Raw genomic sequence first — 531,612 nt, 5'->3', positions numbered from 1 at the left:
GAGATGATATTGGGATGAATCTACTTGCTAGTGTGGCTACTGGTGAAATATCTAAACCTGAATTGATTTCACCATCTGGTTCACCCAGAGCTTCACCCGCAGTGAAAGACGATTGTGTTGGTGACAGTGAGGGTAAGTCAAAAATGTCATGTGAGGATGGTTTAACTCACAGTCATGCCCCATCTGATGAAAATGCAGATGCCAACTTTGAGAAGCATGACAGGAATGATGAATATGTGTCTATTAGAGATGAGGGACAAAAGACAAGCACCAATACTTCATATGAAGACAAAATTGACTTGTGTTTGCAGGACAACAGATTAGCTCAGAGTACTGAACAGCCTCCTCTTTCTAGTTCAGGTGCTCCTAGAAAAACTGATTCCTGTATGAGGTTGGCGGGCAATCTTGAAGAACATGCCAATGGATGTTCGCTCTTTTCTGGTCCGGGTGACATGGAGTGTGAGATTCATCACCAGGAAGTAGTGAATCCATCTGCCAATGAAGATAAGTGCACATATGGTTTTCATGAGAAAAATGGAGAAGGCAGTTTGGCCACTTCTAATGTTGTTTGCAACTCCTTGGTTGATGTACCTCATAATGCTGCTTCTAGTAAAATCCAGAAGGTGATGGTTGAGGAATCTTTATCTTATCCTGCTGACAAAGAAGTCCAGAGTGCTACTACCATGAAAGATCAGCAGCAGCATCATGTGGGATCTGATCATGCAGAGGCTGTTGATAGATGTGTTGATAATCCTGTTGCATCACCCAGCACTGATAAAACTTGGAGTCCTGAATCTCCTGATAATGCACTGGAGTCCAAGTTGAAAAAGTCTGAAAACTTGGGATTAAACAAACTAGAGTCAAATGCTAATGAAGGGAAGGAGCAGGCTGGCCCTTCACCATCAATCATTGTGGAACGAGTTGGATCAGCTGTAGTTTCACGTGGTGTTGTTGATAGGGCTGATGAAAGCGTAGCGACAAAGGATTGCTCCACTGAATCAGCAAATTGTGAACCAACACAAGATATTCTGGTTGAGGAGAGTGATCAGTCTGGGAAGCCTACTTGTTTTAAGTTATCTGGTGACACTGCAATTGGAAGGGAGGGACTTGCAGCATCAGCTGGAATGTCTCCGGTGATTGTTAAATCTGAGATAGATGGTGCAACTAAGCTTGATTTTGATCTAAACGAAGGCATTCCTGGTGATGATGTGCACCAATCTGAGCCAGTTGCCGCAGCTTTAGTAGCATGTTCATCTGCGATTCATTTGTCCAGTATGTCTCCCTTTGTGTCTCCTTTGTCAACTGGCATGGCTGCTCCAATCACAGTAGCTGCTCCAGCAAAAGGACCCTTCGTTCCACCTGAAAAATTATTGAAGAGCAAGGGTGAACTTGGATGGAAAGGTTCTGCTGCCACCAGTGCATTTCGTCCTGCAGAGCCACGGAAGGTCCTGGAGATGCCGCTCGGTACATCTGATGTCTCAGCATGTGATGCTGCCAGGAAGCAGGGCCGTCTGCCACTGGATATCGATCTGAATGTAGCTGATGAAAGAGTTCTTGAAGACATGACCTTTCATATCTCTGCTCAGACAACTGACTCTGACTTGGGGAATATTAGAAACAGGGATGCTCCTGTAACTACTGGTGGACTTGATCTTGACTTAAATAAAGTTGATGAAGAAACAGAAAGTGGGCAATCGTTGGCTCGTAGACTGGAAATGCCGTTGTTGCCGGTAAGACCACCATCTGGAGGATTTCCTAATGCTGAGGCCAACAGTTTAAGAAATTTTGATCTAAATAATGGACCAGGTCTTGATGAAGTTTGTGCAGAACCTGCACCAAGGAGCCAAGTTGTGAAGAGCACCAGTGGTGTTCCTTTCTTTCCTCCAGTTGCAGGCCTCAGAATGACCAATGCTGAAATAGCAAACATGTCATCATGGTTCCCTCCAAGCAACTCTTATCAAGCTGTTGCCATACCATCATTTTTGCCTGATAGAGGTGAGCAGCCTTACCCGATTGTTGCTGCTCCTGGGGGTCAGAGGTTTATGGGGTCAGTAACTGGTGGTGGCTCATTTGGAAGCGATTACTATAGGGGCCCAGTTCTTTCGTCATCTCCAGCCATGGCCTTCTCCCCCGCTGCGGCATTTCCATATGCTGGCTTCCCTTTTGGTTCCAGTTTTCCACTTGCCTCTACATCTTTCTCAGGAGGATCAACAACCTATGTCAGTTCATCTGCAGGGGCTTCAGGCTTCTCTGCCAATCCTTCTCAGCTTGTTGGGCCAGCAAGTGCAGTATCATCTCATTATCCAAGGCCGTATGTAATAAGCCTTCCGGAAGGTAGTAGTAGCGGTGGATCTGAAACTAGTCGGAAGTGGGCAAGACAAGGTCTTGATCTCAATGCAGGTCCTGGAAGCGGTGATATAGATGGAAAGGATGAAAGATTACCTCCGACATCAAGACAAGTTTTAGTTGCTACCTCTCAGGCATTTGTTGAGGAACAGGCAAGGCTGTACCAACTGCCAGGTGCAGGAATGAAGAGAAAGGAACCTGAAGGGGGTTGGGACGCAGAAAGATACAAGCAGCTGTCTTGGCAGTAAGAAGACTTGGTGGAATTTGATCGGCCCCTTCAGGGTATGGCCAAGCTCCTGTTAAGATGTTGGGTATCTAGTTTCTCTAATTTTGGTACATATGGATAAGTCATACGTTAATTTGCAGGGCACAAAAATATGTGGAATCTTTCTGGCCCTGCATTCTCACCAAGCCCAACACACACAAACCTGCATGCTTCCTAGTGTTGTCGTTGGGAATGATTCATACAGAGAACACCAAACTTTCTGTATTTGATGTAAATGTTGAGATATCATGCTCTGTTTGAAACAATTTTTCAATGACTTCAGCAGTTATTCGGCTAGCACTTCCGAGATGTCAAGCATGTTTGCTGGTTTACTCAAGGAGGGTCTTGCCTTGGAGGGATGGATGGATGGTAATAGACCTTTTCTTTTCTTTTCTTCCAATCATCTCCTATATTGAAGCCACTGTAATTAGATTACTTGGTTTGTCAAAGTCCTTATATTTTTCCTTTGCTGGGTGGTTCCTGCAGCTTGACATGCATCGGCCAGGCTGCTTCAGAATTGATTAAATTTTCTTGCTTTGTCAAAGTCTTTTGTTTGCATAACTTTTCTCCTGCCGGGTGGTTCCGGCAGCTTAACATACGTCTGTCTGCCTTGCTGCTTCACAATTGATATCACGGAGTGCTATATCAGTTGGATGCTTGAATATTGCTATATGTGCACCTCCAATGGCACAGAGCTCTCTTTTCTTAAATACTCCTCCTATACAGAACATATCCCCCTTGTATCTTTACGTCAAAGCGGTCGTAAAAATAGTGTCTCAAAAGCTCTGCTTACTAAAATGCTGTCATGGGTCGGATTTCAAGTTATAAATATATTTCCAGTCTTTGTTGTCTGACTCAATGATCTGCAAATAGATACCAAACTGTTTCAGCCATGACATTCAAGTAATCTGATCCGATCGAGTCTTTTCTTGATTGAAAGTTCTCCAGTGTCTGTACATCTCTCACTATGATGCTTCCAAAACATGAGTCTGGTTTTGATTTCTCTGCTGCATTTTTTTTTTCAAAATCTTTTTTGTTCTTAAGAAAATTCAAATGATGAATCATGCGACCCTCTTACTCTGGTGATTGGCGTTTGATTTTTTTTCTCTCTAGCAAAGACAAACGGTACTCTATACATAGAAGGCTAAATAAGCTTCTCTGTGTGTGTGTGTGTCTGTGTGTGTGAAGAAAAAAAGAAGTCATCCTTACGCTGTTGCTATTTATCCATGAGAGATGTGAAAGAAAGAAAGAAACAAAGTCATCCATTAGAGGTTCAGAAGGAGACGAGACCACCACCTTTTACCACTAAACGACGTACTACCTGTCCATGTTTCGGAAAACTAAAACAATAAAAATGGAGAGGAATAAAGTAACGAGGAGGAGATCAGAGAAGCACGTGAAGGGGTTCGGAAGTGAGAAGAAACGATAAAATGGGTGGAAAGCGAGAGCCACACGGACAACTTCTGACTTGACTTAGGGAGCAGTGCCCTTTTCTGTCACGCAAAGTGTTCGTAACTGGTCCATAAAAGGGATAGCATTTCTATTACAAATATTAAATACAAAGAACGTGGGGGGGAGGTCCCGTGAATCATTTTTGTCTCCCCTCCTCACTTTCCCAATCACTTCCAACAGGAAGTAAATCAAAAGGCAGCCAAAAGCAGAGAACATTAGAAGAAGAAAATAAAAATTGAAGTCCCCATCAACATCATGGAGTCTACGGTGATTAGTGCGCTTGGGTCTCTCTCCCTCTCTCTTTATTGAAAAAGGACAAAGAAGAGACTTGTGGGTTTTTGTTTGCTTGATGATGGTTAGAGATTGGTGGTGGTGGGCCACAATGAAATCTAATTCGTAACCTCATTAAAGAGAGAAGATGTGGGTTTGGCGATGGTGAGCTGGAGGCCGAACAAACTAAAACAACCCACATCCACTTTTCTGTCTGCCACTGAGATTCGGATCTAGCGTGGGGAGTTTGGGATTTGGGATTAAAAAAAAGTTGGATTTGATTGCCTTTGCAGTAAGTGAAGTTACATGAAGTAACTTCCTAGGATCCCCTCCACACTCCTCTGACCATGATATGATTATGCTCTTCTGCTTGCAGGTAGTATAATTAAATGGATAAAGGATGCATGATTGAGATGCACATGGTGTTTTCTAAAAGCAACAAGCATGCACGAGCATGATGCATGTGGATGATGCTTCCAAAGCTTTGGAGACAAGCTTCATTCGCATGAGCACCTACATGGCATGTGACCTTACTTGGAAGTCTTAATATGTTTACAGGGGCTATATTTTTAGCTGCTACTTTGTGGGTCATTTTTAATCTCCTTGTCTTAGACCGTTAGATTGATGAAATCTGTAGACTAACTCAAGACGCTTCGTTTTTGAAATCCGTCTGAGCCCATTCTTCCCTTCGTTTCTTTGTCGCGCCTTCAGACCTAAACACTTTGTTTTCAATATAGTGTTATCTATTATAAGCTAAGTGCGAGGCTTATTTTAAAGAGTTGTTGTTGTATCCCTTCATTTTTCTATCTATTAGGTTACTAATGAATTGCTCGGCATATTTTCTCTTAATTTTTTTTAAAACAAAAACAATGGAGTTAGATGGAATTATCTTAGTCTGTTCTTTTTATGCAACGAATTTTATGAGCAAATTTGAAAGCAAAAAAGAAATTCTACAGTGCAACTATGAGGGTATGAGTTGCTTGAGGAGTTAATGGGCTAACATTAGATATGGGCTAAAACTATGGTGCTTTATTCATTTAAGCCCTCAATAGTTGTTAAAATGGGATAAGCCCGTAGAAGCTTACAAATACCTTTATTTTGGGCTCAGCATTGCAATTGGGCCACTAACCATTTTGGTGGAGTTTTTCTTATATAATATGTTTATTGCGGTTTAGGCCCTGAATTTTCGCTATTTTATATTTTTGACCTTTGTTTGATTCAGTAAATAATATTAAAAAAAGTAGGAGTGATTCACGGTGTTTTCCTTTGGTTAAATTTCAAATCGGCCCCTGTGGGTATACCTAATATTTTATTATATGTGAACTTTTATTTATATCGTTTTGCTCACTATGATTTAGATAAATATAAAATTATTAACTTTTCTATCCAAACTTAACGTCATAAATTACTAATATAAATCTTTTACCCATAATTTCAAGATAATTGAAATTTTTTAAAAATTGAAGAATAGAATGTGATGAATAAATTTAATAAAAATAGAAGGACATTTTTAATATTAATTGTACTAGGAAAATCTCCTCGGATTATTTTTTCTATTAAGTTTAGATTTTAAAAATAATAATAGTTTATAATTTTTTGTAAAATATTTATGACAGGAGTGGAAAATAGTGCAAATAGGGAGTAAATAGTAAAATGTAGATAATGTAGGGTACAGAATGAAAAAATCTCTTTAAAAATAAACAAAAGAAGATAAATAAGAGTTTTTGACTAAACTAGTCTCTTCCAATTTTTATTTAATCAAATTAAATTACAAAAAATATATATAATAATCTTTGATTAAAGTTTAATTAGATCTATGAGCATCATAATTTATGCTCAGTGAAATAAAATACTCAATTTAATATTAAGTTTAAAATAGGATCTATTTTGATAAATAAAATTGGCATAATTAATACTCTGACACATACGAGAGGGCTGTGTTGAGATCCAACAGCGTGTCAGGATTCGGTGGAGACTGGATCCCATCCAGAGGTAGATGCATTGAAAATTATTAGTTATCACGAATAACCACAGGAACTAATTAATTACCATGATTAAGGAGGGACCATCATCATGCATACATGTTATCATATCATATTAATAATGTTTGGATTGGTGGGCCTCTCCGTACAGTCGTATTAGTTCACAACTAGATAGAACAAAAATTACTTCAGAGAAAATGGCTTACAATTGTATAGTATTTTTCATGTAACGTTAACAAAAAATATATATAAATTACTATAATAAATCTATGATATTACTAATCTAATTATGATAGTTAGATAATAATTAAGATTTTGAGACATGTAGTTTTAGATAGGAGGTGAAGGTTTATTTAAAATATGAGTAGGAGATTTATAAGTGTATTATAAAAAAATTAACCAAAATGATATGGATAAAAATTCTAACGGCAGTTTAATTTTAGACATAACCAACCTTCAGTGGGCAATTTAAAATTTACCCTCTTTTTTATGAGAAGAAAAATGTGAGATGGAAATTTTAAGTTTTAACCCAATCCATCTCTTGCAATACTCTCCTTCTCTCTCTCTCTCTCTCTCTCTCTCTCTCTCTCTCTCTCTCTCTCTCCATGGCTTCCAGCCATCACCACCACCAGCACCACCCACTGACCCACCATCTCCTCCCCAGAAAGCTCGTAACTTGGATCCTCTACGCCCTCATCCCCTTAGCCCTCCTCCACTACTACCTCTTCCTCCTCCCCACCAACCAAACCCCCTCTCCCGATCACCTCCGCCAAACCCCCACCTCCTCCAACTCTTCTTCTTCTTCTTCTTCTTCCTTCCTCCTCCTCCTCTTCCCCCCAAAACCACCGAAACCCCCATCCAACAACGCGGCGGCGGTGCGACTACTCAGACGGGCGGTGGCTCCGCGACGACAGAGCTCCGCTGTACACCGGCATGAGCTGCGCCACCATCAAGAGCAACCAGAACTGCATGGCCAACGGCCGCCCCGACTCCGGGTACCTCCACTGGCGGTGGCAACCCAGCCAATGCGATCTCCCGCGATTCGACCCTTCGTCCTTCCTCTCCCAGATCCGAAACAAACACCTCGCCTTCGTCGGCGACTCCATGGCGCGCAACCAGCTCGAGTCCCTCCTCTGCCTCCTCGCCACCGCCTCCTCGCCCGCGCTCGTCTACCGCGACGGCGAGGACAACAAGTTCCGGCGGTGGTCGTTCCAATCCCACAACGCGACCGTCTCCGTCTTCTGGTCGCCGTTCCTCGTGAAGGCGATCGAGAAGTCGGAGGAATTAGGGGTCAAACACAACCGCGTGTACTTAGACTCATTCGACGAGCGTTGGACATCGGAGCTGGATCACATCGACATCGTAATCTTCTCCTTCGGGCATTGGTTCCTCAACCCGGGCATCTACCACGAAAACAACCTAACCCTCGGCTGCCATTACTGCCCTGAATTCAACTACACCGAGATCGGATTCTTCGGCGTCTTCCGCAAGGCGCTCAAGAACGTCCTCAACGAAGTCAGGCGCCAATCCGGGCCGAGATCGGAGAAGCTGGTCGCGGTGACGACGTTCTCGCCGGCGCATTTCGATGGGGAGTGGGACAAGTTAGGGGCTTGTCCGAATAAAGAGCCGTATAAGGAAGGGGATAAGGAGGTGGAGTACATGGATAAGGAGATGAGGAGAATAGCAGTGGAAGAGGTGGCCATAGCGGCAAACGAGGTTGGTCGGAACGGCGTGAGATTTGAAGCTGTGGATGTGACGAAATTGGCGACGATGAGGGCTGATGGGCATCCAGGGCCATACATGTACAAGGATCCCTTCGCTGCTGGGGTGAAGGACAGGGTTCAGAACGACTGCGTTCATTGGTGCCTGCCAGGTCCCATCGATACTTTTAATCAGATTTTGCTCCATCTGATCAAGAGATAGAATAGATTATTAAATTTTCTATTCTTCTTCTTCTTCTTCTTTATTTATTTATCATTGATAGTGTTGGATAATGCATTAGCTTCGTGGCTTTGCCTGGGCCCAGATTATTTACGACCATTAGCACTCTAATCTTCTACACGATCTATTTGTTTTCAAATGTGTTAAAGATTTCCATGGAGTGATATGGGGTTTATTTTGTTTTTTTAATCATTGCAATGTGACAATGGTAGAGTTGGTGGTTGGGAAAGAGACTAAAATTTGTAGCTTTGGACCACAGGATATAATTTTATAATTTGGTCCAGCACTGAGATTTAGCTGTCCTTCCACTGGAATGAACAATGAACGAGGGTGGAATTAGGTGGGGAGACACCGAAGCCTAGTCTCATTTCAAGTCATCTGCGGTACCTTTGGAGCGGGACTTTTTAACTGCCACAATTTTTTTTAATTATTTATGAGCCCGAAAGCTAGATATGAATTAGACAAACAGTCAATTCTTCCGAGATACAAAGACATTTTATGCCTCATCGAGTTTTTAGCTGTCTAGTCTAAGCTTCAAGCCATATATGTCGCTAAACAATTGCTTCGAACCAAACGTCGTCGAGACCTGTTTCAAGCCGTTGCGTTGCCAAACTGTTTTTCCAAACTAACTGCACTGCCAGGCCATCAATCGAATCAAGCTAAGCTAGCAAACCACCAATCACCAAATAATTTCTCCATAATATTAGTTGGAGTTAGAGTTGAACTCATGACCTTGTCGGACATGAGCAAGGTACCTATCAACTCTACTAGAGTTGGTTGGTTAACTACTTTGATTCATTCAACGAAAATTTTAAGGGTGTAAAACGTAAATTTTAGAAGGTAAATGTAGGGCCTAAATTATAATTTTAGCCTAGAAAAGTTATCAAATTATTGGATTGATTAAAATAAAAAATTTACCTTGTAATTCTTTTTACGTGATTAAATCACTCAAAAAAAAAATTTTGAATTTAAATTTGGTTTTCCTACTCTTTGTTTCTATACGTCAGAATAGAAAAGGTTTGGTGCGAAATAAGACGCATCTTTCATGGCAAGAAGAATTAATCCACACATTTTAATAAATTCCCCCACGCTATCTTAGTTTTTGTTAGGTGCATACGGTTGAATTTAAAAAATAAAATAAAAGATACTTGACGTCTTTTCTTAATATTAATTCGATGTTTTCCATGGAGGTTGATCTAAATGAGGCTGATATTTCTTGACGTAATGCCTAAGTTTCAATTTTATGTAACGTTTTGTTATTTGTTCTGTTGTGATGTTAATATAAAAGACTAAGAAGACATATGAAACCCAAATATATTAGATTCTAGAAGAAAGCAAATCTCATACGAGAAAAAGGAGACTACGTTTATATTTCTCGCTCTTTTTTATTTTTATTTTTTTTATTTCTAAAGGAGGAGAGAAATTTATTAGAAATATTGTCAATTTTATTTTTGCTGGCTCGGAAAGTCTGAGTCGACTTTGAAAGGAGTCTAGCTGCAACCCTTAACAAACTCTATTTATAGATAAACCGGCCTGAAAGAGCAAGTTGTTGCCTGGTCGAGAGGAGGGGCAATCGCTCGCATATATTATCATTCTCACCCAATGAATTAGATATTTATCATTTAATTCTTGTATTTTATTTTTAGTGACTTAAAATTAAATATCATGTCATTAGTTTTCTTACCAAATAATTACTAAGTTACACTATATATGTGAAATGATCGTAATACCATTGTAACGTATAAATTTTTCCAGGATGAAAGTAAAAAATAAAAGAGAACAAAATTTTAAAGTCAAATAAGACTTATTTTGGGTATTTTAAATTTTTGTTTATGTTAAAAAAAAAACTAAATTATCCTCTATTTCCTTGGTTGCTATTATGGTAAAATAATAAAGTGTTTTCCAGGTATCAAAATAAATGTAGAGCATCGAATCATAAATATCAGTATAGTAAGATATATATGATAATAAAAGTGAAATGTATGATATTTTCGGTAAGTTCTCTTAAAAAATTTAGTAAAAGGAAGCATAAAGAATTAAGGGTTGTGATCAACATCAAATGTGGAAGATCAAATCCCACTATTTGGAAGAATTTTGCAGGTCAAATGATCAGATTCGAACTTCAGAGATTGAAAGCACTCAATTGGGTCACCTGTAGTTGCTGTGGTTCAACAAGGAAAAATATGGCAAATGGCCTAAGTATGAAAGATTGGTCTAAAGTTGTAGGCCAACCTACCTCAACTATTAACAGATACAGGTTAGAAATGCAAACTTGGACTAAAACTTAAACCAATAATTAATTGAGAAGACTTTGTACCATTTTGTTGCATACAATCTTGTCTGATAATATACACTTTCTAGCTCAAAGTCATGTTAGGTAAACTGCTACTTGGGTGCTTCAACTACTTGTGTAGTTATCTGAACCTCCATTGTTCTCAAATTGAATGTTCCTACTCCCATCTTTCATGAGCACTACTGTCTCCAAGAACATGGTGACCTCTCCCTCTCCCTCTCTCTCTTCACCAAGATTGCAGTGCACTATGGAGTGGAATGTGATCCAGAATAAGATAAAATCCTCCTTGTTATTGCTGCTTCTCATCTCAGCAATCTTCCTTCTATCCATCTTGTATTCTTCCAATAGTTTCACTACTACAACCAAAGAATCCCACAGCCAAGGCCCTCTGTTGACAGACCTTGACATCAGTTTAATGCCAACAACACAAAGCCCATCTCAGAATTCAACTCCTGCTAGTAAGTGCATGCATGGATTCTGACTTAGTTAAGCATTTAACGTTGATGTTATAGTAGTAATGAGATGTTTGGATTTAGATGATGCAGTAGAGGAGCAATGTGATATTTCCATAGGAAAGTGGGTGAAGGAACCGAGAGGGCCGATTTACACCAACATGACATGCTCCACACTCCCAGATTTTAAGAACTGCCAAAAGTATGGGAAGGAACAGAGCTATCTGTATTGGAGATGGAAGCCAGATGGGTGTGATTTGCCGAGGTTCGATCCCGAGAGGTTTCTCGGGGTCGTTCGGGGGAAGAAACTGGCGTTTATCGGCGACTCACTTGCTCGGAATCAGATGGAGTCGTTGCTATGTCTTCTATCTCAGGTGATGCTCCTATAGTAAACTGAAAAGGATCATTAATGCTAGTCATGCATATTAATAGATCATTTCAAACATGGGCATACTGATTAAATAGTTATACTCGTTTACTGATGTAGCAGATAAAAATGTCATTGTCTTCTTATTTCAATGTTATACTCTTTGTTCATATTTATGGAGAGGCAAAGAGAGTGTTGTACCATTTGGATCAATTTTTTTGTCTTCTTATTTGTAACACACACTTAGATTACAACAGTACTATTATTAGTTTATGTTCATTATTCTGACATTTATGATTCAGCATCCTAACTATAGACTACTGAAACTGGATACAGGCAGAGACTCCAATAGACATATACAAGGATTCTGCTGATAGATACAGGACATGGTATTTTCCATCCCATAATTTCACTCTCATGGTCATGTGGACAGAATTCTATGTACAAGGAGTACAAAGGATCATAAACGGAACAGCTTCAGCCTCATTTGACATACACTTGGACAAGATCAACAATAACTGGGCCTCACAACTTCCTAGCATAAACTATGCAATCATATCAGGGGGCAATTGGTTCTTCAGAACAAATTACCTGTATGAAGGTGGAGAAATCATAGGCTGTGTGAATTGCAGAGAAGAAAACTTGACAGACTTTGGCATCCCCTACGCCGTCAAAAGAGTCGTTAATAAAGCTCTCGAGAGCATAAATGAATGTAAAGAGTGCGACGGGCTAGTGACATTCTTGAGGACTTATACGCCGTCGCATTTCGAGAATGGTTCATGGTTCAATGGAGGATATTGCAATAAGACACAACCTCTGGATGAGAATGAACTGAATTTGTATAGTATTGATTGGGAGCTGAGGAAAATTCAGCTAGAAGAGATAAAGAGTGTTAAAGAAGAGAATGGCAGCAAGAAGTTTGAGCTGTTGGATGTCACCAAGGCTATGATGCTAAGAGCTGATGGGCATCCAGGTGCAAATTATGACAAGAGATGGGTGAGGAATGCTAATGACTGCCTGCATTGGTGCTTGCCTGGACCTGTTGATATGTGGAATGATCTACTACTGCAACTTCTTACAAGGAATCAACCATCCCAGTGATCTACTTCAGATTTTTTTTTTTTCCTCTCTTTCTTGTGAGACATCACATGTGTAAGGTTCTTAAAGAACACCATAAATGCAGTTGTGTTTGTTATCATTCACAAAATAATTCCAACAGTATGCTCAAAATTTACTCTCTACTTTTACCAAATCACACAATATAACTATATAAGAATAAGAGGTAAATTTTATCTACTATATCAGCAGCATTACTATGCACAGAAAACATTGTATACCTCCTTAAAAAGATGGCCCAGGACATAAACAATAACACTAGATCGGCCAACATAATAATAAAGGATGGAGGTTGCAGTAGCTAGAAGTTGATGAGTCTTTAATGAGAGCAGCAGGATATTGGAGCCCACACTAAGAAAAATCACTACATATACAATGCTCACTTTGGTTAAGTTCCTATACTATCAGCTCCTAGCTCCTCTATTCTTATCACTTGTTAGTTTCCTTGACATATAGATGGCCTCTAAGATTGAAGTGGAAGTGGAGGTGAAGTCATCTGCAGACAAGTTCTGGGGAGCCATAAGTGACTCCAAAGATCTCTTCCCCAAGATCTTCCCCGAGCAATACAAGAGCATTGAGATCATCGAGGGCGACGGCAAGAGCCCCGGTTCGATAAGGCTCATCAAGTATGCCGAGGGTAAGAAACTCTATAATTCCTGATCAAACAATAGTTATCAGGATTTTCTTATCCAGACTTCAAAGATGGGCCTAAGAGATTAATCACATCCTTCAGTTTTATGTAGCATCGAAAACATCTTGAAATTTTTGCAGGTGCTCCAATTGTCACATTCTCAAAGGAGAAGCTCGAAGCAGCCGACGAAGAGAACAAGCTTGTAGTATATAGTGTGATAGATGGGGAGCTTGCAAACTTCTACAAGACCTTCAAAGCCACATTGCAGGTGGTATCTAACGGTGAAGGTTGCACTGTAAAGTGGTCACTGGAATTTGAGAAGGCAAGTGACGAAGTTCCTGAGCCAGACATCATCAAGGAGACTGCAGTCAAGACCTTCACTGATCTAGATGTCTACCTGCTCAAGAACTAGAGTTTGAGATGAAGTGGATCAGTTGAAATAAAAGTATTCTCTTTTATGAGAACAGCTGGATCCTGTTGCCTCTGTTTTGCTGTCTAAGAATAATAAGTAAGTCACTTGCATCTTTGTGATTTAGATATATAAACACAAAGATTGGACTCCACAACAATGGAACTAGCATCATACGGAACAAAAATAATAAGAACAAGATCTGATAAATAAGACCCAGATAAAAGAGATCAGAGTCTCTCTCTCTCTCTCTCTCTCTCTCTCTTTTTCTCAACCATAAAAAGGAAGAAGAAAAACGAAAAGAAAGCATTTAATATGGGAGTCATATGACAGCATAAAAAGGAAAAGACTAAACAAGATTCTGCAGGTAGTGTATATTAGAGGAAATTTTAGCCTCTTGAGCGTATGATTCAGTTGAAGGCTTGAAGTACATATATCAAAACAGAGTTCCTATGATACTGATATTCTCAACTACCAAACTTTTGTGATAAGTATGTCTGAACTATTTAAGACAATCTGACAATCGTTTCCTATAACCAAATTGAATGTCTTCTAGATGAGCAACTGAATTTAATGCTACTTAACTGTCTCCTAAGAATAATGACCACTCAGCAAACTCTTTGACATGCACATATTTTCGATCTATACTCAGCAAAACTACAAGAAAGCAAAAATATTATATACACCTAAAGAGGTAAGGCCATAGGAAAATTTATTGGTTAAAATGGAGAACCATTTATGTTAGAAAATAACTGATGAGGGTTATTATACTCCTTTCACTATTAGATGCATCATTTGGAATCCAGCTCATAGACTTGTAGATGTTACTAAAAGAAAAAGGATGAATCAGCAGTTCTCTCTACATGCAAGATTATAATTCCTGTAAGTAATTTCAAAATTTGTATGAAGAATAAATAATGAAAAAGAAAAATGGAAAGAAAAATAAACATTCAATTTCTATAGGCAAAAAATAGATGATCTCATCCAAGCAAAATGAAGAACATAACAACAGTAAGGAATGTTTCGCGTCAGATAATGAAGCAGATAAGGCTTCGCTGCAGTTTGATCTATACATTTCAGATGCAACATGTTCATTAATTATCAAAGACAGATCATTTCATTGCCTCTGCTAAGAATCCTAGAGTAAACACAAAATATTAGTTGGGGCAGCGTGACTAACGGGAAATACCCACATTCAAGAACATCATATGTAGTTCTTTCAATACGAGTAACCTGATCTATCTACTCCTGGATGCAGCAGTTGCAAATTTACATATCCCAGGACCATCTGCACCACTTGCTTGAGCCTGATGCATTCTCGGGCAACACGTCAGGACATCAAATTGTGTTAGGCATCACTAAGAGATCCTTGGGGTGCTTCATTTAAAGCATACAAATTTCCTTCCGCAAAGGATATTCCTGCAGTTACAATATAAAATGGTTATAATCACAACTTTAGGAAAAACAATGCTGGACAATTCATACTGCAGTTGTTGAGTAATGTCTTATCAACCTTTAGACAAAAGTTTGATTTGCCATTTGTGTACTTTGTAAAAGCAACACATTTTAGAGAAAATAACTGTGGTTGCAACCACAACAATTTTTAGTACAATAGAGAATAAAAAATAACAACAAATGAAAAACCGGAAAAAAACAGGCTGGCATAGTAGTAGATAGAATCATGAAGAGAATTGATTTGAATGAGAGAAGTGTTAAAACAAAAACTTTCAATAAGCAAGATAGTACTGAAAATTTCAGATCTCCTACAAACTAGATGACAAATAAACCTAGTAATCGAATTTGTGATTAATATCAATAGTATCATTCAGCAGTGTATTTTCTCGTAACAGCTGTGTTACTTTAGCTTTTGATGTGGCAGTTGTGGACATTGTGCACTGTTGTGCTGTTTTTCTTTGTAGTTGTTGCATGGGATTGCTGTAGGGGTTGTTATATTGTTGGGTTGCAATTCTATCAGTTGATAGGGCTGGGAGTATTTCTTATTTTATTTCGTAATGAAACTGAGCTCATAGGCTTTTGCTCCAAAAAAAAAAAATAAAAAAAAATCATACAGCAGTGTAAAAATGTAATATAACAGTTAAATGCAACAATCACTTGCTAAAAGAGAATGTAGCTTAAGCTCATGGTTTAGATGATTTTCATGAGGAAGGAGCATATTTACTCACAAAAGTGAACATCCACGACGTGACTTCTTTTTCTTCTTTTCCTTCTGCTTTTGTGGAGGTTGGATAACTACCTTAATAGCAGCATCAAATACAGCTTTGACGTTCTGCAGATTTATAACACATTTGTAAGTCGTAGTATGGACATGCAGCTGAGTGCAAACTTGAGCTTTGAACATCAGAAATTTAAGATTGAAAAATAGTACGGAACATTTTAGAACATTAGGTATGTTTCGGACTGCACAATTTATCTTTGTACTTATATCAATACTTAAAAAAATAAAAAATGATGATCACCATTATTTGAGAAAAAAATTACCTGCTGAGTTTTTGAGCTGCACTCTATGTAATATGCAGCACCAATATGCTTGCGTAATTCCTCTCCCTGAGGAAAAGAAGTAAAGAAAAATTATGGAACAACGAAACATCGATGCGCTTCTGAAGAATCGCATATTTAAGAAAAAGACTAGGTTCTCCAGCATGATGTGGTACCTGTGCAGTAGTAACAGATACCATTCCAGGATGATCCAATAAATAGTGCTTATCTTCGCGAAGATCTGGCACACCATTAGGCGCACGTTTATTTGACAATTAATGACAAGAGATGTGTGTAACTCTATATAATATATACATATATATGTACTGTAGAACAAAATGTTACACTATTTTTCCTGTATTAATTTGGGGTCTGTAGTCACTTCTCAAGCCAGTATTTGTTTCTAAAAGTGCCAATTTCTTAGTTCATATCTAAAGCAACATTATGCAAATCATTTCCATAACATGGGCAAAGGATAACTCATCTCTCTCTATGTTTTATGTTATTTAAACATTACGGTGTAAGAGTAAAACCCTTTGACTTACAGAAGATCTCTTGGCAGTGTTCGACCATACCTTCTATTTCTCTATCTCTCTAATCATTAATATATCTCACGCTGCTTTGGTTGAAAAGAATAGTATAAATGCATATACATGTAATATTCAATAAAAGTTCATATTCCTAATGTAGATATCTATGTATCATGATTGACTACTATTCCATAGCATTTATTTATTTATTTATTAAGAAGCATCTATTAGTAAGCCAGGAAAGAAGTGAAAGAATATCTGACAAAAGGTGCCTAAGAAGTAGTTAGAAAGTGAGACAACAAATTGAATTGGCTCAAATGAACAATTGTCATTGAAGGATCATCAATCCAGAAAAAGGAAAACCACAAGAACTGCAACATTAATAAAAGCATGAGACAAGTGATGCAAACTAGTATGACATTCTAAGCTTATATCTGAAGCAATCAACAGGATTATATGGTCCCGGTCAAATAAAATTGTCTAACAGAATCAGCACTGAAAGTAAAACTGCATTATTTGGTCTTGCCAGCAGCAGATTGAATTACCATTCATACTGCCACAGAGGCATAACATCTTCCCCATTTCTCAATAAAGAAAAACAGAAACATGATCTCCAATCAACACATATAGGGATATTCCTTGGACTAGGAGACAACATGGGTAGCACTTAAATAATGAGGTTTTGTGTGGATTGTCCCAATCAATCAGTACAGTAGATTGCAAGCGACACAGCTGTAAGACAACCAGCTAGCATAACAGAATTTAAACCCACAAACTACCGAGAGAAGAAGGACATCATATATATTCAGTAGAGTTAAAAAATTCTTCTCACTTACCCAATTTAGTGCCTACCAACACTATGGGGACTCCGGGGGCATAGTGCTGCAGCTCAGGTATCCACTGACAAGAGAAGATCAAAAACACAGAAAAGATGAAGTACATCAATTTAAGAAATAAGCACAAAGATATAAAATCAAAATCCATGATCATACATGTACCTTTTTCAGAATATTTTCATAACTTGCGCGACTCACAAGCGAGAAAGCCAGCACAAAAACATCTGCCCCTCGATAGCTCAATGGCCTCAATCTATTATAATCCTCCTGCCCTGTTTAAAAGTAAAACCTCATTAAAAGAAAAGACCAAAAGTACAGTGCGGGATCACAAACTGCCCATTTTGCACTTTGTCTACATAACCACCAATTAACTGAAACATAAATTCAAACATCTTACCGGCGGTATCCCAGAGGCCCAAATTGACCGTGGTTCCATCCACAACCACATTTGCGCTAAAGTTATCAAACACAGTTGGTATATAGTCCTATAGAAGATTAAAGACAACAATACCAAAAGCCAAGAAGCCAAATCAATAACGAAAAAACAACTAAAATCCACGAAAAAACTAGGAGGAAAAACAAAGATCAGATTTTTTCCAAGAAAAGGAAGGTGTTTTACAGTTGGGAATTTGTTGCTGGTGTAGCAGATAAGCATGCAAGTCTTCCCAACAGCGCCATCTCCCACAGTCACGCATTTGATGAACCTTGAAGCGCTTGATGCCATTTTTTCTTACAGCCCAAGAAAGAGAGCGAGGAAAGAAGAGGAAAGAGAAAGGAGGAGAGGACACAGAGAAAGGAGCAACTGTTTGCCTGTGTTTCTTTGCTTTTCTAAAAGGTATGGAGAGCTATATCACATGATTCTCACTACCAGTAGCTTTACTCGACCCTCCCTTTAACTAAACCAGTACAAGGAGAAAGGAGAGATCTTTCTCCGTATTCACTGCTGCTTGCTTGCATTTGGCATCACAGGAAAAGAGTAAAAAAAAAACCAAAAAAACTTTAAAAATAAAGAGTTGTTTGGTACCAAGTTTTGGATAGGAATGGATATTTGTGTCGAGTTGTAAGAAGTCTTTGAGTGTGAAAGATATAAATGCAAGTGGTGGGTAATTAAATAACATGAAGATGGCTTCTACTGTAAGCATATCTTGGAGACCAAATAGCTGTCCTTCCTTGACATCTAGTTATTGGTGGAGGTGAGTGAGAAGTAGGTGGAGGTTGGAGTGGAGGTGGTGGTTTAATACACCCTTGAGAATATAATAGCCATCATAAGATATTTCCAACAAAATTAATGCATGAAGTGGATTACCTATTATTTTCATATAAATATTTTAGAGGTAGGGAGATCAGTGTATCATATAATCGGGTCCTATTAGCTCATGATGATATTTTGCCATTTAATCATTGCTTGTCTTGTTCGTAAAGGCTTCCTTTTTGCCATTCATGAAAGGTGATAGTTTTTACTTATTTATCTTGCAATTGAGGGGGAAAAAGAATAACTTCAAAATTTTGGACATTTCTATAAAGTGCACTGGAACTATCCAACAAAACTCAACCACCAGGGATGAATCCAAGTCTCCATGGATGCATTACCTGTTACTGTTGATAGCTCTAGTATAGTAGTACTGGAGCTTTAGTCTCCACCACCTCCTTGGCCTCTTATGGGCTGCATTGCCTCTGTGAGTTGGGATACCCTGCAGTACAAAACTTTACAGTCTCACCACCTCTATGTAATTGATGGGCTTCAATTCTTTGTGTGTTGGGAGACCCCCCCCCCCACCTCTCCCCCTAGTACAGCACCACCATCTAGTCTTCACCTCTTAGGCCATTTACTAGTGTGGGCCTTATAGCATACACTTGCAAATATTGCAAAACAATTCATACAATTTCATCTTCTATGAGCTGTTTCCTTCCTTTTTTTGGGTAAGTATAGATAATAAAATAGTGGATGTATCTCCCAGAAAAATCCAAAAGAAACTAAGGACAGAGCCTGCGATACCCTTTGCTTGTTTTGTGATCAGATGTGTATGGCCCAAAGAAAACTATGGGTGACTTCCCTAATGAAGTTACATTATGATGCCTTTACTTAGCCCAATGTGAGAGCTCTCCTTTTAATTAATTAGCAATAAACTGGTTGGCCGTACTAAAGGAATTATTTATAAATCCATTTAGGCTCATTAATGCAGGTCTTTTTCCTTGTTATGTATAAATGTTTTGGTTTATTGTATGTTTTCGTAAAACAAAAGCTATGCTCACTAATGACCATAGGGGAGAGAGTAGGAAAAAAGAGTATGATGACTCATATGCTGATGCTTACATAGCAAGTATCATTTGGAAAAGAAAGTATACCATCTCTCTAGCACTTGTAGGTTTTCTATCTCTCTCTCTCTCTCTCTCTCTCTCTCTCCTGGAAAAATTATGAGATCCCAGAACTTCACTAAGAGTCCCAAGGAAACATCACAGATCACATCATGTTTAACAGTACAAAAGTTGATCATTAAAAAGTGTTTTGTTACTTTCTGAAACTGTCAAGATCAGTGGGGAAGTGATGTTAACATAGCATGATTTTGTGTACAAGGGAATCTTATCCCTCGCAAAGAGATGCTGGAAGGCAGTTGAGAAGAGTAAAGGGATGCTACAATTTATTATCTAAATCTTAAACAAACACACACACACACACACACACACACACACACACACACACACACACACACACACACACACACACACACACACACACACACAAGCATGAACCCTCTCATGTTGACAATATACTGGTACTTTTTTTTAGGATGGCTCCTAAGTTCCATAAGATGTTGAAACAATAAATATTTTAGATGTTGAAGACGATACACAACATTACAAGATGGAAAGCAAAAGGAAACATAAAGTTCACATGTGACGACGATATAAAAATGAGATAATTATCAGTAAATCTTGATCTCAGAAAAGGTTTGGTAAAGTAATGGACATCATTAAATAATGACAAAACTAAGTGAAATATGATATATGATGCTTTCAGCTTTTCAATAGCTATCACATATTTCTTTTGGAATGCAATGCGAACGTGTGTAACAAGCCAACTCCTTCAAGTTGGAACTAAAAAGCCAACAGAGAAAAGGCTGCTAGAAAGATTGCTAGCAACTTTCGTTCTGTTTAGAGAGCTTGCTAATTTTCACAAACATTGTCAAAATCAAACATACAAAGCAACATTACTTAGCACAATAGTCAAATGAGTGGGGGAAAAAGGAATTGGACAAATCACTGTCGCTCTTCACAATGCAGAGAGCTAAAAAAGAAACAGAACAATGCACTCCAGAAAATCAACGGGAAAACAACACAAAGAGTTGTATTGGTTAAAAAGGTGACGAGGACCCAAAGTTATCTTTGTCATCAGTAAGACTTGGTAAATAATAACATTGTTTATGCAACTCTCTGTATCCTCACTGCTGAGAAGATAGATCAGTTCTAAAAAATTTCTCAGATAGTGTATAATAACTGAAGTGCCTCAAGATGACATTACAAAACCTGCTAGAGCACATAACTTCAACCCGTAAGTATAGTGAGCTTATAGGTAGCCGGCGTTCTCTCATCTCTAAGTAATAAGAAGCACTTGAACTCGGCACCTTACAGACAGACATGTTGCTCAACATACTTGAGAGTAATTGATGATTCATGCTTGATGTTGCTTTCCCTCATGTCTTTAGATCATCAGACATTGCTGAAGGTATGCAGTGTGTAGTCAAAATATCCTCTGTAGCAGCTTTTGCAGTTTTTGCCTCGAGGACTACAATCTGTCGTCAGAGAAGGATAACGCATTAGTTTCCCCAAGCACAATAGGAGGGAGATTAGTGAGGATATCCAGTGTAGCTTGGAGCATGTTAAATCACAACACCAGGAAAAATTTAAAATAAAACTTACGTAATTTTATAATAATGACAATAACAAAAAGTAATAGGTAAGGCCCATTGGAAGAGAGAGAACCTGCTGGTACTCCAGATCAAACTGTAAGAACTCCTCATTGCAATTCTCCACCATGGTTGCCAAGCTTTTCAGATTTTTGACGGGTTTACCATTGAAAGCAATAACCTGTAGATAAAGGTACAAATAAAGACTAAAAATTCAGTGCCTTTTCAGCGGCCAAAAATGAAAATTCATGTACTCCAAACAAATTGCCCTGGACATGCACCCTAGTTAATGTGGACTACACTGTCCATCAGATAAAGTTAGAAATGGGGGACCCATATTTCCATTTGTAATTCAGGCAATTTATTTGTTAACAGATCCCTTTATCAAAATATTAACTGTAATTTGATCAATGATGAAGAGAGATACAAAGCAGATGTATAAGAAGGTTGAAAAATTACAATTTCCTCCAAAACAAGAACTTGAAAGTAGCAGCACAATGAAACTTAATGATAAAAGTAGCTGGCGGCTGAGAAGTGAGAACCATTTCTTACCTGAGTGTTGACAATATCTTCATAACCAATATTAATATCTGCTACAAGCACCTGAAACGTAATAAGAAAAACAAACTCATTAATTCCTTGAAAAGACATTCAAGATGTAGTTACCAGTAATTGGCACAAAGAAAGGCCAAATTGTAGGAAAATTGACAGAGAAGCAAGTTAAACTTTTCACTTAGTCAAAATGTCACATAAAGAACTAGAAACCTGGGAAACCACCACGAGCTGTTCATCTGGCGATTGTGCCATTGCATGTAGGTGCTTGTCCAACAATTTGACAGGTGCATCATACTCATAATCTTTCCCATACTGATATATAAAATTCAGAAAAGGTTGAGTTAGTGCCAGAAAATAAAAAAAGAAAAAAACTTGATTTTTCTTATTTCAACAAAAATAGCTGTATAGATCAAAGTGATCTTACAACACTAACTAGCTGTCAAACAGTATTCTGAACAAATCTTCTAGCAAATAAAACCTGACTCAAAAGTCAAAGGTGTTGCTGAGACTAGAAAATAACCTGAGAAGTAAAGTACAAAAAAATTCGGCCAAAAATATGCCTTTCAAGAGTCAAATAGATGAACACCACATTTTCATCACAAACAATTCCACAAAATTATTAAAGATATTATAGTTGATGAAGTGCAGGCAACTAAGTCAATAACTATCTACATCAAATGACACATGAACCATTCTTTTTGACAAATTTGTAAACTAATACCAATGATGTTGTCACCATTATGTTGGCCAATCATCACTTTTCCCTGATGAACATACTCCAGGAGCACAGCAGTAATAGCTGATAAAAGGATGATAATAAAATCCATTGTTAAGTGTGAAAGCTAGCATGTATTTTCATGGTTTGTGAAAAGTGCTTTCTTAACAAACCCTACCCTCTTTCATCTCTTTTCTTTCCCTTACAGTCAATATCCTTAAGGAAAAAATATATGAAAATTTTTATTAGCATATATTGCAAAAACACATAATATATCAACATAACATAAGCAAGGACCATATCATTCTTGAGTCCTTGACAGGAAATGACTATGGTAAATTTATGACTGCAAAAGTCAACTGTTAAAAGGAGTAAAAGCACATAAGCAATCACTGCATCGAAGATAACACACCTCGGAACGAAGATATGGAACAGAAACAGTTGTAAAGACGAAGCCAGCAATTATGTAATATGATGGAGGTTTCCCCTTAATATGAGCTGCAATGAGTCTTTTGTGAGTGGCAAGTTTTATGTTGAATTGACGAACTTTTGAATTTCGTAGAACTTTAACCACAGCGTTCTCGCCAGTGTACTTCTGAGAAACAAGATAACTGAATCCAATGCGCTCGCCATGCCTGAAAGGAACTAAAGACAAAAAGAGAAGCAAGTAAATAAACATGTAAATTCATTGTTAACAAGTCTAGAAGTCTATACATGTAAATTCTTCGTTTACAAGTCCAGAAGTCTGAATATATAAAGCAAGTAAATCATCTGCTTGATGGTCAGCAATTAAGATACATAATGTGGCAATTAATCTCAATCATCTACTCAACACAACTTCATTCATGACAACCACCTGACAAAGGCAATCATCACCTGTGTAACCCCAAAAATATAAACCTCGAAGATTGACGACAAAGATCCATCAAATTAACCAATCATTATACTGGACTATTGCTATAATACAAGATTAGATTGCACAAGGTGCACATGTAAATTAGTGCTTCATTGTCATGGTATGAAGTAACTTGGCAAACTGAAACCACAAGTATAGATCCCAAAATAAAAGCACAAACAAACTCAGTCGCAAATGCCCAAAATTAAAAATAAAGAATGAACAAGTCACCAATAATAAGTTCTAGGACATATCTTAGTGAACTATACCCTATTGTTCAAAATAACAAGACAGAGAGAAATATGGCTGTAAATAGTACTAAATCCAGTGTTGTAATTTGACATCAAAATCTCATCCATATTTATTTCAACTCCAAGATTCAATTTCCCAGCCAAATATATAACATCTCAGGTCAAGTCAATCACTTTATGCTGTTTTCCTCATCTGGTTTGGACACTCGGTCAAAGTTCATGACCATTATGGTGCCACAGCAAAATGAAGAGTTGAAGATCCAATGGTGAGTGACAATCAGCTATCATGGAATGTAAGACAAGATAAATTTGACTCATAGATGCATTAACCTGACCAGCACAATTACCATTGAACCTCATAAAATGAGATGATCAAATAGATAAGAGCATGACATCAAACATCATGTGTATGCAACAGAAGATATACTTCAATCATGACACTATTCTGACCAACCTGTCCCATCATTAGCAATATCAACACCATCAAAGCCAAGAATGATATCAGATGGCTGCAGAAACTCGGATTCTGGTGCGGTAGGCTCTATCCTCCTCACACGCACACCCTTCTGATCCGATTTCATTCCCATTGCCTTGCGCAAATCAGGATTTTCCATTTTCTGCCACTCAATCCCAAGTATAGGGAATCCTAAAAGGATTTGAAACAAAAAATTATTACAGTTAAAAATCTCAAAATAAACATAAAATTTCAACTCTGAGAAACAGAGAAAGGATGTAATACTCTTATCATCTTATGGTTTACAGTCGGCAACAATGGGTACTCGACATAAAGATGGAGGAATTTACTGACAAAATTGAGAAACAGAAATTTGTACTGAAAATTCCCAGCCCCTACAGGAACACTTGCAGTTTACCTGTATATTCTCCGGATTTTTCGTAGTCATTTATGAAGTGCATAATAACAGGAGTGGGTATGACATATCCTATATTCTCCACATCTTCATGTTTAAGAGACTGAAATGCTATACCAACACATTTGCCCTTGTCATTGAATGCAGGACCACCAGAATTTCCAGAGTTAATAGCTGCATCTATCTGTCCACAACAAACTCAGAGTTATACAACTAAACAAATAACTTCAAGAGGAAAAAAAAATCCTCTCTTTGTTGAACAAAAAATTGCATATGGTGGCACAAGGAGATGGCTAACTAATAGAGATATAAAAGAGCTGGAAGCATAAGAATGCCAACCTGCAAGCCTAGAAGTTCTGTGGAGCCATGGACATAAGATAGTATCTCTATTCTTGAGACAACGCCACTTGTCACAGAGATTGTATCTCCTCCAATAGGGTAACCAACAACAGTAACAGCATCCTGAAGTGCAGGCAATGACCCAAACTCCACTGGAGAAACGCCTTCCCAGAATTCATCATCACTGACGGTCAACATGGCTGAAACAAAGCAATTTGTCAGTATGCTAAAAGCATTACATTCTCAGAAATGGATATAGACCAGCAGATACAGATATTACAGTCGTATGGATATATAATTTTATGAAACAGGGGTGTCATATGGTCATCTATTAACATCATTTATCTAGCAACTTTCATTTTCCACTGATAAATGCATCCAACACTAATTTGAGATAAAGTAGCAAATAACATAAAGGACATGTTAAAGCATTGCATTCCTGTTTACCTTTCTGACAAAAATATTGGCTGTATTCTAGAGGTAATTACAGTATCTAAATTTGAGGGTGAATGATGAAAAATTGAAAACTAAGCATCTGAGCGCTCAAGTCTGAAATTTTTTGTTGCTACTTAACCAGTTTATGAGATAATGTACAACATCTTCGTTTATCATGCCAATAATTGGTAAATGAATACATTTTCCCATGTACAAAATTAAGCATCAATGGAGGTCTTGCGTAATTGTTTATTATCACCAAACTGATTTCAGAGGCTTTTGCTCTGTTTGGTATAAAATGATTAAAGCACACTTTGATTTCAGCTGTGAAAATTCATTTAAGGATGGTATGTATCAATAAGCTCGTATATGCAAAAGCACATTCCGAGGATAAATCCCTATGTGGCATCTAGTGCGAAATCACACAGAGAGAGGCAAATGGATTTGAAGATGCCTCCAAAGTATGTAGATATATGTCATCATTTCCTTGCTTGATGTTTTACTGGATATCAAAGCTAGCCCACATCTGTTTTTATGTTGTTCTTCTAGAAACTCCGTGATCCCGACAAGAACCTCCATCAACTCTACCCATACTACATATGCTCTTTCTGATACAAATTAGCTGAATTACTGTCCAACATGCCAATTCCATGCGCTCCATCCATTCTCACAGGAATTTAATTTAAATATACTTCTATGTAATAATTTATGGATATCAGAAATAGAAAATAAGAACTTATGTGATATAAATGCAACAAAAGAAGAAGAAGAAAAAAAAACGTCATTTCTGACCAATATCGCACTCCGTCCCAATGGCCAACACAGTCGCAACATACTTCGTATCCGATCCGCGTTTCTTCAGCTTAACCTGGGTGTAGTGTTCAACGGAATGCGCATTCGTCAGCACCCGTCTGCCCCCAATAATAAAACCACTGCTACTCGAGCTGTACTGCCGCTTCCGCTGCCATGGCAACGAGAAATTGGGTTCCGTGTGAACACAAAACACCTTAACGACCGCATCCATCGATGGCATCGCCTTCGCCACCTGGTCCCACTTCGGCGCCGGCGGCTCCGCCGCCACCAACGGCCCGTTGTGCCTCAGGAGGTCCCCAACCTCGCCCTTCCCGGAGACCACGGGCGAGGCCCGGCGAAGAGGGGAAGAGGAGCTGGTGTCGGGCGCGTCGGAGGGGAGTTCCCGCCGCCGGGACTTCGGCGGCCGGCCTCGACGGCGGGGGGCGGCGAGCTCAGGGTCGTCAGGGGAGGAGGGGGAGGGGGCGATGCCGGAGTTAGGCATCTGGAGGTCCATAGTCTCAGCGACGGGCTTCTTAGCCTTGCGGCCCCGCTTCCTCTTTGATTTGTCCATCGCGGTTAGGGTTAGGGTTTTCGCGGCCCTCGAGGATGAGGGTAAAGAGGAGGACGAGGAGGAGGAGGAGGAGGAGGAGGTGAAAGGGATTCAAGGGAAGGCGCGGCGTAAGAATAATAGATTCTTGAGGGATCAAAAAGAGAAATGGTGGTCGACAGGTGACGCCTTCCGGGAATTAGCACGCCCGCAGTTGTGATCATGCCATTCTTGGCTCGGTGAAATTTCGGAACTGTCCTCTTTTAACACCCTATATTTTGACTTTATTATAAATAACAGCCCCCACAACGCAACAAACACAATTTCCATATTTACAAATAAAACTCTCTCTTCTTCTTATTTACAAATAAGTACTCCCCTTTGTTAAACTAAAGTCGTGGCTTTGTAAATAACGAAAAAGAGGGGCTTTATTTGTCGTATTGACAAACTACCGGCTACAGGGTGTTATTTATAATTTTATATTTTAGAGTATGGTTGCTTTATTTATTTATTTTGTTACTTTTGTACGTTACCGCCACTATTTTTCATTTTACTCTACATAAATATATCAGGAATTGATGTCGATAAGGCGGGCTTTCATGGACTCGGACTAAAAATTAAAGGCCTAAAATTTGGACCTCCAGTTTCGCTGTCGATCAACTCTTCGATCAGATGAAGCCCATCAAGACCCCTCTCGTTTCAATCGTTAAAATATCCCTATTCATCGTTCTTTCCCCCCTTCCAAGATCGCTGAACTCCTCTTTGCTCTCGGAGACCTTTTAATTGATGCTTAATGGTGTTGGCCTCTTGGTTCTCGGAGCGACTTCTTGCTTACGAATAGGCGATTTCGACTTAAAGGCTCAGTTATTGTGTTGTTCTTGGAGCAGTTGAAGTGGTTTTGTTGCTAATGGCGCGGGAAAGGCTCAGTAAGATTTGCTCTTTGTCTATACATTGATGCGAGTAATTCTTCTCCTATCCGTTACATAAGCTGTGTCGGGTAATCCACTTTTAAATGTGAATCGTCTTACCGTTCTGATAAATTTGTCTATATATTGTATTTTTTGGATTCATTCAGCTGTGTTGCGATCTCGTGGCGTTCAGTTTTCTTAAATCATTTCTTAACTTATATTCTTCATTTGGATCGGAGTAAATGAGGATAGGACAAATGTGAATATGTTTATGCTGTTAAGAGCACCGTCTTTTCTTTAATTTAACATCTTCATGGAAGACTGTTTACCACACGATTCAATCTGACAATTAATATATCATGAGGATGGTTGACATAGTTTAAGATGAGCAGGCCTCTAGATGATTAGCTGATCGTGCATAACTGCATGCTTAGGTACCATGACTTGCGAAGATTTAGGAGTATTGGATTTGACTTCATATATATTGATACAAAGCCTAATATGGCAAATTCAGAAAGAGAAATCCATTTCCCGCAATTAGATATTTCCTAATATCTTATGGTAACCTCATTAGTCCATCATTAAAAGATATTAAAAGATATTTCCTAATATCTTTTAATATGGCAATTAGAGAAAATCAGGAAAAAGAACTTGATTTCTTATGGGAACCTCAGTAGTGATGTAGTAGCTCACTGAGCTAACTGTCTTGAGCAATTCGATATTTCTGGCTTCATTTCTGAAATTAACATACTTTGGAAATGGCGGTAGCTCTACAATATAGTTACTGCCAGCTATATAAACATTACACTTTATCATACTTACACTAGCAACTAGTAATGATTTTAGCAGCCTAATTTGGTGAAATGCGGATGACTAGGACTTCTCTGTATATTTTCAAGTTTCAACCATGCAGCAATTTTATCTGCAATAAACTGGTTAGAAATATGACATGAAGTCTCATTATTTGTCTTCATTTATCTGCATTCAAATCTAATGCTTCAGCTTCTCAGATGCACTTAACACTACCAATATGCTCATGCAGGTCCAATTCGCTTCATGCAGGGATATTTGCTGCTGGGTCAGAACCTGATGAGGGCTCATGTTGTGGTTCAGGGTGCATGGTGCAAGAGTTGCTATGACGGTAGTCAGCACTTACTGTTGTGGTGAACAATTGGGGGTTCTAAGAAATAATCAGTCTAAAACTGGTATCTGGTCATGCTTTTAGTTTTTTGCGCTTATCCGTACTAGAATTTTTCTTGGCAATTAATGTGTCAATTTTATTGCTCTTATAGTCATTCTTTTTATGCAATATAATGAGACAGTTGGCCTAAATTAATGGCAAAAGGTTGTGTATTTTTAGTACTGCGTGTTAGAGTTTGGGCCATTTTTTCAAACGGATTAAACTTTGGTCTGTATCTAGGTTACCTTCAATGAAGGAAGTGGTGGAGGTGAGATTCACTTGGAAGGGAGAGGTGGGGCAACGTTAACAAGTGCATTATCCATAACATTGGGCTGAAGTTAAGTTAAAAAAATATTGCCAGGCACAACAAGAATCTCTTCAATCAAATGTTGACAAAGTTTCAGTGGAAATCATAAACTTAGATACTATATGACTAATGATGTATACTATTAAAAACTTCTGAAGTCTTGGTTTTGTTAGAATTTTCTTTCTTTCCCATGGTCTGTCAAACAAAAATAGCAGAACTTGCAAGAGACTTGCATCAACTTCTTAACTCAATTCGAGCTTATTCAGGATGCCAATATGTCAATAGTATGAGAGTTGAATTGAAGACTAAACCTAGAGTCCAGCGGTTGGAAACTGGTATAACCGTATCTCACCTCCCCGTATAATTTGTTAGCTGTTCTTTTTTCTTGGAAGAGATTACAATTGCTGGATCATAAGCAATTATCAATTATAAGAAAAAAAAAAGGTTCCATTTCTTTTCTTATGGAACATACATATCAGTGGCCAATGTTCCATTTTCCTCTGTACTTCTTCCCACGCTCCAACTCTGCAGCTACTTCCTGTTCTTTTCACCTCCACATGCTTCTCTTCTTCTTCTGTTTTTTTCTTATCAGTGTGCCTACTAGTGCATGGTCTATTCTTGCCCACCTGTTTGTTCTTGCAGTACATTCTTGGATTCATGAAAGACTGCAAGTTTTATTCTGTAACAACTCATATAAGATAAACATAAAGAACAGGCCTAACTTGAAATCTATGGGTTCGGTAAATGCTATTACTTAGGAGAAAAGCTATGGCTAACTTCTAAAGCATATGAAGGGACAAATTAATGTGTTCTAATCTCTTGCTGGACTTATTTTTAGCAAGAGTGCCCTTCCATGGCTACTGCCTTCCATGATGTCGCTTCAAAAAGAACATTGTCATGACCAAATACCTACCAAATTGGTAGGTGTGAATTTGAGCATAGGACAATTGCTACATAATAGATGTGAGTCAACATTCTTCTTGGATGACTTCCATGTGTTTGCAGGAAGGAGAACTGCATTCCCCTGTCCTGATTGAAGATAGTCTTCTTCTAGTTTAGAACTAAGCCATTCCTTTCTTAGGTTCTTATCTTAGTTTTGAAAAACACATAGTAATTGCTCTACATCTATTGTATATGTTTGTCGACATGCTCAACTATGTATTCAGCATTTTTTCACATGAATAAATTGGATCGAGTGGCATTTCAATTTTTCTTTTGACAAAAGAGTGGCATTTCTATTATGTAACTGATCTTTGCAATGGAGATCAATAATCCTATATATTGTGCATTCCTACCTGGAAACTCTTGGTGTATATGAATAATTATCTGTCTAATTGGGAATCTCAAGAGTTTCCGCTGCATGATATTACTTTTTATGCATTAGCCTATAAAGTAATTCTCACAATACTTTATATTAAACTGGCAGAATTCTGAAATAAAACTACTGCTCTACTGTTTGCCTTGCTTTGTGGTAAATGCTTCTATTGTTGATGAACAGTTTACAAGGAAGATCACGTAGTTTAAGGTGCCTCACATAAAATAAATACATGGATATTGGACTTCGGGACCTTGTTTGTTCACACCAAAAGGTGTAGTGCTGTCAATGTGCCTTTGTAGTTAATCGTGGTAATAGTGTAGATTTACTATTGAGGATTACAATAGCTTTCAGACAAGCAGAAAAGCTTAACTCTTCTCTATCAATTTAACAGTAAATTTCTATCAATCCTGCTGTCCGTAGATCAGCCGTCAATTCTCTTTGGGTCCACCTGACAAGATTTTAGAGTTGTTTAGTTTGTTCAATAATTGCAAACCATTATGCAGTGTAGGCTTTCTTATTTTTATACATCTCCCTGACAACCTGCTGGAGATAATTCATCATTGACATTTGCTGATGTGATTCCCTCCTTAACTTTCTTTTTGGGATTTGATCTCGCTCTTTCCTGCTAGCAAACAATGTACTGATGCAGGCTCTTTGTTGTTTGGTGAGGCATCCATCAATCAAGGAACCAAGAATGAAAGAAAGCCACAGAATGTTATCATCGACGCCATAATAATCTCCTCTTCCATGTGTCATCCCTTCTGTAAAGAGGTGAGAAAGTTAAACGATGCATAGAGCACGAGTTGACTTTTGTGCTTCAAGTATTACGGGAGAGAAGAAAATATGCAAGGAGGGTCAGTAGATGGATAATGTCCATAGCAATTGCAGGGTCATGGTAATAGTTGGTTAAGGCACCATATCATGGTTCACACCCTTTGATTGATTTGATGGTCCTCCTATTATATTGGTGGATGACACCATCCATTCGTGCCCTTTGGTATAAGGTAGCTCAAACTCAGATTTCTTTCGATCTTAGTTCAAAAATCTTCTACCAACTGTTCAACCATGTATCGTGTTTAACAAGTGGGATTATTTTTTGAATGTTTAATCAACTTTGGCAGTCGAAATTTTTTCTTTCCCAGTTGTATTTCAGTATCTTGTGTTATAAGGTTCAAGTCTTTCTGATCATAATATTGCCATTCAACTGTTTGTCCAGTACTACAATCATACACAATAGAGATCCATCTGTCAATCCCCTAAAACAGAATCAATTTCATGTGCATTTCCCTACCTAGATCCTTACAAGGTACAACTCCACCTCTGTAAACAAAGTAACATAAATGCGTCGTTCTTCATTAACTAGAAGTTTTTAACACAGGTGAATTAGAGCAGTTGACTCCAGATAAAAACTGTGGTCCTAAGTTGGTGCAACATTATGCGACTGTTCTTGTGTTTAATCTTTGTTGTACTTGTAGTCTTCTGTAGCTGCATTCTGTCAAACAGTGTTGGAATCTTGCTGCGAGACTGCAAGTTCATCACCAATATTGGGTTCCTGTCAGTAGGATGGTGTTTTCTACTATCATCTCCTCGACTTTATAATGAACTATTTAAAAGTTCATCTTTCTTGGTCCTGATATATATATAGTATGTTCCTCATTTTTTATGTATACCCTTCTAAATCTGATATTTTAAAAAAATGATTATTTTCTCCTTCACAGATTAAATGGTTCAGATGTTAACTGTCGTGTCACACAAAAAATAAGTTTTTGAGAGATAAACACACGAACACCAAATTTAAAGAGTATTACCTAAAAAAAGAATAGGATTTTAAGGGGAGACTCAAAGAGAAAGACTAGGAATAGTTACAGTGATGATGCTCACATGTTCTACAGCAAAGCTGAGATACCTATTCCATCCTTCCATTGATGCAGGTCTCTTTCAATGCCAGGGAAAAGAAGGGTCATGACAAGAAAATGATTATCTTTTCTTCCTCATTCAATGATGCTAGCCATCCAGAACCTTAGTGATTGACTCTCTAAACTTGTTCTTAGTCCCATCAACATTCCAGGCTGATCAGAAGCATGGAGTTAATTAGGCAAAGTAACAACATTCCAGGCTGATCAGAAGCATGGAGTTAATTAGGCAAAGTAAGTTTTTAAGTAAAAGTACCACTTTGTTTGATTGGTTTTATGCCTCTGTTTCCAACATGCAAGACTAGATCAGGACCTGCACAAAGTGGTTGGAATTGTAGCCATCAGTTAGGGATCCAATATATGTGACAGTCCTTAGTTCTGGTCCAGAGCTCAGTCAATCTTTTCCAAGAAGGCTGATTCATTTTTTAAAGCACCCAGCATTTATTTGGATTTTCCTCCTTTCTTTCCTATGGCATTTATTGGATGATAAGAAGGCTACAAGCGAGTCCACATCAAGTTCCAGAAGGGCAAGATAGTGGGCAATTAAATGCCAAAGGAGAAGCTGTCTCCAGATACTGTTAACTTAGCAAATCATTAGTACTGGCAATCCTCTTAGAATCCAGATCTGCCTTATGGTCCATCAACAGGAGCCTACTATCTTGTGCTACCTATGCCTACATTATGGTCTGCTCCCTATTTATTAGTCATCTACAGGGAATTAGTCTTTTCTATGAAAAATTAACAGTGCATTGCTCTTTATATATGAAGTTTGGAGCTTACCTACTTATTTTAATACAGCAAAAGTTATGTGCTACCTATGCCTACGTTATGGTCTGCTCCCTATTTATTGGTCATCTACAGGGAATTAGTCTTTTCTATGGAAAATTAACAGTGCATTGCTCTTTATATTTTATATATGAAGTTTGGAGCTTACCTACTATTTTAAACATACAGCAAAAGTTATATGCTTAGCTTGTCTTCTATTACTCTTCTTTCTTCTTCTAACATAAGTTAATGGCAGTGCTGCAAATCGAATAAGCATACCACTTCTCAGAATGAGTTTGTGTAAAGATTTAGTTTGAGCTTTATATTTTGTGTTGCCATCATAATACTATTACGCATCATAATGCTTGCATTATTGTTTTCTTTTCTCCTTGTCTCCACTACACAAGATCACATAAGCTAAAGTAGCATAGGTCAGACCAAACTTCCTAGGCAAACTACTCTTGTCCTCCCATTCTGTTTCCACTAGTTGAACCTAGCAGGCTTTTCAGTACTGCTGGATTCCTAATTCTGATAGTACTATTGTACCATTTTGAAGTTTGTAACGAGTTTTTGACCAAATAGACTTGTTCTTAGTTTTTTTTTCCTTTCTTTTTATCCAAATAGCTTACACGGCAAACTTATTATAACAATAGATCAATTCCATCGTAGTCCTAAATAAAATATGTAACTTCTAAATATTTTATTCGGTCAAAAGTAAAAATATTCATCATTTCAATAATATACTATATAAAAATAATACACATAAAATGCTAATTATTAAGGCTTTTATTATTAAAAACACTACCTAAGATCTATAGGTAAAAATATAAAAAAAATGTTTATAACATCATAATTTTATGCTCGGTTATTTATTTTAATCAGAAAGTATGTAATTGAGAAGATATGGAAGAGTTCTATAAATTAAAATAGTGTAGTTATTTTTGAAACTAACTACACGTAAGTCATGAAAAGAAAGATTGTAGCTCATTCATATTTTACTTTTAAATTTTTTTAAATTTTTTTAGACAAAACGCTCAACTATTTAATATTTTTAAACATAAAATGATGAACAGTTAAGTGTTTTATAAATGAACTTTTTTGGCATTGTTATTCAAAGATAAAATACTAAACTTATCAGCATTTTATATATAGCTATAGTATTTTTTACTCATTTTAATATTAAGTTTGAGAGGTGAAATTTATTTCCATAAATAAAATGTAAAAAAAAAAGAGGCTAGTTTGGTATAAAAAATAGTCTTTGTAACACAACACCCAAATTCATTTATAGGAAGACAAATATCAAAATGCAAGTATAGCAATTGCTTTCTCATGAGATTACAACGATGTGATAAAGCGAATCATTAGGTTAGCTTTTTGTACTCTCATTTGGTAAAAATGTTGCCAAGTAATCATGTATTACTGCTCTACCTAGTCAAAGTGGGCAAAAGAAAGGGAGAGAGAGTGTGGTAAAAGTTTGGCAGGAGGGAAGCCATGAAGGTCCTATGTAGAACCCTATTTTCCTGCATAAATGCTGGGAAAAGGTGCACCATCTTTTCAATTAGATGCCAAGATGTGACTAGCAAAAGGCATCACGTGATCAGCTTGGAATTTTCCTCCGTAGAGAAGTTGGAATTGGCAGCAATGGCTTGAGGCAGCAATGACCAAACCAGCTCCTTTCTTATCTTTTCCTGAAGAGTATATATTCTCATTTTAAATTTTTAACCCACCTTATTCTGCATTTTATAATCCAATTCCATGTTTTTCTTTCATTTTCATTCAGCTCATGCAGATTTATTCACTTTGAGCATGTGGGTATAATTGATAGTAGAGTTAAATGATGCCAATCCTTATGCACTATTTTATTTCTCTATAGATCAACAATTAGCAAGTTGGTGGCTCATGTTGTGCAGTTTCACATGGAGGAAAGAAAGAAATAAATATCCGATCTTTCTCCAGAAAAATGCTGTATAATTCCTTATCCACATGATTTCTAGTAATTTTTATTTAGTCTTGTTATTGCACCATTGTCAACATGCCCAGATGGCCAAATTGGTATATATTATTGCAAACTTTTACCTTGCATTAAATCGTAGTATATACTCTCTTTTTTATGAGGCATTCTATGCAATCCTGCAGGCAATGAGAGGAAGAGGAAGAGGAAGAGGAAGAGGAAGAAACATTCAATCCATATTGGGAAATGCAGAACTCTGCTATAATTATGCAATAAAACCAAGGCAGGAGCAAACAGAGCCTGATGTGATATATTATAAAAACCAACAGAGACACGTATCAACACAGATGGCACTGAAATTAAGGCCTTGACATGAGTCAAAACAAAAAAAATTACCATCTTTAGAGCAAGACCTTCTACCTGAGCAAATGTCTTCTTGGCCAGCATCTTACAAACAAATGTACAGGTATGGTTTTTTCCTGTGGCAAAATTGAGCATATTGTAAGAAGGTGTGTTGCCTGCTTTAAGGGTGTAAATAGCTCATTGATCTGCCCCCTTGTCTGGAAGTTTGCTCACAGTTTTCTCATACGAAGCCCTCAAATGATCTTTTAAAATTTATATCTCTTGTTGCATATGGGGCTTGGAGTGGAACGGGATGATATTAAATAATTAGGACAGGAGTCCACTTGTTATCTTCACCAGACTCCTCTGCCATGCCGTCCATTTCATCCATACCCGGCTCCCCATTTCATGAGGTCGCTAGTAATCCACAATCATACAAAAGAAAAGATCGAATGTGGATAATAATAAGCAAAAACAAATCCATGTGATCCTATTCTTGCAATCAAAATGGAATCCAACATCAACTACAAATATGGCTTCTCTTGCTTATGTCACTCTTAGTCTCAGGCCATGCAGATATGTGATGGGTATATGGACATCTAAACTTTTCATACTTGGATTTGGATCCTCTCCATCTTCGTACATATATATATTTTTTTTTCCACGCACTCACAAATAGGACAAAGGGTAAATTATTAAGATGGGCATCTCTGTGAGTACTATTAATGAAGAAAGCTGGCTTGCTTTTTGGGTCATGAAAGGTTACTTTGGTTGAAGGACACTCACTCGCTCAGCTATTTGGTACTGTACCATTGGCTCTTTATTAGGTTCCGATGAAGGGTCAAGACATGGAATGATGTGGATTAGACTCGGGGATTATTTGTGATGATGGTGTGGGTCAAAGTGGACAAGTCCTGTTTGGTTCTTTCTTGCTTTCCCTGTCAGGGGGAAAAGAGATGTGAAAACTGGGGTTTGATATCTCTAAAATCACTTTTGGTCATCATACAATCTCAAAGGACAGAGTACTCTGAATCCATTTCCAGTAGCTCAACATCATATATCTTTCTATCACGCTTCTTTCCTCTAATTGTTGAGATAAAAGTGCATGTATAGGGATTAGGCTTTGATCATAACCACTAGATTCACATGCCATTGTTCCATGGTGTGCATCTAAGTAAGCTATAAGATGTGCACCTTTTTCTCACATATACTTGATGCTTCGCCTTTCTTTGAATGATTACAATGCACATAAGACAGTTAAAATGCATGCTAGGTAATGTAGGTGTTTCTTAGAGAAACTTAAATAATTGTGAAAAGCAAAACGTAGGAATATTGGCAAATGTTTATGCATGGGATGTAGGTACTATTAGACAAAAAAATTAGACATCTTCAAATTGAGTCCACGTGGAGAATCATCACAGAGATTGGTACAGATAAGGTATTTGCTTCCTATCCTTTCAATATAATTCTCATGTTCACATGCATCTGCTATTCATTTTCTACGGAGCTATTATGTTTTGTTAGACATAGTTTTTGACTATTTTGGTTGATGGTATTGAACTGCATGAAATGACATGAGATTGATTTAGAATTAGACGATTTATTTATATTCCATCAGATGCAGTCTGATATCAATAATTAAATAGTCAAATTACTAATATCAGCTAGATTTTCCGAGTTTATAACTTTGTCCCCACACGACCTCTAGAATGAAATGAGTGCAAATTATTAGGTGGCAGATGTAGATGAGAGAGGGAGATAGTGGGGGCCTCATATGACAAAACGAAGCCCCACAGTTTGAGGTCTAGAACTATAATTAGATTGGTCTTTGTTCAGATTGAGTGATCTAAGATGAGGGCAGAGGGAAACGGAAATGTAATGATGAAACAAAGATGAGTAGGAGGGATCTTGGAAACCGAGAATAATTAAAAGTGGGGCTCTCCTGAGATCACATTCGGTAAAATTTGGGGCAATGCATCTCATGATTAAATACTGTACCTATACTCCCACAATAGAGAGAGAGAGAGAGAGGGGAGGGGGGCGGGTGGGGGGGGGGGCGAGGGTTATATAATTGGTCTAAGTATAGTTCTTTTGGTGGCCTTACAAATAAGAGCGTAGAGAGAGAGAGAGAGAGGTGTTATGAAGATACCCATCTGAGAGTTTAAAGGATTTTGCAATGGAGGAACAAATCAATCCATTAGCGCTTACCCATCTTCTGCAACACACACTGAGAAGCTTGTGCATCCATGAGAATTCCCAGTGGGTGTATGCTGTGTTTTGGAGGATCTTGCCTAGAAACTACCCACCACCAAAGTGAGTTTGGAAAAAGAGAGAGGAAAAAAAGAGAGCCTAGAAGTGCAATTCGTGGATTTTTTTAAACCATCTGGATCTCATTGTTCTTACTCTATCTTATTTGGCAGATGGGATCTCCAAGCTGGGGTTTATGATAGAACTAGAGGAAACAGGAGGAATTGGTACGAGTTTTTGCTTCATATTCCCCTCTCTTTTACTCTCTCTTTCTCTCTCTAAAACGTTTGTATACATGTACCATAGGATTCTAGTATGGGAAGATGGATTTTGCAACTTTGCTGCTTCCACCTATGAACAGCAAGCCATGGCAGGTTACACAGACTGTAAAGCACAACAGACGAAAGGCCTTCAACCCGAGCTCTTCTTCAAGATGTCACATGAGATCTATAACTATGGGGAAGGGTGGGTTTAGCACAGAGATAATCAATTTTGTATCATGCACATACTGAACTTTCTTGACATGTAATTTTTCCTCTTCTTTTCCTCTTATCCTTTGGTAGCTTGATTGGGAAAGTAGCAGCAGATCACAGCCACAAATGGGTGTTCAAGGAGCCCCAAGATCATGAGGTCAATTTCCTCTCCACTTGGAACAATCCTGCAGATTATGTATGTTCATCAATTTAGTTTGATTCTCGTTTTGGGTCTCAAAGAAAACAAAATGTTGTCAATATTTATATCTTTTTATAACCCATTTCTTTCAGCATCCAAGGACATGGGAGGCTCAGTTCCAGTCTGGTATTAAGGTCCACAAACTACAATATTGCATACTATCTGTTACCTTTACCCCTTGCATTATAGCTATTAAACTAATTTGTTAATATCCTCATCATGCAGACCATAGCTCTAATAGCAGTCAGAGAAGGCGTAGTACAATTGGGAGCTATGAGCAAGGTCTTCTTCTATACTCTACTCTTGTCTATCCACTCATGCATGCATACGTGCATGGTTGATGACCAATTACTTGATAACCCATGACAAGCTAATGATTGCATCTAATCTCTCTATCTCAATCATGCCAATGAAGGTGGCGGAGGACCTCAGCTACGTGGTTATGCTTCGCAAGAAGTTTAGCTATCTTGAGAGCATCCCCGGCGTCCTGTTACCGCATCCCTCGTCGTCGGCATTCCCGAGTGCGCCGGAGAATCTGCAAGTCCACTCCCCGGGGCTTGCACCGCCACCGATGGAGTTCTACGATCAGTTTAGCCAGCAGATTGGAGTCATGCCATCAATGAGCAGCCTTGAAGCCCTTCTCTCGAAGCTCCCCTCGGTTAGCCCGGCTCCGTCGACGGGGCCCTCTTCGCCGGCGTACTATGAGATCCCTGTGGCCATGGCAACTCAAAGGTCTTCAGTTGGGCTCATGGGGATGGAGAGAGTGGCCAAGGAGGAGATAGAGGAGTATAGGCATGGCATGGGTGTGGAGTTTGGTGGTGAGAGTAGTAGCTCAATGTCCTATTTTATCAATGTGGCTAAACCAAGTGAGGGGTTTTAATAGTGAGTAATAACCCAATGCAAATAGAGAGATGACCCACTTTCCTACTTGGAAAGGACTCGTGTCCTGGTATTGAGAGCTTCCTTCTTTCCTATATGACTCAAATTATAGCTACTTTGTAACCTTATTGGTACTTGCTAGGTCAAACCATTATAATAAAATGGTTCAATTTTAATCTAGTAACATATTTGAGCACCTGAGGAAGGACACACAGCATGTCTCATTCTTATCAGTTATGGGCCCTTATGCTGTTCTATCTATAATTCAAAGGTATCCAAGGTGGGAAATGACAGTAAACAGTGTGAAGCTTCAGCAGATAAAAGAAGATGAAGATGCTGAACGGTCCCCTGAAAACTGTGAAAAATATTCAGTAAGATGAATGAAATGTTTTTCTGTTTCTTCTGAGGTTGCATCAAAATAGGTGACCAATGATCTGTTTGATTAAACTAGTGTCAAGTTTCAGAGTTTGATGAGCATGAAAGCCAATCAGATGAGTGGTGACCCAATTGGACTCAAGCTAATCTATTAAAAATCTTCACATCATAATAGTTTAGCTTCAGATTGCACAACATAAAAGAACTTAAAATACCCATAGCCTGCCATAATAGTTATTGATGGTAAATATGAAGTTGACCCCTTATGACACAAAAGTGTAACCTGCATCACATATAGTTCATCTCCCCTTGAGGAAGTATTGGTTACTTTCAGTGGTCCTCCATATCCTGACAGATGATAAGATATTCAGATATTGATTGCAATATATCAGGGTAGATTGCACAAAATGTTAAACCTTTTAGATACTGTAATCTAGTAAAATATATTCCCAGTTATATAGTGAGTCCACTTAGTATTTGGAATGTGATGTAGATGCATCAAGAAGACTCCTTTGTCATTTCTTTTTCTTGTTTCCAATATGTAGATAGATGACAACATTTCTTTAGTCTAAATTCCAGTTTGGCCTGGGTAAAAAAGAATACAAAATACTACTTGCCTTGCAAGTGATTCAAAGTTTCTATAGAACATTAGATAATTCTTAGGAAGTTTCTTCAAGTTCCACCCAACTTCAACTGAAGACATCTACTCCAATAGAGTGATCTTGCTTTGAAGGATTCTTGGAAGGATTTATTATAAGTGCATCCTCATCTGAAACATTCTGAACTTTTCAAAGAAACCCCAAGTTATGTTTGAAGATTCAAACACCCACCTTCCAAGAAACTGCCATATAGATGATGATACTATGAAGCCATACTAACAGCAGAAATTTTACAGGTCAAAGTTCTGCCATTATTTAAGTTGAGATTTGTGACTACTTTTACCAAGGAATAAAAGGCATCATAATCACATTAGCCAGGAAGAATAAAAGGACAAGATCCCTCGTGAACTAGTAAGTAGATTTTATTTAATTATTTGGATATATAATATCTCACACGCAATCTAGACGAGAGATATTATTAATGACTCAAGGTAAAAAAATAATAATTTGGGAGTAAGTAAACAAAGTCTGCAAGCAATACCTACCCAAAGCTAAAGATGGTTTAAAACACGTGTATGATTTAATCAAACGAGCATGTGAAAAAAGAAGAAGAAGCGATCTTTGGAGTCCCAAGGTTCAGAATGTGGATTGAATAATTACTAATAATGCAGGGTGTTATGTGGAAACTTTACCCAATATTTTACACCCAAGATACGGAGTTGGATGGCATAATTTCGTAGCAGTGCGGAAGCGACACGTGTGCTTCCGGTGAGTGGTGGATTTAAATAACGTTATTTAGTTGTCGAAGGATTCCAAGCCAGTTTAATGATTGGCGAAGCACGATTGGACGGCTGTGAGTTTCTAGAGATTGGTGATCGCGATTTTGGCCGTTGATTATCGGCTGGATTCGAGATAGATCAGATCGAGCGGCTATAAAAGGCGGGAACGCGAGATTGGAGTACACGTAAAATTTTAGATCTATCGTCTCTCTCTTCTCCTCAATTCTTTGATTTGTTATTCTAATCGGCGAAATTGGGGGAAGGGAGGAAGTCTCCGATCACCGTCCGGTTGAGAAGGGGGAGGGCTGTTGGGATGAGAGCCATTCGATCGGGGCCGGATTGGGCTTGAATTCGAGGGAGCAGGCAAGAGATTGGGCCTTCTGTTAGGAATTAATGGAGGATTTTTGGAAGAATTAGGGTTCTTTCTTTCTATTTGTGAATTCCGCGAATTCTTTTTTCTTTGTTAAAGAGCAGGGCAAGGATTTACCTTTGGCCAGGAAATGGGGGGGTATTTATTTAGTAAAAAATAGGGATTCTTTTTGCTGATTACTCTTGACTTATTTGTGATTTCAGATTTCTTGTTTCGTTCAGAAAAATTATTGTTTAAAAAGGAGGGATCTTGCGTATTAATTTTAGAAATTAAAAAAAAAAAAACGGGTGTTTGATTCATGAGAAGTTTCTCTTTGATTGTTTTTAATTTATTTTTCGCAGATTTAAAAACAAATTTTTTGTTTCTTCCTGAGGAAGAATGGTTATTCCTTTTACTCGACTCTCTTATTGGATTTGGGGGCGGAAAGATCCCAAGACCCCCAATTCATCTCTGAGCTCTTCTCCGGATCTCCCATCCGTGTTAAGGGAAATGGATTCCGTGAAGTTTCCACCAGTCAATGGGCCAAACATGCCTTCCTCGTTGAGGAAGAAGACCGAGACGAGGAAGCGGCGGAGAAAAGAGGAAAGGAGAATCGACAAGGAGTATGACATCGTTTTAGTGCCCTCGGATGGAGGAGGATGGACGTCGGGTACGGATACGGATTCGGATGATTCCGACTGGTCGATCGGGTGGTTGGAACCGCACGCCCCTGGCTTCCACGGCGAGACTGAAACCGAGGACAGCTTCGCCGTCCTCGTGCCTTGTTATGGCCGCGGTCGCTGTGAGCACGGCGAGAGTTCCAACACTCAGGTGCTGGGTCTTAACATTCTCAGGGATGATAGACTTCCTGGTGAGTGAAACTTATCCTTTTATTCGGCACTTCACTAATTCTTAGTTAATTGCTCAGTTTATTACAGCAATGTGTTAGTTTATATGAGGTTAAAGTACTGAATCAACTGCCAAAGTATTGCTTTTAGCTATGTAGGACATAATCGCTGTTTTGAGGTATCTTGTAGTGATAAGTATGGCCATACTTATCCATTTCTGGACTCAATAAGCTGATTAAGCTCTATGAGACAAATAGTCAGTATCAATTCAGGACTGCTGAAGGTGATGAGACGAGTTAGAGGATGCATAGCTGCAAGATTTCTTTGCCCTTGAGTTTGTAGTGTTAAATTCTGTCTCAGAATCAGCTGGATCAAGATAAATTATGGACATCTTCCTATGTCTTGCCTTTGGCTCACCAACAAAATATTTTTTATGATGTTTTATGTAAATCATTCATAAGCATATATCCAACATCAGTATTACCCTGATGGCTGAAAAATAGCCCCTTTCTGCTACCCCATGAATCTGTGAAATTGTGGTCAGTGTTATTTTCATGGACATGCATTCCCCTTTCTGAAGGTCTGTGAATTTGCATTTTGTGTTGTTCTACTTGGTGCTTATTTCTGATTCTGCACTAGCAACATGTATCTTCTTTCAGGAGAAGATTCTTTTTCTTGTTTGTCTGCTTCTGGATTTTTGAGTCCTGTCAGAAGCAACTGTATGCCGTGTATATAATGAAGATGCAGTAAACCAATTCAATGCTAATATTGTTATTGGCGGAATTATCTGGCATCATTGCAAGTAAATGCACCTCAAGGATTTCTTCTTATTTCTCTGTAATTACTCCTTTTGTTCCTCCAATATGTTTCCAAGTCTAGATTGCCCAATTATAGTCGCCTTGTAAATTTCCAGTTGTTCATGGTTCCTTACAACCAGCTAAAACTTTTGTACCTGCGCCATTGAGCTTACTTACCATCACTTTGCTTTTCCTAGTTGCCTACCGATCATTGTACTGTTTAGTTTTTGGCATCTGATATTCAATTCCTCCTCGGAGATTTCACTTCAGCGAAAGAGAGAGTTTGCATCTCATCTCTTCGCTAATATTCATTAAATTATTGCGTTGAATTCTTCTGTTTTTGTTTGTATGATTTGTCAAGACACGTATTTCATTATATTTTTTCTGATTTCGATCTGGTTTGGTAACTATAGTGATATTATAATTCCATATTGTAACTTATATTTGATAGATGTAGTCTTAATGGTACTTTTGGTTTCTGTTGTGCAGAAGGCAGGAAAATTATAGACGAATGGCTTTCTTCTCTTCAAAGCTGATGAACCACCTCCAACCTGGCCTTATAATACTGCATTCTTTTCCTTGTGGATGATTCTTAGTATATCATATACAAAAAAGGGAAAAGAATAAAGAGTAGGAGGAAACATTAAAACGAAGGGAGGGGCTAGGCGTTTGAGAAACTCTTTATTGCATCCAGAAGTTATGAGGATTTACTTGAGGAACTTTTGTTGCTTATAATCTTTATGCCTGGGTTCCAACCACGGCAATGTACATATGCATCTAGACGCAATTCTTCTGTTTATATCACTGTAAATTTGAGTTCAACTTTTCTTTTAGGTAGGCTTCTTTGGTATTTGCCAGTGTATATATAATCTATGTACTGTTGCCAAGCTAGTTTTATTTAAATAAATATCAGCTTATTTTCATATGGAATATGATTGGGTTCAAATTATCTTGTTAAAATTATGGTGTTGATCAAGAATTCTTTTTTTTTTCCCTTTCACTGTAACACCTCATGTAGATCTCAACCCTACAAAAAATCAATTAACAGTAGGGTTTTTTTTCTTTTCTTTTTGAGAGAGAGAATAAAAATCTTCTTCGTTAGAATAGAAAAGGACGTAATACCGCTCTACCAGGCCTTAAAAAAAAGGGGAAAAAAGAAAAGAAGATTGTCTGGAGCCTCTACCGCGCAAATTTCCTACAGTCTCTATACGCGGCAGTCCCCGAAAGGCCCAAATCCTCTCTAGTTTGAATGTGACGGACTGTAGAAAGTTCCTGCACGCCTGCATGCAGGCGATCTGTTGGTCTTTCCCTATAGGGTCTGATGTATGTAATTGCTGCAGGTGCAGGGGGCGGGGGGCAAAGGGTAAAGCTTAGCAGCAGAGCCAGATTAGTTTACCCCCTGTTCCACCGAGCTTAAGGAGAACCTCCCACCCTCCTTTAAACGGTGGATTTCCAAAGCCAGAGGTAGGAAAAATCTTCCAAAATATTCGTTTTCCTTTCCATCTTTTCCTTTGCTATCAACCAAGAGAGGAGGAGGAGGAGAAACGATGGTAGGAGGAAAAAGAAAAAGGAAAACTTGGTTCCTTTCCTAAATCACTAGATTCTTTAGAGGTACGCATGGTGTGATATTGGATCTAACCTCCGTAAAACTTGAACGTTTCGACCTTTATCTCGTGATTTTGGCATGTTCTCACTTGTTTGATTTGGTTTTTTTAACTAAAAGCTAGGAAAAAATTGTTTTTTAGTGCACAGAGCTTTTCTCTCTTCCCCCCCTTATATGATCCGGATTTGATCTATAGAGAATATCATCTTTTTGGCTCATTTAGGTGGATTTCTACTGGTGGGAAGAAAAAAGTTTGAATTTTTAGCAATCCTATTTCATTAAATGACTTGGGTCATGGTCCAAGACCAAGGAAGGAGATGGTTGTTATAGGTTGCCTATTTATCTCTAGAATCAAGAGGAGAGGTGGGGTTTTACCTCACTCAACTCATCAATCTTCACCTCTTCCTCCCTTCCCATCTTATCATCTTAATAGCTTTCAGAGAGACTCACTGCCGTATGCATCAAGCCAAGCCCCACCCACACCATCATCCCCTAGTAGTAGGATAAGTCCAGCAGTCCTCTTCATCATAGTAATTCTAGCAGTCATATTCTTCATCTCCGGTCTCCTGCATCTATTGGTAAGGTTCCTAGTCAAGAAGCAAGCCCCCTCCTCATCCAACTACAGTAGGAACCAAGCTACAGAGATCTCAAGTACCGAGGCACTTCAGCGGCAGCTCCAGCAGCTCTTCCACCTCCACGACTCTGGCCTCGATCAGGCCGTCATCGATGCACTCCCTGTCTTCCTTTACAGGGAGCTTTTAGGCCCCAAGGATCCATTTGATTGTGCCGTGTGCCTCTGTGAGTTTGCCCAAGAGGATAAGCTCCGGCTCCTCCCGGTTTGTGGTCATGCCTTCCACATCAACTGCATCGATACATGGCTGCTGTCCAACTCCACATGTCCTCTATGCAGGGGAGTGCTCTTTGTCCCGGGTCTCACAATCGAGAATCCAATGTTTGATTTTGGGGAAATAAGGGAGGAGGAGGGCATCTCCGGGGATCAGGAAGATGGGTTTTCCTTGCCAGCTCAAAAATCGATAGGGAAGGACGAGACAATAGCTGAGAAGAGAGTATTCCCTGTGAGGCTTGGTAAATTCAGGAATCTGAACAAAAGAGACGGTGTTGAGGATGTCAATGTCAATGCTACTGGTATAGTGACAAGGGAGGAAGGAGAGACTAGCAGCAGTAATTTGGATGCAAGAAGATGCTACTCCATGGGCTCTTATCAGTATGTTCTTGGTGATGTCAAACTCAAAGTTGCTGTGTGCAGTGGTCCTAATAGAAATGGAGATGGTAGGGGTGTAAGGGGGAGGGGAGTCAGTGGAAATTCCACTAATAATGAGGTCTTGGAAGGGAGGAGGATATGTGCTAGAAGCAAAGGTGAGAGCTTTTCTGTGTCAAAGATCTGGCAATGGCCTAATAAGAAGGGCAAGCTTCCAATAATCTCTTCAGATTCTCCTGCTGTGGATGGGAGCTTGCCTTGGATAGGGAGAAGTGTCGGGGGGGTGCATCAAAACATGCCTGTACCATGATAAATGCTGTCTTCTCTCTGGTGGCTATTCAATTCTTAAACTACATCCTTATTTTTTCCCCCCCTTTATTTAGCATTCATCAGTTTCAATTGCATTTCTTGTCTTCTTATTTAAGCATAATTATGTTAGTCTTTTGACTTTACTTAGTCTAGACTGCTCACATATATGCAAGAATGTCCTTGCAGGCATTTTTTTTCGACTGAATCCATCATCATGTTTTTGGAAGTTTCATAGAAGTAGCTTGCCGAGATTCTCAGTTTGAGTAACCTTTTTCGTACACTCAGTTCAGATTATAAGTTGTTTCAATTGATTATTCTATGGAGAAGATGATAGATACTGGAAAAGTGAAGACAGTGGATTGTTGTAATGGTAGTCCATTTCCAGGAAAAAGAAGGTAATTGAAGCACTATTCCTGCCTGACACTGGAGATCTTGCCTTCCACTAATGACTGCCAACACTGAAACATTCTGTTGGTTAATCATCAATGGCCCCATGGAAGCACCAACTCTTTCTTCTATTTCCTTACACTGGAAACTACTTCCAGCTGCTTGACTATTGCCTACTGTTCTTTCTTGGATTCCTAGCTGTTACAACAAATCAAATCTCAAATCTTATGATCCTCTAGTGGCAGTGTCCTTTGTGCTTGCCTTTGGGACATCTTATAACTAAGCTTCTTTGTCCAAAAGGAGTAAATCCTTGGCTTGTTTTGGTGTTGCAATCCTGTATATGTAGGTACAGACTACAGAACATACATTTATATGGATAGAAGCTTACTAGTTTATTTTGGATGTATAGTTAAGTAATTCTAGACTTTGTGGCTCGACTTATCAGAATTCTTTTGTTTTTTGGTTGAGAAATAGTGAAAACCTAGGGCTAGAACTTTTATAGTTGCTGGACCATTTGATCCTTCTGCTCAGCTGACCAAATAAAGGCGATACAAACTCAACCTTTTGCTACTTGAATTCAAAATTGTGCATCTCTTTTTCTTCTTACTCCTTTAATCATCTGCTCTTTTCTTAAAGTCTCTTTTGCCATCCCCTTTTCTTGATACAAAACTATCCATGGCTCCTTTCATCTATCAATTCCTTCTTATAGAAGGCACATTAAGCATCAATTATCACAGTCGATTGAGTTTTAATCTTAATAAAGTAGCATTTCAGCTACCTAAATCCTTGATTGGATATATAAAATATGAAGAAAAAATAAAGTATGATGAGAATGTGATGTAGAGGTAGACTATCTCTATGATTTGGGAAATTCAAAGTAAAATTCTGGCACTCTTATACTCCTCATGCTACATCACATGATTGCGCATGGATCCAAGATCTGCCATGGGCTAGTACAAGGCAATAAAGACTTTGAGGACCGAGTCTTTCATGATTAAAAAAGAAAAGAGAGTAATTTAATGAAACTGGCAGTTAAATTAATCACCTCTAGTTTTGTTTATTTGTAAATCTATGAACTGAGTGCCAGGTTTTTGTAATCTTTCCCATATGAAACAAAAGAAAAGGCTGGAGTATATGTTGGAGGTCATAATTTTTCCCTCTTCTATCAAGAAGAGAATAAAGTAATTCTCTCGCAGATTCCATGGAGATCCAAACATTTGAGTTTGGATAACTTTTGTTTATTAAGTCATAAGTTTAGTTGCAGCAAGATATAACATCTTGTCTTGATGGGCCCTCTCTCTTTCTTGATGGGTTTTCTCAATTGGGATTTTTGGAGGTATACTGGGCTTTATATATACTGAGAAGGTTTTCTGAAGCCCAGTAGCTGGAACTAATGCATGCATTGGTTTAAGTTAATGAAGCCAACAACAGATACAATCTGAAGTTAAGAGTACAACTAATTCCTTATCTCATTATCCAAGACAAACGATAATTGTCACAATCAAAAGAAAAGCTCCAGATAATTCAAACAAAGAATTAAAAAAAAATAAAACAATATATATATAATGATCACACTGTGTCTAGTACAATTCATTTAGATTTAACACAACAAAATGAATAAATTGGATTAAAACAGTATTATATAATATATATTTTTTTGCTTTTTATACCGGTGGATTTTTCTATCATTGCCGACGAAGCCAACGCTGATGAGAACGACGGTTTTTTTTGACCAAGGGGAAGGGGATGGAATCCAAACAAACGTAGCGTATGCAATTTGACCTCTCCCACCTCGTAGCTCCCTCCGGCGCACGATAGCACCACCAAACCCTCAGCGCACGGCGGCGCTGCTGCCGGCTGTTGTGAAGAGCGGCGGAGCGTCGCGGCCGCCGAGGTCCATCGACGACTTTGCCGACGCCGGCGGCGCCACGAATCGCGTGGAGAAGTCTCGGTATCCGGTGTAGTCCCCCTCGGGGCTCGCCCCGTGGCCCTCGTCGAAGTTTAGAGCGTAGCTTAGCGGATCGTACTGGAACCTCGTGGATCCGAACCTCCCGCCTCCACCTCCGCCTCCGCCTCCTCCGCCCCCGTAGTTCCTAGGGTTCCGGTTGAATCGCCTGATGAAGGTCTTCCACTTCGGCCCGGCGACGAGCTCCGACCATTCCCTTACCTTCATCAGAGCTTTGATCCCCCTCCTCCACCACACATCCTTCGCCGCATGCGGCGGGGATAACCGCTCCTCTGCGGATCTCTCACCGCCCTGGATCCGCTCCCACCTCTCGCCGCCGGACCAAGGGATCCAGAAGCAGCAGCACCCCCGGCGGGCGAAGGCGGCCTCCGCCGCCGAGCTATCCTCGAGGGGACCCGACTGGCTCTCCGCCTCCATGGCTCCGGCCGAGAATACCGGAACCTTAATCCTAACGTCGGGGTAGGTTCTCCTCCGTTTAAATCTCTCCGCCTCTCCTTCTCTTGGGAGCGGTGAGGAGGAGGCAATTAATAGGATTAAATCGCGTCAACGGTAGGACGGGTGACGTGGCGGTTCTCCAACGGGATTGGGCGTGGTTCCGGGCCCCACTTCTCGCCCCCCAATGATTTCGGGCCTCGACAGTGTGTAGCCAGGAGAGTTGCCCTCCTGGCCTCCGAAGGAAATAAGATGTCGATGAGTTGGCACGAAGGGCCACGTGGCACATCAACTCAGCAAAAGGTCGAAATAATTAGCAATAATACGCGTTACGACTTACGAGAACGTAACAAAGTTAATAATAATTCTTTTAGTGGCGGCGTCCCAGGACCAAGAGAGCTCTAGTTAAGCGTTACAAGTAACTCATAAATTATCACTATTACTAGATGACTACCTTACTCTTCTTCCACAAGAAGAGGAGTTGTCTTTGGTTCCTTCCAAGTAAACTATGAAAACAACTGTGGTAGCTTGGAAGATAGTTGTTTCTTGCTTCCTAGAATCACACAAGAAGCTTCTAACTCTCTTCTTTGTGCTGCAGTTGATTGCTAGGAATATATAGACGTTTGTTTGTTTGTTTGTTTCCTTGTCGTCAGAGGTTTTTGAGCTAATCCAAGACTCTACCACTTGTCTCCATCCCAAGTTATGCTATTAGTTAATAGTTAATTCTCTTAGGCCGATCCAATTAAAATTTAGTAAAGCCCGATATTAATTATTGGGGCCCAATACGTTTCCGGGCCGGGCTTTTCACGTGTATTTCACGTGATGAACAGTTATAAACCCCGCGAGGAGCTTCCAAACCACCGCCCACCGTCCACGCTATATCCCATTCCAATCGGCTCTTTCTCGAACGATGTCGGCGGCGACGGCTGCGAATCCGATGGCCGCCGCTGTACTCCTGCGGCCCCTCTCTTCATCCTCCTCCTGCCTCCGTTTCCGCGCCATCTCCCCTGTCTCCGCCTTCGTGCCGCACCGCGGCGCCACGATATCCGTGCGGGCTGCCGCAGCCGCCGATCCCCCCTTGGAAGTATGCGTCAAGGCCTCCCTCACTGTCCCCGGGCGCCTCGGCGACTGTGAGTGCTCTCTTTTCAATTAAGTGCGGTGATTGTTCCGATGCGTTAGATTCTGTGGAAATTGTTCACTATGTCGTTTGGAACACTAAATTATCGGAGTAGCATAGGAGAAAGAAGTCGATGATGTTTAGAAGTAAGAAGGTTGGTAATCAAATGAAGTTCTACCTTTGTGTGGTCGACCCAAGTAAAATGTGGGAAAGCAAAATCGCAGAAAAGAGTTAAAAATTGTTCTGATTTTGTTTTTCTGCAGTTTGGAATTAAGGAAGCATGTAGAGATTAGTGCAAAAGGCAATTTCCTATCACCTATAAAGGATTTGATTATGGAACTAAACACGCACTAAGTGATAATTAGACAGAAAGGCATAGTTGCTATTAGTTGCATTTTACCTCTCGTGCGAAAATTGATATCAGTCCATGTTTACTGACTGCACTATTGGTTGTCGTGCGTTATGTTCACAGGTCCCTTTTCACAAAGGGTTCTTTTGACACTCGAGGAAAAACATCTGCCTTATGACATGAAGTTGGTAGATCTTGGCAGCAAGCCAGAATGGTAAAAGCTTTTTAATTGTTGGTTGAGAAGAAAAATATTAAGTTGATAATGTTTCAAAAATTTTACTTTGTCTGATTTTTTGAGTGGCAACTTTTCTGTTGACTTGTTACACCAGGTTTTTAAAAATCAGTCCAGAAGGTAAAGTCCCAGTTCTCAAATTTGAGGAGAAGTGGATTGCTGACTCAGATGTAATTACTCTATCATTAGAAGAAAAATACCCTGAACCACCTTTGACAACTCCACCAGACAAGGCTTCAATGTATGTTCTGTTTCTATATGGTTATTTCTAAGTAGATGAAGTTAGCCCTTAGCAGTACTGTTGAATGACGACTTCTTCACATCTTTGTCTGCTTGAGCTTTGATTTGACTTCTTTGGTTTAGTTTTTGAAGTAGCATAGATAATACAACATGCAGTTTCTTTCTATGGTAAAGGACAAAGATCAAGTTATTTCCTATTGAGGTTTTTGCTAGATCCTATGGTGTTGTCTGGCTGATTTGTCCGTGTCATTATGTATGATATCCTAGAAAAACTCTCCTTGCAGTGGCAGTCTGCTTTATGTTTTTGCTTTTAACTGCGATATATTATATTATATAATTACTTCCACCAAGAGTATAATTGACTTTTCTTCTGCAGTGGTTCAAAAAATTTTCCACCTTCATTGGGTTTCTTAAAAGCAAAGACCCCAATGATGGAACAGAGCAGGCGTTAGTCAGTGAGCTGGCAACTCTTAATGATTATTTAAAGGACAATGTGAGTGAACTAATCAGCTAATGTCATATCTAGTCGCCGTCTTCTTCTTCTTCTTCTTCTTCTTCTTCTTCTTCTTCTTCTTTGAGATTCACTTATCAATATGATACTTGCCTGATGCATATGTGAGTCTCATCTTGAGTTTGTTTTTAATTGTTAGAATCTTCATTTCATTTATTGTACATCAAAACCTTCTTGATGGTTTAGAATTTATATATTGAATCACCAAACAATGTGTAATTCAGAGTACAAGTTAAATTGACTGTTAGGATCTTCATTTCATTTTCTGAGGTTCACTGCTTGAACCATTTTTTAAAACTTTATATTGCAGTTTCCTTATCTAGATTCTGGAACTTGCTAGAATCTATTGACTCCATTTTTTATTAGATCTCTCTTTGATGGTATTACTATACATACCATTGCCTTCTTGCACACAACCATATGAGTAACATCTGACTAAAAGCAGTTCTCTTCCTGTTATGGAGGCTGTATGTGTCCTAAAGATGGCAGCTTTAACATAACCTGACATGGAGATATATAGTTTCCAAAGTGGATAATTTAGCATTTTTGGCCTCTCTACAATGATGAAGATAAAGTTAGTGCAGTAGATAAGTAGCAGTTATTAATTTTCTTATTCACTAGCTTTTAGCTTCTTAAATTTGGTAACCTTTATCTAAGTTCTTGTTATTACTCGTGGTTGGAATAACACCTTGGTGATCCCTTCTCATGGTTGAGAAGACTACATACGTGGACTGAGCAGAGTTAAGCTGTACTGCATGCAGAATCCAGTTATTTGGTTAGTTTACATATGATATGCACATAGATGAACATTGACAACTGGACACTGTGCAATACTTTCAATTGTGAAATATCAGAAAGTTTGGATCTGAAAAAAGTGTTGTCTTTTCTTACTATATGACCTAGCTATTCATCAATATCATCAATTATTGCAGCGTTAGTGATAGAAAACAACTATTACCTCCGCTCAAGAAGTGGATGGATCTGTATGAGTTCTCAGCCAAACAAGCCACTGAGGTTGATCAGAAATTGAACCTGATAGACTTTAGAGATTGATCTTATCAGTCATTGCTCGTGGCCATTCAAGCAACAACAAGCTTAACACTTTTAAGTGTAAAAATTAGTGGAATATTGAATTAAGAACTGTATGATCAGTTCTCAGCTTTATTTAGAATTTGCTTGCACTGGGAACTAGTTGGTTGTAGAGAGTTCAAGCTTATGAGTTATTATATGCTCACTCAGTCACGCCACTAGGAGCAAATTGCCATCTGTCGTTGTTCTCGTAAGACTTCAATAAGTCTCTTTGACAAATGTCATCTAGAATTTTTTGATATGACATTTGATCCCACTTACATTGATGCCAATGGCATTCAGGTGGAACACTTGCTCAAAAAATTTTTAGCATATTTGACAAGAATTACTATCTCCTTTTTTTCGTGGATTCGTGTCAAAAGTAGTAGTAATATGTAGTGTACAGTTTAGCTAAATAGAGCCATGATATTTAAGTCTCTGAAATCTGAAATCAATTTCATGCCAAATTGTAAGTCCTTGAAGGGCAAGCCGCTGTTGAATTTATTTTTTGATGACGCAATCAATTTTCTCTATCTCCAGAGACAATATGAAACATTCCAGGATATAGAAGTCTAAGATTTCATTGTGCCTAGTTGATGGACAGAAGCTCAAATAGAGCAAATTTGCCCGCTTGTTGTGGAACCTGTCACTTTTCTTGATCCCACAAAGGCACCTCTTCTTGATATTTCTGTGCATAATGAACAAATTAGATTGAACCATGTAACAGAAGGTATATGTTATTAAATAATATCTCTGATTATGTGAATAATCTTTATATTTTGTTGCAAAGTTTTTTTTATTCCATTTTCGTAGGAAAAGGAACAGATGGAGTAGAATGCATATCTAAGAGATGAAATTAAATTTTAAGTGATGTTTCTTGGTTAGGGTCCATTTATCAATGGTGACAAGATTTCTGCTGCTGATCTGTCTCTTGGACCTAAGCTTTACCATATGGAGATTGCTCTAGGTCATTATAAGAAGTGGTCTGTTCCAGAGTCGCTTTCATATGTAAAAACCTATATGAAGGTATGTTTAATCATTTGAGGTTTGTGAATTCTCACTATTCATGAAAATTGCATTTTGTATGCTAAGTCATTTTACTATGTTTCATCTGAGAACTTATGACTGACTGGTTGTATCTTCTGCAAAACAGTGTACTTCCTTCCATAAAAACAGTTAACTTTCTATTTTGTATCACAATGGTTGTTGACTTTGCAAATTGGATGCTGCAGTCAATTTTCTCAAGGGATTCATTCAATAAGACTCGAGCTCTGCCAGATGATGTCATTGCTGGATGGCGTCCAAAAGTCATGGCATAAGTAACTTGGCTAAAGTTGTAAAGTACGTGTTTTGGAGATGCTACCAACTTATTGTGTTTCCTGTAAAAGCATTCACCCTGTAACTTGTCATTATAGAGTTAAATGTTGTCTCGTCCTTTAGAATGATCAACTTTGATTATAAATCTATAACTTCTTTACTCTTTGTTCAGTTTTGCCTTCCTAATTGGGTTTGGCACGGAACACTTATATACGAAGATTTTCTAGAAAAGTATCAACTATATTTGATATTAGCATGGAACTCTTTTTTCCTCGTGAAAATTATTGGATTCTAAAGTGTTATTGCTTGCCATCTTTTTCTTGGGAATCCATAATTAATGCAACCAACAGAAACAATCATGAAAGCCACCATTTGTTGATTTTTCAAATCTTCTTCACTTCACACTTTCTCAGAGAGGCTTTGCATGAGTATAACTTAATTTGGAGAAAGTGAACTCCTGAAATGTTTTTTTTTTACAGTTTTACTTTCCCTTAATCAGAGGTTCTTATAGAGTAAATCAGCGTTGAGACTCAAGCCACCATATGTTCTACATGAACATATGTATAATTTAGCAATGTGCCATACAGAGCAAGAGATGCATCACTTTGTTCAGAAATCAACGAGTAATTATGTGAAAAAGTGAAGGTAAGTGAAAAAGGTGAAGTATCTCTGTTTTGAGCAATCTGGTGGTTATCCTACTTCTCAAGGGCCATTTGGCTTTTATTTGAAGGATTTGTATCAGGACAGAGAGCTCCTTCATTGGATCAGACAAATAGGGTATACATATGATGAGGTTGGGTTTAGGCTTCATTGGAGGAGTGATTAACTAGCATGGCTATGTGGTATCTCATTTCTGCATCATTCCAAAATTGAGCTTGTGGTGCTGCTTTGCCTTTCAGCTAAGGTCAAAATTCAAATGACTGGGAAGGAACCAAATTCAAAAATGGTTGATAGTGGTGTGACATTTTCCTAAACCAGCTTGCTACTTGTCTGCTGTATGACTTACTGGGGAACACAACACTCTGTACCTAAGATGATAATGAATGTCTTTAAGTACTATGGATTGTAGACTCCACAATGATTTCTAGTGAGACTTCTGCTGACCTGCAATTTCTCAATTTAGGGATCACCTTGTCATGTGATGTTATCTTTCTGCCACATTAGGTATGAGCTATCAAAAGATTCTAGGATGTATACATTCTATGAACCCCCACCCCCCCTCCTCTGCTCATGATTAAAGTGGGAAAGGTTACACTTGGAGGTGAGGTGGGCCATTGGTTGTAGCATTTTTATGAATCATTTGTGCTTAATATCTTGTATTCAGAGCACTTGGCTCCTTTTCCTTTTTTCCATCTAGAATCTGGTCCTGAGATTTGTGCTGCTTGTCTTGGATATTATTCTAATAGTGTTTTAAGATTGGAACATACTATTCTAACATCTTTGGTGGTTATGAATAATGCAGGGAGATTTTTGTTCGCTATCTCTTGGACTCAGTTGCCTCTGGTTGGTGGGGTGTCTTTTCCACATAACATTTCATGGTAAGCTGATAAACTTCGCTATCCACATCAAAGATCGTGCTGATCTAATCTCACTTTATTACGCAGTTCACAGATCGCATTGACCCAACCTAGAGCTTTGTTGCCTCGTCTTTAAGCAGTTGTCCATAGCTTTTCAACTTCCACTTGATGGCCATGGCGACCAAGAGAACCTTGTGATCTAGCACCAACCAGATATATACCAAGCAGAGGATGCTCTTTGGAATATCGTTTTCTACAGTAGAGATATAGATCGGATGATAATTCTTTCTTTCTTTCTTTCTTTTTCTCTAAATTTCCTTTCAGGTGTGTAATTTATTTGAACTTTGACTGGTTTTCTCAGTGGTAAAAGACACCCGGTTTTTGTCTAGAGTTGAGAGTTTGACTCCCTTTCATAGCGTGTTTGAGTGTTTGGTTATAGAAAGTGGAGTGGAGGAGGTGATAGATAATATTAGCAGGTGAAAATAGCCATGAATGATTACTACTTTGCAAAAAAAAATTGAAGTGTTTGGTGGGAATGATAATAAATATATCTATATATATATATATACCTCTTTCAAAGAGAAACTGGAAGGGGACACTTCACACTTTTGTTTGGTTACTTTTTATCAACTCACTTCACTTCCTATCAATTAACACAGCATGTTTGCCGTATTTACAGAGAACCACCGAAATCTATAATAAAGTGCTAGATCATACCATTATTCTTATAGTGGTTAAAAATATAAAAGTTGATTCACATTTAGATCCTCCAAAATTACCACTATTTTATACTTTTTTCATATAATATATGTAGACTTTTTAAACTATTAAAAAAATCTCAAATATTCATCAGTAACTACGAAATATTTATTCTTATATTTTAAAAGAAAGAAGAGAAAATTTTTTGGTCTTTTTAACTTCTTAATTTTTTTTAAAAAAGTTTAAGGGGTTTATGTGTAAAAAAAAATCAAAAGTTATGTGAAAAATGGTGACAAAGCATGATGTCTAAGTGTAGTTATTTATGGGAGTAAAATTCTTTTAAACCCCTGGATTAATTGAATTGAGGGATTTATTAATTAATTTTGAGAGCAACAACAGTCCATGGCCGCATGGGAGGTGGTGGGTCACCACCTCACGGGCCACCAACAAATCTCCCCCACGTGGGCGTGCCAAAGACGCCCATCCGACCGCCTCTCTCTCTCTCTCTCTCTCTCTCTCTCTCTCTCTCTCTAATATTTGTTATCTTTTCATGTATTATACTCTTCTTCCACGCTACTACGAGAGACACGTAGAACAACCAGTTGGAATATATAAAAAGATATATTAAAAAAAAAGGGTGGATCAGGAAAACGGCATCCACTAAGCTAGTGGGAGAAAAAGAGGCCCGAAGAGAGAGAGAGAAGAGAAAGCCAGCCATGTTTGCCACCCACGCGTGTCTGGTCGGCCGTGGGCCGGACAAAACAAGCCCACCTTATCTCGGACCCCACCTCCCCCCCATTGGGCCCTCCCAACTCCTTCGTCACTTTCTCTCTGCCTCCTTCCTCCCCTCTCTCTCTCTCTCTCTCTCTTCCACTATGCTCCAAAACCTAGACTAGTGCTATGCATGGGGCATGGCCCATGGATGGATGGATGATGGAGTCGTGGCGGGATGGCATTGGCATGGGATCGATGGGGGTGAGGGGGAGGGGAAGCAAACATCGCCCACCTTGACCTGACCCTTTTCCTTCATACCAAAAGATGCCTGTGGATATGTGCATGTGTACTCACTCCATCGTTTAATTCTATATGGAAGATACCACCACTTTCTTCTTGTTTACATGCATATGCTAGCCGCATGTGTCATGCCAGGTCGACTTGTCCCATCCCACCCCATCCCATCCCATCCCATCCCATCCCATGCCCTCCTCCCCCTTTGTTTGCTCTCATACGCTCATATCTGGGATGGACGGAGATGCATGTCTCTAGCTACCTTAGCTTTTCTCTCTTTCTCTTTTCTCTTCATTTTTTTCCCATATCCTCCATCGAATTATTGGTGTCGATGGATAGAAGATTCACTTGGATATCCGGTTATTCGTGATCTTATCCGTGGGATAGAAATATAGGATATTCTCCCTTCTCTTTCTAAATTAAGAAGAAAATATCTAGAGTTTCGATCCAAAATCAAATTTTTTATAAAAAAAATAAAAGAAAATTCTTGACTACTTTGTAAATGTAAATTAGTACGATCAACCGTTGATTGAGGGAATAGTCTAGCTAGCTATATATATATATATATATATATATATATATATATATATATATATATGTAGTTACAAATCCTCAAAAACATTTCCCTATGTCACAACAAGCTAATGAGACATCCAATGTCCATACTCTTCAAATACATAGTGATATAGATAGGGAAAGATCTTGGCCATTTCCCATGGAATCTCGGATAACTATTCAGCTATATATATGTATCCGAGGATATTTATTCTAGTTGTGGTTGTTGATATCTTATCGGTTGATGCTAATTAAAAGGATACTTATCAAGGCGTTTTGTGGCCATAAGTATGTTAAGGGGGGAGTGGGAAAAATATGTAGACCACGCGTGCTTCTTTGCGGATTAATTAACGACAACGACAAAGATAAGTACGTGGGATTCTTGGAAGCATTAGCTCTTGGAAAATAAAAACTCTTATTCATGCAATTGTACGTGCACTCGATCCAAGTGCACGCTTGGCGCCACATCTACATGCAAACGGGAAAAGATACTATACGTAACCAAGCAACTCTAGTAGTAAATTACTATCGAGAAGCTCATACTGTTATTTTAACCCCAAGTAATTATTATATATTTGATGGTCTAATAGCTTAACTTAAAGATCAAATGCAGTGATTAGAAGAAGTATAATTTTTAGTTCGAACCAATTGCTCGGCAATACACATGTTAAAAAGCTAGACTAAAGTGAGTTAGATTTTTGTCCAGTTGTATCTAACTGCATGTAGTGTTAATTGTAAGATTGGGCATCTAATTTAAGGTCCTTTCATTTTAGTAATAGAGTAGTACGAAAGAATTACAGTGTGTAATATATTTTCACAATTTAGTGCTGCTGTTGAAATGGCTCTATTTAGAATTTTTTCCTAAAATCCCGATAAATATTGAGTAGTAACTATTCTTATATGAACTAATACAATTAAAATTAAATTAAACTTTGGTTTCATAAGTTTGTATTAAGTACCCTTTGTTGTTTTCCTGAATGCATGGCTATGTAATCGAAATATAGATATATCTAACATAGTTTAGCATACGAGAGTGATAATTATCAATATGGGAGATCTTATCCAGAAGGTGTACAGGGATATAGGATTTCTTTTATCGCGAAAATGAATAATTTTTTTTCTTCTTTCCATATCTACTCAAGTAATAGCTCCAATTAGTAGCAACAAAATAGAAAAGATAGCTCAATGCAAGATGGGATAGTCTCAACTATACAATTCTCATTTGCTAGTTGAGTCACTGTTGCTTGACACTGACCTGTAAACAGTGGTGATTTTTATTTAAAATCGAGCTAAAAGTGATACAGAGTCGTAGTTCAGAAAGACGAAGATATTTTTATAAGAAAAAAAGGCTTTCGAGGATTAGTAATTCTATATATCAACATCTAAAATATGACAATTTTGCTCCTGTTCCTTTGGAATGGATTACTATCCTGATTAGACCCAACCAATCTTCTTGTGTTCAGCCCTCGGAATCCACCACCACAAAATGCCCAAGCCTATCAAAAACCCTAGAGCTGAATTAGACCTAAGTTGGCCAGCTTGATATGTCACGTAACTTAAGAATGCAACCAAAAACAAAACACAAACAGTACAAGTTGTAACATCTCAACTCACCCACAGTAGTACTTATTTTGCTAATTATCTCATTGGAAGTTTATCTACACAAATGCATGGTTACACAAAGAGAGGGCTAAGAAAAGAGACTTGCACGTTTTGTTCTAGTGTTAATGCCTTTCACTTTCCAGTTGTATCTCCACTCTCTGTGATGGATGGAGCTCCATTGTGATTTCTTTCCCTCTCTCTCTCTCTCTGTCTCTGTAGCTAGGGGTCCATCCTTTTCATTCATGTCATTCTCCTAACATCTGAGGTTTGCTTTTAGAGAATTTTTTTCTTCTTTTTTTCCTTTTCTTCTTCTTGATTATTAGGAGGAGCCCAGCTGTAATGATCTTGACTCAAAAATCTCTCATGAATCTTACCATTTCCTTTCCTTCTTCTCTTTCTAATTTAGGTTCGCTGATAAGAGAAAATTATTGGTGAATTAAGCAGAGAGCTTTGCAAGCTTGACAAAGTCCACTTCACCCAAGTTCCTTTAACCCTAGGATAATAGATATCAGTTTAATAACCTGGGATTTAAATTGATTAAGCACCAGAAAAGAAGGGCAGCAAAGAGCCAAATGGGTCATTAAATGCATCTGGGACCCGAAATGGGGGTGAGGTTTGTCTGTGAATATGCTCTCCCAGTCCACATCAAATCCAACATGAAGGTGTAATTGAGGGGACCAAAGTGACCCAAACCCTCCCCCCTTAACCACCCACCTACACATTCCACCCCCTACTTTTAATTTCCTACTCCCAAACTACCTTTAGCTTTACACCACTAAACCGACATATCTAATCAAAAGAACACCACCTTCATCTTCATGGATTAGATTGAAATCCTCTTTTCGATCCTTAATTTCCCTTTATCTAATACCCAATCCAATCATCACTGCCAGATAATCTTTTGTAAAAAAATTTAATAGCGTACCAATTAAATCGACGCCGACGAGAAAAAAAGAGATACAGGAGAAGAGCACTTAGATTGAACAAACACTTCATTTTACAACACCAGCAAGTGCAGACCGGGTTCGAATCGGATCCGGATTCAACAAATTACAAGAAGTTGCTACCCTTCACTCTCTTTTTTGTTAAAAAAAAATAATAATTCTCCTTCTTAACCTTTAAATAAGTCTAATCTCTCTCCTCTCTTTCCTGCAATGCGTTGAGGGTTGTCTTTTCTTGGGCTTCTTATACAAATCACAGGCCGAGTAAGATGTAGTAAACCAAGGTGATGGGCAAGGCAATCAGCATCCCGAATATGACCCTGGAGAAAAGGAGGCATGGAATCCATAAAAAGGTTGTAGAACTTTATGAAAAGTTGCGTATGTTTTTATATATATATATATATATACTCACGCAGTACTTAGTATGTCAGGATGCACGTTGTACTCCTTTGCGAACACGAAAGGAACAATGCCTTGAGGTAGAGCAGCCTGTAACAAGAGATTTTGTACAACAGACCAAAAGTTAAAGTTAGTAATTTCTTTTTCTTTTTTTTCTATATTCTTTTTATTCTTGGATTCTGTGTGTCAGAGAGAGAGAGAGAGAGAGAGAGGGGGGGGAGAGTGATGGGGATGGACTGACCTGGACAATCGCCACGTGGAGGAGGGTGCCACGTAGGCCAATGGCGAAGGAGGCGGCGGCCATGAAAGCTGGGCCTGCGAGGAACCGTACGCCCATCGCAAACGATGCGACGTTATTCCCGCACGCTATGATTCGAGGCTGCAATGCCATGAACAATCCTGCGTCCAAAGAAATTTTTATTTTTTTTTAAAAAAGAAAATTTAATTTAGAGTTGTGGACAATGGATGGAAGAGGAGAGAAGAAGGGCTGCTGCACATGGAAGTACTGACCGAGGCTGAACATGGCCATTCCAAGGCCAGCATCCGACAATATGGAGATGGAGCGGGAGATAATGGCAGGCATCTCGACATGCCATCTGCAGTTCCAACAACGAGAAGAAGTCAACAACCCACCAAATTAACCAACAGTAGAGCAACCCATTTCACATGAAAGAATTAAATTTTTAAAACTGCTTACTAGTAGTAGTTGGTATGGCTAATTATGGTGGTAAGTAGTAATGGATGATGAATGGTATCTCACCGGAAAGAGACGAGTGCCCAAGTGATCCCAATTAGGCTCGAGTAGGTGTTGGGGTTCCGGATGAGCTTCCGCCACACCATTATCAGGATCAGCCTCGTCATCACGCTCGTCGGCGGCATCGCCGTCCCCCTCGCTCCTCCTCCACCTCCCCCTCCCGATACTTTTCCGCCTTCTTGCATCTTCTCGTCTCCGCCGTCGTGGCCGCCGCCGTCTCTGTTCCCGAAGCTAAACTCGTCTCTCTCCAAGTACTCATCGCGTTCCTTCCTCCCGTCCACTGCGCGTGATTGGATGACGACAATAATAATTTCCGTTAATCAAACGTGAATTGACGATTGCGAAATAGTAATACGAGTACGGAAAAAGAAGAAGAAGAAGAAGAAGAAGTAGTAGTAGTACTTTTGCCGGGAGAGACGGACATTCTGACTTCTTTGACGGCGGAAGGATCGTTTCCGTAGTCGTGGTTGTTTCCGAACACGTCGGAGACCGGGGAAGCGCTCGAGCTCCAGACGAACATATGGAGATCTTTGGTGCCCCCGTCCTCCGTTTTCAGCAGATGGGTCTGCCCATTCACCTTCTTTGGGGCCGCCCGCGGCGGTGCCACCGCCGGATTAGGGGCCGGGTAATGGAGTCGCGGCTTGGCAGGTGGGGCGGCGTTGTGGTCCTCCTCGTAATTCGACGGCCTCGGAGTCGTCGCTCCGAAGTTGGAGCTCCGCCCGACCATGGAGTAGAAGTCGGTGTGGTTGAAGCTCGAGCCTCTCGGGGTTGGATTCCGCGAGGATTGCAGCGAGTAGATCTCGGCGTTGGTGAGGTTGGACGGGCGCGGCGTCGTGCTGGAGAACCCCATGGAGCGGCGGGAGTAGATGTCGGAGCGGGAGGCGTTGGACCGGCGGACGGTGACGTGGATCCTGCCGTCCTCCTTCACCTCCGCCTCCGTCTCGATGGCGTCGCGGCGGCCGTCGAGCGAGACGACGTCGGAGTCGACGACGATGGAGGCGATGGAGGCGGCGGTGTCGGGGAACTGCTCGGTGATGAGCAGCTTGGCGCCGCGGTACTCGAACATAAAGAGCATGAGAGTGTACCAGATGATGCATTGGAGCACAACAATTTGAACCATGAGACTCCCCGAGAACTCCCCGTACATCCCCTTGAGCAGCGGAATCCCCATGACGAGCGTGTTGGGGAGCGTGGAAAGCGAGAAGAGGGTGATGGTCCACTCGAGGTTCCCCCGCCGGCTGAGTTGGCTCCACGCCGTCAGCATCGCCAGCACCATCAGCTTCTGCAGCGTGTCGGCGGCGATGAATTTGATGTTCATCGTGTACGGATTGTTCGTCGAGATAAAATGGAACGACAGCAGCGGCACCGCGAACAGCGCCACGAAGCGGTTGATGCCGGAGCACTGGTCGGGGGAGAAGATCTTCCACCACTTCACCGACCCGTACGCCAGAATCATCGCCACGTACAACGGCACCACCGCCGTCATCACGTGGTAGAAATCCAACACCGTAATCATCTTCTTTCTCCTTCTCCTACTATTCTTGCTAAGACTTGGCTTACCACTAAGAACGCATGTACTGTTGTTTCGGATCCCCTCCACTCCTTTCCTTTTTCCCTTTTCTTTTCTTAGATTTGGAATGAAATTACTCTCTCTCTCTCTCTCTCTCTCTCTTCTCGCCCAAACCCCCCTTTTATTACCACTTGGAGGTGGTTGGGGGGATGGGGGGCCATTGAGATTTTGAATCACTTGGAACTGATAGGATCTGTGAGTATAGAGTAGAGTAGAGTAGAGTAGTGTAGTAGAGCAGAGGAGAGAGAAAGTGACAGGATCTAAGGAATTCCTTTGGTTTTATTTAGAAATGAATTCCGTTGTTTAGAAATCATATTCACCTAACTTCGTTGCAAATAAATTCCATCCAAATCTGACCTCAGACCAGAGGATTTCATTACATAAGAGTTAAAATCCATGAAGTCATTTAAAATTTCATTCTTTAATAATCCCAAAAAATTAGATTTTGTGAAATTAGAGTTAATATTTGCCGATTTTTTTATATATTTTTAATCGAAGCTATATATGCATTAAAAACAGGGGAATGGGGATAGGATGGGGGTGGATAGTGAATATATTATCCAGGAATAAGGGAATCGCTATTCCCCTCGCGTGCAGCTCGCCATCATCAATTGCAGAAATCTCGTACACCGCAAAGCCCTCCCAAACACGTATTAAAAAACAAAACCGACCCACATGGACGGATCAAAGGTTCAGGCATCCATCCATCCATCTAACATCCCCCTTAGCTGGAAAAATAAAAGAAAGGGGAAAAAAGAGAGAAAATTTTAATGGAGGAGGGGCCACAAAAGGAATTGGATAAAGGTGAGGGGGGAGAAAGCAAAAGGGGGTCCGCGGGGGGGGGGGGGGGGGGGGGCCCGAAAGAGAAAGGCTGCTGCTGGTTGAGGGCTTTTGAGATGAATAAATACTTATTAGATTCTAAATGTTCTTAGTTAGCTTTATAAGGAAAGATATCTTTTGATATGTTATATGCTTTTCCGTAAACTGACCGATTAAAATATAGTAATTTAAAAAGCCTTTGTCCATAAAACGAGGGAGAAAAAAAATCTTATTCTCCGGGATAAGCTCCTAAGAATAAGATGAGCTCGGACCCATGGCCACGGCCACGGCCATTAATTGTACCATATTATTCTTCTTAATTGGGCTTTCAGATGCAGCCCAACTGTTACAGTTGAAAGGCCCGTTTTGAGACAGAATTATTGGGTTTGATGCGACGAAGCTATCAGGCAGGCACCGCGAACTCGGGCTTGTGTCGATAGGATGTCTCATTCCTACCCGAGTAGAGTGGACCTTTCGGTGGTTGGGGATTGGGTTCTCCTTCCCTTGGAAGTCTGTGAGCTCATCTCTTTTATTTCTGGGCCCAGTAATGACCGGAATGTTTTATTATTTTATAAGAACAGTTTGATTGGGTTGGACTTGGACCCCCAAATTAATAATAATAAACAAGAAAACGTAAATTTGAATAAATTCATGATCGAGATAGATGACTCGTTTGATCTGGTCATGGACATGGACCGAGATTCATTCGGACAATTAGGCCCAAAAATTTAGTCCGGCCGAGTTGATCCTGGGAGGGTGGTGTGACGTGGAGAAAAGCGAATCAAACATCCCTCGCAGAGATCAGAGATGGGATTGATTCCGGATCTCAAGCAATAGTTCAAGCGGTTTAACTTTTCTCGGCTGCCCAGCCGGGCGTCGTAATGTTTTCGCCAGTAGAATAGAAGATTGAAACACGGCTTGATGTTTACGTCTTTCATAGCAGAGTTCAGCTTCGTGAAGATTTGTTGACTGCCGTGTTGGAAAACGCAACTCCTGTTTGTTGGCTTTTAGGCGAATAAGATCTTCTCAATCTCTCCCCCTAGATTTGCGGCTCTCCTGCGCTCCTAAACAGGTCTTTCCTCTCTCTCTCTCTCTCTCTCTCTCTCTCTCTCTCTCTCTCTCTCTCAATCTATTATTATTATTTTGTTCTTGTTTGAAGTAGTTCGCGATTCCAATTAGAAGAAGATTGAGGAAAGAAGAAACTTTGTAGCAATTACGAGTTTTTCATTTAAGGTCTTTCCTTGCTTTCGGACTTTGTGGGATTAATTTTTTCCTCCTTTGCAACTCTCTTTTCCTTCGGAAAAGCAAAGGTGTTGTGAAGTTTTTGATCTATTCCACCGAATCTAATTTAAGGTTTCCTTTACGTGGGTAGTGCTTACTTTGTATTCTAATAAATTGGGATCTAGATGCTAAAAAGCTCAAACTTTCTGTGTCAATACATCGCAATTTGTTCCTCTGCATGCAAGTTATTGTGCAGTGCTAAATTAGATAGACGCTATCCTCAAGTAGATGTTAGATTATATGGTTACTTGAATATGCTTAAGAGTTCTTGTCCAATATCTTGATATTTTGAACAATAGAAGATGCATTCACCTTCTTGATGCTTATTGATATCAACCTAATAAGAATAGATAGATGATCTTATTGATATTTCAATTTATCCTATAGCAGCTGTAGAGGGTGTGCGCCTCTCACCGATAAGCTGTTGTTCGTATTCAAATTGAATATCTATGGGTTTCAAGGATATACCAAATACTTCTACGGTCCTACATGGGCTTCATGGCGTGCATCTTGTGGGCAAATCATCGTGTCGAAATGAAGAAACATTTCACGACCATTCTGCTCTATCATCTTGTCAAGGATCAGAATTTAGCAGAACAAGCCAAGGATTGCTAATCCAGTGAGTTGCTTTTATTTATCAAACGTGCCGTTCCAGTTTATCTGATTATTTAGATACAAACCTTATACCTACATGAGCTGACTAATTTGTACGACAGACGATTGTGGCATCAAAGGCCGTATTGTTTGAGGCCTATTCACTGTAGTCTTCAAGGTATGTCGAAATGAGACTGTTCTTGATGCTAGTGGAGTAGCAAATCTCTTGTATCCAATATATCTGATTTTGAATATTTCCTCAATTAGGCGACCGCCATATTGGAGAAACTGTTGTGAATGTTCTAACCTCGCTGCCATTCGTTGTGCTTGGACTTCAGACTCCACGGCAAGTTCCCTTCTGAAATAGATCAAAACAGCATATCCTTCGGTTGTAATTCTCTTCTTTATTTCATCTATCAACTGATAAATTGTTTATCAGTGCTGCAGCAAGAACTTTAACACATCACTTTATGCTAATTCATTAATTGGGGTGGGGATTGCCTCAAGCTTATATCATTCTTCAAGAGGAGAGGCCAGGAAATTTCTGAGATGGGCAGATTACACAATGATTGCTGCAACAACACTTGTGAGTAGGAGGTCCTTCAATTTTACCTGACATAGAAAGTGCCAATCAAGTTGCATTCTACTTTCTCTTGTAGTGGTTTGTAATATGAGACATTTGATTTTTTTTTTCCCCTACATACAGTCTCTGTCAAGAGCACTTCGAGATGAGAACCCGAAACTACTGATGGTAGCATCAACCTTGCTTTTGCCATTTCAGCCTTTGATGGTTTCAGCTGTCCACACTGGAATGATGGAGGCAAGTCATTCAAAAGATTGCTAAAATGTTCTTCTTTTTCGATTTAATATTAATCTTAATATTATTTGAGTTAGAATTATAAATCTTATCTTTATTACATGGTCCTTGATTTGTGTCAGTAGATGAAAAACTTATTCTTTTAGATTTTTGTTCTTCCAAATGTTTGGTATGATGATTGAAAAACTCTTCCTTCATCATGTTCTGTTTCTGTCCTCTTCAACACCTATTTTCCTGCCAAAATTTACTTGTTGGAAGTACAAAATCTGTATATATCTTTAGGTTTTCTTCTACTTATTTATTTCTCTAGGTCGAGTGTTAATTGACCAGCTTGCTTTTTCAGGTAGCCTTTGCAAAAAAAGCATTGACCAATCCAGAGCTCAGGATGTCATACAATTTGCATACAATGTCTTCCCTGATGGGAACTGCACTATTTATCGCAGACGAATGCCTTCCCCAAACTCCATATATTCATGCTGCCTGGCACCTTGCTGCAGCAGTTGGTGTTGGGACGTGTAATAAACTTCTTGAATGATATCACTAGCAACATCGTCTCAGCTATTCTTTATCAACTATATAGAAGAAAAAAAGTCGAAGGAAGTTGTTCCAGATTTTTCAGTTTGCTGTATCACAATTGATACCATTCCTTCCACACATCCAGTTTCTTACATTTAATTCTTATACTAGGGACTCATCTGGTGGATTTGTACACAAATTCTAGAAATGCAGTATACTGAGCTAACGAACTGCTTACTGATGTCTATATGGCTCTTGACTCCATCTTTCTGTTACATCAAGTATTATGACATGAGAACAGCAGTCTTGCAATATCACCTTATAAGATTAGCCTCAGTTCGAGCATCAGTTTGGATTTTTATGGATCATGTGGCTTTTTATATACTAGTTAGCTTCCTGTGCATCAATTGATCTTTTGCTGCATCATTTATAGTAACATGATCATGTCAGCCATAGCACTCATAATAGTTGAAAGAGAGAATAAAAATCTACCTACAGCCAGAGAATAAGTATTTCCGAATCAATGATACTCTTATTTGGGGAAGAAAGATTCCTTTGCTGTGTTATCAGCTTAAAATTTAAGGTTCTTAAGCTGAAAACTGCTTGTAAATAAATGCCAATTTAACATCTGGCACCGCAAAACCTGAGTCACATTTTATGTACAAGCACGGTTGCGCAGATACAGATGAATGGATGAGCCTAAAGTACAATCCTCATTACTAGCCTAAGCAACTATATTAACCAATGCATCTAAGACTGCTTGTCGAGTTGGTAACGCAGGTATAGCTCCTCTCTCGGTCACGGTCAGAGCTCCACATGCATTTGCAAATCTAAGAGCTTCTCTCAATCGTTCTTCATCCTGTGAAAGGTTCAAAAATAGAACTTGCCAATAAGACACAACATAATCAAAATTCTTTAAACCTAATGTTGAAAAGATAAGCATGATAGCGGGAATAGAAGAAAGTATGAACCAAATTAATCTTATAATATAATACTCTTTGTAGAATTCATCTTAAATGTTTGAATGAATAGCCTCATACATAGAAAGCATCATCTTTTCCTCTAAATTTACTGGTTAGACCTATTTCTGATCTCTTCCTCTTAAAAAATAATACCTTTGTACACCGCAGCAATCTAATGACATAAATTCATAAGTTCACCTGTTCAGGTGTAGGATGAGGAGGTGATACCTGGAGCAAAGAAGAATCTGTAGCTAATTGAGATAATACTCCAGCAACAAAAGCATCTCCAGCACCAGTAGTGTCAACAGCAGTCACCTTTAGTCCACTAACTCTCCCACTAAATTCCTATATTAGAAGGCATGCTAACATAAGGAATAAGGTGAGTTAAAAACAACAAAACTAGGATATGTTGCATTGCAGGAAGCCATACCTTCGAGTAATATCTACAACCATCTGGGCCCTCAGTTACAAGTAGCAACTTATGATTGGGATGGAAAAGTTTACGTACAACAGCATCATCATATGGATCTTCTCCTTCCGTCAAAAATGAAATCTCCTCTTCACTTATCTGATTCGGTAAATTAATTATAATCAGAATGAAAACTTCACCAAGAGACTTAGAAAGATCACTACCTTGATAATATCAGCAATGTCCCACATGCTGAATATTCCATCTCTAGCACTCTTTGCTGATGGCCATAGTGGAAGTCTCAGATTTGGGTCATAGGACAGAAGTATTCCAGAATCTTTAGCAGCTTTAGCTGCTGCAACATGTGCCGATTTACATGGTTCGGTTATAAGACTTATAGAACCATAGTGGAAGATCTTTGCCTAACATAGATAGTAAATCAGATTTTAAATAATGATTATAATAGTTCATAGAGAAAGTGAGTTTCAAGAGAAGTGTAAAATCCTAAATAAGTCGTACAGCAGGAGCGCTTTATGATCACATTCATTTATTGTGTACCTTCCTTATAAGATCAAGGTCAAGCTCCTTTTCTTCAAGCAGCATATCAGCACTAGGATTACGATAAAACATGAATTCACGTTCACCATCACTTTTTAATGTTACAAAAGCCAAAGCTGTTCGAGCACCAGGATCAAATCGTAGTCCCTGACTGTTCACATTATTCTCTTTTAAAATGTCAGCTAGCATATATCCAAACTCGTCTTCACCAACCTGTGTATCATAATTCGAGCAGGAAAATGCCGGAGAATGAGATGATGATGAGCTAGTTCACAAAACTTAAGACCATTGTTCTAAGTTGCATCACACCTAGGAGGTGTCCATCCAAAATGGAGCACTATGTGCAAGTTCTAAACACTTCCTAAATATCTAGCATTATATGATGTAATCAAATACGACCTTCCCGATGAAAGCTGATGAACCACCAAGACGAGCTATGCCAACAGCGACATTTGCAGGTGCTCCCCCAGGAGCCTTCTTGAAAGCTGGAGCTTCTGCCAAGGATAATCCACTAACGGTTGGTACAAAATCGATCAGCAGTTCTCCAAGACATACAACAAGCGACGATCCACTCGCCTCAGGGACACTGTTGGTATTGCCTGAAACGGCTTTTATGCAACCTAAGATGGTACTCAAAATTCAGAATAAAGGAACAAGGATGTCGCCAAGAATAATGGAATTAAAACACATGCATCTTAGTAACAGTAAGTAAGCCAACACAAGAATTGGATATCCATCTAATCTAAAATTTGCTTGGTCTCGTCTTTTTGCCTCTTTTTTCCTTTCTGCAAGAAGATATCTTTATGGAAAATATCAGGATTACAACCACATGCCTATGCAACAATTTACCAAAAAGCTTCCTTCTTTTGTCGAAGATGAAAAAGATTTGTGAGAAGGAATAGTTACAGAAAGGAAGCACAAAGCAATCACCAACTCCTCCAATGTTTATCGCGCAAAGAACAAAAAAGAAGCAAATTTGAAGATCTACCGACTATTCGATAGTATAATTTGGCGTCAAAATGCATTCTTGGTATTATTACTAGTACAAAGCTGTACAAATTGGCTGAAGCACAACTCCTAAAACATGACAGCAATCCTTCAATCTCACTGCTATTGCAAGAACCAAACCTGGGAATCTACGGCAGGTGGAAGCAGAGGTAGTTGGAGCAGATGGAAAGGACGCAGCTCGCGCGAATTTCGCCTTCTTGGTTCGTACTCGGGAGTTAACGGCGAAGCCGGCGATGGAGAGAAAAGCGGCGTGGAGAGCCATCGTTGACTTGAGAAGGGAGAGAAAGAGAGAGAGGGAGAGGTGGATGATGGATTGAGGCGGCTAAATGTTCGCGGATTCGACGCAGTCGAGAGAGAGAGAGAGAGAGAGAGAGAGAGAGAGAGAGAGAGAGAAGAGGAGGAAGCCAGCGAAGAGACGGAGGAATCGATGCGAATATTTTGTTACCCGCGGTTTTTTTTTTTGTCTTTTTTACTTGAGCTCGCGGACATCAACAACAACATAAGTTGGGCCAAAATGCAAATAAAAACATTGGATATTCTCTAACAAGTAAAAGCATTACCAGGGTGTAGCGTGGGCCTTGGGCCGAGGCACTAGCCCAGATCCTTTTCTCATATTCTTTCACTAATCAGGGTGTTATCTGAAAATTTAATATGTTAAAATTACAGGACGTAAATTGTAATAGAGATATAGAAGGAAAAAAAAAAGAAGGTGCTACTTATGGTGCCCGCACTGGCCCGCGGCTTCTCTCCCAGTCGCCCGCCCCCTCCCCCCATCACCTACGACCTACCTGACCCCCAAGAAAAGAGGGAATTAAACTATTAAACAAACAACTCTCGCCCCCACCAAATTCGTCAACCCACAAACCCACACACGCACGCGCCGAAACCAATACTTGCTGCGATGTTCGATCCACTGACCGCGCCATTCCTCTGCCCCCATGGATTCCTCTTCTTGATCTCCTGGACGATCCGGCCATGAAGAACCTCCTCAAGAAGCTCCACATCGTCCCGAGCCAGCAAGACGACGCCGATGATCCCCAGCCCTCCTCGCCTTCCAAGAAGACCCTCGGCTCGATCCAAGACCAGAAGCCCCTGTCGACCCTGTCGAATTGGTTGAATTCCATTGGCAGCAAGCACGGTTCGTCTTCTCCTCCTCCTACGGAAGGGACGGAGATGAGGGAGGATTCGCCGGTGGAGGCGGCGGACTCGGCGGCGAGGAGGAGGAGGATGAGGGAAGTGGAGGAGGAGGAGTACCAGATACAACTGGCCCTGGAGATGAGCGCGAGGGAGGATCCCGAGGCGGCGCAGATCGAGGTGGCGAAGCAGATCAGTCTCGGTTCTTGCCCTCCTGATAGCACCGGGGCAGAAGTCGTCGCGTATAGATACTGGGTTAGGCATCTTCCTGCATTCTTCCGGGTTTGATTACTTGAGCTTTTCTTTAGATGAGATCATCGAGCTTCTTGGTAATCAGATTGTTTAGATGCATTCTTTAAGCAACTATCAAAATAAGGAATTCGAAATAGGAGGATAAACGACCCACCTTTTTCTGTTGGAATGCTACTATTATGATGTCATTGCAATTTATTGTGATAAGTTTGAGGTCAAATAGAACGGGTGAATTTAATTCGATACCTGAGTGACCTTTTCACATATTTTGAGTTGCTATAAATGATGCTCGTGTCCGCATTGCTATATTGCCAGTTTGGTTCACATCAACATTGGGCAACACTAACCCACTCCTTTTGTTTAAATTCCTATGCTACTCTTCGTAAAAGGTATTCTTTGTTTGACGGAAAATCTTTATGTGCATGATATTCCATTTAAAATAGCTCGTCTCCTGATATGAAATATTGTGCACTCTTGTAGCATCCTGTGGATGTTGTAATCTAGTTTTAGTCAATCTTTTTGTCTAAGATAAGTTACATATATCTATGCTTTTAAGCTGTCAATGTGATGTGGTGTCTCCTTTCTAGTTACAGTAATGATTACTAATCATTTACAGTCTGCCAAGTTAAAATATGAATTTGTCACTATATCCATTGCTGACTTGTCTTATATCGTAGATTTCTTCGTTCTTCACAGAATTATAATGCCCTCGGCTATGATGACAAGATTGTGGATGGTTTCTATGACATCTATGGCATTTGGGATGAGCCTACATCAGTGAAGATGCCTTCCCTCATTGATTTACAAGGAAAACCTCTTTCAGACAATGTGAGTTGGGAAGCTGTATTAGTTAATAGAACAGATGACTCTGACATCTTAAAACTTGAGCAGAAGGCCTCAATCATGGCTCTTGCATCTCGATCAGAATCTTCGGATTTAGTTGCAGGTGTTTTGGTACAGAGACTTGCCTTTTTGGTTGCCAACTACATGGGTGGAGAAGTTTGTGATCCTGAAAGCATGTTGTTATCATATCAAAATCTGAGTAGCTACCTAAGAGTAAGTACTGGGAACATGGTCTTGCCTCTTGGCCGTCTAACAATTGGTTTGGCTCGTCATCGTGCATTACTATTTAAGGTCAGTAACTCATTGTCATTTGAAACGAAACCTGCTAGGATGTCCAACTAGTTCTCTTAATGTATATGGTGCTATCATCATCCTTATTCTCATCCAAGCTCCTATTTGACATGTATTTTTGTTTTTGTAGGTTTTGGCTGATAGTGTGAGTATTCCTTGCCGATTACTGAAAGGAAAGCAATATACTGGATCAGATGATGGAGCTTTGAGCATAGTTAAACTTACCGATGGAAGGTAGCATCTCTGTGTATTTCTTCACAATGACATTTTAGCTACTTCATGATGACAATCTATACATTACAGTGGCCATGCAACACTGAAGTACTTTGTGCTGTCTCTTATTTGTTTGAACTTTGAACTGCACATATGGTTGAGGATCAAACAAGGCTGAGAGCTTTGATATTACCAACACAATATTACTTGTCTATTTGGAGAGCTCTGCTTTTTATATCATGCTCTTTTATATGTTCATCTTATTGTTCTTCTTTCACTTGTCCATCTTCATTCTTAAATAACTGTCAATAGTAGATAATGTTGCACACATATAATACAATTTTAACATCTATTGATCTTTTTACTGAGAGATGACAAGTTAACTTTCATATGGTAGGGAATACATTGTTGACCTAATGGCAGATCCTGGTACTCTTATCCCATCAGAAGGTGCAGGTCTTCTTAGGGAATATGAAGAGAACTTTTATCTAGTTAATCAGTTGAGCAAAGATGTTGAGAGCCTTCATATGGGATCTTCTATAAGTGGGGTCTCAAGTTCTGGTTGTTGCTCTTTTGAGAGTGAACCCATTTATAGCAATCCTGTAACTACTGATGCTGGCGTATATACAATGAGCAGCTCAAGCTATCAAGAAAACCCAAGATTGACTTCTTTATCTCAGAAAACTTCAACTGACATGTATATAAATAGCAATCCAACTTCCATAGATGAATCAAGAAAGGTAGACATTAATGTGACTTCAAAGAGTCAAGAAAAATCTCTTCCAGTAAATCGCCCTTTTATTGCAAGATCTCCTTCTTGGACTGAGGGGATCAACTCACGAGCTGTCCGTAGGATGAAGGTTAAGGATGTTTCACAGTACATGATTAATGCTGCTAAAGAAAACCCCCAGTTAGCCCAGAAACTTCATGATGTATTGCTGGAAAGTGGAGTTGTGGCACCCCCTGACTTGTTTTCTGAAATGTGCGAAGAAGAGTCGAAAGATGAGATTGTCGTGGTCACAACTTCATATGGAGATAAAGATGAAATGGGGAGGAAGAATGATTTAGCACCTAAAAACCTTGTCGGTAAGGCTCATGAACCATTCTTTCCTGATCAGATTGGCCATAGTGCCCAACAAAAGTTTGTTTCTTCGAGGCTGCAGCTAGACCCGCTGAAGCCAGTTGAGGGTTTGGGGTTTTATCATCCTGTTAATTTCCAAGAAGCAACTGGTAATACTCAATCTGAAGCTTCTGCTGCACAGGTAAAGGAGGCTTCCATGCAGATTATAAAACATGGTCCTGTCACTGCTGCTGCTGCTGTTGCGACAGCTGCTATAGTTGCATCTTCAATGGTTGTTGCTGCGGCTAAAGCTAATACAGACATAAATTTTGAAGTTCCTATTGCTGCAGCAGTTGCAGCCACAACTGCTGCTGTTAGCAAGCAATATGAACAATTGGAATCTTACGGTCCTTTACCAGTTGTATCTGGCTGTCTTGAAGGAGTAGATTCAAGTCATTCAACCAACAAAATTTTAGAGGATCTTTCAGTTACACAGAAGCGAGAAAGTGATCATGGATATGATGGTGGTCTTGAGCAGGAGAAGGATGTGTCTGAATCTCCCCAAGAAGTGGAAAGAAATTCAGACAAATCAACTGGGACAGAGAGTGCAAAATCTGATATTGCTCTAGATGATGTTGCAGAATTTGAGATACCATGGGAAGACATTGTTTTGGGTGAACGGATAGGGCTCGGTATATAGTTCTTGTGCATTTTTAACAACTACTAGCCTTTAGTATATGGACTTATTCAACAATATCATGTCCATGGGAACTGATCCACAATGTTTTCTTCACTCCAAATAGCACATTTTCTTAGTTCTTAGTTTCTTACTGACCTTTCTTTTTTCTTCTTAGGGTCCTTTGGAGAGGTGTATAAGGGAGATTGGCATGGAACAGTGAGTCCTTTTTATTCAAGCAAGTCATTGTTTACGTTTGCTGACTGTAGCACCTTAAAGTATTCATAAGTTATCAATGTGAAGCTAGAAGTTAATGAATTTGATGATTTATTATTGGAAACATCTGAATATTGCAAGAGATTACATTGGATCTGATGACTTGTACTAGATAGGATTAAGATATTTCAAATGTTTCAGTATTTCTTCATAATTATTATTTTTCTTTGTTGCTTCTACTTTTGGGTTACAGACCATACAGCTAGCAGCTTTTGTTTTATTGATTGACCAATTTCTTCCTACTATAACTTGTGTTGATGGTGATGGTGTTACAATCTTTCTCGAGGAAGATGATTGCGATTCGAGTTGTAGCTCTAGACAGAATTGGACACAAAATTTTGAAGACAATAAGGATCAATCTAACCATTGAAATGACCCATGATTCTAATATGTTGTTTATCTAGAAGTTAAAAATCTAATGCAACTAGAATCTCGTTGATTGGATGTGGAAAAATATGGTGGAAATATCGACCAAAGGTTAAGGTTGGCAGGATGGACGCGAATGATGGAAATTGGTGATATGGTTAGGGTTCGGGTTATGAAAGTAGAAAATGACTGTGGTGGATGAGATAGTATCTTGAGCAAGTCAAGGAGGGAGAAGGGAGCTTCAGGTGGAATTGGCCAATATAGTGAGAAAGGAGAAGCAACGGAGTTATAACCTCTACCTTGGGTTGAATCTTGTAGTGAATACGAGTGGAAGAGAGGAAGAGAAAGAATGCCATCTCAAGCCTAGGTGTAAAATAAAGCCTAAATGTTCAGTAATACTAAAGTGGCCGTCATTCCACATATTTAGATGCTATCCATACGTTCAAAAAATAATAAATTAATTTTAATATGAAATAACCTAGCGTTGGGCGTTCGAACGACCTCATAGAGCCATTCAAACGGCTAAAATAGTGTCTCTGTAGTGAATGCTATGCAGGTGACGTTCGAACACTCTAGCCAGAAATTCTTGTTTTTCAAAAATAAATTGATCCAGTTCGAGACAGATTGGTCAAGTTTAATCCGTATCATAATCACAAACTGTAACAACCCACCATGCTTCTCTCACCTTGCCCTTAAGGTATAAAGTGGGAAAAATGATCTATCAAGTCATCCTCTATCTCTCACATTGTCTTGTCGGTGGACCGTCCGAAGTACTCCACTAGAACCTCCATCTTTATTTGCTTGTCGTGTTGACGCTGTCGTTTGGCTAGGACTTGCACTGGCTTTTTCACCTCATGATCTTCAACAGGCTTTGGCAAGTCAGTCCCTATGGTGAGCTTTGGTTTGATCCTGGCTTCAGAATTGAGACATAGAAAACTAAATTTACCTGTGTCCCTTCAGGTAACTCCAAGCGATATGCTACAGGTCTAAATACACTCCAACACCTTGTATGGATCACAGAACCGATAGAATAAATTTTGGTTTTGTACGGGCCACAAAGTCACGGTCATAAGGTCACCTGACAATATGGCTGCGCCTGCACAAAGACCAAATCAGCAACTGTAAACTCGTGCTCGCGATGTCCTCGATCATAGACCTATTTCACTCAGCTTTGAGCTACATCGATATGCTCATAAAGTCGTCTCAATGTCTCATCCTAATCTATCAGCTCCAAGTCTGCTTCCGACCTCTCTGCGGGTGCCAACTGATCATATGTTTATAGCACTGGGGCCGTCCGTCCATATATTGCCTAAATGGAGTTATTTGAATGTTGTGATGGTTGGCGGTATTATAGAACCACTCCACCCAGGCAAATACTGCAACCATTCCCTCAGTCGATCTGCTACGAAGCATCTCAAATACTGCTCAATGCATCGATTGACTACCTCGGTTTGACCGTCTGTTTGCGAGTGGTAGACCAAACTGAGTGTTAATTGTGTCCCCTATAATTTGAAGATCTCCACCCAAAAGTCACTGATGAAAAATGTGGTCTCTATAGGAGGCGATCGTCCTTGGCATCCTATGGAGTTTTGCGACATCTCTCACAAAAATTTCAGTAACTATATTTGTTGAAAATGGATGCGCTAGAGCCAAAAGGTGAGCATATTCTGCTCCAAATTAGCAATGGGTGGAGTGGTCCAGTTGGCTTGAGAGACTTCGTCTTTGCTTGTTGGCAGATTTGGCACTCCTTAATATAGCGAAGTATCACCAACATCTCCCGCTCATAGGTGAACAATTGTCTCGATCTCTCAGACAAGGCTTTGCTAGAAAATGTCACTGGTCTTCCTTTCTTGCATTAGCACCGCTCTTATACTAGCCTCTGCCGCATCACACTCAATGACGAATTGTTTGGAGAAGTCCTGTAAAGCAAGAACAGGGGTTGTGGTCATGGCTGATCTGAGCTCCTCAAAGGCCGTTGTGACTTTTTCTCCTTATAAGAAACCATCCTTCCTTAGTAGAGCGGTCAGTGGAGTGGCTATTTTTTCATATCCAGCAATAAAGCGACGGTAGTACCCCGTCAAACTGAGAAAACCTCAAAATTACGAGTGTTCTTTGGTGTCTGCCGCTCCACCATGCAATGTATCTTCTCGAGATCAGTGGCCATACTATTTGCTAAAATCACATGTTCCGAATACTCCACTTGCTGCTCTCCCTATAAACATTTTGATTTCTTGACCTTGAGCTCATGTATCTTTAGTAAATTCAACATCTTTCTTAAGTGCTGCAAGTTATCGTCTTAAGATTTGCTATAGATAAGAATATTATCGAAAAACACCAGCACATACCAACAAAGCAAGGTATGAAAAACTTGTCAAGCCTTGGAACATCGTCGATACACTTGGATCTGGTGGTATGCGGCCCTAAAATCAAGTTTGTTGAAGAAGGATGCGCCCGCCAACTCGTCCAACAACTCTTCAATGATCAAAATAGGGTCGGTCCTTGGTAGTGATGTAGTTCAACACTCGATAGTCCACAAAGAATCGCCAACTTCGGTCCTTCTTTCCTACCAGCAACACGGGTGACGAATATGCGTTTCAACTAGGCTGTATGATCCCTTGGTCCAGCATCTCCGTCCCCAGTCTAGAGATCTCATTCTAAACGTGAGGGTAGCGGTAAGACCTCACGTTCACTGGTCTAGTGCCCGATATAATCTCTATGTGGTGGCCCACCTCACGCATTGTTGGTAACTCCTTTGGCTCCTCAAAGAGGTCTGAAAACTCCTGTAAAATATGAGCTAAATCATCAGTTATACTTGACTCATGTGTCTCCTCAGGCTCAGTGGGAATTAGCTGCATCAAGAAAGCTAGGTCCACCATGCTCGGCAAGCCAAGTATCGGCTGTAAGGCAGCTCTCTAGTGCGGTCGAATGCCATCTAGTTGCACCCTCCTATCATTGTGCCTTAAGGTGAGGCACATCTCTCCAAAATTGAATGTGATTGGACCTAAGCTTAGCAACTATTGTGTCATTAAGATGATATCCACTCCTTGGAGTGTAACCGAATACAAGTCCATGGCAAATGTGTCTCTAGACTCATACCGAAATAGCACTACAAATACTGTCAGCCTGGAGCATCGTCCTATTACTAATGGTGACATCAAAATCTTTCGGAAGCTGCTCATCTAGAAAATTATGCGTACTTTTTGTGTCAATGAGGATATGCACGGTATGCTTTCTAATGAAGCCGTCCACCTGTAAAGTTTTTGGTTGTGTAGCGGCTCCGGAGTAGGCACGCAATGAGATGCCCACTCGTATCTCCCCAGAATCAATCTCAGCCACTAGCTGGTACTCATCCTCATGCTCATCACCAACAGTGACCTCATCCTCACGTACATCCTCTTCAGTCTCACCATCGATAAGCATCACCGAACTGATTTGCCATGTGCAATGGTGCTCTAGGGTGAACTAGTTGTCACACATGAAGCACATCCTTTTGGTTATTCGATCCTCCACTTGGGCAGGTGTTGGAGTACACATAGGAGGCCTAAGGGCTATCTTCATATCAGTGGAAGTGCGAAATGGTGGTCGTTGTCCCATTGCACCCGCAGTAGCCCATAATAAGTAAATCGAGCCGCCAGGTGTATGCATTGGCTTCGAGTGTGGTTTGTTATGCCATGGTTGCCTCAAATGCCCTCTAAATGTTGTGTCTATTCTCCATGAGTAGAGCATCCTCTATGGTTTGCCCTAGGTCCGTAAGCCGTAGTGCTTGAATGTCCTCCTGCAAGCTAGCGATAAACATCGATTTGAGCTGCAGGTTCGACAACGAAGGAGTACATAGGCTGGGCACTCGTTTTAATTCTTCTTGATAAGTACTCACTGTCGTCTTTTGGATCCTCTTTGTCAAAATGGTATGGAAGTGTTTGTAACTCGACGATTCATACCGTTTGTAGACCAAACGGTAAAACTCCCCCCCATGTTTCGATCGACCTATAAGTAATGGACGATTGAAATCACCGTAACACTGCATCCTCGAGGTGGAAGGATATGGGGAGAACTATTTGGTCCTCATCCGTGCCTTAAAAACAAAAAATTGTTTAGCACGGTAGAGCCAATCAATCAGATCTTCACCTCAAAATTTGGGAAACTCTAACCAAACGATGCGCCCGCAGATGCTGGTATCGTGGTTGGAATTGAATCTTGCTCCCTCCCTAGTTGGAGGTGGGCGCTTCTTTGGCCATACATGATGCCTCCAACGTCCTCTATCAGCTCCACAATCTTCCTTATCATCTCTCCCAATTCAGGGGTCATCATCATCATTGTCTTCAAACTGTGCTTGGTGGCGAGGCCCACCTAGTCTCAGCTTGGGCGTGGTCTCTCTCTTTTATCCTTAGTTGACTAGTGGGACCATCATTGGGGTTCAAGCATGGAAGATCAAGGTACCTCTTGTCCTCGAATTGGCTCTTCTCGGGCGCCCACAACAAACATGTATTTTGTTGCGCGATTGTTTGACTCAAGGTTTTCGATGGTTTAGGCGAAAATGTTGGAGAAAGTCTGTTCTAAAGCATCAATAGATCTTGATAGCATCTCCATGTTTGGATCCGTGATAGAGAGTGGATGAGGCAGTATTGTATGTGCACAGCACTCTTGCCCTTGGGTGCCCATTAGTGGAGGTGTAGAGTTACTCTCTCTCGCGCACGTGGATGTCTCCCTTTTTTCTTCTCTCATTGTTGCCATGGATCTAGTAGCTGGTGTCATCACAGAGGCGTGTCAGGAAGGTTGGCTTTGATACTAACTTGTAATTGTCTTGGAGGAAGATGATTGCGATTTGATGCAACTCTAGGTAAAATTAAACACGAAATTTTTGAAGGCAATAAGAATCGATCTAACTATTGAAATGAATGATGAAAATTTAGATATGTTGTTCCTTTGTAAGTCAAGAATCCAACGCAATCAAAATCTCATTGATCGAATGTGTAGATGAAAAGATATGGTGGAAATACCGGCCAAAGGTCAAGGTTGGTAGGATGGACACGAATGATGGAAATTTGTCAATGGTCAGGGTTTGGGTTATGAAAAATGAAAAAAGACTATGGTGGATGAGATAGTACCTTGAGCAAGTCGAGGGGAAAGAAAAGGGCTTCTAGGTGAAATGGTCATCGAAGTGAGGAGGGAGAAACAACGAAGTTGTAATCTCGACCGTGAGTTGAATTTCAGAGTGGATACCAAGAGGAAGAGAGAGGGAGAAGAGAAGATTGGCTCAAGCATAGGTGCATTAATGTTCAATAATACTAAAGTAACTGTTATTTCACATATTTAGGGGCTAGTCATACGTTCAAAACTAATAAATAAACTTTAATACGAAATAACTTAGTGTTGAGTGTTCGAATGACCTCATGAACTCATTTGAACGCCCAAAACGGTGCCTCTGTATATACAAGCGCTATGTAGGCATTTGAATGCCGCGTTCAAACGGCCATTCTTGGCAATCGATGGATGTGGATACATTTCGAGGCGGGTTGGTCAGGTTCAATCCATATCATAATTACGAACCGCAATCAATGGATGTGGATACACCATACAACCATTTGGTGGGTGCTAATCTGATTTAGTTTTTTGACCATTGGATTATAATGGAAACGAAAAGCACTACCTGATTATAACATGTTGATCTGATGATCGGATCCATCATATTGTCAGTTTAGTTCAGATGTTAGTACGATGATAAACATGCTTGCCGAACTTCTTTGACAATCTATGAATTATCAGAGAGAGTTTTGTCATTGCATATAATCTATGCAAAACTTCATCAAAGAATGGAGCTTCTTGCTATCAATCATCTTCTTTTACGTGTGAAAGCAAAAACCCTATGGTCTATTGACTTGGCACAAAGAAAATGTGCTAAAATGTTAACCTCCTTTGCTTGCTCAGAGGGCTATTACAAGATGACCTTGATGAGTAGACAAACTGATATGCATTTTATATTTTTAGAATTAAATGGAAAAGAAAGGATTTAGAATTAAATGGAAAAGAAATGAATTAGAATTGAATTATCGGAGATACAGTTTTCATCGTCATAAGCACTCTTCCATGACAGCTTTTGCAACCTAACCACAAGTAAGAACCTGGTTGGTTTTACCTTCTATAAATCAGAGCTACAACTCACACTTATTGTTTGATCCAAAAGTTTCTTGGGGATAAACTTCAATGAATAGATGAATGCCAATAATGTTCCTTTACAACTTGGTTAGCACTAGGTAATTCTTTCCACTAGCTGATAATTTAGTTCTTCCTAGTGATGAAACTGGCTCATTAACTAATATTGGTAAGCGTAGCTCCCATTGTTACTCAGATTACTGTTGTAGAAGATTCTTCTTCTCTCTCCAATTACATATTGATTTAATGAATTGACCACTGATGAAAATTTCTGGAATATGATATTCATGCCAATATTCTTCATACTTGTCTTGGATCCTCTGGCATTAACATTTGACAATTAAATTTTATGCCTGTTGTTTTATTTACTTGTTGCTTATCACAAGCTATTCAATTTTAGGAAGTTGCAGTGAAGAAGTTCTTGCACCAAGATATTTCAAGTGATGCCCTGGAAGAGTTCAGAAGCGAGGTACATATCAATTGTTGCAATCGAACTAGCTCAAAATTCTTTCATGTTGTAAGGTTACCAAAGGCAGTGATTTAAGCCCTGATACATCTTGAAGTGAGGAGAGGATTTATGGTGCTGTATTTAGTTTGCCTTATTTTTTATTATTATTGAAAGGTGATAGTAGTCTGTTAGTTTCTCTTTTTTTTTTTGTGTGTATGCTGAATCTTTTTCCTTTTTTTCACTTTTGGTCTCTGTGAGCTGATGCATGTTGACTAATACTTTGAGTGTCTTTGGTTGATGGGAAATAGGAAAGGAAAGTGACAACTTTTTGATAGTCCCGTACATTATAATGTTTGAATAGAGAAAGTGAACTTGGAAGTGAGTTTTTTCACTTACTCAAAATTGCCAACTCTTCCAATTTTGGTTCATTCCACTTAGGGAGAGTGAGAATTCTTAGTTTTTCTATATATTGCATACCACTAATTATCATAATTACTCAGTTCCGCTAAACACTTCCAATTGTTACCTAACGCTAAAAGGTCAAGACTATTTTTAGAACTGATTTTCATTAGAAACTTTCAATTCCTAAAACCGCTTTCCTCCCTCCACTTCTTAGTGGTTCAAGGTTCCTTGCAATTGAAGGATTCAAAAAGATTATCCATACTGAATTTATTTTCTTATGTTTGAAATGGGAATCTGACTACTGATTGGTTTTTCTTCTTCCCAAGGTGCGGATAATGAGAAGATTAAGACATCCTAATGTTGTTCTCTTCATGGGTGCGGTAACGCGTGTGCCACATCTTTCCATTGTGACAGAGTTTCTTCCCAGGTATCTTCTTTTTTTAATCGATATATGCATATTTGTACTATTTGCAGGTAAATTTTTACAAATAACTCATTTTAGTGTGATCTAAGTAGGTAATTAAGCATTCTTCTTACTTTTAATGACATATATTAAAGGATTTGATAGAAAAAGTTACCATGGTGCATATTTATTGAAGTAACTTTTCCTTGTACATTTGGTCCAGCTGGTTTAGCAGTTTTCTGAATCACTGTGAATGGGACTTCTCTTAGTTTTTTCACTTTATGAGTTTTTTCAATTTATGATTTTTAGTCAACAATTGGGAAACCAATGATGTATCGTAAGTTTGATATGTTTTTTATTTTTTCTTTTAAACAATATGACAGTTTCTTTTTTCTTTAAGCCAGCTTCCAACTCACAAATTTCTAGAATTCTTAAGCTTTTAATGGGAATTGCAGAGGTAGTTTGTTTCGGTTGATTCACCGGCCAAATAATCAATTAGATGAAAGGAGGCGTCTAAGGATGGCACTTGATGTTGTACGATCCAGTAAACTCGCAATGGTTCTTTTGTTTACATCAGTCATTGTTTGATATGGGAGGTAACCCTGAACAGATTTCACTTGTACTATCCTATATTCTTTGTTCCCAGGCTCGTGGAATGAATTACTTGCACAATTGTACGCCTGTCATAGTCCATCGTGATCTGAAATCTCCAAACCTTCTTGTTGACAAGAATTGGGTTGTCAAGGTAATAAATATGTTTCAGTAATCATCTCATCCATTTTAGATGTAGTCTCTTTTGCAATTCTAGTCTTTCTTATGGCATACTTGTTGCAAATTGTGGCAACAATTTAGGTTTGTGATTTTGGTTTATCGCGTATCAAGCATAATACGTTCCTCTCATCGAGGTCAACAGCTGGAACGGTGAGCATTTATTTATATGTAGCATTTAGTTTAAGTTATATGCTTATCCTTATTTGCTTAAGAATTTTATTCCACCGTCACAAGAAATTTGCTCAATCTGATTCTGAAGTTTCCCTTGTATTTCCAGTTTGAACTTGTTTTTTTCACTCTCAAATGATTAGATATTTAAGGAGCTAGAATAAGTAGAAATATAACGGGCCAACATTTCTGGCAAAGATGATCAAATTTCCTCTATTTGGCATAACTTGGCATGATGGCAATGCTTGCTTCTTCCATCCATATTATCAAATAATTGCTGACAACAATTGCCTTCTGTAGGCTGAGTGGATGGCACCAGAAGTCCTTCGAAATGAGCCTTCAGATGAGAAGTAAGTTTTTCTCCATGAGTAGCAGATGTTGTTAGGTTTCCCGCTTGTTTCAGTATAGGCTAACTATCTACCACTACCACCTATGTACAAGATGTGATGTTTACAGCTATGGTATCATACTATGGGAGCTTTCTACCTTACAACAGCCATGGGATGGTATGAACCCGATGCAAGTAGTTGGAGCTGTTGGCTTTCAACATCGACGCCTTGATATTCCAGATGACATGAATTCCGTCATAGCAGACATAATAAAGGCGTGTTGGCAAACGTTAGTATACTTTCACTCATCGTCTCTAAATTCTTTACAAAAATAGATCGACAAAATTAGAAGTGGAAATAAGGTCAAATTTGCAAATTGTTGAGAGCTGTACTCCTTATCCATTAAAATCATGACCATAAATGGAAGTTGAGAGATACTTCTACTGGTTCTAGGTTTAGGCAGCGATTAACTATTCACTTATTAGATACAAAACAAGGTCTTTAAAGCTGAGTAGATGTGAGTTACAACTTGGAAAGATCAAGCCACAAATACACAATAGGATGCATGCTAGTGGCACTATTCAATTGTGATTTTACGATAGTAGTGATCGGGGTACTACAAGATTTTGGTATTGAATTTCTTGTTTTAGGACTGCATAAGTTATGTAGGCTTTTCACTTTGAATAATTGAGTGAAGTGAGCGATTTTGCATTATTCTGAAAGAAAGAAAATTATTTAGGTTCATATGCCATGCATCATTAATGATCATCATGCCTTCCCTTCCTATCATGGTTGGGCAGCAAACTGCTGAACTTTAGCAAAACTGTAGTCTCAAATGCACTTATTAGCAAGTCAGTCCACTATATACTTTCTTATGTACGCTAAGAAAGTGAAGTTATAATTTCTCCACAGAAACAAATAGATATTCCCCTCAATTTCAATTTTCATATGTCATTTTCTCTTTGGTTTCCCTCTCGAAGTGCTTGGCTCTTTTCGTTGTGTGTAGAGACCCAAAGATGCGGCCATCATTTTCGGAGATCATGGCAGCCCTAAAACTGTTGCTGAAAACTATGGGCAACAACCAAGTGCAGAGACAGAATGTGGCACCACCAGGCAACCTCAGAAAATGCGATTCATAGAAAAGTACAGGAAGATTCAAATGTTGAAATTGCTGATGAAACCATTAACGCTGGATGCTCCTTGGTCCATATGTTAAATTATCAGTGAGCTTCTGTATCTATTCCGTAGAACATGTACAGTATCATTGATCATGTCTTTTTGATGAACTTGCCCCTGTTTGTTTCCGTCCCAGTTGGGGTTGTAGATGTAGTGGATATGTCTGGACAAGAACCAATAAGGGATAATTTGCTTGACAAAACAAGTCAAAGTTGAAGATAAAATGAATATACGGGGGGCTTAGTGATGCAGAACATTTACACAGCAGACGGCAGGAGGCGTAAAGTCTTTGAGTTTGAAGTTGCTTGCTGCTACTCGAACTGTCCTAGTAGGTATACTTTATTTTAAAGCATAAGAGTTCTATTGATTAATAACGATGGTTACAATAAGCTTCGCCTAACGTTGGAAGCTAAAATTTCTACGAGCGCGTCCTTTCCACGTACAATTAAAACTTATAGTACGAGCTGAGTTTGTGACCCTCGACCTCGAGGAAGGAAGAAAATTAAGTGACAGCAAAATAGTAAAAATAGTTCTTTATATGAAGTATATATATTTTATTAGAAGAAAATATATAAAAATTAAATATATTTAATTTTAAATCGAATTTTGCATTATTCTAGAATAAGGTTTTTTATTCTGATATAATAACTAAATAATGTATCACTTTATTAATTCATTGTCCTTTCTTATCTTTATCCTATACAATTTTTAAAATTATATTATTTACTACTACTACTACTATATATACTCATGAGTATTTTTTTCATTCGGTTCAAAATATTATAAATTTTTAATATAATTTTATTATTTTTTTAATGTTTTAATATTTATTTTATATCGTATCAAATATAATCATTACTTTCAGTATTGAATTAAATGTTAGAATAGTGTATATTAGTATTAGCTTTTTTTTTTATATGTATGTACGATACGTATAATTCAAGATTGAATCATGCTTTAGACAACTCCAGCTTATCGATAGTTTGAGATGGAAGCTTTTTCTTCCTAGACTGATGAGAATACAATTCATTATCATTATTTGTAAATGCCAAGGATACTTGAGAATTTCTTTAAATAATCTGCTGATGTGTAGGATTATTTATGTTATATCATCAGCGAATATAATATAATCCATCAGACAATTTTTAATTTTTAAAAAGGAAGTATTTTATATAAAAATAAAACATAGTTATGGTATTCGTGTGGATAAGAGAACTCTTTTATATCTAGAAGATAAGGTTGCCGTTATACAAATCAAAAGAGATTTGCCGCGCTGAGATGGAAGAATAACTTCCACTATCCAAATCCCTTCCCTCTTCCTCCCAATGTCTCTCCTCCTCCCTCCTTCCCCTTCCCCCACCGCCATCTCCGCCTACCTCCTCCTCCTACCGCCGCGCCGCCCTCCTCCGCCACCTCGACTCCATCTCCTCCCTGTCGGAGGTCCGGCAGTACCACTCCCTCCTCATCCGCCTCGACCTCTCCGCCGACAACCACGCCGCCGCTCGGCTCGTACAGTTCCTCGCCCTATCCCCCTCCGGATCCCTCCCCTACGCCCTCCGCCTCTTCCACAGCCTCCCCTCCCCCGACCCTTTCCTCTTCAATACCCTCTTCCGCTCCCCGCTCTTCCCACCTCTCTCCTCCTTCCTCCTCTTCTCTCGGATGCTATCAGACTCCCTCCTCCCCAACCGCTTCACCTTCCCCTCTCTCCTCCGCTGCGTCTCTGCCGACCCCATCCTCCTCCTCCCCTTCGGCCTCCAGCTCCACGCTCTCCTCTTCAAGCTCGGCTTCGCCTCCGACCCCTTCTCCCGCAATAGCCTACTCCTCATGTACCTCTCCTGTTCGCTCCCCGACGCCGCCCGCCGGGTGTTTGACACGTCGGCTCACGTTGACGTCGTGTCCTGGACCACGATGATCACAGGGTTATCCAAGTTGGGACTAGTCGATGCCGCACGCGAGCTGTTCGACGGAATGCCTGAGAGGAATTCGGTTTCTTGGAATGCTATGATCGCGGGGTACGTGCAGGGCGGGCGGTTCGCCGACGCGTTCGAGTTGTTCGATCGGATGAGGGAGGAGGGAGTAGGGATCGACAAGTTTGTGGCCGCCAGTATGCTGGCGGCTTGCACCGGGGTCGGCGCGTTGGAGCGGGGGAGGTGGATTCATGAGCACATTGAAACGAACGGGATCGAGTTAGACGGGAAGTTGGCCACGACGGCCATCGACATGTACTGCAAGTGCGGTTGCTTGGAAAAGGCGTACGAGGTATTTGTAAAATTGCCTCAAAAAGGGCTTTCGTCCTGGAATTGTATGATCGGTGGGTTTGCGGTGCACGGCAGAGGAGAAGTAGCCATTGAGCTATTTCATCAAATGGAACAGGAGGGTGTGATGCCGGATGATATTACACTCTTGAACGTCCTCAGTGCATGCGCGCACTCTGGGTTGGTCGCCGAGGGGCGGCGTTACTTTAAGCATATTGTTAAGACGTACAGCATTGAGCCCAAGATGGAGCATTTTGGGTGCATGGTTGATCTCCTTGGAAGAGCAGGGCTGCTAGAGGAAGCTAAGAAGGTCATAGATGAGATGCCAATGGAGGCTGACGCCGGTGTATTAGGTGCACTCCTTGGAGCATGCAAGATTCATGGGAATTTAGACATGGGAGAGAAGATTGGCAGAAGGGTCATAGAGCTAGATTCTCGCAACAGCGGGCGATATGTGTTAATGGCTAACATGTTTGCGAGCGCCGGCAGATGGGAAGATGTCGCAGACATGCGGCGATTGATGAATGACAGAGGGGTGAACAAGGAGGCGGGGCGATCAGCCATCGAAATGAATGGTTTGGTCCACGAGTTCATCTGTGGAGGCATGTCTCATCCTGAAGCCAGAGAGATCTATGCGAAGGTTGATGAGATGTTGAAGAGGATAAGATTAGAGGGGTATGTACCGGATACTGGTGGCGTGTTGCATGACATTGATGAGGAAGAGAAGGAGAATCCTTTATACTATCACAGCGAGAAGCTTGCCATAGCCTTTGGATTGCTGCATGTCAAGCCAGGCGAGACGATACGTATAACGAAGAACCTGAGGGTGTGCAGAGATTGCCATGAGGCTAGTAAGCTCATATCAGGAGTCTTTGATCGTGAGATCATTGTGAGGGATAGGAATCGATTCCACCATTTCAAGGGGGGCGAGTGCTCCTGTAAAGATTATTGGTGAACGCTGGCAGGTGTTCGGAGCTTGGTAACACAGTCAGTAAGCTGGAGGTACTAAACAAAATTTGTATAATCTCAAAGGATGCAGAGTTTGGCCTTAGAATAAATTTGCAGGAGAATCCGTCATATACCCTAATTATCATTGTAGAAGGTGTCTAAGGAAATACATACCAAGAAGAAATTCCTCATCTCAACTGGCTAGCCATTACTTCGACTCACCGACCAATTAAACAATATATAATCCAAACAAGAACGCCTAAGAAGATAACATTCCAGAGCTTCCCGTACCATTACATTCGATAAATAAGTTCAGTTGATCCAACAAAACTTGATTTTTTTTTTAAAAAAAAACTCTAAAACCACCACTCCAAAAGTCTCTGGAAAGAACTGAGGTCACATCTTAGCAGAGGTCTGATCGATCACTGTTCTACAAGCCACTAGTGCGTAAATATGCATTTCAGAACTTCCCTTGTATGCTAAAAGAAAATATCATTGAGTTGATCTCAAGCTATTTTTGCCCTTGAAAAATCCATTTCTGGATGCTGCAATAAGAGAAAATGACGCATTAGAAGGTGATGAAATTAAATGGAACTCCTCATTGGGTACTAGGGAGACTAGTAGTGATACTCGCCTCAGCCATGAACTTCTTGAGAATTTCTTGTTTCTGCATCTCATCACTTGTAGGAAGACCCATTGACTTCTGGCGCTGGTCAAACTGGACGATTTATTGCAACAAAGTGGAATTGAGAAAATCAGATTACATTTTTGCAAACTAGAAAAAGAATGATGTTTTGCCTCATACCACAAAAACATCCTACAAGAAATGATGACAGGTGCGAAACACAAAAGTATCATTCAAGAGACCAAGGATAAATCCTCACCATCATTTTTTCTACGGTTTGCCTAGTCTCTGGGTCCAGATCAGATAGTTTGCTATTCTCTGGTTCTACTTTCTGGGTATCAATTTCAGGGTCCCCTTTCACTAAGCATTTCCACCATTCCATTTGGTTATGCTTTGTCAGTAAGACGGAGATGAACTTTCCATCCTCTGAAAGTACAAAAATAAGTATATCATATAATAAATTCATGAATAAGATACAATAATAGCATAAGCAGTTAATATTGTAGCTAAAATATACTGCTATAGATCCATACCTATGCTCCAAAAACAATCATCTGCTCTCACTGACTGATACAGGTCCCCCTGGGGAAACAAAGTTCAGGGTTAAGCAACCAAATATGATAGAAAGCCACTTCCAGCTGATGGCTCTAAGATAAACATTGAGGTACAGAAGCAAAGATTTCATACGAGCCAAGAAAAAGATGAAAGAAGCATTCTGCTACTTACGTCAATGATGGGGGGTTGTCCCTTCAGCCCAACCTTCAAATGATTCTTCTTTATTTCACAGGTGACACACCTTGATTTGGTTCCTTGAGGAACTGGAATGCTAACATTAACCTCTTGTAATGACTGGGTCCAAGAATAGTTCTCCAAATCAAGACCATTTCCAGAGTTCGGCTCTATATAACAAGAGGAGAAAAAAATTAAGTGAAAGGATGTTTAGTATTTGCCTCATTGGAGTTATACAGTAATCAATAGAATCCCTCCCACAATGTAAAAGAATTTCATACGGTTGAGAAAACCAATAATGAAGCCCTCCCAACAGTGTTTACATGAGGCCTCTTGCCTTTAACTGGAACATTACCCCGCTGCCCCTCCAGGGGAGTTTGCTTACATAAGAAAAGGAAGCTCTTCCATGGCAGGAAGGTCCTCTTTGACAATAACCTTTTCCATATTATGATCGTGGAAATAGTTGTCTTGTCTCTCTTGTATTTACTGAAGCAAGGCATTACTAATTTACGTCATTCTCCAGAAGGTTTTGGGCAGCAAACATGTACCAGATTTGTCCCCCTATTAAGGAACAAGCCTTGAGAGCTTTTGAAGGAAGAGCTCTGAGATCCCTAAACAAGTGACATTCTTGGTCACATGAGGAGATTAAAAAGGCTGTTGACAAGGTCACAGTTAGAGGGCTAGCCTCATGCTGGCTTGGCTCATGAGATGTTGTCTAGTTTCTCAAGTAGATTGTGGCATAACTACACTACGATGCTCTCTAGACAGTGATGTTGGCTACAAACTTGGGACGTAGTTTGGACCCGTTTATCAAATTAATAAAAAATAGCTAAAAAATTGGGCCTCTGGGAAAAGAAAATTGAAGATCCAAGGAGGGAGGAGGGAGATCTCCCCTTCCCGACCCTCTTATCTAACTTATCTAAAGATTTATAATAGAAAGCTACTTATGAATTCAGAATCTACTTGACACAAATGTAATACAGATATAGCATGTTTAAATTGGGGTGAACAAAGATCTAGCCCTCAAGAACCAGCAGTAATGTTCAGAATTTTCAGAACATGATCATCCAAAAGGTTAATTGCTTTTTTTTTCTCCCACCCTTATGTCAAAAAATTTTGGTTCAACTCCTCTCCTTGGGATGTCCATTTGACCCCATTCAATTATTGTCCTCATTTGACTCTAAGACTCCAAAACATAGAAAGAAAAATCAATCTAATTAGAGCCTTAATGAACAGGAACAAAGACTGACTTGCTAAACTTGTTACAAATTACCGGTAAAAAACTTTACTATATTTTTCTCCTTGATTGACTCTTAGATCTTGGTTATATTTTTTTTTGAATAGTATATTGAAATGCAGCTATAGATGGCATTCGATCCATCGCATAATGCCAAGGTAGAAGGCAGGCTCCAAGATGGATGCCAAAATGATCTATCATTTTTAATATATATATATAATAAAAAATAATTATAATTTATACTGATATAGTATGTATAAATTTTTAATAATAATTTACTTTCATAAGAACAAAAAATCATATATATAGAGAGAGAGAGAAAGAAAGAGCAGGACAGCTCAGTGACATGACATGAACACAAAGAGAGGAAACAAAGGAGAAAAGAAGAGAAGTAGAAGCAGAATAGGAGGAGCACGTCATATCTCTCTCTCTTCCCCCCCTCCCTGCAAAAACACCTTTCTAGACCGGCACACAAACCTCAGTGACAATCCATGCCTCCTTTAACAACATGGTTTTCTCGATAATCATTAGTAATGTTTCTCCATGGATTCAAGTGTCAACCAACCTCGATCCATATCGCTGAAACGGATCAGCAGATATAGCTGATTTAGTCGATTCCTGCTCTAAATTTGTCCAAAACGGAAGGCCATTACAATAGATATCGCCAATATGTATTATTTTTTCGAGCACCTAATCTCAATTCTGAAATAATTAATACTTAGAACCTTGGTTGTCTCAATTGCTTCATCTACACATCTAGGGAATTTTCATTTCATCATCTTCATTCTTTTACATGGAAATATTAACCTATTTATTTCCTAGAGTTAAATAAAAAATATTCCATCTAAGACCGCATCAAAAGTTCAATTAATCAGCTATTCATCTCTATACCAACCTAGCATTTATCTACACTTGCATGATCGAGATTCCACTAATCCTCAATCTTATGATCTTAAAGCACTTAGATTGACAAAGAAAAAGTAAAGCAAAAGGAGTAAATACAAGCATATATATAAATTTACAAAGGGAAACAGAGCAGTAAGAACTAAAGCTAAGGCATAAAGAGAAAAGAGGAGCAGCAAACTCACTCATCCCATTCTTTCCATCGTCCTCCTCCGCTGCTTCTTCATCCTTCTTCTTAGACGTCTCTGCCTCCTTCTTCTCCGCTACCTTCTTCTTCTCAGCCTCTGCCTCTTTACTCTTCTCGGCCTTGCGCGCTTCGTCCTTCTTCCGCTTCTCCTCGGCGGCGTCGGCGTCCGCCTTGGCCTTGGATGCGGAGACCAGAGAAGTGATCCTGCTCACCGCCGAGGGATCCTTGAAGAGATCGGACTTCCTCCGGACGAGATCGATCGCCGTCTCGAGGAAGGGCAAGGGCCCCTTCTTCGACAGGATCGCGGAGAGCGCCTCGTCGTCGCCATTAGAGGAGCCGATGGAAGAGGTCGAGGCGTGAGAAGGTGTTTCCTTCTCCTCTTCTTGGAGCTCGGAGATGACGGCCATAGCGGAGTCGAACGATCAATGAAGTCGAGGAAGAAGTTTCGCTTTGGTAAACGGGAAGCGGTCACGAAGGGTTTTGGTCTTTTGGACTTTGGAGTTCTCTAGGTTTTGAGAAGATCCGGGAATAATCTAGGTACTTCTCCTCTTCTCCACACCGCCCGATGCAGATCCTACGGCTGATATTAACGATTTCCATAGCGTAGACAAAAATAAGCATGACCTGGACTATGCCAATTTCCTTTTTCGTGTTCAAATTTAATAGGCGTAGACTTAAAAGAGCAGTTCGATTGTCGTTCAATGATGTGTAAATTTAGAAGAGCAGTTTAGCAACGCAACATACTTAGCGACAGTCCATCTCAAAGCAATTAGTTCACTAATATAACGATTTGAAACCTTAGACGAGATACTTAAGAAAGGTTGGCTCTTTATATAACAAACACATGCCTAGCCTTTGGCCTTTTTAATGATTAAAATAGAAGACACTAGAATTTAGACATCTAGCAATAATGGATTACCTAGCCAAAACATGGTTTCCTATCAATTAAATTGTTTTCTTTTTCCATCTTTACCCTCACAAGAAACCCCCCAGAAAAATCTCAGGTCTTATTGAGAGTGTCAATGTATTCATTATCATATCTTAGTAGCCCAAATAACAAACATAAAGTAGCAATTACAATTACACCCAAACATAGTTCAAGTAAAGATCTCAAAAAGGAACAGTGAAGTCAAGAGGTAACACTCAGATTTAGGAGAAACAAAAGACTGCCCCCCCTTTGATCAGCAACACTCCTTTTGCTTTTGCTTTTCTGAGACAAGACTCCAGAATTTAAGATCGCAAAATAGATGATCAATTTTTCCTCCCCTCGCACAGGATGAAATGGTAGCCGTGCCTGCATGAGTTCCAAAATGCCGAGGATTAATTTTAGCAAGAAATTATGCCTCAAACTGGAAGAATGGACTTCGGTTTTGAATAAACTTTCGATAAGCAGTATACATGAAATGACGGCATGCCAAAGTCCCGAACTGCAAACTCAATGAGAAGATTCTTGCAGAAATTGATGCTTAGCATGGCTGTAATATTTGTGGCATGGAAGGTAATAGAAAACTTACGTTGACTTGAATGGTGCACTAGTAGCTCCAATAGGGGTGCTAAACGCGACATCCTGAAAAGGACCAGCCATTTTGCCCCTAGGAAACCATCCAAGATCTCCACCTTTCTTTCCTGATGGGCATTCAGAGTATTCTGCTGCGATCTGAATGAAACAAACAGAGCAAAAGAATTTTTAGCAACATTATGAACACAAAACTAGTACCTTGATGAGTAGATCTCTCCTGTGAATATCTGATGCTTTTCCAGATGGAAGCATACTCAGATAAGAAACAAACAAAAGCACTCTATCTTATGCAGTTAAAAGTTAAAACATGGTATTTTAAGTGTCTTCCTAAGTACAGGAAATGTGAAGAGCCATGAGCCCTCCTGAAATCCATAGAAAGTACAAGCATCGGACATCTGACCTTATATAAGGCTACATTCTCTTCTGTAGCGAGTAATGCTTATCTAAGACTCCAAATCAGGTTGTTCTTAATATTGAGATTGCTGTTTGCAACTTTCATAACAAGATAAGTGCAAAAAGAGAAGCAGCCTCTCAGAAACTCAATCATACAAGAAAACCGCAAAGAGTTTTGTCAATTTTAACTATCTAAATGCTAAAGCACTTGGAGGGCTAGGACACAGGTTAAGAAGCATATTTTTATTGGTTAACAAAAATTATGACTACTATCCTATGATTTAACAATTCAACCCAAGTCCATCGGATATTCGGATGCCATAAAGATTACCTTTGCAAATTCAGCAGGAGGGACTTTGTCTCCATTGTCTAGCCAACCATCTTGGAGTTTCTTATATGCTTCATTAATCTTCCCTTGTTTTTCACACAAGACATGCCTTGCTGGGAAAGAGAAGAAAGCAAGAAAAAGGTGAGAAAAACAGTCTCTTACTGAGTAAGTAGATGCCAGATATAAACAAGTAACACTGCAAAACTTCTGGTCCAAGCATAGGCAGCAAAGAAATAGGCTAGAATTTACCTAAATCTTAAACAAAAATTCCCACAATGCTCCACTGATGACTAACATGGCATAACCAACCTGGACTCAAGCTCAATCTTTCCACAGAGCCTTGTCTTTGAAAGAGATTTATGACAAACCTACATATATTAAGTAATTAACCGGCCTCTAGTTTGTATTCCAGATATACGCTTTTATTGAGAAAAGCCTCATCATGGCTCTTCCACTGTTTTCTCTAAACCAAATCCAGCTCATGCTGAGTCTGTTGATAAATAATTGGTGTGTATATTGAGGTGGCTAAGATCCATACTATATCCACTACCATAACTAAGGATCTAATTTCTAAATGATTGTTATATTTTTGCCATCCTTCATGGTAGTTGTAAAATATGACATGAAGCTGTGATGTTAGTATGTTCAGTACCCATATTTGAAAATCCTTATGCATACACAGTATTGGCATGTTCAGTTGTGGATCACAATAAGCTACAAAGATCATCTCAATAAAGTCAACTGACTCAGTCCATTATTAATAACAAACATTGACATAGTTCAGAACATGCTGCACAATAAGCATATAGACAAGTTAACCTGCAAAATTATGGATTAATTCAAATGATTTCCACTTTGGCATCCCTATCCCTCAACGTCTTAGAAGTTCTTAAGCTCTTTGATTGTGTACACAAAATCTAAAACTAAAGATCATAAGTGGAAAAAGAAGAAGAAAAAGTATCACCTTTAACATAGGTACAGGTACCAAGGCCATCGGCTGACTTCCCAGCCTTCCCTTTACCCTTGGATGCGCTCTCATCGCCACCAGTGGCAGCCTGCTTTCCCTTTCCTTTGCTTGGTGCCTCCTTTGGCTTCGAGCCTTTTCCCATTACCACCTAGTCTCTAAATACCCAAACATCACATAGTTACAACGCAAAACAAAATAGGGTTATACGAATTAGATGAAAAAAATCGGTTAATACCAACACAGATGCAATGAATCAAGGAAAAGACTCAGTAAATTCATCAAGAATACACAAAGATTTGCAGGAGAGTTTACCCAAGACTTCAACTGCAACAAAGTCCAAAGATAATGAGGTTTCGAGAGGAGAAAGGAGTCGACTTTGTATCTCAATTCTTGGGTACAATAAACGACATAGTCATGATACTAATTTACAGATATTGGCTCTCCAACAATACCTATGGCCCATCACAGGCCATCTTCTATTCTATATAAGCCCATTAAACTTGGCTATCTTGCAAGGCCTACATGGTGGGCCTTCCACATGGAAGCCAGCCTTATAAGCCCATTTCAATTCAGATAAGGATGGCATCATGTTTTTTTTGTCTTTGGGAAAAAAATGTTATAAATCATTAGGTCTCAAAGAGATTGGTCACAATTTGATACCAAGAAAAAGGTAAAGATTCAAGAATAAGCCCACACCAAGTTGAGAAAAACAATAGAAATATATATCAAGTACATACTTGAATAAGCATTCATTCTAAAAAGAGTGGGGGAGAATCGGCGAGAACGATGGAAATAAATTGCATAGAAAATTTTACACCACAACTTTTCAACAAGCATAAACAAACAATACTATAAATAAAATAAAATAAACGACAAGAAATAATCTTTGACAACAAAGAATAACTCAACATATCAGAATTTTATCTAAACCTAAAATAGCAACACAAAACACTATAGTAGCTAAATCCATTCAACAGTGATAAGAAGCATAGAAATGGAGATGGGCGGATGGCATATGCATCGAGATGCAAATGACAGAGGACAGAGTCTAAAGGGGTGGCTGATAAAAGTTCAGGCCAAAGGCCAATTTGCAACACTAGAAAAAGGCTTCGACGATCAAGATCAATCTAACTCAAACTGTAAGGCAGTAGAGTCGAGGCTTCATCTCCGATGTCATTACCTTACAGATTCAACCACAACTAATGTGAAATGATAAAGAAAGAAAAAGAACACCCAAAAAAAAGAGGGAAAAAGTTAGGATTATCAAACTCATGGAGCACCTATCGTTTGCCCAAACTCCAGGATCGTAAGCCCACTTGCTTAAGCTCGACTCTATAAATCTGAAAATTATATATACAATATTATCTCTGAATTATTTGTGACCATTAGATCAATATCTAATGGCTTAAATTCATCTCCACTTTGATCCAACCATAGCTTTATTTAATTTAAGATTGAAAGCTCGATCCGACTAGCTTAAATAAGACTTATATTAGGTTTGAATTGGGATAAAAGATCTAGTATTATTCTAATGTATGACCACCAAGAATAAATGAGTTAATTTTTCTTTTTGAGTTAACCAAAGAGTGAGATAATCCGTTTATTTATCGCGGAAAAGCTTTCATATATGCTTTATTATTCCATTATTTTTGAGAAAAATCTATCCTCGTCTCCCACCCAGAAAAGGACACCAGCAAGGGCAAGTGTCCACATTATGATCACATCCGTAAAGAAATATCTCATGCCAATAATAAAATCCATCGTCGTCTCAAACTTGAATCCAAAAACACACCAATCTCACGCAGTTACTCTTCTTACAGTTCCTGGAATTATTCGTAGAACAAGAAGATCCGGATAAGGACCCGATAGGGAAGACTACCGAATCCTTCCAAAAAGGATCAAATCACCCCTCGCGTATATCTCGGCTCTTCTACTCTGCCTACTCTCTCTTGTCTCGATTGCTTGATTTTTGTCGGCATGGCGGCGGAGAGGAGTCGGATTGTGCTGGTGAACGCCGTGACCCAGGCGATCGTGGTGGTGGAGGAAGGCGGCGACGCGGAGGTGCTGGCTGCGATTGTCGCAGCGGAGAGAAGCGGCGCCGGCGGGATCGGGATCCCACCGGCAGGGAGGGCGGCGATCGAGGCGATGAGGACGGTGGAGGTGGGGGAAGAGGAGGTTGGGGAGGAGTGCGCGGTTTGCTTGGACGGGTTTGGGGAGAGGAAGGAGGAGGAGAAGGAAGTAGTGGTGAAGGAGATGCCTTGCAAGCATAGGTTTCATGCGGGGTGCATCGGGAGGTGGTTGGGACTGCACGGGTCTTGTCCGGTTTGCCGGTTTCACATGCCGGCGGAGGAGGAGGAGGAGGGGAAGAAGGACGGTGGAAGAAGGGAGGAGGCGGAGGAGAGGTCAGGGAGAAGGAGGAGGGATATGTGGGTTGCGATTGCTATTGGTAGGAGAAGAGGCGAGGAGGGAGGAGGAGACGATGGCCGCGATGGTGGTGACCGGTGATCAATTCTTTTTCTTCGTCTTTTTTTTTTTTCCTTTCGTATATTAAGCAGATAATTTTGTTCGTAGAGGAGGCGGTGACGAGGTTTTTCCAAATTTTTACTACCCGAGCGAGCAATAATTTTCTTGAGAATTTTGTAATTTACTCCCGACAGTTTACTTTTATTATTAGTAGCACCCTGTTTTATTTGACTTCGTACAACAAGCTATCTTTATAGCTGATTGATTACGTCTTATTCGGTATATGACAAAGATTATCAATCCGATTCCATGAGAGAGTTAATGTTTGATGAAGGTTTTATCGAGTTCTTTGTTGTCTATATTTTTAAGGAATTAGTTTAGTTATCTATTTTATATATTCGATGGAAGAGTTAGCTTATTTATGTAGCTTATAATTAACTTATAAATACTTACTAACTTGACTTATAAATTTTTTTAGAAAGAACAAATATTTTATATTTGAAGTGCTGTTTAGATAATAAAAATAAATACAAGAGTTAAATAAGAATCCCAATAATGAATAAGAGTATAAACTTGTGTCTCTCTTTTATCTCTCTTACTGCATAGGCAACATAATGATACATAATATAATGTAAGAAAATCGAAATAGAAGGGGAAAGAAATTTCTAAACTTTCGTTTGTCATTTCCTGCAATGCAACATCATAATGTGTGTATAATATCATATCATATCATATATATACCCCTTAAATTTGATGCCAGAAGCCATATACACACATTAAACGACAAGAAGGAAACAAGTGAGAGAATATTAAAATTTCTATTCCTCAAAATGAGATCTCACTCTAGCCTGCAAGATCGAATGAACTCTTTCTTCTCCACATGCTTGACTACTTGTTCAGATCAATCTCTTCTGACCCCTCAAAACTGCCTTGTCTCTTCATAACAATCCTCTTCCCACTTGTACTCTGCTCCAAAATGGCATTCCTCTTCAACCCGATTCCTCTCCTTCTATTAGGATCACTCTCATCAGACTCTTCACTGCCATTGTATGAAGAAGAGCTGCTCTCTAGCTTATGTTGTATTCCACTCTTCCTCTCAGGCTTCTCTGATGAAGTCAAGCAACTGTCTGTGGAGCAATCAGCATACTGTGATCTGTGAGGAATGAAGCAGTGATGAGAAGGAGAGCTCAGGCACTCGGTCTCGACGGCGGAGACTAGCTCAGAGAGCTCGGCTTTCGCGGCTTCCATGCTCATCGAATTCGAAGAGTATCCTGCAAGCGTTTCCTGGGCTTTCCTCAGCACGGATTGCAAGTACTTCCCTTGTGCTTCTATCCTTAGCTGCAGGTGTCTCTGAACCTAATTGAGGCCATTAATATTCTCAGTTTGGAAAGTTTCAACCTTGTAACTGGTTGTTGTTAAATGTTTGCGTAAAATTTACCTCGATTTGTTCCTTTAACTTTCTCTGCACCTCCATCTGCATCTGTAACATATCCCTGAAACAAAAGAAATCTTCTTTATAACCAGACTACGATACTGAACTAGTATGCAGCAAAAAAGTTTATATGTATCTAGTCTTACTCATCTAGCTTAGGATGTGCTTTGCTCTCTTCATTTTGAGTAGCTCTTTGCTCTGAGGATCCACTGCTTGCTGCCTCGCAATCTGCTTCAGAATAACATTGGATTCCGTGCTAGAAATTTGTCGAAAGTAAATGCTCTAAAAGCATGCATGCATCTCACCTTCTCCATCATCATGAACAATGATTTCTTTGCGGTGCTTCGCGAGCCTGTACTTCTGCAGTAAGAATCAATACAGCATCAATGGTTGCAAGTAATTATCCTTCTGATATGAGATGAATTGGGTCGTCGATAAGAATGGATAATATACCTGCAGATGACTCTTTAGATGGTATAGAGTAAGCCCTGGAATCCTCATTACTCGCATAACTGATTTAGGCGTCGCTTCTAAGATCGAAAAAGAGACCTTTTAAATTTCAAAGAATAAAAAATCAATCATTCAAATCATGATCAAACTTGACAAAATTCGCGACTTACTATCGACGCCACCGAGCTGCAAGACTGCATCGACGAATTGCTCGTGAAGCTCTCGAGTCCATTTAAGCCGCGGCTTTGCATCTACTGATAGAACCAGCCCTTGGTTGCTGCTTTGGTTGGCCATTTCCTGTGATTGCCTAATTGAACCAAGACACATGAAGAGTGTAATGTTTCTCGGGTTAGCCTCAAGATATAAAAAAAAACCTTAGGATGTGCTCCTATTTCTATTGCTGTCCTTAGACTTCACTCAATCTGAAAACATAAGTGGGTCTGGTGGAAGAATATATGCGTGAGCTGTGGTTTCATCTTCTTTAATATTTGCTCCAACTTTTCTTTTCTTTTCTTTTCTTTTCTTCTTTTCACTTCTTTGACCTCAAAGAGAAGGGAATCTTTGAAGCAGTAATCAGAGAAAAGCAAAACTGTGCAAAAATATGGGTCTCAAAAGGATAGAAAAAGGAAGAATTCATGGATTGTTTTCTTGCTGTTTCCCCCCCTCTACATCTCTCTCCCCTTCTCTGTTGGATTCTCTTCTTCATTTGAGAGAGCCCCACCACATTGAATAATGAGTGTGCTACATAACCGACTACAACTCTTATCACAAGTATTCTTCTAAGAAATATTAGGAGGAAAAGAAAAGTTGCAAATGTCCAAAGAATTATTTGACACAACCAGAAGGTATCAATGTTTTCTTTGATAGAGCTGGACAATCATCTTTGGCTTTTGTGGTGATGGGGCAATCGAGGAATCTAATCCAGATCACCGAATAGAAGAACTTTTCAAACCCACTCCTCATTACTCCATGGATGAGAACAAAGCTCACAAGAGACAGACCAGTCCAAAGGGCATAAATAATGATGGCTAAGTAACAAAAGAAGCAAGATCATATCTTTATTCAAATGTGTCTTTCCAAGCAGTTCAATTGGAGCCCATACACTGTTTTTTTCTTTCCTCTCTTTCCTTTTTTTTTTTTTTTTTTAAAAAAAAATTGATGACTTCATAGGATCTAACCATTGAATGCAATTAGATTTACAACTAGAGAATGGTAAAAGCTGGGTACGTTTTACCTCTTAATAGTTTCAAATACTTGATCGAAACTTACGTTTGATTGCGAAATCTAGTATTATTTAGTTGTTGGCGAGAAGTGACAAATCTACAAAAGTAGGATACTTAATCATATTCTTTGGATGTGGTGTGCTAGCTGGAATAAGTATTTGATGATTGGTCTTCAAAGTGGTGCCATATGCATCATTACCAATGACAATTTATTTGGAATAAGTTCCAAAAGACTTCAGTAAATAATATCAGGACCTCCTGCTCTTATATATCGAGAATCATTGAATTAATAAAAGAGGATTTGTGGTATATACTATATGCCACTGATGCCCTTTTAATTTGTAGTTTTTAGTGTCATTGAAGCTTACACCCAACAAAAAGGAAAAGCTTCCATCCAACAACACATCCCTATGCGTGATTCAGAGAATAGCAGCAATGGAAGCAATCAGAGTGGCTTTTTCTTTATAACCAGCTGATGTACTTGCAAATGCTTTCTCCCTTTAATATATTCCAAAACAAGTAAAGCAGATTCTGGGATGATGCTGAGAGACCCCAGAGAGGGGGAGGGGTGGTGGTCAGTAGAGAGTGGGTGAGTCGGTCACAAGTCATTTGGAGAAGGTGGTCTTCAATAATTCCTAAAGAGATCATCAAGAACTCAAAAGCATACAAAGGAGGCCAAGGATATGGCCCAGGGAATCAGATAAAGAAGTGGCTAGATACCCCACTTGCTAAATTTTTATCTTTAGGTGTCACTGGGAATGGATATGGCCAAGATAAATTGTCATTGTATGCAAAAGCATCATGATCTGAATTTTATGCCAATTTAGACCCAAGAATATTGTGCTCAAAACAATAATAATAATAATGGCAAATAGCTCATGATCTGAAATTATCATTTGGGCCGAGGTTTCGTCGGCCGGCCTACCGGACTCTGTCGACATGCTCGACGGGCCTAAAATTTAGCCTAATTTTTAGGCCGGGCTGGGCCAATGAGGAATCCTATCATTTCTCGCAAAATATGTAACTTAATTGCCAAAACAACAAAAATACACTTTTTCAAAAAGTTAAAAAAAAAAAGGTAGCATTCCACTAAATTGTCTGAGAGATTTCAATGGTGCACAGTCTATAATATGCAGCTGATACCTTTGCCACATCCCACACTCTCTATCTTGTAAGTTGTTAGATTGTAGTCTAAGTGTAATAGATGAAAATACTTCAAATCATTTTGATCAATTTCTGTGTCAAATCTTTCCTGGTGGCTTTGGAGTGTGCCTATTATTAGCACCAGATCCTGGGTAGTCATTCATCTGCAAGTCCAACCTTCCTCTGATGCCATCCTCTAGTGTAGCTTCCTCCATGCTTACCTATATTGTTCATCAATTTAGAACTTGTCAATGGCTGTCATGCTTGATTAATTATGTCTTTTAGGATATCTACATGTATAATAAAATATGAAAAAGGATGAGCTCAGAGTGGAATGAAAAGTTGAAGGTACCTTTGGAAGACCCTCAAGAGTTGGAGTTCCTCCAGTTACTTGCAGAAGCCTTTGCGTTCCTGTAGCAAAGAAATCAGTATCAGTATCAGCTTTACTTGGAAGAAAAAAGGAAAAGGATTTGTACTGCAAGAGTTTAAGGCTAATCAGATGATTGATTTACTTGTGGAAGGAATAGCATTGGAGGAGATTAGTAGAGCAAAGAAAACCAATAGGATCATAGATAGATGGATGGATATCTTCTCCATATCTCCTATCTCTGAGTAGATATTGATGTCATAAGCCCTACTTGCCCTCCTTTTATGCTAACCATAAGATCATGGGTATGCATCACCCTGAAAGTCAAAAGGGTTGGGAAACACCCTGTACTGAGTTGCAAATGGGCATCTACCTAACTCTCACTCTCCCTACTTTTTTAATTAAATGTCAATAATGTTGCTAAGAAAACTATCATTTGATCCCATTTCTCCACATATATTATAACTAGATGACAACAAACAAATGCTAATTGCAGTGGCAGTGATGAAGTCAATGTGCATAGAGGAAAGTAGTTACACAATGTAAGGTTAAGTGGGGTGTGAAATGTGATAGATGATGATGTCCAAATTCCCTGAGAGCCTCAAGAGTCAAAACACTCGAATCCTCCTACCAATGAAGTTCAAGTCAAAAGATAATGGTGGGTTGTTGGAAAAGGATTCGTCATAGTTACCAACCTAGAAAGTAGGTGTAACTTTCAACTATTTGTACCCTCCACTGCATTACTAAATCTCCCAACCTCTACAGCATTGATTCGGTGTGGATTTGATCTGTGCTGATAGATATAAATACAAGGGATTGTCAAAATTTTAAACTAAGTGTAATCGAAATTAGTAGAATATGCTTCTCAAGTGGCTTGAAATAGGCTTGTTCTATTAGGTTAGAATTGACTCCAACTGATTTGAGCTTGACATTTTAGCTTGGGCTCAAAATTAATATTCAATTCAAGATTGAACAAAGATATGATCAAGCTTGGCTCGATAACGCTCCTACTAATATGAAACAATTAGAGTGAATTACTCATCCAATACCTAGAAAAACACATAACTTTTGTCTAGCCCAATCTATGCAAGCCGGTCTAGGAGGTCATCAGATGTGCGAGAACATATTTAACCGTGCGCATCTAACAAACTTCAACTATTCCCAAATACGAATGCAAAAGGGGGTCAGATGTAAGTGAACACGATTAATATACAATTAATATGATAGCGCTTATCTAAGCCGAACCGACTCACATGAGATTGGCAAGAACTGAATTCGAAACCATACCTAAAAGGGTTATCTTAATATAAACAAGGGATTGAGAGCCAATCCTGGTTGGATTGTGTATGACCTACTTTTATACTCACTGTGGGCTGGGGGCCCATTAGGCCCAAAATTAGGGTTCAATCATATTGGAGGAATACTTAAATTCTTTTGACCAATTGGGAGTAACATATCTCAAAGGCCTACAAAGGCTATAACAAATGCATACTTTGCATCATTGCTATAGAAAAGAAGCCAAAGAAATTGCTCAAAGATCTGGTGAGTTAGGTGAAGGATCTTTTAAGCTAAGCTAGATTTTTCCCCCCCAACAAATTGTATGATAATTTATTTCACTTATCTAGGAATAAAATAGAAACAAGACTCACTATTCCTATTCCTATCCTATGAAAGAAATAATTTTATTCCATCTCATTTAGGCCACTGTGTATTTGTTCCACCTACCAACTACCAAGTTGCAATATATTTGTGTTACTAGATTAGCACCCTTTAACTTACTATTGCTATTTTAATCTCAACCACTATAAAGAAAGAATATATATATATATATATATATATATTGAGGACTTTTCTAATGACATTATGCTAGTCCTTTTCACGTTGCAATTTTATTTTATTTTTTTCATTTAGAAATTTATATTTATAGATCAATAATTACTATTAACAACACAATCATAAGTAAAACATTTATTATATCCATATTCTATCTCGTTGGACTTCTCCACCCTATTAAATCATACGAGAATATTTATTTTACTCTACAAGTATTAATTTTTTTTATAAAAAATTTCTCTTTTTTTCTTTTTCTTTTTCTTTCTGGACCCAAACTATGTTTAAGCTTAGAGATAAAGACAACATAAAGCTCAAGGTGGCCGCCAATGTCACATGTCCAAGTTGAGTCCAAGTACTATTTGATGGTAAATAACCCTGTTGGAAACTAGTACGACGCCATGCCAATTTATTGCATTATCTACTCTCTTTTTTCTTCGAAATTAAATTTGTTATAAGTCACGCCTACGATTTATCTATTTTGTGATTCATATTTCGTCTTTTAAAATTTTTATAACTTAAACGGTACCGGCAAAAGAATATTCCTCTGCCTTCTTCAAAGGAGGGGCAAAGAAGAGAAAACATAATGGTGAGAGCATTTTAGTAGTTTAGTCAATATCAATTAGTTAAAATAATATTAAAATATTAAAGAAAAATTATAGAGAAAAAAGAGAGACCGGGTTATAAAATCAGACTGTAATTTGTAAAATACCTTAAACTTTATCTCATTTTATTTATATAAACTAGTCAACTTATATGTAAGCTCATATTTTGGAAGGAAAAATAAAATAAATGGGAGGATAAAAAATAATTTTCTGCTCGACCTAATGGCTGCTGACGTAGGAGACACTTAGGTATCCCAGTTAAAAATTATTTTAAAAAATTAAATTAAAATGATGGCACTACTAAGAAGAAAATATTGTGGGAATTGGTAGCAAAAAAAAATATAATGAAAAGAATAGAAATATTATTTAAAAAAAAAGGCAAAAAGAACCCGGAAAAAGGAATAAAAAAGTAAAGAGAGCATTTAAAAACAAAAGGGAGACCCGTTGGATGGATGCAAAAAGCAAGCAAAAGGAGGCCAAGTAGGCAAATTAAGCATCTTTATCCCCTAAAGAAATAAATATTATAAACCTCAAATGGAGATTATTGGAAAGGTGGAGGAGAAGGGAACTGCCAAAGGGGAATGGCGGGGCCCAAATGCAAATTGGATGCTGACTGGGACTTGAAAAGTCCCCTTCTTTCTCACCACCCCTCCCATTTCCTCCCCTGTTGCTTTCTCTCCTTTTTAATTCTTCTTTCTTTTTCTACCCGGAGGAAGAATCAAATTACGCATTTCTAAGGCCACACACCCAAACTTGTGGCTGGGAATGGCCACAGCTGCTGCTCACGTGGCATCCCCACCCTTAGGTTTTTATTCTTCTAATTGCACCACTAAGGGGGGTAAAATAGAAGAGAAGAGAGACCAGAGCAGAGGAGAGGAGAAGAGAGGCCAGAGCAGGTACCCAAGTTTTTTTAAGGGGTAAATTAGAAAGTTTTGAGAAGAGAAAGAGAGAGAGAGAGAGAGAAGAGATGGGGGAGAGCAGAGACCCGGCGATTAAGCTGTTTGGGAGGACGATTCCACTTCCGGCGAGCGAGGAGGTTGGTGAATTGATTTGTTCTTTTATGGGTGTTTTTCTGTTTTGTTTTGGATTTGAAGAAGTTGGGCCTTTTTTGTTTGATGCCAAAGTTGTTTCCTTTTTGAGGTATTTATGGGGTTCTCTGTTTTGGAATTGGATGGTGGGAGGGGTTTTGAAGAGGAAAGATTTGATCTTTGGTTGTTTCGAGGCATGGGTTTTGTTTTCCCCCATGTTTTCTTGTTGATTTTAGGTTGTTTTGTGGATAACTTGATGTTACTTTCCATATAGTTATTATTTCTCTGTTATGATGAAATAGACGAAAATTTTCTCATACATGAAACTGTAGAATTAGATGCTATTTGACCTTTGTTCTGGTATAATCCTGGAACTTATCAAGTATAACAAGCTTACAAATTATTGTTGTCTATTCTTTTCTTGTATTCACCATAAAATTAGGTAATACAATCCTATTTGCTTGAAATAGAATAGAAATTGGTATGGAACTTGTAGAACTCCTTGTTTACTTCAGTCTTGATGCTAGGTTTCTTTGGTGTTAAGCTTTTATTTGAAGATTCCAATAAAAATGATCTAATAGTAACTCTCCTAAAATCTTCAGACTATTCTAGTGGAAGAATCTTCTCCAGAATCCAAGATCAAAGATGACTCCAAAGATAACTCAGATGACCAAATTGTGGCACCCATTACAACCTCTTCTATGAACCAGGCTCAACAATCTCCTCCTACTGATCATCAAGAGCCTCCATCCCTTACCACATCCACCGGATCCGAAGCCGAGAAGAAGCTTTCTTCGGATGAACAAGAGACACCACCTTCGAACGGGATGAAGCCCGAAGAGCAACAGAATGAATCAAGCAATTCCACAGAGAGAGCTCTTAAGAAGCCTGACAAGATACTTCCTTGTCCAAGATGCAGCAGCCTGGACACCAAGTTTTGTTATTTCAACAACTACAATGTAAACCAGCCACGCCATTTCTGCAAGAATTGCCAGAGATACTGGACTGCAGGGGGATCCATGAGGAATGTGCCCGTAGGAGCTGGTCGTCGCAAGAGCAAATCATCATCGGTGTACAGACACTTAACTGTCTCGGATGCCGCCATCCATGGAGCACATTCTGAGATTCTTGAGGGTAGTCAGAATTCTCCAGTGACACCCAATGGAACAGTTCTTAGTTTTGGTTCTGACGCACCTCTGTGTGAGTCCATGGCTTCTGTACTCAACCTTGCAGAGAAGACGGTGAAGAATTGCAAAAGAAACGGATTCCACCAAACAGAGAATTGTGACGAGAACTCTTGTGCCACTTCGGTGACGGCTTCAAATACTACAAGCGACAATGGAAATGCAGCTACTAGACAAGAGTCGGTCATTCCAAATTGTCAAGGATTCACACCTCAATTCCCCTATGCCAATGGATCTCCTTGGCCTTATCCTTGGAATACTCCAGTTCCTACTGCTTTTAGCCCCTCTGGCTTTCCATTTCCAATCTACCCTGCAATTGGCTATTGGGGCTGCACTATACCTGGCAATTGGAATATGCCATGGTTGTCACCAATTGTTTCTGCAAACAATGGATTCTCAGGGCCTGGACCAAGTTCTCCAACACTAGGAAAGCATTCCAGGGAAGGTGATGCCATTGAAGGCGAGGGTGCAAAGCAAAGCAGTCATGAGAGGTGCCTCTGGATTCCTAAAACTTTGAGGATCGATGACCCAGAAGAAGCTGCAAAGAGCTCGATATGGGCGACGATGGGCTTCAAGAATGACATGTCTGATGCTTTTACTGGAAATGGGCTGTTCAAGCCCTTTGGGACGAAGGCCGACATCAAGAACAGCAATCTAGAAGCTTCCCAAAGAATGCATGTCAATCCTGCAGCTCTGTCTAGATCCCTCAACTTTCAAGAAAGCTCATAGAGAAGTGCAAGGACTATTGAGGGATCTGTTGTACATAAGCTGAGCTATTTTAGTTTATTAGGCTAAGTTTGACACTATTGATTAAGCTAAGTTTTCCTCTCTAAGTCAGGAGCAATATTGAGAGTAGCTCAAGTGACAGGCCTCCTATGTAACAGTGTAGTGTGAGTTTATCTACTGTGCATATTGAAGTAATTAGGTGAGGAATAAGTGTAAGAGAGAGAGAGAGAGAGAGAGAGAGAGAGAGAGAGAGAGAGTTACAAAAGACTTACATATTCTGACATGTACTAAAATAATCTGCAAGTTTGGAATGGTGTTTTTATTCCCATTGATAGCTGAACATATCATTGTCTTCTTGGCTTTGGCAAGAAGAATTGCCCAGATTAGGAGGTACTTGAAAAAAAATGAAATCTTCCTTTCTACAAGTTCTTGACTTGTAAGCTGGAAATAGTTGAGACACAGGAGCACATTCTCAAGAAAGCAGAAGTAAAGGCCTTGCTCTTCCTTTTTTTGCAGATAAGTATAAAATACTTACCATGAACACTAGTGCATCTCTCTTTTCCAAAGGGTCTAAAAGAGAAAGATGCAAGGGGGTTTTTGGAAGGCAAAAGGAGGAGGCCACCACTTCTCTCTCTTTCTATTGACCTGACTAAGGAGAGCACCATTTTTTTTTTTTATTGAGAGATTACTTTCTACTGCAGAAAAGGAATGTGGAATTCATAGCATAATGGATATACATTGAGCTCATAATTTCCACAAAAATATGGGACTAGTACAGGATTAAGCTTTAAGTTTGTGATGCGAGAAGTGAAAGTTTTACAATGAAAACAGTTGATTAATCATCAAAACTTCCAGTAAGTTTACTATGAATAACCACCCTACTAATTAATGTGTATCAGATTCAGCATTACATGATACAAAATGATTGTAGCCATGGCATCAAATGGACCAAATAGCAACCTGATTAGTCCCAATATAGCTTCTCACTAAGACATCTTTCAGCTGCGCTGTTTTTCATGATTGATCTGCTGACTTGCAGTTCACTGGTGCTCAATCTATTTGACTTAGATAAAAGGAAGTCTTTTTGACTTTTAGAAGGTTGCAACTCTTAAGGTCGGCTCCATTTGCACTCCACTCATATATAAAATGTTTGAATAGAGTTCCATGGTGGCCAATCATGTCATGACCAAAACCAAATATCTACAGGTATGACCACTTTCTCTGGCGCACACAGGAAAAAATAGAATTTAGTATTTTGAAGCATAAAGCAACTGCGAAATTCATGGCATTTGGTAAGTAAGTGAGAAAATTAACCTTTCTTCTCCCACCCTAGCTTGGGATTCGGGCTTAGCTTAGGTTAAGTCGAGCAGAACTCAAGTCAAGTCTATTTTCAAACCGAAGCCTAAAATTAGGTTATTTTTAAGTCAGGTGAACCAAACCTATTATTTATGCCGGGCCGGACCAAACCTAAAATACCGAGCCTTAAAATAAGCTAAGAACTAATTAATATATATATAATATTAATAAATATTATGTTTAAGTCGACTCTGCTCAAGTTCAATTCGAAATTCAAATCGACCACAAAAACAACTTGGCTCAGCTCAAACCGCTCAATTATTTTGCCACCCCTATTGATGATACAATATGGGGCATCTGATTGAATGGAAATTTGCAGGTTTTGTCGTTCAAATATCTACATTAGTTTATGTCTAAGTAGGTTGAATTTATTTTTTCACAGTCTTGAGTCGAAATTATTTTCAAAGTTTGGGTTTTATCTTTAACTCTAATTGTTAGCATGTTAAAGAGAGTCTACAAATATTGATTAGAGCCTTGTACCAAGAAATATATTACATGCCATGATTAATTATAATAATTACTCACCAAATATTACGAGTGCTTAGGTTACTGGGCCCTTAGCAGCCCAAGTTTTAATTTTTGGGCCATAGAGGACTCCAGAAGAGGCCCAAGATGATCACTATCGCCTAGTGGGCTCACAGAGGGGTCGAATTACAAATAGCTTAAGAAGATTAGGTACTTTCTTTTACTAAATTATTAAACGCTAGATGCGAAATTACTAAAGTACCCTTGAAGCACTTGAGGAAATTAAAGTACTCTTTCCTAATACAATTGTATGAAAGATTAGTTAGTTTAAGTTAATTGAAGATCCCATATAAAAAGCATTGTACAAAAGTCTTAAGTGCGGTTGTTAATCACAAAACAATTAAAATATAGGGGGTCAGATGGAAATTGTATTTAATGCTTTTCCAATTGTATATGCTGTGCACGACGCGTGCCGTCTAGTTGCGTGCACCAATAATTGTGCAAAAATTAATTAAATTCTGGTTCATTAAAATAATCGCACCCAAAGTTGACTATGAAATAGATTAATCTATCGACTTGGATTTCGGTACGATCGAATCCCAGTTTATGATTCTTGGAGCAAATGTGTTTGATGTATTTGTGGGAAATTAGTTAGATTTGGTGAATGATACTCCACCTTCTCTTTATTTTTTTTTTATTTTTTTTATATTATTCATGAGCTCGAAGATTAGATTTGGATTGAAAAAATTGTCAACCTTCCCTAGATGAGACCTACTCTAAGCCCTCTCCTTAGATGAGATTTACTCTAAACTATTGTTAAGTTAACTACACTGCCGAGCCATCAATGATCTCCTTGGTTATGGGTAAAGTACATACTAATTCTACTAGAATTGATTTTTTTTTTCTCTTGCCACCCTTTTAATAGAATAGAATAAGAAATTTATAAATTAAAATCTAATGAGTTTTCTCATAAATTCGACGATTATATATATATATATAGATTGAGAAGAAAGATTGTGCGAACGAGGTTTTATTCACATTAAGAAAATACATTGTATCAAACTCAAATCGACACATAAAAGTAAAGCCAAAAAATTGTTCCGATTGTTGCATAGGCACAAAAGATTTGGCTTCCAATGATTCCATCATGGCCACTATGAATCTAGCTAACCAAAAGATACACCTACACAAAACACTTAATAGAAAAAAAAATTGTAAATCTTACTATTCATAGTGCTTCGTGGCGAAGGAGGAGAGGGTGTAGCAATGACAAAAAGGAGGTGGCAATGACTTCCATGACATGGAGCAAAGAAATCGAGAACAATAAAACAGAGGTGGATGAAGGACCCTACACTCGCACCTTCCCCTTCGTTAGCAAACCCAACTCCAACTTCATCACCACCAGCTTTGCAGGAGTGACGATGAGGAGAAAAGGATCAACAACGAGACTAACCAAATAGTGTACCATCCAACATTAGTCCAACTAGTAGGGCGAGCAAGACAAGTCCAAGCCTACAAATGAAGCATGGTAGGGTGGTGCAGAGTGGCGGCAAGCTTGGAGAGGGTGAAAATGGTGGCATCATTGAAGTCGTTGAGAATAGGAAATGGACAGAGGCAACCTCAGTGGAGGGTCTAACGAAGTTAAAAGGGATGGAGGTAGCCAGAGTAGGGCTATCAAAAAAGCCTGTGCACTCGCAAGCTTGCAAGCTCGGCTTGAGCTCTAAATGAGCTAAGCCGAGCTTATATATCAAGCTTGAAAAAACTATCGAGCCGAGACAAGCGAGCACTGGCTCGCTCAAGCTTGACTCGATTAGGCTTGTATAATATATATATATATATATATATATATATATATATATATATATATATATATATATATATATATATATATATAACCAACGGATCTACTTGTATGATACTATGATTTTAAAAGAAACCCTAGCCTCCAACACTTCATCTCCTAAAACCCTTCATGGAAATCTTCCCCAACCTCTCTCACCATCTCCTCCCTTGGCCGTATTTGTCCTTCTCGTCCACCTCCACGACCCTACCCTATTGATGATGATGGGGGTAGCGACGACAGTTGATCCAATTGTGAAGAGAAAGATGCGGGGCAAAAAGAATTTGATGACAAAGAGGAAGATGAGGGCAAAGAGGATCCAACGAAGAAGATTAAGACGCGAGAAAAGAGGATCCAACAACGGATACAACGGGGATGCCCCACCATCTTCTTTTACAGTGCGTCCCGGGACAATGTTCGGTGATTTGTCCAGGAATATAGTGATGTCAAGGAGTGAAGTGTTGACGAGATGCTAACGTGGTGACATCTCACTCTCTCTCTCTCTCTCTCTCTCTCTCTCTCTCTCTCTCTCTCTCTCTCTCTCTCTCTCTCTCTCGTCGGGGTTTTTTTTTTTTTGAATAGTGAGTGGTGGACGTCCATTGCCGTCCTCACCTTTGACAATTGCTTCATTGACGAGACCACGAGATCTCCCCTTCATTGTCGAGCCGAGCTCGAGCCGAAGATGAGCCGAACTAGGCCCAGCTAGCTCAAGCTCAACTTGTTTACACCCCCAAGCCAAAGTAGAGAGAGATGAGAAAAGCCATGACCATGACCGAAAGCTAGAACCTCTTCTACTTAAGGGGAGATCCTAAAACCTCTCAGAATTATTGGACGAGCGCAGATTCCAATAGATCAACCTGCTTCATTATTTGAGTTCCCTAATCCGACTCCTCTAAAGAAAAAAAGAAAAAAAAAAACTGTTGACTATTATAATATCACAAAACTTAAAACTAAAACCATTTGCAAACCACATGGGACTAATTCTAGACATTGCAATCCGTTAAACTAGAAATAAACAAATAGCGGTGACTCGACTCCGAATCATTGAAGTAGGCGGACGACTCGGTACAGGGCAAGCAGTGGCGGCTTCGATGCCTCCAAATGCCGCATTTAAAGCCGATCACAGGCGGTTTCCGGATCCAGAGGACTCCCCAGTCCCCAGTCCCCACCACCCACCACCATAGGGAGAGGAGCGGCGACCGGATCCCACAGCCCAACTCCATAGAGCATTCATAGAAGAAGAGCAGCAACTCAACTACTTCTCCATTGTGATTCTAGAGAAAGGACCCAAATTTACAAAACACCATTAGAAATCATGGGCAAGCCTTGTTTTCTCTCAATTCTTGTTCTTATCTCAGCCATCTCTCCATTTCCATCTCTCATGGTGCTTACTCTACTTTGTTTACATTAGATTAGTGCTATTCTTCTTTTGCTCATGTTGGGTTTTGCAGGATTTGGGAGAAGGATTCAGGTTATGAAACACTATGGGAGGTGGTATGCCTCTGAGGCATTGCATGAGGTGTGTTTCTTGTTCTTTTTTTAAAAAAAAATTTCCCTTCTTGTCGAGATTTGGATGATTTATTTAGCCTAATAACTGTTCTTTTGTGGGTCTGTAATTTTTTTTAAGGATAATTTCGAGGTGAGAAGGGAGATGGTGGAAATGGTGATGGACTACCAGGACCCAAGAGCAAACACAAACCCAAGAAGTGGGGTGTTTAATTCTCCAGCCCCAGCCACTCCTCCAGTTCACTAGTAGAATTAGGAGAACGGATAAAGTAAGAATAATGGACTTCCATCTCAAATTCTAGAAGTTAAAATTCCTTTTGCTTCATGGAATCCTTGAATCTGAATACAAATTTGTTTATATATGATGGTGGCAGACAATGCTTGATTGCTAATATAGATGATTACTATCACAAGGATATCATGGTGCTGCAGTTCTTAGGCATTAGACCATATTCTACATTTACACTATCTGAAGCATTCAGGAATGGATTTTGATGTTCAGCTATTGCACAGGAGCGTTGAGACATCCACTGCTCACTTGTTTCAAGACATAGAAACATGTTAGGAGTTTTTCACCAGTCAGCTATTCATGTCCTGAAACTTATTAAGGCCCTACTATAATTTTCAAACTTTTTACTAAATTACTATAATTTTTAGATAAAAGTAGTCATATATATTTCACTAAAGTAAATTACTTTAAAAAAAGTTGCGGCGACTCTATTCTAAAATATATTACTACATGGCTTGCTATCTTAGCCTGCAGTAGTTTGATAAACCATTGAGAAATATAACAAAATGATGAGCTTTTCTGCCAAGGGCATCAGATTGGTCAAGAACTCTCACACAGTCATTTCTATTACTTCAGGACAATTCTTGTACTCTTCTAAGATATATTACTGCAAGAATCACACAATAAGTTACTTCTCTGACGTAGTTTGGTAAATAGTTTGCAAACTATGGTGGAATAAATTTTTTTTTTTTTAAATGGGAATAGTAGATTGTCAAAACCTCGAACTTTTTGCCTATATTCTTTTGAACCCAAATATGCTGTTGATACCAATATCCTAAGTTTAGTAATGAAGCAGGAATTTAGACCTTAATGACTGTAAAGGGTGGACCTTACTCTGTTTAAACACAACCAGCCTATAGTATAATCCAACAAAAACGAAAGGAAAATAATGAAAAAGGCCAGGTATTTTATCAATTGCAAGAGATATATCATGTGAAATTTGTGAGGATTTCTTGTAGAGAATTCTGTCCATTTTATCCTCACCTTGCTGCAAGGGTAGTCCTCTTCAGTGAAAACTGTGAGGAAAGGCCAACGTGAAAGGGTAACTAGTAGTCCCCACACTATTCTTCTTCCCTGTTTAATAGTTCCAGAGATGCAACACAACAAGATCCTCATGTTCATCTGCAGGGCCACCTTTCTTGCTTCTATGTGGCTCCTACTCCCAGGAAATCTATGAAGGTTGGAGAGATGGAAACTTCAAAGTGGACACCATTCTCTTCAAATGTTGATGACTCTGATGCTCCTGAGTTTGTGGTCTCTAACAAATGAGATGTGTGGCTTGGAAATTGCATTTCTAGCATAAATTGTGGGTGATGGTGGAAACCCATAAACTCATCTCTTGGCTGCTCCCATTGGCTTCTACTGGAGGAAATGATGGCCTTCTCATGTTTATTGGCACCTGCTAGTATTGCAAAAGAGAAAGAAAGTTTAAAAAGATAGTTTTTATTAGCTTGCATTGCATGATTATGAATATACAGAGATGATTCTTATATCTGTTTCCCTTCATTCTCACTTTTTTAGATTATATGTGGGTTGCTATTAATAGAAGAGAGGTGTTCTGAACTTGGTCAAGTATAGCCTGCTGCTGAGTCTATCAAACTGTCCGGCCTGGTTCCCTGGCAGGACATAGCTTTGATTTCCTCCTCCCATTTCCAGCAAACTTTAATTGGAGGTTGCTCATGGAGAGGCAAATATGTACTGGCCTCATGTTCAGGTCATTAATAGGTGCCAATTAGGGAAGAGAGCAAAATGAAAAAGATAAGGAAAAGGCCCTTCAGGTACACTGCAGGGGGACAAGTTTAATGACATCAGTCTAGTGACCATGGTGCAAAGACCTTTACCAGGGAAAAGATACCAAATAAGTAGAAGCTTCTCTACAGTTTGTAGTTGATTGTGCTCGTAAGCCTAGCAGTAGAGTAGTTGGTATAGTAACTTATGCTGTAAAACAGCAAAAGATAGAGGTGGATTTTCTTTTTCTTTTTTTCTTTCTTTCTTTCTTTTTTTTTTGATTTTATTTTTAAAAGATAAGAGATAGATAGGAATGGGAAGTGAATACCAGGAAGGAAATCAAAGTGTCCACAGTTATAAGCTGAGACTAGGGAGTCCCCTGTACTGTTTGCCATGTAGTACGAGCCAAAGGAGCCATCCATTGGAGCAGGAGAAGGGGAGAGGTGAGATGAGTTCCAGGTAGATGGATATGATGCAGCTTTCTCCACTCTCATCAGGACTGCTCGGTTCAGCTTCCTCCTCCTATAAGCATTGGACTGCTCTCTATACTTCCTAGCCATGATCACATGCCAGTGGTTCTTCACAGAGTTGTCAGTTCTACCAGGAAAAAGCCTGGCAATCATAGCCCATTTGTTCCCATACAATCTATGAGCAGCCATTAGCTTCTCCTCTTCCTCCTCACTAAAAGTACTTTTGTTGATCCTGGGATCTAGCTGGTTGAACCATCTCAGCCTGCAGCTCTTCCCTTCACACCCACCACACCAAATGATATATGAAACAAGATAGATGCTGATAAAAGATTTGAAAAGGAACCATCAACAGCGCAAATATGTCAGTATTTTTACCTGATCTTCCTTTAAGTTTCTCAGCAATAAGGTTCCAGCTCTGGGGGCCATAAAGAGCCACCATTTCCTTGAGCTTTGAGTCTTCTGCAGGAGTCCAATGACCCCTGGTGGTGAAACAGTCAGCAGTAGTCTCTTTCCCTGCAGCCATGACTCCCTCATTGGTGCTTGGTTTCAAAGAGGCCATTTGGCAGCTCTTGATGCGCTGGTACCTCACAGTTGAGAGAGAGCTCATTTCAGCAACCACCTCCTTGGAAGAGGAGGAAGAAGAAGAGTAGCTCCTTGAAGCATGGGAGTCACACTATCAGAAAGCCATCATGGAGGAGAGGAAGAAGTTAAATAGAGAGCAGTAAGAAAGCCAGAGAGGAAACATAACTAGAAAGGGCAAAGTGTTTCTCCAAGCTTTAACAGAAATCCACACGGCTACTCTTGTCCTCTAGGCAGCAGTCAAGTCTGCAATACGGCTGCATGAATCCACAACATCCATGACGCTTGGCAGCTTATAATTGACTCCCATTGGCTGCCAAATACACGGCTGCAGAAAATTCCTGCAGGCTGAACTCAATTTCTTTTTTTTCACCACCTTGATTGGCCCAGCAACCATTTCACCACCGCGACAAACATCCGAACTATCACCCACACGTGTATCGATGTATGTCTCGAGTCTCTCTCTCTCTCTCTCTCTCTCTCTCTCTCTCTCTCTCTCTCTGTGAGAGATGTTAACTCGAGAAGAGAGTTATGTATAAATATTATATATATATGTAGTCACTGTTGAGTAGAATAAAAGCAACCAGCATAAAAGTGAGCTCAAAACAGGAATGGCATGAAATTGTTGTGAACTTCTGGAACAATCCCAAAATGATATGAATGGGTTCTACGCCAAACTATTGCCCCTTCAACTCTCCCAGCAGTGCTTCTGTTCAATCACAAGCGACAAAATCCCTTCCCCTTGGAAGCTACAACTCTCTAGACAGTCCTCCCAGAAATCAACATTGCACCAAATAGACTTACAAGTCTGGATCGACTAATGAAATAAATTCCCTTCATCTACTTGATCATAAGAGCTTGTACACTAATGCCCAGCACTTTCCTTGTACCACCTAAGAAATCATAACCAAGCATAAGTTCCAAATCCTATAATAGTTCTGCATAGGTACTGCTGGGTAGAAGCTTTTATATACAGTATTTCTACTTTTCCAACTTTTTAGCTCTCAGGTTTGATTCTTAAGTTGAAAACCAAAGCACCAGAGTGGACTTCCTAACTGTTCCTGATGTTAACATTTCACAAAAAAACTTTACTGAATCAGACTCTCTCACCACTGAAACTCAAGCTCCAGAAATGGCCAAGAAGTGTACAGACAAAAAAGAAATAACCCACTATATATATACCACCAGTGGAATGCGTTGCCAAAGCATTCCCATATTGAAAGGATCAAGGAGTTTTCTAGATGTGCCTCAACCAACGTCACTGTTCACACCGTGGCAAATTGCAGAATCCAGTGACAGACTTCTCATAGAGTGAGGTGTCCACAGTGCACCAAAAATGTACTCTCTCCTCTCTTGGGCAGGAGAGCTGAAGGTACTAAAGCTCTGCAGCTCAAAAGAAAAGGGTAGAAACAGAAACTTTAAAGAAAAGTAAGTATCAGGATAAATGAGCAGAGAGAAAAAGAATGAAGGAACCCTGAGAAGACTTTGGTGGGGGCTATTACTTTGCTTAACATTGTAATGCCAGTTGAGAGATGCACTCAGAAAAGAAACTAATACAAGCACATATGTGAAAATACACTCTGCAAATTACCATGGGCATATTAGCTGTAAATCTAATAAGGAACACAACATGATCTTTTTCCAGATTATAAGAGATAATTGATAGTCCAATCAGAAGACAGTAACTTCAGGTAAAAGGCGTCATTGAGAGAAAAATTCACTGAGGATATTTCAAACATACAGAGCAGATAGGAGGAAGAAATTTCAAACATAATTTTGAATCACTTGCTAAAAGAATCCATAGCATTTCGCTTACTGTTGAGCCATCTGTGTACGATGCTTCACTCAAACCCCTCTCTTTGATAATAATCTTATCGCATTTATGCACACAAAACCAGAAATGAACAGTTTGTCACTGAACTTTATCTTATCCTAGAACAATCTTTCCTTGTCAATCCAGTGAATTTGTATTGGCAGCATTCTTCAGGAGCTACACATTCATGATCAAGTTCACAGAACAACTAAATCTTTTCTTGGATGGCCCAAAGAAATTTGAGGCCACTCATGTTTTAAATAATTTGTCCCTTTCGGATACAAAAGGAATAGAGTTAATAGCTCAATTAATATTTAATAAAGCTTAATACAGCTCACCATGTGTGCTATCAGCAATCTTACAAAGTTTATGTTGAAACAGTACCTGAAAGTTGGCATCCAGTAAATAATAGTCTAAGAAGTATGTCCTAAAGTAGCAAATCTGTCATATATTGCTTCACTTACCCCATTAATTTGGTTGGACTTGCACAGTCGTCCATCTAATTAAGGAGAAAACAAGGTAAGAAAATCTTCAGAAAAGAAATCTTCATAACAAGAGTATCCAAGTCTCCAACAAATATATCTTGAAGACAAATCAAATCAGTTGAGGTGGTTAGGACAAGCCATGCAAAGTATACATTTCTACTCCACTTTGACCAGAAGACAACTTCACAATCGGAGCAAACTCCCAAATTCCAGAGTTCTCATGGGAAGAGAAAAGAAATATACTAATATAGAAGCATAAATACTAGTTCTGTGTATTTTAAATGGTCATTGCCAGCATAAAAGACAGCTTTTGTGATCTCAAGTTAATCAAAAGACATGTTCTTACCTCCCTTTGAATATTCTACTAACCAAGAGAAAAGGTTATTGAAAATCGATATCAGTAGTGCAAAAGTTGGTATGCAGATGAACAACAAAATATGCAGAATGCCATAGGGAAAGAAAAGGCATCATCCAAATCCCTGCCCTCACAAAGGAAAGGGAACTGTAGTGATGGTACCTATGGTCTCTCAGACAATTATAACAAACTATAACTCAAAAGAGCTGCTAATATATGCTCCTTTTTATCAAAAAGAGCAGCTAAATGTATGCGCCTAAAAGAGCAATGCTATAAATTGCCCCTTCCTTTTTGGATTTGTCTGTTTTCACTGGAAGTTTGATACCAAATCTTTCCCGTATCCACAGACAGAAAGATGCCTCATCTTTTTACAATCAAAGTGCTGGCAGAAGCCTCTGCTTCGTGAATGCCATCTATGCTAGCACGTACCAACTTCTCTGTCGAGGAGGCAAAGTTTTATAAAATACTGAACTTCCTGTTCAATAAGTAAGAGTTACAAAATATGGATGCAATGAACATTGTCATAACTCATAAGATCACTGTGATAGTTCAGTGGTTGAATCTATCAACTCATGACAGAGATTATAAGTTTAATTTTTCCTCATAGAAGTTAGAGTTGCAATTTAGTGGATTTTTCAATGAGCATGGTTATAGCTTATTTCTTAAGAGAGTTGGTCCAGTTGTTCGATCTAAAATTATTAGTCTATGGCTCATGATCTATTCAAAAAAGAAGAAAAAAGACAAACATTGTGGTATGCAGTACAGCAGTACATGAAGGATATGTGGCTGTTGGTTGAGAATTATTGTACAAGATCCTCAGCAGAAGCATATTTACATCCAACTTGTAGCAAACACAGTTGATCTGTCCTTCAAACGTAACAAGTTACAAACTTAGATGGTGTGATCACCCTAAGCTAATTTGCTATTATGATTGACTTACATCCAACCTCTCTACATTAATACTGAAATACTGATAGAGATGAGTCACTACTAAGAGAAAACTATCTTATGAAAACGTGAAGGTCAAACCTCAATAAAAAATTGTCCTGATGTATTAATAGAAGGATTGGATTCAGTACATATGTTCAAAACCATTTCCTCTTATACAGTAATACTCATTAGAAGACAACCAATTTCCTCCTTAGTAAACAGTTAGATGGCCAACACACGATCAATTCTCATAAAATAGAAAGAATCCTTTCGAGCCCAGCAGATTAGATAAGGTGAAAGCAAACTAGGAGAGAGAACTGACAAAATCTTAAACGTCACATACAGCCCACTCTGCCCAAAGAAAATAGGTGCCAATGCTCAAATAACAAAACTATGTCTCGAAGCTGGGACAGCCCATGAGAGCGGTCTCTACACTAGAGGAAACTGTCAAAAATAGGAGGGTCATCAACAGAGTAGAAGCATTTTCTTGCAATGGGAAATTAATTACTCAATCAAAAGTGATATCATAATGCAATGTAGAAGTTCTGAAGGGACAATGTGTCAATTAGTACCTAGTTTATACTTTGCTTCTAGTTTTCAATTTCTTGAAGATGTGTGGACTAGAAAATGTCATGACAAGGTAAGTGTCAATCACAATTGATAGTAAGTAAATTTCTTCGCCTCAAACAAATAGCAAATATTTGTATATTGCCCAAAGGAAAAGCTAGTGGCTCCTGTTAAGGTATTGTCAGCAACTTTAACACACTCGAATGAGAAATATCTCGATGCTATTAAGAGTGTTAGCTAGCTCTTAATAGAACACTTAGTGTCCATAATCAAGCCTGTTTAAAGGAAAGACATACAGAAACCTGGGTTGCACATCAAGCAGGGTAAGGAAAAGGGAAGATCATACTAAGACCAAGCAGGACTCAACTCATCAATAGACACTTATCAATCCTGATCCTTCTTTAAACTTTGAATTACCGAGACACTACCTCAAGCATCAAAGCAACAGGCTATTTCATGCTTTAGCAAGTTGTTCTTCCAGTCTAGAAACTTACAAGTACTGATTACGAGAAAAAGATGGCAATAGATTCTTTTCTTTTCTTTTTTTTCAAAGTTGAACAATTGGAAGTCCATTAGAAAGGCTCAGTTCCTTCTCTAAAGTCATTTGCTAACCCCAATTATACAATGTTAAAATTATGCATATATTGATCGCTGAAGAAGATAGTCTTGAAGGACATCAATCAAAAACCAGCAGGTGAAACATTCAAGCACATAGGTAATTTGTTATTTTGTTTCAACCATACAAACCAAGTTGAGTGAGTCTAGTAATACAATGAATTTTGCAAAAGTTGCCTGTTAAGTTAAACACATTTCTAGGTGTGTTCAACCTTCCCTTCATCTTCAATTTGAACCACAGTGCATGAACTAACACAACTTTAACAGTAGCATTGCATGTAAACTGCAAGAATTTTTATACTGCAAGGGTATATATGCAACCTTCCTTATACAATAAGTGCAAAAACAAAAGGAATATACTCACAAAAGAAAAAATATTAATGAAGCACACTACAACTTCCTGTCGAGCACTGCAAGCCGCATCTCCATCAACCGATCCCGGAACTCGCCGTCGCTAATCCTCAGCATCTTCGCCAGCGACATTTCACAGCCGCTCTCTTTCAACATCCTGTGCCGCGGCTTGATCCTCCCCTCTAAGCTAAACGAAAAGTACTGTGGGAACTCCTTCAATTCCGCCACCTCCCTCCCCATCTCCCCCACCAAAAATTCAACTTTCGGGCGGAAATTCTTCTCAATGCTAAAAGTGAGGAGCCCCGGGGATCTCAGCACCATGCTCCGCGTCTCCCGGGAAGAAAAGCCGAGACCTTGGAGGAATTCGAGCTTGGGGATGAGGGTTCTCTCGACGCTGGAGACGAGAAGGAGGGAGGTGTTGGCGGTGATGCGGTGGCGGCCGACGAAGCCGAGGCGGCGGAGGAAGTAGAGAGCGGGGAGGAGCTGGGACTCGACGGGGGAGACGAGAAGGCGGGGACAGCGGACGACGGCGAGGCGGAGGTCGGGGAAGGGGATGTCGGCGGGGCCGAGGAGGAAATGGAAGACGGGGGATGGGTCGGAGGTGAGGAGGTGGGGGTAGAAGGAGAAGACGCGGGTGGCGTCGGAGGGGAGGAGGCCAAAGGAGAGGAGGAGGGAGAAGGATGAGAGGAGGGAGGAGAGAGGGGCGGAGCGGAGGGAGGGGTTGAGGGAGAGGGCGCGAGAAGTGTCGAGGTTGAGGTCGTTGGAGAGGAAGAGGAGCTTCTCGCGGAAGAGAAGGCCAGCGTCGGTGGAGGAGGATGAGGAGGAGGATGAGGGGATGGGAGAGGAGAGAACGGGGAGGGAGATGGAGGTACGGTTAGGTTTAGGGTTTTGGGAGGGTTTGCGAGGAGGAGGAGGGAGAGGAGGGAGAGGAGGGGAGAGGTGGAGACGAAGGAGCATCGCGGCAAGATAGAATTATTATTTTTATTTCTAAGAACGAGATATATATTTCTTCTTCCTTTTTCTTGCTGAGGACTTAAGAAGCCCACGGGCTTCTATGGGCTGCCTCGGAAAATGTGATAAAGCCCACAATAAGGCCTCTTTAAGCCGGCCCAAGGAGACAAATTAGTGCTGTCTCCGAACACCCAACAGCCTCTTCCCCTAATCTCATCGAACACGAGGAAGCGCCGTCAACCTACCAATAATGTTTTAAGGCCAAGCCCGGCCCAAACTCATCACAATTGGTTATTAAAAAGGCTTATTTACGCTTTATTTATATATATATACTTTGACTCAGTATCACTTTACTCATTTTTATTTTATTTTTATTATCTTTCGCACCCACTGTATAGATAAACTTTAAGGATAATTTTAGTTAGCCCCCTAAATATCACCCATTTTTATATACACTCTATAAATTTTCTTTTGGGTATATATATAGACCCTCTAAACTATTAAAATGTCTTACCCTATAGTGCCGTTACCGGAGAAGATGAAAAGACATAAAAAAAAAACCTTCTAAATATAGGGTATAAACGGTAAATTAATATTTTCTTTATTTCTTCCCTCTAAAACTAAATATATATAAAGGTCACAAATCTATTCACATAATAAAAAATATAACGAAAAATTAATATAAAAAAAGATTTGAGAGTTTTTCAATAATTTAGAAGGCATATATGTATATGATAAAATCAAAAGGGTGATAGTAACATGAAACTATCTCTTATTTTTCAACCTCTTTATTTTACATTTAATATATTTCCTACTATTAGATTTCTTAATGAACTTAATACCTCTAAATAAATTTTTAATATCAAAGTAAAAGTTTTTTTTAAAAAAGAAACTAATCTTTAAAGTTCTAACTTTTTCAATTTTTAGAAGTACTAACATATTCTATATTTTTGTTACCTACTGGTTTTGAGACATTAAAAATAAAATAAAAAACCAAATGATAAATATCTATATTTTAGAATATAAATGAGAATAAAAATAAGATACAAGGTGTTTTTCTCAAATTTCTCCTAAGCTACTATTATTCCTTGTTAAGTTTGTACATGCAATGCTGTGCACCTCACAGTAGCACAAAAAAGTCATGGATTTGTGTCATATGTGTGTGTCTCTGCTCCATCTGTCCTCAAGGTGCTAAAACCCAAAAACTTACACTTAATAAATGCATAATTATTCAGAAGATCTTCCTCCCTTCACCTGCATGCTCTGCCCTACATCTCTGTTTCAGATCTCTTGCAAGGAAATCATGCTACCAAACAGAAGCTGCTCAGATATTTCATCCCCAAAGGTACAAAGTTTACAAAGAAAACACCAACAAGGAGCCCCATTTCCATCCAATCAAATGCCACTGATGAAGTACAAAGTGCAGTCTAAATTATTTGAGATCTTGAATTGCCATTCAGAATTAGCACCACCTCAGTCTAAGCAAGAATTCTAACTGGGACCCTGTGGGCATTACTATTAAGTTGTTCAACACTTGCATTCAATAATGGCAGTGGGGGTTTCCAAGGTGTCATTAAAACCAACTACTATTACTGCCACTACCACAAGGTTGTTGAGACAGTTTTAACTACCTGCTGTGCTCAATAAAGGAAGGGAGGGAGTTGTTCTTGCTCATTGAAGTCTTCTAACTGCCAAAGGAAAATTAACAATTAATCCACTTCTTCTAGGCATGGAATGCATGGCATTTTTATGAGTTTGGTCTTGGTGTTTGCCACTAGAAAGACCATAACCTTATTATCTTTTTGTTTTTTCCTTGGTTATGATTAAAATGCATTAAAATAGAGATTGGGGTAGTGGGACTCATAAACTTGTTAACCAAGATAGGAAAAGTTATATCAATTTTCTATTACTTTTCTGTTATCACTGGTGAGTGTACTCCAGAGCTTCACCAGAATCCAAGTAGAATATTATTAGCTGTTAAAGTTTTTCTCCTAGTCTAGTCAAACTACCATTCAAATGAGCCAGATCTAGAAAATCACACTGTTCAAAGATTCCTGACACTTACCAGTCCTTGCATTTGAAAACCCTAGCAGTTTCCTAAATAACCCCATAAATTATGTATAAAATGCTGAAACTAAGCAAGATAATATAAAAGAGTCACACAAGTAGACAGGCAGAGAGACTTCAGACTTGAAGATTTTTACTAATGCCATCATATAGATATGGCCAAGTACATTAGAGAGATACTGAGTACAAACAACTCTTGATAACTTTTTTTTTCCCAAAAGCAAAGTGATACAGATTCAGAAGATAAAAAGCAAAAGCTTTGCTTTCCGTCATGCAGATTGGAGGGCGATTTCAAAGTCTCCACCTCTTCCAATTTCCTGCATGTGAAGAGCAACAGGGCATGGCAATCTAAAGGCCCTCAAAAAAGGCCTCTCACAATATAAGCCTAATAAAATCTATCTAACAACATAGATAAGAGAGCCATTTTAAAATTGGCTCTTCTCATGTTGGACATGTCCTAGTAGTAGTAGTAGTAGTAGTAGTTAAAAGGGGAGTTTCAAATGAATTGGGCTCCACTGAAGGTTTGGCCAAAGGACCAACCAGAGGGAGCCACATTGTAGGAGACCACAGTGTGGCCATCACTGGTGGTGACCTTGAAGGAGAGGGCTTGGCCATCAAGGAAGGTGTTGCTCTGCCAGTTTTGGCCCCAGTTCCTGGACATGGGCTGCCACCCAGTTCTTGAGCCCTTGATGGACACTGCATGCACATCTCCAGCTCCTCCAACATTGGTGATGAGCACCAGGTTGAAGTAGGAGTGGCCATTAATGGTGAACCTTATGCCCCCTTTCTTCTTGCATGGCACCCTACAAAAGAGTTCAAAAAGTGTTCATTTGACAAGATCTCAGTGAGAAGACCCTTGCCATCTTAAGGGGATTTGCAAAAACTTACCTTTTGAAAGCTACTGGAACAATCCCAGCCCTGTACTGCGCAATGTGCTCAAAGACTGGCTGGGAGAGATCAAAGTGCTGCAATGGAGGGTTGCACCACCCACCTGCATCATTTGGGAGCGCATTGTTGGGCGGGCAAAAGTTGGTGGCGGTGACCAAGATGGAGCCTGGAAGGCACCATTTGGGATCACCTGCGCATTTGATCTCATAGCAAGCCCCACAGCTTAGCCCATTATTGAACAGAGCAGTGCTAAGTGCAGCAGTGTTAGTCCCGTAACCCTGGCTGTAAAGATTCCCATAGCCACAAGCACCACCTATGTATGGAGTAGTAAAATCACAACAAGATTATTTTTGAGCAAAACTGAGAGAAATATTTCCAACTAAACCCCATAGGGAGTGGAAAAAAAATTGCATACCCATCGTGCCAGAGGCATCACCCCCTCCATAGAAGGTGGCATGGGCTGTGGACCAACCACCTCCCACTCCATGGCCATGTCCATGTCCATGTCCATGGGCTTCGGAGAGGAGCGGGAAGAGACCAACCAAAAGGAGCTCAAGAAATGCCATCTCCCTGCACATAACAGAGGGGGAAGAAGAAGAAGAAGAAGAAGAAACCTTGGTGCAAAGAGGAGGAGTAGGCATGGGAGAAATAAATAGACTTTGAAGACCCAAGTCTCAAACCATTGGGAACTGGGAAGATCATATCAAGACCCAAACGCAGGAAATTTCCTACATCCGCGCTGCAAATTTAACCGGGCTGTCAGCCAATCACAGGGCGCCAAGTATGTGTAAGAACTTCTTGACCGAGAGGTAGGAGTGTAAAAAAAGGGAAGGGTAGATAACGGTGGTGATGAGCTCTTGCGGACGGACTAGAATGCGCCACGCAGTGGTCCCACCGTTGTTTGTTATTAGTTGGTTTTAATTAGTTAGCTACGTCACGTGGACTCCTAATTTACAAGATTGAGTCCACCTAACGATTTAAAAGTATTTTGGTCCTATTAACGTGGGGGTCCACACTAATTTACGTCTATATCCTTAAAAAACTATCTAATTTACTTGCATGAACCATTGAACCTCCAAAGTTAGATATCAACATATATAACTTTATAATTATACTCATAATATAATTTACTAGAAAAACTTAGGTTTTAGTTACGAAGGTATACGATAACGTTAAATAGGAAATTTTAAAAGGAAATACATGCAGAAAAAACCCTTATTATTTTGGAAATGCTTGGTTACATTCCACCCCTCTAGATTGTAGACTATATTATATATATATATATTATGATACATATGCAGTGTAGCAGACCTAGCTATAGCTTGGTGGAGTAACGAAGCACTCCTTAGTAGCCTTCAATTAGAGAAACAAAAAGGCCCAGCTCATTAATGTCTTTACAGTTTGGTGGATCCGAAGGTGGTGTAGAAGACTTACAACTGGAAGATAGGATGCATGTGGAAATAAATTAAAAGCAAAGCTCATTAATATTTACTCCAACTGCTGCAGCTCAGTTGTTCTTTCTTCATTTATTAGATCCTTATCATTAAATTTGGTGGCGGGAATACATATAAAAATAGTTCAAACTTTTGCAGGAGCTGTATATTAATATGTATATATAAAACTCCATTTAAGACTGGACTAGTTAGACAATATAATCTTAGATAGATCATTGCTATGTAATAAAGAGATTGTCTGTCAATATTTGAGTATGCTTGCAAATCTGGAGCTCTATTTTGACATAAAAGAAGAGGTTAGACTCCATTGTCACTGCATGCCTTCCATTCCTGACATACCGACAGACTCTCGGGTAAAAAAAGTTGGGTCGGTAGGTTGTCATGGTGGATTCTACTGCGCCGTAGAGGATACAACAGTTCACAGACATGAAAGCATGCATGGCCTTAATTGGTCTACCCACTCAAAAGGGATGGATAAGACCTTTTTTTTTTATTTAAAAAAAAAATCTGAAAGCAATTCGTTATGAAAGTCAGTATTTTGTTTATAGTTTTTTTTAACCTATCCTACTAAATCTACCCTTTGTATTAATCGGTTTCGTCGGGTTTGATTAGATTTAAAACTACATGTAGACGCACATAATAACAACAACATCTGGTGCCATTTAGTCAAGTCTAAACCCTGAAAACAGAGGGTTTTGGGGATGCGTGCATGGAAAAAGCAGGGGAATGACAAGACCCATGATTGCAACGAGTCAGCTGCAAGGGCTAGTACGTGTACGTATCTGGTTGAAGAGGACCAACATGGCACATCACATGTAATGTAAGAGGATCCTGTACGTGTCGCATGTGAGAATCCAATAACGTGCATTTGCTCAGCGTCTGATTCAGCAGCAACACATGGCTAGACGAAGTAGAGGATGGTCCACCACCCACCCATCACCACCTTTCTCTTGCTTTGAAAAGATGAAAAAGGAATTATATGATTCATTGAGTTCATACCAAACGGAATAATTCAGCTAATGCAAATGCAACAGGAAATAGGAAGAATTTTCAGTGACATACTATCAAAATTCAAGGCGAAAAGAGAGCATAACAAATCGGAAACTCTAGTTAAACAAACATTTACAGGTTGCTAACATATCCCCCTCTCCGTCAAAGGAGAAATAACTCGATGCACTAATTGGTTGTAAAAGATGCGGAGTGCTTCCTGAGATTTGAGATGGTGCAGAAGCTCACGAGTAGTATGGACGGGGACCAGCTGATGCGGCAGGAGATTGTGCATTGGGGGGGAAGGCGTATTGCGGCATCGGCTGCGAAGCTTGAAACGACTGAGCTGGAGGAGCACCAGAATTTGGAGCAGTTGGGGGATACTGTGGAACGGATGATGGTATGAATGTCTGGCTAGCATATGTGTTTGTTGAAGAGGCAAAAGGCCCCCCATGCATACTAGGATCCCAAGTTGGCATTTGACCGTTACCGATTGCTGCTGAAGAACCAGCAGCAAACTCAGCACCACCACCGTAGCCTGGTGCAGCCTGAGGATTACTTTGCCAACCAGCAGTGCCAATTGGCATACCAGGAGGAGCTTGTGGCACTGCTAGTATGCCCGCGTCTGCAACTGTGTAGTCTCTGCTTTTATCAGTATTTGCCTGATGCAAAATGTATGCATAATAATAGTTAAACAAAGAGCAAAGTAGATTCTATTTGCAAAACATACATTGGCAGACAGTCAACAAATGAACACGAAAAGAATAAGCATTTTCCTTTTCTGATTGATAAAAGAGACTATTTCTTCTGGAACCACATTATGTGTTGTTTTTCACTGTTTTGCTACTTTATATGACCTAAAAGATTCTATTAATACCTTTACATTGAGATCAGTATGACGAGAGTATGACAGATGAAGCTTACAGTAACCACCATCATAGATGCAATGTCCCTCCAATGCTTCTTTAGCAACTGCTGCTATTGTCACATCTGCAAGGCATCTGTCATCAGATCAATATAAACACCAAATGCACTTGCAAAATGAGCTTCGCAAAATTTTTTATCACAAACGGGGAAAATTGGAGATAAGACTTTCTGAGAGTGCAATAAAACTTAAATCAGTTAAATGCCTGATAGCTGGTGCATAGTGCAAAAATGGGAAAGATGATAAACTAACAAATAGGAATAGGAGATGACACAGAAGAGGAGATCCCGTGAGACTGTAGGAACTCCTTATGATTAAAGTAGAATCAGAAACTCAGCAAAGAACAGAGAGAGAGAGAGAGAGAGAGAGAGAGAGAGAGAGAAGAAAGCAACTTGTAGGGAAGAAAAGCTGCTCTTGATCTTATTTGAAGGGCCATTCTAACTGGTTAATAGTCTCAGCTGTCCAGTTGTCCATTGATGGCTATTTCACAATGCTGGTTGCATCAGCATTCAAGATCTTATGGGTAGAGGATCAAATGGAGAATAAAGAAACCAGCATTACTGAAATAAGATAAAAATCTATAAAGGAGACTCAGACAAATTACCAGCGTGACAGAAATATGCTTTAAATCTTGAAAGAAGGCTTCAGATCAATTACCAACTCTATCTGTTATAGATATGGTAGAAATATGATGAAATTTTCTACTAGGACTTATACATTCATATCAATCTCAAATCAAAGTAACAAAAAGCTTTACAGCAGAATAAGTACTGAATATCACTTATTAAATTGGACCTGAAAATCTAAGAAACAACAGCTTTCAGCTCTGACACACTTAATGCAACAATGAAATAGAGCTTCTGCATAATAAAAAATATAGAAAAATTATTGAACTAAGATATACTTGTTCCAGCTGCATACCAGGATACTGAATGAAAGCCTGTATTCCACCATTTTTCTCAAAAATTGCAATTTTTTGGACAGTACCAAATGCAGAAAACACCTGAAAATTACGACTCAAAATTTAGTACAAGATAACTGAACTGAATATAAAGAGGGAAAGAAAGACATGGAAATAGAATCTTACAGTATGAAGAACATCAACTGTCACAGCATATTGCATATTCTCAATAGAAGCTAACAGCACGTTGCTCTCAGGCTCTTTCTTCTTCCCATCTGGACCTAATGTAGGCTGAGATTTGCTTTCTTATAAGTACAATAGCTCGGCAAAGGCAAGATAATAAATGGACTCTACTTAAAACCTACCTGTACAGTGCCCTCGATTGCTGAAGCATTGACAGGAAGGTATGGGTTTGTATAATCCCTATGTCATTCACCAAGAAGCTTAGAATAGTTATGACAGTTCACACTTAGAGAATGTATATACCTATTATTCATGCAGAAAAGGGAATATTTGAAAAAAGTGAAAGCATAATGAAGGGAATAACATATGTTGAAAGACCATAAAATCAATTAAGTATCTATCCAACAAGATCAGAACATGAAATCAAAAAGAGAAATTAGATCTGGTTTTGCCTAATTGAAATATTTGCCATAATGTGGGGATGTCAACATCAACAGTTGTTTAGGTTAGATAGGTGATAATATGAGTTAAAGCTTTAGATGAGGGGATTGTCCACATTCGCCAGCTTGACTGAATTGGATAAACAATAAGATGTTCTAATCCATCATATTAACAAACCAATTAGAATCTCATTAGATTCCAAATTCAACCCTCTATACTTCAAATCCCTAAAGCACTCCAATCTGATTCAAGTGAAATCCTCTCCACTTCCAAATTCAACCCTCCCTAACATTTTACATCTCAATTTGCAACTATAATTTAACAAATCTGCCACAAAAGGGACACCTCCTTGATGGCAATTAGCAGCATAGTTTTCGAGTCGGATCAAGTTAAAATACACCTAAAGAAACAGTTATTAGAAAGTACCAATTTGGACAGATGTAGTATGAGCACCTCAAATTCACTTGCTTGATTAAAGTATAACCAAAGTAAGATCCAGAGTGGAAACCCTAAAGGCCAGAAGATGTGATCAAATAAAAGAAGCAATCAGAAATTCAGCAGCAGTTATTTAAGAACCTTACAAACTAGAAACATGATTCAGTTGTTCCACTATCAAACAATATAAAGTACAAGAAATGAGATCCATTTTATGTCTTTAGACAGTATTTTGGGATTTCTAACAGAGACAAAGAATCTAATTTCCATTAGGGTAAGATATAGAAGAATGTTCCACCAGATTTATTTGCAGTTATAGCTCATGGCCATGACAGTGATAGGCTACAAAGTCTTAAAAGTATCTAATCCAAATGGTTTTCTTACCAATATAAAATTTGAAAAGAAATAAAGACAAATAAAAAGGCATGTGTATAAAATTTAACAACCAACTGGACAAGCGTGTACCTGCTGCGATGTGATTGGAACTTTATGTTCAAATCTCTATGCGCAGAAAATGTGATGCGCAAGTGGCAAGATGCAACATGCTCCGGAAGTAAGTACCTGAAACCATGAGTCCAATCAGCAAATATTTAGAAGGAAACAAGCTGCCAATCCCAGACAAGTACTACTTTGGGATGCTTCTTCCATCCAATGCATTTCTTGCATTTGAAGCAGTCTCCGCATCAGTATATTGGATGAGTGCCTGCCGATCATTCAAATAGCAAGGGTCAATAAGTAGGCTAATGTTTACATGAAATAGAAATAATGAATACTCAAAATTACCAAACAAATTACCTGGAAACCAGCAGCTTTTTCGAAGGTAGCAATTTTGTGCACAAACCCAAAGGCTGAGAATACCTGAGTTAAATTGGGAAATGAATTATCACCTATAGAGTTCTAACAAAAGCAATAACGAATACAAAATACAAAGTAGAGTACATTGTACAATGAAAAGTCAAGAACTTATATAACATATTAGAAGTTCTGAAAGTACTATCAAAGAATAGATGCATACATCACATCTGCCTTATAGAAATGAAATTATTACAATCCATTTACTCAAAACTGGGTCCAAAGGAACTATTTGGAATTGCCCAACAAACAAATACCAGAACCGCATTAGGCAGACATTAAAATATCTCCCAATTACATGGACCTGTTGATCCATGCAACTATACTAAATGCCAAAAAAAAAAAGGAAACAGCTTGACATTGCAGAAATATAATCGCCAGAAATTTGATCATCCTAAACTTTGTGATACAAATCTAACAGAACTGAGACATGAGTAAATTATTTATGTCGAAATGGTAATGCTAAAACTACAGGATCCCGCAAGTCAGGAACTAGGACTCACCAAGTGAATGACATCTATGCTAACATCCCCAGCCTCGACACCCTCAATTGTGACAAGTAGGACATTGCTAGAAACGTCTCCAGAGCTCTTATTATTTGTAATTTCTTGCCTGTTGGAATATTGAATATAGACAGTTTTGCCACGAACTTGAGCAGGTTCAGATGAAGAAGCATAATATGATACCATTGATATCGCTTGGTTAAGGTCTGCCTGCAAGCCTCGTGAAAGACACAAAGATCATAAAATTTAATCATAGGAAGATAATGGAATGTGTCCAGAAATAGCAGGAAATAAAACTTGCATCTAGCAACCTCAAAAGATTCACTCCTAAGCATGCTGCATGCCTGTAAAAGTGGGTCATATAATAAATGCAAAGTAGTCCTTCATCAGAACAGGCAATGAGAGGTACTTTGGCTGCCAGCCATTGCCAGATAGATCATTGCTGTGAGGCAATAAGCGTTATGACATTGCAATAAATTTAGCTGCATAATTCGGTTCCTATATTTTCCATTTTACTCTCAACATACTTAAATTATTGTACACAAGCCTTCGTAACACCTATTTTCTTCCACTTAAACTTGCGTCTTCTGATGCCCCATGACAAAAATTATCCTCCATTATTTTCCAATCTCTGTTTTGCTTCAGCACATTCTTTCAAATACTATTTATAGAGTTGATCACGTTTCCAGGCTAAATGCACGTGTAAAACCAAACACTGATGCTATATAGGAAAAACTCAACGCCACCAAATCTGATGAAATGACTTAAAAGTCACAATCCTGTCATGATACGAAAAATTCCCTCTTTGGAGGATATTTTTATATGTCGGCAGAGATTGATGCAATCAAAGTACAGAAAAAACAAAATATACTACTCGAACAAGATTCCACTAAGCCTATGAAGTTAAAAAGCGAAATGAAGGGCAGACGACATAGGGAACTCACGAATTCGACGAACGCTTGGTTACGGTTGGCGCCGACGTTGGACTTGGTGTTAACAATCTTCCCAAACGGCTTGCAGAGCTCGACGAGCTCCTCCTCCGCACACTCCCACGGCAGGTTCCGGAGGTGGAGCACCTTCGACGGCGTCTGCGTGTACCTAAACTGCGTCTGCGTCGAAGACATCGCCTTCCGAGACGAAATAGTCCACGGCTAGATTTTGGAACGAGCTCCCGAACCCTAATCTCTCGGATCAAGAAGAGATCGAAGCAGTGATCGATATCTAGGGTTAGCTTTCCAGAAAGAGAGGATTTTATTTTTCTCGATAAAAGAACAAAAAAAAATTGGTTGTTATCCGGCTTGTCGAAGTAGCGGCTCCCGTTGTTTCTAGAAATCCGACACTGTGCGAGTCTTATTCTCATCTACTCAACTTTTGTATAAAAGTAATAATTACCTATAAATTGTATATAACTAATAAAAAATTAGGTTAAATTTGGCAAATTAATTTTGCTAGTATTGAAGGATTATATATATATATAAAAAAAATAGTTTACCTATGAATCCAATTAATTTCTTCTCCTTTTTGCAATTGCATTCAATATTTATATAAGATGTAGAAGAGTTGAATTGACTTCATATAAGTTGGGGGAAAGAAATTATACTCCATTTCCTTAATTAATTGATTAGTTGCTTAATTAGTTAAGTTAACTCAAAATTTTCAGATGGTTTAACCCTTTCTTATACATTAAAAAAGAGAGGAGTAAATATAAGCATAGAGAATTTGGCATGTTAACACATCCCAGGAGCTTGCTTTGCTTTCCCTTACTTTACAAATTACAGCCATATAATTATCAACAAGAAATTTAGTTTTGAAACATTGTTTTCACCAACACTGCTAGATTTGGAGGAAAAGGTTGATCCAATCTCTTCTTCTTTCACTTTACAAGCTCCTCCTCCTTGCTAGCTTCTTCCAGTTCTCTCAAACCTCCTACTTTTTGCTCAATTTCTTCAATCAACTCCTCTCTCAGCAACTGTGCCCTTGCAGATTCTTCAATATCTTCTTGCTATAGTTTACCAAAAAAGAGAAACAATATTAGTAAGATTGCTAAGCATTGTTCTACCTTTTGCTGGGAAGAAGAAGAAGATTAAAATGTATATGTACCTTCTCATAGAGCCAGTGCACTGTTCCATCTCCTCCATCTTTCCTGTAATCCTCTCCATCATAGAATGGATCCTATTCCATTTACTATATCGTGAACAAAGGCAGAGAAGATTGAATCTGATAAGCTGAGTGAGTTGTTCATTAGTACTTACTTTTGTGGATCCAAAGAAGCAGCAACCCCAGCATGTGAACATAATGTACAAGGTGTCTGCAAAGGCCATTAGCAACAGCTTTAAGAACAAAAGTACAGAAGTTGGACTTCTCCATGGCTGGAATTTTGAAAGAAAATGCTATGATTTCACTCACAAACATTCTTCATGGCTTCATCACTGAGATGCCACACCGATTTGTGTACCACGTAGTCCCGTTGTCCTGCGACGTGCTCAACCATTACTGCCATGAGAGGCCAATCAGGGAAAGCGTTCAACTTCCATGAAGAACTCCTCCTCACTCTTGTCCCTTTACTCTACAATCCACAATGGACCAAGAATTGATCTTAAATAAACCAGTGAATTGATCCTGAGATAAAAGAAGTAATATTCATACCTCAGACCAGGTAGTCTTTGATCGATAATCCTGAAAATTTTGAAGCTGCAAACGAAAGAGAGAGAAGATAAATCCATTCTGATAAGTAGGACTACAAGAAAAATTTCAGATGCTGATTTGTAGAAGATGTAGTTAGAAGTTTATGTACAGCTCTAGGGAGTGAATAAAGATCCATTTTTGTTGATTGGAGAACAGGGAAGTGAGTGTGTGGCTTGAGTACTGGCAAAGCCATGGCTGCCTTCTCTTCTTTGAGCCTTTGAGAGTAAAGAGAATTATGATGCAGTTGAGCTTCATTTTGCCTCAGGTTATGTTCAGTGTGGTGCAAGGAGTGGATAAGGAAACCTTTGGTGTCCAAGCTTTTTCACAGAGTGTTTGTCTTGTTTTGTAGAATGTTCCCAAAGGCATGAGTCAATAGCAGTAAGTGGCTGGACTAAGCCACAAAATTCTGGACCCAAAAACAAACTTGCGATTCGAGTCGCGACTCGACCCATTTGCGGTGCAGCCAATTGCCCAAAATAACATCTTTTACTTCATCTTCTAAAGAAGTTAGAGAGATTGTCATGATCAAAATAGGATGACAGAAGGGAAGAAGTTGAAACAGATGAATACCAGTCTTTCTTTATTCTTGTGAGCTCTGACTTTGACCTTGTGGTTAGATAATTTGAGGTAGTGCCTCTTATCTTTCTTTATCTCGAGCCAGATAAATCTTGCATACCTGCCCCTTGCTCTAATTATCAACCTTCCCTATTTCTTGCTTGTATATAATTTGAGTGGCAATCTATTAATTGTGGCCTATTTCAGCCTCCCATATCCATCATTTAGACAGACAAAGGAGCAGGTATGCAAGATATAAAATCACACAGTTTTAGTTGGTAGAAACAAATATCAAACGAATCTTCATTAATGGAGGAAAACTAAGCAACACTTTGCCAACTACTTGCCTGGAGGTGTTAGGAGGAGGTTAGATACACACAAAGTCATGTTAATATAGATAAAATATCTTCGAAAGTTCAAATTGGCCTATTAGCTCAGTTGGTTAGAGCGTCGTGCTAATAACGCGAAGGTCGCAGGTTCGAGACCTGCATAGGCCAAAAATACTTATGATTTTCACTCTTCTAATATCATTTTGTAAAATAAAAAAATATTCAGCATATTACTACAAAAGTACCTAATATAAATATTATCAGATATTAACATCTTGTCAGGGTAACCTTACATTCGATTCTCTCTAAGGAATAGATTAGAATATACAATTAAGTCCTTTATTTGTTATCTGCATCAACTTGAGTACAACCAGCCACCTTTCTCACTCCTCTTTCATCCATCAACTTCCTGACCTTCTCCACCCCAATCCACTCACCATTCGAAGCGTATATATTAGACATCAACACATAGTCTCCACTGGCATCTCCTCTCATCTTCCTAATCTTCTCTCTCGCAAGCTCTCCTAACTCAATGTCTCCATGGATCCTGCAAGCTCCAAGCAATGTCCTCCATATGATTGCACTTGGTTTAATCCTCATACTATTGACTACTTCAAATGCTTCTTTGAGCAAACCTGCACGTCCAAGCATGTCTACTAAGCATCCATAGTGCTTCACAGTAGGTTTGATGTTGTACTCCTCTTTCATGAGAGAGAAGTACCTGCGGCCGTCGTCGAGCATTCCGCCATGGCTGCATGCACCCAATACACAGAGAAAAGAGACCTCGTTTGGTGTTACTCCCTCTGTTAGCATTTCATCAAACAGTTGCACAGAGTCTTTCGCTTGCCCATGGAGAGCTAATGCTCCAAAGATGGAGTTCCAAGTCCAGACATCTCTCTCCTTCATCTCTCGGAACACCACCATCGCGTTTTCCAGGCTTCCGCACTTTGCGTACATGTTTATAAGTGCATTGCCAATGAGGGTAATTCTTCGCGACTGCCGTGTTTCCGAAAGCCAAGAATGTATCCTCTGCCCAATTTCCAGAGACCCCGAGTTTGCACAGCTCGAAAGCAAGCTTACGACAGTCGCCTCGTCGGGCTTCTCGTCTGTCTTTAGCATTTGCTCAAACATCTCCAGTGCTTGTTTCTCTGATCCCTTCAGCGCATACCCTGCGATCATGGTGTTCCACGACACGACATCCCTATGCGGTGCTCGATCAAATAACTCCCTAGCCTTCTCCATCTCTCCCTGCTTCGCATATCCGCCCATCATTATATTCCAACAGACCAAATCTTTATAAAGCAATTCATCGAACAGCCGACGAGCAATACCCAACGCGCCTCTTGCTAAGTATCCTGCTATCAAAGCTGAACTCGTGACCACATCAGGTTCATCGGCATCGCCACAAAGCAAGCTAGCTATTGCCAAGTCCCCACAATTTGCGTGCATGCTAATAAGAGCATTTCTCACAAAGGCATCCGATAAAAATCCTAGCTTTGTGATCATTCCATGAAATTGGGATCCCATACAGGGTGATGAGAGCTTGGTGCATGCCTTGAGGAGGTAAGAAAAGGTGAAGCAATTGGGGCTTAGACCTCTTCCCTTCATGCGGCGATAAATGGAGATAGCATCCATCGAATTTGAGCTATGGGCATAGCCTCTGATCATTGAGTTCCAGATGAAGAGATCTGGTAGAGGAATTCCTTCGAACAGTTTGCGGGCATAGTCCATATTGCCATGGAAAGATATAATGTACGAGAGCAAGAGCTTCCTTAGGGATTGGAGATCCGAAGTGATTCCTTTGACAACTAAGACGCCATGGACTTGCTTCAAAGCTATCAAATCTAAACGCATAGACCTCTTCCGGATCATCATGCGAGGGCAACAGGCAAGTCCCACGGCAGTCGCCCAATCATAAAAGAGAATTTTGCAAATACCACCCTACAATTTAGTAAAAATTTACCATTAACATCCACTCTCCTGTTAATTTAATTTTATTTTAGAAATTTCCATCAGTAATTCTTTACTTATTGAGATCTGCGGTAATATTGGACGGCCACGATTGAACCCTAACTACAAGCTTTACACAATAAGACAGAGTATCAAGTATGATCACTCTGTGCATCATAAGAAACAGAGAAGATAGGTTGACGATCTCTGTATTTATAGAGACAGAGTATCAAGTATGATCACTCTGTGCATCATAAGAAACAGAGAAGATAGATTGACGAAACAGAGAGCCTCTGTATCTAGCAACAATGGCAACACGACGGATAAACATAATAATAAAGAACCCAGGTTAACAAGTGGTCAGAGTTCAGTGACTTCTTCCAGACCACTTAAAGATCTGAAACAATCTATGCATCAGATCGAAAGAAAAGAAAAGGAACAACAAAGTATGTATTATTACATTCACAATATCCATGTTGAAGGGAGCTAAGGAAGGAAGCAGCAGGGGTGCCCTTGCAAAAGTACATAGCTCATGGCACCCTTCTTATCTCCAACGTAAAATAACTTAAGACGTGGATAACTTTATTCTTACTTTTATCCTATCAAACAATGCTCTATGTTAATCATCATCTTGCCGTGAGGATCTGAACTACACTCTAAAGTCTAAACGATAAGATTACAGATGGTTGAAAATAAATAAACTAGGAGGAATAAAGAGCACTATCAATTAATACTAATCACGGAGTATTAGCAACTAATACTCGATTGGGAGAGAGTTCCCCATACTTAATCCAAGAGAATAACTAATACATATTGACAATAATAAAGTTTCAAAGACAAGAGGTCGACTAATGTTTTGCTAGAAAAGAGACAAGATTTAAAGTTGATTTAATTAGTAATATGTTAGGATGGAACAAGCAACTAAGAATTATGCTCAATGAGAAGCATCTGAATGTCAACTTATCTATTGCACGTATTAAACATTTATAATTTATTTTGTTGTGCTCTCTTTTTTTCTATTTTGTGTTGGATACACGTAATTAATGTATTGAGATATCTCCTATATTCTCTCTAAAAATATGAAAAATATGGGATAATTTCGTTATCTCTCACAAATATGAAAAATCTAAGACAACTTATACATAGCAAATTGACTTCTTATATAATAATTGGGCTTAGTACCTGCTAAGGTTTCTTAAAGGAATAAAACTCTTCTTAGATTTGGATTTGGACATACAATAAGCCAAATGCCACACGCCACTCTGTTATTGGAGAACAATAAGAAGGGAAAAAAAAGGAACAAAAAGAGTTGAATAAAATCTAATGCACTCTGTTTTTTGGGTTTAAATTTTCAAATAAGAATTGAGACAGTGACTTAGATCTTTTGTACCGTGAGATTTAGTAGCTCACGTTATTGAAAGTTTGGTCCTTGGAGTACCTGATTCCGTTTTCATGACCTTCTTTGATCTCAAATCAAAGTTTATTTTTCTATCGTGGAAGAGAAGTTAACAGTCTATATCTTAAAAATTCTAATCAATTTGAAAAAGTATTGCTTTACTCTCTTAAATCTTTTTCTTTTTTTCTATCACTAAGTCACTGAAAGTTTAAGTCATTTAATTCTACTTATAATTACATCGTCCCATATGAAATGCTAATAATAAGAATTATTTACAGGTAGATCATGCACTTTTAATTCCCACACGTCAAAACCAAGACTCTGTTCATGTGTTTATATTCTATCTGATTAATTGGGTTAATTAATTTGAATTAATGCTTGATTAATCCAGTCCACGTAGTGGTTGTGGTAGGTGATTGATTTGGATAATTGGTCTAAAAGTAAACGTGATGAGGTTTTATATATATATATATAAATATAGGGATGCTCATCTCCAATTCCTTTCATTTCTTTTTCTTAACGAGAATTGATCCAATTAATCTAGCAAAGGTTAGCGGTTCCGACATAGAAAACTTTTGTCAACCAAGTTGGTAAAAGTTGAATCTTTTTACTCTTTTTCTCTAGCCATGGAGTTGCCGCCGGGCTTCCGGTTCCATCCGACCGACGAAGAACTCATCACCCATTACCTCACCAAGAAGGTCATGGATGAGACCTTCTTCACAAGAGTCATGGGAGTAGTCGATTTGAACAAGTGTGAGCCATGGGATTTACCAAGTAAATTTCTTCTTCTTCTTCTTCTTCTTCTTCTTCAACTTTTGTTAAATATGTAAGCTAGACTTAGCCACTGGGGGTTGCAGGAAGAGATCAAATGGGAGAGAAGGAGTCGTACTTCTTCTGCATGAAGGATAGGAAGTACCCAACTGGGATGAGAGCAAACAGAGCAACTGGAGCTGGGTATTGGAAAGCAACAGGGAAAGATAGGGAGATTTACAGAGGGAAAAATCTAGTTGGCATGAAGAAAACTCTCGTCTTCTACACAGGAAGAGCTCCAAAAGGAGAGAAGACCAATTGGGTCATGCATGAGTACAGATTGGAAGGCAACTACTCCTTCTACAAGCCATCAAAGGTACCATATATATATATATGTTTTTTTTAATCTCTCCTTCCTCCAAATTATGCATATTTCTGATACTCTTTTTTTTTTTTTTGGTTTAATACGTGGGTAGGGTGAGTGGGTGTTATGTAGGGTGTACAAGAAGAGGTCAGGAGGTGAGAAAGACTCCTCCTTTGGAGCTGAATTAGGTTCCAGTTCCAAAGAGTACAAGAACAAGTCCTTGGCCTACGTGACCTGCTTCTCCACTGCAATGGAGGAGGGCCAGAGAGGCCATGAAGAGCTCTGTGATGAGTCCATCTTCAGCTCATCCTTCTTCTCTCCTGCTTCACTTGATGGCAGCCATGGTGGTGGATACTCAAAGGAGGGATTCTTAGAGACGGAGATGCTTAGTGCTTCCCTGGAGACAGGGCTCACCTGTGACATGAACACAGAGATCTCCTCAAAGAATTGGATTGCAAGGCAAGTTGATGTCCATGAGCTACCAGTCCACCTCATCTGGGACTATGCAACTTGACGGCTCTATCTGGAAATTTCTTTTCTTTTTCTTTACTAGATAGTTAGAAATTAGTGTTTCATATGAATAATTACTGAGGATCTTTCTTTATCCATCAATCATGTCACCCACTGGACCCAAGATATGAAAGTTTGTCTCTGTTATAAGGATTGTGGGGGACTTAAAAAGGACATGAAACTGAAATCAGATGATGTGTATGTTGCTTTTTGACAATCAAATGTCAAATGTTAGAAGTAATGCCCAACTTATGAGCTCTAATGTGTGGCTTCAGAGTGAGTTGGATGACCTACTTTAAAATAATTAGATCCTCCTTACAAGACCAAATCATCCAATGCCAAGTCCAACCTTCTAGATTTTGTGACCTAACGGTTTCAACATACCTCCTGTGCTTCAAATCTAAGTATATTTCTTTGGGGGTAATTACGTCTTTTCACATTCTTGTTAGCGGAGGACAAATTAATATCGAGCATAAACTATAATTTACCTTTTCCTTTTATTATTATTTTTTTCTATCTCAATTCAAGTCTTTCTTAAATCCAGGGTGATGATTAGCAAATCGGCCGCATGTTTACTAGGGGTAGTTAAGTCTTTTCCATCAGGCCGAGACCTCATGAGAATAAATTGTAATTTAACTCTTCCTTTTGATTAGTTTTGCTATCTTAATTGATATCTTTCCCTTCAATCTAGATTGGTGATTAGGTAATAGTAGAGAATCTAATCGCCTTGGAACCTATATGCAAGTAGATTAGTTAGGTAATTATTTAATTAAAGACTTGGTAATCAAGTGATTACTTAGTCCCTAGCCTTTTGTTTCCTGGGATGAGGCTAAAAACTAACTTTGTAGAAAATTAAGAAATACTATTAAGCGTCACGGGAAAGGATTTGCATCTCTTTCACTGGAGATATTACTCACAAAATATATGATGTGAAGAACAAATTAATTAACCATTGCTATCATCCTAAATCCATCTCAAATCCTCATGGGCAAATGGGCAAGGTGAAGGCAAATAATTTTGATAAATTTAACATAAAAGAATAAGAAAGGATTCTGTCACTCGTGCCGACCGTGCCGAAAGAGCACATCTTGGTTGCCTTAATGACAAATAATTATGATGTTAATATGTGATTGCTTTAATTGTGAACATATAATAAGTATTTTTTTCTAATGATTAGTGAGAAAAACAATGAACTGCAGGCATCATTATCAATTTAACAGTTTTTTGACTTCATTAATACATGATAAGGATCTTTCAGAAAAGACAATATGCCAACTAAATTCTATTGGCAAAATTTTCTTGCTGTAGGAGATAATAAAAGTGTAAGTTTAGATAAAGTTGGATAATGAAACAAGGGATTAATACAAAAGTTATATAGCTACTGTAAATTGATACTTCTGCCAATATAATGCAAACATAATACACAAGAACAAATACAAATCTCATTTCAGGTATCTATTTAATCGGTCTTCGCATAAATCCATGATGAATACTCAGTAAATTCCATTACAAGCTAGCTTACACTAGCCAAAGAAATGATAGATAATACAAGAGTGATACGATTAATATTGCTATTTTCCTTGCTCCTTGATCTATGATTTCTTGCGTGGTCTTTGTTCTTCGCATATTTAGTGATCCATCAGGAGATAATTCTTTCATCTTATAAACTGATCAATGCTTCTCCCCTTTCCTTGAGCTGTAAACTTTCCCTTTATTATCCATTTAATATCATATCGCCTATTATTATAAAGGTAAGAACATAGCAGTGAATGTTCTTGTACGTAGACTCCATCTCCATCATCTTATTTTCCTCCAGGGAAAGTGCCAACATAACCAAATCCCATGATGATGAAAGAAAGAGCAAGTGGGTAGATGTATATGAAATAGCGTTCAGTTCGGTACATGTAGTCAAAGGTTGCACACACCAAGAGAAAAACTCCTATCATAACCTCTGAGAAATGGAACCTAATAAAGAAAAAGTGGAGTCAGTATTCTGAGTTATTTAATCATTCTTAGACACAGAAAATTACTTGTCGAACTTTTACGGGAAATCCTCTCAGTCAATCCTTGAGTGAAATAGATGTTCATGTGTAGATGAAAAGAAGATAAAAACCTCAGGCTGCTTTTAATTTACAAAGCATACAGAATTTTACCTTTGCCAGCATCTGGTTGTAAGTTTCTTTGCAACATTAACTACTGGCTTTGTCATCATATTGCCAAATTTCTCGGTCACAACCCATTCATTCACCCTGTCAGATTCAGACAGTCCAATAAAAACAGCTTTGCAGCGGTGCCAAGACATGACATTCTCAAACAGGATCCAAAATGCAGTCAGATGAATGGAGCTGCAAAGGAGAATGAGAAGTGATAAGAATAAGCGAAGCGATTTAGGTAAGTGATATACGAATCCAGAATTGTACAAGAGTCTAAGTTGTTTCAAACCTTATAGTTCCAACTGAATTGAGAAGAGTAATTGCTGTCGGAATGTAAACCACCCCCCATGTTGGAATTTGGATTTCAGGGAAGAAGACAGAAAGTGGTATCACCACACAGTAGAAGAAAAAGGTGACATTATGGGATATGATTCTCCGAGCAAAGAAAAAGTTGTAGAGCAAAAAGAATTTCTTCTGAAGAGATACTTTCTGCAATATAATTAAGACCAGGTATACTTGTTTAGCAATACTTGCATTAAAAACTATGGAAATAGAAAGTAAAACTTTGGATACAAGAACTTGTAAAGTACATTCAAGGTTTCATAGGCTCCATCTGGGTGTTTTGGTATCATCTATTCAAGCTATAGTTATATGCATGATGAATTTAATCTTCTCAGTTAATAAGCATGTGCTCTAACAAGGATGGTAAATATTATCTAATATAAAGGTATAACTCATTATATATGCTATATAACAAGCATGCATGAAGCGCTTTGTTCTAATTCTAAGAATTACAGAGGAAGGCCGCTGACCTTAGCCCATATGATCTCGATCGCCATCTTTTTAAACAAATTCGCTGGTCCACAAGACCAACGATGTTGCTGAAATCGATAAGCCTTGAAAGTGCTCGGAAGTTCACTTTGAACCTATTAAACAAGTAGCAAGGGATAGAAGAAAGAAATTAAACAAATACTAGACATGAGAAGAATTCATTCAAAACGAATGGCTTTCTTTCTACATACTGCGTTTCTTGCTCTTTTTTTTTCTTAACATACTAATAAGTTGTTTACCTTAACATTGCCGACATACAGAAACTTCCAACCAGCCAGAGTTGCTCTAACTGCTAAATCCATATCTTCCACCGTCGTCCGTTCTTTCCAACCTTCTACTTCAGTAATAGCTGATATTCTCCAAACCCCAGCTGTCCCTGTATATGAAGCAATACCAGAAAACTTTTCCTTTATTACAAGGTATCAGTGATCCATTTATCAGTAAAATTACTTCTGAAAACTACTATAGCTGCCGTCTCATCTCTTTTCTGAAGCTTAAGTTATTTAAAGACTAGTGAACATATAGATTTATCGTAGGATTGCTACTTTGACAAAGTAAACTAAACAATTTATACTTATATAGTCTGGTGTTTTAATCTGCAAGATCATATTCTGTAAGTAACAAGTGCTTGCTTCTAAGGAGACTTTTCTCATATATCTGACAGGCATAAGAAGCTTACCATTAAAACCAAAGAAAGCAAATGTTGATGAACCAGACTGTTGTTCAATTTTGAAATGGTAATTCAAAGACATCTCCTGTATCCTTGTCATTAAGCACTCATCGGCATTCACTGTTATCATCCAACAAGCAACAAATAAAGACCTAAACCCTTCAACAAGTATAAGTTGGCGCAAGAAATAGGCAAATTATCAAGTGTTGCACTAGCCTAAAATGTCATTTGACAATCTTACCAAACTTCCAACGAGCCTGAACAAGAGCAAGCTCAGGATTGTGGACCAAAAATGGGACAGTTCTTATCAGGAAATCAGAAGCTGGTTGGAAATCAGCATCAAATATTGCAACATAATCACAAAGCTGAACATAGTCACACTCCATAGCTTCTTTCATTGCACCAGCTTTGTACCCTTTCCTATTATCTCTTGATATGTACTTGATATTTATTCCCTTTATGAGCCATTTCTCACATTCCTTCTGTACCATATCCTGCAAGTTAGAAGCTTAAGCTAACTAGGATTTAAAAGGAATTGATTTCTAATATTTCAACCATTATTCCAAGTTATGAAACTAATTGCTAAAGAAACAAATCATACCCTAGTGTTTAAATCGGTTGAATCATCCAGCACTTGAACTATCAGCCGATCTGATGGCCAAACTAGATTGCATACTGCTCCAATAGACAACTTATAGACCTACACAATATACAAGAATAACAACAATCACTTACTAGAAAATAACCACAAGATCATACTAAAAAGGCAACAGATTAATAAGATGGAGATTATCTAACCCTCAAAAGACTAATGTAATATAACTTTAATTCCATGCATGTCTTATATATTCTAACTGCATTAATTTCATGCAGGCAGTTATCTACACACTTAACATTTGTGCATGTAGTTAAATACATACTTTCATAGTACTAACTTACCTCCCTCTCATTATACATTGGAATTTGAACAAGAACCATAGGATACACTAGAGTGCCTAATTCCTCATCCTCTTTGATGACCTCCCATTTGTACACCTTCTCCGGCTTCCGCCGGAAAATTTTCACGTAGAACGCGACCAGCCCCATCGAAATTTTTTCGATGAACAACATCACAGACATGAGCAAGCACAAGATGACCAATGCCTTCATTGTCGGTACGAGCACCGCGGATCTCACCTTCGTCCATATCAGCCTGATTTGCTCTGGCCTGAATCCGTCGACCGACGATAAGAGCAGCTCCGAGATCCGAGCTAAATTCCAATGAAAAAAAAGCATGTCAGACCATTAGGAGACACTAATTTAGCTCATGAGTGGACTAATGGTCTCTAAGATTAATTTGAGTTTGATGTACCTTGCATTGCCATGCTGCTGTCTGTGAGAATGTGCTTGCTTAGCTCTATAGATTGGTGAAGTTCTTATATATAAATCCATTACTAGCAAACTATGATGCTCTCTCAATCACTGATCTCTATCAATATAGCAAATGATTGCATGCCAGGCATGCCACTTCGATCAAACACAACATTGCCATTCACAATAAAAGCTGCAATTATGCTATGGATGTTTCCAATGATCTCATTTCCTCTCTTCGTTTCTGATCACCGACAAAATAATGCAACATCTATGCATGGAAGTATTTTTCAGCACATGAAGAAATAAGAACATTAGACTATAATTTTGGGCTAAAATATAATAAAGTTTTTTGCAGCTGATATGATTTTGACTGAGAGCATAAACAAAATCTTAACCCATTTCTTCAGATAATACAAAAGAAACTTTTGTCCTTTCTTTTTTTTTTTAAACGTGAAAAATCTATAAGCGAACACTCGCATTGGAAAGGGATGCAGATTAACATCAACATGTTCTTAATCACTTCAATTTAATTACGTCTTCAATCAATGGTAAAAGAAAGCTCTCTTACATGCCATTCTTGTCACTTATTCCTAGTTCTCATTGGATCTCAAGATAATTAATGTATAGAGGACAAGATGGGTTTGTTGGCTGTCATAAGAAGACAGTTTTCTTTTTCTCAATTATATTCACAATAAGACAGCACATAGTTATAGTTTTATGGCATATAATATAGATATATAATGTGTATAGCTATATCAAGGTCCAAGAATCAATTATTAATTTGAGTGTGATAGCTAAAGGATCTCTTAGAGCTCTATTACATACTGATATGCAATAGAGATTAATGACATACTAACAAGACCAACAGAAGCTTGTCTTCAAGTAGGAAGAAGATGAAGCGTATGATTAAAATTCTGTTCTTCAGGTAGGAATCATCAGTTAACATTTACTTCTAGTTACAGAGGTAATTAATTCCTTCAGATAGTTGACAACAAAATGGCAAGGCAACTGCTGTTTCTTCACCTCATCAATAATTGTAAAATGTGCAAAATAATGGCACCATATTGAGTGCAAATAATATCGTTTCTTGTTTCGATCACACTCACAACTACCTTCATGCTGTGAAAATTTATCACAAACACCTCAAGAGTACATTTGAAAGAGCTCAACTCCTGTGTTTCTGTATGAAATTCTCAGACTACAGAAAATAACAATTACAGTATCAAGTTTGTTCTGTGGCAGAAGATGTCACACGGGTGATAACATAAGGATTGATAATCCTAAAAATTATTTGTTCCATTAAAATCGAGTTTTCGGAGAATCTCAATTGCTATCAACTCATTGGCTCTGTCTGTTGGGTGATACTCATCCCAAAATATATACTGGCTCCTGTCTTCACACAGGGTTGATATGGGAGTGCATGTAAGAGTAGGTCGGATGCGTCCCAGGGAGCAACATGGGCCATGCGAATTGTTAAAACCTGAAACGATTCAAACAGAGAGCCAATTGCTAAAACAGCGACGAAAAAGGAACGAGGAATCAACTGAGCATGATCTTATCAGTATCAATTAACTTACCATACATGTTAGGCCTATTAATGAGATCCTGGAAGTAATCATAAGCATCCCCAAATCTGAAAGTTGCATTAGATAAGCTGCTCGACAAGTTGTCGAAGAGCTTCTTCGCTTCTGTGTTGAAGTCGCGCGCTAGTTTGTTTGTTGACGCCTGACAACCGCCCGACGAAGTCAGAATCCGCTGCAGGGGAATGCATCCCATCGGTCCTAGACCGAAGAATGTCAACTTCCGAGCTCCTAATGAATGCAGCAGCTACATATTTGTAGGCAAAGGAGTAGTACTATTTAGCTGATCGATACCGCAGACAGCAACACTTATGTATTTCATGATGTCAGTTAGTTTACCTTGATTTGTGCTTCCAATGTAGTGATGAGATAGTTGATGAAGGTCTCTCCGTTATAATTCCACGAGTCAGCGTAGACAGGGAGAAGGTAGTTGTTGATGAAGTCATTGCTTCCCATGGCAACAACATAAAACGCTTCACTGAAGAACTTGTCAGCTGCCTCAGTACCAATCTTCATCCTCATGAACTGTTGGATTCCTTGAAACAGTTCAATCTGTTTGTAGAGAGAGAACCTCTGAATCTGCATCACATATTCATATCACCTTGTGAATGTATTAGTTCCTTCAACTATACTTCAAGCAAATGAGTTGATTTGAACATACAAACAATGATGAGGTCTCATTTAGTATCCCACCGCCGCCCGACGCGAAACTGACGCCGTTTTGAAATATTACATTCTCATCTATTGATGGGTCTAGAAACGCAGGTGGCCTTGGGAGGCCCATCTTGTCGCCTGGCGAACTCATTAGTTCAAAGAGCTAGACATAGAAGAACCTTATGCAAGACTCAATCAAAGACAATGAACAAAGGATCATTAAACACAATCACCTACCTATTATGTCTGCAACGGTACGACCGTTGCTGAACCTCCCGTTAGGCATACCGTTGCTGAAGTCGATACCGTACCATGGCAGGGCTGCGCGAGCCAAGCTCTTGGTGAGGTAGTTGTTGTTTCCAACGTCTGACAAGGAATCTCCAAAGATGAACTGCACAACATCACAATAACACTGCCTGTTTGCAAGCCCAAACAACAGGATCAAAGCCAATGGAATTGCCAGCTTCCTACGTCCTTCCTCCATTACAAATTTGGTTGGCTTATGGAAGGATGAAGAAGGGCAGGCAGGCAGAGGCTGTCATAATTTTACCAGGGAATCCTCGTATTTAAGCAACTGTGGAAGAAGCAACAAGAACTAGTAGTTGTAATGGAAGTTGTGGCAGTTGAGACTCTGAAGGGAAAAAGTGGTAGGATTGTTTGACAAGTGATTACTACGACTTCCAACCACTGCAACTACTGCAACTTCCAACAGTAAGAGAAGTACAAAAGCTTGGTTCAGAGGCCAGTGAGGAGTTGGCCTAACTGGGTTGCTTTAGGTAAAGATATTATTTTAACCAAGTAAATTGCAAACGTGGGATTTGACAGTGTTTTCTTAGTTTAGTCCCTAAACTAAATAGATCTACTATACTAATTTCATCTAGAACAGTAAAGGGGGGAAACTAATTAAAAAAAAATCTCACAGATTGGAATTATGCTCGTCCTAAGGACACGTGTCATAGATTGTAACTTGCTGAGAAATTTAGGCCACAAAGAGTGAACTACGTGTCAGAATCTGATCCACTTCAAATGAACAAATCCCGAAGAAGAAAACAAAGGACTCTGATACCTCATCCACATCGCATCCGCACCGTTAAAATTTCAAATCCAACGTCTCAAAAGAGACGCAATCTTCTCCAATCCTATCCAAAACCGCGAGATTAAAACCCATACCGCGGATCCCATATCTAGTACATAACGCCGAGGGGCTGAAAAGATAATATAAGGGAAGAAAGAGGGGGGAAAGGTAAAAAAGAATGGCCTCACTCACATCTGCCGCCGCCGCGGCCACCCGTGCCGACCCCTCCCTCCATTCCTTCGTCGGCCTCCGCCGCGTCCAGCTCCAGAACCATCTCGTGACGCGAAACGAGCGAAATGCCCCCAAAACTCCAAGAAGCCTCCAGATTCGCGCCTCTAAGTCGAGCCCCCGCCTCTCCGGCCGCCCCCTCCGCGTCGCGGTCATCGGCGGCGGCCCGGCCGGGGGCGCCGCAGCCGAGACCCTAGCTAAGGGCGGCGTGGAGACTATCCTGATTGAGCGGAAGCTCGACAACAGCAAGCCGTGCGGGGGTGCGATCCCGCTCTGCATGGTCGACGAGTTCGCCCTCCCCCTCGACCTCATCGACCGACGCGTCAACAAGATGAAGATGATCTCCCCCTCCAACGTCGAGGTCGATATCGGCAAGACCCTCGCCCCCTCCGAGTTCATCGGCATGGTCCGCCGCGAGGTCCTCGACGCCTACCTCCGCTCCCGCGCCGCCGCCGCCGGCGCATCCGTCATCAACGGCCTCTTCCTCAAGCTTGAAACCCCGCAAGACTCCACCGGATCCTACAAGATCCACTTCACCCAGTTCGACGAGACCCTAACCCTTGGCGGGGAGAAGAAGACGATGGAGGTGGACGCCATCATCGGCGCCGACGGGGCGAACTCGAGGGTGGCGAAGGAAATGGGGGCCGGGGACTACGAGTACGCCATCGCGTTCCAGGAGAGGGTAAGGATATCGGATGCTAAGATGGAGTACTACAAGGAGAGGGCGGAGATGTACGTCGGAGATGACGTGTCGCCGGACTTCTACGGGTGGGTGTTCCCCAAGTGCGACCACGTGGCGGTGGGGACCGGCACGGTGACGCACAAGGCCGACATCAAGAAGTTCCAGGCGGCGACGAGGTTGAGGGCGAAGGATAAGATCGAAGGGGGGAAGATTATTCGGGTGGAGGCGCATCCTATCCCCGAGCACCCAAGACCGAAAAGGTACAAGGTTTATTACCCCTTTGCTAAAGTTATCCATTGTTCTTATGCTACACTTATCCTTCTTCTGTTTCTTTTTTCTTTAATCCCTGTCTCTGGCATTGGAAACAGAGATTTCTTGATCTTTTCCTATGCCATCCTTATGCTAATCTTCGAAATTCCTAAATTTTAGATTCCTGAAACTTTGCTGTAATAATTTTTTAATTGAGACATGCAGTAGAGAAGCTTATGATTTGTGAGACATGCAGTAGAGAAGCTTATGATTTGTGAGACATGCAGACTTGAATAACTCAAGCTGCAAACTACAAGATACTAATGGCAGTCATGCTGTCCGAGACTAGAAAGCTAATGATTTGTGAGAAGGGAAACTGATCTCTGTTGATGATATAAATCCAGGGTTTCAGGGCGAGTTGCGCTGGTTGGAGATGCCGCAGGATATGTAACCAAGTGCTCTGGAGAGGGGATCTACTTCGCTGCGAAGAGCGGGCGGATGTGCGCAGAGGCCATCGTAGAGGGCTCTGCAAACGGCACTCGGATGGTCGATGAGAGTGATTTCAGGAACTACCTCAGGAAATTCGACCAGCTGTACTGGCCGACGTACAAGGTTCTCGACGTGCTGCAGAAGGTGTTCTACCGCTCCAACGCCGCCCGAGAGGCCTTTGTGGAGATGTGTGCTGATGAGTATGTCCAGAAGATGACCTTCGACAGCTACTTGTACAAGAGGGTGGTGCCCGGCAACCCCCTCGAGGATCTCAAGCTCGCCGTGAACACGATCGGGAGCTTGGTCAGGGCAAGTGCACTGAGGAGGGAGATGAACAAGCTCACCTTGTAAGCTTGCATGATGGGCTACTGAAAAGATCTGCTAGCTTTGGCAAGCCAATAGCACCTACAGAGTTGCAGTTTCGGCAATTCAAGAGATTGGCGAAACACTGAGAGGAAGTAGATAGCCATTTGCTTCCAGAGATCTTTTCCAATTGTTGCAATTGTATTGAGAGATTTGAGACCATTTGTAAGTTTCACTCTAACTTTCTTGTATCATATTATTACTGAGAGTTGTGCAATCCATTATTTGGCATCAATCTTTTCTTAGAAATTAATGATCCTAGTTGAATTAAGTGATGGACATAGGCGGGAACAGTTACATATTCCTGTTTACATAGCCGTTACCCTTCAGATTTCAGTTCGAATTCTCTCTAACGAAACATTACCTCTATAAACACCACCCATCTCCCTCACCCTTGCTACCAATCTCCTTAAGATCTCATCGAGGGAAATGGATTATACCGACGACTTCCCCGTTAAATTTCATGGCAATTCCCCGCGAGACCGACCCGCCTCCTACCCCTGCTCGCCGCGATCATCTCCTCCGTCAGTCCACGGCCGGAAGCGCCGAGCCATGGCCAAGGGACTCCAAAACACTCTCTCCAAGACATCCATGCTCGTCAACTTCCTCCCCACCGGCACCCTCCTCACCTTCGAGATGCTCCTCCCCTCCGTCTCAGGCGACGGCACCTGCTCCGCCGTGAGCACCACCATGATCCACGTCCTCCTCTCCCTCTGCGCCTGCTCCTGCTTCTTCTTCCACTTCACCGACAGCTTCCGCTCCACCGACGGCAAGGTGTACTACGGGTTCGTCACGCCGAGGGGCCTGGCGCTGTTCAAGACCAGCCTGGGCGTCGAGGTCCCAAAGGACGATCGGTACCGGATGGGCTTCGTCGACTTGGTGCACGCGGTCATGTCAGTGATGGTGTTCGCGGCGATCGCCTTCTCAGATCTCAGAGTTACTAACTGTGTGTTCCCGGGGCATAGGAAGGAGATGGACGAGGTGATGGAGAGCTTCCCGTTGATGGTTGGAGTTGTGTGCAGTGGCTTGTTTCTCGTTTTCCCGAATACGCGCTACGGCATAGGTTGCATGGCCGCCTAACGGGAGAAAATAGGACGCTAATTTGAATATTAAGAAATAATTTGGATGTTTAATTTTATTTACCTTTTTATTTGTTGGATACTACTACTCTGTTTGATAATAGTTGCTACTATCGTGTGTTTATTTGTAAGATTTGATTATATGTGTCACAAAAATATCAAATATTAATTATGAAAATACACTAAGATCGATTCACCTAAATTAATTAAATAACTATTTTACCATCAATTGGTCTCCTTTTTTTTACTAAACTGAAGATAAAATTATTTCTAGAGGACTAAAAGTTAGTCATGTGATATTCACATATTACTTTTAACCAAAAAAAATTACTGGTTGATATGAGAAAAACTTTTAAAGTTACCCATAGTTAAAATTGATAAATACATTTTATCACAAACTAGTTTAAAATATTTTAAAATATATAAATCAAAAATAATTTTAAACATAAATACATGATAATAAAATATATTTAACTAGTTAAAAAAAGACAGAAAACAGTCTAAGTAAGCCAGGATTATCTTTTTTTTTAAAAGCAACGCAATGTAGAATTTTTCTGGGAAAGGATAAAAAAGAAATCATAAAATGACATAATGTAAATTGAAATTACACAAAACGTAGGGTAAAAAATGAAAAATAACTTCGTTTTTTTTCATTTTGAGCCCTGTATTCTCTCATTTTGTATTTATCATCCGATTATCTGATATAACAATAACACTGATCTCACGTGATAGCACGTGCAACACAGATCTAGTGGGGACCACTAGCTGCCCCTGCACGCGTCGTGGCCGTTCGATTCAAACGAGTTGGCCTTTCTCGTCCTTACCTTACGCCATCTGCGGCGTCCATTTGAAAGCTAAACCAACGGCCCAAAGCGACTCTACCAACTCGCGGGGCCCACGGGTAAAAAGGCCCAGTAGTTGAAAAGACCAAAACGCCCTTCTGAGATCCCCTGACACAATAAAAGGCAAACTGGCAACAGAGATGACCTCCGCTTATTCCTCTTCTCGTAGAAAGAGCAAAGAGAAAAGAAAGAAAAAAAAAGAAGCAGCTCGTTTCTTCTTCTAGGTAGTTTCCCTTTTCGCTCTCTAGCCCCTTTCCTCGTTCTCGTTGTAGTCCACTTTAGGGCTCCTTGATTACAGTTTCGAGATATTTGGTAGCTTTTGCATGGATCCTGCCGAATCCTTGGATGAAGTGGATCTCTACGATGTTGTTCTACAATTGATGGCTAGATGGATCGGAGTAGGGCGGTTTTTGTTTGATTCTGTTGCTCTTGATTAGATATCGATGCTCGTGGAGATGTAATGGACTGCTAAATGGTCGGATTTTGTTTGGTTTTTAGAGAGATGTCTTTGATTGTTCTCTTTCGAATGCCTATGATCTCTTACTTGATTACGAGTTTTGATTTATGGTTTTTTAGTAGGCATTTAGATCTTGATATGATTTTGGCCAGGTTTATTTGTGAAGCTACTTGTTTGGAGCCTTTTTTTTTGGTGTCTTCTTGAGCGAAATTGGTTTTTAATTGGGAACATGCTTAGCATGTTCGTATATTATTAATTTGTTAGATTAATGTTGGAAGAAATAGATAGTTGGAAATAATTACTTAATTAAAGGTCCCCTTGTTAACATGTTCATCTTTTATATCGATCAGGGTGCTTTTATATGTTCCTGGATTACCTTGTTGTGGCAGAAATATATAGCATCACTATTTCTTGGTGTTCATGTTATTAAGATGACGTTGTGTGTGTTTGTTGAGCGGTTGTAGCTTTGTGCTTTTCCTACTATCCAAGCATTTTGAGAGGCTAATTTGAAGGCATTGATTAATGTTAATGTTGATGCTGCTATGTGGAAAATGCAATAATGTTTGTTTACATGAACAATGATTATAGTTATTAGTTGATGATATCTGCATCATTGTTTAATTTATGATATTTTGTGATACTATGTGGTGGCAATGTTCTAGACATTCCATTCGAGTCAGCTCATGCGGAAGTGCACATAAGGAGGATTAAGATTACATCACCTTTTGTCATGATCTGCTTAGATTTTTCTATTTTCCTTTTCAGAAACTTTGTTGGTAGTTATTAAGTGGTGTGAAGGAATTGCTTTTTAGGTTATACTAGCTGACTTAATTGCAAAGTTAGGAAACAAGAGAAATCATGATTGATCTTTGAGAAGATCTAAACTTAGTTGTGTTCCATGTTCTATATATTTTGTCCTGTTTGTCACATTATAGCTCTTTGGGTTAATAAAGTTGTGACATCTGATAACAAATGTTGAAGGTCGACCATGTTACCTGGTCATGATGGTCAAATTTTGTTGTTCATATTGTTGAGAAATCTGATTTTATTCTGCCATTGAATAGATCAAGCTGAAGTTCAGGTGCATATAGTATGTTTCAGAGCACTTACATATTGCTACCAATCTGCTTATATCTACTAATTACTCAATTACTATAGCTATAAGCAACCATACTTGTAATTGTCCTGTCATTATTTGAACTTCTTGTTATCTCATGTAAATACCAGGTCTTATATTCTCTAGTATTTCAACCTACTCCTTACGATGGCATCAGCAGCAGTGACATATGTGTCCATCAGTTCCGTTGCTGCTCAAGCTGGACTTGTAACGAAGCTGAAGCCCTTTAGCTTAAGCTTTAGTAACCCAAAGTCCTTTAAAAGTTTCAGTGGTCTGAAGGCAGCACCATCAGATAACATTGAAATGGAGAAATCCTTTTTGGGCAAGGAAAGCTATACTGCTCTCCAAGCATCATTTGTGCCAAAGGTCAAACCAAACTTGAGCTTTAGAAATCAACTCCAGCCTCGGGCATCAAGTTTTAAGGTAGCAATCCTGGGCGCTGCTGGTGGGATTGGACAACCCCTGGCTCTGCTGATCAAGATGTCTCCATTGGTCTCCACATTGCATCTCTATGATATTGCAAATGTGAAAGGAGTTGCTGCTGATCTCAGCCATTGCAATACTCCCTCTGAGGTTATGCAATTCACTGGGCCATCAGAATTAGCCAATTGTCTGAAAGGTGTAGATGTGGTTGTCATCCCTGCAGGAGTACCTAGGAAGCCTGGAATGACTCGTGACGACCTCTTCAACATCAATGCTAATATTGTGAAGTCCCTGGTTGAAGCCGTTGCAGATAACTGCCCAGATGCTTTTATCCACATTATTAGCAACCCAGTGAATTCTACAGTGCCAATAGCTGCAGAAATTCTGAAACAAAAGGGTGTCTATGAACCTAAGAAGCTTTTTGGTGTCACAACTCTGGATGTTGTTAGAGCAAATACATTTGTTGCTCAGAAGATGGATCTCAAACTCATTGATGTGGATGTTCCAGTAATTGGTGGTCATGCTGGCATTACCATTTTACCTTTGTTGTCAAAGATACGTCCATCTGTGACCTTCACTGATGAAGAAGTCGAAGAGCTGACTGTAAGGATACAGAATGCTGGGACAGAGGTTGTGGAGGCGAAAGCTGGTGCCGGATCGGCTACCCTATCAATGGCCTATGCTGCTGCCAGATTTGTTGAGTCATCTCTTCGAGCACTGGATGGAGATGGGGATGTCTACGAATGCTCCTTTGTTCACTCTGACCTGTTTGGAGTACCGTTCTTTGCATCAAGAGTTAAGCTTGGGAAGAATGGCGTGGAAGCTGTGGTATCTGCTGATCTCCAGGGTTTGACGGAGTATGAGGCAAAAGCACTTGAAGCACTGAAGCCTGAGCTGAAGGCCAGCATTGAGAAGGGTATAGCCTTTGTGCAGGATAAGGCAACATCACCTCCATCTGTTTGAGACAGACTTCTCGTTTGCCGCATATGGATTTAATTTTGCAGCTTAGAAGGCTTTCTTGCTTGCCATATAATTCTTTTAGATTTCTTCCATATCTCTTGGGAAATATTTTGATGAATCATCAAAGGCGGATGGGTTGGAGCAAACGCTAGGTAAGAAGATAAAAGAAAGAGTGATAACCAAAGCATGCTTTCAGTGATTCATGTACTCTTAATGTTGTTCAACTTTTCAAGTTTTATCATTAGGAGAATATAATGAAAATTCAGGAAAAAAAGAAGGGAAGCATTGATGACAAATCCATTTTTGTTGATCCATATTCATGAGTACCAAGCTTAGAATTTCTGCGATTGTTGCAATGTAAAGAGACAAAGCCTTATGGTTGGATCTATCGTGCTGGTGATTGGTAGTTAAGAATCCGGGTGCTTCATCAGTGAAACATTTTACGTTGTCATCTCAACAGATTACTACTCAAGAATAAGTTTCTAGTTTAATCCTGTGAACACAAGATGTGGGTAGTAGTCGGGTTCAAGCTGGCTTCAATCCAAGTGATATTTGAAAGCACAGACGAAACAAAGACAAGTTAGTCCACATAAGTTTTTCCTTCCTTTTTTTCACTCAAAAGAAGTGATGATAAGATTAGCATTTAAAGCAAGGACACACGTCTACGTGTGTGATCAGCTCTATGTTCTATATGTTTACCTGATCAAGAGAAAAGGACATGCTCCAATTGTGTCTCTTACACTCCACATATATTTTAGCAGCAGTTTTCCACCACATTATACCCAGTTAATACCCGTGAATAATAACATTCTGGATCTTACGAGAAAGAAACTAAAGACAATGAAAGAAAGACGACGACGAAAACGTTAAGAACATCCTAGAAGCATCACATTTCTCTGCGAAGAATTTTCCATCTGACCAACTATATAAAGGACAAAACATAACTTCAGATGTTTCCACAATCTCCCCTGTAATAGATGGACAAGATCATACACTCTTCTGCACACAGATGCAATCAAAGGTGCGGATGAAAGGACTTCTTAACATATATGCATCCGAGAGTTAATTGACACATGGTTCGAGCTATTTAAACTGGCCTTATGCATTCCCTCCAAACCCATCAACTGTCGCAAACTAACAAGTCCCTGTAGGATCCGAACTAAGAATAGGCTCCAGTTCAAACAGAAATGTCATCTACTTTGTTTCTCACACCTTTCTGCAAAGCTCAGGATGTCTCCAAAGAGAACCACAACAAAGTCCCCCTTAGAGGAGAGATACCAATCAGCAGAACACTTTCAGAATTTAATCTCAACAGAAGGAAACTTCTACTAAGCTCTGCAGGTCAAGGCCTTGTTGGAGTAGGCTTCTCTGCAGCCTGGCTGGCGAGGGCTGAGCCAGCGAGCCCTGAAGATTTCACCTCTAGCAGGATGTCATACTCAAGATTCTTGGAGTACCTTAACGAAGGAGCAGTAAAGAAGGTAGATCTGTTTGAGAATGGCACTGTGGTGATTGCTGAGATCTCCAATCCAGCCTTGAAAAAAATCCAGAGAGTCAAAGTGCAGTTACCGGGCCTGCCACAAGAGTTGCTAAGGAAATTAAAAGAGAAGGATGTGGACTTTGCAGCGCATCCATTGGAACCAAATTTTGGAGTTGTGATCCTTGATTTACTAAGCAACTTCGCATTTCCATTGCTCTTGATTGGATCTCTGTTTCTGAGAACATCTTTTAGTTCTTCAGGAGGCCCCAACTTGCCATTTGGCCTGGGAAGGTACGTTCAAGTGTAACAACATGAAAATATGTTGTTTTGAAAAAGAAAAGAAATGAAAAGATAATGGTGGGAATCTATATAGTACTGCCTCATGTAAATTATACTGATAGTATCATGAACGCATCTATATAGTACTGCCTCATGTAAATTATACTGATAGTATTTTCTATTATCTCATGAACACATCTATATAGTACTGTCTCATGTAGATTATACTGATAGTAGTTTCTATTATATTCTGAACACACAGTTTACTTTATTATGAAGATTCCTTATTCTTGCTTGTCATTTAACTAGTCAGATGAATAATTGTAGAGCAGGTCCAAAGCTAAGTTTGAGATGGAACCCAACACAGGAATCACTTTTGATGATGTAGCTGGAGTTGATGAAGCAAAGCAAGATTTCAAAGAAATTGTGGAGTTCTTGAAATCCCCAGAAAAGTTTGCCACTGTTGGAGCAAAGATACCTAAGGGTGTGCTACTTGTTGGCCCACCAGGGACTGGCAAGACCTTGCTAGCTAAAGCCATAGCAGGGGAGGCAGGAGTTCCTTTCTTCTCCTCATCAGGCTCGGAGTTCATTGAGATGTTTGTGGGAGTGGGGGCTTCAAGAGTAAGAGATTTGTTCAACAAGGCAAAAACAAATTCTCCATGTCTGGTCTTCATTGACGAGATAGACGCAGTAGGGCGGCAGAGAGGAACAGGAATTGGAGGAGGGAATGATGAAAGAGAACAAACACTGAACCAGTTGCTAACTGAAATGGATGGTTTCAGTGGGGATAGTGGAGTAATTGTGATTGCTGCCACTAACAGACCAGAAATTCTAGATTCAGCTTTGCTGAGACCAGGAAGGTTTGATCGACAGGTAAAATAGCTCTGGCTCTTGATCTAGCAGGTTTTCCTAGAAAATGGAACTGAAAATGTGAAGCTAAATTTGTTTTCAGCACACTCTATAAACAGAGAGCATATCAGTAAAGAAAACAGCATAATTCAGAATATAAAAGACACTGTTCTTAGTGTTGTAACAATTAGAAAACATTAAAAAAAACATAAAGGCATTTCATAAAATATATGTATAATAAAGAATATCTTTGAGATTATCTGAAAATATTTCTTCATTCTACTTGGAACTTTTTTGATATGCTTTAAAGTACCTCTGATTCTTTGCCCTTTTGGCAGGTAACTGTTGGATTGCCTAATGTACGAGGGAGGGAAGAAATACTCAAGGTTCATAGCAATAAAAAGAAGCTTGATAAGGATGTTTCTCTCAGTGTAGTGGCCATGAGAACGCCAGGATTCAGTGGTGCCGACCTGGCGAACCTGATGAATGAAGCAGCTATACTAGCTGGAAGAAGGGGCAAAGACAAAATTTCAGTGAAAGAGATTGATGATTCAATTGACAAAATTGTGGCAGGCCTGGAAGGAACAAAAATGACAGATGGAAGGAACAAAATCCTGGTGGCTTATCATGAGATTGGTCATGCCATTTGTGCGTAAGTTTCCAATAACTCTCATGCTCCAATTTTGCTATGGTGTTTGCATGTCCAAAATGAGGAGTTCCTCCATGATCCTTGAAATTCATATACTAAAGTGTCATATGGTAGTTTGATCTAAACATTGTAGTTCAGTTTCATATTACTTAGGCTGAACACATTTGTTCAGGAAGATAATCGCTAATAGCCTAATACAACAGATGTTTGGAAATTATAATGGATCAATTGACGCAAAAATAGAAAAGGTCAGATGGTGACATTTTGTTGATAAAATACTTCATCTAGGAAATTACAGTACTTGTAAAAGATGATCTCCAGGTCTTGTGACCAGTAATGAGTAATTATTTGAGTATTCTCCTACTTTAGGAAACTCCATATCACAAAGTTAAACAGTGGACAGAAACGAAGGATAGCCATATTCATACTGGACAATGAATAGCATAGTTCTTCTCGTTATTCGAATATCACCTTTTACTATTTTAAATGGCAATACCTATTACAAAATTCAACATCAGATTCCATTATAAAGATGTAAATCAAGGTTAGATAATTATGCATATTTTGTATCAGCTATAGCACTATTAGTTATTATCAACTTTCAAACATTGATCTGCCTAACTAATTATTCATATTTGATGAAGCAGTTTATGTAATGTAAATGAGAAAAGAATATAAATTGAGAAAGATATAACCCTTTATTCTGACGTAAGCATAAAAAAACTAGTGGATATAGAATGCAGGCAAAGTATCTTGCTCAATGAACAACGATCATTTTTTTTATGTTAGATAGGATAAACAATGCAAGAACAGGAATTACAGTAGAATATAATCGAAGTATAAAATTAAGACAATTTGATGATCAAAAACCATTAAAAAACAATAAAAGCATATATCCACGAAGATAATATCCTATATTAAATGTTCAGAGAGAATTTCATGGGTTCCTAAATATTTACTCACATGCAGGACACTCACACCTGGGCATGATCCGGTGCAAAAGGTAACATTGATACCCCGAGGACAAGCACGTGGTCTTACGTGGTTCGTACCAGGTGACGATCCAACTCTCATTTCAAAGCAACAAATATTTGCAAGAATAGTTGGAGGACTAGGTGGCCGAGCCGCAGAGGAGGTAATATTCGGTGAATCAGAGGTCACTACTGGTGCAGCTGGAGACCTACAGCAGATAACACAAATAGCAAAACAGGTATCATCTTCTCATTGAAGCTGACTTAAACATCTTCCTTCGATGTCAGAAAAATTTGGAAGTTATCGTCCATGCGATTAATCAAAGGAAATATGACTTCTATACTACAGTTGATCAACTTTTCTCTCATACAGATGGTCACCACGTATGGAATGTCTGAAATTGGACCTTGGGCACTTATAGATTCAGCAGTACAAAGCAGCGATGTGGTATTGAGAATGCTAGCTAGGAATTCAATGTCAGAAAAACTTGCAGAAGATATCGATAAGTCAGTAAAAGCAATTATTGACGAAGCCTATGAAATTGCAAAGAATCACATAAGGAATAACCGAGCACTTATTGACCAGCTAGTTGAGGTGTTGCTAGACAAGGAAACTCTCACAGGAGATGAGTTTAGAGCAATTTTCTCTGAGTACACTGACACCATGCAAAATAAATGTAATACTAAAGCTGTACCAGAGCTGATTGCAGCTTGAGTGACCAATTATTACACATTATGTAAAAGTCCGAGATAGTGTAGATGAACATTTCTATTTAGGTTCATAAATTCAGAGTTTCTCACCACTGGCAGTACTTTAACCTAAGAGAATTACACATATATATATCTGAGGGGAAGAAGTATAGTGCATCCCAGGTCATTTGCATGTACATAACAGCTCGTGCAAAACAAATTGACTGAGGGGAGGTGTGGATTGGAGTTACAAATGCTACACATTGGTGGAATGGTGCATTTGATTAATTAGAGGGTGGTTTATTAACAGCTCCAATCTATCATCTTTCAAGTTGTTTCATTTAGATTTTCTAATCACAATCGAGCGCAAATGTTTTCTTACTTTTACCTTCTCAATTAACTTGAGAATCCAGAAATATAATAGAAATCCAAAAGGTTCTCATTTCTACCAATAACAATAAATTGAAATTTGTGGACTCTAGGACCATTACAAAAAAAAAGTAAGCTTGCAATGTGAAGTTAACTGTGGACACAGATGAAATAGGATGCTTTTTATCTTATTAGATATCCATGACTTGTGCATTATAAATGCCGGTGCATACAATACCATTAATAATTAAATACATATTAAATACATAATCATTAGTAAGAACAAGAAATGTACCGGAATAGTAGTGCAGTTCTGACCTGAATTGCTCAGTTCTGGACATACCATAGATTCATCACAGTGATTGATAAAATTCTGCTTGCATCAAGAACCACAAAAGAATTGTTTGCATCTGTACACTACATCTTAAGATTCACGTCTACCTGTTTGATTCTTTACATATAATTTGACAGCTTATTCAAGCTGTGAGTCTCTTATAAACCTGTTGCAAATTTCAATTATTGAATATATTTCATCAGAAAGGGGATGAGAGGTATCCCATGAAACAAAAGTATGGACACTGTTATGCGTCTCAATCCAGCTATACCCTGGGTGCTTAAAAACATTATTCATGTCCATCTTTTCCCTTATCTCCATAGCACTTTCCCACCTTCCCTCATCTACATGCAAGTTGTGCAACAATACATATGGAGCAGAACTCGCTGGTTCAATTTCCACCAACGCTTTAGCAGCCACTTGTGCCAATGGCACGTTGTTGTGAACCCTACAAGCTCCCAGAAATGCCCCCCATACTGCCTGATCTGGAGAGATCGTCATGCCATTGATCACCTTCATGGCATCCTCAAGCTGCCCATGTCGGCCAATGAGGTCAACAAGTGAAGCATAGTGCTCGACTTTAGCCACGAGTCCAAATTCATGAACCATGGAATCAAACAATCTCTTGCCTTCGGCCACTAACCCAGCATGGCAACAAGCATTCAGAAGAGAAATGAAAGTTATGTGGGTTGGCATCACTGTTGTCATTTTCATGTCCTCAAAGAGCTCTAGAGCTTCCCTGGCAAGCCCATGTTGTGCGAAACATCCGATCATTGCATTCCATGATACAACATCCCTATGCATTTCAATTCCATTAAAGATAGACTTAGCATCCATCAGAAGCCCACATCTCGAATACATCGTTATAAGTGAATTACTGATAGGAATATCTGGCACTAATGTCTTTGTAATGAGTTGGTGGATCTGGGTCCCTAGATGCTGCATTGCAAGCCCTGCACAAGCACTAAGTACCGAAGATAAAGTATGCCGATCTGGTTTGATACCAAGCACTTGCATCTTTGAGAAAAGCTTGATTGATCCATCATAGTCTCCATTCTGCTCGTACCCAGCTATCATTGTATTCCAAGAGACAAGGCTTTTGGCCGGCATCCTATCGAAAAATTCTTGTGCTCGCTCCATGTTTCCTTTCTGAGTAAAACCAACTATCATTGAGTTCCATGACACTGTATCCGGGTGTGGCAATTCCCTAAAAAGACGCTCAGCCTCCTCCATCTCTGATGCATGCACATGCCCCGAGATCATGGTGTTCCAAGAAACCAAGTCTCTCTCAGGCATATCATCAAAGAGCATCCTTGCAGAGCGAACATCTCCGGCCTTAACATAACACATTATCATAGAATTCCATGATATCACATTCCTCTCAAACCTCCCTACCTTATATTTCCCTTCTTGACATTGCTCCCTAGGAATCATGTCAAATAATCTCTTCGCTTCACTGACCCTTCCGCTCTGACCATAACCAGCAATCAATGTGTTATAAGCATCAACCTTCCCTTCGATACCATTCATCACATCACTCTGGATTAAGATCTTCTCTGCCAATCCTAACCTACCATTTTGAATAAGACCCGAGATGAGAGCACTTAACGAAGCCTTCTCTCTTATTGGCATTTTTGCAAACATCTCGACAGCCATTCTAACATTGCCAACACGAAAAAGCCAAGTGATCATAGTGTTCCATGACACCACATTCCTCTTCGGCATTTGATCAAAAAGCCGCATGGCCTCCTCCATCTTCCCATTCCTCGCGTATGCGTCAATCATCGTGTTCCACGACACAACGTCCCTCTCAGGCATTCTGTCGAACAGCTGGCGCGCTTCCTCCAGTTCTGCAGCATCCGAGGAGAGCGCGTAACCGTAGAGCATGGAGTTCCAGGAGACGACGTCCCTCTCGGGCATTTCGTCGAACAGCTTGCGTGCTTCTAGCACCTCTCGGCGGCGGACGTAGCCGCCGATCATGGAGTTCCATGTGACGACGTTGCGGTCGGGGAGGGAATCGAAGAGGAGACGCGCCTCACGGAGACGACCGCCGCGGATGAGAGCAGAGAGCTGGCAGTTGCGGCGGCGGATGAGGTCGGAGTCGGTGCGAGGGCGCGAGCGGATTATAGAGGTGGAAGTCGCATGACGCGCAGAGAAGTGAGCAAATCTTCGCATACTGTGTGTCACACAAGTATCGCGTCGAAGACCGAAAGCATTAAAAATGTGCCAAAATAGACTTACAGTTTAGTTTTCTTTTTAAATTTAAAAAGAAAAAGAGGGAATTTCGATCACAGTAACATTAATATTTTTATATTTTAAATAATATATGGGTCTTATAAGATTAAAACATAGGGTATCTGTTCTAATATTATGTTAACACACCGACTACTTAAAAACAGTAAGTTTTATATTTTATATTTTAATAATGGTTAATAAAATTTTGATAATGATTAGGATGTCATAAATGACAATAGCAAGAGTTGTTACTTATTAATAGCTAGGAATAATACTAGAATGTAACTATTTTAGTGTGTGAGTTTGTCCGAGTTTATCCACCTTATAATGTATTAATCGCATGCATCCAGTGATAAAAGTTTATGTGATACAAGGCCCCAATGTTATACGTTTTTGTGCATGAATCTATCCACATAGTCGTTCCTAAGTATAAATATATCATGTTTTTGTGAATTAAGTATTATCATCATTATAGATCTCCAGACAGTAAAAGTTATCAAAATTAAGAAAGACCCAAAACAAGTAAACCAAAGATTCACAACATGCCCTTCCTTAATATTCTTCAACTTAATTGATACATATAAATCCAAGCTTGTGCTCACAAGATCATACTCTCCATATTCCTTAGCTTACAATTTGGAAAGGAGTACTATTCAGAAAATTAATACACAGTCATGATGATCTTCTGTTTCCAATTCATAGGCTCTGAATAATCTGCTTCAGAGAAGAGCAGGTTCCTATGACTGCAACCATTAATCCAATCACAATTATCATTACACAGGTCATAAACTCAAAGCCCAACTGCTTAGAACCCTTGAAGATCTTCAGATAGCACACACATGGCAGTACTATTGCAGCTGTGCTGCTTAAGAATGAGCCAGTGAGTGCTACTATGTATCCAAAATATGGCACTACCAATGCCACCAATGTAGTGCTGATCACTAGCATAGTTCTGATGAGGATGCTGAAGGGCCTACACTTTGTGACCTGGAACCATTCCTCAAATGCATTCGCTATTGGTGTGATCATCAATGCATACTTTGTGAATGGATTGACTAGAGTTGTGTAGATTGCTATCTGTGAGCTTAGCTTTCTAGATGGAAGGTTTAGTGTCACCTGGGACTGCAAACTTTGGCCATACATCAAGTATCCAGTAACAGCCATTAGTCCATAATTAAGAGTGCAGAGAGTGAAAGAAAAGAACAATACCTGCATAGATATCAACAACAACTTAAAACTTTTATTAAGTTTCATATTCAAAGGACAAGAAAAAGTTTAAACTTATATTAACCTTTACTTACTTTTGAGAACATTGTTCTATTTCTCATGGACGTGTAAATGGTAGGGAAAACTGCATGGCCACTGAAGCAGAAGGCATACAAGCTCATAGCAGTGGGAATTCCACTCCAATTCACAATGACTCCTTTCTCATGAAACCCAACTCCATCAAGTGCTCCAGCCCACATCACTGAGCCCACAAGAACAAGAGAAGCCAAGACCCCACCAAGAGCGATATAAGCAAGCAAACTCAAGCTCCTAAGCCAAGTGGTTGGCAAAACTATCAAGCTAGCTATTATCACAAACCCTTGCTTCCCTCCAATCCTCAAACTTAAAAAATCAAACTTTGTGCTTGGGAATAACTTCTCCAAGTTATCTCCTTCAAGTATTAAGAAATCAATCGCAACGAGGTATAATTCGAGGTACATGAACATTGCAACTATGGCCCTCCCTTTCTGGCCAAAAGCTAGCTCTCCTATGTCAGGGTAGGTCTTAACCAGTGAGTTTGAGTCCATGCAACGTTGCAGGAGTATCCCTGTGTAACAACATATGACTGCTGTTATCAAAAGAAGTACCAAGCTTAGCCACCCTCCTTGAGACAATGCATAGGGAATTGATAGTATCCCAATTCCTGGAATAATGCGAAGAGAATTAATACATGATAGAGTTAGTGGAAACTTAGCGGTGTATTAAGATTACAACCTGAGAGGGCATTGACTCCATTGAAGCAAGTCCTGAAGAAGGATGTGCCTGCAGACTTTGAGGAGGTATGGGTCTCCATTGCAGTCTCCCAATGTCCTTGGACTAAGTTAATTACTTTTGGTAAGTTGGGACTTAAATAGAGAGGGAAAAGTAGAGGATTTAATGCAATTTGCCACTGCTTGCTTGCTTTTGGTTAGTGAGCATGAGTAGATAACCAATTGCCAAAATGATTCATTGCACGGACTTCTTATAGATGTCTGTCTGTCTAGCTATCGGGGTCTTTGGACTATTCAAATGTCTCACGTAAATGTTAATTATGAGCCCCCTTTGTTTATCTTTTTTTTTTTTTTTTTCCCAGTGCAGCTACACTTGCAACGCCTTCATTTAATGCATTAGAAAGTATAACACCAGTAAGATAGTGAAGAGGAGAAAGAGGAGGAACGCAATAAGAATTTTCTACATTAGATTCTCTTTTTCTCCACGAGATCTCCTCTCCAAAGTTTCAGTCTCTCTTGCTAAAGTGTTTTAGAAAATGCTGGAGAGGGACAGAATCCATTCTACCTTTAATTTTTATTTTTTCCTCATGCAATCTATCGACATCTACCTTTGAGATAAGGACAATATTGCAGTCTCGACCACCAAGTTGATACCATAGTGGCAATTCATTTTTAATCTATGTATGTACATATAACTGCTTATAGAGAGAAGCAAATACGCCAACTAAAGATGATTCCATCTTTTAATGTAACTTCTCTTTCAGATTTCCTTTCATGTAGTCAAAAGAATGTTTTCTTATACTTGTATCTCAGGTTATATTGGGATAACTCTCAAGTCTCAACGCCAAAGAGTTGGCAATGTTAGCTTTTAGTCACTGTCCTTCTTTTAGAAGCTCTCTTTTTTGGCCATCCTTGGACGTTCGTTTGCATGAGAAGACAATGCATGCACGTACGTGGAATAACTAAAGCAAGTATCTCTATCATTTTGGAATCAATCAGACAAACCCCTTATGGGCTTCATGTGACAAAATCATGCATAAAATAAGAGTTCATAAGGAAGTTCTTCGATATTTAAATTAGTTACTTATTTTCCTTTATAACCTATACAAATTATCTTTAATTAACTGAAAGTATGGTATACATTGAGAAAACATATCTAAAGGGTCCTTACTGACTTAATAAATTTTGAATTAATTATTTCCATTACATACATGGTGTAGTCTTGACTGGTAGAATGTATACATCAATGCATTTAACTAATAAGTTATAGTGCATTCTTCTATGATAATTATTAAACAAAAAATAATTAAGTAATGAGCATGTCCATCTTTATATCAATCCACTAGCTACTATATAGCACTTGGAAGTTGATGTTACTAACTTTAATTTAAAGGTTTCTTTTCTTTTTCTTTTTCTTGCTAGGGACCTTGATAGATAAATTCTTTTTAGTTTGAGGCCACAACTTGGTAGCTTCTTAGAATCTCTCCTCTTAGTCTAATGCATGGTAGCAAAGAAGAAAACGGCAAGGCCACAATGTGACAAAATTTGTACCTAAACTGAAGTTAGGTTGAACACCTCATGCAAATTAAGGGTAATTAAGCTCCTTGTCATCTGTGCTTATCATAATCAGTTTTACTTAACCAAGTGTATCCTCTTCAACCAGTATATTCTGGATGCATGGATGGATTCAAGCTCTCTAGCGATTCCCTCTCTGTGCTTGAATGTTAACGGTGGATTTCTTCTCCCTTTCGATTAGGGTTTGTTTTTCGAGCTTCGACAAATATAATGGATGGATTCACTAGTAGGATTTGACTGTAACAATAAAGTTGGTAGTCCATCCAAATTTCCATCTTCTATCTAAGCAGATCTATGAGCTCAGCAATGTGATGTAACAATCCATGATTAATTAATTTCGTTTCACTAGCAAAGTGGAGTCCATATACTAGTTATGCATTTGCCCACCCAATAGAAATGCACTAAGTATTTAGGATAAATTATATGATCAAAGCCCCCCTCTATACCATCTATTCACAAATAAAGTCTAAACTATGAGACTCGAGAGTTAATACGATCTAATCAAACAATACTACCGTATTATGAGGAGATTAAGCTTAGAAGTTATAAGCCCAAGGAATTATTGAGTAAATCGCAAGCATGGATGCATTTAAAACGTGGCGTTGAGATTTTAGGGGGGCGTATATGCTTATTTCCAGTATAAAAAATAGGAAAAATGTTTATTAAAAACATCATACAATTACTTTTTATTTTGGTTTTAGTCCTCAGCTAGTAGTAGCTAGGTTTGCAATTAAGAAATGTTTTATCTTTTGAGTCCCTTCTAAGTTATACCATGACTAGTTATTTTGCTTAACTTTTACAACTACTAACTATGAAATGTCCTTTTTTGAACAAAAAAAAACCCAATGGAATGTACTTTTTATTTGATATCTCTACTAACAAACAAAGACCTCGGAATCATACATTTTGGAAACCCCATGCAAGAAAAATTATAAAAAAAAATAATTAATACGTTTACGTGTCATTTTCTAAGAAACTCTTGGAAATGTGGATTTTATGAATCAGCCCATGCGAAGTTTAAATTATTTTATGGGGTTTTCTCATTCCACACCCTGCGTTTTGCTCTTATTGTGGTTTTACTCCCTGGCTTCTTTACTTGGGTTGGATTTTTGGGGGTTTTTTTTATTTGAATATATTTAATTCTTTTTTTTTTTTTTGAATCAATTAGATGTGGTTAAGTGACTATTTTTCTTTATCCTTTGGTCTTTTAAAGCTTAAAAAAATAGTGATTTGAGATTAGAGCAAGCTAATGATAAACTAATGCTTGGATTAGTCAAACTAAAGAAGGAATTAATACATTGGAAAGATGGGATCTTTGAAGAGGATTGGTGATTCACATACCAAGAGAGGAGATGCTTGGGCTTGAAGGGTTTTAGTTATTTTACATTGGAAACGTGTGATCTTTGGATGAGGACTATTAGGGTTTCCACAAACCAAGAGAGGAGAAGCTTAGCTTAGGTTTGAAGGGTTTGACCCATTTCTTCTTCTTCTTCTTCTTTCTTCTATTTTTTTTTTAACTCTCTATTTCCAACTCTGGGATGCAACCCTAGGTCAAGGAACAGACAAGAAGGGATCCAAACGAGGGCCACATTTGGGAATCCTCACTGGATTTGGGGTCCCCAAGCTTTGGATTAATTTTGACCCAAATCTATCCTTCCCTATTAATTAGAAGGTTCTTCTCTTGTTGGGTGTTTAGCAGACACAATTAGCAAAAGTTTGAACCATGGAGATAGAAAAGGTTAGTTTAGTGTGGATTTGGGACTTCTTTAGCTACTTCTCTTTCTTTTTAAAATATATATATATATATTTTTTTGTCTATAATTTTGATTTGAGGACACCACATTTATCTATGCTCTACTGTTACCAAATTACCCTTTAGGTTGGTTTCTACTCTATTATTCGATTCTGTATTTTATTTTTAATGTCTTAAAAATACTTTTAAGTTATACATGAAACTTTATAGTTGATTTTTTAAGACTACCTAATGTAACATATTTGATTGTTTAGGCCATTGAAATATAAAATCATGTTCTATAGACCAGAGTCAAGTGTGACAAACATATGAATACAAATCTTACAATTTTGAGAAAGGTGTTAGAAGATATGTTAGGTTGATGCTACTGGTGGTCACTATCTCTAAATTTTTATATGTCAATCCTGACAATAACTAGAAATCATAATCCAAAGATAATAGCAGAGACATCACATCCATTAGCTTCCAATAACACTAGACTTTCATCAGTCACCAAAAATTTTGGGCTAATTAGTCTTTTCATCTTTAATTCAAACTGTACTAGAGTGTTAAAAAAAAATTAAAAAAAAAAGGTGTCACCCTGAATGCCCACTAATTTTTGTTTTAGATCACAGTATAAACCATTCAATGGGACCCACAAGAGATTTGAGTTTTCTTGAAGAAGTTTGCCCATCCAATCTCTTTAGATCCCAAAATATACACTGACAAGAAGAGGGCATGTATTAGAAAGGGAATAAGGCTCAGAATGAGGAAAAAAGAATTTGATATGAATGTAACTTTTGGATCAGAAGAGACAAAGGAATAAATAGAAATCCATATAGAAAGGAAGATATCAGAAGAATTTGCAGAGGCTCTTGGGATTGAATATTCTATTTCATGCAGTCTCTATTGTGTTGGAAAGTGTTCACTTCTCATGCAACCATATATAATTCAAGAAAGAATACAAAAAAATAAACTTGCCTAGAAGCTAGTCTTCTTCTCTTGGTATATGATATGTGTGAACTCCATTAGATGAATATGTGAAAAGAAAAGGACTAACAATCCCCATATGCTGCAAGATTTGTACTCTTTGAGATCCTACCATCATACATTAAACAAAGCAAATAAGATCAAAGAGAGAGAGGAAGTGAAGGTCTTTTTTTATGCATAGGACTAAGCAGCTGGCTTTTCTTATAAGAGCACTGGTGAGCTTCTTTTACACCATTGCTGGGAGCCCTAAAAATATACACTTCATTCAGTAGGCCTTCTTAGAGAGTTTAAGCGACTTTTTTTTTTCTTCCTTTAGATCTGTTCAAGAGCCTAAGTTATTCCACACTTTGCTTCTTTTTGAGATAAATTTTTTTTTTTGGGGTCTTGTTTAGATTTGAACAAAGACCTTGAAAAGTTCTGGTAAAACGTCGATCAGAAGAGAGCTTCTGCTTAGTTTATGCATGTCCAGAGGTCTTGCTTTATATGTACCCTAGCTTTTCTGTCTGAAAGTACTATAATAGTCTACTTAGTTGACTGAATCTGTAAGTTTATACTAATAGTTTGCCTATTTACCTTAGTAGCTCCAACCATCAGCTTCCAGAAGTAGGTCTTACTTCATTTTAGAAGAGCTAGTGCATCTGTTGTGCTAACCCTCATCTCAAAGTTATTCTGGCGACGAACATTGCAGAAGAGTTCTACGAGTTATGGATGGGAGAAACGACATAGACAAGTCAGAGGAAGTGCTGTTGCCTGGTTTCAGGTTTCATCCTACAGATGAAGAGCTAGTTGGATTCTACTTGAAGAGAAAAATTCAGCAAAAACCTCTTTCTATTGAGCTTATCAGGCAACTGGACATCTACAAGTATGATCCATGGGACCTTCCAAGTAAGAGCCACTGTCTTCTTTCTTTTCTTTCATTACTACCTAGCTCATGTCTTCATGTCCCAGTCTACAACCGCAGTTTTAAACAAATAATTCCTTTGAGTGGTAAGAGAGATGCTCTAAACCTAGAGGAGTCTTTTCCTGTTATCCTTTTCTGTCTGTTTCTTAAGTTTAACTATTTTCACTTCTGTACAATATTTAGCTCCAAAATTAATCTTCTCACTCTAGGGTTGCTTTCATTCACTAAAATAAAGATGCTACTTTAGTAACTTATATTAAGGTTCCCCTAGAGATAACAGATTGATATTCTAGTATTGGGTTGCTTTCATTCACTAAAATAAAGATGCTACTTTAGTAACTTATATTAAGGTTCCCCTAGAGATAATAGATTGATATTCTAGTATTACTAGTTTTCGCAAACTTCCTCAGTTGGACTATAAACTTTCTCCTCTTTTCTTCCCTTTCCAGCTACCTAGAGTTTATGGCTTGATTAACTATTGTCTAAGAAGGAATGGTTTCATCAATACTACATGTATTCTGAAGCTTTAATGTTAATCTCTTTTATGTATTCACTTAGGTTGATATGCAATGCAGCATTCTTTTCTTCAATATCTGAAACCTGTGGTCATAAAATATACTGTAAAATAATGATTCTTCTACCCATTACTTACGACAAATTAATTATTTCATGTTCTTGCTACTGAGAAGAGCTTGCGACTACCGGCGAAAAGGAATGGTACTTCTATTGCCCGAGGGACCGGAAATATAGGAACAGCGCAAGGCCAAACAGAGTTACAGGTGCAGGATTCTGGAAAGCCACAGGAACAGATAGACCTATCTACTCTTCTGAGGGGACCAAATGCATAGGCCTAAAGAAGTCTCTTGTGTTCTACAAGGGCAGGGCTGCCAAAGGTATCAAGACGGATTGGATGATGCATGAGTTCAGGCTGCCTTCCCTTACTGATTCTTTTCTACCCAAAAGACCTCTGGACAAAAACATTCCAGCCAATGTAAGCACTTCACATGATATTTCTAGTCTTAAAATCGGTAACATAATCGATACTGTTTTCCAAAATATACTAACCATTCTTGTGTCATAAACAGGATTCATGGGCTATATGTAGGATCTTTAAGAAAACAAATTCAATGGCACAAAGAGCACTATCTCATTCATGGGTATCTCCCTTACCTGAGAGCAGTGAACAAGGCTTCTTCTCTGTCTCAGAGACTGCACCAAGAAGCCAGTTCAGCTCAGAGAATGTCTCATGCACAAGAGAAGCCAGGTCTGGTATGCAGTTCTACAGTAACAACAGCATACAGCATCAGCAGCAGCTCAGTAATATCACTCATCCTTCATTTGATGCGTCGTCCTACAAATCCATCAACCTGATTAATAGCAGGCCATCAATTCTTCCTACACCAAGTTTAGAAATACCTACCAGTTTGATGTTTGCGCCTTTTGAATTGCCGTCACAATCGAAGTGCATGATGGATGCCACTTCGATGCTTCTTAACATATCACCGGCCTTACTTGGCGATGTTGAGAAAGTCTCAGCGAGCATCGACTTCGGACAGCCCCATCAGTATAACAGTTTGGTAGTTGATTTACCAGTTCAAGCCAATGGAAACATGGGAAATGGAGAGGAAGAGATGTCCCTCAGGAAGCATGTAAGTTCTTTCAGTGTGAACAACAACCAGTGGGTTGGAACTGAGAGAACGGCCAGCTTGCCCTTCAATCTTCCAGCAAATATTTCTGATGAGTGGAAGTCCAACTTGACATGGGATTCAACCCCTTGTACCACAGAGATGTCGACCAGTTATTCTACGAACAAATGCCATACTTAAATCAGATGTAGTATACTGCAAAAGAAACGAAACCTCTTCTCTGTTCGCATTGCTGCTAGCATGGACAAAACCAGAGTTCATTAGAGTGATATGAGCATCTTAAAGACAGTTCTCGTTAACAGCAAAGCTTATCAGAATGAGAAGAAGGATACTTCAGCTAGATTGAAGTCCTTGAACAATTAGTGATAGCTTTTGTACTTTAAATACAGAACCAGTTCTAGGAGTAGATGATGCAGTTTGTACTTTCTAGTGTACACTATCTGATGATAGAGAAATTTATCAATAGGCTAACAAGCATCACATCAACCTCTTTGCTTTTGTCTACTCTTTGGTGATTCTCAATGTCTTTCACATGATGAGTTAGCACAAGAAGGAGCAGGAGAAGATTGCTAAAATCAATTAGTACTATCACTAAAGAGAAGATAGTGAACAGGCACATGGAACTTGTAAGTTTTAGTCAATGCTTCAAGGTTGTGAAAACAATATAATAGCTACTGAGGAAAGCCAGCTAAATCATTGCACATGATTAACCAAAGCCTCTTTCATGACAGGATTAAAAAATATAACCCAGTCTTCGCATTCGAGCAATATTTTTGTGGCGAGTATCATAGCAAAGACAAGCTCCTCCTAGTAACTTCAAGAACAACAATTTACAAAGTAAGAATATTGCCAACTGACATATCTGAGAGCCCCCCTTCCGTAGCATGAGGAAATTCACAAAATCTGTCTCTTTTTGCACAAAAAAAAAAAAAAAAAAAAAAGCGATAAAGACCATTCTATTGCAAACATAGACATCTAAAGAGGAACTCGTTCTTCAACACAAGAGACCAAACCTGCTGTTTATTGGATTCAAGGTTCTCTTAGCCAGAGAGCACACTACAGAAGCTTGAATCTTATCGTCTCAAACCCCAAGAAACGCGAAGTGCAGTTAGTGCTCAGTGAGCAATTGAAATGAGTGCTGTTACATTAGCGTGATACCATGAGGCTCCAACGTACTATCTGGATGGGGAATTTTGCCGAGCATATAGCGTGCATCCTGCAAAGCCCCACGTTGTAGTCGGCAAATTGGCATAGGAGTTCTCAGAGAAAATCTATGATATTTGTTTGATAATAACCTCTCATCTAAGATGACAACAGACAGGATTATGGTAAAAAGTTTATATTTAGTATCTTTTTTTTTTCAGGATAATAAATATGGATAATTATACTAAAACCCCCAAAATTATTATTTATTTTGTCACATGCATGCATCCCTCCTTATATATATATATATATATATACATCTGAAACTATATAAAAATTATAGCATAAAAACATCAAATAATAATTTTATGACTTAATATTTTCAATAACAAAATCTAACAGATAAGTAACGGGAGGGACATTTTGGAGATACTTTATGATTGAAAGAGGTCAATGTCAAAATAAATTAGAGGTCCATGTGTAATTATCACTAATAAATATGATAGCTAGATTATTCAAAACTGATGGACTAACTTATTTCACTAGATCCACATCTTATCTTGGAATACCTAACCCAACTTGGCATTTGCTGGGAAATTTCGTGCTTACTAATCTAATACCACAAAGGTACGAAATAGACTAACAAAAGGAAAACACCTCGTAAGTTCCTTGCTGCCCAAGTTTGTCTGGCTGCTACTTCTTCTCCAAGATTTGACTAAAGCCAATAAAAACAATTTTGACTAAAACCCTCAAAATTTGGGCTTCCGTTGACCTCTCCACTTGTTAATCTACACAAGAGTCTATATAAAGCTGGCGTCCTTAACTTGCAGTTCCAAAACAATGGAGGAGGTGAAGGAAGTGAAGCTATATGGAACATGGGCCAGCACTTACTGTGCGATGGTCGAAATTGCCCTTAAAATTAAGGGTGTCCCCTATGAGTATGTAGAAGAAGACCTCCAAAATAAGAGTGAGGTGCTGCTTAGCCTAAACCCAGTTCACAAGAAGGTGCCAGTTCTTGTGGTGGATGGCAAACCCATTGCTGAGTCACTTGTGATCTTGGAGTATATTGAAGAGAAATGGAAGAAGGGGCCTCCACTTTTCCCAGAGGATGATCCTTACAAGAGAGCTATGGTGAGGTTCTGGGCTGACTTCTTTTATCAAAAGGTACGTCGTCTTCAAAGCAATGGTGTATTATAAGTTTTTAGTATCATAATATATCTCAGCTCTTGACATGTTATTCCACGCAAATGTTGCAGATGGTACCTTGCAGCTATGCTATCATGCGAACAGCAGGAGAGGAGCAGGAGAAGGCAACCGAGGAGTTCATAGAACATTTGAACACAGTGGAGAATGGGATCAAAAAGGACTTCCCTAAGAGTGAAGGGCCATTCATCAATGGCGATAGCCCAGGTCTTCTTGATCTCATAATAGGCTCCTCTGCTTCAGGGTATAGGGTTCTCGCCGCAATCGCCGGAAAGGAGCTACTGGAGGAGGAGAGGATGCCAGTTCTGTATACTTGTGTATCCTCTTTCGCAAAACTTCCGGTGGCTGAGGACGTACTCCCACCCTACGAGAAGTTGCTACCTCGCGTCCTCGCCTGGAGGGAGAAGGCCTTGGCAGCTGCACAATCTTGAAGCTACCTTGTTATCTAGTTATTTCTCATTGCTGTGTTTGATGAAAGATGCTGGAGAAACTATTCTGCTGCTTAGCTTTCCAGAATAAAGATGTTTGTTAAGCAAAATGGAACTACTCGAATAATCTTATGAACACTCCTGTACAAGGAGACATGGTATAAAAGTAATATCCTCTGTAGAAATCTTGTAGCATCAACACAGGAGAAACAAGAGAGTAATCATTAAGCCTTGTAAGGCAGAAATTGGAACTCAATAGTATTACTAAGTAATGATTCAGAAAAAATAATAATAAACAGAACAAAGCATCAGAATAATCGGATGACCAAAAACTCTCCTAAGCAACGTACTGATGGATATGTCGATGATAATAGTAGAAGATCACTCGCAAAAATAGAAGAAAAAAGAAAATCTAGCTAATCAGTTTTCTTCCCCTCTCTTAGGGTTTTGAGGCTTGCTTCTCTTTGGCTTTCTGGATCTTCAAAACTTTCTTCACAATCTTCTGCTCTTCCACCAGAAATGCTCGGATGATCCTGTAAAACAGAACAGCTGGGATATCAGAAGACATTCAGAAAGAGCTCGAAAGTCTCACATAGAGCTCATGAAAAACTCTTATGACCTTTCTCTGATTGCACTTCCAGATAGAACTCCACCATAGGCACGGTTCACAGTCCTTCGGCTTCTCGACAATCTGGACCTTTTGTACTCAGCAGGCCGTAAGTGAGGAATCTGGAAGATACGAGACAGCAAAGAATTTGTAAGAACACTAATAAGATACTTTCAAACCCTACAGAATAAAGATCCTGCAACAAAATTCATTCAAGCTAATTCCGGCGGCAAAGCGAATTATGGTTATGTACTTGTAGCTGTTTGCCTTTGATAACAATTTCGAAGGAAACTATGGTAGTTCATAGTCATATATCAGTTCCTGAACTCCTCTAGATAAATAACGCATAGAATTCAACACAAACAGTACTTTCACACTTTGAAGCTCATTCCACTAATCAAACTTGCCCATGATCCTGTAAACAGTATCCTAGGAAATATGTTGACTAAGTTCACCTAAACGGCCATTCTATTGGAAAATAGCAGCATGAGTAAGTGTTGTATCATCAAAATGTTGCATATTACATTGATTTAGAAAAATTGATTGTGGGAAGTGGGAATAAACATACAACATGGAAGAATACATGACAATCAAAATCAAATGATACATCACTCAGAATTTAAGAATAATTGAACAGAGCCATATAACAACTCAACTTTCCTTCACTTATAACCAAACAAAGAAATGAAAGCATGTTCATCCTACCAAAGATTCAGTCAGTAAAGACATGTAAAACATTAGCCATAAGAATAATGACTTATATCTAATCTCCGGACGGTTCCTATGAAGGACTGATGGAAGATGAAAGCAGATGAGAGCCTAAGAACATTAATATCAATGCATAATTCCTCTTCTCCAAACAATCACTATCCAAGATAGCAACATTACTAGGTTGCACCTAGACAACAGAGATGCCTTTGTCCGCAATCCAATCCTCAAGAGTTCATGTTTGCATTAATTAACTCCAAAGATTATAAGCTACAAACGCATTATGCTTTCTGCCAATATAAAACCTCCTACAGACATCAAACTCTCAAAAGGGCAGTTTTGAGATCTCAAGATTCTGCCTTCCCAGAATATGGTTCAGATTAGCATCAAAAGTAACATCTATTATTACTAAAGATTAAGATCGCTTACTCCTTGAATTCTTTTCCCGGTCACTGGGCATTTGGGACCGCTCGCCCTCTTCTTGGTATACTGGTACACATGCTTCCCACCTGCAAGTCCAAATCCAAATAATATTTTTTTTTAAAAAAAAAAACACCAAATTCCTCTCTTTATTTAACAATAAAAAAATTCCACGATATTGACCAATTCCAAACCAAACATGACGAAACGAGACTCAATCGATTGAGCAGAGAAATCGGGAAAAGACCCGACAGATCCTAGAAGAAACGGAAGAGAAGGAGGAGAAGGTTGGATCCGCACCTGGGGTCTTGACAACCCTAGTTTGGTTCGACTTGGTGGCGTAGCTGTGGCGCTTCCGGTAAGTTAACCGCTGCACCATCTCTTCTCCGCCGCCTCTCTCTACCTCTCCGCAGAAGTCTACAGGAGCAAGAGGAAGCGGAAGCGGGAGCGAGACGAGGTATCAGAGATGCATGCAGATATACGAGACGGAGGTCCCCAAAAGGATAACCTAGATCCGACGGTAGGATGATAATATTTTAGCACAAAAACCCTACATTTCGTTTTTATTATCGTTCACACTCTATTACCATATAATCTTTATCATTTAATCCTATATTTTATTTTTAATGTCTAAAAAATACACGGAGTTAATTTGCCTAACAATAATTAATAAAATAGAAAATATTCTGTCACCTTTAAAATATATAAAAGAAGACTACAAAATATGGGGACAAAATCATTCAAAAACCTTGGTTTATAGATCCCTTAGCATTTTCTATTCTTTGATCCACAAAAGGATGTTTATCATTTCTCATGTTCACAAACACTTTCCTTTCCTGACTTAAAAGTTTTCAAACATGGAAAGTTAAGCAAGATAGTTAGTGCTAAGTACTTACATACATTACATGCTAAGTGTTCATTTCGCGCAATTATTAGTGCCCTAATCGGAAGCGGTAATCGATCGATGGATTATATCATTACTATGTCGTGTGGTATAATGCATGTATCAAGTGGAATCCTAAGAAGATCAAATTGCATCTACTACTTTTCAGTGGAGTTCTAATATCAACAGGAAAATGATTTGCTCTCATACTGTTTGATGTGTATCTCAATTATTCTAGCAGGAATAGTGTCTTGGCATAAGATTTTGACAACCTTCTCGAAGGTAAGATGATTGTTAAGAAGAATTTTTTAAGGAATCTCCTGAGACTGTAAGCCAAATTAAATTTCAAGTAATTCTTTTGTAGAGCAACTCCAACTACAACCGTAAACCTCTTCTTTCTAGTATACTGTCAGAATATTCTACAGTTTTGAAGCAAAAAAGCCCTTCAGAAAATATATTTATAATGTCAGAAAGTGGAGAAAGAGAATAGGTATTTTGATTGAATGAGGAGCCCATTTACGAATTTGGAAAGATGAGTGAGATTTAAAAAGCAATTAGTAGTTATATGAAAGAAAAAGAAAAAAAAATCTAAAAAAGATTTAAAGGAAAAAAAATAGGGGAAATTTGAAGGATGTCACCTTTTCTAACAACTGATACGAATATAAGAAACACATTAGATTCAATGTTCTAAAGATATTTTAGTAATGAGTAAAAAGTAAGTGATCATTAACCGAAAAAGATTCACATCTGTTATATTCAAAATGATTATGCAATGTCTCCCTTAGCAAAGTTCTCCTAGCTCGGTTGAAGCTTGAGCCCGACTCAGCTCGATCAGAGCTGAGCTAAGCCCAACCCGCTAAAACCGACTCGAAATTAATATCGAGCCGAGCTTGAGCTAAAGTCGGCTTGCTCAAGCTCGGTATAAAAGGGGTGAGATAAACTCCAATTCCCAAATCCCCACCTCCTCCCCTACTACGGTGTATCGTGCCGCCTCGTCCTCCTTTGCCAAGCCACTGTCGCTATGTCATCTCTTCCTCCTCTTTCGTCAAGTCGCCACAGTGCCCTACCTCCTCCTCCTTCTTCTTCTTTGGCTCAACTTGGGCTCAATTTGGCTTAGTCCGACTCAACTTGAATGAGGTTTGATGATATTTTTATTCAGGTTCAAGCTCGACTCGAGTTGAGTTGAGCCTGAACCCGATTCTAAAGCTTAAAATTAATTTCGAGTCAAAGCCAGCTCGCTCAGGCTCAACTGGTTTACACCCATACTTGTGGCCTCCTCTCTCTCCCCTTCGCTAGCCCTTCGACTAAGAGGAGGGTACGAGTTTTCCCTCTTTCTCCCTCCTTCGTTAGCCGATGCCACCAAAGTTGTTATCATCACAGCCTTAGTCACTCATGCCTTCTCCTCTCTTCCTCCGCACCTATCTTTGCAACACCACCGCTCTATCCATGCCGCCCTCATTGCTCCTACCTTGTTGCCATTCCTCACCACATCAACCTCCCTCTATGCCGACGATAAAACATCGAAAAGATGGTGGAGGTTAATGTCCGACAATTTTGGTTGTCTACTCTTTAAATTTTTTTTATGGAGCCAAATTATCCGCGATGAAGCTATACCATATTGGCTAGTTATTTTTGTGTAATTTGGGTGCTGCTTTATTTACATCTTGTACGCCCTCTATGTTCGTAAAATCTGATTAAAATGAATGAAATTACGTGACTAGGCGCTTTTCATAAAAATATTAAATAAAGAACTGTGAACTTCACTGTTCACACATATCCTTGCCTTAGATTTTTTTTTTTCCAATACTACGAACTTTTCTAACTTTGATCGCCAAAAATTAATTGCTTTGAGCGCTAAGTTTGACTTTTTCTTGTTAAATTCTCTGGAAAGATTTGATAATTTTTCCTCAAAATATTTAATATTAAAAAAGAATTCACTAAAAGTTAAAATTATACCTATCTTATGTTTGACTCACTAAAAATTAAGATAATGACCCGAAAGCGAAAAGATTTATTTTAAACGCTAATTTAATTAATACTAATTAGTGCTAGTTAGTTGAGCCGGTTTAGTGTCGCAAGAATTGTTCCATTCATTCGTAAGCATGATTTAGAGGAGGAATTAATGTGGAAGAACACGTGAGAGGGTCATTAGCCTTATATGGTTCGCTGTTAGACTTGTAATCCGAATTAGACAGTGATAGCCTAATTAATCTACAGCAGACAACGATCTAATAGCCGACGGACATTTATTAAGCACTGGGAGTCCGTGTGATGACCGCTTGCACCCGGGACACCTCACTAAGCAAATCATTAATTACTAGTAATAATGATAGTTTTGGATAATCTTAACCGGCTCTCCCCACCCCCCCCGGATTTTTAAACGTTTGTATTTGTTTTGTTTCTAAATGTTACATAACTATTAAAATGCTTTATATAAAAGTGGACTAATATTTTTATCTATATAAAATTTAAAATTGAGAGTATTCAGCCTGTCATTTAATTGTTGAAATTTTTTAGCGTGCTTCGTTAGTTTAGATAGAAAAATTAACGGTTTTACTTTAGTCGTAAGTATAGAGACTAGTTTGAGACTTTTTAATATATTTAACGTATTACACGGTATAGTTATTACAAATTTTATGAGTACATATAAATAATTGTAAATCAAAATTTTTATTTTATATAATATGGTGGTAAAAAAAAAAAAAAGGAAATAGTGTGAGTAGGTTAAGCGAATCGATCTGGGCTGCCTAGATGCAGTGCATTAGCCAGGATAATTAACAACAGTTCAAAGTCAATCGATTTGTACGATCGATATTCAAATGCTGATTTGACTGTGCATCTGAAATAACTCCACTAATTAGTCCACGCTGAATCTCAAATCCTTTCTCAGTTTCACTTTAGAGGCATCTTTGTCTATATAAATAAGGGTACCCCTCCTTTGAACCCTTATAACTCTTCCTATATATTCCTACGCCACAGGAGATTAAATATATATATATATATGTATATATATATTAAGAAGAGAGAGATTTGAAGAGAGACCAACATGGGAAGACCACCTTGCTGTGATAAAGTAGGTGTGAAGAGAGGACCTTGGACTCCAGATGAAGACCTCATTCTTGTCTCCTACCTGCAAGAACATGGGCCTGGAAATTGGAGGGCAGTTCCTACCAACACTGGTAATTAGTTTAGATGCATGTCCTTCTTTTGCAATGGAATTTTAATCCTAGATACTTAGGCAAAAGTTGATCCTTCTTCTGATCAGTAGTCACACCATTATTTTTTTTTTTTTTTTTCTCTTTTCTAGGGCTCATGAGATGCAGCAAGAGCTGTAGGCTAAGGTGGAATAATTACCTCAGGCCAGGGATCAAGCGTGGCAACTTCACAAGCCATGAGGAGAAGCTCATCATCCATCTCCAAGCTCTTCTAGGAAACAGGTAGTATATATAGATTATTAGATCCTATTACTATAACTCTACTAAGTTCATGCTAATTCTATATGTTTGTAGATGGGCTGCTATAGCTTCTTATCTCCCGGAGAGAACTGACAACGACATCAAGAATCACTGGAACACGCACATCAAGAAGAAGCTCCGGACCGGCGAAGACGACAGCGGCGGCGATTCGGCCACTGCCGGAAAAGCTTCTTCTACCTACAGGGCTAGACCTAAAGGCCAGTGGGAGAGCAAACTGCAAGCCGACATCCACCTGGCTAAGAAGGCTCTACGTGAGGCTTTGTCAGTCGGCGAGCCCACGCCGAGCCTAATGATCACTAACGACTCGAAACCAGGTGAAGGATCCAATCTGCCATTTACCCCCACGGGCTACGCTTGTAGCACGGAGAACATATCCAGGTTGCTAGAGGAGTGGAAGAGCAACGCCGTACCATTGAAGCAAGACTTGGGTCCGAGTACCTCCGGCATGTCGACGCAGATATCGATCGACAGCAGCTCGGCATCGCCGGAGAGGATCGAGTCGTTGTTCAGTTCAACGTCGACTTCGACGGGCGGCAAAGAAGAGAAGAAGCCGAGCTCGGGGGAGATAGCTCAAATGCCACAGATCTCATTGCTTGATGCTTGGTTCTTTGATGACATGCCATTGCATGATCCTGCTCAATTCTTCTGAGTTAATTCCCTGTCGCATTATATAGAGTAGTTTTGGGTGTAAAAATGTGCTTGATAATAGAGAACCACTCGGTACTCAGTACTCAGTACTATTGATTCTTCTTCACCTATCTCTTTTCTTGTCTATTGATGAAGCATTATGCCATCATCATTCATGAGCAGATAAAGAAATCAATTTATGGCCTGGTTCCAGCAATTATTCAGGTATCTATTCTCAATAAATTATTCAAGATTAATCAATGATTAAGAATAATAATAATAATAATAGAGGATGCCCAATCAACATTGATGCTATTGAAAGAGATGAATAAGATCACTGAACAGTCACAACTCCACTGCTATCATCTGGCATGTAGATGTCTACAATAAACACTAGTTCTGTTCATAAAAGGTTGTTTTCTTTCATTAAAAAAAGATGAAGAATCTCTTCCTTTTTTTTACTTCAATCAAAAGTTGATAAATCATGTGGAATATCTTTTGTTCAAAGCGAGCACTTTGATTGGTGTCACTGTTAAAAAAGGACAGAAGATTTGACAAGTACTTTTAGGTATGTAGATATTTCTACTGCCATCCATGGAGTAAAAAATACCCATCCATGCATGTCTCTTGTGATGGCATCCATGAGTAATTTAACTATACATGGGCTGTTAAAGATGCACAGGGTGGTGTCTGCAAGGTGAGTAATGGTGTGAAGTAGTACCATGCATGTCCTATTAATGTATTTTCTTTCCTTCCCTTTAGTAAATTATAGTTTACCTTATTCTAACCTGCGGTCGTTCAAAACGAGATGTAAAAAGACTTAATTACTCGTATAAAATATAGCCTGATTTAATAACTATACGAATAATTTGCTTATTCAGTATCTACACCGTTATCTTTTTCTCTCAAAAACTAAGATTTGCAACTTTTATAGTTCATAGAACAGTTTAAATGCTTAATTTGAAATAGTGGTAAGTTAAAATTGGATCAAACCACAATGCATTATGCAATGAACCATAATTTCTCCCTTTTTCTCAATGCATGCATGTCTTAAGGCTACAATGGTAGGGTTCTCTATACATGGTTGTCTTTTCTCAAGAATTTAAACTCATAGTAGTCAGATGCTTTCCATGGAAAGGATTCAACATGGGTATGTATACCTCGTCTTTAATGTGCTACACCTCCCTTACAGCTAAGGAGAGAGAGGGGGGGCTTTTAAGTTTGTAACCCTTGTGAGTCCACCCATATATATGGAGAAGGGAGCTTTCATTTAAGGAGCCTTTAAGCAATTATACACTCCTTTTGTAGGTTGTTTCTACTCCCTTTGTCTCTTTTTTTAGATGGCCCCATTGCATTGCATGCATGAGAGTCCTTTGTGCTTCTTGATGCCTTTTACAGCTTGATTGGTTGGCCAGGAGCTAAACAAATACTTCAACTTGTAAGAAATGGAGAAAAAGTAGAGGGAAGAACACTTCACATGAGATGCATTTAAGGCACTTGTCTATAAGTCCATGAGACCAAGTAAAGATATTTGTAAGGTGATACTTGGTTCTATCACAGGCCTTGTTCTTCAATATGAAAACTTCTTATTATAGACCAGCAGATTTGCCCAATTGATCGGCCCAAAGTTGGTTCCTTTTAAGGAATTTTTATGACTTCTTAAGCATTTTGTTTCTATATGAAACTTTGGGCCCATAAACTAATCACATATAAAAAGACAACAAGCTTTCCATTTATTGAACGAGTCAAACTTTCTAAACACGAATATAACAGGAGTATTAACCTGACCGACCCAATAACACAAATAAGATTTTCTAAATTATTATAAATTTTTTTAAATATAATTCTAATATGCTAATCAAATAAGTTTATTTGACAAAATTTTGCAATCATATTGATCAATAACTTACAACATTAATCACCATATTTTGTCGACTCTATCTGGCTTAGTTTACAAAAGATGTCATGCTCGCGATCCTAACCACCTTCTCGACGCTTCTTGAAGTGAAGAACCCCTTAATGAGCTGAGTGTGGATGATGATGTTTGGCCTTGCATTCCAAGGAGTGAAAGGTGGAGTTACCATGGTTGCAGGGCTTGTAGAAGCGGCTTGAAGTCAAAAGAATGGTGGAAGGACTGCTTCTCTGGCCAATAGTGAAACTCCACTTTATAGGATTTATATGTGAAGTCAAAACATCCATTTAGGTAGTGATGTAAATTAAAAGTGAACCAGTTCACCCAAAGTCTACCACTGTTCCATGAGTTTGGTGTATAGTGGCATGAATTTTCTCAAAGTGAGGAGTGACAATGACAAAGAAGAGGCTAATATCCCCCAAATCTAATCTTAAAGTCTCTTTAAACTCTTATCAGATCCAGTCTTTCTCCATTTAGTGCTTAATTATCCACTGGGAATAAAGAGGAAAGGGATAGAAATGCGGATGGCACTAGCACTTTCGGCATCCTCAGATTGATTAAGGGATAAGATCCTTTGTGGAGGAGGATATTGCTGCTATTATTGAATATGAACAGCTACCAATTTGTGGCTAGAGAGTAGAGATAACACTAATCTTGTGCGCCACTTGGGTGGAATAGGACTAATATTAGTGAAGCGTTTAGCCTTCTAAATGGCTAATTAGTTCCTAATTGTTTAGAAGGGAAAGTGTTAACCTATGAGAAAAATATAATTTACACCTCCATAGTCTGAGTAATATTCATCAGAGTGTTTCATTGAGCTCTTATTTGTCTCACTTTATCCCCTTTATAATTTTAATCTATATGCAACAACTTGGAATGTTACTTTTTAATATAAAGTAATTGAAATGCTCCTTTTGTTTTTGCATTAAGTAATTTATCCTATGCTTCTTTTATCTCAATCTTTCACACATTTATATTTTAAATATTATAAAAATTCTAATAAAATAAAATAAAAGATAAAATGGATAAAACGGTTAGGTTTATTTATACTTATGTAATTAACAAATTGTATCTCAAAATATAATTTATATATAATGTGTTTATATTTTATATATGAGCATATGCATAAAGTATGAGATATTTGATAGAAAATATTGAAGTAGAAGATTCATTTTGAAGTCAATTATTCAAAATGATTTTAGAGTCTTTAATGAATTGCTTAATAGTGTCGTAATGGTTGAAAAGTATGAAATTGCTTAATAGTGTCACAAAGCAAAATAACAGGCACTTTGCATTCAACTATTTAGTCTATTGTTTGAATAGAACATTCAAACACACTTTAGACCCATTCAAATGCACTCTGCAGTCATTCACACTATGTTTGCACATATAGAGAGCTTGTTTTTGTCGCACCCTACAGGTATTTACACATATAGAGGTAGCATTCACACACAAATATTTATATTTAGTCGTTCATAGCACATTCACGCTTTAAGTTACTGTGTCCGAACACACTCGAGTTGTGTTCGAATGCACCCACGTAAGTTGTAATTTCTAGATTTATACGAGGCCTGATTTGACTTAAATTTGACTTTTATCTCTAAGAAATATTTATTTTATTTTCTAAGAGAACCCATAGAGAATATTTAAATTTTTTTTATCTTATATCTAAATATTTACTTTATCTCTAAGAAGTATATAAATAATTTAATCTAACCAAAGAGTCGTCAAGTATTAGATTGGAGAATACTTTTTCTAATTTACACGAGACACGCTAAATCAACATGGAGGGTCACTGAGGTTTAGAAACTACGTCTCGAAGGTCACTATGACGGAAGAATCAATATGGAGGGTTACTGAGGTTTAGAAACTACGTCTCGAAGGTCACTATGACGGAAGAATCAATATGGAGGGTCATTAAAGTTTGGAAACCAATCATGAGAAGTAGTGCATCGCAGGGTTTGTAAGCTTTTTGTATATTGTTATAGATTTTAGTGATTGCTTTCGATCTGAGTTTAAAATTGTAGTTTTTTTTACTCAATTTAGGATAAAATTTTTTGTGTTTGCGATTGTCGTTTTTACTCTTTATTTTTCGCGTTTGTTACGTTTTTCAATTAGTATCATTCAAGTAAGTTTTAGTTTTTTTAAAAAAGTTCTAATAATTTAAAGGAAAATTTTCCTTCCCTCATATTTTTGGTAGGAGAATTATGCAGTTTGACATAGATATAGATTAGAACTTTATTTCTCCTAACTACAACTGGGTAAAAGGCATGTTTATTTATCTTGAACTGACATAGAAAAAGTAAAAATTCCTAAAGAAATTACTTTGTAATAAAAAATTATTACTTTCTAATATTTGGTGAGACATAGTGAGATTGAAATAATTAGTATTTTTACTTTGTACTATTTGATTGAGCAAAATAAAAATAAAAATAAAAATTAGACTTCGAAATAAAAAATAAAAAGATTTATTTACATCCATACTCCCCCTAAACTTTATTTTTATACATACCTTTTTTAAATGTAATATTTGTTTATATATCTTTCAGAAATTCTTACATAATTACCACCAAAAATATTTAAAGTATCATAATTGCTACTATATTAATATTATAACTGACACTAAAATCGGCATTAAAACACAACTTAGATTCAAAAAAGACTACTTTATCCTTACATAATTTATTTAAAATAGTTTAAAAGATATCAAATATTAGTCTACAAAAAAAAAATTATTGACAAATATTTTTTAATTATAAACTTAAAAAAGAGTATTTAGTCATGTAAATGTTTGCTAACTTTAAAATTAATCTATTTACCCACCCTTCACCCTTCATGCTAAGTTTAAAAATACAAGTTAAAAAAACTAGTAGTTAAAATATAAAAAAAAAGAGGTATATACGTGGGTAAATAATAGATTTCAAAATGAAACTACGGGGTAAGATAATATTATTTTCCCCCATTATTCCATTACACTACTACTATAGTTAAAGATCGACGTCATGTCCTCTCCTTCGCATAAGTCCTAGCAGATAACCTCGGAAACTAGCATCATAAACAGATAATAAAGGTAATAAACAAACAATCTTGACCAAGGAGAGAAGGGACAAAAATAATTAAGAAAGATGACATCATGGTTAACTATAATTTAATCCTGATTAAGTTACGGTGAAAGGATAAACGAGGGAATTTAGATATTATTATATACCATAGATGTCGTCCTCTTCTCTGGCTCCCCTAATTATGCATGATTAGTTCACCAAGTAAGCACAACAGTTAGCTAACATCAAAATAATAGGGAAATTTATTAAAAAAAAGAGCTCCAGAATTTGTAAATCTTTGAGTGATCCCCTCTTCCTACTATTAAGTGTATGTGTATGAGAGATTACATGCATGAAGCCCTCATATATTTATATATATATATATATATATATATATATATATATATATATATATATATATATATATATATCTACTGTTTATATGCAGAACAAGGACTAATCTAAGTATGAAACTAGAAGCTTTATCAAGGGACTACAAAAAAGAGAAAATAAAATCTGGATTTTAGAACTTTAGGAGACAACAAGAGCAAGAAATAAGTCTGGAAGGACAAACAAGAAGGAGAAGAAGTAAAATAGCATCACCTCCTCAAGATGAACCAGAAGACCCATTTCCAACATGATTAAAAGCACCGCCATCCCTTGCATCCCCTTCAATTCCACCACCATCACCATCACTGGCGGCGGCGGCGACGACGACGGGGGTGAGATCTCCTCTTCGGCCTGAGCCGCCGACAAAGGCGTGCTTGTTGTTATGCATCCATACCTTGAACACCCCCTTCTCGACCCCAATTTCCCTGCACCACTCCTCCATCATCGCCTCGTCCCTCTTCTGCATCCTCCACCCCATCCGCTCCGCCAGCTCCTGCATCCTCTCCTTCTGCACCGCCGTGAACTTCGTCCGGAACCTCTTCCTCGGCGGCCCCGCCGCCCTCGCGATCGGATCCCGCCCCGGCCCCCCGCCGCCGGTGGAGAGCGCGAGGAGCGTGTGGTGCGCCCCGCCCCCGTGTTCGCCCACCTCCTCGTCGTCCTCTTCGCCGGAGGTCTCCTCCCCCGCGGCGGCGTCCTCGTCGTCGTCGGCGCCGAGGAGGCGGCGGTGGAAGTTGCGATGGCAGCCGCAGGCCGCGCAGGTGAGGGAAGACGGATCGGCAGGGTTCGCCGCCGGCGAGGGCATGAACTCGCCGCAGCCGTCTAGCGCGTGTCCCCCAAGGCTGGCTGCATGGTTCTTGAGGCACTCGCGGTAGAGGGCATCCGGCGGCCTGAGGTGGTGATGGAGGTGGGGTTGCAGGTGCTGGTTCTTCCTTAACGCGGCTCCGCCGTTGGAGAAGGACAAGTGCTTTGGCTTCTCGTCCATGGAGTTAAACTCACTGTACTGTTTCTAGGGTTAGGGTTTTGGTGAAGAAGAAGAAGAAGAAGGAGAAGAAGAAGGAATAAAAACGGAGGATAAAAAAGTTGAAATGGGAATTATTAGGATGAGGTCGGAAGAGAAGAGGTGGTGAGAGTACAAATGTCATGGAATCTAAGCCACACGTTTTAACCAACCGTGGTTTTCCTAATCATCTCTAGGATAAGCAATTATTGCCTTATAGCAAACACTGAATAATTTATTAATATACAACCTAAGGTTCTCATTAATTAAAACAAACCCCCTCTCCCCCCGCCTCCCCCAAGATAATAATTAACAATATATTGTTTCTTTTTGGGCTGGATAGCAAAACTCACCTTCCTCTAAACCTCGGCCCACCCAGCCCATAAAGATTCCAGAGAGCTAGGCTTAAGATGTAACTAAACATTTGACAACAAAATATTCATCATAAAAATAAATAAATAAATAAATAAATATTTTAATATGAATAAGATCCAAGGGGGGGTGGTGTAGTGTAGGACAATAATAAAGGTATCACAAATAATAAAGGCTGCCATCCATGCTCTTGAGTCTGTGGATGTTTCAGGGAATATAGCACATGCCTCTCTGCTGGGTTTTTAGAGAACACAAAACAATCTCTTCCTTTCCTCTCTATAGTGGGGTTTCTGTGACATTCTTTGTGGATTCTAATTTATTATTGCTCACATTACCCACCCAATTATAAATACACATTATGATAACATATTACTAACAGTAAAAATAAAATATAGGATGTTTGTAATTTATTTTTCTAAATAAAATAATAATAGACCTCTAAGAAGAGGTTTTGGCTATCTTTTTTGATGTATTGATATCTAATTTATTAAATATTTAATTATGAGTCGATAGGCATAGCAGGTTGTGCTTTTTGGCCGAGCTGAACGGATAAAAGCTTAGCTCATGTTGCTCGCTATCATCTTGGGCTCAAATCAACTAGTCCTAGACTGGGCTCGAGCCGAGATTAGCCCGATTAAAATTTAGCGAAACTCTAATTTTTACAATTTAGTTGACGTCGAATAGAAGTCGCAATAAAAAAGAAATTGTTATTTTTTTTTCTGGCCTCCAGAATTAGAACACCTGGAAGGAGGAGGTGCTACTAAACTGAAATCCTAATCGCACCGAGCCCCAAAAGCACCCATTTTTAAACCCTTTGACCAGGAACTGGCTTTTCCCAGCTGGGTGTGTTTCAGATCTCCTTCTATCAAAAGGTTTCTCTCTCCATTCCATCAATTTCCATCTGGGCAACAGTATCTGATTCCCTTCCCCTTCTTCCGTTTCCACACAATGGTGAAGTGGTGAAAACTCCTCCCCTTTTTTTGTTTTAGTAATATTTATCCCTCTGTTTATCTAATCTCTGTTAGCTTGAAGGTTTTAGAACCATTCTAATGTTCATAGAGTTAGCTTCATGTTTTGCATCGGGTACTTCTGCTCTTTTTGTTTCCTTTTGATCCAATAGATTACAATCTCCAAATATGAAAAACCCAAATTGGGTTTGTGTTGATCTCTATCAGTAAATTTCCTTCCTTTATGTAAACGAGAGTAAGATGGATTGTGATCATCTCTAATATTCAGGTAGATATAGTTGAGGTATCTGCAGTCACCTCTTTGCCATGTTGGATAGGAAGATGCAGCCCCTTCTTGAATCTAGAAGGCTCCTTTCCTGTGTTGTGTTTATGGCCATCTTTCTAATGATCTTTTCTTGCTCTGTTCTTCTAAAGTCTAGCAGTAGATACTTAATCCCTGAATCAGTTCTTATGTTGGTGCTTCCTAATAAGACATCAGAGCTCGGTACCAGAATTAACTATAGTGACGATCCTCGTCGTAACGCGCCACTTCCTCTGATTACTGTCAGTGGTAAAAGAACCACATCTGAAAATCAGGATGGTGTCCGACGAAATTCTGAATCTCTCAACAGAAAATGTGACCTGAATCAGGCTTTGCTGAAGGTTTATATGTATGATTTGCCGCTTCAGTTTCATTTTGGGTTGCTGGGTTGGAAGGGAAAAGGATATCAGATATGGCCAGATGTTGGGAATGTGGATAATGTTCCTAGGTACCCGGGTGGTTTAAATTTGCAACACAGCATGGAATACTGGCTTACGCTAGACCTCCTCTCTTCAAACACACCAGGTGTGATGAGGCCTTGCACGGCGGTTAGAGTAATGAATTCGAGTGCAGCAGATGTGATTTTTGTGCCGTTTTTCTCATCTTTAAGCTATAATAGACATTCTAAGCTCGAAGGGAAAGAGAAAGTTAGTAAAGACAGGTTTCTGCAGGACGAATTGGTGAAGTACTTGATGAATCAAGAAGAGTGGAGAAGTAGTGGTGGGAAGGATCATCTGATCATAGCTCATCATCCAAACAGTATGTTAGAAGCACGGTGGAAGATATCGGCAGCTATGTTTCTGCTTGCAGATTTTGGGAGGTACCCCACTGAGATTGCAAATCTTAAGAAGGATATCATTGCTCCTTATAGGCACGTTGCGCTTTCTGTTGGCAATGAGTCTGCACCATTTGAGAAACGCCCTATTTTAGCCTACTTCCAGGGAGCAATTTACAGGAAAGATGTAAGTTAGTTGGTGAAAGAAATTATAGTTCTGTATTTATTCTTGTGTGCTTGTTTTGAACTCTTCAACTATCATAATCTGCTTGGTCTTGACTAGTTTCAAGGAAGAAAAACATTCATAATGCCATTTCGAATTTCATGGTTCATAAAGTTAGATCCATAACTTAGAGTAGCAGCTATAAGGCATAGATCAAATACATGAGCTTATTGCTAGGTAATAACAAAATTAGTGTTTTGTGAATTGTCCCATTATATTTCTATGGGATTTATTTTCTGCTGTTGCAAATTATTTGGTTTTGTGATATCCTGTTAGTGTCTGCTGAATTATAACTTAATAAGTCCTCTACTCTGTTCCTGACTTCATTCTATCTGAATTCTGTTGTCCTACATCCTTTAAACCTGATGTTCCATTGTTCAGGGTGGTATGATCCGACAGAAACTTTATCAACTTCTCAAGGATGTGAAGGATGTTCACTTTGCTTATGGAAGTGTCAGGCAAAATGGAATCAGACATGCAAGTAGGGGAATGGCTTCTTCTAAATTCTGCCTAAATATTGCAGGAGACACCCCCTCCTCAAATCGCCTCTTTGACGCCATTGTGAGTCATTGTGTTCCTGTAATTATCAGTGATGATATCGAACTTCCCTTCGAGGATGTCCTAGACTATTCGGAGTTCTGTATTTTTGTGCGTGCGTCAGATGCTGTGAAGAAAAGATTTTTATTGAATCTACTCAGGAGAGTTACTCGAGCTGATTGGACTAAAATGTGGCAAAAATTGAAGGAAGTAGCACACCACTTTGAGTACCAATACCCATCAAAACAGGGAGATGCTGTTCAGATGATCTGGGAGGCAGTTTCTCGCAAAATCTCTCGTGTTCATTTAGAACTTCACAAGGAGAACAGGTTCCGTCAGCAGCTCATAGAATAATGGTGATGGATTAAGGCTCAAATATCTAGCTATCAGTCTGATCTATGTACATGCATCCTCTAAAGCGGGATTATATTCACTACTTTTGGTCGTCGAGAAGTTTACTGTAAGTTCTTGTTAATGTCCGTACCAACCAATTGGTAGTCCTATACAAGTTCCACCCATTATCATGATTCACTATATATGATCTTGTTTGATGGAGTGGAACTTCCATGAACAGGAAATGTTATACCCGCTGATATTAATATATGAAAAGTTTTATGCTATAATTTGCTTCTACAAGATCTATAAAGATTGACATTAAAGTACTTGTAGGAGATTCCATTCAGAATACTCGAGTTTTACTGGAAGAACCAAGTTTGAAATCTTAAAAAGGGATAAATAATCTACTTTAATTGTGATAACAAACACTATAAAAATCACCCCTAGTAACTTCTTTCACATGCAAGATAAACGAAAATAATGCTACTTCACCTATGGATGAACAGAAGAAGAAAAATATCAACTAGCAGTTTCATCAGGACAATAGATACTGGAACTAACATCTTGTCTAATTTTGTGTCTGATAAAAGCTTTCAGGAAGCACATATATGTCTGGTACTATATCACAAGAATTTCAAAGACTAGAAATATATTGCAATACTTGTTTCTAAAGAAATATTCTGCTACATCTGTGAGAACTAACGTCATGATTCTAAAACAAAACAGAGATGTTGCTCATTTTGATCCTCGACAATAAAACCTTTTGTTTCTTCACATCATGGAAATTCTGAGCTTTCTTGTTTTGCTGATTCCATCGTGCTCTTTAAGTATGACTAGGAGTATCTGAAAATATCAGCACTTGTTGTGTATCGGATCGGATCCTCTTCGCGCTCTTCTTTTGCTCATCCTCTTAGGATCAAAAGTTGAAGGCTTGCTTGTTGGTCTCCTCTTGGCATCAAGGTTCACAGCAGCATTGTTGGTAAGTATTCTTGGCTTCTTTGATGATAATCTACCTTCATGCCTTACGTTTCTTGTGCCATAGACCTCTGATTGAGAAGCTAACAACCAAATACAAATGAGAATGATCAGGAGCCTAGAACTTTGAAACCCCATTTCTCCTCTAGTTTAGGCTTACAAAAACACAGACACCTATAGGACTGTGATCCAATGGCTTACTCCTTTAGATATAGGGATGTTGGTTATCAAATTATGGTTCTGGGTCAAAAGGGATAAAGCTCAGGAAACCAAAAATTACCTGAGATGTTAAATTCACTTCAATCATATGCCTGCAACTCCAGAGAATTTAAGGCTGTTTTAGAAGGTTCTGGCAGGCATAGATAAAGAGGTTGGTACACAATCCTTTGAAGGCTAAGAATCTTTCAACACAATTTAGATCCTCTTTCTTTCTCTCTCATTCCAAGCAAGCCTTAAAGGAGACATGTTCAGAATAGAACCCCCCCCCCCCCCCCCCCCCCCCCCTCCTTTAGAAATTCCCTTTTATTTTTTGTTTTGAAACAGGGAAAACAAAAACATTTGTATGAGTTTCTTCATGCTTTTGATTCATAATTTCTTATCCAACCTCCCAACTTTTTTACCTGGTGAGAAGCCTGAGTGAGCCTCCATTCAAAGATTCAAAGAGGAACCAATCTAAATTCCCCATCTCTTTATTTCTTCTTCCTTTCTCTTTGCAGGCCATCTCCACTTTAATTGTTCTCTCATCTGATTAATGTTACACATAATCACATGCAGTTCTCATACTTTATCAAAGACTGAGCTTCTATTAAGCCAAAGAAGCCCAACTCATACTTCCCACCAATTGATAGCTTTATCCTTTTGACATTGTATTAAAAGATGTGCAAAAAAGCAACACTTGGGTGTGGCTGCTTTCTAAAGCTTCTTTGTCTGCTCCAAGACTACAAACTAATCAAAAAATTAAAGAAAAGAATAAAAAGAAGACATGAACTTGCAAGACAAATCATCATAATAGCTCAACCAAAGAGTTGATTAGGTCAAACCAGACTCATCCAGATGTGGTCCATAGTACCCCCCATGCCCAACTAGATTTAGGTCCCCATATAACCTAATTATCGCTAAAATTAAATTCGAATCCGGAGCGGAGAAGAAAAGTCCATAACTTAAAACAGGTTGAGCCTGATCCACTACAATTGCTTGAAATAATTCTGGATATAAACATGACACCATTAATTAGCTAGCAATATTATTCCATGTCCAACCTAATCCTATTGCCCCCCCCCCCCCCCCCCCAACCCCACCAAAAAAAAGATTAAAAAAAAAATTAAAACCTCGCATTAAATTCCAATTGCTGCAAGAAAAGCGATGGAAAACCGATTAGAATAGTCAAGCCGGCGCGGAACTACCGATGTGGTTTCCTCTATTTGGATTCTCGATTACGGCAGGATAAAGTCGTCGGTCTGCGCCCGGATAAGGAGACTTATTCCTTCTCGGATATTTTTTTTATTTTTCTTATATGAATAAGAGAGAGACAGAGACAGCCTCCATGTGGTGGACTGCGGAGAAGTAGCAAAAGAATTACGAAGAGAACCGAGGCCTCCCCCCGAAGGTGCTTATCCTCCCTTCTATTTGGAGAAGTTATTCTCCCATCTGGGTTCTTGGGTAAATTATTCGTGCCATGTTATAGGAAAAGATCGCTGTTTTGGGTTCCCTTTGCCTGTGTGATTTTGTTGTGGGAAGTTGTCAATTTGCGCTTCCGCGAATCTGGGTCTCCTCTTTTTTTGTGTGTGGATTTTGGCCTTAGATTGGATGGAATTTGCTAAATTTTGAAGGTTAATCTTAGGTTGGATGGGAAATTTTCCAATTAATGTGCTCAAAGGTGTAGGATTTTTGGCTGCCTTACGAAGATTGGGAAGTTCTTTCACTTATTTAATGGTGCCCTTGATGATTTAGTTCTTGTAACCCTGATCTGCGGTATAGATCAGTGGTACTTGGGTAAACTGTGTGTTCTTCAGCTAAAAAAATCCTTCTTTTGTTGAAAAAGTCGTGACTTCTTTATCTTGTAATTTTGTTTACTGCACTAGAAATTGTTGCCAAGAGAAGCCCCGAAGGCTTACAAAAGCCCTCTGTTTAAGCTGGGTTTTTTGTAATGATTTGCAGAATTTACAACCATAAATATCAAGATGTACTTAGCAACTATTCCTTCTTCTTTATTCAGCTCTATATAGTGCCTTTTCTTTTTAAAATCAGGTGATATCCTCCCTATATGTGCATATAGACATGTTACAACCATATCAATAAAATCTCACATAATCATCTGTGGATGCTTACTGCCAGCTTGTGTTGATTGCAATTATTTGTTATGTCTGTTAGTTACATGGTAATAACTTGTGTTTTCTTATGCTTTTATTGGGGGGAAAAAGGCTAACAAACCTTCATACCAAATTTTCCTTGATTACTCTATTCTTGTTTGCAGAACTTAGTGCTGGAGGCTATAAGTTTTATTGATACCGCAGGTCTGTCAATTATTTAGAGGATTCAAGATGGCCTTTGCTGTGTCAGATGAGTTATTGGGAACCTTTGTTCCAATCGCTGTTTATTGGATATATTCTGGAATATATGTAATGTTGGAGGGCTTCGAGGATTATCGGTTGCACCCAAAGGGAGATGAGAATGTGAAGAACATTGTGTCCAGAGGAACAGTCGTAAAAGGTGTTCTTGTTCAACAGGCATTTCAAATCATTGTCTCCCTTCTTTTATTCAAGGTAACTATACTTGTCCGGAATTTTTCAACCATATACTGGGAGATTTATGGAACTATTTGAGAAATATAAGCTTGCTGCATTGTGATCAGTACTCACCAGCATGACATAGGGCTTTGGTTGTTACTTTTGATTCTTTATTATTAACCATATTAGCTGTGAGTCACGGTTATTTGATTTTTGTCTTGTGTAGGAGTGATTTGATTCTCCATTTGTGTTATTCTATTTTAAGCACTTTACTGCTATTGATGATATTCCTAAACTGTTGTTGTGGCCTTTCAACTATTTGGTAGAATGTAATTACTCTACTGGATAAAATGTGGACCTTATTTTAAGCTCTCGTTGTAAGAAACTGTTTATTTCATAAAAGAAAATGATAGCACTAATCAATTGCCACAACAAGAGAAAAACCTACTAAGATCAGCGGTCAAAATACGTAAAAGCCAGGCTACTGTAGGAAACTTAACTCAAATCCTTGTGATGCTGTTGTATTAGTAGCATGATTATAAGACGAGGTTTCTCAAATTTGAGATGCTAGAATATTCAAAAGCTAGTGTGACTTATGATGTTTTCTGTGTAGTTTGTAGGTGATGACAGTGCTACCAAACCACAACAGCCATCCGCCACTGTGATTGCTGTACAATTTGTGATTGCAATGTTGGTTATGGATACATGGCAGTACTTCATGCACAGATATATGCACATCAACAAGTTCTTATACAAGCACTTACATTCCAAGCATCACTCCCTTGTAGTCCCTTATGCCTTTGGAGCTCTTTATAATCACCCTCTAGAGGGTCTGATTTTGGACACAATTGGGGGTGTTCTTTCTTTTCTTACCTCTGGTATGACTCCTCGAACTGCTATCTTCTTCTTCTCTTTTGCTACCATCAAGACAGTGGATGATCACTGTGGACTGTGGCTTCCTGGGAATCTATTCCATGCACTCTTCCAGAACAACAGTGCATATCATGACATTCACCACCAACTCTATGGTAACAAGTACAACTTCTCACAGCCCTTCTTCGTTACATGGGACAAAATTCTTGGAACATACATGCCGTACACTCTTGAGAATAGAAAGGAAGGGGGATTGGAGGCGCGACCTATCAAAGCGGATTAAAACTTGATGAATGACAATTTCCTATTTACTGGAACCTTGTGTTATCAATTCCTGAGCAGTGAGCAGCTTCATTTTTCTGACTACAGTTTATAGAAATTTCTTTTTTTTTACGTCGGTTGTGAAGCAATACCAGAATATAGTGAGTCTATTGGGTATAACCAAGACTTCTACTTTGTTTTATGTATCTCCACTTTGTACAAATTGTAAGTTCTAAACAAGCACATGCTTGAGTAATCAGATCAGTTTATCACATCTGCAGTGCTTCTTAATCGCTCTTAAATTATTTGATGAAAGTTGATGTACTATAAACTGTGAGATTTGCAGAACTGATATTGTAGCATTTGTCTGCTTGAATAAAAGACAATGTATAAATTAAGACATGTCAATAGCATTTCATCATCTAATTCTTTTCTCACCAGTGTACTAGAAACAGTTCAATGGTAGAAAGAACTTGTTAAGGTGAATGTACCCTAGGAGTTATACCTAATTTCTAGAGTTAGCATGGAGGTGTCCAATTGAAAATATGACAATTTTTTTGCCAATGCATCATAAAGAAAAACTATATTAAAAAAAATGATAGCACTGCTAATAGAGCTTGTATCAAGAAATAAAATCTTAGTGCTCCAAGTTGAGGATTTGCAAGAGATGTGTCCATCTTAACCAGGGGAAGATTAGCTCTTCAGCATATATTCAGGAATGTTATGTGGATGATTTCTTCTTGAATGAAATAATTTCTCATTGATACCTATTAGTAAATCTCCATGCAGTTTAGGATTCTATATTAGATAGGCTACTTAATAGTGATAAGTATCGTATTAACATAATAATAATTGTTCCTAGACCTTTAGAATTGTTGCATATTTCCTCGCACTACTTCATTTATTTTCCGTAACATATTAACCCCCAAAATGACTATTTTGTTTGTTATTTTCATTAAACAAATAGTGTCAAATTTTATAGGAATCGATCTACTCTTATTTTAGAGAAAGAAAGAGAATAAGTTGAGAACAAAGTGATCCTTAAATATCTTTTTTGTTCATACCATTATGATGAGATGAAAGATTTTTCATAGCTCGTTATATATGATATAAAGGAAAATTGGTAATATTAAGGGGTGTTAGTGTAATTATCCGTAATATAATTAAGGCATCAAATCCATCAGAACCATCCATGAGCTGCTCTTTTTGGGAAGAACAATCCAACAGTCAGGAGCATGCTCTAGGGTTAGGGTTTTGGATATCTCCCACAATTAACCCCAATGCTACTTTGTGGGGCCCAATCGCAAGATGAAACCTATCACGAGATGCCAAACGAGATGGACGGCAAGGATCTCCCGGATCATGTCATGCGGAGTACGCGGTAGTCTTACCGAGAATTCTCGCATCATCGAGGGCAAACTAGGACTATAAATAGCAAAGTTTAGTCCTTGGTTTTACAAAGGTCTCGCCTTTCCCTCTCTCTCCCACCCTCTCTCTCCCACCCTCTCTCTCTCACGCCGGTGGCTAAAACCCTTCGATTGGTTTTAGCCTCCGTTGCTCTCTAATCCGCCTCTCGTGGGGAAAGGCTCAGGGTTAGTGTTAGGGTTAGAGGAGATCAGAGAGGAAGATGGTGGCGGACAAGGGGAAGAAGTCGAAGGTCGCGGAGGAGGAAGCAGATCACGTCGACGGGGAGCTCGTGCTATCCATTGAGAAACTACAGGAGATACAGGATGAGCTTGAGAAGGTGATATATCTTTTTGTCCTAACTTCCCTACTCATTTTGGTCGTATTTTTCTCTTAATTTTTTCATAATTTGTGCTGTTTATGGAAATCCATTGTTCTCGGTCTATGTATAAGTTTAAAAGGTGTTCTGGTTTTTGAATTTCGGTGTCTGATTGTTAGCAGTAAGGATTTCTCTTTTGTGATCTCCTTACTTTTCTTGGGGGGTATTGTAGCTTTTAGATCTACATTTTGTGTTTTCTTTCTTCTTGGAGATATTCTTATTAGTTGTAGGTGAGTGATACTAATTTATTATGGATAGGAAAATGTGATAATCCATGTTCTTAGGTTTGAAAGGGAGGTGTTAATTGTTCGTCAAATAATCTTTTCCTCAATTTCCCGATATTTATGTATGTGCTAATAGAGAATTGAGGGACTAGATTGTATCTCCTTGGAGAAAACAATGAATAGTATATAGATGTCCCAAAAGGATTCCGTTCAAATTTACTGTTAGGAAGCGTCTTACTGTTGAACTGAGCTGTGAATGCTACCTTGAACATGTCACTTGGAGCATTATCATGGCTATCTGTCTTCCTTTTCTTATTTGCCATTTTTCCACCTTATCTTTTGAGTGTCCCTTATTGTCTTGAACTTCTAATGTTAATGCTAGATTTGGAACAGTGAAACTTGTGCATATATCAGCTTTTCCATCGGGGGGCTTAAAGTTGTGCCATTTTTATGATAAATGTTATAGCAAATGAGATAGCATTTTTATGTTGGACATTGCCATCATGAAATGTTGTGGCACTTTTTGTGAAGTTAGTTATTGTCAGACACTGGTATCAGTTCCTGAAGTAAATGCTTTGTTTATGCATTTAACGTTTTTTTAGCTTAACTCTTCCACCTTTGGCTGATTTTATTTGGTACAATTAGGTTAACGAGGAAGCAAGTGATAAAGTTTTAGAGGTGGAACAAAAATATAATGAGATTCGAAGACCTGTCTACATAAGACGAAATGAAATTATCCAATCTATCCCAGATTTCTGGCTAACTGCGGTTTGAATCTACTTCACTTTCATTCTAGTTCATTTCTTACCTGTATAGTTTCCTTTTGAACATTTTTATTTTATTCTTTAATTGTTTTTGGTGCATTGTCTCTCTAGTTCCTCAGTCATCCTGCTCTTAGTGATCTTCTAACTGAGGAGGACCAAAAGGTATGTGTGCTTCTGTTGCTCAAAGATGCTTTAGTATGAAGATTAATATTGTGGGCTTTCGGAATCTCTTCCATCATGAGCCATGGCTATTCTCTCTTTTATTCAATACTTATGGATTCTCTTTATGAGTTATCTGGACTTTGTGATCCGCCTTCTTAAAATGTTCAGTGCTGAAATTCCATTGTTTTGATGTAGATTTTCAAATACTTGGTTTCATTAGATGTTGAAGATTGTAAAGATGTGAAATCAGGCTATTCCATTATATTTGTGAGTTCTTTCTACTCAAGGACATGTTTTCTCATTAATTAAGTCTTCCGCTGTGTATTATTTTACTCTTGTATTAATATGGTGTCTTCAATTTATAGAACTTCTCGCCTAACCCCTACTTTGAAGACACAAAGCTTATAAAGACATACTCCTTCACAGAGGAAGGAACAACTAATATTAATGGTACAACAATTAAGTGGAAGGAGGGTGTGGTAAGGGCTTTCCTAGGATATGCTTTTTTTAGTCAATAAACCTTCATATCTGAAGAATATTCTAATAATTTCTTTCTCTATAAAGGAAATACCGAATGGCAATTCTCATGAGAAGAAGGGCAATAAGCGTCCACTTACAGAGGAAAGGTTGACTATTTTTCTCTTTATGTTATTATTAGTGCAATATGTTCACTTTTGAGTCTTGTTTCTATTGTAAATATGAAATTCCATGCTGACCAGTGCCGACAATAGATGATATGAATTGTAGGAGCAGCATGTCATCAGCATCACACTAGGACAACCTTGTACCTTCTGTATGTTGTTTCACACCATTACTGGCAAGAACAATCCTTAATTTTTGTTCCTTCATCTTTTCATAAGGAATTAAACAACTGTTTTAGCTTCTGGAACTTCAATATCCGCAACCTTATTAGCTAAATGGCAATTGGCGTACCGAATTTGTTCAGTTTGTTCTGGTTGAGTTCTATCTTCTTCTGTATCTATGTCTGAATCATTTTTCAATTCGGATAATGTCTTCTTAATGATTGTGGATATTCTATTCTGACTCTTGGCCATAAGCTTGATACTTCTAACTGCATATGCTGATCTCTCTATAAGGTCAGATTTTATATCAAGAAGCCTTCACAATACTTAATTTGTAGATATTCTATTGCTATTTGTTAGAAAGAATTGGAAATAATGTCGAGCCGTTAACTAACCAGAAACTCAATTGACCAAAAATGAACATCGAAACTTCGTTGGTTTCTCCCCTTCTCAACACCTATAATGCAACAATACTGAATAGCTCTAAGTAGATGAAGTGGGTAGATGGTTTTCTTGCACTTTTGTTTTTTTTTCCTTGATCGTTTTTGATTCTTTGGTGCAGTTTCTTTAGCTGGTTCAGCGAAACACAACAGAAGAGTCTTGCAGATGGAGTGACAGATGAGGTAAAACCGTAAAATGGCAAGAGTACAAAAGTTATGATTGTTTGTCCCACTATTTGCTTGTCCCAAAAGTTGGAAGTGATGCATTGATTATTCTGTTCTATCATGAGATTATATTTTCTTGTCGTTTGTCATTTTTCTATTTTGTGTAATACTTCAAGTAGATAAATCAAATGGTAGAAGCCTATCCTCTCTAGTTTGTTATAAAATATCCTAACATGTGCATTTGCAGGTGGCTGAGATAATCAAGGAAGATTTGTGGCCCAATCCTTTGAAGTATTTTAACAATGTAAGTATTGATGCTTCTGTTATTATGCTATTGGATTTTTTTACTTCCAAGGTTTTGTCTTTGATGAAGACTGATTCTTTTCTTTAAAAAATGTTTTAATGGTGTAGGAAGCTGATGAGGAGGATTTTGATGGGGATGAGGACGAAGAAGAGGTAAAGGCCTTATCATTTAGATTCTACATATAACTACAAGAGGTTTATTCCTTTTGTATCTCTTATGTGGTTCACCTCCTATATGTTGGAAGGATTTTCCCATGTTCCATAATCATTGCAAGGAACTTTAAACAAGCTCTTTTTTTTTTCTTTCTGAAACTAATGCATTTGAATGAGATTTTGATGAGCAATGTGGAAGCTTGACATTATCTACTTTGGAAAGAGATGGGATTATTGAGTGGAAGAATCTGAATTGTGGAGCGACAAACTGACTGCTTAATTTCCCTAATGTCCGATAGATTTTAGAGTTTTTCAAGATTTTGACATATAAGTTGAAAAAAGCAAGTTATGTACTGATTGGTAGTTCGAAAGAAAATATCAGCAAATTGTTAGATTGTTCTCTCTTAATGTAAGAAATGCCAGGGACGCCGTTTTCTGAAATAATGTTAAGAACTAAAACTCTTATTTTGCCAAAATTGTGATGGAGCTGTAATCACCTTTGTGTTTCTTGATATTATCTTCACAGAATACTTTCCGCAAATGGACATGACTGAAAGTTGAGGAAATTAAATCTTGTATTACATTATTACTTCATATTTTAAGAAATTACTATGTGGGGTCATCTTTCTGTAATTTCTATAAGAAAGCCCAAAATGACAGGACTTCTGGCCCTTCCTCATTTAACTTGGCTAGATTTTGCTTTGGCTGATCTTTGGCCTAATGTTCTGCATCCTCAATCTTCTGAGGAGATCTTGCATTGGCAACTATTTTGGTTTTCCAGTTGACAGTAACATACTAATGTTACATTCATAATTCATAAGCCACCTTTTCATCATGGTATTTTTTAGGGTTTACGTTATCATCTGTGGTTTACAGACTCAATAGATCTAGTGTTCGGCTTCATTTTTTGTTCCATAACTGCGCATACTGAGTTCTATGTATAATCAAGTAGGTAAAGATGTAAATTTTGAATTAAATTTATAGTGCATTGTTCTGCTTCTTATTACTCTATACCATCTATCAAATCTAGATGCACTAAAAATCATCTTTAGTGCTTTGGGACCACTCAATAGCTTCTATTTGACTGTTGTGTCAATATTATTGCTACTCTTTTTCTTCTATGTTAAGCACTGTTGATGCTTGACAAGTTATTAGTTGTCGTATGTTATCATACATTGCTCATGACAATTTTGACATACTGGTGATCCAACTTCTCTTTTTCTTGTGTCAAAGGGAACGGAAGGTGAAGATGGAGAACAAGACGACGACGAAGAGGACGACGACGACGAGGAAGACAGCTGAGCTCTTCTTTGTGGTGCTTTCCAGCAAAAGAATTTCACAGCCAAGTTTGTAGCATGGGAAAATTTATGGCTACAATGGACCAGAATCAGAGATTGCTTTGTTTCGTCTCCATAGCTGTCCATTTTTGTGCTTTGCTTACTAGAGCCATATTAATCTGCCGACCTTGGCAGAAGACTAGTATTATAGAAAGAACACAATATGTTCCATTGTAGACCAAATGTTCTGTTAATTATCTCAATTTGCTCCAGAATCTAGTTGGCTTATGCTCTTTTTTAACTGAAGTTCTCCCATATTTATACTTGTATCAACGTATAACTTTGCAGCTATTCTGAAAGAAAGAGAAGAATTAATTTTAAATTTGAAATTGTCCTTGATTATTAATCCGTTGTCGTCTAGTCCGGTTAGGATGCCTGGCTTTCACCCAGTTGACCCGGGTTCAAATCCCGGCAACGGAAAAATATTTATTTATCCCCTACTTTTAACCAAATTGCAGTCATTATTTACTATTTTTATTGGTAAGATTGAGTTTTGAAAACTTAGTACATATAATATTTATAACTAATTCATACTTTATCATACATACGTTACATATTAAAACTCATTATTAGTAATAAAAATATATAATTAAATTACAAAAGTACCCACTTTCCCCCCAAGTCTTAAAACTATTCCTTGCATGAATCCAGCCATTAAACACGTTCACTATAGAACAATGTCTTAAAAGTCCTTTGCATATAAGGATTATGAGGGGGGCTAATTTACTTTACAATGGCATCTTGGCTTGGAAAAGAAGAAGAAGAAGAAGAAGAAGAGATATTAACGAAATTTTGTTCATCAAGCTTTCCAAACTTTGGGACCAGACACCAAAATAAACAATTGGCTGCATTCCAGAATATAAATAATTCAGCACCCAATTATGAAACAAAAACATGGGTGGTGCTAACGACTTCATGTGAAAGACACAGAAACTAAACGAGGGCATGGCAGAGAAACTTGAAAGGACCTCCCTAGACTGATACATGGGGGATATAAGTTAAACTGAGCCTGATTTTGTATTTGGATTCTCCTGTAGCATTTCAAACTTCTTCTTCAATTGTCATCGGAGAAAACTTTATCCCCACTTCATGATCGCCGAACCCCATGTAAGTCCAGCTCCAAAACCTGCCGTGGCAACAATATTCCCGGTCTTCACGTTGCCGCTCCGAACAGCTTCATCTAATGCCAAGGGAATCGATGCAGCACTAGTATTACCATAGTTGGCCAAGTTTGAGATGACCTTGTCTGAAGGGATCTGCAATCGTGTGGCGACAGCGTCTATGATCCGCTGATTTGCCTGCAAGCATGTTTGAGTTAAAGGTTAAAATTCTTGATGCAATGATAATAGAATTGTATGGATATGGTTACCTGATGGAGTAGCAACCAATCAATACTAGAACTAGTTAGGCCTGCATCTACTAGAGCCATCTCGATTGTCTGCGGTACGCACCGGACAGCAAATCGGAAGACTTCCTTGCCATTCATTTGGATACAAGAAAAGGATGATTTTCTCGGTGGAAACAGCGGTGCACCATTATTATTCGAGTCAGTCTCATCATCCTTAGCTATGGCATTTAGGTGCCTGCAACAGGGTAGCATGGACAAGGTCAATAGGTGACTACCAAATGGACAAGAACATTATAACTGAAAACATGTTCTGTTAGACAGCTTGAAAATTAGAGAGATACTTTTGACCATGGCCATCACTATGCACATCAAAGCCCAATAAACCATCTTCATCACTACTGCATGCCTGCAAAAGGTTAATGAATGAGAAGGAGAACTTACGTACTGAACTTTGAGAGAAATAATGCTGGAAAGAAACATTCAACAAGCAAAAGTAGATGCAAAATCACAATTGTAGTAAAAAAATTAATTATCTTCGAAGTTCACTACAACAAAGTTAAAATAATAAAACATAAAATATTAAATACATTTTACCTCCTATACTTATATATAAAGTTACTTTACCCTTTGTACTATTTATTGTATTAAACTAATCTCTGTATTTATAACTCGGTTACCAAAATGTTCCTATATATTTGTTAGACAAACTAATTAACTTGGACAGAAATTCTAAATAGTTTCACTTATTGTAAGTACATGAACTGATTTAGTACAAAAAAATGAATTTAAAAATATATTTAACTCAAAAATAAAAAAAGTTATTCATTGGATGAGAACTCTGTGTAAATAGAGGCCCAACTGGTTACCTGCACTAGTACAGCACCAGCAGCATCACCAAAAAGAATGCATGTGCCTCTATCAGTCCAATCGACATATCGTGACAGAGCATCTGCACCTATAACTAGTACATTCTGAAGTCCACCCCCTGCAGTAAAATAAACATATTGTAGCATATCTAGATACTCAAGACTGATTCTTTGTATGAAGTAAATAACCACATTACCTTTGATAAAACGAGTGGCTGTGATTAGCCCCACAACAAACCCGCTACAGGCAGCTGTAATGTCAAAAGCCCAAGCATTTTTGCAACCTAGGTCTCTCTGAATCTGAATATATATGATCAGTAAAATAAGTTCGTTCAGGAAGTATGTCTACCAAGATAGAAGAAGGCAGAAAAAAAAGTAGGAAAATCCATATTTCCAATTAGCCCAGATGCTAGATCATAGCATCACAGAAGTAATGGAATTGCAAAACCATCTATTAACTAGAAAATTGTGGATAAAAGATAAGCATATCAAAAGCAAGGATAAATATATAGCAAAGCCAGAAACATGGATTTGGCACTGTCAACCAAAAAAAGAAAATCTCAAAACAACAAATCTATTTGCACTTAGACAAAGAAAAAGAAGAAAAACAGATTTCAGGTTTACTATCTCTTTCTAGTGACATAACAAGATGTCCAGTCACCTTCAAAATAGATTTGATGTTATACAAATACAAAGAAAACAATAATGAAAAGGACATGATAAAGAGTTATGTGATTGCAAGAAACAAGGTACAACAAACCCTCCCACCGCATAATCTAAATAACATATTTAATTATTTTCCTTGAGTACAATAGCTTAAAAGAAACAAAATTTGGTATTAACTGGCCAGAGATGTAATGCAGTAGCCTTTAATAGCTTACCCGACCACCGCATCCAAAAAGGTCATCTGGAGTGGATGTGCACATGATGACAAGGTCAACATCATTTTCATCAATCTGAGCCATTTGAAGAGCCCCTTTTGCTGCCTCCACAGCAAGCCCACTCAATGTTTCATCCCCTACCAAAATTTAGCTAATCATATAGCATGAAATTTAGAGAAAAATAATGTACAACGTAACCAAAGGAAATGCAGTTTCTGGCAGAGTTTCTATTGCATCATCACATAGGCTATAGAGTAATCATGTGCACCATGGCCTGGAAACATCTAGAAAATTTTTATTCTTTTGTGAGGCATAATCTTCAAATTTAAGGTCAAAGGTAGAAGTATTGGTTCTGTCTTAGATAACATCAAAGCCTTTTGCCTACAATATGGTGTTGGCTCGGGACTAAATAAGGTAAAGAAGGCACCACAATAAAGTATACAAACTTTAAAGACCTTGAGGAATTGGTGGCAGATCCTGCAAACGAGGAAAAAAAAAGAAAAGAAAAGCTTGCTAATCTCACCTAATTATATAACTGGCATTTAGATGAACAAAGTAACCACCCATATCTATTTTAATTAGGCTATTGCAAGCCAACAACAATCTTCCAATATTAGCAAGGCATGGAAACAACCTACACGAAAGAGTCCACTTTGAATCCTCACAAGACCAGTAGGTTCTTTACATAATGCAACTTATCAGTTCTGCCTAAGGTCAAGAAGAATGTCTATATTTGAGGATCATGGAAGTCTTTAGGGGCATATTCTTTCCACAAGGTATGTAATCCCTGAATTTAGTCAAGCATTTTCATATCAAGCAAACCATTGAGTTTTAGAAAAGCTATAACTTGTCTACAAAATAGTACCTGTCAAAACTCGTCGATTACGAATCCCTGTGCGAACAGAAATCCATTCATCTGATGTTTCAACGAATTTAGCAAGGTCATCATTAGAAATTGTAAGCTTTGGCAACGCTGACCCACATCCAACAAGCTTTGAACCCAATCCAACAACCCTGTAACTTTCCTTTTTGTATTTAGAAGGAGGAAATATATCTCAAAATGGATACTCCAATTGAAATCACTTAGATTTAGTCAAGTAACAGAAAAACACTTAAAATGAGAGAAAAAATGCTTGGACCAGAAATGTTAGGTTCTGAAGGCATCATACGAGTTACTAATCTAGTATTGTTTTAAGATAACATCAAATTCACAAATCTTTGCATCAGTTTAAACCAAAGAAACAGATATAGATTGATCTGGAAGAGAGAAAAAAAATGTTAGGTTTTCTGGAAATGTTAGGTTTTCTGGAAGAGAGAAAAAAAATCGAAAACAATACCAAATTTCATTCTACCATCTGAATCACAAGAAAAGAACAACATATCAATCTATTTCAGCTCCAATCTAATCCCTACTTCGTAGCACACTTGAGATCTTTACAAGTTACTCATTTAAGTCGAAACTGTCTAGAATGAAAGGGGCTACTCTTGCTTGCTCTGCCCACTTGCGTACTCACATAACCTCCAAAGACCAAATCACCTTAGCAAGAAGAAAAATAATTTCTTTTTTCTTTAATCTCTTTACAAATTATTCATCCTTAGAAATCCATCAAGGAATCACCAAGATATTCTTCTCTCGACAACAACAGTTAGCATCCAAACGCTTAGATCCCGCACCACAATGCCACGAACAGTAAATCGTGCAGAAAAATCTCAACTTTCCCCAACGAGAGAGCTAGTAAAATGAAATAAAGAACACCAAACGCATCAAAAACGGAACTTCAACAAATCTCACCTCGGAAGACGAGGTTTCGGGGCCGCATCTCCGAGGACGTGGTCCTCCACGCCGCCACCCACTGCGGCGAAGCATCTCAACGGCAACCTCCTCGTATTCCAGGACAACCCAGATCGGATAATACCAAGAGGAGCCAAATTCCTCCCCGGAGAAACGATTCCCGTCGCATTCGCCATCAAGATGCAGTAACGTAATCGAAAGAGATGGAGACGAAACAAAAAGAGTAATCTCCTCGAGATCTCAAAGATGAAGAGGAAGAGGTAGAGGAGAGGAATGGAGAAGGGTGGAAGAGACCATGGCGTAGAGTTTTAAGGAGAGCGAAGTAAAACCGATTTGGTAACCAAAAGCTTCGATAAATCCGATGGAGACGATGATGCCGAAACAAGTAGAGAAACTCCCCAATGCTCGGTTTGGTTCGATAATAGTAGGTGAATCGGACCGGTCCATTACTAAACCCGACAACTCGTTAACCTTATTGCAAAAGACCACCTCACTTTTTAAAATTTATAAATTGACTTCTAATTTCTGGAATTTCTCATATTAAAAACATCCTGTTTTACCTAATATATAAATATTTATCACTCGATCTCTATATTTTATTTTTAATATTTTAAAAATATATCATCGTCAAGTTTTTGATAGATCATACTATATAGATGTATATAAGTGAAATTAATTATAAGATATATCAATTAAAAAACTAAATATTAAATTTTTAGAGGCATACACGCAAATATGAGATTTTAGAAGGGTATATATGCAAGAAAAACCTAACATTAGTCACTTAGTCCTCAACGACAATGACTACAATACCCCTGATTCCCATGGCCGCGTATACCGGAGGCTGTGAGCTTTGCTGATTCGCCCGTTCCGATACGGTCACCGGATTCTCTCTCTCTCTCTCAAAACTGAACCCCAACCCTAGAATTCTGAAGGATTCGGGCTTCGATTGCAACTTTTTGGTTGCTTGGATTTGCCTTCCTCTCGGTGGAGTAATGCCCCAATGGCTCCATACAGGCTTGGTGGTGAACCTTTGCGGTCTCGCCGGGCTCGGAGGACCGCACGAGTTTCGAGGCGGATATGCTTCCTCTGGCCTTTCTCGCTCGCTTTGCTCTCTTTAGTTTACCTCTCCTTCCTCCGCCCGAGGTTCTCGTTTCACGGTGAGCTCGCAATTCCTTTCCCTGTTTCGACCTTCTTTTTCTTCTTCTCTCTCCTGTAAGCTAGTTGATGCGCTGTGCCATTCAAGATCTGGGAATTGTTTCTCGATAAGCACATGCTGGGAATTACTCGGTGGCGAAATGTGAATACTTTCATCTTGCCTAATGTGTATATGTGCATAACGGAACGAGGAGTGATATAATCTTCTTTTTTAGGAAATAAAGCTCCACTTTTGGGTCTTCTATGCTGAGGGATGAAAAGAGATTCTTTGAGAGATTCTTCAACCATTGGTTTTGGGTCTAGGAAATGTTAAACTTTATGTTTCTATAGGGTTGCTCTGGTGTGCGTATTGGCCCAATTGGACTTATTCATGGCTTTATGAATACGCGTGGCAGACAAGTAAATGTCTACGCGTTATATGAAATTCAAGGTTAATCTTAGTTTCCTATGAGCTTATGAACAAAAGAGGAGCACCATGTCTTGAATTCGCCTAGAATAGTCAAGTTGATTGCTTTGTCTCTAATAACCTGAAGTAATAATTCATTTTTGAATCTTCCATATTGCAAGCTATGTACATTGTGGGATTCTGCTACCAAGAGATTTTTAGAATGCTTATGATTTTTCTTCTCTTATGTATTGATAACGTATCTTTCTGTTTATGAGGATTTCAGAGTTCTTCCATGTTATATTTATATGCTACTTCGATTTTTAATTTACTCTATGTTTATATGAAAGATTTCTTGTTCACTCTCATTAGCTTTTCACCATGATCATGTCAATGGAGGAACTTTTCGAGATGAAATAGAGCAGAATGATTGGGGATATTCTCATGATACAATTGTTTCAAATTCCAATGCTTCTGCGGAAGTACAAAACATGATTGCTGAACAACAAGGCTCTATAGATGCATCAATTTTTCGAGAAAAAAACTTCAATGCTTCATACAAGAGAAAAGAAGGTCCGGTGGATCACTCCAGCAATACAAAAGTTAAGTCTAGCAAGCGCCGTAAGTATTTTCTGACAACTCATCTCAATATAATAAACTTCCTGAAGTTTTGTATTTCTTTATAATAACCTGTCTCTTTCGACATCCTCTGTGTTCTTTCACCTCTTGAGAAATGATGAATGCACCAGAAACATCTAGCTTCTTGATATATATATATATTCTTTTTCTGACTATTTCATATTCATTTTGTTACCAGTTATGCTTAGTTAATTTTAAATTCCAAATGTTTCAGATGTACCATGTGAAATTGAGTTTGTGGACTCAGTTGATGATCTATTAGAGTTTGAGAGCTACATGAACTTTACACGATTTTCACTAGACTACATTACTGAAGAAGAGGTCTTGCAAGGGGATGATCTATATGAGCCTTCATTTGGTGGACATCAGACCTTTGAAGAGAGAGAAAAGTCATACTATGCCAAAAGTCAAGCAATTCATTGTGGTTTTGTCAAGGGACCTAAAGAGTACCGTAGCAGTGGATTTGATTTGGATGAGAAGGACAAGGAACTCATGGCTAATTGCTTCGTGGTGGTGTCGTCATGCATTTTTGGATCCTCAGACTTTTTGAGGAGGCCAACTAGGAGTAAGGTACTTTTCAAATCCCAAAATATGATGTGCATTTTGTTCTTGCATATTATTTGTGCACTTAACATTATTACCTGATCTTTATCATTAGTACATGAATTTTTAACTTTTTAAGTAGGGTAATTTTTATATAAGAATTGCGATTTCTTTTGCTAGTATCTTATTTGCCACAGAGATGGATTTTTCTTTTAGATAGAATTATTGGATGTGTTAACTGATAAGAATTATTTAATAAGGAGAAAATTTCCAAAATGGTCTCAAGTTTACTGCATTGACAGCTCATTGTGGAAGTTTGTTTGCTACCTTGGTGGAGTTTCTATGGGACTTGGACAAGCTCCAAATTTTCTAACAATAGTGGAACAAGCGTATGAGGGGAGTTTCATTTAACAAATGTCAGACCCACCACGTCATTGTTCTGAATAAGCCTGTAAGTTATAAAATATTAGTTATATGTAAACTATTGGAATGGAGTCAATGGACTACTACTTAAGAATTATGATGATATCATTATTACGGCAATATAAGACAATTAGTTATATTTGACATATCCATATCTGAATCTGGATCTGAAATTTTCTTCAAAATGCATATCCCTATTATGATTGACTCCAGCTCGAATAGGATGTGTCTAACTACAGTTTTCAGATACAAATTGGGTAGGACCATACACTATCCAACCCGTTTTCACCCCTATCCATCTTGCTATGGAGATAATAGTATAATACTGTCACAAGGATACATGCATAAAAGGATGTTTCCATTTATCATTAGAGATCAAGTAAATTTTCCATTTTGAGGAGGATTATGAATATTATAGTTTTCTGTAGAATCATATATGTACTCTGAGATTTCCTTGTGAGGACTTTTTCAAAGGGCATTAATTTTGGGTTTAAACTTGTATCAGCAGTTTTTACATGTTGCAGACTGAATATTGCCTTACAAGATTATTTTTCTTTGTTACACTATATAATGAAGATTGGTTGCAGAATTTGGACAGTTGTTACCTTGGCCAAAATTGTCTGCTCAAAGCTATCTTCTGTATCTTATTTGTTGGTTTGTAATAAATGTTATCAGCTTGTAACTGTCACAGATTGGCACATACTCTAAGAAGAATGTATGCTTCATGATGTTCGTGGATGAGCTAACATTGACAAAACTTTCTTCAGAAGGACAAGTTCCTGATGAGAAGGGATACATTGGCCTATGGAGAATTATTGTGGTGAAAAATTTACCATACCAAGATATGAGGAAAACTGGAAAAGTGCCAAAGTTTTTGTCGCACCGACTTTTCCCATCTGCTCGGTAACGTAGATTCCTAGAAAGTACTTTCTTTCCTTTTGACTTGGTGAGACTCTGATAATTTTTTAGATTGTTAGCTCATAGCATTGTTATGTGGATGAAATTTAGGTGCTTCTAGTACATGTGGTCATTTTCCTTAAACTAGTAGTTCTCTTTTTTCCTTCTTATCGGGGTATCTCTTGCAGATGTTGCCATGGGAATCATTTTATTTGGTATTAAATTATCTCAGGTACTCTATTTGGATTGATAGTAAACTTCGTCTTCATGCTGATCCCATGCGTATCATTGAGTACTTTTTGTGGCGAAGTAAAGCAGAATATGCTATTTCAAAACACTATGATCGCAGTTGTGTCTGGGAAGAAGTGCTTCAAAACAAACGTTTGAATAAGTACAACCATGACGCAATTGATGAACAATTTTACTTTTACCAATCTGATGGTCTGGTCAAGTATAATGAGTCCGATCCAAATGTTCCTCTTCCAAGCTGTATGTTTTTATATGCTAAAATAAAATGGTTTGCTATTTTATCGTTGACTTTTTACTTTTTAGATGATCTTGGCATTCATTCTTTTGCAGATGTGCCTGAAGGTTCTTTTATTGTGCGTGCCCACACACCAATGTCTAACTTGTTTTCATGCCTTTGGTATAATGAAGTCAATCGTTTCACTTCACGTGATCAGTTGAGCTTTGCATACACTTTTCTCAAGCTGAGAAGAATGAATTCAGGGAAGCCCTTTCTTCTTAACATGTTTAAGGTAAAACAAATTTTGATAGGATATTCTGTAATGAAGGTTCATCATTCACTTCTGAAATTCCTTTTCTTCTGAAGAAGTTTTGAGTTCTTTTCAACAGATCAGTATTTGCAAGTATTACATAACCATGCTTACATTATATATTACTTTACCTAGAATCCTTTTATGTAAATTATGAAGCTATTCTTCCTTAGTCTGTAAGTAGAGCGTCATTTGCATCAGCTGCATAATTATGTAATAGTTACTAATGATTGAGGGATAATTGTGCTTTTAGATGAAAGACATACTGTGCATCTGATACATTAGGTTTCAGTTACATTAAAATTTATTAATTTCCTAAATAAACTCCATTCATGTAAACTTAGAGAATGCTGGTGTTCTCCTTCCCTTCGTCCTCCTATGAATCGCAGAACTTTAACAAAAGGGGGATGATTTGGGCCAAATCTTGAAGAAAGCTCAAAAGCGCCCAATTTTAGTAATCTGAATCTAATAGGTCAGAAATATCTTGAACCATGAACTTTCCTCCAAAGAGCAGAAATGCCGCAGGCAGCTTGACAAGCCGACTAATACCAAATACACTGAATTGTTTACCAAACTCTCCTTGTTGAACTAAGAAAAAATGCTTTGCCTCTGAAAATGGTTCTTAATAGTGAAAAAACTGAGACGCCAACCAAAGCAACGTAGCACTCCGCACTTGCAGGTGTATTTATTTTACAACTGAAATATTAGTTTGAAACTGAAGCTGCCTAAGGGATTATGATGCTATTCACAGATCTTGTAGAATTTGGAAGCATTAGTTCTTTCCTTATTAACAAGCATAAACTTTCAAGTACTAGTGATTAGCAACATGGACAAAGGCAATTAGTGGAGAAGCTCATATTTTTTTCTTGTAAAAGGCCATTTTATTACCGGCTTTCTTTAATATAACTGAAATATTAGTTTGAAACTGAAGTTGCCTAAGGGATTATGATGCTATTCACATATCTTGTAGAATTTGGAAGCATTAGTACTTTCCTTATTAACAAGCATAAACTTTCAAGTACTAGTAAATAGCAACATGGACAAAGGCAATTAGTGGAGAAGCTCATATTTTTTTCTTGTCAAAGGCCATTTTATTATTACTGGCTTTCTTTAATACAAGGTTAATTATTTTTACATTTCTCTTTTTATGTTTTAGAGTTAGCAGTTTGGACTCAGATCTACCTTATGTAGCCAATTAACCGCAACCTGTGCTCTGAGCGTTGCTATTATAGTCCTCAACTCTTGTATCTGTTTCAGAATCTGTAATGCTATTTTCTTCTGCATTAGTTGATAAACAGCTAAGTTGATTGTTTCCTTTTTATCAGTAAGATTTGTTATAGCTCTGAATGGTTAGCGTTAGTAGTCTCTATGTCAATAAAGCTGGTCATTTTTTAATACACGTGAGATATCATCCAACTGATATGGCAATGAACAAAATCTCCAGATGAATCTCCTACATATTTATCTTTAAATATTTAGGTGTAGAATCTATGGCTACTTTGCTGGAATCTTTTGTTTGTCTTCTACTTCTGAGATGACCTCGGAACAGTACTATTCCAACAAGAGAAAATCAAGGCATTCTTATTAGTCAATTCTCAGGAAAACGAGCTAAATCACAATGATCACTTATTTAACTGCTATGGTGCAGGACTGCGAACGAAGAGCACTAGCAAAATTGTTCCACCACCGAGTTGAATCAGATCCACCACCAACTATTCCTTGATGGGGGTCCTTTTCATCCTTGATGATCCCAAATATCAAAATTTTGTGTTGGTTAGGTAAACTCTTGCACCAGTTCATTTTCTCAGGTTCAACATCTCCATCAGCCTCTGATGCGATCTTTTTCATTTTATTTTATTTTATTTTCCCTTTGACATATAACTGTAAGATTCATGCTTCCTAATGTAGGTTTTGGCGGTTTAAGTGCATTCCTAGTTCATTCTTTGACCTAACTACTGCAAGATTGGAGCAGACGCCTTCCGACTGGTAACTTACAGAGATTGAAGGAAACGCCAAGGGGGCAAAGGTGTTAAGAAATGCAACTTCAGAGAGCCCTTTGGCTTATATTCTCTCAGATCATGCATACAGCAAGATTCTGTCACCATGACACTTCTTTTTTTTTAATTTTACATTGAACTGTCGATTAACCTTTAATGCATAGTGAGATTTCCGGTGCTTTTCTAATAGATTCATTCTTTAAATCCCCAAGTTTAATTATATGCCATCAAAATATTATTGAATTACACGAATGCCAGTATGTTTTGGTATATATGCAGTTCAGGCTATTCTTGGCAGGTTTCTGAGTTGCTTAAAATGTCAATCTCAACCTTTCATTCTACCTCTTCGAAGCTCATGAATACAATCTAATATGTGGATCGAGGTGAAAGGGACACCTTGGACTATTTTGGAAAGCCTACTATGCCATTGTTAGCTAATCATTGGAAGACCGTGCATTGCCACTGGAGAAATAAGACATGAGCGTTAGAAGACCTATCAACGCTTACAAAGTAACATCAACCTATAAGAAAATAAAAGATAATAATCAAAATCTAGTGGAAGGAATAATGCAGTGTCTCCACATGCAGGCAAACAGAAGGCCTTCTGCGTGCAGTGAAACACTTATTGAGAAGTAAGTGCACTCAGTTATTAGATCTTGCCCCTTTTTAAAACTCGAACAAAATGTCTGAGCGTCAATCCATTATCCAGCATCAGGAAGCAAATCCACCTTGGTGTTTATAGCAAGTAAACGCAACTTTCCCTAGTATTTTAAGAAAGTGGGGTCATATCTACGGATCAATCTCACCTAACAGACTAATATTTTTGCTCTGGAAAGTATCAAGCATCAGATGTTTCCATCTGGGCAAAGGAGCCAGTGACATCCATGCCAGGAAGCCACCTAAAAGTATATCAGACATGTGAATTTGGTAAGTGAAGGACAAGTGCAATGGGACTCTGACTCGTCTGTAGAGCAAAAGGCATCACAGGTAATAAGATTTAGCATTAGAGCAGAATGAGTCAAATGGATTAAAACAGAAGGCACCAAGAGAAGAACCATTTGGGGGATTACATGGACAGGATTTGCTTATCAACTGCACAGAAATTGCAGAGAAAGGATCTAAGGATCACGCAAGATACCGATACAACTTCCGGTCTGCCTTGTCCCTCTCTAAAAATTCACGCTCAATCAGAGACTCTATTCGTTTCTTTATCACTACCGGATTTGGCAAGAAGCGGGACTGCAACTGCTTTGTGACCTCAGTTACAATGCTATTGTGATCCAAGACCCTCCTGGATTTCATGATTCTAACAATGGCAGCCTCAATCTGAGGTTTTCTGTCTTCCTCCACTCTTTGGCGAGTCTCTTGCTTCTCTGGCTCAGACTCCTTTTGAGCCACAACTGTCCCTATCTTAACCTTGACAAACTTGCTTGTGAACTTATCATTGAAGTAGAAAGCATCATCCTCGGATATATCCTTGCTCATGGGTTCCTTGCGCAAAACATTCTTACCCTTGACACAAGCAAGAGACTGAAGACAGCGCTTCAGATCTGAAGCTGGTATTTCTGTAGCCTGCTCAATTTCTCGGTAAGTTAACCCATCTGCTGAATTGAAAAGCATGAGGACACACATTTGGTAAGTGGAGACATTCAGCTCATGTTTCTGACCCTTTCCAAAGGTTGCTTTTATATCTGCTGTTCCCATATTTGTTTGCCACGTCAATCTCCTTCCAGTATGAGTTCCAAGATAGTATGCTCGGAACTTCTCACATACACCAAGAATTTCAGGCGGAAGGTTGCAGGTGGTACTGGGTTGGGTTGGCCAAGACCCTGTTGTAAGAATCTGGACAGCGAGGGTAGGGCCATCTCCAATCTCAGCAGACTGACTAGCATAAAACTCTTGCATAGTATCCTGAGAGGTCTTCATATCAGTAAACATGCCTTCTAATTTAGAAGTGAACTGATAGCCGCATTCTGTCTTCAGCTTAACTATCATACTCCTTTCAGCATCATCAGAAACAGTTTTGCCAGAAAGAAGCCGCTTTGCCAAGTGTTGTTTGTAATACTTCTCAAATACATCCTTCTCCTGCAGATACCGGAAAAGCATCATTACTTTGTCTAGGACAATCTCCACATCCTCTTCGCTAGCCCCTTTTAGGCCTTTCCGGAGCTTGTCATCAACATACAATGATATAAACTCAGGTGACCTATTGTTTAAGTTGATGAAGTATTCAAATGAAGAGTTCAGGGCATTTTGGAAAGTCTTATCATTGTTAAATGCAATGCTGATAATTTTATCGTGCTTATCCTTCTGATTTAACAGACGTTGGACAAAGTCCACAGGGTCCTTTAGTCTCTCTGGATCTGTTACTAATTGTTTCCCAGTTTCTCTAAGGTGAGAAGTCATGACATCTCTAATTGTCATAAGCCCTTCAGGAACCCTACGGAACAAGTTGTACATCCTGCTCAAATCTTCATACTTGTCATCCAGAAGCATATTAACAAGTCCAGAGTTCTCCATGTGAACCAACCTATGCATGTGGTTTGCAATCATTTCTTTCTCCACGACATTAGTTATTTTTGCTTCACTCCTGGCATCTAGGTAATGCGAAACACGATCCATCTCTTCATTAAGCCGCCTCTCAGCCTTCTTAAGGTAATCCCCACAATCACAGCACTCAATAAAATGTTGCGACTCACCACTATAAAAGCTAGCTGATACCTCCAAAAATGGCTTCTCAAAATCTTCTTGATACACGGATGAACCCAGATCCATTAGCATCTTAGTTATATTCCTCATCAACCCTCGATTTATTACTTCACCTGTACGCTCTCTATGTATGAGGTCGAGAAGTGTGTCAAGTAACCTAGTCTGGATTTTGTCAGAGCGAATGATATGATCCCTCCATAAATTCAGTCCAAGTTCATGAACAGGTGTCTTATGACAGCTGGGAATATATGTTCTATCCATGTACATTAATATATCTCGTATCATCTGCAATGCCTTGTTGTGATCAACCCATTTTCTGTTTAGCTCCTCCAAAAATAAACCGCCTTGAGCAGCCTCTATTGACTTTGCTATTTCTTTCAGGTGCCACGTCATAGTGGTTACAAGTCCAGAGTACAATTTTTCGCCATACTTGTGAAGCACCATGTTATAAGCACTCCTGTATTGGTAGAAGAAGCTCATGAATCAAAACTTTATGTCAAAAGGAAGACAAACTATCATTTTAAACCACAGTTCACTAACACAATTACAGGAAGGAAACTTGAGATTCTGTTAAGTGTCAGTTTAAGAGGCAAGAATAGTTCATCACAGTGGACACAAAAGTGCAAGGTGATAACGGTAGTGCAGTTTTGGAAATTATTAATTTAAAACAAGCAAATAAACTCCCTTATACTGTAAATTCTTATAATACGACAAAAAACAATGCCTGGTTCTGTCCAAAATATTCCTGCCTTTGACAACTGCATTGCAAGTTTAAGATGCATGAGGTACAGGTCAAGTTTGTACCTCAGAAACATTTAAAATTCACATTTAGCCAATGCTACATGAGGGCATCAAAGAGTGAAAAATATTAGATAGAAGTAAATCGAAAAAATTACAGTATCTGGTTCATCAAAAAACCATCTGGAATAAACAAATAGTCCATACTTTATTAAGAAGAAGAAATTATGGTAGAAGAAACTCTAATAATTGCACCAGACAAAAGAAAATCAGAGAGACTGTATTAACAATAGCGAAATCACGTTGAAAATTTCCAAAAATGTCAAGTTTTTATGCCTTTGGCCACACCGACAAAATGTCACAATAATTAATCTTCAAAATTACTACAGCAGCAGCTACATCACAATTTTCCGAATCCACAAACAACTTTTCTACCTTGAAGGAAGACATAAAAGCAATAATTATGACCCTAATAGTGACTTTTTAGCAGACAGTTTCTCGATGCTGGAAAATTGACATCAATAAAAAGAATAATGACCAGCAGAGCTCCGGGAGTAGTGCTAATTTCAGATTGAGACAAAGCACAACCATTTTTAAGATCAAAAGGCCTATAAGGCATACAAAAGACTAACCTTTGATCACATCTAAGGATCTATCTCATAGATCCGCTACATGAGCAACTTCCAAATAAAGCACTAATAAACGATTCCACAACAACGAATCAATACGTGCACTTCATATCACACATACATCATCATCAAAAATATCCACACACACATCACAAAAAAAAAAAGAGTGCGCAAAACAAACAAATCGAAGAGAGAGGGGAGATGGGAGCAAACCTATAAAGCTCCTCAAAGCTGAGGCCGCTCGCGTTGTGGTTGTAAATCTCGTTAATCGCGTGCTCCAAGACCTTCCACGTCCTCTCCGCATACTTGGGATCGAGCTCCACGCGGTGCTTGAAGGCCTCGATCTTGAAGTTGCGCTTCTTCTGGGAGCTCATCGTTCCCGGCCACCGGAATCGGACGGCGGAGCGATCACCCTACCCGAGGCGAACGGCGTATGGAGGTAAATCTAGGCTTTGGGAAGAGGGGCGCACACGGATCGAGAGAGCTAGGGTTAGGGTTTCGGGAGATGGCGGGGATGGACGGGGAGAGATATAGAGAGAGATATGGAGAGAGGAACGGAGTCTTTTTATTCGTTTTCTTGCCCTTTTTGTGCTAATTTTTCTTTCCTCTGGTGAATGGCGATGCCTTGATGTGCTGCTCTGCCGAGTTTATTCTGCGGACTTGATCGAACAAGATTAAATATTTCATATTGCCTGATTTACCAATCAATCAGAGTGGCGCAGCGGAAGCGTGGTGGGCCCATAACCCACAGGTCCCAGGATCGAAACCTGGCTCTGATAACTTCAGATGGGCTTCCACTTTTCTTTTGTTTTCTTTTTGGTTGGCCCAAATCTCATTGGGCTAATGGGAGGCACTAATAACTGCTCCATCTTCCAAATTTATTTTGGGTTTTTTGTATTTATAATATATAGTTTTCATAAATCTCTTATTTAATTTTATGTCTCTCTAAAGTTTATTTACAGATATTTTTTTTAAGACATGATTTTTGCATATATATTATTTAAAAACTTTATTTTGACTAGAAATTTGTATTTAGCTCCTCGTATTTATACAATATTATTGAAGCGAACATTCACTTATAAGGCTATTAATGGGCTACTCATGGCGGCACACGTCGTCAGTACCGCCGCCAGCACCCGGAGGCGTGCTCGCCACACTCTCGAGCGTGGAGGATGGACTCTGCTCGACTACTCCACACGCACGAGTTCTCCCCCGCCGCCCCCCCAAAGTACATGGATAAAATCCTCGTTGGATCTCGCGGTCTTCCCTTCTCTCACGCGCACTGACCAGTTGAACTCCTCAAAATTTTCTTTAGGTATCTTCTCCTGTTCTTCACCTTCTCGATTCACTATTTCTATGGATTTTGAACAATTTTTTTTTTCTTTTGCTGTAATCGACGGAATAATTAAGTCTTTGACCTCCTTTTGTGCCATAATTTGATCAGTAAATGACTCCAAATGTTTCCATTCGTTGCAGAGGAGAACTATGGCGAATAGCACAGATACTATACCTGAACAAAGGTCAGTATGTTGTGAATCGATAGCATTACTTTACTAATTATGAGGTCATGTATCTTTTCCTGCTATAGTGATCTATTCATAATGAGAATTATAGGTATTGTTGCTGCAGCAATTGTTATATGCCACTGGATACTTTGAATCATACATACTAAACCTACTTATTTGATTGGTTTCAGCCATAAAAGAGGTTGCTTTAATCCTCTCTTTTTTCCAATCTTGGTTACTCATTATATATCTATACACATGGTTACTATCTTTGATTTGTTGGTGTTTGTTGCTTCGTTAGTCTCTGTATGCGGTGCTATCTTGTTTGCTTTACTACTCAAATATCTGAGATGTTCTTCCTTGCAGGGCAACCCCTAAGAGAAAGAATCTGGGAAGAGTTCCAAAGAAAGAACACAAGTCTCGGAGAGAGAAGCTGAAACGCTACCATTTGAATGAACTATTTCTGGAGCTAGGTCGTGCACTTGGTAAACCTCATACCCTAATGGAGTATTTTAGAATGAGAATTCATGTTATTGTAACAAATCCTATCTAATATATTAGTTGATAATGCTGATATTCTTTTCAGAGGTAGAAATTTAGCCTACAATAACATGAGCAGTTGTGATTTTGTAATACAATGTACAAATCATTTACATAATCAATATTGTGGTAGTATTCATTGTTTGTATCTCCTGTAACAAAGCAGCATGTGGATAAGTCTTCCAATTGTTGAGTTTAAGGTCATGGTGTTGCCAAATATTTTAGAAGGTTTATGGCTGGGCAATTGTCCTTCATTAACTGTTATCTGATAAATTGCAACTATCCACACTCAAATCATGAACCATCTGGTTGTTCTTTTCCCATCATGTTTAATTTGCCAAATATCAATTTGCCAGTACTATGTTTTGGTGTAGCTAGAATTTTCAAAAATTTAAGAGGTATGTCGTAGAAATTTCCAGTACAGTTCATCATTTTTCCCCTTTTTCTGGGCTATGTCCATTACTATCTTCCTTTTTTAAAATGTATAATTTAGTATTCCATAATTATCATATATCATTTTTTAGACAGTTGCAACTCTGTTGCAGAACCATCTTCTCGGCAGAGTAATGGTAAAGCATCTATAGTGGTTGATGCCACTCGATTTCTGCGCTATCTCATTGCAGGAAACAAGACTCTGAGAAAGGAAAATGCTGCTTTGGATATTGAATATCATTATGTAAGTTAGTTGAATTCAAATATTGAGATCATTTTCAGTCAATTACCTGCAGAATCATTTTCTAACATTTTGTTCACCTTATCTTTACTTGATTGAATTTTGATTGCTTCTGGAGAAAAGAAGCTCTAGTAAATATAGTATGAAACATTCCTATAACTTTTTTCTGGCCCAAACAAGTGAGAGTCTCCATATCCATATTATCACTTACCTGAATTTTAGATATCAATAGTCTTGTGATTCAAATTTGCATGCTGAACCATTTATCACCAGAGGCTAATCTTCCAAGTTGAAATTTACTGCATCTCTCACTCATATCATTAATGAATCAGATTTTTCTTTTTAACCTTTCCTGATCATCTCAAGTCTGTTGAAACTTATATCTCCCACTTGTCGGTAGAGCTACTACTATTTCAAATTTTGATACTTCTCCTGAAATTTAGTAACTCCAGGAATAAGATTTTTGTCAACTGTGATTATTTTGTTCTGCCAAGTTAATTGTTTCTTTCGTACTTGGTTTATAACTTGGACAGTTAATTAGAGAGAATGATGAGCTCAGAGATGAAAACAGTGCCCTGCAAGCTGATATTGAGAGGTTGCAAAACGATCTTCATAGGACACAACCCGATCCCATCTGGCCTAATGGAACGGACATGGTTCCGTCCACTCTGGATCTTCCAACAACTGCAGCAATGCAGATTGAAGAACAGGCAGCTGGACCCTTATACCTCATTTCCAACCATCAAGAGCTCCATCCCTTCTCAGAGACAGGAAACACACCACCGTTGCCGCCGAATCCATCCTCAAATGTGACTAGACCTCGCGCAAGATATCCAACTTCATCAGACTCTTGGCCATTGGAGCTCCTCTCTAAGCATCAAATAGAAGCACATGAAACACATCACAGTTTGAGCAGCAGAACCACATCAAACTGCACAGAAGGCTCAGATACTAGCAGGGAGTAATAAAAAATGAGCATGTCAAACTGTTCTGAATACAGTGGAGATGAACAACCAGTCAGAAGATGCTTAATGAGGCATCTCCGAAGATGCCAATAGATATGAGAAATGCTTGTGTTTAAGAAATAAACATGGTGTATTGGTTGGACCAAAACAAGCATCTGCAGCTCCCTATGAGTTGGACCATAAAGCAAAGATCAATAAAGTTTTGGGGAAATTATCAAAAATATTCTCCGGTTTGTTATAGTTAACGCCCTACTATATTGATCTTCATTATTTGACCGTTGAAATTTCTAAATGCCTCAAGAATATCATAATGTTACTTTCCTTAACCGATAGTTATCGCATAGTTCAGTTTAATTTATTTTTGAGTAAATTTTAAGTAAAAAATAAAAAGGAAACCAAATTTCGAAGTGAAATAAGAGGTATTTTAGGTCTTTGTTTTTAAAGGATACGAGAAATTCTTTATTCCATAAACTATTGTTAGGTTAAAAGATGGGCGGTACTTTTGAGGTATTAAAGTAAAAATATAAAAGTCGAATATTAAATATTTATACTATCGAGTAGGAATAGTAGTAAAGACAAAATATCAGTTATTTTTAATAAATTTCTCAAAATATTCAAATAGTGATTTAATTAAAAATATACATTGTATTCGAACAAGAAAATAATAAAAAGTTCCTAAATTTGATAAAAAAAGAATAAGATTTGCATTCGATTATTGGCTTTCTTTGGAAAGAAAAGATATATGGAAGTATTTAAGATCAAAGAGGGATGGGTCAGTCTCGGTCGTCCTCGGACTCGGATTTTTGGGTCAGTCTCGGTCGTCCTCGCTTCGGATTCGGGTCCAATTGACCTACTCCATGATTGGCAAGTATCAAAGCAACATCACTCGCACTCCTGCTGTCCTGCTCGAGAAAAAAGAGGGGTTTTTGACGGCTCTATACTTTCTCTGAGATTTTCAAATTAAAGCGAGAAGAGAAACAAGGTAGAGATCAAAGAAGAAGGGGATGGGCTCCGGATCTTTCATCTCAGTTGTGGCGAAGAATTTCGATGTTCTTGCTGGGTAATGTGCTCTAAATCACTAGAAAGAAGAAAAAGCTTCGATTTTTGCTTTATCTGGTTGCATGTAACGACTTGTTTCTGTGATTCAGATCCGACTGTGTTATAACTTGTGGGTTCGATCTCTTTTACTTGCTTGCTTACTAAACTTGCTTCATGTTAGTAGTAAATTTCTAGACCCCTTTCCTTGTTCATGACCATCGGAGATCTTTCTCTTTTTCTCAATGTTGAACTGTTTGATGTGAATGTTGCTGGGTACACTTCATTGGCCTCTTTTTTTTTTAATCAGCATGTTAGTTTTCTCAAATTACATAATAATCGTCAGATCATAATTTGGAGTCCTTATTCCAGATAGATAGATGGTAAAGAGTCGGGAATCAAATTTGAATTATTATTTGTTGCTTGGTTTGCTATGTAGAATTCTGTTATATTTTATTCATGAGGTGGAAATATTTGACTGATCACTTACATAGAAATATTACTGCAGATGCAGGTGGTGATTTTCTTGTATATCTAACTAACTTTGCAATTCCTTTATTTGCAGGCCATTGGTTACTCTTGTTTATCCACTGTAAGTACTGCTCATGTTGTCTTCATAAGATGCTTGGAACTTTGCTTTTGTAGGTCATCTGCTACTGCGTGTTACTTTTGGCAGGTATGCTTCAATTCAAGCTATAGAAACAAAATCTCCTGTGGATGATCAGCAATGGCTCACTTATTGGGTGCTATACTCATTTCTCACATTGTTTGAGCTCACTTTTGCAACAATAATTGAATGGTAAATCATGTTATAGTTCTTTTCCATTAGCTATAGATACATCGTATTTCTCCTCTGGTGCACATTCTCATTTTTGGGGCTAATACTTTATTTTACTGAGTATTATTATTGATACAAATATGTGTTAGCTGCCTATCTCCCCTATACGATTTATTATATGAAATATATTAGACCAGCGGAAGGCAGTTCTAATTGAAATCTCTCCTAGTTGCAACATTAGATGCATAGCATATACAGTCTATACACCACATAACCCTTGTGTTATTTTTTATTTATGGGATATGTCAGATTTTGACCACTTGCTTCAGAAATTCTGCAATCTTCAATCTTGTCTCCTTCCCTTGTACTTCTTTGCTGACACTTTAAGATTGACACTTCAACATAAGGTGCTTCTCCACCTGCTTCAGAAACTTTCTTTTCCTCTCTGTGCTCATCTGTTTCTTCTGTTCTTTTTTGCTCAGATTGAACTGATACTTTTGTAATGATACCTACCTGTAGTCGGAAAAGCTTCAGAGCATATGAGGGCATAACTGTTCTTATGTTTATGGTGACTATTATTGATGAATTTTGCTTCTTCTATGGCTCTCGAAGTGGGAATAGGGACTGTGTTACTTATAGGATTCTGCTTGATGCAATGTTGGAGTTCAACTTAATTATGTATGATACATGTTCCAGGCTTCCTTTCTGGTCTTACGCAAAGCTGATTTTCAATTGTTGGTTGGTTTTACCCTACTTCAACGGTGCTGCATATGTTTATCAGAATTTTGTGAGGCCACTGTTTGTGAACCAGGAAATAGTAAACATTTGGTATGTACCACGAAAGAAAGACATGTTTGGTAAGCCTGAGGATGTACTGCAAGCTGCAGAGAAATATATACAAGAAAATGGAAGAGAGGCACTTGCAAAGCTCGTAAGCAAGGTATGTATGTTCTTGAGACATAACATTGGCACTCTCCCTCATGTACTTAGTAAACCAAATCATGGAGCAGTAATGATTGTTTTGTCAGATGAAGAATCTGTGCTAATTTACACATCTCTTGAGAATGTTTCTCAAGACTAAGCATTGAGTTGTCATCATTCCTATCCTAGGTTATCTGTCAAAATGATGTGAAACAACTTTGGCACTGACATCTTGTATCACAGTAGCAAGATTGATTGCTCTGTATGATTGCAAATCCTGTGATCCATCTTATGTTGAAACATATTTGTGAACTTGTACATTCTGTTATTCTTAATGACCTTTCTTGCCTAAATGTTACGCTTGCTATTGTCTCTAGTCAGAATATTCATAAACTCTTCCTGCCTGTAGTGTAAGTTTTACGCACTGGACAAGTTCTCTTGAGGCAGATTGAATCTGAAGAATGTGTCGGAAAGATATGCGCTCTCTTTTCTTTTTAAGCATTTGTTTCCTTCCTCTCTATGTTCTTCTTTGTGGCTTTCGAAAACTGATTTGTTAACTGTAAAAGGACTAAGGGGGTGAAGCTTTTAAATAATTTTCTGCTTGGTTTTAGGTCTCTTTATCAGCTTCATGTCTTGTATTTACTTTTTGAACAAAACTGTTGTGCCTCTATTGCAGGCTAGAAATCTAACGAATCCTGGGATCAACAGACGTTCAATCTTGGAAGAGGTAGAGGCTGAAAGGAAAGCAAGAGCTGATAGAGAATCCAGAACCCCGGGTGAAAGTCATACAATCTTTGATGAGGGTTACCGATACTAAACCCTCTTTCTTTTCCTCCATTAGGTGAGCTTCCATCTTAACGATATATTATGTAAGTATTATGTCATTGAAATTTCTCCACCGTATTGAAACCTAAGATGTGGTTAAACAAGCCCAACTCATGCGATTGCAGCTTTCCCTCTGTGTGTGATTCGTTGTTAAGATTCTAATCATCTTGACAGTTGTTCAGACTTCACGATGACGAAGAACCATATGGATCGGTGCAACGAAGAACTCTCCAGTAGTCTGTGACGATTTCAATCTTGTGTTTTCGCCTACTATCCAGTTTCGTAGAGTAGCTCTGCTAGTGATGCTTGTCAGGTTTCAGCTAATGATATTCTTGTCATACTTGTATAATGTTCGAGTTGGTATGATCTGTTTCTCGACTTTCATGTATTAGTTGCAAGATCGAACCCCGTTTTGTGTTAGGAAGATGTACAAAGTATATGGTTTTGGCTATCTTGTTTGTTGATGCGTGCTAACATCTTGAGTACCATTTTCTTTTCTCTTTTAACCATCCTTGCATTGGAAAGGGTTTGTTCTTCCAATAGTCACCACCTTTCCTCCTCTCAGTGTCATTTATCAAACAAAGAAGAGCAATGGCTTGAATAGCTTTCCTGAGTGAGGCTTAATTGGATCTCAACAATATGATAATTATACAGAAGAGTGAATTAATAAGATAACAGGAGGAAAATCTTGGCCTTTTCTTTTAATGAGTTTGATCCGTCTATTAAAAATGTTACATGAGCTCATGAGTTATTTAGATTGTTCGAATTATAATTAATTGGGTTCTCGAGTTATAAGTTGAGGTTATCTGTACGAGGATCTCAACCAAATTATCGTTTATTTATTTTCCACATAATTTAAGTAAATAAATACGATTCATTATCCATTTATACTTTCTCGCTCTCTCTCTCTCTCTCTCTCTCTCTCTCTCTCTCCGTATCATTGTTCTCGTCCGTCCAAATACTACGTTCGTATGCTGACGTGTCACGTATGAGGTGGAGAGCGCGGGAGCTAGAGAGAGAGAGAGAGGGGGGAGGAAGAGAGAGGAGAGAGAAAGTGGCGCACGTTAGCCAACGCGAGAGCCGGGAACACCGTGTCCCTTCGTATTAGTTGTGTCGCTTTCTCCTCCTCCTCCTATTTGTTTGGGGCGCATCTCTCGATCCAACCATCCCCTCCTCGGCGGCGGAAAACCCGGTGTCTCGTTCATAACCACGCCGTCTCTCCCCTGGGCGTCGCGGCGATCGCATTCCCCTCGTCGAGCGGAGCCGGACGGCCCCAGATTCGAACGAAGTGGCCCGGTATTAGGGCACATTCCCCTCGTTCGTGAGCCATCTCTAGTCTTCTCCCTCGGCATTGCCGGTATCTTGGTGGTCCAGGTTTGGATTCTGAGCTATGCTGCGGTATTTGGGAGTTGCGAGAAGGATTAAGAGGTTCTAGGGTTTCGTCGACGCGTTCGAGCTGTTTCGGATCTCTCTGGAGCTGATTCCATGAGAAGAGGACGAAATACGGTGGAGTGTTGCTTGCGTGATCACCTTCTTGTATTTTTTGTCACGAATCCGGAGACGAAGATTTCGAGCCAGAAGCTTTCATCTGTCTATGGTTTTTCTCGTCCTGTGATGGGATAAATGAGTAATCTTGATCCTTGCGCTCTGGAGATTGCTCGCTGTGAGTTCGTTTATGGGGCAGGATCAAATCTTTTCTTGCTGTGGGAACCATTCTTGGTATCTTTCAGATGAGTTTGGCTCTATACACATGCAGTACTTGACTGTGGAACCTGGATGGCAGATCCTTTAAGGAATGGTCCTGTCGAGAGGGATATCGAACAGGTATTATGCAATGATTTGTCACTCTTTATTCTCTGGACTGAGTAGGACCCAGTTCAGGTCACCTACTCACCTGTTATCGTGAGATTATTCTTTTTAAGCACGGACGAATTATATAAGACTAGCAATCTCAAGTCCTATATAATTTCCTACATGCTTCTAAAGATACAGATTAGCATGCAGTTGGCCCATTTTCAGAATGTCTGGTTTCACCTGAAATAGAAGCCAATTCGTGCTTTGGTTTGTCTGTGAAAAAGAATAGCAAAATGAACAAAATAAATTCTTGTTGGTTGTAGGCATCATACAAAATGGTCTAGCCCATGGCTGTTGATGCACTAAGCCACTACTTGCTTTTCTTCACATGTTTTCTATAAGTTTCTGCACATTAAAGTTCTCCCCAACAGTCTTTGTTGAATTATAAGTGACTAATTGAAATGCTGTATATGGATGGTGTGTGTCTATTCTGTTCTTTGGTTTTCTGATGTTTTATCGATGAAGCTATTTGTGCTGCAGCATATTTTTCATCTTTTTATTTCTTGCTTTCGAGATGATAAGGAATGTCAGTGATTTAAAATACCAGAATAAGCCAGTCTTTCCATGTGTATGATATCCACCTCTCTTCTGAATTTCCAGGCAATAACGGCCCTGAAGAAAGGGGCATATCTATTGAAATATGGGCGTAGAGGAAAGCCAAAATTTTGTCCATTTAGGCTTTCAAATGTAAGTCAAAGCTTTATCCTTTTCATGTTTGTAGTCTCTTTCTTGTAATCCTTGTTTATCTTTTTCTTTATTGGCCAAACCCAGATTAATTGGAAGGCTAAATTGATGGTGATAATATCATCTTATTCTGTTGTAAACATAAGTTTATCGAAGTGCAGTACCATATACATATTAGACATCCTTCTTTAGTACCAAATATCTGATGGGTTTCCTGTTTAATTTCTAGGATGAGTCTGTTCTGATTTGGTATTCTGGAAAAGATGAGAAGCAGCTTAAACTTAATCAGGTTTCGAAAATAATACCTGGACAGCGTACCGTAAGTTTATATACTTGTTGTATTTTTTATTCCTTTTGTTTGATGTGAAAAATTCATTTCAACATATGTAATCTTCAGCCATTTTCTAGAGATGTGTTATTGCATCTTTACTTACACAAGGGTGTATAATATTTATTACATATTCAGTTGCTTATTTTCAATTCCTCCTTTTTCTACATTGCCGAATAAATTTGATTCCGCAATCTTCTAATAGTTGTTGTTGACAAAGATTTCTGCCTTTTCATTTTCTTCTTATTCCCTTATGCTAGATGATTTTGTATGTGATTTTGGTACTTAAATATGTAAGATTCTTTGATGAGGTTTTCCAGTTCTTTCAACAATTTCTCTTAGGCCTAGTATTGGAGATCTTAAACTGAACTAGAAAATGGTCTTATGTTTCTATTTTCTTTTTCTCTTGCCAGGTTATATTTCAACGATATCCAAGGCCTGATAAAGAATATCAGTCATTTTCTCTTATATACAGTGACAGGTCATTAGATCTGGTAAGATGTTGTATATGTTCCTTGTCCCTTGCAAACCTTATTATTTAGTGGTCCTGCATGTCTTCTCTTATCTTTTATTTTGGCATTTATCTTGCTGATAAGATATATGTATTCAGAGCATGCTTCAATGCAAGATTAAGACTTTTCTTAATTTTAGAATGCGTAGCCCTTATTAGATAATATGTAACAGATATGCAAAGACAAGGATGAAGCCGAGGTCTGGTTTGTGGGTTTAAAAGCATTGATTTCACGTGGAAATTATCGGAAATGGAGAATAGAACCAAAAGGTGACAGAATATCATCTGATAGTCCAAATGCCCCCACTCAAAAAAGCTGTGCATTGACAACACCTATCTGTGGTAGCGATGTCTTCCATAAGGTTGGAAAACTGTGACATATTTGTAAAATTTCATATTTATCACTTACACCAATTGAGCTGTTAGGAGCTTGCTTTACTTTTATAGGATTCTGGAGATGCGCAGCAAGTCCACAATCAATACGAGAGCCATCCAATTAGTGGATTTGGAAATTTGTTCTCTGATGTGATTCTGTATACTGCACCATCCAAGAATTCATTTAATTCAGATACAGTAAGTAATTCTGTAAACTCATTACCATGTGGAGGTGCTGACAACTCCAATGAACGGAGTTCTGCAGTTGACAATATTAGAGTTAGCTTATCAAGTGCAGTGAGCTCCTCTAGCCATGGATCATTTCATGAAGACTTTGACGCATTAGGTGATGTTTTCATTTGGGGAGAAGGGGTAGGTGATGGCATTCTTGGTGGTGGTTCGCATAGAGTTGGAAATTCATCAGCCTCCAAGATTGATGCATCTTTGCCAAAAGCACTGGACTCAGCAGTTGTATTGGACGTGCACAATATAGCTTGTGGGAGTAGGCATGCAATTTTAGTTACAAAACAAGGGGAGGCATTCAGTTGGGGTGAAGAGAACGGGGGAAGGCTTGGTCACGGAGTTGAGGCTGATGTTTCCCACCCAAAGCTCATTAATGCTTTAAGTGGGATGAATATTGAGACTGTGGCCTGTGGAGAATTTCATACCTGTGCTGTGACTTTGTCTGGGGATCTCTACACGTGGGGTGATGGTGCTCACAATTCTGGCCTTCTTGGGCATGAGAGTGAGACTAGCCACTGGATACCTAAGAAGGTAGATGGCCAGATTGAAGGCTTGCATGTCTCATCGGTTTCTTGTGGCCCTTGGCATACAGCTGTTGTCATGTCATCAGGTCAATTGTTCACATTTGGTGATGGAATATTTGGTGCTTTAGGTCATGGAGATCGTAGAAGCACAAACATACCAAGAGAAGTAGAAGCTCTGAAAGGAATGCGTACTGTGCGAGCAGCTTGTGGTGTTTGGCACACCGCTGCAATTGCAGAGATCATAGACAAATCCCTTGATTCTGGTACTTCATCTGGCAAACTGTTCACTTGGGGAGATGGGGATAAAGGTCGACTTGGACATGGTGATAGAGAACCCAAACTGGTCCCAGCATGTGTAGCATCACTTTCTGAGCCAAGTTTTTCTCAGGTAGCTTGCGGAAATGACATTACAATTGCTTTGTCAACTTCTGGGCATGTATATACAATGGGTAGTACCGTTTTTGGACAGCTTGGTAATCCAGAGGCTGATGGTAAGCTCCCTACCTGTGTTGAAGGAAGGATTTCCAACAGTTTCATTGAAGAAGTAGCTTGTGGTTCTTATCATATTGCAGTTTTGACTTCGAAAACTGAAGTCTATACCTGGGGCAAGGGAGCAAATGGTCGTTTAGGTCATGGTGACAATGATGACCGAAACACTCCTACATTTGTTGAAGCTTTAAAAGATAAGCAAGTAAAGGGCATTGTTTGTGGCTCAAGCTTCACTGCTGTCATTTGTCTCCATAAGTGGGTATCTAGTGCTGATCAATCCATATGTTCTGGTTGTCGACTACCATTGGGTTTTAGAAGAAAGCGTCATAATTGTTATAACTGTGGTTTAGTCTTTTGCAAAGCATGCAGCAGTAGAAAATCTGTGAAAGCGTCATTGGCACCAAATATAAATAAGCCATACCGTGTATGTGATGAATGTTATACAAAACTTAAGAAGGCCATAGGAAATGGAATAGTTCCCCGGCTTCCAAAGCTTCAAAGTGGAAGTATAAATCAAGTGCCAAATGAACAGGCTGAGAAAGATGTTGCAGATCCTAGATTGCAGGCACAGCTCTGTAGACTTTCCTCTGCTGATTCCTCTAAAGGTGAAAACAGACAATCAAGGAAGAATAATGGCCGGATTCCTCCAAGCCTATATCAGTGGGGAAATTCCAATCCATCAAACTCTTCTAACCTTTATGGGTCTTCGAAGAAAATATTTTCAGCTTCCGTTCCAGCCTCAAGAGTAGCTTCTCGGTCAACATCTCCTGTGTCATGTAGGCCAAGCCCACCTCATTCAACAAACAAATCAGCTATAATTGGTCCTACATATCCTGAAGTTTTACTAGATGACTCGAAGCAAACAAATGAGAATCTTGCCCAAGAAGTTGCTACATTACAGTTGCAGGTACCTGTATCATTACTGTGAGGGATCTTGAAAATTTTAGAATGTCATCGTGTGCTCTTTTAAGGCATTTGTTTTTGTTAGACGTATATGATTCTATTTTTTATATCTCTAAACATTATAATCTTCATATCTCTCATGATGCTCTGATGACTAATTAGAAGGTTGGCTATCTCTGCTAAAGTTTTTACAAATGCAAATCAGATTTATGATTTCTTTTCTGTAAATATCCAATCGGCATTAACTTATCAGTCATTTTTGTTGTCACTCTATAGCCATTTTAAGTGAAAAGATAGATCTCTAAGCGTTCCAGTGACTGGGCTATGTTTTATAGGTGGAGCAGCTAACACGCAAATCCGAACTTCTCGAAGAGGAATTAGGTAGAACTTCTGAACAGTTAAGAGAAGCCACAAGCAAGGCAGGTGAAGAAACTGCAAAATGCAAGGCTGCAAAGGAAGTAATCAAGTCTCTTACTGCTCAGGTAAACTTTCCCCAACTTAACATACTTTCTGCATCAAATATGATTTGTTGCCTTAAGCTGTTTTTTTATGTGCACAAATTTCAAGTAATTATTGATCCTCTTTTATATATAACTGCAGAAAGTTCTTGCTTGCAATGCCCTTTTAGCCGTATTAGATTATAAAGTGCATGTTGTTGGATTCATATATGTAAATAAACAGGGTTTACTTTCATTTAGAAATCTGAAGCTCGGAAATTTCAGAACTAAAGTAGCAATATGTTGAGGAAGTAGAAAAAGAATTCAGAAACCTTTCATTGCTGACAAGTTTGAGTAACCAATGTGTATCGAAGGTCAAATAATTAGCTGCAAATTTCTATTCAGATAGTTTTACTCACATTACTGAGGGATTGGAAGATCAGGGTTATCTAGTCCCATGGTTCATATAAACTAATTTGGATGAGTAGGAGGGAGTAAAACCACTATGTTCCTCTTCTCGAGACCTAAGTGGTGACATATCATATGCAGGAGGAGGCATATAATCTCCTGTTGTTATCAATTTATGGATTATGGTTGCAAATATTTATCTGACTTAGTGATATCAAATAAATATTTTTTCTGTCACATCCGAGCAGGTTTATGGCTTTAACCTAAAAGAGCAGAATAGAAGAAAGGCATATACGAGGACAGTAGGTCAAGAGTGTGATAGATAAGTAGGATACTAAGCAAAGAGTAACAAGGGTGGAAAAACAAATCAGAAGAAGAAAGTTCTGTATGAAATCAGATTAAAAGGATGTGGCAGCAACTCAGTTTGTACCTTAAGTTTAATATCTTTGTAAAATCACTTTATTAATCTTTCTGAACAACAGTTCAGGTTGAAGAAAAATATACATTCTGCTATTTGTACGTCATACAAATTAGTTATGTGGTAACTCGATTACCATTTTATAGAGATTTAAATTAATTTTTAATAATATAAAGTGTTGGCTATGTAATCATTATCAACAAGTCATTTTGGCAATTTATTAGTCCATCATAATTATTATATTGCTTATGAACTTGTGCTTGATATTAAAATGGTGTTTGACAAACTAAAATTGCCTATATGGACAAGCATGAGAAATAAAACAATGATTAAAGGGAAGTTGTTTTAAGATTTATGGGCAGAACAGACAGATATTGTCTGATGAACAGTGTGTAAGGTCTCCTTTCCCGTCAAAAGTTTAGATAGTTAAAGAGTTCTACTTCTTGTTATCTTGATGTCATTTTACTTGTCCATTGTTGATTTAATTCCCTAGAAAATGGTAATATATGCAATTAAGCTATTTGGTTCTTTGCATTCAACAATATTAATTCAAACTGTTTTGCTTTTTATCTTTATATGATCATTTGTCAAGACTGCACCAAAATTTCTCATTTGGAATACTTTTCACTGTTAATTTGTGCACTGATAACTATCTTGATGCCAAATTATGTTAAAATTTCCAGCTGAAAGGTATGGCTGAAAGAGTTCCTGAGGGATATACAGTCAGCAACAATTATGGTAGCAACATATCTAGCTCTCTAGGGAATCCCTTCTCTGAGAATCGTACAAGCAACTTGCATGTATCTGAGTTACCTGATCCTAATGGTGACTCAGCGCATCAATTGCCTTTCAATGTGAACAGGACATCAGCAGAGGAGATAGAATGGGTGGAACATGTTGAACCAGGAGTTTACATCACTGTGTCGTCCTTGCCAACAGGTGGTAAATATCTTAAACGAATCCGCTTTAGGTATGGTGGTCATCAATCTTATGTCAGATTACCTTGCTTCACCTTTTTTTTCACTATATACTACGGGATACAACATTGTGACGGCATATACATGAATGCTACTTTGCTATTTATATGACACTTGGTGGGTTCCAGATGCTTTATTGCTCAGAAGAATATATGCATATCAGTTGTTTTACTTTGAAAGTTTAAAACATATATCAGTTGTTTTACTTTGAAAGATTTAAAACATATATCAGTTGTTTTACTTTGAAAGTTTATAACATATATCAGTTATTTTACTTTGAAAGTTTAAACATATATCAGTTGTTTTACTTTGAAAGTTTAAACATATATTAGTTGTTTTACTTTGAAAGTATAAACATATATCAGTTGTTTTACTTTGAAAGTATAAACAATGAGTACTATGATTCTTTTCTATAGCTTATATAAATGTGCTTATGGGATGGATAACATATCAGACATTCAATTGTGTTTCTTATTTCTTAATATTTGCTTGCGGAATAGACGCAAATGGGCGGAGGTGGTCCATTACCTAACAGGGAAAGCTTTTGAATCAAATGGTTATCTAATTTTGTATGAATGCAAATTTTTTAGAGATTAGGAATTCAAACCTTGTCCAGCCCAATTAATCCCTTTCTCTAATTAGCTATTTTGGTGCAATGCAGAGTGGTTGTGCGTCCTCTTTTCTCTCATCTGTCCACATACAGTATATAGGGTTGCACATGATGTGGCATGTAGGAATGATATACATGATTGGTCCATTATCTAATAGCTTAGGGTTTTAATTTCTAATTCTTTGGTTTCTAATAGAGAAGGAAAGCACTATCATCTATCCACGTGCATGTGTAGGGCACACATGCAAAGTGGCATATTAAGGCATGACAAATATTGTTGGTCTATTACAATGTATTAAGGTTTTAGTTGCTAATCTTTAAAGCCTTCTAATAAAGAAGGAAAGCACTAGTTGGATTATCTATAAGATGAATTGTTTGAAGGGACATAAAACTCTATTTCTCCTCTCCTATGATCAGCCTTTTCTCTTTCCGATCTTCTCACCGAAATTCTTTTTTCAAATCAGATACTTGAGGGTTTTTAGTTCTTTTCTTTACAACTTGATGTTCTTTTTTTCTTTTAACATTTAAAGAATTACTTTTCTAGAATGTAACTCATAAGCCTTCATATACATCCGTCAGCCAGTTATGATGTCTTAATAACAATGTTCAATCAAACATAGTTGGTTACTTGGTTTTAACATCGTCTTTAACCTTCGCACTTCCTCTTATGGCAATACCAAGGTAGAAGCTACTTATGATGTCTTCAAGTAGCTCTTTTATTGTCTAGCCAATGGTTGATGCCTTTATAAACTTTGTAATTACTTATTCCACTCAACTTATTTGCAGTCGCAAACGTTTCAGTGAAAAGCAAGCGGAGAATTGGTGGGCGGAAAACAGACTAAGGCTGCAGGAGAAATTCAGTATTCTGATGGGAGAAAATCACACAACTGACTCCACAAGAATTTCTGACAGATTGGATAACGTTGATTGACTTACTGATGTTCACCATATCTGCCTCCACCAGTAAATGTAAATTTCTTCACAACTGGTGGATTCTACATATAACCCCCATTTACTCAAAAGAATATCCTGCTCCACGATGTGAGCCCATTGCTACCATCTTTTTTCTTCTCAACCTCATTAAAGGCTTACAGCTTACAGCTCCTCAGAATGTTGTACCATTTCTTGCATCAAATTAATTTTCCACTAATGATTACGTCATTTCCATACTTTTTTTTTTCCTTTTCTTTCTTGGATAGATGATTGTATTAGGATTGGTGAAAGCCACACTTTACAGGGAAAAAAAATTCATGTCTGTGGTTAACACTGCTAATTTGTATCAATCCTTGCGTTGCTACAGATTCTCTTGTCTTCATTGGTCTCTTTTACTTGTCCATGGGAAATATGCCTGTGCCGCAGCCCGCATAATGTCTCACGGCTTACCGTTTTATGGATGCTAAAATGGATGCAAAACATCATTTTTTAAGGACTTTCTAATTTCTTTCTTTCTCTTCTGCTTCTATTTTAAAAGCTGTCAATTGGCACTGCTCTTACTACCAGCAATTCACTTTAGTAGGTTCGTTTCAGTGCCTTGCTTAGCCGCTTTGAATATTTACTATCCACTTATGAGAAAATAAAAGTTGGAAAAACAAAGTGGTGTATGGAAACCTGCTTATGTTTCAGGAGGGTTTGAAACATGGTAGAGACTTGGGAAAGAGCAGGACGCAACGACGAGACCATCTGTTTTTGTTTCCCTCGTCGGTTGTGGTGAATTACATAGCGAGGCACAAGAAACTAGGCTTCAATCTAAACTTTAAAGGTAAAACTGTTCTTGAAATTTGGAATCGATGTTTATTTTATCTCATTTGTCTTGAAGAAGACCAAACAAAAAGAAACAAAAAGGTTGTACAGATCGGACGAGACAAATCTTAGAAATTTATTCCAACAACTGCTTATATGGGAACAGTGTCTGCAGAAAAGCCAAAAAGCAAATACGTCCAAATCCAATCATCGCGATTCACAACACCTAAGAGTTGTTTGAGGCAGCTGGAGATGATAACAAATCTAAGAGTATAAACAAAATATCCAACCGTGTCTGAGTGACTAATTTTAAACATCACAGTGAAAGCATATAGACGAGCATCATGCTATTACACAAGGATCAGAATAGTTGGCTGCACTAAGATTTAGCTGGAAATATTTTAATTAACAACAAAGATGATCAAAATTGACATCAACCGTAGCCGAAATTGTCCATCATGAGAAAGCACAGTTCAGTTGAGTTCATATGCAAGGCAACAACAAGCTGCAGGTGTTGTTTTATCTACTGGCCTTTCGTTTTGGCTATCTAAATTCATCGTGTAGATGTTTACAAATGGGCAGTTCCAGTTGGAGCCCTCTATCTGTTCCGAATCCTCTGTTAGTCAGCAGTAATCTCGTCCCTAAACTATGACAACCTGTAGGGCTGAAATGGAAAAGAAATAAAAAAAAAAATCACAACATGCAGCGGAAATAGAGGTTGATTGCCACTGACTCTTTGTCTCATCTGCACAAAGCTCGGACAAGCCCAAAACATTCCACCATCTTCAAAGCATTCTAACACCAAAGATAAGTTTCTTTAGTTCCAGATTCCATGAAAAGCTGCTCTAGAGATGGTTTTATCCTGCTTCTTCTATTGGTTTGGTTGCTTTATCGATATAGTTGCTGATGTCAAAGTTAGTCACAGCATTTTGGCCGCGCAGCTCAATAGCAGCAATGTCGTATGCCTCTGCTGCTTCTTCCTCTGTCTCTGGTGGGTGACGAGCATTTCACAAATATGAAGCAAGATTATTGCTATTTCAATTATGTGGAAGAACAGCATTGAAGAAATATTAACTTACTGAATGTTCCAAGGTAGATATCCCTCGTCCCAGCAACCCGACCTATACGAGCTTGCCACCTCCCATCTTTCTGCCTTCTATCATGAAGACAGTTTTAGTTGAGGTCTAATGATTGCTGCAGAGTAAAGAAAATAGTGTAGTATGTAACAAATGAGACAGGAATATATTACCTTGTAACTCCTCTATACATAGAAGCCCCTCTTGAGAAGCAACTACTCCTCCTGCCAGCGAAGATAAAATAAAACAATCATAGTCAATAGATGTTTGGATTGTCACCAAAACATATCAATCTTACCTCTGTTATATTACCTTCTCAGATATGTAACACATTCTTCTCGAGTCATGTCTTTCACATCCTTCAATTCCTTTTCATATTCTGAAACCTATAAAGTCCCCAAGTTAAAATAACAAGTATACCCTACTTCAAAGATGATTGATTACGAATAGGGTAAGTAAGCAAATAACAGTGATCTCACAGGAAAATTCAATTTGGTGCTGGTACCCCAGTATTTAAGAGCTGCAAGATCATAGGCCTTTGCAGCTTTTTCCTCTGTATCATAACTTCCTGAAAAGTCCCAATTAATCATGTAAAAGTTGAGTTGGAGTACCTTCCAAACTCAGATTTTGATCGAAACAACTCATGAGATGGCTCTTACCTAAATAAACTGAAGCACCGCCATTGGAAAGCACCAGTGTAAAAAGAACCATTAGTGGCAACACAGAGAAATTGATAGAGAACTAGAAATTTTTTTTAAAAAAAAACAATTTAACTATAATAGCCATAAGATGCATAGTTATGCCCTGTAGCAAAAGATCAATGATTAAAAAGTACCTTGACAAAATGATCAACTTACATTCTCAAAGTAGCAAAAGCAAAAACATGATGTACTTCTACTGGTCAATCTAGCTTTCACAATGCATTTCTCACTTGGGTAGATTAAATGTAAGACTTACTATTGGGAAGTCAATGTAAAGAAAAAGGTAATTAATGCTTCTGCTGTCCATTAGCTTAAGGCTGTGTAGTAGTAGTCTTCAACCGTGGCTGAGCAGTACTTCAAAATAAATCAGAAATCTACTTTAGGTAGAAATTACATAATTCACAAAAGATATCCATTAAAAATTTGCAAAGTTTCTCCTTGGCCATATAAAGGACCAGTTAATTAAACAATCCTAATCAGTTGAAATGTTTTCTTATACCAACAGACTACTAATTAATTTAGACCATCATATTTCAAACAAAATATAATTTTTTTAGTTAAACTCAATTAAGATCAAAAATTTATATTTAAACTCGAATAAGCAATTAATAACTCTAATATGTTAAACACCTAAGTCCTTTATGATTCCTCAAATTTCCAACCAAATGCTCATAGACTAACTCTCGACTAAAATAACCTGGAACTAACATCAAAGATGGAAAATCAAAACATAGGATAAAAAATCTACCACTGAACATCGACATTATGGAGAAGAGTTTGACTTGGTATAGAGATGCATATAGTGATGGAAAGAATCAAGAGATGTATAATGAAGATTGCAAGAAAGCCTAATATTAAACCATATTTGTTCAAAAATTGTCGAGATGATTGCTTCTTAGTTTATTAACAATTCCCATCATAACAAAAAGGAAAAATGTAGATGTTTATTAATTGACAAAACAATATAAAGAGACATGCTTACCTTGCTTCCCCTTACGTCTCCGTCCTTCTACTCTACAAGAGTTGTCCCACAAATGGGCTTCAAATTTTCCACTCCATCTATGCCTGTATATTTCACAATATTACAACTTTACTATCCATGTATTCTCTTCAATTGTCACATGATGGTTAAACAGAAACAACCAAAAATAGCAAAATAGAAGATAAGCTTTCCATCCGCACGCACCTAGTAACCCCATGATAGTTTGATGATCGGGGGATGGGTGACCTTACTGCGCTGGTCTTAGCAAGAACATCAATAACCTTCTTGTCTGAATTATTCTGGAAAGTCGCAACTGTAACGAGAGGACCACAAGGTGCCTCCAAGGGATCATCTCTCTTGATGATAGCACCAGTATTAACATGCTCTTCATTGTTGGCAACATCCAAGGAGTTATCTTTCTCAGAAACAACAACACCATCATTGTGCTGCCCTGCATTCTCGGAAACCTTCATGGAATCATCGGAATCATTGCACTCTTCATTCTCACATACCTCCACAGCATCATCCTTCTTAACAGTGGCAGCACTATCACTGTCTTCATTCCCGACACCATCACCATCAATGTGCTCTTTACCATTAGTATGTGCTTCACTCTCATCTACATCTTTGGAATCACCTTCATTCGCAAAATCTGTGTGATTTTGCTCCAACGTATCATCTTTATTCTCTGTAGTAGTGCCTGGTAACGAATTAAGGTTCAAAGAATTGGCTCTCTCCATATTGTTATCAACCCTATCATATTCTGATATAAGATCCAAAGAAGAACGAATCTGGCACTCAGGGCGCTTCTCCTCCTCGTTTAATGTATTGGGCTCGTCATCTAAATCCCCCATTTATCCAACTTTTCACTAGTATAAATTCCTAAATTTCAGAAATTATTCATCGATTATCTGCCAATAAGCACGAAATACATAAATCATCCTACGAATTATACTACAAATGACACAAAGTGTACGGAAACCTCTCTAAACACGACTGTAGGATTCCAGCTACCAAACCCAAAACAAGTAGAAAAAGGAAACGACGAAATCTAATTAAACCAAAGAGAAAGCGTACCTATGACGGAGAAGGGATCGCTAAGTCCGCACCAAATCGATGAAGAAATCCACTGGATTGAAGAAGCGGAGCGAAAGCTTGAAACCTAAAATGGATTAGCAATGGGGAAGAGAACCAAATCTTGATCACAATCCCGTGCATCCACGAGCAACGATCGATGCGAGATCGAGCGTTGGATTCATGAAGAAAAGAATAAGCGAAAATAAAAGAGAAATTAATCGAAGGTATTAATACGGGAGATAACAGAGAGGAGCTTTGAGCTTTCCCTTTATTTGATCTCGGTGTTGTTAATATTAGTCTTGATGGCCTCGTGATGCGTGCCAGGTTGTAAAAGCTCCAGGTCAGAAATAAAGACGAATCAACTCATATAAACTTATCTGCGAGAATAGAGATCTGCCGTTAGGTTTTGATCCGACGGACGTATACGACGAAGCATAGAAGATTATTTTATGCGGAGATCCGGCTCGACGGTGGAACGAGGAAACGGACGCTCTTTGCGCAGATCTCTAGGGGGAGCCTCGAGATTCACGTCTGCGACTTTGGACTCTTGGAACGTGGACGGTGTAAAGGGCGGGGAATTTGATGTGGGCGGCTCTGATCATTGATAATCCTTTTGGAGATATAAAAAGCCTAAATTTATATTCCTGAGTAAAAATAAAGTGTACCCACCCACGAGGTCACGGATTCGAACATTTATATAAGTAAAAATCCTTTTTTTTTTCTTTTTCTCTTTTTTGAAAGAACTTGAAATGAATTATAAAATAAAAATTTATAAGCTTATAATGAGCTTAAAAAGTTTTGGAGGGCCAATTTAGTCAAAAGCTTTAGAATTATTCGGTGAATAATGCACATAATAACTCCCCATAAAAACGATTATAACCCTATTGCACTATGTCTCCTCTGAAATAAATGTTTGTAACGTAGCATCAATTGCTGACTAGTCTCGAGAAATGTCTTCTTGAACAGGTGTGCTATGACGTGTCGAGTTACCCTTTCTCTCTCTCTCTTTTTGTATTGCTGATTTACTATTCAGGTTGAAGATGAAAACGAGAACGGTGAGTACGAAACGCAAACTTATAAGGACTTATGATAACAATGACGTGGCAATAACTCACCACCTACGCAGTGAACCCGGCGACATCTGATTTGGCCACGTGGAAAAGGAAATCCGTAACGCCAACGCCTCCTTAACGACCTCCCGCACCCACCGCTCCCAAAAACCGTCCACCTCTCTACCATCCGATCCACCGTCCACGTCGCTTCCAAGGCACCACTCGCTTCCCAGTGATCGTATCGTCTATTTACACGTGTCTCCCCATGCGCCGAACTTTATAAGGGGAACTGAGCGGCTCCGTTACTACGCTCCCTCCTCCGTATCGAAGGATCGGATCGCTCGCTCCCCCGCCTGCTCAGAGCCATGGCGGCGATCTCGAAGGAGGAAGGGAGGGAGGTCAGGGGTTCGGAGAAGGCGGAAGAGGTGAAGTGCGGGCCGCCGGTCCACAGCCAGGTGCTAAGGATTCGGAAGGAGGAGACGCGGATAGGCGAGGAGATTGCCGAGGGGGTGAGCTCGAGGCAGCCGGATTGGGATCGTCTCCGTCTCGGTCTCGGATCGCTCTCCTGTTCGCGATCAGCGCTTCGATCGTCGCCGCTCGGCAATAGGTCTGCGATCGGATCGTCGTCCCGATGAAGGAATAGCAGAGTAGGTGACATTCAATTAATTATTCTCTCCTTTTCTTTTCCCCCCCACTATTATTTCGTTATCTTTTGGATTCATTGATGAGATCTGGATTTCGATTTGATCGCACCTCGTTTTCGAGTCTTTACGCTGTGATCTCTGCATGATTCCTTCTAGAAACTAGAAAGCATCGTATCGTATCGTGTCGTCCCGATCAGTGGGAATTTACATTTATGACCTCACATGCTTTTATGATCGAACCTAACCCGACATATCTCTGCGATTTCCGTGCAGGTCTCGCGCGCAAAGAATGAAAAAGTCTGCAGCCTTTTTCTCATCAGGCGCTCTTTCTTCCCTCTCTTTTCCCCTTTGTACCCTTATCTGTTTATATACAGGATTAGCCTTTTTGTTGCGGTATAGCCTTTATATAGTTCTAGGGGCACACATGTCAAGACCAATTTCGAGGTTTTCTATTTTTTCCTTGGTCTTCTTTTTTTTTTTTCCTTTCCTCAAGGGTTTTCTTCGTAACCGTCGGTTGAACTTACTCGAGTGGGACTCTGATTAAAAGTGGACACGTGTAGGGACCGTAAACGCAATTTGTGTCCGTGAAAGGACCAGCCGTTGGATCAGTGGGCCCCAGCACGCTGGCCTGTCGTGATCACTGCGGCTACTTTTCCCGTCCTGCTTCCGCTGTGCCGCGGGACAACGCGATCCCGGAAGCCTATTGGCCGGAGTATTATCGCTTAAAAAGCGGCTCCTGACTCCTGCGGGAGCAGCAGAACGTAGGAACGCACGAGAAGGCAAAGGCGGGCGGTGGTGGACCGCGAGGACCAGGCAAGAGAATAAAATAATAATAATAATAACAATAATAATAAATAGTTATTGGCAGTTATTTTTTTTTTTCCTCTGAACAACCCCTTTCATATGCGTATGGATTAAAGAAAGGATAGTAGAAAACCATAGTAGATGATTTAATTTATAATATAATATGTAACTGGGAACCAAGTAAAAGATGGATTAATACATGATATTTTCTAGCAGTGGTTGGTCGGTTGTCTTAGAGTAAACAACTCAAGCCAGAGACCACAAAGAAACAAGATGTACAAAGATCGAGAGAGAGAGAGTCCTAATACTAATGCGAAGTAGTTCTTTTTAAGTCCTAATAATAAAAGCTTATTTAGGACTGGAGCAGGCTACGGATGATCTCGGCCTGGGCGCTGTCGTTGTCCATGCCGGCCATTAGATCTGAGAGGCGGTCGCTGAGGTCGTCGACCTCGCGGTGGAGGCTCTTGATGTAGCTGCACGTCTCCTTGAGCAGCTTCGTCGCTGAAGCCTGTAACAATGCTACATCATATCAAAACTTCACAATGCAAGTTATCACTAAAATGTAGCAATTTATGTTTATATTTATATTTCTTTTTTCCTTTTGGATTGGATACAAGTGTGTTGTTAGATTCTAACCCTGTTGTTGCCTCTGCGCCTGGCTTCCGGAAGAAGCGACTGCAGCTTGGAGACGAGCTCATTGATCTCCTCTTCACTGATCCTCGACCTTCTGCTAGACATCTTTATTCGACTCTAGCTCTGGGGATGGGTTTGAAGACGAGGAAAGAAAGGGAAGGGAAGGGAAGGGAAGGGAAGGAAAGGAAAGGAAAGGGAAATTAAAAATAAAAAATAAAGCGAGTTGTAGGTGAGAGAGACAGAAAGGGAGAGGAAGTGGGGGGCTTTATAGCGAGAGAAGGATTAGCAGGGAGGTAGAAAGTCTGAGAAAGGTAAGCTAGCTAAGATAGCTGCCTAGCCAGAGAGAAATAGAGAGAGAAAGAAAGAGTAGGTCCTACATGTCCCCCTTACTTTCTTACCATGGGCCCACTCGAGGCCCAATTGACGCAGCCCATGGACTCTATGTGCTCACCACACCCCCTAGGCTCCCTCCTCCTGCCACGTGTCCTTTCATATTTACAGCCTCTTTATTTATCCACCAGAGAAAGCCTTTTAACTGCTTCAAAAGCCTCTCTGCTATTAAAAGCATTTTACAGCAGACCCCAAAGATGCCTTGTCCCCCTTGTGTCTGAGAAACCCACCACCTCCGGTCGTCCTGAGCCTTGTCTTGTCATCTGGCGACCTCTCAACTAGCCAGCATAATCTCGACACACCACCATTGTTTTTTAATATCCCCAACAAAATATATTTACATATATAAGGTTTAATAAGATTATCATTTTTTTTTAAGAAAAAAAACATTATTTATATTTATTTACTTATCTCCTTTTAATTGGAGAGATTTAGTTGGAGAGCTCATTATTATCACAATCATTACAATAACAAGCTCGAGATTTGGCCGCATACCCGAAATTTACGCCCACCCTCACGAAAGCTCCCCAGTCTTGCCACGTGCTGGACCGGGACGGCCGTCCTACGTGGAGTCCGCCACGTGTCATCCCGGGAGAGCACGTCCACGTGACGGGGGCATGGACCATGGGCCCCTATCCCATGGGCCCGAGGCCCATATTTATGGCTGGCATGTGAGGCGGGTCTCTCGGGTTGGTACTAGTTAGCAAGCAGATCTATCTGTGTCTCCACGGGAGATGCTAACAGTTATTATCTAACATGACGAAGATAAAAATATATAGTAATTAAGTTTTAGTCCTAGAAAAACCAACGGTGTCGGAGGAATAAACCGACTCGATGGGGTGCTTAACATGTGATGAATTCTACTTGCTGTTCCAATTGGAATTGGAACAGTGGATTTGAGGGAGGTTGCCTTTTGTGGTGGGCATCACATCCCATGTGACATAGCGAGACATGACAGAGCACTGGATGTGGAGAGATGGGTGATGGTCTTACGACCTCCACATGCATGCATGTTGAGACTTTTTGACCAAAACTAGACGCATTATATTATATATATTCGAAATAGATCGATATTAAAACACTGATTAATTAGGCATATTTTTACCTTAACCATTAAAAGTCTAAGTTAATGAGCTTTATATATATATATATATATATATATAACACTGATTAATTTAATATTTTAGGACTAGACAAACCTAGAAAATAAAATGTTGATCGTGTCCGTATTTTTATTAGGACTAAAGTGAAATATATTTTATTTAGTAATAAATTTAAGGGATAATTTATTTTAGTAAAAAAAAAATAGAAAAGGCTAGTTTGGTCAAAAACTCTTATGTTGACTCCATCTCTCTTCTATATATATATAGAGTGAAAGTTTCTGGAGGAACACTTGTTAAATAAAATAAAGTAAAATAATATATTACTTACTCTTTTTGTAGTTTGGCAAAAAGTTAAAAGCGGCACACTTAATCCTCCTACAATTGTGCATATTTGTAAATTTTAATATTACAAGAATAAAATATATTTTTAGATCTATTATTTCTACGAGTTTTTTTTTTAATTTAAAGGCTATAAATATATCTCAAAGATTAAAAAAATAAATATAAATAGAGGGCAAATATATATCAAAAAAAAACTATTATACGTAAGTTAGATAATTTTGAAAAGGCAGAGAGGAACTCAATTTTGAATTCACTTCGTCCATTTTTATCCTGCTTTTCATCAACTAAATACCGACTGATCTCTATCTAACTCTAATTTTGGGAACAGTATAACTAAATATGGACACACATATAGAATCAAGCTTCGAATATATATATATATATATTACAGCCTGATTCATATGCCTCACGCCTAATGGGTTGAGCTCCAAATTTAAGTACTACTAAGATGTCACAAATGGGAGGTTGGGGAAATATCAAATTAGCAAGTGGGTCCAAAAAGAGGGGGCTATTTGCAAAAGGTGATATTTGTGGGGTTGTGTTTATAGATAATTGTTAATTTGTGAGGGGGTGAATCGGAAAAGTGAAGGTAGTGAGAAATTTACTGCAATTTGATGAACTAGTGGCTTGCTAGGTACCTCTCTCTCTCTCTCTCTCTCTCTCTCTGAGAGAATTAATGAGCCAAAGATGATACTTCATTAGGGTTTTTTTTATAAGACTATTTGATTTAAATGATAATCGTAGTCGTTTTAAAAATACGTACTAAAAATATTCTATTATTAGATCTGTTAGTTAAACTTAACTAAATTTCTAATTAAATTAATTATATTAAAAAATTATGAAAGTAACTTCAATTAAATCATACTAAGCACATTTAGTCATTTTAGAAATAGAACATCTTTCAAATATAATACTCAATTTGAGCTAATAAAAATATAAGGTGTCAAACAAAATTATGTGCAAATTTTCTATCATATATATTAGAATATTCTACTCAATAGATTTATTTACGAGAACACAGGAAATGAAATATAACACTATTTTTTTAGTAGATATATTTAGGATTAATTTATTTTTTCTTCCACCAAGCATTCAATTATTTGGTCTTTAAGCCTACTCTAATCTAGAGTTACTTTATTTATTTTAGATTTGTTCAAAGTAATTTACTTTATGAGAAAAAAATATATATACTCTTACCCTCCTATCTTTATCCCATTTTCTCACTATGATTAAGATGAAAACAATCTTAGACCGAGGAGAAGCCACCGTTTGCTCATTAATATTCTGAGTGCATTGACTTATTTCATATATTTGAACTAATTCTTGTAATAAACTTAAATCATAATCGACCCACGTTATAAGCTGATAGACCTCGACCACCGAGAAAAACTAATTGATAGTAAAAAAATCATATCTCAATATGTCAGTATATCTTACAAAGTTAAAAGAGATATAAATAATTTTTGCTTCATAAAAAACAAGAAGAAGTTGGATGGATTCCATTGCATCCGTATAGTTTGGTAACATTAACCAAAGTTATTGTCCTCTTCTCAGGGGGGAGAGGGGAGATATACAAAATTATTGCCGTAGTGAACCCAGTAGTTAAGGCGAGTACTCTTCTATAATTTATGGAGAGGTCCACAAAAGGAGTACTATTTTATTAAGTGGATAGCTTAGTACAATTATTTGAGAAATAATAATAATAATAAGCATCCTATAGTTTTGAGGTTTGACTTCTCGATGAAGGAAATGAGAGGATTTTTACTTGGAGTCAACGCTACTATGTCCAAATGGCCATATAAAATACTATCATATAAAATAGATTCGAGAATCGTACTAGATGTCTTTATTTAAGGTGGTGAAAAACTTTATCTCGTGACGTGCGTTAGAAACAATACACTAACAGTAACGTGAAAGAGATATGCAGCCAACCATCTTATATATAATTCTTAATTATTCTTGTTTTTATTATTATTATTTTTGTTCAAGTTGTTGGATTCCATCTAATGCAATATGAATCCAAGAATCCATGTGATGTTCTAAATATCACCATGATTCATAACTCTTTCTCTCTCTCTCTGTGTGTGTGTACTTCTCAAATGAATCAAAAAATAGTCTAAAATACACTACTAAAAGTTACCACAACTCTAGTTACTTTGCTTATATATGTATGTATAGTTATAGTTGAAGTTGTATCAAACTGTATAAGAATTAATGGACAGATCTGAGCACTATTGGATGAGGTCAGATCCACAACCACCAGATAAATATATGGCAGTGTGGTTGACCAATCTGTGAACACTAATAAAAATCTATGCATTTGGACCACTGCAAGATCCAGTGGTCCTCAACCTCTGCTAAATTTAATTGCATTGGCAAATTTGATTTGATCCTAAGACATGAAGAGCATCAGTTTTTTAGTTGTCTCTCCCCTCTGGCCGTTGAACTTGGATGCTGCCTTAAAGCCTGTTCTTCCCTTGTCTGTCTGGACTCATCTGAATTCACTTGCAGTAATAACAACAGCAACAACAGTAGCAGCAAAGGAGGCCACAAACATGGCATAAGAGATAAGAGTGTTACTTGAGGACCAGAATGGTCATGGAGATGTGGCTTTAAACTGTTAGTACGATTACCAACAATTGAGCACACTCAACTGTAGATATGTGTATCTTGGTTTGGATCTGAAAGCTGCTCTCTGTGCAGTTCTGGAACAAATAGAGGTTATGAAAAGTTATCTCCAATAGTCTTTAAGATAAGGATTAGAGTCACAATGAGAGGCTATAAGTTTATGAAACACATGTAGATTTAGGGTTCTTGTGCAATGGATTTTGTAATGCATTAGTCCATAAAAATTCATGCAACTTGGTCTCCTAGGCCAGCAAAGACTGATGAGGACATTCAGTTCATAGGACCTCAATTAACTCCCTTTTCTTCAGAATGCAGTAACGTACCTTTGAGTAAACACAGTGCTCGGAGGACGGCGTCAACCGGCAATATGTTGTCGGTCACATGACGCATCAGGACCGCAGGCGGCATGGACATCAAGAGGGATGTAAGAGGGACCATCTGGCGGCCGTCCTCCTGTCCTCGCAGTTGCGGTGCCAGTATGAAAACCTTTTTAGTATCAGATGACCATGAATTGGTGTGGTTCATAGCAATGCTGACCACACAGAGCAAACATCTTATTATCAGCAGACATTAATGTCTGTGTGACCACTTGTGCTGTTCTTTTTCTCTCTTTTTTTTTTGAGAGAAATGTGCTGTTCTATTCCTTTGTTTCTGACATGCATGCAATTTCCCTTGTAGATTTCATTGGTAATCTTTCAGGGTAGTAAAAGATTCAATCACTACTGGAAAAAGAACTGGCCAGCCTTCTATAAGAAACAACTAGGCCCATAGATAGATGTAATGAAAATTTTACTCCAGAGCAAGAAAAGAAGAAACCGAAGGCCCTTTGGCCCTACAACAAAATGCAAACAAGTTGCCAAAATTTATAGTAGTAAACAAGATGCCAAAATTGATAATGGCTAAGGAGGGCTTTTCATTTCCATCATCTGATCCAAAAATGCTCAACACTGCCTCTGTTTCAAACTACATCAGACAAAAAAAGAATATGGATTTCTTTTCTCTCAAGAGATCCGAAAAACACCCCAACAATCCAAGCCTAAATTATTTCATCTCTTCCATTTCTTGATCCAAGTTTACTCATAATGATGTTGATAACCATCCTGAAGAGACCCTATTTTTCTCAATACAGCATATCGTCAAGATAATCCAACAAAAAAAAAACCCTATTCTTTTCACTGAAAACAAAACTTCTCTTTCCCAGAAAGCACCAAATCGGCTATATGATGTCCATAAGAGTCAAAACATAAATGATAAGAGCCTGCCCATTGTCCACAAAGAGTCAATACCTCACAGAAAGTGATATTGAATACTTTTGCATAGATAATCACCAACTTCTTGTGATAGTCTGAATGCTGAAAACAATTGCAATAACATGGATATTTTTGAACATTCCGGAGTTTGACATAGTAATCTGAGAAAAAAAAAACAATTGAATAAAGAAAATTATTACATCCTTCGAAAATAATAAGGGAATGTTCGAAATAAATTATAGATGTAACACCAAAAAAAAGGACCATATTTGGGAAGCCCCAGCACCAAATACAACAAGCTTCCAATTAAACATTTTCCCTTATAGTTTCTCCTATTCCTTTATCATGTTACAGATTAAATGATGAAAAAATCATCAAATAAAGACCCTATTTTTCACAATTTTATCGGCCTCTGCTATAGTTAGATGCCTTATACTGTTTCCATTCAGCCACCACTCCTTCCCTCCTTTCGACATTCCGTCCTTGAGCTCTCTCTCATCCTTCCTTAATAGCCTCAATGCCTCAGACAGCTTCGGAAAGAAGCCTTCGGGCCTCAAACACCATGCTGCAAACACACCAAAGAGAATATCGAGATCACCAATGAGTCTCCCCACACCATCGTTGTAGAATTTAGCACCACTCATAAAAATCCCATTGAAGAGCAGCTGGTCCACCCCCTTCGCCACACTTCTCCATATTGTGGTGAACTCCAGCAGATTCAGACCTTCTTCCAATTTGGATATCTTCCCTTGCAGATAATCTAAACAACTAATAATGGTCCTAGACACAGCCAACCCTTCTGACTTCTCCTGCCACTGCTTCTTATTTTTCAAGTACTCCCGGGAACGTGCGTCAAATCCCCTTAAAATGACAGTTGAAATCTTATCAACCCACTCTATTCTAAAATGTTCCAATGCATGTATCGCCTCCTCAAAAATAGGCAGACCTCCACCTTCATCAGACAAAGTTTCCATCTCCAGAAAAAACACATCCTCGCACCATTCTGTCAAGGTGGATTCACAGTACCGAGCTGCATTAATTACCTGTGATACCTTAAGTAAGGCATCATCATCAGCCAAAGCAGTAAGACCCTCTGCTTCCTGGCATCTGCGAAGCATACAATCAAGGAATTCCAGCACAATAGGTGTAGCGACTAACCTAATAAACCTTGCTCTAAGCAGAATGCTAGGCAAACACCGAGCTCTATCAATTAACAAAGACACACCCTGAAGAACAGCACCAGAAATTGCAGGAGACTTGCAGTCATCTGATCCAGAGATGGTCACCGCCTCTCGAATCCTTGTATTCCAATTTCTTTCGTCCTGCATTGCTGGTTTCACCTTATCTAGCATCTCCCCTTTTTCGATCTCTGCCCATATCTCAAGCCAGTCTGAGCGATCACAGAAGACAGAGAGAGCCGAGATCCCACGAGTATTATCATCTTCTTTCAGCAGAATTAGCAGTCCTGAATTTGTAATCAAAGCCTGGATTCTCTTATCAAAAGATATCATCAAGTCAACAAGGTTAAGCCATGAAATCCTAGCCTGCACCTGAGCACCATCTGAAAGGTTGCCCAAGCTACCTTCCGCCTGAAGAAGATCAATATACTTGGGGAATATCTCTTTTGACAAATATATGGATAGTGCAGTCACCATTCCTGAAATCCACTCTTCTCTGCAACTGTAACCTATAAGCTTGGCCTTGTCCACTAGTGGTTGCAAAATCTCATCCACGGAGTCAACAAAATCCCTTGTAATCTTATAAACAAGAGCAAATACAAACTCCGGCTTGTCAACCCATTTAGAGAAATGATGTTGTGCAGCCACAAATATTGGATTAACTAGTTCTTCGATTACCCACAATGGTTGCCGAAGTACAGTTTCTAGATGATATCCTTCTAATTGTCGAGATTTTCTCCGTCTCTGCAATTCTTGCAAATTGCACAGGGAGAGGAAGCTTTCAGAGTATTTGCTCTTCAAATCCCCCTTCATTGAAAATAAAGGATTTGAAAACTCATCTGAATTCCCTGGATTTGTTTTTGCAAGATTAGAACCAGCAAGGGGAGGGGGCCATCCAAGGGACACTAAGAGAGATCGATGGTCGGCAATTGCCTGTGGTCTTAAAACTGCTAAAGCTCGATCAACTCTGTGATCTACAGCTGAGACAAGACGAGCCCATTGAGGCCTTGTTTTTCTAATAGATGTTAAAATATCCTCTATATCTTTGAGATACTTGATCGCCATCAGACGAATTTCCTGTTAAATAAAGATGAGAAAAAAAAGTACCAAACTTAGCAGCTGACTATTGCGTTCAACACTTCCAACTTTTCATTTCTCATATTATTGCTCACCTCTGAGTTAACTGCATGAGGAGATCTAAGTTTTCCAGACACAGAAGAAGAAACAGCATCTTCTACATCACCAATCAAACTGTCAAGTTTCAATGCTGTTTCTGCACAGGAGAAAACTCCAGTCAATAAATTCATCAATGTCGAACTGAAATCACCAATCTAACTTAAACATGTTAAAAGATGACCCAAAAGTTGGTCATTCCAAAAATTGGAGAACTTGAAAATAATCGAGGTTACTGAAAAATGTATAAGCATAAATAGATGTAAGCAACTAGGCATACATAATATAATAATTGGTTTAGAGTTCCACCACCCAAACGTCTTGCCTAAAGAGAACTGGTCCCTGGCCAAAGGCAGTGAGACACTAATTTAGTATAATCAAAGCTAGCCAAAGTAGAATAATGTTGGCAGGAATTAACTGAAACAGCAGAGTTTTTCTAATTGTCTCTGACTAAACTATTGCATGACATAAGCCCACAAGTGTAAAGCTTTTCATCTAATATTGCACTTCACTTGTTTTCCATTTCAGATAACATCCCCATATTTAAGTTATAATCAGCTTTCAGAGGTCTACATGGGCAAGTTATAATCCATAAAAGAAATAGAATTTAAACCAAGTATACAATTCTTTCAGTTTAAGAAATCATAAATCTATATTTATGAACTAATGTAACAACGTGTATTGCCTAATGAGAGTTAAAAAGATTATATACCATATGGCCAAAAATAAGAATTTTAAATAAGTAAATTATAAAGTAGGAATTGGCATCACATTATAGATTCAGCGTAATTAGATTATTATATACTCACTTTTAAGTGTTCTCTTTAACCTATTAGAAAAAGATATACTCGTTTGCTTACATATAGCTGTTAGCGCCAAAGGCTTCTGCCTAAAATCCTTTCATGTTCCTCAAACTTCAATACAAAATAATGTTAAGACCTCTAATTCTTCTTAGTTAATACATTTAATGCGCTCTTTCTAACAGGGATAGCAGAGAGGCATCCAGTGCACCGAAATTGAAATCTTGATTCTCGTAGTTGGAAGGGTTGTGATAACCATCTTGTTCAAAAGCTTAAGCTATTAGATAGTGGGCTAAAGGAACATATTACATAGAAAATCCACCAACATCTAAAGATGGAATATTGCCGCTTACCACCATAAGCCCTAACAGTCTCCACTCTCGCGACCTCCTTCGCCAGCGCCGGCAGCTCCTCCATCAGGATCTGCTCACTCCTCTCGGATCCCTCATCCTCTTCTCCCACATCTACAATTATCCATTTCTATCCATTTCGGTCCATCAAACAGAAAAAGCAAATATACTTAGAAATTAATGGCCACAACGAACCTCGCGAATTCTTGGAGGTACACGAATGGAGATCGATCAAGCCCTCCCTGACGCCACGAAGGAGTCCACCAACCTCCTCCGAGTGGGACGCGTAGGCAAAAATCGTCTCCGACAGCCTACGGCCCAGATCGTCGAGGGACAACTCGAGATCCGCGCACCGATCCCTGATCTCGGACTCGAGATCGGAGGATCTGGAGAGGTCCTCCTCGGTCTGGAACCTATCGGCGAGGAATTGGAGGACGGAGTGGGAGAGGTCGGAAGGGCGGGGCAGGGGCGCCGCCGTCTCCATCGATCTCTCTCCTCACAGCATCGATCTATGGAGCATGTGACGAGAATTAGGGTTAGGGTTTGGGATCGACGGGAGGAAGAAGAAGAAGAAGAAGAAGACGAGAAAAAGGCGACGGGAGGGAAGAAAAGGGCACCGTATAAAAGCTTCCGGTCTAGTAAAGGTTTATTAATCTCGATCGTCCGTTTAAGCGGTAACCGTTGGCGCAACGATGGGATGATCTGAGCCGTTGAGCTACAGGACCACACAATTTAATTAAGAGAAATTATATTTATATTTATTTTAAACCAACATTTAAATTTTTTACCTACTATTCAACATTTACATTTCTTTCCTCTAATTTTATTTCAAAAAAATAAGATATTATTTCTTCAAATCATATAATTACAGAGAAAAAATTGGGAGATAATTCGATAGAAAAAATAATTTCAATTAATCAAATTAAAGCACTCTACAATGTAATTAGAATCGGCTGGCCACTTTCTTGAGTAATTAAATAGAATTTGGTTGATAGAGGACAAATCAAGTTTAACCTGAAATTAAATTCAGCTCACAAATTCATGGCCATCTTAAATTGGATTAAGGGGTCAATTAGGATTAATGGAATAATTATAATTGAAAATGGTGACAAATGAGATTTTATCTCTTATTTTTCCCAGAAGGCCAGTGTATAAGATCATATGAGATGCGAGACACCGTAGCTTCGGTGTAGAACTAAAAGCTAGTACTACTGCGGCATGCTGTACTTGTAAAGTGATCCATCACCTCCAACCAATCATTGGCCGCTAAAAATCCGAGGACCAAAAAGTAAAATTCCAACACTTTTTTTTCTTTTCTTTTACCGTAATGGTCCCTTGGTACGGTTTTCAAATATCGTAGACGATCTCCTCGTATTCAAACCAGTGCAGCCTTTAGAATATATCCCTTTTTCTTCTTTATCTTTTGCCTCCACAGGAATATCCTAATTAGAACTTTACCTCCATTTTACATAAAAGACCCTGTAAAAAGAATTTCAAATTTGAATGTATGAGCTTAAACAAGTATTTTTCATATAAATAGTTTTACCAGTCCATGAAGCATAGAGGCAGGCATATTGAATAGAAGAGCAAGAACAACCAGTAAACAAATTGCAAGGAAATCTAACTGTAGAAAAGCTAAAAAGATATAAATGCTATGCTGCTAATGTATGATCATCAGATTATAGCAAGTAAGTTATATTACTAGTATTAACCATGAAACTCCCATATGAACAATAACTATTTCCACTGCATGATGTTTCTAAGATCTCAAGAGATGCAATATCCTGGAGTTAACCAAGCATAATGTGTTGCTTTTCTTTATAGTTTATACTGATGCTAAATTTACAACAAGCTGCTTTCACTTGCAAACATTCACAAATTTTAATCCATATAGCCCAAGAGCTTATTTAAAATGCTACCTAGTGACACTGGCACACATAGTTATATGGATATGTCGACAACTTCTCCATTAGATTTCATAAGTTCTTGAGCATTGATCATAGTGAAATGTGACATTCAGATGGCAATAATTCTCAAGTGCACGAATCAAGACGACTGTACACGACATTCAATCATCCAAAAGAACCAACTTTTCAGATAGCAAACAATAATGATTTTGTAGTAATGCAAACAGCCAATTGCGAAGCGTGATTACTCTGATTTGACTACATATTAACAGGATCCTAGTATAAATGAATATGCATACGTAGATGAAGGAACATAGCCATAAATTCTTTCAGGTAACCTCCAAACTTTTATACATCAATTTGAGTAGCTCTCAGATATCCAGGCATAGGTCCACTTTACAGGCTATCTTCTCTAGTCTCTACTAGGTCAAGAGACCTGAGTGTTCTTGCTGAGTGAGGCTCCTAAGTACATGGAAGGAATCATCATATAGCCTCATATGATGCCCTTTCTCTTTTCTTCTATAGTTCTGAAGTTGCAGATCATTCTAATATGACTTATCTCTGTAACTGATGCAATCAAATTATACGAACATCTGCATCCTACTAGAAGTATATGTATGAAATTAATGCAACTGTATACACATCAAATATGTTTGACACATATGATAAAAATAAAAGTATGCGACCAAATGTTGCAATCATTCCAAGATTAGTTCCACCCTTTCTTAAGATTAATATTGTGGCAATATATCTTAAAACTAGTTGAGTGAAATAAAACTTTTGCAGTGTCTAGGGCAATTTTGAAACTTGACTGGTCAAAGAAGTATGCTTTAACAGTTATAATGCAGCTTCTTGCAATTAACTACCCCCATCTTAATAAAATTGATACTACTTGCACTGGCTACCTTTCCAACAAAGCAAGCAAGTCGAGTAGTAGCATTAATGATTAAAAGGAATAAGTTTGCTAATCAATCTGTAGATGATAAATCCAATCTATTTTGTTTCCTAGTTACCAAATCTGACACTCAACCAGCTGGGACTTCAACAAACAGTGTGTATATCAAATCAAGATGAGATGCAATTTTGGTGGATAATGAATGCTCATAGAGCACAATTATGATAACAACAAAAATAGTGCACAACAATGCCAGCATTGATTTTCCTTCCTCAACAGCCCAACAATAATAGTGCACAAGAGTACAATGAAGAAGTTAACAAATTTGATTCAGAATCCAAGACAATCTACAAAGGTTGGGTAAAGGTTGAAATCTTGATGTGCAAAAGAAATAAGGGAAAATAAGAAACAATAAGATAACACCCAACAGTACACAGAAGAAAGTGTTCTATTGGACCATGAATAAAATCTGAAATTCTAATAAAAACAGAGTTTACCCGTTAGGCAGAATCAGTATTTTATGCACTGCAATAAAACCAATTTCACATGCTCCTGCAGGCAAGAACGTCATTACACATAAAAGAATCAGCAGCCCATCACGGCACAATTATAAACAAAGCTCGCAGAGTGCTTGCTGGCAATCATGCTCCATTCCGGTGGCCCCTCTTCCGGGATCCAAGAATTAACTTCAATTATCCCTCCACCCAATGTTCTTGGCCCGCCGATGACAATGAGTCGCTCTCCGCATGCCCGAAATGCAAGGCCCCAACCATCCACAGAGTCTGGCCTCTCCGGCAATCTTCCTAAAGTGATCCATGAGTTGGCCTTCTTATCATACTTTCTCACCTCCTTCTCAGCATAATGTGCTGCATATAGCTCATTATTAACAACCGCAACAAGAGGAGGTGCTCCACTTGCACCATTTAGCCCAGAGGACATATTTGGTATGACCCTCCATGTACCTTTCTCCGGATCAAACTCTTCCCCACAATTTAGCAACTCTGTGTTACTAGCCATCCCCCCAATCACATAGAACTTGCCATCCATAAGGACACCAGAACACTTCTTCCTAGGCACATTCATACTAGGAAGAGTCACCCAAGTTTCAGTTTCAGAATTATAAAGTTCTGCAGACCGTAGTATATTCCCATAAGCATCAATACCACCAGCTACAAAAGCTTTCTCTCCAAGGCTAGCTGATCCAAACAAACATCTAGGAGTTTTCATTTCTATGCCAGGAGACCAAGAGTTTGTTAGAATGCTATACCTCAGTACCACATGAGAGAGGATTTCCTTTCCGAAAACAAGGAGCTCAGAGCCCACAGCCAAAGACTCTTTGTCAGAGCTCATGAAGCACTCATTATGAGGCATCTTTGGAAGAGTAATCCACCGGCCACTATAGGGATCATAGGCCTCCCACTCAAGGACATTACATGAAAAGTATACCCAATGCTCAGAGATCCCAAGCCACCGACGCAGCTTATAGAGCTCACCGCTCCGTACTAGAGAGCGGAAGCTTTTGTTAACACATGCAAGAGCATCATAGTCAGACCTAGAACAACGAAGAAGACAACTGATGGAATTATCCCGACCTATTTGGTTAATAAGAGAACCCGACTCGGGGTATTGACCACCACCGCCCTGACAATCAGATGACCCTGTCCCTTCAACATATGCATTCTTTGGCAACTTCGCTCTTTTGACGGCACCGCCTTCATCCTGCTCTTCAAGTTCCACACATGGAGTCCTTTTGTTGCTCGTTATCTCGAGGAGACGGTAGGTCATGTAGACCCACTTGGATTCTTGCTCACAGGAGCTCGGAATTGCCCTTGAGATCAAGCAAGATTGTCCCTCCAGCATGCTTCAAAATCTCAAGAAGATGAAAGTTTGAAACGCCTCCAAAAAAACACCTATCTTCTCTCAGCCAGACCTACAAATATCAAAATTTCTATGTGCAATAGGAAATAAGTATTAGTGATATACTGATATGAAAGAAAACAAAGCAGTTATAATTCACAAATGATAAGTTTATCCTGAATTTTGAAAGATCGAAGGAAATTTCAAGCAAAATAGTGATCCAGGCGCAATTTAAAAAAAAAAAAAAAAACTCAGCACGTAATCATAAAAAGGAGAGTAAATAAATGCATAAAGATTGAAATTTTCAAGGTTTTCTAAGAGACCCACTAATCGAAACATCTCGATAGCCAATCCAAGCAGATAAAATGCAAGCATCCAATGGATTGAGCTGATCTAACGAAATGTTTCGGAGATAAAACAAAGGAGAAGCAGGAAGAAAACAAAAACAAAGAAATCAGCCGCCACCACACAAAAAAAATATATATTAGGGAGACCAATAATGGCAGATCTCTCTATTTTTCTACACAAAAGAACCGGAAACAAAAATCAGCAGCTCTTCTCCTCCTCCAACATCAATCGCTATCCCACAAAAATCTCCACACCCAGATCAAAAATCACAAAACCCACCAAGAAAGATCCTTCCTTTTTTCCTTCGATCACTTCCTAGCAGTAAAAAGATGGAGATCTGGGCCACCGCAACAAAGAAAATCCACAAAAGAAGCAAACAAAATGAGCTAGACTTACCAGTGAATTGGGAACCGGACGAGTCCTCTCGATGACTATTACTCTTTGGTTCTTATTCTCCTTTATTCTTCCAACAAAATCATCTCTCCCCCAATCGACCTCTTCTTCGGTTTCTTCGTCCTTTCGATCCTTCCCCGCAACCCCACGCCTTAAAAAGAAAATCTGGAGCTCCGCATTGGGCTTCCGTGGCTATTTCACCTCCCTTTATCTCCCCATCACTTTTTCGCCCACCTCCCCCTACTTTTTTTAATTTATAAATTAGGATCTCTCAAAATCATTATTCTCTTTCTTTTTAGTTTCTTTCGTCAATCTAAGCTGCATTACTTTCAAAATTATTCTTCTCAATGAGTAGGTGGGTCCTATTGGCAATCAAAGCGTTTCCTTTTTGCTGATCTCGGCGTCTCTCCCCCCCTCCTTTTTTTTTTAATTAATTATTCGTCAGTTTTAATCCGGTAGATAAAAATCGATAAAATCATATTAAAAATACGGAAAAACTATTTATTTTACCCCCTGTAATTTTATTTATAACAATTTTGATATATTTAACTAAATTAGGGGTTGAATTCAAAAATTCTGCGTTAAGTTGTATGATAAATATATTTAAATTTTGATCGATATTATTTTAAATGTATTATAAAATTTATTAAATCTTTTACAATTTTCTCTTTAACGAGAATATTCAAATTGGACCAATTATATATCAAATATAATTAAAAGACATAATATTTTTAATTTAGATATAATAATAAAATGGTAAAGTGACACAAATGCCTGATGTAATTGTTCTAAAAGATTAGTGTGAAGTATATAAAATAAATTATAGCTATTAGCATGGGTAAAAATGTCTTAGTGATCAAGAGTATTACAAGGGACATTAGAGAGGACCCAATTAAACTATTGCTAACCATATAACCACCATATTATTCTAATCAAAGCACTAATCCATGTATTAGTGGCCTAATTATGCTAGTTCTAAAGTACTACTATAAGGCCCACAAGTGATGGTGAAAGAAATGGACGGCTATTAATTTCTGTTGGTAGTCCACTTATTTGCTATATAATTCTTCTATAGTAATGTTAATTACAACATGTATTCATATGAACTTTAATAGTTATTGGAAACAAATAATTAATGACAAAAAAGGAAATGAAAGATATATTAGATTTGCACAAGTGGAATCAATGACGTTAACGTATTGATCGCACACATCTGACTATCATAATTGCACCCGCTCAAATCTTATTGCTAGATTTTTATTATTACTAAATTAGTGTTTAAACAAAGTTAGTCCTGATGTATTTTATCTAGTTGTTACCGAATCAAATAAAGTTAGTCATGACGTTAACATACATCTTACTACCCTAACCGTAGGTTTTGTATTAGTAAATTAGTGATCAAATAAAGTTATTCATGATGTATTTTTTCTAATATTTATTGTAGGTTGTAACATAATATCCTTAAAAATAAATGGAGTTGCTGTTGTAAATATTGAAGTTTATTTAAAGCTTGTTTTAAGTTTATTTGAAATTCGTTTGAATATTGTTTGAATAACTTTAAATAGAGTTTGCCCAAGAGCTTCAAAAATATATTTAAGAGAAGAAGTTCGGGAGATTATTCATCAAAATTTAATATTCCATCTCGTTAGAGTTTCACTATATTGCCAAGTCTCCAACCTTAAGAGTTATCAAAGTTAGTACCGAGTGTGGAAAGCAGCGCATTGAGAGAGAGTCAAGCAAATCACTATCAAGAGAATTATGAATATTATAATTGAGTTGTAAGTGTTTTGTAACCGTTATTTTTAGTGTTTGAGTTGATTTTATAAAAGAGATTCGTAATTTTTTTTACGTACGAAGAATTAGAGATTTTTCCATTTTAAAATTATTATATTTACATGTGCCCTTATGTATTATTTTTTATTATTACTTATTAATTTAAGTGATATAAATCTTTTAGATGGTAATTAAATAGTTTTACTTATAACTATCGAATAAATATGATAAATGCGGTGGTATGCATCTGACGGTGCACCGAAAACCTCGCCCGGGTAAATACATAAGTTAAAGTAGGAGGAGGTTGATTTGGTTAAAATATAATTACTGATATATATTATTTATTTGCCGTTGAGATGATTGGATATGGCATGGGAGGGAAATAGGATAGGAGTAAGTTTGCATGGACTGCACGTATATGACCATGCTGCATAGCTGTTCCCTCTTGGTATCCTCTCTAGATAGGCATAATAATATCAATAATTTCATATACTTTTGTCGTTGCTTATAAATGCATGCAATAATTAGGATAATATATATATATATATATATATACACCCGAGTACAGCATGGGTGACTTCAAATTGAATTATATCGTTACTTCATGTGTGAAGAAAAATACGTTATTTTTCCTTAGTCAAATTAATCACCTTTGCACAGAAAATACTCAATTTATTATTATTACTATTGATTTAAGAGCTCGTAGATCATAGGTTAGACAACGGATTGACCATCACTGATAAATATATTAGACAACTGGACTAAACTTTTCGATAGTAATAAACGTAAAACATGCTAAGAAATGTTCACGCAAAAATCTAAAATTTATAGTATTTTTGGTTAGTAATTAAGGTAGGACGGGAACAATATATGAGTGGTTAATTGGGCCTAGCTATGCTACAGTCTATGATCAATTAGTTTGATAATAAAATTTGTATTTCATGTTAAAGTACCGGAGTAAATGAGCCTAACTCGAGCAAGCTAACCTTAGGTCGAAATTTGTGGAAACTATACTGTCTTTGATTCAAGCTTGGCTCGAGGTGGAACATTGCATCTTTGAGTTCAACTCGACTCAATATCGAGTCAGTTCAATCTCAGCTTGGTTGGGCTAAAAATCGAGAGTAAGATTATGTCCATCTCTCCTCTCTAATCCTCTCATCACTTTGGGCCTAGTAAGTTAAGATACCCTTTTCTTCTTTTCTTTTTCCCATGACAACCCTAGAAGTACAGTATTTTTGTTTTTTTTTTTTATAAAACAGGGACCCATAGATATGTACTTTTATTAAATTCAAGACTAAATACAATAAATAGAGGATTGAATTCCAACTTGCAAAAAGATTTGAGAGCTAGAGAGAGACATTGCGATGCTTTACTTTGTAGGCCAGGAACCTTGGCATGCTAATTAGTGTAGTTAAACTTCCACTAAGCACTCGTTGATTATATTTTCCAAGTTGCAATGATATGATTGATTATATCCCTTTCACGCTATTGCACTTATACTGTCAACATTAATTATTCAGTGGTGTTATTGGACAATAAGTTTTGCTCTCGACTCACTTTTTTAAGTTTAGTTTGTGCCTAGTTATATCTTTTTTTCGTTTTCTTTTTCTTTTAATTCGGCATGAGAATTAAGAAGGAGGATTGAGATTCGGTGTAAACCGATTTCATATATGCCGATTGATCGTGAGCATCTGATCGTCTGGCCACGATCATCATAATCTTAGTCTTAAGATCTTTGTATTAAATTTCGAACACGATTAGGATCGTTAGAAACGTACCAAAATTAAGATTTCTATTCTAAATGTAGATTTGATTGTATTTCAATCTGCAACCATTTTGTTTGTGAAAAAAATAGCCCTAAAAAGCCCAATATTATCCAAGTAAAACATTTCTTTCCTGGGCCATAAGAACAAGTAGGCCCATAATCTAGTACCTTTAAAAGTTCCATATAAATGGTTAAACCTTAATCTCTTTTCAATTCTCTGGCTTAAAACACTTGCTAAGCTACACACTCTCATGGCTCCTTAGCTCTAAGAATTTTTAGAATTTTTAGAAGAGCAAAGGAGAGATTAGCCTTTTGATTGAATGGGCCATAGATGAGTAATATACTAACATATGAATAGGATATTGGAGAATTTATACTTATGATTAAAATTTGTATTAGTTAATTATATATAATTAATATATTAATACGCATCTAATAGTACTTTCGGATAAATCCGAACTTTGATTGACCCGCACCGAAACCCTAGTCTACCGAGCTATTTCCCCGGAGAGGAGACAAGTATCTCCAGTTGGAACTCCGGCAAAGGACACGTGGCTTCACGTGGTGGACGAATGGTGGGTGTTTGTGTTTGTGAGACCCCACTGCGAACTTTGTCACATCACCGACTCACGTGCTTAGATGCATCCAACCCGGCTTTTACGTGGATAATATTATCCAAAAGATGGGAATAGCGATATATCCGTGTGTGCTCTCAATCACGATAGTGACTTCACGTTCCCATGCTAGTCGTTGACGAGACCTCAAGTCTTAGCCGAGTTCGCCATGGGGGGCCGACTACGGAACACTAGTGTACGTTACTCAATTATTTGGTTCATTTTTGAGATGCTTTATTTTTCCTAATTTACCATATAAAATTAAGTATATATAATTTTTTTAATCAATACATATATTATTATTATTATCAATTAAATATAATTAATTTGCAAAAATCCTGGGTCTCATGCTCTTGAGAAATTTATAGCTATTATATATGTCATGTCTTCTTATAGTGCCTAATGCATCAGCTCTCATTAATTTGTTCCCTTAGTTTCTGGGATTAGGCAATAAGATTCAAACCAAATCGCGCAATCTTTGTTTCCAACAAATCTAATCATTCACCAACCAACCTACGACTAAATCTTTGTTCAAATTGGAATCTCATCTCCATCCAGTTTGCCTAAATCAAATGGGAAGCCAAAGCTAAATAGAAACTTCTGTGGATGATTTACAAGTACTCCCAAGTACATGAACATGCCAGAATCACATGAGCTGAATTAATTAACCCCTCCCAATCTTTCTTTAGAATGTTTACTTATTAGTGCAGGGCAGTGCAGTGCAGTGCAGTGCAGAGAGGGGTAATTAATTATAGCTACAGCTGCTTTCCAGTGCTGCCATATAAATTATTAGTACACTTTCTGCTAAAGTAAACAAACCCTATTATTTGATCTGCTTATGTTCATCACTATGGCATGGACTTCAGTGGTCCTGTTAGTGTTAAATTTACACACACACACACACACACACACACACACACACACACACACACACACACACACACACACACACACACCAGAGAAATAAATAATAAATAAAATAAAGTGATGAATTATAGTAGTTTATTTTTCAGTACTCAAACAGCTCTAAAAATCCAACTTTGCCAGGCATCTCTTTCCTGTAAAGGACTCCAAAACATGCGAGGCATTGAGAGTTCTTCAATAAGTCATGGAGATCATCATGAAACTTTACCCCCATAAGGTTATAAATTAGAATTAGTCTCACAATCCCTTGTGGGATGGAACCATTGATCACAAAATCTAGCATCTTTGAAAGGTAGTAGCTATTGTTTGATTAGCTCAATATTATTGGATCTAAACCATAAATTATTGCTGAGAAAGATGGTATGCAAACCCAATATACATAGATTCAAAAATTAAGCTGTAATCTTTTAAAAATAATATTTTAATTATATTGTTCACATAGAAGAGTTGACCATTCGACTCTGTTGGTGAACTAACCGCTCAAATATCAACAAATAAACTAATTATTATAAATTGTAAATAATTAAATATTAAAATTATATTTAAAATAATAAATATAATTTATTTAAATTAAAATTAATAGTATAAATTATTTAATATATATATTAGATGCGTTGATAAGCAACGGATAGTATGGCGGAAAAAATACCTCTACCACCGCTCACATGGTTGGCATGAGGGGGCCACAATCATCAACCATGGAAACCCAATCATGTGGTTCTCCTCGCTTCCCGGCTGTTCCTAATAACCTGATTCGCGCCACCCGCTTAAAAAGTACAACACTTGGCCGAGTCGTATACTCGTTATCACATGACTCTCTCCTCCATAAAGCAGTCTCGAAAACTCCCCCCGAAAACTCGTAATATATCGCACCCAAGCAATCACCCGCCTTTTAGCTTTCGGGGTCGATTGGTGGGTCTGATATTGCAGTCGCCTTGTTCGGTCTCTGAAACAAACTAGATTCCTTCTAACCCTGGTTACTCTCCTCCCGATATTTTTTTAACTCCACACCCCAAGTTGGAACGCTTATCCTCACCTGCGGAGCAGGGTAAGATGGCACACCACGTTCCGACACTGCATTAATGAGCTAGATATATCTTATCATTGACTTAAGTTTGCTCACCGCGAGTGACGGGAGTCGCTCAGCTCCTCTATAGTCACTTCCCCTTGCTCCACTCCTCTCCCTCGTCTTCCTCTCGTAACGGAGACCGAGGCGAACTCTTTAGAGAGGGAGAGAGAGGAAGAAGAGAGAAAGAGAGAGGTTGAGCGAGGGAAGGCGAGGGAGGAGGACGAAGGCAATGGCGGAGGCTGGAGAAGGGAAGGGGGAAGGGGAGAAGAAGAGGCCGGAGCAGAGCTTGGCGTTCTACGAGCTCTTCTCCTTCGCGGACAAGTGGGACCTAGGGTTAATGGCGGCGGGGAGCATCGGAGCCATCGTCCACGGATCCGCCATGCCCGTCTTCTTCCTCCTCTTCGGCGATCTCGTCAATGGCTTCGGCAAGAACCAGGCCGATCTGAGGAAGATGACCGACGAGGTCTCCAAGGTCCGATCACCTCCCTCTCAGATCTATCCCCCCCAACTCCATTTCACATTTCACCCCCCTTCCATTTTCTTAATATTTGTTTCCCTTTGCAGTACGCTCTCTATTTTGTTTATCTCGGGCTCGTCGTGTGCTTGTCCTCGTATCTCGGTGAGCAGCTCTTCCTTTCATCAACCTACATTGAGACTAAGTTGCCGATCAAACCCCGTATTTTCACTGTTTACAAATCACACCCTGTCTTTTTCCATAAAAAGATCAACAGATCTCAAATGCTGGAGGTTGATTGATTTCACTCATTTTTCAACTAGTTAAAAAAAAAGTACAAGTCCATATGTAAAATGCTATAGTTAATTTCCGCCGATTTTATTTTTGGAATAAATTGGTTCACGGATTTGGACCGGCTCACCTCCGGTGGGGTCAAGGTGGAGACTTCTCGTCTCTTTCCGTCTTCCGCAATTAGTCCCGTCGCTTTCACCTCCCCTCGTGGATCGCGACCGAGAATATCGCGGTATTCTCCGTGAGAAAACGAGATAAATAACCACGATATAGTCGACAGGATGTTGCGTCTCCATTAATGGCGTTTTTGGGATCCAGTCACCCTCGTGAGCTTATCGTTTCCTTCCCTTTTTTTTTTTTACCATCTCAAATGTTTTTTCTTTTAGAGATCGCGTGCTGGATGTACACTGGGGAGAGGCAGGTGAGCGCACTACGGAAGCGGTACCTGGAAGCTGTGCTGCGACAGGACGTAGGCTTCTTCGATACGGACGCCCGCACGGGCGACATCGTCTTCTCCGTCTCCACCGATACCCTCCTGGTCCAGGACGCCATCAGCGAGAAGGTAATCTCGCCGCCCCCCGACTCTCTTTTCCGAAGCGTAAACCAGATCTGATCAGTCTGAGCATAAGCAGGTCGGTAACTTTATCCACTACCTCTCCACGTTCTTGGCTGGGTTGGTGGTCGGCTTCATCTCGGCCTGGAGATTGGCGCTGCTCAGTGTGGCGGTCATACCGGGGATTGCGTTTGCAGGGGGTCTTTATGCGTACACTCTCACCGGTCTCACCTCCAAGAGCCGCGAATCCTACGCCAATGCGGGCATCGTCGCTGATCAAGTAAGCATCTTTGATAGAAACCCAGATGAGTTCTTCTCTTGTTTGTTTTAATTAAGGTGGTTTAGATGTTAATAGCGTCGGTGTCGTTTTTGATATCCTTGTGTCGTTAGTGTTGCAACACTTGGACTACTTCGACCAGCATTTGACCTTTTGGACCAACTTGGGTCCATTGTACAAAGAAATTATTGTGGTTCTCTGATTTCTCTGTCTAGTTGTTTGGCTTGGTTAAAGTTGGTTCTTTTGATTGCTCTGTCCCTCCAAATCGTCATAACTGTGCTTGGAATCCAAAGTGGGCCATGCAGCTAATAGCCTGCCTTTGGATTAAAGCGGGGTATCCCAAGCGAATAGGTAAACACTTATGTTGTCCGAAGATATAATAATATGCTTAAATTTAAAATTACCTGGATAAGAATATAAGACCTTCTGTAATATGATTAATATCTAGTAATGAATTTAAAGACAAGATAATCGAAGGCTTATATCCAAATGATGGTCTGCCTGAGTTTCAAATGTTTCAGATATTATATATTTACTGGCATCTTCATTAATCTTTTTACTCGGATTTTTTTTTAAGTTGCTCTTCTAATACTGGTGGGCAGGCAATCGCACAAGTTCGAACTGTATATTCATTTGTGGGAGAGGGTAAAGCCCTCATTTCGTACTCTGAAGCAATCCAGAACACATTGAAGCTTGGGTACAAGGCAGGGATGGCTAAAGGTCTAGGCATTGGGTGCACTTATGGGATAGCCTGCATGTCATGGGCCTTGGTATTTTGGTACGCTGGAGTCTTCATTAGGAATGGACAGACTGATGGAGGGAAGGCATTCACTGCTATATTTTCTGCCATTGTTGGTGGCATGTAAGTTCCTGGACTTGAATCATGTGTGATTTTACTTTTTCACAGGGTTGATATTCTTGATTAGTATGACACAAGTAATGATTAATATTATTACAACTTTTAGTTTCATCTTTCCTAATTATTTGCAAGTTAGGAGTGTTCTGGTCCGATAAATTGATACATGGAGTTGCTCATCATACTTATGAGAATCTACATAATAATATTCTTCTATTATCCAAAGCTATTAGTAGTTTAGTACTACCTAAGCTCTGGTACTTTACTTGATAGTGAATTTTCAAATCTGGCACATCCTTTACTTGCATCGTTCTGTTAAATCTATTTGAATGCCGATATTTTCTTATAACCGATCATTCAGAGTATTAGAGAGAAGGTTTTTTTTTTCCAGGTTCTTTCTTTAGCACAAGTCTAATGGCTTACAGATTAATCATGTCAAAATAATTCAAATTTTGCATTTTAGATTACAACTTTTGGTCACTCTTGATCATCGTATAAGCCTGAATGGCTTTCTGTCCCATTTGTTATGGGGTTAAACGTCAATATAATAATATCGTACATCCCTATGTTAATGCAGGAGTCTTGGTCAGTCTTTCTCAAACCTTGGAGCCTTTAGCAAGGGGAAGACTGCTGGATACAAGCTAATGGAGATAATTCGCCAAAAGCCCTCTATTATTCAAGATCCTGAAGATGGAAAGTTCTTAGCGGAAGTCCATGGAAACATAGAATTCAAAGATGTTACTTTCAGCTATCCATCAAGACCTGATGTCATCATCTTTCGGGATTTCTCCCTATTCTTTCCTGCAGGGAAAACTGCTGCAGTGGTCGGAGGCAGTGGATCTGGAAAGAGTACTGTTGTGGCTCTGATAGAAAGGTTCTATGACCCTAATCAAGGTATGTAAAAAATGTGATTGCTTTTCTGTTCATTTGCTATATCTCAGTATTGCTTCTGCAGGGCAAGTTCTGCTGGATAATGTTGATATAAAGACATTACAATTGAAATGGCTCAGAGAACAAATTGGTCTGGTAAATCAAGAGCCAGCTCTCTTTGCAACCACGATACTTGAGAACATACTTTATGGGAAGCCTGATGCCTCGATTGCTGAGGTTGAAGCTGCTGCATCTGCATCTAATGCTCATAGCTTCATTGCTCTTCTTCCAAATGGCTACAACACTCAGGTGATCGGTTTTTTTCTTGTGCTTCTGGCTTATTAACAAATCAACAAGATTTGAGAACCTATTTCAAGACTTGTACCTTTGCTATAGTAATGTTTAGTTGAAGTTCAGTTGGTGTTGCTTCCAAATCTATTTGCAACTGAAAGAAAAGAATCTGATTTTTCCTTGTATACTCAAGTAACGATAATACTGCACTGTAGGTGGGGTTTTTTTGAGCTACTTTCTTGAGAAGCCCTTTAATCACGCCTTTATGAGTAAATGCTAATCTAATACAGGTAGGAGAACGTGGAGTTCAGCTATCTGGTGGACAAAAACAGCGAATTGCAATTGCCCGGGCCATGTTGAAGAACCCCAAGTTACTCCTACTAGATGAAGCAACCAGTGCACTGGATGCAGGCTCAGAGAGCATTGTTCAAGAGGCATTAGACCGCCTAATGGTTGGGAGAACTACCGTTGTTGTTGCACACCGTCTTTCCACAATAAGAAATGTCGACATGATTGCTGTTATCCAACAAGGGCAAGTTGTTGAAACTGGGACTCATGATGAACTTCTTGCCAAAGGCAGCTCTGGGGCATATGCCTCTCTAATACGATTTCAGGAAATGGCTGGAAGCAGAGATTTTGGTGGCCCATCAACTCGTAGAGCTCGGTCTTCTCGCCTGAGCCATTCTCTTTCCACAAAATCTCTAAGCCTCAGGTCTGGAAGTTTAAGGAACTTGAGCTACCAGTACAGCACTGGAGCAGATGGTCGTATAGAGATGGTCTCTAATGCAGACAACGATCGCAAGTATCCAGCTCCAAGTGGGTACTTCTTCAAACTTCTGAAGCTAAATGCACCAGAGTGGCCTTATACCTTAATGGGTGCTATCGGATCTGTCCTTTCTGGGTTTATTGGTCCAACATTTGCAATTGTGATGAGCAATATGATCGAAGTGTTCTACTATAGGGACCCCAATGCAATGGAGAGAAAAACAAGGGAGTATGTTTTCATCTATATTGGCACTGGGCTCTATGCTGTTGTTGCTTACCTGGTGCAGCATTACTTCTTCAGCATCATGGGGGAAAATCTCACCACCAGAGTTCGCAGGATGATGCTCTCTGGTATGAAGAAAAACTCCCTCTATATTTGTTTTCTTTCTGAGATCATCAATATCATTGGATTTGAATAAGTAAATGATGTTTCTGCAGCAATCTTAAGGAACGAAGTGGGTTGGTTTGATGAAGAGGAAAACAATTCCAGTCTCGTGGCTGCTCGTTTAGCTACAGATGCAGCCGATGTTAAATCTGCAATTGCGGAGAGAATATCGGTTATCCTGCAAAACATGACCTCCCTTCTTACATCTTTCATAGTTGGTTTCATTGTTGAATGGCGGGTAGCTATCCTCATTCTAGCTACCTTCCCGCTTCTTGTCCTCGCCAACTTTGCCCAGGTAAACCTTTTTATTTATTTCTTTTACTGCCATCACTTTACTTTCTAGTTCAGCTTCCAATACGAGAGTAAAAAGCATTCTATGTTAAGTCCTCCTCACTGAGTTTGTACTGTCATTCCACCATTCCACCATTCCACCATTCCACCAGTAGGTACTAGTGAAGAAGCTCATAGTGTGTGCAATTCATTTTCTTATAATATTTTTGTGCTACCGAAGCATCACCACCCTTTTTTGGCTCTGATTTTTGACCAACCCCGCTTGCCATAGTTAGAACCTTACCGAAGGTGGCAATCTATCTAGTAATCTCTTCAAATTATTTAGAAAATCACTTCTTGATTTCGTCTTTATCCTGCCTTGATATTCTCACTCTTCAGCATCTGGCACCATTGTGGTGGTATCTTCTAACTCATCCTGCCACACTGCCATAAATTACTGCACTGCACATGTGCTTTCTGGCTGCTGCTGTGTGCTCTTCTTCAATTCTGGCAAGATGGCAAGATGGCAAGATGCTGCTCTTTTTGACCTATTGGGAAAGACCCAATTAAATATCATTAAGAATGCATTGGGAGCTCCCCTTTATTTATTTGCCTGTGTATATTTGTTATCACGTGCCTGTTACTCGAGGCCCTCTGTAGAACTGTCGTATGCAGTTGGAGTAACTTTGGCTCATCAAACCTCTGCCAGCTTTATATTTGCTTTATCTGAGCGTGGTAGAAAGATCAAAAGTTGGGGGGAAATGACCCACGTATTTCCCTTCAACGCTGTGAGCTTCATTTTCGTGTGGCTTTAAAGCACCTTCTGACTTAGTATGATTCTCTATTCTGCTGTACTCCTGTGGACCCTCCTTCCTTTGGGTCCCTGACATCAAGGAGCAGGAAGCACTATCAGCAGAGAAACTTTTATAAAATGACAGTACCCTTTAAATATACTTTGAAGTGAGGGATATAAGGGGCCTTGACCTACCTCTCTTTTTGAGGGACTTGACTTAAAATCAACTTGTGGGTGCTCTGACAGGAGTGCCTTTTCCTTGCAAAGGTGGATTCCCTTTTCTAACTAGGGATATTTCCTGTGCCTTGTCATTTCATTGCTCTTGGTTTGCACAATTCTTGATGAGTTTAACTCGTTTTCATATGTACTAATGCTTCCTTGTTTTGGCTGTCTGGAAGTGATGGATTTATTCGATCTCCTCATAAGCCACAGGCTGCTTCTTTATTTTGTCTTTTGAATAATAAATCCTTTCTAAAGCATCTGACGGTGTCTTTCTTGATGGATGCTACAGCAACTCTCAATGAAGGGGTTCGCAGGGGACACAGCGAAGGCCCATGCAAAGACTAGCATGATTGCAGGAGAGGGTGTGAGCAACATCCGCACTGTGGCAGCATTCAATGCACAAGATAAGATCCTTTCGCTGTTCTGCCATGAACTACGCATCCCTCAGAAGCGCAGCCTTCGACGGAGCCAGACATCTGGTCTTCTTTTTGGCCTCTCCCAGCTGTCCTTATATGCATCAGAGGCCCTCATCCTTTGGTACGGGGCCCATCTTGTCCGCTCTCATGCATCCACCTTCTCTAAAGTCATCAAGGTCTTCGTTGTTCTCGTTATCACTGCCAATTCTGTTGCCGAGACAGTGAGCCTTGCCCCGGAGATTGTTCGCGGTGGGGAGTCCATCCGCTCTGTCTTCAGCATCCTCAACAGAGGAACACGGATTGACCCTGACGACCCAGAGGCTGAGCCTGTTGACACCATTCGTGGTGAGATTGAGCTACGACATGTTGACTTCGCTTATCCTTCTCGGCCTGATGTTCCCATTTTCAAGGACTTTAATTTAAGAATCCGAGCTGGGCAGAGCCAAGCTCTTGTAGGAGCCAGTGGGTGTGGGAAAAGCACAGTGATCGCCCTTATTGAGCGTTTCTATGATCCCACTGCAGGAAAGGTCATGATTGATGGTAAGGACATCAGAAGGCTTAACTTAAAGTCCTTAAGGCTCAAGATTGGTCTTGTACAGCAGGAGCCAGTTCTCTTTGCTTCTAGCATTCTAGAGAACATTGCCTATGGTAAAGATGGGGCAACAGAGGATGAAATAATTGAGGCCGCAAAGGCTGCTAATGTGCATGGGTTTGTTAGTTCATTCCCTGATGGCTACAAGACTGCAGTGGGCGAGAGAGGGGTGCAATTATCGGGTGGTCAGAAACAGAGAATCGCGATAGCTAGAGCAGTTCTCAAGGACCCAGCTGTGCTGCTGCTAGATGAGGCGACAAGTGCCCTAGATGCAGAGTCAGAGTGCGTGTTGCAGGAAGCGCTGGAGCGGCTTATGAAGGGACGGACGACCGTCTTGGTAGCTCACCGCCTCTCAACTATCCGAGGAGTAGATTGCATCGGGGTGGTCCAGGATGGTCGCATTGTGGAACAAGGTAGCCATTCCGAGCTGGTATCCCGTCCTGATGGAGCTTACTCCCGATTGTTGCAGCTGCAGCACCATCATGTTTGAGAGAGTGGTGCAGGCCACTGCCGCTAAATTTGACCTCAGTAGTTCCTGCCTTGGAGAGGATGTAATTGTCTCCTTTTTTTCCGATTTTATTTGAAGAATGGTGGATGTAGATATTGGGAAGGTTTGAGCATATTTCTTCTCATGATATTTACTTGGATTATGCCTCCTCCCTTGGAACGGGAAAGATTTGGATGATGCCTATTTTGATTATTATATATATGTATGGAGTTAGCTGTACTACTTTGCTTCATTGGAGATAGAGAGAGAGAGAGGCTAAAGAGAAGCTATTGTAGTCGTCTATGTATTCAATTAAGACTTATTTTATTCACCTCTGAAATGGAACTAATTTGAGGTCAAATCAAGACAAACATACTACTAAGTATGTGTGACTCGTTCAAAGACAAATAGAACCAGATAATTGTGGTTGTTGCCAGACTCTCTCGCACTTCTCTGCCTCTCTAGCTATTCTGAGTAAAGGCTTCAGCCTGGAAATTGTTTCCAGAGAGGCCATGCAAATCTGAATGGAATACAGCCTGCACTTGCCGGCCAATTTGTTGCTTTTAAAAAGACTAGTACAAAGTTTGGGAGATTTTAGGTCTGCATTTCCCAAAAAGGGATCCATACTGCTGGTTTTCTCTGCAGCTAGAATTCTGGACTAGTAAATCTAATCTACAACCACTAAAAGTTATAAATCTTTTAAGCTTTCACCCCAGGACAAACATTGATGTATCTCGTCATGCAAACAGTGAAAAAGTCATAGGAAATCAAGCTAGTGCATTGCATCTGTATATCTTCACATGCCTTTTCATTTGCATGAAGACAGAGGAACTCAATCACTGGACTGCACCAAGAAAAACCCCTTATTACATTGTAAGCAATTCACTTCTATTGTCTCAATCCAAAGAAATGAAAGAGATGAAAAGAAACCTTGATGCCAAGAAGGCATACGTGTGGTCTCATGCCCCCTAATTAAGTTCAAAAAATGAAAAAGAAGAAGAAGAAGAAAAGGTCGTATATCTATCAGGATGTAATCTTCATCTCCTCGAAGATTACATCTCTCCTCACTGTACAGATGATAGCAATTCCATCAAACACTTCGGTAAACCAAACGAGTCTGCAACTCCTCAGAAGTATAAATCCTATCCATATCAGCAACAAAGAGGACACCGGACCAGTCCATTCTCGTTGCACTCCGGGCATCGCCGGAATCCCCCGAAGTGCTCCTCGCCCTCGTCTTCCTCCTCCACATACACCTTGCAGCTCCCGGAGCAATCCTCGCACGGGACGAACCTCACGCCGCCGCATCCATTACAAGGCTCAAAGATGCCTCCTTTCCCCATCGCCGCCATCTCGCAGCCCTCCAGAGCTTTACCCAGTTCTCCGGCCTCGTGCATTTGCCGCACCTCCTCTGCGCCGCCTAAATACCGGCCATCGGCGAAGACTCGCGGCAGTTTGCCGCCGAAAGTTGCGTTCAGTACCTCATTCAGCTCCTCCTTGAATCCACCATGCAGTGATACGTCCCTCTCGTCGATCCGAACACCATAACCTTGCAGTATGAACTTTACGTTCGAACAATCTTCGTACGTTTTCCGCACACCTCGAAGGCTTGTGAAGTAGAACACCACTTTCCTTTCGCTATTCGGTGGAGATTTGATAAAAGGCACTACCTTTACGGAGTTGGCATTGGAATTAGCCCTCTTGGCGTTAATTTTTTCTTGAAACGCGTTGACGCGAGCACGAACAATGCCGGAAAACTGTGGGATTTCGCGTACTTTCCGATCTTTATGTTCCAAAATCCGATCTTTATAATCAGGGGAGCGGAGGATAACCGGGTGCGGCGGCGAGAGCTCCTCGAGAGCCTTCCTGAAAGCGGATAAGATCTCGGGATCGAAGTCGGATACAATCGAATCATTTGATTCGACCACCGGCAATCCCGGTGCCGGCGACGAGAACCCACATCGGGATTTGGCTTCGGCCACGAATCCCGAGGTATCGAAGGAGAAGGAGCGAATTATGGGGGAAGGGCGAAGTGGGCTTATGTCCTCGAGCCCTTCCATGAGTTCCCAAGCATTGATCACCTCCGGCTCATGCGTCGGCGTTTTGTTCGGCGTTCGAGGGATTCGTCTCTCGATCATATCCGACCAAGGGCTGACTCCTCCGGCTTCCTTGGAGAAATCCCGATCGACGTCGTTGTAGCACTTCATCATCTCCTCGTCGGGGCCATCTGAGCTCCGATCGAGACTAAGGGAGCCAAGGGTAGTGGATTTGAGCGCGACGACGTGGGAGTTGACTCCTCCGCCACGCTGCTTTACCGGAAATGAGTAGCTCCTCAAGTACGGCAACCGGACCTGCCGGTCGAGGCGGGCTTGCTTCGAGCCCGTGCACCCCATTGGAGATAGAAACAGGGGCGAGTCTTCGGAATTGTTTCGGGATCTGGGAGAATTCGTCGCAAAGGTGTGATTTTTACGAGAAACGGACGGAGATTATCATAGCCATGAACAGGGGAGGGAGTCAAAGAAAGACGAAGGCGCTCGAGAAGAGGACTGGGTCAAGCTTCATGGATCGAAGGGCTCCCCGCCCATGAACTAATCTGGAATCCGATGGAGGAGAGAGATATATATAACAAAGAGAAGAAATTTGGCGAAGCTCAAGTCAAACCAAAGAAAACATCGGCAACAATTTTGACCTTTTACCACACATTTCCTTCTACCTCTCGATCGCAATCTTTATCTCTCTTATCTAATCTAATCTAATCTAATCTCCCTTCCTAAGAAGATTTAGAGATCTCGCCGAAATTTCTGGTGAGATCAAGGAGTAGGAGGAGAGATGACATGAGATGAGGGAGAGGCGCAATTAAAAGTTAAACAATAGAATATGCATATAACACCTTACGTTTATTTATATTTGTCGTCCATGCACCATTTACACTCTTTGCCATTTAAACCCTGAATATTATATATATATGAATAAAAACCATCAGTGATTTGAAAATTATTATGTTTGTCATAACAAAGTCGGCAAATATAAATTATATCGATAAATTCTTTCTTATTTTATGTAAAAGATAGGGTGTTATTTGCAAATATAATCCACAGGGTCGAAGTGCAAAATCTCTTCAAAAGCGGGGAGCTATATGCAAACTTCAGGATAGAAAACGGGTAAAGGGGGGGGGGGGGGGGTTAGCTGGGTGGAAACGTCTAGGCAAAGGAGCGTTAGGTTCCCTGAGGTATATTAAATTATTAATTGAATTCTCGGGGCCCACCTTGGTTGATACGTGGCGAGCTAGTAGAGGGGAAGAACCGGAGTTCCCTGCGCTGGAGAGGGTGGGCGATGTGAATCCGCGTGAGGGGGTCGTTGGGTATGGCGGGGATTAGTTATGTGCATCAGTGCATGGTATGCTGTCACCTTTGAGGAGTTTGGAAACCTCTTTAGTGGGTGGATTTTGCTTTCTTTACTACTTGTTTTGTTGCTTTATTATGACTTGGTCTTTCTTTTTCTTTTTCTTTTTCTTTTTAAATAATAATTTAAGAGCCTTGGCCTCAAAATTGATCATAAGTTATAACCCTCCCACATTTGATATAGGATAACTTAGCTTCTAATAATAATATGTTTATTGTTTAAGATGTATTTTGTAGTATATTTGTTATTTAAAAATAATAATAGTTGTAAGTAAGGAAGTAGTAGTAGTAGTAGTAGTAGTAGTAGTCCTCCTCCACTACAGAGGTAGAGCCAGGGAGTTAATTAAGAGATAACAACAATCATTGAAAGATTAATGAGGTGTGCATGTATTGTATTCTCTCTTCATGAACATACTATATTGGCATGAAATTTATACTATTTTGATTTGAAATTGTTTTTTTTCTTCAGCCAAACAAGCATCATGGAAGTTTAATTAACTAAACCTTTATTAATTTCCTATATGAATTAAGGACAGTGTAATTAATAATGGCAGCAACTTCCTTCACATGCTTCCAAATTCCAAGTAGAATTATGTCACACCATTGTTTGCCATGAACTTTTTCTTTCTTTCCATTAATTTGGGCAACATGGAATAAATCTAGTTCTTGGGGAAAGATGCATTGTTTTGCCCAAGGAAAAGGAGGACTCCAATATGGTCCTCTTGTATGCATGACATGTGAAGATAAAGGTGAGTGGTAGAATATATTTGGGAGAGAGAGAGAGAGCATTGGCATTGAGATGGCCATGAGGTAGCTATGTAGAGAGGACCAGATCCATAGATGACCTTTTTTCCTCGCAAAAGATGTCTCACTTGATGCAATAATAACATCCAAAAGTAAGCCATGTTCATGTAACTTTGGTCTCTATAATTGAACAATATGCTAGAGATTTTTTAAAATATCTTTTAAACATACCATAATATATTTAGCCACAGTTCACTTATAAAATAAGGGTAGAATATGTATAAAGTTGATACTAGTATAAGTTATTCTAATGTTTAGTTCAATATTAATATAAGATATAATAATTATATAAAGTTGATATTAAAATAATAAAATTATATTAGGAATTGGTGATGTTTTAAACTCAATGATGAAAACACCCTTGACTATATGTTAAATAGTAAATAGTATGGGCCCTTCCTACTGCGGAGTGAAGGGTATTACCTTGCATTGTACGGGATTATAACCTCACATTCGAGTGTTCGTTGATGCTATCGAACCCAGATCTATCGTTCCTTTCCCCTTCATTCTTCTTCTTCTTCTATGTCTGCGACTAAATCTGAGGCCAAAACCAACATCCCACCTTTGGCTTTGCTCTCGGCGATTATCGTCGCCACCCAATCAACGTTCCCCATTTTGTCACCTCTGATGGACATCCTAATAGGCCAGAACCAATTTCGACTTCCGAATTCTTAAAAGAGGAAGGCAACGACGACAGAAGGAGAATGAGATCGTTGCGGGCGAGGATGACGATGAGGCAGAGGGATGGGGAAGGGGAGGTCAATGCAGCGATAAGGACAGCGTGGGAGTTGGAGGGGAGGCCAGGGAGGAAGTGGAAAAGGAGGGAAAGAGAAAGGAGAGGGCCGCAACGGAGACCTCGAGGTTGGGGAAAGAGATATTGGATCAGAGGCCGGAGATGAGTACATTGTAGAGGTCAGGGGTAAGGTTGAGCGAGCGAGGAGGTCGAACGCAAGCTTCTTGCAGACGACGGAGAAGGGGGAGCCGATGATCTCGTCGCAGGTGGTCTTGGCGACGACGGAGACGTCGCGACCGATGGTGGGTTGCTAGAGGGCTTGGAGGAGTGGTCCAGATTGCTTGAGGGCATTGGTTACCTTGCACGGTGTGGGTATATGGGGCAACATTTGGAGATAAGAGAGAGAGAGGAGATAGTAACTGTAGCTAATATGACTAGCAATTATATATTATCACTTTAAATGATAAAATTATAATATTAGGTTATTAATAAATGAATTTTATAAAGTTGTATGGAATAAAATATGAGAGAATGTTGAAATAGTATACTAGAAGGTAAGATGTTGTTTAGTTCCCACACAACATCTTACCTTCTAGTATACTAGAGACTTAATATAGAATAAGCATATTCCTATTTCACAAGTGAATATATATATATATTCTGGATTAGAAAGAGATATAAGCTAATCGGTTAACAAAATCAATGAATAAATTTAGACCAAATTAGGCTTTAAAAAACAAAAAAACTCACCAGTAATCTCTACATGAGCACTCCCCATCCTCGAACCGATGAAACCTCGCCCTATCCCGCACCACGATAACTCTCCGATAAGCTTTCGATATCAGCTTAGCCACCTCATGGCAATCCTTGCATATCCTCAAATTCTTAATAACCCGAATAGTCTCTTCTTGCTTAGTGCTGATAAGTCCGAACGCTATCGCCAACTTCTCGCTATGGTGGTATAAAGCATGCTGCTTCTCCTCCTCATCGATATCGTGCAATATATTACTAGTCTCCGGCTCGTATCCGAGTTCTCCTATCCGGGCCCCGATATCTTCCAATTCCCGGTATATCTCCCTCCACTTATCGTGCCCCTTATCCCCGTTCAAGAACTTATGCACTACTCCATCGATCTCCGTGTAGCTAAACCCCGGGATTTTTCTCACGTCGTTTGTCCGCATTGTGTCGCGGACTCGGCCCACGTCGGCCCACCTGGCCTTCGCGGCGTAGACGTTGGAAAGGAGCACGTAGTCGCCGTCGACGTTGGAACCCAGCTCGGCGAGCTTGGACGCCGCCAGTTCGGCGAGGGTGACGTCGCCGTACGTCTTGCATGCGCCGAGGAGGGTCTGCCAGAGGACTGCGTCCGGGGCGAAGGGCATGGAGAGGATGGTCTCGTGCGCTTCGTCGAGCCGGCCGGCGCGGCCGAGGAGGTCGACGACGGCGCCGTAGTGCTTCATATTGGGTTGGACGCGCATGGAGCGGAACACGCGGAGGCCGTCGTCGACGAGCCCTGCGTGAGTGCAGCCGCAGAGGACGGCGAGGTAGGTGACGGCGTCGGGCTGCAGAGTGCTTGGCATTTCGTCGAGCATGTTAAGAGCGTCGCGGCTACGGCCATGCATGGAGAGGGCTAGTAAGACGGTGTTGTAGGAGACGAGAGTGCGGTCGGGTTCTTTTATGGAGCGGAAGGCGTCGACGGCGTGGTCGACTGAACCGCACTTGGAGTACATGTCAATAAGGGCGTTGCTGACGCGGACGTCGGCGTCGAACCCGCGTAACCGTGCGAAGTCGTGCACCGCCGCGCCCTCGCGGACGGCGCCGAGCTGGGCGCACGCCGAGAGCGCCGCGACGACGGTTATGGAGTTCGGCTCCTCGCGCTTGGGGAGGGAAGGGAAGGAGGAACGCAAGCGGCGGAAGAGGTCGAGAGCGAGGTGGGGCTCGTCCCCGAGCGCGAGACCGGAGAGAAGCGCGTTCCAGGTAGCGATGTCTCGCTGCGGCATTTCGTCGAACAGCTTGCGTGCGCTCATAAGGTCGCTGGATTTAGCGTACGAGTCAAGGAGAGTAGTGAGGAGGAGGTGGTCGGCGTAGAAGCCGAGGCGGAGGAGCTGGCCGTGGAGCTGGAGGGAGAAGAACAGGTGGGAGCAGCGAGCGCAGGCCTTGAGGGCGAAGGAGAGGGAGAGGGCGTCGGGGCGGGGAGGGGAGAGGAGGAGGAAGCGGGAGTAGAGGGAGAGGGCGGCGGTAGGGTTGTCGCCGGCGGCGAGTCCGCGTAGGGCGGCGTTGTAGTCATTGGTGGTGGGGTGGAGGACTGAGCCGAAGACGGCGAGGGCGTACGGAAGGGAGGCGAAGGAGGAGAGGGAGGAGAGCTCGATGAGTTGGATACGAAAGGAAGGGTGGGTTTGGAAGAGGTTGGAGGTGAGGAGGTGGGCGTGGAGCTGCTTGAGGTGGGAGAAGGATGTGCAGCGGTGGAATAAGGGGTCCAAGTACGCCATTAGAAGAGGGTGGTGATCGGAATAAAGGGTGCTTATTCGTGGGTAGTCTCCACTTAATCGGAGGAAGCTATTCAAACACCAACACTTTCTAGGTATTAAGTGGCCCATGGATCAACTAAATTTGGGCTCCATTAGAGTATTGGGCCTATAAAGGCCAATTTACAAGATCCGCCGCCTCTTCTCGTTTGGTAAAAGCCCAACGCCCAGTTCCATTCTCGATCCCTCTCTCCTCCCCCAAGAAAGAGAGGAAAATAGCAGGGGAAAGAATTGATACGCAAGGGAAAACCTTCTCCTAAGGTTCGATTCTTTTCCCTTTTGCACGATATTTTGGGGTTTCTCTTTAGATGCCAACTTGTTGTTGGATCCGTAGTTGGAATTCTCTCTCGCTTGAGACTCTTTGCTATCGATTTGAGCAGAAGGAGGGTTGTATCTGCTGCTTTGTATCTTTGACTCACGGAAGTATTGGCCATTACTCGTTTGTTCGTTGCTAATGTGATTCCTAGTAGCTTTCGCCTGCCCTGACGTTGATACCCGACTCGTTTTTACATCCATTTTCTGGAAAAGTTCTGTATTTTGAGACGTTTTTGCTATTCAATTGCGTCAAAGAAGGAAGCTTGGGCTAACTTCTTTCCTGTTCACCTGTTGTTGTTTAGCTTTGATTCATGCAAGTAATGGTTATGACTGTAACTGGTTTACACGTTGTTCATGTGACGAAAAATCGAAACTTTTTAGCAATTTGAACTTGAAACCATCACACTGACGTCAGTTAGTTTTCTCCTAGAAGGGCTATAGATTTTTCTTTTCTTTTTGGTTGAACTACTTTTCATTTCTTTTGTTTCCTGTGCAGATAATTTACATGTTTTAGAGTAATAATCGCCCTAGTCATGACATTATTGAGGATGAAATAGATTTTCTTCTGGTTTTATAAAGCTGCAATGTATGCCAGGAGGTTAAAGTTAAGAAGCCAGAATTGGGTTTATTTAGTTGGACAGTCAGGTTATCCATTTAGATCATCAAGAAGAGATATTTCACAATGTTGTTACAACAGAGGTGTTTTCTGTATAGACCAACTGGTGAAATTTGGTGCCTTTGGAAAATTCAGCCTACCTCCACTTTCCCTACCAGGCAATTGTGGCATAGATTTTGGTGAGAGGTATAGTTTGCGCTATTTGTATGGTTCAATTAGATTTTACAGCTCCAAAGGTGATGGCAATAATGCTAGTGAGGGCAAAGATGTACCAGTTAAAGATGCCAAGGATTTTGATAAAGCTAAGGCTAGGAAAGAGGAGAGTGTAACTGATTCACGGAATCTCAATGAGCATGCAAGGATTGGGGAACATGACCAACAGGAGTGGCTCAATAGTGAGAAGTTTTCAATTGATTGTAAGAAGAGAGAATCCCCCTTTTTATCCAAGCAGGAGAGGTTCAAAAATGAGTTTTTGCGAAGAGTTATTCCATGGGAGAAGATCACACTTTCGTGGGACAATTTTCCTTACTACATTAAGTACGTACATTTTCTCCATATACTGTATGTTTAGGATGATGTACCATTCTATGATTTGACTTTTACCATGTCTTGTTGCCATAAAGTGAGCATGTGAAGCGCTTGTTGGTGGAATGTGCTGCTTCCCATCTGAGACACAAACATTTCACATCATCCTACGGTGCTCGCCTGGCTTCCTCCGGTGGAAGCATATTGCTTCAGAGCATCCCAGGTTGTTTTTGTGGAAAATCCATGAAGTGCCCTTTCTATGTCTTTGTATATGTTGTCTATTAATTGTTAACAGGTCAGGTCAGTATCTCACTTCTTCTTGCTGTCCATAGGAACTGAGCTATACAGGGAAAGATTAGTCAGAGCTTTGGCTCGTGAATTACAGGTTCCGTTGCTGGTCCTTGACAGCAGTATACTAGCTCCTTATGTAAGAGCAATGGAATTTTCCCCTTGTACTGTTAGTCTGTTGCTGGTTTAGATGTACTTTTTGCCTTCATTCATAAACTTCTGCCTTTATAGTATGTTCTTTTCTTTTGATTAAAAAATATGTTACTCTGTGCCTAAAATTTGCAGAACTTTGGGCAAGGTTGTACCTCAGAAGGCGAGACTGAGGATGAAAATGCAGAATCAGGGGAAGAATGTACATCAGAGTCAGAAATTGAAGATGAGAATGATGCAAGCAATGAAGAAGAATGGACAAGTAGTAATGAAGCTAAATCAAATGAAAGTGATGATGATTCTGTAGAAGTATCCGCAGAAGCCATCAAGAAGCTTATCCCATGCAGCATTGAGGAACTTGCCAAAGTAAGAAACTATTTGTCAAACAGTACTTAATACTTATCAAGAATATCTACTTGACTTGTTTGAACTTTGAACTGTTGAATATCACGAGCAGATTATATATCATCTCCATATTGAAGCCTAAGTTTTGCAATTTGCTTCTGTTGATATCATGGTACTAATAGATTATAGCCTAATAGAAATTTATATGCATCCTCTCCAAGACATGCTAGTCTAATTTATTTAATTTGACTCATCCGTATAATCCTACATTATGAATATGAGCTGCATGCTTTTTTTTGATTGTTGAAGATACTGTGGAGGATGAATAGCGTCCATATTGCTATGAGATACTAATGGTTGATTATTGAAGATGAATGTGGGTCCGAGGATGGCTCCATTTAGTGTGTGTACTGAAGTGCGAGCTAATATCTTAAAGAGCATAATTCATAGAAAAGAAAAAGAATATTATCTACTTATAATTATATCCAGATCCTATGCATTTATCTCTAATTTTAGAAGCCTTTATGATTTTGTTGAATAAAGTATATAAAATTCTATGTAATGTTAGGTCATTGTTTGGCATTTGCTTGAAGATACTTAGAATGTGTAATATTATTATAGCCTCAAGACGAAGTAATATTATTATAGTCTCAGATTGTCATCAAACCATATTTCCTTATAACATAAGGAATCACTGGAAAATTATCTAGAGATAATTTGTGAGGATTGGAGGCTAAAAGAACTTTATTTGTGTGGAGTGACAATTGAGGTTTAGCTTCAACAAGATTCTTACCTACCTTTCGATTATATGAGCTTGTTGTCTTGTTAGTTAGAAGGCCTAATACATCATATATTTTGTTACTGCATGAACTAGAAATTTACTAGTGCCGCAATTTAGTAAAACGAGTTCAAACTCTAATATTTTCTAAGAGAATTCGTGTGCTTTTAGTGTGGCAATATTTGCTTATGTTCCCATATGTTTTAGACACTTGCTGGAGAATCAGAGAGTTCTGAAGTGTCAGAAACATCAGAGACTGTTGAGTCATCGGAGCAGTCAAAAAGGCCACTCGGAAAGGGTAATGTGTTCTGCTCCTTTTTCTGGTATTCTTGTTTTACATATTCCACTGTTACTCTTGTTTTATGGTAATTCTCTAATGCAAACATACTCAGGCCACATCATTCTCATTTCACTGAAACTTATATAATTCAATTATGTGAATTTTTTTTTTCATTTCTGATGACTTTATATACAGCCCTTCTTGAGCATAGCAATATCAAAATTCAAAAGATCTGTGCAGTTTTACAGAATACTTCTGTAATTTTATGTGTCACCATCTTTGGCAACTTGTCTTTTAATCCACTTGATTAGCCCCTGAGTTGGGAGATGTTTTTTTTCTAGCTTTCTTGGTATGATACATAAGTATGTGCAGGCATTTTTCGTCTTGCTGCTGGTTTACTTTTTGTTTACTCATACCAGCTTCCAATGCACCTATTTTAGGTTATGATTTATGTATTCCATTTCCTTCCTGTGGTTGAGTTGCAAGAAATTTATAATTGCGACACATTGTTCCTTCTAGGTTCTACATGCATGCTTAGCAATTAGCACATTCTGTCATCTCATTTTCAGGAGACAGGGTGAAGTATGTTGGGGCTTCAGTGGCTGTTGAAGTTGATCACAGGTGTTTATTACACAACTATTGATTTTAGTTTGACTATGAATGATTGTGCAACTTCTTTTCTTGTGGTCTATTGGAAATTAATTATTCTTTATTGGAATTACTATTTTTTTGTGCATTTTTTTTTCTGGTTGTCAGACTATCTTGGTTTTTCAATCTTCAACCTGGAATTTTTCTTATTGTCGAAAATGTGCATGAATGCCTTTAGATGGACGTATGTAAGATGATCCCTGTGTCTGATCAACAATCTCTGAGGGCTGTTGTTAATAGTTAAAGATTGAAATTGTATAGGTCCATTTTCCTTCAAGGCATAGGCCAAATGCCCAGGAGACTAGGAGGGCATCTGCGATTGCAGTAATTTAAAGAATAATCTGATCCCAGATAATTGTTACTCATAAATTTGTTACAGTTAAGTACTAAATAATGTGTTGAAACATTGTACTTTTTAGCTGAAAGCTTCTGGAAGTTAATTGTTTTATGTTTCAATGAAACAGGGCTGTGAAGCCTGAAAGCTTACAATAGGACTTTAAAAAATTCTGGGACTACAACTGATGCATTACAGTGCATACTGTAGCATGAACAGGCGCATATGCATATGGCGGCTGGTAGGCTGCATGTAGGATCCTCAATTATGTTGCTTTTGAGTCTATTTAATATTTACCTCTGCCACTCCTATGTGCTGCATGGGAGACTTTCTAGAGCATTCATGTTAGTCACTTTCATGGGTGAGATAAAAAAAAAATTCCTTGTTACCATTTTTATTTTATTTGGGCATTGTACTTAGCTTAAACTTATGACAAGCAAGTGAAAGTGTTGTACAATTGAAATTAATCGGAAACTTAGTACAAAGTTTATTACTCTATTCTAAAAAGCCAATTTGGCCATTCACTTCTTTATGTGCATTACTTGCCATTTCCATTTTGATAAAAAAAATGCTACAATCAATGCTTATGTTACATTTATGATTTAGTGATACTGAGAAAACAAAATCAAAGGAAGATTTTGCTCCATTTGGAATTGATTTTAGAGAGTGACGCATATTTGAAGTCTGAATGAAACAAGAACTAAAGTTGATTTACCTCATTCAAATTATTTGGCTGGCTTTTGTATTGCATCTATATCTCTTAGGGTTACAATGAGAGATAAGAGATTCGTCTTCTTCCTTTTCTTTTTTCTGAATATGATAGTCAACGACCTTCTCATCTTCGTCCCACATCATTGAGCTTCTTTTGTATTCTATCCTGATTGTTAGCATATATATTGTATCACAGGATCATATTGGGGAAAGTACCTACTCCTGATGGCTCCACAAATGCCTATACTTTTATTAGTGGCAGGTGGGTGTGTAAGTCTTCCCTACAACATAGGATAACTTAGATGGTGATCTGGCTCAGAAGGCAATTTTCCTAGATATGTGCCCCTATTGGTAGAATATTTTAATTAGATTTCTAGGCCTTCTGCTTGAGAGCAGGATAAATGACTTTCTTTAACTCCATGTTGTTAAGTTTTTTTTCAGCTTTTATATGATACATGACATTATATTCAGTTAATTATTTAATCAGTAGCTGTGGCCTTTTTTATTAAACCAAATTCGTCATTAATTTATCAAAGGTTGGAGGAATATGAGCTGTAAAATTGTGACTTGGGATAACAGCTCTTGCTACAAGTTCTTTTATGAGCATATATAAAAGATTACAGCATGAAAGTGTCCTATGTCCCCTTTTCTTCTCTTTTCTTTTCATTTCCCTGATTTATCATCAAATGTATCTTCGGCATTTGTGTACCTGGTCTCAATCTGTTCTTTTCACTTTCTGAACCTATTTTGTTGATCCAAATTTTACTCTCACAGTTCTCATAAAAGAGAGTGTCTTAATTGTTATCGGTTTCTTCTTGTGCATAGTGAAATTTGCAAAGCTTTAGATCTGAAACAGCTATATCCTGTCTCGGGCTATCCATTCTTTGACGTAATATTTAATCAAGAGAATGTCCTTTTGATATTCCTAATTTTGCTTCACTTTTAGCCTCTAATGTAATCTTGGATCATCAAAATCTTGCAGGACTCTGTCAAATGGACAGCGTGGTGAAGTATATGAGATCAATGGGGATCAAGTAGCTGTCATTTTTGACAGTCCTGAGAACAAAATGGAGGATGTCAATAAGAATGAGAGCATCACGGAACACAATGCAAAATCTTCTGTCTATTGGGTTGATAGTATGCTTCTATTCTACACTATTTCTTTCTTTCAAGCACATTATGCCTATTCATAGTTTTCAGTGTTTCTATCCTTTTAACACTACTTACTCTTTTTTTTTTTTTATTTCACTGCCTAAACACAGCTCTTTTTTCCCAAGCGTGGAAAAGGCTATTAAAACTTTAAAAGATATAACACTAGGCACGCACTAAAGGAGTTTATCTTTATTTGGAGAAATGGCTTACAAATATATCAGTGCTGATTTGGCTACTAATCTTTAACAATATTTTTGTTATTTGTTTATGATTTTCCCTTTTAATTAATCTATTAGATAAGAATGCTTGTTACTTGCATTTTCTATTTACCTGGTCACATTTTGGTAGTAAAATCTGATCATTTATTGTTTCTAAGTCTCTCAAAAAAAGTTATTGTATTTGAGATATTTGCTTTTGCCATAATAAACATATCATGTTATGCATATGTAACTCAATTTCTGCTGCTTTTTAGTTCAGGATATCGTGCACGATTTCGATACTCAGGCAGAAGATTGGTACATTGCGATTGAAGCACTTTGTGAGGTGATATTCTTGATGTCATCCACTTTCTGAGTTTCTGTATCCTTTTCATCTATATGAGGTGTCTGTTATTTTCTTATGTAACTGAATCTCTGTTTGATTACCCATCTATACTGGTTTCTAGTAAGATTTTTATATGCTTTGTTTATGATTATGTATATGATATTTTCCTATTTCTTGGCTACGGCTTATTTTTACTGCTCGCCTTCTCAGGTTTTGTCATCTCTACACCCAATTATTGTCTACTTTCCAGACAGTTCCCAGTGGTTATTAAGAGCAGTTCCAAAAGCAAATCGCAGAGAGTTTATTCATAAGGTAGAGGAAATGCTTGAACAACTTACAGGACCTGTCGTTTTGATTTGTGGACAGAACAAAGTGGACACAGCACCGAGGGAGAAAGAGAAATATGTGAGATTGATCAGACTTTTAGTGATATCATAGTACCTTTCATACTCCTCTACCATATGTCTGACATTTCCTTGTGTATATTACTCCTGCAGACTATGGTGCTCCCTCATCTTGGTCGCGTAGCTCGGCTGGTAATTTCTTCCTCATTCAAATAAGAAATCCTTCATTTCAAATTTTGTTTGCTTTGTTCTAATGCATTTGTGACAGTACCTCCATGACCAGCAAATTAAGTGCGAGATTTTAAATCAGTTTTTTAAATGTTAAACTTATGCCCTTCTCTTTTCATGAACTTCAGTTAGTAGTTTTCTCTTTTCCTCAGGTCTTTCCATCTTTGAGGCTGATATGCTTAGCATAGTCCCTTACTTTTCCCTGTATAAGCTTATATACTCGTACTAATTGTTCTTAAAAAATATTGGTGTCAATGCAACATTTTCCATGATCATGTAATGTCATTTTGAATATGATTTAAGAATCTGAAACTGCTTAGTAGTTGGAAACAATAGATAAAAGTTTGCAAGATTATGAAATAGAAGTTTTGTTTGGTAGGGAAGACTGTGTCAGAATAGGTATAATACTTCTGACAAACTAACAAGTATCACCAGATGGGTGTGGGATTCAATTCTTCCCAGTCCCATGCTGCTGTTCCCCAGCACTGTCTGGATGAAGTTCTTCCATTGTCTGACCGTTGCTCTAGGTCGTGTCTGAACCACAGGGTTAAAGTTTTTTTTTCTTTTTAAATTTTTGTTATTATCCATGGAGTTGCATATTTCCATGGGATGAGCCTAGTTGGACAAGGAAGAAATAAGAAAATGAAAAGAAACAATAAAGAAGAATGTTTGAGGAGATCTAAGTGGATATTGGATTTTCTTTTTATGAATCTTATAGGTCGCATCTCAAGCTTTAATTCTTTTTGCACACATGATCTAGGTCCAAATCCTTGTTCTAGGTAGAAGTGTTAGATGAAATGTACCATGGTCCAAATTAGTTCAATTCAGGCATGAAATATGTTATATCAGATGACTTGCATTATGCTATTGGAAATTTGTTCGCAGGATCCTTAATTGGTTCCTAGATGAATCTACATTAACTCATGTTTTGTTACCTAATTGTATTTCTTTTAATTATTTTTCTTGTGGAATTCCTTCATATCTACTTCTTGATATGGCCTGAATGATAAGAGGGATTATGTTTCAAACATTATTGCTGCATGGCTTTATTTTAACTTTAGCATCATATCAACTATTTCAACTCCCAACTTTTCTGAATTTGGAACTTATTACTAAGTCTTTCTGTTGCTAACTATGATCAAGAGAAGGATTCTGTCTGATCATTATTGTACTGTTTTCTGTCATTGGTGATTGCTGACCCGGAATTCTGACTTGTTTTGCAGCCGTTGACATTGAAGCGACTAACTGAGGGACTTAGAGCAAATAAATCTTCAAAAACTAATGATATCTATAGGCTTTTCACAAACACGCTGTTTCTTCCTCTTCCAGAGGTATCCATTATAGTTTTTTATTTCCTTTTGGGTTTTTTTCTTAAGCTTCAGGACTTCTTCCTGTTTCTAACTTTTTAATGTGCCGTGGCTTACCTTGATATGTATTTAGTGGTCAATCCTGTTACATGTGAATTTCTACTCATTTTTATTCAGGATCAGAAATGTCTTGAATAATTGTATTATCACATTATCTTGTGATATAGAAAAATTAGTGGAAATTTGTTTGTTTGCTTGATATTGGGATATGTATAATGGTTATGGGATAACCATAATTATTGCACTTTTTTCACCTTTTTTGGGGAACAATATTGAAGAACTAACACTTAAAGAAGAATGTACCAGTCCCAGGCTCCAAGCGGTTCATTTTCTTTCTTTCATTTTTTTATAGAGCTATTCCATATCCCCTTAATAAGACCTTTTACTTTTCAAAGTATCAAATTTTGCTTATACCAAAATATTTTTAGAAATTTTATTGGGAAATCATGCTATTCACAATCTCCTTTGATATTTATTAACTAATTTTTCTTGTATTATATCCTCAGTTGATGCTTTGTCTAAGTGTGGTACTCTTGCGTGCTGGTGTTGCATTGGTTAAGCTAATTCTTTTTCTATTATTTCTTGAATTTAAAAGTAACTTGGTTCTCTATGTGCAGGATGATGAACAACTTAGAGCTTTCAATAAACAGATTGAAGAGGATAGCAGGATAATAATATCAAGAAACAACCTTATAGAACTGCATAAGGTGTTACCTCATTCAATCTATTGACTAGTTGATGTATATAGCTTCTGATTGTGATAAATATGCTTCCATATGACCTGTGGTTTTTTCGCCTTTTCTGGTAAAATCCTTCAGCTTTTATTTTGCTTCTATGTATATAGGTGCTCGAAGAGCATGAGCTGTCATGTATGGAGCTGTTGCATGTCAATTCTGATAGTGTGATCTTGACAAAGCAAAGTAAGGAAGTTCTGTAATTTAACCATCCTGATTTGGACCTAGTCTTTTAGTCCTCAGTTTCCTATGAAGTCTGATTAAAATTTTTTATTCCTGAAGGTTACAGGATGGATCTTTTTTGCTTATATAATTTAGAGAAGAGTTGTGTAGCTGAATTGTTGAACTTAACAGTGATGAAAAAAATTCTGTTTATGACAAAGGAACCTTGGCCTTATTCAGGCACAATTATTTTAATAATTAATTTATAATCCTTGGAAGAGCTTTGATTTAGATCGCAAGGATAATTTCTTGAGCATCAAAGGCATAATAATCCTATAGCGACTTAAACTATGTTCTTATTTTGCGAATTATATGAAGGAATATATTAGTTCAGAAAACATATCTGATTACATGTTGCCATTGATAGTCGGAGTTAAGCTAATTATCTGAAGAGTGAAGATATTGGCACTGATAGTCCTAAAGTTTGTTAGTCGACAATTGAGAAGTTTACTATTGCTGCCCAAAGTTAAGCTCAACAATGAAAACAAAGAAGACAAATCTACTTACCTTTTTCTTGAAGTATTCCAGTTCTGCTTTTCATTCTGAAGTTAATTTGGTTGTCCATTTGGTGTATGCTATGGGGTTATTGGTTTTAGAACACCTTTCAACCAGATAGGGATAAAATGGTTGACTTGTATGCAGATCCTAAAGATGATAATTCCTTGGACTGATTTTGGGTCCCAACGTACATGAATGGACTAGCATACGATCTCAAGACATCTAAACATGTTACAGAAAATAGACATATGAATTGTCCAGTGGACAATGGAAATCAAATTTTCTATCTATTTGTGAATTTGATGACAAGTGCTGGATAGTTCATTCTTGCTGGCTATTCTTGAACCCAATTTTTCTGAAAGAGATTGGCTGCAAATAACTTCTTTGGACAATTTTTTGATGATGATGATTGATGGTGAGATGTTAGTTTTGAGGCTGATATGTTTTTCTTTAATTAATTTCAGTTGAACAAGATAATTAAGGATATGAGCAGAAAGATAGTTGAGTAGTCAATGAAGTTTTTTCTTCTTTTTATCTGTTATGATCTTTAAAACTAGAGCATCTAGAATTCACTAGTGCCTCTTAAATCAGACAATTTTCTAGGAAGGAACCCAATGTGTGACAATTATTTTGGATGTCTATGACTGTAGCTAACAGACTTGTGAGTGGGAAATGGGAAGTGTTCTTGATTTCTTACCATGTTGTATTTGAAGAGAGTGTCATACCAAGTTCTCTTTTCTTTCTCTTTTTGAAATATTAAATAGGATGATCACTCTCCATGCTGGTGTCTCTTTGATGATTCCTTTCAGTAGCTGTTTAGCCTTTTTATTGTCTGATGCCACCTTTTATTTCTTCAGGTTATTGTCTTATATTATGAGCTATCTTTAATCTTTATATAGAACATAAAAATAACAGGCACCTTTTCATAAATGTTGCTTCCTTTTAATGGTAATTGCAGAAGCTGAGAGAGTTGTCGGATGGGCTAGAAATCACTATTTGTCCTCTGTGGTCCTTCCTTATGTAAAGGGTGACAGGTTAATTATTCCACGTGAAAGGTAATGCCTGCTGACATAGCAATAATTTTATCAGATAATGTCTCGTTTTATATATGAACTTCTTCTATCTCTGGGTTTTGAAGTTTGGATATAGCAATTGCAAGGCTAAAAGAACAAGAGACTACTTCCAAGAAGCCCTCAAATAATCTGAAGGTGATATTCTTTCTGTCTAAGATACGAATTAGGAGTTTTTCTTTAAACTCTTTGTGTTAGTTTCTTGATCATAGCTGATCACTACCATATATAGTCTCATAAGGTCTGTATTTACTGCAGAGTCTGGCCAAAGATGAGTATGAGAGCAACTTCATTTCAGCGGTGGTTCCCGCTGATGAAATTGGAGTGAAGTTTGATGATATTGGTGCACTTGAAGATGTAAAGAGAACATTGGATGAACTTGTCACACTTCCTATGAGGAGACCTGAGCTCTTTACCCGTGGCAATTTGTTGAGGGTATAATTCTATTAAGTTGCTTCTATAATTTAACTTGCATACTATGTCACTGTGTGATTTTATGTTGTATTTCTCTCATGTTGGAGAAAATAGCCAATTAGGGTTTTACTCATATCGGGACCTACGATATTTAGCTCTATCGCAGTGATGCAAGTACCTTGATAATCTACTCTGCCAGCTCCTGTCATCTCATGTCACATTGCAGACCTTATGCAGACCCATTCTTAGCAGTATCATGCAAGTGCCTTATTTGTACAGATAAAAGTATATTGTACTCTCATATGTCGACTTATGCCACCTGTGTCTGCTCATGGTGTTGGACTATTTTGTGTGACTCACTAATGAAGTTGTGTCAACCATGCCTTTACCTTTCAGTCCTACAACTTGCTGCTCCATGCTGAGCACTGTTAGACCTTAAGGACCATTTGGAACAAGGGTTTGTCAACCTGTGATGAACCGCCAACCATGTTGGTCAGAACTTGTCATTTTAATAACTTACTCTTACAGAGATGATATTGTTATATAAATTTCTTTGTCTATAGTAGCATGCCAAACAACATAGATTGGCATGTATCATGCTAGTTCCCCATCAGCCTCAACGCCAAGGGATATCTTTGTATATGCATTCATGTAGATCCATGTCACCCCATACCTCCCCATGCCAAAACCTGTGTCAATCAGCACATTCCATGCCTCTGACTTATAGAACTCAAGTTTGAGAAGGTCTAAGCTAGTAGATTCTTTTCACTATCTCTAAGCATGAGCCAACCTTCTGCAACTTCCTTTGTACATGCCTACTAGGATGCCACAACTTTCTTCTTTTTATATCCTAATTGATATTGGATTTTAAGAATTTTTTTTTTAATTGTCACTGGAGTATCAGTTTCAATTGATAACCTATTTATCTGCAATTTCTTTCAGCCTTGCAAAGGTATATTGCTTTTTGGGCCTCCTGGAACAGGAAAAACTCTTCTGGCAAAAGCACTTGCAACAGAAGCTGGAGCAAACTTTATTAGCATAACTGGTTCAACACTTACATCCAAGGTAACTTATGTTCAAGACTGTCCACCCATGTTATTTTGGTTCTTATATCCCAGGTGAAGTTGGATCAGTGTTCACTGAGGATTAAGCCTTATCAATGATAATCAAGTGAGCTTCTTGATTTGTATAAAAGTAGGACCATTTTATGTGTTTTAGCCTTCATACAAGTCCCTGTTAAAGTACTGATATGCTTCCTTGTTTTTCAAATTCAAATTGCTGCTACTATGTATAATGAAGATATCCTGTTGCTTTGCATTCATTTTGACAGGATACAAATAGCATTTCTGATACTGCCTGATGAATAAGTTTTTCTTAGTGCTGGTTTAGATGTATGTCAAGTGTGGTTAGTTTCCATTGTGGATATACTGCTTAACTTCCTCTCCCTCTTAAAACAGTGGTTTGGAGATGCTGAGAAGCTCACTAAGGCACTATTTTCCTTTGCTACCCGGCTAGCGCCTGTTATTGTATTTGTTGATGAGGTGACGTTGTAATATAGTTAACTTCCCTATTTTGCAGATTTTTTGTGATGAATTGGTTTTTCTTTTTTCTTTTTTTTTTCTTTTTTTTGTAAACACAGCTTAAATATATATATTTTCATCAAGTTCCTGCACATTTGTTTTTTCTTAAATAAACCGACTGTTACAATTACAGGTAGACAGCCTGCTTGGTGCTCGAGGTGGTGCTTTTGAGCATGAAGCAACAAGAAGGATGCGAAACGAATTTATGGCAGCTTGGGACGGCCTTAGATCCAAAGATAGCCAGAGGATCCTTATTCTTGCTGCCACAAATCGTCCATTTGACCTAGATGATGCTGTAATACGCCGCTTGCCAAGACGGTATCATCAGAGAAGCCCTAAGCCAAGATAAATGGTGCACCTTATTCGTTCATACTAAAATAAATTGGTTGTTCTTTGTTTCTATGTAGGATATATGTGGACCTTCCTGATGCAGAGAATCGAATGAAAATCCTAAATATTTTTCTTTCTAAAGAAAATCTTGAACCGGATTTTAAACTTGATGTACTTGCTAATTCCACTGAAGGATATTCAGGAAGTGATTTGAAGGTAAGCTACTCTGGTATTGCAGGCTTGTTCTTTTATGTAATTCCATTTTCATCTCTTATACTCTTTCACGCAGAACTTGTGCATCGCTGCTGCATACAGGCCTGTTCAGGAACTTTTGGAAGAAGAAAAGAAGGTTCTATGATCATAATGATTTCTTTATGAGAACAGCTGCTAGTTTTGCTAATTCATCATTACTTTGTGCTCACTTTTGGCCTCAAATTGACAACCCAGTTCTCAAATCTCTGTTCCTGTTTTGTTGCCTTGTGATTCTGATACAAGCATCTTATTTTTGCTCAGGGAGGTGTAACTTTTCGAGAACCTTCTCTAAGGCCCCTTAAATTGGATGACTTTATCCAGGCAAAAGCTAAGGTATTGAAATTCTCTTGGTTCATAAATTACATATTCGATAGTCGTCAATCTAAACCTTGTTTCTCACTTTATTGTCTGCATTAAGGTGGGTGCTTCAGTTGCCTATGATGCTACAAGTATGAACGAGCTAAGGAAATGGAATGAACAATACGGAGAAGGTGGCAGCAGAAGACGCTCGCCGTTTGGCTTTGGCAGCTAATGACCTAGACAAGTTTAGGAATCCTAACATCGAGTGAGTAACCGTTACAGATAAACGAGCGGTTGTGTGGCAAGAAAGCCTTATCGTCCTTGCAGAAAGTGACGGCTTATGGTGCCTAAAGATTATGTAACATTATTGTTATCTCCCTTGTAATGACATGCCTTGTTTTTTTCCGCCCTTTCATTTGGGCCTTATGAGCATCTTGTATCGATAATAAATTATTCGCCCATATTTTGTTAGTAATCAATAGCGTAGTTGTTTCTAATTTTTAGATCTCACAGTGTCCATGTTGCTTCTGTAATATCTTCGCTGCCTCCGAGAAGGTGCTTCCATTTGTATGCCATGGACAGGAAGTCAAGCTGTATTTTATTTTGGGCTTATTTACACCTACTTCTAACTGCCGCTCATTTTTATATAGACTTTTTGTTTATATTTTGTTACACAATGACCTCTTTAGTATCTATTTTACCTTTTTTTCTCTCTCTCTAAAAAGAATAATATGGTCTAAATGGATCACATTGTATTTTTTAACAGAAATATGTAACGAATAAGCAAGGTGGAGATCAGTGTGTAAAACTAAATAAATAAATAAAGAGACTGTGAAAATATCAATCTAATATATGATGATCCACACTTAAGCCTCAAGTCCTCTACAGTTGGTGACATTAATTTGAGTCTGTGGATGCCAATGAAGTTTAGGATTAAATTAATGCATTTATAAACTTCCTACCTCCTGGTGTTTCTTTTCTTTGCAGTGATGTCATTCCAATTGATCTTCTACCTCCCTACTCCTTATTTTTCTTGCAAAACAAATCCAAAGTTTCAAATATCCATCTTTAGATGCCATCTCTTTCTTCCACTGGATAAGATCTTAGCATTTGGATACAAACGCTACTACAAACTCCGAGATTAGTTCTTCTCCACGGAGTATATTTTCAAACTACGTAGGTGGAAGGGAAGGCCGGGCTCTACGTGCATGGGAACGTCAAAGTCTTCGGCAGTTAAAGTTCCACTTATTAACTATTATTGACATGCGCATGAGATAGTCGTGGGTTGACCCAAGAATGGTCAACCTGGTCAAACCTTGCGGTTCTACACTATGAGACTAGTCAACTCTTGCAATCCATGGATTTATTTTTAGTATGATTAGTTTATATATTATTAGCTAGGATTGAAATTAGTTTGGAATATAGTCTGAAAAAAAAAAAGATTAAGCTTTCAATTGATTAGATTCAATTCGAGCCGATTTATTTAAGCTTGAATTAAAATTTGGATGCTCTACTCTTAATAAAATTAAATTATATATGTAACCAAATAATTAATAAGTATTATTGAGCTAAGCTTGATCTAGGTGTGCTCAAGTTTCAACTTGATTTATTTTTAACTCTAGATTTTATGCTAAACAACAATTATCCCTTAAAAATTAAGGACATATATTTTGGTTAGCTCTGATAATGACATTGTATTAAGGCTAAAGCCATCTTAGAGCAGTGCAAATTTAACAGTGAATATTAAGCATGAATGAGGAGGAGCTAACATAGTGGGGACTATGACCCACAAATAATTAGCATTAATTATATCTAAATAGAGGATAAGATCAAATTGGTATGCCTATGTGGACACACCTAATGCGAGTATCTTATTCCAATTATTTAAGCTCATTTGATATGTGACCTCAGGCCACACCAACAAGCTTTTGTGGTTCATGAAAGAAACCTCTTACTGGTAGATAAATTTAGTTTGTTCACAACTCACATCTATTAATTAGTTGTGTTCTTAAATCAAGAGGACCTAACAACTGATTGGACAGGCTAGCCCACTTATTTTTTTCCCCTTTTATTTTCTGAGAATTAATGGGCTGATGCCTAATTATGAGATTAGATGAAATAATTTATAAAGAAAGTAAATTATTAGGGATTATAATGGAGCAGGAGATGTAGTAAGATTCTCATTTGCCCTAAAGATTAAAGCTAATCAAAGAGAACTGAGGATCCATCGACTAATTGTTGTCGAAGTAAACTTAAATTTTAAGCTAAAGTTATTGACTGTCGTGAGAATATAGAGACAATAAAAGAAGATATGTTTTATCGGTTCTATCTTCTTCTCGCACTATCCAATAGAAGGGTGAGATAAATAGTAATTTTTTTTAAGGATAGTTAGTGATAAGAAACCATGATAACTCATCTTTTATCAGTATTTTCTTATTCCACTTTGAGATAAGTGTTACTTGTGTTGTATTGTTCTAGGTTCTTTGCTATGTCCTTATAAATACATCTGATAAGTAGAATATTTCAAATAGATTTTTATTTTGTTTGTGCAAGTAAACATGATCGAATATATTACACGATAATCAACCAACTCTAGTATAGTTAGTAGGTAATTTTTCCATAACTAAAAAGGTTATAGGTTCAACTCTAATCCCAAACAATATTGTGAAGAAATTATTTAGTAGTTTGGTGGCTAAGTGGCTGGCTCAACAATGCAGTTAATTTGGAGGAGCAGCTCGATAGCATGATGGCTTGGTGCAGGTCTTGGGTGGCTAAGTGGCTAGTTCAATAGCTCGCTCGATTGATGGCTTAACGGTGCAGTTAATTTGGAAGAGCAGCTTAGCAGCGCGATGACTTGGTGCCAATCTTAGGTGGCTAAGTGGCTAGCTCAACAGCTCGCTCGGTTGATGGCTTAACGATGCAGTTAATTTGGAGGAGCAGCTCAGCAGCGTGATGGATTGGTGCAAGTCTTGGTGGCGTTTGATTTGGAGCAATTGTTCGACAATACACATGACTTAAAGCCTAGACTATACAGCTTATTATACTAGCTAAAAGTTTGATGGAGTCTAAGTGTCTCTATATCTAAGGAGAGTTGACAATTTATCCAATCCATATTTAGTCTTCGAGCTCATGAATAATAATAATAATAAAAGAAAAGCTTTAAACAAAATGTTACACCGTAAAGATAAGAATATATGCTAAATATGCAATACATAAAATATTTATAATTGTTATTAGAATCTATTATTATAAATTAAAAAATTGAAAAAACTTTCAAAAGTCTTTAAACGCACTTCCTTTTATCATTATCTTTTCAACAAAACATTAAAATTAAAATAACAGTATATTAGTCAATTTTATTCCATTGTAAATCTCTATCTTATTCGAACTATCCTTAACGTTTAGTTGGTGCATAACGTTTAAATGAGAATAGGGTTATCGATAATATTGCACATATGATAAGAATAGATGCCTAATGTACAGTTATGTGCATTTTGGTCAAAACTATTATTATTATTATTATTATTATTATTATACCTACCAAACGAACTCTTAACTTCTATTATATGATATGATTGACTCAGTATGTTAGCATTTAGGTGTCTTTCTAAAGTGTTATTTTGAAATTTTCAAATGCAACTACAATGAGTTTTTACCAAACTAGTACTGTTTATCAAAAATAATTTTTTTTAATAAAAAATGAACTTAATTCTGAAATTTATTATCAAATGAGGTTATTAACAAAAATGCTGAACTAATTAGTGTTTTATCCCTAAGTAAAAATACCGATCAAATTAGTATTTTATGTATATAAATTTTTTTAATTTAATCTTTTATCGGTGAAAGAAAAAAAAAATAATAAATTTGAGTGTCGTCCATTTCGTTAAAAAATAAAATTAGAAAGGATGTCTAATTGGTCAAAAACTCACAACAACTCCAACAGATGAAAGACCAATCAGTTGACAAAGTTTTCCAGTCTCAAGTCTTCACCAACCCTTCTTTGACCCAAATAAGCCAATAATTATGATTCCTTCCTTCTAGGAAATGTTCAAATAACACCCTGTCTTTCTTTTTAATTTCTGGTTAGCACCTATATTTTTTAGGATTTTTATAACCAGACCTTTTTAGTATAATTTTTATATAACAATTTATTGTTACTTTGACTACCTACTATTAATCTTAGTATATAATTTATATAACTTTGCTGATTAAATTACTAAAGTACCCTTGAGAATTTTAGCCTATATCATCAAATCAAGAACCTCATATCTAATCCAGGATAATTTATGTATGTCAGTAATTACTTTTAATATTCTAAGAAAATATTTATCAGTTAATACTATTTCATTTGAGAGTGGCTGATTTAATTAACTCAGAGTGTGGTATAAAAATTATAGAGGAGGAATATGTCATATTATAAAATCTTTAGAAGGGGGTGTTTATTAAAAGATGATAAAAAAGGCAGGGTGTTATTGAAAATTTCCATTGAATTTGAATCTGTCTTTCTTTTTTTTAAAATTAAATTAAAATTAAAATTGAAATACTCGTCTCCACCAAACCCCCCCCCCCCCCCTCCCCCCCCCTCTAATCCGACGTGGCATGGGAGAGGTGGTTGGGGTCTCATCTGAATCATCCACCAGAGCCACCAAACACGAAAATCATGTTGACCAAAATACCTTAAACGATTCCGGATAATTACAGAGAATAGATGTGGAGTAGAATTTTGTGCAGGGGTAGTTATGTAGTTTTACGGCTTAGAACGCAGCTACTCGAACGCGTCTTTCTCGGCGAGAGGCCTATACATTTAACCCGAACCCTGGCCGCTCTCGGCATACCATTCCCGGCAATCGTGCGCCTCTAGGGTTTCGCCGGGATCCGCCATTCGCCTTCGCTTATCATCTCCAGCTATCTCAGGGTTTCGAGAAGCCTCGCTCTCTCTCTCTATCTATCTATCTATTTGGTGTGTATCGGTCTGTGGATTGATCGAGTGATGGAGGCTGCCAGCGCCGCTTTCGGCTTGCAATCGTGCTCTTGGATCGGGTCGGAGAAGGGAGGGAGGAGGGAGATCGGTTTGTGTAGGTTTCAGAATGGTTTGTTGGAGAAGAGGTTTCAGAAGATTAGGTTGGGAGATTCGCGGCGGAGCCGGGGTTTGATTCGATCCGGGAACCTCGAGACTAAGATTTCTTGCTGTTACAAGAATTCCGCAGGTATTTTTTTTTCTTTTTGATTGAATCATTGTTGGTGAATAAATCTCTGATTCTATTTAGAGATTATAGTGAAGAGTCTTCTTTTTTTTTATTCTATTAACAAAATTAAGTTTCAATATCTTGAAAAGGTGTGCGCTTTTTGGCGGTTGTTTGTAGGAAATTTAGAGTGATCCCCTTGTGTACGTGCATGGTTTAGGTTCATGTTCTTTTGTATCTTTGGTTATGGTTAGGGAAAACTTCATATGGTTATTCAACATAAAGTTAGTATGTAGTAGTTCTATTTATCATCATAGCAAGAGAATGCTGTGGAATATCTTTTTTCATGTCTTCAGTCTCTGAAAGATTTATTCTTTGGTGCTAAAGAAATTTCAATTTTAGATTGCTGATATATTTTTCCAATTGCAGTATGTGGTAAATAGGAAGTTTTACACCTATGATACGGCGTAATTACAATCTAGTGGTTTCTTTTTTCTTTTTCTTTTAGGGATATTTGGCTGAGCATGCACAATGTCTGATTTCATGAAAGCTACATCTGCACAGTTATTTCGCACATATTGCTTAACGTCAACCCTGTCTGGTAACTCATTCTAATTGTTGGTAGGGAATGACTTTATGACAGATTTTTTATTATTATCTTTGTTTATGGCTGATGCTATTGATTTGCTGGTTGGATAAGAAGCTTTTAATTTTATAGGGTTATGAACCCTGTTACTTGAGATAGACTTCAGAATTGTTTTCTGGTTTTCTTGTTTACTGGTTTGGTTGCTTGTGGGTGTGGGTGTCTGATTTGCTTGTTAATGCATATTTTATCTTTGGGAACCTTTGATTGATTGTTTGACACTTGCATGCCACTTTCTAGTTGAGTAGTTCGACTGTAGAGCAACTCGACATGCTTTAACTGCCATGTTATTGATGTACTATCTGGTACACAATGATTGATTAATTTATGGCAAATCTTCACTATTCTTTCAAATTAATCTATCTGTATTTTTCTATGGCATGTAGGTACAGAGATCTTTCATAACTCAGTTGATGAAGCCCTCACATTAAAGGTCAGGCTCTTATTCTGCTAGCTGAAATTTTTACTGCACTGTGATCTGGAAGGATATATATATGATACCATATTAGCTCCTTTGCACCACTGATCTAAAGATTGTTTATGTAACTGCAGAGGAAGTCAGAAGATGTTCTCTTCCACTTGAATGGGCGGTGCATATATCTAGTTGGTAAGTTCCATTTCACCTCAAATCAACTTTGCAACAAGATTGCATATCTAATGTTTGCTAACGTAATTTCGGTTAATATATGTAGGAATGATGGGCTCAGGCAAGAGTACAGTGGCAAAGATATTAGCAGAGGTTTTGGGTTATTCTTTCTTTGACAGGTTTGTGTAGTGCTTGTTCAATAATATATGAAAATAATAGTAGAATTGTCATGGAAATGCTATTCTCTGAAACTCCGTTCAAAGAATATCCAATAATGTACTATGGTGTGTTTTCTCTTCCAGTGACAAATTGGTTGAGCAGGCTGTTGGCATGCCATCGGTTGCTCAAATTTTCAAGGTGCACAGTGAGGCTTTCTTCCGAGAAAATGAGGTATTATATTGCAAATCTCATGGTACAAATGTGCATTTTAGGAGCATGGTTTCTCATATCAGTCAGCTTAGTCTCGCATTGCTTATTTGCTCTTTCTTTTCCTTTGTCCCCTAGAGTGAGGTGCTAAGAGACTTGTCTTCAATGCGCCGGCTAGTTGTTGCAACTGGAGGTGGTGTCGTGATCCGACCAATCAACTGGTAATCTACTTTTGCATCTATTATTTGCTTAAATGTATATAAACTGGCTCTAATAATCCAAATTATCAGGAGGTACATGAGACAAGGGATAACAGTCTGGTTAGATGTTCCTTTGGACGCTCTAGCAAGACGGATTGCTGCAGTGGGGACTGCATCTCGTCCTCTTTTGCATCAGGAATCTGGTGATCCTTATAAAAAGGTAAATATAGATTTATCCAACCTTGTTCAACTTTGTAGATTGACAAGATCCTTAAATAATTTTTTTTTTCTCCACCGTAGCACATACAACTTACGCATTATTGTGTGTTCATGACCTGCAACTTTCTGTGATTCAGGCCTTTGCAAGACTCACTGCACTCGCCGAACAAAGAGGCGATGCATATGCCAACGCCGACGTGAGGGTATGCCTTGAAGGTGTGTTCCACTAGCATTTGAATTTGTGGATCTCTCTTTTCTATCATTTTGTTCAACAAATCCTAAATATACATACTGAGGCAGCCGTCATTTATTAATGCAGATCTCGCGGGTAAACAGGGACATGACGACGTCGCTGTCCTCACACCAACCGCTATCGCCGTCGAGGTAATGCCCTTCCAAGATCTCCTTCTATAAATGTTTTCATGAAGTGCAAGTGAAAGTGTATCCGGATTCTAATACTCCTCATCCTACTCTCTTCCAGGCAGTAATGAAGATTGAGAGCCTTCTTACTCAGAAGGCGACGGTCAGGAGGACTACTCACTCAAGAATAAGGGCCTAAGTGTATCCCTTGTTCGTGCTTTTTTTTTTTGTATTAATCTCTCTGTTAACTTATTATTTTAACATTCTAAGTACTTGTCCAGTCATAATGACAGGACTGCTCCCTCTGCAGATTTTGTAAATTAATAAATGAATAAACAAAATAGAAGCACAAAGGATCTAATTACTCGTTATTTAATTATACCTTTCCACCACTATAGTTTAAACACAACGCTACATATACATATACATATATATATATACGTAGATTCATAACGCACTAACCTCCTACATACGTACTCATATACTAACATAAACGTATAATAAACACACTACTTCTCTAATCCAAAGTTTAAGAGATGTCGATGGACTTGACACTGCGCGGCCGCGCGGTCTCCTTCTTGGGCACGGTGACAGTGAGCACGCCGTGGTCGAGCGAGCCCTTGATCTCGTCCATGTTGGCGTCCTCCGGCAGCCTAAACCTCCTCGAGAAGCTCCCCCTCCGCCTCTCCACGCGGTGCCACGTGTCCCCCTTGTCCTCCTCCTCCTTGGTCCGCTCGCCGCTGATCCGGAGCACGTTGCCCTCCTCCACCTCCACCTTCACCTCCTCCTTCCTCACACCTGACTCACCCAAAACGCGTACGTAATTTCCCAAATTAACACAACTTTTAGGGGCTTGGGTGCAAAATATATAAGACGCTAATTTAAGAAGGGGTGAGCAAACTCGCCGGGGAGCTCCGCGGTGAAGATATGGGCCGTCTCGGTCTCGCGCCAGTCCACGCTGGTCCGCGCCAAGGTGGAGGTGTCGTCGCCGCGGCGGCCGGTCTCCCAGAGCCAACTGCTACCGCCGAGGGGGTCCCACAGATCGGCGGTGAAGGGGTCGATTGCACCTCGGCCGCCAACCCACGGGATTAAAGAAGCCATCGTTAATTTCTTTTTCTCAGAGCAATTCTTAGAGATTTTAAGGAGCACGAGGGTATATATATATTAGGATGGGGCGATAGTAGAGGAATGACACGTGTGATACGTGACGTGTCATGAAGTGGGACATATTAATGCCACGTGTGATAGGTGGAGGATTCTGCAGCCACGTTGCCTAGTTGGGAGAGATGGAGTTGCCAAGTGGCGATGGATCACCACCTCATATTACGTACTTATAAGATATAGTACGTATTTATACGTATTTTTTTTCAACGTTATGGGGAAATTAATCACAAATGCATATTTATTATTGCTTCTAAGAACTGAGTCAAAGGTACCCTTAGCTAACGCCACAAACATAATATAGTTTTCGACATTTATACATCTTCAATTATTCCTCGAGAGCATCCGGCCGGCCGACCGGCATCGCCGGCAACGAAGAATCTCCTGCAGCTGCAACCAGAATCCCTCAACCCTGAACAGCCTATATACAGAGAAATTAACCCAAGCTTAGCTCTTCAAGAGGACATAAAAAAATATTATAAAGCTAACAAGAAAAGGTGGAAAGATACAACATACCAACCCTCACATAACCCAAGTTTAGTTTCCCTCCATCTCCAATCCCTGAACAAATGCCAACACAAAGATAAGACCATAGTAAAGAACTCACATTAGTATTAAATTGCAGCCATGCATGGAGGAAATGTTACTGTGAACACTCTCTTTACTAGCTCCATTTAATATTAAGAAGCTGAAAGGCCTACTGCTATGATGTCCGGCCCAAAATGCCTATACTATTCATGATTAATGAAAACTATATATATATATATTTAATAAAAATTTCAAAATGTCAGATCAAAATAATAATCATATTCTTTACTTAGTAACGTCTGACAATGACCAAGATATCTTATATGATAAAATTATATCCCCACTAATTAACATGATATAATTAACATTCATAACCAATATCCTCCTAATTCTCATGTGCTAGCACTTTCTTTGTAAAATCTTAGTTATAATAATATCAGGGGAATTTTTTTAATGTGTTTTATTTATATTATTGAATAAATTAAGATAGATTTAAATACAGAGCTGATTGTTGCATGCTATTTTATTTGTTTTCAAGTTTTACTTTATTTCATTATTTTATAAATTATTTCCAAAGTTTTTACCGGAAATATTCTCGTCTACATGTCAGAATAATTTATTTGGAATTTGCAAAATTGACCTCCAATAATTTACTAATTATTAATCTGATAAGACGAGGAGACATAATAGAGAAGAAAAGTAAAATCTAAATACCGTCGTCCTCCATTCCTTCTTCTCTCCTCCCCCGTGTCTCTTCCTCTCTCGGAGTGTTCGATCTGCTCCGGAATCTCGAGATGATGCAAGATCTGGGCATAGAAGCCAAGGAGGCCGCCGTTCGTGAGGTGGCGAAGCTTCTTCCGCTCCCGGAGCTCCTCGCCTCCATCTCCACCATCAAATCCGACTACCTCTCTCGTCAACAGGTGCCCAATCTTTATCCCCCCGAGATTTCCCCTTTCCCTTATGGTATAATCAAGATTCGGACCGGTCTGTTGTGAATGGAGTACCGAATTCCCTCAAGATCGAACGCATGATCCAATTCCTTGGTTGTCGCGATCTTGTCGAGCGTCTGTAATCTAGGAAACCAGCAAGAAGTGTGTTTAAGGGCACAACTGAGTGTAGATTGGGGTACTTCTACTTAAAGAAGAAGGGTTTCGGTTGATTTAGTTGATATGTCAACGCAACATATCATCATTTTCAGTTATCTCAATTTACCCTACAATTCAGCTCCAAGAAGAAGGTTTTCAGTTAGTGTAAGTAATGTTTTAATGCAAGATATCCTATTGCTCAACTTTAGAAATAGGGCGGGATATCAAAGTGTAAACACGCATGTAGCATAGGGATGTGCGGATCAACCATGGGTATAGCATTTGGTGGGGAAAGCAGTGAACTGTATCTGCTTTCCTTTTTTTGCCTACTTTCTTCCTATGAATTCAGAATTTATAAGAAAGGTATGATGAAGTATCTCAAAGTTGAATAAATTGGGAAAATACTATTGCAAATGAGAGGGGACTTCACTTTCCGAAAATAGATAAGGGAAACAAACCTGTCCCTTTCCTGATGGAGATGATCAATTTGTGTTGCTACCTGGCACAGTCAGAAAAAGACCAATTGAGAACCTTTTTCTCATGTTGCCATACAATGGCTTGTGACATATGAACACATTATTGGTCGGGGCCTCGGGCCAATTGGCACATGTGCACCATGCCAATGAGTAGCACAACCCTTGATGAATACATCAATACTTTGAAGTGCTGTACTTTATTTTAATCTTCTAATAGTTGTCTTAGTTACTTTCAGTGTTCTGAAGTTCTTATGACATTTTACTGGTATGCATAGAATTTGGATATTAAGGATTTTGTTTTTACTAAGATGCACTGAATATGTTCTTTTATTGTGGTCCCAGACAAATGATGCACAACTCAGCACAATGGTCGCTGAACAGGTATATCATCTCTTTCATAAAAAAGTGATAGCTCATTTTTCTTTAATTAAACGCTCATTCTAATTTCATTTGCAATCAGCGAATGGAAGGATACTTTTTCCTTCATTTATAGCATGCCAATTATTTAAGGATACTTTTTCCTTCATTTATAGCATGCCAATTATTTGCTCTTTTCTTTCTGGAATTTGTAAATTGTTCTTGTGGAATTTGATATTTTCTACAGGTTGAGCAAGCTCGTGCTGGCATAGATGCGCTTGCATTGTCGCAGAAAACAATTAACAATCTACGTAGCAACTTTGTATCCATTGAAAAGTATGCTCCACTCTCTGTTTATTTTTTTAGATCTCTATTATATATCAAACATGAAGAGTGATTTATAATTACTTGGATTTGTTGTTTTAGTTCAAGGTAAGGTCGCCATCGTTTTACACATGTCAGATTTTGATACTATGATATAACAGGTTGTGCCAAGAATGTCAAACGCTGATTGAGAACCATGACAAGATAAAACTTCTTAGCAATGCGAGGAACAACTTGAACACCACCTTAAAGGTTTTGTGACCATTTTGCTCTCATGCTATCTTATTTTGTACTTGGTTCACATAATTTTAGTCACTGTTGTAATATAACTGGGAAATCTGGTTCATTAATACAGACATCAAAGATATTATCTCCATTGTTATTTATTTTTTTCATGATCTAAAGTGCCATGGATAGATTACTTTTTTATTTTCATTGGGCCTTCTGTCTTGGATGCTTGTTTCTTACTTTGACATTTTGAAACATTTGGCCTGATAGGATGTGGGAGGAATGATGTCGATTTCTGTTGAAGCATCTGCAGCACGTGATTCGTTAAGTGATGACAAGGAATTGATTCACACTTATGAGGTACAATTATAGTTATATTGATTTAAATAGTGATTAGATGCCCTACCACAGTCATTTACATGGATTTTAATTAATAGTAAATCCTTTGTTTTATTTGTCCTGGAGCTAGAAACTAACAGCATTGGATGGTAAGAGGCGTTTTGCATTAGCAGCTGCTGGTTCTCACAAGGAAGAAGTAGGCCGACTAAGGTTGATATGTCATACTCTTATTTGGGACAAATTAAAATGATTTTTTATTTCAGACTTCTCTATGACGTGCCTATATATTATGCCATCTTTGCTCGACTACTTAAGGACTAGGAATATGAATGGTTAAACTCTGCTGCCTTTATTTTATTGTTCTCAGGGAATACTTTGAAGATGTAGATCGAACATGGGAAACATTTGAAAAAACATTATGGGATCATGTTTCCAACTATTTTAAACTCGCTAAAGAAAGGTACTATATTTGTTATCGCAATTTTGCTCACACTTCGGTAACACTCAACATTTCAACAAGTACTTTACTCAATAACTGTTAAGTCCTTTTACAAATTTTGTTCATTTTCCTCCCTTTCCCTTTTAAATGTATGGTGTTGATGTGTGGTGTTACTGCAACTTTACACCCTATCTAATTTGTAAAGTTCGAATACGAAATTGGAGTAACTTCAATGGCATTAGCAACATTTATATCTCACTTTATGGTATATCACATCCTTTATACTAGTCAGGTGCCAGAATTTTTTTAAAGATGACCTATTATTGAACTTATGGATGAAAATCTTATATCCTTCACAGTAAATGGTGAAGTAATTTGTGATATGCTTTCTATGAGGTCTCCAGAGGCCGGATATTCAAATTCGGTTGGATCGGAAAACCTTTTATCCTGTGTTCTTAGTGAGACCCATTTTTAATGATGGGTAGATGGCGGCACTCCTTTGCCAAAAGATTTTGGTTGCTGATATTCTGGCTGGTTTAGGTCTTATGGGGGTTCCTTAATTTGAGAGGGCACTTCTTTTGGTTTGTTTTGAAGGAAAACCAGAGAAGATGAAGGATTGAGATAAAGAGGAGCAAGTAGGATTTAGAGAAAGCAAATGTAAAGTTCGGATTAGTGATAGAATATGAATTTGCAGTTAAATAATTATTCTATATTTGAAGCTTATGCATGAAGGTGAGCTGTGAAAAGATTTCTACTCGAATTATGTTCTTCAACATATGGAAGTATTATTCAGTCATTAGTTAGATGGTTTGTTACTGATGGTCTTCTAAGTTTAGAGGAGATGCAAACTTCTTTGCTAATTCCTGCTTTCTATTTCAAGAAAATGCTCCTAAGATGCAATCTCATATATAATTTTTTTAAATGTTTTTGCAGTCCACAAACACTGGTGCGAGCTTTAAGGTATGTCTGTACTGCATTATTTTCCAGTGTACTGATGCTATTAGGTTTAGCTAATTTTTGAATGTATTAATTGTTTTTGACGATCTTTTAGATTCCTTTATTTGAACTATGAATCTATTTTGTTGTTCCTTTATGTGCAACCATACCATGATATTGACTACCATCTTTCCTCTTATTTCGGTTGGTTATATATGTTGGAGGTCATTAACCTTTTCCTCTTTGATAGACACTAGCAATTATCTATTTGATGGTCATCATAATATCAGATCATTAGATTGCTATTTAGTATTTACCAGAATGAACCATCTGTTTTTATCTGACAGTTAACCAGGATCCATACCTCACTTCTATGTCACTCTTATTTCAGTTTATTCTTGTACTTAATCCTCAAATCATTATAACTATACTTGTATCTACATGAATTATCTGTTGTAAATTGCTTTACCCCAGTTTTCTGCAGTAGTTTTTCATGTCTTTTTTGATTTAGCTGTTACATAATCAATACTAGTGAAGTGCATCTCAGAAAGAACTTCTTCCCACATTGAACTAAAGTTAGTTTTAGTTGGGAAGAATGTGTAAACACTAGATATGGTAATGTGCTAGTTTTTTAATGAAATAGTGGCCTCCTGGAAAATATATACCCCTGCATACATGTCTTTTTTGATGCAAATATGTCTTGGAGAGTGTAGAGCCTTAAATGCATACTTGTTCCAGTGCCGTTGGCAATCTTGAATAATGAATCTTTTTTCTTGCATAGCTACACTTTGTTTGTTGTGTTAGTTCCAAGTAGTCCAAAAACTATAGCCTTAGGCTTGCTTAGTTCCTAGATTGAATAAGGGATCCTAATTTATGTCTTTAGGTAAGTTTTATTTTGATTTTGTCCTTTTCTTTGTTCTTAATGTATGCGGTAGACAGGCGGACAAAGAATGATGTAGCGCCTAAGCGCTAGACGGGTACCTAGGTGGGTACCCAGAATTTAAGACGGTTAAAACATAAACAAATAAAAGAAATGATCATCTAAACAATATACTAATGCTAGAGAAGAAGTTAAAACTAATACCTACTATCTAAACAATATACTAATGCTTTCTTATTAATAACTATAGTAAGATATTAGAATCCACTAATTCATGAACGCGTACAACAATTTTGATATTCAGAGTCAATCTGACATGTTAAAATATAATACGAGATGCTAAGATGATCATCTAGATGAGACCTAAACGGAGCATAGCTATATTCTATCTAAGACAAGTGCCTAGTGGAAGTTTTTTAAAAGAATGCCATTAGAAGACAATACTATTGTTGAGAGAATCATAGGGCTGGGACCTTTGTCATAGGAAATATTATCATATGAGATGGATTGATGTGATGCTTGATGTTTTGATGTTATTGTTGGTGATTTAAATGTGTTCCTTTTGAGTTTTTGCTAGCTCTGCATAACCCAGTTGTATGTGACTATGAGTTTAACTTTCCTTTCTCTATCTTTACTTTGTTTTCTATATTTTCCAATATTTCACTCTTTCTAGATGGGCAGCTGCACTTCTGAATATTGATAAATGACCTTATTTTATATTTTTATCCCATGTAGATCTTCTGAAGCAATCACTTTGCAAAAACTTTTGTATTTTTGCTGCTTGGTTTTTCCCCGTTAAAATTGGCTTCTAGATACTCGATTCCTTATTATGATGTTTTGGCGTGTTTGGCCTTAGGAATTCCTCTTGGCTTGCAAACACTTACATCCAAACAAACAAGATTAACAAATATTCGATTTTACTTGTGCGAGAAGCATTAAATGTTCTGTGATTTATGAAGAGGTTCTTATGTCACTTGGCTCTTCTGGCCTTGCAGGTCGCTTGATAATAATACTACTCTAGTGTCTTAATAGTGTGGCATTCCATCTTCTTACAGTATTCTTTTCTTCAATTGGTTTCTCCGTAAAAGTTTATGTTTTTTATGGCAGGGTAATTGAAATGCAAGAGATCCTAGATCAGCAACTTGCTGAGGAGGCCGCTGAGGCTGAGGGCGGGGGTACTATCGGAACAATCCCAAATCCACGCAGATCTGCCAAGTACGTGGTTTCCTGAATTGCCTTTGCTGCTTCAGTTTCAACATTGTGAGAGATGCTATTCTGATTGCCACATAACCACTGCAAAGTACTTGGTTGTAGATACAAGTAAACGCATATAACCATAACTCATGGCCTTGTCCATGACAGAAAAATGATGAGCCATGAAGCCTGAGAAGTGCATGAGGTTCCCACAATGTGGGGCCAGGGAAGACTTATCCCTGTTATTGGAGTGTCTGTTTCTTTGACTGAACCTGCTCAAGGGGGTGCTTGGAGCAGCCAGTAAAATTAAATGCCATATAAAGTGAAGCCCTTTACAATTGAAATAAAATCTTGTTATGCTTGGAAATTACTATTAACTATCTATGTGATCTTGTTATGCTTGGAAATTACTATTAACTATGTGATGTAAGAAGTTGATCTTTGAAAACCACTAGCCCATGTTAGAGGTACGACAAGTATTAAGGTTGGACACATTACAAATGACTCTCTCTTGTATTTTGCTAGTAAGTTCTGTGTATTTTAATATTGGGTCCTATAGGGAAGTTGCGTCTAAACATCCTCTTCATGTCAGCCTATGCTATCACAATTATGTGATTTTCATGTTTTCTTTATTTTTCTTTCTTGTAGTAAATTGTTAATCTGATAATGGTGCATTCTTGTTAATCTCAGTGTTCTTTACATTCTCTTTTACTTTATTAATTTAAGGTTAGTAAGTTTATTTATGTTACCAAGCACTTCTTTGCCAAAATACTGTGTTTCTTTCATTGTTGTAGACTTGTTCTGTTTGAATTGGAAACAGTCTTGTTGGCTTTCCTATGGTTTTGTATCTATTATATATATATATTTCCTGTAGGATCTTGATGTTCTAAGTATTTCACATTTCACTATGAGTTGATACCTGTTAGCACTTAGCGGAATTTTTTACTTGCCTTTCGCTTGTTCTCCTTTCCTTTTTAAACAATGGTCCAACATCTTGTACCGTATATTACTGAGTGATATTCTTTTTCTGCCTACAAGAAAGTCAACACCATCCCCCAGAAATTCATATCAAGAAAAGTCGAAGGGTCAGGGAAAAGGTTACAAGGACAAGTGCTATGAGTACATAAGAAAATCTGTTGAAGGGCGTTTTAACAAGTTGTTGACCCAGGTAAATAGTTAATCTATTTTGGGATCTTAACATCTTTCTTCTTTTATTTGTCACTGTATCCATACTGACTATTATTCTGCTCATTCAGCTTGTTTTCGAGGACTTGAAAGCTGCTTTAGAGGAAGCTAGGGCGGTATGTAGTTTATAATCTGCATTAATTTCTGGTATTATATTACTGGTTGCAGTGCCGAATAAATATATGATGGCCATGCCTATTTAACTCAATATTCTGGCTTCTTCCTCATCTCTTCTGTCATCAAGTTGCAAAACGTGGTCTATTATATAGCCCTATACATGACCTCCGTGACAATGACATGTTTTTTAGTGTTTCTCATGAACGAAGCAATTTATGCTAATATGTGCTGGAAGTCATAATAAGTACAACAAAATCAGTGTAGTAAAGAAGCATAATTTAAGATTTCCTTTTGATGCTCTGCTATTATCAGTTTACTCGTGTTCTTGATTGTCCAACTTAATTCACTTAGAAGGGCCTAAGAATTTAAGGTGGAGGCTTCGGTTATATCTCTAATGGGATCATTTAATAAGTAAATTTCTTCCTGTTCATGTTATCAGAGAATAGAAAAATTACAAACTTAATCTATTACTTTGTTATATCATATTCATCAAGGTACAGATTGTTCACTACAGTTTATAGTTTATGCTCTTTCATATATTGGTGCAGTTCTGCTTTTAATGTGTTTTAAGTTATTATTACACCATTATTCTACTTATCAAATTCCTATTTCTGCTAATGCCAATTACTTATATAATTAAAATTTTCTGACTTTGTGTTATAGATTGGTGAAGAGCTTGCTGATATATATGACTACGTGGCTCCTTGTTTTCCACCTAGGTATGTAATGGCACATTGCAGGTTTTCTCCCACTTCTTTTAAAGAAATTATCCGTGGATGTTTCAGATGTGTTATCCTTTAATTCTCTCCCTTATATTCTAACAAAAAATTTGACGACACAGTTTTGTGGTTTTCTACAGACTTCGTGTGTTCTCTCTAATTATAAGTAATTGGTATACTTCACCACATAATGCTTATGTTTGTTCTAGACTTATCTTTTGTTGCTTCCAGTAATAGTTATTTATTAACTAATAATAAGGCAGTAGGTATAAGTATTGCTGCTGTTCCAAGCTTATATGAGTTCTGAATATTTGGCTTGAACATGATTCATTGATTTGACATGGTTGTTTGTTTACTTATCTCTCTGTCTTAATTAGTTAACTGGACTACCATATAAAAGGGTAGGCCATGGCACCAATTCGGCCATCCAAATTGTTGAGGATGACCTAGGAAGTGTTATGAACTTTTAATTATAACAAACAGAACAAAGGTATTATAACAAACTGGATAAAGATGGAAGTTGAACAATGGCTAAATTGAACAGTATGGGTTGGTACTGAGCACAACTGTTATCAGGCCAAAGTGTAACAAACAGGACAAAGGCATTATAGCTAATTCTGTGCACTGAGCAGTAAGTGTGTTGGATTATAAATTCATTGGCAACATGTCTTCGGTAGTTCAAATCCAGCTAAGCTAAATTGGGTTACCGTATAGGTTGGATTTAGGCCCAAAAACACAAATTGTTATTGGGTCTGTTTCAGCAGAATGCTGGCTCCTGGGGTAGTTGCATACTGCATGCCAGTGAAACCGAATACGTTTTGGGTGAAGCATGTCGCCATATTGGTTTCCAACATGACTTCAAACATTGATTAGTGCAGTTCTGTAATTCTGGGATATGCTGATTCTTTTGTACTGTTCCAATACTTGTCGACACTTATATGTTAGGCTGCATCTACAGCCTCAAACTAAGCCCATGCTCTCGTATTACTTGTTGCCATATATTCTAGTTTTTCTTACGTACTTGATGGTTCTCTTTTGCAGATATGAAATTTTCCAGCTTATGGTTAATCTCTATACTGAGAGATTCATCCAAATGCTGAGGCTTCTCAGTGATAGAGCAAATACTTTGACAAATATAGAAATACTTAAGGTAAGTTAAGCAGTAAGATGATTTTTGTGCTCTTAAGTTTCTCATTCTGCTACTTGGTGAAGCAATCATGTTGCTTGATTTGTGCATGTGGTTCCTTTGGTGTATTAGCAGGGAATAAGTGGCTTTGTATTCTTTCCAACAATCTTAACGGGTGATATCTTTTTGTAGGTAACTGGTTGGGTTGTTGAATATCAAGATAATTTGATTGGCCTAGGTGTTGATGAGTCTTTAGCTCAAGTTTGTTCAGAAAGCGGTGCAATGGATCCACTAATGAATGCATATGTTGAACGAATGCAAGCAACAACCAAGGTACTCTTCGTGTCTACTTAATTTGTTAAGATTGTTTCTCAAAATATTTGGGAAAGTGGTAATTTCAATTATGATTTATGTAGAAATGGTACACAAATATTTTGGAGGCTGATAAAACACAACAACCAAAGAAAACAGACGATGGTAGACTATATACACCTGCAGCTGTGGATTTATTCAGAATTTTGGGAGAACAAGTGCAGATTGTGAGGGAAAATAGCACAGATGTCATGTTGTACCGCGTTGCTCTTGCAATTATTCAGGTAAGATTGTTATTATTCTATTTGTTGCACAATGTTTAATATGATTGATGGTCTCAAATGGTGCTATCTGGATCATATTAGAAAGGATTAGTTTTCCATAGTACACTTTTGAGGCATGTGCACATGCATGTGCTCTGATAATTGCAGCTACCGCAATCTTTCATACTAATCTTTTTTTTTTAATCACTTTTCTCAACTAGGTGATGCTTGATTTTCAAGCAGCTGAAAGGCAGAGACTTGAGGAACCAGCTTCTGATGTTGGTTTGGAAGCCCTGTGTGCCATGGTTTGTAGCTTTTATATTTTGGAAAGCTTTTCTATTTTTCTGGATAATATAAATCATACGGATTTATGTTGATGTTGCTTGATACCAGATCAACAACAACCTGCGCTGTTATGAGCTTTCAACAGAGCTTAGTAATAGCACAATGGAGGCTCTTCCACAAAACTATGCTGAACAGGTTATTATCAGTAACTATGAATATTTCTGGTCCTTACCACTTTATTAGTATCATTTATCTTGGGCGCTGCCTTACATATATTTGCCTAACGTGATATACTGACTTCAAGATTTACATTAAATATGTGGGTAGAGATTTAACAAATTTCTAGTTATCAGAAGTGCCTCGAGATTGAAAAACGCTTATCTCAAGATGGAGAGAGAAAGTACTCGTACATTTTCTCTCCTAGTTTTTTAGATCCTGAGGTGCTTTGGACAGCACACTTAATTGTTAAATCTCTTTTCAAAGGTTTAACATAAATATAAGGACGGAATTGCAAGTATTACTATACTAACCTGGTCTACTATGTACTATTACTATATTTAATATACTGAAGCTTTTGCATTATGATTATGTGAATTTGCAGGTTAATTTTGAAGATACTTGCAAAGGCTTTCTTGATGTTGCCAAGGTCCGTCCCTTAAATTCCTTTTTTCTGTTATCATCAAGATTTGATTGGTAGTTTTAAGTTTCAAAACTTTGCCTGAGCACAACCGTTCAAAACCTTGATGGTAGTAGAAATTGGGTAATTCCAGATGTTTATTGTGTTCATGTATGTGTTCAGCACTAATGAGATTCACAGTTACAAGTGGATTTATTTAATACTGCAGGAAGTAGTTCTTCAAACTGTCAATGTTATTTTTGAAGACCCGGGTGTTCAGGAGCTAATTGCCAAACTTTATCAGACAGGTTTACTATATTTTACCTTCTCTTTACAACTGGTTTTTGCTTATGGAAATATATATGTTTGGGGATATATGTGTCTGAGTGGGGGCTTTTCTTCTTTAACAAGTCTCCTCATATCAGGAAACCTTGTGGGCAATTAAATATTGATTTTATATTCAAAAATATCATGAGCAACATATACAAGAAATAGATCAAGGGTATTCCCACCACTTGTCACTAGGAAAGCATTGATTCCTTGTGCATGCTGCTTTTCATTCTTTGCTACTAGAACTGCATCAAGAGGCATCATATCCTGTAGAGCATCTCGGCCTCATACCATCGATAACTTGAGTGTTTATATATTGTAAATGACTCATACTTTTTTAAAATTTTAGTACTCTTTAACATTGATTTCCCTCACTGCTTCCAGATTGGTGTGAAGGACTGGTCACTGAATATCTTACTGCAACATTTGGTGATTATTTTGGGGATGTCAAAATGTAAGCTTCTGTTTTGAATAAAATGATGCATGTTTCATATCATATCAAATAACAAGTTTTAGTATATACAATATTGATTTGTCTAAGGCATTTTATTGTCTCCCAATACTTCCGATATAAAACATCTTGGTGAATATCAGTATATGAATTGTCAACTCATTACTTTGATGATATTTCCTAATTATGAAGAGGAGGTTATGATGATTCCAAGCCTATAGAAGATCTATCTATCTATTATGCTATTTTTTAATTTATTTTTCAATTGCCTTTTCTTTCTCTCACCATTGACATATAATTGATCAACAATATAAGCACATATGTTGCATGTATTTGATATTTAGATTGCCTTCAATTTTCTCATCATTGATTTATATAATTAGTCAAAAATACAACAGAATACGATGCATATTGTGCTGTGTGAATATCCTTGCAGCCTTATTTGTATACTTTATGTTTCCAACTTGGAAGCACGGGTACTCTAATATGGGCGCGGTAAGGTCCATGACGGTACAAGAAGCCACGGCAGTATGCTACATACTTTGGATGAGCAAAATAGCCATGCACATGGGGCCCACATCCCAGAGGGGGCGCATGATAAGGGGAAGGCTAAAGTGGGAGAGGCAGCGATTGACCCACTGGAAGTTGATCACCTCCCTTCTCGTGACACATCAAGGGGCCATTTAATGAGCATGGCTAACGGATTGGACAGAGCTGATGAGCAACACTCCGAAGTAGGTCCTTCTCTCAAAGGCATGGCAACCATTAATTGGATTGCCATTAGGCTACGATCCAGATGCTAGGGGGTGTATGCTCATCATATGTCAGGACAATCAAAAAGCCGGATTTGAAAGTTAGGATAGGCAACCCATACCGGACTGAAATCTTTCAAGATGGACTGGCGGCAAAAAGAACTAGTCTGACTCATTTGAAAGATATGATTTAAATACTTATCCGATACATTTTCGGAGTATCTGTATTTAAAATAATTCATTTTAATTTTTGGATAGGGCAGAGATATGGTTGGATATGTTGCAGATAATTTTTTAGGCTTATTAGGTATATTAAGCAGGTATTGAGTAGGAGTTTGAAATATCAACCATTATTGGTGATCGAGTGATGATTTACAAGCATGAATAGATTTCTTGAAGCCTCAAGCAGGTGCAACTCCATGTTGGAAAATAGTAATACATGATTGTCCACAAACAAGCATCTACTGAATTTCAGTGTCCTTGTTCTGTGTATTCAATGTTGACGGTTTTATGTGATTCCCTGTTCCCGTTGTTTTAATGTTACCATTATCCCGTTTTGCCCACAGGGAAGTAGCTCCAATTCTTTGGTGAAAATTTTGACATTGAATGAGATGAGTTTATGTTTGTGCTTCAAAATTCTTCAATTGCTTTTGGCAACTTACCACTCATGAAGTTGATATGTAGCTAGACATCATATGGCACTTGCCTTTTGTTAGCTGCTTTAAAGTTTTGCTCTATGTTTCTTTAGCTATATCGAGGAAAGATCATTCAGAAGATTCGTTGAAGCTTGCCTAGAGGAAACAATTGTGGTTTATGTTGATCATCTCCTTATTCAGGTTTGTAGAACTTGCCTTTAGTAGGACCGCCTGTCTTAATGTGCATTGGACTCTAGATTCATAATTTTTTATGTCTCTGTAGAGAAACTACATTAGAGAAGAAACTATTGAGCGAATGAGGCTAGATGAAGAAGTGCTCATGGATTTCTTCAGTGAGTTCATCAATGTAACAGTAAGTAATTACGTTCTGGTTTGGCATTTCTCTTAGTTGTATTGTCCTGTAATTTCTACTGCAGTGTGTTTGATATTTTTCTTACTTGATACCATGACTCTGTAATTTCTATTACAGAAAGTTGAGAGCAGAGTTAGGATTCTGGGTGATCTAAGGGAGCTAGCTTCAGCTGAGAGCCTGGACAGCTTCACCCTCATCTACACAAATATTCTTGAACATCAACCAGATTGCCCAGTAATTATCTTTATGACACTAAACTTCTTTTCTCGTTTTGGATTATCTTCTGTTCTTCTATTATTACTTTGTTAGACATCGAAGGTAGTATTTCAATCAAAGAAAAAGCTGGATCCTCATCTATTATTGATACATCATCCTTTACCCATCAATGGAGATTTCTTCAGTGTTACTGCACCTTGACACATATGCATATATATATATCTTGCAGCCTGAGGTTGTTGAAAAGCTTGTGGCGCTGCGTGAGGGTATACCACGAAAAGAAGCCAAGGAGGTAATGACTGTTATCACTTACTATTAGACATGCAATAGTTATTAGACTATTAATATTTCAAACTCCTTCGTGGTATTGAAGTGAGGACATTACTTGGTGTGTCAATATGACTTGCACCTTGTATCCAAAAGATCATGAGTTTTAGGGAAAAAAATCTCTTTAAAAATGAGGGTAAGACTATATATCTTCCCTTCCCAGATCTTGCATAGGCAGGAGCCTCATCCACTTGCACAGGGTAAGAATGTATATACCGTTATCTGATGATCAGGAAATACTTGATTTTTTCCTATCAAAATTCCTTCATTTTTCTGCTAAAATTGTTGTACTCCTAGTTATTTAGGCATTAGGTATATACCGAATATGATATATGTAGGTGTCTGATTTTGCGTACATCCTAGTTATGTTTATCAATCTAGGACAGAGTTTCTGAAATTATATTAGAATAGGAAAGATGAGTATACAGGCATGCAATTTTATTTTGGAGAAGAGTAGTGCAAAAAAACTGTGGACTAGAAGTAATTACTGACAATAACTGATGAAGAATGTACATGTAAGAAGATGAGCAGCTATTCTATATACAATTTGGAAGATTGTACGATTTGTCTCACTGGTCTTATCTCTCTTTGTTTAGGTGGTACAAGAATGCAAAGAAATATATGAGAATTCTCTCGTGGATGGCAACCCTCAAAAGGCAGGCTTCCTCTTTGGAAAAGTGAAATGTCTCGCAGCACCCAAAGGCTCTTTGTGGCGAAAGCTTGCTCAATAACAGCTTTGTAAATTATGTAAATTTCTTCTTGTTGAAATTTTGCTGTTATCTGCTTATTCTTTTATTGATTTGTAAGCCCTATTTATCTCGAGCTTCATGTTTTCCCTGGGGTGGCAAAGTACATCATGCAGTAGCTGCGATGACTTGTTGGGGGTTAATCTGCAGAACCCAAAAGGGACTAGTATTTTATAGGGCTCTATTTCCTTATTGGATCGAAATCAAAGTTACAGAATGAAAACATCTGGTCTTTGCTGGTGCTTCTGTTTTGGCAATATATTTATTACTAGCACTGTCTATGTGATAATATATTGCTTAAGTGCCGCTTTGATATTGCTTACAGCAGCTCTAAACATGTTATTATGCATCATTTGCAGGAACGATAGGCTTGCATTAAACGTAATTACCACCATTTGTGTTTGATGTACTCAGAAATCAGTTGTCCATCTTCCAAAGTTGAGGAACTAAGGTGACGAGTATTGGACTCCTCAATTCGAGTTGCCATGGTACATCTATAAAAATGCAGACATCCAGGTAACATAACTTACGAGAGATTACGTCAGTGAAGCGTATAATAATACCACTATTTTGAGCGAGCCACATTAAGACAATTATTGTTGGAGTAAACGAGCCAAGGCTTGGGCTGTGAACACTCCCAAGTTGGCTTGGCTAGATAGATGGAGAAGCACCTCGCTCTCGACTCGGTCAACGGAATAAAGGCAGCAGAATGATCCTTAAGGAGAGGATCCGAGCTGAAGTCAACTAATGATGGGGATGGGTGGTACAAGATTTTCTTGCAAGAAGTGACGGTAGAAAACCCAGCTTACCCGTAGAGCTCTTCACCACTCAAACACTCTAAACGTAATGGCGAGCCAAAGTAGTCTGGGGAAGTTTAAAATTTCAGAGATCTTGGATTCTCCTGACTGTTGTTGCTGGCTCAAAGAGATGGATGACCCACTTTCAATATTTTATTTCGTTAACCTACGGACTACACAAAAGTTCTCTTGGAGAAGGAGCAGTCAGTATTGACCTACTGCACGTAAATCACTAACATGTTCGATGTGCCACACTCAAATATTAACCTTGAACTAGTCGACTTTTCTATCTTAAAGTAAAAAGTAAGACGCTAAATTCTTCAGCATTTGAATGCCAGTTATAAATATTAACCTTGAACAGATGTTTTAATAAATAAAATTTAGAAGAGAATCGGTCAAAATCTCACCTCTCTCTCTCTCTCGATCGGCCGAGTCAGCCTTTGGTGAGAGAAAGAAGGTCTGTGGATGATGACTTGGTTACTCGACCGAGTCAGCCTTTTGACCTCACATGCTTTGAGGAGGTACCGACAACCTCCAAGATACAAAGCTCGTGAGTCCATATGAGAATGGAATAAAATTTTATTCAGAATCTTATCCACCGCGGATATCTGAGTCAAATTTGCGTAATAATCCTTTTTTTTTATCGTAGTAGGTGTACTTGCAGAGATCGACAACGTTTAGTGTTTGTCCGTATTGAGCGAGTGGCCTTGTGCATCCGGAGCAGGTGACCTTGCTGTCGCGGTATTCCTTTTAACTAATGGAACTGGAAATTACCAAGAGAACCCCCATAAAACTTCTTAATTTCATAAAATGCACTTTAAAACATTTATTTGTTGCAACCTTTAGTTTTTTTTTTTACCAAACTAGGTTTCCTTCGTCTTCAGTTAATCTAAATGAGTATGATAAAAAAAATTGATTTATTATTTACTAATTTAAATATTTTTTCCTAAAAATTGAGGATTTAAATCTTGTTAAAATAAGTATTTATTGTATATTATTGGTTAACCTATGCTATATTGAGTACGTGATTTTAATTATTTTTTTTAGGAAGACTAATTCTGCACCTCGTTTTACTGGCTTTGCTTCTAATATTGGAGGAGGAAGACTATTTCTGATTTAACGCATTCTATACTATTTTTTTAGCTCTCTATTTTTGTAATTTTGTAGGTTATAAATAAGACATTTCAAAGAAGAGAAGAATAGGAAAATAAAAGAAGAAAATAAAGAAAGAGTTTTTAACTAGAGATTACCGCTTCTTCTCTTATTTTAATTTCGTTCAAATCCATCGAAAATTATGAGTTCCTAGTTCTTCAGTTTAAATCGGTACGTTTCTATCTTATGCTTTATTAGAAGTTGCAAGTGATGAATAATAATTTAAATTGATACAAGTCGGTGACAATTTGAGTGATTCTCAGTGAACCAAGTAAAATAATTATTTCTTAATTAGTCGGTGATTTACGTGAAACAAAGCTAAAACTGACCTACTCGGATAAATAATTTTGGAATCGATTCATTTGCATCCATTCTTTTGCACACAAAGGTTCGAGGCTATAATGGTAATTTATCCTTGGTAGAAGATGCACTGCAATAAATTGTGTCATAAATAAGAAATAATTAATGAAAGACCACAAAGTCCAGTGGTCCACAACCGATACCTGAGGGAAATAATTTATATATTCATATATATATATATATATATATATATATATAAAGTGTTGAAGAAGAAGAAGAAGAAGAAGAAGAAGAAGAAGAAGGGAGCTCTAAAATGGCTAAGGAAACGGCGGTGGAAAGCTCCGGAGCAGACGTGGCCTCCTTCACCCACCCCTACTCTTTCCTGCAGCAGTTGGTGAAAGCTTGCAGCTGTTGCTTGGGTTTGTGTGATTCTTTCAAGGATCCAAAGGAGGCTCCTCCTCCTCCTCAGGAAGAAGAGATTAATGGAAAGCAATCCAATGTAAAACCTCTCTCTTTCTCTCTCTCTCTCTCTCTCTCTCTCTCTCTCTCTCTCTAGATCTCTTAACTAATTTACTAGGAAGTACCTCATGCCTTTCATTTTTGCAGCTCCCAAATGGTTCATCTCAAGAAGAAGAGAATGAAAAGAATCCCACTGTAATATTTTCTCTCTTATTTTTGTCATGAATATTTGCATGGATTTTCTACTACTACTACTACTACTACTACTACTACTACTACTACTACTACTACTGCATGGGCTCTTCTAATTCACAGTTTCTAATTACTTGCAGGGAGATGATCCCACCATAGAGAGTTCGGCTACTTCAAGAAGGAACAGGCCAGTTAGGCCACCACCAAGCACTGGGTCACCTGGTCAGCACCACTGAGCTTAATTGATGACCAGAGTTGCAGAAAGGGAGAGAGAGAAAGAAAGAGATTCATGGATATATATATATATATATATAATTAAGCTCTACTGCCTTTGTGATTAAGATGAGTATTAGTAGCTATCCACCTGTGTATATGTATATATAAATCTTGTATTCTTCCTGGTATTTCTAATCCTAAAGTAATTAAGTTGAATGAAATAAGTTTCAAGTTATGTCTTGGTGATGTTATTGAAGGTGATAGAATCAATGCGGTCTGAGAAAAATCCAACAGAAATCCATCAAAAATTGTGTGGACACATGTCGGGGGCTCGAAAGTTGATGCATTCCATGCACATAAATATATGTTCTGAAAGGCTACAATTGTTATGTTTTCAAAAAGTGATTATTAAAACCACAAATATGGCCTGGCTTATGATATAATAATATCTATGGAAAAACTATGAAATATACACCACATCTGACACAGTAGTAATGCACTGCATGCATTAAATGGTGTTTCATAGTTATTAATGAATTATGGTAAAGGAGTAGTTGAGAGATCAATAGGAGTGATCATGAAAGGAGAGACAAAGGAGAAGAGAGAGAGGGAGAGAGAGAGCACCAAAAATGGCCAAAGACTGAAGAGGTAGTCTTTCAAAAGATCCAAAGGATTCATCTCAATGCAGAAGAGAGGATTAAAAGAAACCCAGTGTAAACTTCTCTCTATCTTGATTCTTTCTCGTTATATATGATATATATTTGCATGGATCTGCATGTCTTCCTACATGGGCTTAATTTTTTGGTTCAACCCCTACCATTTTTTTCAAACTATCCAAATGAAGACTACCAGAGAAGATCTTTTGGGATAATAATTAGAGAAAAAGAGAACATAATATGGGCCTAATCGAGAATTAAGGAAAAAGAAGGGATTGAAATGGGAAGTTTTCCCGGGGGGATTTTAAGTGCTCTTGGATCTCATATCTTACTAGAAGATAGAATCAATCTTTATGGCAAACATCCAATAAGAAACTAGCTAATTCAAGATGTTGGCGTTCCACCAAATTTGATGGAATGTAACTAAAATTCAATGTTGGGTGGCTCTTGTCAGTATCCACACAAGTATGGCAACCTGGGTTGTTCAGACAAACACTAGATATCAATGTGGGTAATTGAAGTTGAAATCTAGTCCCAAGTCTTTGGAATTCCACTTCTTCTCACTCTCCCACAATAAGTTTGAAACGAAATCTGTAAACCCAAATGATAGATATTCACGAGTAGAATCTGATATAATGATGTTTGATCCAATCTTCTCATCAAGCTTCAGAGATGTTTGCATAGCAGTGAGATAATACACAATCATCCATAATAGCAGAAGCAAATGTAAACATGAAAGAATAGTTTGAGATCATATGATGATATAAATATCAGGGTAATGAATGTTATACTCCACCCTGCAGATAAGTACTTCGCCATTAAACGTTGTAAATATGGCCTAAGCAGGCAGGCATAAATGACTGGGACTTTGCTAGAATAGCTTGCAATTTTACCATGTAACAAGGTAGAGGTTTCATATTTCATATGATATCGACCAATAAATAGTGACAAGAGATCACAAGAATGGACAAAGTCATGCATTCTAAATTATAATTAGTACAAATGAAACCATATTTTCCCAATAATAAGACTTGCTACTAATGGAGGCAAGCTGCCATGTCGATGGCTTAGCAAATTCATGAGAATTCTTGGATCAACTTGAGCAACAATCCAGGTACAAGGCACTTAACTATGTAGTAGTTGCATGGATGACAAGCAAGTAGAGAAGGGAAAGCCATCTGCAACAGCTCCAATCAAGTGTCTACTCTCCCAAGATGAAGGCCAATGCATAGAGCGCCAGTTGCATCTAACAAGGAAGCACACCAACCTTGACCACCTACTGTTCATTTAGGTACTATCTTGAAATCAGAATCAGAACAATGGTGTCTGCTTCTTACTTGGCTCAGTGGTTGTATACCTGTTCATGCAGACTTTGGCATGAGCAGCAAGGCAAATCTTCAGGATAATGGCAGCTTGAAGGGTTTCTCAATGATTGTAACCTTGGTAAGCACAGCGGACTCTGTATGTATCCTTTTGAGCATCAATTATTCTTCACGACAAAGATTGAACCTTTGGCGAAGACATTGGAGACAAGGATCGAACCTCCAGCGAAGATGTCATAGCTCATCAAACCTCTGACAAAGACCGTAACTCATCGAACCTCCGTCACATCTCGTGCTAGCAAAAGTTCTATCATAAGCAACCTCAATCATCACAAATCTCCCATCATCATTGCCTCAATTATAGAAAATGACAAAATCACTCATACAAGGAAACTTGTATGTTCTCATTCCAAATATACTAGGAAAGATTGTACATATCCTATTCAGTTTGTTCATTCTTTAGTTCCATTCTTTCCCTTCACTGTGCTCTTCATGTATCTACTTATATTCAGCAGATATTTGCACCAAATTTTAAGGGTGACTACCTAATCATCTCTAATTTTCTTCACCAGAGGTTCGATCTTTGTCGTGAAGAATAATATGACTATTAAGAGGTAGTCAACTGCAATCTTGACAACTGAAGAAGATGAAATCTTATGTCACAAATTAACACAGAGTGCTGAACTCCCATAGTGGATGACAAACTTAAATATGTGCCGTGCATATTTCAATTGGAAGGGACTAACTATCAGGGGGAAAATGAAGAATTTAAGGAGATATCCTACTTCCTACAGGACCAGTATGAAAATCATCAATCTACCAAGTACCAAATACCATTTATTTCACTCTTATAACAAAGTATCAAAATCAATCAGTAGTACTGTCAACAATTGCACCAACACCAAAACTGATCCGGCCATAATTTGCAAGATATGGGTTTGTCATCATAAACAAGAGAAACGAAAATCAAGGAAAAAATGGTTTCAAGTATAATTGAAAATTGAAAGCTAAAATGTAACCACATGGTATGTTTTGCACTCACCAAGATTTAAGTGGTGATAAACTTTAGGATAATTATTCATAGGACCAATAGTATATACTCATGAACCATTTGAGGATCCACAGGTATCAACAAACGTAACATTTTTATGTTCTTTTTGTCCTCTCAATGCCACTCCACGATATAGAATACCAGGTGAAGGATAAGAGAGACGTTTTTGAAACATTGTTCTCGTAGAAGATGAAGCACTTAGACAGAAAATTGTAGCAACCCTACTAAATATCACAATTCTGAGGGTTGTAGGATAGTTAAACTTTGCACACGACAAATAAAAACTAGAGAAACTATGAATGGTAAACAAAAGTGAAACTTATAGTTGTTTGGGCAACAGGACAACAGGAAGTACAAGTTCCAAGTGCAATCCTATCCAGCTGTTGTTGTTTTAAGTTGCAAACCTGGTAAAGCTATGAGTTTTATCTTTCTGCAAGTCATGATTAAATTTCAGACTGACAAGCACTATCAATGGATTGGAAGGAAAAGCAAACCTACAAATTTTATTCCATCATATCTCCTTCAAGCTTGCCTTGGATTGGAACATTCCCAGCACGAGCAGCAAGATAATCTTCAAAAAGCCCAGGAATTCTTTGTTCATGCGGATGGATAAACTTTTTTAGGAACTTCTCCTCACTCAACACCACAGCAGAATAAAAGTCACTTCCTCCTTCATGCAGTCCTCTTGCCTTCAGAATCTTCAGAACCAAGTTCCTAGGGATCAATCTCTGCTCCAAGCTATACACAAGAATGATCGGGCGGTGGGCGAGATAAGAATGGTCACAACCAACTTCCGTGGTTAAATATTCGACACTTTGCCGCATATTCTTCTCCGACATCCTCAAAATATTTGGGGCCTTGATGACAGCGGATGAAATCTGCTCTTCTGACCACCCAAGGTTCTTCAAAAATCTGAACTTGGCATCAACTGTTCTTCTACTCAAACAGCTTGTGGTCTTCAATGCCTGCCAGAAGAGACCAGAGCCACGGGGTACCCCTAATTCCTCAGCTCGTCGAACAATGGTCTTCACTGAATTGTGATTTGTGGTGAGTAATCTAGGAATCGACATTAATGTCTGGGCAATCTGCCTATCAGAAACACCACATTCGCGCAGCAGAGCAATGTTGGGAATAACAATCTTCTCAAGATCGCTACTTAGAAGGTACCTGTTCATCTTAATGGCTTTCAACAACTTCTCTACGGACCCCAACAGAGGTATCCAAAACTCAATCTTTCGCTGCAAATACCGACGTAGGAAAGCACTCGGAGTCGACGAGACGAGTTGTACGATCTCGGCTTGAGAGAATCCAATATCCTGCAGATCTTTCATCCTGGGGTTTAAGGTCTTCTCCACTCTAGCGCACAGGAGTTTGGGGTCGAGAGACACGGCAGTTCTGATGTCGCCATCAGTGAAGCCGTGATCTTTGAGGAAATGCCTGACCGAATCGGGATTCGAAGGGGTCTTGAGGTGGGCGAGGTGCTTGGATGCTTTAGTTGCTTTGTCTGATGAGAACCCAAATGAGTCGATGAGATATTCAACAATGAAGGGGCATTCGGGAGACGGGGTTTTGCTTGTGGAGTGAGAGAAGCGAAGGGACGTCAAGAGGAAGCCATGGGTGCGAGAGACGACGGCGGTTCTTGTCGGAGAGAAGTAGGGAAGAAGGCAAAGGAGCTTCTTTTGAAGTAGCATTCTTCTCGGAGAGGAGACCAACCACCTACCGCTTCTCCAGGGTTTTCAAAACATCTTCGTAGAACTTCGCATAAAACCCAAAATTGATTGGCTTAAAACTTCGCGGACACAGTAGAGGCAAATGATCAAACACCTTTAGGGTCGCCAAAGGAACTACTCTTATATGTCCTTTACAGGAAAGTTGTCATTTTGGACCCTCAACTTACGACAATACAAATTGACTCCCTCCCTCAGCTACTGTAAATATTCATCTGCGACTTTGCTAGAATAGCTTCCAAAGCATAATAGTATGATAAGAAATCACAAGAATGAAAGAAGTCAAGCATTCTACATTTAGACTTGCAATTAGTACAAATGACAACATATATATGTATATCCAATAATAAGAGGAGCAGTACAACTAAAGGAAGTGATCAGACTTATCGATGGCTTAATGGCGAATTCATGAGCATTCTTGGAGTCAACTTGAGTGAACAATCCAGGTACAAGGCACTCTCAACCATATAGAAATTGCATGGATGACAAGCATGTAGAGAAGGCAAAGCCATCTGAAACAGCTCCAACCAAGTGTTCAGTTTACCAAGGCAAAGCCATCAACGCATGCAGCGCTAGTTGCATATAACAAGGAAGCACCAACCTTGATAACCTACTCTACAATCAGTTAATATCTTGAAATATGAATCAGATCAATGGTGTCTGCATCTTACTTGGCTCAGCGGCTTCATACCGGTTCATGCAGACTTGACATGAACAGCAAAAAGTAAACCTTCAAGATGTTGGTGACTTGGATGGGTTCTCAATGACTATAACCTTGGTCTTGCACCAGATTTAGTGAGGAATGGACGGCTGGCAGCGCCATCCCTGCGTAGAGAGAAGCATTCTTCTTCTAGGAAGTATTGGCTATTAGGAGGAAAATCTTATGCCATAAATAAAGACTGAATACTGAACTCCCATAGTGGATGACATAAATTGGAAGGAATTGGCTATCAGGAAGAAAGAGAAGAATTCAAGGACAGTTCTACATTCTACAGGACCAGTATGAAAATTATCAATCTACCAAATTCTAATTATTTCACTCTTATACACGCAGAATATCAAATCAATCGGCATTACTGCCAACAATAGCACCAGCACGGAAAATGATCCGGCCATAATTTGCAAAAGTATAGGATTGGCATCAAATCATCATAAACAGTTTCCAGTCATCTTACAGATCTCCAGTGCCTAACTTGTGCCAAGAGAAATCAAAAGCAAGAATAGAAAGTTCACACTATAATTGAAAATTGAAAGCTAAAAAGTAATGAGTAATTTTTCATAGGACCAAGATTTAATTGTTCATTAGCTTTAGAGGATAATTATTCATAGGAGTATAGGACCGATAGTATATATTCCTGAACCATTTGAGGATCCAGAGGTATCAACAAATCTGACATTTTCTGATCTATTTGACCTCTCAATTTTAATAATGAGTTGGGTACTGATATAGAATACCAGTTGAAGGATAAGATCGAAGTTTTTGAAATTTTGTTCTCACAGAATAAGCAATTAGACATATAATTGAATCAATCCTACTAAAAAGCCAACACTCAGGGTTGTAGGAAAGATAACAGTATTTGAACTCGATCGATAAGAGCTCAGAGAAACTATGAAGGGTAAAAGAATGAAACCTGTCATTGTTTGGGCAACAGGAAATACAAGTTCTAAATTCTAAGTGCGTTCTTATCCAGCTGTTTAAATTGCCAACTTGCAGACCTAGTAAAGCTATAATTTTAATCTTTTTGCAACTCATCATTGAACTTCAGACTGGCAGCTGCTAACGAGGCTAAGATGCATAGGACAAGTGGACACTATCAATAGATTGGTAGGAAGAGCAAACCGATAAATTATTCCAACATATCTCCTTCAAGCTTGCCCTGGATTGGAACATTTCCAGAACAAGCAGCAAAATAAGCTTCAGAAAGCCCAGGAATTCTCTTTTCATGCAGATGAATAAACTTCTCTAGGAACTTCTCCTCACTTAACACCAGAGCAGAATAAAAGTCACTTCCTCCTTCACGCAATCCTCTTGCCTTCAGAATCTTCAGAACACAGTTCCTAGGGATCAACCTGTGCTCCAAGCTAAACATAAGAATGATCGGTCGGCGGGCAAGATATGATTGATCACAACCAACTTCCTTGGTTACAAATTCAAAACTTTGCCGCATATTCTTCTCCGATAGCTTCAAAATCGTTGGGGCCTTGATGATAGCAGATGCAATCTGCTCTTCTGACCACCCAAGGTTCTTCAAAAACCTGAACTTGGCATCAATTGTGTTTCTGCTCATACAGCTTGTGGTCTTCAATGCCTGCCAGAAGAGACCAGAACCACGGGGTACCCCTAATTCCTCGGCACGTTGAACAATGGTCTTCACTGAATTGTGATTTGTGGTGAGTAATCTAGGAACCGACATTAACGTCTGGGCAATCTGACGATCAGAAACACCGCATTCGCGCAGGAGCGCAATGTTGGGAACCACAACCGTCTCAAGAGCACTTGTTAGAAGGTATCTGTTCATCTTGATGGCTTTCAACAACTTCTCCACGGATCCCAAAAGAGGTACCCAAAACTCAATCTTGCGCTGCAAATAGCGACGTCGGAAAGCATTCGGAGTCAACGAGATGAGTTGTATGATCTCGGCTTGAGAGAACCCCATATCCTGCAGAATTTTCATCCTGGGTTCTAAGGTCTTCTCCACGCTAGCGCACAGGAGTTTGGGGTCGAGAGACACGGCAGTTCGTATGTCGCCATCAGTGAAGCCGTGATGTTTGAGGAAATGCCTGACTGAATCGGGATTCGAAAGGGTCTTGAGGTGGGCGAGATGCTCCGATGCTTTCGCTGCTTTGTCTGACGAGAGCCCACATGAGTCGATGAGATATCTGACAATGAAGGGGTGTTCGGGAGATGGGTTTTCGCTTGCGGCGTGAGAGAAGCGGAGGGAGGTTAAGAGGAAGCCATGGGCGCAAGAGATGAAGGTGGTTCTCGTCGGAGAGAAGCAAGGAAGAAGGTAAAGGAGCTTCTTTTGGAGTAGCATTGTGGTTGTAGAGAAGCTGCGACTCCGACTCGACTTCTTCAGGATTTTTCAAAACGTCTTCGTAGAACTTCGCATAAAACATCCAGTGACAGTGATCGATCAAACACTTCGAATTGATCTTATATAACCTTTACAGGGAAATTTCTATTTTGACCCCTCAACGTCGGCTAATACAAATTGACTCCCTCCTCGCGACGCTAAACGACATGATTGGTGGCCAAAACAAGAGAGGAGATTTAAATGTTAGGGTTAGCCAGGTAGGAGATTTATGGTGTTGAAATTTGGCAAACCGTTTTGGCATGGCCTGATGTACTTTCTAAGAAAAGCTTGCAGATATTATAATAATGCAATCTAATACATATAAGAGAGGGATAATAGTGTGATAGACTCTTTGAAACAAGATCTGCACTTAGCCTAGCCTACATTTGACGACACTTAATATAAGATATACAGAAATAAATACAAGAGAAGGTAGGAATTTCGAGTTAGCTTGTAGTTTTGTTTTTATTTGCAATCTGGTAATACACCGTGAATTTTCAAATGTCGAAAGATTGAGGACCACTAAAAGAGATAGATTGGCTCAAGATAGTTGCCGGGTGACAAGAGATTTTACGGGATGGAGCCACCAAAGCATAGAGGTGACAAGCTTGGCGGAGAACGAGGCATCAAGCCAACAGAAGGAGCTAAGAGAAGGTGTAATAGGGAGATGGAGTCAGATTGAGGCCCACTAGTAAAAAGGAAGGGTAGAGAAGAATAAAGAATAAACCACGAGGAAGATAAAATCCATCTCCTCCCTTAGCCACTAGGTTAGTAGAGGTGAGGTGACGCTTGAGATTGTCGGTTATAGCTAATTTCTATGAGAATGTTGGTTTAATGGTCGAGTCTAATTATTAACAAGAGTTAATCTCATTATTCCGCCTATAGGCTATATAACCTAAAAGTTCTTGAATCATAAAAATAAAAAATGAATTTGCCTAAATTGCATGATGTTAATCCTATGATGTATAAGTTGTTATACTACATGATCCAGCTCACTTAATATATTTTCCAAAAATTAAAAAAAAATTTGACATAAAAGGGGCATAAATAAGATGAAAAAAAAAAAAAAAACATCCACACACACACACACACATTGACACAGATACTACCAACATGACAAAAGGTAGGCAGTAGTAGGCCAGTCATCTAAACATTCATTCACAACAAAAGTAGAACCAAATTGCCATGTCTTTCTGCAGTTTAATTCCTACTGAACAAAAGCACTGCATGCACTGCAGTCTATAGGACTTCAAATGGAAGGCACATGATAGTATCTTCCCTTGCACATACATCTGTACACAATGGGGCATGACTCTGCCTCCTCCGAGCACTTGAAGTTCACCATCACCCTCTTGCATGGAACGCATGCTCCGCATGCGTGTGAACAATCTGGATATCTCGACCCACCCCCGTACCTCTCAATCTGTTCATCAAATCAAAAAATTCAAACCTCCTGCTCTGCTACCATGTTAAACTCACTAATTACACAAAAAACTTAGGTTGATAGAGAACGGTAAAATATTTTTACTGTAGAATAAATTTGTTTTTCTTAACCTTTTTCTAATTGCAAGCTTTGTCAGAAATTAGAATCCAGAAGAACACAAGTGAATGTTTTTTGTGTTTTTAAGGAATGAGGTTAATTATGTCATACCTCAGATTTCATATGGCCATTCCAACCCACAACATCATCTGATAAAAGAGAAAAGAAAAGAAAACTTATAAACTATAACCCAGATTGATGATGAGCAAAGAAAATTAAAGCAGATATATAATCTGCAATCTTTCCAAACTTACTGGGAGTTAGTCGAAGCCCTTCACTCATAGCAGATAGCAGCAACAAGAGAATGGCTACAAGAGAAGAACTCTGAGATCTACCATGGCTGCAGTACTCCATCTTCACTGGTCTTTGCACCCCTACATGAAAAACCTGGGAGAATTCACATGGATATATAGGCAGAGAATTAGAGAGCAGGAAGGTGGAGATATAGAGGAAAAAGAGGCAATTAAAGATTGATTCATAAAAGCTTTCTTATTTTAAAAGAAAAATATTATTAAACGTGCCAATTGGCAGGGACAGATTGCAATGGCTCTACTTGCCCTGAGGATGGAAGTCATGAGGATAGAAGGGTGTAGTTATTGCTATCATGGAGATTGGATTGTAGCGAGACAACTTACACTTGGGTTGGATTCAAAAGAAAGGAAAAAAAAAGGTACTCCATTAATGGCCACTTCCTCCTCTCTTCTCTTCTGAATTTAAATAGAAGATCTACTGTTTCTTTTTTTCCATTCTTTTTCATCCAAACATAGTATTTGTATGCAAGTGCATGGGCCAAGGTATTATAGTATCACTAGTTGCCATAACTCACATATAGTTTAGTTAGAGTATTACTAAATAGTATTATATTCTTATTTGGGCCCCCCTTAATAAAAAATAATAATATTATAACTACCTTTTGTTTACTCTCTCATGTATTATACTTTCATCTTTCTAGGTGAAAAGATAAACACATAATAAATAGATAATTATTAGGTGACAGATGCATGCCCACCTGAGATGCCTCTTCTACAGCTATGATAAAATAGCTAAAATTACTAGGGTTATTTTGACTTTCTTGTTCTATGTTGGAATGCAACTATTAGAGAGAAGACTCTTAAAACTTTAATTTTTCCAATTAAGTGGATACAATTAATTATTTATCTGATAGGGTTGTCGAGTTGTTGGGTTATTTTTTTAATAAGGTTACTATTAGCCTTGGGATCTAATGAGGCAGTGACATCATTTGGATAGTTTTTTAAAGTGGTTTGAGAACTATTCAGTGTTGCAAGTTGTCACCTTGGCATAGCAAAAGTTGGCTTGATACAGAGATTTCTTCCCGACATATTAGCCCTACCATTTTGCTGGACACACCATTTGCATGCATGCATTTATTTGAAAACAAATTGGCAAATATTTTAATGTATCTTTAAAAATTATAATATTAATCCAACAGCTATAATAGATAATTTTCATAGTATCGATTTTCTGATACCGGTTCTAAAACTACATTACGTAAGAAAATAAGTATATTAGTTAAGAAGATTTAATTACGTGTGTTTAACTTATCAATTTTCTTATTATACCCTTGAAAATCTTAACCATTAGATCTTCATCAAACTGATTGATATACATTTTTTTTCTTCTTCCGTTAAGATTTCTCTATTAAATATAATTATGCCTTAATTATAAGAGATATCATTTAATATTAAATAATTTAAATTTGATTATTTGGAGATAAACTTCAATTTAAATATAATTCTCTATCTCTATCTATTAAAATTTAATTTAAATTAATATTAAACAAATGGGAGATATATGTAAATAATTAAAAATAATCAAAAGGATAAAATGTAATTAAATTATTATCAAGTTAATTTTAAAAGACATCAATACCCTTATTTTGATATATATATCTTTTACTTAATAAAATATTAAGATAATATAATTGTTAAAAAATAATGTGCCTGTTAGAACGGAAGAAACCCTCAAACAAATTATTACTTCCTTTTCAAGACAAGAAGGCTTTTCAAATATATAAAAGTAAAATTATTCTATTGATATTTATATTTGTATTTGTTATATATTTAGAAATAAATAACCAGGATCCGTGGCGCAATGGTAGCGCGTCTGACTCCAGATCAGAAGGTTGCGTGTTCGATTCACGTCGGGTTCAAAACCCCGATCCAATGCGGATCTCTTTTTTTTTTTTTTTAAGTTTATGAAAATATAGATTAAGCGTTAATTATTTTTTTATGCGATATGAAAGAGTAAAAAGACTATTATTAGTTTTGAAGATAAAATTTAAAAAAAAATAAACTAAAATATCTTTTTGACTTCTATTTTTTCTGCCGTCGATTCGGTGAGATCATTACCGATCGGACGACTTCAATTCTTCGATCAACGAAACCAATCTTCCCCCAAATCACTCTCCTCCTCTCAGCCATGGCGGTCTTCTTCGAACTCTTCTTTACACTCTTCTCCTGGAGATGACGCTAAACCCTAATCCAATTATCTCTTCTTCCCACCTCCAATTCCCCTCTCCCTTCCCCTCTCATCACCCCAAATCTTCTTCCCACTGTCTTTCTTCTCGAAGATTCCAGAAGCTTCCAGTTAGAGCCGAGGTCCCCGTATCGACGCGTCCGAGGAAGACGAAGAGGAGCAAGGGCGATTCCACCTCGTCGGAGGCGGAGGAGCTCGTAAGAGTCCTCCTGCGTAAGACCGGAGATGGCAAGGAGCCGTTGGTTTCGACGCTAAATAAGCACGTGAAGCTGGTGAGGACGGAGCACTGCTTTCTCTTGTTCGAGGAGTTAGGGAAGCGCGATGGGTGGCTGCAATGCCTCGAGGTTGGTTCTCGTTCTTCTCCGTGATAATTTGCGGTGTTGGCGTTTAAGTGTTTATGGAAAGGTGGTGACTTTCTTGATGAAAGATTGGTTTTTCGTGCTCTTTAGCAACTCCCAATTTATATTTCGGTTTCTGTGTGGTTTAAATTGTTAGGTTTTGGTGATCTAAGTAATGTAGGTAGAATGCTCAGTGAAACTTGTTACTTTTTTATATGTTCTTTATTTTTTTTCCTTGCTTGGTTTACCTGAAGTGGCTGAATTAGAGACGTTGCTCGAAATTAGTATTTAATTTAAAGCTTTGATGCTATATGCAGCTATAATACTTAGACTTGATTGTCTATGCTTTAAGTGTCAATGGATGCAGAGGTTTGTAATTGTGAGTTGCCCTCTGCATGCCTGATTTTTTTTTAGCAGGTTGTTTCTTCGTTCACTTAGGGCAATTCATTGTAATAGAGATGAGTATATTAGAAATGGACCTTATTTACCTTGAGTTTCTGCTATGTCCTTTCATCCAATGGATGTAGTTCCACACTCGAACAACTGCCTTTAAAACCAGATTCATTTACCTCGTATGTACGAACACTCGTTCGATGCAATCCGCATGTGTTATAAGTTCTATTTATTGTCCTTCAGTTTTATTTTTATAGAATAGTAGCACCAATATTCAACTGAAATGATCGCCCTTTTGGACTGAGAATGTGATCAAATTAAGCATTGACCTTATTGTGTATCAAGTTATTCTATAACCGGTCAAGGTAATATATCTTGCATACTGTGTATACATTCTTGCTAGTTACACTTAGCAGCATGGCCATATTGCCTCAACCAGAAGTACTTTTCAAGTGATCTTATAAACAATTTGCTTGACAAGTTAATGCTTGAGGGTGTTATCACCTCTATTTAGTAAGATATACTGCTGTGTAATAATATTATTCCATTTCTACGCAGAAAAATTCAAAACTGGACTCGTGAAGTTTGGTTGCTCATGCTTCTGTGAGCTAAATCAAAATATGAAACTTTGACCCTGAATAATATATAAGTACCCTTTGGATTGTAGATAGAAATGGCTTTGATTTGCTTGAAGTTATTTTCATAGGAACATCTAAAAATGATTGAATTCCAAATCAGGCTCAGGCAGCAGATTAGAGTAAGAATTTATATTCCAAAGTTACTACAATGATAAAATACTAAGAAATGATACTCAAGTTGTGATGATGAAAAGACGATAGTTCTCTGGGGCACTTTGCTACTTAAAAGAGCCTCATATTCTCCAAATTCCTATTTACTTTTATTCCCAAATGGAACATGCCTCAAACATGAAATATCTCAAAAGAAAATGTAAAGCATAGTTTAAAAGGAGGGAAAGGGATATTTACATGTTAACTGCTGATGCACTTCCTTGCTGGATAAATATGTGCTAGTTTAAGTCCAAGTTGACATTTGACACTATTCCCAATTTATGTTTTTCCAATAATTGCCAGGTATTCAGATGGATGCAAAAACAGCGCTGGTATATTGCTGATAATGGTATCTATTCAAAGTTAATATCTGTGATGGGGAAAAAAGGGCAGACAAGGATGGCCATGTGGTTGTTCTCTCAGATGCGAAACAGTGGATGTAAGCCAGATACTTCTGTGTACAATGCTCTGATTACTGCACATCTTCATTCACGAGACAAGGTTAAAGCGTTGGCAAAAGCCCTTGGGTACTTTGAGAAGATGAAAAGCATTGAGAGATGCCAACCCAACATGGTCACATACAACATTCTTTTAAGAGCCTTTGCTCAGGCTGGTGACACAAAACAAGTAGAAGCTTTATTCAAGGATCTTGATGAAAGCATCGTGTCTTCTGATATTTATACCTATAATGGTGTGATGGATGCCTATGGAAAGAATGGCATGCTTAAAGAGATGGAATCTGTACTTCTGCGCATGAAAAGCAATCAATGCAAGCCAGATGTAATCACATTCAACATACTCATTGATGCATATGGGAGGCGACAGGCATTTGATAAAATGGAGCAGGTTTTCAAGAGCTTGTTGCGTTCAAAGGAGGCTCCTAGTCTCCCTACATTCAATTCAATGATAACAAATTATGGGAAGGCTAGGCTTAGAGAAAAAGCAGAGTCTGTCTTTAAAAAGATGATTGATTTAGGCTTCAAACCAAGCTATGTGACATACGAGTGTCTTATCACAATGTATGGATATTGTGACTGTGTCTCAAGAGCCAGACAGGTATTTGATGAAATGCTAAGTAATCAAAATGAGGTACAAATCTCTTCATTGAATGCTATGCTTGATGCCTACTGTGTGAACAATTTGCCCACTGAAGCAGATCATCTTCTGGATCTTGCAACAAGAAATGGGATGATGCCAAAATCTTCAACATACAAATTACTTTACAAGGCCTACAGCAAAGCGAACAGGAAGGACCTTGTTGATAGTTTGCTAAAGCGTATGGACAAACAGGGAATAGTTCCAAATAAGAGGTTCTTTTTGGATGCCTTGGAAGCCTTTGGTTCTTCTCGGGTAAGATCTAAGTCTAGCAGCAAACTAGATACTTCAAGTACTCAGCATGGTGAAAAGGATGTCTCATCTCATTGATTCTTTTCTAGTCATGTCATTCCGCTTCACTAAACACCCAACGGAATGATCAGGTGTTTGACATCCAATTTACCATGAGCATCATATCTTGATTAACATCGAGTGAGCACTAGTCTGTGCATTCAACTCGATCGTCATTGTGTTGCTAGCTCACTACCGTGCAATATTACGAGCTCAATCTGTTGTCAAAATTTTCCAGCATGTAGAATTCCTCACTGATTATTCTCAGGGTTCTTGCAAGTTCACTGAAATCTTTTATAGAAGTAGATGGGAGATGAAAGTATGTTATCTGAGATTTATTTGATAATAGCAACTGTAACCACAGTTGATTTTTCCAATGTAAATTAAGATGAAGAGTTTTACTCTATTCAGTACTTAGACAGGATATGAAGAGTTTTACTCTGACAATTCATGGCTGCATATAGCTGTTATGGAGCACCGAAGTTTTAACTTAAACGTTTGCTATTTGTTCGTTAACGTTTCCAATTCTTTCTTCAAACAATAGGTAACAAATTTATACTTAAGACATGCACATGGAACGAGTCTTTTGATGAAAAAGACTTACTCTGTTGCTGATCATGCTGCACATAATTTTGGTGCCAAACTGAGTTGACTATCTACCTTGCTGCTTATAGGCACATATCTAACCACTCTATTATTTCTGAGTACTTGGAAATACGGAAGCTTGATTACTTCTTTTTGAATAACTTTTAAATTAGTTTAGCTATACTCGTTTCTTAAATTTGTATAAGTAAACTTGTATTGATTTAGGCTATGTTTATTATGACCGAGTATAACAGTATAATAATTATACTTGATGTGATTAAAAATATTTTAACGTACGACTAAAATGACTTTACAGTGGATGAATGAGGAGAAAAAATAAAAGGAAAAGAGAGAAGAATAAATAAAATAATAATTGATTGCGGTAATATTTTTTAAAGATAAAATAATTATTAGATTTTGTTAGTAAATATAAATATTAGATGAAAAGAGAGACAAATGTAAGCATTAACAAACTCGTATTAAAATAAACTGTTGTTTAGTTACTGTACTAATATAGATCTCACTATAGTAGAATAAGGTTATATTGTTCCACAATCAAACGAGTGGCAATGGATATAATTTTTTTCATGCTCACTCGGAGAGCTCTTGTATCTATAATACTCTTAAGAGATTTTCTTTGCTTCACATTGTGCACTGAGATAGATGCTTGTAAACATCTCCCTGCTAAGAATATTAAGTATTAGCATAAGTTTCTAGTTCATCAATCTTCTCTCAAAACACTAAAATAAGATAAAATAAAATTCTGGTTCATCAATTAGGGATCCCTTGTTGAGTGAAAAGGAAAAATGGTTTCCTAAAACATGGGGATGTCCGAAATGAATGAAGTGCAGTATGCACACATGAATCTCCAAAAGATAGATCGAGCAAACCTAACAAAAACCGTGATATTTGACCTTGTAAGAGTTGAAAAAGGGATATGACAGGTACAAGAACGAGTCAACAAATGGAAAGTTATGAACAACAATATCCCGAGTCTGAACATTTCTATCTAGAAGAATCAGCCTCGCTACATGCACTAGCAAAACTGGTGGTTTACATCAAACAGGGTGCAATACTGTCATTCAAGTTGTGATGATTTCCTGAAGAATCAGCCTCTCCATACATATGCAGCGATGCGGTGGAAGTGGAGGGTAATTGCAGATACAAATATGTAATTTGTCTCCGACTTCTGCCCTACAAAGGTCTACTTTCTACCACCAGTTCCAATACGCGGCTTTCCCTTTACCTCAGATTCCTGATCCAGAAGGACAAAATATATCAGCAATGTGTCACAAAAGAATTCATAGCACCTTTGCACTTGAAGAGAAATTTTTACACTGAATCTTGTGTTTAGCCTAATTTTGAAGCAAAAGTTAAAAAACAGAAAATCTACTTGTGAAAAATGGACACATGTTGCAAAATAAATTGTCATGCTCTCTTAAATGGGGGGAAGTTACTATTATTTCCTGACAGCACAGCGACAGTCTTATAGAAATCATACAACTGTGTTCCAAAGGAAATCTAACAATGTAAGTTTAGACAGGCTAATATTATCTGACTAAAAGGGAGTAGGATGACAGCTTGAATGCTCGTAGAGAACACCCAGAACAACAGCTTTATGGTCACCAATAATGGATTTGACTCTACATATGCAAAGGCAGATGAAAGCATCATTCAAAAGGCAATAAAATAAAATGGTACATATGCAGTAAAATAGCCACAAGCACAGAACAATCTGTGTTTATCATAAAGGAAGCTAATAAATAGATTCTGCTGATAAAAGTGACATTTCAACAGAACCATAATAAATTTGTGTTGCAATAGGAAACTAGGAATGAGAAAAGTAAAAAAAATGCAAACGAGCATAGACGATTTCACAATATACACCATCCGTTGGTTCCAATTATCCAAGAGCCACTACCAATAGGGAAATGAAATATCCAAAATTAAAACTAACCTGTGGAGTATGAAGATAGATGTATGTCTTTGCAGTAGCTGGATTATGATTTTCAGCACCCTTGCTCCAATCATAACAGACCTGCAGGATTCAATGATAATTAATTAATTCTTTTACAATGTGTGAATGGATCTCAAGTTCTCAACTAAGTTTGTTAACTAATCAATTGTAGAGATGTTCATTACCCACTCTACATTGTGCACCCAATGTTCAAGAGATAATCAAACTGGACAGAAACTTCTCTAGAATTGGATTTGCATCAGAAAATAAAGCAACAAAATTAAATATGTAGTGAAAAGACCTTATTCATAGTTATTTGTGTACCATATATACCTATTAAATCCATCTATGTTGTTCTCCTTTTAAAGGCACGAAAAGCTATCATTTTCTTGATTGCGATAGGTAACAAAAGTAGGCCATTGTAGCTAATTATTCTAATTCAAGGTCTTCTGCAGATCATTTGTATCACATATCACGAAGATGCAAGATACAAATTCTTGGGTTAAAAACTGAAGTTCAATGTTAGCTAGCTTATTAGCATAATCATCACAGCAGACCCAAAATCATAAGGTATAATCATCTCATTCAGGATTGACTCTGGCAAGAGAGAAGTACTTGTAATAAATCAAGCTAAAAGAGGACAAAAGTAGATGAAGTCCTGCAAAGACAGATTATACTAAAGGCTATTCAAAGTAGCAAGATGCAACATGTAATGAGAGATGATCCTAAATATTATACATATCTAAATAATATACCCACCGCATAGGCATAAATTGAGCCATCCTGGTTGAATGTACTGCAGGGAATGGGGTGAGGGCACCTAGCCATAGCCTGTGAAGTAAATATTTAGTTAATTGAAACAAGAAAGCAGCAAAAGCATTGCACAGATACTGAGTAAAATGTATCCACTATTTGTAACATAAATGTAATGGTAAAATCTTTGACCACAGCACAAGCATAAATAAATACGATAGTGCCAGAAATGTCATATTTTCTAATGTCATACTCATGTCATTTAAAACTAATGAAATGTAACATCTGAATGAAGAACTTGAGGAAACTGAACATCAGATAAAATGAGGCCCTGCTTAACTTGCAATTAGAAAGACATCCATATCATTCTAGAAAGCAAAACACTGGATGTGCTTCACCCTCAATATTAAGTAAATGAGGAAAATACATAGCAAAGAGCAAATCTTAAGGACCTGTCCAAGAGAAGAGATAGTGTGAGATTATCTGTCACTTGTCTCCAAAATATCAGGTCAAATCTCCTTTTCATCCTTTTTCAAGATATTTTGTCAACCCCATATTTGTCATTCGGCAACTACTTCACATGGTCAAAATTGCACACGACAAATTTGCTTTTGTTACCAACTTACCACATTAAGGATCTCCCATTAATGAACTTCAGCTGAAAAATAAAATAAAGCCCTCTAATCTATGGTTTAGAACTAAGAGATGGTATTTTTGTCAGTGACTGGTGGACGCGAAGCACGACAGCGTAACTGCTACTTAGCTGCATAGGTACTAGGCAAACATCTAACTAGAGAGCATCTCAAAGAATATGTAAGCAAAATTTCGAGGAAAAAAAAAAGGCCATACAAATTTCAAGAAGCTGAATTAAAGCTGGTTGAAATGGCCTCCAAATTATTCCTATTCACAATGTCGAACTGTATAATGCAGTGCTTGGCAATTAAAATTTATATGGCCACAATAATTTTCATCTGATACTCTACAAAATGAATTTTCTTTTTCAGGATGTCACAGCAAGAGAAGGAAATGGGAAGGAAAAGAAAACAATACATAATGATGTACAAAACAACATCAGAAATCTCAGGATGCCCAAAACTGATATAGGTGGGATGAAGAATAAACAAAAATGTGTAAAAACATAAGCTGTATATAATCATTATTTTATCATCCTGAGAAAACCTTCAGTCTTTGTTTACTATCCTTGTCCCAAAAATTGAAGGCTCCATCAGATCCTGCAGTAGCAAATGTATGATGCACCTGCAACAAAGCATACATTTACATTAACTCCTATTAACTTTAAACAATATTAAATCAATTTGACAAACAGTCAAAATACATTGCTAGGTTACTCACCACCAGATAGGTCACAGAGGACTAATTGATTACCAAAGGATTGCATAAATGTGAAGAATTATCAGACTTAAATAGTTAAATCCTAAGATATCTATTGATCTATTTTTCCTCCGGTCCCTTAAGGGAGAAAATGGAAGGGCTTTAATGCCTGTCACATTCTTAGGCTATAGAATCCTCCAGTTGACCTATAAAAGTGTAACAAAAGACTTGATTTATAGGCTCTGGAAATTGTAGATAAAGAATGCAAGTTTTAACTGGTATAGCAAATCTGAGGTGGTGAGAGGCCTACAAAAATTAAACTAAGCGAAATGAGCACTTACCTGACGTAGTAGAATATTGATCCATAATCTCGATGCTCATTCTCAAAGGAATTCAACTTCACATGTATGAATGTATATTTATGAAGTCAGATGGAATCACGATTGCTAGTCTAATGTTGGTTGGAGTAGGCGCGCTGTCATCAACAACTAATCTACAAGTGATCTGTCACTTACAACTAGGAAAACCGATACACTTAGTCCGAGTGAGAAAAGAAATCCTACTCTCACCTAATCATCTCTTTTTCCCGATTTCATGAATAGCTATTGAACTATGGTTTCTTTCTTCTCTTTTATGACAATAATTACAGTAACAGGGCAAGAGTTCAATAAATGGATTTGATCCTAATTGTGTTTCTTTCATCAGGCAAGCCCCTCCATTATCTGGCTTCACTCTGGCAAGGAATTTGGCATCAATTTCTAGAGGGTTGATGTTGAGTGACAACCGGTCATAAGGATCCAGCAATCTATTGGATCTCTTGGAGCCTTCTCTTCTTTTAGTTGTACTCTAGCCAAACTCATATTATAAGGAAAAGGCCTGGAGATAATGATCATAATGAGAAACTAGAACTTGAGATTTTCAACTCCTCACTCTTTTTTTTTCACCACTCAGGCAAAGACAAAGAATGAACAGTGTACAATAACTAATAAAAGAATCACAGTGTTGTTATAAATGGAAGAAGCTATTCTCAACAGAAACATTAATTTTTGTAGTTGCACACAAGAAGGAAAAATAGAAGATGGAAAATTTGAAAAGCAAGATTAGAAACTCACAGGATGGAAGTTCAATGAGTTCACGGAGTAAATTTCAGTGCCTTCTCTGTGACATTTGAATGTAAAGTTTTTATTTTGCTGTGCATCATCCAGATGGTGGACACCAACCCTTCCTTCTATTGAACCAACCTTGAAATGAGTAGACAACCTTTAAGTGATATTTATAAGATAGATGAATGGAATGATATTTCGATGAAGAATATAAACAGCCTAATGAAGAAATGAAAACCACAACAAAGTAAGAAAAATCACATGTTAGGAAAAACAGGAAGTGTGATACTGTTGCTATAACTTATTAAAGTGAGAAAAAAACTAATAACCGCATTAAATTACAGACACAATGAAAATGCAGCATTACCAGAAACCCTTGTTGATCAGGAAAAGCAGCTAGACTTCTTGTTTGGTACTTAAGAGGTGACTGGATTCTCTTGAATTCTGTCTGTTGACAATCAATTCAAACATTGAGCACATCAAGTCTAAACAAGCAAACTTAAACACTCAGAGAGGAAAAAAGGAATGTTTTACACTCAAGTACAAAAGGCGATTTTAGTTAAAAACATAATATCATCATATCTTAGATAAGCACCATAAAAATCAAATTTCAATGTGGCCCTTTAGGGGTAGAAAGAATGGCTGGTATTATGTATTCTAATAAAGAGACCAACTTCTTGCTCAAAACCAGAACATACTTCACTCATACTTCTCTATGAGGATAGCCACACAAGAACTATTAAAGGACAACTAAGCCAAGAAGCAATTAGGCAGATATTTGGAAGACCAAAGAAGTTTCGGACAACTCAAGAACTGAAAAGTTTACAAAACATGGACATATTAAGATGACAACATACGTCATTAAAACTATTATGTCCTTCCTTTTCTTGCACTTAACACTGCTAAGTGCTTGACTACATAGAAAATTAAAAACAAGCTCATTATTTTTCCACATAGAATTGTTAACATTAGTATCTAGTGTCACAGTGAAATATATACTAGGTCAAACTCAGCTAATGTCAGATGAAGTACCTGAGGATTTTGCAAGTTGTAAATTATGATTTGTCTGTCCGCAGTACCAACAACCATCAGAGGGTACCGCACCGTCAAAGCATAGCAGCGCTCAGGAAGCTGTTGAGTATGAACAGGTTGGGCTTGTCTAGTATCCCAATACCTAGATAGATTGGATTGAGATTGACAGTTATAACAATAAGTTTGTATATAATTTACGTAACAGCATGTAAAGTAGAAACAACAAATTGATGTGAAGAGCTGAAGACCAAGAAAAATTGAGTTCAATCTTCACAGTTGTTTTCTGTAATAGCAATTAGCAACTACAGTACAGCACTAACATTGCACGTGCATCAAGATTTCAACATAGTTGGACTCTGATTATTTAGACTGAAGTTTCTGCTAAATGGGCTCCGGTTAGGAGAAGTATTTCAAGATAATGTCCTTTTGAATCTTTTTGAAGTGACAGTGAAAATTGAAAACTAGCAATAATGAATCGTTGCACCTCAATGTTTTGTCCCAGCTCCCTGTAACAAGAAGATTCATTTGTTGAATCCAAGAAATCTCCGTAATAGGTGCATCATGCGCAGCCACTGTGGCAGGCTGCCCACCAGACATCAAAGGCCACATTTTAACCTGCTTATCGCAACCCGCTGAAAACACATTCGTTCCATCGTCCTTCCAAGTGGAGCACAGAACCTGCATCAGAAAATCAACCTATTAGAATATCTCGCCTTTAGCATCTACATTCGCTAAACTGACTCCAAAGTTCAAACAATACAACTTACAGGTTGGTCATGTGATATTGATGCCTTCGGCTGACTGCTCCCATTAAGAATCTCCCAGCATCTAACCTATATATCTCGTCGAAATAAAGAAAACTGTCAGGAGTCACTGACTTGCTCTCCTATCGATGGATATTGTCGACAAAATCATTTTAAAGTTGCTTTACTGGAATTCTGAGAGCAATATACCTGATTATCCCAAGAAGTTGCCACCAAATAATTTCCCTTCGGACTGAAACTAAGACTGGAGACAGAATCACTGGGAGAGGGAAGAACCTTCATTCAAGAAAAACATCATTACAGCTAATTATATCAAAAAAAGGCCTATAGATGCAGCATTAGGAAGATAAAAAAGAACATAAATCTTCTACAAACACTATAATGAGCTCAAGTACCTCGAAAGACTTGTTAGGATTCACGTTAGCCGCCCCTGTGTTTAAACTAGAAAGATTTGCCATCTCTTTTCCCTAACAAAAGATAAATAATTGAATAAAAGATTATTGATCAGCATGGAGAAGCAAAACATATAAATAGTCAGTAAAACTACCGCATTTTTGCAAGAATTCGAAAAAAATGTTCGCATAATCAAAGAAAAAGGTGGCGAGAAAGGTTGAGACGAGAAAATAGCGCAAGTGCGATTGCACTAACTCGACGCCAGCTCCACCATAAACCCTAAAACTCTATCCCCCGAACCCTCAGCAAGAATTAATAAGAAAAAGAGTAACACGAAAGGGGGTGATGAAGCCCGACGAAACCCTGGCAACAAAGAGATAGAGCGAGATTTACTACTGCTTCTGCTAGGCGAGGAGCGGTGACGACGAGGAATGGTCAAGTGATGCCGGAAAGGTATTCGACGTTTTGAACGTGAGAGAAGAGGTAGAGAGAGAGATGTTGGGCCTAAGACTATGCCCGAGTGGCGTATCGTTTACGCTGACATAAATTGGCCCAGGGTAAAATCCATGGAGGCTACTTGAAGCCCGGCCCATTTAGGCGGGCTTTTATATATTTCCAGCCTAACCTTGTACTATTTAGGCCTAAAATTCTCTTCGTTTTATTTTCCTCTCTTCCCTCCGCTGTGCCTGTGCTCCGACGAACACCTAAAACCCCCTAGCAAACCCTAGAGACGATTCCATGGCGACCAAGAAGCGTAAGGTAGATCAGGAAGACGAACTCATCGCTCCCAACCATCACGATTCATCCTCCTCCGACCCCAAACCCCTGCGCCAAACCATTTACTTCCCTGTCCCAGACGACGACACCTCGCCGGCGGCGGCCCCGCCGAACTCCGCATTGAACGAAGCCGAAGATGATGACGAGGAGGAGGAGGAGGAGGAGGACGTGGGAAAGCTCCTCGATCCTCTCTCACGCGATCAACTCGTCTCCCTCCTCCGATCCGCCGCGGCCCGCGATTTTGAGACTCTCGACGAGATCCGGCGGGCCGCCGACGTCGATCCTGCTCATCGAAAGCTCTTCGTCCACGGCCTTGGGTGGGACACCACCTCCGACGGCCTCCGCGCCGCCTTCGCACGGTACGGCGAGATCGACGACTGCCGCGTGGTCGTCGACAAGCCCTCCGGCCGATCGAAGGGCTACGGCTTCGTCCTCTTCCGCCACCGCCGCTCTGCTCGCAGTGCCCTCCGTGATCCCCAGAAGCTCATCGACAACCGCATGACTGCGTGCCAGCTCGCCTCTGCCGGTCCCTCTGCACACCAGCAGCATAACCCTAATCCTAGCCCTAATCCTACCACCCACCATAACCCTAACCCTAATCCTAACTACGCTGATAACCTCCCTAGGAAGATCTATGTTGGTAACGTGCATACAGATGTAGACGTTGGCCGGCTGTATAACTTCTTCGCCAAGTACGGAGAGATCGAGGAGGGGCCGATAGGGTTTGATCGCCAGACCGGGAAGCCCAAGGGGTTTGCACTTTTCGTGTACAAGACGGTGGAGGGAGCTCGCAAAGCGCTCGAAGAGCCTATCAAGAACTTTGAGGGCCATTTGCTCCAGTGCCAGAAGGCCACAGATAGTAGGACTAAGATGGGGGGTGCGCCGAATCCTCCTAATGCAGCTGCAGCTGCTATGAGTGTGCCGCCGACTGTGGGAGCTTTTAACGGGGCTGGAATGGGTGGTGTAGCACCAGATGTTGGATTAGCGCAGCAAGCTGCTTTCCTGGGGCAGGGTCTTCTTGGTATGGGCGGGCCGCAAGGCTTTGGGCAGGGGATGCAGCCGAATGCTGCAGCACTTGCGATGCTGGCAGCGGCTGGGCAGAATTTGGCCGCTTTTGGGATCACGCCGGCCATGCTTGCGTCATCACTTAACCCTGCTTTTGCAGCTGCAGCATTGGGTGCAGGGGCCCAGCCGAATGTTGCCCCTTCGGCGGTCACTCAGGCGTCACCGGTGCAGGGTTTTGGGATGGGGAGCATGGGGTACCAGAATGCAGGGTTCCAGGGGCCTCCAGGTTTCCAAGGTCCTCCCGGGTTCCAAGGACCTCCAGGGTTTCAGGGTCCTCCTGGAATCCAGGGGACGCAGCCGGTGTCTCAGCAGGGAAGCTCTGGAGGTGGTGCTGGTCTTTATCAAGGCGGGCCTGTGGGACAGGGGCAGATGCCAAGGCCACCTGTTGGCTCCCTGGGTGGATATGGGCAGCACTAGGTATATGAACTTTTTTTTACTGTTCCTTGTTTCTGATCTCTTAATTTAGATCATTAAAAGATAATATAACCCGCTTCTTGATGATTTTTTTTTTCTTCCAATTACATATCTGATTGGTGTTTCCTTTGTTTTAGTTCGATATTGCTCGTGGTTAAATCGTGTGGTTTCAAGATCAGATGGCTTTTGAATCTCTGTTGGCACTCTCGATGTTGAGAAAGCGTTCCAATGCATCGAGTTGTTCGTGAAAGGAACTTCTTTTTATGTGGGTTTATCGGCTTTTATGGATGTATGGAATTCGGATTTTAACTATTTGTTGTGCTCTCTTATGTTCTTTGCAATCTCATCAGCTGGTTCTATGTGAAGGATATTGATATGCTTGTTAGTGATCTTTCTCTTATATGGTCTTTGTGTTTTCTTTACTCCTGTTTGGGCGTATTTCATGAGAGCTTAATGAATTGTTTATGTCATCACAATTACATATTGTCAATTAGTCTATAGGAGAAGTTGGTTCATTTCTTGAGGTTGTCAGAATTCTACATAATTATCATTTCTAGGGCTTGATGGAAAGCTTTACTGAGGTACTCAACTCTCTCCTGAAAGAACTCTGCTTCCTGAGTGTTCATTCTAATATGGCTTCTTTGTTTATAAAAGCTACATTTTGGTACACTGTGACATGGTACCTATCTGGATTGCGAGATGTGATTTCTCTTCTGCACACGTTAATGGATCTTTGTATTGCTTCATGATTACTCATGCTTTGCGTTTCACTTTGGTTGGTGTTAATAGGTTCTCTTTCTGATTTCTGAGCATCTATAATACGCCAATAGCTTTCGGCTTTCTGGAGCCATTGTGGAATTCATTAGAAATCCTTGATACTATCCTTGCTTCTAGTGTTAGTTTATAATGTTATCGAGCTATCCTGTTTTTTTTAGAGTTCTTTGGTCAATAACATTATTATACTGATCAATCTGTGGATTCAACCACATTGGATGATGTAGAACTTTGAGGGATCTAGTGATTTAACAGATATAAGAATTATTAGTCTTCAATGAGATGAATAGTTGCGATGCCATCCTTTCTTTGAACATTCCAAGAAGAGGTGCTTGTTGTTGCATCTCACCGGTATTATGCAAATGAATGGCATATTATCCTTTCTTCTGTTGTCTTCTTTTCTTCCTGTTCTTTTGATCAAGCTGTGCTTCATAAATTGTTTCTAGGAGTTGAAGAAATAGATAAAAGAGTGTCCCCCTAGGAAGATTCAGCTTGGACAATTGGATGTTTTCTTTTCTTTGGCATTAAAATCGGACTTAATATTTCATGCTTTTTCTGATAATTGAGAACAAATCTTTTACCACAGTTGTTATCACATATTGGGTATGTATTATTCAGCTGTAACCCAAGTTGTTTGGGTAGAATGTAGATTTTCATCTGAGAGAAGAAACAGAGTTGCTGTGTTTGTCAACTCCACTCCAATATTTGCTGCTTTTATCAGTTTCAGGGTTCTATTTAGTTGTTATTTTGTAGGCTATTATAATTGGTGGCCATCCATTAGTTTATATTTCTAGGCTATTATAGTTGATGACCATTGTTGGATGTTAAATTAGGATTTAAGGATGCAATTGATAAGTTCTAATATGAAATTTGCTGGGTCTAAGTAGACATGCTGATCTAAAGTTCATAAGTGGGTCCTCATTTGCTTTACATGTGACAGATCTAATCATTTGGTCTCATGATGATTGATGAAGGAAAACTTTAAGAGACAATACTATTACCAGGTAATCAAGTAGGCATGCTCAGCTATAGATTAGACAAACCTGATAAAATAGTGGATTGGGTATTCTTGTCATGAGTCCTTTGAAGTGAGTGATATTTTGTGCAGATTGTGATATATTTAGGGGACCAATGAAAATTAACATATTCTGGCAAGAAAATCAAATTGCAGAAGTACATGGAGGCAAGGATTAATGTACCAATATGATTCTAAATGTTCCAATGGTACAGTACCACTACATTATCACGGCTTACGGCTTAGTGCTTATGGTATGGATTTGTTCCTTTTACCTGCTATTCCTTGTCCTAAAATGGGTGCCTTGGAACCTAAGCACCCTTAAGCAGGTCTTCCGAAGGTGTTGCTCAGGGCACCTGGGTGAGCTTTCTTAGCATCATTAGCCTTTGGATTCCATAATAATTGGACATTTTGGTAAATGTTGGATGTGATCTAGTGGCTTCACGTATTGTTTTAGACTTCCCATCATCTTCGTTGTTTCCTTAAATTGCTAACTATTAATCTTCCTTGACTTCTAAGATTTCCACATAGTTCCCTGGAGCCTAGTCTCTACAGGTCATCCATCCACCTTTCTAATGCCTTTGACTTTTAATACATTGCGTCAGTTTGATTAAAAAGGGTTAGATGAAGTTGGGAAAAATCAGTTCCCATTTTCAGGTAACTTATCCATGCGAAATTCATAAACTACTTGATACGATGATCTACAATTGTTGTTTTTTTATCGTCCTGGATTGCCTGCTAATTTCGTGCAATCTCGCTTTGATCCAAGTCACTCGTATTACCGGCACAGTGGTGCATGCCTCCAGATTCTTTTTCTGGAACCTTGAGACATATCATTCATAGTTATATCACAGTCAGCATTTCCATCATTTGAACTGTTTGGCTGGAATCTAATGTTTATTCGAGCCATTGAAATGTTCTTTTGCCTAGATGAACTAGGGGGATGGTCATAATAAATTAATAATTGATGCTCAATTTGCATGCCTAAAGAGACAGAAAGCTTTTATGCTTCAAGGTACACTTTTGCACATTAAGATTAGCTGAACTGTTGCTTAGAAAATCAGTCTGATTTCTTCCCCTTCAGTTTATTCTCCTGACATCTCTCTAACTGCAATACCCTCACCAGCCATCTGTCGATCAACCAACTGTGTATTATAGACTACTCTTTTTGGCCGCTTTACTCATTTGCCAACACATCCAAAATTATTGACATGCTAAGTTTGTTTTAGATCTCTAAGCCATTGTAATTATTTTGTAATTGAATTATATTTAAATTAATAATTTATAATAATACACTCTAGTGTTTATTTTATATGTAAATTGTGTGTACGATATATTTGGTCAGTTTTATATGCTAAAACCAAATAAAATGTGATTAAATTGAAAAAGCCTTCGCAAGGTCAATGCACGGTGTCAAGTTCAATCAGTGAACAGAACTAGAAGAGGTAGTCGGTAAAAAGATCCTAAGAAATATCTCTTTAGGGCAGTGGCTTATATTTCTTGTCGAAAGCCAACAAACCCAACCAATCGCAGTTAACCACGCACCTCAACCGTGGTTATATGCAAGAATCCTATTCCCATTTCCCACCCACTACGGTAATTGCTTGGGTACAACGGTGGCCCCCACCCGGGAGATAAGCGGGTAGCGGATAGGCTGCATCCATAACCGCATAAACTTGCTGCAGCTCCTCAGGCGTATAGATAAGGTGAGTCCTTCTTCTGATGGGTTTCCTGCATTTGGCATTGGAGACGATCTGCTTCCCGTGTTAAAGGAAGCCTAGTGCGATCTCTTGGCTTAACGAGAGTAATCGTGAGCACTTAAGCCCTAATCCGATAAGCATTATACCGCTTTTAACCTAATTCCCTATCTGTCCCCCCCACCCCCCCCCCTCTATTTCTACGGGCAGATAAGCCTTGCTTTTCCTCTGCCCGGCCCTGCCCGAACTGCCCGTGCTCCCACCTTTCTCTCTCTCTCTCTCTCTGTCTCTCTCTCTCTATCCTCTTCCTTGGTTTCGTTCTTTTGCCACTTCGATCGAGGTAAAAAGGTTTGAGATCGAAAGGTCCGCGATGAGAGCCTACGCTTTGCTAGCCTGCTCGAGCTCGGCTTAGTGTCTGAAATTGCCAAGATCCGCTCGTTCTCTGCTCGGATCTCCCTTCCAGGTACCTCCCCTGGCCTTTATTTGCTCAAAAGTTCCATTTTTTGGGTCTTTTTGTGCATTTTTCTCACTCAAATCGGGTCTCCCTTTTTCTCTATCTGGGGTCCTTTTTTTTTTTCTCCATTTCATTCGAAAATACGGGATTTTGGATCCTTAAATCTGACTGGAGTTGTCAATTTTATGGTTTACGTGTGCTAATATTCCTCTGTGCACTAGAATTTGGACTTCTTCTAAACTAAAAGGTGGGGTTTCCTGTTAAATGTTGTAGTTCTTAAAGGTTCTTCAGATTATTCTTCGAAAAATAAAAGTAATTTTTAATCCAATATCTGACGCCCCTTCCATCTCCCACCTCCTCTCTCTCCCCCCAGGCTCCATCCAAGCCATCGAAATGGAGACCTTGATGCCGGCGGAATTGCTCCCTTGGCCACCGTTAAACTGCGCCGGCGAGGCACTCGGCTGCGCCGCCGCCACCGTCACCAAATCTCACCTCCCACCGCCGGTATTACTTTCTCCCCCTTTTCTCGCATAGGAATAAATAAATATAAAAAAAAAACTCTCAACGGTAAAGCTTGTCGTCTTGAGGGATCCGCGCTACTTTGCGCTCGGTGGGGTCCGGTGCCGGAACTCAGGCCGGATTAAACTACGGTTTTCTCTTCGGATTTCTAGTTCCGCGGCCGGATCCCACTTTGGATAAAAGCATTGTTCGTGGGTGGAGCTAAGCATTCCGAATATTCGCCAAAATTAATTTTTAAAAAAATCGAATATTCGCCCTTAGATTATCTTCTAATATTCAATCTGCCCAAAAAATATCTCCCTGGGGTGTGTCACGTGGCCCACGTGACTTCTCCCTCGTGCTCGTCTCGTGATACGCTCCACGTTGTCTTGACTTGTTCCTTTTCTTTTGTCTGCATATTACGTGGCATTAGATCGACATTGCTAAAAGGAAGAGCTCGGACTCTGAGCCTACCGATGCTGAAGAAGAAGACGGCGACGACGACGACGACGGCGACGGGGAAGACGACGGCGACTTCGGGGAGGGCGAAGAGGAGCTCTCGGAGCAGGAAGGAGAGGGGTACGAGAACCCCAATAACAATAACAACAACACCGGCAAGAATAACCCCGGCGGTAATGCCGGTGGCGAAGAGAACGGAGAGGAGGAGGAGGAAGAAGAACCCGAGGATGACGAAGAAGGTGACGACGACGATGACGACGACGACGATGGGGATGACGATGATGGCGGCGACGAGGAAGAGGCGGTGGACGAAGAGGATGAGCAGGAGAACGAGGACGAGGAGGAGGATGAGGAAGAGGAAGAGGAAGAGTCTCTGCCACCCCCAAAGAAGAGGAAGAAGTAGAGCCCTTCTTTTGTGCATGGATGCATGCATGCGTGCGTGCATGCAGTTTCTTCTGTTGTCTCTCGTTCTTTTGGAGCACTTTTTTTTCTTCTCTCTCGTAACTCTGGTATCCACCTCTTTACAGCAGCGGTGGTTTCTATGTATGAGTAGTTTCATCTAAATTAGAGAAAACTTGGTCAAACTATCTTATTATATTATAGTATATTATTATTCTTATTATTACCAGTATTATTAATTTATATAGATACCTACCCAGAATTATGTTAATATTTGCTGACTTACATATGGGTCATATGGGTTCTGGGCCTCTTGGGCCAGTGGACTATTGTATGGTTCCAACCAATTAGCCCCTGATCTGATGCTATGAGATAAAATTCTCCCAAAATTTACTGGTCGATCTACAATGTTTTGTTTGCTTCAAAAGAATTAGGCTAAATATATTCCTGGAACAGAAGAAATAAATAATACTGCATCAACTTCTAATAAATGATTTAGCTGGAAGGAATAATTAAATTAAGACTCTAACTATTTCTCTTCTTATTTTTGTCTAACTGTATATATTGAATTTCCAAACTATAAAAAATCTCGTGAATAATATTAATATGAAATATGAAATAATTATTTTACTATCAATTTTTTAATAGAAATAAAATGATTTCAAGAAGGTAAATAAATAAAAAGATTTATATGAAAATGAGGTTTTAATTGTAAATTATCCCTATATCAGATAGGGTGCTAAATGAAAGAATCCTTGGAAATTAATAGGAATATGATGATGCGGGTCCGCTGTAGAAAGAGGACCCCATCGGTTTCTCTCGCCCATTGTTCCCGCTTAACTAGTCTTCGTCTCTTCGAAGCTTCTCTCCCCTTTCGTCTCTTCTACTATCCCTCGCCGCCTCCGCTTTATCGATTGATCGAGCGAGTGGTCGATCGAACCTTTATTTGTCGAGATCCGTACGTGCAGATCGATCTCTTTCTCGAATCACGTACCCAATTTCGTGCGACTTCGCTTTTGTTGTTACTCTCTTGAGGAGATCATCGTGTATTGGATTAAATGCGCTAGGAACTCGTCGATTTGGCCGATCTTTTCCGACCGCAGGCTTCGACTGGTGCGTGGTGTCGTATCTTGATCTCTGTTTTCGTTCATGCTGGTTTAAGAGCTGGAATATCTTGTGTGGCTTGGTTTCCTATGTGTTGTTAGTACTGCATTTTGCTAGGTATTTATGTTAATCTCCATTTTATAGGTATTTGTATTGTGACAATCTCGATCTGGAAGTTAGTGCCGATAAACAGCAGGATTTGTGTATCTTATACACGTTTCTGATTTTTTAGCGATTGTGAGGTTCTTTGACTCTGTAGTGCACTGCTACATTTGCGATCTTATTCGCACTTATTTTATGCCAAAATAACTTTTTATTGAGTTTTATAGGATTAGCTTGGGACTCAGCATCCGCTAATTGAATTAGGATGGACTGTGCTTACAACCACATAGTTGACATGCACCCTGAGATTTTCTGGATTTTTAATTGTTGTTTTTAAGCTGTACGTCATTCTTAGTTGGATGTTAAAGTTGCTATATTGCCATCGTGTTTTACTTGAGTACTATTTGTGTTTTCTGCTTTACAGGATTATCTTTTGAACGTTGATTAGAAGCCTAATTGGCCAGTATTATTTGGTAACTTTGTATTTTACCATGGAAAGTGGAGATAAGGATGAGAAGAATTTGGTCAGTGTATCCATTTCAGAGAGTTCCTTGGACAAACCCGGTGATTCTCTAGAGAAAGTTGAAGATGGCTTCTCAAGCAAGATAGAAATGTTAACTGTTAAAGAAGAAGCATTGAAGCCTCATAGTGAGATTGAAACTGATGGTTTGAAACAGCAGGTGCTTGAGAGCGGGACTCAAACGGAAGTCATAACTCAGCAGGTGAATGAAAGCATGACTTTAGACTCTCCGAAAAATATAAACGAGCCCGAGGAAATTCTTGCTGAAGAAAAGACCGAGGACCCTGTTTTTGATGGAACGGAGGCTCCTGAAATGGAAGTCGACAGTTCATTGAGCCACTCTTTGGAGTTTTACTTGGAAGATCATGCATCTGCTTGGCCTGATAAAGCTGTGGCCATAAAAAATTTTGTTAAGGAAAAGGGGGCCATTGCAGTTTCAACTGTTCTTCGCCGACTCTCAGGCAAGAAAGACGAAGAGGATTTCCCTGACATCAATGAGAAGCACGATGGTTCGTTAACTGGTAATATTGAGGAAAAGGAATCAATTAATGAATCCAAATTGAAAGAGACTCAACAGAGATCTGAGGAGCGATCAACATGGAATCCTCTAAACTTTATTAAGATCGGACGGGATATAGATAAACCAGTTGAAGCCAAGCAAGCAGAGCATGTGTATATTGAAAGTTCATCTGGACAACCAGCTATGAAGAAGATTATAATATACACAAGGTTGGGATGTCAAGATTGCAAAATGATTAGGTCTTTCATGCATCAGAAAAGACTTGCATTTGTCGAAATCAACATTGACATCTTTCCTAGTAGAAAGCTGGAGCTGGAGAAGAATACTGGATCTTCTTCTGTTCCGAAGGTATATTTCGATGATTTCCTTGTTGGAGGGCTAAGTGATCTCAAGGCAATGGAGCATTCTGGGAATCTTGGTGAGAGGATTACTGATCTTTTTAACGGGCAGCCCTCACCTGCAGCTCCTTCACCACCATTACCTGGCGAAGACGATGAGTCCGGTAGTGGAATAATTGATGAGTTGGCAACAATTGTCAGAAAGATGAAAGAGTCAGTCATACCTAAGGATCGATTTTACAAGATGAGAAGGTTTAGCAATTGTTTTCTTGGATCTGAAGCTGTGGATTTCTTGGCAGAGGATCAGTATCTGGAAAGAGATGAGGTAAGTTGCCCATCAAGACAGTGATTTAATGAGCACTTTCATAGTTTCATGTTTTTTCATTCAATCTAGAAGTATATGAAAGACATGGTTCTCAGGATTGCTGCCTAGCGTCTAGCATATGATTGGCAACTCCTATTGCTAGTTCTCTTTTCCTGTTCACCTTTATCAGCTGCTGCTCACAGAATAAAGATTTCATCTCCACATCCCATGGTCAGAGGGTATGAGATACGCATGTATCACTTTCTGAACACATGGTTGTGCTTTTCACCACTAAAATAGGGTCTCCTTTCTTTGTTTATAGATCATATTACCATGATGTTAATGTCGTTCATGTGCATACCTGAGTCATTCAGTGTGCTCCACTTGATATCTGATTATTTATTCCAAGATAGGAAATATAGTATTTACTAAAGATGATATTTTGATGATCTGCAGATTTTCTCAATTTTAATTGTTATAGTATTTAAAGACACCAGATGAGTACTCTTACAAACAAATGTAATAACTCAATGAATTGATTTGCGCATTAGCAAATTATTCTTTTTCTGCATTTCTTGCTGCGAAATGCAGGCAGTGGAGTTTGGAAAGAAGCTTGCAAGCAAACACTTTTTCCGACATGTTCTGGAGTAAGCATTCATATGTCATCTAATATTGTCCTTTCAATTTTCTCCTACTAGTTCAAATAAAGTATTGTTTTCTATAAATACTTACGGTAATGCAGTGAGGATTTATTTGAAGATGGAAATCATGTATATCGCTTCCTGGAGCATGATCCCATCATAATGGCTCAGTGCTACAATATCCCCAGAGGCACCATTGATGTTAAACCTAAGCCTGTTGTTGAGATAGCTTCAAGATTACGAGTGTTATCTTATGCTATTATTGAAGCATATGTATCTGAAGATGGCAGGCATGTTGACTACAAAAGCATCCATGATAGTGAGGAATTTAAAAGGTTAGCAGCTATTTCATACGGAAAGAATGTCTATGATTTTATAGAATGGTGAATTTTCTACATCTTCCTCTTTCTTACCTATGCCGATACATTGGGCTGTGAAGTAACTGAAGTGGTCAGTTTTGGTGTTTAAATGATGCATATCTTTCACACTCTATCTGAAATTGGAAATTTTGGTATGTTTGTGTTTATATGGTTGAAATAGCTGACTTGGTACACTTATTACATTCTAACTAGTATAGTATATTATTGTTGTAATGACTTTGAGGAAGTTTCATCTTGTTTTGGCCCTGACTGGACTTTCTTTGTTTTGCTGGTGTAGATATTAGTAAGTTGATATTATACCTTAATAGGTTATAGTTTTTGGATGTGTGCAGGGGCTTTGTAATAGGTTGATTTTTTACTATACTTGTGGTGACTGCTATTTGGCAACTACAGGGTACCAGCTATTTCGTAATGAAACTGAGCCTCCGGGCTTTTCTCCACACAAAAAAAAAAAAAAAAAATCGTCTTGGGTCTATCTTTTTCCCTTCCCCGTTAGTATCATTTTAATTATATCTATCAAAATTTGTAGATATAGCTTGCTGTCATGTGAATGAGATCTTGGTGTAACTTTTTTGAGTTTGGGCAAGCCATGGATTAGTCTTCTGCTGTTGTATAGGTATATCAGAATAACCGAGGAACTTCAAAGGGTGGAGTTGGATGATTTTTCACGGGAAGAGAAGCTTGCATTCTTCATAAATCTCTATAACATGATGGCAATCCATGCAATATTAACATGGGGTTATCCTGCTGGAGCTTTGGACAGGAGAAAGTATTTTGGAGATTTTAAGTATGTAATTGGTGGATACCCCTATTCACTTTCAGCCATCCAAAATGGCATATTACGGGGCAACCAAAGGCCTCCATACAATATTACCAAGCCTTTTGGACCAAGAGACAAACGTTCCAAGGTGCAAAATTATTTTTTTTCTAAGTTCCCCTTATCTTTGGAAATCTTTTATTCTGTTAAACTAAAAGTTTTCCCTTTATACATGGAAAAGATTATACATGTCTTTTTGTTTAAAATTTGTATTCCGAATTTCCGATATATGAAAAGAAGCTTTGAAGTGGCCTGCAAAAAAAAAGCTTTAGTAGTGTGTTCTACATGTCAGTAGTAGAAATAATTTTAGTACAACATATGGGTAGAACTGAGGACTTATACAAAGTTATGCTGGATATCCGTTTTTGGTATTCGTCATCTTATCTAGAAATATTGGACTAGAAAGTCTTCAATATCAACTAAACAATTATCCTCATATCAGAACATTTATGGTGCTCTCTTTTTCTTTTTCTTTTTTTCATTCCGAGTTATAATCAATTAGTGATGCTAACTTAATAGTGTCACTCATAATGCATGAGAAATGGTTTCATTTGCTTTTTTGTATGCATAAGAGGGTTTATAGTATTAGCAGGGAAGGTTACACATATGATCAAGCTTCCAATTGGACCTAAATGACTGATCCTTGAAATAAAAAAATAAAAAAACTAAACCTAGTATCATATCTCTATTAAATAGGCACCAATCAGAATTTGGGATTTTAGATCAATATCCTACAAGAGGATGTTCTGGTAAATCAGACTTGGAAATGGTTGTGTGAGCACTGGTGGATTTTGAGCTCACAAGGTTGAATTTGCTAGGTTGGTTGGTTTCAGAGTAGAGAGGTTATCATCTTTTATGTAATTTAGATGTCCTTGATAAAGTTCCTTGGTTTGCAATTACAGACATTCTTCCCTATTGATGTTTTATCATTGGTGGGACATAGTTCCCTATTAATATTTTATCATTAGTGGGTTCCGAAACCAGCCCACTTTGTATTAGGAGTAAGCAGGATCTGTTGCTAGTAATATAAGGGAGATGAAATTTATTTTTCAATTTCACCAAACATTCTACAGATCACTATTCACGTTCTTTTGATTTTCCACAGGTGGCTCTCCCATATCCCGAACCATTGGTTCACTTTGCTTTGGTGAGCGGGACCAGATCTGGTCCTGCACTTCGATGTTACTCACCAGGAAATATTGACAAGGAACTGATGGAGGCTGCACGTTATTTTCTGAGGAATGGAGGACTGATTATTGATGTTGAAACCAAGATCGCATCTGTAAGCAAGATGTTAGGATGGTAAGAGGTTCTTCATCTTTGGTAGAACTTTTCTTTCATGACTAAGTTTTTAATGTTTTATAGACCTCAGGATTTTAAATTTCTTGTAACGATTGCACAGAACTTGTCAATGATAGTAAATCCTAGTCTAATTAAGAGGACCGTTCACTATGGAATAAGTTGTATACTTGTTATATTGGTATAAGTTATTATGTTGTTTTTTCTTAATAAATTAGTATAGGATGTAATATTTATATTTAATGTGATATAAAATTAAAATGATAGTTCCATAAATGACTAAAATATTTTTTATAATGGATGGATAATGAGAGGAGAAAATTAAAACATAATTGAAATGATAGTTGAATAAAGTGATATTTTTTTAAAAATAAAATAGTAATTAGTATATATAAAAATATTAGATAGAAGAGAAGGGAGAAGTAGGTATCAATAAATTAGTATCTAGATAAGTGATTGTTTACGCGTTATATTAGTATAAAGAGATTTCTACTATAATAAAAAATTTCTTATTCTACAAACTTCTAAGAAAATATCTTTCGGCACTAACTTTTGTTCCTTATACTTCCTATTCTAGGTATAGCAGTGATTTTGGCAAGAATGAGATAGAGGTCTTGAAGCATGCAGCCAATTATCTGGAGCCAGCGAAATCAGAGGAGCTTCTGGAGCTGCTTGCAAACACCCAGTTGAGAGTGACCTACCAGCGCTATGACTGGGGTCTGAACTGTTAGTCATACCTTCCAATTTCTTTCGTGTTGTATACACCGGATTCAATTTTTAGCTATTTGCATCTACTTGCCATTTGTAATTTCTTGTTACTTAATGCTTGTCATATGATCCTCTGTAATGAACTCAGATCTTTATGACGGTATTTGCGTCTACCATCCGGCATCATCATCAGTGGTTGCTCTCTCTTTTTGTAGTTTGTACTGATTAGAAGTGAAATTTTTTTATTAAACCGGTACAGTTGAGATTCTGAATATTTGAACACACATCGGAATAAAGCTCTTTAATCACTTGAGCATCATTATCCCGGTGGTTTGTTCCTGCTTAAAATTGTAGCCTAAACTGATTACGAAGTGTATTACAGCGAGGACAATCGTTGGACGCTACTTGCTGGGAAGTTGGATATTCACATCATTCTGAAGGAAGATTGCTAGAGAAATCTTAATATCCCTTTGGGCCCTCAGCTTTTCACATATTATCCAAAAGCCGACACTGCTAATGTGTTTCAACTTCTTCTCTTTAGTCCCATAATCTAATAGTAAATGGTAGATTGCGTGGCGTAATTTTGGTAACAGTTAGCCAACGATATGAATCCACAACGATTTTTTTTTTCCCCCATATTACGTGGCTAAACTACAGTTTTTATCATATATGTAGGCATAGTGAAGAAATATATGCAAAAGATAAACTAAATCTTTTGATTAAAAACAATAGTAAATAGGCTAAGTCAGCTTTAGCCAAGTTTAGTGATCCATGTACTTATTATAACGGCAGTAGACCGTCCTCTAAATAACGAATCCTTGCGATGAAAATAAACTTCTAATCACCTTAACAGCTGGTGTTTCACAGAATGAAACCAAAACTCCTATGAGGAGCCAAGTAACAAAACTCAGGCAATCACACAACGATTGCCCACGAATACAAACAAGATTGCCACATGTTCATTTAGCACAACATGCAGAATAATTCTTCCTAAAAATAAATTGTTTCCATGGCAGACCTCTATCCTCGGCTGCACCAGAATTCACCTGGATTGCTCCAGCTGCAAGAATAAAAAATTTCCACATCCTCAAAACAGAAGCAACAGTAGAGTTTTACTAGTGCTGCAAGTGAAAGATCTTGTAAAGCGTCTGACCTGAAGGATGTCTCCTATGCCAGCACCTTGCTACAAACATCTGAGCAGTTGTACATATAGTGGAGGATGAAGGGAACTCAGCACCTGGACCACAAGGAATGAACCTTGAACTGACAGTCATCTCGACTTGAGCTTAAGAGATACGGTCTCTTTAGTTCTAGGTTATGCCAATTCAAAAGACTGTTGTTAAAGCCTAACACATTGTGCACCCATCATTCAGATCTTCTTGAGAACAATGCACCAGTTGGACTTATCATAGAACTGGTCAACTATAGCTGTATTATCTATACCAGAAACCAACCTGAAAAGGATAAGAAGAAAGAGCCAATGAGTTATGACCAAGAAAAATGCAAACCACTGCTAGAATGGTAAAAGATGCACATAAACTTCTAGAAGAATAACTAAAAGCATAAAGAAGTGCATATACACTTAGGGCTTCTTCGATTATACTAAGGTACTAAAATTAAGTGGCATTTCCTAAACAATCGTCAGCTTATATAGATGCAATTAATATGATCCATGATTGAGAAATGACTAATCAAAGTAAAAGAGATAAGAGAGTAGCTTATCATGATAGGGTCACATGAAGTGTCGACATCTCTGAAATATATAAAAGCATTACACATGAAAGAGTCGAGTGAAGGCACTGACATTGAGTTTAATGAAGTAAAGGCATTGACATTGCCTGCTCATATTAAACAAAGTGAAAGGATATGTTGTTATTGATCCTGTAGAACAATAAAAATAGGACAAAGAATTGTTTTTTTCTACTCATAATAGCTCTGGTACTCTAGATCATTGAGCTGGAGAAGCTTAACTTCTTACACATGACGTATGTATTAACAGAATGTGCAAAATAAAATACATATAAAGTTGAATTTTCTTTAAGCAAAACTTTTAGGAAGCCAGAATATGTACCTCTGAAGTTCGCCTTCAACAAAGACATGATAATATCGATTGTACACCACAGCCCCCTTCTTATCATCTTTCTTTGCAAGCCCATTTTCAAGAGCAGAAGCTGATGCACCACTAACTTCGGCACGATGGAATGGTAAGTGCCAAGGAACAAAATACTCTTGCTGAGCTTTATTATGCCCATTAGTGAGAGAAGAATCTGAGGCAGGTAAAATTATCTTATCCTCTGATCCTTCTTGTTCAGCTTTAATTTGATCAGGAATTTGGCTTAAGGGAGTTGCATCTTCTTCTGTCTCTGGAATGCTTTCCAACTTGATTGTCGATTGGTTACGAACTGGATAAATGCTCTTTACCCACTCTTCATCATACTTGTGAAGAAGAGGAGTCCACTTTTCAAGCAATGATTTGTCCTCTTGTTCTACAGCCCAAACAGTGATTAAAACAAGACCTCCCTTCTGAACCACCCGGATCAACTCTTCTATGGCCTTCCTTCGTCTCATTTCAGTACTAAGGTGATGTAATACCGCAATTGAAATAGCCGCATCGCCAAAATTATCTCTATAGGGAAGGTTGACAGCATCTGCAACCATTACTTCATGTCCTCTACTTGCACAAATATCAATAAGAGGCGGACTTATGTCGCAGCCTATGTAAAAACAATCAGGGTTCAGGCCCAGGTACTTTCCATTACCACATCCTGCATCCAATATGACAGACCCTGGTATCAAGGAGTTCAAAAATCCAGCAACTTTTGGCCATTTTGCAAAGCGAGTAGAGCTAAAATGTGGAGCAATGGCATCATAAACTCGATGCACATACGTCTTTTCAATGTCCGGAGTGGATTGAACACTTGACGAGCATGTACACTGCTCACAAGAAGGTAAGATCTCTGGTGCTTCCGGTACCTTGTTCAAGTTCGTAAATTCTGTGTTGTTAACATTAAACTCTGAAGTAGACATGCTGCTAGAGCAAATGGCTCTCCACAAAAAGATATTCTGATGCAACTTCAATGCTGACGAATGGTATCTATTGATTTCTCGAAGAACTCTAATGTAGTGTCTAGTTGTACTTGCAAAACCAAGGACCATGTAATTGCAGCCTCAATACTAACCAGTATTGCCACAATAACCGCTGGAAATAGAATTAAAATAAAAAGTTTCTATCAGCTAACACTGCGAACAGAAATCGAGATCAAAAGATGGCATCTTTGACTTAAATGTACTTCAAAGGTTTTACCCTATTTGACAAATTATAGATGTTGCCGATAAGGGGGAGAACAAGAACTTTATAAAAGGACACTTATTTTGAGAGATGGGCGAGCGCTAGTTTCTATCATATTAAAGAGCAGATCACTGAAACGGAAATAAAACGATCGACCATCAAATAATTCAACCTAAATCGCGAAGCCTAAAGATTTGAGCTCGGTTACCGTTCGGGATCGAACTACAACGATCTGGGAGCGGCGGCGGCGACGACGACGACGAGAGAGCGGGAGAAGAGGGGGCTCCAGAGAAAACCTAGACGGTGGAAAGCAAGCATCGAGAGAATCACCAGCCGTTCGACATCTGATGGTTAAGGTAGCGATGCAGGATGTAATCGATGTGCAAATTATAAAGTAGGGGGGTATTTGCAAAACTATTGTATTAAGATCTCGTTTAATTTTAAGAATAAGTTAATTCTATAGCTATTTATCTTTGTTATTTTTAAAATAAATTCTTTATTTTAATAATAATTATTCTCATATTGATTTATATTTTAGAATAAGAACATATAAATAGATATTAAGGATAAAAGAGTAATCGAGTTAGTGCACGGTATAAAATATTATTTTGATGAATAGTATTTATATTCTAGAATAAAGTTATTATAATATTTAATTATTATTTAGAAATAAGAAGTTGAATTTTAAAAAGTTTTAAAATTATTTCTAAATTGAACGACAATTTAAGATTTAAAAGTTAAAGAGTGATAGGGAAAAATATATTTTACCCCCTTATGGAAAATTCAAACTATCTTTTCAGAGAGATTGGCTGCCAAAAATAACAGCGAGCCATAGAAAAGACGAGCATCTCAAGTATAACCATATCTCAAATCTGCAAACCAATTTGTCGTTGTATTACCTTTGCTGTATAACTGGATAGTAGAATAGGAGGTGTAATTTTGTCACAAGAGAAGTAAAACGTTTCATAAGTCTTGTGGAAGCCTACGTAATGAGGAAGCTTTACATGGAGAAGGAGAAGAAGAAAATGGAAGAAGGGAGAGAAAGAAGCACAGCAACGTCTTCTTTGGGACAAGGAAGAAGGTTTCTCCAGTTCTGGCTTCGCCGAATCGCTCCGAGAAACCCTGCAAAACTACTGATGCAGCAATGAACTGATCAATGAAGCACATCAAAGATCTGTCTAAGTTTCCAATTACGACATGCTTATGTTTTTTGAGCAATTAATCTGTGTAAGTTGTGTAAATGTTAGAAAAATATATCATATAATGGTTTTTCGCTTTCTTCCTCACATGGTTGTTCTTGTTTGATCTGGAACTATATGTCAAAGAGATGAGTAGAACCTACTTAATGGATTGATGGAGACAAAGGTGCAACTTGGAGACTCGTTAGTTTTGGAATGGAAATGGACGCAAGAGAGAAGTGGTTGACTTTGGAGGATCTAGATTGCAATCTTGTGGCCAGGTATTTGACAACGTTAGAGGATTAACTTTCACGAGAAAAGGAGCTCAACTATGGATTCTCTTGTCATTGTCACCTTTTGTAATCTTGAATTTGTGCAGCCACAAACATCTAATTCTTCAATCGATTCCACACTATAACAAAACATATTTGTGGTATGATGATCATTTTACATGGGTACATATTTCTTATCAACGAGAACAAATCTTACAAAGGAATCATGCAAATCAAACTATCACCTACCAAAGTATTAAAAAAATAGTTGTTCTGATTTTTCCAATTTATACAACAACAAACACCAATCTTCCCGCATAACCAATTGAAGACTTTAGTCCCAGAACTGTGCCAAAGGTTCAGTGATGCAAGAGTGACCCGAGAAATATACAGAGGCTTCACCCGGTAAGCGTGAACTGTTAATCTAAATTTGCACATCCTCTCTAACATGAAACGGCCACTATTACTTCCAACAAGTGACTGGGGTGCAGCCTTCAACAAACTACTATCAGGTATCACAAAATAGTGCATAAACATCTATTCTCCCTAGGATCATTTTTCTGCCGTTTCTCTGCAAAATTAAAATACTCACATTAGGAATCGGAAGTAAAAAATTTCTCATTAACTCAATCACATTGGCAACAACAAGTTATTTCAGTAACAAATTGAATGTTAATTCAGTATAGTGTCTAACTGCCTATAATTTATAAATTAGCATTTCCTATTCAAAATAGGTTGGGATGAGGGAGTCTTATTTCAGCAAACATTACTACTCAAGTTCAGTAAGTTCATTTCAGTATCGTCATAATCATCAAACAATTTCTAAATAAATGCTGTGTCTCCCAGATTACTTCTCTGCATTGAGGAGATCAATGATTCCTAAATACTATTCCAGATCTTGATTTGAGACAGATCCTTGCACTAAATAGAGGTAAATACAAGAAAAGGATCCATATAACCGACACCAAATAGTTGGGTGTGTTGGTACTATCTCTCACCAGTTTGTTATTCTTCTTCCTTCCCTCCATATTCTACTACCTTTTCCCTTACTGCAAACTCCCTGCATCCAGGTCTTCGAATACTTAGCTTAGCTTATGATCGATAAACTCCCTGCATCCATAGCATAGGCCATTTGATCGTTCCATCCACAGACTGCTGCTGGCTGGAAGGAAGCAGCTCAACAAGAACTGACATGGCAGAGTGCTTGCACCCAAGGACTGCGAGTATTACTGCAGATACTAGTGAAGATCAGCAACGATCTCACCATATGCTTCCCTATACTGAAGTAACTGAACTTTGAATTTGCAATTGACCACTTCCAACTAGAAGTGAGATTATATCAAATAAAGTACAGTTTAAAGCTAAATGTTGCAGGAATGTCAAGTTAACTCATTAAATTATCTGACCCCCATCATTATCAATTTGGTCCCTGCACCTGCTCGAAGCAAAATCTGAGATCGTTCAATTCAAATGAGATCTTAATCTGGCAATATGAGTTGGAAATGAACAACTAAAAAATCACAGCTGGATGAGTAACTAACTTCAAATGTAAGATGCGCATATTAACAACTAAACTAAAATTTAGAACAGAAATGGGCATAAATTTAACAAGTATTAAAGCAGGTAAACCAAAATATAAAAGCAAAATAAGAAATGGTAATTAACGATAATACCACTGTTTTTGTCAACTTGGGGAGGACGCACAACAACATGCATAGTAATTACACCTCCAGGAAGTTCACCAACTGAAACCCGGGACTCAGCAAGAGTCCGATTGTTCTCCAATATTCTCCCAGCATTAATGAGCTTCACATCATTTATTGTTTTTGGAGCTATTTCTTTGTCTATAAACAGAAAATTTAAGCACAAATCTTGTAAGTTTTTAATTTATAGCTAAAGAACAATAACGAATTACCAACTTATAAGAAATTGGGCCTCAAGCATAAGAAACTGTTAACAACAAAAAATCATGCAACATAATGTTGATTCCACTAGTTAGGTATTAGTCATATTACTGCAACTGCAGCTCGATAAAGAGCATTATAAGGCAGGTAGATGTAGATGAAGAATATAGTTACTCAGCAATTCATGGCAGAATTTTCATTAACCAGTTTGGACAAACTATTTGCGCTTGTAGAGGACTATACAGGGTTTTCATAGAAGGGATAAAAAGGGTTCAAATGAAACAGTGTAAAGTGTTTCCACAGTAGAAAAAAAAGTTTCCTTTTGTAAAGTAACAAAAGAATAACACTTAACAACGATAGCTAGAAACATACAATCAAGTGATCAGCTTCTGTAATAAGCTCAAACATATTATATTCCCTTTCTAGATAAACAATGGAAACGGTTAAAAAGAACAGCATAGTCAAGAAAAAAGGTATATGTCTGCACAATAACACCTCCTATTAAAGTTGACTGGGACAAGATTGCTATCAACAACCGCAAAAAAAGAAATTAAGCATTGGGAAAAGGAAGGTTAAGAATGCTACATGATGTAAAGCTTTTACCTAATAATATATCATAGTCGGTCTTGCACGGATTTCCACTGATACATCCATTTGAAAAAACTTCTAGTTTACCATGTAACTAACTTACAACAGTTTGTGATCAAATAATTACTAGCTGATTCAATGTGACTAAAAATGGAGATGAATAAAGCAATGGAGATCATCAAAGTACAACTACTAACAACACCAAAAAAATAAGGAGATTAAGATATAACTAGTTTGATCCATAAGAACTATCAGGGAGTGAGCCCCATGTAACCGGAAAGAACAATGGAAAAGAGATAAATCACTGCCACATGTTGAGGTGGAATAGAAGAATAAGGTATCTATAGATAAAAAATTATGATTCACTGTTGCAAGTTACGGGATCAAGCTTAATTCTGCCACTACAACCCAAAGAAGAGTTAATAGAAAAAGGATACAAACAGAAGCAGCCAAGTAAATGACTTCCTATATTTACAACTATATTCAGTAGCCAAATAGATAGAAGCTAGACAAAAGATCAACAAAAGAAGAAAGCATATATTTCTCTAGTAACTATGACGCATGATGACCATCAAAATCTGAGATATTCTACTATTCCCCATCAAACCAATAAAAAAGAACAGCAAACTTGTTGCATAACTATGCCATGTATGAGCTCAAGTACTTTACCCAATGAAGAATTTAGTCAAAAGAAGACAGAAATTGATAAAGAGATCCATGAACAAAGCTATCATGAAGCTCTCACCTTGCGGCCACCGAGCAAGTATGATTTCTTTGAGAGATGCCACAGTTGTCGATGGATCATATTTATTTGGACCGATGTCACTGCCATCAAAGAGCCTAAACTTGAGCTCGATTGCATCCTCGTCAGCCATATCAACACCACCTTATTGAGATCGAAACCTCGAATTAATCACTCATAATCCCACACCACCAAAAAGAGAAGATAGAGTAATCACCCAAGAACCAAATCAGATCTGACGACTCCAATCGACGACTATACACTCCAAAGACTCTTGTTTGCCCGGAAGACACCAAATTCTTCACCAAAAAACAAAACAAAAACAAAAAAAAAGCCAACCTTGAGAAGCTTTCAGCAAGCAATTCCGACCCAAAACAAAGACCCAGATAGAATTCTTACTAGAAACCAACCGATTGTACAAAAAGGAGGGATCTTAATGGACCTCGCAAGCCACAGAGGAAAACCCAATTGGGAATTCCCCCCGACTTTGCTGAAGATAGACAAGAAATAGGGGTTAGCAAAAGAGAAGGGAGTGCTGTTCCTCTTCGGATTCTTATAATCGGTGGAAGAAATCAAAGTTAATATCAAATTTCAATTATTCGACCTATCAATCTGACTGAATCAATTCTTTTTATAAACTGAGAAACCAAGCAAAGAAACCATATAATATAGAGATCTTTTACATAATTGACCCTAAATCGTTTTATCACTCTTTTAAAAATATAATTTCATTAGTTAAATTTAAATAATTACAGTTAAAATTGAAATAAGATTAAAAAAGATTTTTTTTTTATATAAATTAGGAATGATTCCCCTTTTCATTCCCTTGAATTATCACCTATTTTCATGCTAACACGTGAACTTTTTATTATATACACTGACTTTCCTAAACTATTAGAAATACTTCACTCTCTAACGTTATTGACAAAATTGATAAATTGACCAAATTACCCCTCCACTTATAATGGCCAGATAATTAAGTGGCTTAACTAATATTAATTTTTTTTTAAAAAAAATTTTCCTACATTACCCTCTGCATTAATCCTCTTTCTAAACAAAATTGTTCATTCCTCTCCTCTCCGACCACATCCCAAACGACAAGAGATGATGCATGACACAAGGCGACCAACCATTGTCGCCATTGTCGAGCTTGGTGTTTGTGAGCCTCATTGAGGTCGACAAGAAAGCTATGATCGGCGAGCCTTGAGGAAGCAAGCGAGCGGCGCTGACATGGACGACGTGGAAGGGGTGGCTGCAGTTGTCTTTGTCTCCTTCTTGGTGGTTTCATTAGGCAGCAGCGTGGAGATGAGCGTAGGAGGGTGCAAATCGGGTCGAAGGAGGAGAAGCCGAAGCTAGAGGCGTCGGAGGAGGTTGAGACTAGACGGGATGTTGACGGTCAATAGCGAAGGTAGAGGAGGAGGGATTGGATAGGTCTACTCATCACCCCAACAACTCTTGCGAGCTCTCTGATGACCCCACCCACCTCACCTCTGGAATTGCCCCTATTTATACCTTGCAGTCTCTTTCATCCTTGCCGCAACCCCTGTCGCAATTCACAACAGCACTCGTCTCTACAATAACCCCTCCGACAACACCACTAATCACTATTGGATCTTTCGCTGTTGACCTCACCTCCCTCAACGTGAGGGGTTGGATGAAGAGGAGGATTTAGCGACAATGACGATGGTGATGGTGGAGCTAGTGGTGGAAGTGGGCAGGGTGAAGGGTTTGGTGCTAATGGTGGTGTAGGAGGAGGTGTGATCAGTGGTGGCTTTGGTGGAGGAGATGATGGTGGTGTTAGGAGGAAGAGAGGCTATAGAGAAGTATTTTCGTCATTATAAAAAATTATCTTACGAGGGGTATTTTTGTCATATTATTGTCATGTGACTATTACATGAGGTATTTCTGATAGTTTGAATGGATCAGTGTATACAAAAAGAAAAATTCAGAGGGTCAATATGGAAATGAGTGATAGTTCAGGAGGTGAAAAATAAATTATCCTTATAAATTATTTAAAATAATTTTAAAAAACTATCCAATACTATAATATTATAGTATAAAGAAATAAAAATTATTGATAAATATTTATGCTCTAAACTGTACAAAAGAATGATATTTTAGTCATTTTTATGTGTCTGCTCAGTGCTTCACTTTAACAATAATCTATTAAGAATATTTTATTAAATAACTATAATGATAATTCTGAAATAGTCAAAAGAAATTTAGTGACAATTATGATATTTTAAAATCTTATAATATATAATATTATCGGTAGTTTAATGCCATATCTAGTTTTATGAATAATCTAGACACTATTCAAAATGCTATGTTTACTTTTGTGAATGAAATATTCCTACTTATCTTTAGGCAATGGTGCCAATAAAATTTAACATTTTGCCCCATTTATTGAGAGTTTAAAATTAATCAAAGGCTCACTGTATAGGAAATAGAATATATCATGGCATTGCAACTTGAATGCTAAAAGTTGATTTATATAAAAGTAAGAATCCTGATCAAGAGTATATACTTCATAGATAACAATAACTTTGTGAACTATTGTCCATTTTTATACAGACCTTTAATTTATTTTTCATGGTGCTACTTTAGTTAGTTGTCTTTAATATATTTCTATTAAAAAATATCACATTATGAATATTTTACTCTCATTTTAAAGGGTAAGATATCAATTTGACATTTTTTTTTCATTAACATTATTACAAGGGGTGAGAAATATTGAATAGTTGAGGAGTTTGAAGTGTTGTTAGGAATAGAGAAATAATTTAAGAGGAGTCTTAAGTATAAATTAACTCTAAAATTAATTAGCAAACAGCATAAACCTAACCATGAATAGTATAAGGAGATGGCCCCCCAGAGTCCACCCCCCACTCCCCCCACAGAGTCCACCCACCACATCCATGAGCTAATTAAAATATTATTAATGCTGCTGGTATTAATCACATCATCATCACCTACTTGAAGAAGATAAATTGAATTGAATTGTCTGAAAAGAAATAGAAATCAAATAACATCAGGCGGGCCAAGTCAACACCTAATGAGAGAGAAGAAAAGTTGGAAGCAAACTCACAATACCTATTCTTCGAATCTCAGCATTAACTTTGATAAGCTTTCAAAGGTCGCCGGCCTATCTCCTCTTAAAAGAGCCCTCAAAATAAATTCAGATGGTATTTTTCCTGCAACTTGATTTTGATCGAGCGCTTGACCTGCTGTATATAGACATGATCATTTGGTTTGATTCGCCCAATTTTAATCGGGCTAAGCTCAGCCCAAGTCCGATTTAGACCCGGCCCGACTCAAACCCGAGATAGTAGTGGACGGCATGGGCTAAGCCTTCGCCCGCCCAGTCTGGCCCGAAAGTCCGATCTATTACTCTTATCTATGACTCGACTCATAATGCATACAAATTCCTATAATTTTTAGTCCCACATTGAATATTTAATAAATTATATCAATATATTTTTATGAAAGATAACTAAAATGTCTTTATATAAACTAAACTAGCAGTAATCATATTTGTTACTCCCAAAATAAGATCTTTGTTTTAAGAATAAATTTTCTTATGTTCATTTATATTCAGAAATAAGCGAGTAATAATTATTTTCGATGTAATATAAAGTGAACAAAAAGATAGAAAAAATATGTTTTAAAAATTTATGAAATTACTACCGATACTCTTTCATTTAATATAAAATAAGTTGATAGGATAGATATCAAGAGTAAATTAGTAATTTAGTTAGTATGTAATATAAGATATAATTTTAATAAATAATATTTATATTTTAAAATATAATTTGTATAATATTTAGTTATTATTCTCAAGATAAGGAGTTGTATTTCAGAATAGAATAAAAGAAAAAGTCATTCAGGAGAGCTAATTAATATTGTTCCTTTTAAGTCAAAGAGATCTTTTGCTCATTTGAGGTGTAAGTTGGCACCTTTTACTTTTGGCTAGTTTCACCTTTAATGCAGTTGCTTTAATTCCTTCACGAGTGCAACTGTCCATCACCATGGCCTGCCTCCAGCCAGGTGTTAGGTTGCTCTGCAATTTAATTAGCTGTTAAAATCTTTACATATGGATCAAAAACTTACAACAAATGGATTTTAATTATTTTGAAACTTGAATTAAATGGAGATGGCTGATGACATCTTCATTCACAGATTTCGAAAGTCGAAGAATCAAACATAAATGCCATGTAGCAAATCTAATTAAGAGTCCAGCTGTTTGTGATTTATGTGAGTGCTTCACCCACCTTGCCTTCATCAAGACACGTTGCATGCAGGAAGATAGTGGAGTCGAAGAGCTCTCTCTCTCTCTCTCTCTCTCTCTCTCTCTCCACATATATATATATCCATGAAACCCCTTAAAAAGTTTCAATCCTCCACTACTCCTCTCAAGCAACCCTCCCTTCCAATGCTCCCATCTCTTCTTTTTCGAAAGAAGAGAGGCAGCACTAGTTCCATTTCCATCATCTCCGAGCCTCCACTTGGCCTCAAAACCCTAGCCGACACGGCCCTCATTCGATCCATCGCACCTAATAGCGTCACGAGAAATTTCCAAGCATCACGCTCTGCCTTCTCGTCGGCCTCTTCGTCAAACGATGAGATTATCAATATCGAGGAGGAAGAAGAGGAGGAGGAGGAGGAGAATGCATGCTGCTGGGCTACTTACGGGAGGAAGGGGCATAGCCGCCGGTTCCCGCCGCCTATTCCTTTGCTAGCTCGGACGGGGAATCAACCGTGCCACATGCCGTGGGTCTTGAAGCGAACTTACAAGGACGACGGCAGCCTTGTGATCCAAGAAATTAGAGTTAGGCACCATCACTACTTCCGCGCCCACAGGGAGAACGGTCGTCTCGTTCTCCGACTTGTCGAGTTGGAAGACTACCCTCCCTTATTCAATTCCAGCCCAAAATACGAGGCAGACGAGAAGGAGAAGGAGAAGGAGATGCATGCTATCGCGCAGAATGATGAAGAAAAGATTAGAAGGACGAGTTCTGAGGCCAAATTTGAGACTAGTGAGGCCACTAGAACAAGGGAAATCGACGTGCCAACATTGGCGTTGCCATCCACCGTGATGCTATCTTCTTCGATGCTGGAGCCGGTGTGTGGGAAGGGCTGCTTTGAAAATGGGAGGTCGAATCCACTGCACCAAATGCCATTGTGCAGGCTGCGAGTAGTGCATGGCTAGGCACAAAAATGTAACACTCACTTGAAATATCTTTTGCTTCTTAGCATGGGATGGTTTGAAAGAAAAGAATTGTAGATCCTTTTAATGTTCTTCCTACAAGTCAACCCCTTTCCTCTCTATAGGGTCAACTCACAAGGATCAAATTGGAAGAGATCTTTTGTAAGTTTGCATTCCACCGTTAATGCAGATGCTTTAGCGCTTGTTTGATTTGATGTTAACTCTCAAATTCGATTAGTTAATTTTTTTAGTCTTAATTTTTTTAAAAATAAACTTAATTAGATATAAAATAGATAAAATATATTTAGTTATTAAAACAGTTTAGAAGTTACTCCGGCCCTCCTCCAGCCAGGTGTTGGTTTGGCTGTTAAAATCTTTATATATGGATCAAAACTTACAACAAATGGATTATTTATATGTTTATTTTGAAAGTTGAATTAAATGGAGATGGCTGATGGCATCTTCAGTCACAAATTTCGAAAGTCAAAAGAATCAAACATAAATGCCATGCAGCACATCTAATTAAGAGTACAGGTGTTGTGATTTATGTGAGTGCTTCACTCACCTTGCCTTCATCAAGCCACGTTGCATGCAGGAAGATTGTGCAGTTGAAGAGCTCTTCCTTTTGACTTTGAGCTTATGACAGTCACGCACACAACTAAGTAATGAATAAGAGGCTAATTTTCACTCATCTTGGAGCAATCTTGGATGTTGCAGATGTCCCATGAGACACAAACACAAAAGTTGGGATGAAACAATTAAATATGATAGATCCAAAAAAGGAGAGAAAAAGAAAATTATTCAACTAGCTATTTCAAACTCTTTAAACAAAATCTGGAGTATTTATTTACTAATTTTTTTCCTCTTCTCAGCAAAGCATGGAGATCTTTTCATAAAAATGGATTTCAGAAATTTTCAGAGGACGTTAAATATCTTGATAATACAAGAAAACTTTGTTAATTATTTCAGAAAGTTGCAGACTACCGAGGCTAATTATTTAGCATTTCTTTTTCTCCTTTTTCTTTGAATTATATCAATCTTGAATTATCTCCCATCTGTTGTAAATGAATGGTGATTAGTGAGCAAATCAGAAAAGGTATACAGATACTTGCTATTCCCTCTAAGTAATAATTTTTTTTAGAGAATTTATCACCTTATATTTTGTCTTTATTATCATTCATATTCTACTATATGGATTATTAGCCTCTTGCATTTTACTTAAAAAAACTTCCAAAATACTCTGTCATTAATTTTCTTACTGGCCAATTACTATATAAATGAATTAAAGTAATTATAGGTGCAAAGTAAGCCTTAATACACTTGAATACATTTTTTTTCCCAAACTTAAAGATAAAAATAAATTGAGAAGAAGATTTTAAAGTTAAATGATGGGTATTCTATGTTCTTTAATTTTTTATTTTCAACACTGACAGATTATTGTCTATTATGTTTGCTGTTGTTGAAGGTAAAATTAACTCATGATTTTTTTAAGATATTAAATATAAAATGCAAAACTATCAATTCAGTCTTCTACTGAACCCCCTACACATTATTTATAGATGTCTCCAGTGGCTACTCTTTCATGCATGAGAGAGTGATAGAGATAGAGAAATATTCTATCCAATAAGTGCTAAAATTTGAGGTTGTTGGAAGTGTTAAATTTTTTTTTTTGTTGAAAGGAATGTTGTACCTTGAAAGATGAATGCATGAAGCTTGGTGGGTGCAAAAGGCCTACCTTTATTATGAGGCAAAGGAGATGCCCTACAATTTGGATGACTTAGGAATATCTAATTATATTACACTGCATGTCTATATATATATATAGATACACATATGCCTTGTCCTTGAGACATATAGAAAACCCCACATGCATGTGAGCAGTTCTTATCTGTACACAGAAACTGATGGGTTGGTTGTACTGTAAGAACTTACAGGGATCTGCTTGGAAATGTCTAATTGACACCTAAAGTGATCTGGATTGATGACTGTGTTACTGATTCTTCTTCTTCTAATTTTTTAAGAATAATTACACTTAAATTTTCTAAATTATTATTTTTTAGAACATTTTTTTCTTGACACATAGACCTCTCCTGACATTGTAGATAAAAAAAACTAAAATGATCAAAAAATCCCTATAAGTTTTCTCTTTTAAAATATAAAGATAAATATATCGTATAATTACTCACGTGATTTGCAATTGATAATTTAGGGATGAAAAAGATAGGTGTATAGGAGTGTTTGAAATAAATTTAATAGTTCGATGAGTCTAAGTATAATTAATTTTTTTTTTAATCTGGCCTCAACTTAGTTTCTCTTTGCCTCCTCTTATTGCTTCCTAATACTTTTTAATTGACTGTTAACACACCAATCAATTGCACATGTATATTTGGAGCTGTTCCATGGCATCAATTTTTTTTATTTTATTTTATTCAGGGTTTGCAGTAATGGAACATGAATAAAAGATTATGGAAGATAAAGAATGTTTAGGAGTTGCAGAAAAAGTTCTATATTTTAAACACTTCTTCTTCTTCCTTTTCCTTTTCCTTTTCCTTTTCTTTTTGTCTCTTTTACTTTTAATTTTTGCACAAAAAGATCAGAATGGTTATACATTTTGCAGTACTATAAACTAAAAAGAATTATTTTAGTTTTTGTTGCAAATATGCAACAAGTTAGTACGTCACTTTCGCAATCAATTAATCTACTTTCTCAAAACCATATAATAAATTATAAAAATCTCATATTATTTGAAGAAAAAGGTGTAGAATTAAGTTAAAATTTTTACTAACTACCCCCTAACAAAGAACTAAATTGCATGTGCATTTCCACGTGGCCGTGGGAAACGTATGCATTTAATTAGTTTTTGTAAGTTGCGAGATTGTTATGCCGTCACGGTCAAGCAAAGAACGTTTTCTTCGCATCTGTTAGCCCGTCCACATCAGCTTGATTGATCCGGAATTGGACGGTGGTGATTCGTGCGACACACTGTGATGCAGTGTAGTCTTATAAGGAAGTATATTCTCATAAATGGGGGGAGGTTGGAAGTTTGGTGTGATAAGGAATATTTTTTATTTATTTTTTGATAATATTTAGCCCATGCAAAAATGTTAATTATTAACTACCACCGTCACTAGCCACTACTATGCACTATTATCTTATAATTTGGGCATTTTTTTGCATATTATAGTGTTTGCCAGCTGTTGTTGATGGAGAGAGGAGCGCAAGAAATAGCTGTTAACTTGGCTAGCTGACCTTTTATCTAAATCTTCGAATTTTCTGTGGCTTATTTATAAATTGTTAATAGATATACGTGGATTACGCTACGGATTACTTTATCAAATAGAACCCTAGAACGTTTAACAATTTAAGAAACGCTAATTTTGCGGCTCGCGCCGATTCGCTCGGAGCCGCCGCCAAAGCTCGCGGAGTGCCTTGTCAATTGTCGGCAGTCGTTGGAGAGGGGAGAGAGAGAGAGAGAGACAGAACACCTTACTATAAATGTCTACTTGGCTTAGTTAAGTGCGGAATTTTAGAAGAAAAGGGTGAAAAGAAGTTTTGAGGATTTCTCTCTCCGCGGTGGAGAGAGAGAGAGAGAGAGAGAGAGAGAGCTCCATTCCTTCAATTCTAAAGATATCTCCTTCTCGCTCTCTTCTTTGAGATTGAATCGATTACCAAGCCATCAAAGGTTAGTGTCAAGGTTATTGAAATCTTCGCATTTTTCTGGTGGATTGTTGGAGGATAGGGAGTGTGAGCAGGTGATTTGGTCTCTTTGTAGTGAGTGACATCAATGCGATTGTTTTACTCCAAATTTTTCGTGTGATTCTTTTTTGAGATCCGAGTGGTTTTAAGTGGAAAGTGCGTGGATTTAGTATGGTCTATTTGACGAATTTGAGGCATTTGAGAGAGGAATGAATGATCTATATGTGGTTGGTAAATTCGTACTTTTTGTTTGGATTTAGTTCCGATTCTGTGTAGAGAACTCGATTCACTTAGAATTGGTTAGATCTGTGTAGGTTTGGAGGTGGAAGGAGTGAATTCAGATCCAGATCTGGATCTGGAATGACCTTCCTGGAGAAATCTTGATTCAGATTCTGATGCTTTTTAGTGTAGATCTCAATGCGTCCTTTTCTTGAATTGGCTTTTAACACTTTCTCATGTTTGAAGGACTAGATCTATTGGACGAGAGTTTAAAGTTTAGAGGAGATGGCGGCTGCACTAGCGTGGAGGTACACAGGCACCAATGGCAGCAGCCGTGGAGCTGCAGATCTGGTAAGATTCTCCTTGGTGTGTTCTCTGTGTAAGCTCATGATTGTCGTTCTTGCAGCAATGTTACTATAGGTGAAACTGATAGCAGCTTACATGCATGGTCTTTGCATGCCTTCTTTTTGCAATGCTTTGATGGCATAGGTTTTTCTGAGTAAAATTATTGAGCAAGGTAAAATTTTGTATGTGACAATTTGTGTATGATAAACACTAAACCAAACTTGGATCTGTTTTAGGCATGAACACTAGTCTTTTACTCTTTTGCTATTTAAGCTGAAACGTTTGTCGTTTCTAGTCTATCTTGTTGCAAAGAAGTTTTAGAATGTGTTAGTACACTTCCTCTGGCCCTGGACCAATTGTGGTCTTAAACTACGGCACATTGGAATTGATCAGTAGCCAAATTGTTGGACTACAGTATGTTTAAGGAGCAGAATTATCATAATTAACCATCCTTATGAGATCAGATGGTATTTTTTTTCCATTGAAGTTGTCTTGCACCTAGAAAGTTAAGTCCTCTCTGCACACTCAGCTTAGTATGCTTCAGTTTTTTTTTTTCCCTTTGTATGATAAAGCTCGTATCTTTGATATCTTCATTCTTTTTTCCATGTATGCTCACAGGAAAGAAATACGGATACAGAACCCCCAACTCCACACTCGGTCATAAAGATGGGCTCAAGGTAAATGTAAAATGTTTACTTATAGGTTGCATATCATGTAGCTGTTACCAGACATTCTGATGAGACTAAGGTAAAAACTACATTCCATATACATGATGTCAAGATTAATTGCATTAATTAAACCACGATATTGAACCTTCCCTTTCCTTTTTATCGCGGAGTTAAGAGAAGGTGTTTATATATATATATATGCATGTGTATATGTTCATCTACATTCTTGTTATGAATTTATGATATTGGTCTTAAACCTATGATAACTAATAGGACATCTTATTGCTCATGATCTGCAAATCAGAAGTTCTCGAGGGATAGAAATCAGACATACATGCTGGAAACAGTTACATTTGATCAGGATTTCTATTGTTGGAGCACATGTTCATGACCAGTGTTCTTACAATTTGATATATCTGCTTCTAAACTACAAGCTGTCAAAACTGAAGACCTAAGTTACATGTTTAAAGTACCATCAAATCCTGAACCTTTTAGAATCTAGATTATTATGACATGTCATAAACTTTCTATTAAATAGAGTGAATGGATGAAAATGATATAAACCAAATAGGCAGTAGTAAATGGTTTGATTGTTCATGTATCATGATCTTTCAACCTATCAATCAAACATGAAAAATATCTCTAGACACATTTTTCATGTATATCGGATCCTTGCTCACAGAGAGGCACTAATTCAAAACAGATTAGCAGTATTCTTTCTCTTAATTTTTCTTACTTTGTTTTTGGATGATATTCCATTTGTTGAATAAATTACATTGAAAAGCTGAAAAAAATATAGATAGAGAATTTCCACTTTTTCGCTTCAAAATGTTGTGCCCAACTTTGTGCATATAAGGGATTGTTTATGCTTCGCTGAAGCATAAATACTTTTGTGATTTCAATTGCATATTGACCTATGCGGTTCAATACATCAAAATGATATACATGGATCTGCATGGGAAGCCTAAAGGCCAAGAAATAGAATGGAAGAGTTTCAACTTTCATCAATGGCCTTGAATCATAATCAGATGAATGATTCATACTGATTCATCTGAGCTAAATGTAATATGCTCTGGATGTGTCCTCAAGGAGTTTACATTATGATGTGAAGGTTTGTATTTAGATGACTTCACATGTATTTTTAGAAGAGCTTGTACCAAGTTTCCCATGAGAAGCAGTTTGCCCTGTATACTTGCTAATATATCATGTGTGGGGCCTAGTTTTTTAATGTTTTTATATCATGATTACCATGCAGATCATCTTTTTAGATGGCTTAGTGCTCTTTGGCATGATATCAAAACCATGTTTGTCATGCCACCGGAACATTAGGTCATCCCCTTGTGCACTTTGTATGTCATATCTGCAAATGTAAGCTTTGCATAAGGTCATTTAATACAGAATTGAACCAATTTATGAATTATGGTTGGTGCCTTTAGAATGCTTTCATTTGCATAATGAAGTATGATAAAAGCACAGAACTCTACTTTCGAACAAGAGCAAAGGGTATTTGCACATGACTCTAGAGTACCATCATACGTGGCTACATTAGTTCAAGCTTCAACTTTAAAAGGATAGGGAACTCAACTACCTGAGTTTTGATGCTTCTGTAGTCATCAATATCTCCTTCTCTTCTCTAGTCATCCTCATCTTCCTCGTGGGTCGTTATTAGGTTTCCTTCATTACCTTATCTGATTGCTGTGCTTGAGGGCCATGAGTTATATACACATATAGAAAAAAAAAAATCTATGGCAGCCAAACTGTAAGGTAAAGTTGAGCCATCATGAGTGTGAGGTTAGAGATCTACTTCTGTATTTGTATGCATATCATCCACTGCAGCTGTCATTAAGCTCACTTTGCTCTTTCTCTGAACATTGACTGTGGAATTTTTGGATATTATGGTACTACTTATGAGTTTTTAGACAAATAAGGGCAATATTATTTGGAGGACACTAGGACTTCAAAGAGATTTCATCCAAACAGAGAGGAAGAAGCAAATGAAGCAGATTAGTACTTCCTGATGGAAGGAAAGATGACAGAGAAATAGTGGAAAAGTAGGAATTTCAACTTTTTTCATTTTCTCCAACACTCAATACAGGGTACTGTTCTTGTAGAAGGTTTTCAACTTTCAATCATTTTCCTCTCTCTCTCTCTCTCTCTCTCTCACTTACATCTAAATGAGATAAGCCTTTTTTGTATAAGTTTGAAATTTGCAACTGTAGTTGGTTTTCTCTCCTAATTAAAAGAGGAGGATACTTACTGGGGAAAAACTATATGATAATGCATGGAATTATCTGTGGAGATAGATGACCTCAAATTGTGTTGATTTCTGGATTTTGATAGCATAGGTCACCAAACCATTATTGTTGCATTGAGTTATATGCTACCTAAGGATGACCCTCATATTAAAATGGGCTTTTTAAAGTACCAGTACTTAATTTTTTAGTATAAAATTTTACTTTGATATTTTTTCCTAACTGAAGTTGGTAACAATTGTTACCTTTATTCAAGTAATTCTTTTTGCTTTTTTCAGCTTTTCCTTTAGATCTGATGAAATGTCGCTTGCAGAGATCGCAGTAGTATGGAGGATGTAGATGGGACACTTTCGAGTGTCGCCCAATGTATAGAACAATTGCGCCGAAGTTCTTCAACCCCTCAAGAGAAAGAAAGCTCATTGAAACAGTTACTGGATCTTATTGAAACCCGCGATAATGCCTTTGGAGCTGTTGGTTCACATTCACAGGCTGTTCCAATACTTGTTTCTCTCCTCAGATCAGGGTCATTAGGAGTGAAGATACAGGCTGCTTCTGTTTTAGGGTCTCTCTGCAAGGAGGAAGAACTAAGGGTAAAAGTATTACTTGGTGGTTGCATTCCTCCATTGCTTGGTCTTCTTAAATCCAGCTCTGCTGAAGGCCAAACAGCAGCTGCTAAAACTATATATGCTGTCTCACAAGGTGGGGCCAGGGATCATGTCGGATCAAAGATTTTCTCAACTGAAGCTGTTGTTCCTGTATTATGGGTTCAGCTGAAAAATGGTCTCACAAATGGAAGTTTGGTTGATGGTCTGCTTACTGGGACACTGAAGAACTTGTCAAAGAGCACAGAAGGGTTCTGGTCTGCAACCATACAATCTGGTGGAGTTGATACACTTATAAAACTGCTTGGTTCTGGAGAAATGAGTACCCTTGCAAATGTTTGCTATCTTCTTGGATGTGTAATGATGGAAGATGCATCTGTCTGTTCTCAAGTTTTAGCTGCAGAAACCACAAAACGACTCCTTAAGTTATTAGGGCCTGGTAATGAAGCTTCTATTAGAGCTGAGGCTGCAGGTGCTCTTAAATCTCTTTCTGCGCAATGTAAGGAAGCCAGGCGTGAGATAGCTAATTTCAATGGCATTCCTGCTCTAATAAATGCAACTATTGCTCCATCAAAAGAATTTATGCAAGGAGAATCCGCTCAAGCACTACAAGAAAATGCAATGTGTGCATTGGCAAATATATCTGGCGGGTTGTCTTATGTCATTTCCAGCCTTGGTGAAAGCCTTGAATCATGTTCTTCACCTGCTCAGGTTGCTGACACACTTGGTGCTTTAGCTTCAGCCCTGATGATATATGATACAAAAGCTGAATCTATCAGTGCGTCAGACCCTTTGATTGTTGAGAAGATATTGATAAAACAGTTTAATCCTAAGTTGCCATTTCTTGTACAAGAACGCATAATTGAAGCATTAGCCAGTTTGTATGGAAATGCTATTCTCTCAAAGGCACTTAGCAATTCTGATGCAAAACGTCTTCTTGTTGGTTTAATAACCATGGCAACAAATGAAGTGCAAGACGAGCTCACAAAATCTCTTCTTACTCTCTGCAATAAGGAATCTAGTCTATGGCATGCATTACAAGGTCGTGAAGGGGTCCAATTGTTGATATCTCTTCTTGGTCTCTCTTCGGAACAACAACAGGAATGTGCTGTTGCTCTTCTTTGCCTTTTATCCCATGAAAATGATGAGAGCAAGTGGGCTATAACTGCTGCTGGAGGTATACCTCCTCTTGTTCAAATATTAGAAACGGGATCTGTAAAAGCTAAAGAAGATTCTGCAACTATCCTTGGAAACCTTTGTAACCACAGTGAAGATATACGGGCATGCGTAGACAGTGCCGATGCTGTTCCTGCTTTACTGTGGCTGCTGAAAAATGGAAGTGACAATGGAAAGGAGATAGCATCTAAAACGTTAAACCATCTTATCCATAAGTCAGATACGGGAACCATTAGCCAGTTATCTGCTTTACTAACCAGTGAACAGCCTGAGTCTAAAATTTATGTTTTGGATGCATTACAAAGTTTGCTTTCAGTTGCGCCCCTTAACGATATTTTGCATGAAGGAAGTGCTGCAAATGATGCCATTGAGACAATGATAAAAATCCTCAGCTCCTCCAGGGAAGAAACTCAAGCCAAATCTGCATCTGCTCTTGCTGGAATCTTTCATTGCCGCAAGGACCTGAGAGAAACTCATGTTGCTATAAAAACTTTTTGGTCAGTCATGAAGCTTGTTAATGTGGAGTCTGATAAAATTCTGATGGAGGTTTCATGCTGCCTTGCTTCTATTTTTCTTTCAATTAACCAAAACAAGGAGCTGGCAGCAGTTGCTCGGGATGCATTACCTCCATTAATCTTGCTAGCGAATTCCTCAGTTCTGGAAGTAGCAGAACAGGCAACACGAGCTTTAGCAAACCTTCTTCTGGATTATGAAGTGTCTGTGCAGGCAGGCCCTGATGACATTATTTTCCCTGTAACACGAGTTCTGCGAGACGGCACTATTGATGGAAGAACTCATGCAGCTGCAGCAATTGCACGTCTTCTACAGTTTCGTTCCATTGATCAGGCTTTGTTAGGTAGTGTTAACCGTGCTGGAACAGTTCTCTCTCTAGCTGCACTTTTGGAATCTGCTAATACTGAAGCTTCTGCTACATCAGAAGTCCTTGATGCACTGGTGCTTCTATCAAGATCAAAAGGAGCAAGTGAGCATGTAAAATCTCCCTGGGCAGTTCTTGCCGAGTATCCCCACACAATTCTTCCCTTTATTTCATGTGTAGCTGATGGAACACCCTCTGTGCAAGATAAAGCCATAGAAGTAGTGTCAAGACTCTGTTGTGATCAGCATGTTATACTGGGTGGTTTAGTATCTGAAACTTCAGGGTGTATATCATCAATTGCAAGACGAATCATTAGCTCCAACAATTTGATAGTTAAGGTTGGTGGAAGTGCTCTTCTTATTTGTGCAGCAAAACAGCACGGCCAGAAGCTGATAGAAGCTTTGAGAGAATCAGACTTGTGCACTCACCTCATTCATTCTCTGATTGGTATGCTCAATTTAACAAATTTATCTACGGAAAACAAGGGTACTGAAAGCATTATGGACATAAGCATTTATAGGCATTCCAAAGAGCAATACAGAAATGGTGATGCTGAGTGTTGCACGGCAGTGATCTCGGGTAACATGATTGCTTTATGGCTGCTTGCTGTTCTTGCTTCTAATGATAACCGAACTAAAGCAGAAATTTTGGAGGCTGGAGCAGTTGAAACTCTTACAGACAAGATATCTCAGAATGCATTCCTATATATGCAAGTATGTTGATTGCTACCGTTAACCACTTAGTTATATACATCTACTCTATGAGGACTTCTGTATCTTCTTTGATATTCTACCTTGTCTACTTCTTTGCCTATGTCATATCTTTTAGAGGTAATTAGATTTCACTCTTGGGTCTTACTCTAACTTGATTCATGGTTCTTTGGCAGAGCGATTCTAAAGACGATAATAGCACATGGGTTTGTGCTTTACTCTTGGCAGTGCTTTTCGAAGAAAGAGATATTATACGATCAAATGCTGCATTACACTCCATTCCGATCCTCTCTAACTTACTGAGATCAGAGGAGTCAGCAAACAGATATTTTGCTGCACAAGCTTTGGCAAGTCTAGTCTGTAATGGTAGCAGAGGAACTTTGCTGGCTGTTGCTAATTCTGGGGCTGCCAGTGGGCTTATATCTTTGCTTGGTTGTGCTGATACTGATATAGCTGATCTTTTGGAATTGTCAGAGGAGTTCAACTTGGTGCGCAATCCAGAGCAAATTGCACTAGAGAGGTTGTTCAGAGTTGATGATATCCGTGTTGGTGCAACTTCTAGGAAAGCAATACCTCTCCTTGTTGATTTACTCAAGCCAATTCCAGATCGACCAGGTGCACCTTTCCTAGCATTGGGTCTTCTAACCCAGCTAGCAGTAGATTGCCCATCAAACAAACTGGTAATGGCTGAAGCAGGGGCTCTAGAGGCACTTACCAAGTATCTTTCACTTAGTCCACAAGATGCTACAGAAGAAGCAACCACTGAGTTATTAGGTATTCTGTTCAGCAGCGCTGAAATACGACGCCATGAATCTGCATATGGTTCTGTAAATCAACTTGTCGCAGTCTTACGCTTGGGAGGCAGAAATTCCCGGTACAGTGCAGCTAAAGCATTGGAGAGCTTGTTTTGTGCAGAACATATCAGAAATGGTGAATCAGCTCGGCAAGCCGTTCAACCTCTTGTAGAGATTCTGAATACTGGTTTAGAGAGGGAGCAGCATGCAGCTATTTCTGCACTTGTTAGGTTGCTTTCTGATAATCCATCAAGAGCCCTTGCCGTTGCAGATGTTGAAATGAATGCAGTAGATGTTCTTTGTCGGATTCTTTCTTCAAACTGTTCAGTGGAACTAAAAGGGGATGCTGCAGAATTATGTTGTGTTCTTTTCAGGAATACGAGAATTCGGTCTACAATGGCTGCAGCTCGTTGTGTGGAGCCTCTGGTGTCTCTACTAGTTAGTGAAAATAGTCCTGCTCAGCATTCAGTAGTTCGTGCACTGGAAAAACTTTTAGATGATGATCAATTGGCAGAACTAGTTGCTGCACATGGTGCCGTTATTCCTCTTGTTGGTCTTCTATTTGGTAAAAATTACATGCTTCATGAGGCAGTTGCTAGTGCTTTGGTGAAGTTAGGGAAGGACAGGCCAGCTTGTAAATTAGAAATGGTCAAGGCTGGAGTGATTGAAAGCATACTTGATATCCTCCATGAAGCTCCTGATTTTCTCTGTGTTGCACTTTCAGAATTGCTTCGAATTTTAACAAATAATGCTAGCATTGCCAAGGGACCATCTGCAGCTAAAGTTGTACAGCCTCTTTTCTTGCTACTATCCAAGGCAGAAATTGGTCCTGATGGACAGCATAGCACTTTGCAGGTTCTCGTGAATATCTTGGAGCATCCGCAGTGTCGAGCTGATTATAACCTGACACCTCAGCAGTCCATTGAACCAGTTCTTACTTTATTGCATTCATCTACACCAGCTGTGCAACAGTTAGCTGCAGAACTACTCTCTCATCTTCTTTTAGAAGAACACCTTCAAAAAGATGCCATAACAGAGCAAGCAATTGGTCCCCTTATCCAAGTCCTTGGTTCAGGTCTCCCCATTTTACAGCAGAGAGCTATAAAAGCTCTTGCCAATCTTGCATTGGCTTGGCCAAATACAATTGCAAAAGAAGGTGGTGTCTATGAGCTGTCCAAAGTGATATTGCAAGCTGATACACCTTTATCTCATGTTATATGGGAATCAGCTGCATCTGTTTTGTCCAGTATTCTTCAATACAGCTCTGAATTTTTTCTGGAAGTGCCTGTTGCTGTGCTAGTACAGTTGCTCCGCTCTGGAACAGAAGGTACTGTTGTGGGTGCATTGAATGCCCTGCTTGTGTTAGAAAGTGATGATTCAACCAGTGCAGAAGCAATGGCTGAAAGTGGTGCTGTGGAAGCATTATTAGATCTTCTAAGGAATCATCAATGTGAGGAAACTGCAGCTAGACTTCTGGAGGCACTGCTTAACAATGTGAAGATTAGAGAAGCCAAAGCTGCTAAATCTGCTATTTCACCATTATCCATGTACCTTCTGGATCCCCAAACACAATCCCAGCAAGGAAGGCTGCTTGCAGCTCTTGCTCTAGGAGATCTTTTCCAAAATGAGGGTCTAGCTCGATCTGCAGATGCTGTTTCAGCATGCCGTGCTTTAGTTAACCTTCTTGAAGATCAACCAACTGAAGAAATGAAAGTGGTAGCTATATGTGCTTTGCAAAACCTTGTAATGTACAGCAGATCAAATAAGAGAGCTGTTGCAGAATCTGGTGGTGTTCAGGTTGTCCTGGACCTTATCAATTCCAGCAATCCGGATACATCTGTTCAGGCTGCAATGTTTGTTAAACTTCTTTTCTCTAATCATACAATCCAAGAGTATGCCTCCAGCGAAACTGTCAGAGCTATAACTGGTAAGTTCTTGTCAATCTGATGTTACTGTTTAATCAAATCCTATCAAAATTGAAATGGGAACTCCCCAAACTCTGAGAGATACATTAAGTGATAGAGGATTTTTAGATAAAAGTTATTTTCCTCTGTATAGTGATTGATACATGTCTAGTTTTAAGTTGGTTCTATTAAAGTTAATGTGTTAAACAACCTATTGTTGGGATCAGCATCTCCTTGAAATAGAGTAATAAAATTAATTTTATTTAAGTTCCTAAACTTACTGATTTTGGATGCTACTGGAGCTCTACATAGGGTTCTAACAGAAATAAATTATTATATTAAAAGAGCTTACCTTTTTCATTTGAGAAATTCAAGGTTCTAGTATTCTGACTTCTAAGAGATCACATTTCAAGGATAGACCATGTGGGAACATGAACTTTACCTGATAGCACCTCTCAAAAGAAGAGGGCATTCAATTTGGGTTGTACGACTTGCTCATTGGTTCCCTCTCCATAATCAGACAATAAAGGTTCAGAATGTCTTGTTTGCTATTTTCAAATGTTAGTTGTACACTTTTAAATACCAGTTAAACAATAATATGGAGGATCGACGCTGTTCCTCCATACTAAAATAGAGTATTCTTGAATATTGCAGATTAAATGCTGAAAGTGTTTGTTTGTACTTAGCTCACTTTATATGAATGTGTTGTTCCTTTCTTTTGTCTGATCATGGTTTTTATTTTGCAGCTGCAATTGAAAAGGATATATGGGCTACAGGGAGTGTGAATGAAGAGTATCTTAAAGCACTTAATGCACTGCTTAGCAATTTCCCTCGATTGAGGGTCACTGAACCTGCGACATTATGTATCCCTCATCTTGTGACTTCCCTTAAAACTGGATCAGAAGCAACTCAAGAAGCAGCACTAGATTCGCTTTATCTCCTTAGGCAAGCATGGTCAGCATGCCCAACTGAAGTTTTCAAAGCTCAGTCAGTTGCTGCCTCAGAGGCTATTCCCCTACTTCAGTACTTGATTCAGTCTGGCCCACCTCGGTTCCAGGAGAAGGCCGAACTGCTTTTGCAGTGTTTACCAGGAACACTTACGGTTACTATAAAGCGTGGCAACAATTTGAGGCAATCAGTAGGAAATCCTAGTGTGTTCTGTAAACTCACACTTGGTAGCAATCCACCTAGACAAACGAAGGTAAGCACCTGTCTGCAGCAGTCCTGTTTGGATCTATTGGCATATAGATTTTTTTTTTTTAACTACTACAAGGTGGCCTCTTATATTTTAACTGGAACTTATAATACTACTTCTAGACTAAAGTCAGCTGCTTAGCATCTTCAATCTCATCATAAGTCTAGTTGGTTCCTTCTTTGCTAGTTCTGAGTTTGAGATACTTATACTGCAGCTATTCATCACCCCTAGGGAAAAAATAATGTTCCGCATAAAGCTGTCAATATTTTTTTTTTTTCTGAAAAAATTGGATCTATAACATGAGCAAACAATCATAATCTTAGTCTTTTCTTGGTCCTTTCATCTTGTGCATGTACTAGAAGATGTAAACCTTGATTTCTGTTCAATTCATTTATTACTTATTTAAATCATGCTCAAAGTCTAAGAGGTTTTTTTTTGGTGGATAGAGATTAAGATGGTCTATGTAGTGGAAACTTCTGGTTGTTTGTCGGCAAGAGTCTAATACTAGGCAGTATCACAGTATTATTGGGGAAAAGATTGGGGATATTTTTACAAGGTGTTTCATCTCAATTTTCCTTTTTTGGGGTTTGAGTTGATAATGCCTCAAAATTGATATCTAAAGGTCTATATATGAAGGTCCTGTTAATTGTTGACTTACTAAAAATGGAAAAGGTTTGAAGGCCTCTCAATTCCTGAGGCATACTATGGGATCGCTTTAGGCCACCTTTCCTAGTTCTTGCTTATATTTTATTATTTACATATACTCATTCTTCTAATGACTGCAAAATTTTAAGGCTAAAAGAAAGCTGACTGAATTTCAATTTAAAGAATTTTATGCTGTTCTCTGTGGCATTGTAGTATATCACTACAACTCTGTTTCTCTTGCAAAGATGATTAAGATGAATCTTGATATTAATCTTTGGCTGCAAAGATGATTCTACTCAATTTTAATATTTCTAATTTGCATTAACTTATCTCTCTAATTGTTAGATTGTGTCAACTGGTCCCACGCCTGAATGGGATGAAGCCTTTGCTTGGGCATTTGACAGTCCCCCTAAAGGCCAGAAGCTTCACATATCCTGCAAGAACAAAAGCAAATTTGGAAAGGTATTGTCCTGAACAACATTTGCAATAACAAACTTCTCATATTACAAATAGTTATTTTGTTGACAAGGTTCAATCCAAGAATTCCAGACAATCTAATCTCTGTGTTTCTGGTTGCAGAGCTCATTTGGAAAGGTGACAATTCAGATTGACCGGGTTGTAATGCTAGGATCAGTTGCTGGGGAATACACTTTATTGCCTGAGAGCAAAAGCGGGCCCTCTCGGAACTTAGAAATCGAATTCCAGTGGTCAAACAAATGATAACATCCAATAAGGTAAACTACTCTATGTAATTTTAATTTATAAAGAGTTGAGATTGTTTCCCTCTTTTCTCCTCCTGCTAAATGTTCTCCTTGTCCATCAATGTAAATAGTCAGCAGAGGAATTTGCTCCTTTTGTACCCCTTATTGTGAGTAAAACAGACGCTGTCGGATCTCTGTCTTGCTTGTAATGAATCATTCATTATTTTTTTGCCCAAGATTTTCTTTGATGGGTCTACCTAAAAAACCACTTGTGTAAAACGCTCAGAGATATTCTGTAACATTTTTGAGATTATCCCTGTCTGTTCTACAGCTATTGAAGTATCAAGATGTAAGGGCATAGGGTTCTGAAAAGTGCATCCACCAGGACTAGCTGTATGACTGCATCTTTCTTGCTCCTTTCACTGTCAAATCCCTTCTCAGCTTCCTCCTCTGTGCAGTAAATCTTTCCCGCATCTTTCACATCCCCATCAGTTGCCCATTGTTAGTGCCTCTTGACATCACAACAGTGCTTGATATAACTCACAGCTGTGGATCCAAACAGAATGCCAAACCCTAACCACTCCCTCCCTCTTAGAGGGGTCATGTGGTCATCTCCCATCCCATCTCTTTCCATTGAGCTATTCTATAGGTTGCTTAGAGTGGTGTTCAGTTGTGGAACAATTTTTATATTAGTTTAACTATGCTTATTTTTTAAAATTGCATAAAAGAGCTTATACCGGTTTAAGCTATACTGGTGTATAATTGTAAACCGGTATAGTGGTGTTATGATACATATTTTGATAAATGACTAAATAACTTTTATAATAGATGGATAAAGAGAGAATAATTGAAATGACAGTTGATTGAATAATATTTTTATATGGATAAAATAGTAATTAGTAAATATAGAAATATTACAAGAAGAAGAGAGAAGTAGTAGTAAATTAGTATTGAGATAAGTTATTGTTTAGTTATTATATCTGTATAAAGAGACTTATACTACAATAAATTTATGCTTATTGCACATGTGAACTAACTTTGAATCTTTGCTTTGGCCTCTAGGATGGTTGGTACCAATTATTGTGCATGGGCTAACCAACCCCATCACTCACATGAGGCACAAAGTCTCTTCTTTGGGGCAATTAAAAAAAAGAAGAAGGGTCTTCCCCTTCACTCCTTTTTCCATTGCTCACCTGAAATCCTACACTATATACGTCTATACCTACACTGATTGATTGGGTTCTGAGTGCCCCCCCATGTTTGGTGTGAGGTCCTTGTTTAAGCTTTGTGCCATGCATCTGTTCCATCTTTTTGTATTTTCCTTGTGCTATGTGCACTTGCATTAAAAGCATTATTATTTTTCTTCTTGTTACTATTATCTTATATCTCTATATAGTCCTCTATTATCTGATAACAAAAGCTTTCAAATGAACTGATTATCTATCATAGTATTAGAAAGTAGTTATCTTCGATTATATTTTATTTGTTTACGTGCGGTGTGTGTTTAAAGAATCAACTTCTTACAATGCATCCATAATGAAGTTTTCTCATTCTTTATTTATTTATTATTTATTATTATTTTTGGCTGTGATGACATTTTTCTGGGTGGTGCAACTCCTTTTCTTGTTGACTAAGTTTCTACTGCGAGAAGGAACAAAGGGTCGAACTAGATGCAAGCTGTTAGCTGTGGGTGGCATCTAGGCAAAATTTTCTATGAAGGAGATCGATAAAGGGACCCAGTCAAACGATTATATTCTGCAACCATTAACAGGATGCCTCCTTTCTTACTATGTCCACCTAAAGGAATCCACTCACCCATAATTGAACAATGCATATGGACATGCATTGGGTCATATAGAAGTAGCAAATTCTTTGGAGATGACCTCAAAATAGAACACTTTACCCATTTGCTAGAATTGCTTTCTAAGTTCTTATATTTGATGGGAAAAATACTTGGCCGGCAATTAATGCATGCATGCTAATATCATTGGAAGTTTTAGAATCTATGGCGAACTTTGATATGACCCAGATCGAGTGGACTAAAAATATTTCTCACACACTTTGGGAAGTGTTCTAATTGGACAGCCTCACCTCAAATCACAGCCTAATCACTCATTTACTTCTCCATCCATCACTAAGACAATTTCAAACCAAATGACAAACCTATAGAGCTAAAATTTGATTTGTTTTCCTCATTCCACTTGGCCCTTATCAGTGAAGAACACATGGCAGAGCCAAACCTCATTTCCTTGGTCAGAGAGGGGAAGTCCCAAAATCCTTTCTTGTACCATTGAAATTTAAGGCCTGAATTCTCCACTGCCATACACCACATCACTTCAATTATTTTGGAGGACAGAGACCCAGCAGAAAGCACACAGACTACAGTGTGGTTCCCTTTTGGGCTTCCTGAAGACACCCCCCTTTAAATTATTATTTTTACCCTCACGTGTACTACATTACATTAAGCTTGGGTTGTGACAACTTTTTTGTGGGCTTTATGCCATTGGGAGGCCTATATAACAGAGGGTTTGAGGTGAAGTAAAGAATAGAGAAAGACTCTGGAGATTTTGATTTCTATATTATAAGTAAGTACCTCCTTCAAGAAGATTTTTTTGAGATCCCAGAGCAATCTTATCTTTTAAATCTGCTAGTTCTTTCCTTCATTCCATCTGATCTTCGAAAAGAGAGAAGAAAAATAATAATAAGAACACCATGGGAGCCACCTTGGATTACTTCTCTAGTTTGTTGAGCAGTGGTCATAGATACAGGAAGAAGCAGTTGCAGACTGTGGAGCTAAAGGTCAGGATGGACTGTGATGGCTGTGAACTTAAAGTCAAGAAAGCTCTTTCTCACATGAGAGGTTAGTTCTCTAATCAATACACTACTCTCTGGATTCTTATAACTGTTGTGTTTACAACACATGCTCCTAATATGGCTCTCTTGTAGGAGTTCAATCAGTAGAAGTCAATAGGAAGCAACAGAAGGTGACTGTCATTGGATATGTGGAGCCACACAAGGTCCTCAAGAGAGCCCAGTCCACAGGGAAGAGAGCTGAGATCTGGCCTTATATTCCTTACAATCTAGTTGTCCACCCTTATGCTGCCCAGACTTATGACAAGAGAGCACCTCCTGGATATGTGAGGAATGTGGAGGCCATTACCATCTCCAGCCAAGTCATCAGACAGGAGGATCACCTCACCAACTTGTTCAGTGATGACAACCCAAATGCCTGCTCTATTATGTGAGGGAGAAAGAAGCAAACAAGAGATGGAAATGGTTAGAACTAAGAGTACAATTAAGGAAGAGGAGAGTTCACCCCCCCCCCCCCCCCCCCCCCCCCCCCCCCCCCCCCACAGTATGAGTATCTGTATACCTGTAGACTTGCAGAGGAGAATGGGTTATATGCCATGTCTAATCTTCTTTTTTCCTCTTAGTAGGGTCATATGATAGCATACTTTCTAGAGCTTAGCCTGGTCTTACTCTTTGGAGTTTTTATGAAGCAGCTAAATATAATAATAATAATTATTATGTATTGGGTTGTCCTCTGGGTACAAGGTTTGAGTTTTCCTTTTCTCCTGTGTTGTTTACTGGTCTGCAACTGCTTCCTGGCAGCTTTTTTTCTTTTTCTTTTGATCTCCTGTTCACATGCCTGCAAGCATACCAAAGGCAAACAAGGGAACATTGAAAAGTACAGGCTTGTTTGTAAACAAATATAAACACAGAAAGGGCTGAAGAGGTGCGTTCATGGGCATGGAACAATTTTTAATAAAAAGTAGCATGAAAGCCCCTCTCCCTTCGTTGATTAAGTATTCGAGTAAGCACTCTTGTTTAAGCTGATAGATGGCAACCAGTGCACAGGCATAGGATGAAAAAGAACAAATGGAGTGCATCTAACTTCCACCAAAAGATCTAGTCAAGAAAAAAAAAATCTTCCACCAAAAGTTAGGAACTTTCTCTGATAATTCTATAATGGCCATATGTCACTATATTAAATGACAAACTTATATACACAACAAGAAGAGCCAAGTATAAAAGTAAATTTCTTGTATAGCTCGTAAGATGAATGGTTTCCTAGAACAACAGATTTGAAACGAGTGAGAAGCATTCAAGACCAGAAACCTAAAATGGTTGCAGTAGTAAGCATGAAGCTTCATTCTCAGTAACCATGAATACAACATAAATGAAAGAGCTCAGTTGTTTCTATTTACATATTCCCTAAATATCTTTGAAATGTTGGTTCATCCAGCACTCTTCGATCCCAAGAACGATTTTGCGACATGCTTTGTGAGCTGACTTTGCACAAACATCATTTAGTACTTGGGCAGCATAAACATGTTTTCCGCTTGAATAACGGCTCAAGTTCTTCTTTCAGATTCATTACTTGCAACGTTTCACACTAAGTTCCTTGAATCAACCGAAAAAAAGGAAAAACAGGTCATGAGTAAACATCTGTCTGTTAACATACCAAGAGAATTTTGATAAAGGTAGAAAAAGAAAAAAGTCAAATATCTGAGAATCTCAACCTCAATTTACCAGTCATCTCTGCAGCAGCAACATTTGGGAGTCCTGAAGTGCTACTGCTCACTTGTATATTCCAACAAAAAGAATGTCATAGAGGAGTGTTGCATTGCGAGGAATGTTGCAGTCACCTGTAAAAACCCAATCTTTTGAATTTAACTTTTGAGCTTAAGTTGGCAAACCAGACAATATGTTGGAAGAAATTAATAGGGTTTAATACAAATTTAACTGTAAGACATCTAACTACCTATGCACCAGACTTGCCATCAGAACTAAAGAACAGTTCCAAATGTGCTAGTCAGTTTGCATATAAAATATATAGCAGAACCAGCAATGCAAACCTGTCCATCATGTTTACCGTGGTGTCTAGTGTTCAACTATATCGTTGACTTGATAGAATCATACAAGCAAAAACGTCTTTTTTAATGGTCTATCGAGTGAGCACTGATAGAAGGCAAAAGCAAATATCATATTGCATGCAACTACATAGCTTCAATATGCAAAAATTGAGCATCTATGGTGCATGCACTGCTGTCTTGTCCACAGAGCCGGCTATGCAACCTATTCTATTTTAATTAGTTAATACTACTAGACTTATACCATTTCACCAGAGCATTTCAAGTTACATTTAATCTGTCAAATAAAACACATGTTGGTTGGCTATTTTGCATGTGGATCTCTCTTTTGTTGCCCAAACAACTTCTAGCTCAGAGCAGTTAGAAGAGGCAGTGTAATTCTTGGTGGAACATGTAGAGATAAATGCTCCCATCAAGTAAATTTTACATGAAAGGTATGTTATGCAACATTAAATAGATATCTCTTAAAACAATTAGTGCAAGCTTCTTAAAAGACAATCATATAGAAATTAAAACTGGAGTTGGAATTAAGAAGCTCAAAGCCTCAACCGTCATATAAATGTAGGAAAATGAAGCTAAATTGTCATATAGGTTTTAAGGAGCCTACAAATTATATATCATGCTCAGAAAATAATTTGCTGCCCCCCCCCAAACAAAAAAAAAAAGAAGTAGCATGTTTATGTATAGTTTCACATTACCAGAAAAACATCCTGCTGGTTCAGGCCCATATGCCAACAATGGAGGAATCATAAGGTTACGCTTTCCCCCTGCAACAATTTTGAAGCAAAATCTCAGCTGCTAGTAGAATAGAATGAGCATCGAAAGAAATGTTACAATCAAACTAGCTCCTAAGTTCAGACTGTACCAACAAGCATTGGAGGTACACCACCACCGCCAAAAATCCCTTGGTCAAGCCCAGGAAGGACCTTTCCATGAAAATGAAAGGTGAACATGTTATGAGAAAATGAGAAGTGACTGTCAATGTTAACAGCATGAGAAACTGATAAGCTTTACTCACTAAATAGATTGGGCAACTCCTAGACATATGTCATAGTTACATACTTAGATAGGCAAGGAGATGGGTCAAAAAACAGGGAGCTTGTCTAATATGCTGCTAATTTCGGAAAATGGAACTACCATAGACGTTCTATGTTTAATGTTAGGCAGCTTTCATGAACAGTATGATGATGTTATTATGTTTAACCAAAGAAACCACATTTTCATGATGCCATAAACTATGAATCCTATCGATGTTCTTGGTCAAACAAAATCTAGATGAATATATACCTCAAATGAATAGTCAAATAGTTACATATAATTTATCAATTATGATTGCCCGAGAACACATTAAGGGCTAAGACTAGCAGAGTGGCAAGCTGTATTTTCCATGCATGGGAAATATGATCCCTACATGACTACACAGTAAACTCGAACACCCTATTTATGCAAATTGACAATATTGCAAGTAATCCTTGGATTGATACATTTTCAATTGGAGAAGCAAGTTATGGTTTCAGAATAATATAACAAGATATCATAAAATTTACTGAAAAAAGATACCTTCCCCACACCTATGCGCATTGTGAGTGGTCTTCCACGCTTATAGCTACTATCAAATACGGTACCATCAGCAAATCTTGCAGTATAGTGGATCTGTGAAATGCAGAGTATATTTGACTAAGAGTGAATGTCAATTTATACCATGCTGAAAAGATTATCCTCATAGTAATTGTACGTCAGATTCATCCACAACACCAAGATCAGATGGAGAATAAAATTCCTACAATAGAAGGCTTTACTACAAAGAGAAGGCTATCAATTTACGTTAGTTTTTAAAAAACTCACACAAACAACTGTATAGAAAAATTTGATTAACACATGTTCTCTTTTTTAACTTTCATCATAACCTAACATCAAAATGAATACGTCGCCTTGTAATAACTGAACAAAAATATATAAGGAGTGCTTAAATAACTGAGAGATTCTGTAATGCAATAATACTACTTATTTCAACCCTAATTTCAATAGACTTCCAACAACATTACCAAACGAGAAGCCCTTTTAAGATCAAGATTAACTAACATATCTACAACGCCAAAATTTAAAAAAAAAAAAACAAAATTTTTGGAGTAAAAAGGATCAGTAATCCATACGCACATTGATAAGTTCACCTCTTGGGGGCCGGACCCCGGTCCCCACGGCGACGTCGCAGTAGCCAAGCCCAGACTTCGCAAAGCTCATATCGCACAGCGGCTCGCCTACGGTGGCGTAGTACTCTATCCGGGTGGCCTTCGCATCCGGAGCCACCATTGGAGAAGCCAAAAGAGCAATACCCAATTCAACAAACCTCCTCTTGGTCGAAGAAATCGAGTCCAAGGAGCAAGAGGAAGAGGTGGGGGTGGGCTCTTCCCTCGAGAAAGGCGGAAAAGAAAGAGGAAAGGCGAGGGCTTTATTGCAAAACGTTGAGGATTTGTGGGATTTAGGAAGAGAAGGGAGAAGGCGGGGATTGGGAGATGAAAGAGAAAGAGTGGAGATGGCCATTTCGTTACCGTTATCTTCAACTCTCTGAGCTTTGTGGTTAGCGATGGAATACTAATCCTCTTTATACGCTACTGGAATGGTCGTTTTGCATATCACTACCAACAGTGTACTATTATTACTTATTACTCTGAGGAATTTATAAATACACCCTACCTTTTGTCTTTATTATCATTCACCTCATATTTATCATTCGACTAAATGATCTTACTACTCTTGAATAAAAAATTTAAAAGACTAATGTTAAAAACAATAGTGATTATTAAATTTAATTCACAATGTTTTTGAGGGATTAAAAATTAAATATATGGGATTTTTTATGATAAATTTCCGTAATACTAGAAAGCTTGGCATGTTTGGGCTAATTTAAGCGGATTGGAATTGCAATGGGCTTTCAACTTCCTACCGTGGGCCTTCTCAATTAGTATTATTTTTCTCTCTCTCTTTTTCTACATCGTTAGAGCCCATGGGCCTTTTTTTAAATGGATTGGACAACATATTATTAGTCTAATTTGCTATGAAAAAGATAAAATAAAGTTATCAACTCTTTAAATATGAATGAGTGCAGTATGGTAATCTTATGGATATACCAAATCTGGTGGTCCGAGGTAGATGATTCTCGATTAATCTAAAGTGGCAGCTTTGGGCCGCTATCGATTTAGATGAGTCATAAAAGCGAATTTGTCCTTCTTGGACAACTACTGCTTAACATAAACATGCTTGTTTAGACTAAACAACAACCATTGAGATTATTAAAATTGGATCAGATGTTGACTTCATTAGCAATCGGGTCACTAGGTTATTAGTTTAATCGGTGGTTCACCCGATCGGATTACTAGTTTCTCAATCGGTAGTAAAATTGTATCCATTAACTTATCTAATTTAGTTCTCTTTGAAGGGCTAATTTTTATGTCTAACTTATAATTAGCTTACGAACTCTCTATCAATAATAATAAAGAAAAAACTCTTCAAATATACTATACTTAAAAAAATTAACTCTCTTTATTTTTTAACTCAGTTTTTAACCTCCAATCTAAATAAACTTATTTTTCAATAAAATAATAATAAAACCAAGATTTACTGTTTTGTTTTTATATATATATATATATATAATTGCGTTAATAATAGTAATAATAATAATTTTGGGGTTAAATTTGTTGTGGTGCTGTAGTCAGAGACAATTATGGATGCTCCCGGTTTGTCATATATATATCTCAGATTGCTCAGTAGCAAGTTCAACAACAACATCATAACTAGCCTCCTTTTTAACGAGCCACTCTTCCCTCCTCCTCCTCCATTAATGACTACTCTCTTTGCATGCTAACCTTCTAGCTAGCTCTGACCTCTTACTCTCTTCCTCTCACTCTCATACACACAGATACAACTATCCATGAAGACCACCGGCATTCTCTGCCGGTCGGAGTCGTCGACGGCGGTGTGTATCCCCGAGGACCCCCGTTCGATGATCATGCCGAGGAGGCCGGAGAGAACCACTGTAGTGGACGACTCAGACGTCCTCATCAACTTGAAGTACTCGCGCCTCGTCGAGTCCAGAAGGTTCTCCTCCGGCGATCACCACCGCCGCCGCTCCGTCACACTTCCGATGGTCACAAAGGAGAAGAGAGACCAACCTAAGCCTTCTAAGTCTCCAGCCACTGATCTACTCTTCCAGGTATAATTAATTAACAACTAAGTGAGCCTAGACTACTACTAGCTAGTTCGTTGTGCGTTTCTTTGGATAAAAATAAAACGGCATTTATGGGTGCAACTGTGTGGAGTAAATGCTTATAGCTGCATGAGATGAAAGCTTTCTCATGAGAAGCAAGGCAGTAGAACATAATAAAGGATCAAAAGGGAGAAGTAGAGCACAGAGGCATGCAGAGTACTAGCAAACAAGAGAAAAAAGAGAGGCAGTACTAGCACTCTTTTATTAAGTGGAGGAATTGGAGTGGACCACTACAAAACTCTTTTGTCCTTCCTTTGTGCCTCTATTAATTCGCATGCTCATTGTCTTCCCCCTTAATACCAACTTTATTATTTATTTTTTTTCTTCATCTACCTCTTTTTGTTACTCGATAGGTGGTGGTCATGAAGGTTTCAATCCATTGTCAAGGCTGTGCAGGAAAAATAAGGAAGCACATCTCTAAGATGGAAGGTATATATACTCTGAAAGTTTAAGTTAACAGAGAATGGCGTGCGATTTGATTCATTCATACTCTAATTGATTTATTTTTTTATTTTACTTTTTTTTTTTTTGGATAGGGGTGACATCCTTCAGTATAGATCTGGAGTCGAAGAGGGTTACTGTGATGGGTCATGTGTCACCTGTGGGGGTCCTGGAGAGCATCTCAAAGGTGAAGAAAGCCGAGTTCTGGCCTTGTTGAGTTGCATGATTAGCATCTTTGTTTAGGTGGGCTCCTCCAAAAGTTCTTGAGGTTTTGATGCATGGGCAATGAGATGTGTGATGATGTTAATTTAGTACGCATGCATTTGTTTGTTTGTCACTGTTGGTAAATTTATTTGTAGAATGTTTACCACTTCTGATTCCTTTCCATCAAGTCATTATATATATATGTATGTATGTCTATGAATCAATGGGTCATTTGCAAACAAAGATTTGAATGCTGTTCCTCCATGGACCACTGTCCAATGAATTGTTGAAGAAGGACCACTTAAAATAACTAGCTCATGATATATAGCTAGATCCAACTCAAGAGGATAGTACACAACAATCCTCCATTAATGCTGAACAATTTGACAGTGCCCTAAAACAAATTTTACCATGAGCTAGATTAGGAGGAAGTTGTGGGCGCCAAAATAGTTAAATACGAACGATTTAAGTTTTTAGAGTAATTGGTAAGATATAAAAATTACTGTCCGTTAATAACTTAAGTTTTTAAAGTAATCGGTAAGTTAACATAAATAACGGCAAGTTGACGAAGACTGACAGCATCTTGAATTTAGGGGACTCAAAAAGGGTTTGGTGGATGAACTGAAGCCTGACATTGATTCCCTGTTGAAGGCCAAAGCTCTCCACTAGAAGAGAAGTGACAACATGCCTACCAAGCACTACTCACTCACTCTCCCCTCTTCTTTTCTTTTTAACTGGAGAGAAACCTATCACTTGCCTGTGCTTGTGGGTCTCTCTCACCATGAACAGGGTAGCAATAGACACAGAAATATGCACCTTATTTGAGCTCTGGAGGTCCACTTTTGTTTGCCAATTGCTGATCACATTAGCCATATGGATATTGACAAACAAAAGCACCAAACACTATACTATAAAAATTCAACCAATCTGGATGGTTTTGAATTCACAATCAAATAGTTCTTCCAAAATCAGATAGTAAAGTTTGGATCATATGGCATACATATATATATATATATATATATACCACCACCACCATCACCTAGCACTATTTGTTTTTTTCCTGCCATTGCCTTCTTCATGTAGGTGTTTATATGGATACAAAACAAGAAGGAAGTTTGCTAGAAGGGGGATGTTATTGGAAACAGTGAGATATCTCTCTGTAGTTTTCCTTCATTGGTCATCAAAGCAAGGAGGAGCATCTTGAACTTTCCTTCCTTGTTTTTTTTCTTTTATATACTAAGACCTCTTGAATTATTACTCATTCTTATTATATAAACTTTTCTATAACACTTTAAAAAATATCAAACAACCATTTACCCTTTAAATTTTTATATTTTTAATCTAAAGTAAGAGTAAAATACTCTCTAGAACAAAACCTTCAAGTGGATAACTAAGGGAAGGTGTAGTTTAGATATTTTACACAATAAAGGGGTTAAAATATGGCATGAAAAATAAAGGAGGGGCCGAGTGAAAATAGATAATAGTTCAGGGTCTAGATGTAATTATCCTAAAGCAACCATAGATTTGTGGGTCGGGCTATAATGTGGGCCTAATTGGGCCTAAGTTAACTAAAGGAGGTTGGTTGGGCTTGGACTCGGGCCTGACCTTATCTGGTCTTCGTGGATCGTAGACCGTACGATTTTCCAGCCCCGAATCTTACAGCATCTCCTCTTTCCATCAAAAACCCAATCCATTTCCGAAATCGAACTGATGGCTCTCTCCCTCGTCCGCCTCCTCCTCCTCCCATGGCGAAGGCGAAGCCCCAGTCTCCTCGCCTCTTTCCTAAACCCTATCCCGCTTCTCCTCTCCTCTCCCAAAACCCTAAGTATCCCACGGAGAACGGTAGTTTCTCGCCTCCCCTCCTCAGGTTTTACCCCTTCTCTCCTCCCCCGCCTCTCTCGCCCTTCTCCAGTCTCCAAAATTTGATCTTTCTCTTCTCTCTTGTTGCAGACAAGACCCTGGTGCTCACCAGAGATGGGAGATCAGCACAGCCGTCGGAGTTGGAGAAGGAGGAAGGAGTTTCGGGGTCGGCGACGATCGCAGCCATTGTTACTTCGTTGGGCGGCGGGGCGGGAGCGGTTGGCATAGTGCGTATTTCGGGATCGACGGCGGTGGACGTTGCAAGGCGGGTGTTTAGGCCTCGGAGGAGGTCCAAGGAGGCGTCTTGTAGTGATTCTTGGAGGCCGAGAAGCCATTTTGTGGAGTATGGTTTTGCGTTTGATCGGAACGGCAATGTCATTGACGAGGTAGTTGATTTTGCTCTTTTCTTCTTACCTGGATGGCTTGTTAAGATTCAATATAGATTTATTAGTTCTTTTCGCTTTTCAAGATATTGACGAATTGTTTGTTATAGCTGGGGGTTCAATCAAGAGAGGATTAGTAATGCTGTTTAGAATTATTTAGACACGGTGCTTAGTTGACCCCATGTCGATGTGGTATTTTTGAAAGTAGTAGGTCAGGGATTAGAGGCTTGTATAAGTTTGAAGCAAACCAAACTTTTTCCTTTTGTTTTAATTACAGTGTTATTTTTGTTTGGGTAGGCTATGAATATTAATCCAAATAAACTTTGGGCCGTCTTAGAGATAATTTTAATATTTTTGTCTTAATTTTTTATATTTAAAATCTCTATGAGAAGGGGAAGTTTCTTGTTCTTCAATTTTTATTATCTTGGATGAATATCTACTAGTTTGATAGGGCTGGTTCAGTCTAGTTATAAGCTATCATGCCAGTTTGATGTTCTTGATTCCCGTACATGGTTAGAGTGAACTTGTTCTCCTATTTCCAATATCTTCATATTCTGTTGAACTCTATTTATCTTCATTTCACTTCTATAAATTCTCTTAGGTTTTAGCAATCCCTATGCTAGCACCAAGATCTTATACCAGAGAAGATGTGGTAGAGCTCCAATGCCATGGGAGTGATGTTTGCTTGCATCGTGTGCTAAGGGCTTGCTTAGAAGCTGGAGCAAGGCTTGCAGAACCTGGTTAGTTTTCTGTTAGACTTGTTAAGCAAGTTCATCATGGAGACATTCTTGGGCATCCATGTCTTATGATTTAAGAGTATTTTACTGCTCTACATAATACTCATAGCATCTAGCCATGTTTACTATTCTTTGTTGTAAAGGAAACATTTTGAAGCATGCTTGTTCAGGCATAGAGGCATTAACTTTTATTAGAGCTTTATCTCTTTCTGCTTAACATCTCTTATAAATTAGTTTCCCAATCTCATGGCTTCTGTTGTGAGCACAATATTTTTCATGTCTTACTCTGTAGATTGCTTCTGAATTGTGAACAAACAAGTTTTGTGTCGTGTCATGTCTTTTCTTTTTGGTAATGTTTAAGCAATCTTCTGATGTTTGGTAGGGATGATTTGATAAGTGATCTCTTTGATAGGTGAATTCACTCTCCGTGCTTTCTTAAATGGAAGACTTGACTTGTCTCAAGCTGAAAATGTTGGAAGACTTATTTCAGCTAAATCTGTGGCTGCAGCAGATTCTGCATTGGCAGGTCTACAGGCATGTTATACTTATTGATGCTATTAGCATATCAATGATTCTGATGATATGATACATAGGATTTTGGTTTGATTTGTGCAAAAGTGCTATTACTAATAAATGACATATTTTGTCATGTAGGGAGGCTTTTCTGCATTAGTAAAATCTTTGAGAATGCAATGCATCAATTTGCTTGCAGAAATTGAGGCTCGTTTAGATTTTGATGATGAATTGCCACCTTTGGACTCAATGAAGTTGATAAGTACTATAAAACATATGCAGCATGATGTGCAACAAGCATTGGATACTGCTAACTATGATAAACTTTTACAGTCTGGTCTGCAGGTATTGTTCATAGATCACTGATAAAGTTCTCGTTTCATTGTCTGTTAAGGCAAAAATAAATGTAGTTTGAATGTTTGCTATTTTTTCTCTTTCTTTTCTAAGTTATTTTGTCTTGTTTGAAAATTTGTATCCGAACTTTTGTTTATGCTTTTCTTTCCTTAACGGGGGGTTTTCCCCTGATTTTACAGATAAATTGTTGTTGAATCATGGTTTCAGATTTTTTTCAAACCATAACATGCACATTTTCTCTTTTGAGAAACTCATCTCTTCTGATTCATTTAGCTTTTGTTTTTCTCCTTCCCCATGTATTTCTTTAGATATTGCTGGCCTTATATATGTGGTTCTGCAATTATTTGACTTTCTAACATCATGCTGTTTTAAATTTTGCAGATAGCAATCATTGGCCGCCCAAATGTTGGAAAGTCAAGCCTCCTTAATGCTTGGAGCAAAGTAGGTTATTTTTTACTTTCTTCACAACTTGAATATGCACTGCATATATATAAACATAGAGGGTGGCCGAGTAATAGTTACTTACTGAGTTACAGTGCTTCATAGTTCGTACAACATTGTTAAAACCTCTGGAGAACTTTATCACAGTTGGATAAGTTCCTATGTCATGTTTTACATAAATAACTTAATGATATAGTGGGCCCTAAAAGATCCAATTAGGCTGTCCTTTTTGGTCTATTAAATCAGACCAGACTGGTTAGTTTTGGGTGTAGGTCTTCTGTTCTCAAGTTAAAAATGATTATTTATATCTAAATGTTCATCGCAAGTTATTCATCATATCCTTGTTCTTCAATTCTTCTTGGTTAATGCTAGCTTGCAGAGTGACAGAGCAATAGTTACTGAAATTGCTGGAACTACAAGGGATGTGGTAGAAGCAAATGTGTCTGTTGAGGGTATCCCTGTCACTCTTCTTGACACTGCTGGTATCAGAGCAACTGATGATGTTGTAGAAAGAATTGGTGAGATATTCTCATTTGTTAATTAAAGGAACGCATATTATAGGTTTGTGACAATGTAGAGTTGACTACTGTTCCCTTGTGCACATGTGCATGTGCTGTATTCTTTGAATGCTGAAGAGAATATTTTGACAATTTTATTTTTTTATTTTGTTCGCACATTCAGGTGTACAGAGATCTGAAGCTGCTGCACTAGCTGCTGACATAATTATTATGACAATAAGTGCAGTGGATGGGTGGACAAATGATGACGAAAAACTTATGGAGCATATTCAGATAAATCAGGTACTTATATGCTATGCAACTATTCTTTTCCCAGTGGAGATGAAAAGACTTGGCCTCATTTACATTTGAAATCGATTAAAGAACAATGCAATAACTGTGGGTGTATGACCTGCAAATGCTTGTTGCTCATTTTCTTTGATTGTTGATCAACAAGGCATCGTGATAATTAGACTGTTTAGAGTTCCATTTCCATTTCCATTTATTCTGAAGTTTTGGGCATTCCCATAATATTGGTTCACAGTTTGTACTTATTGTTGATGTATCCTCATGCATTTGTTGAATACCAAGTTATTTTTTAAATAAAAAATGAAATGTATTTTATCGCCACAGATCCTATAATTTTCATCTTCAATTTTTTTTCTTGCTTCTTTCTGCTGAAATGAATTTTAAGTTACTCGGATTGATTTGAGTAGCTATGAAACCAAAGCATGTTTTCTTTTTTTCCTTTTCTTTTCCACCAATGAATAGTAAGTATCTCTTCCTCTTGGTTTGGTGCCTTTGGGCTATATCTTGGACTTTTGACTTTTCTTTATGAATATTTGCTATTTTCTGTCATCGTCCACATCATTCCTTCCAAAATAAATATGCTGATGATTTTGATTTCTTTTTCCCTCCCAAAAGCAGAAATCAGCAGGCTCCACTGCACCTATTATACTTGTTATCAATAAAGTAGACTGTGCGCCATTTGTTTCAATGGAACGGTTTGAGAAGATTAATGACCTCTTCAGGAAGCATGTGAAGACATGCGCTGTCACGGGCAAAGGCATCCCTGAGCTAGAGAGAGCAGTACTAGATGTTAGGGGCCTTGACCCTATTCCGTCAGGTGGGCGTAGGTGGACAGTAAATCAGGTAAGTAATGGAAATGTATCACTTTTCCGTTGCATTTACATTTTCTTTTGCATCTGTCACATTACGGTGTGATCCTTCAGAGGCAATTTGAACAACTCCTGCGGACACAAGAAGCTTTTTTGAGACTAAATCTATCAATAAATGAGGAGTTGCCGATGGACTTTTGGACTATCGATTTAAGGGAAGCAGCTTTGGCCCTTGGGGAGATAAGTGGGGAGGACATTTCCGAAGAAGTGCTAACAAATATTTTTGGGAAGTTCTGTATTGGGAAGTGAATCATAGTAAGTTCTGCTAACTTATCCACTTATTAAGCAATTGTTTGTCTTTTCGTATGTATGAATTATTCATTTAGAATTTTATACAGGTGGGGTCTTGTAGAGCACTCGATTCCAGTAGGTCTCACAGAAGATTTGCGGATACTCTACAAAGTTGAACGACTTGGTGAATGTGGTAATAGAGAACTTGATGACAAGAGAGACATGATAATTATCATCAGAACAAGAAGTTCTTCAAGCATATCCAGTGGACGTAGGTGCTGGATATAGAAGTACGTCAAGGTTCTAAAAGATGACCCAACAATCAAACATGCACCTTCCCTAAATTATTATAAAAGCCAAGATTGTGACAGTCCGAAATCAAGTGTTCGGCTGTACAAGCCATGTAAGAAATGCTTCTATTTCAATAAGACTGGTGTAAATCAAGTGTTTGAATGTTCAAGCCATGTAAGAAATGCTTCTAGTTCAATAAGATAGCTTTAAATCAAGTGTTTGGATTTTGGATGTGGAAGCAATGTAAGAAGCCATGTAAGAGTTGAAGCCTGTCTTTGCTACACCATGAAGGGTCGTAAAGTTATGAACTATTTCCAAACTTACAATGCTAATTTGCAAAAGTAATCTGGAAGCTTCATTTCATTGATTTTATTTGTAAGGTCTAGATCATATAATACCTGTTACGTTCTCAGCTAATTTTGTCAGAAGTTTTCCAAGTGTGATGTGGTTTTGAAGATAGATGTAAGATTGAATGGAGACCAAGAAGTGATGAGTTCATTTATGATCTAATGAGAGGAACAAGTTAGGGAGTTATTGATCAACTCTGACTGTTAAGGTGGATCTTCTTGAGATATGTTGCAAACTTTTAAATTTTATAGGAAATTCTTTGGAGGCATATGGTAGATATTAACTTTCTTTGCCAAATGGAAAGGAATGTAATTTAGGATACTAGAAAAGTTTGGAGGTATAGCTTTTGCATGGGTGCATGTACATGCAACATAATAGCTGACAAAGAAATGGACAAAGACGTCATCAGAATCTAGAGAAGGATTTCACTATCTCAGACTTGGTCTATTCAGAAATTTATCCTTAAACGAACCTCAATACTTAGAGATTTCACCTACTGTTTAACCATTTGGAAGCAAATCTACTCATGATACTGGAAGCATTTGACATACAAAAGCATGCATTTAGGTGTCAAGTTCATTAAACAAAACTTAATCGGCAACCATTGGACAATTTCTCATGACTATTAGTTTGAAGAAAGTTTTGGCCGGCAATGACTTGAATCTTCTACTGCTGGCAAATAAATTATGATCAATTGCACCTTAAGATTAAAAAAAGAACAGAGCATAGGACAAAATTTTCATGATGAATGTCTTTGGTTTTTAATCAATTAAGAATGTGCTCTTATATTCAAGTCCACAAAAGTGGGCGTTCCTTTGGATTCCTGTGTCTAAATTCATAAAGAGGACTACAAATGGATATGAACAAAAGCAAAAGAGCCAAAAAAGTACTATCATATGAATCTCCCCTCTATATATAGAGACCAACCAAACAGTCCCTCATTTGAACTATCTCTCACTTCTCCTCCTCTCATATGGATGCTTATCTATTCTCATGCATTAATGCATCAAAGATGAATGCAGCATTCCCATTGTATCAAAATTATGACACCAAGTGTAACTTCTCATGCAGAGCTAGTCACTGGAATATGAGGAAGAACACCAACTACTACAAAGTCTTAGCTCTTGATTCAGAAAAGGCTGGTGTGGATGCAATCAAGAGAGCCTACAGGAGCATGGCACTTCTCTACCACCCTGATGTGTGTCCACCTTCAAAAAGAGAAGAGTTCACAAAGATGTTCATTGAACTCCAAAGGGCTTACGAGACTCTCTCGGATCCGATTTTACGTGAGAAACACGATCATTTGATCCAATTGGGAGTTCAAGAAGAACATGGAGGAGTGAGGAGAGAAGCATTTCCTAAAGAAGTGTGGATCAACCAGCTTAATGAATTAAAAGCTAGGTCAAATAGAAAGAAGAAAATGAGGTGCTTGTGAAGATAAAGACAGCTTTTAATATTTCCTCTTTTTGTTTGTTTCTTGTAATCAAATTCTTGTCTTGTGATCACATTATGTACTATTTCCTCACAATTTGTGGAAGTTAATAAGCTCTAATTCCTTTGGTTTGCAAACACATCAACATTCTTGAGGACTAGTTCACTTTATCCTTTTCAGCTCTTTTTTCTAACTCATTTGTGCTGCTATTGTGCCATTCATATACTTCACAATGTTGTAAATGTTATCTTTGTTTTCGTGCATGTGGCATAAAAAAAACAATGAGGCTGCCTTCAGTTGGGCCATCTAATGGCTTTAGCCCATCAAAGAGGTGATCATACTCAGATCTCTTTACCAGAAACCTCTATATATGCTTTATTTCAGCAAAATTCACATTGCTATAGATGTAAGTCATGGAATCTATCTCTTGGTTCCAATTTAAGAGACAGATTGTGCATTGGATAATGGAAGAATATATGATTCAAAATAAACAAAATGGAATTAAGAGTAGCTTAACCAATCTGTTGCTGCAAAGTTCTGAAAACAAGTACTGAATGGAGTCTGCTTCATTGGTTACTTCCATGCCAATGCAACTCCACTGATCTGTTAGCCTAATTCAGCAAAAATATAGATTAATATCCTCATGGTAATCTATGATACAAAGTCTTCTACGTTCTAAAACTACTACATTAAAAAGCTAAAATTCTCGCACTTCGATATATTCGACAGAATTGACTTCAGTACACCAAAATAATGGTTTGGTCTGATCCCATGCATTAATCTCCAATAATTATATATCCATTTGCATTAGAACAGATAGATATCAAGCTGGCACTCATGCAATCTTGGATTGTGGAGCAACTCTTCCAAAATATTTTACTTACAGAAAGAAATATGTCTAGGGATGAGTTAAACTAATATTTGTTGCATGTGAAACTTCTGTTATCTGTTCAGTTCATACAAAAAAACAACAGTTGATACACGTGTGCATCAAGGGATGTATAGAGCTACCATAACAAGAGAATCTAATAGTCTACTAAGAACTTCAATATTGGCATATGAACTTGACAAATATATTTCAAGTTGATGTTTTATTTGGAAACATAGAACTTGTACAATTACAAGCAAGAGAAGAAGAGTTTAGTACTCCCTCTGCAATCTTTGATTCCACTATACATGTGCAGTTCATTATCAAAATCTAAATTAAATCATCTATTAAACACCAAGTGGGTGTCCTTTCTCTGGATTTAAGCCACAGACAGCTCATTAGATCTCTTCTAAGCCTCAACTAATTACCTTTGCTCAAGTAGTGCAGTTTATACTTTATAGGGCAAATCTCATTTTACTCCCACTTAGTTTGGACAGATTTTATGTTACACTCTTGTAATTTAAACTTAAGAATTTAGACCCTGGTGGTTCAAATTAAGTTGCTAAATGACCAAACTACTCCTACTATTATCAAATCAGATTATATTTATGTAGGGATAATTAAGTCTTTTTATATCTCGTTAATGGTTGACTAATTGTTGCTATTTTGGTCTAATACCACAGAAGAATTAGATACTTAAGTTTAAAGCATATAAAGATGAGTAGAATCGAGCCAAACTAGATAAGACTAATCAGTAATTTACTCCAGCTTATAAAAATACAAAGAGAAGGGCTTGTTTTGTCAGTAATATTAAGAAGAAGAAGAAGAATATATTGGAATTGAGGTCAGTAGTCAGCTTGTGATCAGGGTTGTGTTTGCATCCACATGAAGCTTTTATTACCTCAAATGATAATATTATCACCTCTCTCTTCTAACAATTAGTTTCAGTTGCTCACCAAACTTTTCAAAGTAAGTAACTGTCTGTAATCAAGACATGAACATAAACCACCAAGTGAAACCAAAGTTGATGATCTCAGATCAGACAGTGAACCAAATACTAGCTACTATAGTTTGGCAGTCATCAAAGACTTTGACATAGAAAAGTAAGAGTTGGCTACCTACTGACTCATGGTAATGAATTCTTTAGCTCCATTATGATTGTATTAAACTCTAATAAACAATTCTGGAGGATGTATGAAACTAATTGTTGTCAAGCATGCAAACCCCACTTACCAAATTAAATTGCTTCAAGTCAAGAACTCACTTATGATCTTATCACTTCAGTCAAATGCTCATTAGATGATCTTATAACACATCCAAATTGTTATGAACAAAAAGAACAACAACCAAAAACAATAAATACATCAACTTGGTGCATCTGAAATATATATGATGATTACTTACATGACCCTTTAAAAAATAATCCAACCAATACTAAAAAGACCCACTTGGAGAGGCAGCTTTGAAGTGAGAACCTTTCAGGTGGAGCTCTGATAACAAAATCTTAGCTTGGAATTAGTGAAAGAATACAATATTTAACAGGTAAGGAGATGGGTCTTAGTCCCTCCCCCCCCCCCCCTTCTAAATCCCAAACTTAAGTAACTTTAAATCCCTCTTGGTTATTTATTTAAGACCTAGGAAATACAAAGATACCAGGATTAGATTAGGACTTAAATTAAGCTCATGGCTTCCTCCATCCACAACAAGATGTGATGTGCCATGGGAGACACACAGCTAGCATTGCCATGCTTAAAAGTCATGGAATACCAAACCCTAACCATTTATTTATTTGGCCAAAAAAACTAATTAATTGGGTACATAATATATTTATAAGAGCACCATCATCTCATTGAGAAATAAATATTAAGCACAGAAGATTCTTCTTGTTACCTTCCTCCCAAAGAAGCCATCGAATAATGAAAATATTGCGTAGATACCCAAATAGAGAATATATTTTGTATGTGAGTGGGTGGATAAAGGAAAGAAAGAAATATAAAGAGATGCCCATGGATGCACCTCAACTATTCCTCTTCCTTTCTCTCTCTTTCTCTCTTTTTTGAAATTAAAACCCTCACTATGCTACTAATTTAGACTCAAGTCTTCCTTCCTATTTTATATTATACCCTTGGCTCGGATCTCTGATGCTATTTGTCTAAAGGGTTATTAGAGGAGCACTTTTCCATATCAAGAATCTAAACTTTGGAAAACACGTAGCCAAGATCTAATTGGTCATCCGAGGGAGGGAATAGATTCGACAGGAGAGCCAATTCAGGGGGGGTTTTGTCCGCCATGATTGGAACTTTTAGACACAAATCTTTACCGTGATCTAACCTAGTATTTAATGATGCATACCTTCTAAAACAAAACCATCAGCTTAATAAAGAGATCCGATCAATGCATTGTATTACTTATCTGGAAGAAAGAATTTTAAGCAGCGCATTGTGAAAGAAAAAGTAGCTGAGGGGTTTTCTTTTTTCAATGTAAATGATGAATTACATCGTAACTCTGAGTTACTTTATATCAATTGTGTGTGTATTTAATGACCACCACTCTTGCGTCTTAAAGAAATATAAATATGTCGTGATTTTGAAAAGCATAATCATGGGTGAGTTCGTCGTCGAACTGTACAGTAATTAATTGTATAATATAAATTTGTATAGTAATTATCTATAGGAAGATGAGAAGCGTTGCAAAAGAACAAGAGAGAAGCTGGAGGAAACATCAGATCTACCATCGATGATGGAGAAGAGAAAAGGAAAAGCAGAGTAGGAAAAGAATTCGACCTAGGCGAAAACCCTAGGGGAGGTGGTAGGGCAAAAGACTTTTGAGCTCACCACTAAACGGATTCATTTTGATTTTAGGAATTTCAAAAGTGTACTTAATGATGACACATATAAAAGTTTTCTTCCACCAAGAGATCGATTTACACATAAAGTCTGTCTGCAGTCTCTCTCTCTCTCTCTCTCTCTCTCTCTCTCTCTCATGCAAGTTATCATTTAAATTGGGAACCAGTCCAGGATACTATTAAGCAAATATCAAGAATTCCCAAGTGAAATCCAGTAAAATGATAGGACTTGTCCACACTAAGAAGAGAGAGAGAGAGAGAGAGAGAGAGAGAGAGAGAGAGAGCTTGTACAACAAAATATTAATGGCACCAACACCAATTTAGTCCTACCATACCATTCCGGCATTCCCTATTGGAAACCCATTCTTTCCAGGATCACTGCACAAATTTGGAACAGCAGCTTGTCTATTGCCCTGCACAGCCCCACCCCTTTCCCCACACCCAATATCTTTTGCTTGTGATCTACGTCAACATAGCAGCAGATTGAGATGAGAGAAAGATGGAGAAGGTGACATCGCCATGGATGCCAAACTGGTGGGGCACCATGGATGGTGGCGATGATGATCATGATGCAAGGACGTGTATCTTTTTCCTTGGGGTCCACAACAGTCCCGAAAAGGTTACACTTGGGAGTCACTTTCCTTGGTCTCATATGGCTGGGAGGAGAGCGGGAGGGTCCCACCCCATGCAAAGATGACATAGTTGATAGTCCCCACCACCACCACCACCACCACCACCACCACCACCACCACCACCCCCAAACAGTTAGTCCCTTAGATTGATCAGTTTGAGTGATAACTAAGGTTTAGTTTTCTTTTTTCTTTTTAATAGGGGGGGAAAATAGTGATGAGAACCAAGGGATAGAATCTTATCCATCTGTTTGTGAAGATCCTTTGTTGCAATACTAGATTTTAGTTAAGAGTATGATCACATTAGATGCATCAATTTTTTGGTATTCAAAGTTTTTAGATAAATTTGGAGATAATTCCCTTATAACTCTTTTGAATTATCAATTTTTTTTACAATAATCTCTTGAATTTTTTTTTAATAAAGAATGAATATATAAACTATTAGAACTACAAAGGTTAATATCTACTAAATAAAAATTTAGGAGATTTTTATTATATAAAAAAAAGTTTGGAGAGTCATTATGAAAAAAGAAGATAGTTTATGGATAAAGGAGAAATTATCCTATAAATTTATAGAGAACATGGTAAATATTCTTGATTATCCCATAATATAATGTAAAGTAAGTGGTTACATATTCTTAATTTATATAAGAATATTACAATGAAGTTAATTTAACTATGAAACATAGAATATATTAATAATAATAATAATAATAATAAAAGATATCTCTATTGAGACTGCTGAAGTTTTCTGCACATAATATTTTAACATATTTTTAGCAGCTTCAGAACTTTTTTTTATTTTTATTTTTATTTAGAAGTCCCCATAGTTTTTTTTTCTTAATTCAAAGGACTATATGTGGTAAAAAAAAATTAAAAATATATATAAAAAATGATGATAATTTATTATGAAAAACTTTAATAGATAGTTCAGGAAGGTGTAACTAATTATCCCTTAAAAATATGATGCTTTAATAAATTTCTCAAAGTTTCATTTTTTTATACATCGCTTGCGGTGAACCAAAGGCACTTGGCTGTGCTTTAAATTAATCCTCTGAGAAATTAAGTCAGAAGTCAACCAAATCAAAGAAATTGAAAAGATTGCATTCAATTAATACCCAAAAAAAAGAGAAAAAATTCATGGCAACCATCATCTCTTGATTTGTGGGCTGAGTTCCTCCAATCATCAATTGGAGTCAATACTACATGATGCATGATAGCTTCTCCCTGAAACAACTGGATGGTTGTACTTCTCTCTGCCACTAGAAGGCTGGACTCACAGGAAAAGGATGGGAGATCCAATTGACTCAAAAAGAGAAGACCCACTTGATCTAAAGCCATCATGGACATTTATGATAACCAAAACTTTAGGTTGGGAGATGAGATGCATTGGAATCAGTGCACACAATATTGTTCTTCCAATAGCTGCATTGATGCTGGAAAATGGAAACCATTACATCCAAACTTAAAGACCTATTAATTTGCATAAGCCTTCTGACATCTACACACACACACACACACACACACACACATATATATATATATAATTTTCAGGTGTTCTACTGGAATTCTATGGGAAAATATTTTGGGATAGATCTAAGCAGCTGCCACAGTTTCACCATTGCTGGATTGCTCTGAGCTCCCATTTGCAGGTGGGGAATCCTTCATGGAAGTAAGAGAGCACTTCTCTTTGCGCTCGTCTAGATTCATCTGCTGCTGTCTGCACTCCAAGCTACAGAAGGCTATCTCACCCCTGTTGAAAAGAAAAGAAAAGAAAATTATTGAACAAAGATTAGATCTTGCAGAAGAGAGAACTTTTTTTGGTGAACTATGAGGTTTATGTAGTATTTGAATCTATGAAAGAAGTCATGAAAAGGTGTTTTAATGATCTGATACACTCACACAAAGTTTCGTCCGGCAAAGATCTTAAATAAACATAAAAAAAAACCACTTGAGAAATTCGACAGAAATAAAAAATCGAAAGGTGGGATTTTTATTGTTGTTTTTTGAACCGCCAAAGATGGGATTTTTAAGGCCGAGATAGATAGAGATACCTATACATGAAGGTATCACGGCCAGGGCCAAGGCGGCGCTTGCAGAGGCCACAAGCCCTCAAGAAGGGAGCCGTCTCCACCGCTGCAAAGTCGCCGGAGTTCCTCCGGCGATCCCTCATGGAGGCGGCCCCGGCCGCCACGTGGCGAGCGTCCAGCCACCCTTGCCCGACCCCGCCGTACCTCCTCTGCGCCACCGCTTGCTGCTGCCTTTCCTTATGTTGGGGCCTCTCCTGCTCGGACGGCTGAGGCGCCTCCACGTCGGCAGCGAACTCCGTCATGCTCGTCGTCCGCCGCATCGGGTGTCTTGGCCTCTTTCCGAGCAACATCTTCGCCTAGATTCTTTCCCTCCCTCTCTCTATCTCTATCTCTATCTCTATCTCTATCTCTGTTTCCTTCTTTGGATTAGAGAAGAGGAGGTGTGGAAGGAGAAGGAGAGCAAGAGAAGAGCAAATAAGAAAGAGAGAAGAGTGGAAGCGGTGAGTAGCGAGGGGTCTTAAAATAGAAGGAGAAGAGGAGGGCCCAAGGAGGAATCTCGACCGTTCATTAGAATCTCTACGTCAATGCTTCCGGCACGTCAGCCATTACTTTTGTTGCCCACTTCTTATAATTTTTTCTGCTGATACATTAACATCTGACAATAAAAAATAAAAATTATCCTATACCTTTTATAAAAATTAACCATCAATGTAAACTAATCTCTATAATTGAGCACTAACTTGACCCCAATATGAGCTAAGAGCGGTCATAATCTTCAAGAAAGCTTATTACAAAGTCAAAAACCCTTAGCTTATGATGACAATGGCCGTTGCATCAAAAACAAATGGAAGGGTTAGCTCATACATCACTCCGTTCATACAGTTTTCAATCTTTTTTTTTCACCAAAGCAGCCGCTTTCTGATGCTATTTTGTCTCTGTCTCCCACCCTCTCCTACTTTCTATGGTAAAAAAATAATAATAATAATAAAGAGGCTTTGTTCTGATTTAGAGCAACAGTGTCTTTTTGTTAGTGGGGGAGGAACTCCAGTGAACTTTCCTTCCCTACCTCTCTGGATGCTTCTATGATCATCCACAAAAATTATTTTTTATTTTTATAATAATACCTGTTTTTAGTCTTATATTTACTAAACCGACTAATAAAGCGGAACGATCTTGCAAATCATTCTCAAAAGTAGTTACATCACACGTCGATCAGACTAGGCGAGTGTTTGATTGGTGGACCACCCTCGGCCCCGGGCCCAGTAGAACTAGGGACGTGGGTCCCGTTGCTGAGTTGGGTGAGGGGGACGTGGAGGACACCGTGGGCCACATCTGGATGGCTGGACTCAGTACCAGGAGGGGTCCGTTATAGGACGAGAAAGGTTATTTCAGGAGTGAAAAGGTGGGGCCCCCTTGGGGTGGACAGTGACGTGGTAGGTGAATCTTTGGCCATCCGAGTGACCGCCAATGGGAGGTCTGGGTGTACCGTGGGTCCGGGAACAAATGAGAGATTGGTGCACTATGCACACAAACAGGGTACAAATTTTTGGGTATATTTTAGTGCATTGTTAATAAATAATAATAATAGGTTCTGAATTCACTAGGGATAGTTGATATGAAACATATTTAATTAACAAACAATACTTCTTTCTTTACAAGTTATTTATTTATTAGAAGAGAGAATGTTTATGGGTGCAAAATGAAAAGAGGTATTAAGTTATTTAAACACACCAACTAATAATCATATAACTTCAAATCATTTTCATCACTAAAATCAAAATAACCGGCTATTGCCAGTCTGCAAGACGGACAGGTGTCGTGGTGTCAATAATTGGGAAAGGAAAGGAATAATTTATTTAAATTATTTTTCCCACCCTTCCGAAAATAACAGTTGACAGCTAGGACGGACTACTTTAAGCCAACTATGACGTCACACGAGGGGACCCAAGATGCAAGCCCTGGCCCAACGCTTACTCAGCTTTGTCGCCTCTTTGTTCCCCAATTCTTTCTATTTATTTATTTATTTTATTTTATTTTGCCCACCTAATTTTAGTGGCTTTTAAAATTATTTATATTTTCCTATGAGGAAGGAAAATAAAATTAAGGGCCCCTAGAAATAAGTACATTGGTGCACACGTGTGGTCTAACTTAGTCTGCACCATTTATCTCATTTTCATACCAAAATAATGTTTTTATTTACTATTAAGTATATGATTAAATAACTAAATTGTTAATTATTCTCAAATCATACTCTATTTTCTATAAAGAATAATTAGGCCTTTTTACATCCAGGTCAATGCACCAAATCAGATCGCAGTTTGCCTATAATTTATAAAGAAATCACCAAAATCATCCTCATTTCTGTTAAATTAATTTCCGAGAAGAAGAGAGTAGAAAGTTGTGAGGTCAAAATCGTTGGATTCCATCGTTTCCAAGTTCCCAACGTATGGCAGAGGAAAGGGCATAAAAATAAGATGCGGCAACAAATGGAAATTCCTCCGCATGCACCGAAGGGCATAAAAATTCTCTTTCTTTTATGGCATATTTAAAAGGTCAACAAGACTTGAATTGCCCGACAACATACCTAAGAAATGCAATTGATGTATAATTCTTCTTGAGTAATGACAGAATTGTAACTATAAATATAGCTTGATTAACGTCTACTATCTTCTCGTGTATTATAATTTCATCGTTCAAAAATATGAGATATTCTACTCATCAACAACATTCTGGGATACGCGGTCGGTATCGGTATCCGTAGCTCCGCGGGCGGGCGAAAAAAAGAATTTATTAGAGCACCTCTTGCCGCTAGTAAGTAGAAATATTAGCATCCAGTCAATGTGCAGGATCCTGCACTAACTGGAAGCTAAAGAGAAAAGGGAGCATTTGCGTCATGTATTGGCCCCTAAAAGTTGAAAGTGAGAATGGAAGGCATGAAAGATTGCTTGCCCATTGAGAAAAAAAGATGAAATGAGCTCAAAAGCCATGAAGATGAAGGGGCATAAAGATGTATTACCTCATCAGCACCTACTTTGCTTGCTACTAGTACTTCTTTGTTGAGGCCTTTACATGGTGCTCTTCTTGGATTTGAGGGTGTCACAGAGCACTATACTCCACTGTTCTGGGATATTTGTGCATGACCACCATGAATTTACCTTATTGGTGAGTGGTGTGACCTAACAGTAACAGGGAAAAAAGTTTCAGATGATAAGCTCTGAATTATGTTAAGGTAAAAGGTGGATGAGTAGAAAAGAGAGTAGTTATATTACAACTACGGAGGAGCTGATGAGTTCAAAGAGGTATTGTGATTTCAGAGCCAACCCATGGATTCAGTGGAGGATGGAATACATGGATGTGAGTTTTTTTAAAGAGGGGATGCATAATGGTGATGCTGCAATCCCAAATAGATAAAAGTAACTATTGCAGGATACAGGAAAGGGACTCAACAAAAGTTATGATGATTAATCCCTAGTCTTATGTTACATCAACATTTCTTATTTGTCTGTAAAGTTATTGCCGATGAACTGTACTGTTCCCGTTCTCGTTTAGCTGCACTAAATCATCTTGTGGTGGGCAGATGGAATCAAGTTGAACTTCTTCTGCCTCTTTTTCATGTTCTTTTTCAGACTCTGAATCTGACTCTGAGTTACCAGAATTTAGGTTAGTGTCGGTCACTAATAATGGTTCAGACGAAAGAGAGGCCCTATCTGCACTCCAAAACAAAGGCATCCTCTTGTCATCTTCTCTCATCTTGGCAGCATAGTCATCTATGTTAAAAGCCACCTGATTATTGCCACCAAATGCACATTCCAATTCATCCATGTTAAAATGGTCTTCCATGATCTTCTTAGTGCTAAGGTCATCAGAGTAAACAAATTTAACCTTCCTGTAAGTCTTAGGCTCTAGAAAAGGTTTCACCACCTGCCAAATTTAGAGTTTCATTAATAGGTAGTCCAGAAATAAGTAACAAAAAAAATCTCAACTTAAAACCTGTGTATTCTATGGACTATATATTCTGGATACTTCTCACATTTTACTTAAATAATGCAAAACCCTAAGCCGGAATGCAATTGTCACATTATTTTGATGCAAGTAACCAAGTAAGAGGACTACTGATTTTATGTATAACTTCAGCTACTTGAACTTAAGAAAGTTGCATCAAATCCTCCTTCCCAAAGCTTGTAAAAACAGAAATATGTATCATGCTGGGGATAACAACAGAAAGTGATCAGAGGCAATAAAACAGGCAGCAGTGTATGCTACATTATGCCTTTGCACTATGAACAAACAAAATGTTAGTAATTCCATATTGCAAGTGAACCAAGCATTTAAGCAATCGCTTTAATACTTTGCTCCAGAGAATTTCAAATAGAAACTGTTTCTTTCATCATAAAAGGATAACATACCATCCAGAAAGACTCGAAGATCTTTGGAGGGTTGTACAGAATCGCTAAGCCCAATCTTTCTGGGTAACGGTCTTGTAGAATATGAGCTGTTTCTTTTGTTACCTTAACTGACAGATGTGACAAATTGAAGCCATGGAAATCAATTAGCCAGACTATCTGCTCCTGATTAGGTGCCAGATTTAAAATGGCATTCTCCATACAATATACTAAGTACCTCATTTGTCCTTTGATTGACTTTGTATTCTGCAGATAAAATAACCAATTTTAAAACCACAAAAGGCTATACAAGTGCTTGCCATATACTAATAAGTGTGCAACTTTCTCAGACTTGAGATAATCGAACAACCCTTTATTTGGTGCACACCTGGCATCCAGGTTTCATGACAAGAATGCTCCTTCCATGCTTGTCAAAGCAACTTGTTCTGTAAATTTTTCCTGTCTCAGCTTCATGAGCTACTTCATCCTAAATCATAAAAGTCAAAACATGGACAATATGAAGATTATATCAGCATGCCTACAAGCATATAGTATGTAGAGAAATGATGTTTGAGCATTATAAAAGTCAGTTTTTGGAGAATTGGTCCAGACACAACATTTTTTGTGCAATGAAAAATGAACCAAACTTATGCATAGCCCCATATCTTAATAAGTGAAAATGAGAAGTTGACTACCCAGCGAATTTCTTCTGGCTTGTATTCCATACGCCATTTCAGGGTTTCCTTTAGCATTTTTGTTGCCTTCTTCACATTCCAGTTTCTTGCCGTTAAATACCTAGCAATTGAGGCATCTGAGCAATACAGGGCCGATTTATCTGACAGAGGTCCTAATAGAGTTCTGACTTCATTTAGCTGATATAGATATAAATTAAGTATTAGAACTATTAGAAAATAAAATTTCCATTTCTTATAAGAAACTCTAATATGCAGGATAGAAAAAGCAGCTCTTGCTCTGTAAGAGCCTTCAAATTTTAACAAATAAGCAAGATGTTTGGCAGATGTATCGATCCAGGATACCTTGGCCCTCTGTTCCTCAAATAATGCTTGTTTTGCAGAACTACTTGTCCCATTGTTCACCGAACTCATGGTTTGTTTTCAAGGCTTCCTAATGCAACAGAGCCAATAGTGTAAGATTCAACTAATAAAGTCAAAACAGAGACAAAAAGATCTCACTTAACAAATAGGAACTACTGATGGTAATAATGAAACAAGAATTACATAAAGTTAGTTTCTCCAGAATTCAATTGCTAGACTGCTTCTGATTTTTGTACACACCATAAAGTGGATGTGGCAAAGAATTCATCACAGGCAGAGAAATGCATACTAGGGTTGGGTCATGATTATAAGCTGTATACAAAAAGAAAATGAAATGAAAAGGAGTAGTGCACAATTGCACATAATTTGACCTTATGCTAACAATACTACATGATGAGCAGTATTCATTAATTTTGCATAAATTAAATGAGTTTTAGAAAACTGATCCACAATCCATAGTAAAATAAACACCTTTCATAGCCCATGATAATCTATAACGCCCCTCCAAATAAGGCCATTTCTTCAACATTTTCATTGGCATTATCAAGTTGTTCAATTTCGTGCATCTATTTTTGAATTAATTTGCGGAGCTAAATGAAAATTCAATTTATAAGTGTAAAAATAGAATGTCAAATGAAGTTCCTTACTTCCTATTCTTTTGTTTTGTTTTTTATTATGTAATTTATTGAAATTTTATGACCTTAGAAAAAAGCAAATATAGAGTTGCATACTTAACTTATGGCCAAAAACATCAGAACTCATCAATATATAGTATAATTCCATAACAAATTTTGACGCTTTCCGCTCGGGTGAGTTCCAAAGTCATGCTACATCAGAATCATAGATCTAGTAGGTGCATTTTGTAATGGTTAAACCAGAAGGAGGAAAAACAACCATATAACTTGCATATATTTTTCTAACTTCCATGTGATCTAATAAACCAAGAACTGGCTTGCAAGCTAAAAATTATAATTTGGCTTAATGCACTCCTCTCTCCTAAAATACCAGCATCATTTTCAGATGATCCGGCAATTTGAGTAACCTTTAATTGAATGAATTACAATAAATAACTACGATTCCTCCAGAGTACACAGTCAAATTCTCGGCAAGATATAATCTTTCATCTCTTCCAACTATCCGATCATGGAAAAGGTAGTAAATTTAGACCAACCGCGAAATGCGGCAAAATTAATCGAACAACGCCAACACAAACGCAATGAATCGTAAATCACATCCATGATCCGTCCATCGTGGTAATCCAGCACTATCCACCAATGATCCAACCGTACATAAGCCCAAAATATCTAAATTCCCGATATGGGTCTCCTTCTAAATCCTTACATCACCCCTAAAGTATCACTTATAAATCAAATCCACACGAATACCATGTGAAAATCCATAGGGGGCGCAAGGAAGGAAATCGGCCAACCAAACTCCAACTGTCAGATGCTAACGTGCGCAAGGGTCTTACCTCCGGCGAATCCGATGACGTGGCGTTCGACACCGAACGAGACGGCCTCCGCGAGAAGAGGTCTCCTCTCTCTCCGATGGGGAAGAAAAGGACTGCGTCAAAAGCCAGAGAAAAGGAGCGGAGAGGAACGAGAGGCGAAGAAAAATAGAGCCCTTTTTGCATATGAGCTCCTAAATTTTAATCTTATCGGAGAAAACCTCATATCTCGATATATTCACAAAATACTTTAATACCTAATTTAAAAATTATAATCTTAATATAACTGTTATAATAATCTATTTTCATACCGTTTCTTAATATCCGTTCTAAAACTACGTTACCTAAAATAAATATTTAATTATGTGCGTCTAACTTCACAATTATACATTCTTTTCTTCCATTAAATTTTTTTAAAATATAATTATATATTAATTATATGAGATATTATTTAATATTAAATAATATAAATTTAATTCTTTGAAGATAAACTTAAATTTAAATATAATTCTTAATCTCTATCAATTAAATTTTAATTTAATTAAAATAATTAGAGATATATATAATTAATAAAAATAATCATAGAGATAAAATATAATTAAATTTTAATCAATTCAATGATAAAAGATATCAATAGTTTTATTTTAATATATATACATCACTCTCAGCTAAGAATATATATATATTCTACTGAATAAAATATTAAGATAATATAATTATTATCTAATGAATCGATAATATCTTTTATTCTTATTATATCCTTAAGGAATTTTAACCGTTAAATTTTTTGATTTGCAAATTGTAAGAGAAGAGAAGGTACTATTTTGGAATATAGTAAAAACATAGGATTCTATTGGCTAGTTTGTCTCAAACGATGTACAATAAGAGAAATGGTAGGGTTCTATATGCAAAAGAACCGAGAAAAGGAGCACGAGTGGATATAACGAAGGCCACGTTGATCGGACGGTCGGCCCACCTTTTTCGGTTACCGACGAGAAAGATCAGACGGACAGGAAGGAATGTTCGGTTCGCATGTTTAAATCGAGATTTTTAAAGGACCAAGTCAATTATTTTTCCTTTCATTTATTTATTTGGATTCATCTCTACTTGCCGAAGCAGTTGGTGGCCAAATCGTCGGCGCCTGTCTTGTCGTTGCATTCTTTTCTTTTATTATTTTTCTTCAGCCCACACGGTCTGGTACCCGAATCTTCCTCCGTTTCATCTAGAAAAATTATAATTAGTAGTAGGATATAGTTTGGATTGACAAAGACCAATACCACAAACTACTGTGTCAAGCTCAAAGGGAATAGAAAAAATAAAGCGAATATGAAGAAAAGGACTTCCGACGGTTCTGTTGCAACTCCTGTGGATCCAAGTTGAGAGGATGGAATAAACTAGACAATAATCTGTATAGAACTGAGGAAAATAGAAATAGAATAAATGAATAAAAGAAGTAAAAGAGTCTGGCGGCTATTACAATAGTAGTGGCACTGAGCCGGTGACAATGATGAGCGGATCAATCAACAACGACAGACGGTTGGGTGAGAAGAAGGTAGTAGCACAGCCGATAACAATAATGGATGAGACACTCCCATCAAGAATGGAGAGCACCTTAGAATCGGAGCCAATGCGACTCCTCAAGCCTACAGAAGGCGGCGGCATAGGGGTAGACAAACTCGGATTCGATAGAAGATGACGATGACAGCAGAAGGGAGATTACTGATGGATAAGAAGTGAGAAGTGGTTGATGAAGAAAGAGAATTAAATAAATGGGAAAGTCCACTTGAGCTAAGGGGAGGAAATAGGAGTAAAACGTTAGCTACACTGAGGAAAGACCCTTCGAAAAAAAGAAATCAACCAAACCCTAATAGAAATAAGTCGAGCTGATTTCATATTTATTTGGTATTATATTATTAATGTAATAAAATCTATATCTAAGATCATGTGTCAATTAGTTCATATGTTTACTTTATACTTTTCCCTTAATCTAAGTATTCCTTTGGAATAAAAAGAAAGACAGAGAAGTAGACAAAAAAGATAGAATCTACTGTTAGAATAATATTTTAAATCTTACATTACTTTTCCCGTCATTGTCAAAATCTCAGTAACATCTAGACGAGCAAATCTAAGTCTTAAAAAATTATTTTGAGATAAAAATTATTTTTATTATAAAAATAAAAAAGCGACTAACAAAACTTATCTAAATTGACAAATAATAAAAAAAAAACAAATTGTCTATAGAAAATAAAAGAGCAAATCTAAGTTCTAAAAATAAAAATTACATCGGAAAATAAATTAATTCTAGCAAAAGAAAAATCTAACTCTCATCAGATAGTTTGCTGCATTGCGTCTGCACCACTTCATGCCATCATGATCTCAAGTTCCTTCCTCCCTAGCATCAAGAAATGAGATCCCTTGTCTATTACCTTCCTACCATCTTCCGTCACTCGACTGAGATGCTCGCAGGGGCTCACCTCAAACTCAACACTGGCTGCTTCCCCTGCCTTTAGATGCACACTCTTGAATCCTATCAACTGTTTCACTGGCCTTCCATCTAAAGTATTGGGCCAACGCAAGAAGAGCAACACTGGATGCCTTCCATCCATTGGCCCATGATTCTTCACTTTAACAGCAATAGGAAACTTAATCCTCTCACATACTTCAGACCCCATCTCTTCAATCTCATAGCTCAGAGTACCAGACTTGTCGATTGCTTGAAGACCGGTGGTACTGTTCAGGTCCAGTGTTCTTCCAGGCAGAGAGATGAATTCATGAGAATACCGCGAGTAGCTGAGGCCATAACCAAACCTGAAAACAGTTCTACCGCGGTAGAATCGGTAGGTGCGGCCCGGATATCCGGTTGCCAAGTCTGCTCGCATCCGCATGTCGGTCATCGGTACTCTAGTGAATTCTTGTGGATACCAAGTTACAGGCAATCTCCCTCCTGTTATAACATGATTTAGAGTTCAATATTAGTTAGTTTAGTAACACTGCACGTCAACACACTGAAACATTTCAAAAATTCAAATTTGATCTTGGATGAAAGAGTGAAAACAGAGCATATCTCATACCTGGATTATGCTCTCCAAAGATAACCTGAGCAATGGCAATGCCGCCAGCTTCACCAGGATAGCCACCCCACAGAATGCCTCCAATCTTAGGATCATGCTTTGCAAAGGAAACATCTACAGGACCACCAGATAACAGCACCAAGATAATAGGCTTCTTCGCGGCTCTTGCAACGCTAGTAATGAGCTTTCGCTGCATCCCTGGGAGAACCAAGTCCACTCTATCAAGTTCTTCCCTCTCCTGATCCAAATCCAAGCCCATGAACATGATTACTTGATCAACTGATCTCGCTAACTCGACTGCTTCGGCGATTTGGCTTTCATTGCAGGCAGCTGAGTCGCAACCAGGCAAGTACCGGGTCTTGCCGACGAAACTCTGCAAAGCCTGAAGAGGGGTCACCGATATACAAGGCGGCCCTGCATAGTTTCCGAGGAGTTTCTCAGCATCGTTTGCATTCGGTCCGATCACGGCAAGCGATGCAACGTTTGATCTGGACAGTGGAAGAACATTTGCTGTGTTCTTTAGCAGAACGATGCCATCTTGGGCTGCTTGTAGAGCTAAGTTTTGGTGCTCCTTTGTGCACACTTGACTGGAACCAATATTACCATATTGTCTATATTTGGGATTTCCATCGAAGAGTCCCAGTCTCATTCTGATAGAGAAGAGGTTGCGGAGGGCTCTGTCGACGTCTCCTTCTGTTATTTTCCCCTGTCGCAAGGCAGAACCAGCATACTTCTGAACGTAGCCGCCGCAATTTACGTCCATTCCTGAAAGATTTTATTGCAGCGAGGGGTGAGATTACAATCCAATATTATAAAAGTACCTTGTCTACAATCGGAGGAAATCAAAGTAAAATAGATTCTAGGAATTTCTACCAGCTTTCAGGACATCTGCAACTGCATCTTCTGGTGCTTTGGCATAACCCTGAGCATCGTGGATGATGGAAACTGCGTCGCAATCTGAAGTAATATATCTGACCAATTACATAAAGAAAGGTTGTAGTTAGTTACTATGCTGCTAATGTTTTTTTGGAGTAGTTGACGACATTCATTGTCTTTTTACCCATTAAACCCCCACTGTCCTCTTGCTGTTTTCGATAATAAATCGTAATCTGCGCACGTAGGGACGCCGTTGACGCGATTATACGAGCACATTAGGCCGCTGGCACGGCCGTCTCTGATGCAGCTTCTGAAAGGCGGCTGATAGGTGTCCTCCATATCCTGCGCCGTTACCTATACGCGAGAGAAGACGATCAGAAATAATTCTTGTCTTTGCCCTTAGCTTGACGATCTAAAGATTCATGGCGACTTACCTTAGCATCGAAGACGTAGCGAGTGTTGTTCTTCCAGTTATCCAGATCGTAAGCCGTGAAGTGCTTGCAGCAAGCTGAAGTTTTCAGCTCGGTAGAATTGAGACCTTGGAATTCATCGCCCTGCAATCCCCTCACGTAAGCAACTGCATACTTGCTGTTGATCATTGGATCCTCTCCAGCAGTCTCTTGGCCTCTTCCCCATCTTGGGTCTCTGAATATATTGATGTTTGGCGACCATAATGTTAGCCCTTCAGCCTGACCCTTGTTGTAAATTCCTCGCGCCTCGATTGCGATTGCCTTCAAAATTCAGATGCAACAGTTTAATCAATTCATGAGCTCTTACATCTTTTACTTGGATATATAAAGGCATGATATCATTCATTAAAGTAAAGGAGGCGATCCAACCTGTCCAATGCGATACCAAAGGAGAGAATCGAACGAAGCCGCTGTGAGTATGACTTGAGGAAAGCTCGTCGCCGCCCGGATACTGCCTCTATCTAAATGGATACCGTGGCCGCCGTTCGACACACCGTGAAGCGACTCCGACCACCACTTGTACGCCGGCACGCCCAGCCGGGGGATCGCAGGAGAGACATCTCCTAACTGGGAAACCTTCTCTACTAGACTCATGTGCGCAATGAGATTCTCCACTCTCTGGTCGATGGGCAGCGATTGCTGGCAGAAAGCAAAGCTACTACTCAATGGATTTGTTATGTCACAAGAGAATGGAGGGTCTAACGAGGAACCAAGCATTGGTAGTAGAAGAAGAAGAAGAAGAAAGAGAAATTGGAGGAGAAGCGGGTGGAGTTTTCCATGAGATCTCATTGTGCTCAGAGCCTCAGAGAGATCTACGAAGAAGCCTGTCTGAGAGGTTTGGATGGAAGTTCGGACGGACAAGTGAGGGGAATTTATAGGTTTAGTATCCTGGAACGTGGACAACTTTAAGTCCTAATATGATTGGCACTCTTTTTTTTTAGAAAAAAAAGTCCTAGTCCTTTGTAAATTAGATTTCTTATCTCTATACGTATTCGAAGTGTTCTTATTCCTTCCATAAATTTGATCACTTGCTTATACTTATTCCAATCTTAAAATTATACCATCGTGACTTCTACGGATAGGAGTAGGGTTATCAAAATCGTTCAGTAGCTAGAGGTTTTGCGAGTCTGATAAAAAATAAGGCTCCAGAGCTAATTCTGATGAGATTATTAATTTATATTTATGTATAATTTGTGATAATTATATGGACATCTAATGGCTATCTATAATACTACATAATTAAATACAAACTCTAGAACTGTCCAAGAATATTGTTTGCAATTATAAAAATTTATCCTTTATCAAAGTTTACATTTAATGAAATTTATTTATTCCTAATTGTAACCTAATTGCTTTATATAATCAAGCAAGTTTTTTTTCTGTTTTATTCTCAAAGCGGGTTGGTGAACAAAGTTAGATCCGATATGATCTATATAAGGCTAGATCAGCGGTGGGAACTGCAAAGACTATAATACCCTTATCTCTTCTACTAGATTGCGACGACTTTTTAACTCCCGCCGTCAAATTTTACCTTATCCACGTTAACGACGAGGCGAAACAGTTACTTCCATGGCGGTCCAAACCCTAGATACTCTCCTTCATCGATCTCGGCCTCGCGTTCGACCAGATCAGTCGATCGTACTCGTTTCGCACTGCGCCGCGATCTATGGCGGCTTGGAAATCCGCCCTCCCGCTCCTTCTCGTCGCCGCGTTAATTGCCATGGAGGAATTGAGCTCGACGCCTTGGTGCGAGATATCCGGAGAGTCCCTTGATGTCGGGTTTGGTGGGGATGCGAGCCATCCGGACGACCTTAAGGTTATGATGGTGGCGGATCTCCTATTAATGGGATCTGATGCGACCTACGTCGACCTCTTCTTCCGGGATCCCTTCATATCGAAGTATTTTAGCGTAAGATTCTGTTTTTCCTCTCTCTCTCTCTCTCTCTCTCTCTCTCTCTCTCTCTCTCTCTCTCCTCTCTCTCTCTCTCCCAACATTGGTTTATTAGATAGAAGACGAGGTTATAGGTAACTTTCTAACTAAGCAAAATTTGGAGTTTTGGATACACCGAAAGCCTAAAGTTTGATTCTTTTGGAACTTTTTGATGTTTCCTGGATCCCAAACTGAAACCTATCTGTGTATCAGAAATCCTTTCGCACTCTGAAGCCAGATTTGCTCATAGTGTTGGGCGACATTTCGTCAAAGGGATCGGAGCTGACCGAGAGCAAGTGGTTAACAGTTCTGCAACAATTTCAAAAAATGCTGGGTTCTTCTGCTGGAATTCCTCTTCATATTGTCTTGGGTGATAGAGATGTCGGGGAATGCAGCAAGTTAAATAGGAAATTTATTAAAAAGATAGCAAGACATTTGCCAGGATTGGACTCTGCTGGATGCAGCACTTTTGATGTTGGCAATGTCAGTTTTGTCTCTCTAAATGCAGTCGCGATGCTCTGTGGCAACAATAATTTACGGCTCAGCGTCGAGAAGGTCCTGGAGAGAGAAAATGTCGATTTGCAAAGACAAGTCACAGTTAAAACAGAAGAACAAATTTCATATAGTGAGAAAAGAGACACCGTTGGTAATTTCAAATGGAAAGACAATGAGATGGCATCAGGTTCAGGTCCTGTTGTGTTACTTCACTTTCCTCTTCATAGGTCTATCAGAAGCAATAGTGAAGGGGCTAAGGTTTCTGAGCAAGATCCTTCACTTGATTCTTTTGGTGGTCCAAGATCTGAATATAGGTACTGAAATCCGGCTTGGATATGTGAACTTTATTTCATGGTTTCATTCCAATCGGCATATTATATTAGCTCAGTATTACTTCTTGCAAAAATAAGGGAAATTTCAAAATACTTTGACAGTAATCAGATTCTTGTTGATGAAATGCATTTTTCAGTGTCTCCTTAGATTATTTTGTGACCATATTGTTCATATAGAATGAGAAGTGGTTGCAAAGTTTATGGTTTGTAGTCATTTTTTTCACATTGCATCTGGTTTGCTTGCTAGGTGAATCATATTATGATAAATGCTTGCCTTCTCATATTATTCTTTTCTCCTTGGGCAGTGGAGTCATTGGCATGGCATCATATGATATTGAACAGACTCTCCCAGCAAATGCAACTGAATATATCTTTCAGGCACTTAAGCCAAGGTTAGTAATTTCCTAGTTGCTTTAATTTTTAAGTTCAGTTATTGCACAAAAATATGGATGTTACTGTCATACTGTGCATTGTCTGATTGGTGTTGAGTCTTATGTTCGACGTCAATAGTGCCCATAAGTTCCTTATATTTTTTCCAGTTTATCTAGCACTACTTGCAGTTGCAGAACCTATGGACTGGAGGCTTTATTTGAGAACACATTCTCTGTTGTGTCTGCATCTGTCTACTTTTTTCCAAACTAGTTGGTCACTTCAAGTACCAGACTACCAGACTTAGATCTGTAAAAAATTGATTTCTGACTCAGGATGATGAATTTGCCTACTAATTACGTTTTTCTCTCTGTTGTGTCATTTCTTTTCGCTCTTTGCCTTTTTCTCATTATTATCTTTTCATTTGTGACGAGGAGGGGCAGGGTGAAAAAACAGATAATTACAAACTGATATCTTAAAACCGTCTTTCTCAAAATAACAATGGGTATGAAATCTGATGTTATTGATTATGTAGTTTAATGACGAATATGTATAGGAAATTAGTTAGGGATTCGCAAACTGAACTTGGAGGAAAGTTTCTATAGTGTTATATATTTTAGTGGATATATGGAGAGGAAGTAGGGGAGCATTAAGCCCTTGCTCTGGACTCTAGTATTATTAAAATGATCAGTCCATTGATCTGCTAAATACATGTAAGATTGACTAGAGGGACAAAATAATATTCTCTTTTCTGTTTGTTTTGCTTTAACGATTCTCATATATGATTGTAATAGAATTTTTTTCAGAAAGACCTAACTAGAAAAACCGCCTTTTTGCAGGATTGTTTTCAGTGCCCATGCTCACAGATTTGATGATCACAGCCAAATTGATGGAATGCGTGAAGTGAATGTACCAGCCATGACATGGGCTACTAGGGGAAAGCCTGGTTTTGTGCTTGTCACATTTGGACGAAACGGAACATTGAGTGTGAGCCACTGTTCTTTGGCTAAGGAGTGGCATGTAATCATAGGTTATGTATTTCTGTTTTTCTTGTCGATGACAACATTACTTGTAATTAGATGGTCAAAATCGTTCAGATAGTCGCGTGTTAAATTGTCATATGTTAAAGCATAGGAAGTATTCATTCTGTAGATTGAAACATGTTGTATAAGAAATCTAGAGTGACGGTTTCCGCTGAATTTTGTATAAGAACAGGAGATGCTCCTCCAAGAAATCTAGAAGTTGTTTGTGATACCTGAAGTGCTACTCAATAACCAGGACCTCCTCAACCTCCCCTCTATCTATGCATTTCTAAAACACCATTGCACATTAGCTTACAATTCACTTGATATCTACACAATTTTCTGGTATTGTTGACTAAATGTTTGTGAAGCAACTCCGTCAAACTTGATGGATTTCAATTACGGCAACATGTGATATTATTTTTAAAATTGGCAGAGGTGATTCGCAAAGACATTTTATGGAGCAATTTAGAGTAGATGTATTAATAGAAGATTCATCATTTTGGTGCTCAGAAAGAGAACGAGGATAAGAAAATTTTAAATCACCTTGGCTTATAAAAGCACCACAAGAAAAAGTTCCTTATCACTCCCCTAAATATAAAGACGCATAACCATCAAAAAGTACTTTTGATGGCTATGAGAAAAGAACATTTATACTTAGGAAAAGCACATTCTATCTACCAAGCTCTAATGTAGATGCCATTCAAGAATTTAAGCTAAAGGTACTTGAAAATTGAATTAATAATTGCAGCACTAAATCTCATTTTAAAGCCAAGTGCAATAATATAAACCATAGAAGGTGGCTGCACAGAGGTAGACGAGCTCGGATTTGACAAGAGACGAGGATAAGGACAAAAGGGAGAACATATGAATAAGAAGTGAGAATTGGTGTATGAAAAGAGAGAATTGCAACAACAAGAATGAGAAGGTAGATGAGGTGAAAAGAAAAGGTAAAAGGGTGGGAAGAAAAGCCTTCCTCTATCCTAACCACTCAAGCTATGGAGAGAAGGGAGGAGAGAGGAGTAAATCGTTAGCTACAACAAGGAAAAACCCTTCAAGAGAAAAGAAAAGAAGTCAACCAAACCCTAATAGAGGTAAGGAGAGCTGGTTCCATATTTGTTTGCTGTTGCATTATTCATGTAATAAAATCTATACCTAAGATCATGTGTCAATTGTTTCACGTTTTTATTTTGTATTTTTCCCTTAATCTAAGTGTTTGTCTACCCAAAGTTTGCAGATAAAGAGGGTGGAATCTACCGTAAAAATAATATTTTAAATCTTACATTACTTTTCCAATCATTGTCAAAATTTCAGTAACATCTAAATGAGCAAATCTAAGTTTTAAAAAATTATTTTGATAATAAAATTTATTTTTATTATAAAAATAAAAAGCGACTAACAAAACTTATCTAAATTAACAAATATCAAAAAAAACAGATTGCCTAGAGAAAATAAAAGAGCAAATCTAAGTTCTAAAAATAAAAATTACATCGGAAAATATATTAATTCTAGCAAAAGAAAAATCTAACTCTCATCAGATAGTTTGCTGCATTGCGTCTGCACCACTTCATGCCATCATGATCTCAAGTTCCTTCCTCCCTAGCAACAAGAAATGAGATCCCTTGTCTATTACCTTCCTACCATCTTCCGTCACTCGACTGAGATGCTCGCAGGGGCTCACCTCAAACTCAACACTGGCTGCTTCCCCTGCCTTTAGATGCACACTCTTGAATCCTATCAACTGTTTCACTGGCCTTCCATCTAAAGTATTGGGCCAACGCAAGAAGAGCAACACTGGATGCCTTCCATCCATTGGCCCGTGATTCTTCACTTTAACAGCAATAGGGAACTTAATCCTCTCACATACTTCAGACCCCATCTCTTCAATCTCATAGCTCAGAGTACCAGACTTGTCAATTGCTTGAAGACCGGTGGTACTGTTCAGGTCCAGTGTTCTTCCAGGCAGAGAGATGAATTCATGAGAATAACGCGAGTAGCTGAGGCCATAACCAAACCTGAAAACAGTTCTACCGCGGTAGAATCGGTAGGTGCGGCCCGGATATCCGGTTGCTAAGTCTGCTCGCATCCGCATGTCGGTCATCGGTACTCTAGTGAATTCTTGTGGATACCAAGTTACAGGCAATCTCCCTCCTGTTATAACATGATTTAGAGTTCAATATTAGCTAGTTTAGTAACCCTGCATGTCTACATGCAGAAACATTTCAAAAATTCAAATTTGATTTGGATGAAACAGTGAAAACAGAGTATATCTCATACCTGGATTATGCTCTCCAAAGATAACCTGAGCAATGGCAATGCCCCCAGCTTCACCAGGATAGCCACCCCACAGAATGCCTCCAATCTTAGGATCATGCTTTGCAAATGAAACATCTACAGGACCACCAGATAACAGCACCAAGATTATAGGCTTCTTCGCCGCTCTTGCAACGCTAGTAATGAGCTTTCGCTGCATCCCTGGGAGAACCAAGTCCACTCTATCAAGTTCTTCCCTCTCCTGATCCAAATCCAAGCCCATGAACATGATTACTTGATCAACTGATCTCGCTAACTCGACTGCTTCGGCTATTTGGCTTTCATTGCAGGCAGCTGAGTCGCAACCAGGCAAGTACCGGGTCTTGCCGACGAAACTCTGCAAAGCCTGAAGAGGGGTCACTGATATACAAGGCGGCCCTGCATAATTTCCGAGGAGTTTCTCAGCATCGTTTGCATTCGGTCCGATTACGGCGAGCGATGCAACGTTTGATCTGGACAGTGGAAGAACATTTGCTGTGTTCTTTAGCAGAACGATGCCATCTTGGGCTGCTTGTAGAGCTAAGTTTTGGTGCTCCTTTGTGCACACTTGATTGGAACCAATATTACCATATTGTCTGTATTTTGGATTTCCATCGAAGAGTCCCAGTCTCATTCTGATAGAGAAGAGGTTGCGGAGGGCTCTGTCGATGTCTCCTTCTGTTATTTTCCCCTGTCGCAAGGCAGAACCAGCATACTTCTGAACGTAGCCGCCGCAATTTACGTCCATTCCTGAAGGATTTATTGCAGCGAGGGGTGAGATTACAATCCAATATTATAAAAGTTCCTTGTCTACAATCCGAGGAAATCAAAGTAAAATAGATTCTAGGAATTTCTACCAGCTTTCAGGACATCTGCAACTGCATCTTCTGGTGCTTTGGCATAACCCTGAGCATCATGGATGATGGAAACTGCGTCGCAATCTGAAGTAATATATCTGACCAATTACATAAAGAAAGGTTGTAGTTAGTTACTATGCTACTAATGTTTTTTTGGAGTAGTTGACGACATTAATTGTCTTTTTACCCATTAAACCCCCACTGTCCTCTGGCTGTTTTGGATAATAAGTCGTAATCTGCGCACGTAGGGACGCCATTGACGCGATTATACGAGCACATTAGGCCGCTGGCACGGCCGTCTCTGATGCAGCTTCTGAAAGGCGGCTGATAGGTGTCCTCCATATCCTGCGCCGTTACCTATACGCGAGAGAAGACGATCAGTAATAATTCTTGTCTTTGCCCTTAGCTTGATGATCTAAAGATTCATGGCTACTTACCTTAGCATCGAAGACGTAGCGAGTGTTGTTCTTCCAGTTATCCAGATCGTAAGCCGTGAAGTGCTTGCAGCAAGCTGAAGTTTTCAGCTCGGTAGAATTGAGACCTTGGAATTCATCGCCCTGCAATCCCCTCACGTAAGCAACTGCATACTTGCTGTTGATCATTGGATCCTCTCCAGCAGTCTCTTGGCCTCTTCCCCATCTTGGGTCTCTGAATATATTGATGTTTGGCGACCATAATGTTAGCCCTTCAGCCTGACCCTTGTTGTAAATTCCTCGCGCCTCGATTGCGATTGCCTTCAAAATTCAGATGCAACAGTTTAATCAATTCATGAGCTCTTACATCTTTTACTTGGATATATAAAGGCATGATATCATTCATTAAAGTAAAGGAGGCGATCCAACCTGTCCAATGCGATACCAAAGGAGAGAATCGAACGAAGCCGCTGTGAGTATGACTTGAGGAAAGCTCGTCGCCGCCCGGATACTGCCTCTATCTAAATGGATACCGTGGCCGCCGTTCGACACACCGTGAAGCGACTCCGACCACCACTTGTACGCCGGCACGCCCAGCCGGGGGATCGCAGGAGAGACATCTCCTAACTGGGAAACCTTCTCTACTAGACTCATGTGCGCAATGAGATTCTCCACTCTCTGGTCGATGGGCAGCGATTGCTGGCAGAAAGCAAAGCTACTACTGAATGGATTTGTTATGTCACAAGAGAATGGAGGGTCTAACGAGGAACCAAGCATTGGTAGTAGAAGAAGAAGAAGAAAGAGAAATTGGAGGAGAAGCGGGTGGAGTTTTCCATGAGATCTCATTGTGCTCAGAGCCTCAGAGAGATCTACGAAGAAGCCTGTCTGAGAGGTTTGGATGGAAGTTCGGACGGACAAGTGAGGGGAATTTATAGGTTTAGTATCCTGGAACGTGGACAACTTTAAGTCCTAATATGATTGGCACTCTTTTTTTTTAGAAAAAAAAGTCCTAGTCCTTTGTAAATTAGATTTCTTATCTCTATACGTATTCGAAGTGTTCTTATTCCTTCCATAAATTTGATCACTTGCTTATACTTATTCCAATCTTAAAATTATACCATCGTGACTTCTACGGATAGGAGTAGGGTTATCAAAATCGTTCAGTAGCTAGAGGTTTTGCGAGTCTGATAAAAAATAAGGCTCCAGAGCTAATTCTGATAATATTATTATTAATTTATATTTGTGTATAATTTGTGATAATTATATGGACATGTAATGGCTATCTATAATACTACATATTTAGATACAAACTCTAGCACTTACATAAACATAGACAAAACCATTGTTATCGAAAAGGAAGATAATATAAACAATTCAAAAAACTTATCCTAGGAAATAACTGTACAAGAATATTATTTGCAATAGTAAAAAGCCGAAATTATTCTCAAAGATCTCACATGAAAAATTACGCGAGTCTAAGTGTGAATAAAATTTTAAGCTCAAAGTATCTCTTTGTTACTTGTCTACACCAGTTGAACCATTTTTAATTTTGTAATTATCCCTTTATCTAAGTTTACATGTAATGCAATTTATTTATCCCTAATTGTAACCTAATTGCCTTAATATAATCAAGCAAGTTTTCTGTTTTATTCCCAAAGCGGGTCTACAAAGTTAGATCCGATATGATCTAAATAAAGCTAGAGTCAACGGTGGGTACTATGGTGGCCTAATTGCCTTAATATAACTTTTCTATAATCACATATTAAAACTAATTGTTAGGAAATACAAATATCTAATAATCCGAACCAGTGAATACCATTCCCCTATAAATCTTCAATGAACAACATCAAACAGAAACCTTCTTAATAAAGCATTTATGGTGGCATAAGCCAAAATAAGTTTATCAGAAATATTGATCTCATCCAACAAGTGAGTTCAACTTGCAAGATATTTGCTGCACCACTTCATGCCATCATGGCGATCTCAAGTTCCTTTTTCCCTACCATCAAGAAATGAGATCCCTTGTCTATTACCTTCCTACCATCTTCCATCACTCGGCTGAGATGCTCACAGGGACTCACAGCAAATTCAACATTGGCTCTTTCCCCTGCCTTCAGATGCACACTCTTGAACCCTATCAGCTGTTTCGCTGGCCTTCCTTCTAATGCATTAGGCCAACGCAAGAAGAGCAACACTGGATGCGTTCCATCCATTGGCCCATGATTCTCCACTTTAACAACAGTAGGAAGCTTAATCTTCTCACATGCTTCAGACCCTATCTCTTCAATGTCATAGCTCAGAGTACCAGACCTCTCGACTGCTTGAAGACTGATAGTGTTGTTCAGATACAGTGTGCTTCCAGATATAGAGCTAAATCCATGAGAATATCGTGAGTAGCTGAGGCCATAACCAAACCTGAAAACAGTTCTACCTCGATAGAATCTGTAGGTGCGGCCCGGGTATCCAGTGGCTGGGTCGGCTCGCATCCTCATATCTGTCATAGGTACTCTAGTGAACTCTTGTGGATACCAAGTTACAGGCAATCTTCCTCCTGAGATAATACATGAAACCAGATCAACACAAGGGTCTAAGTTTCTAACTTTATGCCTTTAGTCTTCCAAACATGATTTAAGGATCTAAGTATAGTAAATATTGCATGTCTAAATGCTGAAACATTTGAAATTTGATGCTGGGACAAACTGTGAATAAATAATGAGCATAAAAAAAAAAAAGGTTACATCGTTATACCTGGATTATGCTCTCCAAAGATAACCTGAGCGATGGCAATGCCACCAGCTTCACCAGGATAGCCACCCCACAAAATGCCTCCAATCTTGGAATCATGCTTTGCAAATGCAACATCTACAGGACCACCACATAACAGCACTAAAATTATGGGCTTTCTCGCTGCTCTTGCAACACTAGTAATGAGGCTTTGTTGCATTCCTGGGAGAACCAAATCCACTCTATCAAGCTCTTCCCTCTCGTGATCTAAATCCAAGCCCATGAACATGATTATATAATCCACTGAGCCTGCTAATTGGACAGCTTCATTGATTTGACTTGAAGTGCAGGCAGTTGAGTCACAACCAGGCACGTAGCGGGTGTTCCCAACAAAGCTCTGCAATGCCTGAAGAGGGGTTACTGATATACAAGGCGGCCCTGCATAGTTTCCAAGAAGTTTCTCAGCATTATTTGCATTTGGTCCAATCACGCCAAGTGTAGTAACTTTTGATCTGGACAGTGGAAGAAGATTGGCTGCGTTCTTTAGCAGAACGATGCCATCTTGGGCTGCTTGTAAAGCTAAGTTCTGATGCTCCTTTGTACACACTTGGTTGGAACCAATATTACCATATGGTTTGTATTTTGGATTTCCATTGAAGAGTCCCAGCCTCATTCTGACAGAGAAGAGGTTGTGGAGGGCTCTGTTAATGTCTCCTTCTGTTATTTTTCTCTGTTGCAAGGCAGAACCAGCATACTTCTGAACATAGCCACCACAATTTACATCCATTCCTGAAAGTATTATGCAATGAAGGATGATATAACTCTCTCTTACTCATACTCATAATCAACAATTCAATATAAAAGTTGCTTGTCTTCATTGTACTAGTAAGGAAAACAAATTTAACACTCAGTTGTGACAACATACTGCCTAGCTATGTGAGGACTTGAAAATTTCCAGTTAACTATGTCAAGAATTTATTTTGCAGGTAAAAAAGGAAAAGAAAGAAAATCCTCATGCTAGATATCATAAAAATATTCTAAAACTTATTTAGTTTGGATCTTGTTAATACTTATATGTGAGCTGTAGGCATGATCTCGCTATCCAAATTTCTGACTGTAAATGGAACCAGCAAATCTGAGCAATAGATTCTTGAGGACGAGTAAAACACAAGAAACTCTACCAGCTTTCAGGACATCTGCAACTGCATCTTCTGGTGTTTTGGCATAACCCTGAGCATCATGGATGATGGAGACCGCATCGCAATCTGAAGTTATATATCTGAGCCATAACCAAAAGACAAGTAGTAGTTAGTAATATACTAGTAATGTACCTGGCTCATTCTAATCTACTGAAGAAATTTGATGAGTAGTAACTACAATTCCTTGGGCATCTCAATGTTATGCTGAATTAAGATTGTACTATATCCTACTGTCTTACCCATTAAACCTCCACTGTCCTCTTGCTGTTTTGGATAACAAGTTGTAATCCGCACATGAAGGGACGCCATTAACCCGATTATACGAGCACATTATGCCGCTGGCACGACCATCTCTGATGCAACTTCGGAAAGGAGGCTGATAGGTATCCTCCATATCCTGTGCCGTTACCTAAATGCAAGAGAAGCCAATGAGAAAAAAAATTCTTGGTTTTTCCCTTGATCACTAGCTAGACTTAAAAACTGGATAGCTACTTACCCGAGCATCGAAGACATAGCGAGTGATGCCCTTCCAGTTATCCAAATCATAAGCAGTGAAGTGCTTGCAGCAAGCTGAAGCTTTAAGCTCAATAGAACGAGTCCCTTGGAATGTATCACCCTGCAATCCCCTCACATAAGCGACTGCATACTTACTTGTGGTCATTGGATCCTCTCCAGGAGTTTCTTGGCCTCTTCCCCATCTTGGATCTCTGAATATATTGATGTTAGGTGACCAGAATGTCAGCCCTTCTGCCTGACCCCCGTTATATATTCCTCGTGCCTCGATCCCGATAGCCTTCCAATATAAAGAATTAAAGCAATGTGAAACACACAGTTTTGATGAAAGATGTAAAAGATCGTATAAAAATCAGTTTTTTTTCATATGTAACACAACATCTGTACTAGAAGTATTGGAGGTGACCAAACCTGTCCAATGCGATACCAAAGCAGAGGATTGAACGAAGCCGCGGTAAGTATGACCTGCGGGAAGCTCGTCGCGGCCCGCACGCCGGTATCCAAGTGGATGCCGCGGCCGGCGTTCGACACTCCATGAAGCGACTCCGACCACCACTTGTACCCCGGCACGCCGAGCCGAGGGATCGGAGGAGCGACATCCCCCAACTGGGAAATCTTCTCCTCTATACTCAAGTGTGCAATGAGATTTTCCACTCTTCGGTTGATGGACAGTGTTTGCTGGCAGAAAGCAAAGTTTCTACTCAACGCATTAGACGAGTCACAAGAGAACGGCGGGTCCAGTGAGTAACCAAGCAGTGGCATTAGAAGAAGGAGGAGGAGGGGAAGAGGGTGGTGGAGTTCTCCATGAGCTCTCATTGCTCAGAGCTCTGCGGAGAAGTCTGTGAGGTTTGGTTGGGATGCTAATAAAGGAGTGCTCTTTAATGGGGGGGTTACTTATTGTGAGATTTGATATCTTTCTTTAAAAGATGGTATGACGAAAATACCCTTGTGGTATGGGCATATTAATGCGGGTGTTTTGTTGTTATTACTATAATTTAGGTAGGGTATTTTTGGAATTTGGGAAGGGGACAAGAACTTAAAGCTGTCTGGAACACTGCCCCATACGATGACTTCGTTTGCACGGGAGTGGAGCTGGAGCTTCCCGCCGTGGTTCAAATGCTCGCTAATCTCACCGACGGTGACCGGAGATACAAACTTTCTGGATTCGCTGCAGCTTTTTTATGTAGGAACTAATGTTGGCAGCCAGTAATGGCCTGCCAAGTAGTCGGAATGTAGAGCGACCAGTTGCCCATCTAGTGAAAAGATAGGAGGCCAAAGTCTTCGATTCCAAAAGAAAGGGCCAGCTTTTGCTGGTTTTGATGCGGAAAGTAGAGTCAAAATTATCCACCAAAGTGAAAGAGGAGATGTCTGTTGCTTGCTGGTCACCTTGTTCTCTTTCTCAATTATAAATTTGAAGCCACATCATGTGGGTCTAACTAAACTTTAATATATATATATATGGTTATCCTATTTGGCACGTTTATTTATAGTCTAGTAATCAAGGTTGAGGGTACCCTAGTGAAGTTAGTTTAATATTTAATAAATTTTTAACTAAAGTGCTGTATTGCGTGTGATTTAGAGTTACTGTGATGTATTTTTTTAAGTGCGTTAGACTCAAAGAGCTATCAAAATAATCAAGCTAGTTTCATAAGGCTTGATCAAACTCAGTCTTATATTTTAATTATTCAAACTTGATCGATTAAATTAGGCTCAAAATTTATTTCTAAGTTGATTTTGAGCACAAAACTCATTTTACTATATATATATATATAATTTATAGTTTGTTATACATCTGATTTGATTTGATTTGATTTTACGTGAACTATTCAAGATTCTATTCAAGCTTTAATACAAGTTTGAAATAGATTTGAATATGCTTATCAAGCAAACTCGAGCTCAAAATAAGCTTGAATTAAATCTAATCAATCTAAGGATGAGGCTTTGGCTTAAGCTCGAAACAAATTTAAATAAAGTTAGGCTCAATTACATTTTTATTTGACTCATTTATTCAACTTATATATTAGAAATATATTAACCATTTTGTTTAGCCTATACTTAGTTTACATGCTCATAATTCATACATATATAAAAATATTCCTCCTATCCTCATCATCATTCCCTGTCCTTTCAAATCTGCCTAATTTTGAGCCATTTGGGTAAAAACTGGCCCAAAATTATTTACTTCCAAAAGGCATAAAATAAATCTACTTAGATATTAAATTATAATTATTGTTTATATATACTCTCTGAATTTTTATTTATAATATATATATATATATATTGAATTAAAAAGATTTTTAATTTAGAGGTCTATATAATTACTATTTTTTTTAGTTTACGGTGTAAGTGGATAATAGAGAGGTTAAAAAAGTGTACGATAAAAAATAGTGATAATTAGAATTATTAAAAAGGAAAAAATGTTAATAAACGATTAAACTCCACTCGAGCTGCTTTCGCCTCCCGTCAAAACCCTAGAGGCTAAAGCCTTTGAGCTCGATTTGGTCAGGCTCTGTCTCTCTCTCTCGAAGAGTAACTCGTCTCGTCGGCTTTGCAAGATCCTAGACAGTCGGTGTTGATCTGCTCGACAATTCGGTACGCTACTCGTCTCCTCCTTCTTCCTCTAATTCTCGATTAGTTTCTCCGCAAGAACTCGGCGGAATCTGTGATGCTTGTACGAATAGCATCTTATTAGATTTGGAAATGGATGATTTGGTTTGGAAACAAATCTTTTAGGGTTGCTAATTTTGTTTCCAGTTCTAGTTTTCTTTGAATTGTTACTAGACGCCATAAGATTAGCTATGTGATTTAGGGTTCGATTCGGTCGTTGGAATGGAAAGAGAGTAAGGTGTTATACCTTTATCAATGTCGGACTTTAGATGATACCTGAAAAGAGTTGAAAAGATGGTAAGGATGTTACGTCTTGACATTGCTGTAGTTCTCTGATTTTTTATTTTTTCAACTAATAAGTTGAACATTTAATTTAGATATTCAGAAGGAACTTACATTCCAGTTACTTTGATACGGCTTGAGTTCTAGATACGATTTTTTTATTACAGTAGCTTTAACCAGCTAACAGAGAAGTGTCTTTAAGCCTTTGTGGTTTGTATGTGAGGAGAGATATAGTACTGCAGTAACATCTCTCTAACTGGAATCTATAACCTGTCACGATGAGCTTCTCTTTTGGTTGATACTGGTAAATTGAATGCCTTTCTTTGTTGTTCTATTTCTCGTAAAGTATCATCCACCCTTGCTGTATCTATTGCTTTGTTGTGTTTATCTCTTTCTATTATGATTCACGTGTGTTGTTTATTCTTGAAAATCCTACAACCTTAACAACAATGCCTTCAGTTCAAATCATTAGGGTCACTATTTTGGTTCTTTTTGTATATTCATTTTACTTAGTACAAATGGATATTTACCCTTAAAAATCCTATTTGCAAATTTTTTACATATAGTTTCAATTCTGGAGCAACACGTTAAAGTTCTTTTGACTATTTGAGGATGCTGCATTCTTATTTTATGTGTTTGCTAACAGACTAATGGAAGAAGAATTAGGATAAAACAATTGAAATATAATCTTGAATGAATTGCCACTGTGTGGGTATAACATTACGGTTTTTATATACATCTTGGGTGCAGTTGTATTACATGCAGGGTGTACAATAGTAAAATACATGTCAAACTATAGATTTGATATTCTAAATGCCAAATCTAAATCTTTGGCTTTTGTTTCTAAGTTCCATCATGCCCACAAATGAAAAGCCATGTATTGTGAAGCCATGGTGTCTTTCCTCCACCTATGTGGCCAGGACACACGGGTGGGCTTTGGTGGGCTGCCAATGTGGGGGCAACCCACTTAGCATTCTTGGTGGGTTGGGCAAACTTTGCGGATCGGGCAATTTTGGTGGGTGGGCCGCCAGACATATTGGGTTTAGACGAGATGCTAAATAGGAAACAAAGAAATAAGTTCCCATCCAAAACCCCTAAGCCTTAATCCCTCTTCTTCTTCAAACTCGAGCCATCTTCCCTCTTCAACATCAAGTCGTCTGTTCTCTCTCTCTCTCTCTCTCTCTCTCTCTCTCTCTCTCTCTCTCTCTCTCTCTCTCACACACACTCTTACCTTCTCTCTCTTCCCACCAGCTGCTTGTGCATGTCATTGTAGATCTTGTAGATCTCATGCCTGAGGAATAAGATAGCTTGTGTGTGACACTGTAATCCAGCACTTAGTTATATATTTCTTGCCTGAAAATATCCACTCCATCAATCATACAGCCCTTCTATTTGTTGATATTTGAGGAAGAAAAGTTGAAAATCAAGGATTGTGGCACTATCATTTATTAATTGACAATTATAGGTGATAGATCAGATCCAACAGTTGGATGATGATAGTTGCAATAGAAGATAGATCACCTAGTTCTCTAAATCGATCATCCGGTTCTCTAAATCGATCATCCTTACATCTTTATATTGTGATTACTTATAAACTTTAGTTGCTGAATTGCTACTGCTAGTACTAGTCTGAGTTTTAGTAGAATGTTGAGTCTGTATGATAGCCACTGTTTTCAAAGGCAACCATTAATATGAATGGATACCATATTATCTAATGTAAATATGCTTAAAGTCAGAAAGAAAATATTACAAGGTTTAAAATTTATAAAAAAAAAAGGCAATAAAAGATGAAAGGAAAATGAGATAAACCATAAGCATGAATATGATGCACATCGTATTAGAAACTGCGAACATGTGGATGTGATATCTACCATTTAAGTGGTTGGATCAATAATCCTCTAATGCCTTCTACATTCAAGTCGCATGTATGAGGGATCTAAATGTTGGGCAGCCAGGACATCATATGCATAATTGGGCATGTGAACCATATTTTGGAAAACTAATAATGGACATTCTTTTGTATTTGGTGAAAAATCTGAATATTGTCTTATTAGACTAGAGCTTGGTCATGCACATGCACTTCCTACAACCACTTTCTTACTATCTTGGCCAGGCATTAATAAGCTTATGACTCCAAATGCTGGTTCCTGCTATCATAATCCTGTTTGATAACTCTACTTCTGTGAAATCATTGATAGAATTTGTTGTGCCCTGCCTTAAGTCTCTTCTTGTCATATGGGGAAAAAAAACATAACTATTATACATGAGTTCTGTTAAATTGAAGGGGTGAAACTTGCATCAATTTTATTTGCATGGTTTCAGGTGAAGGGGTCCCCATCTGTATAGCATCAAATAGAAGTTGGAAAATGCTTTCCGTCCCCAGTGGCAATACAGCGGGTGTTGTAGGCCCACGTCCTGGAATGGAATTGGTTACTTCACAGAATTCTCTTCAACTCGTGGGTCAAGGTGGAAAACAACGGACATCTAGCCTGGAGTCACCAATCATGCTGCTCAGTGGTCATCAAAGTGCTATCTATTGTATGAAGTTCAATCCAGCAGGAACTGTAATAGCATCTGGTTCCCATGACAAGTTTATCTTCTTGTGGCATGTCCATGGGGACTGCAAAAACTTCATGGTCATGAGAGGACATAAAAATGCAGTCCTTGACCTCCAGTGGACCACTGATGGTACCCAGATTATATCTGCAAGCCCTGACAAAACTGTGCGGGCATGGGATGTTGAAACTGGAAAGCAAGTGAAGAAAATGGCAGAACATTCACAATTTGTCAACTCGTGCTGCCCTTCACGTAGGGGTCCACCTCTTGTTGTGAGTGGTTCTGATGATGGAACAGCAAAGCTGTGGGACTTGCGTCAGAGAGGTGCAATTCAGACATTCCCTGATAAGTATCAGATCACAGCTGTAAGTTTCTCAGACGCAGCCGATAAAATTTATACTGGTGGTTTGGACAATGACGTGAAGGTGTGGGATCTTCGCCGGAATGAGGTAATAATGACTCTTCAAGGCCATGGAGACATGATAACAGGAATGCAGTTAAGTCCCGATGGGTCTTATCTCTTGACAAATGGAATGGACTCAACTCTTCGAATCTGGGATATGCGCCCATATGCACCCCAGAACCGATGTATCAAGATTTTCGGTGGACACCAGCACAACTTTGAGAAGAACTTGTTGAAGTGTGGCTGGTCTCCTGATGGGAGCAAGGTCACTGCAGGGAGTGCAGATCGGATGGTGTACATATGGGACACTACATCAAGGCGCATCTTGTATAAGCTACCTGGGCACAATGGGTCCGTCAATGAGACTGTTTTCCATCCAAGCGAGCCCATTATAGGATCTTGCAGCAGTGACAAACAGATTTATCTTGGGGAGATTTAGATCATCCATCCGTGGAAGTTTGTTGCTGAGACCAACCAAAGGGAGGAGATGGAGGAAGAAGGGTGAAAAGGCTAACCATTTTGTTTCCTTCAATGAACCTTTCCATCAATAGACAGTAGTCTATCTTTTGACTAATGAATGTTGGGATAAATAGTATTTAACTCATGATCTATCATTTGAGGATCTTCGCTAGTCTCTTGTACTAGTAGTGTTAGAACTGTTAAAACTTTTCCATCATTGTGAGCCCTTCTCTCTTTAAGATCCTTTTACCTTAACAGGTCTGTTATCCTATTCAACTTTTTTGTGTACTGTTTAAAAAAAAGATTTTGGTTTATGTTGGGAAGACTGAGGCCTGCTGTAAATCCTGCATGACTGTTAAACATGGGTGACTTCCATCGACTCACCTTCTGACTATATTATGTCTGAACAATTGTCTAACTGCTAATGCATATATGCACACTGCTATACAGCTATATTCAGACAGTGTTTAAAGAAAAGGGAGTTTGTTGGTTGCCTGGAGCAGTGGCTTATCTCGTGAGTGCGATCCGTCCCTGTTGGTGGATGACTGCTCTTTTCTTTGATGAAGAGAGTAATTGTCAATTATGTTGCACAACAAATAGCGTAATTTATGTTTTATTTTCACTTGAATGCACGAGTGTCTGTCCGAAAACACGATGATACCGGGCTTGAGTTCTCCACTATCTCCTGTTTACCAAAGTATGCTATTTAATGATCTGATCAGACAAAGGAAATTGATCACCAGGCGATACTCTAAAAAATGTCTGCATTACCACAATCACATAGCAATACCTACTAGAACGCAACTAATTTATTTAAGAATCACTGAAAATTCATTGCCAGATCAAAGGACAGTAAACATCTCTCCCCAATGACAAAGCAAACTTAACTAAGACAACAGAAAGAAAAGTTCAACATCCGATAATAGAGTCTTGGACACTAGAGACCACCACAAAGATAGGAAAGACACTCAAACCAAACACTGCCACCGTCGATCAAGCACCCAGTTCTGCATCCAGACACCAGATACCATACTGATCAGTCCATGGCAACAAAGACACCCCACACTACTACTACTACTACGAACGGCTCCAAATGAAAGTGATGCAGAGATCTCCTCGGTTCATTTCTTCTTCTGAGCTGCCTTGGTAACCTTGGCTCCAGTGGGATCCTTTTTGTCCACGCTCTTGATGACACCGACCGCAACCGTCTGCCTCATGTCCCTGACAGCAAACCTACCCAAAGGAGGGTACTCAGAGAAGGTTTCAACAACCATTGGTTTAGTGGGAATCATCTTGACGAAACCAGCATCTCCATTCTTCAGGAACTTTGGCTCCTTCTCGAGTTCCTTGCCAGATCGCCTGTCAATCTTGGTCAAGATCTCCGCAAACTTGACAGCGATGTGAGAAGTGTGGCAATCGAGGACCGGGGCATAACCATTGCCAATTTGACCTGGGTGGTTCATGATGATAACCTGTGAGGTGAAGCTGGCAGCCCCCTTTGCAGGGTCGTCCTTGGAGTTGGAGGCAACAAAACCACGCTTCAGATCCTTCACAGCAACATTCTTCACATTGAAACCGACATTGTCACCAGGAAGGGCCTCCTGAAGAGCCTCGTGGTGCATCTCAACAGACTTGACTTCAGTTGTGAGGCCAGTAGGACCAAAAGTGACAACCATGCCAGGCTTGAGGACTCCGGTTTCCACTCGACCAACAGGTACAGTGCCAATGCCACCAATCTTGTAGACATCCTGAAGAGGTAGTCGGAGGGGCTTGTCTGTGGGTCGCTTTGGCTCCTGGATCAAGTCCAAAGCTTCCAGAAGTGTAGGGCCCTTGTACCAGTCAAGGTTGGTGGATCTCTCAATCATGTTGTCACCTTCGAAACCAGAGATTGGCACAAAGGGGATCTTATCAGGGTTGTATCCAACCTTCTTAAGGTAGGAAGAGACTTCCTTCACAATTTCATCATATCTTGCTTTAGAGTATTTGGGAGTCGTGGCATCCATCTGTCAGGACAACTCATTAATTACTAAATTGCAATACATTATATAAGAAAAAGGTAAATTATAAGAATTCAGAGATATGTAATAAAAGTTGACAGAAGTAGCATTACCTTGTTACAACAACAGATCATCTGCTTAACTCCTAGAGTAAATGCAAGAAGAGCGTGCTCACGAGTCTGACCATCCTTTGAAATTCCAGCTTCAAAACCACCAGTGGTGGAGTCAATAATGAGGACGGCGCAGTCAGCCTGAGAAGTTCCAGTAATCATGTTCTTAATGAAGTCACGATGGCCAGGAGCATCAATGACCGTGCAGTAGTACTTGGTGGTCTCAAACTTCCAGAGGGCGATATCAATGGTAATACCACGTTCACGCTCAGCCTTCAATTTGTCAAGCACCCAAGCATACTTGAATGACCTCTTGTTCATCTCAGCAGCTTCCTTCTCAAACCTCTCAATAACACGCTTGTCAATACCTCCAAGTTTATAGATCAGATGTCCAGTGGTGGTTGATTTGCCAGAGTCGACATGGCCAATAACCACAATGTTGATGTGAACCTTCTCTTTACCCATAGCTGATAACTATGAAATGCAAGCAATAGTTAGAATAAGAAACATAGTCTGAAGAAAATTTAATTGAAGAGGTAAAATAGCCATATAAAAAACCATATAGGCATATATTGTGGTAGTACATGATCCACGGGGAAAATAATTAAAAAACGACAACCAAAACAAAGGTAAATGAAAATTGGGTCCGGAACAACTTTTCAGCAGATAAGATGCATCAAAGTAGAACTATGATCCATAATATTTTCTTCGATCATAAAGGTGTGGACAGCTACAACCTTTAGGTACTCTCTTGTGACTAAAAATAAAATATCAGCAATCAAATCTTCAAGTACAATGACACTTAATAGAATAAAACATTAAATTATGTGACAGGATTACAACATAATAACTACGTATTAAATAATCCAGATTTGTTAGGATGGCTTGAGCAATACATAAGACCTTTTGAGAAGAAGGTGAACAACGCTCATAATTCGTCACTGGAAAATGTACAACAATGTACATAGATAATGAGATCGGAGTGTCTATTTGTGGCAAACAAAAATATTGCAGGAGCATCATAAATCAAATTCTAGGAGTATATTCCCTGATAAGTATCCCGAGGTATGCAAGACCCAGATTAGGAAATCACATATTCCTAGCGGTAGCCAAGCATGGCAGACAAAAATTAGGTATTCCCGAAAAGGAATTTAATTCATTAGATTTCCAGGAAGATCGCAGCATACATAGCCAAAAACCAAATAATTCAAAAGAGGTCTACCCTTGATGAAACCACAGAGAAAAACCAAGGAAACCATATACGAATCGAGATGCTAAAATCAACACAAACTATCAAGAAAACCTTGTAACTAGAAACGATTAGAGAAGTTCGGTGTCTGTTACGATCTAAAATACAAACCGAAGCAGAATAAATAAAACATACACAAAATTTACCACACGCAGATCAAAAGCAAAGACATAATATAGGGTTTCATCACAAGTTTTGACATGAGTATCACTATGTATCAGATCTAGATCATGACAAGAGAGATATAAAGAACAATAGAAAGATCGGGGACACGAGATCTCACCTAAATGGAACCGACAACAAAAGGGATGGAGAGAGACGAGGAGATGCTTCCGCTACTCTGAGAGCGCCTCTAAAGTCGCAGCGAGAGGAGCGAGAAACCCTAGCGGAGCTCACGATAGATTTATAGACGCTTTGATTACTGGAATGTCCCTAGGGTTTGGCCGAAATTATGAGGGTATGTTCGTCATTTCAGAGTCATAGGCGTAACGAATGGCGGCGATTGGGCACCACCTGGAAGAGTACCGGAGACCGTTGTTCCATGATAGAACCGTTGGATCTTGGATCTGACGATCGTAAATGACCTATGATATAATAATAGCATCGCTAGTTGTGTGTTGGGCGAGGGATTAGAGTAAGCTATGGCACGGGGGTCGTGGGATGGACGTGATAGCTGGACACGGGCTGTTTTTCTTCTTTTTTTCTTTTTTTATTTAGAATAAATTAAAGTCGGCTCGCTCGCTCAGCCCAAGCCTATTTAAATATAATCCTTATTAATTATTTATATATATTAATATATATTATATATAAATATAATTTATCTTATCCTTATCTAATTCTAACTCTAAAACTAATAAAAACCGCTTAACAAACCACACTATTTCTGCTCCTATTTTTTCTTCAACCGCCTCATCTAATCTTTTCCAGCGGCCTCCTCCTTTATTAGCTCAGTCTTAACCATAGCCTCATCAACCTTCTCATTCTCATCTTTCTCCTCTGTCGCCTCCTAGTTCTTTTTATCCGGCCTCCTCGTCCTCATTGACAAACTCGTCACCCTGCCATCTCCTCATCCGCCTTCATTGTCCTCCATCAATCAATAAGTCATCACTGCCTTCTCCTTTGCATCAGCTCTCTCCTCCTCTTCCTCCGGCATCGACAAGCCATCGTCTCCTCCTCTTCCTTCGACAAGCTACCGCCCCGCCTCCTTCTCCTTCTCCAACTAAGCTCGGACTTGAGTCTGTCTTAATCTGACTCAGCTCAAGTTCAGCTAAGTCAAGTCTAAACATCTTTAGAGGGCTTGAAATTAATTTCGAATCAAGTCTGAACTAAAGCTGACTTATTTACACGCCTACATAGAGTTAACAAAACAGAGATTGTCAAGGAGATACACTCAGAACAAATCTCTGAGTGCCAGCCATACTGCTAGCATATTATCTTTCTTGAAAATAGGGGACATCATTACATACTTAGCTTTTGTAAAATAGAAAAATACTTCTGCACAGTATTATACCACGAGTAGGATTATTCCTCCCCGTTCAGAATTTTGATCATCTCGAGTGAGTCTGTTTCTATCGCTAGATCGGCGTTTGCATCAACCAAGCTTAGGCTCAACCTTACGGCCTAAACTCTAGCATACAGCGGCAAAAATCGAAGGCGTGTCAGTTCCCTAGCTAGCTAGCACAACGATCCTTCCCTTTTTCATCTCTGATGACCACATTGGCGACATGGCAAACCCTCCAAACATAACCATGTTTAGGTGCTTCACAATACATCAGAAAGGTGTAGCTATTACCTTCTGATCCTCCTCCTATCCTTTCTCATGTCATTATCCCACCCCAAGAAGTAATCAATCTCACCTAATACTCCCCCTTTTATATTTTCAAAGCAAAAATAGCTACACCTTAATCTGTTATTAGAAAAAAAATAATAATAATATTTTATATCATAATAGATTATTTAGAACGTTCCTTTTTTGACATCCAATCTTATCATCCTGACAGTAGAAATAGCACATTTTGAATATGAGTAAGTGACAAAATTAAACCACGCACACACAGGGTTATCAAACCCCATCCTGGTGTTTACAAGGGGATTCGAACTCTACTTCATATCATATAAGTTCAAATTTATTCAAATCCTAACGATTCTGATCAAATTTAAATGATACATGTGATTAATTAATGCACAAATTCGCATTCCTTTAATTGGGCTAAAATAAAATGATCGGTCAAAGCAGCAGGGGATTGTAGAACTCGTTCGGCGTCTGGCATCTGGCATCTGGCATCTGGCGTCTGGCGTCTGGCATCCGCACCATCCGTCAGAGGCGTCTCAATCCTCGTGCAACATCCGACCAAACGGAGTTGTCCAATAAATAAAATAAAATTGCTGGAATGATGAGATTGGAATTGTACTGCAATCTCTACCTTGCCAGTTTGCCACTGCAAACGCCAAACAGACACTGACGCGCCTGAAACAGGCAAGGCTTTAAACATTACGCCGTCCTTTGACTGCTATCTCGTTTTTTACTCTTTCTCTCTCACTCTCACTCTCACTTTCTACTTCCATATAGAAGAAGCCAGTGAGATGATGAAGTCTTTAGAGATCGATTGTTCACTGGGCGGGCTGGCTCACTGCGTTAGAACCTGCGTCGCCATCTTTTGAGTTTTAACTTTCTTCTTCGTATAAAGCACTGACATACACACTTTACCCGGGTGGCATCTGTCTCTTTTGATTTGATTTTAAGTTACAGTTTACATTTGTCTGTTTTGGCTTGATTTCAAATTTATTTTTATATATTTATTAAATTATATCTCAAATCTTCAATTGAAAGAATCATTCTGTCTTTCACGTATTTCTTTTTAATTGCTAAACTAACACTAACAATACTCTGTAAGTTGTGATCCCAATTATATAAGAATGAGTATATATGTATAAATTATCTCTTGAAAATGACCTTAAAGCATCTCCAGAAGAGGAGCATTATTTTGATGTGATGGCACCGGTATTAAGTGCCAGGTCTCCTAGGCATTAACTCAAACATGTGCTAGGCTCCAGCACACCTACCGAGCCCGCAGCAAACCGAATAGATAAGACCCGTCCTTCTTCCCCAGGCCCCCCCCTTCCCGATCTCTCTATCCTCCCGAGGGCACTCAATAACTCTCCACATAGTGGCAGTGATCATTTCTATAATCCGAAACCCCCCCTGATCGATGTCGACGAGACATTACCAAGCAAAGCTCCCTACTTTTCCATTAAAAGCCATCGGCATCCCCATGGCCTCCCTACCCACCCTTCCATGATCCCTTCCAATAATAGTGAGGCAGCGATGGCGGAGGACCTCGCGACCAATGCGGAGGGGGACCAGAGCGTGAAGAAGGTGAAGAAGAAGAAGAAGAGGAAGAGCCGGAGAAGGAGGAGGGTGACGCAGGAGGACATACTTGCCTCGAGATACGTGCACGATTGGGTGTTCCCGGATTCGCCTATTGAAGACGAGGAGGTGGTCGTGGGGGTGCCCGCGAAGCGTGCGGGTCGGGTGGTGTTTGAGCTCCACTCGCACTCTACTTGTAGTGATGGGTTTCTTTCGCCGTCGGCGCTGGTGGAGAGAGCCCATAAGAACGGGGTGAGATTTTTGGTGCGATAAATAAGTACTTGTTCTTTTCCTTCTTGTTTGATTGCGAAGCGTTCGAGATAGGTCCTTATTCTATTTGGTACTTCTATTATTTTCTTGTCTAATACTCTTCAACGCATCGTGTTCTTCATCTGTACTTGCTATTTTAGAATACAAGTGTTGTATTCTGTGCTTATCCATGATGAGATCCTATAAGTTGTGGTGCACAAAACCTCTACTGCCGATTTCTCGCAGCAGTTCCATGCTTAATTACCATCACATACTCTCAAATTTTCAAAGCTGCTTTATATAACTTTTAGATCTTTTTAACATTAACCTGAGATACAAAATGGGGGATGATTTTAACTTCAGACATCGTCAGATTAACTATCTATATTTCGAGAATAGCTAGATTAATCTGCTTCATTCTTAGTATTGGTGCTGAAAGATTGGTGGATCATTCTATGCGTTAATTATTTGTAATTTGATCTAGGACCCTGTATTTCATCTTGATCACAATGTGGTGAATGTTGAATGAGTTCGTTCAAACACATAGAATTATAATATCATATAGATTGTGTTGTATGTTAAGTATACTATTCTCTATTGGTTTAGTACTAATTGGCTTGTGTTTGTTAAGATATAGTCAATGGAATGAATATAATTGAGTTAGCATGTACTCAGAACAGGTGAAAGTGCTTGCACTTACTGATCATGATACAATGGATGGTATTGCTGAGGCCATGGAAGCTGCTCGTAAGCTTGACATTAGGATCATTCCTGGTGTCGAGATAAGTGCTGTGTGTTCTCCGAGGTAATCTTTTCCTGACTTCCAATGTGAGAATACCTGTGGTCCCATAACCAGTTGTGCAGATGTTGCTTTATTTCATGTACATATGTAATTGATTGGTTTCCTCATATCCTTGATGTTATTAATTTTTTGACATTGTTATGTGCTATCTCAACAACCAAAAGGGATGAATCTGAAGCTGAGGAACCTGTTCATATTCTTGCATACTATGGTAGTTGGGGGCCTGCCAGGTTCGAGGAATTGGAGAGATTATTGGCTAAAATTAGAGATGGGCGTTACGTTCGCGCAAAAGAGATATTGTTGAAGCTCAGCAAACTTGAGATGCCACTCAAGTTTGAACATGTCTCCAAGATAGCAGGCAACGGTGTGGCTCCAGGAAGGTTGCATGTAGCTCGTGCTATGGTTGAAGCTGGCTACGTAGAAAATCTGAAGCAAGCTTTTAGCAGATATCTGTATGATGGTGGACCTGCTTATGCTACGTAAGAATGTAAATTTCAAGAAGAAATTTTTTTCCTGTACCATAACTTAATAACAGTACTCATAAGCCAAACTTGCTTTCCCAGTGGTAGTGAGCCAGTAGCTGAGGCTGTTGTGCAATTAATTTCTCATACTGGGGGCATATCAGCTTTGGCTCATCCATGGGCATTGAAGAATCCAGTTGCTATCATCAGAAAGTTGAAAACTGCTGGCCTTCATGCTATTGAAGTTTATAGAAGTGATGGAAAGTTGTCTGGTCTGAAACTATCTCTGATTGTATATTGTTTTGTTCCTATGTATTTCCATTTTGATCTTATGTTCTTGCATAGATGTTCGTTTACATTTAGTGCATCTCACCTAGAAATAATTTGTCACTTCTGACAGGATTTAGTGACCTGGCCGATGTTTATGAGCTTGTGAAGCTGGGTGGCTCAGATTACCATGGAAGAAGTGGGCACGAAGAACCTGACGTTGGAAGTGTTGATCTTCCAGTTCTAGCTGTTTTCGAGTTCTTAAAGTTAGCTCGACCTCTCTGGTGTAAAGCTATGAAAGAGATCCTCTCAACTTTGCCTATAGAGCCCTCTGAAGATGATGTGGTGAAAATAATTAGGTTTGGCAATTTAACTGACCTAAAGGGCTTCTCAAGTATGAGCTGTGGCAAAGATCTTCTTGGTCCATGTCTCGAATCATGGCTGACTATTGAAGAAAAGGAGGCCTCTGAGCTCGAGTCCATGAGAGTGAAACTTCTACACACCATTGTTGGCACTGGAGGGTACCAAATGACTCCAGTAAGCAGATGACATGTGGGTACTTTTTATCCCCTTCGCTGCTTTTGTCTTATGTATGAACTTTGTTACTTGGATGAAGCCAACAAAAAACAATATATTGAATTATCAATCTAGAGTTCCTGTGGTTTTCTCTTTTGAAGTGAACATATTCTGGAAAGTTTATGATGCTGGTTTGTAAGCAATGTATTAGTTGCAAACAATGCTTCAAGCTTATGCCACCATCTATTTATTCTTGCCTATAGATATGATGTTTTCTTGATTGATAGAATATCATGTACTTCTCTGGGTGTCATTTTCATCTCCAGACTGTTAATCCGATTTGGAATAAGTAAATGTTATAACTGGACTCATTAATCTTGTAATTATATTGATTCTCCTGCTTGATTTGGACTGCTATGTATGTTACTCGATTTTGATCTCCAAATTTGTTGTCAGTGTAGAATTTGCTCTGTTATTCTTATCCAAAGCTCTCTTCTGACTGTTTTCTGCATCATAATCTGCTTTGTCTTTATTCTAACAATGGGAGTTTGTTGAGATGCTTACTCTTTACTCATGTTTGTCTGGCAAAGCAGGGCACTCTTTTGTCTTACCTTCTTTCCTCCTACAGTTTCTGGATTTTTACCGTACATTGTTCTCAGTTTATCATGAAGGTTTTAGTTCACTATTGATGATTAAGACATGTTGTGAATTTGATCCATGGTTCGAATGTGTATATCATTGGCTCATGTATATAAGAATTTTGATAACATATTTATATTGGGTTGTTTTCTTAGTCATTGGCACCTAATTTAAATTTGGTTTAATTATAATTTCACCCTCTGCATTATCAAGAAATATCACATTACTCATTATACTGTTTAAAATGTAGCACTCAACACCTCTCTATAAATGGAGAGATTGTATTGGATTAAGAGTTAATTATATTATTTACTCTCTTAACTATCATTCAGTATTTGGTGAGAAAAAAAGGTTGATATATATCACTAAGCTGTCTCTATTAATAATTTATTAAAAAATTTAATAAAATAAATAGATGCATAAAAATGACTTTATTATTAATATCAAACTCCGAATCGATATTTTCCAATTCTTTTTAAATTACTTTTAACAAAAGTGGGGAAAATGTAGAGATATTTTTACTAACCTAATTAATTAGTTAATTTTTAAATATTCTTTTAACAAGATTTTCAACTTATATGTTTTATCCATGGGTGTACGTTAGGGGTGGCAAAACTTGACCCGACACGATAACCCGACTGTTAATCGGGTTTGGGTTTAGATTAATCGGGTTCGGGTCATAAACGGGTCAACCCGCCTAACCCGATTATTAATTGGGTCGTGTTCGGGTTTATGCCTTTGACCCGCTTGACCCGTTTAACCCGTTTACTCGTCATGCGGGTCAGGTGGGTCGGGTGACCCGTTTAACCCGTTTAGTTTTAATATTGTATGAATTATTAGGATTGTATTTATGTAATACACCATTTATATATAATAAATCAGTAAATATTAAATTTTATATATGATTTGTATTAAACGGGTTAGACGGGTCGTGTTAGCGTGTCGTGTTAACTTGACCCGTTTATTAAACGGGTTAGGCGGGTCGTGTCGTGTTACCCGTTTATCAATCGGGTCGTGTTCGTGTTTACTAAATGCAACCCGTTTATTAATCGGGTCGTGTTCGTGTCAAGGTAATGTTGACCCGACCCGAATCTGACCCGACCCGAACCCGCTTAACCCGACCCGAACCCGCTTAACCCGACCCGATTGCCACCCCTAGTGTACGTCTCCAATTTTTTATTTTTTTTATTATTTATATATATTATATCTTCCATTAGTTTAAGATTGACTTAAATTAAATTATAATAGATAGAGATAGAGAATTATATTTAAATTAAAGTTTATCTCTAGACAATCAAATTTAAATTATTTAATATTAAATAATATCTTTTATAATTAAGGTACAATTATATTTAAGAAACCGTAGAGTTAATTATTTATCAATCAGTTTGATAAAAATCTAATAGTTAAGATCTTCAAGGGTATAATGAGAAAATTAGAAAGTTAGACACACGTAATTAAATTTCTTAACTAATATACTATTTTTCTTATGTAACATGGTTTTGAAATCGGTACCGAAAAACTCGGGTACGAAAACATGCTCTTATAACCGTTGGATTAAGATTATAATTTTTAAAGGTGCATCGAAGTATTTGTCTTCCTTTTAAATCTCGATGAAGTGATAATATAGTTATTCGTTGTTATAATTAGTTTAGAACTAACAGCGTAATATTTGAGTCAATAGTTTACGAGCGAATATGTAATTAACTATATAAGTTTTTGTGATCCCAAAAAATACGCATTTTAAGTTGGTGTTAGCTTTAGAAAGAAATCTTCGTGTGCTCTTCTCCTGCTTTGCAAGTTCCACGCGATTATCGTTGCACATTCCATTACGCCTACCAAAAATTTAAATTAAACAAGAAAAAATGAACTCCTATTACCACTTTCCAGATTGGCGAGAGTAAAGAAGGGAAGGTTTAACTGCTAATGAAGTGGATAATCTATGAAACGACGCTAATCTCTGGATTAAGGAACCCTGCCCCCTGGCTTATATAAAGCCCTTCAAGAGGAGCCCTTCTCCTCCACACCCCCTCTTTTAAAAGAGTAAAGAACCGAAGCTTGGCTCTCTCTCTCTCTCTCTCTCTCTCTCTCTCTCTCTCCCTTGGTTTAGTTTGCAGGTTAAGTTAAAATTGGTATAGATATGTACACATACAATACTAGCGAGGAGCTAATGAGAGCATTAGAGCCTTTTATGGCATCACCTTCTTGTACTCCCACTCGTCAAAATCCTATCTTGGATTACTCTCCTCCTATCGGACCTGAGCTGGGATTTGGACTCACCCATCTCGGCGCTCCCCGGATCCAACAGCACTCGGCCTCGCCTTCCTCGAAGAAGCCCGCCGCCAAGCTCTACCGCGGAGTCCGGCAACGCCATTGGGGGAAGTGGGTCGCCGAGATCCGTCTTCCCAGGAACCGCGCCCGCCTCTGGCTCGGCACCTTTGACACGGCCGAGGACGCCGCCATGGCCTACGACAACGCCGCCTTCAAGCTCCGCGGCGACTCCGCCAGGCTCAACTTCCCGTACCTGATCACGGCCCACCTACGAGGCCCGATCCGCTCCTCCGTCGACGCCAGGCTGGACGCCATCTGCAAGAGCTTGGGGGCTTCGTCGTCACGGAAGCCAGGCCAGTGCAAGACCGAGTGGTCGGTGGAAGGCGAAGTAGACATTAGAATATAAATATAAAAACTATCGTTGTAACAGCTTAATTAAAAGGCTTATGACAGCTTAATTAAAGGCTTATGACAGCTTAATTATAGGCTTATGATCAGTATTACTTTTTGACCCAATATTACTTTTCCCGAGGAATTATATAAAAGCATACAAATATCTTCTTAAACTGCATAAAAACTATAATCACTTACACACAAAATATCCTAAAATTACTTTTCTATCGTTCTATAATTAAAATAAATATTAAATTTTAAGATAATAAAGTAAAATTTAAATCTATCATAATCACAAATGACACATCTACACTATAGAGATAAAGATCACCCCTTTCTCCCTCACTCTCCCCACCATCATGTTTCTAACCTCCTTATTTCTTCGTCTCCCATTCTCTCCTTAAACCTACTCCTCCCGATTCTCCATGGCTCATCCCTCTTTGTCTTCTCCCTTACCAAAACCCATCTCCCTCTTTCCAATTCCTGCACCAACAACGACAAGATTGTCACCGTCGAGGTGATTTGCGCATAATTGTCCAAAAGTTATTTCTTTTTTTGGAAAAAGGGGGTGGTATAAGAAAGGTGATGAAGGTAAAATTATCCAAAAATTAATTTTTTGACTTTCATAAGAATAATTTAGTTTATCTAAAAAAAATATACTGTTCATGTGTCAAGCTCGACATATTTTAACTCATAAAAGCTTAACAGATGTGTTTATTGTAGTTTTCCAAGAGTCTAAGAAGGTATTTGTACGCTTTTATAGTATAGAATGATAGAAAGACATGAATGCAAAGTGATACTGAATCAAAGTACAGGATAGCCAAATGCAATTAAAAGCATAATTAAAATTGGAGCAATATTAATTTAACATGTAACGAGAGTTCATGGACTCCAATTCTGTCTGAAAACTTAGAACTTTGCTCATTTAGATTTTTTTTTTTTTTTGTTAAACTCCAGGATAATTTTATTATTATTTTAGAGAATAAATAGAGAGAAAATTATTATGATTAAGTAATTATTTATTACTACCATAAGGAAGAATGAGAGTTATTAGATAGTTGAGAGAGTTAGTGTCAAGAAAAATAAATAAGAGGATCATGTGAAAACGAATCATAGTTCAAAGGTCTTACATGTAATTTACCCCGTCCATAATTCAAGAACCTGAATCCCAAAGGAACAATTTAATGGTGTAATTATCCACAAGAATAAGAAAAGCAGAATGAGGCTAACATGCAATGAATGATTGTCGACTGATGAGGCTTGGGTTGCACTCAAAAAGGACTGTTATAGACTGTTGAGCAATACTTTATCCTCCCTTATGATTCAGATTGACCCAAGATGGGAAGAAACATCTGCTTATCCTGTAAAAAGGACCTCATTTGTAATGTGGAATAATTCACATCCATCACCTTCCCCACTTTTTGCATTTCTTTATCTCCTCGCTCATGCTTCAGTCTTTGAAGAATCCCCATTTTTTTCAGTTGATTGGACCAGCAGGAATTTATCTGAAAACACTATGTACAAGTAGGACTAACAGTAAGTTCGGCCTTTGCTTCAAATTTTTCTATGAGATTTCTATGAGAGTTAAAAGATAAAAGTACCACCACACAGAGGTAATTATTTCAAATAAGTTTTATGTGAGCAATATATGTACAATTTTTTGAATTTGTTGTGACTCATTCAAAATTATTTTGAGAAGATTAGCCTAATTATTCAATATATGAATCGGAAAGGATTAGTTTATTTATTTTTTAAATTTTGGTCCAGATTATAATTTAGTATACTCATCATGTCTATCTGGAAATGGAAAAAAGAAAGGATTGAGGGAGAAAGGTCACAAGCATGACGTGACTTCCTCAATGGCAGAATAAATTCGCAGAATGGGATACTGGAGCTGTCGTACAGTTGCATCACTCATTCACTTGGTGCTGTTGCTCATTAAGATCTCCATTCCTTGGTGTTTGTCTTCTTTCTGACGGAATTTAGAACACTGCTACCTTTACAAACACTTTACCGATATCTTACGAAAGAGTAATGACAGTAATATTTTATCAGCCTTCAGTTTTTCTCTTTCGACCTCACATCCTTCATAATAATCAATGCACAGAATGATATCATATCGTCACTTTTTGTACAACATTTGTATAGTATTTGTGGGCAATTTTTTTTTACGGATTATAGACAAGCAAAAGTTTAAATGCTACCGATAAGTTGAATAATTGCCGAGACAGATCAATGATATGCTAACTCAACAACACTTGAAATATTTATTCTAAATAACGAGTAAACAAAAACTATCTTTTTGACCACCATACCAACTTTGCCCATATGCTATTTTCTTCTAAAACAACTGACGTCTGAACTGAGTAACTTTTACTTATAAGAACATGGACTAAGAAATAAAAACAACATGATTCCTAGCCACGACTCAACTTGTAAAAAAAAATAATTCATAGCACCACTACACACAATTTTTCCATCTTTCGGGAGGTTTCTTTCTAACAATCAAGAAATATTCTTACATCATAAAATTCTCTGTTAGTGTGACTCATTTACTGGGCTGACAACCATGAATTGGCCTGATCTTAATGTCACATGACAAATTCCATTGAGGGTGCGCGGCAGAGAAGTGTAACAACAAAAGATAACTAACCCACCCCCAAATCTCGGGTTAATTCTAGACAATGAACTCGGAGCAGATCTGTCAAAAACTCCAATTGACAGTAGCGAATCCCCCAAAAGAATGCTAATTAATATGCTCACATGAGAATTCCGGAGTTCAATAATTGCAACTCCAATCAACTGAACTTGCCAATCTCCATCTTCTTCTTGATTGCTCTTTGGCTGTGATACACTAGTGAATCTAGAATTCCAGAAACAGTAAATATACCTGGATATCAACAAAGATGAATAATATTACAAACGTATCATAAGAACAGGGGACAAAAAAATTATCTAATCCAAATACTGAAGTTTTCAAATTAATGTGAATCACAACAGCACATCCAAAAAGGGAGCAATATTTCCAGATCATCTTTAAGAGGTAATCACAGAAAGCTCTTAAAACATAAGAGGACTTTTGAGACATGCAATTTTGTATAGAGAAAAAAATTGGGTTTTATAAGATCAGTCCATACTACAGAATCCAAACTAGAGACGGGTATAGTGTATGAATGATTGACAAATTTTATGATCAGTTGTTACCTGTCATCAACCCTATAAGAGAAAAATTAAGGCTTTTGACATAAAACTGAAAGGAATGATCCTATCGTAGATATAACTATGTAGCGGTACAAATACTTTCGGACCCTCGAACTAAGATTCATGTGGCTCTTTGGATTATCTATGATGTCTTGGACAGAACAGATCCTTCAAGCAAATGTTGTCATCTTTCTCCCTCCTTTAGGCTCTTATCATGCTAGATAAATCTATGGAGAGGTTGTTTTCATGTGAACCTAAGCTGCAGACATGAAGGTAGATTAATCTACCGGACAACTGCCGTCTAGCTTTTCTGGCAAGTGCTAATATTTTTGTTTTTGGTTTTGCCCAGGACCTTGTCATGCATATAAAGATGATAGATGTCAGGTTGAAAGTAGTTGTAAAAGAATGCCATTTTTTGGAGCCTTCAAATCATTGAGTTGTGCTCTAGCTGACACATAATTTGATGATGATGATGATGTCTTACAGTTTCGGCCAATTAGTTGTCATGAATGTACCTAAAAGACGACCTGCAATTTTCTTAAATAAATGTTTCACCATGACAATAGATGCTGACCATTATTCTATTATTTGGGTCGACAAAACGGATCTTTCAAACATCAATAGCTTCTCTAGTGTTAGATACTGACTTTTCAAATCTTGCCATTTAACTTAATTTCATGTCATAATTTTCACACCTTAATATAATAAGGCATCTCTTTTATTTCTTGCCCAAAGAGCAGCAGCATTCCAGAACGTATTTAATTGGATAAAGAAGTTCCAAGAGGCAGAGACTTTTCAAATCAAAAGAAAACTTGTTCTGTAGATGTAGGGAAGAGATATGGGCATGGGCATGATCTCCAATCTAATTTCTTTTAAAAGGATAAGCAGCAGTAAAACTTGCCAGACAACTGTAGTTGACTTTTCCGTTTAACATACATATTTGACCATTATGATTGAGAAAAAATAAATAGAAGAAATCCCCTCCCGGAATTCCTGTCAAAGCATGAAATTATTCCCACCGACTGGACAATATGTTATCTTCTTTCATGTTTTAAAAATAAAACATACTCTAAATCTTGTTCTTAGTTTTACAGATGTGTGTGCGCATGTATATATATGTAACAATTAGAAGCAAAATTTCTGCAGAATACCGTGAGTAAAATGTAATAGCCATAATGGGAAAGTATATACCTCCAACAATAGCACAAACATTAGTCAAGAAATGTAAGAAAGATACATGTCCCTCTGCGAACATAACCTGCAAAGTGCATGAAAGGTAACATATATAAATGGGTTTCACTCAATCTGTTTGAACTAAATTTTAGTACAACACCTCCCTCTCACAAGCAAGTAACAAATAGTAGTAGTTAACTATAGAAGATACTTGAAACAATATAAATGAGAGATGGTGTGAGAATCAAGGTGCAAACACCCTGATAACCCACCAAACTCAATAGACCCTAAATAGTTTCAAAAATACATTAAGACAGTAACATCTATGTGTACCTCCAAGAGCTAGCAATAAAATAATAAAGTGAGCAGAAAAAAAAAAGAAGCAGAAACAGAAAGAAGATAAGCTAGCAAATAAAGTCAGAATGAAGTCAGAATGGAGAAATTTCTATCATTGCAGCTAGAAATAGTGAACTCACAAATACTGCAACAAAAATGAAATCACTACCTTAATCGGAGAAAGGTCATAAAAGAAAAACACTCCCGGAATATATTGAATGCGGGCATTCTCATCGCTCCTATAATGCTCCGTTACAGAGAACTGCATTATCGAATGGAAATGTATCTCAAAAGATGAATAAACAACTAATCAAGAATGTCAGTCAGAATCACAATATCAATCTAAAATCTGTTTCTACCTGGTTGGACTGGATAGTACGTCCATTAATGTCAGTATAAACGGTAGGAACAACCTGAAAAAAAGAAACCAACTTTTGAGTACTTCCAAATGCAATGACAACCTTAAGTACATCACTCTTCTCTGACAGCAGGATACATAAGTTAGACATCAGACATGCAAGTAGGCAGATCAGATGTCTTAACTCAGCTTAAAAATGAAGAGAAACAAATTAGAAAGCTAACCTTGATGAAGTACTGGTACATCCCATAAGGAGTTTGTTGCATCCATTGTGCTCTATATATTTCAAGAACCACATGTATAATCACTGATTTGTTATTTTGTTATAAATAAGGACAATAGCTTAAAAAATATCAGTGAATCAATGAGATTAAGGATATGCAAAGTTACCCGTCAAGAGGGTTTAATACACCAGGAAAGTACTCTCCAAAAGTTAATCTATTTATTTTGTGGCTAATCTGGCATCATCAGAAAAGAAAATGAGCATTATATATTACTAGTGTGATCAGGGAAGAGAAGCATGAACAGGTCATCTGCATATCCTTGTAAAGAAAGCAAATAACTATTAAAAATGTCCTAATGGACGTCTTCTTACATTAAAACTGTCCTTTTGGAAAGGAAGCAAGTCATGTACATGCATATTTGACTGCTGGAAACTTTTTCCTGGGGCAAAATGGAAATTCCCAGCCACCTTATTAACTTCCAAAAAACCATAGACATTGCATCCTTCACCTTCTTCATCCTTTATCCTTTGAAGGAAACCCTCCCTTTTGCACTAAAATGCAACATAGAAGTCAGGTTCAATAGCATAACATCAAAATGTATCTTTGTTTCAAGATCGTTCAGACATAACACAAGAATTAGTCCGTCATGCAATTGCAGTTCAACATAATAAACCATAATTAGACCAGTAAACATATGCAAGTATTCTACCATCCATCAACATTTTAGGACGTTACCTTTTATGAAACAAGCTTAACATAGAAGCAAAACTGTGTGGAATTCTAATGACCAACTACTGGGAAAACTCATTACATAAGTTGCCTATCAAAAAATTTTGATGGCCTGCTTGACAATAATTAATTTACAGAGAGAAGAATAGACTCAAATATAGAGTAAGATACTTCAGAGACCAAGAAGACTCATGAAACGTAAATGATTATACCTGGTCAATCAAATCAGGATTTGAGAGGCCCCAGCCTTTCTTTCTATATGCTTCACGAACTTCTTCACAAGAGTTGCAGCAATCTTCATCCGACTACAAGCATTCAAGAATGAGGTAATCAGTCAGATGTATTACAGATGCATGGAATATATCGTATGATAGGCTGCGGAACTTTGATTTATGTAAAAGAAAATAAGGCGTAGAAGAACAAGAAAAATGCCATTTATCAAAATAATAGATTACTTAATGCCATACAGAAAATGAAATAGGAACAGGAAAAATTCTCAGAAACTTCAACAGTAGTTAATTAGCAAAACAAGGTATCAAAACAGAGATTACACACCGCTTCTGCACCATAGCAGGAACCACAATAGGTTTCGTTGTGTTCGAGCCTCCCACCATGTCTTTGTAAAGGCTTTTCAATCTGTTAAAAAGAGAAGATAACTACACATTGTGAAACAAAAAAAATGTTGTCCTGCAGAATATCCACTCACAAAAAGAAACTCCATATGTTCAAAAGAAAAAACACAAAATTACTAGTCATGCAAACATTTATCAAATCTTTAAAATGGTATAGTCAATGGTCTCCACTTGTCCAGCCAGAGAGAGAGAGAGAGAGAGAGAGAGAGAGAGAGAGAGAGAGAGAGAGAGAGAGAGACCAAATTAAACTCCCATTTCATGTGCTCTGAAGATCTGCTTGCTACAGATTTATAGCCTGAGTTAGTTGGTCAGCTGGAAAAAAAATCAATGAAAAATCCTACCAATGCTGTGCGAATTCTTTTAATAATCTAATACAAAGTGTTGATTCGATTGAATCTTCTAGTTATTTCCTTCTAATTTCCTGCTTCTTTCATCTACCTTTTCTATTTCTTGTCAATCTCTTCTACTTGTACATGGTGATTTATCCTCTATTCATTCATTTGCAGTTGCACTCTTTCTTAGCTTGACTTAGACTATGGATCATCTATAACCCTTCTTACAACCAAATAAAACATATGGCTTCATATCTCAACAACATTCTATCTCAATCGTACGTTCTCATAACATGACCTACATAAACATAGACAGGTCCACAAAAAGAAGTATAAAGGCTATTCATGGCAATGAACGAACCTTTGAGAGATGGGATCATTGGATGCTGCTACAAGCTTTGTCACCTCGATATGTACATGCTACATATATTCCATATATGTGTAATCAAAGTACATGTCCATGACATTATGGAATTGAACCATAAAACCATGTAATATACGATATTAGCCTCATATGTTATATATACAATTTGCCTTAATGCTTTCACATTTTATTTTTCTTTAAGGCAAACTCTTGTTAATTTAACAAAGATAGTTCTCTTCTTTGTTACTTTAGGAATAAGGTCAATTCTAGAATGGATATTGCTCTTCATTATTTTCAAAATAAACTCTTTATTCTAAGAATAACTATTCTTATGTTCACTTATATTCTAGAATAAATGTGTAATGATTATCTTGATGTAATATAAAATAAAGAAAAAGATGGAAAAAAAAATTTATTTTTATAAAATTATCATAAATACCTTTTGATTTGATATAAAGTAGACATGATTAATAGGATTGTGAGTAAAACAAATGCAGTGAAAGCATAAGTAATGTACAAACACATAAGGAGCGTAAGAAAGAGACAGATGAAGAGGAACAAAAAGAACTATAGACTTATGTGTTTTTCTATTTTCTCGTAAAGGATTATCCCTAATTTCTACAGTCATAACGAAATCTATAGATATCTGAATGTCCAGGCAATAATAAAATAAAATAGAACAATGGTAAAGGAGTAGTAATAATCGAAATTAAAAGTAAGGCAATTTTGGATGCTTTAGACACTGACCTTAGGTGCACCAATTCCATCTTGTCTTGCTTCTATGAAATTGCCGTAGGAGTCAATTCGTTTCTTAATTATATCATGCTTCTATAGGAAAAGAATATTACAAAAAATCAGATGAGATTTAAGTAACTTAAAAGTGAGGGAAAGTAGAATATCTTATTATCACATAGTCAGTTATCATATAAGAACATGCAACAGAATACACCAATTTACAATACATACTACATCAAGGTGCTCTTCTCCGCTGATATCCATAGCATCAAGACTCAGTATTGAACATGGAAGAGCAGGGAAAGTTACATCAAACTGCATTTTAAAACATGCATGAATATCAATAAGTACTAATAAATGTTCAAATACCAGAAAATAAAACTACAAGAGGGCTGCATAACATTCATGATTCATCTACAAGCACCACAAATCACCCACACACAAGATAAGGGACTGAAAAATATAATTGTCCTATTACATTAATACGAAGAGTTTCCCCTCTTGATGTATCTACTACTAGCTTTGTTTCTGTAACTGCATGAAGATATAATCCTGCAACAAAAGGGAAGATGGAATTTAATAAATGAAAGAAAATTGCAGAATATCCTACTGCACATGTAAAAACTGATGTCTATAAGATTCATAAAGGAAAACGAGCATAAAAATGGAATAATGCACTTTGAGCTTACATAAATGATGGAGAACAAGTCTTAGGTTGTTTATCTTTTCTAGTCCAAATCCATTTAGATATTCACATATGATAAATTAGAAAAAAAATTCTAGATAACAACAGATAGAGTAACCTTATTAAGAAAAATCTAAATTCTACCATTCCAACCAATCCAATAAGGGAAATATGATAGTGCAAGCCTTAACCATCACATCAAGCGACGTCCTTTTCTCATTTTGAGTCTTTTCTCGTTAACAGATTCTTTTCCAATAGGAACCCTAATTTAAGAACTATCTGCTCCACCTATCACGAACTCAAGTATTTCAAATAGTTCAAACGATCAGTTGACTCATTCCGACCACCTACAACCAAAATTATCATCAAACACCGAAATCCATAGCCCGACAACCGATCTATAACACCCTCGAATGGAAAAAATCAACTGTTACCCATCAAAGATAACTAGATCAACGAACCCGACAACAATTGTCCACCAAAAGTTTTCGAAAAAAAAAAAAAAAAAAAAAGGAGAAAACGCTCGTCTTGGCTTACTGAGTTCGGAGATGAAGAGGAGGAACATGACGATTGAGGAGACGATGGTGATGATTCCTCCGGAGAGGGTCCGACTGTAGAAATCCTCGTTGATCTTAGGGTAAGCATCCAGGTTTCGAAGCTTCCCGAAGAGGCCATCCATCCTCACGACAACTAGAATAACAGAGAGAGAGAGAGAGAGAGAGAGAGAGAGAGAGAGAGATGGAATTCTATAAAAAGGAGAAGGGAGAGGCGAGAAATCTACTGACTCAATTCCAATCTCTCTCCTCTTCTTCTCGACTTCTCGTTTACCTGTTTGTTTATTTGGGATGGGCTCGATCTTAGAACTTTCTTGAAAGAAGAAAGAAATTAGAAGACGAGCTCTAAAGTTAAATCTCGGACGAATTTTTGGTGATTTTTTCTATCATTTAATATATATTGTTAATTAAAAATAAATAAACAAAAATTATATTACTCCTATAATTTCCCTTTATCATTATTGACACACCTATCATAAGAATATTTATTATTAATTTAGGTCGGTGCCGATCGTGTGAGTAAATTCGAACCGACCGTCAAATACGTAATATCGTATTAATCGTGCATAAAAATTAATCACATCTTAATCTTTTATAAATTATTATTTTTGTATTACTTTCACTGTTTAAATAAAAGAAATAGACTCATAACACTCCTAGACTATTTAAAATATATCTAATTTCAATATAAGTAATCTTAAAAGATTGACTAACTTAATACATAAACAAAAATATTCTTATTTCTCTTTTATCTTCTCAATGGCTTCTATTATAACTTTTCTAAATATTAAACTCTAAAGTGGTCTTCTTTACGATTCACTCCATAGAAAAATTTATTCATCTAATTAGGTAATTAATTTTTTTGAAAAAAAAATCTTCTATGATAGAATTTCTAATAGAGCACTTAGGAGCGTACTTAGGAGCGTATGTGTTATTTCTTTTTCTATACAGAGCAATAATTAAGAGTGTTAAAAAGTAATTAACCCTAAAAATAAAGAAAAACTAATTTTAAAATCATATGAGAGATATTTTAATATTTTATTTTAAAAATATAGCATAATATTTTCTGTTCAATGAGCTGTTGTTAGGTTAAAGTTTGCTCTGAGAGTTTTAATTTTTTTAAGGTACTAGAAGTAAAATGTAAGAATTGGATCATAAATATCTATACAATAAGTGTGAATAATAATAAAATCAAAGAATATGGTGTACATTTAATAAACTTCTCTAGTATAATATGTATATATTGTCCTATTTTAGGTGACCTAACATGATAAAACTATACGATTCGTGCAAAGCAACTAAAACTAAAATTTGGGCCACGTCCTACCCATTTAGGCCGGCCCATGTAATATCTTTGATCCAGAAATAATTATTGGGCCATTTAAAATGGGTTTAATCTTAACCCATCTAGATAGTGGTTATAGGCCTTAGCAAATTATAAATATACCACATAAAGTTTTGTTTATACTTTGGAAGCTATCATAAATAATCCAATGTGAAGCTTGTCAAATTAGCATATTATTCACGAATTTAGATTCCGCCCGATGATCAATTTTGTTGCATCATCCGATGCGAGCTAACGCATCAGTCTCGAAAATTTGACTGCTCTGAGTACTTTAATTTCACCGAGATCCCTTTAAAACTAAATAAATAGGACTTAATAACTCTCTCTTTTCTCCACTAAAAATGGAGCATGTGACCAATAATATTATAATAGAAATAAAAAAGTTGATTATGCTAAAGCTAATTAGAATATTATTAAGTTCTAAATTCTCTTTAAAAAAATAAAAGAAAAGAAAATTCTTCTATGAAAACTAAAGTTCTCTTGCTCGAGCAAGACTAAAGTTTTAATGTGCAAGAATATTCGTTACAGGATATAAAGTTTGAGATTTGGATACATAACCAATAAATATATGATTAATGTGTGGTTGAAAGGAACCTTAAATTAGGAGCTATCAAGAAAGATTAATAATGGTGCTAGTCATAGATAAGAATAAGCTTTTGGCAATTTGACCTAATGAGCATTCCAATATTATGCTACTAATATATTCATCCTAATTCTAATCTATACATAACTTAATTTGGATATAAAAAGAGTAAGAAACCCTTTTCATTTTACAACAAATAAACATTATGTTTCAATTTTCCTCACTTTTAAAATTGTAGGCATTGCAAATACCAATTAAAAAAAAGAAAAAGAGAGAGATAATATAAATAAATTATATAGCTAGGTCTCACTATAAGTTCATGTATCTTATTGGCTTTATTTGATTCTCATAGGTTCTATGCATTTGGATAGCCTGGATAGCCTATAGGAGACGATTGGTATCTATTCATCTTGAGGAAAAAATGTTCTCAGATAACCTTTAAACCAATCAAAGAGAGTGACAAAAAGAAAGATCTAGGTGAACATGATAACATTAATATTATATATATATATATATATATATATATATATATATATATACTTAGAAAGCTACTAGCTTATGTGGAGCCAAGTATTTGGTGGACCACCCTTTTTGTAATTTAAATTTTTTTAAACTTTTTAGTTGGTTGGAGTTTAGTTGGTTTTAGGTAGATTTTTATTATAATATTGAAAAATAATGTACTTACCTTTCTATAATGCTATTTCAAATACTCACAATTTTTAGGAATTTATTTTTATAGGAAATTTGAATATAATGATAAATTTCTTATTCTCCGTAAAATTTAATTTAGAGTGTTTTTGAGTTAGTAAAAATAAAATGTAATAGTTGAATAATAAATATTAATATTGTACGTAAGAATGTAATTCCATTTTATTATTAACAAGCTCTTATGTCATATTAGTTGGGTTAATCCCCAATTTTAGTAATTACTTTTATAACAATAAAAAAAATCTTTGCTGCCACTTAGGAAACACTTATTTATTGTAGTTTAAAATTATGCACTATGGGTAGTCAAATAATTTTATTTAAAGTAAAGTAAAATATAATACATCCATAAGATCTTAGCCAACTTGGCAACTTGGTATTATTATTATCATATATAGGTTAATAGTTAGTTAAAGTGAAGAGGAATCATATATTGACATATCAAAGAGAAAAAAAAAGTTAAGATTCTGAGAATATTTGATGAGATTATGAAAGTAATTGATGCTGGTTTAGCGGTTACATTTAATCATAAGGGAAAGAACCTCAGAACAAACAAAAGAGTATAAAATCTAAAGAAAAAGTTGTGAAGATCATGGACTAATTATATTTAATTATTTACCTTAATTACCTCTTGATTTATATGATCTAGATTATAGTGGAGAAAAGTAGGAAAACAAGAATTTAATATCTATGTTAATGTAATAACTACCATCCGATAATTAAAATATAATTTACACATATATTCTCTATACTTTTTTATTATTTACATAAATCTTAATTAAGGAGAAGAAAAGTAACTATATAGTTTTTATGGATTATGATGGCTAAATGTAATTAATCCTAAAAAAAATATAAGAAATATATAAATGGGAAGAAAAACTAGAAAAACTAAAAGCCCTCAAAATGTACTACCATATGCTTTACCATTGCAATAATATGGATGAAAACAACAAGTACTAAATCAAATATATTATAGCCGACTAATGGGATACCATTCGATTGGTTAAAAAATCTTGTCGAATTTGAATCTAAGTAACTTTAATGTTTAGTGATACGTTAGTATCTCAAAAGGAAAAATAAAAAATCATTGCAGTTGAAATTTCATGTCTTCCCCATCCAAAACTTGGATTGATGGAATATAAAGATTTAAAGACAAAGAAAAAGATTTCAGAATTACTTTTATGATGGATATCTCCACTAAGCATACCATGTCCAACTCAAACTCTTGAGACTTTTTGTTTAGTAGTTAAAATTTCTCCAAGAATTTAAATTAATTAACCAATAATTATAAGCTTGTAAATTATATTCTTGAGTAGATTAGCAAGCTTAACCCCGGTTTGCTTTTTTTGAACTTTTATTACAAGTAAATTTTAATTTATGTGACCATTTCTTTTTGTCCAAACTATGTTAAAGGTAAATTTTAGTTTAAATTCTTATACTTTTGACTATTTTACTCTTTATATTATCTTTTTTTATATTAATGCCCACAAAATGTAAAAGCAAGACTTTATTCACAAAGAAATTCTAATTTATGGTAGAAAAGAGTATTATGATTTTTTATATTACAACTAACTAACATGATGCAGTTATATTATATTTGATTGAAGGAGGTACAGTTTGACTTCTAACACATATGGCTTCCAAATTATATTGTAATTTTTGTTTCTATATGTATACTTCTTTAAAATTAATATTTATATTAATCTCTTTTAAAACCCTTATTACATGAATCCCTTTATATTTTTTTTCTTGTGAATACTTTTCAACCAAAACTATTATTAATTTCATCAAATAAACTAAAAGATAAAACTATCTTTTTTAATACACTATTCTCGGTTAATAATATTTATATCTATTTTGTCAAAACCTAACGTAAAGAAATTTAGATCCGTGTAGCCATATAGATGTAGACACATCTTTCTATTTTTTATTTATTTTTTGAAGTACTGACTTCTATTTTTTATTTTTTTAAACAAACAATAGAAAGTAAAAATTTTTTTGCACAATTTCAATATGATACTATCAGTCTAACCAAATATTAGGGAGTGATAAATTTTTATTAGCAATTAAATTCTCTAAAATTATATACATCATACTATCATGTCACGTTCTCCAAGTTTTAATAACCAAACCCGACACTCATATATATATATATATAAAATCTCTGTGTATCAGGTGAGATGACTTATATATCTCACTGATAGTTTATTAAAGAGCGTTGTTGCGTTGAAAATCGTACGTTGTCACATCTGACAATATGTTAGATATACGATAGTAAAAAAAAAAGTAAACTTTTTTTAACACATGATTAATAAACTCTGAGATACCTAACAATAAACAGAAAAGGATCTCATCCAGCATTTGAATAAAGCAAAGCCCAAATTATTTTGTGAAGGATGGAGTTGTTTACGGTCTCAATAATTTGACAGCTCCTACTCTTTTGTTTCTTTAATTTCTCTAATTATTGAGAGGAACCATTCACGTAACCAAGATAATATATGATTAATTAGATACCCAACTTTTTCCACCAAATAAATCATTAAGATTTTAAAAAAAAAAGGAGAGAGAAAGGAAAGATACATAGCTGACTCGGATGATGGCGACCCGATATCGGCAGTTAAACGCGGTTTGGAGTCTGCCACATGCACCCAGAAGTCGCACCCGTGAATGTGACCCGAGCCAGCTTAGCCGACAACGCCTCCCCTCTCCCAGCGGGCCCCACTCCTCGCCCGAGCGGCCTCTCATCTCGACGGGTGCGATGCGACCGCGTGTCCCAGTCCACGGTCGGAGGAGGCGGACGCGTTCCACCGACATGGCATGCGGGGACCCACGTCAGCACCATCTCCTAATCACGCGGATCGGAAGTCTGAAAAACGCACGCCTATTAGACACGTATGATACTTTTTTTCTTTTGATGAAGACACGTATGATACTTAGAACTCATGCTATATAGTAAACAGGATAGGGTTATTAGCTTATAGGCACGAAAGCGGACGCCGATGCATGCATTTTAGTAGTGCATGAGTAGTGGCTGTCAAGTCCATGATCATTGACCTTTTGACCGTCAGGAGTAGTAGTTGTATATGGCGTTTAGTACTCAGATCTCACCCATCTTTGGTGCATGAACTTGACGATAATATTGTAGCAACATAGCAAAGTTAGTATTGATACATGTCGGTCTAGCCTGCCTGCCTGCTTTTGAAGGTTGATCCATTTGTGCTTCGATTCTATCATTTGCAAGGCGCCAAGGCCCAGGAGAAATAGAGATCTAGAGAGGCATGCAAGACAACAAACGCTACTACCCATTATAGGAGAGGGAAGTGGTTGAGTGGGGGGAAGTCTCAGCTGCATAAAGCCGACTTGTCCCGTCTCCACCACTCTCTCCCTTAGGAGACCACGCACTGGCTCCTAGTCACAGCGAGAGTGGAAAGAGAGCATTGTGACTTGGAAGTTGTCTATGGTGGGTGGCACTCCACTTGAAAGAGAGAGCTTTCTAAACAAAGATCTAGAGGGGAGGGGAGATAAAGAGAGAGAGAAAGAGAGTCAGAGAGAGAGAGAGAGAGATGTATGAATAGAAGGACGTGTCAAAAAAAGCGGTCAGTGGAGGGTTGGGGAACCCGAAGGCGCCCATGGTTGGTCGGACAGGTGTCTGCTTGAGAAGTGAACAGTACAAGAAGCCCAGATGACACGTGTCGCGGTAGTGGAGTTCTTTAGTCCGGGTTCGTTGCACCACTTACGACGCCTACGTGCTCATACATAATTGAGACATGATAGCATATCAATGCATGTAGGAGTAGTATGGGCGTCATGTGAGCATTGTCATGGCAGCAGGAGGAATGCTCACCTTCTCACTTACTCATTGGCCCGGTCCCCTCCATCGTTTTGCTTCATGTCCCCCCTGACTTACAAATACCAATAATATAGCTAGATGGGTTTCAACTTTCTGGCGATGTCGTTTTGTTCTCGTAATGGTAAATAACCATTAAAATATGCTTACTCCTGGGAAGTACTACCTAGAGCTAATAGTTAAGTACAACCTACACTGTGTGAGGAGTTGACTAACCAACTTAGTTTCTTCCAAGAGAGAGACATGTGTTAAGTGGCTGTCAAATTAATCCACTGTTGAATAATTTTTCATTTTGTTTCCGTCATTAACCAGCCACAGGCACAGCTTGCCGCTTGCATGGTAGCCTCCGGGTTACAGAGAATCAACACTTGTCTACTACGTACATAGCAATTAATGTTGCATGCCACATGCAACAACAATTAATACTTAATCTTGTTTTTATATAGTTATATCTGATGACTAATGCTCTACGTATATACTACTTTTGCATAGTATATTCGTAGTTAAATTCCAGAGATAGTCCAATAACCGGCTAATTAGTTAATACTAAAGTTGGAGAAAAAGACACAGAAAAAATTAGATAAAATATAATTAAAAATAATGTAGCATCTGGTTTTGCTCCCAGGAAGGGTTGGAGCTGCTTGTTTCTCGAGTTTACGAGGGGCGTTAAAATTAGGTCGATCGAGACAGCTCGATGCGTTCTCCACTTCATGAGAATCGAAAAAATATATCTGGAAATTAAACAAATCCAATTATCTTTATCTAGAAACAGATTGGTTGGTGAAAGCGTTGTAGCCGAAGGAGAGGAGAGCGAACTAACTGGACACGGAGGTAGACGCCTGAACTTGACTCGCACGTGTGGCGCCTACGATTGGAGCTCGGAAAGGTTGCCGACACGTGCGCGCGGGACACTTGGCGGCCTCCACGGGCGGGAGGGGCCCCCCCGCTGCGGGGTCCACGTGGGAGCTCAACAGTACTTCTGTTGCGTGGTGGTCCCCGGCCCGTGCATCCTCGTTGGCTCGTTGCGGTGCATCGCTTCTCTATAAATAGCGTCTCTTCTCCTCGCTCTCCTCGCACACTTCTCTTTTCTCTTCCTCTCTCGCCATTGCAGTTGGAGAGGTACTCACTCCATTTTGGTCTTCTCTTGAGATGACGAAGCAAAACGTGGTAGTTCCGGAGATGGGCATCGCGGTGGCGGCGGTGCCGAACTCCTCGCCGCTCTTCCCTTATCCACCGCCTCGTAGCTGCGGCAGCATCGCCGGCGGCAACGGAGGGATATCGATGAGGAAGAGGTATTTGCCTCCATTGGATCTCGGGAGCGTTCTGACCAATGGGTGCTTTGAGTCCATGACGGCCTCATCGCCGACCCACGACAAGGCGGCGACGGCGGCGGCGCTTGCTTCGCCGGAAGTGGACAACGAGTACGATTCTTGGATGGTGAGTTCTTTTCTCTGCTCATCTTTTTTTTTTCTCTCTCTCTTATGATTCGGATCGTCTCTAATTTCGTCTAATAAGGGGTTCTCCTGTTGGATTTGGAGCAGGTGAAACACCCTTCGGCTCTAAGCGAGTTTGAGCATATCGTTAAATCCTCCAAGGGCAAGCAGATTGTGATGTTCTTGGACTATGACGGGACGCTATCTCCTATCGTGGACGATCCTGATTCGGCTTTCATGTCAGATGCTGTGAGTTAATCATAGTTTTATTAAGCCCTCCTCTGTAATTTCTCCCCCCCCCCCCCCCCCTTTTTTTCTAATTTAAAGAAGGCATTTTTATAGTCCTGATCTTCTATTCTATTCACTAGATGAGAGCTGCAGTGAGGAACGTGGCGAGATACTTCCCTACCGCTATCGTAAGTGGGAGATGCAGAGACAAGGTGCATTCCCATTTCCATAACTTTGATCTTATACTTGAGCTTGTGTTGTTTGTTTTTTTGCCTCTCAGACTTTTTCCCTTGGATATTTGTGGTTAGGTGTATAACTTCGTGAGACTAGCAGAGCTATATTATGCTGGTAGCCATGGCATGGACATCAAAGGCCCCGCCAAAGGACCCAAGTACACAAAAGCTAATGTGAGCATTCTTTTCCTTTCTCAAAAAATCACAAATTTTTTTTTTCTCCGATGCTTATCTCCTCTTCTACTTGTGTGGTGCAGTCCAAAGCACTCCTCTTTCAACCAGCTAGTGAATTCCTCCCCATGATAGATGAGGTTGGTTCCTCTCCTTCCTCCTAAACTTGTTTGCTTTCCCTCTATAATGTGTACATGAAGTTAACTATCGGTAGATGCATCATATTTTTTGTCAGGTTTATCAAGTTTTGCTAGATACGACCAAATCGACACCTGGAACCAAGGTGGAGAACAATAAGTTCTGTGTATCTGTCCACTATAGATGTGTAGCTGAAAAGGTTAGATATTATATAATAATATTAGAGCACCAACTTCCTATTTTTTTTGCCATTACTGGAATTAAAAAAAATTACCCCTTATTTATTTATTAATCAATTATACCTTTCGATCAACTTTGTTCAGAGTTGGAGTGCATTGGCTGAACAAGTCAAGTCAGTGCTCAAGGAGTACCCCCAGCTACGACTTTCTCAAGGAAGAAAGGTAAAACTTTAGTTTGTCCATTGACCTACCTTATAAGTCATACAAAAAGTATTGTACTATACCATGAATCTGACTTGGGCTATATTGGTTTCTTGCCTTCATTAGGTATTAGAGATTCGTCCTACTATTAAGTGGGACAAGGGGAAGGCCCTCGAGTTCTTGTTGGAGTCACTCGGTAAGTTGGCCACTATTTGAAAAAAAAAAAATGCAGTACATCAACATCCCTTTCATGAGCCTGTTCAACTTGATACAACCAAAACCATCAACTTTACATTCTTTTCTTATGCAACTTCTCTAGGATTTGACGACTGTGACGATGTTTTGCCGGTGTATATCGGTGACGACCGCACTGATGAGGATGCCTTCAAGGTATAATTGAATACATTCAACTTGTCTCATCTAAGTTATTTGGGCTTATCATATATTTTGCATGTATAACTGATGGATAGGAGAATGCTTTTATTTGGTATCAGGTATTGCGTGACAGGGGACAAGGCTTTGGTATTCTTGTTTCCAAGTTCCCAAAGGAGACAAACGCTTCTTATTCTCTCCAAGAGCCTACAGAGGCAAGTATTTGCGGTCATTCTCCTCCTGCCTTTTATTTCTTCATATGCTTCAGGATAATATCAGGGTCCACTTCACCTTTTCCTGGACCACTTGATGTCAAAACTCTACGTAGTTTTCACACCACTGTGCTGAATTCTATTTCTGCCAAGTTGCTAATCTGGTGCTCTGCACCTTCCTCTCCAGGTTATGGACTTCTTGCTTCGCCTGGTGGACTGGAAGCGCCTCTCGATGAATTCCCGGCCAAGAGTGCCAATAGATTACTAGTGCTGGCCTTGTAAATGGCCTGATACTTGAGGTGTATTTACCTTTGTTTAGGGAGAAGGGTGTGCTCCAAAAGATGGGAGCCTTTTGTATTCTTACCCCCCACCCCTTTCTTTCCCTTGGGCATTTTCATGGGTTTGGAAGCGTGTAAATTACCCTTCTTGCCCTTACACAAGAAGCTGAAAAAGGTCTTGTAATTAGATCTGTGTAAAATCTGAAAGGAGAATTGGCAATTGTTTTCTTCCTACAAAGCTGTCTCATTTTATTTTTTGGATGTTCTCTGCTCTATAATTGCTTCTTGGATTGATTGGTTCTCATGAAGATCCATGCAGCAGAAGGTGCATGTCCACAGGAATATTAATTTGTTGTCTATTATTTGTTCATAAGTGCTTGCAACTGTTTGTATCAAAATCCACATCAGTAGTTGATATCAATGTTGCTAGCCATCTAGTGATAAGATTCTTTCCTTGACGCCCTCCAATGTAATCTTTCAATCATGCTGTGCTTAACTGAAATCCACCCTGGACATAACATCCATCATTATTGGTTTCATTATCCTTGCTGGATAACAGGCACTCCTGAAGCTTATACTTGTGCGAATCTAGACTTATATGTGGGCTTGATTTTCTGATTCGGTACGTTGGAGGATAACTGGAGAACAAGTTACATCAATCCAACTGGTGATAGGCAACGAAGCTGGGGCTTATCATTGTAGTGCCTATACTTTTCAAGTGGTCCTTGAATTCCCTTTCTTCCCCAAGTCCTTTATGACAAAAGGACTAGTTACTCTAAAGGGACTTTGGTCCTGAGAGGTATGCATTCAGGCATGCAGATGAGTCCTCTTGTTGTTGTTTCTCTTCATCAACAGCCAATCAAACCTTTTTATCACAAGGATATTTTTTCCATATGCAGTGGCTTTGTTACAGTGCAAAACAGCATCCTTGTTCTCCTGAAATCCCAATACAAAGTCAGAAAATGATTTCTGAACTACCTTAATAAGGTTGCTTGGATGAATTGGCCAGCTTAAACTGTAACGGATGAAACTTACAATAGTAGAGAATTGAATTTAATAGCTACCAACCACAGCATCCTCCTATGTTCCTTATCTATGCAGCATCTGAGGAGCTATTAATATGTCAGACATGTTCAGCAACATTTGATCTGCTTACTTACCACTTGTCATCTTTGCTCCCCTTCTTCCACACATACCTCCATATCACCCTCTTTTCAGGCCAAATATACAATTAGTCACATGAGAATGCATCTTTTCCTATATATGATAATCAAAGGGCTGTCCTTGAGATCCCCAACTCATTAGAATATGAACTGCAACCATTATAGGGTGCAGGGGAAAACAATTATTTTATTGGAAACAATGCTAGCTGCCTTGGCTAAATATCTTATACCAAAAGCATTGGAGCAGCCCATTGCGTTGCTGGCTCGTATGTCAGACGGCTGGAAGCCCCGCAACCTGCAACATTGCCCCAAAAACATAGGACCACATCTCCACTAGTATTGCTTCAATTGGCCACCTTGGATCTCAGTGAGGCCCACATCAAACAGATGGTAGAATCTGAGGCTCGCAAGCTATTTTCTTGTTTCAAATTGTTGGTTTTGGGTTGTCCTTTTAGGTAGGTCATGAAAAAGGAGGGCACCAAATAGGTGTAAAGGAATGAATGGTTGGTTTGAGGAGTTGGAATCCACTTCAGAGCTTGATGCCTTTTGAGCACACCTGTGTCTATGAATGGAGACACTGCACTTTGCTCCAAGAGCCTCCTCTCTTCTCTTCTCCTAGCTTTCCTGCGTGGAAAGATTGGAGGCCACTGTGATCAGTTCATCATTGGTGCCTGAGCTCAAAATAGGATAACCATATATGGCCCCCCCCTCCCTCCCCCTCTCCCCCATTATTGGTTTCTCTCCAAGACAAAGAATCCAACCAACCAGCCCACCGTGACACTCTACTAACCATCATCAACTTATCAAACAAAGTTAGTGGGAAAGAGAAAAGTAAACCACATACGATAAAGAACATTTTGGCCACTGGATATAGTCGAAAAGATTATTGATTCAAATTTCTTTCTTCTTTTTTTAATTAAAAAAAAAAAGTACATTTAACATCTTATCTTTTCAACTATTTGCGATTCTTATCTTAGTTTCAGATTGTTATGGATCAATACTAAAGAAGAAACCATCATACGCTAAAATCAATGTGTGACAAAAAATGATGCACATGGAGTCATGGAGAGCATTTTAACTATGGACAATATAATAAAGGATATATTATCCTTGGAAGTACTACACTACGAATAGGAATAATTTGTTTGCTTAAAGCATTTTAATTACGCTGATTGGTGATTAATCCTGGGACGGAGGTGGCTCCATCACCTTTTTTGTTTCTTTTTTTTTTTTTCTTTTTTGGTATAATAAAGACGGAATCTTTGACAAAATTATCATAGTTCATGCATGTCACCTGTCAATATAATTCGACATCGGAGCTCAATTTTGTACGACTGCCATATGATTACTATATTAATGCATTAATGAAGCATGGTTCGTTGTCCACGTGTTGCATGGTGGTGGGCACTTGCATGGAGTTGGGTGTCTTATTTGATCTCCTCATTATTAGCTTCCACTTCCCCCGTCGTGGGAACTCCATGTGAGATTTAATTAGGAAGATCCATTAATGTGTGTGGATAAATGAGGCTTATTCACGGATAAAATCCCCATCCTTTTTATGGGCCTTATCGGACCCCCCGCCCTTCAACTAGGCTTCTTCCAGCCCGGCCCATTAGTATCTACATCGTCATCTGATCGTCTACAACGTTGGACGCACGGATTAATTACGTTCGGGTACTTGCCTTGCCCATTGAAGAGCCCAAAATCCGGTGCTCTCCCCCGTCCCTACCATGAACTCCCTTCCTTCTCCTTCCTCCTCCGTTTGCCGCGGCGGCGGCGGCGGCGCCGCCCACCACCACCTCGCGGAGCAATGTGTCTCCCTCCTCCTCCGCCGCCGCAGTCCTGACTCCTCCCTCGCCGCCGCCTTCACACCTGAAGCAGCCTTCCACGCCCTCGTCCTCTCCCAGTCCCACCGCCACGTCTTCATCTCCTTCCTTGACTGGGCCTCACACTTCCCCTTCTTCTCCACTTCCCTCCCCCCCCAATCCTTCGCCCTTCTCCTCCTCCTCCGCTTCCGCCTTCTCCCCCGCTCGCTCTCCCTCTCTCGCCGCCTCGCCTCCAGCTTCCCTCCTCAGCCCCTATTCTCTTCCCTCCACTCCTCACTTCCCAAACTTCATTCCCCGCTTCCTTCCTCCTACTCCCCCTTCGACCTCCTCGTCAAATCCTACGCCTCACTTTCCCTCCTCCCCGAGGCGTTTTCCGTCCTCTCTTTGACCAAAGCCGCCGGCTTTGCGCCCTCTTTGCTCTCCTACAACTCCATCCTTGACGCCATGTTCCGGAAAAAGACATCCTTGGACGCCGTCGGGGCGTTCCTCACCGATATGGCCAAATCGAGAATCTCCCTCAACGTCTACTCCTACAACATTTTGATTCGTGGGTATTGCTCCCGGGGCGATTTGGCTCGTGGGTTCCGGTTCCTGGACGAAATGGAGCACGCCGGATGCTCGCCGAATTGTGTCACCTACAATACCCTTGTCGACGCGTGCTGCAAATCGGGGAGGATGGAGGATGCTTTCGAGCTGGTGAGATTGATGAGGGTGGGGGAACTAAGGCCCAATTTGATTACATACAATTCTTTGGTTAACGGGTTGTGTCGTGAAGGGCGGTTGGAGGAGACCCACAAGGTGCTTGACGAAATGACGAGGGAAGGATTGGCTCCTGATGCAGTTACTTATAACACGATGGTGAACGGATATTGCCGAGAAGGGAATGTACATCAAGCTCTCCTCTTGCATGATGACATGGGGCAGAAAGGGGTGGCGGCTAATGTTATTACCTATACTTCACTGATTAGCGTGATGTGCAGAGCTGGGAATTTGAAGAGGGCGATGGATTTCACTGCAAAGATGAAGGAGAGAGGGCTTCAGCTCAATGAGATTACATTTACAACGTTAATTGATGGTTTTTGCCGCAAAGGATACTTGGATGACGCCATACTGATCATGAAGGAGATGAAGGAGAGCGGGATTGCACCCTCTGTAGTGAGCTATAATGCTCTTATAAATGGGTATTGTACATTGGGAAGAATGGACGAAGCCTTGGAGATAGTTCAGGAATTGGAGGGAAAGGGTTTGACTCCTGATGTGGTGACTTACAGTACGATATTGAGTGGGTACTGCAGAAATGGAGATATGGAAATGGCATTCCAATTGAATCAACAAATGCTTGCAAAGGGTGTCTTGCCTGATGCCATTTCGTACTCATCTCTCATTAGGGGTCTTTGTGAGGTGAGGAGACTGGATGATGCCTGTGAACAGTTTGAGAACATGCTGCGTCTTGGTCTGCGCCCTGATGAGTTCACATACACGACTCTCATCAATGGCCATTGCAAAGAAGGTGATATGGCTAAGGCTCTTGTCCTTCATGATGAGATGATAAGTAAAGGGATCCTTCCTGATGTTGTAACTTATAGCGTACTTATAAACGGCCTCAATAAAGTAGCTCGGATAAGGGAAGCAAAGAAACTGCTGTTCAGGCTGTATTACGAAGAAGCGATTCCAGATGACATTAAATATGATGCTTTAATGGATTGCTGTCAAAAAACAGAGTTCAGGAGTGTGGTGTCACTCTTAAAGAGTTTTTGTATGAAAGGATTGATGGGCGAAGCTGATAAATTATTTGAATCAATAAAAGAAAGGAACTGGAAGCCTGATGGAGCTGTATATAACATACTTGTTCATGGACACTGTAGAGGAGGAAATCTGCAGAAGGCACTACATTTACATCAGGAGATGTTACAGGCTGGTTTTGTTCCTAATGCAATAAGCACTATACGTCTTATTAAATGCCTTTCTGAGGAGGGAATGAATGAGGAATTGAATCAAGTTATTCAGGAGCTGTTGGGAGATTGTTCACTAACAGATGCTGAAACCTCAAAGGTTCTTGTTGACTTAAATCACAATGAAGGAAACATGGAGGCAGTATTAGAAGCTCTAACTAGGATGGCGAAGGATGGGCTCCTTCCAACTAGTGGGTAACTCCAGGCAATATCTCTATCCACAAGGTTGCTGGAACTCTATCTTAGTGGAATCACATGACATCATCATGCGCTGTTGGAATAGCAGTCAGAGCACTTTAACATCATGCAAAGGTTAAATATCCTCTTCTAAGGCAGGCTGTTTACAATCAAGTTACTTGTTCTTCGATCCTAAAGCTTGAACTCATGTCTCTGGCTGGTAACTTGCTTTCAGGTAATAACTTAAATAAATGCACTGCTATTGCATAACGCTCTTAAGACACTCGATGATGAACTGATACGTTTTTTACTTCTTTGCATTTGAAAATTACTGGATAATAATAAATAGAATACTTTGTTGCCATAAACTAGTTTAACTATTTCTATACCACCTACATTTTTTCTATATTTACAACTTTGTATTGAAATGAAAAGATTAGTGCGCATCTATATGTTGCTGACTGCACTTCTATGTTCAACTTCTCCCCCATTTTTTCTTGCTATAATTCACACAGCAATCAGTATCTATATGTAGATAACAAATGTGTTGTCTAAATTAGTTCCCCTTTGTCATAAATCTGAAATGGCTAAAATCCATTGTTGCTGGTTTGACAGCTTCTGATCGAAGTTCCTATCTTCTTAGATAGTATATTAGATGTATGCTTGGGCAGTGTTGAGATTTATCAAGGTTTGGTCATGTAATTTCTAATTGTGCAAAGTTGAGACTAGATTGAACCGAAAGCATGAAGTCACCTTAGTTAGTATTCAGCAGCAGCAGATGCTGCAGTTGGCTATTAGTTATAATTACGGTGACCTTAGTGGCATTATTATCGGCTAAAGAGATCAAATGTAGAAACAGCAGAAAATTATAATAAAGTTAGAATTAATCGGAGCACACAGATCATCAGATAAATGTTTCCAAGACTTCACTTATACTTATAGATGAATTAGCCTTAGAAATGAATAGGAGGAAGAATCGTGTTCATATGATGAACCCATTTCTAATTTCGGATTGGCCCTTAATTTCCATCAACATGTGATAGGTAGAATATTATGTTACTGAAGGTATATACTGTTGCTAGAAAAACCTGAAGCTAGAAAAGGAACAATATAAATTGGGTGAAACAATAATGTAAATTCATGATAACTGTAACAGAGTGTTTATAGGTATTGTCACTAAATTTTGAGAGATTATGCGTAGAAGTGAAAGGAACAATATTGTCTGCAAAATCTCATGCGGTGGAGCTGCTTCCTTCCGTTAGATTGCAATTTTCCATCTTTTGACTGGTCTGTGTAATTTCCCTATCAATATTGCATATTCAAGTGCCAAGTAAAGCATTCTCAATATTCTTACCCAAAATCTGCTAATATGTACATCATAATCAGTTTATCTTAACAAAAATGTTTTTCTAGGATGGACTTGCAAAAACCAAACTTTCAGGTAATAAGGACATTGCTGGCAGAGTTGCTCCAAGAAGGCATTTTCTCACTTTTTCCACTTTGAAACTTCACTGGATTTACTGAAAGCCAGCAAAGTAGACTGTCCTGCCATTTTAGTAAAAGAACATACTAAGCTCAAGAAATTTTCTTTTCTGTAAAGAAGCTTTATTATACAAAATACTTTTTGTTCTTGAAGAAGATTGACTTGATTATGATATTGATTAGACAGATATCAAATGCTGCCCTAATGGATTAGAAAATTAACAGCACTTGGTTTCTTGGAAGACTAGATACATAGTTCAGGGCATGAGTTTTTCTAAAACACAAAATCATGATGAGATTGAAAATCATAAAAGTTTCAATAGAAACTTAAAAATCACAATTGCAAAGTTAGAATGATCTTAGAGAAATCTTTGATTATATTTAAAGGTAGACATTAATGTATTTTGTTAAATGGAATAAAATGGATTTGATCATTTTATGAATACTTGATCACATTTCTTAGTAACTCCATTATTAACTGCAACAGAGTTCTTCACTGATGCAAATCACAATATTTGGTAATTGGTAGTCAAACATCTAGCAGCTGACTTGATAACATATTGTAAATATGAAGTTTTAACATGGATTAAACCTGAGGCTATTCTCACGCCCTAGGATAGTACTGAAGCTATTCTCACGTGGATTGAACCTCCTTTTTGAAGTTCAGATGGATCTGAGCAATTCTGCTATTGAAATAAAAGATTGATATAATTTGATGTAACATATTAATATAGAGAAATTCTTAGACAACCTACAGAATTTAGGTTGCATTCTATCTTTTCTAAAGTTGAATGCTCTTTGGTATTTTGATGCTCAGTGATATCAATAAATCTCAGGTAGACAGAGGCAGCTTAATTGTTGTATTGTAGCAGAAAGTTCTTTTGAAGAGTCAAAATTGGTGCTATGAGAGTCAGTTGAAACTAAGAATATTTACGAACTGATGCAGGGTCATAGCAGAGAAGAATTCATACCACGATGGTGTGATGATGATCAAGATCAATAACAAGAGCATCAGGACTGAGGTCTATCTTTTTCTTCCTCATTCCTCTGCTTCTTGAGTTGTGCTTCAGCTTCAGAAAGGGCCTTACTCACCTCCTCATTTTCTGGCATTTCTTGGATTAATACTTGATAATCCCTGATAGATGCTTCCCATCTTTCCAACTGAAAAAAAAAACAATTACTTGAACTTCAAATTGGATCTCCAGTCTGTATTGTTCAATGCATACATACCCATGTAATCAAGGACAGTTACCTTGGTATTGCAATCTGCTCTCCTAAGACGAGCTTTGCTGTATGAAGGGCGGACAGCAAGGGCAGTGGTGCAATCTTCAATGGCCCTTTCATAGTGACCTAGCTTGGAGTGACAGGCAGCCCGATTACAAAGGAGAACAGCATTGTGTGATTCTTTGCCAAGGCCCTCTCCGTATGCAATGCATGCCTCAGCAAACTTGGAGGCCTTGAAGAGGTCATTGCCTTTGGACCGTGCCAGTGTCACTGCTCTCGTTCTTCGGATCACAATGTTTATTTCTCGGTTTCCTGGGTCAAGCTGAGAGGCCATTTGAGCCACTGTGACTGCTTCCTCGAACCTTCAATCATTAAAAAAGCTCAAGCTCTAAAACTTAATCAGGTATGATTATTGGAAACCAGTTAATAGGCCATATTTCCATATAAGCGTATGAAACTAACCTCCCTGCAGCCATGTCCACTTGTGCTCGAATCATAAGGACATATCCATTCTCAGTATAACCAAAAAATTGTTTTGATGCATCAAGGTCAAATTTTGGCGCATTATTGAACACTGAGTCTGCCTCATCATGCCTTTGAAGCTTCAAAAGAGCTTCTGCTTGCAATGCAAGGACCTTTTAAAGCATCACATGATCAATATATTAGATGTGGGTCAACAATGGCACGTGCGGTAATTTCGTGAAGCTCATGGAGCACTATATTCTGCTCAACTTAAATGAAAGCAAATGTTGAGAGGTAATTTTAGTTTCAATTTTATGAGATCCACAATTTTATGCGATACTGTAACATGATTAGGAAGCATCTCTTACATCTTTGTTGGTAACAAGAAAATATCGAACTACTAGTTATTGGCGCAATCAAAATGATGAGATGCAATACCAGTGGAGCAGAATCAGCACCATCGGAAACGGCAGCCTGTGATTCCTTCAACACAGTGATCCAGTCCTTTAGCTTACGGGCATCATTGCATTTGGCGATCCGGCTCTTAACTGACTGTGCTCGTGAGATGTCAAGGGCATTTGCTTCTTTCAAGGACTGCTTATAGTGATGAATGGCTTTATCAGGTTCTCCCAATCTGAAATTTTTTTAGAAGAATGTTTTGTGTTCGTCAAAATGAATAGAAATTCATCTGTTAGTTTCTTTCATGGAAGCAAGCATATAGCAAGTATATGTTTACACTTTTGTAAATGACAAAAGATTTGATTGTTCATTTAACATATCATGGTTTGAAATTTGGTTGTCAGTTGCATCATTTTCTTCAAAAAGATATTAGAAGAATCTAAACCGGAGCAAAAGGTACGTACGTTTATATACATCATAATAATACCTTAGGTAAAGAGTAGCCAATCTATGATGAGCTCTGTAGTAGAAAGGATCAATTCTTACAGCTTCTTTGCACTCCCCTACAGCCTCAAGAAACCTTCCCATACCAGTCAAAGCAGCAGCCTTATTACTCCAATATGATGCCTTCTCTGGATCCATCACAATAGCTCGATCATACAAAGCCAATGCCTCTGCAAACCTCCCTTGCTTATACTCTTCATTACCCATCTCCTTCAACTCTTCTGGATTCAATCTCCTCGACAGAGCTCGGCATAGTTCAGGCTTGGTCTCCTCTTCTTCCTTAATAGCAGGTGGTGCATTCTTAACTATATTACCCATTAATCCATTAGATAAAGAATGCTTGTGATTGTTCGTGGCCTCGTTTTCCATCTTTAACTCCTTTGCTGTCTTTGGAAGGTAATCGAGCACGTTGCGGTTGGGTGGATTAGAAGTGTTCTGATGGCCCCGGAGATTGCCCAAGTTGCCGAAAACCATCACATTGCCTGAGGACGCCCGGACTAAGGTGCTGCTTCCTTTGACTCTCTGGTGGTCATGGATCATCTTGTCAAGGTCGGCGGCAACGCCGTTGTACATCGACGGCGGAGCCGGCGTCAGTGCATTTGAGTTGGGTGGCGGCCGGCGTGTTATCGCCTTCTGATTGTTCACCGCCGGAGCTTTTGCCGGCACCAACGACTTGCTGCCACCCCCTGGAGATGGCGGCGGCAGGCCGTCATTGTCAGAGGCGGTGAACCTCGGCGCGTTCACCGATTTCGTCGAGCCCGACACATCGGGCTCGAACCGGGGGATCGAGCTCGTCGAGGCCGACCGGCGGCGGCGGAATATGCCGCCATACATGGCCAGCACGCCGCAGCCGGACGGCCTCTTCTCGTCGTCCATCTTGTCACAAACGGCTAGTAGTAAAACCAAACGATTATAGGAAGATGGAAACTCGCATGGTAGGAGGATTTAAGGGGAGATGTTTGTGGATTGGAATTTAGGAAAATTTAATTAGTGGGCATTCACGATCTCCTGCAGGGTTGTCAATTGGCTTGAGAGATTTGCACATCAATAGCTAGCTAAAGAGTAAACTAAAGTAGGTGGGGGGGATAAAAAGGATGGAAAAGACCTGGGATTGCTTGGATGTGAAGAAGAGTACAGTACGCATGCATAAATAAATCAATAGATAAAGCTAATAAAAAAGCATTCTGATTCTGAGAACTCCTCCAATCAAAATTCTCTCCTGAAGTCTCTCTCAAGAAAACCCATCTTTCCCTTCGGGTAGAATCTTCCACCATCTTTCTTACTCAAAGAAAATTATCTCCTAAATTCTTTTTTTTTTATCATAATAATAATAATAATAATCCTTTATTGAAATATAAAGAGGGGAGTGAGATCCGGACGGGCGAGGAATGTCGATCTCTGCTGAAATTAGAAAGAGTTAGTTTAATCTTTTCGTCCACTTAATTTTCTAACTTTGGGAGGCCGAGTTTTAGACAGTTAGTGGTTGTTAACGTCTTTTAATTTGGGGGTAAAAAGGAAATAGTTTGTTATTTATAATTCTTTCTGGGGGTTATTTGCACAGAGTGATCATCATGTGCAGGTCCTCACGTAGGAGTGGGTGCTTCTCACGTAAACAAACAAGCAGCTGGAATTTTGCAATCATCTACGCTTGTCTTAATTTTTATATACATATATGTTTTATATTCCAAGTCGTCGGAGTTAAATGGATGGGACTAAGTCTGGAGCTAGTGGACATTCTTTGAACCACCCATTAGGATATAAGATCATATGATTCAAGCTTGTAATATAATATGGTTGGGTCCACGTGTTAAATACTAGGCCCATAATGCTCTAATGGTGGAGACTAATTAACAAAATAATAATAATAATTACGTGGTTTGTAATCTATTAGTTGAAGTTACCTCTTATTTCTTCACCTTTGTTTAATCTCTGAAACTTCCTACCACTTCACAAGAAGTGCAAGTTTTGAGGAAATTATATCATTTGGTAGATTTAGGGATAAAAATTATGTTACTAGTAATATTTATATACCGCATCATTGTCCTTAGTTGTATTAGATATTAAAGTCAAGCCAGTTCTTCTGATGGTGGTAGATGTATTAGATATTGGAGTCAACTTTTAAATAGATAGATAGATAGAATATTGGTGTTCTATTTAAACTTTTAAAGCTCTGGATTAACAGTAAATATTCTCCACTAAATGCTAGAAAGTAATTATATTGCGTGCACAATGAGGGTCAACTTGATGGAGTGACGTCTCATTAAATGCATGTCCCTATAGCACCATGCACAAATAACTATAACTTTATTACGATTGACGTGGAACTTGTTTACTTGGACTTGAAATAGTGTAGCTATTTATGACTGGTGGTGAGAATCTTGAGGAACATTTCTCCCCAAAGGTCTCAGAACGATAGTTTTCACCACAAGCATAATATGCTTATGTTTTAAACCTCTTGGAATTGTTCATTTTGAGTTTGAAAACTTTTAAACTGATTCAGTAACCTAATATTTTTTTAAAATTAAATTTTAAAAAATAAGACTAATTAATTAAGGAAGTGCACTTGGTCTGGTTGGTGGGGAACAGTGAACAACCATTTGCTTCTCCACAGTTCTCATTCACACTTAGATCCAATCAATCCATGGAGGTGTGAATGTTATGACATACATAAACATAAGAAAAGAAGATTAAATTAATTTCTTCTAAATATATCTGAAGTTTAATCAAGACCCAACTCAGCTTATAACAAGGGCTAAATTAATTCTAAGAAGCTAGTAATGGAGTTGATGTGCAGTTCTCATAGCAGAAATGGCCCTCGCTGGATCCAAGCTCTTTGGGCAAGTAGCAGTGCAACTCCTTATAGTTCTGCATCTATACAACCTTTTCTCATCCTCTGTTATTGCCTGTATCCTCTCCTTGGCGAAATCATCACGGCTTCAAAACAATTTGAACACAAATTTAAACCTCATATATATATTAGTATGTAAACAAAACTAGCTAGAGTTAAATTACACCTGGACTCACTCACTCCATCAACTACAGTCTATTTTCATTTCACTCTGTTGACAAAAGGAGCCCTAGAGTGCATGAAATCTACTAAAACGAGGTATAAATTTATTTCTACGAACCTTAAGACCTCTTTCAGTTAGTGCATAAATCTACTTTCCTTGCAACCTAATTTTTTTTACTTATTTAACATGTAAGTTATGTATAAAAATATATAATGAAACTTAAATATGTGTCAAAATTAAGGAGAAGATGGTTACCTACCTATCTGAAACCCATCGATAAGCATGCAATAATGCAGCCGGGCCCATGAACTCCTCGGAATTCCACCAGTATGCAGGGCATGCAGAGCTGCAGCATGCACATAGAATGCACTCGTACAGCCCGTCAAGCTTCTTCCTCGCTTTTGGCAACTGGATGTACTCTCGCCCCTTCTCCGGTGGCTTCTTCGTCTTCAACCATGGCTCAATTAACCTTCCATGCATTAATGCATTCACATTCTAGCATTATGATTATTGATCATAATCGAAGAGTACTCATTATAAAAAGAAAGAAACAAACAAAGATCATGTCATATATACTTGTATTGTTGGTAGAAGTTTGTGAGATCCGCAACGAGGTCTTTAATGACGAACATATGAGGAAGGGGAGTGATCATGGTAGCTCTGGAAGTGTAGGTGTCGACTGGCTTAAGACAAGCTACGGTGTTGACGCCGTCGATGTTCATCGAGCACGACCCGCAGATGCCTTCTCGGCATGATCTCCGGTAGCTCAAGCTCGAGTCTTGCTCTGCTTTGATCTTCTGAAGCACATCTAATACCTTCACGTTGTAACATAACGTACAATTATATCTATCAAACATAGTTGATATATTTTATTCTTATTATCATTAATTCACTCCTTATCCATATTCGATAAGGTAAGAAAATTGCGGAAATTACTGCATTTCAAAATTAAATTAGGGGTCTTTTACTGGTTTCAAAATTAAAAAAATAAGGTTTTATTTTGATTTTCTGTATGCCCCTTCAATTAAGTGTTTTGTGGAGTATATATAAATATCAACTTTAGAGGTGTTTTTGATAGCTTTAAATGAAGTAAAGCTATGGATGTTTAACTCACGTACGTACCATAGGGCCACAAGTAGTCAAGTCAACGTGATAAGATTGGAGGAAAGGCCTGTGAGGCTTATCAGGATTCCACCTATAGATCTGGAACTCCTTTATCGCCGCCTTTGCTTCTTCTTCTAACTACTTCTTCTTCTCCTTGTTCCCCGCCGTTCGCTCTCCAAGCTTCGCGTAGTTCTCGATGGCTTCCTCTGCGCTCTTCCTTGCACCTGGGTGGCCTTTCAATATTGGGAAGTTGCTATCCATTTGCTCCAGATCTCCTCCTCTGGCTAACTTGGCCACCTTTCCGACCCCATCCTTGAACCAGTTCATGCATGGCCCTCTTCTCCTCAACATCTCGATCTCCTTCTACGTTATTTTTGGCCTTTAGGGTATCTTGTCGTTTAAATATGTTTTAAGGTTTACAGTGAGTCAGCACCGTAGAAGAGGAGTTTGACACGTGTATGGGGTCGACTGACACGCGTGGAGGCGTCAGTTCATGCACATACGTATGAAATTTTTATATATATATATATATTAATGCTTGGGCCGTAGTTGATGGGCCTGAATGCTATCCACATCTTTGCTTGGAGTCGCGAAATGTGGTCCTTATACGGGTCTCACTCATTTCCGCGCCATCACACCGTGTACACGTGGCATATTGCATCGTACTAAAGTGTATATATATATATATATATATATACATTTCCATTCCTCTTTCCACTGATCTCGAGCTCGCCCCCGGGCACCGACCCCTTCCCTTCTGTTCGCCTTCGTCTCGTATCGACCAGAGAAGAGGAGGGGAGAAGAGATGGGTATGGGAACAGAGCGACGGACTCTTATGGTTGTTAAGTTAGCTTCGATCATGGAGAGGGCGGACGAGGCGCTTCTCGCCGCCGTGTACAAGGAGGTCGGCGCGGCGCTTCGACGCCACTCCGGTTGGGCTCGGATCCCTAACTCTCTTCCGATCCATCGTCCAGGCTTCTTGTTATCCCCTCGCCGCCTATATGGCCGTGAGATATAACAGGACCCGCGTCATCGCTCTCGGGGTCTTCCTCTGGGCCGCCGCTACGTCCCTTGTGGCGGCGTCGGACACTTTCGTCCAGGTTCGTTCTTGGATTTGATCTCCTCTGGTTCCTATTCTGTGGTGCTGAATTGTGTAGTTCAGTTCCTCGCTGGGTTGATTTCGGATTTGTGTTTCGCTTTTTGGGGCCGTGGGTTAGAATTTGGTTTGGAAGATTGGAATTTGCACTAGTTTGTTGATTTGAGTAGATATGCAGATTACTTAACTAGTGAATGATATAAATGGACTGCCTGTTAATTTGTCGAGCGCAATCGATAAAGTTTACTGAGGGCCTTAATTAAACACGCAAAATAGTAAATAATTTTGTTACTAGTGTGCTGCTATATTCTTGTTCTATAGCTACTTGAACTTATTTCTGAAACATCTGGATAACAAGATTCAGTTTAGCAGTATTATGACATTGGACTTTTAACATTAAGAAAGAGCTGCTATTTAGTTGTGTATAGTTGGTACATTTCTTAATTTTGAATTATTTGCAAGCAGACATAATTCGTTAATTTGTCATGATAGTTTCTGCTGTTACAGACAAACAATTCAATTTGCAAATGTCCTAATATTCTTCTCTGTAGGTAGCAATTGCAAGAGGGTTGAGCATTAGCGTATGCTGGTGTATAGACCACAATAGGCATACTACATCTGTTTGAATAAACAGTGAGTTATTTTGGCTATCGAACAAGCCAACTTGCAAGTCACTTTTGCTTATCACTTAGTTCCACAAATTAAGCATCTTATCTGATAGCATAGAGAAGGCCAGAAATTGTAGACCATGCAGTAGATGTTAACACATTAACATCTAACTAGATTTGAAGCATTAGGACAATATTCTGCTGCATTCATCCATATTCTGATTTTTGTTGTATTCCTTGTGCAGTCCTATTTTTGCAGAGATTGTCCTTGAGAAATCAAGATCAAGTATCTATGCCCTGGACAGATCTTTTGAATCTCTACTAGCTTCATTTGCTCCACCTGTTGTCGGCATTCTAGCTGAGCGTGTTTATGGCTACAAGCCGGTACCATATGAAATAAGTGGGAATACTAGTGTTGAGACAGACACAGAAAATGCTGCTTCCCTTGGCAAGGCACTTTACACTGCCATTCCCTTGGCAAGGCACTTTACACTGCCATAGCTGTTCCAATGCCACTCTATTGCTTGATTTACTCCTTCCTTTACAAAACCTACCCCAGGGCAAGGATGGATGCTCTGAAAGCAGCAGATCAAGTACGGGAGTCCTCGTGAAGTGGGAAACCACTCTGAAGTTGCACCTTGTGAAGCAGACTTGTTAGGGGAAGATAGGAGCATGGTTGATATTTCCTATGGAAGGGAAGACTTTGATGCTAATGACAATGATAAATGTGAACTTCTACAGACCAGATAGAATCAAGTTGAGCTGTCAGATGTATGGATTTATGCTGTTACTCAGAATTTTTCAGGCAGAGTAAAATTTTCTATCAGACCGTTCTAATGCAGAGGCTATCCAGTAAGAACTGGTGAAATTGTCTACTTCCAGAGCATGTTAAAGTGAGATCCAGTTTTGGAGGATCGAGTAGAAGGTTCCTTGAGAGAGAGGGCAACAGGAAAACTAATATGTGGTCTTTCAGGGTGGGCTGCAGTGGGTGTGGGAGAGGAGGGTGTTTATAGTAATGAGAGTCTAAGACATGATAAAGTTTAGTTGTGACACAAACCCTTGCACAAATTGTGATAAATGGAGGAAGAGATCTCTACAGATCCTAAAAAGTTGGGACTAAGGATTAAATTCTGGTTTTTGTCATTGTTGGGACAAACGATACATATTTCTCTACAGCAAGTAGGTAGGGTCACTGTTCAGTTGTTGTGAAGATTAGTAACTGTAATGTGGACATAGGAATACAGGACAAGTCAGTTGAATAAAAGACCGGAAAGTAGGCGATAAAGTTGTATCCTATGCAAGTATTAGAACATGCCAGTTGAATAAAGATAGAAAAGTAGAAAGCAGGTAATAGCGATTGTTCAGTTTGTCTATTTCTTTGAAATTTCCTTTGTAAATTAAATGTCTGGATTTGTTTTCCTTCCAAATAGAAAGTGGCTATTTCAGTGTTAATGCTTAATCAGTGGTTGAGCTGCATATATCTGGTATCGCATTGTTCAGCTTGTCTCATGAAATTGGATGATGGGGGGACTCGATGGTTACTGTATTATTTTCTTCCAAGAGGAATTAGGTTCCTTTGTACCCTACTTTTGGCTTGATACTGCACAAAAAGCATCCAAGCAGCCCTTTTGGATTTGTTTTTCGTACTAATTATTCTTGTAACTGTGCGCTCTGCTGTTTCACCTATGCAGCCTGAATACCATGTAATAATAATTCTGTTGTAAAAAAGGCCCAAAATGGGGATGAAAAAAGAGTTTGTCAGAACAGTCGCCATTGTTCTCATACATGATTTCATCTATTTGGGCCTTCTATTTTGATACTCATTGTGTACTTTTAGTAGCTTAATTCGTTCAAATAAATGATGGATCTTTTTCAGGGTTACATGATTGAATGCCTAATGCGAGTCTTTTGGTCATAGCTTAAAGAAATGATGCTTCTTTTCAGGGTTACTGCTGGCTGTGCAGTATCAAAGAAATGATGGATCTTTTCAGGGTTACGCAGTTCCTTTCTGCATCATAAAATGCCTACTACAACGAGCGTGGGAAAAACAACTTCACTCGTGCACTCAATGAAGAGAAGATTTTGGATCAGCTTTCAGGCTACTTCAACTGAACTCAATTTCATTCTCACTTAAATTACAAATTGGTGGCAGTTGTTGATATTGCATACCTGTCCATGCAATCATGTTACCTTTAGTGAGTGTGATTGTAGGAAAAAGACCACAAAGCTTTCCACTTTGGAGATTTGATTCATGTATTCTGCTCTACTACTCTGTTGACATGCCTCTTGAATTGTTTACTGCACATTTATGTCTTATGATTTCATTCTACTGATTCTGTTCATCTCTGACATGTTACTAAAGTGAATATTTGTGTGCTATTTTTGCTACAGGATGGGTTGTCGGTGAAGGGAGGGCTCAAAAAGACTCCCACATGCACCCACGACATCTCATGTGGAGGGCCATCATCTTTCCATTCCTTGCTCTTGAAGGTACTCACACTGAAACCAACATTTAAGTCTTCCTTTCACACTGCTTCATATGCATATACATCGATTCCTTGCTGTTACTAGACAAACCCTTTTTCTTATTCCGATTCCTATCCATTCAATTCATGGCTCTACTGGATTAAGCTTGAAAAATAATAAGTCGGATGACACTGTGAATCACATTGTGGCCCTAATCATGGCTTAGAAATGTTTAGATCTAGGTAAGTGCCATGCCTATAAACAATGCTATGAATTATTTACAAGGAGATTAAAAATTATTAGATTTGTTGACTGGGGTCCATGAGAAAGCCCAACTACATCCATGATGTGATCGATCTACCAACTGACTATTGTTTGAATCCACCACCTGTTGATTGTCTTCACATCTAGTGGTCAACCAGTACAATTTCTTCTATGTAATCCAACTTCCAGCGAAGATGCAAGCCAACCCAAGTGGAGTGGTTGAGGTTTCCTTCTCAGTGGTATTATAACCGCAAACTTGGGCACAACTTTGGAGGTTGAGCTCAAGTTTGGTAGGTACACTTTTTTTGAATTTTTGGAATTAGAAGAATACACCTATAAAAAGGTGTTGGTATAGGAGATTATAATAGGATATGAACTCACAAACTAGGGTAGTTTTCTTTTAAATAAAATATAATTAAGATCAACCCTTCAAAGATGAGTGAAGCATAAAAGAGAACAAGGAGTAGCAGAAACCCACGAGTTCTTCATATTTCATGGAATCAATCACAAGCAAAATGTCTAACAAACTATGACAGAGGCATTAAAGATAGCACACCTGAATGGCAGAATGAGTATGAATGAGCTAAGACACTTGTTTCAGGGAACACATGCTCTACTTCTCCAGTATGGAGAGTGTACAGAGAGAGTGAAAAGAATGTAGCTTCATAAGTAGAATTTTGTCAGTGTAAAGCCTAAAATGTAGCTTCATTGTGCATGATCCATCATTAACTAGATGCTGGTAAATATATTCCTCCTGTTACCATATATAAGTTATCCAGGAATAATGATCTCTCTCACCTGTTTTGCTTTTTAATCCACAGGAATAATGACTAACTCTCTGTCCTCATTAAACTCCCACTGTCTTTTGTGACAGAGTTGGAAACCTTCTTTTACACGGAAAGTCATAGCAGCAGAGGGAAAAATAAAGTGCACCAATAAATTCCTTTCTGCTAACCAGAACCAAGGTACAGTGGATCAACACCTTGTACATTCAATCATCCAATCATCCAATCATCTATAGATAAGAATTCTCACCTTCTTCCTAGGTAAGAACAGAGACGGCTACTATTATGTTATATTACCTTCCTATTTTTTTAAAAATTTAAATTCATTCATTGATTAGCTATCTATGGCTCATTTTCCTATAACTTGTCTTACATAAATGTTTATATTTTTTAATTTTTTTTATTATAAAACATACTAAGTTTGTACCTATATTATCATTCACATAATACCATAATAATAATATTATTAAATACATGCATTTTGATTTTAATGTCTCAAAAACACTATAATGTTATCACCATTAGTTTTCTAATAAGTAGTTAATTTATAAATAAGTTAAATTAACTATATATATATATTAAAACGACCTTAATACCCTTGAGTAGCATTTTTAAAAAAAATTAAGGTAAAAGTAAGAGTGGATCAGATTTTTAAGATCAAATTAAGAGTATTTTTAGATTTTTTTTAATAAAATATTCTTTATTTTGTTAGGCGCTATTAGGTTAAAAATAACTTATAGTGTCTTTTGAGATATTAAAAATAAAAGACAAGAGTATAATGATAAATATTTATATGGTATTGTGAGTGATAATAAAAGCAAGACATAAGGTGCTCTTAATAAATTTCTCCTTTATAAAATTTGTCACTGTTGGATATTACCCTATTTCCTAATTATTATCTTAGGAGCGGATCTAAGAACAACTAGAATACGGTCCAAGTTTTATTGAGCTCCTAAAATCCCCTTCATTTCTTAGTTTTTATTTGAACTTATTTGTTCTCTCTCTCTCTCTGGCTCCCGGAGTATAATGCTCATATCATACTTTGCTACACTAACACTATGGCTTACTCGCTGGCCATTTACCTCTCGTCTCCAGTCGACCCATCCTTCCCCCTTTCTCCTCGGTCAACGCGGTTTCCTGGCTAATACTCTTCGTTCTCACTCTCCAAACTCTCACTGCCTCTCTCTCTCTCTCTCTCTCTCTCTCTCTCTCTCTCTCTCTCTCTCTCTCTCTCTCTATACATATATATATATAATATAAATCCATCTCAGTGCACCTCCAGGTCTCTTCTACCTTTCTCAGCAAGAACCAAGCTTTGGATCGCAGGTATGGCCTCTCTCTTGTCTTCCACCACCCTTCTCCTCTTGCTCCTATTTTTCCACATTACCCTCTCGCTTTCGCTTTCTCCCTCCTCCTCCTCTTCCTCCTCCTTTGTATCCCAATCCCAAAAGTCGAAGCTTTCGAATAGAAAAGGCCTCCTTACCTCCAAGGACGAAGACGACAAGCCAAGCTCAGTCTTGAAGTCGCCGCCCCTCAAGAAAAAGGCCATCTTGGAGCCGAAGAAGAACCAAACCAAACCCAACAAACCGATCTCGATCTCGAAATCCCCAGATCTCAAGAAAAAACCCATCTTGGAGACAAAGAACCAAACCAAACCCAAGAAGACCAACTCCACCTCCATCACCATTTCCTCCGCCGCCGCCAAATTTAAGCTCAGCAAGCTCGGCAAGACCTTCAACTCCACCAAATCCGCCAATCCGATCAAGTCCGCCAAGTCGAACACCACCAACCCAGCCAAGACCCAACTCAAGAAGCCGCTCAATTCCACCTCCAAGCCTACCAAAACCTCCAAAAAGGACATCAACCTCCCCACCAAGAACACAGAGCGCCAGCCTTGGCTCGACGAATCCGACGGCGAGGATCTCATCTCAGAGTTCAGCAACCTCCCCCACCGTCTCCAGGAGGCCATCGTCCCCGACCTCGAGCGCCTCTCCACGACCTCCAGGGTCTACCTCTCCGCCGCCAACGCCGGCATTGCTAACGGCGTCAAGCCCTTTCTGGGCAACAAATTTGCTCCCAAAATAGCCCCTTTTGCGTCCGCCCTCTTTCTCATAATGCCCCTGCTTCTCCTCACCGCACTCCTCCGCTTTCTGAACTCCTACCTCTCCCTTCGCCGCCTCCTCCTCTTCGTTCAAGCCTACCTAGCCATCTACTTCGCCACGCTTGCGCTCACCGCCCTTCTGACGGGGTTCGAGCCTCTCAGGTTCTTCTACGCCACGTCGCCCTCGTCGTACACGTGGACGCAGGCGGCGCAGTCGCTGGGGTACGTGCTGTACCTGGTGCTGCAGATGATCGACCTGGTGGCGGTGTTCTCGTCCTCCGCCGGCGAGGGCGGGAGGGCTCTGGCCCTCGCCCAGATGGTAGTCGGGCTGGCGGTGGGCTTGCATTACTACGCAGCGGTGTTCCACCGGGCAGTGACGAGAGAGGCGCCCAGGGCGAACTGGCGCGTGCACGGGATGTACGCCGCGTGTTTCCTCGTGATCTGTGCGTGCGCACGGGCCGAGCGGAGGAAGAAGACGTACGTTAGCATAGGAGGGGAAGAAGACGGGAAGAAGAGCTAGTGACTAGACACTATACTGGATATTTTGGGAAGGAAAGTAAGGGGAAAAAAAAAAAAAAAAAACTCTTTTTTTATTCCTTTTTATCCTTCCATTTGGGTATGGGAATTGTGAAACTTGAAGGTCCTTTTTGTTTTTCAAATTTAGAATTTAAATTTGTTTAGCTTATGATGTTGAGAAGCTGTGTAATAATATGCGAGGAATGGGAAATAAGATTCATCAAACAGTTTCTTAATCTACCAATTTGATTTGAGAGTAAGTACTAAATAATTGCCTGGTAGAACCAAACATGATTCTTTCCTCCTTTTCATTTATTTTCTTTTTAATAGTTTCATTTTTTTTATTAATAACACCACTAAGAATCACCGGATCAAATCTCCTATAAATATTAGAGGAGAGTTTTTGATTATTTTAAATAGGCCAACTCGAAATAATAATTTTTAAATATAAATTGCTAACTCATTAATTATATATTATAAATTACCGAGTAGCAAATATTTTAGTAGATTTAAAATGTTCATATATGAACAATTTTTTATTTGAAGTGCATCGAGACTCTAAACAGAAAGTTTAGAAGGGTTAAGTTGGGTCAAAACTAACACTACCATTGACCCGAGAAGTCACAATGTTAACCTATATAGCTCCTCGTTGAATCCAATCTTCCTCTCTCATACCACCCTTAGTTTTAGTTTGGCCTGTGTTGGTCTGAGGTTGGACCTGAACTCATGGCTCGAGTTTATTCCGGGTCGGATCTAGGATTTCTCTCGAAACCCGACCCAGTTGCATCTATGGGAAGTGGGCCCGACCCAGTTAACGTGTTTGCTGGGCCAATTTGTTTTCTACTTACCGACACACAAAACAAAATCAATGATTCGTTACAACCAATTACTTATTATACTTTTTTTTAAAATTATTTATAAATAACAGACAATTTGAGAGATATTTGATAATATTAGGCTCAAATTACTATATATATATATATATATATATATATGTATAAAATACTTTTAATTAGATTACTATACTCTCCCTAACTAAAATTCCTTTTGAAGTTTGACCACTGGATCTAATTTCAGTCAACAGTCAAAGTCCACTCAAGCCTTGAGCTACTTCTAGGCTGCTATGACCTAGCGGCGAGCAGCCTAGCAGTGAGTAAAATGATATATATATATATAAGTATGGGCTTGGGTTATACTTGGGTCTGAGGCCTTCCTCAATGTCTCTCTTTCTCTCTCTCTCTCAATATATATATATATGGCCCATTAAGGCCTTTAAATGGGCTTAGATCCGTGTAACTGGAATAGCGGGTTTCTATTGGGCTATAGTGGATTATTAAATTGGCATAAGAAGTTTTGAGCGCTTTTGGGCTCAAGATCGCATTACAAGTCACCAAAATTTGCCATTTAACCATCTCAATTAATTAGCAAGCTGGTAAGTATGGAAATCACTATATAACAACACCTAATGCCATAATGGAGTATTTCACATTTGTGGTAGATTTGTTACTATTTCCAAGTATTCTTGCATTTGGCCACTAAATCAAACCACTATATACAGATACAGTGAGGGTCCTCAAGTGGAATGAAATGAAATGAATTGCCCTATGCTCGCATTTTGTACTGGTATGAAGTAGCTACTGGACAGGCAGTAGCTTTTACATTTATTATAAAAAAGTATTTTATTTTAATTTATTCTGAATTCCTGGCTATAGGATAAATAAAGAGACAAGTAGGAGCGACAAAAATTGATCTGACCTCATAATTCGGTAACTCGGCTTTAAACGGGTTTGGATTTAGTCTAGTTAGATTCAGATCATAAATGAGTCTAATTTAAGTATTCAATAGATCACGTTTAGAAATTTTTAACTCATTTAATTAATAAGTTGTACTCGAGTTTACATTATCATGACTCAATCCGACTTGATTAATTGCTATCGTCAAGAGAAGCTACCTTTTGATTTATAGGTTAGATAACACGGTCAATCTTTTTACAATAATTCTAAACTATATGCATATAGCATCAGATATAGAATCAAAATTAATATCCAAGGTGAATTAAACCCATGATTTCAGTCATAAATTTGACGACTAAAGTTGAAAAACAAGTTAATTAAGATTTGAACTTTGAAGGCAAACACTATAGAGAAGTTAATTAAGATTTTACAATCTTAAACATTATCTGTGAGGATGCTTGATTATCAAACTGTTTAATATTTATGTTGAGGCTAAATAATTGGATTTGTCTGAGATAAAACTGAAGTCCAATCTCATACAAGTTGCTTCTCTTTCAAATGATACCCTTAAATTAGCTATGATAGCATTAATGAGCATAAAAGCATGTTATTTTTGTAATTGATAAATTTCTTCTGGGGACAAATATTTTAGAATCTCAATGTTTACTTAGATGTATCTTCTGTTTACTATGTAATAGATTTAAATAGAACTTTCAGCATTTGGCGATCACAAAATACTTCAGATTGTATCCGATTGCAACATTGTTAGCAGTCATACAGAAGAAGAACAAGTTGATGAGTTCTTAAGCTTCAGTCAGAGAGAAGAACATGCCAAATGATGAGGATCTGCATATAAAATGGTGGCTTATGCATTCATAAACCACCACATCCTCATGCCAAAAGCTTGTGGAGAAGAGCCCAGGCGTCTGATATATGTATATATATATATATATATATATATATATATATATATATATATATATATATATATATATTCTTGGTTTAGCTAAAGAGAGCTTGTTTGGATGGCATTGTTTTGATTAATGAGGTCTCTCTGTACGTCTGTCTAAAGATCTCGACGTTTCCTTGAAACAAACATAATAAGGTTGATGATTATGCTGAAAGACTGGAGAAGAGATAGATGAGTGCGGCTTGGATATATTCAGAGAAGCAGCTGCGAAGCATGGAGATGTTTACTGGTGATGTACCTGGGAGACAGCAAGCGAAAGTAAAGAGGTGAATAGGAGTTACAGAGGTTTCAATCTATGCTACTATATACTTGTATAAAATGCTGTTCATGTTTTAGCTTCTGAGGGTACACTGTTCTTGTATGTCTTTTGTTGCTTTAGAAACTTCCCCTTCTGTTTCACTTGTCAATGTTCTCTCCAAAGATCAAATTAAGCTGGATTAAGCTGGATTAAGCTGTTCTTGCATTGGCTCTGCCAACTTGTATATATATTACCTTTGATTGTAAACATAGTCATTATTTATCAACATTCACTTAAAATAATACACAAATATTGTCATTTATGACAATGCCAATAATAAAGAAAGATTAAAACAAACTATATTCGTTTCGCATGTATAGTTTCATGAATTAAGCTTTTTCAAAAAATTCGCTTGTCGTCCACCGAAATAAGCATATTAATTATAATTTAATTATGTCAGTGCATTTATGATTATCAATAGCACGACAAATGGCATAAATAGTTTGAATCGTAACGCATATTTTCGCTATATAACTGCACCACAATGTTATTTCTTCTTCATCATCGTCGTCGTTGTCGGTCAAGAACTTCGATATTCTCCGACATCAATTCGCGCTAAGTAAATATTTATTTTTCAGCCATTTTAGTATATTTTTTTTCTTTACTATTAGAAGTGCAAGCAAGTATAATGAAAATTCTCCATCTATCTCCATGGCCATGCTTAATCGTAAGAGCTTATAACAATACATCTATCAATTATTTCTTTCTATGTGAAAGTGAATCTAATTTTATGTGTGTTTGTATACAGGGGAAATGGACCCAATCAGATCTCCTCCACTGCCACTGGGACTGGGAGCCCTATCACAACCCCCATACCCGCACCTACTACTTACCAATATCGGCCGTTCGTTCCATCCGACACAAACCCCAAGGATCCCTTGCCACCGTCCATCCTACGACCTCCTCCTCTCGTCAGCCGTCCGATCTCCAGCGTGAATCCCGAGAGAAGCCAAGTGCCGTTTCCGGACCTCACATGTCCCACGACCCCCCCCCAACCTCGTCGTTTCCGCCACTCCTTGCCTATATAATGACCCCCTCCCTTTCCTCCATTTCCCGATCAAGATACCCTTACCTTCGCCCTAACCCCTGCTTTTGCTTCCTTCACCGATCGTTACTTCCGTTCTCTTTCTCCTCCTTCGACGTAGTCTCTGGCCATGGGTGGGAGGGATCGCTCGAGCCGCGGTGGAAAGAAGAGCCGCGCCGCCGCGGCAAAGATCGCCGCTCCGGCGAACCCCTCCCAGGGTCAGGATCTTGATCCGGGGCACGCGAATCCGAACCCCGATCAAAACCCTAACCTTAGCCCTAACCCTAATCCGAGTGGGAATGATGAGTCCGGGTGGGGGTATTGTACCGAGGAGCAGCTCGAAGAGCTCCTTCTCAAGAACCTCGACGTTGCCTACAAGGAGGCGCTCTCGCGCCTCGTTGCCATGGGGTACGCAGACGACGTCGCGCTCCACGCCGTGCTGTGCAGCGGTCACTGCTGCGGGTCGTCGGACGTCGTCTCCAACATCGTCAAGAACTCCGTCGATTACCTCAAGAACCCATCGCTCGCCTCCCAGAGCCCTTCCTCCGCCGGAGCGGGGAGTGGGTTCACCGATCTCCGCCGCCTAGAGGAGTACTCGCTCGCCGGCATGGTCTGCCTCATCCAGCAGCATCGACGGTCCCTCTCTCGCGGCGACGCCATGTGGTGCCTCCTCATGGGTGAGCTCCATGTTGGTCGCGCATGCGAGATTGAGATCCCCGTCACCCCTGCTCCTGCTCCAGCTCCCGCAGCTTATGCCGCCCCTCTCCCCGCCGCGGCTGGTGAGGCCGCGTCCGATGACTCTGTGCCGCAACCTGACTTTGTGCCGCAACCTAATCAAAGCGAATTCCGCGATGCGACTGCTGGTGGCGGAAGTCGCACTGATCGTAGTACCTTCTTTAGCCTCTCCCCTTCCATGAAGGCCGCGATGAGGAAGGGCGCAATGAACTCTGGATTCTGCCGTTTATCGAAGCCTTTGACACAAGCAAAGGCCGAGAGCATCGCTGTGTTCACGGCTGAACAGCAGCCTAAGGAGGATAATTCTTCCGCTGGTGCGGATGCTAGCCCTTTAGCTAGCAACCTCCAAAACTTAGACCTCGTGGACACTGTGATGAAGGAGTTGGAGAATCTGACCATTCAACAGAATCCACCAGATGGACATGCGGATCCCAAGACAGATAGAATCTATGACCTTATTCGCCAGATTCGGGAGCTCGAGTCCCTGGTGAATGATCGGAGGAAATGGGCACAGGAGAAGGCACTGCAGGCCGCCCGGAAGCTGAGCAACGACCTCACAGAGCTGAGGATGCTACGGCTGGAGAGAGAGCAGAACCAACGACTGAAGAAGGGGAAGCAGGCATTTGATGACGCCACAATGAAGCGGCTGACAGAGATGGAGAATGCACTGAAGAAGGCCAGTCAGCAGGTGGACCGGGCGAATGCTGTCGTGCAGCGGCTAGAAACAGAGAATGCAGAGATACGGGCTGAGATGGAGGCGGCCAAGCTTAGCGCCTCGGAATCTGCAAAGAGTTGCCAGGAGGCTGCCAAGAGGGAGAAGAAATGCCGCAAGAAGCTGCAGGCTTGGGAGAAGCAGAGACAGAAGATGGAAGATGAGATTGCGGAGGAGAGGAAGAAGGTTGTGCTGGCAGAGCAGGACCTGAAGAACATTAAGCTTTCCGTTGTAGCAAGTGAGGTATGCAGAACTAATACCCGAGATTTTATTATATGTAGTTCATTTTGATCACATCTTTTTCTTTATAGGCATCTCATACTTTTGAATAGACAATTTGCTGACAATCTCTATTATCCAATAAGTTCTTGTAGTTGACAAATCATACTAGGCAAATTCTGAAGCAACTTAAGTTTTGGATGTGGAATGCAACAGCGTGAAGCTATTGACAAGAAGTTTTCTTAAGATTTAGTACCTATGTTGACGAACTTTATGCACATTAAGACACTTAGCTCTATTTCAATTCAGAGCTTGGGGAGGAATATGCTCCTTGGATTACAATGTTGTGCGCATCCCATATTGGTTCTTATGTAGTGCAGGGATATTGATTTGACAACATTCTCCACATAAAAGATGGATAGGTGAGTAATATTCTAGTTTAGCTGAGTATTCTACTTATTTTGAGCACAACTTATTCGGGTCCATCTATCTGCATGCTCTCATGTGTATTCTATTGTCCACAACTTATCTATGCAACTCTCCACCCCTTGTACTTCAGTGATAGTAACATTCTATGCTCTGCCATGCAACTAATTTCGAAAGAGACTGTAGGTTATATTTGTGAAAGTAATGTCTGATCTGCAGGCCAAATTGAAAGAAGAAATCAAGGCCAAGGAGCAAGCCATGGCATTGGCCGAGAAGGAACACAGAGCCAAGGAAGAAACCAAAGTTAGTGTCCAGCGAAGACAAGAGGCCCTGAAACGCAAAATGGAAGTAGATGCTCAACGCTACAGGGATGACATGCGAAGGCTTCAAGAGGAACTCGCTCGTCTGGAAGCTTCCGGTGGATCATTCCCGCTCACCGCTTTCGCCCCCAATTATCTTTCGGGGAACCCAAACAGAACAAAGGAGAAGAAAGAATCCAACAGGAAGGCGTCTGGCAAGCTGAGTCATCACAAGGAGTGCATCATTTGCATGAAAGAAGAGGTGTCTGTGCTTCTATTGCCTTGCGCTCACCAGGTCTTGTGCATCGCCTGCAACGAGGACCAGGAGAAGAGGGGGAACACTTGTTGCCCATGCTGCAACACTAAGGTTGATGAAAGGATCCGCGTCTATGGTGTGAGCTCTTCCTGAAGTCTAAATGTTGCTTCTTGAGCTTCAGGGTGATCCAGAGCATGGCTTGACTTCCAACTTTTTGACCGTTCCAGGAGGATTTGCGTCGATAGTTTGGGTGAAATTTCCTCATTCGTGATGAAATTTCGTGTCCGTTTTTACTGCTGTTCCCCTTATGTTACCTAGTAAATTTGAGGTTTCTTTTCCCAACAGCTCTTTTACATGTGAAAAAAAAGGACCCGTTTGAATATATATATATATATATATATATATATATATATATATATGTTTATATAAATGAAAGCTGAAAAGAGAGCTATTTTGTGACGTGTTAGTGTGCTTTCAAATGCTTGGTTTCGCTTGTTGGGGTTTTGGTTGCACTTAAAGCACCCTATTCATTTTTCGAGTAGGAATACGTTTCTTTTAGAATTGATGTAGTAATTAAATAATATTTTATTTTAGTATATTAATTTAATATTCTCTTTGATCTTATTTTATGTGTTTTTTTAAAATTATTTATTAAATATTATTTTATCCTTTAAGATGATAACATATAATTACTAGTCATATAAGTTACTATCTCCTCTCTAAAAGTAACTTTGCATACTTGGACAGTTCGAGGCATTACCTCACATAGCACTCGGAGTTATAATCTTACATATCCGCGCAGCGCAAAATATTATTACCTTGCATGCTTGAGTTCGGAGTTATAACCCTCACATACTTGAGTGTGGGATTATAATCGTATATTTGCATGATGCGATCTGAGTTAGATCGGATCATATCATAGAGACATTGTGCTCGATGAATCGAATATACTTATCTTATTTATTCATATTTATATTTTAAGTAGAGTCTAAGTAGATTAAGATTTATTTAATTAGTTAAGTTCGTTAACTTTTGAGTAGTTTCAGAAAAAATATTATGTAGGTATTCAACCAAATATTTTGAAATCACTTGAAAAAGATCAAAGATACCGTGATCTATAATTTTTATATTTAAGATTTTTCTAAATTAGAACTCGCATGCTAAATAAGTACGATGGGCTATGCATATTAGACTTAAAAGATTTATATAATTTAATTAGATTTATTTCAGAGATTTATATAATTTAACTAGATTTATCTTAATAGGTACATAAAAAATATATATAAATAAATAAAATAGATATAAACTTAATAAAACACAAACTAATAGGTTAGCTAGATTAGTATTCATATCTTTTTCGGATTACTTTTGTGTTCCAACTCTACCTGACAGCAGAGTCTGAATATAATCTCCAAATTAGAAAGTTGTAAATGATGATGTCATCGAGCTTTTTTTAATTAACAATCTCACTAAATCATATAAACTAACTAGATAAATAGACTTAATTCATAGAGTCAACCTGTGAGCCGATCCAAATCAAACCCGAATCTTGAACAAGTGAGTGTATATAAAAAATATTAATAGTTTAGGGATCTAAGTGAAATTAACGCTTACAACTTACGGATAAGATTAAATTATAAATTATTTAAGATTAACTCAAAGTATCCTAACGAGTCTGTTACAAACCCTCTTAAAACCCCAACACCTGTGCCCTCGAGGGACTCTTCTTGATTCCCTTTCTTCTACGTTTACTACGCTTCGCCTCGCCTCGCCTCGCCTCTTCTTATCTCATCTCCCCTCCTATATATATATATATATATATATATATATATAGATATCTCTCTCGCTCGCTCGCTCGCACGCTTTCTTATTCATCTACTCGCATGCAAACAACCACAATCCGATCCCAAACTCGTACTCTCTACCAGATCTTCTTCTTCATTAGACTTTCACGAGATCCTTCTCCTTAGAAGAGACGGAGGATAGAGAGAAGGAGATGGGTTCGCGATCGAACGAGACACCCAGTGCTACATCTTGGCAACGCAATTCCTCCAATGGTCACCTTCTCCCTTCCGACGACGGCCCATCTGGATTGCTTCGTGACCGTAGTCCTACCGAAAGCAGTAGCAACTTGGGCGGCTTCTTCTGCGAGGCGCCGTTGGCGACATCTACACCCTGGTTGACGTCGGTGATGGAACCTAGGTTGTTTAACAGTTTCGGAGCTTTGCATCTCGGTGATGGCGGCAGAGAGGACCCATATCGATCCTTGGGTCTCGATGGCAATGTCGGGATGAGGAGACCCCTGGAGGAGGAACACCCGGCCCTCCGCCACTCTGTTCATCCAAGTTATGTGCTTTCGGATGAGGAAAGAAGGATACTCATGTCAAGATTGCGGCAGAATTACTTAAACTCCTCGCAATCCGGTGCTCCGGTGGATTATCCGAGCTTCTTGTGCGGCAGCGATTTTCCCAATGCCTTCCAATTTCCCAGCAATTTAAGATCAGATACTGAGCAAATACTTTGTCAAAATGATTTATCTAATCACAATCAGATCGGAATTCTTGGTCGAGATCTTTGTTTTTATTCTAGCTGTGTACAGGGGAGTGTAAACCCGTTGTTGCGGCACAACTGTTTTCCTCTTACTCCTGTAAGAGAACAGGGGAAAATCATGCAGGGTGAGTTATTGCAGGAATTTCAAATGAGAAAGATGAGACCACAACCTGCAGTCACAGGAAATAGAAGGAATTTGGGTGACAGTGGCTTTTATGCTCTTGCAAAGGATGAGAAAGGTTGCCACCTCTTGAGGAGAATTATTGAAAAGAGGAATCCTCAACAATTGGACATCATAGTTAATAGTGTTCTTAGTTATGTCTCGAGGCTGGCAATGGACCCCAATTGCAGCAATCTAATTCAGGAGCTTCTGAGTGTTTGTACTGAACAGCAAAGGTTGAGGATAGTTGCTGCTCTCCTACAAGATCGGACGGGGCTAGTCAGGATATCTCTAGACATTCATGGGTATGCTTATATTGTTTGACTCTAACTCTCTGTTCATGTGCTGTATACTTACATGATCTTGTCAGGTCGTATCTTTCTTGATTAAGCTTGGTATCGTAATGCTCTATTGTTTCAGAAAAAGGGTAGTGCAGAAACTGATAGAAGAAATTAAGACGACTCCAGAGCAAGTTTTTTTGGTGACAAGTTCCCTTAAAGATGGATTCCTTCGACTTCTCAAGGACGAAAATGGCAGTCATGTCCTCCAGTGCTGTTTGCAAGTTTTTAGGCGTGAAGACAATGAGGTATACGAATATTCTTGTTATCCTAATTAATTATGTTTCATTATTGGATTTTATGGATTTTACTATACATAGTTGTAACTGATTGTGCCCTTCTATTGGCTGTTAATAGATGTATATTAATAGATACGAAGACAATAGGGTATCCGCATGATTATTCATCTAGGACCATTAGTTAATAGCTGGTACCATCTTTTATGTAATTTTTTTTTCAATTTTAGATTGTCATACCGTAATTCAAAATTCAGATCACTTGTTCTCTCATAGGTAAAGATGTAATTATCCGTTATACATCTACTGTTCATTTATGAGTGAAATAACATATATATCTTTCGGTTGAAGGTAGAGAATATGTTGCTTTCCAATCTCTTGGTAAATTCTTGAAGGCTTCCCCTACTTCTTTTTATTAATGTATTGACAGAAGTACATGATTTTCTTGAAAATAGTCTAGCAAGAAGAGAAAATTGCTTTGGCATTGTTTCATTTTCCAGTTATTTAGCTTGACTTATCTTTGTCAATTATTGAAGTAACTCCCAAACTTGATCCAAAAATTCTAAGCTAAGAAGAGTGCCTTGCAGTCCCTCTTTTGATGCATCAGGTGAATCACATCAAAGATTGTCATTTGATCCAAAATGATGTTGTTGTACCCTGTATTTGTATTGACATTTTCTTGAGTTTGCCTGTCTATGCATTCAGATGTGGAATATGCGGATATTGTTCCGTGATCTTGACATCTAGGTGAGATATAATTCAACACTTTGAGAAGGATCATGCTTTCAAAGTTTTTAGTGTTTCTCATGAGCTATTAACTACATACAACAAGAATATAGTAGTTTGATTTTGATGGGTAACTCACATCCATACCCTGTAAAGTTAATCGTTTCTTTGGCTCAAATATTACATATTCCACCTGTAACTATCTGATAGTTGCTTCAGTAATTCGTCAGTGCTTTTTGATATGATTATAATTTTTTATTCTTCATTAAGATTTCCTGAATGACATATATAAGGTCCAGAATGCATTGATAAATAAAATGCCACAGGAACTATTCGGGCTTGACCATCATGACTGTTTCTTCATGTATCCCAAAATTCTTTTTTCTGCAGTATATATAACTTCTGCAGTGGAACTCCTCACCATCTAAGTTATAAGAAATGATGGTGTGTGAGTCAGATGAACAATTTTGTTTGATTCTTCATGATGTCCACATGAATTATCTTATATTCTGGAATTTGAACTTCTGTTATGTTGCACCAAATGTACTGACAACTTTATCTGGATAGGTCTTTCTTATTGCTGCTGTTAGGCACTGTCTCGATATTGCGATACTTCAACATGGATGCTGCTTCTTGCAATGCTGCATACAATATTCCACTGGGGACTATCGAGAACACCTTGTTAAAAAAATTACAGATAATGGGATTGATCTTGCTCAAGATACTTACGGGTAATGACTTAGTTGACCAGAATTCTTATCCATTCATAGATGTATTACTAGTGATTTGTGATGCTGCCAGCAATACTTTCTAGGAAATATTGCAATTCGTTTCTTTTTTCTTTTTTATATTCACCAATTATTACTTTGAGGTAAATAGGGAATGCAAGGAAAATAATGCTGCTCTTCTGCCTTCAGAATGAGATCTCAGATTGAATGATATGTTTTTAGACATTTCCAAGGGGAAAAGTATTGGATACACCTATTGCATTAATATACTAATACTTGATAGCAATGTTCAAATCCACACATCTCAGCATGATTATTTATTGCAAATAGAGGTTTCACTTTGGATGGACTACAATAAATGCATTTAGGAATGAGGATTGCGTATCTTATTTAATGTTTAATATCCTCTTATATGAATAGTTCTCAAACTTTTTGGTGTGGTTTTCTAAACTTGATTAGTTATTCACAATCTGTAACACCTTTAGTAAAGTACCAGGTGAATCAAGGCTTGTGTGCACATGTAATTTTGTAAAATTTTGAAATTTTCCATGGACATGCGTCGAATCTGATACGAAAGCTAATCTGATGATTCTAAGGAAGTTGTTGTGGAGGCGTAGCAATGTTCACTAATCTTCTTTGTTTTTCATTAATACTTGTTCCTGGACAACTTAAATTTGCATTATACTGAAGTTATATTACCTTTCCAGAACCTGTGGTTATTGAACTTGAAAAATCTAATGCTACACCAAATGGCCAGTTCATTATATTCATACGATCCTCCATGGGTAGGAGCCTCATGCACTGGAATGCCCTTTTCATTGTATTTATACAAAGATGGTCAACGCTCTAGCATATAGTATGAAAAGTTTATAGAATGAAAATTTAGACAAGACGTACAATATGTGGCAAATCAGAACAGAACCTGAAAGCTTTTGCTTTAACCTGCTTCACTTTGTTTTCTATTCTTTGTTATTTTTTTTTTATCACAGTAGGAGATATACTGGCAAGTTCATAAAAATGTGTAGCTTATCAATTATCATAATACCTGATATAATTGTTTATTTTCCATTATCCTCTGGTTATTGCTTAATCCTACTATTTGGTTCTTAAGAGAAGCAGTCTCAGGACAACTGGATAGACAAATAAGGAATACAAAAAATCATTTTATGTCTTATAATGAAAATCATGGGGAATCACTGTTGATTTATTATCCTAAGAAAGTATGTTTTCTAAATTTACTAGTCATGTCTTTATAGTAAGTTGGTTCTTCTCCAAGTGAAAGAAATAAGCCACAAAATTCTTTAGTATTGGTGCCTCACATGTGGACATTCCTGCTTTTCTGACAGAACAACCATAGATTTGAACGGTTCTTATGTCTGGTAAGAGTTTAAGCTGTTATGCAAGTAAATTTGAGCTTTAGCTTTTAACTAGAAATATTGTTATAATGTCTGAAAAGCAGGAGATGCTTATACACGCTATATTTGGAATTTTCATCCAATCAGTTCTGTAGTGAAAACTAACAAACAGCATATAGATGAGAATTGCATATGTGAAATTGTGATTGCATTAATATGAGCCTTTTGTTACATGTTCGCCTTCCTTGTTTTTGTTGAATTGATTCTTTCTATCCTAATGATTTCTTTACTTATTCTGTCTTAGAAACTATGCTGTTCAATTTGTTCTGGATCAAAAATTTCCATCAGCAAATGCAAAACTAGCTTCCATGTTCAGAGGAAATTACGTAAGCCTGTCAAAACAGAAGTTCAGCAGTAATGTGGTGGAAAAATGTCTTAACGTTTTCGGAGAAAAAGATCGAAATTTGATCATAAGTGAAATTCTTCAAGTGTCTCAATTCCATCTATTGCTGAACCACCCTTATGCAAACTATGTCATCTCAGCTGCCCTTGAAAATTCAGAGGTTTCCATCAATTGTTTGTTTCCTTTTTTTTATTATCTTCAATGTAATTGAATATTATTATAGAAATTGTCTTTTCTCCAGGATCCTCTCCATACTGCATTGGTTGATGCCATTCTTCCTCATAAAGCAGCCCTAGAAACCAGCCCATTTTGTAAGCGGATTTTCTTGACAATAGGTCAGAGACGATAAAGATGGTATGAAGTATCTTACACTATACACACTAGATTGTAGACGTAATACTTACTGGATAACACATTGATTGCAGTTAAAGTCTTCTACCTTCTGTTAGGTACCTAGGTAATACGAAATCGAACGGACCTGTATTATTTTCTGCTGTTGTCTTTAGAAACTTAAGTTTTGTGGTTGTAAAGACAGTCGCATCATATGTGACTGAGCATAACTGGAGTACAGTTTTCTTGTTTGTGCAAGTTAATTAATATTTCGAAACAGTAAATACTAGGAATGTTGAGCTATTGTTAGACAAGTTTGTATAAACTTTATGCCCTTTTTGTCTGCTGTTAAATCTATCTACATATTTGTTGAAACATTTCTTTATTGCATTGAATTAGCTTGCTGTTGCTGTTCTAATTGATTGAAGTGGGTGTTGGATTGGAAACCTATAAATGCAAGTAGTACGAATGATAGCACTTAGCTAACAAACTGTTTATACAACCTAGAGCTGGGTGGAAGAAAGTTTCTATATGTTCAACATCAAATAGTTCAGACTAATTACTTGTCCTTGTTTTTGTTGTTGTTGTGATTTTCACTATGCTTATCTAGTAGATGATTTACTTCCAACAATGTAAGTGACTTTTTAAAAGGCTACACACACACACACACACACACACACACACACACACACACACACACACACACAAATATGCTTTCTTAGTGTTGCATGCCGAGTTCAAATCAACTACAGAAAGTTGAAGCAGCAATGTCGTCATTGCTTGTGTATAGAAAATGTTCCTGAATTTTGACTTCGTGTAAGAGGGCATCACTTCGTATGACCGGTAAAACTTACTCTTTATATTCAATGGATCATGGGGTTAAGTCTTGAAAATTGACTATCGAGAATTGAAGGTAAGACTACTTACATCTCTCATTTGGTCCCATATAGGCGAGGGCCTGGTGCTCTTTGGACTCTCATCTTCTTTTGCTGTTATTAAGAGTCTTAAAGGAGGCTTAATTTGTATTTTCTTAATGTTAATATTAATCTTGAAAATTAATGTTAACAAAGGTCTTACCTTTTTTCCTTTTCTTTTTAAATTAAAGGATGAGAGAATATATATTGAACATTCACTTTATTTAAATGTGTGTTTAGTTGCCTTTTTTTTATATAATTATTATATATATTGAACACTCCTTTTTATTATATAATTATTTTTAGAGTAAAGTGATGACTTTTTTTTTCACTTTTTAACAATCAAACACCTTTTTAAGTGGATATTAAGATATTACTATTAGAATATAAAATAAATAAAATTACTATTATCTAACGGTTTAAGTTTTTAGAGTAATTTATGAGTTAACATAGTATCAGAGCCTTAAACTTACTTCCTAAACCCTACCCAGAGAGGTGCCAACCAGTGCAAAACTGAATCTGCAAGAGCCCAACCAAGTCCAACAGCCTGGAACTTTATGATCCTGGGAGATGTTTCTAAGAGTCAACTGTGTCAACACAAAATAGATGCCAGCAGCATGCATCTATAATGCCACTAAGTACTTTCAGTAGCTCCTGATAGGGATCAAAAGTATCAATACTGCTGTTGCTGTTCCAAGATAAACAAGAGCTGCTTTTATAGAAGTCCCAATAGTGTCATATTCGGATAGAGGAGTGGCGGAGTAGTAGACGATGTGAGGACCAAAGGTGAGAACAGCACAGTTGAAGAAGTGGAACACCATCAATTGATATCTAAAATTTTACTTGGCATCGTTCTCCTGGTTGCAAATTATAATCTGGACGGAAATCTCTCTCTCTCTCTCTCTATATATCTGAAGAATAGTAATATTTTTAGTTGGATTTATATAATAAACACAGAAGTCCAATATGAAGTATGTCAAAACATAAGTTCTGCCTTTAATCAAATTTTGATAGATTAATGGGAGATTCAAAGAGAAAAATATATATTTGAGATGTAGTATACTGAGATGAGTGATTATGAATCGTAATTGGATTGGAGCAGAATCATTAACCCCTCAAACATCATTAATACAAACAAAGCTTATTGCATAGTTTTACTGTCCTCATATACTAGGGCACTACCACACACATAAGATGCTATATAGCCTCCAAAGTACTACTAGTAGGAGCACCTCGGATTTATTCTACCATCAAGAGACTGAGACAACCCAGAACAAACAGCATGCTGTTCTTGGAAGGCAACAAGAAAAGGAGGGCTCAGGAATCCCCATGCCCTAACAGGGCAAGAAGCATCTTCTCATAGTCCCCAGAAGTATCACCTGCGACCGCGCGATCCAAAGGAACACTGTTCCTCTTGTTGTAGACTTCCTTTATCACTTTCAGGTCCACCTCTGCCCGAGTAGTTATGACTCTGGTGAGAGCATTCTCATCTGTTCCCATCCCATTAATCGCGAAGCGAATGACTTTTTCAAAGTATCTCTCAGGACAACAGATACAACGTACGACAGCCCTCACTCCAGTGAGAAAGTCATCCTTGGGATCCGATTTCAGATCCTGTAAAATGCAAAGGCTTGTTAAGATCTAAGTTGAAGTTCAGAATATTGGTCATCAGATTCATGTTGACATTTGCTTTACATTCAATTTACTCTGTGAAAGCAAAGAAGAGGATAAAATCTAAGGGCAGATTTAATCGGATGAAGAAAGATATATGCAATGCAAACCACAATTATAGTCCTGTACTGTAATAGTTTGTGACACTGATAATTGTGGCTCATGTTGATCTAAGTGGCATTCTCCTATACAAGGAAGTACATGAATGCCATGAAATAATTTAGCTTTCTGTAAACTCACTAGTAGATATTAGTGGGTGAAACAAAGAGAAATATGACATCATAGTAGTCATGAGTGAAAAATTGTGGCAACAAAACCAACAATGAGTGTCAAATAAAGTAAACTAACACTCCTGATATTTGTCACATAGCGATCTCTTGAAGCTACATTGTCCTTAGAACCAATATATTCTAGCTGGCACATTTACTGCTACACTTTGAAACCATAATGAATGAGAATTAAATGAAAGTGGACCCAAAATATTGGGACTACAGGTTGTTGTTCTTAAGGAAAGGAAGAATGTAGAATGCCTTTGGAATAAGTAAACTGGGGAACAACAAGAAAATGATAAATATAACAAAGCATTACAACTTGTGTACATATATAAGCATGATCTATCTGCGAGTTGTGTACAGAGTACAGACCTTGTTAATTGGATTACCAAACTCGTCATTATAGTGATTCAGTGTTGCAATTAATTGAGCTTTGCTTCTTGTTGTGAGGATCCTTATGAGATCTTCATGGTTGTAAGCCTTGTCAGAAATATTTTCATGCAGCACCTTGGCTTCTGATTTTGCCAAACTCACATTCACCTCTCCTCCCTCATAGCGGTATGAACTTACAAGTGGCACCAAAAGCTGAAATATAGAATGCAATTCAAGATAATCCATAAGAATCCTTCTCCTTTTTCTCTCTCACTGTCTTATAATAAATTTAAGACAGGAGATTTAATCAAATAAGATCAAAGAGTATATTACACTAACACTCTTGGATAAGGATTCACAAGAAATCTGAGAAATAGCAAGTATGCAAATAATTTCATATCTCTGGCACCGTATATAACAAGCAAGACTAGCCACCATCAATGAAAGCCCAATTGCAGGTATCAAAGTTTCAAGTTTGAAATCAATAGATTATCTTCCACAGAGAAGATCATTAGAGCAATTATATAAACCAAATTCTACATCAATAGCACCACAATGCATATCCCACTTCCCTCAAAATCACAATTTGAAGTAATCAAAATTCAATTTTGACAACTATCAAGTAAAAAGAAATCTACACCGAGGAAATAGAGTGATCAAAATAGAGCATCAAAAGTTCTCATCACCTTGCGGAAATCCCCAGTAGTATGCGCCGCCACGTCCTCCTCGAGCGATCTCTTGAACCGAGCATGGTAGGCCTGCCTCACAGCAAACAGCTCCCCAGAAGTCCTAGCGCAGGCGATCTCGATAAGCACACGGTTGCTTGGATTCCACTTCCTCACCGCCTCATTAGCGAGCACGGCGTCCCTCTCCGCCGGATCCAAAGTCCACAAGATCACCGCCCTCTGTTGCCAAATAAATCAGGATCTCAAACCAGAGAGAGAGAGAGAGAGAGAGAGATCAGAAGATCATAGACGAGAAATAGACCTCGAAATCGCCAGAGATCTCGTCGTCGAGCGATTTGAGGAGCTCCTCGCCGTAGATCTCGGCGTAGGTTTGACGGATGGCGCGGCGTTGGGTAGCGTTGCGATGGGCCAGGATCGAGATAATCAAATCCTCATTGGTGCCCCAACCTAAAAGGACCCCGATCGGGTGAGGCCAGGGTTTTCTCAATGAGATCGAGAGATCTAAATGGAAGAAAGAATGAGCAATGGAGAGAGAAGGAAACAGAGAAGACCTTGGAAAGCCTTTCGCAGTTGCTCGCAGTCTTCGGCGACGGGAGGAATCGCCTCGGGAATCGTGAGAGACGCCATTGATGAACTCTGAGAGAAGAGAGGAAAGCTCGAGAGGTGGAGAAGACGAGGGTTTTTAAATAGAGAAACTGAGAGGTTTAGGGTAAGCTTCTTCTATAATTGCGGATAAATAAAAGTGAGGGAACTACGTGGCTATCTACTGCTGGTTTCTAGTACATCAATGACATCATACGCGTTGACTTTGAGGAAAAGGGCGGGTTGGTGAAGGTTAATTAATCGATTCCCCAGGGTCGATATATTTTGGCAATGGTACCATTGTACAAATTGTACGTGCGCTAAAACTATACGTTCGTGACCGTTGATTGGAAGAATTTATCACTCATCGGACGGCGAAGGACGTAAGAAGAAGGTGGAATAATATAACTTGGCTAATTTTACGAATAAAACTAAGTTTTCTTGGGATCTGATAAATAAAATATATAAAAGGCCGGCCTCACCTGCCCCTCATGGCATGGGAGTGCATATAAATAAAGAGTGTGAGGAAGAATGTACGTGGCAACGGGAGAAAGAAAGGCATAAAACTGTTACTCGAGATTTAAAACTTAATAAACAGGCGACTCCACTGGGGATCGAACCCAGAATCTCTGGTTCCGTAGACCAGCGCCTTATCCATTGGGCCATGGAGTCTTAGATGATAAAATTTTACTCTGTAGAGAACAATATTTTTACTCCTAGATTTCTCCTTCTTTACAAGAATTAATTATTAATATTTCAGCACAAAACTAAAGCTAAAATCAATATGATTCATTCTACTATAAACAAGCTGTTAAATAACTAAATTATTTTTGTGATCTTCAAATCAGACTATATAAAAGAATATGAGTGATTAAGTCATTTCATATTTTAGTTCATGATTGGTTGCAACTATATATTTTAAACTGTAATAAGAATATATTGTCTATTAACTATAACAGATCGTACTCATATTAATAAATAATGACTAAGAATTAGATGTACTTATTGACATCACTATTCTTAATATCCACGTCTCTGCTTGGATTCTCAGATGCCATAAAAAATTGTGAACAATGGCATTCTAGTCCCTTTCATATCCTGCTTGATGAAGAGTTTATAGCTAGATATCACAACTATAGATAGGAAGGAGGGAGGAATCACAATAATCTGGTGGGTTACACTTTGTTTCTATTTTTTAAATTTATTATTTATTTTTATTTTGTTTTGGTTATGGTCAGGTTGGTTCCAAAAACTCTCCCGTCCATTAAATAAATATATATATATATATATATACATAGTCTTTTGTGGTCTACTTCTCACATAAGCTACTACTAAGCAATTTTCTAGTTCATTAGTTGATTCCAATACCTAGTCCCCATCTCTCTTACTCTACTACAGTCGAAACCCCAACAAAGACCTCTTTTTTCTAGTCCGACACATCTTTGCCCTAGACAAGCTCCCCTCACACTTAGGAGCGCCACAAATCCTAGCAGGCCCAAGGCCCTCTTGTGGGCCAGTTAGGGCTTTCGCCTAGTTAAGCCTTGACCCACGACTCCAAACCCTATTTGAACCTTAGCCCATCCTTCACTAAAAGTCTAGTCCATGTTCATACCAAAATTTATCCCCGAATTCCACCCTTAAGAGCTCGAATTATTCTAAATCCCTAGCTTATCTAGCTAGACCTCGAGGCCATAGTCCAATCAAGAGCTTTCTCACTTTTGACCCTTGTCCGAGCTAAGACCTCGAGCCTTCTCCGTAGCCGAGTCTTATTAAGACTCGAATCTATCTACTCAAACGACAAATATAGATTCACATCTAAATGACATGAGAATCATAAAAGCTCTAGCCGACCAAACCAAGATGCCCTAAATCGAGCCTGCAGTTCCTTGCGGTTTAACCCACCGCTGGTTACTTTGAGCACATCCTAACCTAGGGCTGTATCAATTAGTATCAGAGCTACCTTGGATGGCGACAATTTGGTTTCAAAGCTGATTGGATCGCACCAGCTTTGATTGTGTATCAAGATACCGTGCTGACGTGGCAGCATATGAGCTTATAATTAGTTCCTATGACCAAACTTTTAGGAGGATGTATAAAATTAGGCTCAGCCCACTTATTACCAGAATAGTTGTCCGATATCTTGTGCCCTGTGCTACAGATCATCTCAGCTGGAAACCTGCACGACGATCTTTTTAAGCTTGAAGTATCCCATTTTTTTTTCCTCCAAAGAGAAGTAAGCTAAGCAGCGAAGTAGGAGAAGTCCGATCGGCGAAGATTAGCTATCGATGATCTTGTCTCGAGTAGGGTTCAGTGTTTTGATTTCGCCTTGCGTTGTTTAATTTGTGTTTTTATTGAAGCATTTCCGAGTTTTTAATGCCATAGATGACAGTCGATGGTGGTTTTACAGCTTCGCTCCGGGATGATGAGTTCGCCGAGGATGTCAAATCGTGAGGTATCAATTGCTAAAAATTCTATACTTTTTGGTTGATAATATGATCAGTATGTTTTGCCTCGGAAATGGGCGCCAGTTTAATTTGAGAGAACTTTTGGATGGATGAAAGCGTAATGTAGAGGTGCTTATTTTCTGCAGAGTTATTAGAAAGCTTCATTTCTGAAAAAAAGAAACAAGATTTTATGTGATGATACCAAAACTGACCAAGACAAGCAATTCATTCAGATTCATGTCAACTAACTGTTCTTCCGCTGATACTGTCGACAATCTACCAAGAAGTTGTGAATGAACCTTTTTGTAAGGTGTTCATTAATCTTGGCAGCTCTCACTCCCTAAATGGATCAATTGCTTCATCTTAGAGGGATCCACCACTATAATACACGCAAGTTGGACTAGGTGTGTTTGAATTGATTTGTATAGATATCTGTATCCACGTAATAGGTACTCCTTTTGGGGCTCAAAATCCATGAGAAACTTGACACTTATATAATATACTAATATTTCTTAAATATTCAATACGTTACTAAACTCATTTCTCTTTAATTTTCATTGCTATAATATCCTATTAAAAACTATTTTTTATTTATGAATTTAAATAAGTGAATATATAATATTAAAGTACTCTTTGAGCTCTTTTAATTTCATAATTAATTTATTATTTAATAATGTGTGGATCCCACTTAAATATTGGCTCAAATTTATAAAATATTTATGTTCAAATATACAATATTTTTAACAAACTCAAAGTTTCATATTATGTTGTCAATGTGCAACACTGATATGAGATTTAGATAATCTTATCTTTTGTATATACTAGTTATAAATCCCTTCTTAAGTTTTAACCCTTGGGTTTCATACTACTGCAATTACCTTTACTAAAAGATTGTTAATTTGATCCTTTTCTTGGGTATAAACAACAACTATTTCTTTCTTAAAGACAGGAAGTTAGCTGAGCTGTTGATTAGTTTCTTCACATTAAGAATATCAGTTGGGATGAATTTGGTTAGAGTGATGATAACATGGTGCTTCTCCAAGGTGATAGGCATGCTAATGAGGGTTCAAGTAATTTCCTGAAGAAGACACAACTTGGACTGGATGATGATGTCAGAAAAATCTATGATAACAATGAACCAGCCAGTAATATTCTTTGCAGAAACAAAGGAGCAGACTTACGCTCTCCTTCAAATGAAGGAAGCACCACGGCACCAGAGGGTATTCCGCCTTATGCTTCAGGAGTGTTCCCAGCATCACACAATTGTGAGTCCATTGGTGTCACCACTTTAACTTCACATAATCATAGGATCTTTGATAATTTCTTTCAATGGTGCAGATGAGCACCCTGCATGCCACATTTCACTTGATATGTCTTCAGCAGATGGCAGATTTTCTTTTACACAATGTGAACATGATTACAGAAAAAACAATCCCCTATCCTGTGGTTTACTTGATATCAGCAATTTTGAGAATGTTGACGCAACATTCAGGTAGCTTCCAGATTGTTATTTCAGGGCGTTACTAATGTGGCAGTAAGGCTTGGCTCTTTGCACCGCACCAAAGTGGTCATTCAAGCCATGAAAAATCTCCAATATTGGAGGTAACACTGCATGCATCTTACAATTGATAAGTCTCGCATTGGCGAGATCTTTGCGCATTGTGACGCCCTTTGTGAATTGTTATATTATTCTTGGTGCTCGGTATCTTTTTTGTGCAGAATGACATTGTTTTTTATTTTCATTTTCAACTCCTTTTTGGAGAAATTGTGATTTGGCATTTGGACAAGGGAACGGTACTGTGGGTGAGCTGTTATCATTTTCACCCTTTTCATCTGAACTTAATGGTTCCGAAGATGCATATGGGACAGCCTTGGAGTGCTCTAGTTTTGACTTTAGATCCTTGGGCGGTACATCAATGCAACTGGGTCTACAGGACAGCCTTCTTCCTGAGAATGATAGAATGACTGCTGTCACTGATACCAGTGCTAGACCTTCTCTAGGACCTTCCACATATGATATGGCTAGGTCTATTATACAAGAACAGGTGAGACTTGCATTTATATTTATTGGTACATGTCACATTTTGAAGGTCTGAGATGAGAATTGCAGGCATCCTATGGAAGTGTAGGGAGTGAAATTAAATCCTCTACTATTCAAGCAAGCAATGAAAATTGTTCAACTGAACACGGGGACATCAACAAGGTAATGATGCACTTTTAGTTTTTGGTGCCCCTTATTTTAACCTAAGGAATAAGACAAGCTACTGTTGTTGGTTTTTGTTAACTTTGACTATTATTTCCAGCCAAAATCCTTTTGAAAAGAGTACTAGCTAGTGAGATGGTTAACACATGAATGTTCGCTCTAGAGATAGAAGCTCCTTTACTTGCTCCAGTGAACTCTATCAGTAAAAGCTCCTTTACTTCAGTTAACTCTATCAGTAATTCTTATCACTAGAAGGTCCTTATCCCAATGAACTCCACAAGTAATTCTATCAGTAGAAGCTCCTTTACCTACTCCATTGGATTCTATCAGTACCTTTAAAATGTCAGTTCTGCATATAAGTTATGGAATTCATGATTTTCTCATACACAAATGCCTTATGTACATATCTGTTAAAGTACTGCAGGTCAATCTGCACAGGAGACCGGAAAACCGACAATCATCTAAGGGGAAGGGCAAAGATAGATTTTCAGAATGTGTTAGTAGCAGCACTTCTTGTGAATCTGAGCAAATTCAATGGAATGCAGATCAGAAACATAAACCACAATATTCTCAACTTCTTGACCCAAACATTTTCTGGCTTCCTGATGCTTCCTGTAATATGCAAACATTCAGTACCGATGAACAAATGGAGGGTTTCCTTCCTTCACACGGGGATCTATTCATGCAAACAACATCAAGAATTATGTGTGAGACCGATGAAAGCTCGTCCTTTATTTTTAGAGCCCCAGATCAATTGTCAACTCATGGCACTGAGTGCCTGGAGAGATATCCTGTTCTTTACAATAAACCTCCAGATGTGATACTAAAAGAGATGACGGAAAAACCATGTCTTGGACAGAACTTACGTGCTGCACTGACTATGAAGGACCAATCCGAGGTTTTGACTAGTAGAACTGCAGTTCTGAAACAGAACCAAAAATCTCCCAAAAGAACTAGAGGTGACAGCAAACTAGAAGATTTGGGCTTTGTAGTTACTGCAATCTCAGGAGAATCATCAACATCACAAAACTCTTGTGTGGCATCTTCTTCCGGTGACATGTTAGTAAAGGACGTTTGCTTCCAGCAGCTTCAGGAAGTCATGGATCAGGTATAGCTAGTAATGCAGTAACTGCATGAAATCTTATACTCAGCTGCAAATATTCATGCAGAAAGCACCATCTGAGGACATACGTTATATGTTTATATATATCTTCTTGAAAATTCTGCATCTTGTGAATATCTCCCTGCAGTAAGGATGAAAGATTGCATTCTTACTTTATCTTTTGTCGCATGGATATGTGAAACCTGAAGTCAGCTAAAAATAAATGTGAACCTGAAGTCAGAGAGTTGTAACTGCTCACCATGACTATTAATACTAATCACATTAATTCTATATTCAGAAATTCAAGCTTGTCTAGACATAATCTTGTCTGTATAAGATCTAGTTATCTACACTATGGATTGCCACTATAGCCCTCTCAGGAGATCCAACAAAATCCTGTCAATTGTACTTGCTACACGCCCTTTCTTTACATTGAATAGTATATTTTCTTACTGTAAATAAAGATTATCAAATTTTTAATGCATTTATTATGTGTTCTTTCTTGTACCAGAAGCTATTGTCTTGTCTATAGGACACGTCTTGCATTTCAGAAGAGATAAAGGATCTATTATTTTGATAGACCTGCTGGACTTTTGTTATTGCTTCTTCCTTTTAGCCAATATTTTTCATGTTCATTCATTAATTTGCAGTTAGACATCAGATCAAAACTGTGCATTAGAGATGGTTTATATCATTTGGCCAAGAGTGCTGAACAAAGGCATAAATTTGCTGGTACAAACAGTGAAAGCAGAGAGTGCAAAAGAGAAGTTGAAGGTTTAGAAGATTTGATGAGGTAGACGCAATCTCCTAAACTTTTGAAAATTATACTTCCATAGAATGCCAATTGCTTGGAAATGGTTTTTTGGTTTGTTAATATGCTGTAACTGTTTGATATGACACTCAGTTTCTAGAATCTTCTATGAATACAAAAAAGAGAAAATGAAAATGCTATCAAGATAATATCTGATATATAGGGCATCATATTAGATTGGATTGTGGATTAGTAGGATCCTATTAATTTCTTTATAAGGTTACTGAGTAATGAATAGTGTAACAAATAATAAAGAAACGTCAATCTAGATACATAATTACAAATAAAACAATTGAATAGATGATTCAAGATGAGTAACATATTTGACAATTCGCAACTTTGACATGATGGCACACAAAAAATGCATGGAGAATTTGCGAGGGGCAAAAGGATCAGGCTTGGAATAATAGTTATAGAGACCAAATACTTATTTATTTTTCACTAGCTTGAGGTTCTTTACTTCTTTTATTCCTGTGAGTCTCTCATTTACATTCTAATTTTAAAGATCAATATAGATCTCAAGGTAAAACCGTAAAAGAATGTGACTAAGCATTGTTGGGTGGTAATCGTTTATTACTTACAATGCAATAAACTTAGGTGAAGTAACCATCCATCATCAAGGGATTATGGAAGCGATAACCATGTTTCTTTGCTAGGTTGTTTTCCTCATTTCATTATTATCATGAAATGAAGATCTAAATATCTAATTGTTCTTAGCAGGTGCACAGGGCATACATCACTCAGAACATTGACAAATCCTATATATCGCTCAGTAGCACATCTACTTTTCAACAGACCATCAGACTCTATGATTGCAAGAGCTGATTATGTCATGTCACCTAAACCATATATAACCGTGAGTTTCTAATTATATATGTCAACCTTGCTATATTTCATGCCAAATATGTCATTCTTTGTGCTAATTCTCATGACAGAGCTAGCAGCTTCGAGGTCATATACAACATGTAGCTTTGCTGAGAGAAAAAAAGAAGAGAAAGAAATATGTTAACTCTGGCATTCTGCTCATGGCCTCTTACCCAATAGTAGATGTTTTACTGAGATTCTGCAGAGGATCGTATGTGGTAATTTTGGGTCTTATTTTGCAGTTGATGGTACCAATTTCGGACAACACCTATATATGTATTTTGTTGGCGTGCTATTTCTCTGTTTATTCTATACTATTACAGTATTAATATGATGGCATGATATATATTTTGGATTCGAGGCATATTGTATCATTTGCCTTCCAATGTTTGCAAACGAGGTAAAAAGAGCCGTAAGGTATTGTCTGATGTACACATACACATACCGGTTTTATGTTCAAGATGTGAATTTTATCTCATTTGCAAACAAGCTACATAGGATAATAATACCTAATGTTCATTCAAGATGAGAAGTTTTATGCTTGCATGCCTTCAGGTATGGGATACCTATGTAACTACTTAGAATTAAAATAAGCAATTGAACTTTTGACACTTCTCACTTCTAACCTAGAACATGGCACTTTCTTCCAAAAAAAAAAAAAAGTATTTTCTTAAACCACCATTATAACTCAATGATTACCATCATGGATTCAATTTCTGTATTTGATAGATTTTTTTTTAAAGAAACTTTGTAGATAATATTTAATATATATTTTTTTAAATCAAATCGGCGGTAACAATTTGATTCCAAAGAGTCAATAAATTAATTAAATAAATGTATAGTAAATTTTACCCATAAAATAGGTATTCATTTTGGAGCCCAAAAAATTTATAAAAAGTTTATTATTTATATACTATAATAGCATTTCTCAAATATTCAATGAGGTACTAAATTTTATTTTTTTATTGTCATGATACTAACTTTAGAGTCAATTTTTATTCACTTCTCTTCATGGATACGACAATAAAATACTCTTTAAACTAAATTAATTCCACCATTAATAATATGTGGGCCCCACTTAAAATTTAGCTTAAAGTTAATAAAAAATTCACGTAAAATATATGAAATTCCCAACACTTTCTTCTTAAATTTGCCTATAAAAATATTTTTGATAAATATGAATAAATGAAGTGAATAATAATAATAAAAATAAAGAGAGGAAGTGAGGACGAGAAAATATCTTACTTAGAGTCTAATTTTGACTTTAAAAAAGTAAAAAAAAATGTATATCTTCAGTTCCTCCTCGTCTCTCAACCATCATCCAAAGTCGCCGTTTCTTCTTTTTTCTGTTCATCACTTCTCCATCTCGTCTCCCTTAAGAAAGCTTAAGCGGCAAAGAAGAGAATCCAATCCAATCCAATTACAAGAACGACATAGGAGTGGGTCGAAAAGAAACAGGTCTCCTTTATTCGCTTAATTTGGTCGAAAAAGACGGTCTTGAGCTGGATTCCATCGATGGGTTATCTACCTTCCCTTCGTAGCAAAGCAGCTCACTTGGTCTCAGACATCACCACCGTCATCCTCAATCCGATCTCCGACGATGAGCCGTCGAAGCCGCTGGTGAGTTCTTCATTGGCTTCCTTGATCTCCTTCTTGTTGGGGTTTTGGAGCAATTGATGATGAATCGCTTGCCTATGAGGTACTTTGTCACAGTTCCGAGATGCGTTTTGGTTTTCTTGGTGATTTGATGCTTAATTGGGGTTTGGGCAGTCTTTGATTCTTTATTTGTGGTTACTTTCGTTTGTTCTCTATGTTGACTCTGTCGTAGATTGATTAAATGTCATCTTTGAAATCTTAGATAAGTAGGAGAGTTGCGCGGAATCATCCATTAGTCTTTGGGATGAAGTAGATGCGCGTTAGATTTTATATATTGTTAACTGGGCGATGACTAGATTGTTTCTAGAATGTTTTATTTCATTTTTAGTTGAATCCAGTGATAAATGAGAAAAACGCTAGGGTTAATGACAACTTGGTGAAGAACGCTGGCCAAAATATGTGCATAAGGTAACAATCGCTAGGTTTTTCATTGACTGCAAATAAAGAGTTAATTTCTTCACGGTATAATTTTTGGAATAGTTTCTTCTTGGAAGGAATTGACTTTCCCTTAAATAGTTACTTTAGATTTGTTATATTACTATCGGAATTTTAAAAGTTGTGGTCTAGAATATGCAATTTTCGGAAGTAATTAATTTTGTGCTGAGTTGATACTCAGTTTGGTTGTTGAGGAGATGTGAAGAAGGCAGAAAATAGGCATTTTCTTATTCGCACTTCCAAATTCTTTTGAAGTTGGGATATAGGTATGTAAGCCTTGAAGATAACTGATAAAAATACTCAAAGGTTATGGTTTTGCATGTTTGCAGAATTTTGTGAAATGGAAATGAAGTTTTAGAGATATAGATGCAAAATGATCATCACTTACAGCACTAAAAATTCATTATCCAGTATTTTATTACTAGGACATGCCTATTCAAAGTACAAAAGCAACTACTGCTAATGAATTAAGGAACTTGACAGCTACTTAAGCCTATAATTAACATCTTTGGTCAAATGTAGCTAATGTGGATGAATTTAAAAAAAAAGAAAAGAAAGCATTGGATCACCGCTCTAGTTGTAACCAAACAAAAAACATTGATATAGTTTTGCTTATTGATTGTACTATTGCCATGCTGCAGTGACAGGCCAGATGAATGAACTCTTGATATTTGTCTGTCTTGAAACTATGGAGGTACAATTGGGGATTTCTTAATTATTCTTCCAGTGTGAAGGTGGAATATGGATTGTTAATCTGTTGGTTTGACTTTCGTATACGCTCAATGTGAAATATGTAGCCTTCTTCCTGCATGTTATTGTTGAATTCTCTTAATGAAGGCTTGAAGAGCTCTTCTCCTTGTATCAGTGTAGCTTGATTTTGCAGTATTATTTAAGTCATGAAATATTATGTTAAAAAGCTCGATCTTCTCTTCATATATTGTGTCATTATCTTTTCTTCCATTCTAGCATTTATTTGATTCGGTGACTCTTTACTTGGTTTATGCTAGAACGTCATCTTTGTATTTTAAGATTTATCAGAGTTTTCAATTTAATAGTATTAGAATCCCTTTTCTCTTTTTAGGAGGAGGAAGATGGGATGACAAGTCCTGAAAAGGAACTTGAAGAGGAACAGCCTGAGATTCCAGTAGGCCCTGATACATCTTCTTTTACAGCATTCATCATTTCATTGTTATCATCCTCAGAATCTGGAAATCATCATATGGAGAACTTATCTGAGCATCATGTTGAAACGGGCAATACAACTTCAACATCAGGAGTAAAGGAAAACAATGGGAGGAAGAGTCTACTTTCTAGGGGCAAGCAATCAATTGGAAGAGTTATTCATAAAGCAGTTAGAATAGGTGGTTTCAGACAAAGCCAGGAGACTAAGGTTGATGGTAACATAATAAACCACTCAGAATTAGTTGAACATGAACTGCGATCTGAGGTGTCGAAGGAAGCTGCATCAGAATATTATTTGCCAGCCATGTCTGAACCATCAGTGCTTCTATCAGAAGATTTGCAAACTGCTCTTTACCTTTCTCTTCCAGTTCTGGTTCAAGGGAGGAATTGGGTGTTGCTTTATAGGTAATAATAGACATCTTGCTATATGATATAGTATTCTGAAATGCTTAAACACCTAATTTAATATAATCTGCATCTTTATTCTTTATTGTTGTGTAGTACTTGGAGGCATGGGATATCTTTATCTACTCTGTACAGAAGGAGCATGCTTTGGCCTGGCTACTCATTACTAGTATGATCTCATATTAGCTGGTTTTTTCTTTTCTGTTATTTTTGCCTTCATCTAGATGCAATCTTGCATATTGGCAAAAGGCATCATCTAAGTTTAAGGACATTGCTATACTGTTAACATTAATATTTAACTGCCACTAAAATTTCAGTAAAGTAACATCTTTTTTATTCTAGACTATTAGCTTGTATATGTATGCAGTTCATGTCAATAAGTTGAAAAAAGACAGATTTGATTATTACATATTTATATATCTGAAGGCTACTTACTAGTCAGTCTTGTCTTTACTAACTAAGGCTATTGCTTATTAAATGTGGCTGAGGATTGAGTAGTTATGCTTCTAAATGGCCTTTGTGATTGGCTTGAGAAGGAAACAAATACAAGTATTAGTAACATAAACATTTTTTTTATTGTGAAGGAGGAAGCCATTTTTTTGTTGACATATCATCTCTTTTATTTGTAAGTATTCGCTCGAGAAGGAAGTGAACATGAGTGAGTCTGTGGTGATATGGTCTGTTATGCTGATTTAGAAAGTATATATATTTTAAGTTGTTTGTGCATTATGATTGAGTAGTTATAGTTCTCCAAACTTTGCACTAGCATCATGGAATAACATCCTGTTATTGCAGTTACGCTAATCACTAGTGCTTTTACTCATACTTTGCATCGTAACAGATTGTTGGTGATCAAAAAGGTGCAGTTTTTGGTGGTTTAGTTGAGGCCCCACTGCAGCCTACTAATAAGAAAAAGTATCAGGTAATGGATGTTAGACTATTTGTGCTGCACCATTCTTAATTTGTAATTTTCAAACTAATTATGATCAAGTACTTTTCTTTGCTCCCTCTAGGGGACCAACAACTGCTTTGTGTTCACAAATCTGCCTGGCCATCCTGTCATATTTCGACCAACAGGTAGTAAGAAAATTAGTCTTATATATATGTATACCAGCTTTATTTTGAAAATTAGTCTTATTTATAAAGTTTAATATTTGCTTTATTCCTTCTTGACTGAAACTTGTCAATATCTTTGCAGAAGTAAAAAAAATAGCATAAATATGCCATCAGAAATTGTGCAATACATACTCTATTAATATGATACCATTTGCATATTCTGTCTTTATTTAACTGACTATCTACATGGAGGGAACATGCACAGTTTCAGATTTTGATGGATAAATATCCAAGTTAGCACTTCTTATTAGCATTATGTGTTAGAACTTAAAACCTTCTGTTAATTAGTCTGGGCTATCAAACCAATTTTGTCAATCTTCGTAAAGCCAAACTGTTTCTACTGGAAAAGGAAGTTATTAACATTTCATGGTTAAGAATTAAAATATTATTCCTTTCCTCCTCTTTACATAAGAACTTTGTTCTATTTCATCCATTCTGTAATAAAAAACATCTATCTACCTAGTAGCTCTCTTGTTATTTTATTCATCAAATAGTATGGAGACATTGAAACTCTTCTTCTTGCAGGTGCTAATCACTATTTCACTCTATGCTCAGCCGACTTTTTGGCCTTGGGTGGTGGCGGTCACTTTTCACTCTATCTCGACGGAGATCTGTGAGTTTCGCGCTCTTATTTTGGCCTCTGCTTTCATTTTACACATCGGCCATGCACATTGTACCTTTGTACATTCGACAATCATCATGTCCTACAACTTTGTTAAGGTAACATTAACACTCTCTATGATCTCTTTTGAAGATTGAACGGATCGAGTTCTACTTCAGATACCTTCAACAACTCATGCCTTGCACATTCCCAAGACTTTGCAGTGAAGGAGGTTGAGGTATGATGACGTTGCGATATTTCTTTCAATACTTGCAACGTCAATTCTTCCCGCTTTCTTGTAGCGCATAAGAGTCGTTTCCTGTGTAACGCAGTTATGGGGATTCGTCTATGCATCAAAGTATGATGAGGTAGTCACTCTGTGCCGCACCGAGAAACCAGGGATTTGCAGATGGTGAAGTGCTTCTCTGTTTGTGAACCAGACAACTATCACTGGTGGTATTGACATGGAACAATCACCAAATGTATATAAATGTTTCATATGATTTACATTACTGTAATACTAGAGAGATTTTCTACGATGTAAAGACTGGTAGAGTGAGCGAGAGAAGTATCATTTTATGATCTTATAAATGGAGCTCTGACTATCAACAACTGCATATTTGTAAATACTGCTTCCTTCTTTGCCATTTAAATAGTTTGAGATGAAATGACTGAATCTTAGCAGTAAACAGTACTCTAACTATGCTTTGAGATGGTTAGAGACGCTCCTTCTGTGTATATATATATATATATATGGGTTTGAATTTTTGTATTTTAATTAGGACACAATTAAATGTCCACTCATTAAAAAAACACACAAAAAGTAATACTCTGACTATAAAATTTCCAAGAAGACTTCAACATTATATGTTTAGGCGCTAATATAAAGTTCATGGGCCATTTAATTAGAAGCCCTACCTAGAATTCGATATAACCTAAGCCCATTGTTTGATTGACACATGAAAACGAATACCTTGCAGAGTTATCTTCATACCCACCATAAACACAGTGACACCAGAGATTAACTTAATTAATCTCTCTGTGTCCCATGTTTAAGTACTATATGAAATGAACAAGGGGAGGAGTTTGGATCATAATGAAAGAGGATCACTTCTTCAGAGTTGCCGCACTTGCACTTGAAGCAGATCTTTATCTCCCCTCCTCTGGAGATCCCAAACTCCGCCTTCCTCTTCATATTCTTCGCCTTCTCCGTCTCCTTCTGCTTCGGGAGAGATAGAGATATAAGCACACAGATCGACTAAGTTCAATAAGAAACGAGGAGGACGAACATGGATGATGAACTCATTGATCAAGAAAGGAGTAATGCAGGAATTGGAAACGAACCTTCTTGTCATTGAGCTCAGGCACGGTCAAGATGGACGGAGGGATCTGAGCTGGGGAAGGATTCGAAGCGCCGGGGGTTCTCTCCGCGATCGAAGGGGTCGACGGAGAGACCCGAGCAGAGGAAGGATGCCTCGTAGCGCCGGCGATCCTCTCCGCGGTCGAAGCGGTCAACGGAGAGACCTGAGCCCAGGATGGATTCGAAGCGCCCGCAATTCTCTCCGCCGTCGAAGGGGTCGATGGAGAGATCTGAGCGGAGGAAGGATTCGTAGAGGCAGCAATCCTCTCCCCGGTCGGAGAGGTCGACGGCAAGATTGGAGTGGTGGTTGTCTCCACCGTCGGATCGGGGATCGGACGACCCATTGAGTTGGAAGCCTCCGCAGTAGGAGGCGGCGGCGGCGGCGGCGGAAGCTTGGCGGAGGCGAGGGTAGCGCGGATATCGTCCTCCTCCGCCTCCAGGACAGCAGCGGCAGCGGCGGAGTGGGTAGGGGCAGAGGCGGAGCGCGCGAACTTGGCCGGTGGCTGCCAAGCGGGGAGAGGGATGGGGCACGAATCCCAGCGGTCCAAGAAGGGCCGCTGTCGCTTGTTGCCGCAACAAGGGCACGGCTTGTTGTAACCCACCATATCTCTCTCTCTATCTTCTCTCTCTAAATCTCGGATCACGGCTTCTTGGAGAAGGGGAAGGAAGCCCTTTCTCTCGCTCTTCGTTAGGGGAATTGGAATCTTGGACTCTTGGACTCTTGGTTTCTTGGAGGGAAAAGGGGATTTGAATCGAGAGGGAGAGAAGGGTAGGCGATGGGATTGTTTTATAGAGGGAGGGTGAGGGAGGAGACCGTTGGGAGAAATAGGCGCGAAGAGGAGCAATTGGGTGGATTCCGGATGCCGTTATGTTCCGAATCGTACCGGAAACGCCCACCTCTCGGAGGAACTATTTAGGATTAATTACTTTTTACCCCCACAAGAAAAAAAGAAAGACATAAACACTCCTGGATTGTTTAATTGTATCAATAAGCCCCTTTGAGGATAAAAAAAAGGGAAAGTCAAACATCTGTTAAGAACCTTGAGTAGGAAAAAAGAAAAGAATAAATTTAATGGAAAGAAAGTTGTTAAATGAAAGCCCAATGATCCAAGTATTCTAAGGATCATATTTACCACTCTAGAACATCAAATCTAGACATGTTGGTCTTGAAGGCAAAAGTACTATCTAAGTGCTGAAGTAGCTGAGAGTTGACTGTGTCATTCTTACAGGCAGAAAGAAGCATTTTCACAGAAAAGAAAAGGTTATTTTGTCCATCAGGGATCTCCTCCAATTAGCAATTATCCAAGTAAGATTCAGGGCATTCTTTTCAGGAACAAGAACAATAAATTCAGGCCCAGGGGACTGCTGAGGAAGTTTGACGAATTTTTTATTTATTTTTCCTTACACTGAAGTTCTTACAGCATAAACTTCCATGCAGCCAGAGGAATTTGAATTTTGCACAGGAGGAATTCAGAACAACGAATATGGATTAGGATCATAAAAGGTGTAGTCTTGAAGTAACTCACCGGACAACTTTGGATCTAAGAGGCATGACCAAATAAGTGCGTCTGTCCCCTTGGTGGTATTGATCTAGTTCAAGATACTTCCTATTGATAATTTTCCCCCTTGGACAGAAGAAGTCTGCATAGCCCCTGCCAGAACTAAATTCACCCCCAAAAGAACTCCGGGATTTCAAAAGTGCTTTGATGAAACAAAAATTTGATAGTGTTCGAGCTCTTAATACCATGTCAGAATGATCAATTGTATCTGCATATCAATAGCTTTCCTGCAAAAGGGAATGAGCCTTGGACATCATAGTCATCAGACACAACATACCAAAACTATTTGCCTGTGCTCCAAATAATGTAGAACCACACATTTCAGATCCTGGAAATTTGAAGTTTACCACGATAGTGCCGCATTTGTGAGATAAAGGTTGCACTTACACAAGTAACAGTCTTAAAAGTCAATGGGAAAATAGCAAAGCACATTATCAAGCTCTGACTTTGAAGATCAGTGAGAACAGAATACTTAAGTCCTAATCGCAAGCCCGATAAATATAGCACTCGTACTGCATTACGTAATTATCACCTTACCAAAGAACCTAAAACTCCACTATTGCCAGCTACCATACTGCTGCTGTTGGTTGCGGTTCCCACCAATCATGTTGGGACCACGGCCTGGACCTGAAGGTCCATATGGGCCTCCTTGGGGGTAATTTGGTGCACCAGCTCCATACCCACTGCCACTCCCACCTCTAGGCCCACCAGTACCAGGCATGCCACTACCAGCATAAGAGGGTGGTCCACGCCCTTGAGGAGGATATGGACCAGTACCATAACCACCACCTTGACCTCCACGATTTGGGTTATATCCACCACCTGGATTTGCACCCTGTGGATACCTGCTAGGCCCTCCAGAGGGCCCGCGAGGTTTCCCATAGTGATGGCCTGGCCCCGCAGCCATGGGAGGTTGAGCACTGTGAATCGGCTGGCTCGGACCAGGTCTGATCTGAGAGTGCTGTTGGCCAGTCTGCTGGATGGGAGGCAACCGAGCATGTGGTTGTGGATGCTGCAATTTTTGACGTTTGGCTGCCTCTTCTTGTTGCCGTTGTTGTTGACGCTTTTTCTTTGTCTGGAATTCATGTGAGGACTCATACTTTGGTAAGCTGCATCAGGATGGTGAAACATAAGTCAGATGAATTGAAGGTAAGAAACCTAAACGAGTGTAAAACATTGATTGGACTGATACAAAGAAATTTCAAGTTTTCCAGAGGGAAGTAGTGACAAACAAAACCTTTTAGGGTCACAAGGTAGAGGATCGGTCCAAAAATACTCCGCATCAAGTGCATCTTTTGCAGATATCCTCTGAAATTGGAAAGAGGATACAAACAGTCATATATAACAAATGACAAATGTACAAGTAAATGGGGATGCATACAAGATTCAAATTGAACTCAATTATATGTCATCAACACAAGTTTCTCTTTCATGAATCTATGCTTCCCTTTTGCAAACAACAATTCAGATTCCATTAAACAAGGAAAAACATTTAAATTCTCTTTTAACAAGTACATTTCTCATGATATTACAAATTGTTTGATGTTTCATCCAAATGTGTGGCCTTTCAAGTTATTAATTAACATCAAGCTCCTTTGGCAGAAAGCAGATACTACATACATACTGGTAAAAGAAACAGGAAGGAAAAGTATCCCAAATCATGGAATTCTGATAAGGAGAAAATATTAGAAGAGCCCAAGAACACCAGTACAAAAAGAAGCAACACTCAAATCATGATTCATGAGATAGCTCGATCAAGTGCCACTAGTGAACTCTTCAATGAGGTGAGGATATGTTCATGCATAGTGGTTGACTATCTCTAAAATGTACAGGCAAAATTAAATAACAATACCTGTGATGGGTCTAATGTTAACATCTTTTCCAAAAGTTCCAGAGCATGGCGATCAAAACTGTCAAATCACAAAGAAAAATACATCATATGAAATAAGAACTAAGTTAAATATCCATAACCCCTATCCCAAAGAAGGCCATTCAGAAACGGCACAAGAATAGCACAAACCTACATGTTACAATTTGAATAGATCACTTACTGCTTAAAAACCTCTCTGACACGTCTCTTCAATGGTCGTGGAGGCTTGAAATTGTTATACCAGGGAATTTTAGTCACACCTGGCCAGTTGACCTCATCCGGAGTCCCACAAAGCTCAAATATTTTAGTCAGTTGCTCCGGCTACAGGACAAAAAATGAAAAACTGGATATTACTCTTCTTCTCCCATTTGGAATTTTGAGTGCCAAAAAGTTCTACAACATTAAGACTTATCTGTTATCTGAATATTAAGCTGCAATAGTAAATGAAAATATTGTGCGACCAGCATTCTCAAAGGTTATTATGGTTGTGACTTGTAACCAAAAGATTAATATGGAATATATCAAGCTCTCCTTGAATCGAAGAGGCTAAGAAAATTAAATTCCCTTGACAGTACTGCAAAATATTAATCACTGAATTGCCAGAACATGAGTGGAACAGTGCAAGCTTCACAGATAATTTCAGCACCTTCACGAGCAAGATCGCGCCCTTCATTGAAGGTTCCAATGCTAAACAATATTAAGAGTGTAGATAAATTACTTAACAAAGTAATCAACATCGAAAAGGGGTTAGAACTATCATTTTCTACCCCTCCTTTATCCACAGTATAAGATACTGCCTATTTTATCAAAGTACTACAGCAGTGCTTTGGTGGAGTAGCCGTATAGATATCTGCCAGTAATGGAGATATTCCCTAGGGTATAATTCAGACTTATTTCCTCCTAATTTGTTCACTTTTCCTTCCATTCTAATTCTCCTACTTTCTCATGAATCCTTTTGTATAACTCATGGCTTAAGGCAATCCCATAGGCAAGTACTAGGAGCCTCACCTACTTTAACTTGAAAGTCCCAAAACTTGGGAACATACATTTTACTGGGCCAGAAAATGGTGCACTGAAATAGGCGCAACAATCTGAAACCTTTCCAAGAAATAAAACTCAATAAACAATAACCAAAAATTATTTCTGTACGTGAGTAGATAGTAGTTCAAATCAATCTTTGGGAACTAAATAGATTGTGAATCTATGTCATCCCTGTCAACAACTACCTTAGAAGCAATCCTCTTAATCAAGCAATTAATTTTCCTTGCTATGCTTCAGTTCACAAAAGCATCACTCAGCTTTAGTTCAAGATTGTATGACTGTCCATTTCCTCACTATTTCTTGTTCCTCTGATTGATAATTTTTTTAAAAGCAAGAAAGAGAGAGGAATGGAGTCTCTAGACTTCAAGTATTTCAAAACTTCTGTAGGTGAAAAATAACTGTCAGCAACATCATACTGAAAAATATCATAAAGTAATTATTGTGAAAATATTGAAGAAGGAACTAAAAACTACATGTAAAGATATATAGTACAATAAAAAAAACAAAGGATTAGTTGCAGAAAATAATACCTCATTTTTCCCTGGCAAGATTGGTTTCCCATGAAGAAGTTCCGCAAAAATACATCCAACAGACCACATGTCAACTGCTGGACCATACTTCGTGCTTCCCAGTAGCAACTCTGGAGGTCTGTCAATCAAACCATTGGAATATAAAAGCTAAAGTACAGGAAGTTATTTGTTTGATTAAACGAGCAAACTAGACAAAACCATAAATCCAAATAGGGAAACTCATGTCATCTTCATCTGCCAAAGAAATGAAGGATTCACCTGTACCATAGAGTTATCACCCGGTTTGTAAGGTTCCCATTGTGATCACTAGAGAATGATCGTGCAAGGCCAAAATCAGCAAGTTTCAAATTTCCCTCATTATCGATCAAAAGATTAGACCCTGCAGAAGAAGAAGTCTCAAAATCAAATTAGTAACTAGATAGAATATGCTAGACCCTCCCCCATCCTCCCCACTCAAACCAAAAAGAAGGATAAAACAGATGGCTAGATCTTCACAGAGTGTAATACCTTTAATATCCCGATGCAGCACTTGGTTGACATGGCAATAATGCAGTCCTGTTAGCAGTTGCCTCATGTAGCACTGTGGAACAAAAAAATACGCAGCGGAAAATAAATAGCTAGCAGAGATGTAATGAATAACAAACGAAAAGTTGATCAAGAATATCTAGATGACCTTAATCTGAGGTACTGTAAACCGCATTCCAGGCCTATCTGATAACCCAGTCAAATCATGATCCATGTATTCAAAAACCATATATATACTTCCCTTATACTTGTTGCCATCAGCTGATTTTACAATTCAATATATTAGAGTTCTCTTCAATTTAAAAGGAGGTTTGCTTAAAAAACAAGAAGATACAACATTTGAAACTAGTAAGACATCATATGCTAATTCACAATGAACTACAGAAAGTCTGGTCTGAAGAAACCTGGCTTTCCTTGTTCATCCTTTTCTGGACCTGGAATGATTCACAAACAATCAACTGACTTAACGGAAAATAGTCAATAATAATTGAAGTACAACATCCCATTAGGATACCTGGTGAAGTGACAATTTCCTTTAGTTGAATAACATTCTGATGATGCAGCTTCTTTAGAATTTTGATCTCACGTATTGCTGTTATTGGGAACTGCGAGTATTTGAACACCTAAAAATTCGCTCTCATAATTTCAAAAACGCACACTAGTATGGAAAAGTACAAGAACATACCCCTTCTCTTTCATTGTCCATTCTAATTTTCTTTAAAGCCACTATTTCGCCTGTTCTTGTTTCTCTAGCCATGTATACTTGCCTGCACTCCATTAATCAAAAACAAATAAGTTTCTTTGTGGAACACCGAAGTTAAACCAAAATCTTACCTTCACATCATAGTTACTGGTAGTAATTTTTTCAGATATAACAACCAACAAGTCAGCACACTTCAAGCTTTTTTATAGAAAAGATTTTAATATTATAACAAGGGAGTAAAAAAAGGAAGCAACTTTCAACCAAAATTTTAGGTCAATTTGGTTTCCAATAACACATTGATACATCAGGAACAAAGAAGAAAGTTAAGGGTCGGTCTTGAAGCTTCTAAGACTTACCCATAAGTGCCTTCACCGATCTGCTCCAATTTCTCGAAGCAATCGACGCTCCGAGATCCCCAGGAGGGGGACTCGTCCAAATTCAATTGCCCAGGAGCGGCCACCGCCATTACCACCGCAGCTACAAACCCTCGAGGGCAAAGACGACCGAGGCGAGAAGCGACGCACCCGTTATCAGTTATCGAGAAGAGGGAATTCCCATACAATGGGATCTAAATTAAGGAGGAAATCGAGGGACACCGTCTATTAGGGTTTCTGCGAAGAAGAGGAGGGGAGAGGAGTAGAGGAGGAGGAGGAGGAGGGGGGAGGAGGGTTATGAGGTATCCGAAGAATAAGCTTATTCGTCAACTAAAGGAAAGAGAGACGACTTGGACTAGTTTCCGCCGAGCTGAGGAAAAGAACCCAGAGGACGCTCAAGATATTTAGTTTTATTTTTATTTAGAAAAGGACGCTAAGAGATAATTACGCCTCATTCGATTAGGAGAATAATTTGTAAATCGATTCCACTTAATAATTATATTTAACAAACATAATCATATTATTCAATTAATTCCACTTATTTAATAAATATGCCTCTCTCCCTCTATGTATGAAGGCTATATTTTAACCAAACATTATTATATTGTGGATACAAATAATAAAACCCTTGACCTTTGTATTAAGTTCTACCAATATAAGTTTGATAACCATAAAACAAAAATTCCTTTGGGGCTATTTGGTGCCATGTGTTTAAAAATACTACATCAGCATGCATTCTAGAATAACTAATTTTGTTTATAGGCCCAATATAATTGTCTTAATAGGTCAATCAAGAATCATATGCTGCATTTTAGTATACAGTTCGATTCAGTATTCATCA

At 38.4% G+C, this 531,612-nt stretch overlaps 98 protein-coding genes, 5 long non-coding RNA genes, 5 other non-coding genes and 3 pseudogenes across 170 annotated transcripts in view; 60 read left to right on the top strand and 51 right to left on the bottom strand.

Annotated features, from left to right (window-relative positions):
- The window catches only part of LOC140760376 (uncharacterized), a 7,862-nt gene extending 4,400 nt beyond the window's left edge, over nucleotides 1–3,462 (top strand). Inside the window, exons 3-4 of one of the 3 annotated variants that reach the window (XR_012104364.1) lie at nucleotides 1–2,980; nucleotides 3,098–3,462. The exon at nucleotides 1–2,980 is cut by the window's left edge and continues 1,870 nt beyond it. Coding sequence is in view for 2 of the 3 variants with exons in the window: in XM_073097309.1 (XP_072953410.1) it covers nucleotides 1–2,594 (2,594 nt within the window). In the remaining variant the exon portion in view is untranslated. The other 2 variants (XM_073097309.1, XM_073097308.1) reach the window with 2 other exon arrangements.
- A 3,319-nt stretch (nucleotides 3,463–6,781) lies between these two features.
- Nucleotides 6,782–8,445, top strand: LOC140760162 (xyloglucan O-acetyltransferase 1-like; annotated as a pseudogene).
- A 2,267-nt stretch (nucleotides 8,446–10,712) lies between these two features.
- Nucleotides 10,713–12,609, top strand: LOC140760209 (xyloglucan O-acetyltransferase 3-like). Of its 2 annotated transcripts, none has more exons than XM_073097066.1 (3): nucleotides 10,713–11,007; nucleotides 11,095–11,375; nucleotides 11,705–12,609. In XM_073097066.1, exons 1-3 carry the CDS (start codon nucleotides 10,722–10,724, stop codon nucleotides 12,467–12,469), a joined length of 1,332 nt encoding a protein of 443 aa, XP_072953167.1. In that variant the 5' UTR covers nucleotides 10,713–10,721; the 3' UTR covers nucleotides 12,470–12,609. The 2 variants fall into 2 exon arrangements, with proteins under 2 accessions (XP_072953167.1, XP_072953166.1); XM_073097065.1 differs by having other exon boundaries at nucleotides 11,086–11,375.
- Nucleotides 12,610–12,865: 256 nt separating this feature from the next.
- LOC140760212 (MLP-like protein 423) lies at nucleotides 12,866–13,639 on the top strand. The gene is made up of 2 exons (XM_073097071.1): nucleotides 12,866–13,121; nucleotides 13,256–13,639. Exons 1-2 carry the CDS (start codon nucleotides 12,941–12,943, stop codon nucleotides 13,525–13,527), a joined length of 453 nt encoding a protein of 150 aa, XP_072953172.1. The 5' UTR covers nucleotides 12,866–12,940; the 3' UTR covers nucleotides 13,528–13,639.
- Nucleotides 13,640–14,535: 896 nt separating this feature from the next.
- LOC140760211 (rac-like GTP-binding protein 3) lies at nucleotides 14,536–19,084 on the bottom strand. Its single transcript, XM_073097070.1, has 8 exons — nucleotides 18,006–19,084; nucleotides 17,784–17,871; nucleotides 17,549–17,658; nucleotides 17,387–17,450; nucleotides 16,197–16,261; nucleotides 16,024–16,089; nucleotides 15,708–15,811; nucleotides 14,536–14,943 (listed from the first exon to the last, which is right to left on the bottom strand). The coding sequence occupies exons 1-8, from the start codon at nucleotides 18,108–18,110 to the stop codon at nucleotides 14,904–14,906; spliced, it is 642 nt and encodes a 213-aa protein (XP_072953171.1). The 5' UTR covers nucleotides 18,111–19,084; the 3' UTR covers nucleotides 14,536–14,903.
- A 1,622-nt stretch (nucleotides 19,085–20,706) lies between these two features.
- Nucleotides 20,707–26,935, bottom strand: LOC140760208 (protease Do-like 9). Its single transcript, XM_073097064.1, has 9 exons — nucleotides 26,143–26,935; nucleotides 24,916–25,115; nucleotides 24,580–24,760; nucleotides 24,162–24,353; nucleotides 22,974–23,206; nucleotides 22,057–22,158; nucleotides 21,844–21,894; nucleotides 21,368–21,472; nucleotides 20,707–21,177 (listed from the first exon to the last, which is right to left on the bottom strand). Exons 1-9 carry the CDS (start codon nucleotides 26,711–26,713, stop codon nucleotides 21,079–21,081), a joined length of 1,734 nt encoding a protein of 577 aa, XP_072953165.1. The 5' UTR covers nucleotides 26,714–26,935; the 3' UTR covers nucleotides 20,707–21,078.
- A 378-nt stretch (nucleotides 26,936–27,313) lies between these two features.
- LOC140760213 (uncharacterized) lies at nucleotides 27,314–33,029 on the top strand. Its single transcript, XR_012104343.1, has 3 exons — nucleotides 27,314–27,615; nucleotides 28,640–31,173; nucleotides 32,334–33,029. It is a non-coding gene; the product is annotated as an uncharacterized lncRNA (long non-coding RNA).
- Nucleotides 33,030–35,237: 2,208 nt separating this feature from the next.
- Nucleotides 35,238–39,351, top strand: LOC140760210 (protein RICE SALT SENSITIVE 3-like). 3 transcript variants are annotated; one of them, XM_073097069.1, is made up of 7 exons: nucleotides 35,238–35,497; nucleotides 37,794–37,847; nucleotides 37,927–38,085; nucleotides 38,184–38,289; nucleotides 38,385–38,426; nucleotides 38,518–38,574; nucleotides 38,708–39,351. In XM_073097069.1, the coding sequence occupies exons 1-7, from the start codon at nucleotides 35,460–35,462 to the stop codon at nucleotides 39,170–39,172; spliced, it is 921 nt and encodes a 306-aa protein (XP_072953170.1). In that variant the 5' UTR covers nucleotides 35,238–35,459; the 3' UTR covers nucleotides 39,173–39,351. The 3 variants fall into 3 exon arrangements, with proteins under 3 accessions (XP_072953170.1, XP_072953169.1, XP_072953168.1); XM_073097068.1 differs by lacking the exon at nucleotides 35,238–35,497 and adding an exon at nucleotides 37,465–37,686 and having other exon boundaries at nucleotides 38,184–38,250; XM_073097067.1 differs by lacking the exon at nucleotides 35,238–35,497 and adding an exon at nucleotides 37,465–37,686.
- Nucleotides 39,352–41,098: 1,747 nt separating this feature from the next.
- Nucleotides 41,099–43,848, top strand: LOC140760509 (uncharacterized). The gene is made up of 3 exons (XM_073097496.1): nucleotides 41,099–41,287; nucleotides 41,636–42,144; nucleotides 43,408–43,848. The coding sequence occupies exons 2-3, from the start codon at nucleotides 41,673–41,675 to the stop codon at nucleotides 43,452–43,454; spliced, it is 519 nt and encodes a 172-aa protein (XP_072953597.1). The 5' UTR covers nucleotides 41,099–41,287; nucleotides 41,636–41,672; the 3' UTR covers nucleotides 43,455–43,848.
- Nucleotides 43,849–44,255: 407 nt separating this feature from the next.
- On the top strand, nucleotides 44,256–47,012 carry LOC140760480 (RING-H2 finger protein ATL46-like). The gene has a single exon (XM_073097454.1). The coding sequence runs from the start codon at nucleotides 44,839–44,841 to the stop codon at nucleotides 46,048–46,050; it is 1,212 nt and encodes a 403-aa protein (XP_072953555.1). The 5' UTR covers nucleotides 44,256–44,838; the 3' UTR covers nucleotides 46,051–47,012.
- Nucleotides 47,013–47,880: 868 nt separating this feature from the next.
- Nucleotides 47,881–48,913, bottom strand: LOC140760052 (uncharacterized). The gene has a single exon (XM_073096843.1). It carries the CDS (start codon nucleotides 48,817–48,819, stop codon nucleotides 48,268–48,270), a length of 552 nt encoding a protein of 183 aa, XP_072952944.1. The 5' UTR covers nucleotides 48,820–48,913; the 3' UTR covers nucleotides 47,881–48,267.
- A 760-nt stretch (nucleotides 48,914–49,673) lies between these two features.
- Nucleotides 49,674–53,839, top strand: LOC140760051 (probable glutathione S-transferase DHAR2, chloroplastic; annotated as a pseudogene).
- Nucleotides 53,840–60,007: 6,168 nt separating this feature from the next.
- On the bottom strand, nucleotides 60,008–62,848 carry LOC140760342 (probable auxin efflux carrier component 1c). Its single transcript, XM_073097271.1, has 6 exons — nucleotides 61,546–62,848; nucleotides 61,150–61,423; nucleotides 60,900–60,985; nucleotides 60,631–60,788; nucleotides 60,403–60,479; nucleotides 60,008–60,310 (listed from the first exon to the last, which is right to left on the bottom strand). The coding sequence occupies exons 1-6, from the start codon at nucleotides 62,657–62,659 to the stop codon at nucleotides 60,244–60,246; spliced, it is 1,776 nt and encodes a 591-aa protein (XP_072953372.1). The 5' UTR covers nucleotides 62,660–62,848; the 3' UTR covers nucleotides 60,008–60,243.
- Nucleotides 62,849–64,434: 1,586 nt separating this feature from the next.
- Nucleotides 64,435–67,057, top strand: LOC140760113 (uncharacterized). 5 transcript variants are annotated; one of them, XM_073096939.1, is made up of 7 exons: nucleotides 64,435–64,604; nucleotides 65,201–65,432; nucleotides 65,530–65,585; nucleotides 65,675–65,753; nucleotides 65,855–65,993; nucleotides 66,114–66,231; nucleotides 66,572–67,057. In XM_073096939.1, the coding sequence occupies exons 2-7, from the start codon at nucleotides 65,263–65,265 to the stop codon at nucleotides 66,757–66,759; spliced, it is 750 nt and encodes a 249-aa protein (XP_072953040.1). In that variant the 5' UTR covers nucleotides 64,435–64,604; nucleotides 65,201–65,262; the 3' UTR covers nucleotides 66,760–67,057. The 5 variants fall into 5 exon arrangements, with proteins under 5 accessions (XP_072953040.1, XP_072953036.1, XP_072953035.1 ...); XM_073096935.1 differs by having other exon boundaries at nucleotides 64,445–64,604; nucleotides 65,204–65,432; nucleotides 66,114–66,227; nucleotides 66,568–67,057; XM_073096934.1 differs by having other exon boundaries at nucleotides 64,452–64,604; nucleotides 66,114–66,227; nucleotides 66,568–67,057.
- A 195-nt stretch (nucleotides 67,058–67,252) lies between these two features.
- Nucleotides 67,253–70,114, bottom strand: LOC140759893 (probable fructokinase-6, chloroplastic). The gene is made up of 7 exons (XM_073096580.1): nucleotides 69,798–70,114; nucleotides 69,069–69,289; nucleotides 68,670–68,882; nucleotides 68,336–68,533; nucleotides 68,133–68,270; nucleotides 67,931–68,047; nucleotides 67,253–67,599 (listed from the first exon to the last, which is right to left on the bottom strand). Exons 1-7 carry the CDS (start codon nucleotides 69,937–69,939, stop codon nucleotides 67,465–67,467), a joined length of 1,164 nt encoding a protein of 387 aa, XP_072952681.1. The 5' UTR covers nucleotides 69,940–70,114; the 3' UTR covers nucleotides 67,253–67,464.
- A 309-nt stretch (nucleotides 70,115–70,423) lies between these two features.
- On the top strand, nucleotides 70,424–84,840 carry LOC140759892 (probable serine/threonine-protein kinase SIS8). Of its 2 annotated transcripts, none has more exons than XM_073096578.1 (13): nucleotides 70,424–71,066; nucleotides 71,760–72,197; nucleotides 72,328–72,431; nucleotides 72,808–74,162; nucleotides 74,325–74,365; nucleotides 81,339–81,407; nucleotides 82,115–82,215; nucleotides 82,647–82,725; nucleotides 82,838–82,936; nucleotides 83,044–83,112; nucleotides 83,431–83,480; nucleotides 83,572–83,748; nucleotides 84,466–84,840. In XM_073096578.1, exons 1-13 carry the CDS (start codon nucleotides 70,653–70,655, stop codon nucleotides 84,596–84,598), a joined length of 3,129 nt encoding a protein of 1,042 aa, XP_072952679.1. In that variant the 5' UTR covers nucleotides 70,424–70,652; the 3' UTR covers nucleotides 84,599–84,840. The 2 variants fall into 2 exon arrangements, with proteins under 2 accessions (XP_072952679.1, XP_072952680.1); XM_073096579.1 differs by having other exon boundaries at nucleotides 70,928–71,066; nucleotides 71,741–72,197.
- A 1,085-nt stretch (nucleotides 84,841–85,925) lies between these two features.
- Nucleotides 85,926–87,882, top strand: LOC140760454 (pentatricopeptide repeat-containing protein At5g48910-like; the record flags this gene model as incomplete). Its single annotated transcript, XM_073097391.1, has 1 exon — nucleotides 85,926–87,882. A coding segment is annotated over one exon (1,920 nt), but the record flags the coding sequence as incomplete, so codon positions are not given.
- Nucleotides 87,883–88,189: 307 nt separating this feature from the next.
- On the bottom strand, nucleotides 88,190–92,020 carry LOC140760015 (protein BOBBER 1). Its single transcript, XM_073096777.1, has 6 exons — nucleotides 91,518–92,020; nucleotides 89,190–89,362; nucleotides 88,997–89,045; nucleotides 88,723–88,889; nucleotides 88,473–88,556; nucleotides 88,190–88,383 (listed from the first exon to the last, which is right to left on the bottom strand). The coding sequence occupies exons 1-6, from the start codon at nucleotides 91,924–91,926 to the stop codon at nucleotides 88,345–88,347; spliced, it is 921 nt and encodes a 306-aa protein (XP_072952878.1). The 5' UTR covers nucleotides 91,927–92,020; the 3' UTR covers nucleotides 88,190–88,344.
- Nucleotides 92,021–92,526: 506 nt separating this feature from the next.
- LOC140760016 (uncharacterized) lies at nucleotides 92,527–95,181 on the bottom strand. Its single transcript, XM_073096778.1, has 5 exons — nucleotides 95,039–95,181; nucleotides 94,724–94,881; nucleotides 93,763–93,872; nucleotides 93,034–93,176; nucleotides 92,527–92,813 (listed from the first exon to the last, which is right to left on the bottom strand). Exons 2-5 carry the CDS (start codon nucleotides 94,866–94,868, stop codon nucleotides 92,771–92,773), a joined length of 441 nt encoding a protein of 146 aa, XP_072952879.1. The 5' UTR covers nucleotides 94,869–94,881; nucleotides 95,039–95,181; the 3' UTR covers nucleotides 92,527–92,770.
- A 1,298-nt stretch (nucleotides 95,182–96,479) lies between these two features.
- Nucleotides 96,480–98,711, top strand: LOC140760129 (E3 ubiquitin-protein ligase MPSR1-like). Its single transcript, XM_073096955.1, has 2 exons — nucleotides 96,480–97,227; nucleotides 98,290–98,711. The coding sequence occupies exons 1-2, from the start codon at nucleotides 96,704–96,706 to the stop codon at nucleotides 98,297–98,299; spliced, it is 534 nt and encodes a 177-aa protein (XP_072953056.1). The 5' UTR covers nucleotides 96,480–96,703; the 3' UTR covers nucleotides 98,300–98,711.
- Nucleotides 97,204–100,041, bottom strand: LOC140760127 (myb family transcription factor PHL8-like). 2 transcript variants are annotated; one of them, XM_073096954.1, is made up of 6 exons: nucleotides 99,242–100,041; nucleotides 99,075–99,170; nucleotides 98,927–98,981; nucleotides 98,768–98,849; nucleotides 98,628–98,682; nucleotides 97,204–98,545 (listed from the first exon to the last, which is right to left on the bottom strand). In XM_073096954.1, exons 1-6 carry the CDS (start codon nucleotides 99,320–99,322, stop codon nucleotides 98,078–98,080), a joined length of 837 nt encoding a protein of 278 aa, XP_072953055.1. In that variant the 5' UTR covers nucleotides 99,323–100,041; the 3' UTR covers nucleotides 97,204–98,077. The 2 variants fall into 2 exon arrangements, with proteins under 2 accessions (XP_072953055.1, XP_072953054.1); XM_073096953.1 differs by having other exon boundaries at nucleotides 99,075–99,151; nucleotides 99,242–100,032.
- A 1,025-nt stretch (nucleotides 100,042–101,066) lies between these two features.
- Nucleotides 101,067–102,105, bottom strand: LOC140760130 (uncharacterized). Its single transcript, XM_073096956.1, has 3 exons — nucleotides 101,950–102,105; nucleotides 101,790–101,848; nucleotides 101,067–101,658 (listed from the first exon to the last, which is right to left on the bottom strand). The coding sequence occupies exons 1-3, from the start codon at nucleotides 102,032–102,034 to the stop codon at nucleotides 101,536–101,538; spliced, it is 267 nt and encodes an 88-aa protein (XP_072953057.1). The 5' UTR covers nucleotides 102,035–102,105; the 3' UTR covers nucleotides 101,067–101,535.
- Nucleotides 102,106–105,085: 2,980 nt separating this feature from the next.
- LOC140759847 (cyclic dof factor 1-like) lies at nucleotides 105,086–107,582 on the top strand. The gene is made up of 2 exons (XM_073096509.1): nucleotides 105,086–105,275; nucleotides 105,870–107,582. The coding sequence occupies exons 1-2, from the start codon at nucleotides 105,207–105,209 to the stop codon at nucleotides 107,178–107,180; spliced, it is 1,380 nt and encodes a 459-aa protein (XP_072952610.1). The 5' UTR covers nucleotides 105,086–105,206; the 3' UTR covers nucleotides 107,181–107,582.
- Nucleotides 107,583–111,900: 4,318 nt separating this feature from the next.
- On the top strand, nucleotides 111,901–113,903 carry LOC140759886 (uncharacterized). Its single transcript, XR_012104284.1, has 4 exons — nucleotides 111,901–112,222; nucleotides 112,290–112,357; nucleotides 112,466–112,613; nucleotides 113,762–113,903. It is a non-coding gene; the product is annotated as an uncharacterized lncRNA (long non-coding RNA).
- Nucleotides 113,779–116,408, bottom strand: LOC140759884 (uncharacterized). 2 transcript variants are annotated; one of them, XM_073096567.1, is made up of 3 exons: nucleotides 115,207–116,408; nucleotides 114,690–115,106; nucleotides 113,779–114,035 (listed from the first exon to the last, which is right to left on the bottom strand). In XM_073096567.1, the coding sequence occupies exons 1-3, from the start codon at nucleotides 115,436–115,438 to the stop codon at nucleotides 113,779–113,781; spliced, it is 906 nt and encodes a 301-aa protein (XP_072952668.1). In that variant the 5' UTR covers nucleotides 115,439–116,408. The 2 variants fall into 2 exon arrangements, with proteins under 2 accessions (XP_072952668.1, XP_072952669.1); XM_073096568.1 differs by having other exon boundaries at nucleotides 113,779–114,032; nucleotides 115,207–116,402.
- Nucleotides 116,409–120,290: 3,882 nt separating this feature from the next.
- On the bottom strand, nucleotides 120,291–121,483 carry LOC140760453 (transcription termination factor MTEF1, chloroplastic). The gene has a single exon (XM_073097390.1). It carries the CDS (start codon nucleotides 121,481–121,483, stop codon nucleotides 120,566–120,568), a length of 918 nt encoding a protein of 305 aa, XP_072953491.1. The 3' UTR covers nucleotides 120,291–120,565.
- Nucleotides 121,484–123,657: 2,174 nt separating this feature from the next.
- Nucleotides 123,658–125,053, bottom strand: LOC140760195 (expansin-A1-like). The gene is made up of 3 exons (XM_073097046.1): nucleotides 124,848–125,053; nucleotides 124,433–124,745; nucleotides 123,658–124,347 (listed from the first exon to the last, which is right to left on the bottom strand). The coding sequence occupies exons 1-3, from the start codon at nucleotides 125,008–125,010 to the stop codon at nucleotides 124,041–124,043; spliced, it is 783 nt and encodes a 260-aa protein (XP_072953147.1). The 5' UTR covers nucleotides 125,011–125,053; the 3' UTR covers nucleotides 123,658–124,040.
- A 1,871-nt stretch (nucleotides 125,054–126,924) lies between these two features.
- On the bottom strand, nucleotides 126,925–132,440 carry LOC140760176 (polypyrimidine tract-binding protein homolog 1-like). 3 transcript variants are annotated; one of them, XM_073097019.1, is made up of 10 exons: nucleotides 132,058–132,435; nucleotides 131,114–131,323; nucleotides 130,554–130,616; nucleotides 130,388–130,461; nucleotides 130,224–130,319; nucleotides 129,065–129,122; nucleotides 128,886–128,990; nucleotides 128,720–128,801; nucleotides 127,751–127,863; nucleotides 126,925–127,535 (listed from the first exon to the last, which is right to left on the bottom strand). In XM_073097019.1, exons 1-10 carry the CDS (start codon nucleotides 132,235–132,237, stop codon nucleotides 127,119–127,121), a joined length of 1,398 nt encoding a protein of 465 aa, XP_072953120.1. In that variant the 5' UTR covers nucleotides 132,238–132,435; the 3' UTR covers nucleotides 126,925–127,118. The 3 variants fall into 3 exon arrangements, with proteins under 3 accessions (XP_072953120.1, XP_072953121.1, XP_072953122.1); XM_073097020.1 differs by having other exon boundaries at nucleotides 131,114–131,331; nucleotides 132,058–132,197; XM_073097021.1 differs by having other exon boundaries at nucleotides 127,390–127,535; nucleotides 127,798–127,863; nucleotides 132,058–132,440.
- A 384-nt stretch (nucleotides 132,441–132,824) lies between these two features.
- LOC140760295 (photosynthetic NDH subunit of subcomplex B 4, chloroplastic) lies at nucleotides 132,825–134,066 on the bottom strand. The gene is made up of 6 exons (XM_073097200.1): nucleotides 133,908–134,066; nucleotides 133,760–133,804; nucleotides 133,520–133,679; nucleotides 133,366–133,421; nucleotides 133,214–133,285; nucleotides 132,825–133,115 (listed from the first exon to the last, which is right to left on the bottom strand). Exons 1-6 carry the CDS (start codon nucleotides 133,989–133,991, stop codon nucleotides 132,987–132,989), a joined length of 546 nt encoding a protein of 181 aa, XP_072953301.1. The 5' UTR covers nucleotides 133,992–134,066; the 3' UTR covers nucleotides 132,825–132,986.
- Nucleotides 134,067–134,776: 710 nt separating this feature from the next.
- On the top strand, nucleotides 134,777–134,850 carry TRNAI-AAU (transfer RNA isoleucine (anticodon AAU)). Its single transcript has one exon. It is a non-coding gene; the product is annotated as a tRNA-Ile (tRNA).
- A 93-nt stretch (nucleotides 134,851–134,943) lies between these two features.
- On the bottom strand, nucleotides 134,944–136,613 carry LOC140760360 (pentatricopeptide repeat-containing protein At5g15300-like). The gene has a single exon (XM_073097293.1). The coding sequence runs from the start codon at nucleotides 136,555–136,557 to the stop codon at nucleotides 135,022–135,024; it is 1,536 nt and encodes a 511-aa protein (XP_072953394.1). The 5' UTR covers nucleotides 136,558–136,613; the 3' UTR covers nucleotides 134,944–135,021.
- Nucleotides 136,614–138,535: 1,922 nt separating this feature from the next.
- LOC140760299 (NAC domain-containing protein 100-like) lies at nucleotides 138,536–139,905 on the top strand. The gene is made up of 3 exons (XM_073097205.1): nucleotides 138,536–138,802; nucleotides 138,886–139,154; nucleotides 139,255–139,905. Exons 1-3 carry the CDS (start codon nucleotides 138,655–138,657, stop codon nucleotides 139,654–139,656), a joined length of 819 nt encoding a protein of 272 aa, XP_072953306.1. The 5' UTR covers nucleotides 138,536–138,654; the 3' UTR covers nucleotides 139,657–139,905.
- A 1,203-nt stretch (nucleotides 139,906–141,108) lies between these two features.
- LOC140759872 (probable glucomannan 4-beta-mannosyltransferase 11) lies at nucleotides 141,109–144,689 on the bottom strand. The gene is made up of 10 exons (XM_073096547.1): nucleotides 144,658–144,689; nucleotides 144,246–144,556; nucleotides 143,908–144,006; nucleotides 143,548–143,800; nucleotides 143,316–143,426; nucleotides 142,876–143,012; nucleotides 142,618–142,731; nucleotides 142,095–142,294; nucleotides 141,806–141,997; nucleotides 141,109–141,617 (listed from the first exon to the last, which is right to left on the bottom strand). The coding sequence occupies exons 1-10, from the start codon at nucleotides 144,668–144,670 to the stop codon at nucleotides 141,455–141,457; spliced, it is 1,593 nt and encodes a 530-aa protein (XP_072952648.1). The 5' UTR covers nucleotides 144,671–144,689; the 3' UTR covers nucleotides 141,109–141,454.
- Nucleotides 144,690–145,811: 1,122 nt separating this feature from the next.
- On the bottom strand, nucleotides 145,812–147,654 carry LOC140759874 (GDSL esterase/lipase At1g74460). The gene is made up of 5 exons (XM_073096550.1): nucleotides 147,131–147,654; nucleotides 146,901–147,031; nucleotides 146,579–146,818; nucleotides 146,237–146,486; nucleotides 145,812–146,139 (listed from the first exon to the last, which is right to left on the bottom strand). The coding sequence occupies exons 1-5, from the start codon at nucleotides 147,375–147,377 to the stop codon at nucleotides 145,940–145,942; spliced, it is 1,068 nt and encodes a 355-aa protein (XP_072952651.1). The 5' UTR covers nucleotides 147,378–147,654; the 3' UTR covers nucleotides 145,812–145,939.
- Nucleotides 147,655–148,081: 427 nt separating this feature from the next.
- On the top strand, nucleotides 148,082–150,214 carry LOC140759873 (geranylgeranyl diphosphate reductase, chloroplastic). The gene is made up of 2 exons (XM_073096549.1): nucleotides 148,082–149,138; nucleotides 149,532–150,214. Exons 1-2 carry the CDS (start codon nucleotides 148,147–148,149, stop codon nucleotides 149,965–149,967), a joined length of 1,428 nt encoding a protein of 475 aa, XP_072952650.1. The 5' UTR covers nucleotides 148,082–148,146; the 3' UTR covers nucleotides 149,968–150,214.
- A 142-nt stretch (nucleotides 150,215–150,356) lies between these two features.
- LOC140759875 (protein DMP9-like) lies at nucleotides 150,357–151,196 on the top strand. The gene has a single exon (XM_073096551.1). The coding sequence runs from the start codon at nucleotides 150,409–150,411 to the stop codon at nucleotides 151,057–151,059; it is 651 nt and encodes a 216-aa protein (XP_072952652.1). The 5' UTR covers nucleotides 150,357–150,408; the 3' UTR covers nucleotides 151,060–151,196.
- Nucleotides 151,197–152,029: 833 nt separating this feature from the next.
- Nucleotides 152,030–155,152, top strand: LOC140759949 (malate dehydrogenase, chloroplastic-like). 2 transcript variants are annotated; one of them, XM_073096671.1, is made up of 2 exons: nucleotides 152,030–152,124; nucleotides 153,585–155,151. In XM_073096671.1, the coding sequence occupies exon 2, from the start codon at nucleotides 153,622–153,624 to the stop codon at nucleotides 154,858–154,860; it is 1,239 nt and encodes a 412-aa protein (XP_072952772.1). In that variant the 5' UTR covers nucleotides 152,030–152,124; nucleotides 153,585–153,621; the 3' UTR covers nucleotides 154,861–155,151. The 2 variants fall into 2 exon arrangements, with proteins under 2 accessions (XP_072952772.1, XP_072952773.1); XM_073096672.1 differs by lacking the exon at nucleotides 152,030–152,124 and adding an exon at nucleotides 152,146–152,375 and having other exon boundaries at nucleotides 153,585–155,152.
- A 413-nt stretch (nucleotides 155,153–155,565) lies between these two features.
- On the top strand, nucleotides 155,566–160,426 carry LOC140759948 (ATP-dependent zinc metalloprotease FTSH 6, chloroplastic). Its single transcript, XM_073096670.1, has 5 exons — nucleotides 155,566–156,625; nucleotides 156,946–157,486; nucleotides 157,801–158,114; nucleotides 159,081–159,321; nucleotides 159,456–160,426. The coding sequence occupies exons 1-5, from the start codon at nucleotides 156,045–156,047 to the stop codon at nucleotides 159,795–159,797; spliced, it is 2,019 nt and encodes a 672-aa protein (XP_072952771.1). The 5' UTR covers nucleotides 155,566–156,044; the 3' UTR covers nucleotides 159,798–160,426.
- LOC140759947 (pentatricopeptide repeat-containing protein At1g62260, mitochondrial) lies at nucleotides 156,479–162,674 on the bottom strand. Of its 3 annotated transcripts, none has more exons than XM_073096668.1 (2): nucleotides 160,437–162,674; nucleotides 156,479–156,617 (listed from the first exon to the last, which is right to left on the bottom strand). In XM_073096668.1, exon 1 carries the CDS (start codon nucleotides 162,648–162,650, stop codon nucleotides 160,614–160,616), a length of 2,037 nt encoding a protein of 678 aa, XP_072952769.1. In that variant the 5' UTR covers nucleotides 162,651–162,674; the 3' UTR covers nucleotides 156,479–156,617; nucleotides 160,437–160,613. The 3 variants fall into 3 exon arrangements, with proteins under 3 accessions (XP_072952769.1, XP_072952767.1, XP_072952768.1); XM_073096666.1 differs by lacking the exon at nucleotides 156,479–156,617 and adding an exon at nucleotides 159,153–159,291; XM_073096667.1 differs by lacking the exon at nucleotides 156,479–156,617 and adding an exon at nucleotides 159,156–159,291 and having other exon boundaries at nucleotides 160,460–162,674.
- A 586-nt stretch (nucleotides 162,675–163,260) lies between these two features.
- LOC140760432 (amino acid transporter AVT1I-like) lies at nucleotides 163,261–164,825 on the bottom strand. 2 transcript variants are annotated; one of them, XM_073097368.1, is made up of 3 exons: nucleotides 164,691–164,825; nucleotides 164,012–164,619; nucleotides 163,261–163,940 (listed from the first exon to the last, which is right to left on the bottom strand). In XM_073097368.1, exons 1-3 carry the CDS (start codon nucleotides 164,767–164,769, stop codon nucleotides 163,407–163,409), a joined length of 1,221 nt encoding a protein of 406 aa, XP_072953469.1. In that variant the 5' UTR covers nucleotides 164,770–164,825; the 3' UTR covers nucleotides 163,261–163,406. The 2 variants fall into 2 exon arrangements, with proteins under 2 accessions (XP_072953469.1, XP_072953470.1); XM_073097369.1 differs by having other exon boundaries at nucleotides 163,261–163,919.
- Nucleotides 164,826–168,475: 3,650 nt separating this feature from the next.
- LOC140759974 (uncharacterized) lies at nucleotides 168,476–171,445 on the bottom strand. The gene is made up of 3 exons (XR_012104301.1): nucleotides 171,305–171,445; nucleotides 171,055–171,235; nucleotides 168,476–168,715 (listed from the first exon to the last, which is right to left on the bottom strand). It is a non-coding gene; the product is annotated as an uncharacterized lncRNA (long non-coding RNA).
- On the top strand, nucleotides 168,764–172,438 carry LOC140759970 (protein FEZ-like). The gene is made up of 3 exons (XM_073096715.1): nucleotides 168,764–169,868; nucleotides 170,574–170,875; nucleotides 170,970–172,438. Exons 1-3 carry the CDS (start codon nucleotides 169,688–169,690, stop codon nucleotides 171,708–171,710), a joined length of 1,224 nt encoding a protein of 407 aa, XP_072952816.1. The 5' UTR covers nucleotides 168,764–169,687; the 3' UTR covers nucleotides 171,711–172,438.
- Nucleotides 172,439–173,498: 1,060 nt separating this feature from the next.
- Nucleotides 173,499–174,474, top strand: LOC140759972 (glutathione S-transferase U10-like). The gene is made up of 2 exons (XM_073096716.1): nucleotides 173,499–173,837; nucleotides 173,930–174,474. The coding sequence occupies exons 1-2, from the start codon at nucleotides 173,514–173,516 to the stop codon at nucleotides 174,305–174,307; spliced, it is 702 nt and encodes a 233-aa protein (XP_072952817.1). The 5' UTR covers nucleotides 173,499–173,513; the 3' UTR covers nucleotides 174,308–174,474.
- A 33-nt stretch (nucleotides 174,475–174,507) lies between these two features.
- On the bottom strand, nucleotides 174,508–176,560 carry LOC140759973 (large ribosomal subunit protein eL34-like). The gene is made up of 4 exons (XM_073096717.1): nucleotides 176,340–176,560; nucleotides 176,049–176,128; nucleotides 174,924–175,033; nucleotides 174,508–174,837 (listed from the first exon to the last, which is right to left on the bottom strand). The coding sequence occupies exons 1-4, from the start codon at nucleotides 176,416–176,418 to the stop codon at nucleotides 174,744–174,746; spliced, it is 363 nt and encodes a 120-aa protein (XP_072952818.1). The 5' UTR covers nucleotides 176,419–176,560; the 3' UTR covers nucleotides 174,508–174,743.
- A 3,324-nt stretch (nucleotides 176,561–179,884) lies between these two features.
- On the top strand, nucleotides 179,885–181,147 carry LOC140760451 (myb-related protein 306-like). The gene is made up of 3 exons (XM_073097387.1): nucleotides 179,885–180,101; nucleotides 180,230–180,359; nucleotides 180,432–181,147. Exons 1-3 carry the CDS (start codon nucleotides 179,969–179,971, stop codon nucleotides 181,045–181,047), a joined length of 879 nt encoding a protein of 292 aa, XP_072953488.1. The 5' UTR covers nucleotides 179,885–179,968; the 3' UTR covers nucleotides 181,048–181,147.
- Nucleotides 181,148–186,480: 5,333 nt separating this feature from the next.
- Nucleotides 186,481–187,495, bottom strand: LOC140759846 (zinc-finger homeodomain protein 9-like). Its single transcript, XM_073096508.1, has one exon. The coding sequence runs from the start codon at nucleotides 187,348–187,350 to the stop codon at nucleotides 186,586–186,588; it is 765 nt and encodes a 254-aa protein (XP_072952609.1). The 5' UTR covers nucleotides 187,351–187,495; the 3' UTR covers nucleotides 186,481–186,585.
- Nucleotides 187,496–188,552: 1,057 nt separating this feature from the next.
- LOC140759924 (probable arabinosyltransferase ARAD1) lies at nucleotides 188,553–191,203 on the top strand. Of its 2 annotated transcripts, XM_073096634.1 has the most exons (3): nucleotides 188,565–188,696; nucleotides 188,974–189,968; nucleotides 190,386–191,203. In XM_073096634.1, exons 2-3 carry the CDS (start codon nucleotides 189,012–189,014, stop codon nucleotides 190,893–190,895), a joined length of 1,467 nt encoding a protein of 488 aa, XP_072952735.1. In that variant the 5' UTR covers nucleotides 188,565–188,696; nucleotides 188,974–189,011; the 3' UTR covers nucleotides 190,896–191,203. The 2 variants fall into 2 exon arrangements, with proteins under 2 accessions (XP_072952734.1, XP_072952735.1); XM_073096633.1 differs by having other exon boundaries at nucleotides 188,553–189,968.
- A 2,101-nt stretch (nucleotides 191,204–193,304) lies between these two features.
- LOC140759925 (sphinganine C4-monooxygenase 1-like) lies at nucleotides 193,305–195,986 on the top strand. 3 transcript variants are annotated; one of them, XM_073096635.1, is made up of 3 exons: nucleotides 193,305–193,458; nucleotides 194,326–194,614; nucleotides 195,192–195,986. In XM_073096635.1, the coding sequence occupies exons 2-3, from the start codon at nucleotides 194,393–194,395 to the stop codon at nucleotides 195,732–195,734; spliced, it is 765 nt and encodes a 254-aa protein (XP_072952736.1). In that variant the 5' UTR covers nucleotides 193,305–193,458; nucleotides 194,326–194,392; the 3' UTR covers nucleotides 195,735–195,986. The 3 variants fall into 3 exon arrangements, with proteins under 3 accessions (XP_072952736.1, XP_072952738.1, XP_072952737.1); XM_073096637.1 differs by having other exon boundaries at nucleotides 193,311–193,458; nucleotides 194,366–194,614; XM_073096636.1 differs by having other exon boundaries at nucleotides 193,390–193,511.
- A 1,190-nt stretch (nucleotides 195,987–197,176) lies between these two features.
- Nucleotides 197,177–202,061, top strand: LOC140760524 (NAP1-related protein 2-like). The gene is made up of 10 exons (XM_073097524.1): nucleotides 197,177–197,456; nucleotides 198,365–198,487; nucleotides 198,595–198,645; nucleotides 198,841–198,912; nucleotides 199,011–199,124; nucleotides 199,210–199,271; nucleotides 200,011–200,071; nucleotides 200,301–200,357; nucleotides 200,465–200,509; nucleotides 201,743–202,061. Exons 1-10 carry the CDS (start codon nucleotides 197,340–197,342, stop codon nucleotides 201,809–201,811), a joined length of 771 nt encoding a protein of 256 aa, XP_072953625.1. The 5' UTR covers nucleotides 197,177–197,339; the 3' UTR covers nucleotides 201,812–202,061.
- A 131-nt stretch (nucleotides 202,062–202,192) lies between these two features.
- Nucleotides 202,193–202,266, top strand: TRNAE-UUC (transfer RNA glutamic acid (anticodon UUC)). The gene has a single exon. It is a non-coding gene; the product is annotated as a tRNA-Glu (tRNA).
- A 343-nt stretch (nucleotides 202,267–202,609) lies between these two features.
- LOC140760623 (beta-ketoacyl-[acyl-carrier-protein] synthase III A, chloroplastic) lies at nucleotides 202,610–207,142 on the bottom strand. Of its 2 annotated transcripts, none has more exons than XM_073097653.1 (8): nucleotides 206,734–207,142; nucleotides 205,807–205,961; nucleotides 204,942–205,078; nucleotides 204,258–204,360; nucleotides 204,061–204,179; nucleotides 203,536–203,600; nucleotides 203,216–203,429; nucleotides 202,610–203,144 (listed from the first exon to the last, which is right to left on the bottom strand). In XM_073097653.1, exons 1-8 carry the CDS (start codon nucleotides 206,907–206,909, stop codon nucleotides 202,923–202,925), a joined length of 1,191 nt encoding a protein of 396 aa, XP_072953754.1. In that variant the 5' UTR covers nucleotides 206,910–207,142; the 3' UTR covers nucleotides 202,610–202,922. The 2 variants fall into 2 exon arrangements, with proteins under 2 accessions (XP_072953754.1, XP_072953755.1); XM_073097654.1 differs by having other exon boundaries at nucleotides 205,807–205,955; nucleotides 206,734–207,140.
- A 396-nt stretch (nucleotides 207,143–207,538) lies between these two features.
- Nucleotides 207,539–213,795, top strand: LOC140760065 (probable hexosyltransferase MUCI70). Its single transcript, XM_073096858.1, has 8 exons — nucleotides 207,539–207,893; nucleotides 208,649–208,897; nucleotides 209,130–209,485; nucleotides 210,573–210,784; nucleotides 211,011–211,267; nucleotides 211,358–211,536; nucleotides 213,203–213,332; nucleotides 213,463–213,795. Exons 1-7 carry the CDS (start codon nucleotides 207,737–207,739, stop codon nucleotides 213,275–213,277), a joined length of 1,485 nt encoding a protein of 494 aa, XP_072952959.1. The 5' UTR covers nucleotides 207,539–207,736; the 3' UTR covers nucleotides 213,278–213,332; nucleotides 213,463–213,795.
- A 725-nt stretch (nucleotides 213,796–214,520) lies between these two features.
- On the bottom strand, nucleotides 214,521–218,264 carry LOC140760064 (cullin-3B-like). The gene is made up of 2 exons (XM_073096857.1): nucleotides 217,841–218,264; nucleotides 214,521–216,717 (listed from the first exon to the last, which is right to left on the bottom strand). Exons 1-2 carry the CDS (start codon nucleotides 217,999–218,001, stop codon nucleotides 214,677–214,679), a joined length of 2,202 nt encoding a protein of 733 aa, XP_072952958.1. The 5' UTR covers nucleotides 218,002–218,264; the 3' UTR covers nucleotides 214,521–214,676.
- Nucleotides 218,265–218,334: 70 nt separating this feature from the next.
- Nucleotides 218,335–218,406, top strand: TRNAM-CAU (transfer RNA methionine (anticodon CAU)). Its single transcript has one exon. It is a non-coding gene; the product is annotated as a tRNA-Met (tRNA).
- A 325-nt stretch (nucleotides 218,407–218,731) lies between these two features.
- On the top strand, nucleotides 218,732–221,531 carry LOC140760191 (protein IRON-RELATED TRANSCRIPTION FACTOR 3-like). The gene is made up of 5 exons (XM_073097038.1): nucleotides 218,732–218,942; nucleotides 219,072–219,147; nucleotides 219,499–219,617; nucleotides 220,197–220,348; nucleotides 220,879–221,531. Exons 2-5 carry the CDS (start codon nucleotides 219,113–219,115, stop codon nucleotides 221,308–221,310), a joined length of 738 nt encoding a protein of 245 aa, XP_072953139.1. The 5' UTR covers nucleotides 218,732–218,942; nucleotides 219,072–219,112; the 3' UTR covers nucleotides 221,311–221,531.
- A 660-nt stretch (nucleotides 221,532–222,191) lies between these two features.
- On the top strand, nucleotides 222,192–225,320 carry LOC140760140 (HVA22-like protein a). 4 transcript variants are annotated; one of them, XR_012104338.1, is made up of 6 exons: nucleotides 222,192–222,370; nucleotides 222,911–222,937; nucleotides 223,022–223,144; nucleotides 223,820–224,063; nucleotides 224,721–224,913; nucleotides 224,995–225,320. XR_012104338.1 is itself a non-coding variant. In XM_073096972.1 (6 exons), the coding sequence occupies exons 1-5, from the start codon at nucleotides 222,315–222,317 to the stop codon at nucleotides 224,859–224,861; spliced, it is 591 nt and encodes a 196-aa protein (XP_072953073.1). In that variant the 5' UTR covers nucleotides 222,192–222,314; the 3' UTR covers nucleotides 224,862–224,885; nucleotides 224,995–225,320. The 4 variants fall into 4 exon arrangements, 3 of the variants coding, with proteins under 3 accessions (XP_072953073.1, XP_072953072.1, XP_072953071.1); XM_073096972.1 differs by having other exon boundaries at nucleotides 224,721–224,885; XM_073096971.1 differs by having other exon boundaries at nucleotides 222,194–222,370; nucleotides 224,721–224,885; nucleotides 225,052–225,320.
- Nucleotides 225,321–225,912: 592 nt separating this feature from the next.
- LOC140760148 (PH, RCC1 and FYVE domains-containing protein 1-like) lies at nucleotides 225,913–234,927 on the top strand. 2 transcript variants are annotated; one of them, XM_073096982.1, is made up of 9 exons: nucleotides 225,913–226,693; nucleotides 227,324–227,410; nucleotides 227,637–227,726; nucleotides 228,149–228,229; nucleotides 228,420–228,608; nucleotides 228,694–230,784; nucleotides 231,116–231,262; nucleotides 232,727–233,013; nucleotides 234,432–234,927. In XM_073096982.1, the coding sequence occupies exons 1-9, from the start codon at nucleotides 226,646–226,648 to the stop codon at nucleotides 234,559–234,561; spliced, it is 3,150 nt and encodes a 1,049-aa protein (XP_072953083.1). In that variant the 5' UTR covers nucleotides 225,913–226,645; the 3' UTR covers nucleotides 234,562–234,927. The 2 variants fall into 2 exon arrangements, with proteins under 2 accessions (XP_072953083.1, XP_072953082.1); XM_073096981.1 differs by having other exon boundaries at nucleotides 225,914–226,693; nucleotides 234,417–234,927.
- Nucleotides 234,928–235,729: 802 nt separating this feature from the next.
- Nucleotides 235,730–240,461, bottom strand: LOC140760066 (uncharacterized). Of its 5 annotated transcripts, XR_012104329.1 has the most exons (11): nucleotides 240,322–240,461; nucleotides 239,207–239,583; nucleotides 238,334–239,040; nucleotides 238,130–238,212; nucleotides 237,106–237,114; nucleotides 236,926–237,014; nucleotides 236,759–236,832; nucleotides 236,620–236,670; nucleotides 236,450–236,526; nucleotides 236,104–236,358; nucleotides 235,730–236,034 (listed from the first exon to the last, which is right to left on the bottom strand). XR_012104329.1 is itself a non-coding variant. In XM_073096859.1 (10 exons), the coding sequence occupies exons 3-10, from the start codon at nucleotides 238,981–238,983 to the stop codon at nucleotides 236,228–236,230; spliced, it is 1,164 nt and encodes a 387-aa protein (XP_072952960.1). In that variant the 5' UTR covers nucleotides 238,984–239,040; nucleotides 239,207–239,583; nucleotides 240,322–240,461; the 3' UTR covers nucleotides 235,730–236,227. The 5 variants fall into 5 exon arrangements, 4 of the variants coding, with proteins under 4 accessions (XP_072952960.1, XP_072952962.1, XP_072952961.1 ...); XM_073096859.1 differs by having other exon boundaries at nucleotides 235,730–236,358; XM_073096861.1 differs by having other exon boundaries at nucleotides 235,730–236,358; nucleotides 236,450–236,523.
- A 304-nt stretch (nucleotides 240,462–240,765) lies between these two features.
- Nucleotides 240,766–241,707, top strand: LOC140760068 (uncharacterized). Of its 2 annotated transcripts, XR_012104331.1 has the most exons (3): nucleotides 240,766–240,905; nucleotides 241,176–241,346; nucleotides 241,463–241,707. It is a non-coding gene; the product is annotated as an uncharacterized lncRNA (long non-coding RNA). The 2 variants fall into 2 exon arrangements; XR_012104330.1 differs by lacking the exon at nucleotides 241,463–241,707 and having other exon boundaries at nucleotides 241,176–241,357.
- A 146-nt stretch (nucleotides 241,708–241,853) lies between these two features.
- On the bottom strand, nucleotides 241,854–242,658 carry LOC140760067 (transcription factor ILI4-like). The gene is made up of 2 exons (XM_073096863.1): nucleotides 242,343–242,658; nucleotides 241,854–242,214 (listed from the first exon to the last, which is right to left on the bottom strand). The coding sequence occupies exons 1-2, from the start codon at nucleotides 242,442–242,444 to the stop codon at nucleotides 242,059–242,061; spliced, it is 258 nt and encodes an 85-aa protein (XP_072952964.1). The 5' UTR covers nucleotides 242,445–242,658; the 3' UTR covers nucleotides 241,854–242,058.
- A 5,471-nt stretch (nucleotides 242,659–248,129) lies between these two features.
- LOC140760625 (RINT1-like protein MAG2) lies at nucleotides 248,130–252,230 on the bottom strand. The gene is made up of 4 exons (XM_073097656.1): nucleotides 251,749–252,230; nucleotides 251,557–251,667; nucleotides 250,403–250,503; nucleotides 248,130–250,307 (listed from the first exon to the last, which is right to left on the bottom strand). Exons 1-4 carry the CDS (start codon nucleotides 252,035–252,037, stop codon nucleotides 248,427–248,429), a joined length of 2,382 nt encoding a protein of 793 aa, XP_072953757.1. The 5' UTR covers nucleotides 252,038–252,230; the 3' UTR covers nucleotides 248,130–248,426.
- A 255-nt stretch (nucleotides 252,231–252,485) lies between these two features.
- Nucleotides 252,486–257,164, bottom strand: LOC140760626 (F-box/kelch-repeat protein At1g74510-like). 2 transcript variants are annotated; one of them, XR_012104420.1, is made up of 3 exons: nucleotides 256,957–257,164; nucleotides 254,853–256,303; nucleotides 252,486–253,032 (listed from the first exon to the last, which is right to left on the bottom strand). XR_012104420.1 is itself a non-coding variant. In XM_073097658.1 (2 exons), exon 2 carries the CDS (start codon nucleotides 256,213–256,215, stop codon nucleotides 254,941–254,943), a length of 1,275 nt encoding a protein of 424 aa, XP_072953759.1. In that variant the 5' UTR covers nucleotides 256,216–256,303; nucleotides 256,957–257,164; the 3' UTR covers nucleotides 254,664–254,940. The 2 variants fall into 2 exon arrangements, 1 of the variants encoding a protein (XP_072953759.1); XM_073097658.1 differs by lacking the exon at nucleotides 252,486–253,032 and having other exon boundaries at nucleotides 254,664–256,303.
- A 6,046-nt stretch (nucleotides 257,165–263,210) lies between these two features.
- Nucleotides 263,211–270,996, top strand: LOC140760263 (ABC transporter B family member 19). The gene is made up of 10 exons (XM_073097149.1): nucleotides 263,211–263,570; nucleotides 263,663–263,717; nucleotides 264,230–264,405; nucleotides 264,476–264,676; nucleotides 265,276–265,535; nucleotides 266,107–266,423; nucleotides 266,485–266,708; nucleotides 266,981–267,806; nucleotides 267,894–268,135; nucleotides 269,415–270,996. Exons 1-10 carry the CDS (start codon nucleotides 263,328–263,330, stop codon nucleotides 270,621–270,623), a joined length of 3,753 nt encoding a protein of 1,250 aa, XP_072953250.1. The 5' UTR covers nucleotides 263,211–263,327; the 3' UTR covers nucleotides 270,624–270,996.
- A 375-nt stretch (nucleotides 270,997–271,371) lies between these two features.
- On the bottom strand, nucleotides 271,372–273,432 carry LOC140760617 (uncharacterized protein At3g28850-like). Its single transcript, XM_073097646.1, has one exon. It carries the CDS (start codon nucleotides 273,011–273,013, stop codon nucleotides 271,772–271,774), a length of 1,242 nt encoding a protein of 413 aa, XP_072953747.1. The 5' UTR covers nucleotides 273,014–273,432; the 3' UTR covers nucleotides 271,372–271,771.
- A 2,761-nt stretch (nucleotides 273,433–276,193) lies between these two features.
- On the bottom strand, nucleotides 276,194–278,190 carry LOC140760002 (pentatricopeptide repeat-containing protein OGR1, mitochondrial-like). The gene has a single exon (XM_073096759.1). It carries the CDS (start codon nucleotides 278,150–278,152, stop codon nucleotides 276,305–276,307), a length of 1,848 nt encoding a protein of 615 aa, XP_072952860.1. The 5' UTR covers nucleotides 278,153–278,190; the 3' UTR covers nucleotides 276,194–276,304.
- A 43-nt stretch (nucleotides 278,191–278,233) lies between these two features.
- Nucleotides 278,234–292,747, top strand: LOC140760001 (uncharacterized). 2 transcript variants are annotated; one of them, XM_073096757.1, is made up of 25 exons: nucleotides 278,234–278,341; nucleotides 278,892–279,548; nucleotides 279,635–279,759; nucleotides 279,869–279,963; nucleotides 280,110–280,340; nucleotides 281,305–281,395; nucleotides 281,947–281,998; nucleotides 283,267–283,332; nucleotides 284,053–284,207; nucleotides 284,695–284,765; nucleotides 284,976–285,170; nucleotides 285,263–285,301; nucleotides 286,561–286,668; nucleotides 287,322–287,411; nucleotides 287,549–287,624; nucleotides 289,117–289,213; nucleotides 289,297–289,366; nucleotides 289,487–289,663; nucleotides 290,585–290,707; nucleotides 291,100–291,183; nucleotides 291,356–291,540; nucleotides 291,630–291,768; nucleotides 291,842–291,901; nucleotides 292,066–292,137; nucleotides 292,223–292,747. In XM_073096757.1, exons 2-25 carry the CDS (start codon nucleotides 278,980–278,982, stop codon nucleotides 292,334–292,336), a joined length of 3,084 nt encoding a protein of 1,027 aa, XP_072952858.1. In that variant the 5' UTR covers nucleotides 278,234–278,341; nucleotides 278,892–278,979; the 3' UTR covers nucleotides 292,337–292,747. The 2 variants fall into 2 exon arrangements, with proteins under 2 accessions (XP_072952858.1, XP_072952859.1); XM_073096758.1 differs by lacking the exon at nucleotides 283,267–283,332.
- A 4,166-nt stretch (nucleotides 292,748–296,913) lies between these two features.
- On the top strand, nucleotides 296,914–300,035 carry LOC140760620 (shikimate kinase 2, chloroplastic-like). 2 transcript variants are annotated; one of them, XM_073097650.1, is made up of 10 exons: nucleotides 296,914–297,311; nucleotides 298,317–298,363; nucleotides 298,483–298,537; nucleotides 298,623–298,695; nucleotides 298,819–298,906; nucleotides 299,021–299,103; nucleotides 299,173–299,302; nucleotides 299,439–299,517; nucleotides 299,621–299,685; nucleotides 299,783–300,034. In XM_073097650.1, exons 1-10 carry the CDS (start codon nucleotides 297,095–297,097, stop codon nucleotides 299,858–299,860), a joined length of 915 nt encoding a protein of 304 aa, XP_072953751.1. In that variant the 5' UTR covers nucleotides 296,914–297,094; the 3' UTR covers nucleotides 299,861–300,034. The 2 variants fall into 2 exon arrangements, with proteins under 2 accessions (XP_072953751.1, XP_072953752.1); XM_073097651.1 differs by lacking the exon at nucleotides 296,914–297,311 and adding an exon at nucleotides 297,435–297,888 and having other exon boundaries at nucleotides 299,783–300,035.
- Nucleotides 300,036–300,038: 3 nt separating this feature from the next.
- LOC140760621 (16.9 kDa class I heat shock protein 1-like) lies at nucleotides 300,039–301,243 on the bottom strand. The gene is made up of 2 exons (XM_073097652.1): nucleotides 300,567–301,243; nucleotides 300,039–300,459 (listed from the first exon to the last, which is right to left on the bottom strand). The coding sequence occupies exons 1-2, from the start codon at nucleotides 300,760–300,762 to the stop codon at nucleotides 300,191–300,193; spliced, it is 465 nt and encodes a 154-aa protein (XP_072953753.1). The 5' UTR covers nucleotides 300,763–301,243; the 3' UTR covers nucleotides 300,039–300,190.
- Nucleotides 301,244–302,050: 807 nt separating this feature from the next.
- Nucleotides 302,051–316,305, top strand: LOC140760117 (exocyst complex component SEC6). The gene is made up of 25 exons (XM_073096943.1): nucleotides 302,051–302,270; nucleotides 303,254–303,292; nucleotides 303,516–303,604; nucleotides 303,754–303,844; nucleotides 304,091–304,180; nucleotides 304,290–304,369; nucleotides 304,527–304,619; nucleotides 305,532–305,558; nucleotides 307,522–307,629; nucleotides 308,647–308,776; nucleotides 308,865–308,909; nucleotides 309,574–309,629; nucleotides 310,671–310,779; nucleotides 310,948–311,088; nucleotides 311,172–311,351; nucleotides 311,552–311,635; nucleotides 311,724–311,810; nucleotides 312,217–312,261; nucleotides 312,461–312,539; nucleotides 312,946–313,015; nucleotides 314,513–314,600; nucleotides 314,683–314,772; nucleotides 314,890–315,006; nucleotides 315,218–315,280; nucleotides 315,912–316,305. The coding sequence occupies exons 1-25, from the start codon at nucleotides 302,145–302,147 to the stop codon at nucleotides 316,044–316,046; spliced, it is 2,262 nt and encodes a 753-aa protein (XP_072953044.1). The 5' UTR covers nucleotides 302,051–302,144; the 3' UTR covers nucleotides 316,047–316,305.
- A 2,278-nt stretch (nucleotides 316,306–318,583) lies between these two features.
- On the top strand, nucleotides 318,584–319,408 carry LOC140760398 (uncharacterized). The gene is made up of 3 exons (XM_073097329.1): nucleotides 318,584–318,809; nucleotides 318,917–318,964; nucleotides 319,102–319,408. Exons 1-3 carry the CDS (start codon nucleotides 318,624–318,626, stop codon nucleotides 319,195–319,197), a joined length of 330 nt encoding a protein of 109 aa, XP_072953430.1. The 5' UTR covers nucleotides 318,584–318,623; the 3' UTR covers nucleotides 319,198–319,408.
- Nucleotides 319,409–321,116: 1,708 nt separating this feature from the next.
- LOC140760568 (transcription termination factor MTEF18, mitochondrial-like) lies at nucleotides 321,117–325,604 on the bottom strand. Of its 3 annotated transcripts, none has more exons than XM_073097572.1 (2): nucleotides 322,705–325,604; nucleotides 321,117–321,462 (listed from the first exon to the last, which is right to left on the bottom strand). In XM_073097572.1, the coding sequence occupies exon 1, from the start codon at nucleotides 323,895–323,897 to the stop codon at nucleotides 322,710–322,712; it is 1,188 nt and encodes a 395-aa protein (XP_072953673.1). In that variant the 5' UTR covers nucleotides 323,898–325,604; the 3' UTR covers nucleotides 321,117–321,462; nucleotides 322,705–322,709. The 3 variants fall into 3 exon arrangements, with proteins under 3 accessions (XP_072953673.1, XP_072953674.1, XP_072953675.1); XM_073097573.1 differs by having other exon boundaries at nucleotides 321,117–321,450; XM_073097574.1 differs by lacking the exon at nucleotides 321,117–321,462 and adding an exon at nucleotides 321,526–321,792.
- A 176-nt stretch (nucleotides 325,605–325,780) lies between these two features.
- LOC140760452 (transcription termination factor MTERF8, chloroplastic-like) lies at nucleotides 325,781–326,968 on the bottom strand. The gene has a single exon (XM_073097389.1). It carries the CDS (start codon nucleotides 326,966–326,968, stop codon nucleotides 325,781–325,783), a length of 1,188 nt encoding a protein of 395 aa, XP_072953490.1.
- A 1,122-nt stretch (nucleotides 326,969–328,090) lies between these two features.
- On the bottom strand, nucleotides 328,091–329,238 carry LOC140760531 (protein EPIDERMAL PATTERNING FACTOR 2-like). The gene is made up of 4 exons (XM_073097529.1): nucleotides 329,183–329,238; nucleotides 328,802–328,934; nucleotides 328,659–328,696; nucleotides 328,091–328,430 (listed from the first exon to the last, which is right to left on the bottom strand). The coding sequence occupies exons 2-4, from the start codon at nucleotides 328,899–328,901 to the stop codon at nucleotides 328,257–328,259; spliced, it is 312 nt and encodes a 103-aa protein (XP_072953630.1). The 5' UTR covers nucleotides 328,902–328,934; nucleotides 329,183–329,238; the 3' UTR covers nucleotides 328,091–328,256.
- Nucleotides 329,239–330,645: 1,407 nt separating this feature from the next.
- On the top strand, nucleotides 330,646–330,717 carry TRNAW-CCA (transfer RNA tryptophan (anticodon CCA)). Its single transcript has one exon. It is a non-coding gene; the product is annotated as a tRNA-Trp (tRNA).
- Nucleotides 330,718–330,932: 215 nt separating this feature from the next.
- LOC140760616 (uncharacterized) lies at nucleotides 330,933–334,425 on the top strand. Its single transcript, XM_073097644.1, has 2 exons — nucleotides 330,933–331,387; nucleotides 332,866–334,425. Exons 1-2 carry the CDS (start codon nucleotides 331,031–331,033, stop codon nucleotides 333,985–333,987), a joined length of 1,479 nt encoding a protein of 492 aa, XP_072953745.1. The 5' UTR covers nucleotides 330,933–331,030; the 3' UTR covers nucleotides 333,988–334,425.
- Nucleotides 334,426–335,473: 1,048 nt separating this feature from the next.
- Nucleotides 335,474–342,376, bottom strand: LOC140759915 (protein RAE1-like). 2 transcript variants are annotated; one of them, XM_073096614.1, is made up of 12 exons: nucleotides 342,261–342,376; nucleotides 341,870–341,941; nucleotides 341,664–341,750; nucleotides 341,478–341,543; nucleotides 341,195–341,388; nucleotides 340,711–340,852; nucleotides 340,046–340,126; nucleotides 339,688–339,816; nucleotides 338,423–338,500; nucleotides 337,250–337,321; nucleotides 336,491–336,571; nucleotides 335,474–335,788 (listed from the first exon to the last, which is right to left on the bottom strand). In XM_073096614.1, exons 2-12 carry the CDS (start codon nucleotides 341,930–341,932, stop codon nucleotides 335,738–335,740), a joined length of 1,044 nt encoding a protein of 347 aa, XP_072952715.1. In that variant the 5' UTR covers nucleotides 341,933–341,941; nucleotides 342,261–342,376; the 3' UTR covers nucleotides 335,474–335,737. The 2 variants fall into 2 exon arrangements, with proteins under 2 accessions (XP_072952715.1, XP_072952714.1); XM_073096613.1 differs by having other exon boundaries at nucleotides 342,022–342,309.
- Nucleotides 342,377–342,468: 92 nt separating this feature from the next.
- Nucleotides 342,469–344,525, top strand: LOC140759914 (uncharacterized). Its single transcript, XM_073096612.1, has 2 exons — nucleotides 342,469–344,126; nucleotides 344,261–344,525. Exon 1 carries the CDS (start codon nucleotides 342,606–342,608, stop codon nucleotides 344,124–344,126), a length of 1,521 nt encoding a protein of 506 aa, XP_072952713.1. The 5' UTR covers nucleotides 342,469–342,605; the 3' UTR covers nucleotides 344,261–344,525.
- Nucleotides 344,526–347,827: 3,302 nt separating this feature from the next.
- On the top strand, nucleotides 347,828–349,642 carry LOC140759918 (uncharacterized). The gene is made up of 3 exons (XM_073096616.1): nucleotides 347,828–348,072; nucleotides 348,437–348,567; nucleotides 348,995–349,642. Exons 2-3 carry the CDS (start codon nucleotides 348,457–348,459, stop codon nucleotides 349,421–349,423), a joined length of 540 nt encoding a protein of 179 aa, XP_072952717.1. The 5' UTR covers nucleotides 347,828–348,072; nucleotides 348,437–348,456; the 3' UTR covers nucleotides 349,424–349,642.
- A 585-nt stretch (nucleotides 349,643–350,227) lies between these two features.
- LOC140760522 (uncharacterized) lies at nucleotides 350,228–356,325 on the top strand. 2 transcript variants are annotated; one of them, XM_073097521.1, is made up of 9 exons: nucleotides 350,228–350,532; nucleotides 350,668–350,760; nucleotides 350,853–350,965; nucleotides 351,050–352,328; nucleotides 352,899–352,954; nucleotides 353,050–353,283; nucleotides 353,945–354,236; nucleotides 355,251–355,447; nucleotides 356,022–356,325. In XM_073097521.1, exons 4-9 carry the CDS (start codon nucleotides 351,117–351,119, stop codon nucleotides 356,173–356,175), a joined length of 2,145 nt encoding a protein of 714 aa, XP_072953622.1. In that variant the 5' UTR covers nucleotides 350,228–350,532; nucleotides 350,668–350,760; nucleotides 350,853–350,965; nucleotides 351,050–351,116; the 3' UTR covers nucleotides 356,176–356,325. The 2 variants fall into 2 exon arrangements, with proteins under 2 accessions (XP_072953622.1, XP_072953621.1); XM_073097520.1 differs by lacking the exons at nucleotides 350,668–350,760; nucleotides 350,853–350,965.
- Nucleotides 356,326–356,928: 603 nt separating this feature from the next.
- Nucleotides 356,929–359,809, bottom strand: LOC140760087 (tRNA (carboxymethyluridine(34)-5-O)-methyltransferase). The gene is made up of 4 exons (XM_073096893.1): nucleotides 359,650–359,809; nucleotides 358,224–359,351; nucleotides 357,306–357,606; nucleotides 356,929–357,212 (listed from the first exon to the last, which is right to left on the bottom strand). Exons 2-3 carry the CDS (start codon nucleotides 359,306–359,308, stop codon nucleotides 357,522–357,524), a joined length of 1,170 nt encoding a protein of 389 aa, XP_072952994.1. The 5' UTR covers nucleotides 359,309–359,351; nucleotides 359,650–359,809; the 3' UTR covers nucleotides 356,929–357,212; nucleotides 357,306–357,521.
- A 1,200-nt stretch (nucleotides 359,810–361,009) lies between these two features.
- LOC140760486 (membrane-anchored ubiquitin-fold protein 3-like) lies at nucleotides 361,010–364,741 on the bottom strand. 8 transcript variants are annotated; one of them, XR_012104386.1, is made up of 6 exons: nucleotides 364,525–364,741; nucleotides 364,343–364,424; nucleotides 364,129–364,269; nucleotides 362,565–362,735; nucleotides 361,890–362,120; nucleotides 361,010–361,462 (listed from the first exon to the last, which is right to left on the bottom strand). XR_012104386.1 is itself a non-coding variant. In XM_073097464.1 (4 exons), exons 2-4 carry the CDS (start codon nucleotides 364,256–364,258, stop codon nucleotides 361,407–361,409), a joined length of 357 nt encoding a protein of 118 aa, XP_072953565.1. In that variant the 5' UTR covers nucleotides 364,259–364,424; nucleotides 364,525–364,738; the 3' UTR covers nucleotides 361,010–361,406. The 8 variants fall into 8 exon arrangements, 2 of the variants coding, with proteins under 2 accessions (XP_072953565.1, XP_072953567.1); XR_012104388.1 differs by having other exon boundaries at nucleotides 364,536–364,741; XR_012104389.1 differs by lacking the exon at nucleotides 364,343–364,424 and having other exon boundaries at nucleotides 364,465–364,741.
- Nucleotides 364,742–372,862: 8,121 nt separating this feature from the next.
- LOC140759938 (protein CELLULOSE SYNTHASE INTERACTIVE 1) lies at nucleotides 372,863–385,360 on the top strand. Of its 3 annotated transcripts, none has more exons than XM_073096652.1 (8): nucleotides 372,863–373,010; nucleotides 373,496–373,594; nucleotides 374,207–374,265; nucleotides 376,822–379,876; nucleotides 380,050–382,594; nucleotides 383,318–383,772; nucleotides 384,757–384,873; nucleotides 384,991–385,360. In XM_073096652.1, exons 2-8 carry the CDS (start codon nucleotides 373,529–373,531, stop codon nucleotides 385,129–385,131), a joined length of 6,438 nt encoding a protein of 2,145 aa, XP_072952753.1. In that variant the 5' UTR covers nucleotides 372,863–373,010; nucleotides 373,496–373,528; the 3' UTR covers nucleotides 385,132–385,360. The 3 variants fall into 3 exon arrangements, with proteins under 3 accessions (XP_072952753.1, XP_072952754.1, XP_072952752.1); XM_073096653.1 differs by having other exon boundaries at nucleotides 373,490–373,594; nucleotides 376,831–379,876; XM_073096651.1 differs by having other exon boundaries at nucleotides 373,490–373,594.
- Nucleotides 385,361–385,497: 137 nt separating this feature from the next.
- Nucleotides 385,498–388,437, top strand: LOC140759940 (heavy metal-associated isoprenylated plant protein 23). 2 transcript variants are annotated; one of them, XM_073096655.1, is made up of 2 exons: nucleotides 385,498–387,972; nucleotides 388,071–388,437. In XM_073096655.1, exons 1-2 carry the CDS (start codon nucleotides 387,825–387,827, stop codon nucleotides 388,355–388,357), a joined length of 435 nt encoding a protein of 144 aa, XP_072952756.1. In that variant the 5' UTR covers nucleotides 385,498–387,824; the 3' UTR covers nucleotides 388,358–388,437. The 2 variants fall into 2 exon arrangements, with proteins under 2 accessions (XP_072952756.1, XP_072952755.1); XM_073096654.1 differs by having other exon boundaries at nucleotides 388,059–388,437.
- Nucleotides 388,438–389,139: 702 nt separating this feature from the next.
- LOC140760652 (photosynthetic NDH subunit of lumenal location 4, chloroplastic) lies at nucleotides 389,140–392,554 on the bottom strand. 2 transcript variants are annotated; one of them, XR_012104422.1, is made up of 6 exons: nucleotides 392,144–392,554; nucleotides 391,547–391,639; nucleotides 390,852–390,912; nucleotides 390,685–390,753; nucleotides 389,636–389,761; nucleotides 389,140–389,516 (listed from the first exon to the last, which is right to left on the bottom strand). XR_012104422.1 is itself a non-coding variant. In XM_073097692.1 (6 exons), the coding sequence occupies exons 1-5, from the start codon at nucleotides 392,525–392,527 to the stop codon at nucleotides 389,694–389,696; spliced, it is 675 nt and encodes a 224-aa protein (XP_072953793.1). In that variant the 5' UTR covers nucleotides 392,528–392,554; the 3' UTR covers nucleotides 389,140–389,516; nucleotides 389,646–389,693. The 2 variants fall into 2 exon arrangements, 1 of the variants encoding a protein (XP_072953793.1); XM_073097692.1 differs by having other exon boundaries at nucleotides 389,646–389,761.
- A 1,215-nt stretch (nucleotides 392,555–393,769) lies between these two features.
- Nucleotides 393,770–395,124, top strand: LOC140760397 (heavy metal-associated isoprenylated plant protein 35-like). The gene is made up of 3 exons (XM_073097328.1): nucleotides 393,770–394,196; nucleotides 394,604–394,679; nucleotides 394,787–395,124. Exons 1-3 carry the CDS (start codon nucleotides 393,915–393,917, stop codon nucleotides 394,906–394,908), a joined length of 480 nt encoding a protein of 159 aa, XP_072953429.1. The 5' UTR covers nucleotides 393,770–393,914; the 3' UTR covers nucleotides 394,909–395,124.
- Nucleotides 395,125–396,601: 1,477 nt separating this feature from the next.
- On the top strand, nucleotides 396,602–401,595 carry LOC140760596 (uncharacterized). 5 transcript variants are annotated; one of them, XM_073097620.1, is made up of 11 exons: nucleotides 396,602–396,737; nucleotides 396,846–397,141; nucleotides 397,740–397,878; nucleotides 398,288–398,409; nucleotides 398,530–398,733; nucleotides 399,124–399,183; nucleotides 399,563–399,701; nucleotides 399,865–399,983; nucleotides 400,605–400,832; nucleotides 400,913–401,113; nucleotides 401,197–401,595. In XM_073097620.1, exons 1-10 carry the CDS (start codon nucleotides 396,641–396,643, stop codon nucleotides 401,105–401,107), a joined length of 1,599 nt encoding a protein of 532 aa, XP_072953721.1. In that variant the 5' UTR covers nucleotides 396,602–396,640; the 3' UTR covers nucleotides 401,108–401,113; nucleotides 401,197–401,595. The 5 variants fall into 5 exon arrangements, 4 of the variants coding, with proteins under 4 accessions (XP_072953721.1, XP_072953720.1, XP_072953718.1 ...); XM_073097619.1 differs by having other exon boundaries at nucleotides 396,602–396,762; nucleotides 400,608–400,832; XM_073097617.1 differs by having other exon boundaries at nucleotides 396,602–396,762.
- Nucleotides 401,596–408,914: 7,319 nt separating this feature from the next.
- Nucleotides 408,915–410,028, bottom strand: LOC140759919 (FCS-Like Zinc finger 5-like). Its single transcript, XM_073096617.1, has 2 exons — nucleotides 409,557–410,028; nucleotides 408,915–409,255 (listed from the first exon to the last, which is right to left on the bottom strand). Exons 1-2 carry the CDS (start codon nucleotides 409,880–409,882, stop codon nucleotides 409,099–409,101), a joined length of 483 nt encoding a protein of 160 aa, XP_072952718.1. The 5' UTR covers nucleotides 409,883–410,028; the 3' UTR covers nucleotides 408,915–409,098.
- Nucleotides 410,029–412,840: 2,812 nt separating this feature from the next.
- LOC140759917 (uncharacterized) lies at nucleotides 412,841–416,600 on the bottom strand. The gene is made up of 6 exons (XM_073096615.1): nucleotides 416,441–416,600; nucleotides 414,952–415,039; nucleotides 414,610–414,786; nucleotides 414,303–414,401; nucleotides 413,939–414,181; nucleotides 412,841–413,453 (listed from the first exon to the last, which is right to left on the bottom strand). The coding sequence occupies exons 2-6, from the start codon at nucleotides 415,018–415,020 to the stop codon at nucleotides 413,043–413,045; spliced, it is 999 nt and encodes a 332-aa protein (XP_072952716.1). The 5' UTR covers nucleotides 415,021–415,039; nucleotides 416,441–416,600; the 3' UTR covers nucleotides 412,841–413,042.
- Nucleotides 416,601–418,776: 2,176 nt separating this feature from the next.
- LOC140760450 (probable beta-D-xylosidase 7) lies at nucleotides 418,777–421,622 on the bottom strand. Its single transcript, XM_073097386.1, has 6 exons — nucleotides 421,203–421,622; nucleotides 420,798–421,094; nucleotides 420,548–420,717; nucleotides 420,361–420,458; nucleotides 419,488–420,252; nucleotides 418,777–419,360 (listed from the first exon to the last, which is right to left on the bottom strand). The coding sequence occupies exons 1-6, from the start codon at nucleotides 421,620–421,622 to the stop codon at nucleotides 418,777–418,779; spliced, it is 2,334 nt and encodes a 777-aa protein (XP_072953487.1).
- A 733-nt stretch (nucleotides 421,623–422,355) lies between these two features.
- On the top strand, nucleotides 422,356–425,211 carry LOC140760137 (uncharacterized). Its single transcript, XM_073096966.1, has 4 exons — nucleotides 422,356–422,742; nucleotides 422,977–423,572; nucleotides 423,896–423,982; nucleotides 424,799–425,211. Exons 1-4 carry the CDS (start codon nucleotides 422,500–422,502, stop codon nucleotides 425,058–425,060), a joined length of 1,188 nt encoding a protein of 395 aa, XP_072953067.1. The 5' UTR covers nucleotides 422,356–422,499; the 3' UTR covers nucleotides 425,061–425,211.
- Nucleotides 425,212–426,548: 1,337 nt separating this feature from the next.
- LOC140760449 (probable beta-D-xylosidase 7) lies at nucleotides 426,549–429,389 on the bottom strand. Its single transcript, XM_073097385.1, has 6 exons — nucleotides 428,973–429,389; nucleotides 428,568–428,864; nucleotides 428,318–428,487; nucleotides 428,131–428,228; nucleotides 427,259–428,023; nucleotides 426,549–427,132 (listed from the first exon to the last, which is right to left on the bottom strand). The coding sequence occupies exons 1-6, from the start codon at nucleotides 429,387–429,389 to the stop codon at nucleotides 426,549–426,551; spliced, it is 2,331 nt and encodes a 776-aa protein (XP_072953486.1).
- Nucleotides 429,390–430,380: 991 nt separating this feature from the next.
- On the bottom strand, nucleotides 430,381–433,853 carry LOC140760048 (probable beta-D-xylosidase 7). Its single transcript, XM_073096839.1, has 6 exons — nucleotides 433,391–433,853; nucleotides 432,963–433,259; nucleotides 432,706–432,875; nucleotides 432,449–432,546; nucleotides 431,292–432,056; nucleotides 430,381–431,094 (listed from the first exon to the last, which is right to left on the bottom strand). The coding sequence occupies exons 1-6, from the start codon at nucleotides 433,793–433,795 to the stop codon at nucleotides 430,508–430,510; spliced, it is 2,322 nt and encodes a 773-aa protein (XP_072952940.1). The 5' UTR covers nucleotides 433,796–433,853; the 3' UTR covers nucleotides 430,381–430,507.
- A 1,579-nt stretch (nucleotides 433,854–435,432) lies between these two features.
- LOC140760050 (uncharacterized) lies at nucleotides 435,433–440,352 on the top strand. The gene is made up of 2 exons (XM_073096842.1): nucleotides 435,433–435,571; nucleotides 438,191–440,352. Exon 2 carries the CDS (start codon nucleotides 438,235–438,237, stop codon nucleotides 439,264–439,266), a length of 1,032 nt encoding a protein of 343 aa, XP_072952943.1. The 5' UTR covers nucleotides 435,433–435,571; nucleotides 438,191–438,234; the 3' UTR covers nucleotides 439,267–440,352.
- LOC140760049 (elongation factor 1-alpha) lies at nucleotides 440,078–443,084 on the bottom strand. 2 transcript variants are annotated; one of them, XM_073096840.1, is made up of 3 exons: nucleotides 442,926–443,084; nucleotides 441,397–441,867; nucleotides 440,078–441,289 (listed from the first exon to the last, which is right to left on the bottom strand). In XM_073096840.1, exons 2-3 carry the CDS (start codon nucleotides 441,856–441,858, stop codon nucleotides 440,408–440,410), a joined length of 1,344 nt encoding a protein of 447 aa, XP_072952941.1. In that variant the 5' UTR covers nucleotides 441,859–441,867; nucleotides 442,926–443,084; the 3' UTR covers nucleotides 440,078–440,407. The 2 variants fall into 2 exon arrangements, with proteins under 2 accessions (XP_072952941.1, XP_072952942.1); XM_073096841.1 differs by having other exon boundaries at nucleotides 441,397–441,860; nucleotides 442,926–443,049.
- A 2,595-nt stretch (nucleotides 443,085–445,679) lies between these two features.
- On the top strand, nucleotides 445,680–448,566 carry LOC140760104 (uncharacterized). The gene is made up of 5 exons (XM_073096917.1): nucleotides 445,680–446,261; nucleotides 446,939–447,063; nucleotides 447,225–447,539; nucleotides 447,624–447,793; nucleotides 447,922–448,566. The coding sequence occupies exons 1-5, from the start codon at nucleotides 445,938–445,940 to the stop codon at nucleotides 448,335–448,337; spliced, it is 1,350 nt and encodes a 449-aa protein (XP_072953018.1). The 5' UTR covers nucleotides 445,680–445,937; the 3' UTR covers nucleotides 448,338–448,566.
- A 2,402-nt stretch (nucleotides 448,567–450,968) lies between these two features.
- Nucleotides 450,969–451,730, top strand: LOC140760363 (ethylene-responsive transcription factor RAP2-13-like). Its single transcript, XM_073097296.1, has one exon. The coding sequence runs from the start codon at nucleotides 451,084–451,086 to the stop codon at nucleotides 451,618–451,620; it is 537 nt and encodes a 178-aa protein (XP_072953397.1). The 5' UTR covers nucleotides 450,969–451,083; the 3' UTR covers nucleotides 451,621–451,730.
- A 2,348-nt stretch (nucleotides 451,731–454,078) lies between these two features.
- On the bottom strand, nucleotides 454,079–461,263 carry LOC140760495 (uncharacterized). Its single transcript, XM_073097473.1, has 13 exons — nucleotides 460,914–461,263; nucleotides 460,170–460,243; nucleotides 459,923–460,006; nucleotides 459,704–459,784; nucleotides 458,184–458,264; nucleotides 457,841–457,933; nucleotides 457,271–457,450; nucleotides 457,066–457,133; nucleotides 456,900–456,951; nucleotides 456,677–456,730; nucleotides 456,487–456,579; nucleotides 456,000–456,066; nucleotides 454,079–454,497 (listed from the first exon to the last, which is right to left on the bottom strand). Exons 1-13 carry the CDS (start codon nucleotides 461,053–461,055, stop codon nucleotides 454,406–454,408), a joined length of 1,161 nt encoding a protein of 386 aa, XP_072953574.1. The 5' UTR covers nucleotides 461,056–461,263; the 3' UTR covers nucleotides 454,079–454,405.
- A 7,228-nt stretch (nucleotides 461,264–468,491) lies between these two features.
- On the top strand, nucleotides 468,492–471,116 carry LOC140760139 (probable trehalose-phosphate phosphatase 6). Its single transcript, XM_073096969.1, has 11 exons — nucleotides 468,492–468,847; nucleotides 468,952–469,092; nucleotides 469,212–469,283; nucleotides 469,380–469,478; nucleotides 469,562–469,615; nucleotides 469,711–469,812; nucleotides 469,937–470,014; nucleotides 470,120–470,189; nucleotides 470,313–470,383; nucleotides 470,488–470,580; nucleotides 470,765–471,116. The coding sequence occupies exons 1-11, from the start codon at nucleotides 468,560–468,562 to the stop codon at nucleotides 470,843–470,845; spliced, it is 1,149 nt and encodes a 382-aa protein (XP_072953070.1). The 5' UTR covers nucleotides 468,492–468,559; the 3' UTR covers nucleotides 470,846–471,116.
- A 2,540-nt stretch (nucleotides 471,117–473,656) lies between these two features.
- On the top strand, nucleotides 473,657–478,539 carry LOC140760124 (uncharacterized). Its single transcript, XM_073096951.1, has 2 exons — nucleotides 473,657–476,208; nucleotides 478,402–478,539. The coding sequence occupies exon 1, from the start codon at nucleotides 473,749–473,751 to the stop codon at nucleotides 475,993–475,995; it is 2,247 nt and encodes a 748-aa protein (XP_072953052.1). The 5' UTR covers nucleotides 473,657–473,748; the 3' UTR covers nucleotides 475,996–476,208; nucleotides 478,402–478,539.
- On the bottom strand, nucleotides 478,467–481,557 carry LOC140760125 (inactive TPR repeat-containing thioredoxin TTL3-like). The gene is made up of 5 exons (XM_073096952.1): nucleotides 480,028–481,557; nucleotides 479,580–479,775; nucleotides 479,142–479,314; nucleotides 478,708–479,041; nucleotides 478,467–478,616 (listed from the first exon to the last, which is right to left on the bottom strand). The coding sequence occupies exons 1-5, from the start codon at nucleotides 480,918–480,920 to the stop codon at nucleotides 478,467–478,469; spliced, it is 1,746 nt and encodes a 581-aa protein (XP_072953053.1). The 5' UTR covers nucleotides 480,921–481,557.
- LOC140760126 (uncharacterized) lies at nucleotides 478,944–481,878 on the top strand. The gene is made up of 6 exons (XR_012104334.1): nucleotides 478,944–479,082; nucleotides 479,228–479,435; nucleotides 479,546–479,996; nucleotides 480,110–480,334; nucleotides 480,441–480,546; nucleotides 481,624–481,878. It is a non-coding gene; the product is annotated as an uncharacterized lncRNA (long non-coding RNA).
- A 796-nt stretch (nucleotides 481,879–482,674) lies between these two features.
- LOC140760447 (succinate dehydrogenase [ubiquinone] iron-sulfur subunit 2, mitochondrial-like) lies at nucleotides 482,675–484,486 on the bottom strand (annotated as a pseudogene).
- Nucleotides 484,487–490,179: 5,693 nt separating this feature from the next.
- On the top strand, nucleotides 490,180–492,239 carry LOC140760202 (uncharacterized). The gene has a single exon (XM_073097053.1). It carries the CDS (start codon nucleotides 490,707–490,709, stop codon nucleotides 491,997–491,999), a length of 1,293 nt encoding a protein of 430 aa, XP_072953154.1. The 5' UTR covers nucleotides 490,180–490,706; the 3' UTR covers nucleotides 492,000–492,239.
- A 3,795-nt stretch (nucleotides 492,240–496,034) lies between these two features.
- LOC140760161 (MND1-interacting protein 1-like) lies at nucleotides 496,035–499,067 on the top strand. The gene is made up of 2 exons (XM_073096996.1): nucleotides 496,035–497,710; nucleotides 498,332–499,067. Exons 1-2 carry the CDS (start codon nucleotides 496,151–496,153, stop codon nucleotides 498,818–498,820), a joined length of 2,049 nt encoding a protein of 682 aa, XP_072953097.1. The 5' UTR covers nucleotides 496,035–496,150; the 3' UTR covers nucleotides 498,821–499,067.
- Nucleotides 499,068–500,486: 1,419 nt separating this feature from the next.
- LOC140760472 (putative pumilio homolog 8, chloroplastic) lies at nucleotides 500,487–505,773 on the top strand. 2 transcript variants are annotated; one of them, XM_073097446.1, is made up of 6 exons: nucleotides 500,487–501,682; nucleotides 501,798–501,963; nucleotides 503,245–503,408; nucleotides 505,065–505,323; nucleotides 505,405–505,517; nucleotides 505,613–505,773. In XM_073097446.1, the coding sequence occupies exons 1-5, from the start codon at nucleotides 500,664–500,666 to the stop codon at nucleotides 505,510–505,512; spliced, it is 1,716 nt and encodes a 571-aa protein (XP_072953547.1). In that variant the 5' UTR covers nucleotides 500,487–500,663; the 3' UTR covers nucleotides 505,513–505,517; nucleotides 505,613–505,773. The 2 variants fall into 2 exon arrangements, with proteins under 2 accessions (XP_072953547.1, XP_072953546.1); XM_073097445.1 differs by having other exon boundaries at nucleotides 505,405–505,773.
- Nucleotides 505,774–507,479: 1,706 nt separating this feature from the next.
- On the bottom strand, nucleotides 507,480–510,115 carry LOC140760186 (annexin Gh1). Its single transcript, XM_073097032.1, has 5 exons — nucleotides 509,960–510,115; nucleotides 509,710–509,855; nucleotides 509,409–509,627; nucleotides 508,723–508,935; nucleotides 507,480–508,021 (listed from the first exon to the last, which is right to left on the bottom strand). The coding sequence occupies exons 1-5, from the start codon at nucleotides 510,033–510,035 to the stop codon at nucleotides 507,725–507,727; spliced, it is 951 nt and encodes a 316-aa protein (XP_072953133.1). The 5' UTR covers nucleotides 510,036–510,115; the 3' UTR covers nucleotides 507,480–507,724.
- Nucleotides 510,116–510,589: 474 nt separating this feature from the next.
- Nucleotides 510,590–510,662, bottom strand: TRNAR-ACG (transfer RNA arginine (anticodon ACG)). Its single transcript has one exon. It is a non-coding gene; the product is annotated as a tRNA-Arg (tRNA).
- Nucleotides 510,663–512,096: 1,434 nt separating this feature from the next.
- On the top strand, nucleotides 512,097–517,788 carry LOC140760310 (uncharacterized). Of its 6 annotated transcripts, XM_073097229.1 has the most exons (11): nucleotides 512,097–512,290; nucleotides 512,398–512,442; nucleotides 512,581–512,838; nucleotides 513,380–513,699; nucleotides 513,773–513,926; nucleotides 514,197–514,479; nucleotides 514,545–514,637; nucleotides 515,062–515,745; nucleotides 516,390–516,532; nucleotides 517,268–517,406; nucleotides 517,486–517,788. In XM_073097229.1, exons 4-11 carry the CDS (start codon nucleotides 513,462–513,464, stop codon nucleotides 517,489–517,491), a joined length of 1,740 nt encoding a protein of 579 aa, XP_072953330.1. In that variant the 5' UTR covers nucleotides 512,097–512,290; nucleotides 512,398–512,442; nucleotides 512,581–512,838; nucleotides 513,380–513,461; the 3' UTR covers nucleotides 517,492–517,788. The 6 variants fall into 6 exon arrangements, with proteins under 6 accessions (XP_072953330.1, XP_072953329.1, XP_072953328.1 ...); XM_073097228.1 differs by lacking the exon at nucleotides 512,581–512,838 and having other exon boundaries at nucleotides 513,384–513,699; XM_073097227.1 differs by lacking the exon at nucleotides 512,581–512,838.
- Nucleotides 517,789–518,722: 934 nt separating this feature from the next.
- LOC140760580 (uncharacterized) lies at nucleotides 518,723–523,446 on the top strand. Of its 2 annotated transcripts, none has more exons than XM_073097593.1 (8): nucleotides 518,723–519,034; nucleotides 520,587–521,092; nucleotides 521,189–521,261; nucleotides 521,934–522,014; nucleotides 522,106–522,169; nucleotides 522,734–522,821; nucleotides 522,963–523,047; nucleotides 523,142–523,444. In XM_073097593.1, exons 1-8 carry the CDS (start codon nucleotides 518,930–518,932, stop codon nucleotides 523,223–523,225), a joined length of 1,086 nt encoding a protein of 361 aa, XP_072953694.1. In that variant the 5' UTR covers nucleotides 518,723–518,929; the 3' UTR covers nucleotides 523,226–523,444. The 2 variants fall into 2 exon arrangements, with proteins under 2 accessions (XP_072953694.1, XP_072953695.1); XM_073097594.1 differs by having other exon boundaries at nucleotides 518,974–519,113; nucleotides 523,142–523,446.
- A 90-nt stretch (nucleotides 523,447–523,536) lies between these two features.
- Nucleotides 523,537–525,881, bottom strand: LOC140760581 (uncharacterized). 2 transcript variants are annotated; one of them, XM_073097596.1, is made up of 2 exons: nucleotides 524,154–525,881; nucleotides 523,537–524,031 (listed from the first exon to the last, which is right to left on the bottom strand). In XM_073097596.1, exons 1-2 carry the CDS (start codon nucleotides 524,772–524,774, stop codon nucleotides 523,840–523,842), a joined length of 813 nt encoding a protein of 270 aa, XP_072953697.1. In that variant the 5' UTR covers nucleotides 524,775–525,881; the 3' UTR covers nucleotides 523,537–523,839. The 2 variants fall into 2 exon arrangements, with proteins under 2 accessions (XP_072953697.1, XP_072953698.1); XM_073097597.1 differs by having other exon boundaries at nucleotides 523,564–524,028.
- Nucleotides 525,882–526,054: 173 nt separating this feature from the next.
- On the bottom strand, nucleotides 526,055–531,138 carry LOC140760579 (cyclin-dependent kinase C-2-like). Its single transcript, XM_073097592.1, has 12 exons — nucleotides 530,754–531,138; nucleotides 530,380–530,461; nucleotides 530,209–530,299; nucleotides 530,099–530,128; nucleotides 529,843–529,955; nucleotides 529,677–529,749; nucleotides 529,428–529,548; nucleotides 529,170–529,287; nucleotides 527,780–527,919; nucleotides 527,581–527,638; nucleotides 526,966–527,036; nucleotides 526,055–526,837 (listed from the first exon to the last, which is right to left on the bottom strand). Exons 1-12 carry the CDS (start codon nucleotides 530,861–530,863, stop codon nucleotides 526,285–526,287), a joined length of 1,560 nt encoding a protein of 519 aa, XP_072953693.1. The 5' UTR covers nucleotides 530,864–531,138; the 3' UTR covers nucleotides 526,055–526,284.
- Between the last annotated feature and the right edge of the window lie 474 nt (nucleotides 531,139–531,612).

The sequence above is a fragment of the Typha angustifolia genome, chromosome 5 (assembly GCF_048772165.1).
Source record: "Typha angustifolia cultivar Huaian chromosome 5, ASM4877216v1, whole genome shotgun sequence".
NCBI lineage: Eukaryota > Viridiplantae > Streptophyta > Magnoliopsida > Poales > Typhaceae > Typha > Typha angustifolia.
The sequence above is the reverse complement of the archived record's forward strand: the minus strand, read 5'-3'. Positions and strand labels throughout refer to the sequence as shown.

What these genes read in the sequence shown, in the direction of transcription:
- LOC140760209 (XM_073097065.1), top strand. Translation starts at nt 10,722, where the DNA reads ATGAGCACTACTGTCTCCAAGAACATGGTGACCTCTCCCTCTCCCTCT. An exon ending in TCAGAATTCAACTCCTGCTA is followed by an intron (nt 11,008 to 11,085) that starts GTAAGTGCATGC and finishes GTTTGGATTTAG; the next exon opens with ATGATGCAGTAGAGGAGCAA. An exon ending in TGCTATGTCTTCTATCTCAG is followed by an intron (nt 11,376 to 11,704) that starts GTGATGCTCCTA and finishes AACTGGATACAG; the next exon opens with GCAGAGACTCCAATAGACAT.
- LOC140760212 (XM_073097071.1), top strand. Translation starts at nt 12,941, where the DNA reads ATGGCCTCTAAGATTGAAGTGGAAGTGGAGGTGAAGTCATCTGCAGAC. An exon ending in GCTCATCAAGTATGCCGAGG is followed by an intron (nt 13,122 to 13,255) that starts GTAAGAAACTCT and finishes AAATTTTTGCAG; the next exon opens with GTGCTCCAATTGTCACATTC.
- LOC140760211 (XM_073097070.1), bottom strand. Translation starts at nt 18,110, where the DNA reads ATGGCATCAAGCGCTTCAAGGTTCATCAAATGCGTGACTGTGGGAGAT. An exon ending in ATGAAAATATTCTGAAAAAG is followed by an intron (nt 17,451 to 17,548) that starts GTACATGTATGA and finishes TTCTCTTGTCAG; the next exon opens with TGGATACCTGAGCTGCAGCA. An exon ending in GCAGCTCAAAAACTCAGCAG is followed by an intron (nt 15,812 to 16,023) that starts GTAATTTTTTTC and finishes ATAAATCTGCAG; the next exon opens with AACGTCAAAGCTGTATTTGA.
- LOC140760208 (XM_073097064.1), bottom strand. Translation starts at nt 26,713, where the DNA reads ATGGACAAATCAAAGAGGAAGCGGGGCCGCAAGGCTAAGAAGCCCGTC. An exon ending in TGGGACGGAGTGCGATATTG is followed by an intron (nt 25,116 to 26,142) that starts GTCAGAAATGAC and finishes GCTTTGTTTCAG; the next exon opens with CCATGTTGACCGTCAGTGAT. An exon ending in AGCTCGTGGTGGTTTCCCAG is followed by an intron (nt 21,895 to 22,056) that starts GTTTCTAGTTCT and finishes ATTACGTTTCAG; the next exon opens with GTGCTTGTAGCAGATATTAA.
- LOC140760210 (XM_073097067.1), top strand. Translation starts at nt 37,550, where the DNA reads ATGGAGGAACAAATCAATCCATTAGCGCTTACCCATCTTCTGCAACAC. An exon ending in AGAGGAAACAGGAGGAATTG is followed by an intron (nt 37,848 to 37,926) that starts GTACGAGTTTTT and finishes CATGTACCATAG; the next exon opens with GATTCTAGTATGGGAAGATG. An exon ending in AATTGGGAGCTATGAGCAAG is followed by an intron (nt 38,575 to 38,707) that starts GTCTTCTTCTAT and finishes ATGCCAATGAAG; the next exon opens with GTGGCGGAGGACCTCAGCTA.
- LOC140760509 (XM_073097496.1), top strand. Translation starts at nt 41,673, where the DNA reads ATGGTTATTCCTTTTACTCGACTCTCTTATTGGATTTGGGGGCGGAAA. An exon ending in CAGGGATGATAGACTTCCTG is followed by an intron (nt 42,145 to 43,407) that starts GTGAGTGAAACT and finishes TCTGTTGTGCAG; the next exon opens with AAGGCAGGAAAATTATAGAC.
- LOC140760480 (XM_073097454.1), top strand. Translation starts at nt 44,839, where the DNA reads ATGGTTGTTATAGGTTGCCTATTTATCTCTAGAATCAAGAGGAGAGGT.
- LOC140760052 (XM_073096843.1), bottom strand. Translation starts at nt 48,819, where the DNA reads ATGGAGGCGGAGAGCCAGTCGGGTCCCCTCGAGGATAGCTCGGCGGCG.
- LOC140760342 (XM_073097271.1), bottom strand. Translation starts at nt 62,659, where the DNA reads ATGATTACGGTGTTGGATTTCTACCACGTGATGACGGCGGTGGTGCCG. An exon ending in TGGGCACTCGTCTCTTTCCG is followed by an intron (nt 60,986 to 61,149) that starts GTGAGATACCAT and finishes TTGGAACTGCAG; the next exon opens with ATGGCATGTCGAGATGCCTG. An exon ending in TCCACGTGGCGATTGTCCAG is followed by an intron (nt 60,480 to 60,630) that starts GTCAGTCCATCC and finishes CTCTTGTTACAG; the next exon opens with GCTGCTCTACCTCAAGGCAT.
- LOC140760113 (XM_073096939.1), top strand. Translation starts at nt 65,263, where the DNA reads ATGGGTTTCAAGGATATACCAAATACTTCTACGGTCCTACATGGGCTT. An exon ending in TATTCACTGTAGTCTTCAAG is followed by an intron (nt 65,586 to 65,674) that starts GTATGTCGAAAT and finishes TTCCTCAATTAG; the next exon opens with GCGACCGCCATATTGGAGAA. An exon ending in CTTGGACTTCAGACTCCACG is followed by an intron (nt 65,754 to 65,854) that starts GCAAGTTCCCTT and finishes TCAGTGCTGCAG; the next exon opens with CAAGAACTTTAACACATCAC.
- LOC140759893 (XM_073096580.1), bottom strand. Translation starts at nt 69,939, where the DNA reads ATGGCTCTCCACGCCGCTTTTCTCTCCATCGCCGGCTTCGCCGTTAAC. An exon ending in CACCTGCCGTAGATTCCCAG is followed by an intron (nt 69,290 to 69,797) that starts GTTTGGTTCTTG and finishes GTACCATCTTAG; the next exon opens with GTTGCATAAAAGCCGTTTCA. An exon ending in GTTGTAGATATTACTCGAAG is followed by an intron (nt 68,048 to 68,132) that starts GTATGGCTTCCT and finishes CTTCTAATATAG; the next exon opens with GAATTTAGTGGGAGAGTTAG.
- LOC140759892 (XM_073096578.1), top strand. Translation starts at nt 70,653, where the DNA reads ATGAAGAACCTCCTCAAGAAGCTCCACATCGTCCCGAGCCAGCAAGAC. An exon ending in TCGTCGCGTATAGATACTGG is followed by an intron (nt 71,067 to 71,759) that starts GTTAGGCATCTT and finishes CGTTCTTCACAG; the next exon opens with AATTATAATGCCCTCGGCTA. An exon ending in GTTAAACTTACCGATGGAAG is followed by an intron (nt 72,432 to 72,807) that starts GTAGCATCTCTG and finishes TTCATATGGTAG; the next exon opens with GGAATACATTGTTGACCTAA.
- LOC140760015 (XM_073096777.1), bottom strand. Translation starts at nt 91,926, where the DNA reads ATGGCCGTCATCTCCGAGCTCCAAGAAGAGGAGAAGGAAACACCTTCT. An exon ending in CGATGGAAAGAATGGGATGA is followed by an intron (nt 89,363 to 91,517) that starts GTGAGTTTGCTG and finishes CTTGTTATATAG; the next exon opens with AGCCGAACTCTGGAAATGGT. An exon ending in AAACCGTAGAAAAAATGATG is followed by an intron (nt 88,557 to 88,722) that starts GTGAGGATTTAT and finishes TAAATCGTCCAG; the next exon opens with TTTGACCAGCGCCAGAAGTC.
- LOC140760016 (XM_073096778.1), bottom strand. Translation starts at nt 94,868, where the DNA reads ATGGGAAAAGGCTCGAAGCCAAAGGAGGCACCAAGCAAAGGAAAGGGA. An exon ending in TACCTGTACCTATGTTAAAG is followed by an intron (nt 93,873 to 94,723) that starts GTGATACTTTTT and finishes TCTCTTTCCCAG; the next exon opens with CAAGGCATGTCTTGTGTGAA. An exon ending in AGTGCACCATTCAAGTCAAC is followed by an intron (nt 92,814 to 93,033) that starts GTAAGTTTTCTA and finishes GAACTCATGCAG; the next exon opens with GCACGGCTACCATTTCATCC.
- LOC140760129 (XM_073096955.1), top strand. Translation starts at nt 96,704, where the DNA reads ATGGCGGCGGAGAGGAGTCGGATTGTGCTGGTGAACGCCGTGACCCAG.
- LOC140760127 (XM_073096953.1), bottom strand. Translation starts at nt 99,398, where the DNA reads ATGTGTCTTGGTTCAATTAGGCAATCACAGGAAATGGCCAACCAAAGC. An exon ending in TGTTCATGATGATGGAGAAG is followed by an intron (nt 98,850 to 98,926) that starts GTGAGATGCATG and finishes ATTCTGAAGCAG; the next exon opens with ATTGCGAGGCAGCAAGCAGT. An exon ending in AGTTAAAGGAACAAATCGAG is followed by an intron (nt 98,546 to 98,627) that starts GTAAATTTTACG and finishes GGCCTCAATTAG; the next exon opens with GTTCAGAGACACCTGCAGCT.
- LOC140760130 (XM_073096956.1), bottom strand. Translation starts at nt 102,034, where the DNA reads ATGGAGAAGATATCCATCCATCTATCTATGATCCTATTGGTTTTCTTT. An exon ending in CAATGCTATTCCTTCCACAA is followed by an intron (nt 101,849 to 101,949) that starts GTAAATCAATCA and finishes TCTTTGCTACAG; the next exon opens with GAACGCAAAGGCTTCTGCAA. An exon ending in CTCTTGAGGGTCTTCCAAAG is followed by an intron (nt 101,659 to 101,789) that starts GTACCTTCAACT and finishes TGAACAATATAG; the next exon opens with GTAAGCATGGAGGAAGCTAC.
- LOC140759847 (XM_073096509.1), top strand. Translation starts at nt 105,207, where the DNA reads ATGGGGGAGAGCAGAGACCCGGCGATTAAGCTGTTTGGGAGGACGATT. An exon ending in CACTTCCGGCGAGCGAGGAG is followed by an intron (nt 105,276 to 105,869) that starts GTTGGTGAATTG and finishes TAAAATCTTCAG; the next exon opens with ACTATTCTAGTGGAAGAATC.
- LOC140759884 (XM_073096567.1), bottom strand. Translation starts at nt 115,438, where the DNA reads ATGAGCTCTCTCTCAACTGTGAGGTACCAGCGCATCAAGAGCTGCCAA. An exon ending in GAAACTTAAAGGAAGATCAG is followed by an intron (nt 115,107 to 115,206) that starts GTAAAAATACTG and finishes GTGGGTGTGAAG; the next exon opens with GGAAGAGCTGCAGGCTGAGA. An exon ending in ACACTTTGATTTCCTTCCTG is followed by an intron (nt 114,036 to 114,689) that starts GTATTCACTTCC and finishes TTGCAATACTAG; the next exon opens with CAGGTGCCAATAAACATGAG.
- LOC140760453 (XM_073097390.1), bottom strand. Translation starts at nt 121,483, where the DNA reads ATGCTCCTTCGTCTCCACCTCTCCCCTCCTCTCCCTCCTCTCCCTCCT.
- LOC140760195 (XM_073097046.1), bottom strand. Translation starts at nt 125,010, where the DNA reads ATGTGCAGGGAGATGGCATTTCTTGAGCTCCTTTTGGTTGGTCTCTTC. An exon ending in TGATGCCTCTGGCACGATGG is followed by an intron (nt 124,746 to 124,847) that starts GTATGCAATTTT and finishes CTCCATACATAG; the next exon opens with GTGGTGCTTGTGGCTATGGG. An exon ending in GTTCCAGTAGCTTTCAAAAG is followed by an intron (nt 124,348 to 124,432) that starts GTAAGTTTTTGC and finishes ACTCTTTTGTAG; the next exon opens with GGTGCCATGCAAGAAGAAAG.
- LOC140760176 (XM_073097019.1), bottom strand. Translation starts at nt 132,237, where the DNA reads ATGTCTTCGACGCAGACGCAGTTTAGGTACACGCAGACGCCGTCGAAG. An exon ending in TTCCAATCACATCGCAGCAG is followed by an intron (nt 129,123 to 130,223) that starts GTACACGCTTGT and finishes TGAATGACATAG; the next exon opens with GGATTATACAAACCCATACC. An exon ending in GGCTTTCATTCAGTATCCTG is followed by an intron (nt 127,864 to 128,719) that starts GTATGCAGCTGG and finishes GATGCCTTGCAG; the next exon opens with ATGTGACAATAGCAGCAGTT.
- LOC140760295 (XM_073097200.1), bottom strand. Translation starts at nt 133,991, where the DNA reads ATGGCTTTGCCAGTACTCAAGCCACACACTCACTTCCCTGTTCTCCAA. An exon ending in TTTATTCACTCCCTAGAGCT is followed by an intron (nt 133,805 to 133,907) that starts GTACATAAACTT and finishes TTTCGTTTGCAG; the next exon opens with CTTCAAAATTTTCAGGATTA. An exon ending in TGCACTGGCTCTATGAGAAG is followed by an intron (nt 133,116 to 133,213) that starts GTACATATACAT and finishes GGTAAACTATAG; the next exon opens with CAAGAAGATATTGAAGAATC.
- LOC140760360 (XM_073097293.1), bottom strand. Translation starts at nt 136,557, where the DNA reads ATGATGATCCGGAAGAGGTCTATGCGTTTAGATTTGATAGCTTTGAAG.
- LOC140760299 (XM_073097205.1), top strand. Translation starts at nt 138,655, where the DNA reads ATGGAGTTGCCGCCGGGCTTCCGGTTCCATCCGACCGACGAAGAACTC. An exon ending in TGAGCCATGGGATTTACCAA is followed by an intron (nt 138,803 to 138,885) that starts GTAAATTTCTTC and finishes TGGGGGTTGCAG; the next exon opens with GAAGAGATCAAATGGGAGAG. An exon ending in CCTTCTACAAGCCATCAAAG is followed by an intron (nt 139,155 to 139,254) that starts GTACCATATATA and finishes ATACGTGGGTAG; the next exon opens with GGTGAGTGGGTGTTATGTAG.
- LOC140759872 (XM_073096547.1), bottom strand. An exon ending in TGTATGTCGGCAATGTTAAG is followed by an intron (nt 142,732 to 142,875) that starts GTAAACAACTTA and finishes CTTGTTTAATAG; the next exon opens with GTTCAAAGTGAACTTCCGAG. An exon ending in TCGAGATCATATGGGCTAAG is followed by an intron (nt 142,295 to 142,617) that starts GTCAGCGGCCTT and finishes ATTATATTGCAG; the next exon opens with AAAGTATCTCTTCAGAAGAA.
- LOC140759874 (XM_073096550.1), bottom strand. Translation starts at nt 147,377, where the DNA reads ATGGAGGAAGGACGTAGGAAGCTGGCAATTCCATTGGCTTTGATCCTG. An exon ending in TACCGTTGCAGACATAATAG is followed by an intron (nt 147,032 to 147,130) that starts GTAGGTGATTGT and finishes TGAGTTCGCCAG; the next exon opens with GCGACAAGATGGGCCTCCCA. An exon ending in ATGAGACCTCATCATTGTTT is followed by an intron (nt 146,819 to 146,900) that starts GTATGTTCAAAT and finishes TATGTGATGCAG; the next exon opens with ATTCAGAGGTTCTCTCTCTA.
- LOC140759873 (XM_073096549.1), top strand. Translation starts at nt 148,147, where the DNA reads ATGGCCTCACTCACATCTGCCGCCGCCGCGGCCACCCGTGCCGACCCC. An exon ending in GAGCACCCAAGACCGAAAAG is followed by an intron (nt 149,139 to 149,531) that starts GTACAAGGTTTA and finishes ATATAAATCCAG; the next exon opens with GGTTTCAGGGCGAGTTGCGC.
- LOC140759875 (XM_073096551.1), top strand. Translation starts at nt 150,409, where the DNA reads ATGGATTATACCGACGACTTCCCCGTTAAATTTCATGGCAATTCCCCG.
- LOC140759949 (XM_073096672.1), top strand. Translation starts at nt 153,622, where the DNA reads ATGGCATCAGCAGCAGTGACATATGTGTCCATCAGTTCCGTTGCTGCT.
- LOC140759948 (XM_073096670.1), top strand. Translation starts at nt 156,045, where the DNA reads ATGTCATCTACTTTGTTTCTCACACCTTTCTGCAAAGCTCAGGATGTC. An exon ending in TTGCCATTTGGCCTGGGAAG is followed by an intron (nt 156,626 to 156,945) that starts GTACGTTCAAGT and finishes ATTGTAGAGCAG; the next exon opens with GTCCAAAGCTAAGTTTGAGA. An exon ending in TAACACAAATAGCAAAACAG is followed by an intron (nt 159,322 to 159,455) that starts GTATCATCTTCT and finishes TCTCTCATACAG; the next exon opens with ATGGTCACCACGTATGGAAT.
- LOC140759947 (XM_073096668.1), bottom strand. Translation starts at nt 162,650, where the DNA reads ATGCGAAGATTTGCTCACTTCTCTGCGCGTCATGCGACTTCCACCTCT.
- LOC140760432 (XM_073097368.1), bottom strand. Translation starts at nt 164,769, where the DNA reads ATGGAGACCCATACCTCCTCAAAGTCTGCAGGCACATCCTTCTTCAGG. An exon ending in TGGAGTCAATGCCCTCTCAG is followed by an intron (nt 164,620 to 164,690) that starts GTTGTAATCTTA and finishes GCATTATTCCAG; the next exon opens with GAATTGGGATACTATCAATT. An exon ending in ATAGAACAATGTTCTCAAAA is followed by an intron (nt 163,941 to 164,011) that starts GTAAGTAAAGGT and finishes AAAAGTTTTAAG; the next exon opens with TTGTTGTTGATATCTATGCA.
- LOC140759970 (XM_073096715.1), top strand. Translation starts at nt 169,688, where the DNA reads ATGGATGGGAGAAACGACATAGACAAGTCAGAGGAAGTGCTGTTGCCT. An exon ending in TGATCCATGGGACCTTCCAA is followed by an intron (nt 169,869 to 170,573) that starts GTAAGAGCCACT and finishes GCTACTGAGAAG; the next exon opens with AGCTTGCGACTACCGGCGAA. An exon ending in ACAAAAACATTCCAGCCAAT is followed by an intron (nt 170,876 to 170,969) that starts GTAAGCACTTCA and finishes TGTCATAAACAG; the next exon opens with GATTCATGGGCTATATGTAG.
- LOC140759972 (XM_073096716.1), top strand. Translation starts at nt 173,514, where the DNA reads ATGGAGGAGGTGAAGGAAGTGAAGCTATATGGAACATGGGCCAGCACT. An exon ending in CTGACTTCTTTTATCAAAAG is followed by an intron (nt 173,838 to 173,929) that starts GTACGTCGTCTT and finishes CAAATGTTGCAG; the next exon opens with ATGGTACCTTGCAGCTATGC.
- LOC140759973 (XM_073096717.1), bottom strand. Translation starts at nt 176,418, where the DNA reads ATGGTGCAGCGGTTAACTTACCGGAAGCGCCACAGCTACGCCACCAAG. An exon ending in TAGGGTTGTCAAGACCCCAG is followed by an intron (nt 176,129 to 176,339) that starts GTGCGGATCCAA and finishes TTGGACTTGCAG; the next exon opens with GTGGGAAGCATGTGTACCAG. An exon ending in CCGGGAAAAGAATTCAAGGA is followed by an intron (nt 175,034 to 176,048) that starts GTAAGCGATCTT and finishes CGTATCTTCCAG; the next exon opens with ATTCCTCACTTACGGCCTGC.
- LOC140760451 (XM_073097387.1), top strand. Translation starts at nt 179,969, where the DNA reads ATGGGAAGACCACCTTGCTGTGATAAAGTAGGTGTGAAGAGAGGACCT. An exon ending in GGCAGTTCCTACCAACACTG is followed by an intron (nt 180,102 to 180,229) that starts GTAATTAGTTTA and finishes TCTCTTTTCTAG; the next exon opens with GGCTCATGAGATGCAGCAAG. An exon ending in CAAGCTCTTCTAGGAAACAG is followed by an intron (nt 180,360 to 180,431) that starts GTAGTATATATA and finishes ATATGTTTGTAG; the next exon opens with ATGGGCTGCTATAGCTTCTT.
- LOC140759846 (XM_073096508.1), bottom strand. Translation starts at nt 187,350, where the DNA reads ATGGACGAGAAGCCAAAGCACTTGTCCTTCTCCAACGGCGGAGCCGCG.
- LOC140759924 (XM_073096633.1), top strand. Translation starts at nt 189,012, where the DNA reads ATGTTGGATAGGAAGATGCAGCCCCTTCTTGAATCTAGAAGGCTCCTT. An exon ending in GAGCAATTTACAGGAAAGAT is followed by an intron (nt 189,969 to 190,385) that starts GTAAGTTAGTTG and finishes TCCATTGTTCAG; the next exon opens with GGTGGTATGATCCGACAGAA.
- LOC140759925 (XM_073096635.1), top strand. Translation starts at nt 194,393, where the DNA reads ATGGCCTTTGCTGTGTCAGATGAGTTATTGGGAACCTTTGTTCCAATC. An exon ending in TCTCCCTTCTTTTATTCAAG is followed by an intron (nt 194,615 to 195,191) that starts GTAACTATACTT and finishes TTTTCTGTGTAG; the next exon opens with TTTGTAGGTGATGACAGTGC.
- LOC140760524 (XM_073097524.1), top strand. Translation starts at nt 197,340, where the DNA reads ATGGTGGCGGACAAGGGGAAGAAGTCGAAGGTCGCGGAGGAGGAAGCA. An exon ending in CAGATTTCTGGCTAACTGCG is followed by an intron (nt 198,488 to 198,594) that starts GTTTGAATCTAC and finishes TTGTCTCTCTAG; the next exon opens with TTCCTCAGTCATCCTGCTCT. An exon ending in CGTCCACTTACAGAGGAAAG is followed by an intron (nt 199,272 to 200,010) that starts GTTGACTATTTT and finishes TCTTTGGTGCAG; the next exon opens with TTTCTTTAGCTGGTTCAGCG.
- LOC140760623 (XM_073097653.1), bottom strand. Translation starts at nt 206,909, where the DNA reads ATGGCGAATGCGACGGGAATCGTTTCTCCGGGGAGGAATTTGGCTCCT. An exon ending in TAATCGACGAGTTTTGACAG is followed by an intron (nt 205,079 to 205,806) that starts GTACTATTTTGT and finishes AAATTTTGGTAG; the next exon opens with GGGATGAAACATTGAGTGGG. An exon ending in CTGGTGCTGTACTAGTGCAG is followed by an intron (nt 203,601 to 204,060) that starts GTAACCAGTTGG and finishes AACCTTTTGCAG; the next exon opens with GCATGCAGTAGTGATGAAGA.
- LOC140760065 (XM_073096858.1), top strand. Translation starts at nt 207,737, where the DNA reads ATGGCTCCATACAGGCTTGGTGGTGAACCTTTGCGGTCTCGCCGGGCT. An exon ending in AAATGTTCCTCTTCCAAGCT is followed by an intron (nt 211,268 to 211,357) that starts GTATGTTTTTAT and finishes ATTCTTTTGCAG; the next exon opens with ATGTGCCTGAAGGTTCTTTT. An exon ending in TTCTTCTTAACATGTTTAAG is followed by an intron (nt 211,537 to 213,202) that starts GTAAAACAAATT and finishes GCTATGGTGCAG; the next exon opens with GACTGCGAACGAAGAGCACT.
- LOC140760064 (XM_073096857.1), bottom strand. Translation starts at nt 218,001, where the DNA reads ATGAGCTCCCAGAAGAAGCGCAACTTCAAGATCGAGGCCTTCAAGCAC. An exon ending in AGCTTTGAGGAGCTTTATAG is followed by an intron (nt 216,718 to 217,840) that starts GTTTGCTCCCAT and finishes CTACCAATACAG; the next exon opens with GAGTGCTTATAACATGGTGC.
- LOC140760191 (XM_073097038.1), top strand. Translation starts at nt 219,113, where the DNA reads ATGGCGAATAGCACAGATACTATACCTGAACAAAG. An exon ending in GATACTATACCTGAACAAAG is followed by an intron (nt 219,148 to 219,498) that starts GTCAGTATGTTG and finishes TCTTCCTTGCAG; the next exon opens with GGCAACCCCTAAGAGAAAGA. An exon ending in GGAGCTAGGTCGTGCACTTG is followed by an intron (nt 219,618 to 220,196) that starts GTAAACCTCATA and finishes ATCATTTTTTAG; the next exon opens with ACAGTTGCAACTCTGTTGCA.
- LOC140760140 (XM_073096972.1), top strand. Translation starts at nt 222,315, where the DNA reads ATGGGCTCCGGATCTTTCATCTCAGTTGTGGCGAAGAATTTCGATGTT. An exon ending in GTTACTCTTGTTTATCCACT is followed by an intron (nt 222,938 to 223,021) that starts GTAAGTACTGCT and finishes TACTTTTGGCAG; the next exon opens with GTATGCTTCAATTCAAGCTA. An exon ending in TTTGCAACAATAATTGAATG is followed by an intron (nt 223,145 to 223,819) that starts GTAAATCATGTT and finishes TACATGTTCCAG; the next exon opens with GCTTCCTTTCTGGTCTTACG.
- LOC140760148 (XM_073096981.1), top strand. Translation starts at nt 226,646, where the DNA reads ATGGCAGATCCTTTAAGGAATGGTCCTGTCGAGAGGGATATCGAACAG. An exon ending in TCAAGTCTCTTACTGCTCAG is followed by an intron (nt 231,263 to 232,726) that starts GTAAACTTTCCC and finishes TAAAATTTCCAG; the next exon opens with CTGAAAGGTATGGCTGAAAG. An exon ending in CTTAAACGAATCCGCTTTAG is followed by an intron (nt 233,014 to 234,416) that starts GTATGGTGGTCA and finishes ACTTATTTGCAG; the next exon opens with TCGCAAACGTTTCAGTGAAA.
- LOC140760066 (XM_073096859.1), bottom strand. Translation starts at nt 238,983, where the DNA reads ATGGGGGATTTAGATGACGAGCCCAATACATTAAACGAGGAGGAGAAG. An exon ending in GCACCAAATTGAATTTTCCT is followed by an intron (nt 236,833 to 236,925) that starts GTGAGATCACTG and finishes GGGACTTTATAG; the next exon opens with GTTTCAGAATATGAAAAGGA. An exon ending in ATGTATAGAGGAGTTACAAG is followed by an intron (nt 236,527 to 236,619) that starts GTAATATATTCC and finishes TCTTCATGATAG; the next exon opens with AAGGCAGAAAGATGGGAGGT.
- LOC140760067 (XM_073096863.1), bottom strand. Translation starts at nt 242,444, where the DNA reads ATGTCTAGCAGAAGGTCGAGGATCAGTGAAGAGGAGATCAATGAGCTC. An exon ending in GGCGCAGAGGCAACAACAGG is followed by an intron (nt 242,215 to 242,342) that starts GTTAGAATCTAA and finishes GCATTGTTACAG; the next exon opens with GCTTCAGCGACGAAGCTGCT.
- LOC140760625 (XM_073097656.1), bottom strand. Translation starts at nt 252,037, where the DNA reads ATGGAGACGGCGGCGCCCCTGCCCCGCCCTTCCGACCTCTCCCACTCC. An exon ending in GACTGTTAGGGCTTATGGTG is followed by an intron (nt 250,504 to 251,556) that starts GTAAGCGGCAAT and finishes TCTCCTGTGCAG; the next exon opens with AAACAGCATTGAAACTTGAC. An exon ending in CTCATGCAGTTAACTCAGAG is followed by an intron (nt 250,308 to 250,402) that starts GTGAGCAATAAT and finishes TTTATTTAACAG; the next exon opens with GAAATTCGTCTGATGGCGAT.
- LOC140760626 (XM_073097658.1), bottom strand. Translation starts at nt 256,215, where the DNA reads ATGCTGGAGGGACAATCTTGCTTGATCTCAAGGGCAATTCCGAGCTCC.
- LOC140760263 (XM_073097149.1), top strand. Translation starts at nt 263,328, where the DNA reads ATGGCGGAGGCTGGAGAAGGGAAGGGGGAAGGGGAGAAGAAGAGGCCG. An exon ending in CAAATGGCTACAACACTCAG is followed by an intron (nt 266,709 to 266,980) that starts GTGATCGGTTTT and finishes AATCTAATACAG; the next exon opens with GTAGGAGAACGTGGAGTTCA. An exon ending in TCGCAGGATGATGCTCTCTG is followed by an intron (nt 267,807 to 267,893) that starts GTATGAAGAAAA and finishes ATGTTTCTGCAG; the next exon opens with CAATCTTAAGGAACGAAGTG.
- LOC140760617 (XM_073097646.1), bottom strand. Translation starts at nt 273,013, where the DNA reads ATGGGGTGCACGGGCTCGAAGCAAGCCCGCCTCGACCGGCAGGTCCGG.
- LOC140760002 (XM_073096759.1), bottom strand. Translation starts at nt 278,152, where the DNA reads ATGGGCCACTTAATACCTAGAAAGTGTTGGTGTTTGAATAGCTTCCTC.
- LOC140760001 (XM_073096757.1), top strand. Translation starts at nt 278,980, where the DNA reads ATGTATGCCAGGAGGTTAAAGTTAAGAAGCCAGAATTGGGTTTATTTA. An exon ending in TTGGTCGCGTAGCTCGGCTG is followed by an intron (nt 285,302 to 286,560) that starts GTAATTTCTTCC and finishes CTTGTTTTGCAG; the next exon opens with CCGTTGACATTGAAGCGACT. An exon ending in CCCGTGGCAATTTGTTGAGG is followed by an intron (nt 289,664 to 290,584) that starts GTATAATTCTAT and finishes AATTTCTTTCAG; the next exon opens with CCTTGCAAAGGTATATTGCT.
- LOC140760620 (XM_073097650.1), top strand. Translation starts at nt 297,095, where the DNA reads ATGGAGGCTGCCAGCGCCGCTTTCGGCTTGCAATCGTGCTCTTGGATC. An exon ending in CTGTTACAAGAATTCCGCAG is followed by an intron (nt 297,312 to 298,316) that starts GTATTTTTTTTT and finishes TATGGCATGTAG; the next exon opens with GTACAGAGATCTTTCATAAC. An exon ending in GCGGTGCATATATCTAGTTG is followed by an intron (nt 298,538 to 298,622) that starts GTAAGTTCCATT and finishes TAATATATGTAG; the next exon opens with GAATGATGGGCTCAGGCAAG.
- LOC140760621 (XM_073097652.1), bottom strand. Translation starts at nt 300,762, where the DNA reads ATGGCTTCTTTAATCCCGTGGGTTGGCGGCCGAGGTGCAATCGACCCC. An exon ending in CTTCACCGCGGAGCTCCCCG is followed by an intron (nt 300,460 to 300,566) that starts GCGAGTTTGCTC and finishes TGGGTGAGTCAG; the next exon opens with GTGTGAGGAAGGAGGAGGTG.
- LOC140760117 (XM_073096943.1), top strand. Translation starts at nt 302,145, where the DNA reads ATGATGCAAGATCTGGGCATAGAAGCCAAGGAGGCCGCCGTTCGTGAG. An exon ending in TATTTTGGGGATGTCAAAAT is followed by an intron (nt 313,016 to 314,512) that starts GTAAGCTTCTGT and finishes ATGTTTCTTTAG; the next exon opens with CTATATCGAGGAAAGATCAT. An exon ending in CACGAAAAGAAGCCAAGGAG is followed by an intron (nt 315,281 to 315,911) that starts GTAATGACTGTT and finishes CTCTTTGTTTAG; the next exon opens with GTGGTACAAGAATGCAAAGA.
- LOC140760398 (XM_073097329.1), top strand. Translation starts at nt 318,624, where the DNA reads ATGGCTAAGGAAACGGCGGTGGAAAGCTCCGGAGCAGACGTGGCCTCC. An exon ending in TTAATGGAAAGCAATCCAAT is followed by an intron (nt 318,810 to 318,916) that starts GTAAAACCTCTC and finishes TCATTTTTGCAG; the next exon opens with CTCCCAAATGGTTCATCTCA. An exon ending in AGAATGAAAAGAATCCCACT is followed by an intron (nt 318,965 to 319,101) that starts GTAATATTTTCT and finishes AATTACTTGCAG; the next exon opens with GGAGATGATCCCACCATAGA.
- LOC140760568 (XM_073097572.1), bottom strand. Translation starts at nt 323,897, where the DNA reads ATGCTACTTCAAAAGAAGCTCCTTTGCCTTCTTCCCTACTTCTCTCCG.
- LOC140760452 (XM_073097389.1), bottom strand. Translation starts at nt 326,968, where the DNA reads ATGCTACTCCAAAAGAAGCTCCTTTACCTTCTTCCTTGCTTCTCTCCG.
- LOC140760531 (XM_073097529.1), bottom strand. Translation starts at nt 328,901, where the DNA reads ATGGAGTACTGCAGCCATGGTAGATCTCAGAGTTCTTCTCTTGTAGCC. An exon ending in AGGGCTTCGACTAACTCCCA is followed by an intron (nt 328,697 to 328,801) that starts GTAAGTTTGGAA and finishes CTCTTTTATCAG; the next exon opens with ATGATGTTGTGGGTTGGAAT. An exon ending in ATGGCCATATGAAATCTGAG is followed by an intron (nt 328,431 to 328,658) that starts GTATGACATAAT and finishes TTTGATGAACAG; the next exon opens with ATTGAGAGGTACGGGGGTGG.
- LOC140760616 (XM_073097644.1), top strand. Translation starts at nt 331,031, where the DNA reads ATGACGCTAAACCCTAATCCAATTATCTCTTCTTCCCACCTCCAATTC. An exon ending in GGTGGCTGCAATGCCTCGAG is followed by an intron (nt 331,388 to 332,865) that starts GTTGGTTCTCGT and finishes AATAATTGCCAG; the next exon opens with GTATTCAGATGGATGCAAAA.
- LOC140759915 (XM_073096613.1), bottom strand. Translation starts at nt 342,057, where the DNA reads ATGCGAACATTTTTTTCGAATTCTTGCAAAAATGCG. An exon ending in CAACTTCTTGGGATAATCAG is followed by an intron (nt 341,544 to 341,663) that starts GTATATTGCTCT and finishes CGAGATATATAG; the next exon opens with GTTAGATGCTGGGAGATTCT. An exon ending in CTGATCAACAAGGGTTTCTG is followed by an intron (nt 339,817 to 340,045) that starts GTAATGCTGCAT and finishes ACTCATTTCAAG; the next exon opens with GTTGGTTCAATAGAAGGAAG.
- LOC140759914 (XM_073096612.1), top strand. Translation starts at nt 342,606, where the DNA reads ATGGCGACCAAGAAGCGTAAGGTAGATCAGGAAGACGAACTCATCGCT.
- LOC140759918 (XM_073096616.1), top strand. Translation starts at nt 348,457, where the DNA reads ATGGAGACCTTGATGCCGGCGGAATTGCTCCCTTGGCCACCGTTAAAC. An exon ending in AATCTCACCTCCCACCGCCG is followed by an intron (nt 348,568 to 348,994) that starts GTATTACTTTCT and finishes ACGTGGCATTAG; the next exon opens with ATCGACATTGCTAAAAGGAA.
- LOC140760522 (XM_073097520.1), top strand. Translation starts at nt 351,117, where the DNA reads ATGGAAAGTGGAGATAAGGATGAGAAGAATTTGGTCAGTGTATCCATT. An exon ending in GATAGTGAGGAATTTAAAAG is followed by an intron (nt 353,284 to 353,944) that starts GTTAGCAGCTAT and finishes GCTGTTGTATAG; the next exon opens with GTATATCAGAATAACCGAGG. An exon ending in GTAAGCAAGATGTTAGGATG is followed by an intron (nt 355,448 to 356,021) that starts GTAAGAGGTTCT and finishes TTCCTATTCTAG; the next exon opens with GTATAGCAGTGATTTTGGCA.
- LOC140760087 (XM_073096893.1), bottom strand. Translation starts at nt 359,308, where the DNA reads ATGGTCCTTGGTTTTGCAAGTACAACTAGACACTACATTAGAGTTCTT. An exon ending in GTTGAAGGCGAACTTCAGAG is followed by an intron (nt 357,607 to 358,223) that starts GTACATATTCTG and finishes TATCCTTTTCAG; the next exon opens with GTTGGTTTCTGGTATAGATA.
- LOC140760486 (XM_073097464.1), bottom strand. Translation starts at nt 364,258, where the DNA reads ATGGCTGACGAGGATGCAATCGAGCTCAAGTTTAGGCTCTTTGATGGC. An exon ending in ACTTGCTCGGTGGCCGCAAG is followed by an intron (nt 362,736 to 364,128) that starts GTGAGAGCTTCA and finishes TTCTGTTTATAG; the next exon opens with ACAAAGAAATAGCTCCAAAA. An exon ending in CCAAGTTGACAAAAACAGTG is followed by an intron (nt 361,463 to 362,564) that starts GTATTATCGTTA and finishes TTAATTTTGCAG; the next exon opens with AGAAACGGCAGAAAAATGAT.
- LOC140759938 (XM_073096652.1), top strand. Translation starts at nt 373,529, where the DNA reads ATGGCGGCTGCACTAGCGTGGAGGTACACAGGCACCAATGGCAGCAGC. An exon ending in GCCGTGGAGCTGCAGATCTG is followed by an intron (nt 373,595 to 374,206) that starts GTAAGATTCTCC and finishes GTATGCTCACAG; the next exon opens with GAAAGAAATACGGATACAGA. An exon ending in AACTGTCAGAGCTATAACTG is followed by an intron (nt 382,595 to 383,317) that starts GTAAGTTCTTGT and finishes TTTATTTTGCAG; the next exon opens with CTGCAATTGAAAAGGATATA.
- LOC140759940 (XM_073096654.1), top strand. Translation starts at nt 387,825, where the DNA reads ATGGGAGCCACCTTGGATTACTTCTCTAGTTTGTTGAGCAGTGGTCAT. An exon ending in AGCTCTTTCTCACATGAGAG is followed by an intron (nt 387,973 to 388,058) that starts GTTAGTTCTCTA and finishes GCTCTCTTGTAG; the next exon opens with GAGTTCAATCAGTAGAAGTC.
- LOC140760652 (XM_073097692.1), bottom strand. Translation starts at nt 392,527, where the DNA reads ATGGCCATCTCCACTCTTTCTCTTTCATCTCCCAATCCCCGCCTTCTC. An exon ending in TGTACCTCCAATGCTTGTTG is followed by an intron (nt 390,754 to 390,851) that starts GTACAGTCTGAA and finishes AAATTGTTGCAG; the next exon opens with GGGGAAAGCGTAACCTTATG. An exon ending in ACCAGCAGGATGTTTTTCTG is followed by an intron (nt 389,762 to 390,684) that starts GTAATGTGAAAC and finishes GGGTTTTTACAG; the next exon opens with GTGACTGCAACATTCCTCGC.
- LOC140760397 (XM_073097328.1), top strand. Translation starts at nt 393,915, where the DNA reads ATGAAGACCACCGGCATTCTCTGCCGGTCGGAGTCGTCGACGGCGGTG. An exon ending in CCACTGATCTACTCTTCCAG is followed by an intron (nt 394,197 to 394,603) that starts GTATAATTAATT and finishes GTTACTCGATAG; the next exon opens with GTGGTGGTCATGAAGGTTTC. An exon ending in GCACATCTCTAAGATGGAAG is followed by an intron (nt 394,680 to 394,786) that starts GTATATATACTC and finishes TTTTTTGGATAG; the next exon opens with GGGTGACATCCTTCAGTATA.
- LOC140760596 (XM_073097617.1), top strand. Translation starts at nt 396,606, where the DNA reads ATGGCTCTCTCCCTCGTCCGCCTCCTCCTCCTCCCATGGCGAAGGCGA. An exon ending in ACGGCAATGTCATTGACGAG is followed by an intron (nt 397,142 to 397,739) that starts GTAGTTGATTTT and finishes AAATTCTCTTAG; the next exon opens with GTTTTAGCAATCCCTATGCT. An exon ending in TGATGTTGTAGAAAGAATTG is followed by an intron (nt 399,702 to 399,864) that starts GTGAGATATTCT and finishes TCGCACATTCAG; the next exon opens with GTGTACAGAGATCTGAAGCT.
- LOC140759919 (XM_073096617.1), bottom strand. Translation starts at nt 409,882, where the DNA reads ATGTTGCTCGGAAAGAGGCCAAGACACCCGATGCGGCGGACGACGAGC. An exon ending in CGTGATACCTTCATGTATAG is followed by an intron (nt 409,256 to 409,556) that starts GTATCTCTATCT and finishes TCTTTTCAACAG; the next exon opens with GGGTGAGATAGCCTTCTGTA.
- LOC140759917 (XM_073096615.1), bottom strand. Translation starts at nt 415,020, where the DNA reads ATGAGTTCGGTGAACAATGGGACAAGTAGTTCTGCAAAACAAGCATTA. An exon ending in TTGAGGAACAGAGGGCCAAG is followed by an intron (nt 414,787 to 414,951) that starts GTATCCTGGATC and finishes TATCTATATCAG; the next exon opens with CTAAATGAAGTCAGAACTCT. An exon ending in AGCCAGAAGAAATTCGCTGG is followed by an intron (nt 414,402 to 414,609) that starts GTAGTCAACTTC and finishes TTTATGATTTAG; the next exon opens with GATGAAGTAGCTCATGAAGC.
- LOC140760450 (XM_073097386.1), bottom strand. Translation starts at nt 421,622, where the DNA reads ATGAGATCTCATGGAAAACTCCACCCGCTTCTCCTCCAATTTCTCTTT. An exon ending in TTTGGTATCGCATTGGACAG is followed by an intron (nt 421,095 to 421,202) that starts GTTGGATCGCCT and finishes TGAATTTTGAAG; the next exon opens with GCAATCGCAATCGAGGCGCG. An exon ending in GGACAGTGGGGGTTTAATGG is followed by an intron (nt 420,459 to 420,547) that starts GTAAAAAGACAA and finishes GTAATTGGTCAG; the next exon opens with ATATATTACTTCAGATTGCG.
- LOC140760137 (XM_073096966.1), top strand. Translation starts at nt 422,500, where the DNA reads ATGGCGGCTTGGAAATCCGCCCTCCCGCTCCTTCTCGTCGCCGCGTTA. An exon ending in GGTCCAAGATCTGAATATAG is followed by an intron (nt 423,573 to 423,895) that starts GTACTGAAATCC and finishes CTCCTTGGGCAG; the next exon opens with TGGAGTCATTGGCATGGCAT. An exon ending in TTTCAGGCACTTAAGCCAAG is followed by an intron (nt 423,983 to 424,798) that starts GTTAGTAATTTC and finishes GCCTTTTTGCAG; the next exon opens with GATTGTTTTCAGTGCCCATG.
- LOC140760449 (XM_073097385.1), bottom strand. Translation starts at nt 429,389, where the DNA reads ATGAGATCTCATGGAAAACTCCACCCGCTTCTCCTCCAATTTCTCTTT. An exon ending in TTTGGTATCGCATTGGACAG is followed by an intron (nt 428,865 to 428,972) that starts GTTGGATCGCCT and finishes TGAATTTTGAAG; the next exon opens with GCAATCGCAATCGAGGCGCG. An exon ending in GGACAGTGGGGGTTTAATGG is followed by an intron (nt 428,229 to 428,317) that starts GTAAAAAGACAA and finishes GTAATTGGTCAG; the next exon opens with ATATATTACTTCAGATTGCG.
- LOC140760048 (XM_073096839.1), bottom strand. Translation starts at nt 433,795, where the DNA reads ATGAGAGCTCATGGAGAACTCCACCACCCTCTTCCCCTCCTCCTCCTT. An exon ending in GCTATGTCTTCGATGCTCGG is followed by an intron (nt 432,876 to 432,962) that starts GTAAGTAGCTAT and finishes TCTTGCATTTAG; the next exon opens with GTAACGGCACAGGATATGGA. An exon ending in GGACAGTGGAGGTTTAATGG is followed by an intron (nt 432,547 to 432,705) that starts GTAAGACAGTAG and finishes GTTATGGCTCAG; the next exon opens with ATATATAACTTCAGATTGCG.
- LOC140760050 (XM_073096842.1), top strand. Translation starts at nt 438,235, where the DNA reads ATGCTTTCCGTCCCCAGTGGCAATACAGCGGGTGTTGTAGGCCCACGT.
- LOC140760049 (XM_073096840.1), bottom strand. Translation starts at nt 441,858, where the DNA reads ATGGGTAAAGAGAAGGTTCACATCAACATTGTGGTTATTGGCCATGTC. An exon ending in TGATCTGTTGTTGTAACAAG is followed by an intron (nt 441,290 to 441,396) that starts GTAATGCTACTT and finishes TTGTCCTGACAG; the next exon opens with ATGGATGCCACGACTCCCAA.
- LOC140760104 (XM_073096917.1), top strand. Translation starts at nt 445,938, where the DNA reads ATGATCCCTTCCAATAATAGTGAGGCAGCGATGGCGGAGGACCTCGCG. An exon ending in AGTGCTGTGTGTTCTCCGAG is followed by an intron (nt 447,064 to 447,224) that starts GTAATCTTTTCC and finishes AACAACCAAAAG; the next exon opens with GGATGAATCTGAAGCTGAGG. An exon ending in GGTGGACCTGCTTATGCTAC is followed by an intron (nt 447,540 to 447,623) that starts GTAAGAATGTAA and finishes TTGCTTTCCCAG; the next exon opens with TGGTAGTGAGCCAGTAGCTG.
- LOC140760363 (XM_073097296.1), top strand. Translation starts at nt 451,084, where the DNA reads ATGTACACATACAATACTAGCGAGGAGCTAATGAGAGCATTAGAGCCT.
- LOC140760495 (XM_073097473.1), bottom strand. Translation starts at nt 461,055, where the DNA reads ATGGATGGCCTCTTCGGGAAGCTTCGAAACCTGGATGCTTACCCTAAG. An exon ending in ATCCTGATTTGATTGACCAG is followed by an intron (nt 457,451 to 457,840) that starts GTATAATCATTT and finishes GTTGCATTTTAG; the next exon opens with TGCAAAAGGGAGGGTTTCCT. An exon ending in TGTTTGTGCTATTGTTGGAG is followed by an intron (nt 454,498 to 455,999) that starts GTATATACTTTC and finishes GTTGATATCCAG; the next exon opens with GTATATTTACTGTTTCTGGA.
- LOC140760139 (XM_073096969.1), top strand. Translation starts at nt 468,560, where the DNA reads ATGACGAAGCAAAACGTGGTAGTTCCGGAGATGGGCATCGCGGTGGCG. An exon ending in TCCTCCCCATGATAGATGAG is followed by an intron (nt 469,616 to 469,710) that starts GTTGGTTCCTCT and finishes ATTTTTTGTCAG; the next exon opens with GTTTATCAAGTTTTGCTAGA. An exon ending in CTCTCCAAGAGCCTACAGAG is followed by an intron (nt 470,581 to 470,764) that starts GCAAGTATTTGC and finishes CTTCCTCTCCAG; the next exon opens with GTTATGGACTTCTTGCTTCG.
- LOC140760124 (XM_073096951.1), top strand. Translation starts at nt 473,749, where the DNA reads ATGAACTCCCTTCCTTCTCCTTCCTCCTCCGTTTGCCGCGGCGGCGGC.
- LOC140760125 (XM_073096952.1), bottom strand. Translation starts at nt 480,920, where the DNA reads ATGGACGACGAGAAGAGGCCGTCCGGCTGCGGCGTGCTGGCCATGTAT. An exon ending in GTGGACATGGCTGCAGGGAG is followed by an intron (nt 479,042 to 479,141) that starts GTTAGTTTCATA and finishes TAATGATTGAAG; the next exon opens with GTTCGAGGAAGCAGTCACAG. An exon ending in GAGCAGATTGCAATACCAAG is followed by an intron (nt 478,617 to 478,707) that starts GTAACTGTCCTT and finishes TTTTTTTTTCAG; the next exon opens with TTGGAAAGATGGGAAGCATC.
- LOC140760202 (XM_073097053.1), top strand. Translation starts at nt 490,707, where the DNA reads ATGGCCTCTCTCTTGTCTTCCACCACCCTTCTCCTCTTGCTCCTATTT.
- LOC140760161 (XM_073096996.1), top strand. Translation starts at nt 496,151, where the DNA reads ATGGGTGGGAGGGATCGCTCGAGCCGCGGTGGAAAGAAGAGCCGCGCC. An exon ending in TTTCCGTTGTAGCAAGTGAG is followed by an intron (nt 497,711 to 498,331) that starts GTATGCAGAACT and finishes TCTGATCTGCAG; the next exon opens with GCCAAATTGAAAGAAGAAAT.
- LOC140760472 (XM_073097446.1), top strand. Translation starts at nt 500,664, where the DNA reads ATGGGTTCGCGATCGAACGAGACACCCAGTGCTACATCTTGGCAACGC. An exon ending in CTTGCTCAAGATACTTACGG is followed by an intron (nt 503,409 to 505,064) that starts GTAATGACTTAG and finishes ATTCTGTCTTAG; the next exon opens with AAACTATGCTGTTCAATTTG. An exon ending in CTGCCCTTGAAAATTCAGAG is followed by an intron (nt 505,324 to 505,404) that starts GTTTCCATCAAT and finishes TCTTTTCTCCAG; the next exon opens with GATCCTCTCCATACTGCATT.
- LOC140760186 (XM_073097032.1), bottom strand. Translation starts at nt 510,035, where the DNA reads ATGGCGTCTCTCACGATTCCCGAGGCGATTCCTCCCGTCGCCGAAGAC. An exon ending in ACTGCGAAAGGCTTTCCAAG is followed by an intron (nt 509,856 to 509,959) that starts GTCTTCTCTGTT and finishes GGGTCCTTTTAG; the next exon opens with GTTGGGGCACCAATGAGGAT. An exon ending in TTGGTAATCCAATTAACAAG is followed by an intron (nt 508,022 to 508,722) that starts GTCTGTACTCTG and finishes TGCATTTTACAG; the next exon opens with GATCTGAAATCGGATCCCAA.
- LOC140760310 (XM_073097228.1), top strand. Translation starts at nt 513,462, where the DNA reads ATGGTGCTTCTCCAAGGTGATAGGCATGCTAATGAGGGTTCAAGTAAT. An exon ending in AATGTTGACGCAACATTCAG is followed by an intron (nt 513,927 to 514,196) that starts GTAGCTTCCAGA and finishes TCCTTTTTGGAG; the next exon opens with AAATTGTGATTTGGCATTTG. An exon ending in GGTCTATTATACAAGAACAG is followed by an intron (nt 514,480 to 514,544) that starts GTGAGACTTGCA and finishes TGAGAATTGCAG; the next exon opens with GCATCCTATGGAAGTGTAGG.
- LOC140760580 (XM_073097593.1), top strand. Translation starts at nt 518,930, where the DNA reads ATGGGTTATCTACCTTCCCTTCGTAGCAAAGCAGCTCACTTGGTCTCA. An exon ending in AATTGGGTGTTGCTTTATAG is followed by an intron (nt 521,093 to 521,188) that starts GTAATAATAGAC and finishes ATTGTTGTGTAG; the next exon opens with TACTTGGAGGCATGGGATAT. An exon ending in CTAATAAGAAAAAGTATCAG is followed by an intron (nt 522,015 to 522,105) that starts GTAATGGATGTT and finishes TGCTCCCTCTAG; the next exon opens with GGGACCAACAACTGCTTTGT.
- LOC140760581 (XM_073097596.1), bottom strand. Translation starts at nt 524,774, where the DNA reads ATGGTGGGTTACAACAAGCCGTGCCCTTGTTGCGGCAACAAGCGACAG. An exon ending in CTGAGCTCAATGACAAGAAG is followed by an intron (nt 524,032 to 524,153) that starts GTTCGTTTCCAA and finishes TCTCTCCCGAAG; the next exon opens with CAGAAGGAGACGGAGAAGGC.
- LOC140760579 (XM_073097592.1), bottom strand. Translation starts at nt 530,863, where the DNA reads ATGGCGGTGGCCGCTCCTGGGCAATTGAATTTGGACGAGTCCCCCTCC. An exon ending in TTACAGTACCTCAGATTAAG is followed by an intron (nt 529,750 to 529,842) that starts GTCATCTAGATA and finishes TTTGTTCCACAG; the next exon opens with TGCTACATGAGGCAACTGCT. An exon ending in CTACCTTGTGACCCTAAAAG is followed by an intron (nt 526,838 to 526,965) that starts GTTTTGTTTGTC and finishes ATCCTGATGCAG; the next exon opens with CTTACCAAAGTATGAGTCCT.